The sequence below is a fragment of the Sorex araneus genome, chromosome 3 (assembly GCF_027595985.1).
Source record: "Sorex araneus isolate mSorAra2 chromosome 3, mSorAra2.pri, whole genome shotgun sequence".
In the NCBI taxonomy this organism is placed as follows: Eukaryota; Metazoa; Chordata; class Mammalia; order Eulipotyphla; family Soricidae; genus Sorex; species Sorex araneus.
In genome coordinates, this window is record NC_073304.1 from 60,230,048 (window position 1) to 60,806,763 (window position 576,716).

General features: G+C 37.5%; 3 protein-coding genes, 1 non-coding gene and 1 pseudogene across 7 annotated transcripts in view; 4 read left to right on the top strand and 1 right to left on the bottom strand.

The window, feature by feature from the left end:
* Window positions 1-31,734: 31,734 nt before the first annotated feature.
* On the top strand, window positions 31,735-37,274 carry FOXA1 (forkhead box A1). The gene is made up of 2 exons (XM_004612132.2): window positions 31,735-31,944; window positions 34,467-37,274. The coding sequence occupies exons 1-2, from the start codon at window positions 31,873-31,875 to the stop codon at window positions 35,802-35,804; spliced, it is 1,410 nt and encodes a 469-aa protein (XP_004612189.1). The 5' UTR covers window positions 31,735-31,872; the 3' UTR covers window positions 35,805-37,274.
* A 44,628-nt stretch (window positions 37,275-81,902) lies between these two features.
* MIPOL1 (mirror-image polydactyly 1) lies at window positions 81,903-375,976 on the bottom strand. Of its 4 annotated transcripts, XM_055133475.1 has the most exons (15): window positions 375,777-375,976; window positions 347,241-347,378; window positions 345,528-345,603; window positions 329,036-329,173; window positions 328,362-328,440; window positions 308,786-309,017; window positions 307,262-307,397; window positions 305,847-305,952; window positions 296,051-296,180; window positions 269,222-269,255; window positions 268,791-268,961; window positions 241,131-241,238; window positions 191,447-191,541; window positions 135,338-135,568; window positions 81,903-82,638 (listed from the first exon to the last, which is right to left on the bottom strand). In XM_055133475.1, exons 5-15 carry the CDS (start codon window positions 328,378-328,380, stop codon window positions 82,572-82,574), a joined length of 1,329 nt encoding a protein of 442 aa, XP_054989450.1. In that variant the 5' UTR covers window positions 328,381-328,440; window positions 329,036-329,173; window positions 345,528-345,603; window positions 347,241-347,378; window positions 375,777-375,976; the 3' UTR covers window positions 81,903-82,571. The 4 variants fall into 4 exon arrangements, with proteins under 4 accessions (XP_054989450.1, XP_054989449.1, XP_054989452.1 ...); XM_055133474.1 differs by lacking the exon at window positions 347,241-347,378; XM_055133477.1 differs by lacking the exons at window positions 345,528-345,603; window positions 347,241-347,378.
* A 21,650-nt stretch (window positions 375,977-397,626) lies between these two features.
* Window positions 397,627-576,716, top strand: part of SLC25A21 (solute carrier family 25 member 21) — a 520,315-nt gene continuing 341,225 nt past the window's right edge. The window contains exon 1 of the mRNA XM_055132085.1: window positions 397,627-398,036. Coding sequence (XP_054988060.1) covers window positions 397,967-398,036 — 70 coding nt within the window. The 5' untranslated portion in view covers window positions 397,627-397,966. The remainder of the gene's footprint in view (window positions 398,037-576,716) is intronic.
* LOC129403322 (mortality factor 4-like protein 1) lies at window positions 465,636-466,545 on the top strand (annotated as a pseudogene).
* On the top strand, window positions 503,038-503,144 carry LOC129403816 (U6 spliceosomal RNA). The gene has a single exon (XR_008629477.1). It is a non-coding gene; the product is annotated as a U6 spliceosomal RNA (small nuclear RNA).

Consider the following 576,716-nt stretch of genomic DNA (forward strand, 5'->3'; position numbering starts at 1 on the left):
ATCTAAAATAAGCACTAAACTGTTTTGAATTAGAAAAGATATTTTTAAATGATCTACAAAAACATATTAAAAACAGTTGGAAGTTACCTTACACAAAATAATATTTATATAAAAATAATACATTTAAAATATAATGGCAAAATCTCATTTTTAATATCTTAGAATAAGTATCACTGTATCACTTATAACCATCATCCCGTTGTTCATCAATTTACTCGAGCAGGCACCAGTAACGTCTCCATTCATCCCAGCTCTGAGATTTTTAGCAGCCTCTCCTTACTTGTTTTTCCCAACAATTGGAGGCTCTTTTCAGGGTCAGGGGAATGAGACCTGTTATTTTTACTGCGTTTGGTATATCGAATACACCACAGAGAACTTTTCAGGCTTTCCATGTGGGCAGGATACTCTCGGTAGCTTGCCAGATTCTCCAAGATACAAGATATATATCCATATATATATACATATATATATATATTTCCCTTTATGATGTGATCACAAAATGAGGCCCCCATAATCATGCCACCAGAATCTGCACCAGGGGTACCCTAGAGGGAGGTGGGTGAGAGCCCTCCCCACTCCAAGGAACCCAGCCTCAGCAGCTGATCTCTACCACCCCACAACCGCCATACTCCAGGATGCTTTCCACACACTTGGGCCGAGCCTCACTCATGAGCAAAGTCCCACAGAACCCAGGTAATGTGGAACTTTGTGATCTTGAATAAGTATATAGAAATAAAATCAGCAATAAGTGTCCTGAAACTACATGAATGAGTCTTTTTTTAAATTTACTAAAGACTAAATTTGTCTCAACTGGATAGACTGTTGATATTTCTTAAAGGGAAGACCAATATTTTAATTTACACTAAATGGTCAAAATATTGTTTTAGATGGCTAAAGCAAACATAAAGCAGGTAGGTAGGGCGCTTGTCTTACATGCAGAGAACACTCTTTGTATCTCCTGCATCACATAAGTTTCTCGTGAGTCCCACCAGAATGATTCCTGAGCTCAGAGTCAAAAGTGAGCCCTGAGCACAGAGAGATGTGACCAAAAACAAAACTTTATTGGTTTAAAAGCGTCTCAGTCAGGATCTAAAGCTGCTATGTTTAACTTTGAAAAATAAATCTGAATGCATCTGAAATGAAAATAGAATAGCAAACATTTTGGAAAAGAGAAATAATGTAAAGAAAACAGCCATAGGGTTTTTTGATTTGGATTTGATTTTGGTTTTGGTTGGTGGTTGGTTGGTTTGGGGGCATTACCTGGCAGTACTCAGGACTGATCCCGGACCAGGATCACTCCTGGTGGGGCTTAGAGGCCATAGGGTACTGTGGATTGAACCTGGGTCAGCCATATTCAAGGCAAGTACCCTACACATTGTACTCTCTCTCTAGACCCTGGTTCTCTAAATATATTCATCTTATTCTCTAAAATATCTGCTAGGACCAGGGAAGTAGCTCAAAGGGCTGGAGCTCATGCTTTGCTATAAGATCACAGATTGAGCCCCAGCTTCTCATGGTTCCCCACAAGCACCTCCAGGTGTACCTTCTATCCCCCCCACAAAAAGAATCCTCCAAATGAAGACCCTGCTACATGCCAGAGCTCTCATATAGGAATGAATAGGTTTTATTTACCTAAGTCCAACATTGACTAGATCTGGACAATTCTCTTCTATCAACAAGAATTCATATAGAGTGAAAAATAATAATCTGTTGACTCTTCCAGTATATGAACACCATAAATGATTTCTAAAGTCCTCAAGGAAACTTCCTTATTTTAAAAAAATGCTTTATAATCTTCCTCTTAGCATTTTGGCTGTTACTGTTTGCACAGGTGGTAGTATATTCTTACTAATACCATCCGCATTTCTTCCTACAAAAGATTGAAAATTAGTAACTACCACAAACCAGAGGCACATTAATACGTGATGAGAATATGGCTTGACTCTCCCAACTGCACTTCCTTTTGTTCCTTAGTTCCCATTTTGCAATTGCTTCCCAAATTCTCCCAGGACCTTTCTTTGCTACTGTAGTTTAGCAAGCATTCATTGTTTAATATTTATCAGTAATTTCCCTTGAGATCTTTGTAGAAAAGTTACTTTTTATATGTGAAAGTTAACAAATTGAGCAAATTTAACAGAAACTTCCATTGCATTTTCAGGACAGGCAGCAATCCAGTACTAAATGGGCTAGTTTATCAAAATTTAGTTTCTAGATTCCTACCACCCAATACAGAATATATAAAATAATGATTTTATGGAGAGAGGAGGCGGAGTGATGGTACAGTGCATAGGACAGTTGCCTTGTATGCGACCAACCTGAGTTCAATCACCAGCATCCCAGATAGTCCCCAAGCCTGCCACGAGTGGTCCCTGAGCACAGAGCCACGAGTATCCTCTGAGCAGTTTCAGGTGGGACCCAAAAAACAGAAAACAATTGTAGAGGGAACTTACCAGAAGTTCTCAGGAGAACAAAGAATCCACTCTCAGCTATGCTTAGCCTGGCAGTGTTGGATGACCAGAGTTACACCTGGCATGATGGTGGTGGGGTAGATTACTATGCCAGGGATCAAACTTGACTCCTCATGCATGCAAGGTATTCATTCCAACCCTTTGGACTATCACATGAAAACTAATTTATAAACATTCAATCTCATGGAAAAATTAAATGTCCCAACTTTCTTGACAGCAATTTCCTTTTCAAAAATCTAGCTATGGTTTGGGAATATACAAGGAAAAAAAGTCCTATAGATGTCTAGAAGTAGAAAATATTCTTTACTGAAGGTACCAAGCCCGATACGCAAATAACTTAGACTTTATTTTATAGAGGATGGGGCACACCCTATGGTTTTCACAAGTTCTGCTCTGAGCAGTGACCCCTGTGGTGCTGAGTCGTGGTCCAGCAGCTGCACGAAGGCAAATGCTTTACCCCTTGCACTATCTCTCCAGTCCCTTAACTTATATGTTAAAATGGAATAAAATGGGGTTCAAAGTTTTGTAACCCAAGTAGTACTTTTGCACTCCATTTTGTTACCAATTATTGGAAAGCTTATGCCTTTTTTCCCTCCTCCACTTGTTTCTTTAGTTAGCTTTTGGGCCACATTCTTTACTGCTGCTAACAACTCCAGGCATGATTCTCAGGGGACTATGGGTGCTGGGAATTAAACCCTGGACTCCTAGATGCAAGGGAAGCACCCCAACCTTTCTGGCCATCTCCCCAACCTTCCTTTTTCACATGTTAAATATTGCATGCTGTTAACTTCAAAAGCATTGTAACAGAATTCCATGTCTACATTTCACAGACGCCCCATATACATTCACACTAATAATTTATAAACTCTGGATAAAAGGGTTTTTTTAATTATCTGAGAATTTTTTGCTATTAACATAATTAGGCAGTTTGTAAAGGTGAGTCAAAAGTTAAGTCAAAAGTTAAGTTAACTTGTAGGTAAGTTTAATAATACAGGTTTATTATGGCTTTTGCTTAAATCCCATCACAATGCAGAACAATATACTGCAGATGGCAGAAACTTATAGAAAGTTTTTATCATACTGGGCAGAAAAATCATTACAGAGAAATGAGAGAGAGAAGTCTTAGAGATTGCCAGAGAAGATACTACCCTCCCCCAGTAATTCTGTGTTTAAACTCCACACAAAACAAGACTGAGATTTGAACTGGGCATTTGTGAGACAAACTAAATGCAACACAGTAAAAATTTAAAACACATAACTGAGATTTAACAGAAATTAGTCTCCAACCATGGAGAGTGAGGTAACAGTCACAATAAGTCTAACTTAATAAAATGCCTGCTAAATTTTTAATTAAAAAATCAATATTCCTCAAAGAAGTTTAAAAATACATAATTTACATGAAACAAACATAATATGCAGGGTATAATTTTTAAATACATGGCAGAGAAAAGATGAATGGAAGTGTGAGTTATTCTCCCAGACAAAGATAATTAACAGGTGCCAGGTCAGAGATGACCTGGATTTAGAAACTAGTAAGCAAGGATTTTAAAGCAGAAATATACTTTTTCAATGAAACAAAATTAAATATTCTCAAGGTGAATAAAAATATTGGGGTGGGGTGGGGTTGGTTATGGTGATATGGTTCCTGCATTTTTAGTTGAGTTCAATATTCTATGATAAACTGTGAAATAGTTAAGATGTATACATTGTGACTACTAGAGAAACAATTTCAAGAAATACAAGAGGTATACTTTATGTTTTTTTCTTTCAGAATTTTATTTTATTAAGGCACCATGAATTGCAAAGTTATTCATAGTTAGATTTTTGACATATAATGTTCACCAATCCTGCCACCAGTGTCAATTCCCTCCACCAGTGTTTCCAGGTTCTTTCTCCTACCCTACTCCCACCCCAGCCCTAGCCTGCCATTTTGACAGGCACCTTTTTAAATCTGGTTATTAAAGTTTGAGTCTTGAGATTTTGGTGCTGTTGACTCTGTGGTTTGGATATTTAGCTCTGTCATTTCTTAAAACCACCAATGTATCTGAGTGCCCTTGACCCCTACCCCCATTGCTTCTTATCTATCTTTTCTCCTCTTCCCCTTCCCTCTATTTCTTTCATTCTCCCAAAGATATGTACTTTAAGAGACAATAGAAAATAAATAGAGTACAAAATTACTACTCTTAGAAAATGTTTTAAACTAATAATGCTTAAATCTTACATTTAAACTGAAAATTTAAATAGAAATTAAATTTGCATTTACTTTCCTTTACATTTACAGTTAATTTCCATTTAAAGTTAGACCTAGGAAAGTCTAAGAGCCATAATGATATGACAGCAGTTAAGGCAATTGTCGTGCATGCAATCCACCCAAGTTTGATTCTTGACATCCCATATGATCTTCTGAACCTCAACATTAGTGATGCCTGAGTGCAGTGCCAGAAGTAAACCCTGAGCACTGCTGAGTGTGGCCCAAAATACCAATAGGAAGGGAGGGAGGGAGGGAGGGAGGGAGGGAGGGAGGGAGGGAGGGAGGGAGCAAAGGAGGGAGGGAGGGAAACAGGGAGAGAGGGAGGAAGGAAGAGCAAGCGGGCTAAAATCAATAATCTAAAATCCTACCTTAAAAATATTAGAAAATTCATAAATTATATTGAGGAAAACATAGACAGAACCCCTTATGACAGTGAATCTAGAGACATTTTGAATGATTTAATGCCTCTGGGCAAGAAAATGGAAGCAAAGATAAACAAATAGGACCATGCCATAAAACTTCTGCACAACAAAATAAATGATGACCAGAATAAAAAGATATCCCACAGACTCGGAGAAAATATTTATCCACCACTCATCTGATAAAGGTTAATATCCAAGATATATAAGGCACTTGTAAAACTGACCTAGAGAAAAACCACAGCGTCAGAAAATGGAGAGAGAAGATAAACAGAAACATCCTCAGAGAAGGCATAGGTATGTGAGAAAATGCTCTGTATCACTTATCATCAGAGAAATGTAAATCAAAACAATTGGGAGAAATCACCTCATACCATTGAGACTGGCGCATATCAAAAAGGAAAAAAAAGTGGGAAAAATAGAACTTTCATACACTGCTTCTGTGAATATCAACTGGCTCAACTTTTTTGAAAAACAACATAAACACTTCTAAAAAACTAAGAATTGAGGGACCAGAGTGATAGATAATAGAGTGGTTAGGACACTTCCCTTGAACAGCCAGTCTGGGTTTGATCCCAGCATCCCATAGGGTTCCCTGAGCCTGCCAGGAATGATCCCTGGCCAGGATACAGAGCCAGGAGTAAGAAACTCCATGCACCACGAAGTGTTACCCAAATCCACCCCCGCCAAAAAAAGTAAGAAACTAAGAATTGAGTTTCCATATGACCAAGCCATTCACTTCTTACCATCTTCCCTAAGGGCCCAAAAACTGTACTCAAAAAAAAAGACATTTACATTCCTATGTTCATTGCAGCAGTAGCCAAACTCTGGAAACAACCCATGTCCCAAAATAGATGAATGAATAAAGAAACTATTGTATATACATATATTTGTATACATATACATATGTATAATGGAATACTATAGGAAAAAATGAAGTAATGCAATTTGTTGGAACTGGAAGGTAACATTTAAGTGAAGTCAGCCAGAGAGAAAGGGACAGAATGATCTCTCATAAGTGGGATATAAAGAAGCATAGGAAGAGAATAAAAAACAGTCACAGGGGCTGGAGCAATAGCACAGCGGGTAGGGCATTTGCCTAGCACATGGTCAACCCAGTTTCGATTCCCAGCATCCCATACGGTCCCCTGAGCACCGCCAGAAGTAATTCCTGAGTGCAGAGCCAGGAGTAACCCCTGTGCATCGCCAGGTGTGGCCCAAAAAAGAAAAAAAAGAGCCACAAGAAATAAAATCAAAGAACTGGTATACAGAAATGTGCTTATTATGGCAGGATCATTAGGGATCAATTTAAGAGGGGACCCTGAGAAAATGCTGTAGGGAAACACAGTCTGGTAGGGGAGTGTGGTGTTGGAACACTGTGTGCATGAAATGCTATCATTGATAGTGTTGTAAATCACTGTGACTAAAAATTGTCTAAATGAAGCAAGAAAAGGAGCAAGAGTATACCCAAAGTTAGTAGGAGGATCACTGTATCACTGTCATCCCATTGCTCATTGATTTGCTGGAGCGGGCACCAGTAATGCCTCCATTGCGAGACTTGTTGTTACTGTTTTTGGCATATCGAATACAGCACAAGCAGCTTGCCAGGCTCCACCATGTGGGCGAGATACTCTTGGTAGCTTGCCGGGTTCTCAGAGAGGAACTGAAGAATTGAACCTGGGTTGGATAAGTCACTATTGAAAGAAATAACTGAGGACACAGGAAATTGAAATTTTTGTCAATACTTATGGATTAGAAGAATTAACAGTATCAAAAAGTTGTCAGGACCAAGAGATAGTATAGTGTGTAGTGCACCTGCCTTGCACAAGGCTGACCTGGAATTGATCTTTTGCACCTTGTATGGTCCCCCAGCACTGCCAAAAGTAATCTGAGTGCAGAACCAGGAGTAAATCCTAGTCAGGTGTGCCCAAAAACAAACTAACAAAACTTTTCCTCATACACAAAGTATTATACTGATTCAATTAATTCTCATTTAAAAAGTTTTATGACATTCTTCCATTCTTCAAAAAAATGGAGCAAGCGCTCCTGAAATTCATATGGAACAATAAGCCCCCACAAATAGCTAAAGCAATTCTTGGGGAAAAGAAAATGGGAGGAATCAACCTCCCCAACTTCTAACTCTACTACAAAGCGGTAGTCATTAAAATAGCTTGGTACTGGAACAAAGGCAGAGCGGCAGACCAATGGAACAGGGTTGAATACTCTGACACATCCCCCTAAATATATGACCATCTAATCTTTGATAAGGGAGCAAAAAAGGTGAAGTGGAGCAAGGAAAGCATGTTTAACAAATTGTGCTGGCAAAACTGGACAGCTACATGCAAAAAAATGGGCTTAGACCTCCACCTATCACCATGTGCAAAAGTCAGATCAAAATGGATTAAAGACCTTAACATCAGACCAGAATCCCTAAGGTACATTGAAGACAAGGTCGGCAAAACCCTCCACGACATTGAAGCCAAAGGTATCTTCAAAGCTGACACGCCACTGGCCAAGCAAGTGAAAACAGAGATAAATAAATGGGACTATCTCAAACTAAGAAGCTTCTGCACCTCAAGAGAAACAGTGACCAAAGTACAAAGACAATCTACAGAATGGGAAAAGATATTTACGCAGTACCCATCCGATAAAGGGTTGATAACAAGGATATACAATGCACTAGTTGAACTCCACAAGAAGAAAACTGCTAACCCGATCAAAAAATGGGGTGATGAAATGAACAGAAACTTTCCTAAAGAAGAAATCCGAATGGCTCAGAGGCACATGAGAAAATGTTCCACATCACTAATCATCAGGGAAATGCAGATCAAAACAACCATGAGATATCATCTCACACCACAGAGACTGGCCCACATCCCAAAAAACAAAAGCAACCGGAGTTGGCGTGGATGTGGGGAGAAAGGGACTCTTCTTCACTGCTGGTGGGAATGCCGACTGATTCAGCCCTTTTGGAAAACAATATGGACGATTCTCAAAAAATTAGAAATTGAGCTCCCATTTGACCCAGCAATACCACTCCTGGTAATATATCCCGGAGAGGCAAAGAGGTATAGTAGAGATGACATATGTATTTCTATGTTCATTGCAGCACTGTTTACAATAGTCAGAATCTGGAAAAAAACAGAGTGCCCCAAAACAGATGACTGGTTAAAGAAACTCTGGTACATCTACACAATGGAATACGATGTAGCCCTCAGAAAACATGAAGTCATGAAATTTGCATATAAATGGATCAACATGGAAAGTATCATGTTGAGTGAAATGAGTCAGAAAGAAAGAGACAGACATAGAAAGATTGCACTCATATGTGGAATATAATGTAACTGAGAAGTACAAGTTGGCAATGATGCAACTTCTGGCAGATATCTCTCTGGACTTAGTTACTAAAATACTAAAATACAGAAACCCAAAACTGAGAGGCCGCTAAGTGTGGTCACTCGACCTCATACCTCTTCATCCTCAGCAATGGAAAACAAATTATCTAATGCTTCCTTTTCAGCAGGTCTGACTTTAGGGGAGAGACTCTCCAAACAATAATAGTGAGTTTTGATGAAATATTGAATACAATCAAAGTGAAAGTAAAGTGAAATTTATTAGTTACACAGGCGGGGGGGCTAAGGGTGAGGGGGCTAGGGGCGTGGGGGGTTAGGGGTGTGGGGGTGCGGGGTGGAGCTATACTGGGATTCTTGGTGGTGGAATATGTGCACTGGTGAAGGGATGGGTATTCAAGCATTGTATAACTGAGATTTAAACCTGAAAACTTTGTAACTTTCCACATGGTGACTCAATAAAAAATTAAAATATAAAAAAAAATAAATAAAATAAATAAATAAATAAATTTATGACTTTCTTCAAGAATTTAGGACAAGCTCTACTAAATAGTGATTGTATGAAGTCATAAGATTCTTCAATTAGTCAAAGTAATTCTTCAGAGTAAAAAAGATGAAAGGAATTGTATTTCCTGACTTTTTTAAGTTATATCTCTAAAAACTGTGTGGTACTGGCATAAAAGTTAACTTTTAAGCCAATGGAATAGAATTGAGAACCCAGAGATAATCCCCCAGATGTATGGACATTTAATCTATGACAAAGGAGTAGAGTGAGTGACTTGGAACAAGGAAAGTCTCTTCAACAAGTAGTGCTGAAAAAGGGACAGTGGGCTGGAGAGATAGAACAGTGGGTAGGGCATTTGCCTTGCACGCAGCCAACCTGGGTTTGATTCCCAGCAAACCATATGGTTCCCTGAGCACCGCCAGGAGTAATTCCTGAATGCATGAGCCAGGAGTAACCCCTGTGCATCACCAGGTGTGATCCAAAAAAGCAAAAAAAAAAAAAAAGGGATAGCAATATGCTAAAAATAAATTAATTAATTAAAGGAACTACAATCATATTTTGCATCATACACAAAAGTTAATTCAAAGTGGATTAAAGCTGAAGAGGTTATGGGGTTAAGGTGCTTGCCTTGCATATAGTCAGCCACAGTTCCATCCCCAGCACCACATGTATGGTCCCACAAGCACTAACAGGAGTGACTCCTGAGCACAGAGCTAGGAATATCCCCTGGGAACTTCTAGGTTTATCCCAACCCCTCCCCAAGTGGACAAAAGACTTTGAGATTAGCCCAGAATTTATAAACTATCTAAAAGATAAATATAAGCAAAACTCTCCAGAATATAGACCTCAGAAGTGTGTTCAATAATTTGATTCATTGGTAAAAGAAATAAAAGCAAAATAAATAACAAGAACTATGCACTGTAGCATTGTTGTCCCGTTGTTCATCTATTTGCTTGAGCAGGCACCAGTAACGTCTCCATTGTGAGAATTGTTGTTAACTGTTTTTGGCATATCGAATACAGCATAAGCAGCTTGCCAGGCTCTGCTGTGCGGGTGGAATACTCTCGGTAGCTTGCTGGGCTCTCAGAGAGGGACAGAAGAATCGATTCCAGGTTGCTGCATACTAGGCAAACACCCTACCCGCTGTGCTATCACTCCAGTCCAACCAAAACTATATATTAAAAAAAACGTTTTACATGGCAAAGAAACAAAGGATGAAATTACAAGACACTTTACAGAACAGGTGAAATTATTTTTCACAAATATATCAAATAAAGTACTAATATACAAGATATAAGAATTCACAAAGCCCAACAACAGAAAATTATATTCTTTGTTCATTATTGTTCATTATTCTTTATAAGATTTTAATAGTTTCTTCATTGTCTTTGTAAAGCTTTTATATATATTTTAAATTACTTGCTGATCTGTTATTTCAAATTGCTGAATGGGTTATTAAGAAAAGGATGTTATCCAAAAAAAACAAAAGCAACCGGTATTGGCGCAGATGTGGAGAGAAAGAGACTCTCCTTCACTGCTGGTGGGAATGCTGATTGGTTCAGCCCTTCTGGAAAACAATATGGACAATTCTCAAAAAATAAGAAATTGAGCTCCCATTTGACCCAGCAATACCACTCCTGGGAATATATCCTGGAGAGGCAAAAAGGTATAGTATAAATGACATTTGCATTTGTATGTTCATTGCAGCACTGTTTACAATAGCCAAAATCTGGGAAAAAGTGGAGTGCCCAAAAACGGATGACGGGTTAAAGAAACTTTGGTACATCTATGCAATGGAATACTATGCAGCTGTTAGAAAAAAATGAAGTGATGAAATTTGCATATAAGTGGATCAAGATGGAAAGTATCATGTTGAGTGAAATGGGTCAGAAAGAAAGAGACAGACATAGAAAGATCACACATATATGTGGAATATAAGGTAGCAGAATGGGAGACTAACACCCAACAGTAGTAGAGATAAGAACCAGGAGGTCTGACCCACAGCTTGGAAATTGGCCTCACATGCTGGGGGAAAAGACAACAGAGACAGAGAAGGGAACACCTAGTAGAGAATGTTGGGAGGACACACTCAGGTTGAAAGCTGCATGTTGAAAGTACACTATAGACCAAACATGATGGCCACTCAATATCTCTATTGCAAACTATAACATCCAATAGGAGAGAGAACAAAAGGGAATGCCCTGCCACAGAGGCAGGATTGGGTGGTGGGGGTTGGGGTGGTGGTGGTGGGACGAATACTGGGAACATTGGTGGAGGAGAATGGGCACTGGTGGAGGGATATAAATGAAATGCAAACATGAACGTTCATAAGTTTGTAACTGTACCTCACAGTGATTCACTAATAAAAATTTTTTTAAAAAAGGATGTTAGTTTTAATGAACTGATTCTATCTAAGGTGACATAAAATGCTTCTTCTATGACTGTGAGAAGGTTCAGATCTCAGAAATGAAACTTGTGCAGCTTCTAAATTGCTGGTTATTACTATTCACTGGATATTGATATTAGGCTAGTTTTGTCATTCTTGTTTCTTTAAGAAACTAAAATTTGAGGGCTGGAGTGATAGCACAGCAGGTAAGGTGTTTGCCTTGCACGAGGCCGACCTGGGTTCGAATCCCAGCATCCCATATGGTCCCCTGAGCACCACCAGGGGTGATTCCTGAGTGCATGAGCCAGGAGTGACCCCTGTGCATCGCCGGGTGTGACCCAAAAATTAAAAAAAATTTTAAAAGAAACTAAAAATTTGAGTCTGGAGAGATCATTCAAAGGCTGGAGCACATACCTTGCATATGTTTCAGCTCTGAAACATATGCAAGGTATGTCAGGCTGGTTCTAGCCTAACTCTGCAAGGCGCCCTGGGCACCTGCCCTAGTGGTCCCTGAGCATAGCTGGGCCCAAGCAATTTGACATTGTTGGGCCTAAACATTGCACTGTCAGGTTCACCCCAATAATCATAACAAAAATTGAGGAGACAACATAGACACTGCAACAAAGAGGATATATGAAGGCCAATTTGCATATGAAAAAATGAAAATATTCATCATCATTTGTTATCAAGGAAATGAAAATGTTTTAAGTGAGATTTCACCTCACAGCAGTGGAAATAGCATATATCAAATATAATGAAAACTGTATCAGTATCAGCAGAGAGGTGGTAAAAAGGAACTGTTATCTACTGTTGATAGGAATGCCATCTAGGTCGGCCTCTATGGAAAACAGTTTAGTAACTGCTCAAAAACATAAAAGGAATCTTCCAGAGGAACTGAGTGATTCTATTTCTTAGCATTCAACACAAAAACATTATTTAAAATATATGTGCACAACTATACTTATCATAGCACGAAGTATAATAGTTAATACAATGGGAAAAAGCAAATATCCTACAGCAGAATAATGGATAAAGAAATTGTGATATCTCCCAGCTAAAGCAATCCTTGGGAAAAAGAAGATGGGTGGCATCACCTTCCCCAACTTCAAACTATACTACAAAGCTATATATATAGTATATAACTATATTACAATACTACTAATTAAAACAGCATGGTATTGGGCTAGAAACAGAACTGCAGTCTAACGTAACAGAATTGAATATTCTGTCACAGACTCTCAAATATATGATGACTTAATCTTTGATAAAGAAGCAAGAAATGGGAAGTGAAACAAGGAAAGCCTCTTCAACAGGTGGTGCTGGAAAAATTGGCCAGCTACCTGCAAAAAAAAAAATGAATTCTGACCATTGTCTAACACCAGGCACAAAACTCAGATCAAAGTGAGTTAAAGACCTCAATATCAGACCTGAATCCATAAAGTACATCGAGAAAAATGTAGGCAGAACCCCCCATGACGTTGAAGCTAAAAGCATCTTTAAGGATGAAACACCACTGATAACCCCATAACCATGCCACCAGACTCCGCACCAGGAGTGCCCCAGAGGGGGGCGGGTGAGAGCCCTCTCTGCCCCAAGGGACCCAGCCCTGGCAGCCGACCTCCACTACCCTACTGCCACCCTGCTCCAGGCCACTTTGCATATGTTCGGGCCAAGCCTCACACATGAGCAAAGTCCCACGGAACCTAGGTAATGCAGAACTTTGTGATCTTGGACTCACATGAGCAAAGTCCCACGGAACCTAGGTAATGCAGAACTTTGTGATCTTGGACTCTGGGCACAACAGGACTCTAGAGCAGAGATCCTCTGCCTGCTTCCCCCAATCTCCGGCGACCCAGGGGTCACACCCATAAGCCACCTCCTGCCGGTGCCAGGCAATCTCCTCATCGGCCACCCTCCAGAACTCACGACTGCTTCTCCAGGAAGGGAGCATAAAATGAGGCCCCCATAACCATGCCACCAGACTCCACATCAGGGGTGCCCCAGAGAGGTCGGGTGAGAGCCCTCCCCACCCCAAGGGACCCATCCCCAGCAGCCAACCTCTACTACCCACTGCCGCCATGCTCCAGGCCGCTTTCCATACACTCAAACCAAGCCTCACACATGAGTGAACATATTCCTGGACCGCACGGCCATGCAACACATCATCATAAAGGGAAATATATATATATATATGCATATATATATACATATGCCCTTCTAATAAGGGGTTAATATCCAGGATATACAAGACAGTAGTAGAATTGTAAAAGGAAAAAAACTCCAACCCCATCAAAAAGTGGGGAGAAGAAATGAATGAAAGCTTCCTCAAAAAAGAAATACAAATGGCCAAAAGGCACATAAAAATCTGCTCTACAATGCTAATCATCAGGGATGTGCAAATCAAAACAACAATGAGATATCATCTCTCACCACAGAGACTTGTATACATCAAAAAGAACAACCAGTGCTGGTGCAAATGTGGGGAGAAAGGGACTCTCTTTTATTGTTGGTGGGAATGCCCACTGGTGCAGCCTTTTTAGAAAACAATATGGAAATTCCTTAAAAAACTAGAAATTGAGCTTTCATATGACCCTGCAATGCCACTTCTGGGAATATATCCCGGGGTGAAAAAAAAGCACAGTAGAAATGACATCTGTACCTGTATGTTCACTGTTCACAATAGCCAGAATCTGGAAACCCAAGTGCCCAAGAACAGACAACTGGTTAAAGAAACTTTGCTACATCTATCCAGTGGAATGCTATGTAGCTGTTAGGAAAGATGAAGTCATGAAATTTGCTTGTAAGTGGATGGTCATGAAGAATATCATGCTAAGTGAAATGAGTCAGAAAGAGAGAGAGACAGACATAGAATGACTGCACTCATTTGTGCAATATAAAATAACATAATATGAGACTGAAATCCAAGGACAGTAGACACAAGGGCCAGAAATATTGCTCCATAGTTGGAAGCCTGGCTCATGAGCAGAGGAGGGTGGGGAAGGCAGCTGGAATAGAGAAGGTATCACTAAGTCAATGATGTTTGGGATACTTCCGGATAGGAGATGTGTGCCAGAAGTAGATAAAGGACCAAACATGATAGCCTCTCAGTATCTATATTGCAAACCATAATGCCCCAAAGTAGAGAGTATGGGGGAAATTATCTGCCATAGAAGCGGGGGGGGGGCAGGGATTGGGGGGATACTAGGGACATTGGTGGTGGAAAATGTGCACTGGTAGAGGGCTGGGTGTTTGATCAACATATGACTGAAACTCAAACATGAAAGCTTTGTAACTATCTCATGGTGACTCAATAAAAAAAAAGAAAAGAAATTGTGTTATCTATACACAATGGAATCTACTCAGATATAAAAAGGTAAAGAAATATTGCAGTTCCCTGTCACTTAGTGGAACTGGAGAGCATCATATTAATCAAAATAAGTCTGAGGAAGAGGGCTATGTACTAAATGATCTCACTCATCTGTGGAATACAGAGAGACAGAATAAGGGAGTAGATAATATTGAAAGATAAGAAACTCTATGACATGGATGAAAAAATTAAAATTGCCAAGCACTGGAGTAAGGGAGAAGGAAGAGCCCAACTGGTATTTTATAACCCAGGACTTGGTTGACAGCAGAGGTAGAGAGAGTAGCAGAAAGGGCAGAACAAAAGGGTTCAAAAGGGTTCGTTATTTTGATTGCAGAAATTGTTTCGAACATGTGTATATCTGCCCAAACTCAAAGTCTGCCAGTGTATTACACAAACCATACATTCTATGCAGTTTATTGAACATGAATTCAGTCCGTTTGAGGTTATAAATAGAAGAAAATTACGTTTTAAACATTTATGTATGTTCCCGTGTTAAAAAAAATTTTTTAAAAAAAAAGAACTAATGGGAGGGAAGATGGTACAGGGGTGAAGACGCTTGCATCTCGGAAACTGCCAGTAGTGACACCTAAGTACTGTCAGATATGTATATATATGTCAGATATTTTTTAATAAAAGCAAACAATGAGCTTCTTTCACATTCCCGCAGTGGCAGTCTTCAGTGGCGTCGTTGTTTATCTGTAAACTTTAGCTCCAAATAATCCTCGTATTATGCCTCCTGTGTTCCACTGAGCCCCCCAGTCCAGTGTGTTTTAGGGACCGAACTGCAAATCAGACTCCCGTGCCGAAGATCTTTCTTCCAGCCCACCAACCCACTGACTCCTCCCTCTATCGCCTTCCTTAGCCCCTCTTTGGTCGCGGGACCGCTGGGCGACCCAACCCCCCTACCTTTGCTTTGCACCAGGTCTCGACCCTCCTAAGAGCTCTGTCAGTCACCGCAGCAGCCCGGCGTTACCCTAGCCCCACTCCCGTCTCTAAATCCTGTCCTCGCTCCGCCTCATTTCCGCGGAGATCGGGACAAATTCGGGAGGCGTGACGGATAAGGATAAGGCAGCCTCCCCTCACCACGGCCACCCCAGGCGGTATTCCCGTCTCACCCGGCTCTGAGAACGCGCTGTCACTTTCAGGTAGCTGTGGGGAGGGAGCGGGCACCCGGGATCCAACCGGCCTTTCCCAGGAGAGCTGAGCGGTGGGCTTGGACCGCTCAGACCGAGGAAGGGCGTGCATCGTTGCCCAGCAACAAGCCTCGCGCCCCCCCCCCCCACTGCCCTGGTCAGTTGTCTCCCGCCGGCGGTTCCCAGACTGCCCGCGCTCACGGGGAGCTTTTTTCTTCCTCAGTCATTTGCAAGTCTGGAGTTGTGAGTCCAATGCCAGGCTCAGCACTTCATTCTCCAAGGATAGTCAAAACGCTGAGCCGGACGAGCTTCCTGAACTGGAGAGTCAGCCTGATCCTTTTACCCAGTTTACCCAACTGCATTCTTGGCTTTCTTGGTTCTGTGTTAAAATAAAAAATTCTGCGTCATCAAACTTCTTGAGCCTTTTCTTCCGCCTAGTATGCTTCAAAACAACATGCCAGTTAATGTAAATTTCAAAGGGTGTTTTCTATGCCTTTTGCTTGATAACTTATAAAAAGAAATTTGAAATCAAAGACTTCTGGAAAGGAATAGCCTTAATTTAGTGTAGTCCAGAATTCGACCATATTCAGTTTCTGATGCTCCAGAAAAGAAAAGGTATAAGAAACAATAATTGTCATTTTCTATGAAAGTTGACTACACACACTTTAACAGACCATTTTCACTCCCAATAGAAAAGCATACACATGTGCCACAGGAAACATGTTGACTAAGATTTAGAGCATTTCATAATCACTAATAAATGATAACCAAAATGCTCATCCTATTTTAGCCCTACAATTGATGCACAATCATACACTAATTGTTTGTGTATCAATTAAATGCAATATTATACATGAATAATATAAGTTAACTTCAGCTTTGGAAAACAACATAAATGAATCTCTCACAAAAGCTGAGCTAACAACCAGAAACAAAGAAGTACATACTAAATCATTCTGTTCACATAATGTTTAAAACGCTAGCCCGAAAAAATTCATAGTATTTTTGACATAAGCTCAACTGTGCATTATAAAGAAATGCAAGAAAATGATGATGTAAGCATCAAGACAGCACTCATACTAGGAAGGAGAAAGATAATGGTTAACATGGTGAACAAGAGAAAGAGGATTGCTACAGTGCTAGCAATATTCCATCTTTAATCTTTAAACAACTGCTTAAGTTTCTCTTTTGATAAACTTTTTCTGTATAAAAATACATAATATCTCGCCATTCTATAGGAGTCCTTTTATGATTTGGTTTAAGAGAGTTCCATTGGTTCACCTCTGACCAAGTAAAGGAAAACCAAATGTAACAGAATCTTTGTTCTTCACAGAAAAAATTCCAAAATTCTTCAAAAGGAATTCAAGGTTTATCATAGATAGGGCCTGCCCAATGGTCTAGTTGGAAACCATATAGAGAAGTTATATCTTTACTTTATATTATGTACCCAATCCCAAATGGGAAAAAGATTTGTCAAGAAGCAGGAATAGATAACATCTGCTGTATTGAACCACAGAAGGCAGGAAAAAACTATAAATAAAAATATTGATGATGAGGTCAAAGAGATAGTATAGGGGCTAAGGTATTTATTTCTCTTGAATACAACTGACTCTAGTTCCATCCTTTACATTACAAATATTGCCCTGAGCACCATCAAAAGTGGTCTCTGCAAACCACTGAGCATGCCCCAAGAACCAAAAAGTATATATGAATATTTTTAAAGCTTTGAGGTATTTAAAATAAAGTTATAATACTAATGAAAGGCTGGTGTCAATCTTGAAATAGAGTATTTCAAATGATATAAGTATTAAAAAAAATTCCACAAAAAGAATTAGAGGGTCAAAGAGATAATAGGGCTCTTTCCTTGGTCTAGACCAATTGGGTTCATTCCTAGAACCCAATTCCTGAGCGCCACCAGTAGTGATCTCTGAGCACCACTGGATGTGGCCAAAGAAAACAGAGAAATAGACAGATACACCAAGGTGAATAGCAAGGTAATTAAAAAAAATTAAATGGAGGCATTATGTTAACTGACTTCAAATTATACTACAAAGTGACAATAATTAAAATATATGGTATTGGAGTAAAAGTAGATGTATAGATCAATGAAATAAAATTAACATCCCAGAAATAAACCTACACATAATAATAATTTATGGCAAAGGGTCTGGGAAAATAGACAACTACATGTGAAATAATGAAACTAGATCATGCTTTTATTCCATACACAAAAATTAATTCAAGGGGCCAGAGAGATAATACAGGCGTTACCTCAGTTTGATTCCCAGTACCACATATGGTCATTTGAGCACTTCCTGGAGTAATCCCTGAGAACAGAGCCAGAAGTAACCCCTGAGCACCTCCAGGTATGGCCCCCAAACCAAAAATAAATAAATATATAAATATTAAAAGAAAAATGAAAAAGCAATATTTATGACAGACATCAGGTCAATATTCTAAAGATGAGATATGAACAAGTACACAAAATTTTCTTTTTTTCCTTTTTTTGCTTTTTGGGTCACACCCGGCAATGCATGGGGGTTACTCCAGGCTCTGCACTCATGAATCACTCCTGGCAGTGCTCAGGGGACCATATGGGATGCTGGGAATCAAACCTGTGTAGGCTGTGTGCAAGGCAAATGCCCTACCCGCTATGCTATCGCTCCAGCCCAAAATCTTCAAAAGAAGTATAACCACTAGTTCCCAGAAGAAACATTTATAACCAACAGAAATGTTAAAATGTACAGCTTGATAATGCCTCATAAATGCAAATTAAATTGATGATTTGCCAAACTAACAAATCACAACAAAATAATTACTAGGGACCCAGGGAATTGGCTCAGTGGCAAAAGCACAAGCCTTGCATGCATAAGGCTGAGAGCCCAAATGTGCCCTTCAAGGTTTAGTCAATGATGCTGCCTGATGCCCCTGGGCAATGAGCACCACAACCAAACATGGATGTATAATCCCTGGTCATAACCAACACCACCACCACCACAAGAAAGGAGAGGGAATGAAAGTGGAGAAACACAAATGAAAAAAATTATTTTCTGCTAAAAGTTTATAGTTACTAGACAGGACAGGAAAAGAAGAGGGAAGGAAAGGAAGAGGGAGCCAATGTGAAGGATACTAAAATTAGGTCAGTGAGGTTTATATACATCTAGAGATATGAGGCTGAATTCTGGACATGTTTAGCATTGTAACCTGATGATAGAACCAATGGTATTTCAATGAAAATAATAAAACAATGGCCTGCAATTTTCACTAATCAAATTATAAGGTTTGTCATCCTAGAGACAGCTGAGCACACTCTTTGCATATAGGATCATTAGATTCAATCCTCAGTACCACATAATCCCCTGAGCACTGTGAGGAGCAATCCCCAGCATCACTAAAACCCCAAACTAATAAACAAAAGTCTCACAAATGATAAGGTTAGCAATAAATTATGTGCATAGGAGTGAGACAATAGTATCACTCATATACTTTTGTTGCCATTTTCCTGGAAGTCACATAGTATAATATCTCAAAGGTCTTAAAAACTTGAATGTGTTTTTATTAAAATTACATTGCTATTGTTTTTTCTTAATCATAGGGAACTTCAAGTCTTAGCAATAATGAGAGTGCTCTATTGTTTCAACCATCAGAAGACAGGAATTTTCTTCAATTTACTATTCTCAGGAGGCATCACATTGGCTAATACTGAGCACTCTTTCAGGGGCACTCTTTAGTAAGTTCCCTGATTTGGCATATATTAGTCAAGGTTTCTGTCAGAATACAGAAGTAGGAATAACTGAGTTCTAGAAATAAGACGCATGCCCGTGAACTTTTCCTAGGGTCTATTTAGCTGATGGGTCTATTTCAGTGTCTGGTTAAGTGAATATAATTCACCACTAGCAGAAATCTCAGTCCTTAGTTTTATCACAAAGTTCAGTTCACTGAAGAAAAAGAAACACAACACAAGGAAACAAACAGACTAAACCCTTGATTTATTTCCATATTTGGTTCTATTAACTAGTTTTAAAGTGACACTCAAGGCAAATTAGGAAATTAGAGTGATGACTATAAGTCAAATACATTTGAAATTTCCTTCACCGCTAGATCCAAAGGCAGTCTTGCCTGGAGAAGACAACAAAGAAATCTTGGAGAACTCAGTTTCACTCCAAGATGGTGAACACTGGAGGCTTTTGATGAGTTATGGTCTGAGGGTGATGCTGGGAAGAATTCAGGATATAATATTTCACTTCTATGTGTCTTCAGGCCTTTTTTTATCAGACTAGTCAAACCAGGAAACAGGTTACATATTCAAAGGGACTTGTTAGGGGGTTGGTGAGTGGCCAGTGGAGAGACAACCAGGGAACTATTTTATGGGACCACGGGCAGCATTAATGGGAACTCACTCTCAAGGTCTAGTGCCAGCAAAGAAGGCTTACCACCTTTGAGCTCAAAGGGCAGGGAGGAGAAAGAGGGTTTTAGCAGAGCCTATTGAGAGCCAAAGCCATGGAGGAGTGGCTGCCCAATGAGAGCTATGGACATAGAGCAGCATTAAAGGCCAGCATCACTGTGGCTCGGAGAGAAAGCAGGAGGAACAGGAAGGTCAGTTCCTTCCTACACCATTGGTCTCATTTGGCAAAACCCCTTAGAAGTCCAAAAGAAATGAAAATTGGGTGACAGTGTCCCATATAGATGAGCCCCTCTGTGGGACAAAACAGAGCCAAGGAAAGAGCAAGGGAGAATCACAGGGAACAGTCAGCAAAATTCATACGAGACATTTATCCTATTTTAAACCAGAGAATATACTGTATTAAGACAGCTTCCCCTGCTCTAGGGTTCTTCCCTTCTGGGGGTATCCTGCTAGTTCTACCTTCTTCAAGATGAGCTAATTGACTTTTGTGAGCTTCCCTAATTAGAGTCTTGATGTGACTCTAACATCTGAGTGTATGGTATTCGGGAATGGACTCCAGGGAAGCCAGTCAGCACTCTTCTCCTGAGGTGTCTCAGAAATCTGGCGCCTAACCTGATCTTGGGGTTTTTAAGGTAAGGTAAAAATAGCAAGCACTGAGCAGAAAGAAAACTATGTCTGTAAAACTATCCATTTGCAAAGAAAAGGTAAAAATAACACCAATAAGCCTGGTCCAAAGCAGGTGTACCTGGCTGAGAATTAAGGATTTATTTTTCTTGGAGGTAGTAGCTGGTGTTTAGCATTCCAGTTCCACTTTGCACTTCCAAAGGGCTTTGCTTAGGTGCTCCCCAAGTATGGTAATGCACTACAGATTTTTCTGAGTTTGAGGTCAAAGCCATCCCTTTTATAAAAGTAGGTATTTAAGACTGTTGGATGTGCTTTGTAGCCTAAACATTGAGCTTAGAGAACCAATGCCTGGTTTATGCTTAGAAAAACTAACAGCTCTCCCTAAGTAAGCTGTAAAAACAGAAGCTGCATTTAGCAAAAGCTCACTGCCAGAGACTTCTGTGTACCAGCCCACTGCCCCACAAAAGCACTCCTCCAATACCAACCCCAGGAAAATTAATCAGTTTTGAAGACTGTTCTCTTGTGAAGGAAATGTTTCATTTTATGCACCTGTTTTTGATTACTAGGTGAAGCAAAATTCAAAAATGTATTGGAGTCTACACACATACTCTTCTTAGCCCATCCAAGACCAATGTGAACTGGGTTGGTCCTTGTTCCTATGAGTGTCAGGGAATCATCTCCAGTTCCAGATCTTCCAAGCCTGTTGACAGGAGGTCTTAAGCAACTCGTGAATCTTCCTTTGAGAAGATGGATCCAGGTCTGACAAAACTCTTCTATCATGTGATCTCTGCATATACTACCGTTTATTGTTATTGAATCTTTATTATTAGTAAATCTTATCATTACTAAGATTTATTGCATATATAATTTTTATCTGAAAGACGCCACCAAAGCTTCCTCAATGTTTCACAGATTTTAGGTTTTTAAAATTTTAGAAAATGTTCTAAGTTTCCAAAGAGTCATAAGAGACTTGTTGTTGTTGTTGTTGTTTGGACCACACGTGGTGATGCTCAGGAGTTACTCCTGGCTTTGCACTCAAGAATTGCTCAGGGCATAGTGGCAGTTTGGCGTGGGGGGAGACGGGACTGGGGAGGGTGGGAGAAATGCTGGGTTTACTGGTGGTGGAGAATGGGCACTGGTGAAGGGAAAGGTTCTCGAACTTTGTATGGGGGAAACATGAGCACAAAAATGTATAAATCTGTAACTGTACCCTCACGGTGATTCACTAATTAAAAATTTTTTAAAAATTTTTTAAAAAAGAATTGCTCATGGCAGTGCTCAAAAGACCTTATGGAAATGCCAGAGAACAAACTGGGTTAGACTGCATGTAAGGCAAACACCCCACTTGCTGTACTGTGTACTATCTCTCCAGCCCTAAGTCATAAGTGACTTCTAACTCTGTGCCTGAGAGAGAAGTGGGGAACCAGGTCTAAAGGAGAAAGATGTGTTTGAATGAATCACTGTATCACTGTCATCCCATTGTTTGTCGATTTACTCAAGCGGGCACCAGTAACGTCTCTATTACACTCAGCCCTGAGATTTTAGCAGCCTCTCCTTACTCATCTTTCCCAATGATTAGAGGATCTTTTGGGGTCAGGGGAATGAGATCTATTGTTACTGTTTGAATGAATCAAGAGTCCCAAATTCAGATGCTCAATGAAGAAGGTCTAGATTCCCAGAGGCCCAGGTTGGGCTTTCTTTCCCTCCTGTGTGTCCTCTCCCCTATCCTATAGGATCCTTCCTGGGACTCTAAACCAGAACCATTTGAGACCACCAGACCCAAGGTGAGGGCACACACCCATCCTACATGTCTGCACCTAGTGGAATAACTGGGTGGAAATACATACCCGCCGCCCCTCCCTCCACACATTAGGGGTTTTGTTTGAGGGAGGGACAAAGAGTGAGGATAATTCTCTCTAAGCATGTGACTTCTCCTGAGTCTCTACATCACCTCCTCCTCCAAAGTCCTTACTGTGCTGACCCTGGATGCTTTCAGAAAGGAGGTTCTAGACAGGTATCTATTGGCTGGAGAAAGGGAGGCAGAACTCCCAACTCCCTCTCCTTACTCCCTAGCTCACTCCTCTGTAGAGTGACTATGACACCCTGAAAGACAGCTGACCACATGCATAAAACTTGAAAGTGGGGGGTACCCAGGAGCAGGTCTTTACCATCTGCAACTCTGAATTCTAGTATCCAGTGCTGCCCAGGCTGCAAGATCTCAAAGAATCCTCTTTCTTTTCACATGCATTTAGTGAACTTACTCTGTACTGCTTGTTGTGAGGTGGGTTCTAGTATGTCCACTACACAGTTGAGAAAATGGAGGCTCAGAGAGCTCATGTCTGCACGAGTTCTGGCTGGAGTCCTAAGCCTTTCCACTGTCGTGTTCTTTCACATGCATTCTTAACTGGCCTTGTCTGTGGCATGAACAAACATGCCAGATTGGAGCTTGTCTGATGACAGAGCCTACTTTTCAGAGATCTCTATCCTCAGACACCATCCCTGCCCAGTTGCCCCACTATGGGAGCTTTGTTGTACTTTGACACTGGGGGATGCAGTGGATTTCTTTAGCCCATTTCTTGCTGTCTTTGGAGATGTGGGAAGTGAAAACAGGAAAGGGCTTTTTGCACAGGATTTGGCATGAAACTAGAGTACAAAACCAGATGTTGAGTAAAAGAGAGGGAACTCTTCTACATGATGGTGCCCATTTCCCCAGAATACTGGGTGCTTGTGGAGAGAATGCTACTCTGAGCTGAGCCAGTAGTCCTACACCATAAGAGTTTCCACCCTGGACTCACAGAGTCTGAACAAGTCCCACCCTGTTCTTCTCAGTGGGACTTGTTCAGACTGTGGTCACCCACTCCAGGCTCTGTTCTGACAACTGAGGACTGCCAAGCATTTCGGATTCAAGTGCAGATTCAAGTCCAAGTTCCTCTTTTGAAAAATCAGAGGCCAAGGAAGCGATGTCCATCCTGACTCCTCAGCAGCAGGAACCAAAGCTTGGTTTTTCCTCATCCAGAACCTGCAAAAGCCCTAGCAACTCCTTCAACCTGACTTCTGTGCTTTATCTATTGAAACTGCTTCTCTTGGAGGGAATCTGATGGGAAGGTCATGGGGAAACCAGCAATTCACAATTAAAGGTATTATGGGGCATAGGAGGGGGGGGGCGCGGAGGATTGGAGTAAGGAGATACCACATTGCCGTATTTTTATCCATAACTGCACCATGTAAAGCATGTGAAGAAAACAAACCTACACCAGATCTACTAGAACCCTAAGGCTTTACAGCAGGTTCCAGGACCCTGAGGAATCAGGAGCTGGGAGTCCTGGTGGCCTGTGACATAGAAAGGCAACTCAGGAAGAGAGCAGGTCTGAACAAGGGAGTTGCAGCTATATGCCAGCCACAAACGACCTCCCACTGCAAGGTACAAGTCCGGGACAGGGGTACTATGTGGAAGACCTAGATGCCTCTAGGGTATCATGTTGTCTAGTGAGTTCTACAGCACAGCTCAAAAGAGGAAGGAGTGGTGCTTCTTCTCTGGGACTCACAGGCATCCTTTCATGACAATAAAATCTAAGGGGGAGGAGTTGACTCAGGGGCCCTCAGCAAATAACCTGCAACAAGGCAGGTTCTCAGGCTCTTGGTGGTCCTTTGAGGACACTGGCACATCTCATTGGGAAGGCGCATGGACCATACGCTGAGAACCATACGTTGAGTTCTCAAGACAGGAAGATCATCCTCCATTTTCAGCGAGCTGACCCTGCCCCAAAGAGCCAACAGTCCCGCCCTCCGGAGAACAGTCGCAGGGGCTCCGGCTGCGCAAACCCCAGCCAGCGCCCGGCTTGCAGGCGCCCCCCAGCGCCAGGGCGGGAGCATCACTCGCTGAGCACTGGAATGCCCGGCGCGCCAGCTCGGACTGAGTCCTGCGCCAAGGCATCTCCTTCCCCCTGTGCGGGCTCGGCTTCATTTGTTTGCCAACTTAAACATATTATTTAAACACGGTCGTTTCCTTTGCGGCTCGGCGTGAAATATTTCGCCTGATGCAAAGCTAATGGGGTTCTTTAACTTTTAATCAATAGCTGCTATTGAAAGGCACCATTGCTGCCTTTCATCACCCGGGAGAAAATGTGAATAATTTGCCTTGGGTTACAAATTGACCATCCTAGAAGGGCAAGGTCGGCCGCGGATTCTGCTCAAGATCTGATATGTGGGATAGAGGCATTTCCGATTTGATCATGTTACCCGAGCAGTTTAGAGTAAAATAGAGTATTGGTGCCCACTGAATACACAAGTTCAGGATTCCGTTGCTAAACACTTTTGCACTCATTCGTTTATCTGTCTGTCTACACCTTCATTCCACAAACCCCTTGTTCTTCAATGCATCCAGCTGAGTTGCATCTTGTGGTCCTCTTAGGAGTTGGAAGATATATTTCTAGACCCCAGCATCCTTTCCTTCCCGGTTCTAGCATGTTCCGACTCCAAATTGGAGCAGTTTATTGATTGAGTCAAACAAGCATTTGTCGAAAATCTATTATACTCTCTAGACTGCGTTTTGGCTGTAGGGGCTACATTGATCTGTTCTCTACTCTGAGAGAGTTTCCACGTGGGTAGTGCAGACTGAAAAATGTAAAAGGCACAATAGAATTTGGTTTCTGGGAGAATCCTGGCAGGAATCTAGAGCAAGTTGTACCTACAGAAGGCAGAGTAGTTTGAGGAGGTTTGCAAAGTCTTCAGTAACCCAGGAAGTTACACTGGACTTGTCACCACAGATAAAGTCCATGGCTAGCAGCTAGCTGCCCAGCCTTACTTTGATCCAGGACTGCAAGATTCAGAAAGTGGCCAAAGTTCCTTCAAATTGTACTAGGTGTCCAAATGACAATAATGTATAAAGGGGGCCTCCTCCTAGCATTTCTGTTTAGAAGCTACTTCCCTCCAATGTGAGGGAAGTACTCTTTTTGCTCCGTGGCCCTTAAGAGTAGGAAATCAAATAATCTCAAACAAATGCAGTATTTTTAAAACAATACTTTGATGCTGGGTCTGAACTAGCAGCTGGAAGTTCTGAAAGTAATCATCCAACAGAGTACTCTGATCAAAATTTAATTGTAAATAATGAATGAAACCTCCAGTCTGCAGCATAACTCTAAAAAGAAAAGAGAAATTAGGAAACCAATATAATGAAAAAAGTAGAATGCATTTTTCCCACCATGTGTAGGGTAGAATTTATATGATGGTTACAAAAGCATCTTTAAAATAAAACTATGTAAATTTGAGGATAATCACATTTGAATAACCAAAGTTAAACCACAGTGCAATTGAAGCTATCGTGGGAAAGCATTGTGTATATGTGTGTGTGTGTGTGTGTGTGTGTGTGTTGGGAGTGGGAAGAGAGCACACAATGATTTCAGGGGCAGGAGTAAGATACGATTTGGGGACTGAAAAGCTAACTACTCCTCTACTGCTCAGGAATGATGTAGGTTTAGCCTGGAAGAGATGACATTCATTCAACTTTTGTGAGGGCCTCGGTTTCCCTCACTCTTCTCATTAGCTCCAGTTTCTGCCAGCATGCAGCAACAACAGGAAGGGGCAATCAGGGATCTCAAAGCAGCCTCCCACCCCCCGCCCCCCACACACACACTCAGGGGCACACAGGAGGGCCCCATACACTAGTTCCTTTTTAGTCTCAGACCTGGAATTTGTCCCAGTCCTATGCATTTCCAGGACCTCCTAGGAGTCCAATTCCAGAAGCCAGAGGAACTGGGAGTACCAGAAGAAGAGTTGGCCCTCCAGGGTGCCTGCAGGTGAGGTGAGGAAAGACTTTCTGGGGCCAACTGTGTAGAATGACCAGTCATAATTTGGTGAACATGAATTGCCTGCTAGGAATGCCCAGCAGGTGTCTGTAGGTTTGGGGTGCCCAAGCCTGGGAAGGGACGTCCTGTCCACTAACTAGCCTGAAGCGAGGCCCGATCCCATTTTATGAGACTCCAGGGAACACTAACTCCTTCCCTCCCCGGCTAGCAAAGGCCCAGAAAGGCAAGTCTCCTTTCCCAACCCTTCTCATTTGAATACATGAAAATACGAGTTGATTTTGGCTCGGTGAGCCTCGCTGGCGGCCAGAGGAACAGTTTTGTCGCCCGCGGGCGAGGCCGGGTGGGGAGCAGCTCCGGCTCCGACATCCGGCTGCGAGCGAGCAGGGCCCCGCAGAAAGCCGGCGGCGGCTCTAGCGGCTGAGGCAGGGGCAGCGCCAGGGCCCGGAATAAAGGACTGGGATTAAAACGTTGCAGGTATTCAAATGAGAAAAATTCATGAATAAACGTTCGTGTACTCAAATGAGAAAAATCCTTTTTGGAAAGTAACAGCCCCCGGACGTATGTGTGTTGATGCACGCACAAATACCGGCCTGGGGCGCGGCCGCGAATCTCCGACTCCTCTGCACCAAAGCAAGTGCGGGACCAGGCCCGTGAGGTGGCCCCACGAACCCCTCTCTAGAGCATGCTGGGCGCCTTTGTACTTGGGAACTGATTTCTCAACGAATGATTTATGATAGAAGGAAAGGGTCGGGGAAGCAGGAATAAGGCTAGTAAGAGGGAGAAAAGAGCTGCAACATACAGGAAGGTCTCTTTCTCCGGCATCTGAGGCCACGAGGGTCAGGCCAGCGGTGGGCCCCCAGGGGTCGCCGCAGCTCCAGCGTCTCGCGCGGGACGCTAAAGGCCGCCGCGGGGATTTCCGCTCCAAAGCCCGCACGCACCTCGGCCAGGCACGCACTGGAGCGCACAGCCAGGGTCCCGGACAGTCTTCTGTCCTGAACTGACCCGGCTCCTTCCCGGGTCTCCATCACGCCACGTGAAAAGCCACAGTCCTTAGATTTTGTCGCGTCTGAATCTCCCTCCGCAGATGGGATTGCAGTTTAGCTGGGTGGTGGGTCGGGTGGTGGGTCGGGTGGGGGCCGGCAGAAAGCTGTGCCCTCTCCCCCCTCACAACTGGTATACTGGCCACTGAGACCAGCTGCTGGCTACCGCCTTTGGAGGAGGATGTCATCACCAAAAGAGGGGAAAATAAAGGAAAAGCAAAGAGAGAAGACATCCATGGGGTTGTGCGGGTACCGAAAAGCTACCCAGTACCTAGAGAGGCAGTCAGTCAGCAGAGCTCCTCGCTCTGTCCTCACCCTCCAACCCTTTGCTCTGCAAAGATATGCAAAAAAGAACTGAGAATCAAAGACGAAGATGAAGAGGAGCTGGTGAGTTTGGCCTGCAGACAGCTCACTCCCAGTGCCTACTCAGCAGTAGCCAAGGGCTTAGGAGAAGCTTCTAGGAAGGGTGGAGTGATGTCCCCCTCCTCTGCCACCTGGGGTCCCACGCACCCTACTGACCTGACTACCAGCTCCCCCAGCCCAAGGAACCTGCTCATCCCGCCTCCCACCGGATTCTTGCATATGCATCCCCACGAAGGAGACTGTGAGTTGAGTGCTGGGTGCCCCCAGAGCCACCACATGACTCCCCTTGGGGATTCTCCACCTTCAGTGCAGCTGAGATTCCCTTATGTTGAAAACAGGTCTGGTTCCCCCTGAAAGAGAAGTCCTTTACTATGGGTAAATATGGGGCCTGTTGGGAGAGGAGCTGGAAATGCAGGAGGCAGCAGCCAGGCCTGTCACCTGACCACCCAGCTAGTGGCCAATGACCGGAAAACAGCGCCTTTGTTAGTTTGTTGTTTGTTTTCCAAATCAGAAAACCAGCAGGAGCTTGATGGTTCACTCTTGACACCCTGGGGAAACTAGCCAGCACCTGGGTGACAACCTAGACGGTCTCCTCCTAGCTTTGTCAGGTGGCTGGGAATACCACCACTGAGACAGAGAGGTTGGCCTCCAGCAGTCAACTCCAAGAACCAAATTCTCTGGCTTCAGGAGGTGCTTGGGCTGTGGATCAGCCAGGCTGGGGCTCCCGAGGGGGCCCGCGAATTCAGCATTCCCACCCCACAACAGGAGGCGCTGTGCAGGAGGGACCCGCCTGGGCTGCCCACCTGGGAACTCTCCAGCTGGGCCAAGACTCCAAAGCTGTGAGAGTCCTCTTCTCACCACCGCTATAAACAAAGGACCACTTCCCTCCCACCCACCAAGTAGACTTTTACAAAAAAAAAAAAATTAAGGATGAGGCCTTACTTTAGAAAGAATATTTGCTTTTTTAATTGGCTCCCTTTGATGTGCCAGTCCTCCACACCCCTCCTTAAAACACCGGCTTTTTGTGCACCATAAAAGCTTTTACTAAGTTGTTACTGCCCATAGAAAACACCCAAATCACCGTCAGTGCAAGTCTAGAATCAACTCGGGAAGGAACAAGGAAGCTGATTAGCACTGAAAGTTCCTTACCCTCAACCCCTTTCAGCCAAGCATTTGTGTACTCTGCAAATGGAATTAGGGTCCTGCTGCTGATGGGAACTTTGGAAAAAAGAATTAGGATCTGATTCGATTCATCATCCTGAGAAATATGTGTGGACCCCCCACATTTGCGCTCTCTCTCTCTCTCTCTCTCTCTCTCTCTCTCGCTCTCTCTCTCTCTCTCTCTCTCTCTCTCTCTCTCTCTCTCGCGCACACACACACACACACACACACAGTCATCAATCTGACTTGCAACCACAGGGATGAACTGAAGTTGGGGAGGGCTACTGCCCAGGCAGAGTTCCAGGTGGATTTAATTTCATTCTCACTCCTTCCTTACACAGTGACGTGTCTGACACACACCTTTTTTTCTATGTCGCAAAAATAAGAGAGAATCATAATCCAATGCTTTTTTTTCTTTTTAATTTCCTTAACTGAACATCTTCACCCTCTCTTGCTCTCCTGCTAATTTTAAGTGATTTGTTTGGCTCAAAGATTTAACATGATTCTGTTGCCAGATTTCAAGGAAGAAAGATTGAAAAGAACAAAGCACAGAGGGGAAGGAGGCATGTTTGGAAGACATGTTAAAACACATTTCTTAAAATGAGATTAATAACATTTTAAAAACTTTGCCAAACAAAAATGTGTTTGGACTCTTGGTCATTTAAAAATATATATATTGCTACTTAATACAAACTCATGGTTCTATAGAGAAATCAAGACACAGGGTCATACACAGTCAGGGCAAGAGACAACCCAAGGGTTTGAGCGCATGCTTTACAAGCAGGAGGCTGGGGTTCAAACCCCAACAACACGTGGTCCTCTAGCAGAGAGCTGGGAGTAGCCTCCAAGTCTCTAAGTACCACAGGGTGTGACCCAAAAGCAAAAAGCAAAAAAAAAAAAAAGCAATACATATGATCGCATTCAGAAACTCACCTACATTTAAGAAACACACACCCCAAATGCACACAAACAGGGTCCCACCCTATCACCAACTCAGAGTCTATCTCCCAGTTAGTTGGTCCTTATCCTCAGGACCTGGTGGGCGATCCACTACCTAGGACCTCATAAGTGCCAAGAGACATTGCTTGGGTGATAACTCCCCGCCAATGTCCAGCGGACTGATTAGGAATCAAGGAAGCACCTGGCCCTTCCAGGCTGGAGACAAACGGTTTCCACCGCCCACCCCCGCGGCCCGCAGCCTGGCACCTCTTCCGCGGCGCAGATGCCGGCCCGCGCCCGCGCCCTGGCTCACGCGCGTTTTTTAGGGAGATGTCCCCTCCCCCTGACCTTTCCCTATCAGAAACCAGACGGTCGCCTCCAGCTCAGTCCCCGAGGCTGCGCAAGGGGGGCAGGAGGAGGAGCTGGGCAGGGGAGGACGGCCCGACTCGGGCTGCCTGTCCTATCACACAGACATCTGCTCTCCGTTTCTTCCGCTTTATGATCGCTCCAGATGACAAGAGGAGTGGAGCGGGATTGAGGCCGGGGGGTGAAAAAGTTATGTCATAAAGATATAAAACGGTGCTGTGACTCACCTGCCCTTAGCCGCAGGTACGGGTTTCATGGCAGCGTCTCCACTCGGCTAGCCAGGAGCCCGGATCAGCCTTAACGTCACCAGGCACGGCTGACTCAGACGGCCGAGTTTCTAGTGACCTGGCAAAAAGTGGGGTTCTTTCCTCTTTCCAGCCCGTAGCCCGGAAGGGGGGCGGGGAGTGCGTGTTCTCCCATCTCTCTCGGGGTTGAACTTGGGGTCAGGAATCAAGAGGGTGGGGGCTGGAAGCAGCCCGCTGGGAGCGGGCCGGGCCGCAGCCACGTTCTGTCGAGGGCTATGGTCTCCGTGGGGGAGGACTCTGGGGTCACTCAGTCCGCCCTGCCCCTCCAGCCCCGCTGCAAAGCTAGCGCCCCCAGCCCTTCTCAGCCTGCGCAGATCCCCTCCAAGAACCCTGGCCAGCCAGTCCGGCCCCGCCTATTTTCCTTCTTTCCCTCTTCTAAAGGGGGTTGCACCCAATTCCCCCCCCCGTACCCCCTTTCCCCAGCCTCCCGGCTTAAACCAATTACGCAGCTTGGCAAACAAAGTGAGGGCCGGGGTGGGGGAGGGGTGCGGGGGAGGGGGCGAGCGCAGCGGCGGCGCGGCGGGGCGGGAGGCGCGGCAGCGGCACAGGCGGGCGGCCGCCTCGCAGGTGCACCTCGGGCTTTGTAGGTGCGAGCGTCTTTGTGCCGCGGACAAATGGGGAGAGGACGAGGAGGTGGGCACTCGGGCGACGTAAGATCCACATCAGCTCAACTGCACTCGGCTCGCACAGGCCGCCCGCTCACTTCCCGCGGAGGCGCTCCCGGGCGCCGCGCTCCGCGGCCGCCGCCTGCCCCCGCCCGCCGCGCCGCCGTCGCCGCCGCGCACGCCGCGCCCCGCAGCGCCCGGCTTCCTCCTCGCTCGGGTGGCGTGGAGCCGGCGTGGCGGCTGGGGTGACTGCCGCCGTTCGGTTCCCCGCCCCCCCTCCTTCTCCGCCTCGCGCCGGCCCGCGCCCCAGGTCCCCCACCGCGCGGCCGCCCGTCGCTTCGCCCAGGGCTGAATGGTTGCATCGGGCAGGGTGGCTCCAGGATGTTAGGGACTGTGAAGATGGAAGGGCATGAAAGCAGCGACTGGAACAGCTACTATGCGGACACACAGGAGGTGAGAGGGGTCCGTGCCGGGGACGCCGGGCGAGGCGGGCGGCAGGCAAGAGCGGGTGGCCGGCGGGCCACGGGGAGCGCCTCGGTTGCCACCTCCTCCGCGCACGCCCGGGGGGTTCCAATTCCGCCTCCAAGTCCAACTGGCGGTCCCGCCGCGGAGATGAGGTCCCCGGTGCACCGAGCGGGAGAAGGGTCTTCCCCCCTCCCCCTCTCTCTTTTTATTATTTTTTTTTATTTTTCGGAAACTCGAGACTTTGAAAAGAACCAGCTCCGGGAAGCACTTTCCTCTTCCCCGCCGACAGCCAGAGCCGGGCCCCGGCGGCGCGGCCGGTTGGCGGGCTGGCGCCGGCAAGAGTTGGAAGCAACTGCGCGGAGGCTAGAGCTCGCTCTTGGGACGGCCTCTTCCACCGGTGGTTGAACTCACAGACGCCTTCTGATAAAAGCGCGCAGCCATTAAGTTTCATCGTCTCCATAAAGGAACGATTCCGAAATTTTATTAAACTTCCAAAGCTCTGTTTGCCAAGTGTGCTCATTCCACTCTACAGCCGCTGGGTGGCGCTGGTGGGAGCTGACTTTCCCCGGGCACTCGGGGTAGAGAACCTGTTTCTCTTCATTGTCCCCATGGTGGCACGTTCATTTGGTTTATTTTTACAATGTGCACAAAGGGATTGGGGGAGAACCAGGTACAGTCAGGTCGACCACCTAAAAGTACTTCTCTCGAAACAACTGGCAATGATTCCCCCCCCACACACACATATACCGGGAGTTTACCATTGGATAACTGCCTTGGAAAATCTCAAGGAAAAAGGGGGAAAAATACACCAAAAGTAAAAACTACTTTAAGATACTTTAAGGACAGAAAAATATAGAATCAGGGAATATTTTCATGTTAGTTAACTTATTTGAATATGTTTATATATTCACAAACTTGGCTATTTGCATATCATAACAGTGTGCTTAACCTAAGTCTGTGTTTACCTTTTATATTTTCAAATGAAGTTATACTTGTTAAAGAGATCCTTTTAAAATTAAATTACTAGCGAAGTCATTTTTCTATTACTAGAGTCGGATTCTCAGATTCTCAACCTGTTGTCTGTCTGTCTGTCTGTCTTTCTCTCTCTCTCTCACACACACACACACACACACACACACACAACACAGTGTCTCTCATTCAGAAATGCTGGTGATTGAACCCAGGGCCTGATGTAGGACTCTATATTTTTCAGATATCAAGTGCATTCCCAAATTGTTGTTGATTAGAGTTTTCTTGCACTATTTTAAATGGAGGTTTGATTCAGATGCAGCCATCTGCAGCCATTAGTTAATTAAATCCCTAATGGAAAGAGCTTCCATATAGGTTAACACTAGAAACTGGGAAGTGAAATAACATTCAGAGAAAATAGAATTCTTTGCTTTCAAAATCTAAGTATTTGAAAGTATTCACATACTTATTAATACATTGAAAGGACACAGGTGGCATGACCATGCTTTATACCACTGATTATTGTTTTGACAAATTGTGTCAACTAAATTTCCAAACTTTGAGGGTCAGAAATAATGTAACAAACAGTACTATTCAAAGTTTATGAGTTGCTTAAAGAAGTGCCTGTGGAAGCTGGCTTTAGATGTATGCAGTGCATTCAAGTTTGTATGCACCCCTCTCAGCCCTTTTTGTAGCCCCCCATAGTTTATTATTTTCGCCGTTTTATTATATCATTGCTTCAAGTAGATAAAAACACTTCTAAACGCAACAAACAGCAAAACGTCGCCCTTTGAGAGAAGCTGCTAGGACAGTAATGCCAGTAGTTGGGAAGCAGTCCTGGAGGCACTGTTGATTTGCACTATCAGGGAGTTAGTTTCATTCACAGTCACCAGCACAGGTCCTGAAGCAGCTATGAGCTATGGCGGTGTGTGTGTGTGTGTGTCTGTGTGTGTGTGTGTCTGTGTGTGTGTGGAAAGGAGTGTGTGTATGTGTGTGGGGGGCGGGGATGGGACCAGTGCGGGATGTGCCCCAACCCCTTTCACCCTTATGGTGTACCACCCTTATAGCAGAATGGACCAAGATGAGAAATCGATTCAGATTTTGGCGTTTTCAACATAATTTGCGTAAAGGGCAGCTTTGCCAAAGCCTGTCTGGGTGGAGTCTGGTACCCCACCTGGCGAGGATGGAGGAGGCGGCGGAGAGGGGCCTTAGAATTTGGCTCCTGAGCCAGGCGTGTAAGGCGATTACATATCTTCCTGGGGACATAGTTTCTGCGAGTGTCTGTCTTTCATGCCTGCCGCGCTCGGATTTCCTCCCCGCGGTGCAACACGTCTCTCAGTGCGTTCTGGCGAGGGCGCCTGAGGGTTTGGCCCGGGGTGGGATGGGGTGTGGGGAGGAGGACGGGGCGGGGAGGGGGGGGGGTCCAGGCTTTGCAGAGCTGCTTGTTCTGCCGCCGCCCGGCCCGGGTGGGTCGGCGTCCCGCGCGCCCACCACTAACCCCGCGCCCTCCGGGGCCTCTCTCCCCGCTGTCTCCGCTCCAGGCCTACTCCTCGGTCCCCGTCAGCAACATGAACTCGGGCCTGGGCTCCATGAACTCCATGAACACCTACATGACCATGAACACCATGACCACCAGCGGCAACATGACCCCGGCCTCGTTCAACATGTCTTACGCCAACCCGGGCCTGGGCGCCGGCCTGAGCCCCGGCGCGGTGGCGGGCATGCCGGGCGGCTCGGCGGGCGCCATGAACAGCATGACGGCGGCGGGCGTGACGGCCATGGGGACGACGCTGAGCCCGGGCGGCATGGGCGCCATGGGCGCGCAGCCCGCCGCCTCCATGAACGGCCTGAGCCCGTACGCGGCCGCCATGAACCCGTGCATGAGCCCCATGGCGTACGCGCCGTCCAACCTGGGCCGCAGCCGGGCGGCGGGCGGCGGCGACGCCAAGACTTTCAAGCGCAGCTACCCGCACGCCAAGCCGCCCTACTCGTACATCTCGCTCATCACCATGGCCATCCAGCAGGCGCCCAGCAAGATGCTGACGCTGAGCGAGATCTACCAGTGGATCATGGACCTCTTCCCCTACTACCGGCAGAACCAGCAGCGCTGGCAGAACTCCATCCGCCACTCGCTCTCCTTCAACGACTGCTTCGTCAAGGTGGCGCGCTCCCCGGACAAGCCGGGCAAGGGCTCCTACTGGACGCTGCACCCGGACTCGGGCAACATGTTCGAGAACGGCTGCTACCTGCGTCGCCAGAAGCGCTTCAAGTGCGAGAAGCAGCCGGGGGCCGGGGGAGGGAGCGGGGCCGCGGGCGGCGGCGCCAAGGGTGGCCCCGAGAGCCGCAAGGACCCCTCGAGCGCCAACCCCAGTGCCGACTCGCCCCTGCACCGGAGCGTGCACGGGAAGGCGGGCCAGCTAGAGGGCGCGCCGGCCCCCGGGCCCGCCGCCAGCCCCCAGACTCTGGACCACAGCGGGGCCACGGCGACAGGGGGCGCCTCGGAGTTGAAGACGCCCGCCTCCTCGGCAGCACCCCCGATCAGTTCCGGCCCGGGGGCGCTGGTGTCCGTGCCCCCCTCGCACCCGGCGCACGGCTTGGCGCCCCACGAGTCCCAGCTGCACCTGAAAGGGGATCCCCACTATTCCTTTAACCACCCGTTCTCCATCAACAACCTCATGTCCTCCTCGGAGCAGCAGCACAAGCTGGACTTCAAGGCCTACGAGCAGGCGCTCCAGTACTCGCCCTACGGCGCCGCGTTGCCCGCCAGCCTGCCGCTCGGCAGCGCGTCGGTGGCCACCCGGAGCCCCATCGAGCCCTCAGCCCTGGAGCCGGCCTACTACCAAGGTGTGTATTCCAGACCCGTTCTAAACACTTCATAGCTCCCCGCTGCAGGGGGTGTCGGGCATGGCCGTGGTAGCAGAAGAGAAAAAAAAAAAAATTCAACAAAACCGCACACACCAAGCCAACAAATATTTCAATCCCAATCCCAACTATTTTTATTTCTTTTCCTTTTCTTCCTTTTTCCTGCCTTTTCTTTTGTTTTCATGTTCTTTCTTTTTTTTTTTTTTTTTGGTGCACATCTTTTCCTCCTGTGCAAAGGACTGTTACTTCGTTATTGTATTCAAAATGCCTTGTGTATATTATTACCAAGAAAAACAACCCCCAACCAAAATTGCCCCTGCAAAGTTTAATGATCCACCGTGTATATAAAACCCTACTTCCTTGTCCCTCCCTTTTTCTTCCCTCTTTCCCCTCCAGACACATTATATTCCGAGCAGGGTTTATTTAAAAAAGAAAGGAAGATGGTCAAGCTTGTAAAGTATTTGTCTGTGCTTTTCCCCCTTTTTCTCACCTGATCCCTCACAAGTTTACAGGTCTTGTGTATGGCAATACTCTTAACCTTACTGAATCGAAAGGTGAAGAAACAAGTAGACACGAGGGACTGCTAATAGTATTGAAGGGCAATACTGCTGTTATGCAGCAAACCATAAACAGATTATAGATATAAACATCAGAGCCATTTAATTTTCAGCCTATGTTTCAGATACTTTCATAGAGTGGAGGTCAGACTGATATATATATATATATACATATATATGCATATGTATGTATATACATCATGCCCATCATCTTTATACAGCTGCTCAGATATGTAGGCATCCTTCATGTATGCATAAAAGAGAGGTAATAGGTAAGTAGTAAAAATGCCACATTTCTAAGGTTGCCTGGCCAAGAAGTTACAAAGACACCCCCCTCCTTTGTCTTCTACTCAGTATAGTTCTGGGAAGCAATTCTTCCAGAATCACTCTCTTCATTAACTCTGCGCCTTGGTTTGCAGAGTGCCATGGTCATGTCATTCTAAGGTCACATAACATGTATAAAATTAACTTCTATGTACCTATACCATTTAAAGAATATTTTTTCCAGAAAAAAAGGAATATTACAATGTTAGAGGAAAGGTAAATTGCAGGGAGGTGTATTTGAAATTTTGGACCAAGATTTCAATATCCAATTGATTGTGGCCATTTTAATTATTGCCATCCTGTGCTTGTTTCATTCAGTGTTAAATGCACTTTTCACAGTTAGAAATGGTGTTAGTATAGACAGACAGTTTCATTATTATTCCTCTTTGCTTTCTCAATGTTAATTTATTGCATGGTTTTTTCCTTTACAGCTGAAATTGCTTTAAATGATGGTTAAATTACAAATTAAAATGTTAATTTTATCAATGTGATTGTAATTAAAATATTTTGATTTAAATAACACAATGATAAAAAATTTTAAGCTGTGGAATATGTTCTTGATCACTTGCAGTTAAGGACTTTAAATAAATCAAATGTTAACAAAAATGATTTTGGTATTTTTCTTAATCAAATCTAAAACAAATACTCAGAATATATTTTTGCAATGCCAGCACTGAACTTAAAGGAAGAAAAGAAAAGAACTAAAAAAATTGTTTTTTTTAAATGTGTTTATTACATGAGAATGGGACAAGTAGAAAGTATTTAATGACATTTAATAAAAGTGGTTAATTTTTATATTTATAATGACAAGACAAGATTTTTAAAATTATTTATTCCTTATAATGTTTGCTTTAACTTTTAACATGGGCTTAAGCCTCTGCTATTTCCTTTGAGCCATTCCACAACGAAATCTAATAATAATAATTTAACTGCTCTTTCCCAATATATGGTTTTTGTTTCTCTGACAAGTGTCTGAGTGAGGATCAAATGTCTGATGTGACTGATAAAATTAAGTTGTAGCTACAACAAAGAATCCTGAACTTCTTTTCATTAAAAGAAAACAAAACTTAGACACGGTAGTAGCCTTAGCCGCAGAGAAAGAGAGAGGAGGCTGGTCAATTCACTCCTACAAGAGAAGCTTTCTGCCACCAGCACATTTAATGGTAGCTGTTATTTTGCAATTTTTAAAAGATTTATTTTAAATATTATTTCCTAAAATACCGTTGCGGTGCCATTAAAGCCGATGATTTTGTTTGCCTTCTAAGAAGCTTTTAAAGGCAACTCCACACCCCTACCGTTGCTTGAGATCACAAAATCATTAATCTCCTTTGATAGTAGGCTCACTTTCCAGTCCACCTATTTCTTTGTAAGTCTCCTTGCGATTGACATCAACAATAACAACAGCAGCCCAAGGCGAGGCCGGCCTGCCTGAGCCCTTGTGTATGAACTCCATCCTCGCCAGCGCTTGAACTTGGACAGCTTTAATTCTGATCTCCCCACTCCACACCCCAGACAAGATGGGGGGGGGAGCCCTCTGGGTCCCTTAATTATCGCGTAATTGCCTTCGTAGATGAGGGAAGGGGTGTCTTGTGGCACTTGAGAAAAAAAAAAGAAGAAAGCCACCCCCTCTCCTAAGTCTAAGTAAAGAAAGGAGAGGGAAACGCTGGTCTGAGTCATCTCAAAACCTGAGTGCTCGATCTTAGGACCGAAGGGCGTTAAAAATGCCAGACAGGGAAAGTCTTTCAATCCCGATAGTCGTTCATGTATTTTCTGTAGCTACTGTATGTGTTTCTATAGCGGGCAAGCAAATTTCAGGCAAATTCGAACTCCAAATGATATGTAAAGAGGTGCGACCGGGGGCTCGGAATTTGACCAGGCCCAGGGCATCTAAATCGTTCAACTCTCTGGCGGTCCCCTGGGTGGTAGCCCTGTCCCCGTCTTCAATTATATTAGCAATATCGCTGCCTTGCCTTCCCCCAGGAGTCTGAAGTCGGAGTCGGCCTTCGCTGGCGCACTCTTCTCTCGGAGACTTTTTCCGGGTTTGCGAGGGCCGAGGCTCCGCTGGCAAGGCAGAGGCGGCCTGGTTAACCTGCTGGGAAGATCGCGGAGAGCAGCTGTGCCCCGAGAGGGCGATGAGCGACCCCCCTGAGTCGCCGGCCGCGCGCCCGGCCCGCTCGGGGCAGTGCGGTCCGCGGCCCGCGTGCTGGGACGCGCGCTGGGCGGCCGGGGCAGCCGGTGGCCGCCGAACAGCACCGCGAGCGTCTTGAGGTGACAAGTGCAGTCGGTTCTCCATTGTTGGGGCATTTTCCCCTCCTAACGCATAAATCTTCTGTTGAGCCCGAGCCCTAGAAAGTCAACAAAGAAGGCCGGGCGCTTCGTTACAGCTGTGCGGCCCCCAACGCCCGCGTTGCCGCGGAGGCCCCCGCTGCGTAATCCCTTCCTCGGAAACCCCGACACACAAACGCCGGAACGCCCGGTGCTGGGGCGCCGCGCCGGGGCCAGGAGGAAAACATCTGTGCTTCGCAGGGAGCGCTGGGGCGGTCCTCGAGCGCGCCGCCTTCCCGCGACCCCCACCCCGCCCGCCCCCTCGATGCCGCCCTAGATTCCTCGCTGGCTGGCAAGGGGACGCGGCCAACTCCGCGGCGCTCCGCGGGGCGCGCAACTTCGGGAATCTGCCCCGTTGGGGGGAGGGGGCTTGGGGAAGGGGGGTGGGGGGAGGCTCGGGGAAATCTTCCTGCAGGACCCCAGGGCAGAGCTCCCAAGGCCTGCGGGCCGCCGACTGCAAGCCCATCAAACACTGAGAATACAAGAAAATGTTTGGAGGAAGAGGATAGACAAGGTGGCGAACTCCACACATTTCACATTTCTTGTACCTGGTTCCAGGTCTGAAACTTTAAAAAACAAAAAACAAAACAAAACAAAAAACTTGATGTGTGTGTGTGAGAGAGAGAGAGAGAGATAGAGATGGGGTGGGGTGGGGGTGGGGTGGGGGAAAACAAACGTAGCGAAAGTAACATAACGAAAGCTCACCAGTTCTATTCAGAAGAAACGACAAAACTGCACAATTTAGAAGTGTCCGGAAATAGAAGTCGGCTTGGGAAACAGGGTCTGTTTACCACATGATGGGAGCTTTATGCAGCATTTAATTCCAAGATGAAATTTAATTTCCACGTTCTCTTCATGATGCTCTCAAAACAGAATAAAGTAGTGAGAAAGATTGTGGTAGGAAGGATTAAACAAACAAATCCTATTAAAGTTCTTAACTTCTGTTTTCATTTTCTGAAGGCTATATACCCGACTGATTTCACTTGGAAGTGTATAAAACGTTATTTTTCTCAGGAGTCTAACAAATTCGAATACATCATAAAATAAAGAAATCCTGGGGTAATCAAAAACTAAAACCTGATTGTTATGGCTCTTTAACTGGATTCAGTTCCACAAAAATGCTTATTAATTTTCTTTGCAAAAAACTTATGGGATCAATACAAATTCCTTTCAATGCAGAACAAAGTAGGAGACCTGTAGCCCAAATTAATTAACCTTTCCTCGAGATCAATTGGTTTTCTGTTGATTTAGCAGTAATATTGTAGAACATTTAGCTATAATGTATTTTAATGTGATACCTCAATATGTCAGGGAAAAAATCTCATTGAAGGGATAAAATTGATTAATCATTTAAATACTATTTAATAAATTTGTAAAAAATTACTTTAAAAATAAGAGACAATTTCATCTTTGTACTGCAGTGAATTGTATTTTTTGAATTATGTGGAGTTAAGATAATCCCAATTAAATTAGGATATACAAGGTGATTATTTGTAAACTTCATAGGTTAAATAGGTAATACATTATGCTGAAATTTTGAAATAAGCTTTCCCCAAACTGAAAGAATCATTAGCATCAATAGAAAAGAAACTCATGAAAGTAAGAATATGTCAGAGCAACTTGGAAACTTTTATAATCTTACTATTTAGAAACAGAATACAGTTGGGAAGATACAATGTTTTTTGAAAGTAATCATTCAAATTTTGTTTTCTGCTGATGACCTTATGTGGTGTATACCTAAGTAACATTTTATAACAGATCAATTTAAATGTTCTGATTCTTCCAAATAGAGAAGCTTGAGGCCATGGTGGTTTTGCTGGCGTTTCTCTTTATTGCTGCCATTCTCGCTCGGTCAGTTGAACTTTGGACATTTCAGAGTGCAGCCCTCACTTTTTCCCTCTCTAGCCATCATTCTAGCGATCAATATGAGGCTGGAAAATACCCACGCAGTTCTGTGTTAACCTGTAATGTGATGCATTTCTCTACTTTATTATACACATTTAAAAAATGATCTGACAAAGAGGAAATACTATCTACCTTTCTTTTTCTAACTTCCTGCTGGGACTACAGTGTCAGAGAAAAACTTCATGCCTGTTAGGAGAGATCCCCTCTTTGGTCACAGAAATTGAGGAACTACATCCATGTCACTTCACTATATTCTGGGGTTTTCTATGTTCCTGTTACCTTAGAGTACAAAGGCACAATATTCTCCTCAAAATCTAGGAAGGACTGAACTGGAATAAGTGCTCGAAATCCTTAGAATACCGGTGGCATGCTGGTCAAATCACATGGAGCTCAAGTTCAGAACCCCACCAATGCCCCCGGCCAGCCTGGCAGTTCTAAATGTGAGATTGTCTTGAGCTGACTTTGTACTCCTCAATTCCTTTTCAAAGGACACATCAGGGGCTTTGTTTCTTTAAAAAAAAAAAAAGTCCCGAAACAAATAGTAAAATAACAATCTGGAAATACCCCCTCAAATTATTGCCTAGAAATAGGGAACAATATATTCAACGGAAACCTCCTTCGTTTCATTCTGCGCTCTCCCATGAAATTTTTAGTTACTCCTTTTCCTGTTTAATCATATTTACCCCAGATTAGTTTCTTTCTGTGTGTCACTGTCTGTCTCTTTCTGGCTCTCTGTCTCTCTTTCTGCCTGTCTCTGTCGTTTCTCTGTCTTACTCTCTCTAACAACACACACACACACACACACACACACATCAAATAAGTTGATCTTTTAAAACACTAGCTACTTAATAACACACATTCAAGGGGGTCCGCGGTTATTTTTCCTTCATGTGTTTAATTGGAACTCTGCATTAAGTAAGAGTGAGGAACTTCAGCCTCGTGCTGATTTGTTTTGTGGGACTTAAGCGAAGAGGCTGGTTTTGAAACGTGCCCCCTAGCTCTCTGGGCGCCACCTAGGAGCGTGGACTTCACTCAGGCAACCCAGCCACGAACGCCTAAGTCAACAGCTGCTCAAACTCCTGCCGCTCCCCCCACCCCCAACCCCCCTCTCTCCTAGGTGGAGGCCGATTTCGCGAGCTCAGACTGCAATGATCCGTGCTGCAGCACGGGGCCCCGTCCAGGTTTCTTTGCCTCTCGCTGGAGTCACACTCTGCCTTCTGCCGACACGCGCTTCCTTTGTGTTATGCCTGGCTAATATATTAATGGGGCGGATAACCCCGATCCTTCGAGGAGGGGCGGAGGGGGCTTGGAAACAGGCAAGGGAGTCAAGGAAATCGAGCAGCTCTCTGGCTGACCCTCATGGGCCAGAGAGTTCAGAGGCGGGTGGGGTTGAGTATCGAGGTGGGGAATGTTCAGGTGGACGGCGCTGAAAGCAAACTCAAGTGCCTGCAACAAGTTTTTAGAAGGAGTGAGGTGATGCGCGTGTGCTGTCCTGGATTCAGCAGTGAGGGGCCGGGGGCCGTGGGGGCTGGAGAAAAAGTCGGTTGGCCGATCGGAGGGGAGGTGGGAGTGTGCGTTCTTCCCTCCACCTCCCCCGCCCCAGAGTTGGGCTGCGCTAGGCAGTGTCGTCGGGTCACCGGTGGACTGGCCTCTGCGTGTAGTTGGCCGTCTTCTCCAGCGCGCACTTTGGGGCACCTGCCTGCCATGCTGGGGGCCCAGAGTCACACGTAAAGACTCCAGACTTCTCCTGGCTCTCTGCGTAAACGAGCTCACCTCCCGCCTCGCTGTCCTTCCCGCTCGTCCACTTCGTCATAGACCCATCAGCCACAGATGGGGCTGGAGGCCCCGGCGACCCCCTGGGCACCTTACAGACGAGCGAGGGCCTGGCATCCCGCAACAACCTCGCAAGCCCCTCCTTGTCTTGCGAGCCCCCTCCTTGCCCTGCCTGTGGCCCCACTCGCCAGCCCGTACCGGGGCGCCCCGACATATGCTGCCCGCAGGCCGCGCGACCCGACGTGGCGCTCATTGCCGAGGCGGTTCTCAGCCCATCAAAAGGCCAGGCTTTCTTCAGCCTTATGGGCCGCGAGGTGAACAACAATGCCCGCGCTCCTTCACTTCAAAGCGGCGATCAGGAGAAAGTCTCCCCCAGAGAATTTTTTTTTTTTTTTATTTTCCCCTGCTCAGCCTTTCATTCTTGGAAAAAAAAAAAAAGGCATCAGCAACTCTAGGGCCCGGGCGAGCCTAATGCCCTTTGATGGGGATTGAATTCATTATCTCCAATAACACAATTGTGCTTGGCCAACGAAAAGAGCAAAGCGGGGCTCTCTCCCGCCCAAGGGGCCTGCCGGGCGGGGCGGCGGGCGAGGCGCGCTCCCGGGACGCGCTCAGAGGCGCAGTCTGCACCGACCCGGCCCCGCAGTGGCGCCTCCTGGGCACGGGGACACCGGGTCGCCCCCGGACTGCGGGGTTAGGGGCCGTGAGCAGACTGGCGGCTCTGCAATTTGCTGGATCTAGCGCCTCTCCCTTTGCCACGGTTTCCGAGGGCGGCCCCTCCAGTGGGTGGTTTACTCTCTTCCCCCGCAATCCCCAGTTGCGAATGGAAACTGGAGTCCTAGAAACTCGGACAATAAGGCCACCCAGCACCTCCTGGACGAGGGCGAGGAGCTCTTTACTGTTACTGCCGCGCGTCCCAACCCTGTCGCCCTCGGCGCCCAGCCAGCTTGACTTCAGCCCAGCACCGATAAACGGAGCTGTCGCTCGCCCTGGCACCAGCGCTCCCACGCCCGGGGCTCGGGCTCTTCCCTCTGGCTTTCGCGCCAGCCAGCGACACTGCGCGCGGGACGCCGGGCCCGGGACCCGGCACGCGGCGCCACCTCCTGTGCTCATGGCCCTGCGGACGCTGCCCGACCCGGGACGCCCCCTGCACAAGAGCGTCTCTGCTCAGGTTCCACTGCCGTGCTGGCCCTCGTGGACACGTCCAAACCCCTGCTGTTCTGCTCCCCCAGAGTGTAAGGAAAAGACTGAAAGGTGTATTATCACGTGTCTAGGAGAGAGAGAAGGAGAGCGAGAGAGAGCGTGCGAGCGAGTGAAAGAGAGAGAAACAGAAAGAGAAATAAAATCCACCCCCACCCCCTTCCAAGCAAAATCAGACATTTCTGTTATTTGGTGTCTAAGATGTGAACGTAAATTTAAACCATTTCATTATTTCATTACTGGGCAGCCTTCCCCGCACAATCCTATTACCTCCCCACTCCTTTCCCTCCCCCCCACTCCGTTCCCTCCCCCCAATTCCTGGGGAAAGTATGTATTGTAGCTTTACTTCAGCAGGAGCAGAATAATCAAGCAAATTTAAAGCCAAAGGCTCCCTCCCACTCTCATGCCTCCCCCCTCTTCTCCCGGCAAGAACATTTATAAAATGTTCTCTGGTAGTAACCTTGGATTAGGATTAGTCTTTCAGCACCAATTAGTCATGACTATCCAAGCCTTCAAGGGATCGACTCTTCTTCACCTTTCTCTTCAGAGAATTAGAGTCAGCACAGACATCCAATTGAACATCCTAGTACCAGTGATCTACAGTATAATTAGATATGCGGGTTTAGAGGAGCACCAAGAGCCCTTCCCTTCCACAAGCCTGTCCCCAAAGCATGAAAGAAATAAATCAAGTGATCCGCTGCTTTGGGATAAAATAAGAAAAGCATTACAGCTAGGCATTATTCTTACCAGAGGATATAGGAACTTATTTAATTTCCTTCAGCATTAGAGTAACCTTTATACACTTAGCCCAGTGAACTCTTTATACATTTAGAACACTCCCTTCAACTTTTAGGGCTGGACACTGGGGAAGAAGGAAAGAGTTGGGGGCAGCCCCATTATGATGAAATAAGATTCAAGAGATTCACATTCACCTCTTCCTTCCTTTTCCTTTCTTTTTGCCTTACAGAACAGCATGGGGAATGTAACTTACATGTTTTTAGTTTCATGGAGTCCTCTTCATGGCCTTCATTTACATTACAAAGGATGTCAAAAACATTTCCCTTGCAGATATTCTGAGTCTCTAATAAAAAAAGTCTAAGGATAATTCTATTCTTTAGGTGAGTTATTAAACTTCAAATACTACAAGTTATCAAAGAATGAGTGGCTTTGCTTTTGGGCTCTTACCCCACTTTTTATTAACTTATTAAAAAATAGGTTTCAGTCTTAGTGGCTGGTGTATTTTCGGTGTGATGTTACTTCTGTTACCTTATATAAAATCTCTTTCAACATCAAGTGGAGGCTTAATCTTTGCTTTCATTCATGACTCATTATCCCACACCTGCTGAACTGCTGGCCTCTTTTACCCATTTATTATCACAAATTTTAGAAATACCTGCAAGACAAAGGTAATGATGTCAGTGCTTCAGATTATATAGATTAACAGTTTAAATATGTGTTTAACACACCATATGTATGACCAGAATAAGTTATATACATATTGGCATAGTTACTTGTAAATTAATTTTAATGATTTTTGAGGGCTTCTGAGTAACCATATAGTAAACTTAGTTTAAGAACAATTGTGTGCATTGTAATATACTTAAAACTACCACCACACACACACACACACACAGAGCACTTCAGTTTTGACATATATCTGCTATATACAACTGAAGCTACAGGATAGTCCTGTGGTTTGTCACATAAATAGTTGGTCTAATTCCAGAGCACACATAAAGGATTACATAACTTCAGATGAGCAGGGCACACCATAGTATGGATAAATTACTAAGAGATACCAAAATTTTCATGAATTCATGAAAAATCTGTACACATTGTACTTTAGTTTATGCTCACCTAAGATTGATCCAAATAAAATGTAGCAGATGGGAAAGCACCTTTAACATGAATAACTATTTGGCTTTCTTTTCTAATCTGAGAAAGAAAAAAAATAGAGTTAAACCTCAATAATTTCTTCAAAATAACACCAGCATTCTAAATAGAAGATATGGTCCATTTGTAAGATATCACTCAAATACTATACAGTCTCTTTATCTTTTAAGTCAAACTTATTCAGTCTTTTAATGTAGTGGTAAGTTCTGAAACATAGAACCTAAAAATGAACTAGTGGACTGATACATTTGGAAGAAAATTGTTCCTCATATTAGGGTATTTGTTAGTTTTGCCCCCGAAATTTATATGTATCTTATCAGAAGCAAATATTCCAAGTTTCATATTGTAAAGAGACTGAAGAAGTTCATTACAAAACTTCTAAAGAAAAGTTACACATTATTTTTATTTGTAGTGTGTGTGTGTGTGTGTGTGTGTTTTGGGACACACTGGTGATGCTCAGGGCTTACTCTTAGTTCTGCACTTAGGAATCACTCCTGGCAGTGCTTGGAGGAGACCTATGGGATGCCAGAGATCAAACCCAGGTTGGCAGCAGACCAGGCAAGGGCCCAACCCACTGTGCTATCTCTCTAGCCCTCAGAAAAGTTAAACTTTGAATTCCAGAAATGCAGAAGCTGGAGCTATACAGATGCTTTATTATTTGAAGTTACTCCAACAATTGGACCCAGTTCCCAAGGTCCTGAATAATTCACCCACTTTCAGTGCAGTGACCAATGACGCACTATACTGAAGATTACTCTTCAAGGCTAAACTCATCTTTTAAGTTACAACATCTCTACTGAGTCAGGCAATTCAAAAGGAAGTGGTTATTAGGTCTGACAAATAATTCACTTTGGAAGTGTAGTCATAATAAGAAAGATTGTAAGTAGAAAGAACAAATGAGAAATAAGAAATGATCTCCACTGCATTCCACTCACCTATTTCATCTCACAAAATAGAATAGGTGGAAGGGAAAATTGGAATTGTAATCAAAATGAAAGGTTGTAAGGCCTCTAGTGATTCAAAGAGTTACATTAAGAAGTTGTACAATAATATTAGAGTCTATAGAAATCCATTGAACATAAGATTGCAAAGATAACAGTTTTTTCCCTAGCTGGCTGCTGGGTTCTGAGATGGGCAGATTTTACCTAATTCTTAACTCATATGGTATAAGTAATAGTGTTGTTATTTAAGCCTTTGTATAAATAAAATCCAAATTTTAAAATATTCTTAGAGGTCTTTTTGTGTTCACATTTCCCCCAGGATTTGACTTAAATACATTTTTTAAAGTCTTGTATCTACTTATAATTGTTATTAGATGACAGTTTGTTGAGGCATCCACTATTTTAATAAGCACAAATTAACTTGGAGTGACACATAGTCATTTTATTCTAGCTTCAGCTTCAGCAACAGAAATAGTGGTTGAAGTAGCCTGTGGACAACCTGAAAAAAATGTAGAACATAGTGAATTCCTTCTCAGCTGTACCCAGGGCCCCCAAAATAGTTTTTTTTTGTAGTGAGGGATAATAAACAATATGTTTATTCTATGTTGTGATTAAAAGCACATTTTTAAAAAAGTGTTTTCAAGTTAGGGGATAAACTTTTTAAAAAGAGAAACACAAGATTACCTTGAAATGCAAGGGCTGAAGAAAGAAGAAAAGGAAAAAGCAGAAAAATAAAGTATTGGGTCCTGCACAGATTCACAGACCAGGGGATTGAGGGAGTGAGGGATGGGACAGAGGTAAATTAATGGCTGGAGATCTAGACTGAGAGTGAGGAGGAAGGGCCAGGCCTGAAAAGATTTGGTGTCGTCATAGCAACGGGCTCAGTCCTGCTCCCCCTGAAGCCCATTCAATTCTGAGCTGCCGGAACACGTTTTTAATTAAAGCGTATAAAAGTTGTTTTGTAAGGACTTCTCCTCATCCGATAGATTTCAAAATGGTTAATCAGGCTTCATCTCCTTTTGATGCTCACAAGAGCATGGCTACTGCGTGCATAGAAACTGCTGCCTCTGCTGGCCGGCGCTGACTGAGTTATCTCTCAATCACACCTAATACCAGGAATGAGTAAGGCATCTAGTTATTCAGATACAGATAAGCAGAGAATTCAAGTGGGAGTGGGGAGTCCTATGTCTGTGAGTGGAAACATTAATTTTTTTTTCTCTTTGATACAATGGAATTAGTCCCTCTGGTAGTTATTGTCCCAGTTGATGGTCTATTTAGCCATTGAAAACAGTGAGATTTTCTTTCCTCCACTGGGAGACACAAAGCAAAAAACAAAACAAGTCACACAAAGTATATGTCTCAATATTTAATCTAGCATGGGAATCTGAGAAACAGGCTTGTTTGTATCACTCATATAACAAGACAACAACCTATCTGTTTATTTTTGAACAAATAAAAGGATCTCCTAAATCCTCCATGAATTCATGATACACAGTAACAGTTGTTTTTACTTCTAACAAAATAGATGACAACAGAAAAACAGCAGTTTTGTTCTTTCACTAAACTGCTTTGTAGATAACACCAACCCTCCTCAGGCATTAAAAAAAATCTCCCTTTATCTAAATCTTAGCAGAGTTCTTGTTTGTAACTTCATTCATTTCTAATGAGAGAGAGAGAGTGAGTGAGTGAAAGAGAGAGACAGAGGGAGGGAGGGAGAGAATGGGTTTATTTGGTAGCCACATCTTTATCTACTCTGCATTCCAATCAACATTTGACTTCTGTATCAATACAGAAGTATTAGAAGCTTGTCTGGGAGTTCTGACTATTCTTCAAGATGCTTATGTATACCCAATTTCTTAGTCCCAAAAGACTAAGGACATTGCTAGACTCTTTGTTCCTTCGTTTATTCTGTTCAAATTAAAAGTTGATCTTTGTTTTCTAAGAAAAATTCTCATCTTTTTTCTATAGCTATCTATAAGGCATTACCATGATTAGTTAATACATTTAAATTATAACAACCACATGTCTGCCAGTAGCAAGGAATGACTCTTGAGTAGCCTACTAGTTATGGAAGTAGCCTCCAAACTCCTAAGTAAATTCACAATTACATAGTTAAAGTTTGGAGGTTACTTCCACAATTAGTAGATTAAGCATTTGACCTTTTGTACATAAAGAAATGAAAAGTTCGAGCTATGGGTTATTGATAAGACTTATTTATTAGTTGGAGACATGTGGACAAAAAAAGAGATAAGTCTAGAGCCAGAGAGATAGGTAAGGTGCTTGCCTTGGCACACAGCCAACCTTGGGTTCAATATGAACTACCACATATGCACATATGGTCCTCTGAGCCCTGCCAGTAGTGCTGCTTAAGCACAGAGCCAGGAGGAAGACCAGAGCACCACTGGGTGTGGCCAAATACCAAAAGAGAAAAACATATAAGTCAGTGATAACTGTGACTTTTCAAACCTGAGTGACTAAGCAAATGAGGAAGGGAATATGCTACTCGGGATATTCCAATGACTCCAAGAATTACTCAGAAGTCATACCTTGCCTAATCAATTCTCTCTTAGATTATTTTTTTTAGTGGAGTTCTATTTATGGTAGTCTCCCCCGGCCCCTCTGACAAACATTTAACTCGAGGTTCTTTATTTATTGTTTTTTTGGCTAAGCCCAGTTGTGCTCTGGGCATACTCCTGACTGTGTTTAGAGATCCATCTTTGTGTTACTCAGCGATCTCTATATGTTGCTGGGGACTGAATTGGGGTTGACTCCTGCAAGTAAAGCACTTTAATCTTTGTACTACTTATCCACTGCTATATGTTCTTGATTTTTTCTCCCCAAGATTTCATTTTATGCTATTTGATTTTAAATGTCAGTCTTATTGCTACTATTTTGAAAGACATATGCCACTCTAAGACAGTGAAACTGAGAAGTAACGCTGCATTCTTGCAAATAAATGGTAGGAGGAACTCGTATTGGAGAAAAACTAAAACATACAAGAGACAAAAGTTATTTCTGTACAGCTGAATTTTAGGGCATGTATCTCTGAGATTAACTTATTTATTAATTTAATACATAGTTTAAAGTGTTATGTGTATAGCATTTTAATAATTAAAGAGTAATATTAGTTGATGTAGTTGATGCTTGATCTCTGGGAATGTGTAATTTGATAAAAGAAATAATATTTTTAAAAAAATTAGATGATAATATTAGTTCCTGACAAATAGTAGGTATTTAATAAAAGTTGAATGACTGAACAAAAAGAACAGAGGGACAACCATAAAAAATGAAGAGTTGAAAAGAAAAAGAAAAAGTTATTCATGTATGGGAAGATCAAGAGAGGCTTTTACAAGTAAGAAAACTGAGCAAGATTATAAATGTCAGATAAGATTTAGATATGAGATTGCAGGGAATGGGTAATTCCAGGTGGAGGTAACAGAGCAGGTAATGGAAGTCAGGGTGCACACAGGGCAAGGTGAAGGTTCAATAAAACACGAAAGATAAGGCTACAGGAAGAAGTAAGTTGAGAAATCATATAAAACAAAAGTTTGGTGGGCCTTTAATATTCTAAGAAACTTGGAGGTTATTTAGTAAGTAACATTTAGGAACAGAAAGATAATGTACAGATAACAAACAGGGCATTTGAACCAGTTGAATTAAGCATAAAGAGAAATTGAAAGGAAGATAAAACAAGAGGAAAGAGAACACTTAACCCATCAGGTATACAAGCATACATGACATTTGAAATGATAAAGTTCTAGTGCAGTAAGAAGGAATAGAACAACTGAGGATCAAAGATATTCATACTACAAAGTAGAGCTATATCTCTTCTTCAACTGCCAAAACTATACTGAGCTCAAATGCAATCTATTCACCAACATTAAGCAAAATACAGGTTTTTTTTTACTTTTTGGGTCACACCTGGCAATGCACAGGGGTTACTTCTGGCTCTGCACTCAGGAATTAGTCCTAGCGGTGCTCAGGGGACCATATGGGATGCTGGGAATCGAACCCGGGTTGGCCGCGTGCAAGGCAAATGGCCTACCCGCTGTGCTATCGCTCCAGCTCCGCAAAATACATTTTTTCATTACTGTAATTGCATTTGATTGTTGTATGCAATGCAAGGATTCAAAGATTTTTACCCCACCCCAAAAGATTTCTTACTAAATCTTTTAGAAGCAGCAAGAAATAGAAGGGAATTTCCTGGGGAAAGAAGTCTATATTTACTGTCTCTATGGCCACATTTTTTGGTTCACTTTCTATAAATCACAGCAATCTGGATATATCCACACTAGAGTAGGAAATGCTCTCATTAAAGTTGCTATAGGTTCTTTAATTGCCAATCCAGATGGTGTTTAGCTCAACACCATCTCCTCTGGGAAGCTTTCTGTAATCTCAGAGACAGGGCAAAGATACCTTTCACCTGTTCTGCCAAAGCATCCTGTGCCTCTATAACCTATCAAACTGCATTATAATTATTTACAGCTACGTCATTCTTTCTGGACTGATTTCCATGAGGGCAGAGACTGTCCTATTCAACTCTATAATTTTTTAAGTTTTGGGAAAGACTACTGAGTTGTTATTAGGGAATCTGTGGATCACTTTTCACAACACTTAATCCTTGGCCTAGAGGTGTGCTGGGGCCACCAGGCTTCACGTGGAGCCATCTGTTGAATTTCGGGCCTTGCATGCACTCCAGCCCTTGAGTTACCTTCCTGGTCCCTTATTCAACTATGTATATTGAATACATATACACATTCCCCTGGTATGATGGCATCTAAATTGTAGAGATGCACAAACAATAAAACTCCTTTTACTATTTTTAATCTGCTCATCAAGATAGTTTTACAAAAGTACCAAACAAGGTCAAATATAATTCGAATAGAATCTGACCTAGGACTTCAGATATAATCAGAATTTTCATTTCCCTAGAGAAATCTACTTTCACCTTTTTGTCTTTTGGTTACACCTGGCAACGCACAGGTTCTGCCTCCTGGCTTTGCACTCAGGAATTACTCCTGGCGGTGCTCAGGGGACCATAAGGGATGCTGGGAATCAAACCAGGGTCAGCCACGTGTAAGGCAAACACCCTACCCACTGTGCTATGGCTCCGCCCCCTCACCCTCTTTTGTACTACACATTATTTGTAAATGATTAATACTTTAATGAAGCATATTTTTCTGTGCCACAAAAAATACAAAATGTGGCCCAATGCTCAGGGGTTACTCCTAGTGGTGCACTCAGGGGACCAAATGGGATGCTGGGGATAGACCCCTCATTGGCTGCATGCAAAGCAAGCACCTTACCCACTGTACTATCTCTGTGACCCCAACCATGGATATTTTACAGTTGATTCTCTTCTTCCCTAGCCATATACCTTGCTACAAAAATCTGTAGCTATCATATTGTGACTTCACCAGATAAGGACTATTTTAATTTAGCTAGATAGCTGTGCCTCCTATGCTCAGCATGTTATATAGTTAGGGTTGGATATTCTGATTATTTCTAAATGTTATCTAATATGCCCCCTCGATGGTTCACCACCTCATTGTGGCGGAAGGTGGCAATGGTGCCAACCAGCAAAGAGTGAACCAACAGGTGCTGACCAGAGATGCACACAGGTACAGAGCTGGACTCCTTGCATCAACTGTGTCGATCTGGTCAGTACTTTCTGTATGTGAGCAGCAATCCATGCACAAGTTGTGTGGCAAGTTTGTCAAGCGTGCAGATCGTTACAACATGCCACCCGCAAGAGCCTGGCAAGCTACCCATGGTGTATTCGATATGCCAAAGACAGTAACAAAAATGGGCCTCATTCCCCTGAACTGGAAGAGTCCCCAATACGCCAACATTGAGAAAGATGAGCAAGGATATGCTGCTAAAATGTCAGGGCCGAACTAGGCTGCCAAAACGAAGAAGGACTAAAATAACTCTCTGCACTTTTTTTACAAATTTATTATTTTTTTAATTAATGAATCACCGTAAGGGTACAGTTATAGATTTACATATTTTCATGCTTGTGTTTCAGTCATACAATGCTCGAGTACCCATCCCTCCACCAGTGCCCATTCTTCTCCACCGATGACCCTAGTATCCCTCCCAACTGTCTACACATACACTGGCATTGGAAGCACCCATTGAGGACCTGATGGTGCAAGCGCAGAAGATCAAGTACTACATCATTGGACTGACCAAGACGAGAAGGCATCGATCACATCACGCCATTTTCGACACTAGAGAATTGTTCCTCAGAACATGTGACAGTAGAGGCATCGGTGGTGTCGGTGTCCTCGTCAACACAAACTTGGCATGAACATTGATTCTTTTGAATGCCTAACAACCTGAGTCGGATGCTTACATTTGAATAGATTTGGCTCATTGTTTGCAGTTTCTATCTTCATCATCTATGCACCAACATCCAACTATGATGAAGAAGAAATTGAGTAGTTCTACATGGAGCTGGAGAAGTTCTATAAAGACCACACCTTCTACAAGGTCATTGTCGGTGATTTTATGTCAACATAGGACCAAGAAGGTCACCCAAAGAACTCCACATTGGGACCCATGGCCTAGAATAGAACGAACAGGGTGAGAAACTGTCTGAGTTCATCATGTTGACCAAGATCATCCATGGTAACTCACAGTTGCAGAAGGCCAAATCTAAACATTGGATATGTGGTGGGTAGTTCCACAACGAAATTGACCACATCATATTCAATTGACGGTTTTGCCTGACTGATGTCCCTGTTCTCCCAAATTTCCAAATGGGATCAGACCACCATCTCCTTCGTGAGAAATTCTACTTCATGAAGCGGGGAGAAAGGGCTGCAAAGTTTAAGAAGAGAACTCCCATAATGACCACCAACTGGGAGTGCTTTAGCACTACTGAAGCAATATGGGAAGATGCTATTGTTGACAATATCGATGAAGAATATGATTGGCTGATTCAGCACTTCCATGATTGTGCGAGGAATACAGAGAGAGAGAGCCACAGAAAGTCACCTGTCTTCGGAAACTTTCGAGCTCATTTGCCAACATGGTCTGGTGCGAGCCTTAGGCAATCACAAGCTAACATCTGAGCTCACAAAGCTGTGCAAAGAAACAATAAAGGAAGACCTTAAAGAAAGAAGAGCAAGAGTGTTGGCCGATGCGACAGAACCTGGGAAAAGTATTTGCAATGCCCGCCTGTCCTTCGCCAACTGTAAGACAAGATGACTGCCCTCCGACGTCCTGATGGATCTATCACATCTTCCAGAAGGGCAATGGAAAAGGTTATTCATGATTTCTACTCGGATCTCTTTGATAGCCACATCCACCTGCCCCCATACCAAATTCTGCAGGATGGATATTTATTCCCAGCCTTCTCCCTTCCGAAATCCGACCTGCCATTTCGTCGGTAAAGAAGCATACAGCACCCGGTACAGACAAGGTCAGACCCGAACACCTGAAGAATCTGCTGCCCTGCCAGTACTCGTCAATACACTGGCTCGGCTCTTCACATGCTACCTGTCTGAACGCAAGATTCTTTTCCAATGAACAATCAGCAGGACCATTCTGTTGTACAAGAAGGGAGACATCCATGACATCCAGCAACTATCGCCTAATCTACCTGTTGTCCATCGTCTACAAGGTATTCACTCGAGTCATCCTGAATAGAATTGGCAAAACACTAGACAAAGGAAACCATGCGAGCAAGCTGGGTTCTGAAAAGGATTCAGCGCGACTGACCATATTCATATGGTGACCAAACTCATTGACGTTTCTCGAGAGTTCAAGATGCCACTCTGTCTAACATGCATTGATTTAAAGAAGGCATTTGATTTTGTTGAGACTGAAGTGGTCATCGAAGCCCTAGCCAAACAGGGTGTCCAAACTCAGTACATCAGTATCCTCCGTGAGCTGTATTACAGATTCACCACCAGGATCTCTGGATTCTTGTCCATTCTACAAGTAAGTGATCATCGACATAAAGAGAGGGGTTCAGTTCGGCAGGGCCATACCATTTCACCTAAACTCTCCAGTGCCATCTCAAGAACGTCATGGACGACTGGAATGGGAAAGAATGGGAGTGAAGATAGATGGTCAGCAACTACATCACCTCCGCTTTGCTGATGACATCGTTCTAATAACACCAAACATTAGCCAAGCTGCACAAATGCTGGCCCACTTTGATTGCGAGAGTGGAAAGGTCGGACTGCAGCTGAATCTCACCAAGACAATGTTAATGAGAAACGGACTAGTTCCTAATGTTCCATTTGCTCTCAAAGGGAACGAACATCTCCGAATGCAGTAGTTGTGTGTACCTAGGTTGAGAACTCAACATGACAAATGACCTGGCACTTGAGCTGTGCAGGAGGAAGACTGCGGCGTGGAACGCCTTCATAAGCATCAAAGAAGTTGTTAAGAGGATGAAGAACCTCTGGCTCTGGGCACATCTTTTTGACTCCACCATTCTTCCTGCACTAACATATGCCTCAGAGACCTGGGCCCTACGAAAACAGGATGAGAGCACTATTTGGGTCTCCCAAAGAGAAATTGAAAGAGCTATGCTTGGAGTATCACGTTTCACTCAAGTGAGAGGAATCTGGAGTTCTGATGATCGAGAATCAGGGACGCAATCTTATTTGCCAAGGTGTCCAAAATCAGATGGGGCCAGACACGTAATGCAATTTAGAGATGACAGCTGGACTTGAGCTGTTACTGACTGGATTCTACTGGACATCAAAAGAGCACCTGGCTGCCCAGCTACGAGATGGTCAGACTTCTTCGTCAATATCCTGAATGAACAGTTTGAGGCTCTTTGTGTTCTTGGAGCAAGCAGACGCCATTGGACTACACTAGCACTCGGACAGGGATGAATGGAGATGTTACTGGCATCTGCTTGAGCAAATTGATGAGCAATGGGATGACAAGTGATATAAATGATATCTAATATGATTCTGTCTAATAATACAGCTATGATTAATAAAAATACCATTCACTTTATTATTCTGATTTGCCTCATCCTTACATCTTTGACTTAAATGTATGAAGACTACTTTTTTTTCTTTTTGGGTCAAACTGGGCGATGCACAAGGGTTACTCCTGGCTCTACACTCAGGAATTACCGCTGGCGTTGCTCAGGGGGCCATATGGGATGCTGGGAATCGACCCCTGGTCGGCCGCGTGCAAGGCAAATGCCCTACACCCTGTGCTATTGCTCCAGCCCCAGTATGAAGACTATTATTGTGTACATTTTTATAAGCATACAAACTCTTTCATTCAATTTTGAATGTATTTTGGGATTTACCAACTTCAAGTGACAATTTGAAATCACCTTTGGTTGTTCTCTACCCTTTATTCCTTTTTTTCAGTTTGCCAAACTTTAGCCTTTCATCTATATATAGTTCACAATTTTCATTATTTTCTTAGTATTTAACCTTATGATTTTTCAACCTTATGCTTAAGCATCACTTGTCTTACTATCAAATTCATTCTTTATTTTTGATCATTTTACTCCAGTAAAAGGTAAAGTAAGCCATTTTACTCCAATGGCCTCTTATAGAAGGACTAATATGGACACCTACATGTGTGATGATAGTCATTCAAAACAATTTTTTTTTAAATAAGAGACAACATATAGTGAGATGCAAGGCTATTATCTTTTTCCTTGCCTTTCGGGCCATACTTGGCAAGGCTCAGGGTTTACTCTCAGTGTGCTCAGGCATCACTCCTGGAAAGGCTCAGAGGACCGTATGTGGTTCCAGGAACTATATCCGGATCGGCCACGTGCAAGACAAGTGACTTATCAGCTCTACTATCACGCTGGCTTTCATTATATTGATTCTTATCTTTAAACATCCAACCGTGACTATAACAGGCTGAGCATAGGAGACACAAATATTTAGCTAACTCAAAATAGAACGTATCCACAGAAGTCTTTGTAGTTAATAAAATTAACATTACTAAAATCATCTGGTTCTGGGCTTTTATTTGTTTTTTTTTTATTACTGTTTTGATTTAATTGCTTTTTGTCTGTATCACTGTCATCCTGATGCTCACCAATTTGCTCAAGTGGGCACCAGTAATGTCTCCATTGTGAGACTTGTTACTGTCTTTGGCATATCGAGTATGCCACAGAGTAGCTTACCAGGCTCTGCCATGCGAGTGAGATATTCTTGGTAGCTTGCGGGGCTCTCTGAGAGGGGTGGAGGAATCAAACCCAGCTGGCCACATGCAAGGTGAACACCCTACCGGCTGTTCTATCGCTCCAGCCCAATCAAGTTTTTTTTATATACCTCGACTCAATCTTGGGAGGCCATAAATTCCAAAAAACTTGCCCATTTTTTCTAGATCTCAAACTGAGTGGTACAGACTTCTTTATAGCAATCATCTATAAACTTTTGGTACTATTTGGTACCATGGTACTATTTGTAACTTCTTTTCATTTCTGATCTTACTTGATAGGGGTTTCTTTTGATCTTACAAAGCTTCTCTAAGAGTTTTTCAGTTTGGTTTATCCTATGAAGCACCAGATCTTGGGTTTATTGATTGTTTTGTATTTTATCTTCTACTAGTTTCAGTTCTAACTTTTACTATTTCCTTCTTTTTACCGATAGGCTTTATCTCTTCTTATCCTAGTCTTTTGCTGTGATGTTATATTGTTTTTCTTGTTTTCTGACACAAAAATGCTTTTAAAAAATCTTTTATTGTTATCAAAGCATCATGGTTTACTGTAATGTTAATAAGAATTTCCTTCTTAATACAGCTTCTACTGTGTTCTGTGTTTTAATAGTTCTTTTCTTCATTTTCATCTGTTTGCAGAATTTTTATTTATTCATTTATTCACTTTTAGGTCATACCCGGTGTTACACAGGGGTTACTCCTGGCTCATGCACTCAGGAATTATTTCTGGCGGTGCTCGGGAGCCATATCTGATGCTGGGAATCGAACCCGGGTCAGCCATATACAAGGCAAACGCCCTATCCCCTGTGCTATTGCTCCAGCCTCTGTTCGCAGAATTTTAAAATTTCTTTTATTTTCTCAACGATCCAATATTCTTTTTGGCAGCATATTGTTTAGTATACACGTGTTTGATATTTTTCCAGCTTTCTTTTTAAAAAGGGCTGGAGCAATAGCACAGCAGAGATGGCGTTTGCCTTACACGTGGCCAATCTGGGTTCGATTCCTACGTCCCTCTTGGAGAGCCTGGCAAGCTACCGAGAGTATCTGGCCCACACAGCAGAGACTGACAAGCTAACCTGTGGCGTATTCGATATGCCGAAAATGGTAACAAGTCTCACAATGGAGACGTTATTGGTGCTCACTCGAGCAAATCGATGAACAAAGGGACGACAGTGCTACAGTGCTCTTTTTTAAAAAAATACTTAAATTTTATTTTCATAAGGTTGTTCACGTGAATAGCTATTCGGGTCTCCCAAAGAGGAATCGAAAGAGCTATTCTTGGAATAATCATGTTTCACTCAAGTGAGAAAAGGAATCCGGAGTTCCGACCTCCGTTGACGACTGAGAATCAGGGATGCTGTCTCATTAGCCAAGGCATCGAAAATTAGCCAAGGCATCGAAAATCGGACATGTAATGTGATTTGGTGACTACCACTGGACTAGAGCTGTTACCAAGTGGATTCCACAGGATGTCAAAAGAACGCCTGGCCGCCCACCCACGAGATGGTCAGACTTCTTCGTCAAGACCCTGAACAAATGGTTTGAGGCTCTTCGTGTTCCTGGAGTGAGCAGATGCCATTGGGCTACACTAGCATGAGACAGGGACAAATGGAGACATTTCTGGTGCCTGCTCGAGCAAATCGATGAGCAACAGGATGACAAATGACAATTGACAAGGTTGTTCACACTGATTACACTCAATATTTCAACACCAATCCCACCACCATTACACCTTCCCACCACCATTATTTCGAATTTTCCCACCACCACTCAAGTCTGCCTGCCACAGGCAGATGCTAGATAATTTATTTTCTATTGCTTATTATAAATATAATGAGCTGACACGTAGCCACATGTCATGTGCTCATTCCTGGAATTTTAAAATTGTAAATGACTGGGGTCCAGAGACATCTCCACATAGAGCTAATCTATTCCGAGATTGTGAATCTCTGGATCAAGGCCATTAATGTGCTTAAATAGCAGCTAGAAGCAGTTCATGGTTGTGACAGTCAGGACCTTGAAGAGGTGGGGAGATGGGAAGAATCAGCCTGTCCCCACTGCCATGTGGCCTGGTCTTCAGTCCCTGGTCCAGTATCTGGGTTTTTCTTCTGGAAGTTTGTGGCCACCAGGGGTTCATTTGGAATAGGTGGAGAGAGAACACCTGCTCTGAGGTACCCTGGCAGAATTGGCTCCTACAGCGTCCTGAGAAATCTCCGGTGAGCTGCTGTCTTCCAGGATTCACTGCTGAGTCTCTGGATCAAGGCTGTCAATGCACTTAAAAGCTTCAGCTTTCTTATTGTGGGTGATTTCTAGTTTTATACAATTTGAAAAATACTTGATACGGCTTCATTCATCATTATGTTTCTAACTGAGAATTGTTTTGTTTCCCAATATAGAGTCTTAACGCGTGTTCTCTGTGCACTTGAGAAGAATATGGTTCAGTTTCTGTGGGTGAACAGCCCTGCCAATGTTGATTAAGCTCATCTGATCAATCCTTACTTGGTTTTCTATCTGATTGATGCTGCTTGTGGCTGCTGTTAAGTTTCTGTTGATATCTTTCTTCAGGTTTACTAACAGTTGTATCATATATCTTTTAATGCTTCTTCAGTGCATATGTTAATGAGTGTTAAGTATTTATTGCAGACTGATTCCATAGTCATTGTATAATACATGCCACATGCCCACCCCTACACTTGCCATTTGTTTTAGCTTGGAGTCTATTTAATCTAATGTTAATATGGGTGTCTGAGACATAGACAAATTGCACTCATCTGTGGAATATAAAGCAACAGAATGGGAGACTAACACCCAAGAATAGTAGAAATAAATACCAGGAGATTTGCTCCATGGCTTGGAAGCCAGTCTCACATTCTGGGGGAAAAGGCAGCTCAGATAGAGAAGGGAACACCAATAAAGTGTGGTTGGAGGACCCGCTCGGGATGGGAAAGGCGTGCTGAAAGCAGACTATAGATTGAAAAGATGGTCACCCAATGTCTCCATTGCAAACCACAACACCCAAAAGAAGAGAGAGAACAAAAGGGAATGCCCTGTCACAGAGGTGGGGGCGAGGGGGGATATGGCTTAGGGGGATGGGAGGGATGCTGGGTCATTGGTGGAGAAGGGGCACTGGTGGAGGGATGGGTACTTGAGCATTGTATGACTGAAACACAAGCACGAAAATATGTAAATCTGTAACTGTACCCTCATGGTGATTAACTCATAATAATAAAAAAATGGGTGTCTTTAAAAAAATGCTATCATTTATTTGTATAATTTCCCCCCAATCTTTTACTTTGAACCTGTATTTATCATTGGGAGCTTTAGTGGTATTTTTGAGATGCAGATGATCAAATTTTGTTTTGTGATCTATCATACCCACTTTTATGACCTTTGTTGAGTTTAGGTCTTGAGTATTTAATTGAGATTACTTATATGAAATAATTATTGCTATTATTCTATGTCCATGAAATTTACACCTATGACTCTAGGCTTATAGTTTATTTTAAATGGAAAGTAAGCAAGTCTCAAGATCACCCTAGGAGTCCAAATTATAACTTTTCTTCTATTTTACATTTTATTTTAGGAATCTTACTGCTTCGAGATGTAAAGTTTCTTTTCCTCCAATCAAGTCCCTTTAATATTTCTTGCAGGGTGTTTTAGTGGCAGTGAATTCTTTTAACTGTTGTATTATAGAAAAGCTCTTCAAATCTGAATCATAACTGAGTTGGGCAGAGTACTCTAGGTTGGAAGTCTTTTTTCAGTCAACACTTTGAATGTATCAACTACACCAATCCTTTTTTGACATGCAGAGATTCTGTTGAGAAACCTGATAATATCATGAGGTTTGTGACTCTTTCTGCTTTAACATTCTCTGATTTTTTTTTATCATTTAAATTATAACATGTTTTGGTGTGCATGTATTTGAGTTTTATTTGTTTGTAATTCTTTGAGCTTCCTGGGTCTGGCATTTTCTCTTTTTCTATTTCTGGGAATTTCTAGGCTATGATTTTTAAATCATTTTTTTTCAAAACTCATTTGTCTCAATTGTCTTCTTCTGGAAATCCCTATAATGCAAGTTACAATCCTGTAGATGTTGAACTAGAAATCCCTTACTTTCTTATTTTTTTACTGAGGCTAAAGAGTTAATATAACATATAGGGTGCTTGTCTTGCAAGCAGCTGACCCAGGTTTGATCTCTGGGACTCCACATGTACCCCTGAGCACAGCAAGGAGTAATTCCTGAATGCAGAGCCAGTAGTAAACCTTCAGCATCACTGGATATGGCCCCCAAACCTCGCCCCCTCAATTTGCTTTTCTTTTTGTAATATATATGTATGTATGTGTATATATATATGTATGTATATATATATATGTACTCATTCAATACAGATAGTATATATACACTCATTCGGACCACAACAGAAGTGTAGGAACTAAAAATCTGTAGCTGTTTTGCTGTGAAATTTTTCGTTGCTAAGAAAGATTTTCAATATTCTGAAGATGTAGAAGTGTTAAATACATGTTCATTTAAATCTCCCTTCTCCCCCCCTTTTTTTTTTAAAGAATAAATGGCTTTCTAAGCTTTTATTTAAATCTGGCTCCAGGTTTTTTTCTTTAACACAAAATCAAAGTCAGTATGATAAAATTTTCAGCAAAATTTTCAGGGTTCATTGTATGAGTATGACAACTTTTGAAGAGGTGTGGAAAAAGTACTTCTGCAACATAAAATGATGCTGACCAATGTTACTCAAATAAAAAAAAAGGAAAGGAAAGAAAAAGAATTTGGATAACATTGAATGCTAATTGGCAAATGAAACATTATGTCTGCATTTTAAAAACTGACCACTTAAAATTTGTTTTGAGGAGCTGGGAGATAGTACAGTATGCTTGGCCTGTGCTTGACCCAAGATTCAGGTTCGAATCTTGGTGCCACCCAGTCCCAGAACTGGGTGGAGCCCTGACAGTCCACTTGCACTGTAGGGGGTGACCTAAGTATTCGCAGCACCAGGAGGCCCAAGCAGCATCACAACTTTAAGCCTTAGTACTGAACCATAGGCCTAGCTGGTCATGAATTGCCCTGTTTGAAAAATACTTTCCTTTCCGTTGATAAACAACTGATCTAATTTGGTGGGATAGTGTGGTGAGTTAGCCTTTGCTTTTCAAAAGGAGAGTTTGGCGTTGGAGTAGCTACGTAGTTAGATATATGAAAACCATTACAAAGAGTTTGCAAATAAACTTAAGGAAAAAAGAAATTGAAAACTGGTCTTTCAAACATACCTAATCATCATTCCTAATGCAAATATCTCTTATAATTACTCTTCTAATAAAGTGTAAACTACGTCTACATAACAATGTTAGTAATAGAATCTTAAAGATTCTCAGGAATTAAAATTTTTTTACAATGTACTATTTGTTGAAACAATGTAGTGAACAATTATGTATGCACAAACTCTCACTTAATTTTAGAGATATAGGGAATTAATATAAACCACTCATTCTTAAAAGCAAAGCATAATCTTATCAAATAAAGAGAAGTAACTTATTTATTTGATATACTTCTTTCTCCCTCTCCCCTATTTCATGTACTTCTAAGTTAAGTTTTAAACTTAACTTAGCAAGTTTGGAATGCTAAGAGTTAAAAAACAAGAAGCAACAGTAACCCCATTTAGATAAGGGGATAGAGGGGTGGAGCAAGGAACAATACACTAAAGTGCTTTTCTTTCACAGATCTTGGTTCAAATTAAGGTTAAATTCCAAAGGAGGATGTGTTTCCCCATATGGAGTCTTAGAGGACATGCCTTTGTTTCCAACTTCCCAGAGAAGATATATGTTACCACAAACAAAGCATTTCATAATAAATTTAACTTTTATAGAGTGACTAATGCCCTGTGGAGATAAGGTAGACTCTCAGTCACCTGTATTTAATCCAGGCTAAAGAAATTATGCCAAGGGCACACCAACTAAACTTTATTCCTTTGGAGAGGATGGCATTTACTTGGTAGGAGGCAGAAAGGGTCTTGGTTTTAAAGGTCTCATTGGAATGACTCTCCCTTCCTCACTGTGAACACAGTTTAACATTTATGTACTTTGGAAGGACAAAGAGGTGAGGTAAGCCTGCCAAAACGTGAACCTGTATTTCTGGGAACCTGTTTGTAGGTCAACTGTTACAAATGTAAGAGAAACTGCAAAGGAGCAGTACATACTAAAAATTTGGGAACAGGTCTGTAAGTGACTTTATGGAAGTTTATCATCTGTTTCTTCTTCCAGATCTCAAGTGAGGTGATGTGATGTTTAATTTGATGAAGACTCGCTTTGGTGGGAAGACGGCACAGCACAGAATGAGACAACTATTTTTTTCCCTGCTAATATATTTGTGCAAATTTAACATTTTAGCCTGGGGATAGACCCAGGATCTCACACAGGTGAGGCATGTCCTTTACCACTGAGTCATTTCTCTGGGCTTGTAAGTTGACAGGCAAAAAATGCTATCTAAAATTTTTTACTTGGGATCTTGTTGACAATAATAATTCATTAATATGATCTCTTCCTTGGAAGAAAGACAATTAAGTTATTTATAGAAATGCATTTTTTCCAGTTTTTTTTCCTTTTACAATATTATTCCCTATTACCAGGGGGCCTACATTTTATGTATTTATTCTTACAAGAGGTCTCTGAATTTGTAAGCTAATTCACTCATCAAATATGTACTTCCTATTATCAAGTAAAAATTCTATTCAACTTAAATGAAGAAGTAAAAATTAGTCCTGTGGCAGGGGGAAGGAATTCCCATTTCAGAGAAGGAAACTAAAGTCTATTTGTGTTAATCGTATCACGCATCTTTCTATATAAAATATTTTATTTATTCTTCTGAATTCATTCTTGATATACAACTTAGGAAATAAATTTAAAATTTAAATAGATGGTACTGTCTTCCTCTAGTTACTAAAATTGGAGACACTGATACAGAAAAAACTTAATTTTAAGTTTTTTGAGAAGTTTTGAAACCTCCTTATCAGTGTTCATGTCTCTAATAATAATTCTAGACAAAATTAAGTATATTATCATATACCAGCTATTGATTTATTATTAGTGTTCAATCATTCTTTTATTTTCAATTAAATACCAAAACAAAAAGAACTCCCTCTGTTTTTTTTTTAACCAGTGATATGAGAAGAAAGCTTTTATAACTCTATGTTAACTGAGGTTTCTCTTTCCAGACTATATAATACCAAATTCAAATTTCAGAAATCAATTAACTATTCAGAGAAGAACACCACAAGGGGGCAGGTGAATCCAGGAAGATCCTAGGTGAGAGGGTCTCAGTATTAGTAATCACTGGTTAAAGGAGGGAAAGGAAATTAGAAAATAATTGTAAATATTTCTTAATAAACATAGGCATTATTCCGGATCAGTCAAGTTAAATTTGTGTAGAATATATCCAAAGACATTAATTAAAATACATAAAAAATAAATAAAAGAAACAGAATGTAGTCACACATAGAAAGATCTTAAGGTCAACAGTATGTTTTTATACCAAGAAAATAAAGTGTGTACTTAAAAAATCCAATGTTTATTACAGAGCAATTAGGGTGTACTGCGAGATAAATTATAGCTGATAGGCAAGGAACCAAATAATTAGATTCATACTTTTACTTCAAAGTGAGCTTAATAGGTAATCTATCATAATAGAAGAATAAATTGAATAGCAGAGCTGTAACAGTTTTTCCCAAAAAATTAATTTCAGAATTTTAGGAAAGATGAAGTTGATTAAAAGGCTATTTTTAAAAAGTCTTCTTTGATTTTCCTTAGAAATTAAACATCCTATAAATATGAGGCAAAAATAATATTTAAAATATTTAAAACTTAGTTCCTTTAAAAATACTTAAAATTGAAGTCAGACACCCTCTGTGACAATGCCAATAATCTCTCCAATGGCCAACATAGATGCATAACTTTCAAGCAAAAGAGCCAGGATCAATTCTACTTAGCATAACTGGAAATTATCACTAGCTTTGCTGTTACACTTCATTGTAAAAGTTCGTTTAGTTATTTACTGTAAGCAAATGTTTTTTACTTTTCATATAATAATAAAGTGGAATGCACATGCTATCATATAGTAGAATACAGAATAAAAAACAGAATAAAATGTAAAGTATTAAGTTTTGTTGTAGTGTTTAGTTTCTAATAATGATTAGAATTTTTAAATGAGTTTTAAAATAACTTATTTAAAATAAATTTATTCAGTGTTCTATAATAGTTCTATGTAGTAACAATGTAGAAGCCATTTCTATTACACATCTATTGATGAGGTCATTTCATAATAGACTTTAGGACAAGCTAAGTTTGAGAACTTGCAATGCCAAGTTGAGTAATCGTTCTGCTCTACTAGATATATTTTGGTTTTGTGATGCCACAGGACTTACAAGTAGCTAAACTATCAAACTATTAAGCCTTTTTATAAAGCAAACTCTGAACCTGAAAGAGAATGTCCATTCACAAGTCTCTTTAGGAAAAGCTAATTTCTCAAACTTATTCACCATGTGTATTTAAATATACATGTATGTGTAATATAGAACTATACTCCTAAACCCATACATATAAAACACAATTAGTTGATGTTATTTTATGTTCCTCTTTTACTTCTTTTTACATTTTCATTAATTATTGTTCTTTTTCTCTTTCTTAATCCCCCCAAAAGTTCAGGGTCTTAATTACATTCTTACCTTAAGGACATAGAGGCAGCTTCTGCAGTGGTTGGAATAATAATGCTTTGATTTGTTAAGTGAAGAGTTGGATGGCTTTTAAAAGCTGACCAGTCCAGGGCTATTTGCACATAGTAGACATTCAATAAATATTTGTTGATTTGATTTATTCTAGGGTAAAGAACTGGGTAACAATTCTTTTTTTCTTCAATGATGTCCTATGGTTGAGCCTGTGTACAATGCATTTATGAGTAAATATTAATGGTCATGGTCATTGAATATGTTTTAGAAAGGAAAGAACTCTAGATCTATGATTGTTATGAATAGCAATGATTGGAAGTATGCTTAATAAAATACTCTATGTAGGTATAAAAATAATAAATGATGGACATCATAAAGTAAGGTAGAACTAAGGAGCATTCTGACAATCTGTTTGGAAACAAAGTGGATACTTCATTTTTGAATCAATCATATCTGAAGGCTTACATTTTTGACTCACTTTAAGGTAAAGAACTTGCTCATTTAAAAATATTAGGGCTAGGGGCTGGAGCAATAGCACAGTGGGAAGGGCATTCGCCTTGCACAAGGCTGACACGGGTTCAATTCCCAGCACCCCATATGGTCCCCCAAGTACTTCCAGGAGTAATTCCTGAGTGCAGAGTCAAAAGTAACCCCTGAGCATCGCCAAGTGTGACCCAAAAAGCAATATATATATAATAAAATATAAATATATATATTAGGGCTAATATTTTGACTATAAAACTTGGCAATCATACATAAACCATATATTTTTGAGATAGGTATAAAATGGTAATGAATTAATTTTTCTTTTTGAGGGGTTAGTTTGGGCCAAACCTGGTGTTTGGGGTTTACCCCAAACTTTATCTGGGGTTTACTCTGGACTTTGTGTTAATGGATCGTTAATGGATCACTCTTAGCGGGGTTTGGGTGAGTGTATATGCTGTTGGGGATAAAACTTGGATCAGCCATATGCCAGGCAAGTGAACAATCCATCCAACCCTATAGTTTTCTTGTCACTTGAGTGGCTGAACTACATAAAACGAGAAACTTTCCTAAATTTGAAGTAAACTTCAATTTTCCCCCACCCCCTCTAGTGTTTGGTGGTGCCTGAGTGTTGCTACCAGTGGAGGTCATGGACCATGCAGTGCTCAGGAGACCATTATGATGCTGGGAACTGAAACGGGGTCAGCTACATGCAAGGCCAAGGCCTTAACCCCATATTATCTTTTAAGACCCCTTTTGAAGACTTAAACTCTACTATCATTCAAAAGACATTACTGAGTTACTTCCTTTTCTTACCACCAGCATTAAAAAATTTTTCTGAGATTTTATGTTAAATTTTGGCTCAAGGCAAATTTATAATACAAGGTTTATAAAAAAAAATCTGTCAAAACATTAAGCTTGATGGCACAAATTTTAGCACCTAATCATAATAGAGATGAAAACATGAAGGTACGAATGAGCACAAATTTGTATTTCTAAGTTTGAAAAAGTCTATTATGTCATATTGATATTCTTTTTTAAATTTATCTTATTGAATCACCATGTGGAAAGTTACAAAGTTCTCAGGCTTATGTCTCAGTTATATAATAATCAAACACCCATCCCTTCACCAGTGCCCATATTCCACCACCAAAAACCCCAGTATACCTCCCACCTCCCACCCCCGCCTGCGTAACTGATAAATTTCACTTCATTTTCTCTTTACCTTGATTACATTCCATATTTCAACACAAAACTCACTATTGTTGTTGGAGTTTACCCCCAAAAAAGACAGCCCTACTGCCAAGGAAGCATTTGATAATTAGTTTTCCATTGCTGAGAATGAAGAGATATGAAGTCCCGATATTCCAAGTACATAACTCTATTTTTTTTCTCCTTCCCACATCACCAAGTTCATGCCTGCTTAATAGTCCTCATAATATGGCTGATGCCACACCACCCAACAAGGAAAAAAACCCATATTGTTATTCTTCTGTGCTCATTTTACTCAACTATGAATGTTCTATTAGGTGACAAAGTGTTTTTATTTACTGATTTCAAAAAGCTGGGAGATCTTAGGATTAAAGATATGATTCCAAGTAAGAACTACTTGCTAGGTTAGATTTTCCCAACAAAAGCTTGTAACATAGAAAATTCTTTTACCTATTCAAGAAAAAATGTCAATACAGGTAGTGTCTTAACCTTTTTGTTGTTGTTGTTGTTGTTGTTACTTTAAGAAAAAAAAATGATTCATTTGGCTCTGTCCCAAATATTTGAGCCCAATTCATTAAAATGATTTAAAGTGTTCTTCATTTTGTTTTTGGGCCAAACCCGGCTGTGCTTAGGGATTGATCCTGGCTTTGTGCCCATTCCTGGTGGTGCTCAGGGGACCATCAGGCAACCATATGTGTTGCTGGAAATTAAACCAAGTTGGCCACAGGTAAGGCAAGAACCCTACCTGCTGTACTATCTCTGTGGTCTGGAATTTAAAATTTTCAACATCATAAAAACAATTTTATTATTTTTGCTTTACTGTTCTTTAATAAAGAAGCTATATTAGCAAATTATAATAATCTTGTTACATAAATCACTACAATTGCAATGAAGATAATTAACTGTGTGTGAGGTGCATACTAGAGAATATTTTAGAAAAAGACTATTTTGAAAACATAATTTGATTAGACACAGCCAGGATAGATTTACGAGAAGATCAAATACTGATTTTTAAAAAAGAAACTTAAAGGTTTTCAGTGCATTTGTTATGGTGGTACAAGTGAAATGCAGTGGTTATTCTATGCTTGGATGTTTAGAAAGCTCTGTAATAACTGACTTGTTTTTTAAAGAATGAAGCCTTCTTAAGGTTTCTTTTTTATTTTAACTTTTTGGGTGGACCATGCCCATCAGTGTTCAGGGCTTACTCCTGGCTCTGTGCTCATGAATCACTCCTGGTGGGTTCTGCGGGACCACATGAGGTGTCAAGGATTGAACCCGGGTCAGCCAGATGGAAGGCAAGCACCCTATCCACTGTACTATCTCTCTAGCCTTCTTTTTTAAAAATAATTTTAATTTAAAAAAATTTTTTGAGTCATACCTGGCAATGCATAGGAGTTACTCCTGGCTTTCCAATGAGGAATTACTCCTGGCAGTGCTTGGGGGACCATATGGGAGGCTGGGAATTGAATTCGGGTTCGCTGCATGCAAGGCAAACACCCTACCCACTGTGCTATCGCTCCAGCACCTCCCTAGCCTTCTTGTTTCTTAAGAACAATTTATATGACAGAAGTGAGTGGAAATTGAAATTATAAATATTATTAGTTATGAAATATTAATTTCTGAAGCAGTAGCTTGATGTGCAATATTCAAGTGCAATTAATTTTTGCTTGTAAATATTTAGAATATAGTTTAGCTATTGAATGAATAAACAACCAGTTAAATTCTCTAAAAATATTCAAAGTAGTCAAAATTCAGCAAACTGATTACTTTTAGAAAATGAAGAATTTCTGAACTTGAAATCATCATTTAGGGTAGATAGCAGCAATATTAGAAGGCATCTGACTGCCATATTTGTTTTACATGTGTATATATACTTGCCTTCTACTTTGGTGTTTGAATTCTGACACTCTGGGTTAGAGAGAGCAATCAGTTATTACTGTTGTTTAGTGAATATTTTAATAGCTTTTGGGGGGTAGTCTGTTTTTTTTTTCTTTTAGGGAAGGATTACACACAGCAGTGCTTAGCAGCCATACCTGGCTTTCTAAGATCATGAAACCATTTTTAACTTTATCATAAGAACAAAATCTCAAACTTGGTATTATATCAAATCAAAATTTAACTCTTACATAAGAAACTGACTTTAAGGGGCTGGGGAGATAATATAGCAGGTAAGGTGCTGACCCGGGTTTGATTCCCACCCCAAGTTCTTGAGGAGTGATGTTTGAGTGAAGGATAAAGAGTAAGCCCTAAGCACAGCTGGTGTGGCGGAAAAAACCCAAACTAAAAAGAAAATCTAGTGAAATGGACTTAAAAAGTAAAAAAAAAAACCCTCCCTAAAATTATGTTTAGAAGTTAACATATTTAGATATAAATAATATTCCACCTGGTAATTTGTCAGGTGCAAGATAATTTGTCATAATGGTATATTCTAGTGTTGTGTGTTTTTAGAAAGATAGGTCACACATTGTTTATAAAAAAGTTTGAAAATTCAGGTTTTAATCATTAAACAAGAATCTCTATTCGTCAAGTATTTACCTGTGCAAAGGAATATAAACAAGATTGAATCCATGATCTCCAGAAGCTGCATGAAATGGGATATATTATAGGAATATCCAAACAAGAGGAAACCTAATAAATACCCTCATGGAGATGAAGTCAGGGTTAGCGCGCATATAGAAGAGAGATTACTGTGACTGGGTGGTGGGGTGGGGAATTAGGGAAATGTAGTGGTGGAATATAAGTGTTCTTGAAGGATAAATTGGATTTAAACACATGAAGATGGATTTGACTGAGTAGAGGATTAAAAATGGCAAATGAATTAAACAATGAAAATATAGGGTAGGCATTGAAATGAATAGTGTGTCTGAAGTAAAGAATCAAAATCTATCTTTAGTGTGTGTGCATAGTTTTTTGTTGTAATCTGAATGAAAATTTTATTGTAATGTGAATGAAAATTTTCTTACCATCTATATAAGCAAAATTTTCATTGATTTCTTGCCATCTATTTGAAAGCAAAATAATGCTTCAGAACTTTGATGTATGATTTGGGAAACTGACTCCTTATTAAATCTAATATGGCCCCCAAAATATTCCTAAAATCTAAAGATAAGAACACACATATATCATTCATTGATTCAATAAATGATAGAGTCACTATTTATCTTACTGCAAGTTAAACAATAATAGGTATTACATGTAGTTTTAAATAATGAACCAATTCTCTTAAAAACATTGTTGTAATTCTTACCTATAGAAGCAGAAATAAAATGATTAGTTTTATATGACTGATATTTTAATTACAGGAAACAATTTTTGAAGTTTCTAATTTCCAGTTGACAAACAAGATTATATATCCACATTTCTCTGTCACCTTATAATACGATCACAGTGTAAAAAAAATAAGATGCAAACAGCAAACTTAAATTTGCAAAGTGAGAAGACTATGATGTAAGATAATACCAGAGAATAAATTCAAGTAAAGAATAAGTCTTCAGAGTAACACTGAGGCCTGTCAGTCTGATTATTATGTAAACTACATTATAAACTGTATTTGAATTTTCTCCACTAGATATGCCTTCAGAATTCGTTTATGAGTTTGAGGAGAAATTCTGTCCACTCTTATTTTTTTGGGGGGGTCACACCTGGCGATGCACAGAGGTTACTCCTGGCTCATGCACTCAGGAATTACCCTGGTGGTGCTCAGGGGACCATATGGGATGCTGGGAATCAAACCCAGGTTGGCCGTGTACAAGGCAAATGCCCTACCCACTGTGCTATGGCTCCAGCCCCTTATTTTTTTTGTTTATTTATATATTTTTGGTTTTGAGGCCACTTGCAGCTGTACTCAGGGCTTTTTCCTGGCTCTACACTCCAGGATCACTTCTGATGGACTTGAGGGACCATGTAGGATGCTCGGAATTGAACATGATCAGCTGTGTGCAAGGCAAACACCCTCCCTTACGGCTGTGCTATGGCCCCAGCCCGTGAGTCCCCTCTCTTTTAGTCATGTAGCTTTAGTTTCAAAAAAGTATGCCTAGACAACAAAATAAAGCTTAGAGATTTCGAACAAAAATCTATCTTTAGCAAGTGTATGCATAGTTTTTTGTAGTTATTGCTGCTATTTTTGGGACCACATCTGGCGGTATTCAGAGTTTATGCTGGCTCTGCCCTCAGTGTTCACTCCTGGTGGGGCTAGGAGGACCATATGGGATGCTGAATATTGAACCAGGGTAGGCTTCGTGCAAGGCAAGTGCCCTGCCTGCTGTACTGTTGTCAGGCCCATGTGTACATAATTTATATGTTCTGTCTGGCATTATTAGGAGGATCTCCCTAAGCAACAAAAAGTTGTTGGCATGGGAAGGTTAGATGAGACAAAGTATATCTCCTTCCTGGTACATTTGGCAGCTCTCACCTTTTCAAATATTATGTAATTTTGATTCCTCTACTTTAGGCTAAGTCCCTGAGTTTTAATGTAGGGAGGCATTTTGAAGTCTCTGCTATGGTAGGTATGACTCTGAAATAAAAGTCACTGATTAATTTAATTTTTCTGAGGTGCACCTTAACTTATTATTTAGTTTTACATGCATATTATGAAGACTACTTTGAGGGAACAGGTGAAGTGAATAGGTGAGAGCATTTTCCTTGTTCAAAGGCAAACAAATCATATGTTTTAAGTTGTGAAGCCAGAAATGTTGATTGCTGTTTTCTGTCTTGCCTCACGTGGAGCCTGTGCAGAAAGTTCGTTAGCTAGAGCTTAACAACACAATGGCTAAAGGAATGGAACTAACCACACAAATGTTTAAATTCCACGCCAGATCCCTAGCTACAACAGAGAAGAAAGTTCAAACAACAAAAACAGAGTTGCAAGGTCTGAACTTGTGTGTCACGGATACCTCTTACTCATCACCAGGCAGTTCTTATTCAGGGCAACGGGACCCTCCCAAGCAACACGGTTAATTGAATGGTTCTGAATCTTTTGGCTGCAGATAAACCAGAGTGACACATGGCTCATAAGTCAAACATTTCATTTTAGACAGCTGTTGGTTTTCTTGCCCAGTCTAATTGGGATTATTCAATCATTTTCTTTGAATGAAAACTGTTTGTAGTTACGGTAGAGACAAAGAACTGCAATTATGGATCTTGGAAGGTTAATTCATTATCTACTAAATTGAATCATGTATATAAGTGAGACTGTCCAGAGTATTTTATGAGCAGTATAATTATATATTTGCATATTTATGTATGGCAGTGTGTGTGTAAAAGTGGAATAACATTTTATCCTAAGTATTGTTTTCTGCTTCGATGGAACATGAAACCACATATGTAAGCAACTAAAAATACTGGCTAAAAAATGTCAACTCTCTCTCTCTCTCTCTCTCTCTCTCTCTCTCTCTCTCACACACACACACACACACACACCTAATGGTGATTAAGGGACCAAGTAGTATCAGGGATCAAACCTGGTGCTCAGGCATGCAAAGCATATGCCTCAGTTCTGTAAGCCATCTCCAAAGCCTGCATTAATATGTTGGAAAGTTGGCAAGGAATATGTAGAGGCCAAAACCTGGGTAAAACTGGAAACTTTGAATGATAGGCATGAAAGACCTTGAAAACATTTGCTTGATGATATGGATGAAGCTGAAATTTGGTTTCATTGCCATTTCCTGGAATAATAGAAGGGGCATGAGAAAAAAGTACAGGGCGCATCCAGGAGAGAATTTTTACTCTAGCTCTGAATGAAGATACAAAGGAGAACTTCTCCTCTGACTCCTTCAACCACAATCTATCCCTCCTTTGGATTTTTAACTCATTTAAATTGCCCAATAATATTCAATAAGGATTTTAAACTGCTCTAAGTTTACCCTGTTTGATACCCAACACCACAGAGCACCTTCAGCACTGTCAGATGTAGCTCTGGAGTCCACCAAGCAGTGCCAACTGTGGCCTGGGTACACCCTGCATGGCAGGGTCAGAGCAGCACCATACCTCAGGTCCCTGCATTGAACCACTGGCATAGTTTACTAAGCAGTGCTAGGAGTGGTTCCTGGACCCTCTGAAAACCAGCTGGAAGACTTCCCCTGAAAAGAAATAAGGAAAAAGAAATGTCGTGGCGGAAATAATGGCAAAATATTTGAGATATTAAAATGATCAGAAGAATGAGCAAATTTAAAATGTGTAAGAAAATAGAAAAGGTCTTGAAGATTGAGGTATAAACAAGATATTATCAAAACAACCAAATGGATTTGGGTATGATTAGAATATAACCATCAGAAATTAAAAAAAAAACTATCATTACAAATGCAAACCTCACAAATTTGGATAAGTATTTGTTAAGAAGTCTCAGGGAAGGATTGAAACAGACAAGTAGAGGACAAAGATTCCAGGGCAGAGAACAGAGAGGTTAACTGATGGTCCAGAGTGTCAGATCATCTCCTCCCTTGGAGGTATCTGCTAGTTTTGGGTGAAAGCGAGACCTGGGCTTTTTTTCTTGTGGAAGACAGACAAACCATTCGAGCTTCGGGCAATCTTGCAGCAGTGCAATGACAGAGATTCAAAGGGCTTGAAACACATGCTGGCTTCCTTTTTAAAAAACCTGACATGGGGCTGGAGAGATAGTACAGTGGGTAGGGCGTTTACCCTGTATATGGGTGACTTAAATTCAATCCCTGGCATCCCATATGGTCCCCTGAGCATTGCCAGGATTAATTCCTGAGTTCAGAGCTAGGAATATGTCTTGAGCAAACTGGGTGTGGCCCCCAAACAAAAACAAAATCTTGGCAAATTAAGAGCTGTCCTGAGTGAAAAGTTAAAAGAGCTTGTATGAGGGCCAAGGGACCCTTGAGTTCCAACCTCATGGACTCCCAAGCACTGCTGAGTGCAGTCCAAATGACTCAGTCATAACAGCATCTCTTTGCTGAAATCTTAGGCCTGCACAGCTGAGCAAAGTATAACCAAGAACAGCCTTTAAGTTTTACTTACCACATCTGGAGAGTCCCTTGCCCCCACCTGCCCAAAGCTTTAAGAATATCTAAAAGGGCCTTACTCTAGGTCTCAATCTCACTATTGAGGGTCCTAGGGAGCTATGTGATAGGAGAGGTATATAGAGAAAACTGTGTTTTACTAAATCTGCATCCCAGATTCAATTCAGCACAGTTCTTGATGATTAAGACAATCACCTTACACTCAATCTTCCCAGGAAATGCTAAACCCTCTCTGGAGGAAGACAAAGTCATCTGGAGGTTCAGGGTGTCTTCGATTCATTCAATAACTAGCAGGCATGCTAAGAGAGATGACCACCCATCTAAAGACCACTGAACAAAGAGACAGCACAGAATGATACACTATTCCAATGTCAGAGTCATTAGACATGGTCTTAAAGTAACTATCACTAGTATGTTCAAGAAAATAGAGTCAAAGGCAGACAATGAGTATTTCACTAGCTAATTGAAATTTAGCTAAACAAACCAATAAACAAGCAAGAGGAAATGGTAGAATACAGAAACAGAAATTAAAGAGTGAAAAATAGATTTAATAGCAAAAGTAGAATCAATGAAATGAAAAGTAATTCTGTATCACTGTCATTCTGTTGCTCATTGATTTGCTTGAGCGGGCACCAGTAACATCTCCATTGTGAGACTTGTGACGGTTTTTAGCATATTGAATACGCCATGGGTAGCTTGCCAGGCTCTGCCGTGCGGGTGAGATACTCTCGGTAGCTTGCCAGGCTCTCTGAGAGGGGTGAAGGAATCGAACCCGGGTCGGCATGTGCAATGCAAATGCCCTACCTGCTGTGCTATCATTTCAGCCCGAAAGGTAATTAAAAACATTAAGATCTAACACATAGGAATAAGGTATGAGGAATGCAGAAGAGGATAAAGGAGCTATATAGGAACATAGTGAAAAGATTAACATATAATTAGAGTCTTCGAAGGAGGGGTAATAAGAAAGTTCTCAAAGATTTTTTTCTCAAAGATTTCCTAAAACTGACAGAAGATACCAAGACAAAGTTTCAATAAATTCTATGAACTTGTTATACTACAAAGACCAGAAAAAATCCTAACAAGTAATTAGAGAAAACAGACTTTATTTTCAGAAGAACAGTAAGACAATTTCAGAAGACGACTGATTTCTCATTTGTGAAGAAGGGAGCTAGACACATTATACAAGTTACAGGAAAGTTTTCACGTTTGGCCATGCCTAAGTAATGGATCACATTTACCGAAAACTCTCCTTGCCACACTCCAACATAAATATCCCCACAAACCCCCAAAACAAAACAGTAACAAAAAGTAACAGTGAAAATATATGGGTCAATGGGTTTTTAGACTTTGAACAAGAGGTAATATGGCAGGATTCCTGAGGAAAAGGAAAAGGAATAGGAGAGCCCAGTGGTGGGAGCAAGAACGAAAACAGAGTCTCACATTCTCCCCGAGTTACAGTTACACAGTCACTGAGAATCTGTGGGAGGAACGTTCATTGGTTTGAAGAGTAATGGAAGGAGAGGGCGCTAAAGAACTGTTCTAGTTTTCCTCAGACTTCCTTTGAGTACTATGATGCACATTTCTATGAGCAAAGTACCCAGGCCAGGATAGGAGTCACCAAACAATGACCAAAATATCTAAGTAGAGTTACTTCATACCACACTGGACATCAGGTAGAAGTAGATTTTTCAAATTTATGCAAAAATTAGTGCTGAACTAGAGGCACTAGGGTCTATAAAGGCTTAAAACAGCCTAATAGGAATCAAACTGTATGAAATAATATAACTCTTCCCTCCTACTGTATCACTGTTATCCCGTTGTTCATCGATTTACTCAAGTGGGTACCAGTAATGTCTCTATCACACTCAGCCCTGAGATTTTAGCAGCCTCTCTTTACTTGTCTTTCCCAACGATTTGGAGGCTCATTCAGGGTCAGGGGAATGAGACCTATGGTTACTGTTTTTGGCATATCGAATACGCCATGGGGAGCTTGCCAGGCTCTGTAGTGTGGGCGGGATACTCTTGGTAGTTTCCCGGGCTCTCCGAGAGGTATGCATATATGTTTTACTGTATTTTGGGATATGAATACACGATGGGGAGCTTGCAAGGCTCTCCTGTAAGGGCAATAGACTCTTGATAGCTTCTCAGGTTCTTCAAGAGGGAGAACAAGGCTATTACATGTTGTGCTGCCGCAAAGCTTCCGGGAGCTTGGTCTTATACTCTCTGGATGTTGGTCATTGTTGGGATTACACAGAGCCGGGGGGCAGTTTGTGGGTGTGGCTGCTAAGCTACTGGAAAATGGGGGGTCTGGGTGGAGAAGGCTTAGTCCCAATCCGAGCAAGCTTGGAGATCTCAGCCCCGGGTCGCACGCACGTGAGTTCCTTGCCAGTCCCTTCATGCTTGAGGCTCGTCCAAATGTGTGGAGAGTGGCCTTGAGCATGGCTGTGGCTGGGTTCTGGAGGTCTTCAACTGTCAAGGCTCTGCTTGGGGCAGGGAGGGAAAGGTAACCTGTCCCTTCTGAGGGGCCTAGATGAAGACAGCTAGGCACGGGGGGCAAGAGACTCCGCATTGCTCTCTTCCGGGAGCTTGATCTTATAGTCTCTGGATGTTGGCCGTTGGCGGGATTACATGGCGCGGGGGGCAGTTTGTGGGTGTGGCTGCCAGGCTACTGGAAAATGGGGGATCTGGCTGGAGAAGGCCTAGTCCCAATCCCTCCTACAAAGCACAAAATATTTTAATGAATAATAAAAACTAACCAATAAAATAAAGCGTATCTATGTATTTTATGATTGCATCCATAAAAATTACCAGGTATGCAAAGCAGGAGAATACAATGTATGATAAGAAAAAGAAAACCACTAGAAAAACACACCTGGATATCAGAATAAATAAGAACATCAATGTAATTTTTATACAATAAAATTTATTAAATTTTATTGTAATGCTATTTACAATAATATTAATGATATTTTTAATATTCCAGAGAAAATATAAAGCATGAGAAAACTAAAGATATATATTAAAGCAATGAAAAAGAATCCAACTTCAACCTTAGGAAATGAAAAATATATCTTCAAAGAAAAATGCTCTGGATACGACTATGAATACATTAGATTATGCAAAATAAAAAAATTAGTAAATTTGAAGACAAAATAACAGAAATATCATCCAAAATGAAACAGAGGAAAAATATATTGGAGAAATATGGGCTATGTATGAATGAGCTGTAGGACAATTTCAAGCACATTAATACATATCGAATAGTAGATCTAAAGGGAGATAAACAGAGTTGGGGGGATAAAAAATATTGGGGAGAATGACTGAAATGTAGAAACGTTCAACAGATTTAAAACCAGTTCACAAAGTTCAACAAAACACAAGCACAGACACATGCAGAAATCTAACCCATATTACATCATAATCAACATAGTTAAGACTAACAACAAAGGGAAAATCTTTAAAGCAGTCAGAGGTCATAGAGTATTGAGAACTACAGTGAGAATGACAGCAAGAACAAAGTAAGTCAAAGAGAGCTGAGTAGTGTCTTGAAACATACTTAAAAATAAAAGCAAAAAACTGTTAACCTAAAATTTTCACTGAAGGCAAAATATCTTTCACACCTATAAAAGCTGAATTTATCAATCACAGTCTTGATTACCATAAATCACAAATTAGTTCTTGCAAAAGGAAAATGCTAAACACATGCCAAATATGATGTACTTATGTAATAAATCTCCTTGAAAGTAGTTAACTACTTAAGCAAAAATTCTATAACCATGTATATAAAAGGAACTAAAATGCATGATTTTAACATTACAAAGCTCTTAATAATATTTTTTATCAAGTAATATGAGTTTAGCAATGACCAGTTTTTGAATCTTGGCCCCCAAACAGCTACTCTCACCCTGAACCTGTTTAAGTCATGTATGTTAAGTTTTCAATTCTAAGTTCATTATAGGTACAAAGTTTGTTTGTATTTATATTTTCATGACTAGATAATCAAACACAACAGAAGCAGTGTTTTTAGATTCCAGTACTGGTTACAGCAATATTCTCTTACGCAGATCTTATAGAGTAGAGGAGGTTCGTCGAAGTAGTATATTTGAATCAATCTATTACTTACTTGTAATTATTTCTTGGGTTTGGAATCACAACTGGCTGTGCTTGAGGCTTACTCCCAATAGTACTTGTGGGATCTGGCCATTCCAGGGTCAAACTTAAGTTTTCTGTAGGTAAACCATATTCTCTGGAACTATTAATTAGGTATCCTGCATAAATCTATTATTTTTTAATTAAGATAATTTGATCTTAGGTTCTAAACATATTAATAATAAACACCAGTTTATTATTTAATATTTCATCACTATTTATTTTATATTCACATAGTTTTGAAGGATTGGAGCAATAGCACAGCGGGTAGAGTGTTTGCCTTGCATGCAGCCAACCTGGGTTCGATTCCTCTGTCCTTCTCAGAGAGCCCGGCAAGCTACCGAGAGTATCTCACCCGCATGGCAGAGTCTGGCAAGCTACTCGTGGTATATTCGATATGCTAAAAATAGTAACAACAAGTCTCATCATGGAGACATTACTGGTGCCTGCTCGAGCAAATCAATGAGCAAGGGGATGACAGTGAAACAGTGATACAGTGATAGTTTTGAATATAACAACCCTCTTTTGAAAGACTTACTTGGTTTTTAGATCACATTCAGTGGTGCTCAGGGGACGATGCGGTAGCACAGAATTAATAGGGCCTCTCTAAGGCAAATCTACACTCCAGGTTTTTGATATTTCTGTCCCAAGAACATATAATTATAAATTTAAGATCAGTGTGTAAGAGCTGCATTGGAATGTGTAGGATATGAATTCAGAGATTTTATGTGAATAAAACAGTAAACACATACTTAGGGACTCTTAGGGACTGGAGCAGAATATAGCCAGTAGGGCACATGCCTTGCACATGGTCCACCTGGTTAAATCTGGAATCCCAAAATGATCTCTTGAGCTTCAACAGGAGTGATTCCTGAGCACAGAACCAGGAGTCAGCCTGAGCACCGCCAAAGTATGGCCAAATACCCCCTCCTCCTTTGTCCCCCCCAAGCCACCCAAAAGATAATACATATTTTGGGAAGTAAGTATGTGCTTTAAAATGTACCTATGTTAATACTGAGATAATAAACTGACTGTTTCAAAAATATTCTTATATCCCATAATTCTATATTTAGAAAATAGTAAAATTTAAAATGTATTGATTCTATAAGGAAATATCAATATATACAGTGTTGTGTTTCAATGATTCTCAGAGGTATATATTTAGTGCAGCCCAATTCTATCTAAAAATCCTTCATTAAAAAAAGTCAACTTTTATAAGTCCAATTTAAGGTACATAATATAAAAAGAAAATAAAGCTTTTTCAAAAAATAGTTATTCTAGTAAAAGGATTACAAAAGGTTTGGTAACTTGAGATGCTATTCTGGAACGTATGCCTCTAGTTCAAATGTGCAAGCTCTAACTTAACAAATGTTTAAAATATTTGAGTTTTTAAAACAGTGCCAAAATAAACCACATCTTTTCTAGAGATGACATATTTAGCTAAGCACAAGCAATATAAATCTTTCAACCATTCCATGTATTTGTTTAAAAGCCTCAGAAAACCATGTGCATTTCTAATAAAACATGAACAAAATACTGAAATCACTAGAGCCTAACAGTTGACTTATAAATCAATTTTTTAAAAGGCAAATGTATTTGTCTGTGTAGATATATATTTATATGTATAAATATGTCAATAAAGAGATGAGTTGCAAATAACAGTTATCAACAGCAAATGATGTCATAAAAATTTGAGTATATTATTGTAAGGTTGTTGATAAGAGTAGATTAAAAATACAGGAGAGAAAAGACTGAAAATAATCAAGGGCTGTGCAAATTTGTTTTATGTTTTCTGTCCTTTGAACTATCCAGTTTATAAGGAAAAGTATATTATGTTACTCTAAAACTCAAATTGAGATTACAGCAAACTCTAGGCAACAGCTCTGAGAATTGGAATACTTTTCGAGGTGTATTATTAATGATTACATGTATAAGGAACTGATCTTTACTGAAGAAAGCTATTCAACACAAAAGAAAAAGATTTGAAACATTGTTGGTGGACATACTTTAAGAAATCAATTAGTAATAGCTGATTACATTTAATTCTAATACAAAGCATTTGTAACTTTTTAAGATGTCTCATTTGGAGAGGATGTAATAATTTGGGGAAGATGACCTATACTGAATAATAGATGTTAGGATTGTTATATAAATTTCAATTTGTAATATTAAATTCAATGAAAGTTGTATATATGAATTATAAGCAACGGTTCCTCTAATTTGACATTTTAGGCATGAGATGCTTGGAAATTGCAAATGTTTTTGTGCTATATTTTGTTTTTTATTAGACTTCAAACAAAGTAGCTCAAGAAAGTTTTGTCGGTCCTTTAGAGTAATAGGAACCGTATCTCTCCACTTACCTACATGATTTGAAAAGTGCTGTTCTTTCACATAGGAACCTGTCAACCGCCTTAATTAGACTTCAGAGAGGCTTCCATAAATGATCAAGCTAATTCAGATTTCTATGTTTTCATAGTCACTGGCTTAGGAGATGCTGTGATTCTCCTTTCTCCTGAGAAAATCCAGTTAGTTATTTCTGTAAATTCCCTGTTATTATTATATTTTCTTCTATTACTGATAGTTAAAAAAATATATCATTGTAGCCAGAGATGTAGCTTATTGATACAGTACATGTATGAGGTGGCCTGGATCTGATTTCCAGCATCTTTTCCTCAAGATTTCATAAAAATGATTAAAAGAAGGCAGTAATGAGTATGTTCTAGATTTGAATTCAGTGGGCTGATTACAATTCCTAGTAATTTAATGTATTAAAAAGGCAAAAAATACTTTGTTAAGCATTCTAATTATTCTGTCACCATATGATAAAGCCCTAACATTTTCCCGCAGAATAAATACAAAGAAATTTCTAATGTAGTAAGAAATAATGGCACAACAAATTATTGTATGGTAGTCCTGAAAGTAGGCAATGGCAGGTAATTTAAATATTAAAGATGAACTAAAACAATCATATGGACTTAGAAACTTTCCACTTGTCCACAAAATTTTTATTAACTTAATTGTTCCTTGTCTATTTCACCTTATTCCAGGAACAATAATTTCTACTTGTCTTTCATCTATTCAATCTAAAAAGATAATGATCACTTCTTAGGGCCAAACAGATAAGTCATTAGTTTTACTCATAATTGTATGTACTTGGAAGCACTACTATAACTTTAAAATATAATCTCCTAGAAAAAATGTATGGCAGGTTTGATTTTTATAAGTTCTTATATTTTATTATATATATTATGCACTGGAGTACTTTCTTTCACAACAAAAACTGAAATTTAAACATAGAGAATCGAAATGAATACTTAACATGTTGCATGACTTCTTGTCTTGTAGGATAGACGTAAGTTAATTTTCAAGTCAAAAGTGCCCCAGCCTATTAGACAAATTTGGCAATTTCGACAGCTTAAGTAAGATTTTAGATGCTTATTCAAATCCCAAAATAAAAAATACTGACAATATGAATTTAGGAGTACACATTATCAATATCCTCTTTTTATTAAAAAGGTTGAATTATCTGATTTGTAATAAACAAAAATTATACACTGATTAACATAATTTTAATGAACCAAAATCTTGTTAAAGCAAAATGTGCCTTTAATTATTAGCAGCTATACTTAATATCTGTTAATACTAACAAGGACTATATGTATGCATTGGAGAAAAACTATTATGTCTGATCACTTCTATTAATTAATAGCTGTATTGGAAAAAAAAGTATGTATTTGAAATTTTGACCTAAAACAGTGGATTAAGGTTTAGACAGTATTTACTTTGCTGCATTTTGATTCAGAAAGGGCCATATGTGAGATATGATCTTGAGCAACTTTACGGTCTTGTTGCAATACTCTTTCAGGAAAAAGAGCCATATTAAATACATTGAGATAAAATAGTTACCAAAAAGTTGCAACTTTCTACCTACCCAATTGGTAAGACTGTGGTTAATACATTTGGATAAATAACTCAAGTCAGCAGCAAAGTAGTTAAACATTTGTGATTTGATTTTATCTCAGTTTGGAATGTGGTTGAAGTGTCCCACTTCTAACAACTGTTTGCTAAGTTAAGGCTTTAGTGTTTACACAGTGTTGAATGGAGCAGCCTGGTCACCAGATGTGATCGCTTCCCCAGACTGTCGTTTTTTTTCAGTCAGATCACTGTCCTCACGGTCCCGGTTCCAACCTTCTTCCTCAGGACGTCCACCAGTCTTTCCAGCCTGAGTTGGGGGAAGGGAGGTGAGAGGAAAAAAAAGAATAGCAAAGTGTAAGCACTGTTAGGAATGTCTGGCTGAAAAAGGAGAGTATTTGCCTGTGACCAAGCAGGCAGCCCTGGTTGTCATGTTAAGAAACAAAGCATTACTGAAAGCAACAGACAGTGTTAGAGTGCCAAGTATTTGAGGTTAAAAAGCAGCAACAACACAAACTTTAACCCAGATATTCAGATTATGTCAGCAGTAGGTGATACATGCAATATATAAGATAATTATTTCAATATGTACCTACTTGAATTAAGGTTGTGCATGAATCATTTACTATGCAGTGCCAGGATGGCATATTAAACACAGAGCTGTTGCAACTGCTTTTACCTAAAGGAGTAATACCTAAAGGAGTACATGTCTCAGTGCAGACATATTATCAACTGTATACTTGTTATTCAACTAAAACAGCAACATCCTGGCAAACTGTACAACTTGTAGATTTAATCTCCCCCCTTCCAACTTGCTGCCCCCATCAAGTCAGCTGATTAAAATAAAAATATTAGGTGACAAGGTAGAAAAAGTTATTATCTCAGTGGTGTTAAAATAATTTAAGTATAAAATTATTTGATACTAATAAAAGTAGACTTTCTGTACTACATTTAAAGGTTACTATTTCTAAGTATAAGCAAGTGAGGAATTATATATATATATATTTTTTGTTAAAGCAACATGATTTTAGAAACCCATTTGTCAGTGTTCTTAGACTACTCTCGGAGGAATATCAGAATGACGTTCATCAGTGAGCTTTTGCTTCATCAAAAACGAGGTAATCAGACCACTGATGATTTTTTCCCTTTATTTTACTTAGTGAAAGCATAAAATCTCAACCCAAATTTTTCTTGATGCTATACAGAAAGAAATCTTTCTTATAAGTACACATCATATCCAGCAGTTTTCAAATATACAATCTTCCTTCCTCAAAGTCTGGTGAGCGACAGGGTCTAGTCTGCTCCAGCTTGCCTCATTTATATGGATCCATGCATGAGGGTTCTTCAAAAATAAACACTGCACAGAGCAAGATGCTAAAGGAATACGGGTACTATTAGGGTCATACACACTGGTTTAGATGGAATAATCCGTTGCAATCCTACACTGAAGATTAGCTCTAGTTAATTGGAAGATTTTTGCATACATTAAGAGTTCCATTAACAGAAAACGGGTATATAAAACAAAATAATTCAGTGCTTTCAGAAATGTAATGATGTTCAGCATAAAGAGGCAATCAACTTTTTTAAGCTATAAATTTATTACATATAAATTAAGCAAAAAACAGCTTCATACTGGTGTAGATTCACTAGATAATCAACTGTATTCGGAGATGATTCTGTATTAGTTGGACTTTTCTTAGTGATAAATACTAGTACTGTTTATATATTTTGAATATCATGATTCATAGTATTACATAAATCCTTTAAGCAAAGTTTCACTAACTTCACCAACTTGAAGGAGAGCAAAAAGGTCAGTGTGGTATTCAGTGTGTTGTTAAAATATGAAAATAACTTGGAATCAACTGCTAACAAGTGACTCTCAACTTGTTGAGAGTAGATACCAACCAACAAGAAACTGATGGTATTTTTCTAAATATACTGTAAAAATTAGAAAGTAATACTTTCAAATCAGTTAAATATTTCCCCTTCTCACTAGACACTGCTAATTAAGAACAATTCTCATGATGTTCAAATAAACCTGCCTCTTTAGACTTCTTATCTTTACAAGCTTTGAATCAATGGAGTCCCAAATTACTGTAATGATTTGCGTTTTCCTTCTATTTTTTACCATAGGCTCTTCTTCTTTTTGCTTCATTTTTATACATTAGGGCATTCTCCCACTTAGAACTCATATCTTGCAAAGGTAAGAGGTTAGGAGGAAATACTTAAATACTATGTTTTGCAATGTTTCTTCTATATTTGAACAATTACTAGATTAACGACATTCTCCGTTTATCCAAGTTGAATGATTTATGAAAATTTGATCTCAAAAATGAGAAAAATGTCAATTACTTAATTTTGCAAAAGCTTACTGACTCCTGAAACACAATGAAGAACCTATTTCTTCCTGCAAGGAAGGGTATACACCTGCCAACTGCGGATTCTGCCAACAGGAAGGCAGGCTTGTGTCTGCTGAGCACCTTGCAGGATTTGCCTGGAGGCTATTCTTTACTGTCTAAATCAATAACCTGCCTTAAAACATTATGTAGCTCACTAAAATGGGCTTCAATTGCCTTCCCCACTACTCAACAACAGCTCCCCAAGATTTCATGAAAGAGGGAAAGGGTTAGGGGTGGGATTAGAATTTTACTATTTTAAATAAGAGTAAACTGAGCACAGATAGACTTTTTATACGAAGTTCTGAGGCAAACAGACAAATCTGGATCACATTTTCTTGTTTTTCGTTCAAAGTTACTTCCTCTAGGGTGTGAAGTAACAGAAGGCTACTGATTTCAGATTACTGGTTTATGGATTATATGTTTTAATTATTTCATTAAATTCTTTTCCTTATGTTCTTACTCAACTCGAACTGAGTGTTTGCTAGTGTAGTTCATCTGTGATTTTAGTTACACACTAGAAGAAAGCAAATTGATGACATTGCACATAACTAGGGAATAATAGTTTCAAGCTATTATGTGTTGTGAAATATACCATTATATTTGAAAAATGCCATTATATTTTAGACAGAAATTTTATTTTCAACTGTGTTTCAGCATTCAGAGTATCTACATAACATCTGCGTACTAAAATGGACTATATAGCTTTCCATCAAGTATATGAACCACACTTTCTATTTACCCAGTTTTTACTTTTAATGAATTAATTCTGCTATATGTTTTGAAAGGCGAGTGATAATGAATACTGTGTGCTAGGGATCTGGAGAAAGAATTTATAAACTAATTTCTAACTCTGTGGAGGAGAGATTATTTGTTGACAAAACCAAAGCATTTTGATCATAGTCAAACTGCTAGTGAATCACAGAGCTGGGAGGCAATCCTAGGTTTAATGATCATATTCCTCATAGATCTGATGTGCTACATTGCTTCCAAAAGTATGGCAACTTTTAAGGCTTATCTCTGAATTCTTGTGGAACTGAAATACTCTTATTGATAAGATAATAGTATTTCAAAGTCACAAGAAGGAATTAAAACAGGGAAAAACCTTTATTCTCATCAACTGAATTACACTGAAATAAAAATGTCATTGTAGATTACATTTTTGAAAGCAAGTTTTAGATTTGCTATTTTGAAAGTAGAATTTTTCTTGGCTACACATTTCTTTTTCTCCAGAAAAAGCACTCCAACTATTTAGGCAATGAATAAGTCCAATCAAACATATCTACATTTAAAATATTTTAAAAGGAGAAAATAATAAAAGAAATTCAAAAGCGATAGGTCACAATTATTTCCACAGCAGAGAAGACAAAAAATAGCCTTTAAAATGTTTCACTACTGGTAGAAAGAACTCTATAAGAATCAAACAAAATACCAAAACAAATGACCCCATCAAAAAATGGGGAAATGATGAAAAGAAGACATATGACAGACGAAAAAATGTTTTAGGGAAATGCAAGTCAAAACAATGAGATATCATTTTGTACTAAGAACAAAGCAACCAATATTGGAATGCATATGAGTGAAAAAGAACCCTAATTCATTGCTGGGGCAAGTACAGCCTGGTCCAACATTTTGGGAAACAATATGGACAGAGCTTCAAAAAACTAGAAATTGAGCTTCTATAGAATCCAGCAATTCCAAGGGCCCCAAAACTCTATTCAGAAGAGGTATTTGTGCTTCGATATTCACTGCAGTGGATATAGTGCTATATTTACAGCACTATTACCCCCAATCTGGTAATAATGGAAGTGTCCAACTTCAGACGAATGATTAAAGCGATTTTGATACAAACATGCATGTGCAACAGAATACCACTCAGCTACAAGAAAATATGAAGCCATACAATTTATACCTATGGGACTGGATCCAGAGAGTATCATGCTGAGTGAAGTTAGAACAAGAGGAATAAAATAAAATATGACGTCTCTACTATCTGGGACATAAACAAACATAGTAAAGGAATAACAAATACTCAAAGGTAACAGAGGCTTAGAACAGTTTTTTTTGTAGGAAGCCGACCATGGGGGTGAAGGAGGGTAAGTAGAGGGGTAAGAGGAGAGGGCACTGGGAAACAGTGGAGGGCAGAGGGTGTGGTGCTGGAATGATTTATACAAAAATGCTACCACTAAGAGTATTGTAACCACAATACCAAAATTTTTTAAAAAACATAAAAAAATTTAAATATTGCACAAATGACTATAAAGAGAGTTGGGGACAGAGATGTAACTAGGTCTCATATTTGAGAGAGTAAAACTGGGTAGGTGGGTTAGCATGGGTGGGGTGCAGGGAGGTACAAAAAAACTATCCTCTGGGTACTCTTTCCCTGCTCTCTGGTCTTGCAAGAAAATTATTAGACCAATATATGTCCTTTAAAAGGCACCATTTAGGGGGCTGGAGCGATAGCACAGTGGGTAGGGTGTTTGCCTTGCACGCAGCCGACCCAGGTTCGATTCCCAGCACCCCATATGGTTCCCTGAGCACCGCCAGGAGTAATTCCTGAGTGTAGAGCCAGGAGTAACCCCCGTGCATTGCCAGGTGTGACCCCAAAAAGAAAAAAAAATAAAAATAAAAGGCACCATTTAAATTGTCTAAAGGGCAGTTTTTTTTTTTAGAATGTATTTCCGCCCCACGCCCAACATTAAAGGAAACAAATTATAACAGAAAACTTATGGTAAAGTAAATAATGGTGATTGCAAAAAGAAAGGGACGGAAGCGTTTGCCGTTAGTATTAAAGATATTGTCCTCTGGGCTGGAGAGCTAGTAGAGCAGGCAGGGCACTTGCCATGTGCAAGGCAAGTGCTCTACTCACTGGATCTCTGGTCCCCAGCAACAGAGAAGACTTTATGCAGTTCTTTTTAGTTTACTCTTGTGCCTATTTTTATCTGCCAATATTTTTTATTACTGCGTTTTTCCTTTATACCTTCCCCCACTATATTAAAGAGATCTTATTTGCTCCTTGAATCCACTTTTAACCCCAAATATGGACTCCTGTTCCAAACTTCCAGCTTCAGACTCAAATATCAAACTGCATCCCCAACATCTCTTCTTGCTTAGTCCACAGTATATTATATATACTCAGCCTATATAATAAACCTTATTTTATTCCCTACCTTTCAATGCTCCCTATCTAGATTATGGTTGCCATTCATGACTTCAGAAGAGCTTTAAAAGCTGAAAAAAATCTAGAAGATATGGTGTTCTTTGTTTTATTTTTCTCACTGCAGCTTAAATTTATAAAAATTTTGCCTTTAGGTGCTGGAGCGATAGCACAGCGGGTAGGGCGTTTGCCTTGCACGCGGCCGACCCGGGTTCGAATCCCCGGCATCCCATATGGTCCCCTGAGCACCGCCAGGGGTAATTCCTGAGTGAAGAGCCAGGAGTAACCCCTGTGCATCGCCGGGTGTGACCCAAAAACCAAAAAAAAAAATTTTGCCTTTAACTTGCTAATGTAGATAGCAACAAACAATGAAGGCATTGTTAGCTCTCTAGTAATATCGGAATTATGTTAAGATCTTATAAGTAATATAGAGATGAAATGAAGGCAAATTAGCCTGTAAGTAGAAAGACTCAATAACCTTTCATTAAAATATCTTGGTGAATATAACAATATGAATGTGCTTACAGCTATAAAACTGTACATTAAAAATAGTTAAGAGGAGTATTTTGTTTTAGACTGGTCATACTCAAGAAAAATCCTAGTAAAATTTGAAGGCCAGAACTAGGGATGCAGCAGTGCACATATGAAGAGGGAACAGATTAAGGATAATCTAATACATGGAATCAAAAGAACTTTGTGATTTTTGAGAGTAGGATGGAAACAGGAGCTGTATCCCAATTATTTGGTTTTTGTGAGGAGTTAAGATACTGATATTGAAAGCTAGATAATGGAAGGGAAGAACAATAGGTTTGATTAGGGAGTGTGTGTACATGAAGACAAATTTAGTTTGGCATACAATCAAATACTAGTGGAACACATACATGGGAGTGTTAAGTAGGCATTTGGTTGTAGGTTTGTGTTAAATAGATAACTGATTTCAATTCAACTAGTAATCATAAATCCAGCAATTCCCTTATACCAGGCAATTTTTAGACACTGGTAAGCAGCGAACAGCACATGGTTTCTTGCTTAAGAAAAGTAATAAGGCAGCAAAATTGACCTTTATATGGACTCCTAAAGTAACTTATTGGTAAGTGCTATAATCAATAAAGGATGAACACATTAAATAGAACCTACTTTGGGAATAAAAGGAAAGGAGTCAGCTCAGTCTTCCTGATGATACCTAAGACAAGTACTCAGTGACAAGAAGCAAACAAGTCACTAGAAAAGGAGTGGGATAGAGAGGAAGCTGAATGGGCATCGCAGATAGAGGAAGTAGCAAATGTGAGGACATAGAGGCATAATAATACCATGTGTATTAAACTCTCCCAGGGCCATGTTTTCTTGGAAGGTGAAGAATGGCAGTAAGTGAGGCTGGAGAAGTAAGTTATGACTGAATTTTACTAGTTATACAATTGGTAGTAGACAGATATGTTAGATAAATAAAAAAGGAAAAAAAAGTGGGCACTGAAGAAAGTAGTTCTGATAAATAAATTGGCAAGGAATTTGAGAAAAAAAGAGAAGCAAAAGATGAACCAACAATAGGTGCAGGGGCTGGAGCAATAGCACAGCAGGTAGGGCATTTGCCTTGCACGAGGCCGACCCGGGTTCGATTCCCAGCATCCCATATGGTCCCCTGAGCACCGCCAGGAGTAATTCCTGAGTGCAGAGCCAGGAGTAACCCCTGTGCATTGCTGGGTGTGACCCAAAAAAGAAAAAAAAGAATAGGTGTAGTCGGAGAAAAGAATTTTTAAAAGGGATGATCAGAAGGTCCAAGTTAAGATCAAAGTGAGTAGGGTCCACCTGAAGAGAAAGTACCATTTCTTCCAATGTAGGCTTTTATGCTTGTTTTGGGGCCACACCTGGTGGTGCTCAGGGTAGACTCCTGGAAGTGTGCTCAGGGATCACTCCTGCCAGGCTTGGGCACTGGAGTTTGAATCTGATGAGCCATATGCAAGGAAAGTACCTTTCTGCACTACTTCACCACCCATTTCCAATTTAGGTTTTAATGACAGGTTGAACATACAATGAAGTCTAAAATGGAATATGAAAAAGTGACTCAGTATAGTTTATCTCATAAAAATGAGGCTAGAAAGTAAAGAGAATTACAGTTATATGGAGCGAATTTTTTGGATTGGGGTACCGAGAATCAAACTCAGAGTCTAATACGTATATAGTATGTGCTTTACCATGAAGCTAAATCCTGGGTTTTCTCCTGCTTATCAACGCTATAGTTTGGGGTGGGGGAGTTTACCTTTATTTGGGGAGAGAAAATTATGGAAATAACTGATCTTAAGACATAGGTCCAGAGGGGCTGGAGCGATAGCACAGCGGGTAAGGCGCTTGCCTTGCACGAGGCAGACCAGGGTTCGATTCCCAGCATCCCATATGGTCCCCTGAGCACGGCCATGGGGTAATTCCTGAGTGCAGAGCCAGGAGTGACCCCTAAGCATAGCTGGGTGTGACCCAAAAAGCAAAAGCAAAAAAAAAAAAAAAGACATAGGTCTAAAGTACAGAAAAAGACAAAGGCATGAGGAGAACAAATGTTCTGTGATCAAACCCAGAATCCAGATTAGGTAAAGAAGAAGGCCAGTTCTATGAGGAACGTGAGTTTCGGAGAAAATGTAAGGAAGCAAGGGTGTAGATACATTGATTTCTATGCTGGACGGAAAGAACAGTATAATAAGGCCGTGGTTACTATGAGAGGCAACTTAAATCTTAGGATTTCAGATGTCGCAAAGTCCTGAGTTAAGACAACATTCATGTAGCTGAAGAAGAGAAGAGGTAAAGTTCACTAGTTTTCAGGAAGCAAAAGAATAGTATAGACTGTTGACACAGGTTTCTTAGCATGAATGCAGAAGCTGAGGTAGAGAATACAGTGATCAGGAGCTTTAAACTCACCTTAAAGGGATAGTACTAGTCAGAAGATCATTAGGTAGCAATGTTGAAGAGGGAGAGAGTGATAAAATTGGATGGTACAGAATATTTCTGCTTATTTTGGGGCCACACCAGCTATGCTCAGGGCTTGCTCCTGGCTCTATGCCCAAAGATCACTTTTGGCAGTGCTCAGGGAGCAGACTCTGGTGCTGGTGATTGAACCTGGGTTGATTATGTGCAAGACAAATGCCTTACCCTAATGTGCTTTCTCTCTGTCCCCCAGACAGTATACACTAATAGAGGAAGGGGTTTAACATGGATGTAGATGTGGAGTTGTAGAAAAGTGAAACTAGGATGACTCTCCTCCCTCGCATTGAAGGTATAGGGAAAAGGCGAGTTTCCAATAGGCTGCTAAAGTATCTTTGGTAAATTCAACTTTCAGGTAGATGTGTGCATGTGATATATTTGATGCAGAAGTTAAAGAAAGATGCAAATTAGTAACAATGGAGAGAAGGAAGACTGGCAAGAACTGAGATCAGAGAAGTAAAGAGAAGGAGAGCAAGATGGAAAAGAAAGCACAGAACTGTACGGGAGAGGCTAAAAAGTGAGATGGTATTTACTTTCCCTTGCATATATTATAACCAATTAAATAAAAGTTCTTATTCAGTTTTAGGCACAGTGCGTAACTGAAAGACACAGACTGAGATATACAAAATTGCATCGATGGAGGAGAATGGGCACTGGTGGAGGGATGGGTATTCGAGTACTGTATGACTGTAACACAGGCACAAAACTCTGTAACTGCACCCTCATGGTGACTCATTAATAAAAAAAAATTAAAATCACGAATCATAACATCCCGTTAATCACGGATTTCTCGGGCGGGCTCAGTAACATCTCATTTCGTCCTTTCCCTGAGATCTTAGAAGTCTATCTTGACTCAGCCCTCCTAACGATGTTGCACTGGGGGCTCTTCAAGGTCAGGGGAATGAGATCCAGCTTGTTACTGGATTTTGCATATGAATACACCATGGGAAGCTTGCAAGGCTGTCCCATGTGGGCAGGAAACTCTCAGAAGATTGCCAGTTTCTCCCAGAGGGAGAAGTAGGCTAAAGATATTGCAAAGCGGCCACGTGCTTCTGAGAGCTTGCTTTTAAGCCTCTCTCTGGATGTTGGCCGTTGATGGGATTACACACACCTGAGTTCCTCTGCCGGTACCTTCATGCATGAGGCCTGTCCGAGTTTAAAAAATTTAAAAAAAAATAAACATAAAAAACCAAAATTGCTTATACAATGTCCATATTTTGCATATGTACAAGCATGAGCATATAAATACAAACACATTTTTTTTCTTTTGCTATAGAGATTTTTTTTTGCTTTTTTAAAAAATTTATTCTTTTATTGAATCACCATGTGGAAAGTTACAAAGCTTTCAGGTTTAAGTCTCAGTTATACAATGCTCGAACACCCATCCCTTCACCAGTGCACATATTCCACCACCAAGAATCACAGTATATGTCCCCCCCACCCCCACACCTCCCCAGCCCTCCACCCCACCTGTGTAACTGATACATTTTATTTTACTTTCACTTTACTTTGATTACATTCAATATTTCAACAAAAAACTCACTATTATTGTTTGGAGTTTCTCCCCCCAAAGTCGGACCTGCTGAAAAGGAAGCATTTGATAATTTGTTTTCCATTGACTAACACATTTTTATAAAAGTACATATTAGGTTACTATGGGAGTGTCTTTGAGGAAATGATTGAATTCACAAGAGAAAACAACAAAGGTTGAAGAGACTGAAACTGATTAGTGTTTGTAAGTGAGGTGAAAGCAGAAATAGATTTAAGAGAGGGCGTTAAGAGTCTTGCTGAACAAAGTGGAAAATACAATGATCGTATTAGATCGTAGCTAACATGGGGAATATAATAACAGTCAAAAGCCCATATTATTTGTGAGTTTGGGGGTCACATTCAGTTGCACTCAAGGGCTAGTCCTGGCTCTCCTGGTTCTGTGCTTTTTTTTTTAATGAATCACCGTGAGGTACAGTTACAGATTTATAAACTTTTGTGCTTACTTTTCAGTCATACAATGATCGAGTACCCATCCCTCCACCAGTGCCCATTCACTACCACCAATATTCCCAGTATCTCTCCACCCCTCCCCACGCCCCACCTCTGTGGCAGGGCATTCCCTTTTACTCTCTCTCCTTTTGGGTGTTGTGGTTTGCAACAATAAGGTTAAGTGGCCATTATGTTCGGCCTATAGTCTATTTTCAGCACACATCTCCCATCCCAAGCGGGCCTTCCAACCATCCTTTACTTGGTGGGCCTTTCTCTATTTGTGCTGCCTTTTCCCCCAGCATGTGAAGCCAGCTTCCAAGATGTGGAGCAATCCTCCTGGTCCGTATCTCTACTCTCCTTGGCTGTTAGTCTCCCATTCTGTTACTTTATATTGCAAGATTACAAATGAGTGTAATCTTTCTCTATGTCTGTTCCTCTATTTCCTTCTATGTAAGTCCCTTTCTTTCTGACTCATTTCAGTAAGCATGATATACCACTTCTGGGAATATATTCAGGAGATGCAAAAAAAGTATAGTAGAAATGACATCTGCACTTGTATGTTCATTGCAGCACTTTTTACAATAGGCAGTATCTGAAACAAAACCGAGTGCCTGAGAACAGATAATTGGATAAATATACACAATAGAATACTGTGCAGCTGTTAGAAAAGATGAAGTCATTAAATTTGCATATAAGTGGTTCTGTGCTTTGGAATGACCCCTGGTGGAGCGCAGGGAGTTCAGGAAATTGGAACCCTGGTTGGCAGGGTGTAAGGCCTTACCTACTACACTTTCTCTCTGGCCCTCAAAATCTAATTAACAGGACATCTTTCTCCTTAGATTTTTTCTTTTTTTCTTATTGAATCACCGTGAGATAGTTACAAAGCTTTCATGTTTGAGTTTCAGTCATACAATGATCAAACACACATCCCTCTACCCGTGCACATTTTCCACCACCAATGCCCCCAAGTATCCACCTCCCCTCCTACCCCTCCCCCTGCCTCTATGGCAAAAAATTTCCCTCTTACTCTCTCTCCTTTTGGGCATTATGCCTTGCAATACAGATACTGATAGGTGATCATGTTTGGTCCTTTACCTACTTCCGGCACACATCCCCCATCCTGAGTGATCCCTCCAACCACCATTGACTTAGTGATTACTTCTCTATTCCAGCTGCCTCCCCTCCCCCCAGCCACCTCTCATGGGGCAGGCTTCCAACCATGGAATAGTATTCCTGGCCCTTGTCTCTACTGTCCTTGGGTGTTAATCTCATATTATTTTATATTCCACAAATGAGTGCAGTTACCCTATGTCTGGCCCTCTCTTTCTGACTCATTTCACTTAGCATGATACTCTTTTTTTTTTTTTGGCTTTTTTTTTTTTTTTTGGCTTTTTGGGTCACACCCGGCGATGCACAGAGGTTACTCCTGGTTCTACACTCAGGAATTACTCCTGGCGGTGCTCAGGGGACCATATGGGATGCTGGGATTCGAACCCGGGTCGGCTGTGTGCAAGGCAAACGCCCTACCCGCTGTGCTATCACTCCAGCCCCAGCATGATACTCTTGATGACCATCCACTTATAAGCAAATTTCATGACTTCATCTTTCCTAACAGCTGCATAGTACTCCATTGTGTAGATGTACCAAAGTTTCTCTAACCAGTCATCTGTTCTCAGGCACTCAAGTTGTTACCAGATTCTGGCTATTGTGAACAGTGCTGTAATGAACATACGGGTGCAGATTTCATTTATACTATGCTTCTTTTGCACCCCTGGGATATACTCCCAGAAGTGGTATTACTGGGTCATATGGAAGCTCAATTTTTAGTTTTTTAAGAAATGCCTATATTGTTTTCTAGAAAGGCTGGACCAGTGAGCATTCCCACTTTTTGTATATTTTATTCCTGACACACCCTAACTCATTACCATGTTTTCCAAATGTTAGGAGAGCTGTCATGTCTTCATAGGTGGTTTTTGTTTTTTTTTTTTTTTTGCTTCCCCAGGTAAACACTTTTAGTCTTCACACAGCTTTCAGCTTTCCTCGCCAGGTAAACACTTTCAGCTTTGAGCATTAAACTTAACAGATTCATTACTGGTCTTGCCTTTTATGTGTTCTTCAACATGTCTAGTGTCTTTAAAACTACAGACCCCTGAATAAACAATCCAGTTTGGTCATAACATAAAAAGGCAGGATCAGTTTCTTCTTGATATATAACTCTTACTTCTAGTTTAATGCTGTCATGTTTCAGTATGGGTTTACATTGCGCTCTGGGGAAAATTACCTAATAATATTCTAGCCGGTTTCATCTATACTATACAACCAAGTATCTCCTACTTTGTACACATTCAATTGATATTTCTGTTACTGCTATATAATAAACCACTCCAAACTCAGTGGATTAAAGCATTAGATATTTATCAGGTCAATGTACAATGTTGTAGCAAGGAAGTTCTGCTGGTTTTGATTGGGATCACTTATAAAGATAGACAAGGTTTGGTAGTCAAATGCCTGAATAGTTGGTGCTTTAAGTGGTTCCTCTGTAGGTGATTTCGCATTCTTAAGCAGACCAGATAAGACTTATTTAAATGCTTAATTCACATCAGCAAGAGGCTTAAAAAACTGTGAAACATTTCATTTATTTTATTAGTCAAGGAAGTTAGAGGCTAATGCAGATTAGGGAAGGGGGAAGGGTAAGGAAAGAGATTATCTTATTTTAATTTGGGGGGACTTTGGGGCCACACCCAGCTGGCTCAGGGCTTACTCCTGGCTCTGTACTCAGGTAAAACTCCTGGAAGGCTTAGGGGACCACCTGTGGTTCAGAAGATAAAACCTAGGTCAGTCACATGTAAGGCAAGTGTCCAACCTGCGGTTATATCCACACAGCCCAAGAGATTCTTTTTTAAAGAAGCAGGTGCAATAAAAATCTGTGACCATTTTTAACTACACAAAATTGATCCTATGTGCAATATTTTTAACAAGACAAAATGTTTATTTCCCCAGTAATTAATATCTTCTGACATCCTAAGTCTATCACTACTTGTATTTATAGGAAAAAAGCATTTTTTATGTTATTTTTTTTTACTTATATGATGAAAAGTGCTAAACAGAGAACCAAGGGTCAAGTACTGAGACAAAACACTTGGAGAGAATCCTACACAGTCATAGTACATATTCCTATTAAACTAACTTTGAATTCTATGAATTGTGCAATCATTTCTTGATTGTATTCACTGTCAAGTGACTGCTAAAATCAAGATATATTAAAGATCTTCCTCCTTACCTACCTGCCATAGACGTAGCTATACCTGTAAGGTCTTACATATGGTAACTAGGATCAGCTTGACAGCCAGAGCACACTAAATCTTTCACAGGTAGACCAGAGAGTAATGAGGTGGGCTCAACTAAAGTAAGTGGACTGACTGCAGAATGCTATCCAAAGCTCCATTAACTATTTTAATCAGTGATAAAAGGGCTTAATTTGGGCTTTTGCAGCTATCCAAAAAGGTCTACTATGATGATTGATGATACAGAAACAGACTGTGTAGCACCAGTACTACTTAAAATAACACTGGTAAGCTTACATGGCTATCCTATAAATCACCTGTATCACTTGTCTTCCGGTTTATCTTTGATTTGCTCGAATGGGCACCAGTAGTGTCTCCGTGTCTCCATTTGTCCCTGTCTCATGCTAGTATAGCCCAATGGCATGTGCTTGCTCCAGGAACACGAAGAGCCTCAAACCGTTCATTCAGGGTTTTGATGAAGAAGTCTGACCATCTCATAGGTAGGGGGCCACACGGTCTTTTGATGTCCCGTGGAGTCCAGTCGGTAACAGCTCTAGTCCAGCAGTTGTCTCTAAATCACATTACATGTCTGGCCCATCTGATTTTCTACGCCTTGGCAAATGAGACAGCGTCCCTGATTCTTGATCATCAACGGAGGTCGGAACTCCAGACTCCTTCTCTCACTTGAGTGAAATGAGATACTCCAAGCATAGCTCTTTTGATTCCTCTCTGGGATACCTGAATAGCATTCTTATCCTGTTTTTGTAGGGCCCAGGTCTCTGAGGCATATGTTAGTGCAGGAAGAATGGTGGAGTCGAAAAGATGTGCCCAGAGCCGGAGATTCTTTGTCCTCTTAACCACTTCTTTGATGCTCTAGAAGGCGTTCCACGCTGCTCTCTTCCTCCTGTGCAGTTCTAGCGCCATGTCATTCCTCATGTTGAGTTCTCCACCCAGGTACACACAGTTGCTGCATTCGGAGAAGTTCGTTCCGTTGATAGCAAATGGAATATCAGGGACTGATGTTCGTTTTTCATGAACATTGTCTTGTTGAGATTCAGCTGCAGTCCTACCTTTCCACACTAACAGTCGAAGTCGTCCAGCATTCATCCCCCTTGGCTTATGTTTGGTGTTATGAGAATGTGTCATCAGTGAAGCGGAGGTGGTGTAGCTGCCGACCGTCTATCTTCACTCCCATTCCTTCCCATTCCAGTCATCGCATGATGTTCTTGAGGATGGCACTGAAGAGTTTCGGTGAAACGGTATCACCTTGCTGAACCCCTCTCTTTATGTCGATGATCACTTCCTTGTAGAATGGTGAGATCCTGGTGGTGAATCCGTAATACAGCTCTTGGAGGATCCTGATATATGAGTTTGAACACCCTATTTGCCTAGGGCTTCTATAAATTAGAATTAGCAACTGTCCCCTTATTTGTCTTCATATCAATATTTCTGAAATAATATAGGAATCCAATTTCAAGAGGACCTATTTCTACTTATTTGATGCTCTGTGTTCAGATCCTTTTAGTACCTATGCCTGTCACAAAAAAATTACCTTTACTTCTAACTAAAATGGTGGTAAACTTACAATCTGTGTAGGGAATATGCTTAAGTTTGTTTAAATATTTTTAGTGAAAAACCTAAACCTAAACACGGCAAAGAGTTGCATTCATTTAAAATCATTTATAAATGATTTTCACAGAGATAAACAAATGGGACTACCTTAAATTGAGAAGCTTCTGTACCTCAAAAGATACAGTGACCAGCTGGGAATATATCCCAGAAAAGCCAAAAAGTATAGTCGAAGTGACATATGCACTTATATGTTCACCGCAGCACTGTTTACAATAGCCAGGATCTGGAAAAAACCGGAGTGCCCTAGAACAGATGACTGGTTGAAGAAACTCTGGTACATCTATACAATGGAATACTATGCAGCTGTTAGAAAAAATGAGGTCATGACGTTTGCATATAAGTGGATCAACATGGAAAGTATCATGCTAAGTGAAATGAGTCAGAAAGAGAGAGACAGACATAGAAATATTGCACTCATCTGTGGAATATAGAATAATAGACTATAAGACTAATGCCCAAGAATAGCAGAAATAAGTACCAGGAGGTTGACTCCATGGCTTGGAGGCTGGTCTCTCAATCTGGGTAACTCAGGGAAGGGACCACCAAGTAAAATGTGGTTGGAGGTCATGTGGGGGAAAGGTGATGCGGGCCGAATACAGACTAGAGACTGAACACAATGGCCACTCAACACCTTTATTGCAAACCACAACACCTAATCAGAGAGAGAGAACAAAAGGGAATTCCCTGCCATAGTGGCAGGGTGGGGTGGGGGGAGACGGGACTGGGGAGAAGGGGAGGGATGTTGGGTTTACTGGTGGTGGAGGGTGGAGAATGGGCACTGGTGAAGGGATGGGTTATTGAACTTTGTATGGGGGAAACATGAGCACAAAGATGTATGGATCTGTAACTGTACCCTCACGATGACTCTCTAATTAAAAATAAACTAATAAAAAAAAAAGATACAGTGACCAGAATACAAAGACAAACTACAGAATGGGAAAGGATATTCACCTAATACCCATCTGATAAGGGGTTGATATCAAGGATTTACAAGGCACTGGTTGAACTCCACAAGAAAAAAAATCATCCAACCCCATCAGAAAATGGGGTGATGAAATAACAGAAACTTTCTCAAGGAAGAAATCCAAATGGCTAAAAGACACATGAAAAAATGCTCCTCATCACTAATCATCAGGGAGATGCAGATCAAAACAACAATGAGATACCATCTCACACCACAGATGCTAACCCACATCCAAAAGAACAAAAGCGAATGGTGTTGGAGTGGATGTGGGGAGAAAGGGCCTCTCCTTCACTGCTGGTGGGAATGCTGACTGGTTCAGCCATTTTGGAAAACAGTATGGACACTTCTCAAAAAATTAGAAATTGAGCTCCCATTTGACAGCAATACCACTACTGGGACTATATCCAGGATATGCAAAAAGGTATATAAAAGTGACATCTGCAGCTATATGTTCATTGCAGCACTGTTCACAATAGCCAGAATCTGAAAAAAAACCCGAGTACCCGAGAACAGATGCTCGGTTAAAGAAACTTTAGTACATCTACACAGTGGAGTACTATGCAGCTGTTAGAAAAGATGATGTCATGAAATTTGCATATAGGTGCATCAACATGGAAAGTATCATATTAAGTGAAATGAGTCAAAATAGATGAACAGACATAGAAAGATTACAGTCATTTGTGGAATATAAAGTAACAGAATGGGAGACTAACACCCAAGAATCGTAGAGATAAGTATCGGGACAATTACTCCACAGCTTGGAAGCTGGCCTCACATGCTAGGTGAAGAAGCAGCTCTGATAGAGAAGGGATCACCAAGCAAATGGTGCTAGGTGGGTCCACTAGGGATGGGAGATATGGGCTGAAAATAGACTATAGACTGAACATGATGCCTACTTAATACCTCTGTAGCAAACCACAATACCCAAAAGGAGAGAGAGAGAGCAAAAGGGAATGCCCTGCCAGAGGCGGGGTGGGGTGAAGGGGACAGGGTGGGAGTGGTGGGAAGGATGCTGGGACCATTGGTGGTGGAAAATGGGCACTGGTGGAGGGATGGGTACTTGATCATTGTATGACTGAAACATAAGCATAAAATTTGTAAGTCTGTAACTTTATCTTACAGTAATCATTGCATGTTAGTGAACAAAAAAAAATAAAAAAAATTAAGTCACTGTGAAATACACAATTAAAAAAATAAAAATAAAAATGATTTTCAAGTCAATATTATAACTTACTGTGAAACAAGTTTTTTTTAGATCTCCATTGCTCCAAATAAGAGATGATATTCAGGAAAACAAAACTTTAAGAAATTATTATTTGGTGAGGTTTTTGAGGCATGTCTTATATATACTTGAAATGAAATGGCTCCAGTTACATTAATTTTGTTTATTTTTTAACTATTTTTTTTTCTTTTTGGGACACACCCGACGATGCACAGGGGTTACTCCTGGCTTTGTACTCAGGAACTACCCCGGCAGTGCTCAGGGGACCATGTAAGATGCTGGGAATCAAAGCTGGGTCGGCTGCATTCAAGGCAAATGCCCTACCCTCTGTGATATCACTCCAGCCCCACATTAATTTTGTTTGGACCAGCCAATGAGGCAGAAGTGCAGAAGTGGAATAGTTTGTCTTTATTTCTTAAAGATCCATGCCTAAAATAATAATGTGTTAAAACAGAGTTCAAACAATGAGAGAGAAAGTATGTGTAAGAGAGAGTGTGCAGGAGCATGAGAAAGAGAGATCGAGTGTGGCTAAACCCAAAATCCAAAACCCAAGGCTGAGTAGAAATGAACCCAGTGGAATTTCTCTTACTTCCCATCAAGAACCCAGTCAGTCCCCTTGGGGATGGCAGGACAGGATATAGCTCCAGGCCTAAAGTACCAGCCTTGCAAGCAGGAGGTCATAAGTTTTAACCTTGGGGTTGCTAGCATGTCCCTGGCTAGCAACCATATTATCCTATGCTGCATGATAGGAAGCTTCCAAAATGCTTTTGGAAGCATTTCAGGTATTTGTGTGCAAGTGCTGCAACAAGAGGGTGTAAGTCTGATGATGTGCAAGCACAAGGCCAGGGGTGTGACTCCGGTGAGTACCATAACTGAGTGGGAAAGCATAGCCTCATGTAGACCCTTAGTGAGCATCATACCCAAATGTGGATGTCAGACTCCCTCTTATTACTTTACCAACACACTTAAGAGAAGGGGTAAAAATAACCTAGCTTCCTCAAAATCTCCTCTCTGTGACTCTTAATGTAATTTTTGAAAGTAATAATGCCATATGATTTTATAACACAATAAAGCTTTAACCTTAAACTATGGCTCTCTGATAAAGGAATCCAAGTACCAATTGACAGATACTAACATAGATGTATCTTGGGGGTTACATTATCTCTTAAATGATGTGGCTATCAGCACTGCTTATATTTAACTATCACTGTAGTGAATTAAGTCTTTGGAGAGATCTATATATAAAAAAAAACCAAACCAAAAGTTGGCTGTAGTCAACAATATTCAGTCTTAAGCATCTTTGAATCAGTTGCCAGTTTATTTTTTTTACCATATTTTAATCTAGTATAATTAATCCCTTTACTACAAAATCAACTTGCAGTGTAAGAAGAAAAATCCCGTGTTGCTAGAACAAGCAACACAAAGGAATAATACGGGCACATTAATTTAGTTCCTCAGATAAGTTCTTATATAAACCATAATCAAAACATTCAGAAATAAAACAATAAACCTGAACTTATCTTTGAGGTAATTTAGAACATATAAGTATGTCTATGTATATTCAACTCTGCATACACTATATACTTGACATCCCTAATTCACTGCCTTTTTCAATAAATAAGGGACAAAACAATTATCTATAATCTAAAAATTAACATTTAAAATTTTCTATATAACTTTGACAAATCAGGCTCACCAATTATACTAGTAATATAAATTTATATTACTGATAACAAGCAGTAATAAAAGTTAGATATAAAAAATAAAAGTGTAAAATTTTGTATTTACTTTTGTTTTCACCTCATTTAAAAATCAGAACACGGGAAAAAAATAAGCACTGTATTTCTCTCAATGTAGTAGATATAATATCTAAGATAAATCTGCACGGTGCCCGGTGTGTGGGGGGGCAGTCCCTGGGTGTACTCCCGGAAGAGAGCAAAGCAGAGAATCTCTAGCCTGAGTGCCTGGCTGTCTTCCCAGGGCCCCTCGGAGGGGGTGGCTCCAGCTTCCCTCTCCGCCCCGAGCAGAACTGCCTCAGCTGAAGACCTCTGGAGCCTAGCCACAGCCATGCTCAAGGCCTCTCTCCACACATTCAGATGAGCCTCATGCATGAAGGTACCGGCAGAGGAACCCAGGGCTGAGACCTCCAAGCCTACTCGGACTGGGACTGGGCCTCTTAAGCCCAGATTCCCCATTTTCCAGTAGCTAGGTGGTCACACCCAGGGACTGCCCCTGGCGCCGTGAAATCCCACCAATGGCCAACATCTAGAGATGTAAAACCAACTCCCGGACATCTTATGGCCTACTTCTCCCTCTGGGAGAACCTGGCAAGCTACCGAGGGTTTCCTGCCCACATGGGAGAGCCTCAGAAAGTCCCCATGGTGTATTCATATGCCAAAACCATAAACAATGTTGGGTCTCATTCCCCTGACCCTGAAAGAGCCTTCAATGCAGCATCATTGGGAAGGATGAGTAAAGAGAGGCTTCTAAAATCTCAGGGCTAGGACGAATGGAGACATTACTGAGACCGCTCAAGAAATTTGACGATCAATGGGATGATGATGATGATGAAGATAAAGTTATTTCAAGTTTTGAATTTCAAATCAGTAGCATTATTTACACAGGATTTTAGTAAGACTTTGTTAGTAAATCAGATGTACAGATAGTCTGCTTCATTTTTTTTTGACTTTGAGTGCTTTATAAAATGTCTTTCATTAATGCAATTTCAATTATTTAATAACCATCTACTTTATGCCAAAAACAGTAACAAGTATCACAATGGAGACGTTACTGGTGCCTGCTCGAAGAAATCAATGAACAATGGGACTACAGTGCTACAGTGCTACCTTAAGTTTAAGGCTATTCAAGTATCATAGGAGGCTTAAAATTAAATCATATGAAAATTTCTTTTTTGGGCTGCAGTATAAGTATTAAGAATTAATAGATTAATAGATTTTATTCTTTGTATCTAGCCCGATAATTAAATGGTAGCAAGTCAGTGACTTGGGACACACTAAATCTTTCAAACTACAGGATACTATTCTGTGAATTGCCCCAGAGACTTAATTTCAATATTAAATATGAATTATACCTATGTTTATATTTACAATATTTTTTCATATAATTTTGTCAATAAGCTGAAATTCTCTTTATATCTATAGTATTTGGTTGAAAATAATATAGATCTTTGTATTTTAGAAACTATCCTAAACTTGGCAACATAAATCATAAGTAAGACCACCTTTTACAATGATTATGACTTACCTAGTTGCAAAGGCAGTTGCAAAAGCTAAGGAAAACTGCTGTTTTAATTAACTGGAAGAATAAATCTTGGTGTGAAGAGTAGCAACTTGAACCTGCCTCCTATTTAAACCGAAAAATCCTGAAAATTTGATGTGTACAGTATGACATATGAAAATTATAAATGATTGTAGTTTTTCCTGATATTAGATTTGGGCAATATATAGCACTTACATCTTCTGATAAATTTGTTGACTAATTTAGTAGAAAAACTTTTTTGACTAAACATCTAGATGATATTGAGAAGGGCTGCCACAAATCTTTGCAGACAGTCCAGTCTTCATAATATGCCTTTCCTTATTTTCTTTTGCTTTTTGGGTCACACCCAGCAATGCTTAGAAGTTACTCATGTCTCTGCACTCAGGAATTTCTCTCCCTGGAGGTGCTTGGGGGATCATATGGAATGCTGGGGACTGAACCCAGGTTGACCGCATGCAAGGCAAATGCCCTATCTGCTGTACTATTGTTCTGGCCCCATAATATGTCTTTTCAAGTTAAATAAGTATAATGGACGGCTCAGTAATGTTCATCCACTTGCCTGGTTCAAATATTTCTTCCCAATCTGAATGATAGCACCAGAGGAAATGATCTGTTTGCCCAGTATAGTTGCATAATGCCTTTTGAACAATGACAACTCAAACCACATACTTGACATTTGACCTATTTTTGAGTGGCTTGAAGCACAGTTTTTAATAATATTTATTACTCAGAACAACTTTGGACACTTTGATTTTTATCACTGAAGTCCATAGAATTTAATTATGTGAGAAGTAGGATTACATAACCCAGACTGCTATCATTCCAAATAAATTCTCATGGTTAATTCTACTATTTCAAGAGACGAATCATTACAAGCCCTTCCCTTCTTCTGCTCTTTAGTTGCTAGAAGCCAGGTTTGATGAGTTTTATATCTACTATCAGACAGTACTGTTCTCAAATTCAACTTAATATTTTTTATGACCTTGTACAACAGTGTTACATTAAAACAAAATGAAACTAGTTTTTAGTACTAAACAAAAACCAAAGAGAATCCATTAATAGCCCCAACTGTTTCTACCATTGTATCAGGATTGCTTCTGGCTAGTGACTCTGACTCTAACAACAATTTGTTTCAATTAGTCTAAAATCCATTCTACATCTGTCAGATAGGTGAAATTACAAATTACAGCAGTAGTCTACAGATATCAACAGATATATCCCATGACCTCCAATGCATATCCTAAATAAGCTCTATATTTTTACCATACAGAGATCCATATCTATGATAAAGATTAATTTGCATATTAGACACAAGAAATTAATATCAATACTAATGAAACAGAACAATTATACTACAGTCTATCTCAAAATATCTTCTTTTCTATAATATTTGTGAACTGAGGTTGCTTGAGGGTGACTTGAAATACTTGAAATAGGACATTTGGATAATTACAAGAGAAAGTTATCCATAATATATTCTCCTATCTCTTCCCATGCTCACAGAGTTTGAAAAATTTTCCCACAGTATAGAAAATCATCTGTGGTTGACAGAGAGCATGAGACTATGAGGTACTTGTATCACTTGTCATCCCATTGATCTTCAATTTGCTCGAGCAGGTGCAAGTAATGTCTCCATCTGTCCCTGCCGTGTGCTAGTGTAGCCCAATGGTATCTGCTCACTCCAGGGAAACGAAGAGCCTCAACCTGTTCGTTCAGGGCTTTGACTAAGAAGTTTGACCATCTCATAGGTCTTTTGATATCCTGTGGAATCCAGGCGGTAACAGCTCTAGTTCAGCAGTTGTCTCTAAGTCTCATTACGTGTCCGGCCCATCTGATTTTTGACACCTTGGCAAACAAGACAGCGTCCCTGATTCAGATACACGCTGCTCTCTTCCTCCTGCGCAGTTCTGGTGCCAAGTCCTTCCTCATACTGAGTTCTTGACCCAGACATACATAGCTGCTGCATTTGGATATGTTTGTTCCATTGAGAGCAAATGGAACGTCAGGGACTAGTTCGGTTTTTGGGAACACTGTTTTGGTGAGATCCAGCTGCAGTCCAACCTTTCCATACTCATGGTTGAAGTCTAAATGTTGGACATGGGAGTCTCCCAGAGGACAGTTTCACAATGAAATTGACCACATTATATTCAATCGAAGGTTTTGCCTGAGCGATGTTGCTGTTGTCCCAAAATTCCAAACAGGATCAGAACACTGTGTCCTTCGTGCAAAATTCTACTTCACAGAGCAGGGAGAAAGGACTGCAAAGTTTAAGTTTAGGAGAACTCCCAGAATGACCACCAACTGGGAGCTCTTTAGCACATGGGAAGATGCCGTCGTTGACAACATCAATGAGGAATATGATCGATTGGTTCACCACCTCCATGACTGCGCAAGGAATGCTGAGAGTGGGAAAGCCACGAACAGACGCCTGTTTTTGGAAATTCTCGAGCTCATTTGCCAATGTGGTTTGGCATGAGCCTCAGGCAATCACTAGCTAATGTCTGAGCTCACAAAGCTGTGCAGAGAAGCAATAAAAGAAGACCTCGAAAAGAGAAGAGCAGCAGTGTTGGCTGATGTGGCAGAAACTGGGAAAAGTATTCGCAATGCTCACCTGTCCTTCGCCAACTACAAGACCAAGATGACTGCCCTCAGATGTCTCGATGGATCTATCACATCCTCCAGAAAGGCAATGGAGAAAATTATTCATGACTTCTACTCGGATCTCTTTGATAGTCATGTCCACCTGCCCACATACCAAATTCCGCAGGATGAATATGTCGTTCCCAACATTCTCCCTTCTGAAATCTGACACGCCATTTCGCTGGTAAAGACGCGAACAGCACCTGGTCCGGACAAGGTCACACCTGAACACCTGAAGAATCTGCCGCCAGTACTCATCAATACACTGGCCCGACTCTTCACACACTACCAGTCTGAATGCAAGGTTCCGTCCCAGTGGAAACCAGCAGGACCATCCTGTTGTACAAGAAGGGAGACATCCACGACATCGGCAACTATCGCCCGATCTGCCTGGTGTCCATCGTCTACAAGTTATTCACTCGAGTCATCCTGAATAGGATTGGCAGAACATTAGATGAAGGATAACCATGTGAGCAAGCTGGGTTTCGAAAAGGATTCAGCACGATCGACCATATCCACACAGTGACCAAGTTCATTAAAGTTTCGCGAGAGTTCAAGATGCCGCTCTGTCTAACGTTCATAGAATTAAAGAAGGCTTTCGATTCTGTTGAGACTGAAGCAGTCATCGAAGCCCTAGCCAAACAGTGTGTCCAAACGCAGTACATCAAGATCCTCCGCGAGCTGTATTACGGATTCACCACGAGGATCTCACCATTTTACAAGGAAGTGATCACTGACGTAAAGAGAGGGGTTTGGCAGGGTGATACTATTTCACCAAAATTCTTCAGTGCCACCTTCGAGATTGTCATGCGACAACTTGAATAGGAGTGAAGATAGACGATCAGCAACTACACCATCTCTGCTTCGCTGATGACATCGTTCTAATAACACCAAACACTAACCAAGCAGCACAAAATGAGGTACTTACAGTCAGTATATGTATTATGCAGATACTGACTGTACAAAAATATCACTTTATTTTTCTTTTTTGGGTGAGTGAACCTACTCTCTGCTCTGTACTCTGGGATAGCAAGCGGCAGTGCCGGAGACCTCTGAGGACTACTGAGTGTGTGGCCTTCATGGCTTCAGCAGTGCCACGTCCAATCACCCTCAGGTCTATTAGGAACACCATGGATTTAACTTGCGGTGATCATGCTAAGTGAACAATGTCAGGATGTGAAAGATAACTAGTAGGTGGCTTCATTCATAGATAGTCTATGGAGAGCAAATGCAAACACACTGGCAAGATACATCAAATAGTTTTAGACTCTGAAACATGATGGTTATTAGAGGGCAAGGGACAGTGGGGGGAGGAGGAACAGGCAAAGGGAGCATTTTTTTTTCTTTTTGGGTCACACCCAGAGATGCTCAGGGGTTACTGCTGGCTTTGCACTCAGGAATTACTCCTGGCGGTGCTTGGGGGACCATATGGGATGCTGGGAATCGAACCCGGGTTGGCCGTATGCAAGGCAAACGCCCTACCCGGTGTGCTATCGCTCCGGCCCACAAAGGGAGCATTTTAATAGTATGATGGGTAATGAAGCTTTGGTAATTATGAGCCCATGTTTATAATTGCAGTGATTTATGGAGATAATTTTATGAATAAATTGAGGTAAATAGTTGCATTAATCAATTACAAATTCAAACAATCTTCATGATAGTCAAAGCCCAACTTCTGAAATCTCTGCGTGTGCATGTATGTGTGTGCTAGGGTTGCAAAGGGATATTTCTGAAAGTGACAACATTTACACGAAAAAGAATCAAATCTAGATTTATTTTTATGGAAACATAGTCTCAATAAAGAAACAGGTCTGGGAATATACTTCTGGGAATATATCCCAGAGGAGCAAAAAAGTATAGTCGAAATGACATCTGCACTTATATGTTCATCGCAGCACTGTTTACAATAGCCAGAATCTGGAAAAAAACCCGAGTGCCCTACAACAGATGACTGGTTGAAGAAACTTTGGTACATCTATACAATGGAATACTATGCAGCTGTTAGAAAAAATGAGGTCATGAAGTTTGCATATAAGTGGATGAGCATGGAAGGTATCATGCTAAGTGAAATGAGTCAGAAAGAGAGAGACAGACATAGAAAGATTGCACTCATCTGTGGAATATAGAATAACAGACTAGGAGTCTAACACCCAAGAATAGTAGAAATAAGTACTAGGAGGTTGACTTCATGGCTTGGAGGCTGGTCTCTCATTCTGGGCAACTCAGAGAAGGGAACACCAAATAAAATGTGGTCGGAGGTCATGCGGGGGAGGGGTGACACGTGCTGAATGTAGACTAGAGACTGAACACAATGGCCGCTCAACACCTTTATTGCAAACCACAACACCTAATTAGAGAGAGAGAACGAAAGGGAATACCCTGCCATAGTGGCAGTTTGAGGTGGGGGGAGACGGGACTGGGGAGGGTGGGAGGGACGCTGGGCTTACTGGTGATGGAGAATGGGCACTGGTGAAGGGATGGGTTCTCGAACTTTATATGGGGGAAACATGAGCACAAAAATGTATAAATCTGTAACTGTACCCTCACGGTGATTCACTAATTAAAAAAAAAAAAAGAAACAGGTAACTGTAAGGGCGAGGTATTTAAGAATTGGTCAAATTTTGGGGGCTGGAGTGATAGCACAGCGGGTAGGGCGTTTGCCTTGCACTCGGTCAACCCGGGTTCGATTCCCAGCATCCCATATGGTCCCCTGAGCACTGCCAGGGGAAATTCCTGAGTGCAGAGCCAGGAGTAACACCTCTGCATGGCCGGGTGTGACCCCCCCAAAAAAAAAGCAAAAAAAAAAAAGAATTGGTCAAATTTAATGAGTACTGAAATACTGCATTGTGCAAGAGTTATTTATGAAATTATCAAGATTAGATAGAGGCCAAAGTCATTATATACCAGGTAGTGTGTTTGTTTTGCACGTGGCTGACTCTGAGTTGATTCTGGGCATCCCATATGGTTCCCTGAGCACCGCCAGGAGTAATCCTTAAGTAATGGCAGGTGTGTCCCCAAAACCAAACCAAACCAAAACAAAACAAAAAGAACAAGATGATATATACTGATATATTCACCTTATCCCTTTCTAACATTATTTACTTAACCAATGTAAAGTCTACTGTGTTCAAATTCTTATTTAAATGACAAACATTTTTAATGCATTTTTGTTGTCTATCATAAAACAATACAGAAAATGTAGGTACCCAATATAAAATTCAATTACTAAGATAAAAATTTTATTAACATGTCTCAGTTTCACTCTACACAAGAAATAAGATTCATATCTATCACCTTGCTCAAAGATACCACTAACATGTAGCATTTCAGAATTAGTTAAAATGTATTTCTAGAATATAAACATTTTTATTGTTTTTACTATCCATGCAGTTTATTATTCATATAATTATAAGCAATATTAAAACCAGTTTACACCACACAAGAAATGATGTATTCTATGGAAGTCAAATGTTTTCAGAGTCAATATAATCACAACATACCTTTCTTTAAAATTCATGGGTTTGCTTATAAGTTTGCTTATAACTGCTTCATAGACAGGAGTTTGTACATTACAAAAGGTTTTATTGATTTATTAGTTACAGAATACACTAAGCATAAAAAGCAAACTGGAAAAGCTAGCTCTGGAAATAATATACTATAACAGCAAGTTATAGAATACTTCAGAGTAAAATCAGAGTGTTGGCATGGAAAAGATAAATGGCATAAGCCAGACTAGCAAAGACTAATATTTAGTAAGACTACTAACACAAACAAATCATGTCTTAGAGTGGTGTAACTGTCCCACAATGAGGAAAATATTTAAACAGCATGTTAAATCATAGTCAATTTTTCTGTAATAAACTGTTTTTCTTTGAAAAATATTCTTTTACTTAAAGATAAAGAACTCATTAATATTCATTTAACAAAATATAAAACATACATTTTTTGGTAAAGCAAATGATTTCTTTGGTAGCACTAGAATTAAACTAATAATTTCTTTCAGCAGCATCCTAATTTAACTTAGTAATTGAACTAACAATAAATGTATTTATTGTATTTAGTTAAATAAATACATTTAATATGTATTGAGTGGTGGTTAATAATGAGTATTTAAAATTTTTCTGATTCCTGACATCTACCCCAAGAATACTAAAAAGTTAATTACAAAAGATATTTGTCTTATGCTTACTGCAGAACTACTTAAAATAATCAAGATTTGGAAATTACCCAGGTGTATATCAAGAGATAGACAAAGAAACTATAGTACAAACACACACACACACACACAAACACACACACACAGAGTGGAATACTACTCAGGTATAGCACTCTAGCACTGTTGTAGCACTGTCATCCCCTTGTTCATCTATTTGCTCAAGTGGGCACCAGTAACATCTCCATTTTAAGACTTGTTGTTACTGTTTTTGGCACGTCCAATACACCCCGGGTAGCTTGCCAGGGCCTGCCATATGGGTGGGATACTCTTGGTAGCTTGCCGGGCTCTCTGAGAGGGATGGATGAATCGAACCTGGGTCAGCTTCATGCAAGGCAAACACCCACCCGCTGTGCTATCGCTCCAGTCCACTTGGGTATAAGAAAAGACAAATTTCTTTTTCCTAAGTTTGCTACTTCTCGGAGGGAACTGAAGATATCATGCTGAGTGAAATGTGTCAGACAGAGAAGGACAAATGCCAACTGATCTTACTCATATATGCAGAAGAATATCATCTCACACCACAGAGACTGGCACACATTCAAAAGAACAGAAGCAACCAGTGCTGGCGTGGATGTGGGGAAAAAGGGACGCTCCTTCACTGTTGGTGGGAATGCCGACTGGTCCAACCTTTCTGGAAAACAATATGGACAGTCCTACAAAAACTAGAAACTGAGCTTCCATATGACCTTGCAATACAACTTCTGGGAATATATCCCAAGGATGCAAAAGAGCACAGTAGAAATGACCTGTGCCTATATATTCATTGCACCACTGTTCACAATAGGCAAAATATGGTAACAACCCGAGGGCCCTAAAACAGAGGACTGGTTAAAGAAACTTTGGTACATCTACACAATGGAATATTATGCAGCTGTTAGGAGAGATGAAGTCATGAAATTTGCTTATAAGTGTATAGACATGGAGAGTATCATGCTAAGTGAAATGAGTCAGAAAGAGAGGGACAGACATAGAGGGACTGCACTCATTTGTGGAGTATAAAATAACATCACATGAGGCTGACACCCAAGGACAGTAGATATAAGGGCCAGGGGGATTGCCCTATAGCTAGAAGCCTGCTTCATGAGCAGTGGGGAAAACCAGATGGAATAGAGAAGGGATCACTAAGAAAATGATGGCTGGAGGAACCAGTTGGGATGGGAGATGCATGCCGAAAGTAGATAATGAACCAAACATGATGACCTCTCAGTGTCTGTGTTGCAAGCCATAATGCCCAAAAGTAGAGAGAGAGAGTATGGGGAATATTGTATGCCATAGAGGCAGGGGGAGGGTAGGAAAGGGCATGTATACCCAAGATATTGGTGGTGGGGAATGTGCACTGGTGGAGGGATGGGTGATTGATCATTGTGGGATTTTAACTCAAACATGAAAGCTTGCAACTATCTCACGGTAATTCAATAAAATTAAAAAAAAATAAAAAAATAAGAAATATAGTAAGGGAATAAATAAACATAGCAAGGGAATAAACAATGGTCAATGATTATAGGAAAACTCAAGGACATGTTTTTTTTTCTTACAGTTACAGATTTATACATTTTCGTGCTCATGTTTCCCTCATACAATTTTAGAGAACCCATCCCTTCACCAGTGCCCATTCTCCACCACCAATAAACCCAGCATCCCTCCCACCCCCAACCCCATATCCCCCCCACCCCACCTGCCACTGTGGCAGGATATTCCCTTTTGTTCTCTCTCTCCAATTGGGTGTTGTGGTTTGCAATAGGGGTGTTGAGTGGCCATTGTGTTCAGTCTCTAGTCTACTTTTAGCATGCATCACCGTTCCCCTGCGTGGCCTCAAACTACATTTTACTTGGTGTTCCCTTCTCTATCTGAGTTGCCTTTTCCCTAGAATGTGAGGCCAGCTTCCAAGCTATGGAGTCAACCTCCTGGTACTTATTTCTACTATTCTTGGGTGTTAGTCTCCTACTCTGTTATTTTATATTCCACAGATGAGTGCAATCTTTCTATGTCTGTCTCTCTCTTTCTGACTCATTTCACTTACCATGATACTTTCCATGTTGATCCACTTATATGCAAAGTTCATGACTTCATTTTTTCTAATGGCTGCATAGTATTCCATTGTATAGATGTACCAAAGTTTCTTCAACCAGTCATCTGTTCTAGGGCACTCGGGTTTTTTCCAGATTCTGGCTATTGTAAACAGTGCTGCGATGAACATATAAGTGCAGATGTCATTTCAACTATACTTTTTTGCTCCTCTGGGATATATTCCCAGCAGTGGTATTGCTGGGTCAAATGGGAGCTCAATTTCTAATTTTTTGAGAATTGAAGGACATGTTTTTATTTTAAAATTTATTTTAAAATTTTTATTATTTTGTTTGTCTCTCTTTTTGTTGATTTATTAGTTTGAAATATAGCATAGCTTGACACCTTTATATGTATACAGGATTTAGGTGCACCTTCCACCAAAGTTCAGTACCATTCCATAACTAAAAGTACCTTTCTCCCTATTTTCCCCATGCTCTTCCTTCCAGTTACCACTGTAGTTTTCAAGAGTCAGAGCAAATTTTGTTGTTTCCCATCAGTTCATTTGTTTTAGTAACTTATATTCCACAAATGAAACCATCTGATATCTATTTTTCACTTTCTTACCTATTTCACTTAGTATAATCACCTTGTTACATCTGTTTTATCCTAAGGCAAAGCTTTATCTTTTAATTAATTAATTAATTAATTAATTTGCTTTTTGGGTCACACCCAGCAATGGATAGGGGTCACTCTTGGCTCATGCACTCAGGAATCACCCCTGGTGGTGCTTGGGGGACCATATGGGATGCTGGGATTTGAACCCGGGTCGGCCATGTGCAAGGCAAACGCCCTACCCGCTGTGCTATCACTCCAGCCCAAAACTTTATCTTTTTAGTACATGGTTTATCTCAAAGGCACAATTTTATCTTTCTATTGGCATGTCAGTGTTTCACTGAGTACATAAACCATGCATTCTTCATCTCCAAAAATTATGACAGAACCATCAATATTCTCATTTTGGGTACATCATAACCTATGAATAATTAAATTATAAAATAGAAATGATGCTTTCAAAAATTGTTTTCATAACCGATGAATAATTTTATTTTACTTTTTATTTTACTCTTTTTTTTTTAATTTTAACCTTTTTTAAAATATTTTTTTAAATCACCAAAACAAAGGTTGGTCAAGATATAGAGAAAAATGAACCTTCTTACACTGCTGGCATTGAAAATTGGTGCAGCTTCTTTGGAAAAATGGTGTGGAGAGTCCTTTAAAACAAATGAAGGGGCTGGAGCAATAGCACAGCGGGAAGAGCATTTGCCTTGCACGCTGCTGACACGGGTTTGAATTCCAGTTCGAATATTGTCCCCCGAGCACCACCAGGAGTAATTCCTGAGTGCATGAGCAGGAGTAACCCCTGTGCATCTCCGGGTGTGACCCAAAAACCAAAAACCAAAAAAAAAAAAACCCCAAGCCTCCCCCCAAAAAAACACAAATGGAAATGCCAAATGATGTAGTATTCTTACTCCCAGGCATTCAAAGGCACTGAATCAAAAGTCAAAACATGGAATCAACTTAGATGACCATTACCATATGATTGATGCACCCAAAGTGATAATATTGATGGTTCTGTCACATTTTTGGAGATGAAGAATACAATTATTATGAAATATTTTTGTCTTGTTTTTAATTTTTTTAAATTTATTTTATTTTTTATCGAGTCACTGTGAGATACAGTTACAAAGCTGTTTATGATCGGGTTTCAGTCATACAACATTCCAACATCAATTCCTCCACCAGTGCACATTTCCCACCACCAATGACTACTTTCCCTCCCACCACCACCCAAACCCCAGCCTGCTCTGTGACAAGTACCTCTCTTCTCTCTCTCTCTCCCTCCCTCCCTCCCTCTCTCTCCCTCTCTCTCCCCCCTCTCTCTCTCTTTCTCTCTCTCTCTTTCTCCCTCTCTCTCTCTCTCTCTCTCTCTCTCTCTCTCTCTCTCTCTCTCTCCCCTTCCTTTGGGGCATTATAGTTTACAACACAGACACTAAGGGATTATCATATTTGTTCCTTTACTTCTTCCTATTGTTCTTGGGTATTAGTTTCATATTATGTTTTTACTCCTTCATTGTTGGTGGGGATACCAACTGGTCCAGCCTTTTAGGAGAACAATATGGGCATTCTTTAGAAAGCTAGAAACTGAAATTCCATATGACCCAGCAATGCCACTTCTGGGAATATACTCCAGGATACCAAAACTACAAAGCAGAAATGCCATCTGTACTTCTATGTTTATTGCAGCACTTTTCACAATAGCCAGAATCTGGAAACAACTGAAGTGCTGAAGAACAGATGACTGGTTAAAAAAAAAACTATGACCATGGACACAATGGAATATTATGCAGCTGTTAGAAAAAAAATGAAATCATGAAATTCACTTATAAGTAAATGGACATGGAGAGTCATGCTGAGTGAAATCAGTCAGAGGGAGAGGAATATAGAATTATTGCATTTATTTGTGGGATGTTTAACTTCTTCAGTCTATAAAATGGATGAACTAGAGGACGTGGGCACACAAAATGAGCAGAGCAGAAGGGATCAGTATAGTAGGCTCATGACTCATTCCTTTGGCTGATTTCTCTGAGAGAGAGAAATATAAACTGAGCACAGCAGATCAAAACGCTGTTTTGGAGCATTTTTTTTCTTTCCAAGTTGTAAACTGTTTTATTAAAATCCCCCATAAATCACTGAACATACAGAGCAAGAAGACTGTATATTTGATATTGAAATACACATAATGGTCATAAAATAAATCTTCAAATTCACCTTATGATTTTCTTGAGCAGATCTCTAATCAATAATCTTCTTGTTTTATGTTTTGGGTTTTGAGCCTCACCTGGCAGTAGTTAGAAATCACTGCTGACTTTTTGCTCAGGGATCATCCCTGACAGTACTCAGGGACCACAGCAGTGCAGGGGATCGAAGTGAACAATGTTTGGCCATGTTCAAGGAGTTTTATCCTCTCTCTGTACTATCTTTCTGGCCTAGTGTGTGTATGTGCATGTGTGCAGGTGTGTGTAAGAACACACATGCACTCTGGAAAGGAACGCTGCTGTTCTGCATGCAAGCTTTGCACTTACTACTGAGTTACGTCCCTGGTCCCTTATTTCTTTTTTTTTTTAATTTTTTATTGAGTCACCATGTGGAAAGTTACGAAGTTTTCAGGTTTAAATCTCAGTTATACAATGCTCGAATACCCATCCCTTCACCAGTGCTCATATTCCACCACCAAGAATCCCAGTATAGCTCCACCCCGCCCCCCCCACACACCCCTAACCCCCCACGCCCCTAGCCCCCCCACCCTAAGCCCCTCCCCCCGCCTGTGTAACTAATAAATTTCACTTTACTTTCACTTTGATTGCATACAATATTTCAACAAAACTCACTATTATTGTTTGGAGAGTCTCTCCCCTAAAGTCAGACCTGCTGAAAAGGAAGCATTAGATAATTTGTTTTCCATTGCTGAGGATGAGGAGGTATGAGGTCGAGTGACCACACTTAGCGGCCTCTCAGTTTTGGGTTTCTGTAATTTAGTATTTTAGTAACTAAGTCCAGAGGGATATCTGCCAGAAGTTGCATCGTTACCAACTTGTACTTCTCAGTTACATTATATTCCACATATGAGTGCAATCTTTCTATGTCTGTCTCTTTCTTTCTGACTCATTTCACTCAACATGATACTTTCCATGTTGATCCATTTATATGCAAATTTCATGACTTCATGTTTTCTGACAACTACATAGTATTCCATTGTGTAGATGTACCAGAGTTTCTTTAACCAGTCATCTGTTTTGGGGCACTCTGGTTTTTTCCAGATTCTGGCTATTGTAAACAGTGCTGCAATGAACATAGAAATACATATGCCATCTCTACTATACCGTTTTGCCTCTCCGGGATATATTCCCAGGAGTGGTATTGCTGGGTCAAATGGAAGCTCAATTTCTAATTTTTTGAGAATCGTCCATATTGTTTTCCAAAAGAGCTGAACCAGTCGGCATTCCCACCAGCAGTGAAGAAGAGTCCCTTTCTCCCCGCACCCACGCCAACACCGGTTGCTTTTGTTTTTTGGGATGTGGGCCAGTCTCTGTGGTGTGAGATGATATCTCATGGTTGTTTTGATCTGCATTTCCCTGATGATTAGTGATGTGGAATATTTTCTCATGTGCCTCTGAGCCATTCAGATTTCTTCTTTAGGAAAGCTTCTGTTCATTTCATCACCCTGGTCCCTTATTTCTAAACTACTTAGTTACTTGTTTTTTGAGCCACACCAGTGATGTTTAGGGCTTACTCCTAGCTCTGCATTCACTAATCACTCCCAACAGACTGGGAGGACAAAATGGGTTGCTGGGGATTGAACCAGGCTGGCCATGTGCAAAAACAAGTGTCATACCTGTTGCACTCTCTCTCTGGATCCCAGATTTATTTTTTTATCGTTTTATTTATTATAATAATTATTAGTTAAAGCTTTCATAATTAGAATTTCAGTCATACAATGTTTCAATACCCGTCTCTCCACCAATATACATTTCCAACCACCAATATCCCCCATGTCCCTCTTGTCATACCCCACCCCGTCAAGCCTGCCTCTTTGGCAAGCACTTCTCTTCTTTGTCTCTCCCCAGGATTGATTTAACTGGATTCATTTCAAACTACTCACATTATCTACTTAGAATCTATTAGTTACCAAAGTTAAAAAATAGGACTAATAATTTTAAGTACATTGAAGTAAAGCCAAAATACCCTCAGTGTTCATTACAGAGACATTCCAGCAAATGGAGGCTGAAAAACCTCTATTGTTATGCTTTGAAAGTAAAATAATGGGGACAGACAACGTCAGTGAGCTGGAGCATATGCTTTGTATGTAGGAAGACTGAGGTTAATTCCAATCACCATATGGTGTGTTAAGTACTGCTAGAAGTGATCCCTGAGCACTGAGCTGGGAGTAGCCTTTGAAAAATGCAGAAGATAGTACAAAACCTAACCAAAAAAAAAAAAAACCAGTACAATTCTGAGAATTCCAAATACCACCTTATAACAATGTAACTGTCTTAACGGGTTATTGTAATGTAATATTTTATTAATATTACAGATTGTATTTAAGTAAAATTATTAAAACAATCAATGCAAATTAAGTTCTTTATCTTATACCAGTACAATAAATATGCTTAAAAGTATTCAGGGAATATGTTTTACTACTGAAGGAATTCAAGACTCAAGAAAGGTTGGGAAACATTGCTGTAACATTGCTTAGATTTTTTATCATCTTAAACCCAGAAAAGTTTCAATTACTGATAGAGGAAGTGAGTCACTGCTTTTTCTACTGCCAACTGAAATGCAGCAAGCTAGAATAACTGGTTAGTTTTATTAAGGCATCTTATTAAGATGGCTTATTAAGCTACTCACTGTTGTTTTCCTAGGGCTTTAGGCAGATACTAAACTTTAAAATGTAGGATTCTTTCCTTCCTAACTTTCATAAAAGTCATATATAATTAGCAGTGAATGAAATTTTCTAATGTCAACATTTCAATTTTTGATTAACAGAGAATACAAATCAATCTTATTCAAGTTTAATTCGAAAGACTGGCAACATCCTTTTGGGAGACTAGTAGAGATAACATAGGAATACACCTTCAAATTTCAGACTAAGCCAGGGGCCTAAAAGTAAAAGTAATATTCAAGTTATTAAGCAGTCACTCTCATATTAATTTTCTCCACCTGATTTATCTTTCATACATAAAATCCATGTACAGTCAAACTGCAGTCAACATATGGGGTTAACGTAATCACGGCGCTCCACTGATGACTGACCTACACGGATGAGTGAAAGTAAAACAAAATAACAGCTGACAAAAGAGTTATAGGGAATGATCATGAAATCAAGGAAATTTCTGAATTTCAGAAATTCAGAAATTCTGAATTTCAGAAATTCAGAAATTCTGAATTTCAGAAATTCAGAGAGTGGTAGGTTTTTAGGACAATATATAATTAAAATCTTGATTGAAGGCTAAAGAGAAAGCATAGAGGTAAAGTGCTTATGTCGCAATCCTGTTTGATCCTCAGCATCCTGTATGTATCCTTGAGCATCACCAGGGGAATCCCTGAGCTCAGAGGCTGGAGTGAGTCCTGACCATAGCAGGTGTGACCTCAAACCCAACTAAACAAAAAAGGAAAGAAACAAAACCACTCCCCCCCCCCCGAAATCTTGGGCTGAATTCCACAGGGTGAGAAGAACTAGAGCTGTTCACCTCAATTACATTACAACTACACCTCAATTACACTTCTACCACTTCTGAACATGACACAATATACAGCAGAAATCTTTTTAGGGCATAATTAATAGAAGTTTAGTAATGTTAATTTTTTTTTTTGCTATTTTGGGTCACACCGAGCAATGCACAGGGGTCACTCCTGGCTCATGCACTCAGAAATCACCCCTGGCGGTGCTCAGGGGACCATATGGAATGCTGGGATTTGAACCCGGGTTGGCCTTGTGCAAGGCAAACGCCCTAGCCACTGTGCTATCACTCCAGCCCCAGTAATGTTAAGTTTTGAATGAAGGCAGTATAATTGGTGTGTTCTCTATGCCCTGACTCCCACCCCCAGCAGTATCTTTTCCCTCTGTTCCTGAGTGTTCATGGTGATAAACAGGGTAAGCTGAATGTGGTACTCAATTATTTTATTTATTTAATTTTTGGGTTTGGGGCCATAATTGGATTGGCGTTTGTCAAGAGCAACTACTGGCTTTGTGCTCAGGTGACACTCCTGAGTGCTTGGGGTCCCATTTGCAGTGTGAGGAACTAAACTGGGATTACCTTCATGCAAGGCAATTCACCTTAACCCCTACACTATCTCTCCAGTCCATCAGACACTCAACTGAAGTAAAATATTTAAAGGAGGTATAAAAAAATTCCTCCATAATCAATTGCATTTTAATGCAATATTATAAAAATAAAAAATCATGATAAATAAAACATCAAAATTTAAATAAAGAACTGGTACCTAGTGTGGCACTGATAAAGACTCTTTAAGGCAAAACTTCTTTACATTGTAGTATCTTTAAAAGATAAATCTTGAGAAAAGGTTGAATGGTTTAGCTCTGTTATCATCTACAAAAGCCCAGAATATTTTAGTAAGAGAAATATCTAAAGCAAATTTTAATAATAACCCCCCATTTATGATGTTTGATGCACTAACAACATAAATTCCCCTACCTAAGCCCTCTTTGATTTAACTTCTAAACTCCATAATATACACAAAGCAAGCCTTCTTAAACTAAACTGACTGATTCCAGTGCCAAAGCACTCTCCTTCAACACACTATGACTGGTTGGTGGTCTTTGCTTACATTAATCACATTGGGGTTTATATGATAGTGATCTTATTTTAAAAAATTTAAAATTATTATAATTTAGACTATGTATTTACAATACCGCTGACATTATCTTGGTATGCTTTAGCAGGCGCTAGTAACATCTCCATTTGTCCCTGCCATGTGCTAGTGTAGCCAATGGCATTTGCTTGCTCTAGAAAGACGAAGAGCTTCAAACTGTTCATTCAGGGTCTTGACAAAGACGTCTGAACGTCTCGGAGGTGGGTGGCCAGATGTTCTTTGGACATCTCGTGGAATCCAGTTGGTAACAACTCTAGTCCAGAAGTCATCTCCAAATTGAATTACATGACTGGCCAATCTGATTTTCGACGCCTTGGCTAACGAGACAGCATCCTGATTCTCGATTGTCGATGGAGGTCCGAACTCCAGATTCCTTGTCTCACTTAAGTGAAACGTGATACTCCAAGCATAACTCTTTTGATTCCTCTTTGGGAGACCCGAATATCGTTCTGATCCTGTTTTCGTAGAGCCCAGGTCTCTGTGGCGTTAGTGCAGGAAGAATGGTGGAGCTGAAAAGATGCGCCGGAAGTTCTTCGAACCCTTTTTTAAAATTTTATTGAATCACTGAGATAGTTACAGGTTTTCTCTTAACAACTTCATCAATGCTCTTGAAGGTGTTCCACGATGCTCTCTTCCTCCTGTGCAGCTTATGTGCCAGGTTGTTCGTCATGTTGAGTTCTCGACCTAAGTACACATAACTGCTGCATATGGAGATATCTGTTGTGTTGGGAGCAAATGGAACATCAGGAACTAGTTTGTTTCTCATGAACATTGTTTTTAGGAGATTCAGCTGTAGTCCAACCTTTCCACACTCATGGTTAAACCAGCAAGCATTCCTGCCACTTGGCTTATGTTTGGTGTTATTAGAACAATGTCATCAGTGAAGTGGTGGTGGTATAGTGAAGACTGTCTATCTTCACTCCCATTCCTTCCCATTCTAGTCGTCACATGACGTTCTCAGGTGGCACAGAAGAGTTTTGGTAAAATGGGATCAACCTGCCTAACCTCTCTCCTTATGTCAATGATCACTTCCTTGTAGAATGGTGAGATCCTGGTGGTGAATCCGTAATACAGCTCACTAAGGATCCTGATGTATTAGGTTTGAATGCCCTGGCTAGGGCTTCGATGACCACTTCAGTCTCAATTCTTTAAATCAATGAATGTTAGATAGAGCAGCATCTTGAACTCTCATGAAACCTCTATGAGCTTGGTCACTGTGTGGATATGGTTAATCATGCTGAAGCCTTTTCGGAACCCAGCTTGCTTGCATAGTTGTCCTTCATCTAGTGTTCTGCCAATCCTATTCAGGATGACTCGAGTGAATAACTTGTAGACGATGGACGACAAGGAAGATCGGGTGATAGTTGCCGATGTTGTGGATGTCTCCCTTCTTGTACAACAGGATGGTCCTGCTGGTTTTCCATTGGGACAGAACCTCGCATTCAGACAGGTAGCGTGTGAAGAGCCGAGTCAGTGTATTGACAAGTACTGGCGGCAGATTCTTCAGGTGCTTGGGTCTGACTTTGTCTGGACCGGGTACTGTATGCTTCTTTACCAATGAAATGGCATGTCGGATTTTGAAAGGGAGAACTATGGGAATGACATATTCATCTTGTGGAATTTGCTATGTGGGCAGGTGGACGTGACTATCGAAGAGATCTGAGTAGAAGTCATGAATAATCCTCTCCATTGCCCTTCTGGAAGATGTGATAGATCCATCAGGACATCTTGGGGCAGTCATCTTGGTCTTATAGTTGGCGAAGGACAGGCGGGCACTGCAAATACTTTTCCTGGCTTCTGTCACATCAGCCAACATTGCTGCTCTTTTCTCTTTGAGGTCTTCCTTTATTGCTTCTCTGCACAGCTTTGTGAGCGTGGATGTTAGCTTGTGACTGCCTGAGGCTCGTGCCAAACCACGTTGGCAAATGAGCTAGAGAGTTTCTGAAGACCAGTGTCTTTTTGTGGCTTTCTCTCTCTCAGTGTTCCTAGCACAATTGTGATAGTAGATAAGTGTGGAGAAGGGAGTGGGCCAGCTATTGTAGATAAGTGAGGAGTAGGAAGTGGGCCACCTCCCTACATGCCACCCGTATGGCAGAGGCTGGCAAGCTACCCGCGGTGTATTTGATATACCCCCCCCCAAAAAAAACACCAAAAAAACAAACCTCATGGTAAATCAACAAAAAACAAAACAAAAAACACTCCAACAAACCCCAAACCCAGAAGACTAAGACTAGAACTCCCACAAGACCCAGCAATTCCTGTATTTTTGTCATCTACTCCTGAAATACTGAAACAATAATCAGAGCCACCTAAGTTGATTACTTGGTACAAGGTGTTTTTAATTCTTTCACTCAATCTACATTTAGTAACTTATTCACTGGTACACAGGTTTCTTCTTTTTCACATTCCACGTTTGGTGTTGTACAGATTCTATGATGTAAAAACTAATATTTTATAACACAATACAGCTATTTAATTACATAATACAGCACATATGGCCCCAAATTGGTCAATGGGAAGTATTTCAGGCTAGCTCCTGTCTGCTTTTGACATGACTCAACTCCCAATTTCTCTCTCTCTCTCTCTCTTTCTCTCTCTCTCTCTCTCTCTCTCTCTCTCTCTCTCTCTCTCTCTCTCTCTCTCTCTCTCTCCCTCCTTTCCTTCCCTTTTGTTGTTGCAACTACCAAGATGCATTCTTGGCTATGGTGCTTATTGGGGGGGTGAGGGGGCCACAGTTTTAGCTGTGGTGCTTGCACACCGCAGTCTGCGGTATGCCAGAGTCTACACTTTTATTTTGGTAGCTGGGATCACAAATGACAGTACCATTGGAACAGCCTGCCAGGCAGGCATTTTATTGCTGAGCCACTATTCCAGATCTTCCCAATTAATCACTGAGTACTTTCTTGCTTTCTGGCATAAAAAGATACTCTAAACTAAGTGCATTTACTCTGAATCTAGATCTTGGAGTTCTGTCACTTTTTTTTTTTTTTTTTTTGCTTTTTTGGGTCACACCCAATGATGCACAGGGGTTACTCCTGGCTCATGCACTCATGAATTAACTCCTGGCGGAGCTCAGGGGACCATATGGGATTCTGGGAAACGAAACCGGGTCGGCCGTGTGCAAGGCAAACACCCTAACCGCTGTGCTATCGCTCCAGCCCCCTCTGTCACCTTTTAACAAAAAAATATACACAGAAACCAAAAATCTGATGTTAGGTTTATGTCCACTAATTCTATGATATATTTTCATTAGGTAGAAGAAAAAAATTAAACTATAAATTTAAATTGATAAATGTTTTTCAATTATGATTTTATTTGTTTTGGGATCACACCTGGTGGTACAGAGGTTACCCCTGGCTCTGCACCTCAAGAATTATTCCTTGATGAATGGGATACCAGGGATTGAACCCAGGTTGGCCACTTCCTTAACCACTGTACTATCTTTCTGGCCGTTCATTTAAAATTTAATAGTTTTGCCCCTTAACTATATCTACTTATTGGCTCAATCCAGGATGCATAAAACATCCTCAAAATGTTGATAACTAATAGCACAACTAAGTGTTGTGACTATATTATCTGGTTAAAGTGAGAAAAGTTTAAAGGTGTTTTGCATTCACTTTTGCTCTTAGAATTATTTAAGGAAACATATGATGAGAATAAGATAAAATATACTTGATTTTCCTCTTTAATATTAATGTTGACAACTTGGATATTAGGTACATTTATTTTTATTTACATTCACTTGGAGTTTGCTTTTATTTTTCAAATTTAACTAAATATACATATATAAAAGTAAAAACTTAATGATATGGTTTAATCAGAGAAACTGCATTCTTATTCCTTACTGTATTCTGTTTCACATCAACTTCCAAAGGCAGTATTTTTATTAGCTTCTGATTTATGGTAAGGTAGTATCTTATAAGTATATGTTTTCAGTTAGTAATCTGTTCTGAAAGTCATTCACTATCAATTTACAGACATTATCCTTACTTGCTTTATATAGTTGGAATTATGATACATTCTATGCAGCGAGTTTCTAACTCAGGCTGCTTTTATTTGTTGCTAAAAATAAACTACTGTAACTCTTATGTTGTTTTATATTCAGAGTTACATACTCAGGATAGATTCCTAGACTTTTTTTCCTTATTCAAAGTTAAATGCAGAGGCCAGAGTGATAGCAAAGCGGGTAGGGCACTTGCCTTGCACATGACCTACCTGGGTTTGATCCCTAGCATATCAGATGGTCACCTGAGCCCACTAGGAGTGATTCCTGAGTGCAGAGCCAGGAATAATCTCTGAGAACTGCTGGGTGTGATGCTCCCACCCTCCCAAAAAAGGTTAAACACATATAAAACTTGGCTAGGTATTATCGTATTATTTATATTCATATTGGGGTTCTTAACATTCTCACCAGTGACATAGGAGAATGCATAAGATCGCTTTATTCCAGTTTCCAAGGTAGAGAACAGCAAGATGCCCCCAAACCACAAGTGCAATCCCCAAGGTAGAGCCCAGAGTAGTCTCAAACACAACTGGCACTGCCCTCCACCCCCAAATAAAATTTTGAGTTTTAAAGATGCATATGAACAATTGCTGGAGTGATAGCACAGCGGTAGGGCATTTGTCTTGCACGTGGCCGACCCAGGTTTGGTTCCTTCTCCCCTCTCGGAGAGCCCAGCAAGCTACCCAGAGTATCTCACCCACATGGCAGAGCCTGGCAAGCTACCCATGGTGTGTTCGATATACCAAAATACAGTAACAACAAGTCTCACAATGGAGACGTTACTGGTGCCCGCTCGAGCAAATACATGAGCAACGGGATGACAGTGATACAGTGCTATGAACAATCCATTTTTCTAAAACAACATGGTATTTATTCATTGCAAAATTTCTGAGAGTCTGAGAGTCAGTTTTCCGACTGAACAAACAGGTAATTATATAAAATTTTAAATAAACATTTAAATAAATCTTTTTGTTTGTTTTACTGGGCCAAAACTGGCGATATCCAGGGCTTTCTCTGACTCTGCGCTCAAGGATCAGTCCTGGTGGGCTTGCTGAATGACAGGAATTGAACCTGGGTTGACTGCATGCAAGGCTAATGCCCTACCCACTGTACTATGGCTCCAACCTCTAAATAAGTTTTTTCCTTCTACCCAATCTTATTTTATTAAAGGACCATGAATTACAAAGTTATTCATAGTTGGGTTTTTGACAAATAATATTCTATCACTGATCCTGCCACGAGTGTCCACTTCCCTCCACCAGTAATTTTCCAGAATCCCCCTCCTACCATTTTTAGAGTAACTGGATAAGGAAATACAGTGGCTTAAAGGGGAATGCCAAGAACATCTATGGCCCCAGAGTATTAGAGAGAAGGAAAGAAATAGAGTGAAGGGGAAGGAGAGAAGAGATAGATGAGAAACAAAAGGGACATGAGTTAAGGGGATGTATATTGTATATTGACGGTGTTAAGGACTGACAGAGCTAAATAGCTAACCCTCAAAATAAGCTTTTATATAGTTTTGAAGTAGACAGAGGAGTATATAAGCCCAATCTTTCAGATGAGGAAACTGAGAATAATCACAATTTAATAATACGTACACATTCAAAGAATGACAGAGCATTGTTAGTTTACTCATATTTTTACTAGAAGCTAATCTCTCTTGAATTAACCTCCAGAATTTTGTGTATTAGATTCACTTACTAGATAAAATTATGAGAAATACATTTTAGAAACCTTATTTAGTTTACAAATAACAGAAATTTAAAGTTTTTGCATTATTTAAGTTCACATATTGACATCTGAATAATATAGCTTAATTTAGGGGTTTTAGCCAAGTGTTTGGAAATAAATTTTAAAGTATTAACAAAGTCTAAAAAGTTTATTGTGGAAAAATATATTAAATTTTAATATAAAGTACAAGTCCTATAAGTATAAGTTAAATGAAGAATTACCCTGAGTTTCTTTTAATAAAGAAAAAATTTTATACCCGTAGAAAATTTGCATTTGCAAGGTAGAAAAATGAAATTTCAACACTGTAGCAAAGTTCAAAGGCCTCCTACAGATGTCTTTTTGCAATTTCAGAAATGATAAAAAAATTTCTATTTCAAGTAAAAAATATCATGTGCTCAATTATTAGGTTAATTCACTCGTGAAAATGGTAATATAACTTTTTCCTATCAGGCAAACTTCAAGAAAATATTAGTGAAAACATCAGCAAACATTATAAACTGAGAGTCTTCAAACAGAAGTAACAAAACTAGTGAATCAAAAATATAAACCCTGATACTAGTGTCTTTTCCATAGGAAAACTTTTTCATAAAACACTACATTTAAGTAAAAGATGTCATTTATTTTGGAAGTTGAAAAATAACAAAAGACTTTAGACCCACATATCAAAGGTACTCTTTTTATCCTTTTCTGAGACACTGACCTGTATACTCATTTAAAAATGAACACCACATCTTTATGTTATTAAATCTTTGTTTTGATCTATTAGTATTCACCAAAGTGCCATTTTATAAAACCGCCCACTGAATAGACAAGGCTGGAGGTGACCATCTGCAGCTTTAGAGTCTGAATTGATGAAAAGAGCTTTGTGTTTTCATTGCCAAGTTTGATTCTTCTAGTCATTAGGCATTCCCCTCAGATCGCATCAATGAAGCTGTACTCTCTTACACCCATGTGTTAAATTCTCTTCTCCTCATGGTTTCCTTTGCCGCTCTACTCAAGAATGACTATTGGGTCTTAGCCACATTCTTCTCACAGCTGTGTTAAAAAAGAGCATCAGAAAGTCTTCCTAAAACCCATATGTGTATCTAGTCAGTTCTCTGTCTTAGGGTCACCTCACATTGTGGTGTGATTATAGATTCATTCTTGTTCTTGAACTGTGCTACTCCCTTCATTCTGGGAAAGATTAGGCCCTCCAGCAAGTTGAAGAGAACCTCTTGGAAGAGTAGGTGAAAGCTTAGACTGCAGATTAATTTTAAAAAAGAATATAATTTAAGATATTAAATGCATCTATTTTTAAAACATCATTTTATAGCATGTCAAATAGTAACACAAAGAGATACAACATTATTTTAGGATGCTGTTATAGGGGGAAAGGGAAAGGAAAATGATTATAATGCTCCAGGAATTATTAGCTTGAAAGGAAAAAATGCCAAAACAATTAAAATTAGTAAGTTTAGTGAGTTCAAAAATACTGCTTACTATGCAATTTTCTGAGTATTGTATTTCACTTTTAGACAGCATTTTCACAACTGATGAAGTAAAAGTAGAGGTTAGTGACATTTTAAAATTTATGTTTCGGTTTGGAATTTAAAAATAGGTTTCTTTTGAATTATTCAAGAATATTTCATAGTACAGAGAAGAAATGAGATATATTTCTGCTAACTGTTCAATATATAGTCTTGTCCTAGAATTATATTTTTCTCTTTAAGTGTAAATGATCAAGAATGAGGCTTAGGTATAAACAATGTTTATGATCTTATGAGAGAAGGTTACATTAAAATAAGCAAAAGATTCTCTCATTTTATATTCATGAAGAGTCAAATGCACATATGTGCAAAGTCCTAATCTAGTGAGAGAAAAAATCAAACACAGAATCTTAGCAACCAAGTGATAGTTGCATTCTGCTTGCTCTTGGACTCAATTTAACTTTTGACAATTATATATTAAGAAGAAAAATCTTGCCAAGCAAGGAAGTGTAAATCAGATTTAAGAGGCAAAAATAAGATCCTGGCATAGTAAGAATGTAGTTATATTATATATTAATAGGTAGACACATTATATACAATCTATGTACACAAGAATAGAGAAATTAAAGGAGGAGGCTCTGAATGAGTAATCAAGTATAATGCAGTGAGACAGAAATATTCAAGCAAAAACTTTAAAATTATCATTTAGATAGTAGCTTACTTCCCCCTTTTCTATTATTAAAAGCATTTTAAGTATATTAGTATTTAGTGTTGTTACTTTTTCCTGACAAACTCAAATACTTTTATATATATTTTATTTCTGTAAACTCTAACAATTCTTTTCAGGTAAGATGGATGACTTTTCCTAAGAGCTATATTGTGTTGTCAAGTAAGAAAGTTTTTAGCTATAGCTAAGAAGAGACTATCCAAACAAAATAACTTATTAGATCTTCTAGCAACTCTAAGAGACTTACATATCATATATAACTATGTGAAAATGACACAGATAGATTAGATATAAAATATATAAAATAAATAGATATTTATTAGATATAAAATAAATGTATTATGCTGCCAAGGGGGCAGACTTGGTGGGAGGGAACCTAGGCATGGTGGTGGAAGGAAGGAGACACTGGTGGTGTGATAGTATCAGAACACTTTATGCCTGAAACAACTTTATCATGAACCACTCTGTAAATCACGGTATCTTAATAAAAATAAAATTAGAAAAAATAAAACTAAAAAAGAAAATCACATTAGAATTTTTTGAGGTATAAGAATGGATCCATTGTTTTTTAGATTGTGAGGTTCTAGTTAAAATGGAAATACTCAATGTTAGGCACATCCTATAACTTCCCTGAAAGCACAGGAACTCTACTCATTACTGTAATAGTGGATTAAAGAAGAGCAACACAACTAGCTAAGTGTTGCTGAGCTTCTAAACTGAAACAGAATGCTTTCATATTTCAACATTGTGGTTCTTTATCTCTCATCCCTCTTCATTGTGTTCATCTGAAATATGTCTAGTAGGCAGAGATATACTAGGCCAACCCTAGATGAACTTATGGAAGAATCAGTTCTGGAAAAAAGTTGATCAAATCCAAATACCTATATTGGATTTTTTTCTTTTTTTAATTCCTACATTTATGTTCTTGATGACTCATTCATTAAAATTCAGTATAAAAGGGAACTTATGCAGGACAGTGCATATTCTTTTTTTAAAAAAATTTTTATTAGTGAATCACTGTGAGGTACAGTTACAAACTTATGAACTTTCATGTTTGCATTTCGTTTACATACCTCTACCAGTGCCCATTCTCCCCCACCAATGTTCCCAGTATCCCTCCCACCACCCCCACTCCAACCCCCACCACCCCACCCTGCCTCTGCAGCAGGGCATTCCCTTTTGTTCTCTCTCCTGCTGGATGTTGTAGTTTGCAACAGAGGTATTGAGTGGCCATCATGTTTGGTCTATAGTCTACTTTCGGCACGCAGCTTTCTTAAGTTGCAAAATTCCTTTGTCTTAATTAGCCTGGATCCTTCATTTCTACTTAATATGAGTTTCTTAAATTTGTATTAGGTTCTACTGATAATACTCCTACATTAACCATTCCCCACTAGTCCATTTTCTTAACAAAATGAGATATTTTCTAAGACTCAAGGTGAAAGCTCAAATTCTTTAGTTTTTATAAAGAAGTGAACATAATTAGCATCTACATACATGGTATTCTGTACATGAAGTAGCTTAAATATTTCTTTATACAAAAATGGATTATATACCTAAATTGTTCAAGGCACTGTGTATTGAACTAAATTGTTCAAGGCAATGTGTACAGAGGTACACATTACACATGATCAAATTAAAATTTTAATAAAATAATACTTTTTGAGAGTTTAAGGCTTATATTTCATAAATTAAATATGCATTTAACTTTTAAAATGTTCCTCATTTGTAAATCTGGACTACTAATTCTTAAAGAACAGATTGTGTATTCAAGAATAAAAATTAAGCATGTTGCACTGATTGATTAGAAGTCATCTGTGTTCACTTTCCACACATAAATGATAATAAGGTATATTTAATTAGATCTAGACTTACAAGGTAATTTCCAAAGCTGACTTAAGAGTTCTAGAGTACATAAACTATCACAAATAACTGAACTCTTAAGCTTATCTGCTGAGACAAGTTTTATATTTCACATATCTTTTAAATCCCAAATACAAAGCAGTTGAAGAACAATTTTAAGAAAAGTTTGAAATTATTCATTAATAATACTAATAAATCAAAGTGAACTTTAAACATCAAATATTGATTTATAACTATGAATTTTGAATTTATGAAACTTATTCTTTAATTCAATCAGTAAGTATTTATAAAGTGTACAGACATTATTTAGTTGTGTCTTACTACTTGTAGAATAACCAAAAATTTATGGGAAAAATATCATAAATAAATTTGGCATGCAGCAGACTAACTTTAATGAAAAGACAACACAATTATAAATATTCACTAATTCCTTTTATATTAAACTGCATATTAGTTTTCACAACGATTAAGTCAGAGTCTGGTGCCAATAGCACAACTAGGAAGTTTAGTGCAATCTTTCAATGATGATTGTAGAGTTATTTTACGCCCCCAGTACGAATAACAGGTCTATTATTTATTTTTTAAATCAAGTAACTGTGGTAATGCTCTGTTCCCCTTCTCAGCATCCAGAGTCATCTAACTCTGCTTTATAATTCAACCTGCAAACAGATTAAGCAGCTGAGTTTGTGGAAAGTATGTTTGTTCTACGCTAAGAACCCTTGTGTGACACTATGGAGCCTCCCTTGACACTTGGAAGAGAACTATGGACAGTTTTTACTCATCAGCAGGGAAACCAGACTGAGAATTCACAATTTCTTTGTAACGTCAACTTCTTCATAGAAATCAGTATTTGGCCAAGAGGCAGGAAAGAGTTTTTGTTAGCTTTACATGTTCTGCTCTTTTATTTCCACCAATACCACTCAAAAGACACAGGATGCTCTATATTTTAAAGACAAATGATATGCTGATCTTAGATTATGCAATAAATTAGAACTCACACGTTTTAGGCAACCTTTAAAAGAAAAGTATGAAAAGAAAATTTTATACTTTTTTCTTGAAACAATGTTTAAAAGTTTACAACTTTTTCTTATGTATTTTCTTATATTTGATGAATATGACCTATTCAGCATAGTTACAGTTTATGGAGGAATTTCAACCTATTGCTGCAAATTTGCCCCGTAGTAAAGATGATATGAAACAAAAGATATTATATTATAAAATATTTATATCTGAGAGGTTTTTTTAACTGAATAATCATCATTACAAATACCTTCATTTTAAATATGTAGAGATTAGGTATGCTAAATATATTTAAAGTTTTTTTTTAAAAAACAAGGCTATAAGAAGCATATCTATTGATAAAAAGGCAAGGAATTCAAATAAAGAACTATATAGAATTTTAGAATTTTATAAAAATCTATGGAATTTTAAATCTCTCATGATGATAAATACTTAATGATAGGTAGCTGTCTCTTTTCTAATATAGTCTAAGAAATTATGGCCAGTCTTTAGTAAAATTATTCAGGAAGGGTTTACTTACAAAGCTTCTGTCCTCAAAACCAAGTCTTTAGTTTGTTCAATCTGTTTCTAAAACTAAGTGTATTCACTCTCAAATATATAGCAATATAAAAACTAAATTACATTGTGCTCACTACCCCCAAACATGCACATTTTAAAAGATAAGTTCATACAAAGACTAATGTTTACTTCAAGGGAATAGATTTATACTGATAAAATTTTCAGCTTTATGACACGTGGGGCAAGGAGCAATTTTTGGGCAATGAAGTTGGCATTCATTACATTTTGCTTTGTAAATGACTTCTGCCTATAAATATAGGCTAGCTTATGGATGGCAACTGTGTAAAATTCTTCTTTTCAGAAATATCCTACAAAAAGGATATTTTTGCATAAGATTAAAATTTTATGAACCAATTTTAAGTGAAAGAAAATAACCTATAAATAAAAAAGTCTACAATTCTTGGAGTATATGATGCCTTTCCACTATGGAAGAAGACTCAAGATATTTAAATACTACTAAACTTGACAGGAACTGGAGGTGACAACAAGGGTTAAAAGCTGATTACTGGGAAGAAAGCGCTCCCAAATATGAGTAGCATAATGAGCAGGGAGTACTAATCATAAAAGTCCTTTCCTTTGAAACTGGTAAGCTCTGGGTCTGCTTTGAAATAAAAATGCTTCATCTAGGGGCTAAAGCATATTAGAACACATGTGTAATATATATCTATGACCTGACCCACTTTTACTTTATTATGTTATCCAATCATTAAATGGTTCTACTCCATTTGTTCCTGGGGTATGTTTATATTGCATAGCAGTCATTTGTGGGATTACTTAGAAGATTTAGGGATACAAAGAGGAATAGAACACTGCTAACAACTTGGGAGAGATCAGTGATGGGCAATTTTTCAGGGAACGGATTAGGGAGGAAACACACTGAAAATAATCACAACATCTAGACAATCAAGACTGCTAAGGAAGGAATGGACTAAATACTATTTAAAAAATAAAGGAGAAATAATTTAAGCTTTATTGTAGGGATAAGATTCAGACTGTACTTTAAGGGGAAACCAAAATTCAACCAGGTACTAAAACAGAAGAGTATGTTCTAAGAAGAAATAGCATTCGAAGAGATACTGTGGCAGAAGCTGAGGGAGGATTAGGGCAATGGGAGTCACTGACACATCTCTGGGGTTATGCTAAATTTCTTATGTTTTAACTTGTAAGGAATGAAGGCCTGTGGAATATTTTTGTAAATAATGAATGGTGAAGTAATACAACCAAATTTACACTTTATAAAAGTCAATTGCTGGCAGTGAGGAAGACGTGAGAAAGCGAGAGGCAGGTAAACTAGTTCACTTATTATAATACTAGTACAGATAAGGGATGATGAGAGCCCAGATAAATGCACTTAATACATAGGAAACGGGATGGAGGAAATAGGAGATAAGCAGTACAAAGCCTGGTGGCAAAGTAATTGAGAGAGGTAAGAAAGAGTGAGGGTAAAAGACTATTGAACTTGAACTCTATACAGGAGAATAAAGAGAGTTTTATTTTTAGGGAACTCCTTTTACAATAAAAATAGACAACACAGAAGAGAATAATTTAACTTTCTACAAAAATTAGACAAACCTTTATAGAAAATATGCAACTGAACTAGTCTTGCTATTCTGATAACTATGATTGTATCAATAATTTATAAATTGACCATAATCAGAAGCTGGAACAAAACTGGCACTTTACATGCCCTTTCTTCAGTTTATTACTAATATAAGCCCTGCATGTGATTTTAGTATTACTTACTATTGGCATGTTTAAACTGAGAAACTTCTCTTACTAGATGAGTAAGTAATTTGCTCCAGACTTCAAGGGTAATACGTAAGGAAAATGAATCCAAACATAGGTCTGTCTGAAAGTCAGCTTCTGAACAGAATGAGACACATTTAGTCCCAAAAGGAAGAGTTTCCTTAAGGCTGAGAGAGAGCAGTGTGGATGAGCTGACAGAAGGAGTTTCCTCAATTAAAAAAAAATATATATTAACTTATTTAATTTTTACATTTGAGTTAGGAGTATTATTATTCACATCATATTGTTTATACCTGCACAGCTTTAAAATGAGAAGTCCTAATTCATGCCCTATGCATTATTAATCTAGCGTCTGAGTTTTTAAACCATTATGCTATTAGCTATATTAGAAGCTTCTCAGCTGCCATGCTACTTTTGCTTTATAATCAAAATGTGCTTGAAAATGAGACAATATATTTAATACTTAGGAAATTAGAAGTCATCTTAAAAATTTCAGTGTAAGAGCCAATTATAGTTACAGTGTATGTAGTTATAGTGTATGTAGTAAGAGTTAATGAGAAGTTACTCAAGAAATCTGTTTGTGAAGGGAAAAGGGAGTAAAAGTTGAACTAAAGTGTTTTGACTTTTAACTATAATCTGGAATACTTACATATTTACCAGTGACCTTTAAATTATTTGCCAAAATTTTTACCCACAGATAACATGAAGCAAACTAATAGCATATAATAAAGTCATTTTTTTCTAGTTTCCTAAAAAGTTATCATCTTAAACCTAGTAAAATGATTTGATGTTTTTACCTTCACTGCAATGACTATATGCTGTCCAACTAAGAGTAACTGAAAGAGAAATATGGGGTATTGACTATAAAAAGGAAAACTTGATGATGTTCTGTAGGGGTCTTATTACTGGAAAGCAAAAGAAAAGAATTAACATTAAAGTTGAAGTTTAACATTTAACTCTTGTAAGTGACATAACTGTTACACTGGAACTTAGTTCACAGATTGGTGACATTCCATTTAAAAGTTCTGATCTGTCTATGAGTAAATAAAAAATGAGCAATATTATGAGTTTGTTAAAGGCAAAATGTTTTCAATTAAAAATATTTGAGGGGCCAGAGCGGTAGTATAACAGTTAGGGCATTTGCCTTGCAGGAAGACAACCTGAGTTCAATCCCTGGCACCCCATATGGCCCCCTGAACACCACCGCAAGTAATTCTTGACTGCAGAGCCAGGAGTAATCCCTGAGCATTGCTGGGTGTTACTCCCCCCAAAAAATTGAGATGATGTTACTTTTATATTTTGTGAACAAGGTAATTTCTTTTATAAAATAGAAATGCTAAGTGATAAGGTTAAAATTAAAAAAGATTCACAGTATTTTCAAAAATTTTATAAAGTGTCTTGATCTTTGGAAAACATAGTAAAAGAAGATTTGCTCATGATAGAAATTAAAGACTAATAGGCAAAGAAAATATGGAAATTTGTTTTAATTAATAGACTTTTAGGCAAATTAAACTAAGTCAGATATTGACTGTGAATAGTTACTGATTTGCAACCTATAATGAGATCTATGTATAAATGTTAGTGTTCTTCAACTACTAATACACAACTGATAATATGAGAAAAAAGTCTATCACTGATTATAATACAAATCTTTAACATACAAGAAATATAATGCTTATTATAAATCACAAGACTCAAGATATAATGGTAATAAAGATTAACTTTTATAATTATAAACTGCTTTAAAATGAACTTGGTAATATATATATACCTAATTAACCAACATATAGTTTTAGGGGTATTAGAGGAAATGGCAGAAATAATTTAGTTTTGGATAAGGTGTACTGAGAACTAAGAAAACTTTAACATTGCTTCATACTGTGATACTGATAAAAAATTGTTACAGAAAAAGGAGTATCTTAGGAATTAAAAGCAATAATATATATAAATTACATAATACTACTATTAATAAGGAGGTCATCAGTTAAGTACACATTTTATAATATTAAAGTTATCTTAGAAAACTCTGCTAAAATGTTCAAGTCCCATGAAATCATAAGTGACTCTTTGATAAAAGTAATTTTTTAACACTTTAAGAACTGTTCTAAGACTGACTGATTAGGCAGCTTTACTCAAATTTTAATAAAAATTCAAAGATCATGAAAAATAAACAAACATAATTATGCATTGTCAAAAGCTAGCCTGAAAATAAAAAAAAAACATGTAAAAATCAGTTTCAGTGTGCTGGATTCTAAGTTCTAGAGATCTCAGTATGCAAGATCACAGATGATCTCTACTCAAGTAGTATTATTGAGTAGCTAAATGAGTAGTAAAATCAGAAATTTCATGACTGCATCTTCCCCCTATGAATAATTTTACCTATTTCCTATGAGGTGACCTTAATAGTACGTAATCGTACTTTCTACTTGAACTGAGGGTGATTAATGATTAATTGAAAAAGGTCTGTCCTAAATAATAATCATGATTCACAAGAAAATGGTATTTGACTGCCAAGATGGATATGACAAGCAATCAAAAAAGTTTATTTGGTGCAATCTAATTTTGTTTTAAACTATCAAGGGCATGATAGTATAACATGTTGTAATTTGATCAAATAACATTATTTAATTGTCAAAAATGTTTTCAGTTTTGCGTTGTTCCACAAACGCTGTTCTTTTGAAATAATGCAGGATTGTTTTACTTACTGCTGAACTTTGTCATTGGCTGCTTGCAAGGCCTCTATGGCGCGCTGGAGCTCTGATTCCACGTTTGCTCGATCCGTTAGAGCTTGCTGCAATTGAGTGGCCAGTTCCTCATTTTGTTGCTGAGTGATAGAAACAATGTTCTCTCTATTTTTTAAAGCTTCTTCATAGGTGCTAAGAGTATGGTTAAACTGATCCTTTAGATTTTCTTCTTGTGATAAAGATTTGTGTAAGCTGTGAAAAATGCAAAATTAAACAATATAAGCATACATATATAGACTAAGAGGCTGACAAGGTGTTAAAATGTTCTAATTAGAAGTAGCTATTTTTAAAAATAAATTCAAAAGTACATGGGTAGAAAAAATAAATTTTATATCACAACAATAGGCTTGACAATTACCTGATTCTATAAGCTACCCAGACAAATGATTATCTATGCAACCAAAGCATTCTAAAAGACATTGCAAAGATGTTAATTTAATTATATCAGTGTAAATATTACATTCAATTTTATTTAAAATGAATAATGGAGAACTGAAAAATAAAGTGTCTCTAGGTAAATAAAAGAATATAATAAGCTGTTTGCAAAGAAGTGAGAAGTAAGAGAATGGGTATCAGTTTAGGAGATCCAATATCTATTTGACTGACTACCTAATGAGAATGAATAAAAGGTTCCTACAAATACTGAACAGTTTTATATGCAGTACTTTCTGTGTCAGAGTTGAGATCCAAATGAAGTTAAAATCACCAGTCTGACTGCACAAAAATAATATGTACTCAGATATATTTTCTTTTTGTTAATGAATCTCATGCCAATACATCTACTCATTAAGTCATAGAGAGTAATAGCATATAAATTAAGACTAAATGAATGCAGAAGAAGACGCAGACAAATAGAATCCTAAAATGCTAAAGGTCAAATCTTTGATATATCATTACACCTACCACCTGAGGTTATTTTGAAATGGCACCAACCACCTCATTCAATTAAATAAAGACATTTTGAAAATATAAATATTTAATAAGGGAAATTTAAAATCTACAAAGGAGATGTTCTTTTTTTATTAAATAAAATCATTTCAGTATATGCATACTAAAGAAATGTCGATGGGAAACTTGAAATAAAGCAAACTAAATATATAATACAGATTGATAATGTGAAGAGACAAATATAATTATTTTATTATTACCAGCTTTGGGGCCTCACCTGGTTGTGCTGAGTTTATTCCTGACTCTGTGCTTAGGGATCACTCCTGATGGGCCTCAGGGACCATACAGGGTGCTGAGGATTAAGCCCTAGTCATTTGCATGTAGGGCAAGTGCCCTACCCACTATACTAAGAAAGCAATAATAATTCTTACAGCTGTGAAAAACTAGTCCAGGAATTTTAGCATTGGCTAACACCTAATTTGATACTTAAATAAACTACTCAAAATAATTACAAATTTCTTCTTTTGTTTAAGTAACAAATCATCCTCTCTGGTATGTTCACTTTAGAGGTACCCCCCCCACACACACACATACACACACGCACATAGAGAAGATACTGTAAAAAATGACCAGGTGTGGCCCAAAACACACACACACTTACAAAACACACACACATGTACATACACATACATACACACATACATATCATCAACAAAAGAAAAAATAACAGAATAAATATATAATAGAAGGTTTCTGACAAGATTCAAAACTAATTTATGATTTAATAAGTTGTGAAAAAAAAGGATTACAAACCAGTACACAATGGTGTTATGTATGATGAACCAACAGCTAATATTTTACTCAACATTTTACACCTGATCGCATTTTCACAGCTATCGTGTGTGTGTGTGTGTGTGTGTGTGTGTGTGTGTGTGAGACACCTCTAAAGTGAACATACCAGAGAGGATAAGAGGTTACTTAAAATTTAAAATCTTAAAACAGTAATTATTTGAACCACTATGATTTATACTGCTTTAATATAAACAATAAATTGGAGAATTCATTACCTGGGAGTAAGCCTAATAAGGGTTAGGCTTACTAAAGGTCATAACACAGAAAAATTTAAATTAGCAATTACTATAACAAGTAGAAGATAAATACTTTTATGCTCATGAATTGGAAACATATTATTAAAATGGCCATCTTAACCTAAAGCAATGTATTAATTCAACACAATCTCTATCTAAATACCACTGACATTTCTTTTTCTTTTTTTCCCCTCCTCCCCCTCTATTCCTGTGTGCCACACCCAGCAGTGTTCTGGGATTACTCATGGCTTTGCATGAGGAGATCATTCTTGACAGAGCTTGGAGAACAATATGTGTTACGGGATCAAACCTGGGTAAGCTGAGTGCAGGCACCTTATTTGTTGAACTATCTCTTTGGCTATCAATGGCATTTTCCAAGGAAAAAGGGCAATTCTAAGCTTTGTATGGAATTCAAAAAACCTTGATTAGCCAAAGCAATTCTGAGAAAAAAGACGGAAAATGAAAACACCATGACTCCTGACTTCTAACTGTATTACAGAACAATTAAAGCTGCATGATATTGGAATAGAAACAGCACACAGATCAAGAGAATAGAAGAGGAAGTCTGAAAGTGAATCCACACATAAATGAATGCTTAATTTATAACAAAGGAGCTAAGACTATCAATAGAGAAACTAAAGCCTCTTTAACAGATGGTGCTGGAAAACTGGAGAGTTACAATACTTTTAGAAAATGCAGAGAAGAAGCAAAGGTGATAAAATCAACATCAGTGATATATTTGGAGACTAACACTGTTTCAAGGGAAACTAAATTAGGAATAAACAAATGGAACTTCATCAAATCAAGAAAGTTTTACACAAATAAAAGAAATTATCACAAAATGCAACCTAGTAAAATGAAAAATATATTGGCATATTAAACACCAAAAAAGGTGTTAATCACCAAAATATATGAAGAACCCATAAAATTCAATCACAAAATAAGCAACACAATAAAAAAATGGGCAAAAGTATTGCGTGAGCACTTATTCAAAGCAGATATAAATGGCCCAAAGACACAAGAAGAATGCTTTGACACATTTATTAGGGAAATGCTACAAAATCCAAGAGACATACTCACACACCTGTGAGAATGAACTATATAATAAAGAATATAAATAAGAAGTGAAGTGCTAGCATGGATGAGAAGAAAAAAGGAACTCTGCTATTCTGCTGGTGTGGAGTATGCTGGCGGGAAAAATGGTATGATGTCTGCGGAAAATGGAGTGAAGACTTCTCAGTGGAGGTAAAGGGTGTTGGGGGAAGGTACTCTATGACCTAGCAATGCCATTTCAATGGATGATTTATGCTAAGATATAGCACTGCACTGTAGCACTGTCGTCCCGTTGTTCATTGATTTGCTCGAGCGGGCACCAGTAACGTCTCCATTTTGAGACTTGTTGCTACTGTTTTTGGCATATCGAATACGCCAAGGGTAGCTTGCCAGGCTCTGTGTGCGGACAGAATACTCTCAATACTTGCCGGGCTCTCTGAGAGGGATGGAAGAATCGAACCCGGCTTGGCCGCGTGTAAGGCAAACTCCCTAATGCTGTGCTATTGCTCCAGTCCATCCTGGAGCAATGTGAAAGAGATAATTACACTGCACATTCAAAGTAGCATTCTTACAGTACTAAAACTTGGGATCAATCTAAATGTCCAATTGCTCAATCATGCACTCTATATAAAGCTATTCATTTTAATTATATGTATGTACATATTTGGATTAGCAATTTACAGATGTGGGACTAGAATGGAGACCAATTGTTACTACAAATAATTTTGTCCTTGGAGCTAGAGTGATAGAATAGAGGGCAGGGCATCTGCCTTGCATGTGGCACTCCATATGGTCCCCAATCACTGCCAGGAGTGATTCTTGAGCAGAGAGCCAGAATAACCCCTGAGCATCACTGGGTGTGGCCCCAAAAATTCAGAATTAATTTGGTCCCTCAGAGAATATTATGCAATGTCTGAAGACATTTTTGGTTCTCACGCTGTGGAGGATGGGGAGGATACTAATAAACAGTTGGTGGAACCAAAGACACTGTTAAATATCCTACACTGTAGAAGACAAAGTCCTATAACAAAAAAATCACCCAGTGTAACAGGTCAAAATTACCAAAGATGTCATGCTTAGATATTGAAAATACAGATTAAATTTCAGTCTTGTTCTTCACTGTGTATGGTTTTGGGGAAAATAAGCCTCAGTTCACTCCTCAACTCTAAATCAGTAAGAAAAATATTAGAGAATTCATTTAAAAACCAAATGAAGTCATCTATCTGTGTGAAAACATCTAGCATAATATCTGGCCAAGAACAGGTAGTTAAGCATGGATAGGTTTTAAAAAAAATATTTATTTTAATTTATGTATGGCATTAATGTATTAATGAGAGCCCGGCAAGCTACCGAGAGCATCCCACCCGCACGGAAGAGCCTAGCAAGCTCCCTGTGGCGCATTCGATATGCCAAATACAGTAACAATAACAGTCTCATTCCCCTGACCCTGAAAAGAGCCTTCAATCGTTGGGAAAGATGAGTAAGGAGAGGCTGCTAAAATCTCTGGGCTGGAACGAATGGAGACATTACTGGCACCCACTCGAGTAAATCGATGAACATTGGGATGACAAGTGATGCAGTGATACAGTGAATTAATGTATGGATATTACACAATACTCAGACACTTCAGAAATAGTTTGATGGAAATATTATGCAATACTTAGACCTTTATAAATACTTTGATGAAAACAACTGCCTGTTTCTACAGGTTATTCATCCATCAGCAGAAGTAAGCTTAGTTTCTCTACACTTTATCACTGATAACATATTTAAATCAATCTTAAAAGAAAAAGAAGTGGGCTCGTTTTGTTTTACTGAAATGAAATAGATAAAGGTGCTTCGAATTTCTATGCTATATGTCTTCTCCAACTTAGCTTCTATACTGCTCCCTATACTGAGTCCAGTGGAGACCACGCTAGGGAATGTCCTTCCTGCCACAGTATCACACATTGAGTAGCTGGTCACAGATTTCCTTTCTGAAGTGCCTACTTTTTATTCTAGAAAAGTAAAAATATACTTTTGAAAAGGTCTTGCTTTCCATAGTAGATGATGGCTCATGCTGTTTCCTCCACTTGGAATGTTCTTCTCCTCTCTCTCCAGGCACATTATCATTACACTTCAGGATCTAGAGGATGGCCAAACTTTGTACCCTGACCCAGAAAACTTTTCCTTTTATGTTCTTAGACCCTTTCATATCCATTATATTCATCACTTTCTCTATCCTTAACATATACTTGTTTTATTTTTCCTTGTGCGAAGTGACACAGCTTGAAGAGTGTAAGAAAAACTTGATGTGATCTTGGGTTTGGTGATGGGTTTTTATATATGAAACAAAAATACACACACAAAAAAACACTGAAAAATGGTAAAGGGAATTTCTGGGGTTTCTTCCCTGAAAGTAAAGGCTGCTGTTGGACTCTTGAAAACCATAAATAAAGAGCTGAAGATATATTGTGGTTGTGTGTAATTCTTACTCATCATCCCCCAAGAATCCAGAAGATGGCCATTTGCCATATAAGTATTTGGCAACCATGAAACAACTGCCAAAAGTTCTATGGTGAGCCAGAAGAAACTGTAGTAAGTGTCAGAAAAACCACACCCAGAAAAAGTCTCAAAGTTGAAGCAGCAGCAACAGTAGCTATAATCTTGGCTGTGACTGCCTGTAGTAAGATTGGTCAAGGCTATCTTAAAGTCAAAGGAGGATGCTGTCTTTGCAGGGGTATTGGAGTGAAGGCAATAAAGTGGCAGATATGAAGAAGGTCTCTATAGAGGCCTTCTCAAGGAACAATTGTAACAAGAGAAATGATTATCATCTGAAAGTGCAGAAGGGACACAGAAGTCTAAATCCCATATAAAAACAAACCAATGCTAGAATCAAGAAAGCTGAAAAAATGAAAAATACAGAAAATACAGAAACTCATGAATGAATATTTGAAAACCCAAAACAAGTCTGACAGTGGCCACTGAAATGGGAAATTTACAATAGAAAAGCCTCTGCTCTTAAAACTCATTCATGCACATCTAAATTGGTGAACTTTGTAGGAAATCTAATGCTCATAACTAATCTGCTATGAAAATTATAAAAAGTGTTAAAAATTGTATCTTTCTAAATTAATAATATATATAGTTGGGCTATAGTCCTTATTGTATTCTAAACTTACAATGGAGACATTAACTGTATTACTGATGTCAATACCTTAAGAGCCAAAAGCATTCATGTGTATAATATTCTTTAAATAAAAAAAATGATGACAGGAATTACCAAAAAAAATTATGCACTGCAAGACGTACTATGAAAAGAATAAAAATATGGTACAGATAGGAAGAAAATATTTGTAAAAGTTTGAAAAAATACAAAGAACCCTTAAACCTCAACAATACAAAATTAACCACTCACTTGAAAAATGGACAAAAGATCTGACCTTATTATCTCATCTAACAAGATACAGAGATAGTAAAGAAAAAAATGAAAAGATTCTAAATATCACGTGTTATCAGTTAATTGCAAATTAAAATTATGAGACAAACTCAGGAATGTGGGTTTTGTGACTGAAATCTCCAGGCTCTCACAGAGTCGGGAGTGGGCAACCTCCTCCCATCTCCCTGTTCTTCCGGGAGCCTGGCTGTCATGCCACAAACTGCCTCTGGAGCCATATAAACTCATTAACGACCAGAATTCAGAGACTTACAAATGAATCTCGGAAGAGAGCAACAAGCTGCAGGGATGACTCCTGACCCCAAAGTCACCATCCAGTTAAAATTTAACTCCAGCTCTTTAAAATTTTAGAATTCCTAGAGTGTGCAGTGGCATGACATCTCACACTCTACATCACTGATGTTCCAAGAGAAGCACACCACAGCTGATGGGGTGTAAATTACAAGGAAAATGATCTCATCTAAATTAAAAAAACATCAGCACACAAGGCTCAACCTGTAACAACATGTCAGTAATCTCTTACACAAGGGCTTACTTGCTCCAGGATGAGCAATCGTCACATGCTTTCTTCTAAGGAAACTTTTTCTGGATCATTTTTAGCAGAATATTTATAAAAAGCAATACAAAATATATTATTTAGGACCTGCTTTGGGGGCAGGCCTGGGTATAGTGGGAAAATTTGAAATAATGGTGGTGGGAATGGTGGTGGAATTGGTGGTGGAATATTCAATGTAATAAATTTATTGTGAACAACTCTATAAAAATAAAGTTAAATTAAAAAAATTATAAGACAAAACTGTAATATACATTTTGCATTTTTAAAAACCAATAGAACTACATAATACAAAACTGAACCTTAATATAAACTATGCACTTCAGATAATTTTCGCACCAACAAGGTTTCATTGATTGTAAAAAGCACCTCATATTAATACAAGATGCTAATAACAAAAGGGGAAACTGTGTGTATGTCTGTGAACAGAGGTATATGGGGAGTCTGTATTATGTGTTCAATTTTATAAACTGAACTGTTTTAATGATTAAGGTTGATTAATTAATCACTTTCTTTATATAAATATGGAGAGAATCATGGCTAGTTTTAGATTTAGTAGGAATAAAAAGAAGCACAGACACAAGGAAAAAAGGCAAGCACAGAGAGCAATAGTAAAATGTCGAAATCAGGCTGAACCACACCTCACTAGTTATATCTGTTATAATTTCTACATGATACACTGAAGCACTTTCAGAGGTGAGTGCAATTAGGTAAAGTAAAACCCAACCTATGATCAGGTATCATTGTTATATAGCCCTTAGATAACCTGTGTGTTACTTAACGGTGCAGAAGAAATTCCGTCACAACATTGAAGGTTGGTTTACCTACAGATATAAATTGAGGTCTGGCTAAATACTAAATACCATATTTTGTCATCAGAATTCTACTGAGGGGGTCACATCTAAGAACCAGCAAAGGAAGAGTGCTATTTGTCAAAGGGTAAGTTCTAGATAAGAGTTTTTTTGAGATGCTCAGTACAAACACACTCTAGCTAGTTTGTTTAGCAACTGGTTGATCAATTTTCTCAACCACTAAAATTTATGCTTCATACCATCTACACGAGTAACTGGTAATACAAAGTATGTAAAAACAGCACATGACCAATCACATTCTTTTAAGGGGTAGTTTTCAATCTTAAGATCCTGATTAACTCACTCAGCCAGAGTGAATCAAGCCCTAGTAAAAACGTTTTATTTCACATTTTATATACAGGGATAAGCACTAATGCTGACCTCAAATACTTTTATAAACTAAGTTCACTCATATAAATTTATTTTATAAGATCATTATAGATGCACAGTAAATGAGATATATATGCTGCTGAGTAACTATTCAGTCAACTAAATTGTTAAATATAGGGTTCAACTGGTCCAAGCATTTTGCTTTTCTTGGATTGGATGGCTACACAGAGACACCCCAGGCTCTGCAATCCTTTCTCACACAGAGCACTGTATTCTGAGCACTTTGCTAAGGTACTCAGCTAAGGCACTTTGCTTAAGGAGTCATGCACCTTGCTGTGGTGGCCAGACATCTAGGTCACAATGCATGATGAGGGCTGCACATTACAGCTGTGCTCACACACACACCTGGCCGCACACCAGAGACCATACCAGGTTGCAGCTCCGAGGTCGCAGACATGTGCTGTGCTGGGCACAAACAGCATATGCTGGGGAGCCAACTCACTGCTGCAAGGCAAGTACCTTTTGCCAGTGAATCATCTTTCGGACTCTCAATATCTGTCGTTGAAAAGACCTGCTCTGGCTAGAAGGTATTTTGTGTGACATAATTACTGATAAGTCTTTTTTTTTTTCTTTTTGGGTCACACCCGGCGATGCACAGGGGTTAGTTACTCCTGGCTCATGCACTCAGGAATTACTCCTGGCGGTGCTCAGGGGACTGTATGGGATGCTGGGAATCGAACCCAGGTCGGCCGCCCTACCCGGTGTGCTATTGCTCCAGCCCCCTAATAAGTCTTTAACTGGCAAGACTCACCCTTTCCTTCCTGAGCCTGGATAGCTCTAGAGTTTCAAGAGAATACAAAATAATGCCGAGCCTCAAATTCAGTACTATAGTGAAGCTGTAAAATGTCTTTTAGTTACTTGAGTGAGATATACTAGTTAATATAATTAAAAGAAAAAAGGATTTTGGACACCATGGTTTATGAACTGTTAATAGTAGGGTTTTATATATGAAGTATTCCAGTACCTCACCCTCCACTAGCGTTGCCTTCCCTCTCATTGTCTCAGTTTTCCTCATTCAACTGCCCTTCCCTTGGTAATCTTTCTGTAGCACGGTCATCCCGTTGTTCATCGATTTGCTCGAGCGGGCACCAGTAATGTCTCTATTGTGAGACTTGTTACTGTTTTTGGCATACTGGATATGCCATGGATATCTTGCCAGGCTCTGCCGTGTGGGTGGGATACTCTCAGTTTTGCATGGCTTTCCATGGGGGACGGAGGAATCGAACCTGGGTCGGCCTCTTTCAAGGCAAACGCCCTACCCACTGTGCTATTGCTCCAGTCCTACTGAAGATCAATTCTGAGTCTTTGTTGTCTTTGGGCATTTGTTATTACTCTATTCTCTTTCTTAATATACCGCATAATGAGAGAGATCATTCTATGTCTAGCCCTGTCCTTTTGACTAACTTTGATACTCTCCAGCATGGTACTCTCCAGTTCCATCCACATGGCAGAAATTTTCATTTATTCCCTTGTAGCCAAGTTGTATTCCATTGTTCATACAGGCTACTGATTCCCAGTCTTTTGAGAAGTGTTCATATTGTTTTCCACAAAGGTCGTAGCAGCGGACATTAGTGCTAGCAGTGACTCCACATCCACATTACATCACTCCACATCCACATCAATACCGGTTGTTTTTTGGGTAAAGTATGCCAGTCTCACAGACGTGTGAGGATATCTTACTGATGTTTTTGAATACCCCTGAAGATAAGAGATGTAGAGCATTTCTCTCTGTAACTTAGCCATCTTCATGTTTTATTTGAGCAGGTTCTGTTTATCTCTATGTACAATTTTTTTGATGGGGCAGTTTCTTTTTTTGTAGAGTTCTACTAGTGCTTTACATATCTTGGGTATCAACCTGATTAGATATCAGTATCAATCCAATGAGTGGTGGGCAAATAACCTCTCCAGCCTGTTCAGTGTCCTTTTATCCTGGCTGTCATTTCCTTCATGGTACAGATTCCTCATTTGATATAGTTCCGTTTTTTTAAGTTTTTAAAAAATTTGCTTAGCCAGTGGTCTTGAATTATTGAATTCAAAATTTTGAATCTCTAACTTCAATGTCACAAACTGGCCTACCTATGTTTTCCTCGATCTAATTTATGGATTCAAGCCCGACATCGAGGCCTTTCATTCATTTTGAACTGAATTCCGTGCAGGGTGTTAGGAATCTGAGGGCTTGTTTTTGGTTTTGCTTTTCACATGTGAATGACCATATTCCTAGGCACCAATTATTGAAGATGCTTGTTCTACATCATAGATTTTGCTTTTTTTGAATATTAATTATCAATACATCTTAAAGTCTGTCTCTGGAATCTCAATTCTATTCCACTGGTCTGAGATTCTGTTTTCATTCCAGTACCACACTGTTTGGATTACTACAGCTTTGTAGTGTAGCTTGAAGTTGGGGAGAGAAAAACTTCCCATCTTCTTTGTTTCTAGTATTGGTCTGGCTATTTAGGAAGATTTATTGTTTTATATAAATTTTAAGAGTATTGCTCTATGTCTTAAAAAAAAATCCCATGGGTATTTTATAGGGACTGCACTGAATCTGCATAGTGTTGTGAACAAGACTGACATTTTGAAAATATTAACCTATCCAACTGATGAGCAGAAGTACTGCCATTTCTTTGTGTCCTCTTTTTTCTTTTACTTTTATTAAGTTGTTCACAATAATTTACATTCAGTATTTCAACACCAATCCCACCACCATTAAACCTTTCCTAGTGTGTAGGAAAGCTTGCCCCAAAGGCAAATGCTAAATAATTAATTTTGTATTGCTTGTTATGCATTGATTAAAAATGATCCAAAAAACTTCCTTAATGGAAAATATGTGAAAATTGTTATATCTCACCTTGGAGCCATTAATCCCCTGTATAAGAGATCACTAACATGTTCTTTCAGGTTAAACTTTGTATGCTAATAAATATACGTCATATATTATATATATATATATGTGATAATACACACACACATATAAATATTTTGATCAAGATGAGTTGCCTCCTATATTTATCTTATCAAATGTGGTGTGCTACTCTTGCATATCAGTGGTATAATGCATGCGATGTCTAGGAACTCTAAAATTTTAATTAGGGTTCTAGAGCTGGAATTAAATTTTTAACTGGATGGTGATTTGGGCCTCAGGAGGTATTTCTGGAGCTTATTGATGTCGTCTGAGATTTATTTGTGAGTCTCTAGATCACAACCATTAATGAGCTTATATGGCATCAGAAGCAGTTTGTGGGCATGTTTGCCAGGGACCTGAACAGGCAGATGGGAGAGGGGGAGTCGCCCACTCCCAACTCTGTGAGAGCCTGGAGATTTCAGTCACAAGTCCCGCATACCTGGGTTTTTCAGCAGGTTCATTCTCATGCATGGAAGGTCTCGGGATGAGCCTGTGAAGGTTGGCTGTGAGCATGGTGGTGATTGGGTTCTGGAGATTTGCAGCCGTTGGGGTTCTATTGGGGCAGGTGGAGGGACAAATTTGCCTCACTCCTAGGTAGTCTGGTGAAGTCAGCCTGGTATGGGGTGAGGAGAATTCTCTATCCTCTTATTTCTTTCAGTAGTATTTTATTATTTTCTTTGTATAAATCTTTAACCTTTTGGTTAATCTGATTCCCAGGTATTTGATTTTCTTAGAATAACTGTAAATGGTAGTGATTTTTTAATTTTCTCTCTTTTTTTTGCATTATTTTCCTATAGGAAAGTCATGGATTTTTGTGTGATTTGTAGCCTGCCACTTTACTGTAGAAGTCTATTGCTTCTAAGAACTTCTTTTGTGGAGTCTTTGGGATTTTCTTTTTTTTTTCCTCGTGTTTTGGGTCACACCTGGTGATGCACAGGGGTTACTCCTGGCTCTGCACTCAAATTACTCCCAGCGGTGCTCAGGGAACCATATAGGATGCTGGGAATCGAACCCGGGTCGGCCGAGTGCAAGGCAAATGCCCTCCCTGCTGTGCTGTCAGTCCAGCCCCAATCTTTGGGATTTTCTAAGTATCATACTTTATCTTGTTTTCTATTCAGTTCAAATTATTCAAGTTTTGCCTAAAGGGCTGAGGTTTTCTCAAACATTGTTTATGATCATCTCATTCAGAACAAAACGTCTGTTTTTACTTTTTCAGTTTCCATTCAGGGCTCTGTAATGTGCTATGTCCAAAACTGCTCTACTGATTTTGCTGCTTTATATGACAGATGCAGCTTGATCTTTATGCTCTTTGACTTAAAGTCGATTTTTCCTTACTTTCCACGAAAACATACTTGATTTTTTTGCTTCATCAAAATTATGCCTCAGTACTTTTTGACCTACTTTGGAAGGTTTTTCTTTCTTTTTCTAATACCTTAACTATTGTCTCTTCCCTTCTACTCTCTTGATTTTAATGACATCCATGGCTTCCCTGACTGTCTCTATTAATGACTTTAGCTCACATTTCTGTGTGAGTCTTTATAATCAGCTCTATATAATAACCCACTAAGCATCTCCACTTGACCATCATGCAAATATACACAACTCGTTATGTCTACAGCTGAGTCTATAAGTTACCTATAAATAATGATAAAATCTTGACATTTGCAACATGGATTTTATGTTGAATAAGTCAAAGTGGTAAGTATGACCTAATTTCACTCAGATATGGAATGCAAAGAAACAAAACAAATTTAGATGTAGAAAAAAAGATAGGATGTCACCAGAGGTTACAGGAATTAGGAACTGTGAGTAAAAGCACAAAAAGGATCAACTGCATGGGGATGAATGGAAACGAGACATGTAGAATTTGTCATGATGTAGATTAGATATAAATTTATAATGCTGGAATACAATTATAAACAAAGTTACCTTGATTAAAAAAATGTTAAAAAAGTTGGACTCATAATTTCATTTGATACCCCTCTTCACTTTCTCTTATTCTCCTTTTACTACAGTCATTTTCTATTTGGTTCACAACTTAAAATCTAAGTATGATCTTTCTTCCTTCACACTACTTTCTTTTATTGCTGTTGTAGCAGTGACTTGGTTTTAGTTCATGCACACTCACAACAACACACATATGTTGTGTTCCACACTCTTGCTTTTCTCTGAGATCACACACTGAGTGTGTGCTTAATATAATCCAGACAGCAGAGTCACTGGGACTGTGCTCAATGTATGTCGGTGGCACCAGGGGTTAAACTCAGGGTCTCCTGCTTGTAAGGCAGGCACTTTTCTCTCCAGAGCCATCCTGTGGGCCCCTCGTTCTGCATTTAGGAATTACTTGTAGCAATGCTTGGGGACTTTATAGGATGTTATGGACCAAACCCGGGTTGGCTGTGTGCAAAAAGTGCACCCTATCCACTTGGTATCTTTCATTGTCATAATCCATTCTTTGCTTTAAATTTGATTTACCCTTACCTCTTATCAGCCCCATTAACATTATCTTAAACTACAAAAATTTTCTTAAGTGGATGGTCTTGTTCATTGGCTGGAGGTGAATATTTTAAAGCACAACACTTAAATGTACTACTATCTGGATTCAACTCTTCAACTATTCACTGATTCTTCTAGAATAACGTTTGAATATTTAAATATTATTTACAAAGCTTTGAGTGTCTCTCATTCCATCTCTATTCACTTATCTGCTTACATATTCTAGTCAGGACAATTTATGTCTCCTAGAACACTGACCCTATCTTTTTGCTTTGTTTTTGGATAACAATACGTAGTGCTGGGATCTACCACTGTCAGTGCTTGGGGCATGTAGTGCTGACTGAACTGAGGGCACCAGAATGTAAAGGATGTGTTCCAGTCTATTGAGCATCTCCTCCATCTCACTCTATCCTTTTTCACCTCACTAATTCCTATTTTTCCTCTATATCTCAGTTCAGGTATGGGTTTCTCCAAGAAATAGAACCAACTGTCCAGATTAGGCAATTTTCTCAAGTACTCCAACAGTACTGTGCCCTCCCATATCTGTTGTGAACAGATGCTAAACTATGATTATTGGCAAGGGGTGGGGGACTTTTGCACCACACCCAACCTAGCAGTGATCAGGGCTTACTCCCAGCTCTGTGCTCAGCGCCCACTGCTGATGGTACACGTGATTTATAATACTATAATGATAGTTTACTGTGTACATAATTCCAACACTGCACCTGTCACCAGAGAATCCACCTCCCTCTTTCCCTCACTCAAGGTCCTTCCATTTCAGCTCTCACCTCCACCCTCCTGAACAAAATCTGTTCTGTGAATCAATTCTCCTGCTGTGTTGCCTTTGGTCGTTTGTTGCTGCCTTATTGTGTATCTTTAAGTCCCACATATTAGAGATGATTTTACAGAATTTTTGCCCACCATTTTATATTTGGCGTCTGGAAGAACTGCTTAATAAATATTTATTAATTATCAAGGACTGGAAATTCAACCAGACATCTGGTAGCCTCTCGGAGAACCTGGCAATCTACTGAGAGTTTACTGCCCACACTGGGGAAGAGCCTGGAAAGCTCCCCGTGGCGCATTCATATGCCAAATACAGTAATAATGATGGGTCTCATTCCCCTGACCCTGAAGAACCTCTAATGTGGCACCACTGAGAAGGATGAGTAAAGAGAAGCTGCTAAAATCTCAGGGCTAGGAAGAATGGAGACGTTAATGGGCCCGCTCGAGCAAATCCATGATCAACAGGATGACAGTGATACAGTGATCAAGGACTGGAGCAATAGTACAGCAGGTAGGGTGTTTGCCTTGCATGCGGCTGACCTGGGATCAATTCCTCCATCTCTCTCAGAGAGTCCAGCAAGCTACCGAGAGTATCCCATCTGCAAGGCAGAGCCGGGCAAGCTACCCGTGGCATATTCAATATGCCAAAAACAGTAATAAGTCTCATAATGGAGACATTACTGGTGCTCATTCAAGCAAATCTATGAACAACTGGAAGAAGTGCGACAGTGCTATTATCAAATATTTCTTATTTTGCCGCAACAGTGAGTCATTCTCTACTTCCTCACATCTTGACGGTCTTTCAATTCTGCATAGCAGGTTCACATAAAAAGGAGGAGGGCTATGACATGGTTCCCCTGGGATAACTTCAATGTAACCCATCTATTTTTATTTATTCCTTTATGTTTACATTAAAACATTTAATCAAAAATTTGTGTAATAACCAATAAGTGTTAGTTTGTAAAATCTAAAGCATTTCTTTTAGTGACTTTTTACTTAAAAATACATCTTTTTCATAACTTTATGATTTTAGATATGATAATACAGGTATTATTTATATATACCAGGATGACACTGTGATTTTACAAAAATTACTGATGGTTTTTAAATTCTTTATTGAAAAGGAAATCAAACATCAAAGAGACAGATATCAGGTTAAGGTACTTGCCTTGCACACATCTGACCTGGTTTAATCCCTGGCACTGCATAGATCCCCTAAGCCCTCCCTGGAATGATCTGAGCACACAGCCAAGAGTATGGTCAAAGCAGTCACGTATAACTTAAAAACGAACAAAAAAAGAATATTTTTATTTTGCTATATTTTTTAGTAGTTTCTTTAGCAAGCAAAAGTAAAAGACTTGAATTAAAAAAAGCAACCCAAGCTTCTAGCAGACACATTATCTAACATGTGCTAAGAATTATAAAGATAAAAAGAAGGTATTGTTTCTTTGAGAGCCAAAGTACTCATTCACAGCTTCTTCAAAAGGGCATACTTAGTTTATCAGTGGCCTGATAACACTAAAACATGCTTATATCACATTTATAGGCATTAGAATTCTTTCCAAAAAGTGTAGTTAATAATCAGAATGAATGTCATTTACTTTGCTTTGGTCTCTAGGGAATACTGTTTACTTTGCTTTAAATTTATGTAAGTAATTTTGGTTATATGCCTTTTTTAATTAGCTCGAAGGAAGCAATCACTGGGGAGAAAGCGGAAATCAATTCTGATCCAATATTGATAGCTACTGTGCTGTAAACTGTGTGTCCTTTCTAATTAAATGTAAACATGTTCAGTTCTAAAGTCCAACAGCAATGACAACAGTCACTAAGAAAGATTGCCTAAGTGCTGCTAAACTGATTTGCCTGGTCTTTATTTCTCTTATAGTTGTGCTTGTGCAATCATTTCTAGGGTGAACGCTGGTTGTAACTGACTTTTTGTAGGTCATCTTCAGAGAAAAGATTTGACGAGACTGTAGAGTGCCCTGTAATACCTAAAGTTACTTATTAACTATGTCCTTCTGATAGCTAATCAATGGCGTTGCATAGAGTTAGATTTGTTGCACTAAACTGCCCCCCTGTCCAAAGCCAAGTCTTAGTAAATATTTGATGGCAGTAAAGGTGTTTTGCTAGTTATCAAACTGATATGTTAAAGGACTCTTAAAAGCAACTTTATCTTGCCGTCCCTTCTATAAATAATTTGCTCAACTATATAGTGTACATATGTACAAGCATTTGGGTTTTACTTTATTGTCTTGCCCAGAAAAAATTAAGAGAATTAATAATAAAAATACACAATTTCATCAGTATTATATCAATTCAGCATAAGAGGGGAAAACAAAACACACTCGAACTTCTTTCCTTGGTAAAGTGCCAACTCAAAGACTAAACCCAGCCCAGTTCACTTTACTGCACGCCACTCCAGACTTGTTCAAAACCCGTTGTACAGCTGCTGTCACAAAGAAATATTGTAAAGATTCTGTTGCTATAGAGTTGCCACAAGTTTTATAAAATAAGCAGACATTTGGACTTTTGGTTTTATTCAACACAGTAAAGGCTGGACATTTTTACTTTTTAAGCTAGCTATATAATTTTAGGCCTTGATGTTTTACTTAAACTCTTGGCTAGACAAGAAAAAAAAAGGGACAGCATTAATAAACAGATTTCTTCAGAGTTAAATTAGAATACTTGATAACTGCATAAGTTTTCTAGCAGTAAGATTGATTTATTCAAATTCACACTGATTTTTTGCTTTCAGAACTTAAGGGAAATTGATAAATATTTTTTAATTTGGGCAGGAGAAATACTTTTTATGTATTTCAACTGAAAATATTAACATTAAATTTAATACTAATATTTATTGACTTATAAAGTCTGAATTTTGAGTTTGTAGATATTCACAATTTATTTCCTAAGTGTCAAATAAGAGCTGCTGACTCAAAGCATTGTATTAAATTAATAATGACCTTCAAGATGCATTTTACACTATAAGGGTTAAGAGTGAAAATAAAAAGCATTAGAGTAAAGAAGTTACAGTTTTCAGAATGGAAAAGTATTACGAATGTGCCAGATTTGATGTGGAAGTGCTAGGTTTCACAATATTGGTACAATCTGCTTATTTTACTTCATAGTAATCGTTAAAGGAATGTTTACACATTTTTCCATGTCATGCTGGTGTTTAAAAGAGAAATAACTTTCCACAATGACAATGAAGTGAAAGGTTACTAATGATTCAATTACTGTGAAAGTGAGGTTCTAATTATTTCCTAAAATCCTGAGTTATTTGTACAATTAAAATTTGACTGTTTCTAGATAAAGGACCAAACATGATAATCTCTCAGTATCTGTACTGCTGACCATAATGTCCCAAAGTTGAGAGAGAATAGCACTGCAGCAATGTCATCCCATTGTTCATTGATTTGCTTGAGCGGGCACCAGTAACATCTCCATTGTGAGACTTGCTGTTACTGTTTTCGGCATATCAATTACACCTCGGGTAGCTTGCCAGGCTCTGCCGTGCAGGCGGGATACTCTCAGTAGCTTGCCAGGTCCTCCAAGAGGGACTGAGGAATTGAACCCGGGTCGGTTGTGTGCAAGGCAAATGTCCTACCACTGTGCTATCACTCCAATCCGGGGAGAGAGAGTATGGGGGAAATTTTCTGCCATGGAGGCAGGGGGAGGATTAGAAAGGGGGGATACACTGGGGACACTGATGGCGGAGAATGTGCACTGGTGGAGGGAGGAGTGTTTGATCGTTGTATGATTGAAAAACAAACACCAAAGCTTGTAATTGTATCTCACGGAGATTCAATAATAATAAAAAAATTATTGCTTCTACTGTATTTTTTTAACTTAGGTAATAAGCTTACAACAGCACTCATTTCCATGGTCTTAATGTTGCAACTTCAGTACCAATTGAAGTGCTTAGGGACCCCTACTGCTTCACTTTCCAGCAATACTCTTCTCTTCACTATCACCCCTTTTGCCCTCCTCCCCCACCAAATGACAATCTCAGGTCTCTACCAAACACCTCAGGTTTGTCTTCTGCAATCAAAGGCCTAGGGTTCAAAACTGTCTGGGTCCTCTGTTTACTCTATATACCACCAATATGTGCTATCATCAGATATTTGTCCTTTTTCCCGACCTATTACACTTATGATACTTTCTAGTTCCATCCAAATTACAGTGAAGTGAAACATTTCATTTTTCTTTACAGTTCTGTAATATTCCTTTCTGTACTACAGCTTCTTTATCCACTCTTATCATTGGGTGATGGTTTTGTATTCTTGGGACAGATGCTGAGAATTGGTATTCCTGGGTCTTATAGAAGTTTTGTTTTTTTCCTCCCAAATGGTCCTCAGGATGCTTGGATGTCTCCAGAGTCTTGTTTGTCTCCTAAAAAAACTTCTGTTCTCTTGTTAGCAAGATGATTATGAGCAGTGACCGAGGAGTGAAGAGACCCTGGGTTTGTGCTCACAGGTCACATGCTCTTCCATTTATTACTGAATGACTTTTGGATTCCTCACTTTGGAGACTGTTAACATGGCTTCCTTCACACACCTGATTTGAGGATCAACTCAGATTATGAATACGAAAGAACTTTCTCAGAAGTAAAGCTTTACATAAATATTAGCTAACATCATTGGTACAATTTCTTTGGTGGACTACTGAGACTATTTAGTGTGGTCAGTGAGGAGGAAGATCCACATCAAGGTTGTCAAAGAAAACTGGCTTCAGAAAGAGTCAAACTTGGGGAGCATGTGAAGCCTCCAATTCTGCCTGAGCATGCTGTAGATCAGAGAGCTTGCAGAGTCATAAATGAAAGTCAATAGACAACACAAGGTTCCATGGGAAAGTAGATACTTATACTGAAGATCAATGATGTGACCTACTGGGGAAATGGCTTATTTTTTCTAAGTCATAGCTTATTAGACTAACTGTGTAGATTCTGATAAATGGAGGCTGAAACACTTTTCTTGATTACAAAAGTGTTTGCGACTACCCTTTAAAAAGAACATAATTTTTATTTGGGTGGAGCAGATTTGGGATACACCTGACGATAATCTGGGAACAGTCCCAGCTCTGTGCTTGGAGGTCGCTCCTCACAGTGCTCATGGGACCATCCAGTGTGGGGAATCAAAGTGGCATCAGCTGCGTGGAAGAAAAGCCTCCTTAACCCCATTCCTATCTCTTTGGTCCCCAAGATCTTTATTTAACTTTTAAAATTATTTTAAGGGGAGCCTACTGAGTGATGCTCAGAAGGCCTAGATGTTTAGGGGCCCTTCCCAAGATGAATATGGTCAATTGATTTGCATTTCACTGCAAGGGCCTGTGGATGTGGAGCTGCTTGGGCCCAGCACTGTTAGGGATTATTATGAGTCACTCTGAAGGGTACTCCTCCGGAGGCTCTAGGATGCACCCTGCATGCTTAAAGGACAATGTAGTGTTAGGTTTCAAACCAGGTAAGCTGAAGGCCAGGCATGTACCTCAACTCCTCTCTGAACAATCTTTCTGGCCCTGGATCTTTTTTTTTTAATTTATTTATTTTTAATTAATAAATCACTGTGAGGGTACAGTTACAGATTTATACATTTTTGTGCTCATGTTTCCCTCATACAAAGTTCGAGAACCCATCCCTTCACCAGTGCCCATTCTCCACCACCAGTAAACCCAGCATCCCTCCCACCCTCCCCAATCCCATCTCCCCCCACCCCACCCTGCCACTGTGGCAGGGCATTCCCTTCTGTTCTCTCTCTCTAATTAGGTGTTGTGGTTTGCAATAAAGGTGTTGAATGGCCACTGTGTTCAGTCTCTAGTCTACATTCAGCCCGCATCACCCTTCCCCTGCATGGCCTCCGACCGCATTATACTTGGTGATCCCTTTTCTGAGTTACCCTCTCCCCAGACTGTGATGGCCCTGGGATCTTTAAACTCAAAGAATGAAAATTGAAAAAGAAATGAATCCGGGATTATGGTTTATGACATATTAAATTCTGAATTTCAGAAAAAGGAAAAGAAGGGATAAAATTATTTAACACGGTAATTCACAGCACTGACTAAATAGCCTAGAAATTGTCAATAATTGAAGATAAGGTTCTATCTGGAAAACAAACAACCCAATATTTCTGTTAAATTTTATTCTTACTGTATTACCTTGGTTAATCCTATCCAATTGCTCTATATCTGATTTTAAATCTGTAGATAATAATAAGACCTACTTTTTGGGGGGGTATCACACCTGGCGATGCACAGGGGTTACTCCTTGCTAATACACTCAGGAATTACTCCTGGCAGCGTTCGAGGGACCATATGGGATGCTGGGAATCGAACCCGGGTCAGTGGCGTGCAAGTTAAACGTCCTACCCGCTGTGCTATTGCTCCAGCCCCAAGACCTACTTTTTATTGAGCACTTTGAATCTTTAGGTATTCATTTTAGCACTTAACATATATCTAGTTTGTAAAATAGCCCTTAGCTGTAGTTACTATTTTCACTTAAAATATTTTAAATTATGCTAAAAGCCTAAGATTGCCTGAGCCAGAATTACCACCATATTGTACCTTCTTTCAAAAATTATGTCCTTTTTCATATCACCCTGAACTTTAATGATCAAATTTATTTTAATGTTATATGTTTTATTTACTCCTTATTTTTATACCTAAACTGCTTTGAAAGAATTTAATTTTCATATAATTCTGTTCTTTCTTTTTCTTTTTTCTTTTTTGCTTTTTGGGTCACACCCAGAAATGCTCAGGGGTTACTCCTGGCTCTATACTCTTTTTTTTTCATCCTGTGGGTCTTACCATGTTTTATTGTACTTTAAAAGTAAACACACAAACAAAAACTTGAGTTTCTGGTACAGACTTCACTAAATATTATCTTGGCAAATCTATTTTTTTCCTTGTGTGAAAATTCTGCTGGAGTGTCATGTATGGGAGAATAACGGGAACAATCAACTGGTATGATTCAGTTTAAGTTAAATTTCTCGAGTAGGTTATCTATAAAAGTCAAAATGAGGACTATGTGGGCCCTGCCTGGGGCTCAGTGTTAGGATGCATGCCTCACACAGGCAAGCCTGGGTTCAATCCCCAGCCCTATCCCCAATTCCCCATAGGATAATATCTGATCTTCTCAGGACTCTTTTCAGCCTGAAGTTTTTATAAGACCAATATCCAATATTTGATCAAGTTTAATGAGTACAAGTACACATTCCAAATTCTATTATGTAGAATATCAAAGATTAGCTATGAGATTCTAAGAAAATCACCTTAGCCTTTCCTTGTTTCATTATTCTAGAAACCATTTATACTCATGGTGTTAATTGTCTCATAAGAGTTGGGAAACAAAGAGTGCTTATGACCTTGACAGGGAAGATACAAAGAATATGAACAATTACAAAACATCTAAGAAGGCTTCTGAAATTTCTAAAAAAAAATCATTTTAATGTTCAACACGTGACTTACTAAAACAGATTATCAGACAGGAATTAAACATTTCTTTTTTGTTGTTAGTAATACTGTTCATTTTCCAATCCACTACTGCTGCTAGTATACCCCACTGCTCAGTTTCTGAAAGGCAACTGCACGGAGCACCATTTAACAAAAAATACCAAAGCTTTAAGTAGGAAAGAATGAACATCCTGCTACTTGACATTAATCACATTAACTAAGAGTGCCTAACAGACAGCTATGGCATTATTCCTAACTGGAAGACACTGAAATTAAAGCACAGGGCTTTAAAGTTAATGGGAATTGCACAATTGAAACACAGAATGTCAACTTGATAATATGCCCCTAAGTTATTGTTTATGGACAGTGCCATTCCTCTGCTTAATCAAGAGTTAAACCCTGCAAAGTAATTCCCTATTTTCACAATATTCTTTTTGACAATAAAGATAACAACTATGAGAATAGTTTTTAGCTGGTTAAACCTGATATACTGGTTTTGTTAATAAAAAATTCATGACAATTAATGAAATGGATCTATTAAGACAGTCCCCAAAGTAGTGCAGCTGCCCCACCTACAAATGAACTTCTCATGACCTATATTATTCAGACAGAACTGTAGTGACTTGTTCTAAAAATTGTTACATACAAAAGGTTCAAACAAAATCAAAGCATTACTCAGAAGCTGGCAAGATACTTTCAGTGAAGAGCACTCGATATGGCCATCTTTAATCAAGTTTTTCTTTGCTGTGCATATTTACAAGTACTTCTGAAATTTATGCTTTTTCGGTATATAAAATTTTAATAAATGCAAATATACATTTATTAAAGTCTTTTTGTGATATTAGTAACTAACACTTGGCCAAGTTCCAGATCTTATACTTTGTTATTCCAAGTGCACACTAAAAAGAGAGACTGTTGAGTAGCCATATCTCTCTCTTTTCATCTTGACTCCTTTGTGGTCAAGTGCTCGGCAAAGAGAGTGGACAAAAGAACTTTAAGGTTCATACTGTATATGTTTGGTATACTTGGACAACTACGATTCAGCAGAACATTTTAGAGCTGACACCTTAAAAATAATCCTTTACTTTAACTAAATATTCGTTCGTTGATTGAAAATACACTGACTGCCAACTCTTCTTATCTCTCATAGAAATATATACATGTGTATGTAACTATGAATGTATGAATTGGTAAAAAGAAAAATCTAGTGATTTTTTAGAGTAACAAATAATCTCTGATATACATTACATAAGCACAAATTAAGTATATCTACATATCTCATATAACAATTATTACTTTCAAAAAAATCATTAACTCCATGTCCATATAAACAAAAATTAGAATTTGTTATACAGCAAAGTTCATTGTTCAAGAGCGACAGAGCTTGGGTCTAGAGAGAGTGCAGTAGGCAGGGTACTTGCCTTGCACTCAGAGGAACCTGGTTTGATCCCTGGCATCACATATGACCCCTAAGAGCCCCCAAGGAGTGATCCCTGAGTGCAGAGCCTCGAGAAAACTCTGAACAATGCTGCTGTGCTCCTCAAACAAAAACAAAACGATGAATGAAGAGCTGCACAAAAACATATTCAGGTGAATGTATTAGCCACAACAAAGGTACAGAAAACTTATGATATTCAATCTTTTATAAATCAAAGATGCATAAATGTATTAAATCAATTTTTAATTTAGCAATTAAGTATTTTTAAAAAATCTCAATGTACACAAGCAGAAGAAACGGTCACTTCTAAGACAATCTACCTCAGGAAAATTTCTTAAATTCAGAAGACACTGAAGAAAAAGTATGAGATAAGCAAGACATTTTCTAGGTAAAGGCTAGGAGGAAGAAACACAAACGTGAAGAAGAAAGGCGAGAAGTTGCTTACAGGCATGGACAAATGTAGAGTACAAGAGCTACAGAGTAGTTAGGATTACCTGGGCAATCTCTGTCAAGAAGAATGTCATAGAAAATATCCATCTTATTGATTATATAAATGATGCAGGCTTTAAAAATAAACATTAAAAATTTAAAATAATTTATTTCAAATTAAGAATTATAGTGGGCCTGGGGAGATAGTATAGTGGACAGGCTGTTTGCCGTGCACACTGCTGACCTGGGTTCAATCCCATATGGCCTTGTGAGCCCTGCCAGAAGGAAGTCTGAGTGCAGAGCTAGAAGTAAGCCCTATGCACAAGTATGGTGTGGTTTCAAAACAAAAGTTGTAATGGAAATAAATTAGTGCTGATATTTAAGAAACTATGATCTTCTGACATAGTTTATTTGTACATATGAATCAACTTTACTAAGTTGAAATGAATACAGAATTTCTAGATATGTGGGTAAAGTTTTAAAAATTTAGGTACTGAAAAACATTTCACTGTCACTGTTACTGTCACCCCATTGCTCATCAGTTTGCTCAAGCGGGTACCAGTAATGTCTCCATTTTGAGACTTCTTGTTACTGTTTTTGAATACACCACAGGTAGCTTGCCAGGCTCTGCCAAGAGGGTGGGATACTCTTGGTAGCTTGCCGGGCCTCCAAGAGGGGCAGATGAATTGAACCCAGGTCGCCTGTGTGCAAGGCAAATGCCCTACTGCTGTGTTATAAAACATCATCATCAACATCATCATCCCGTTGATAATGAATTTAATTAATTCATAATTAATTTAATTAATCCCGTTGATTAATCCCATTGATTAATGAATTTCTCGAGCGGTCTCAGTAACGTTTCTGTTCGTCCTAGTCCTGAGATTTTAGAAGCCTCTCTTTACATGTCCTTTCCAATGGTGCCGCATTAGAGGCTCTTTCAGGGTCAGGGGAATGGACCCATCACTGTTACTGGTTTTGGCATATGAATATGCCATGGGGAGTTTTCGAGGCTCTCCCATGTGGGCAGGAAACTCTCGGTAGCTTGCCAGGTTCTCCTAGAGGGAGAATTAGGCTATAAAATGTCAGGAGCTTGGTTTTATAGTCTCTGCATATTGGCCGTTGGTGGGATTACACATTGCCGGGGGCAGTCCCTGGGTGTGACTGCCTAGCTACTGGAAAATGGGGAATCTGGGCAGGAGAGGCCCAGTCCCGATCCTAGCAGGCTTGGAGGTCTCAGTCCTGGGTGCCACACACCTGGGTTCCTCTGCCAATTCATGCCTGAGGCTCGTCTGAACGTGTGGAGAGGGGCCTTGAGCATGGCTGTGGCTAGGCTCTGGAGGTCTTTAGCCTCGGGAACTCTGCTCGAGGTGGGGAGGGAAACTGATGCCCACCTCCTCCGAGGGGCCCCGGGGAAGACAGCCAGGCATGGGGGCAAGAGAATCTCTCAAATAAAATATATGTAATATATATTCAATTACCTTCAAAGTAAAAATATATGTATATTTTTGGGGGTCCAGAGAGATAGTACAATGGGTAGGCTGCTTGCCTTGCATACAGCTGACCTGACCTTGGTTTTATCCCCAGCACCTCATTGGGACTCCACAAGCTCACCAAGATTGATTCTTGAGTGGAAGGCCAGGAGCAACCTGTGAGCATTTCAGGTGTGCCTGGCCCCAGTTTTTGAGGGGGGGGCCAAATCTAGAGGTGCAGGGTTTACTCCTGGCTCTGCACTCAGCCTTCACTTGTGACAGGGCTGGGGAACATATGTAGTGTAGGGGATTGAACCCAGGTCAGGCTTTTGTCTTGCACTCACTTTACCCATTATAGTATCTTTCTGGCTCTATGATTTGATTTTTAAAATTTAGCTTGTGATATAAATTTCTTTTTGGTCTTTCCCCATGATTTTTAAATAAAAACAAAATTCCAAAGAAATAGAGCCAATTCATGCCTGCAGAAATACTTGATTTAACAGTGTAGAGAATATGAATTATATCTCCAAGCCATTTGTTTATTCTTAGATTTGAAAACATATATACCTGTATATCTATCTATCTATCTATACTACAAAATGTATTTAGTGTTTTGCTTTGTTTTTGCTTTTTTGGGTCACATCCGGCGATGCTCCGGGGTTACTCCTGGCTCTCCACTCAGGAATTACTCCTGGCGGTGCTCGGGGGACCATTTGGGATGCTGGGAATCGAACCCAGGTCGGCTGCGTGCAAGGCAAACACCCTACCCGCTGTGCTATCACTCCAGCCCTCTATTTAGTTTTAATAACTGCTATCACCCTGAAATAAAAGCAGTTAGTTTGCTTTTAAAAAGAACTAAATCCATAAAACCATGAAAGGAAAGAAAGTTTTAAATCTGAGGTGGTAAGTTCCCCTAAGGAAACATTTTGGATATATCCTCAAAGACTGAAAGATGATGAGTGTGCCAAAGAAGCTGGTTTGAAGAATCTTGTATGAATTCAGGAAAGAAAGAGAAAGAAATGAAACTTCAAAATATTAATTGCAAGACTATGCAAGTATCACTATACCTTCCTTTATTTGGGCATAGAGAGACTACCCTTGATGATTATCAAAAGAGTCTGTCACTTTTCTCCAAAGAAATTCACTTAAAGGGGCAGGAGAGATTGTTCAGGGGTAAAGTTGCTTGGCTTGTATGCAGTCAAACCTAGTTCAATTTCTGGCACCACATATGGTTCCCTGACACTGCCAGGAGTGATGCCCTAAGCACAGAACCAAAAGTAACCCCAAGAACCACTGGATGTTGTTTAAAACATGAAAAAAAGGAAAAGAAATTCACTGAATTTTTCGGGAAAATACACTGCTTCAAGGAAGTAAGTCTAGATATGCATTCCAATCCATGAATAGGGGATGTGTTTCCATTCCTTGTATCCTCTTATTTCTTTTGGTAGTGATTTATAGTTTTGCTTGTATAAGTCTTTCACCTATTTTGTTAAGGTGATTTCTAGATACTTAATTTAATTAGGCACATTTGTGAATAGCATTTAAAAGAAAAACTTTCTTTTCTATTTCACTATTTGCATATGGAGAAGGCATAGATTTCTGTCTCATTTTGCAGACTGCCTCTTTACTGTACAAGTCTATTTTTTGTTTTTTTTTTTCTTTTTTGGTCACACCCTGAGATGCACAGGGGTCACTCCTGGCTCTGCACTCAGGAATTACTCCTGGCGGTGCTCGGGGGACCATATGGGATGCTGGGGATTGAACCCGGGTCAGCCGCGTGCAAGGAAACGCCCTACCTGCTGTGCTATCAATCCAGTCTCAAGTCTATTTTTTTTTCTAGAGGCTTTATTGGTGGCGTCTTAAGATTTTCTAAGTATAGGATTATATTATCTGAAAACTGAGTATTTGGCTTCTTTTCTGATCTTGATGCCCTTAATATCTCTTTCTTGCCTAATTGTTCTTGCAAGGATTTCATATTATATATTCAATAGTAGTGGTGAGAATGGGCAATTCTGCCTCATGCCTAATCTTAGAGGGAAGGCTTATTGTTTTTCATCACTGAGTATAATGGTTGCTGTGGGCTGTGGTAAATGGTTTTAGCTATGTTGAAGAAGATCTATGAAATTTCATTTTATTGTTTTAATCACGAATGGGTGAATAAAGATAATACCAGAAGATTTCACCAGTGCTAACCAGCTGGATGGCTTTTAAGATAAGGACTTTGGACTTAATATGCTGAAGATGCTTAATAAGTTCAAAGACTGGCACACATCAAAAAGTACAGAACCAACCACTGTTGGCAGGGATATGTAGAAAAAGGAGTCATCATCCACTACTGGTAGGAATGGTGACTTGTTCAGCCTTCTAGGAAAACAAAATGGGTGCTTCTAAAAAAAAACTAGAAAATAAATTTCTATTTAACTCAGCAATGCCACTTCTTGGCATCTATCCCAAGGGTCTAAAAATTCTATTCAGAAAAGACATTTGCTATTCTGTTTTTTGCAGCACTATTCATTTGAAAAAGTACCCAAATGTCCAAGAACTATTGACTGGATACAGAATCTGTGGCACATATACACAATGGCACTCTCTTGGCTTTAGGAAAAGATAAAATCACAGCAGCTATATGGATGGATGAGGAAAATATCATGCTGAATGAAATAAGTCAGGAGAGAAACAGACATAGAATGATCTCTCTCAGACGTGGAATATAAAGAAACATAGTAGGGGAATAACAAATGCCCAAAGGCAACAGAACTGAGAACTGATCTTCAGTGGGAAGCTTATCACAGGGTAGGTGGACACTAGGGCAATGGTCAATCATGGAGGGTTGCAAACACATTGGTGAAGGGTGTGGTGGTGGAATGTTTTATGCATAAAATATCCCCACTAACAGGTTTTACTTGAAATAAAATTTAAGAGAAAAAAGAAAAAGGAACGAAAAATTAAGAACCTGGAATGTGGCTAAAGTGGTTGAGGATATGTCTTGTAATGCAAAGCTCTGGGTTCAATCCATTACCTCATTACCACATTATCCAGCAGTGCTGGATGTTCACTGTTCAAAAAATATCACTGTATAACTGTCATCCCGTTGTTCATCGATTTGCTCAATCGGGCACCAGTTACATCTTCATTCATCCCTGTCGCATGCTCTTGTAGCTCAATGGCACATTGGGGGCTCTCTCAGGGTCAAGGGAATGAGAACCATCATTTGTTACTGTTTTTGGCATATCATGCACGCCACAGATAGCTTGCCAGGCTTTTCCGTGCGGGTGGGAAATTCTTGGGGGCTTGCCCGGCTCCCCGAGAGGGAGATAAATGAAAATAGTTAAAAAAATTATTTTTTTGAATAAAATGATCTAAATTGCCTGACAGTAGGACATTAAAATACTCAAAAATATACTCAGTATTGCTAAACTATACATATAAAATGATCAAAAGGATCAATTTTGTTATATATATTTTACCATAGGTTTTAAAATGAGTCTGTGAACTTTTATGAAACTTGCTATATGGGGGTGTATTCCCTAGAAAACCTCCTGGAAATTTTGCCTCTATATTCAATTTACTTTCATTCTTGGAAATTAAAAAAAAAAAAACCCTATTTAAAAACAACAAGATGTAAACTCCAGTTTATATACACACCAATTTATGTTTCAAATCTACTGGCTAGAAATAAAAAAGTGAGAGAAAGCTGATGAAATTTCTCACATCATATACCAGAAAGTTAAAGAATTAAAAAAATATGAAAAGTAAGAAGGCATAAATTTGAGAGGTACAGCATCTGGCAATTAGGGAACCCGAGAAAGAAATCAGGAAAGAAAAACCAACAGAGGGGTGAAAACTATCAAAATAATCTTAAGTAGCATTTCCCAGAGATAAGAGACAAGAATCTTCAAATTGAAGGCATCTGTAAGTACAGAGCACAATAAATGAAAGAAGATCCACACTCAAACACCTCTTTATGAGATTTTAGAATACTCAGGTGAAAGAAATTTTAATATCTTCCATGGGAAAAAAGTCTACAAAGGAAGAGAAAGAATCATTTTGGAATCAGTTACTGGAAGCAGAAAGAGAAAAGGTAGTATCTTGAATGTTTTGAAGGGATTTGATTTTCAAATTTAACATCGATACTCAGAAAACCTCAAAAACCATCACCCTTGTTTGGAAGTCACCTGCAGGACTAAAGCAGAGAAAGAAGATACAGGGTCCGAGAAACAATCTAGTGGGGCAGTGAAATCCGAGAGAGGCATTGTAGCTTACACAGGAAGTAGCAAGTCCAGCTAACAGCAGGAAGATGGGGGACTGGCTCAGAGGCAACTACATTAAACAGAAAGTGACGATGACAAGATGGAAAAAGCTGAAGCAATAAGGCACAAAATCCAAGAAAAATAAAGAAAATTAGAAATTTCAGACTGGATGAAATAATTATATAAGCAAGCTGTAATTCAAGTAAGAAACTCAAGGTTGGTATGATTTTAAGTACTGGATGGAGTAAAATATATCCTTTTGTCTTGATCCAAAGAACATCCGTCTTTGGCACAAGGGCTGACATTCATTCCAAAGCAAGGAACTGTGTAATTTCTAAACATCACATGAATAACAGAGTAATGTTGTTTTCTATTTTTCAAACAGGTAAAAATTAAAATCGTTACATAAATTTGCATATAAGGAAAGAAAGAATTTTATTACCAAGTGCACTGAAGGACAGGTGAAAAAAAAACACTGAAAATGAAAGTTCTTCAGTCATTCATCTTGTGGAATAGTTTTTAAAGCAAGTAGAATAATAAGGGCTTTTTCCAGATCTACACAGTTGCTATTTCCAAAGTGTTCAAGAACTCCGAATTTTGTGTTTATGTTGATAAAAATAATTAGTTAAAGATATTCTTTATACATGCCTTATTTGAAATATTTTCACAGTTGTCTGTGGATTCCCTCTCCTAAAGATTTCTTCCATTGTTCAAACTGATATCGACATCAGAATGCAGAAACAGGAAAATTTAAAGAAAATGAAATAGAGCTACTGATTCTTAGAAATTATTTTGACATGGCCAAAAACATAAGCAAGCTGTTTGATGACGTAGCTATGTATGGAAAGCAAAAAACAATTTTCAGGTGACAGAATGTTTATCTTGGTTCTGTACCTTTCTTTGTTGGCATAAACAAGATATACCTTAAGGTGGTCTTAGGAAATATCTGTGGAGTTATAGATAATCATTTTGTGGATTCAGGTCTAACATCTCATCTGTTTTGGTTTGTTTTGGGGCCACATCCAGTGATGCTCATGGTTTACTCCTGGCTCTGTGATCAGGGATCACTTCTGGTGGGCTTGGGGAACCATAGGGAGAGGGATCAAACCTGGGTCAGCCACATGCAAGGCAAATGTCCTACCAATTGTAGTATTCCCTCTGGCTCTCAAATTTATTTTGAAATCAAATTTTGTGCATGGTATGAGAAAGTGGTCTAATTTTATTCCTTGTAAGTGGAAAACCACTTTTCTCATTTGCTGAAGAGAATTTCATTTGTCCATTTAATGCTCTCTGATTTCCCTGTTGTAAATCAGTTGTTCATAGATAGGAAGGCTTATTTGTAGGTTCTCAATTCTATCCATTGGTCTGAGTGTCTATTTTTATTCTAGTATTACTTTTTATTATGTCTTAGTAAAACAATTTTGGGGGAAGTGATATTTTCCATATTCTTTTTTCCTCCCAGGATTCATTAGGCTGTTTGGGAGGGAAGCGTTCATGATTCCATACAAATTTAGTAATATATGCTCTGTGTTTCTGCAGAATGCTATTAGAATATTGATAGGCATTGTACTGGAGTCTAAATAATGTGATTTGATAAGAGGAAGAAGAATATGCATGTTTGTATATGTATTCTTCTTTCTCCTCTCAGAATCACATTATTTAAACTCCAGTCCCTAAATATTCAGTCATTTTTCATAGCAGTCTGAAAAATGTATCTCCTTTTTTATGTAATAATAGCTTATTGTACTTAAATAGCATAGCATCATATATTCATTTGGGTATGATTTTTCTTTCTATATAACTATAATTTGAATGTGTCAATTGTATATTTTTCTCTCTTATTCTATTTTCCAAAGGAAACAATAGCCCTCAATATAGAGTAGTTTCTTAATATATCAATTCACAAAGATATGAAAGTGGCCATTCGAGTAACAATTACTTCTTAACACAGAGAATATTATGTTGGTAATTATTACAACATTGATTATCAAAATGACAACAAAGATAAATGACTGTGAATAAAATTACTTTCCTGCACTATATTTACCTTTAAAACTATATTTACCTTTATGACATATGATGTAATACTAGAGCTTAAAGATTCTAAAAAAAAAAATCAGACATAATCTAAATCCAGACGTGGACTGTGGTTGTGAATTGTATGGTTGGGTTGAACACTAAGACTTAAACCCCAAGCAGGTCAGATTTTTTTTTCTGTTTTAATATGTATTTAAATTGCTCTTTTAGTTATATGTTTTGTGTGATAATCATATCAAGTATATCCAAATTAGGAAAATAATCCTGAAGTACCAGTTCTGTCTTAGTATTTCTGAAAAGAAGGACATGGTTGGTGGGTATGGGTGCATAGGTAGGGAGGCATAAGCTGTCTCATAACTAGAGTAAAAGGCCTAGATATCAGATGGGTTAGGTAATACTTATGCTTCTGTTACTGGCCCTCATATGACCTACAGCAAATTAGTTCCTATCTCTCTCAGTTCCCCCATCTGTAAAAAAGTAGGATAATAATTTACAAAGATGCTAATGGAATAAAAGAAGGTAACATGTATGGAATTCCAAGACAAAAACAGAGAAAACTTACTTGAAATACAACTTTAAATGCATATCATTATTTTCTAGGGTAACAAAACACTTGGGGAGAAATGCATGTTTTGAACGTGTATTCTAAAAGAATTTTTTATAGCTAGAAGAAATATCAATAAGTGTCAAACTTAATTCTCAAAACTTTTCTTATTGAGGCTATTTTTGTGTGAAAAAATAACAGAAAATAAACTGTTAGATAGTCCAAATCTAAGTTCAAGTACATAATTTTGACCAGTATTTTTAAAGTACTTTACAAAGGTAAAAATAATTTTTCTAATTCCAGTGAAAACTTTTCTGCAAAGATCTATCAAACAATTCTATACTACAATAAACATTTAATTTTGAGCCATAAATACTAAAAAATATTTCAGAATTTCAAAACAAAACAAGAGAACTGATAAGGCAATACAAACTCAGAAAAGGGATTATAATAACAATGATTTACACTTATGAAATACCTAAAGATGAATCCAGTCACTGTACAAAGCAGTTCACTTATATTATTTCATCTTATTTTTCTATATTATAAGGCAGATACTATTAGAGATATTACCACAATTCCAATTTTGTCAGCAAAGAAATTGAGGCATAAGGAAGTTAATTATGTACCTGTCAAAGGTAACTTCAGGAAGCCACAGTCTAACACCATCTGTTTTACTGTGGTGTTAGATCCAGACAAAAACACTATATGGTACCAAAGAGAGTGAATGCAAAATAAAAATTTCAAAAGAAAAACAAAGATCCTGATTAAGGCGGATATAGAAACAAAGGGCATTTTATATGAATTCAAATTTATGTCTTTGAAATCACCTTTTCTTCATGTTACTATTCATAAACCAAAAGGTGGTTAATAAACATCAAGACAAAATCTAATAATAATATTTGGCTTCACTTTAATTTTAATCAGTACCAACAGAATGAGTAGACATGTGTTTTGTTTTTAAGCCCCGATTCACATACAGCAAAACTAAAAAGTAAAAAACAAATGAAACTAAAAAGAATCAGAATATATGCATAGCTCAATTATGAGCCAACATTGTGCCCAACTTTACAGAACAAAATCTCCATTTTTCATTTAACTGATAATTAAGTGATCAAAACAAATCATTTTTTAATATAATTGATGTTAGAAAAAAATATTGTTTTGAGGCAGTACCCAATGTTGCTCAGGGCTTACTCCTGGCTCTATGCTCAGTGTCACTCCTTGCAGTGGGACCATACTTGGTGCCAGGAATTGAACCTGGATTGGTTCAATCTTATTCATAATCCCCACATTTTAATTTTGAATAGTAAAGAAGAGTCAATAAACTTGACAGGTCAACTAAATTTTCCACAAATTAAGCTAATATTCTTCAGCTCAATAATGTCTGATAAAACAGTTTTCAGATCATTAATACATAAGAAAACTAACCTTTAAAAATTCCGAGGCTTTTTAATTTCCTCTGAGATATTATAATTGAATACTTATTTCTGATCTAATCAAATTTCTTTGCATGAAATATCTAGAAATACAACAGTAGAATATTTGTGGTCTTAAAATAGTAAAATTCTCATAAAATTATAAGTTATAGAAATAGCTGGTGTTTGGAATAGTAAGTATAATACAAAAATATTTAATGAATTAATAAAAGGAAATTCTATACTAAATTATGGGAAAAATCAGCAGTGATGATTTTGCCCTTTGTAAACTTTAACAATGGAAATTTTAATTCTGGAGAACAATTTCACTTTGGAGAACAACAACTTCATGACTCAAAGAGTGAAAATTCTAGCTAACTCATATAATCAAGACTGCAGTATTTACACATTTAAACGCCTAACTGCAAGCAAACATTTATCCTTTTGGGAGTGGTCCAGGTGGAAATGTCCTGTGGCAAAATGACAATATTAAGTCCCGGATATCTTACCGTATTGCCAGTGCCACCTAGTCTTAAAAATATTGCTGGATCATCATCGTCATACTCAGTCAATATTTACTAAGCTCTTTATGACAGCAGTCGCATTAGAAAGTTTATAGAAATCAAGAGTAGCACAAAGGTATCCATTTATTATACCATGCTTTCTATATTAACTTTGTTATTGTTTTTGCAACTAATGAATGTTTCTGAAATAAGACCTTTATTCATTATATATTATTTATATTTGTTGAATATTTTAAAATAGCTTAGATTACAAAGGGTTTAGATGTACTTATAATGTATATATGTTATGAAGAGGAGAAAAGAGAACACATCTGTAATTGAAATACGCTGAATAAATCTAATTTTATTGAGTAAAGTCCTTTAAATATGAATGCATTTTCTCCACCTCATCATTTGTGGCTATAACAAATGCTTACAGAACAGTATTTCTGAACAACTCACTTTTCTTCACAAACTTGTCATGAACCCATGCATTTACTAAGTGGCAGAATATGTGGATTAACATGTATGCCTTTTAAAATCGGTAACATCTTTCTTAATATTTTATTTTATAGGAGCCAGAGAAATAACACAGGAAGTAAGTCACCGCTCTTGCATGTAAGCAGTGACAGCAATCCTGGTTAGAATATCCAGAACCAAAAATGGTCCCCTGGGCACCACAAGGTATAATCCTGTTTAATTTTTTTTTAAAGTGCTTGAATTACTCCAATGTAATGTACTTTAAAATTGTTTTAGAGGTTGTAATTTACAGCTAGCTACCTGATAATGTGGATAAATCTACTTTGGATAGCCATCACATCTTATCTTTCTATAAATTACAAGAGAAAGGGCTTCATTGTCACCTTCATATCACAAAGATACAGGCATTACAGATTTATTTTTCACAGATGCCTATTGTTTCTAGGTATTAAATTTAATACACGTTACTGTAGATAAAAATATTTAAAAATATGTATAACCTCATTGTTACAATGCATCCCATTGCTCATCCATTTGCTTGAGCAGGCACCAGTAATGTCTCCATTGTGAGACTTGTTGTTACTGTTTTTGGTGTATCAAATACACCATGGGTAGCTTGCCAGGCTCTGCCGTACGAGCAGGATATTCTTGGTAGCTTGCCGGGCTCTTCCAGAGGGACGGAGGAATCAAACTCGGGTTGGCTGCATGCAAGGTAAATGCCCTACCCGCTGTGCTACGGCTCCAGACCAAAAGTAATGCATATACATAAAAACTCAGTCTTATAAGGGTATGAAATATAAGATAAATTTTTCTCCTTTTCTATTTTCAGATGACATAATACTGTATTTAGAAAATCCTAAAGGCTTTACAAAAAAAGCTCCTAGAATCAATGAATTTGTATAGCAAAGTGGCAGGCTACAAAATTAATATGAAAAGTCCATGGCTTTCCTATATATATGAATAATGAAGAGAAGAAAGATATTTTAAAAAATTCCATTCACAATTGTGTCTCAGAAAATCAAGTACCTTGAAATCAGTTTAACTAAAGAGATGAAACATCTATACAAAGAAAACTACAAAACACTACTTCAAGAAATGAGAGGACACAAGGAAATGGAAACATACCCCCGCTCATGGATTGGGAGGATGAATATCAATAAAATGGCAATAGTTCCCAAAGCACTGAACAGATTCAAAGCAATCTCTAGAAGGCTATCCATAACATTTTTTCAAGGAAATAGATTAAACATTCCTGAAATTCATCTGAAACAATAAAATTCGCCTAAATAGCTACAGCAATCTTTGGGAAAAAGAAGACGGGAGGCATCACTTCCCTATTACTTCCTGCAATCTCAAACTGTACTTCAAAGCAATAATAAGTGAAACAGCATGGTTTTGAAATAAATAAGATACATAAAACACAAAGTGGGGGAAAAAAAGCCTTTCCTACAAGTGGTGATGAAAAACTGGTCATCTACATGCAAAAAAAAAAAAAAACCAACTCAGGCTTCTTTATATGCCATGCATGAAAGCCAAATCAAAATTAACTAAAGACCATGAATCCATAAGGAGGTATATAGAGAAAATGTATATAGTACTCTCCATGACACTGAAGCTAATGGCATCTTCAAGGTAGAAACACCACTGAACAATTAAGTGGAAGTAAAGATAAACAAATGGGACATAAGATTAAGAAGCTTCTGCACTTCAAGGAAATGATGACCAGGATACAAAGACATACCATGGAATGTAAGAAATTATTTACTCAATAATCATCTGGTAAGGGGTTAATATCAAAAATATATAAAATGCACTCATAGAACTTTACAAGAAAAATAATCCAACCCCATCAAAAAATGGGGACAAGAGACGAACAGAAACTTCCTCATAAAAGAAATACAAATGGTCTTCTTTTCTTTAAGAGGCACATAAAAAATTATCTGCATCACTAATCATCAGGGAGATGCAAATCAAATGACAATGAGATATCATCTCACTCAAAGAGACTGGCACACATCAAAAAGAACAAGAACAACCAGTGCAGGCATAGATGCAGGGACAAAGGGACTCTCATTCACTGCTGGTAGGAATGTTGACTGGTCTATCCTTTCTGGCAAACAACATAGACAATCTTAAAAATATAGAGAAATGATCTTCCATTTGACCCAGCAACTCCACTTCTTGGAATACATTCCCAAGGTCTTAAAACAAAATGGAGAAAAGACATTTGCAACCCCACGTTCCTTGCTGCACTATTCCAAAACAGCCAAAATCTGGAAACAATCCAGTGTCCAAGAATAGTTAACTGAATAAAGAAACCATGCTATATATACACAATGGAATATTACTCAGTATAAGGAAAGATAAAGTCATGAAATCTGCTGCTACATGGAGGGGTCTAGAGAGTATCATCTTGAGTGATTAATCAGAGGGATCACAACACAGAGTGATCTCTCATATGCAGGCTATAAAGAAGCACAATGATGGAATAATGAAGACCCAAAGACAATGGAAACGAAGAACATGAGAACTGGTATTCAGTAGGAAATATGCCACTAGGAGGGGCTAAGGGAATAGGACGGGGGTGGCAATGTCTATGGTGGAGGGAAGGGTCCAACCAGTAGGAGGAGGTGACTAACCAAAAGAAATAATTTTTTTTTCTCACCTTTCATTATCCAAACATATAAGTTCTTACTCAGTCCTACTTCCTAGATGACCTATGGCTAAGATTTTGATGTATCACAATGTGTAATGTTTAAACATACATCTCTCTCTCTGTTGTGTGTATGTGTGTACAGAAAACTTTTACTGACTATTGTAGAAGTGCCAAGCACTAATACTGGTGTAAGATGTCATGGTAAGCAAATAAAATCTGTGTCCTGGTAGAATTTCTATGAGAAAATCCACAAATATTACAGCATCATTAACATATTTCTATTACAAAGGAAAATGGTAGAGATTAATAAAAAGTGTCATACTGATAGTGCAGGCCATTTTAGATGTTATGATCAGGAACACTTAAGCAGAAATTTGAATGAAATGAAGTAGGCTCAGACATTTGTGAGACTAGATCAGGCAGAGAAAAAGAGTCAAGGTCCTGAGCTGGGAGCATTCTAAGGTTGTTTTGAGATAAAAGGGAGTTAGTGTGGCTGACCTGAAGCAAAAGTAGAAACATAATAAGAAATAAGGCAGAAAGATGGCGGGGGCCAAGTAGTTATGTCTTTGCTTAAAACATTATATTTTGTAAGTATGATCATAGAATATACCTTGGGGTAAATAATTTAAAAGTTTTACTGAAGTACATAATATAATATTAATTTTACACATAGGAAGAATGTGAAACCTGGTAAAATAGAGAGAATATGCCCCTCTTGGAGAAAATAGCTTCTACATAGACACAGTCAACTATTGAATTGCACATGTTTTGTGCCGATGTTGTAGCTTTGCTATGGTAACTATTTTATTATTATTTTTTTTGTCGAACACTAATCTACATTTTGTTGCAGAGGTTTTTAAAAAATATATGATTAGTATTAGATCAGTTTACTTTGAAGAATGCAGATTATTATACATTATATTGGTGGGCTTATCTAGCCAGGTGAAAGACTTATGAGAAATTTCCCAAGGAAGAAGGAATTCTGTAATTTGGAATTCACAAGTCTTCTCCGTTTTCTAGTTGACTGGTTTGCATGAGGACTCAGACCCCACAAACATATTAGCTAATTTGCTAAAATAAAGTTCTCTCCATGCTCTTTACTGGTATCTATTGTATTTGGCTCTGTTTCTTTAACATACATCCATGCCCAAACCTAAAGGTATCAAATTGGTAGGACTTCTGGCTTTTGACAACTAGCATTTTGTTCCTGTTTCAGGGCCACACCTGGCAACGCTCAGCAGTTACTCCTGGCTCTGCACTCAGGAATCACTTCTGATGGTGCTCAGGGACCATATGGAGTGCCAGGATTGAACTCGGCCATGTGCAAGGCAAGTGCTCTATCCACTATATTACTCTGGCCACAAATTGAAGCACTGTTGAAGCACTGTTGTCTTGTTGTTCATTGATTTGCTCGAGCGGGCACCAGTAACGTCTCCATTGTGAGACATGTTGTTACTGTTTTGGGCACATTGAATATGTCACAGGTAACTTGTCACGCTCTGCTGTGCGGGCGGGATACTCTCGGTAGCTTGCTGGACTCTGAGAGAGACAGAGGAATCGAACCCCAGTCAAACACCCTATCCGCTGTGCTACTGTTCCAACTAACTTGAAAAAATATATGCATACCTATGTTCATTGCTGCGATAAGGACAATTGCCAGAATATGGAAAAAATTAAATGCTCAATGACAGAAAAATAGATAAAGACATTGAACATACATTCAATGGAATACTACTACTCTAAGATGAAATCTTGTCATTTTCTATGCTGTGGATAGACAAGAAGGATTCTCTACTAAGTTAAATAAGTCAGAGGTAGGAGGACAGATACCATGTTATCTCACTCTTCACTGGTATACAGAACAACAACAAAAAAAAGGGAACAAACAGTATCTAACAAAAACAAATCTTGACCTTGGTTTACAGAACTGAGATTACTAGGCAGTGGCGGCAAGGGTCTAAGTAATGAAAAGACAGACTAGCGATAGTATAAAGTCAGTAGTGGAGGACCTGGGACTTTAATAGTGGTGGTGAGACATAATAGTTTTCTACTTCAAAATTGCAAATATTAATGCTATTGTAACAAAAGTAACAATTCTTTTGATTTCTACATTTTTGTTTGCATTCAAATTCTACTACCAGAGTAATCTCTTAAAAATAAAGAGAGAGTAGACACACACAGAAATCTCGGACCCGAGCAACCTGCGGCAGAGACGGCCCGAAACTTTGCAATAGGCCTTCTCCACTGGGCCGCTCCAGACGGGGTGGGATGGCACCTGCCCTTTAAGAGCTCCAGCGGTCGCCATTTTCTAGAAGCCAGCAAGAAGCACCAGCTCCCACATGGCCACGAATCTCAGACCCGAGCAACTCGAGACAGCAATTTCTTCAGACTACAATTATTAAAATCTTAGAATTCCTAGATTGCATGACTGCTCTCGTGGCCGTGCGACATTATGTTATACCCATAACAAGCAATACAAAACACACTGTCTAGCAATTGTATTTTCTGCAGGTATTAGGGGTGGTAGGACTCGTCTGGCCACAAATTAATATTTTTAAACAATGAGACAAAAGCATCCATAGGAAAGATTCTGTTTTTCCTTATTAACTGTAAGAAATAACCATAAAGAACACAGAATAATGAAAGCTTTCTAGATTTTTTAGGATTCTAAAATTTAAAGAAAAATGAAACTCAAACAAATTTAAAATTTGAATACTAAACTGGCCTGGATAAAAAGAATTTTTTTGGCAGGCAATATCCTTTGTTTATTATATGGAAGTTCCATTTTGACCCACAGTTCCATTTTGACCCACAGTCCTGAAAATGACAACTAAGATACCAGGCTAAGTAAACTTATTAATGTGCTCACACATTTATCATGAGTTCTTATTATGTGCATTGCATAATCACTGAAGAAGAAACTTTTCATTTGAAGAAACTTAAAATCTAGTTTTATATTTGATTATTTATTTATTTGGCGAATATTTACTAATGATCTACTATATATAAAGAACTGAAGCCCCTGTAGAGGAATTAATAAAAATATTCATACAATGATGGATTAAGCATGAGGTATGTATTATTAGTGAGACACTGTGAAAACCTATGGTTGTTAATTTTTAAGTATTATGAGATCATTTCTGTTTAAGAAGATCAGGAAAGGATTAATGGAATAGCTGGTACTTAAATTGTGTTCTGAACTATATGTGAATCTGACTGGGGCAGAGATAAGTACAGCAGAAAGAGCAGATAATGTGAAAAAGAACACAGTGAAGTAGGAATTTGTTGGGTGGTTCCAGGAAATAGCGAATGATTCATTTCAGAAGTATAGATCATAGTGAATTCAGCTAACAAATATTTGTTGAGTGCATAACTATGTGCAAGGCAGTATCCTGGCAGCTGTAACAGAACTACAATTGAAGCTGGTAGGCAAAACTGTTTTTGGAAAAATATTAATCAGGGTGCACCCCCATTCTGGGGTTGGCCACATCTCATCCTGGGATGTGTAATTTCTTTCACTTCATGGGTAACCCGGTTCTCTCCTCTCTGGAGAAGCTTGCCTTCCCTCTTGGTTATGTTACTTTCTTTCTCTCCTTTTCACCTCACAGTACCTAAACAAAACATATTTTACTTAAAAAGAATACTAAAACAGGGGCTGGAGCACAGCGGGTAGGGTGTTTACCTTGCACGCGGCAGACCCAGGTTAGATTCTCAGCATCCCATATGGTCCCCTGAGTACCGCCAGGGACAATTCCTGAGTGCAGAACCAGGTGTAGCCCCTGTGCATCGCCAGATGTGACCCCCCCCCCAAATAAAAGAACACTAAATCAGATCAACGCAGAACTATCAAGGAGGCTCATTTAATTTTTAAGAAATCTGGCATTTACCGTACAGGTAATGTGGTTAAATACCTGCTGACAGCTGAATGAGACTTTGAAAATAACATTTCAGGAATCTTAAGAGGAGTAAAGAGTGGAGACAAGCAAATGAAGTGGCAAGAAAAATATCTGTCCATAAAATTACATTAGCCTAGTGTAATGTGGGAGCTTTGCAAAGTAAGAAGGTGGAAGTAATGGTATTGAAAGAAAACTCTAGCCAAATCTGGTTATTAATTATATTTGTAAAAAAGGAAAAACAGAAGATGACCTATGTAGGAGACAAGTGGAACCCATGGAACTATAAATAATGGTAACCCTGAGTGCTAAGACCAAAGGAAACACTTTATCAAAATAATTAATAAAATAATGCTAATATACCGACATATCTTTTCCAACGGGCTTACGTTCAGTCTTACATTATAATTTACTGGTAGAATAAGACTCAGAAAAAGAGTTAAACTTGATAATGCAAAAAAGTGATGTTTTGTTATTTTATCAAAAGCATGCAAGTTAAAACTACTGTAGCCATTATACTAAATTACTGTTTTTAAAGAAGTGTCCTTATTTTTATAAAAAGGCATAGAAGATACAAAATACTTGATTAGAAGTACTTGACACAGTTAATTCTTATATTTCAATAAAATATTGTCATTTTTAGTTTTAATACTGCAGATATATTTTTCTACACAGTGTTCTATAGTTTAAAAAAAATTCAAGTATATCATCTCATTGATTTTCCTTACAAGCAGGTCATATATCTCTGTTTACAGCTAAAATAACTGACATCCAAAAGTAAGTGACTTACTAAATGTCACATTCTGTAGGTTGGCAAGGAAAGAATCTTTAGCAAATCTATTTCAAATTACTAAACATAAAAACGTAAACTTGATGATTAAACTTAAAAATTATTTTTGTTTTGTATCCCAGAGTTACTAAAATTATGTGACCTGAATAGAAAATGTAAAGCTAATTGTGCTTTATAAAGGCTAATTTATAAAGGCCTTGAAAATAGGCATAACCTAGTAGCAGAACATAATCCTTGAGTCTAAATTTCATTCAACAAAATTTAATCAACCTTATATGAAGAAGGTAACAAATTTCAAAAAAAGTTAAGAGCTAGAAAAGTTTCTATAGTGTCAAAGGTCTGGTGGTTTGTGGTCTAAAGAAATTAGTATGCTGGGAGCTGGAAAAATATTACAGTGGGTAGGGAGGGCACTTCCCCAAGGTTGGATGCGCTGGCATCCCCTATCATCACCTGAGTCTGTCTGGAGTGATCCCTGAGTGCAGAGTCAGTAGCAACCCTGAGCACTGCTGAGTGTGGCCACAAACCCAACAACAACAAATTAGTACTACAGTCTTTGGAAACATGCTACCTTAAAACATATTGAACTCTATTAAATATTTTTGGCACTTATTATAAAAACTGTTTTGGCATATCCAATACGCACGGGTAGCTTGCCAGGCTCTGCCCCGCCCTGCGGGCTTGATACTCTCGGTAGCTTGCCGGGCTCTCCGAGAGGGGCAGAGGAATCGAACTCCGGTCGGCTGTGTGAAAGGTGAACGCCCAACCGCCGTGATATGCCAAAAACAGTAACAATAAGTCTCTCAATGAGAGACGTTCTGGTGTCCGCTCGAACAAATCGATGAGCGACGGGATGACAGTGGTTGATTACAAAAATTGTCATGTTCTGAAAGGTAACTTCCCAGCTGGAATCACATAAAATGTAGTAAAGTTTAAAATACTAAATGCTGTTATTATAAGTATATTAAATCTCAGGATCCACTGGTCCCAAACAACAGGATACAATTCATATCTACACGCTTAAATTTACACTTTCTTTGTGGAAAAGGAACTAGAAAGAAGCACTATAAAATGAGCAAACACTGAGACTCAACATTCTCTTGATTAGAAAAAGTGTTATTATTATGCCTCCTGAACTTAGGAATGCAGCACTACAGGTTTACAACAACAGGAAAAAAAATCATTATTGAACACAACTCTAACCCTTACATGTTTAAATTCCTCTTAATAAAACTGTTTCGGTTTACAGTAATGATGCTCTTATAAATTGAATCAGCGTTCAGCACAGCAATAAGGAGATACAAATTCTTTAATAAAGCACTTCTGTAATAACGGCATTTACTTTCAATCTTTATATTATCCTTTCACATCCCCCCTCTGCTTTATGTGAAAAAAACTGCTGTATAATTATGAGTTTAGTATCCCTGCCCATCCACATTTCTTGACCTTATCCCCAACTCTACCGGAGAAAACTCTAACATTAACGCAAAAATTCCTTTTTCTTTGCATTGAAACTTCTCCAAAACTCAAAGCAAACAAACAGACTAGAGAAACCCAGAAAAGCTTATTTCATATTTCTTATTTGCAAATAAGGATATTGAATTCAAATAACAACAGTAGTGAACAACATAAGTCAGCGAAAGAAAATATTTGGAAAAATTTTAATAATAACGTCATGATTACCAATCAGTAGAATTAAAGGTAAGGCAGAATCAAAGTTTTTACCATATTTTTGTTTGTTAGGTTCTGGGTCATCCACCTGGTGATGCTCAGGAATTATAACTAGCTCTACACTCAGGAATTACTCCTGGTGGTGCTCAGGGGACCACACGGGATGTCAGGATATAACCTGGGTCCCTCAGCCACATGCAATGCAAGCACCATACCCACTGTACTATAGCACCAGCCCCTCATTAGCATCTTTTAACCTGTTCCTATATTATGTTCCTATAATCTGATAGTATATTTATTCCCTACTGCTTTGGCTGCTGAAAAATTGTGGGTCAGACTGGAGGTTTACTCTTTTGTTGGCTCATACATATAAGCTGTATATTGACCTCCTTCTGGCTCTACCTTACTGTCACTTCCTACTGATATATTCATTACTGTTCTACTTTACATAGTCTATTTTTCCTTTATTATTGGTAAAACTTTAACATGATAATATAATGTATATATATTTGCACTGTTTGAATGGGTTATAATAATTCAAATTATAACTTATTTGAATAACTAAAGGTATACATTTTCATAAACTTTGATATATAGAATACAATAATAAACTTATACTGTACATGTATGTATGGGGTATACATATATAAGCATTTATATATTAAATATATAGAATTTTTCTTGGCTTTCTTCACATAAAAATGTAACATTTTCCCTTTACACTGTAACTTGGAAAACTTGAGGAAGAACACCTGCTTCTTAATAACTCAGTGGTGGTCAAGCATAATTTATTCAGATTTATAAAAACATCATTTACTTCATTTACATTTAAATCAAAATGTGAGCTTCCAGAAAATTTAAGCTTTGTTCTTTTGGGTAATGATCTCTTCCCAGAGTTCTAAATCTCAGTCATTTTACCCTTAATTCTATTTTATTTATTATTTATTTGTTGGGTCACACCAAGCTGTGCTCAAAGCTTACTCCTGGCTCTGTGCCCAGTGATCACTTTTGGTGGAGTAACCAAAAGTAATGGAGGATTGCATTTTGGTTGGCTGCATTCAAGTGCCTTACTGAGGCACCATCTCTCCTGCCCCCTTAATTCTAAGTAAGGTTTTATTTCACAGAGTGTTCTTTCTGTAAAAATTATCATAACATAAAACTTACTGTTTTCAAAGTGCATAGTTCATATTCTTCTGGCTAGTCAACTCTCATTTTGTAGATCTGCTGTACATCTTATGGGTTTCCTTTGTATGTAAGTTCTTTTTTAGATGTTGCTACTTTCAATATTCTGTTTCTACCTTTAGATTTTTTCATTGTGAGTATACTAGTAGTTTTTTTTGTTGAGTTTGTTTTTACTGGCACCTTTTGGGTCTCTTAAATCTCACTGTCTGTGACTCTTAACTCTGGGAAGTTCTTAAAATGATTTCTTTAATAAGTGTTTCTGTTTTGTTTATTTTGCTTTTGTGTTGGAGCTATACACAGCTTTCTCAGGGGTTACTCCTGGCTCTGCACTCAGGAATTACTCTTGACAAGAATTAGGGGACCATATGGGATGCCAGGAATTGAATTGGGGTCTGCCGCATGCGAGGCAAGAACCCTACCCACTGTATTGTCATTCCTCATTTGTGTGTGTGTGCACGCGAAGCAAGACACTTTTTATTGAAACTTATTTAAAATAAAAACAAACAAATAAAAAAAGAACAAAAGACTTATTAAGAAAGATGCAGGAGAAAGAATGAGAAAAGTGTGTGTTCCAGAACGAACACAGGCTTCTCTCAGTGGGAATAGGCAAGAAAATAAGCATAGAGACAAACAAATGAGATACCTGCTTAAGGGGAAATATAGTCTTGAAGTGCAGCTGTTTCTCCACATTTGCCATCCATTTCCTCATGACGTCGGTGGTTCCTCTTGAATTCATTCCACAGGTCTCTAGCTTCAATGACTGCTTCAGTCACAACAGAATCAATATACTGTTCTTTTCAGACTATTTTCTATGTTCTGGTCATTCCTAATAATTTCCTCCTCTTCATCTTAGAGCTCCGAAATATTTTGCTCAGCTTCTTTTATTCTTCCGTTCAGAGCTCCTACTGACTTTTTAAAATGTTAACTATCACGTTCTTCATTTCTGTCCTTTCTAACAACAGCTTTTTCCTCTTGACTCTCATACTTGTCCTTTGTTGATTACCTGTGCTATAGTTTCTTTGAACTCATTGCACATCCTCATCACCTGTATCACCTGTATCACTCGTCGTCCCGTTGCTCATAGATTTGCTCGAGTGGGGGCCAGTAATGTCTCCACTCATCCCTGCCGCGTGCTAGTGTAGCCCAATGGCGTCTGCTTGCTCCAGGAACACTAAGAGCGTAAAACCGTTCGTTCAGGGTCTTGACGAAGAAGTCCAACCATCTCGTAGGTGGATGGCTACATGGACTTTTGACATCCTGTGAAATCCAGTAGGTAACAGCTCTAGTCCAGGGGTCATCTCTAAATCTCATTACGTGTCTGGCCCATCTGATTTTAGACGCCTTGACAAACGAAGCAGGGTCCCTGATCCTCTATTGTTGATGGAGATCTGAACTCTGGATTTCTTCTCTCACTTGAGTGAAATGTGATACTCCAAGCACAGCTCTTTCTATTTTTCTTTGGGAGAGCCGAATAGCATTGTCATCCTGTTTTTGTAGGGCCCAGGTCTTTGAGGCATATGTTATGCAGGAAGAATGGTGGAGTCAAAAAGATGTGCCCGGAGCTGGAGGTTCTTCATCCTCTTAACCACTTCTTTGACTTAACCACTCTTGAAGGCGTTCCACTCTGCTCTCTTCATCCTGTGTAGTTCTGGCATCAAGTAATTCGTCATGTTGAGTTCTTGACCCAGGTACACATAACCACTGCACTGGGAGATGTTTGTTCTGTTGAGAGCAAATGAAACGTCAGGAACTAGTCCATCTCTCATGAACATTGTCTTCATGAATCTCATGAAGCTGCAGTCCGACCTTTTCACACTCATAGTCGAAGTCAGCCAGCATTTGTGCTGCTTGGCTAATGTTTGGTGTTCCGAAAATGACGTCATTAGTGAAGCAGAGGTGGTGTAGTTGCTGACCGTCTATCTTCACTCCTATTCCTTCCCATTCCAGTGATTGCAGGACATTCTTGAGGGTGGCACCAAAGAGTTTAGGGGAAATGGTATCACCCTACTAACCCCCTCTCTTTACGTCAATGATCACTTCCTTGTAGAATGGTGAGATCCTGGTGGTGAATCTGTAAAACAGCTCACGGAGGATCCTGATGTACTGAGTTTGAACACCATTTGGCTAGGGCTTCGATGACTGCTTCAGTCACAACAGAATCAAAAGCCTACTTTACATTGATGAACATTAGGAAGAGCAGCATCTGGAACTCTTGTGAAACCTCAATGAGCTTGGTCACCACGTGGATATGGTCAATCATGCTGAATTTATTTTGGAACCTGGCTTGCTAGCATGGTTGATCTTCATCTAGTGTTCTACCAATCCTATTCAGGATGACTGAGTGAACAACTGATAGACAATGAACAATAGACAGATTGGGCAATAGTTGCCGATGTTGTGGATGTTTCCCTTCTTGTACAACAGAACGATCTTACTGGTTTTCCATTGGGATGAAACCGTGCATTCAGACAGGTAGCATGTGAAGAGCCAAGCCAGTGTATTGATGAGTACTGGCAGCAGATTCTTCAGGTTTTCAGGTCTGACCTTGTCTGGACAGGGTGCTGTACACTTCTTTACTGATGAAATGGCATGTTGGGTTTCAGAAGGGAGAATGCTGGGAATGACATCCATCCTGAGGAATTTGGTATGTGGGCATTGGACGTGGCTATCAAAGAGATCCAAGTAGAAGTTGTGAATAATTCTCTCCATTGCCCTTCTGGAAGATGAGATAGATCCATCAGGATGTCGGAGGACAGTCATCTTGGTCTTGTAATTGGTGAAGGACAGGCGGGCATTGTGCATACTTTTCCTGGCTTCTGCCGCATCGGTCAACACTGCTGCTCTTCTCTCTTTGAGGTCTTCCTTTATGATTTCTCTGTACAGCTTTGAGAGCTCGGTCATTACTTGTGACTGCCTGAGGCTCATGCCAAACCACGTTGGCAAATGAGCTCAAGAGTTTCCGAAGACAGGCATCTTTTTGTGGCATTCTTACTCCCAGTATTCCTTACACAATCATGGAGGTGCTAAATCAGTTGAGTCAATGTTGTCAGTGACTGCATCTTCCCCTATTGCTGCAATAGTGTCAAAGAGCTCCCAGTTGGTGTTTGTTCTGGGAGTTCTTTTCTTAAAACTTGCAGCCCTTTCTCCCCCCTGCGTGAAGTAGAATTAGGCATGAAGTAGATGGTGGTCTGATCCTGTTTGGAATTTTGGGACAACAGTGACAGCAGTCAGGCAAAACCATTGATTGAATGTGATGTGGTCAATTTTGTTGTGGAACTGTCCACGGGGAGACTCCCATATCCAATGTTTAGATTTGGCCTTCTGGAACTGCGAGTTACCATGGATGGTCTTGGTCAACATGATGAACTCAGACAATCTCACACCCTGCTCGTTCCATTCTAGGCCATGGGTCCCGATGTGGAATTCTTTGGGTGACCTTCTTGGTCGTATCTTGGCATTAAAATCATCGACAATGACCTTGTAGAAGGTGTGGTCTTCTTTATAGAACTTCTCCAGCTCCATGTAGAACTCAATTTCTTCTTTGTCCTAGTTGGATGTTGGTGCGTAGATGACGAAGATAGAAACTGCCGTCAATGAGCCACATCTATTCAAACATAAGCGGTCAATTTGTATTGTTAGGTATTTGAATGAATCAACGCTCATGTCCAAGTTTGTGTTGACGAGGACACTGACACCACCAACACCTCTACTATCCCATGTTCCGAGGAACAGTTCTTCTCCATTGTCGAAAATGGCTCGATATGATCAATGCCTTATCTTGTCAGCTCAAGGACATTGTACTTGATCTTCTGCACTTGCACCATCAGGTCCTTGATGTGCTTCTGATGCCAGCATACGTGCGTTGAAAGTACAGACAGTCATTTTAGTCCTTCTTCATTTTGGCAGCCTAGTTCGGACCTGAGATTTTATCAGTTTTTCCTTATTCACCCTTCCCAACGCTGCCGTATTTGGGGCTCTTCCAGTTCAGGGGAATGAAGCCCCTTATTGTTACTGTTTTTGGCATATCGGATACACCATGGGTAGCTTGCCAGCGTCTGCCATACCAGCAGGTTACCATCGGTAGCTTTCTGGGCTCTATGAGAGGGACGGGGGCTTTTGGGGCAGCGTCTAATCACCCTTACAAGTGCTCCCAGTCTACCGAATGCAAGGTTTTGGTGAACTGACGTGTTGTAAGGATCTGTACGCTGACAAACACGTACCTGTCTGTGTCTCTGGGCAGCACCTGTTGGTTCACTCTTCATTGATTGGTATCAAGTATCATTAAAGACTGTATTTGAGAACTTACTGGGGTTGTTTATATCTTTGGTGGTATTCTCTTCACTCATTAATCTTGGTGGGTTTCTACATGTTTCCCCATTATTTTTCTAGTGTTCTTGTGTTCAAGGTGAATTTTTCACTTATCCCCCCCACAAAGCCCCCCCCCATGACAGTGTGAGGGATTAGCTGGAATCTGCTCTCTGTCTTCTCTGCCTATACTTAGAGAATGACAGAAAGAATAACTGTGACCAGCATGTAATTTGTTGAGTAGGTCTTGTGTGCACCCTTAATATAATGCAGATTGGGAGTGGAGGCTGCTGGGACCCACCTGGGTGAGTGAGGCTCTTCCTCCTGTGGGAGCTCTGTGAACTGAGCACCTCAACAAGAATACTCTATCCAGCTAGGTTATCACTCAGATTTGAAGAAATGATGCAGAGCTTCATGGTTAAGCAGCAGCTCAGGGAACTCACAGCCTTGAAACCGGTTTTGTGAAAAGGATTAAAAGAGCTCCTTTAAAAGACAAAAAAGTTTGAGATAGTCCCATTTATTTATCTCTGTTTTCACTTGCTTGGCCAGTGGCGTGTCAGCTTTGAAGATACCTTTGGCTTCAATGTCATGGAGGGTTTTGCCGACCTTGTCTTCAATGTACCTTAAGGGATTCTGGTCTGATGTTGAGGTCTTTAATCCATTTTGATCTGACTTTTGTATAGAGTGATAGGTGGAAGTCTAAGCCCATTTTTTTGCATGTAGCTGTCCAGTTTTGCCAGCACAATTTGTTAAACATGCTTTCCTTGCTCCACTTCACCTTTCTTGCCCCCTTATCAAAGATTAGATGGTCATATATTTGGGGGGATGTGTCAGAGTATTCAGACCCTGTTCCATTGGTCTGCCGCTCTGCCTTTGTTTCAGTACCAAGCTGTTTTAATGACTACTGCTTTGTAGTAGAGTTGGAAGTTGGGGAGGTTGATTCCTCCCATTTTCGTTTTCCCAAGAATTGCTTTAGCTATTCGTGGGGGCTTATTGTTCCATATGAATTTCAGGAGCGCTTGCTCCATTTCTTTGAAGAATGACAAGGGTATCCCTATAGGGATCGCATTGAATTTGTACAATGCTTTGGGGAGAATTGCCATTTTGACAATATTAATTCTTCCAATCCATGAGCAGGGGATATTTTTCCATTTCCTCATGTCTTCTTTTATTTCCTAAAGTAGCGTTTTGTAGTTTTCATTATACAAGTCCTTTACCTCCTTAGTTAAGCTGATTCTGAGGTATTTGATTTTTTGAGGCACAATTGTGAATGGGCTAGCTTTTATCATGTCGCTTTCTTCTCTCTCACTATTTGCATATAAGAAATCCATGTACTTTTGGGTATTGATTTTATAGCCTGCAACTTTACTATACGAGTCTATTGTTTCTAGGAGTTTCTTGGTAGAGGTTTTAGGGTTTTCTAAGTATAATATCATATCATCAGCGAATAGTGAGAGCTTGATTTCTTCCTTTCCTACCTGAATGCCCTTAATATATTTTTCTTGCCTAATCGCTATTGCAAGTACTTCCAGTACTATACTGAACAGAAGAGGAGAGAGTGGGCATCCTTGTCTTGTCCCTGTTCTCAGAGGGAAGGGTCTTAGTTTTTCCCCATTGAGGATGATGCTTGCCATTCTGCACCTCAAGAGAAACAGTGACCAAAGTACAAAGACAATCTACAGAATGGGAAAGGATATTTACGCAGTACCCATCCGATAAAGGGTTGATAACAAGGATATACAATGCACTAGTTGAACTCCACAAGAAGAAAACTGCCAACCCGATCAAAAAATGGGGTGATGAAATGAACAGAAACTTTCCTAAAGAAGAAATCTGAATGGCTCAGAGGCACATGAGAAAATGTTCCACATCACTAATCATCAGGGAGATGCAGATCAAAACAACCATGAGATATCATCACACACCAGAGACTGGCCCACATCCCAAAAAAAACCAAAAACAACCGGTGTTGGCGTGGGTGTGGGGAGAAAGGGACTCTTCTTCACTGCTGGTGGGAATGCCCACTGGTTAAGCCCCTTTGGAAAACAACATGGACAATTCTCAAAAAATTAGAAATTGAGCTTCCATTTGACCCAGCAATACCACTCCTGGGAATATATCCCGGAGAGGCAAAAAGGTATAGTAGAGATGGCATCTGTATTTCTATGTTTCATTGCAGCACTGTTTACAATAGCCAGAATCTGGAAAAAACCAGAGTGCCCCAAAACAGATGACTGGTTAAAGAAACTCTGGTACATCTACACAATGGAATACTATTTAGCCGTCAGAAAACATGAAGTCATGAAATTTGCATATAAATGGATCAACATGGAAAGTATCATGTTGAGTGAAATGAGTCAGAAAGAAAGAGACAGACATAGAAAGATTGCACTCATATGTGGAATATAATGTAACTGAGAAGTACAAGTTGGCAATGATGCAACTTCTGGCAGATATCTCTCTGGACTTAGTTACTAAAATACAGAAACCCAAAACCGAGAGGCCGCTAAGTGTGGTCACTTGATCTCATACCTCTTCATTCTCAGCAATGGAAAACAAATTACCTAATGCTTCCTTTTCAGCAGGTCTGACTTTAGGGGAGAGACTCTCCAAACAATAATAGTGAGTTTTGTTGAAATACTGAATGCAATCAAAGTGAAAGTAAAGTGAAATTTAGTAGTTACACAGGCGGGGGGGGCTATGGGTGGGGGGGTTAGGGGCGTGGTGGGGCTAGGCGTGTGGGGGCGCGGGGTGGAGCTATACGAGGATTCTTGGTTGTGGAATATGTGCACTGGTGAGGGGATGGGTGTTTGAGCATTGTATAACTGAGACTTAAACCTGAAAACTTTGTAACTTTCCACATGGTGACTCAATAAAAATATTAAAAAAATAAAAATAAAAAATAAAATAAAATTGGAGCAAAAAATAAAATAAAATAAAATAAAATAAATTAAAACAGCATGGTACTGGAACAAAGGCAGAGCTGGAGACCAATGGAACAGGGTTTAATATAAAAAAAATAAAGAAAAATAAAAGACAGAAAAGGGGCTGGTGCAATAGCACAGTGGGTAGGGTGTTTGCCTTGCATGCAGCTAACCCGGGTTTAATTCCCAGCATCCTATATGGTCCCCAGAGCACTGCCAGGGGTGATTCCTGAGTGCAGAGCCAGAGTGACCCCCGTACATCATCGGGTATGATCCAAAAAGCAAAAAAAAAAAAAAAAAAAAGAAGGAATAACTTCCCATCATGTAGTGGGAGTACTATTGAATATGGTACTCACTAATGTTGTATATGGTTGTCCTCTACTAGATTAAGAAGGGTTAAAAATATGTAAAATTGGGGCTGGAGCGATAGCACAGCGGGTAGAGCGTTTGCCTTGCACGTGGCCGACCTGGGTTCGATTCCCAGCATCCTATATGGTCCCCTGAGCACCGCCCGGGGTAATTCCTGAGTGCAGAGCCAAGAGTGACCCCTGTGTATCGCCAGGTGTGACCCAAAAAGCAAAAAAAAAAAAAAAAAAAAAGTAAAATTAATTATCACAAATTGATTTTTACTAATTCATTTTCTAGTAATACTATTTGTGATTGTTTTAAATTTTTGGACCAAGTAATATGAGATAAAGTTATTAAATGCTTGCCAAGAGGTGGGGAGATAAAATATATAGTTCAGTACTTGGCAATGTCACCTTTGCAAATTCTAGAACTTACTCATTCTAAACAGGAATTCTGTCCCCACTAAACAGTAACTCACTGTTTCTTTCCCTTAGTTTCCTTTTCTACTTCAATAAAGTTTCTGGCAACGTACTTGTTCTGCCCTTTCTCTAGCCCCTACTAATCTCTAGACTATGTTCTGTCTCTATAAATTCTATTATAGGAACTTCATATTGCAAAATCTTTTACATTGTCTTTTCTGGATTATTTTTCACTTAGTACAATGTTTTTAAGTCCATCTATGTTCTAAGATACATTCAGAATTTCATGCATTCTTATCCATTTATCTGATGGACACAGAGTATTTTTATCTTTTGCTTAATGTAGAATTGGAGTGATAGCACAGTGGGTAGGGCATTTGCCTTGCAAGCAGCCGACCTGGGTTCGATTCCTCTGTCCCTCTCGGAGAGCCCAGCAAGCTATGGCAGACGTATTTAATATGCCAAAAATAGTAACAACAAGTCTCAATGGTGCTTGTTCAAGCAAATTGATGAACAAGGGAAGGACAGTGCTACAGACAGTGCTACAGTGCCTAATGTGAACAATTCTGTGATCAACATTATTCTGTGATCAGCATTACTGTAGATTTGAGTGTTTGAGTACTTAATCACAATTATTTGGGGATTCCTATCTTGGTGTGGAACTGCTGGGTTACGTGTGAATTCTGTTTACTTACTATTTTTTAATAGCTCTCCCTGTTCCCTTCCCATTGTTGTTAAGACCACAGGTTGCGCAGTTTGGCTCAAACACTTGGCTGCAGTGCTTGCAGGGGCTCACACACTGAATTGTGGTTCCCATACTAGTGGCTATGGTGCTTTCTGGAGTGACACAATGTTGTTGTGTAGCCTGCACTAATGCTCGTGAGGCATCCTTCTTCAGCTGTGGTGCTGTGAACACTACAATTTCAGTGTTTGCAGGAGTGGGGCTCTTGGTTGCAGAGCTGCTTGCACATCCTTGACCACATGTGACCAAGAATGCTCAAGCTGCTGTGCTGCTGGGGATCGCCGATAGCAGAGCCATGGGAACTGCACACAGGCATGTGGGGTGGTGCTAGGGACTGACTTCCAGCCTCACTGGCTTTAGGCTTTCAAGGCAGGTACTCTGGCCACTGCTCTCCCTGGGCCTTCATGTTTATTTCAAAACGTTTTTGAGATAAATATTTATTTTCACAGCAGACACATCACTCTATTCCCATGGGTGATGCATGAAACTTCTTTATACTTTTTATTTCAACAGAAACACTGATGTCTGTGAAAGCAGCAATCTTTCTCATACTTCCCTTCAGTGAATATCACTCTTTCTTCATGCCTCACAGTATTGTCCTGAGGTTTCTGCCTTCCAGCATACTACAGCATATAGCCAAGATGCGTAGTTGCTAATATCACTGAGGTCTGTTTAATTTCATTGTGTAGTTTTTGCACCATGTTGAAACTGCCTAACAATACACTTCTCAGAATAAGTCCTGAGGTGAAGTGATGATTGACCATATATTATTTTAATGTATCTAGCAAAAGATCATCTTTAGTTAAACATGCAGCATTTATCTATTAAATATCTCTAATATCTATTGCTTTTTTTTTTTTGCTTCTTGGGTCACACCTGGCAATGCACAGTGGTCCTGGCTTTGCACTCAGAAATTACTTCTGGCGATGCTTGGGGGACCATATGGGATGCCAGGGATTGAACCTGGGTTGGCCGCGTGCAAGGCAAATACCCTACCCACTGTACTATTGCTCCAGCCCCTCTATTACTTATTTTTATAATGACACTTATCCAGCAGTTCTCAGGGCTGAATCCTGGCTCTGTGCTCATGGATTATGCATGGTAGTGCTCAGGGGACAATATACAGAGTAAGAATTAAATGAGGTTCAGCCACGTACTGTAAGGCAAGTACCTTCCCCCATGTCTCTCTGGAGCATATATCTTTTGAATGACACAGTTCAATCCATAACAATACTCAACTGCTGTAGGTGTCAATAACTGCTCTTAAGAATAGGTTCTATACATGGAATGGGAAAATATTCCATCTTTATTTTTTACTAATTCATGTGAGCAAATCATTTCTACAGTTATGACACGGCAACAAATCACAATAGTAGCATCAATGGTTCTTGAGAATTTGGACCCATGCTACCTTCATGTCACATTTCAGTGCTTGCAATTATTCATGAAATACCACCTACAGTTATTACTATTTTGAAATGATACCTAGAAATGCCATTTCATATTAGATTTGGTTATTTAATGTATTAGTGATGCAGGTACAGATCAATATAACATGAGCAATACTTTCATAATTTATTTCATTAAAACTTATTTTTGTTTTAAAAACATTTTATGCACTCAACATGATTCTGAGAAAGAAGCCATACTGGAAAAAATTTTAATAATTTTTAAATTTTATTTATTAATTTAATTTATTTAATTTATTTATTAATTCAGCTCCGTTCACTGAATTCTAACATTTCAGATTTGTAATTTTTAATCAAAGGATATACAAGTATTTTACATTAATAAGGGTTGTTTATTTTTTTGAGGGTGAGGGAGCACCTGAGCAGTACTCAGTTGGCCTAAGGGCTAATCTGTGCGAAACTTGGCCAACTGCACCAGACAATTCAATGTTTATGCCCTGCAATGCTTGGGACACCAGGGCTACAACTGGCCTCCTTGAGGACTTCCAAGGCCACATCTGGTGGTGCTTGGGGGGCCATGAGGTGCTGGTGCTCGAGGTACTGTGTACACAACACCTGTGCACGGAACACTGAGCTATTTACCTGGTCTCCCACAAAAGTGGTATTTAGGTCATGACTGACTGTGTTAAATATATAATTTTATCTCTAGATAGCACAAAACTGAAATACGTATCACAAAACAGTTTAAACATTTATGACTGAAGAGGCACTCTGATATTTTCTTTTCTATTTCTTTTCATTATGAATTCCTGTGACCTGCTGAATTAATTTCATGACTACCACTGGATCATAAATTATATTATCAAAAATCTCTTAGTGGCATTTCTTTAGAAATTTCTCATATTATAAAAGGTAAAAGGCTGTAATGACTTTCTTCCTTGTGCTACTCAAAAACACATATAATTATTTTAGAGGGTGCAGTTAGATGGGCAAATAGAGCAAAAGCTAACCTGGATCCATTTATGTGACTGGCAGTGAGTAATGCAAATTTTGTAATTCTGACAGGATTCTTAAGATTTAACAACAATAACAAAAAAGTAAAAAAAAAAAAAAGAAAGAAAAAGAGTAGCCATAGTAGCATAGTGAATGCTTTATGTCTAAATAATTTTAAAATTATACAAATGTTCTATGCACATAATGCTTAACTTCATTGAAGTCTTTTCTCATTTACTTTTTCCTAATATGTATTTCAACAGAGGCTTAAAAAGGAAAGTTACCTGTAATAAACCTGTAGTGTCTGGATTTCTTCTTCCAGCTTTTCGTACTGTTGAACTGCAGTTTCTTTGGCTTGTTGCATAGCTAACAGCTTTGCCTGCAAATAATTAATACATAAAGAATTTAAATATCACTTTGTTATATTACTCTAAAGTACTATGGTATGACTGGGATTCTTAAATTACTAGCAGTTTTAAAATCTAAAAATTATACACCAAATTTTTAATGTACAGCAAAATTAAAATTAATACAATTATACTTACATTTTTGATAGAAATTCTAAAGACACGAACACATTAAGTTTACCTACTTTGCTCAATACTAAACTTCAACCTTAGTCATCTGTATCATCAGATATATGCCCTCTGCAATGTTTAACTTTATACACAGAACTCAGACTGTGGAACATGGTTGAGAGCTGTATCTAGCAGAGATAATCACAATGGATATTTCACATATAAATTTAATGTGGCTACACTGCCCGATACCTTAGATTTTCTTTTAACTTTATTAATAGCAAACCTCAGAAAATTCTAAATATGTTGTCAGGCCATCTCTGATATTTAACATGAAAAAATACAAAAGATTACAACTTGATTCTTAGAGATACGATTTAACCTTTTCAATTCCTTCTCTGCAAGAACAGAAATTTTTCAGGGGAGAGCGACAGCAACTCTGAATGTTAGAGATATTTTATACAGGAGATATTATTGATCATCCTTCTCTATAGTATTCAAGCTTGAAAGTGCCTGCATATTTTCAATTGGTTTAAACTAGTAATTTACAAGGAATTGCTACTTTCAAAGTGTCACGCTTACTGGATTTTAGGAAGGGCTCAAAGAGTTTCCAGTGTAATTTGTAAACTGGCAGGACGACTCAGTCTTTGAGCTGTGAAATCCCAGTCATAGGAAAATTAATGTAATATGTAAGTACACTTTGTATATATATTTTTATTTGCCCATTAATCACAGTAGATGTCTGTCATCAAGTTATTACTTTAATCACATTGTTGTATACTATATGAAATACTGACAAAAATTCCATACCTATTTTTAAGTGAATTTTAGGAAGATCTGGGAATGACAACTATAATTCTAGAATGTAGCATGTTAAAGCAAGGACTCTGGCATCTGACGTTAAAAACAACTTTTTAGAATTTGTTAGCTCTGGTAGAGGAGAATTTCTTAATTTACTCCATAAATTTTTATGCCAAGGTTCAAACTGCTACATGTATTTATAATTCCCTGAAACAAATGAGTGGCTTTTTCTAATATATATTACAAAAATTTTCCTCTGACTGGGATTTTGTAGTTAGTCCTAATACTTTACTGTTAAGCAAGAAAATAATTCCAGTAAAATAATGAGTTCAACAATATTAGTAAGCATTTGTTCCAATTTTCAGGTGCTTCTAAATTTTCTCAATAGTATAGTCTTTGAGGATTATGATTAAATGTTTTGCTATATATTAATATATCAAGCACTTTTTAATGTAAAAGATAATTTTTTTTTAGCTTTTTTTGGTCACACCCAGTGATGCTCAGAGGTCCTGGCTCTGTGCTCAGGAATTACTCCTGGCGGTGCATGGGGGACCACATGGGATGCTGGGGAATTGAACCTGGGTCTGTCACGTGCAAGGCAAATGCCCCACATGCTGTACTATCGCTCTGGCCCCATGAAAAATAATATTTTCTTACAAATTGTACATAATTACAAATAAACTTGTTTTTAATTTCCCTCCCAACTCTCTGTGTATATAAATGCAATAGGTATATGTTTAATGATCTTGTATCCTGTGACATTACTGAAATTATTATTACTAGTCTAAAGACACTCTAGTGGAATCTTTTCATAAATATTATTATGTTATTCACAAGTTGTGATAGTTTTCCTTTCCCATTTGGATTGTTTATTTACACACACACACACACACACACACACACACACACACACACACACACACACACTGTCTCACTGCTCTGGCTAGAACTTTCAAAGTGATGTGCAATAATTAAGTAATAATTAAGATGAACCTCCTTATCTTTTTCCATATCTTAAGAGCAAAGCTTTTAGTTTTCCACTATTGAGTATGTTATTTATGGTTCAGTTACACATAGCCTTTATATGCTAAGGAATGTTTTTTCTATTTCTAAATTTACTGAGTTTAAAAAATCACTAATGGATATTGAATACTGTCAAATGTCTCTTTAGCATCTATTGACATTCCTTTTATTGATAGCACTGTAGCACTATCATCCCGTTGTTAATCGATTTGCTCCAGCGGGCACCAGTAACATCTCCATTGTGAGACTTGTTGATACTGTTTTTGGCATATCGAATATGCCACGGGGAGCTTGCTAGGCTCTGCTGTGTGTGCAGGATACACTCAGTAGCTTGCTGGGCTCTCTGAGAGGGATGGAGGAATCAAACCTGGGTCGGCCGCATGCAAGGCAAACACCTTACTCGCTGTGCTATTGCTCCAGTCCCGGCTGGTTGGTAGTCGGTTTTATTTCTCTTTCGTCCCCAGCACAGTCCAATCTTTTCCCCTATGTCACAGTTGTAGTCATAGTTTTGGTCATAGTCCCAGTCATCATTGTCCCATCATCCTATCTCCTCATAGACCTCAATGTCCTCTACCTTGTTACATTTTCTTTCTTGACTCATCATGGTCTCATAGTCTCTTTTTCCAGGCATTGCCGTCAGTTCGTTCTCCTTCTAGTCCCAAAGTCTCCAAAGTCTCAGTTTTCATCCTCTAGTCTTCAACATCTAGTCCCCTTCTATTGGTACAGTGTAATATATTGATCTGCACATTTAAAAAATGGAACTGCTGTGAATTACAAAGTTACAAGGATATTTATTATTGAGTTTCAAGAATAAAATTATTCCAACACCAATCCCGTCACTAGTGTCCACTACCCTCCCCAGATTGTGCAAATGTTGGGTAATTCTTGCATCCCTGCGATGAATGCCACTTGGGCTGAATGCCTCATTCTCTTAATGTGTTTACAAAGATTGTGTTTAGAATTTTAGCATCTATGTTTGTTAGAGATTATCAGTCTATATGTAACATATATAACATATATAAACAATATATATAAATTTATAAACATTATGTATTAAATACTATACATGTCTAATATATATCTATATATAAAACCTAGAGATCTATATATATCTATATAGAAAACATCATATGCAATGTTTATATATATATATAAATATATATATTTGCAATATATATATATAAAATATATATAAAATATATATATAAAATATATATAAAAGCAAATATATATATTTGCTTTTGCATCACACCCAGCGATGCACAGGGGTTACTCCTGGCTCTGCACTTAGGAATTACTCAAGCAGTGCTGGGAGACCATATGGGATGCTGGGAATCGAAGCCGGGTCAGCTGTGTGCAAAGCAAACGTCCTACCCACTGTGCTATCACTCCAGCCCTGGTATATTGTTCTTTTTTACTGACTTGACAACCAGAGTGTTACTGGCCTCAAAGAAGAATGATCACGCTGGACAAGACCTGAGGGTTAAAAGTAGGTAAGGGATATCCTTGATAACCTTACAGTATCAATACTGCAAACCACAATGCCCAAAAGGGGAGGAGGGGTGAGAGAGAGAGACAGACAGAGAGAGAGAGAGAGAGAGAGAGAGAGAGAGAGAGAGGGGGGGGACGTAGGGACACTGGTGCTGGAAAATGTACACTGATGGAGGGATGGGTGTTGGTACACTGTATAACTGATATCAAATCATGAAAATATTTGTAATGTTCTATCTCACAGTGATTCAATAAAAAAAGTTTTTTTTAAAAAAAGAATGAGTTTGTGAGTGTCCTCCTATCCCACTTCAATTTGGGGGAAGAATTTGAGCAGTTCTCAAGTCACTGGTGAAAATATCTTGTCCTATCTTGAGTTTGCTCTTAAGTAGAATTTTGATTGTTATGTTTTTGTATATGCTATCAACCTGTTCAAGCTACTTATCTCCATTTTGTTTACTCTTGAAAGTTTCACACTGATAAAAATTCACCCACCTGCGGGGCGAGTGTATCAGCAGCCTGATGGTGCCTTCGGGCTTCCTGACACCCAAAAATTACCACTGTGCCTTTCGCCAGACTCCAACAACTTGGGACCAAGTTTACCAAGAAATTAAATGGCCAAAAGTTAGGAGCCATGCCCAAAAACCACCTCTGGCTCAGCTACACAAGCTCAGTTATTGGCCTTATTTCAGAGACCTATAGATATATCTCGAAAGAGATCAAAAGCCACAGTTAATCTCAGACTCGCTCATGGCTAAACAGACTGAGGTAAATCAGAGGGGGACAGGTTGACCTGTACCTGCTCAAGCAGAGACCCCAGCAGCCGCTTGCTTCCAAAATCTAAAATTGCCACCATACCCTTAGCCTTACTCCACTGTCTCAGGACAGACCTCACCAAGATATAATGTGCTGAAAATTTGGGTATGCAGGTTTTGTGACTAAAATCTCCAGATTTTCTCAGAGTTGGGGTGGGCTACCTCCCCCCACTTCCCAATACACATGGAAGCACTGGCAGTCACCCCCACAAACCAACTCCAGCGACACCCTGTAAACTCTATTACTAGCCTTGCTTTAAAGACCTATAAATAAATTTTGAAAGAGATCAGAAGCCAGGGACATAGCAGCGAGTCCTGGAAGACACCCCAGGCCCCATACTGAGCCAATTTAACAGGGGCACCCCAGATGGAGCAGGTGCAGTCTCCCCACCAACTCCAGAGGGAATCCCGGTGACCAAGAGCTTCCACAAGCAAGGGCCAGTTATGCAGGTTCCAGGATTAATTTTCCATGCCACATGGGGACAGAGATGCTGGACTGTCCTTCTCCGGCTCCCTGCCCGCTCATCAGCCTGGCTGTCAAACCCAAATGTGCCTCTGGGTGCCATCTTCATGCACCAACAGCCTGGCTTAGAAACACCCAACTGAATCCCAAAATGGATTAGTGTCCTATGGAAATGTCTCTGGAACCCAACCATCTACAATCTAGGATTCCAGAAGTATGTGGCCACGGCACCCAAGATTTTCAAAATGAGCACTGAACAATAAATGATCTATTCCAGTCTATACTTGTCTTTACACCTGACATGAGATTCTTGCATGCATATTAAAGATGAGTCTGGTTTTATTCCTTAAAAAAGAACAATACGAAAACAAACAAGCCCACCATTATTTTTTTTTTTGGTGGGATTGAGGTGGGTTGAGGCTAAGGGGGCCTCCTAAGTTGTGCAAGGGCCCTGGGTACCTGATAATGATTCTTGGCAGCTCAATGGAGAGGGCATGAGGATGCTGTCCTGCCTCCACTCCCTGGTGCCAGATTTTACCCAGGCTGCTTTGGCACTCTTTTGATCGGTGCATTTGACTATTGACATTTAGGGTGATTTAGGGTGATTTACAGATATAGAGGTTTAGGGGTTTGTTCACTATCTATCTTTTACTTTCTAGTTGTTTAGTTTTTCTATTTTTCCCACTTACTAGTTTTTTTTTCCAATTGGAAGGTTTTTCCTAATGATTCTCAAATTCATCATTTTCTCCAAATGTCTCTGTAGAACAATTTTCTTACATGGTTACTATAAAGGTTACATTAAACTTACTATATATAGTCTTTTTTCCATTATGGTATTGTTATTCCATCATGTAGATTGTTTATTCCTCTTTTTAATCTTTTTGTTGTTGTTTTCTATTAAAACCCTTATTTTTGTTTCTTACTGCACTATTATTTATAATCCAAATCAGGGTTTTGAACTCTGTTTCTTCTTTTTATGTCTGGTGGCAAACCATCCAGCTTTTGTGAGACTGAAAATGTATTTCTCTCTTGTAACTGAATGATGATTTTGCAAGGTAAAACATTCTTGGCTGGCGTTTATTATCTCTTATTAATAAGGATGTATATTTTGCTCTCCAATGTAGTGTGTTGGATTTCCACTGAGAAATCTGACAAAAGTATGACATAGGTGTCTCTGTATGTTTATTTCCTTCTCTTGTATTTTTATTTTTAATCCATTACAAACAATGATGTGTAGCTTAACAATATGTCAATGCATGTCATTTTGGGTTAAGTAATTTGGCTGTTTTTCAGCTTACTAGATATGTATTACTGTTCTTTCCTTAAGCCTGAAAAGTTCTTTGCTCCATTTTTTTTTTAGTAGTCTCCACATTCTTTAATAATCTACAATTCTTTTGGAATTCACATTGCCCTAATATTTACTCCTGCAACGAAGTCTAATATTCCTTATAGATATTCTCATTGTTCCTCAAATCTTGTTCCTCTTCCACAGTGGCTGCTATCACATTATCTTCAATTTCTGATTTTATTTTTTAAATCTCTGTGGCTGTCTACTTGTTAGATCCCATTTGGATGTTGGGATCCATGTTGGTTCCCATTCTATTCACTTTGTTCTTCATATACAGCATCTCTGTTTAGAATATTTATCTTCAATTTCTTTGGTGGAGTCTTTGATTTTTATGTTTTGTTTTGTTTTTTGGTATCTTGGACCTGACTCTCTTGTGTTTGAGATTCTCTAGCTTTAATAGGTTTCATTATGATTGCTCTTCTCAACTGTTTGTTATACTATCCAATACTGTCACTGTTTACCTATTGGAAACTTGTCATTTTCTTTAAGATATTCCAACTGCTTTTTTACATTTTTTTTTAAACAATTGCATCCAGTAGAGCGATAGCACAGTGGGTAGGGTATTTGCCTTGCACACGGCCGACCCGGGTTTGATTCCTCCTGCCCTTTCGGAGAGCCCAGGAAGCTACTGAGAGTATCCCGCCTGCACAGCAGAGCCTGGTAAGCTACCCGTGGCATATTCGATATGCCTGAAAACAGTAACAAGCCTCACAATGGAGACATTACTGATGCCCGCTTGAGCAAATCGATGAACAACAGGATGACAGTGATACAGTGCTACAACTAAATGTTTCTTATTAGCATCTTTTCTTTTCCATCACTGTGGATTTAGTGGATGTGATGAGATTAATTAAAACACTGCAGAGTTCAGTGTTTCTAATGGGGTGAGGATGGAAGAAAACATCCCAGAAGGAGAGATACATATTGGCCTTCAGCTTCCAGAGTCACTCCCATTCCCAATCTGTGTCAAAGGTCTATCTCAGAATTCATCTCAGAGAGAGGCCATATCTCTGAGCTATTCATGCCCTAAAACAATAAAAGGTGAGAACTCATTCAATCTTACAGCTATCAACATAAAGTGTCAAGACTCAGGGTTACTCATCTTCGGTCCCAAAGCTGTTTCTGCCAGCAGTGCAGTCTTTTGTGATAATTTGGAATTTCACTAATGTTTTGGACTATAACTTCCAGTCTCTGTCACCTTCCAATAGAGACAGGTCTGGCAGGAAAGAGGGCACCTGGCAGGTGCTTTAGTGTGGACCCGTCACTGATCAACTGCACTTTATTCAATTCCATGCTCAGAAACCAGCAATCTTGACATGTATGCACTTGTCTCTAAGCAAGTCAGATTTTGAAGTGGTGAGGGTGTGATTTGTAGTTGCTTTCTGCTTGCGTTTCAGGGTAAAACTTTTTGCTTTTATTCCACTCTTTTACAGAATTAGCTACCTTCTTTTGTTGTTTTCATTTTTACTGAGATATAAAATTATATTTCTGTTAGATACACAACATAAAGATTCAGTCTGTGTATGTTGTGAACTGATTACCAACATAAGTTTAGCTTACACCATCTCCTTACAGTTACGTTTTTCCTGTGATGAAAACTTTTAAGGCTTACTCTTTTAGCAACTTTCAAAGATATGACAGACTCTTCTTAAATTTACTCAAAACTATTTTCCTTAAGTGACTGAAAAGAACAAAACTGTTTAATGTTAATTTTATGTTCTCATGTCTCATTATTCTCAAACTACACCTATCTTCAAAAGTGCCATCTAAATAATTTGTGTTGCTACATGACACTATTTCCTTAGAGTTTTATCTAGTAATTTAGAATGCTGGACAAAGGCTACACTATTCACATAACTGAAAATTATTGCTAAAAATTTCATGAAGAAACCACTTTTATCTTACTTCATAATCTTTTGTTTGGTTTGAATGTGTATTTAATACTAATAGGTATGAGGTAAGTTTCCAATTTCACTTTTAAAAATTTCGCTGGTGTCATTAGAATTTCTTTTGATTCCTATTTTTCCATGAATCATCTTTGTTTGACAATAAACAAACAAACAAAAACCCAAACCAAAATAGTATAATGCAGCTATCACGGTTCAATTCAGTGTTTCATAAACTTTCATGTGCCTCATCTCTAATAATTGTCACCAATTATAATTTAACATATAGAGATTCTCATAGTCAGACTTTTAAAAAAGAGATGGTATAGATAAGTGACTACATAATTTATAACTTTGTTTAAAAGCAAAAAATTGAATCACTGTCTTAACAATGTGACATTTTTTTCCATCAGGAAAGAAAAGCCATGACAACTTTCACCAAACCCATGTCTTTGGAAAACTATGTTTTAGGAAATGATTTATTTCCTGTGATAAAAGCATTCTAGTTTTAAGATTATAAATGAACAGTAAAATTACAATCCATGTTTGAATACACTAATCTGGGCTACCAGTTTAGTAAATAATGCTGAAGTCAGCCTCTTCCTTCAACTTTCAACAGACCATTATACCCCATCAGGATGACTCCAGAGGCAGTACAGTTGATTCTACTCCCTCGTTTTCTCTATTCCCTCCATTTATTTTCAAGACTCTTCGTCTTTTAATTTTAATGCATGACATTACTTACTTTTAAAGGCATGTGCAATTTAATATATTTGCCCTGAACCTTTTTTCAACCCATTTATTTGGACCATGAAGCTTTATTTTTTCCCCTTTGAATAAAGCCTATCTCAGAAGATACTACCTTGATCTTACTTCGGGTGCTACTTAGATCTAGTTAGAGGTCTCTCTAGTAATTCTTGTATATACCTATGAAAGCCTTTTACGTTGATATTTCTAAAACCTGATCATCCTACTGGCTTCACTAATGATCTAGTCAACATTTAATGATATTTGCCTCTTTTAACATCTAGATAGAGGTTAATCATGCAGTGTTTGTAGTCTTTAGAGATTACCTATTAAATTATTGAGTTCATGTCTACTACACTACTTGCTTGTGAGGCTATTTCCTCAGGAAAAAAATTATATAGAGAAAACACTTAAATTATTAGCTAGATGTGAGTGTCCTGTGTCTCCCCTTCCCCCCCACCAAAAAAAAAAGAGGCTTTTTTCCCCTTTCTCATGGCATGATGCATTCCTTTCACTAAGCTTGCTTTCTCTGGTACTACCTAAGAACATGAGCACACAGAGAAAATTAAATTCTTATTTAAACTCAAGAAGCAAACATTTCCCAAAATGACAATATTCCCCCTCCTTTACACTTTAGTCGTAAACATTTCTCTACATGCCAGTGCCCTTCTATTTAGGTAGATTTTTAGTCAGCAGTATTTTGTTTATTTGTTCAGGATCGTGTATGTTTTTTCACAACATCTATAATACACTTCATCACTTGAACACCTGCTGAACTAAACTTGTCTTGCCAGCAAAAAAATTTTGAAATTATGCAATCTGCAATTCAGTCCACAGCAAGCATTTGGGTAGAATTTCTTCTATACCTTTCAACAGACCTAATAACAATCAAAGAACTGCCTGTATGGAAATATTGCCAAATGAAAAGTTAGTGAAGCAAGTTTAATCAGGTGAACCTGAGTAATATTTTAGCTACACACTTTTCAGATAGTCATATTAAATAAGTATCAATATCACTGTCTATAAAATTAATCTTAACAATAATATAAATTTTTTAAAAAATGTATTAAAAGTAAAATCATTATGATTATGTGATATATAATAGAAAACTTGTATTTTATTTATCACTTATATAGATAAGAGATTACGGAAAATGAAAACTCAGTGACAATTATTTAAATACATTCTTAAATTAAAGGAAAACAATTTCATAAATTCCATGTTATATAAAAATTTTAAAATAATATGCAAGCAGGTTTTTAAAAATCCAAACATTAATGTTTATTATAGCAAACTTGTAATAATACAAATCTATATATAAAACATTCTTTTAAATTTTTTAATGGATTTAATGTTGGTTTAAAAGAAAATATAAATTTTAGGGGTGTAGTTTCCCACCTGTTCAAACAAAACTTTATAAAGAAGGGTCTTTTAAAAAGAAATCTTTACTAAAATAATTTATGATTAAATAAAAATATTGAGATGATTCAAATAGAAAAAATGCAAGTCTCATTTCTGAAGCAGTTTACTATTTCATAAGATTGATCCAGTAAATTTCATACTTATTACAAAATTAGCCAAAAAATTAAAAAGTATCTGAGTGAAGGCAATTTAAAAAAGAGGAGGATACATTTTATTTTCTTTATCTTTTTTCAGAATGCATTTTAAAGAACATGCCAAGTACAGTTCATAATTGGAAGACTTCCTTAAATACTTTAAGTTGACATATAAGCTTTTTAAAAGCAACCAGTTTTAAAGATTTGTCAGTTTAGATTTCAACCAAAAGTAATATTGCTAAGCCTGATTTCACTTGTGTTAATATATATATATATATACAGAAAAATTTAAAATCTTTTATATTAATGTGTAAATTATTTGGGAGTTGTTCTAAGCACATAAAAATCATAAGAAAAGAGAATTCTGTTTCCTTTTGGATGCTACAGACAAGAGCAACACAGCCTAGGGCACACTGCTGAGGATTTTAACTGTTGTATGGAACTCCTCAAAATGCTTTTGATCCATTTTATCTTGCAAGTTAGCAAAGAAATGTTGCAATAAGAAACACCAACAAAGATCTGAAAAAGTTAAGCTCTGGATTACCATATTGTGTTCTCCTGCCATTCAATGCTTCATACAAAGGCAGTGGTGTTCAAAGTAAAGGGGAAAAAAAAGTGGAGGGAGAGAAAAGAGAAACTGGTCTCAGAAAGCGCAAAGCACAAAGTAAATAATATTCTTCTACATCCCCTCTTTTTCACAGATTGGATGTTAAAAGAGTTGCAGCAATTAGGCTTTTGTTAATTACCAGCTGTTGAAACAGATGTGTTGACTATCCTTATTAGTCAACAGCTGGGTGAGAAGAACAATTGATGCTCTCTAAAACCAACAGCCAGCTGCTCTGTAGTAATTATCTCCAATTAATAATACAGGTGATAAAGGCAAAAAGCTCCTATCCCTCTGTTTCAATAACTTAGGTAGTTTCAATAACTATGACTTTATCATTCGATAGTAATTGAGAAAACATTTATTACTAGGAAGGTTGTATATCAGAGTTGCATTAACTCTATGGTAGTTTCCATTATGCAATATCAGAAGGGGAATCAGACAAGTGCTAAAAGTAGAAGCAGACATTCTGCAGGCTTTTATTTATCATATTTCAAATGTCACTGCCAACTTACTTCTCTAGTACTAACAATAATACCCAAGCACTTAAGTTCTTTGAAAAAGAGAAGCATAACTAAAATCTGCTCTTTTTGATTTCCAGGTGTTTCTGCTGCTCATGTTTTATATTCAGTTCACTGAAGCAATATATTTCCTCTTGCTATGCCTAAATATCAGTGTCCTGTTCCCTAGCTTATATTTCCTAGGTGGCTGGTGGAAGCAATTTTACCAAACGGAAAAAAAATTCACTTCATGGCAGTACACATTATTTCATGTATACAAAGAGATCAGCAAAACAAACAAGCAATCACAAGTAATCAGGAAAACAAAAAAAATAAGATCTTTTACTTCATAGGCAATGTCTTATGATACATAATATTCAAGTTTCCATTAATGTTAAAAATCAAAAACTGCATGTTTAAAAATTACTCATACTATTTTCTATTGTTAATGTACACATTAAAATTTCACTTAAAAGACATTAAAACAAAGACTTAAACAAGCCATGCATCTATCTCTATCCTACAAAAGAGGTGTCTACAAGAATTTACAACCATATCTATTCACTAATTAGAGAACACTTAAAGACACTGCCTTTCTCAAAACAAGGATTAGAGCTGGATGAATACACCCCTTTCACAAATCTTCCTCATGTCTCTGTTGGGTCATCATAAGCAGCTTGTTCTTCCAGCACTAAATAGAAAAGCCTCCTGATTATCAGTTCTGAATGCCTCAGTTAGACATCAGGACAATTAATAGGGACAAAACTTTAAATAAAATGTAAATAAATCAGATCATCTAAAGAGTTTGTAATTAAAAAAAAGAGTCTTATGGACTCTTATGACATGGAAACTGTTAACTAGAAGACTCTTACTATATTCTATGTAATTAAGACTTTAAATACAAATTTTAGCATTTATATAACTATAAAGAACTGGGCAGTATCCCCTTTACTCCTCCAGAAAGAAAATCTAATTCTTGTTAAGCATTTCCAGTGAACTTTTAAAATAAGAACATTTAATTTATTGTTTTTGAAAGTTAATTTGTGAGGGAGACCAGGTATTGGTGCCATGCCTGGCAGTGCTTGTAAATTATTCCTGCCTCTGTTCTCAGGAGTGACCCCCAGAGGTGCTTGGAACTATATGTGTTGTTGGGGATTCAATCCCGAGTAGGCACATAAAAGGCAAACAGTTTAACCACTGTACCATCTCTCTAGCCCTTCAAAAAGTAAATTTTTATAAATACAAATCATATTATAATAATCACTTTAGATTAATTGATCGTGCATATCCCTATTTTCTTTATTTTTTTTTTTTTTGCGTCACACCCGGCAATGCACAGAGGTCACTCCTGGCTCTGCACTCAGGAATTACCCCTGGCTGTGCTCAGGGGACCATATGGGATGCTGGGAATCAAACCTGGGTCAGCCGAGTGCAAGGCAAATGCCCTACCCGCTGTGCTATCACTCCAGCCCCGTATCCCTATGTAGGAAAACCTATTAATTACAGTAGCCCTAGTGTAATTCTCCTAACTCTACTGTATCTCATACTTAAGAAACTAACTCCAGTTTTTAATTATTTCCTAATTGATATATTGTAACTAAATGAAAAAACTTAAAAGCAAAACCAAGATTAAATTTAAAAATGTATCCTCTATCCTTACTCATTAATTATACAATTTCTTTGAAAGTTTGAAAGTGTGATTCATGCTGTATTTTTGTTTATTCTTACTGTAAACAACTACTGAGAATCCTTTCTCAACAACCATCAAAATTAAAATACCATCTCATTCATATAAATATAAAAACAAATGTAAATTTATATACAACTTTTAAATCTATATACAAGTTTTAAGATAGACCTGTTTCACTGATTATTAATAAATGTCCTTCCCTCTTGAGATGTTTCACTTACTTTTGTCTATAATACTTCTTCAAGAAGGTATTTCCTAGATGGGTAGATACTTTCTAAAACATATTTTTTTAAAAAACATTTTTTATTTAAGCAAAAAAGCTTTACCTTCTTGTACAAATGGCATTTGGAATAGAGTATCCTTAAAAAGTAAAAGTTTCACTTTTCTTCATCTATTTCTTTGAATATTGTTTCTCATATATATTCCTTTATTAGTAGTATTATTACATTTTTAATTAAGTTTTTTCCATTCATTTATTTATATTTTTTGTTTAGTATTCCTTCCTGTTTTTTTCTAGATCATTAGTGAGATTTTGACCCATTCTCCTTTAATCAAATTACTTATTTTGTACATTACTTGTATATATATTTTCTATATTACATACATATTAATATGGGTCTATTTTGATCACTGAAAAATATAACACCTTGTAAGAAGCTCTACTTCAATAAAATTATTTTTCTTCTTTCAATAAAGAAAGCTTCAATTTGAGTTAACTGTTAGGTAGAATTTCTTTCTTCATGGATCAATCAAGTTACCTCAATTACACACAGACTTTTAGGACTATTTATACAGGCTAATGGAGGTTCCCTTAGCCATTTTAAAAACCAGAATGTTGGTTGAGATATAGTATATTGGGTTATTGTGCTCCCCTTGCATGTGTCCAACCTGTACTGATTCCCCAGCACCCCATTTGATCTTCTGAGCCCTATCAAGAGTGATCCCTGAGCTCAGACAGAGGAGCAAGCCCTGAGTGTGGTCCAAAAATAAAGAAGTGTGGTCCAAAAATAAAGAAGAATAGAATACTGGTACTAAAAAATAAGCAAGAATTAAAAATTGTTTCTGCATGACACAGATTGGAAAATTTCTCTTTAGGCACAATCCTTAATTAGAAAGGGTCAGTGTCTTTCAAAGATTAGGATCTACTGGATTCAAGTAGTCATGGCAGAAACAGCCTTTATCACATGACTTAGGTTCCTACTACTCAAGCTTTTCAAAGCTGTATTTATTTTCCTTTCATACAGGAAATAATGTTCTTTAAGAATAACAGTATTTGCTGCATAGGGAGTTAGGACTGGTCTTGGAATGTGTTCACAGGAATCTGCCCTATTTTTTTTTTCCTTTTGGGTCATAGCTTGTGATGCACAGGGGTTACTCTTGGCTCATGCACTCAGGAATTAGTCCTGGCAGTGCTCAGGGAACCAAATGGGATGCTGGGAATCGAATTGGAGTCAGCTGAGTGCAAGGCAAACGTCCTACCTGCTGTGCTATTGCTCCAGCCCCAGAAATCTGCCCTATTTTTATCAATAAACTCAGTTCCCATATTTTCCACTACTGGTCATACACAAAAATAATGAATTTCATTCATACATAACTTAATAGCTTTGAAAACTATCTCTTTTATTTTTCTACTACTAAATCCTAATGAATTTAATTAAAATGCTTGAGAATAATTTCCTTTATTTCTGGTATGATCAAATAATATATTTACCACTTCTCCAAAAGAAAAAAAAAACAGTTGCAGTTTGCTTAATTCTTACTTTGCTAGTATAGTACTACTTCATTTTCAAGAGTCCACTTTACTTGACAACAGAGTTGTCCATAGTACACCATTTTGGGAAACTCCTCCAGAATTGTGAAATTTCTAATACTGGAAATGGGAGTGCTTTGGAAGGTCAAATTCATATGGTGCTCTATAATTCTATATGGCAGTCCAAAAATACTAAAAATACTATGAAAATGTTTTCTATGGGTTCATTCAGATATGAAAATGAGTGTAACTACACACTAATGTCAATATGGTCCAAAGAACATCCAAAATGAAAGGACACATATGTGAACTGGAAATGCAAATAACTAAAACAAAGCATACTATAAAATACTGAGAGAAGATTCTGAAACTTGGCATGTTGGAAAAGTTGATGTGAAAGCACACACTAAATCTCACAACTGTGGAAAGAGATAGGCAAGTATTTCTAACCCAAAGCATTTTTTCCTCCAAAAATTATAAAAATAATAGTGGCTGCTCAAATAGTCTGGGTATAATAACTATATGGACCAAACACTACTACCTCATTTTCATAGCTGGTTCTAGGTAGCTAAGGTATATATCTTTGCTCCAGGAATGCAACTAAAATACCACAGATAAATACCCAAAGGAAATTTTCATAAAGAGATATGCTAGTTCCTTACAGTATAGAACTAGTTCTGTCAGCACATGATGACAAACATGCTTTCTATAGAGTATCAAGTGATAACCAACTACAGCAACAAACATAGTTACCTTACAAACTAAGTTAATTTATTTGAAAAAGTGGGGATTTAATTTATCTTAACTTCTTTTTTTTTGCTTTTTGCTTTTTCAGTCACACCTGGCAATACACAGGGGTTACTCCTGGCTTTGCACTCAGGAATTACTCTTGGCGGTGCTCAGGGGACCATATGGGATGCTGGGAATCGAACCTGGGTCGGCCTCTTGCAAGGCAAATGCCCTAACCACTGTGCTATTGCTCCAGCCCCAATTTAACTTCTTAAGGTAAGTTGAGAGCTTTAATTTAAAAAAGCATAACAGAAATAGATTGCATATATCTTATAGAAGTATAAATGAAGTATTTCTTACTTGCCTAGGTACTGGACTAACAACGGAAATGTAAATTTTGTCAGTTTTCACTAAGTCTATAAACTTTTTAACAGATAAAATAAAAATAATAAAGAAAATACAAACGATCTTACCAGTTAAAAGTCATGCACACATTGTACACAATCCTCCCAGAGGGTGTGATTTGCTTAACTGTCACACTGAGGCTTTCATAATGAAAGTGCTTGTTCAGTTTTCAGTTTCTCTGAACATGTGAAGTATTTTAATGAGATTTTTTACATTATAGAAATGGGAGGTTAATAGCGTCCTTCAGACATCTACCTAAGATGGCTATCACTGCTGCTGGTCATAGAAAAGATATTAAAAGTTTTGCCTGCTATAAAATCGTATTTTCAAAGTCCAAGACAAAAGAAATGTCCTTTAATTTGGAAATACACTGAAGATAATGCATTTATGTGCTTAACCCTATCAAAAAAAAGGATAAGCTGAACAGACATTTCTTGTTGATCAAACAGACGGACAACAGGAACATAGAAAGTGTCCACTATCACTGATTATCAGGGAAGTGCAATTCAAAATAACAAGGAGATATCACTTCATACCATGAGAATGGCCTATATCAAAAGGTGTGGAAGCAACATTGCAAGAAGGGACCTAGTCAAAAGGAACCATATTTCCTGTTGGTTGAAAAAACTGTCTGGTTCAACTTCAATAAAAACTATTACTAACACAAATCCCAACACAATACAAAGTATAAGAACTGATAAAAAATCTTAAACACATCTATTTATCTTCTCTATTTTTAGCACCCTAATTTAAGTCATTATGTCTTATCAACAGTAGTTTCTCCTTATGATTCTTCCTGATTCTGCTCTCCCTCGAAGCCTTAAATTCTATTCAACGCAGTAAGCAAAGTCTTGATGTTTCTAATTTTCTAAAACACCATCGATTTACACTTAATGTCAAGTTCAAAATCTTCATTATTGCATATGATACTCTAAGAAATAATACTGACTAGCTTACCTCCCCATACTCCAACCATTATTTTATAGTGGTAAATAATACTAACATACTCCTAATTTTTAAGTGTACATTATTCAGTGGGTATTAATAAATTCATGATGTGCACCTCCCACCTTTATAAATATGATCTTTGTCTCGGAAGATAGAACTTTATGTAAATTAAATAATAACTCTCTACTCTCCCTGTTCCTAGCATCCACTCTTCTACTTTGTCTTCATGATTTTTATTATTTAAAAAATTTCAATTAAGTACAATCATTCAGGAACTATCACTTTCTTTTATTGGTGACTGGTTTATTTCACTTAGTATAATGTTCTGAAGGTTCATTCATGTTATATTATATGTCAGAATTTCCCTTTTTAGGGCTGAATAATAACTATACAATAGATGGTAATACTATTTTAATTTTTTAAATTATAATTTTATCTTAATTTCTATAATTTTCTTATTTGAAATACTTTTTCTAAAAATACTATAGACATATATTCTATTCTTTCACCACTGTTCCAAGATCCCTTCTTCCTCCTTGACTTTGTCACCATAGTTTGTTTCCACTGGGAACCGTCTTATTCCTCGCTTTCTTTCTTTCTATTCCATGAGTGCGTTAATTTGGTGATGCCTTTCTACTCCTGATTCATTTGCACACCGATGTTTATCCCATTGCTCATAATAGCCAAGGTCTGGGAACAATCCAAGTTCCCAATAACAAATGGGTGGCTAATGAGGCTGTGGCCTATATACACTATGGAATATTTTCTGCTATGAGAGAGAGAAAAAAAAAACCATGAGGTTCACTGCAATCTAGATGGAGTTGGAAGGGTGCCACACTATTTTTAATTTTTTTTTTGAGGAATGCTGTATTATATTCCACAGTAATTACTCCATTTTACATTTTAACCTATGGTGCACAAGTATTCCAATTTATTCGCATTGTCATTTGTGCTATCTTTCGAAAATATGTCATTCTAAAGGATATGAAGTCGTGTATCATTATAGTTTTGACTTATATTTTGGTAATGATTTTTGATGTAGAACATCTTTCCATGTTTCCATTGGTTATTTGTATATATATGTGCTCTGGAGAAATGTTTATCCAAGTTGTACCCATTTTTGAATTGGGTCATTTGGATTCTTGTGTTCAATTTTAAGAGTTCTCTAAGTCATATAATCTCTTACAAATACATGACTTACAAACCTTTTCTTCCATTTTGTAGGCTATCTTACTCTGTTAGTATTATTTTAGTATTACTTTATTTATTTTTGATTTTTTTATTTTTTTGCTTTTCGGGTCACACCTGACAATGCACAGGGGTTACTCCTGGCTCTGCACTGAGGAACCACCTCTGGCAGTGCTCAGGGGACCATATGGGATGCTGGGAATCGAACCCGGGTCGGCCGCGTGCAAGGCAAACGCCCTACCCGCTGTGCTATTGCTCCAGCCCCCAATTTTTTTTTTTAGTATTATTTTAGATGTCAGTATTATTTTAGATGTCACGAAGGTCAATTTATATGTTTTTTGGTTTGAGTGTCAGTGCTTTTTAGTGTAACTAAAGAAATGTTTGTCAAATTCAAGGTAGTAAAATGTTCATTCTCTTTTCTGCCAGTATTTTTTAGTTTTAGCTGTTATACTTAAGTTACATATGAACTAAATATTGCTAACATATTCAATATCCATTCTAATAGATTTTATTTATTTATTTATTTATTTATCTATTGCTCTTTGGGTCACAACTGGTGGTGCACAGGGGTTACTCCTGGCTCATGCACTCAGGAATTATTCCTGGCGGTGCTTGGGGGACCATATGGGATGCTGGGAATTGAACCCAGGTTAGCCAAGTGCAAGACAAATGCCCTACCCACTATGGTATAGCTCCAGCCCCCTAACAGATTTTATTTTATCAATTACTACAAAGGTGTTAAGATATATTTTATGATTCTAACTTTATTTGTATTTTTTATATATTTTTGCTCTATATTTTCTGAAATTACTACTGATCACATACAAATTTAGCATTATCATCTTAATACTTATAATTAATTCTTAATTCTTATCATAATCTTAATACTTAATTCTTATCATAATTAGCAGCCCTTTATTTTTAATGTTTTTTGTCTTCCAATTTACTTGTTATACCTCAACTTTGTTAAAAAATTTGTTCCCTATCATTGACTTTCAAATTGTCATTGTAATTTAAGTTCTTGTAAAAGAAACACAGCCAATTCTCTTAGTTTTTAATTGAGAGCATTTAATACTGTTGATTATACAACTACTTTTATCTTTATAATTATGTTTCCTAATTTAATCCTTCTTTTTTTGCATCACACCTGGCTCTGTCCTAGGGTTACTCCTGGCTCTGCACTCAGGAATTATCCCTGGTGGTGCTCAGGGGACCATATGGGATGCTGGGAATCAAACCCGGGTCGGTCGCATGCAAGGCAAACGCCCTACCCACTGTGCTATTGCTCCAGCCCCTCCTAATTTATTCTTACATGAAGTTACATGGACTTACTTGTATCATCGCCTTCTTAATTCTCAGAACATTTTTAACCTATTACCCACTGCCAGTTTTTAGGCTTATTTTATATATATATATGGGCTTTTTGGGTCACACCCAGCGATGCTCAGGGGTTACTCCTGGCTCATGCACTCAATAATTACTCCTGGTGGTGCTCAGGGGACATATGGGATGCTGGAAATTGAACCCGGGTGGGCCCCATGCAAGGCAAATGCCCTACCCGCTGTGCTACTGCTCCAGCCCCATTTGCCTTAATTTTTATTTGTACATATATTTCATTTACTTTTTGACTTGCAAAGAAGATAGTGTTTATTAATATCATTTTAACAGATTTAATTTATAGTTGAATAAAATAAAATCCATGATTTATAAATATTCTAGTCAAAATGTTATATTTAGGTTGGTGTATATTTTAATTTTAGGTTCCATGATTTACAATACTATTAATGATATGGCTATTAATGATATTAATGATACACAAAATTCCAACATCATAGTGTCCACCAGAGTGTATCCCCACTCAACACATCCTCTCCTTTGCTCTAGTGACCCATCATGGTGAGATCATTTCTGTAGACCAGTTCTCAGGTTCTGTTACTATCATACCGCTCACATCATACTCAATGGTGAAAAAGTGAAAGCCTTTCCTTTAAAATCAGCACAAAATAAGGTTATCTACTCTCACCATTATTGTTCATAGTCCTTGTTAATTCATAGTCTTGGTTAATCTTCTTTTAACTATTTATGGGGTTGGTCGGTGTTCTGATCAGGGATTAATATTTGGTTAGTAAGTCTTTCTGGGTTCTGATATGTTTAATAGACTTATTTTACCATGTACATGTTTTCCTAGAGGATGAGTTCTGGGGCTATTGGTGTTATGTTAGTTCTCTGTTGATACTTAGAATGTGAGTTATTATTATTATTTTTTATACAGTCTAGTCTTGGTGGGGTTAAAGAGTTAGTTTCACCACAACTGATATTCATTGGTTATGTCCAATGTTGGGGATCAAACCTGAGTCTGAAGTATGCAAAACCACATATGCCTAATCTTTAACTTTTCTGCTTTTATGTAGCAGGTTGTTCTATTTGGAGGCCTACATCTGGTTGTATTGTCTTAGTGCTAAGTGTAGTTAAGGATAACTCCTTGCAGCATTTTGTGCTTACTTGTTGCTGTGGAAGGCAAGAATTTATTTTATTGTTCTAGTGGACTGGATAGATAGCACAACAGGTAGTGCGTTTGCCTTGCACAGCTGACCCCGGTTCAATTCCTCTATCCCTCACAGAGAGCCCGGCAAGCTACCAAGAGTATCCCACCCGCACAGCAGAGCCTGGCAAGCTACCCATGGCATATTTGGTATGCCAAAAACAGTAACAACAAGTCTCACAATGGAGACGTTACTGGTGCCTGCTCGAGCAAATCAATGAACAATGGGACAACAGAGTGACAGTGCTAATCTCTGTCCTTCAAGGGCTGAATGGTTGGGCACATGCCTCACATATGGGAAGAGAGTGGGCACCATGCCACAATTAATCAGTAATAACAGCAACAATAACAAGAGTCACTACCAAAATTAATATACACTAGTAGTGTACCCTTTTTCACTTCTTTTGCAATGAAGTATAGTCAATCAAGGGTTCTGCACATGTTCTGTATTGCTGAGCTATAATTAGGTTTTATTCACTATCCGGCAGTAGTGTAAAGAATTGGAACACCATGTTTCACAAGCAATCCCAGGCTGCATCTGCAGCACTTCCAGGAAGATCCCCATCACTAAGTGTAGAAGGTCAGACATTCAGGTTCTTGCCTTCAGGTGGCTGGAGTGATAGTACACGGGGTGGAGCACTTGCACACAGCCAACCTGGGTTTGATCCCGGGCACCTCATATGTAGATTCACTGAGAACTACCTAGAGTAATTCTTTTTTTTTTCTCCCTATAAATTCTTAAATTTTATTTCACATCTACAACAATTGAAATAGAACAATTGAATTTTCTTCTTTTTTTTTAATTAGTGAATTACCATGAGTTACAGTTACAAACTTATGAGCTTTCATGATTGCATTTTGTTTACATCCCTCCATCAGTGCCCCGTCCCCTACCAAGAGTAATTCTTGAATGAGAGTCAGGTGTAACCCTTGAATGGAGAGCTGGGTGTGGTCTCAAAGTACAAAAGCATTACATTAGAAATATTTGCAGGGAAAGTTCATCACAAAATGGGATGAATGGGGGAGTTTTAGCCCCCCGTCAAGTAGCTAAGTTCTTTATAGCTAAAATGCAATTTGTGTGTGTGTGTAAATTTATAAGGAAAGATATAGTATGAGAGTGATAGAACTTTAGAAAATTGAGTGTGTGATGATAGAAAGGGGTGACAGTCGAATAAACATAAGAATCAGCAAACTAACAGCTTTTAAGGCAGAAGACAACATAGGATTGTCCTGTGATGGGTATCTAAAGGCAAAAAGGACAAATAAAAGGAGGAAAATTTTGCCTGACACCAGAGATGGACAGAGTGGTCAGACTCAGGGAGAGAAAGCACTGAGGATGAGTTCTGGGTTTGCGCCAAGACTCAAAGAGAAAACGGAAAATGATTCAGATCCTTGGGTAATTTTAGTTTCAGAGATTGAGTTTGAGTTCTTTGGAGGACACTTAGCTAATAGACATTTTAGTTACACATACAGGCCTGGAACTGAGAAGATGGAAATACACATTCTATTTTGAATCATTACTGCCAATATCTTTTACCCAATGTAAGTGGAGGGGTTGTAAGAAATCCTGTAAGTGATTACAAGTTTTTCTTAGGAAATGAGAGGCACTTAAAAACACACACACACACACAAAAGCATTCTTATTCTCAAGCAGTGAAAATTGAAAGGAAGGGGTAGGAGAGCAAATGGCCAAAATATGTGTAAGACTATTGGTGCCGGAGCAATAGTATAGCTGGTATAGGGCGTTCCTTGCACGTGGCCAACCTGGGTTCGATCCCAGGCATCCCATATGGTCCCCCAAGCACTGTCAGGGAGTTCCTGGCATGCAGGGTCAGGAGTGTGACCTCCTCTCCGCCCCTCCCCCCAAAAAAGAGTATAAGACTATTGTGAAACAAAAGAAAGGCATGCAGCCGATGGAGTTCAATGCATTCCATATGGTCCTGCAGTCAATATTGGCCCACCAGAAGTGACCCCCGAGTGCAGTTAAAATTAACTCCTGAGCACCACCGGGTGTGGCTCATAAACCAAGAAAACAAAAGCAGAAAATATCTAGGGACTTGGATTAGAGTCACAGGACAGCAGGTAGGGTGTTTCTCTGCTTCTCTTGCATGCATCGATTTGGGTTTGAACTTCAGCATTCAATATGGTCTCCCAAACTCTAGGAGTGATCCCTGAGTACAGAGCCAGGAATAAGCCCTGTGAACAGCAGGGTGTGGCCCTACTCTAATCAAACTGATGTAAGTGGGCCCCATGGGTGGCTTATGTGGAGGAGAAAGACGGTCACTTTCTCTCAATCTGCCTCTGCCACCTGGGACCCAGGGTTACTGGGTTCTTGTCTCGCCTCACAGAAAAGAATTTCAGGAGTAGATGAGCAATGAAGTGAAATAGATTTTATCTAGAGGTTATAAAGGTGAGGAGGAAGAGAAAGTGGGAGTGGAGAGTAACGTGCTCAAGAGAGAACTTGAGCTTCTCCAAGGGCAGAGAGAGCCCTTACATCCCAGCATTAGACATAGAAGAATGAAAGCACACATCTCAAGAGGGGTGATTTGGGCAACACATGTATGTGGGTGACACAAGTGCTCGGACACCACATGTGCTTGGGCACCACATGTGCTCGGTCACCTGGGCACAAGCAGCACAAATGCATGCCTTTCCTTTGTTCAAAGTGGCTTTCTAGGATTTTTGGAGCCTGCCCCTACGTGTGGACTGGAGCAATAGCACAGTGGGTAGGTAGGGCAGGTAGGGCGTTTGCCTTGCACGTGGCCGACCCGGGTTTGATTCCTCCACCCCTCTTGGAGAGCCCAGCAACTACCAAGAGTATTCCATCTGCACAGCAGAGCCTGGCAAACTACCCGTGGCGTATTTGATATGCCAAAAACAGTAACAACAAGTCTCACAATGGAGACGCTCGAGCAAATCAATGAACAACGGGACGACAGTGCTACAGTGCAGTGCTAAAGTCTTTGTTATAGCAATTAGGCAAGAGGAAGATATGAAGGATATCCAGACTGGAAAAGAAATCAAAATACCAGTATTGCTAGATGGCATGATACAAAGAAAACCACAAGAACTCTACCAAAAAAAAAAAAGAAAGAAAAAAAACACCCTAAATAAACAAAAACACTCCTAGAGAAAAAAAAATAAGTTGTACAGTACTGAGATAGGCTACAAAAATCAGCACAGAGAAATCCATAACATCCTACATGCAAATAATGAAACAGAAGGCAGAGGAAAGTAGTAGTTTTAAAAAATCCTATTCACAATTGCACCTCAAAAAAAATTCAAATGCTGGGCTGGAGACAAATACAGGGGTTAAGGAACTTGTTTTGTACAGGTCAACTCTGCTTTGCTCACCATGACCTCATATGATCCCCTTTGCAACATCAGGAGTGATACCTAAGGACAGAGTCAGGCGTAAGCCTTGAAAACCACTGATCTGGGATCAAAGATGTCTCTGCTGAAGTTAAAATGGAGTGAACTACCAATTCACATAAGACTATCATGCCGAAGGAACGTAGAACACAAAAGAGTATGTGATTATATTTAAATGATAGTCTAGCAAGGCAAATGAATCCATAGTCACAGAAAAACTAGATTGGGGTTATCTGGGGCCATGAGTGATAAGATTAGAAAGTAGGACAAATAAAGTCACTGAAATGCTCTGTATCTTCATTACAGCAGACACATATAAAAATGCACTGAGTTGTATATCTATGATTGATGCAATTCACTGTATACAAGTTATACCTCAAATAAGCTGAAACAAAAGCAAACAAATGAACAAAAGGGAATATCTGTAAGTTGACTCTAAGACTGTCTTTCAATTACGTGAATAGGTTTTATATCTGTATAAGCAATTTTGGTTCTGGTTTCCTAACGCTTGAAATAAGCAATCCCTATCTAACATTATTATATTAGGTTTACAAAATGTACTACTGCAAGCAAATATAGGAATACATTTTTTTAAAAGACTGTCATTAGTATTTGAAACTGAAAGGATATAGCGATTAATGACAGCTTCTTTTTAAACAAAGATGTTTCTTCAACAATGCTGTCATCTTTTAAATTCTTAGGACACTTCACTAAAAACCAAGATGCAATACTGCTTTAGTGACTACACCTAATGGTTTTCCTGGTCATTGATTTAATATTTTTTATTGTTGTTCATACTTACTTCTAGTTGGACAAAATATATCATCTCCAAGCAAAATGACCAGAGAAGGCCCATAGATATAATACAGCATTAGAGTGTTTGCCTTGCTTGTAATTAACCTGGGTTTCATCCCTGGAAGACTGGTAGTTCCTCAAGCTGCCACAAGTGATCTCTAAGCACAAAGTCAGGAGTAAGTCCTGAACACAGCTGAGTGTAGCCCAAACTGTTCACTCCTCCTCCCCCTGCCAAATTATAATATATTTGCGTAGCTACAAGTCACAATTCTGGTTTTCTCTTCAATTATCATTTTTTTTTAATATATATTAAGTAACATGGTTACAACAAAGTGTTGATGGTGTGTACAAAGTTACGTACCCCACTACTGAAGTGCCCCACGTTTCTCCACTCTTTATTCCTCCCACCCTCCCCCATGGTCCCCATTGCTACCATACATCTTATTTAAGTCTTAAAGTGTCTTTTGGCTCTTAAGGTTTATCCACTACCTCTAAAATTACATGGGGAATTTTATTTTTTTTCTTTATTTTTTTTTCTTTTTGGGTCACACCCAGTGATGCTCAGGGATTACTCCTGGCTTTGCACTCAGGAATTACTCCTGGCGGTGCTTGGGGGACCATATGGGATGCCGGGGATCGAACCCGGGTCGGCCGCATGCAAGGCGAACGCCCTACCCGCTGTGCTATCACTCCGGCCCCTACATGGGAAATTTTAAAGAAGAAATTTATAGCATGTTTATTTTATACAAATATATTCAAGAAATAAGATCCCACTATACCAGATTCAGAAACCTGCATATAAGTATAAAGAATTATGGCATTATAAGTAGAGAATCTAAAAGTGTGCTTGAAACGAAACACATTTTATTTTTGCTAAGGAACTAAAAATTCAATATTAAGACACACACAAAATGACTGAGGGGACTGGGAGGATAGTATAGGGGTTAGGGAACTACCTTGCATCTGCCCATCCTGCCTGGTTCAATTCAAAGCACCCCAAGGACTCCAGAGTACCAGTACCCTAGCATTGAACCACTGGCTTAGTTAGCCAAATGCAGTCAGGAGTGGTCCCCTGGCCCCTGAGAACTACTGAAGAAATTCCTCTATCCAGAAAAAAAGTGACTGCACGAATTATGCTGAAACTCTGGTCACAGGCCTATATTACTATCTGATGGGAACTGCCACAGGACAAATCTGACACACCTAGTGGAAATACTATATCATGTTTCATGATTTAACTTAAGCAATTTTAGTTTCTGGAAACAAATGTACTAATAACACTAAGACAATCTTTTCTCCCTCTTACTTCCTCGTATGTAATACAGAAAAGAGCAAAACAGAAGACTTTAAAATATTCTTTTACTGAGTAGTCCCAACTGATCAAGACATTTCTTCAGACCCATGATAAACTACAAATAACGTATCATAGTTATAAATTCCTGTTAATATTTTGGTGTCATATAGTGCATGTCACAATGTAATTTTACTGCTTTCTTTACATTTTAAATGCTTTTAAATTGTATTGTTCTCAATGCCTTAATGTCTCAAAAACCTAATTACCATAGTTCCCTTTAGCTTTCATTACCTTCCAAGTATTATTATATTATTCTCTAATTCCTTCAGAGTAATGTTTACAGCTGAGCATTATTATCCACCTAGATCAGAGATTCCCAAATTGTTCTTTCTTAGAAAAGAAGAATCATTCAACAAGCCCTAGAAATCTACCTTCTTTAAGTGAACAAATGCAAATTGACCCCTAATTGCACCCAGGACTCCTACCAGCCCCCTTGGACTTTCTAGTACCTTCTTGGGAGTATTACTCACTCTGGGAAGCAGGAAGCATTGACGTGGATGGATGACTATATACTAAAACAATTCTGTTTTTGAAGTAGAATGTACTTTACTTTTTTGTACTTTAATGAAATAATGCTAATTGAATTTATTTAAAATAATATAATAGATGCACTGTCATTTGTTCCTTCTAGAAAAATGACACAATTATAATCTGCAAAATTGAAATCTATTAAGGTGCTAGATTAAGAATCAGATGTCTGTGTAATTATCATTGTATATCAAGTATACTATTACTTTATATTTGAAGGTAGCAAAATCAGTAATGATTTTATGACATTAAATACTTATTATAACTATTTATATTTGGTGAACACTTAATAACACACTAAATATCCAAACACTAAAGAAGTAATGATGTAGCTCAATGAGTAAATTACATTTGTGAGTTCATAAAAATATTTTAAAAATATTTATATATAAAAATATGAAATAAAAATTGGGAAATTCCTTGAGTATAATAAACTATCAAATAACATGCTATCTCCATAAAGGTTATTTATCTGACCTTTCATTTTCACAAACTTAAATTATGAGTGAAAACACTTTTTTTTGTATAATAAATTTTCACTAGTTTTTTCTAGCTTGTGATCAAAACAGAAGACATATCTAATATGGAAACATCTATTTTAATTAATAAACAATACATTATCCTATGCACACATGTAAGTAAATGTTGAGGTAACATGTATAAAATAAGAGAAGTAAATGCTTGCAAGAGAAAACTGAAGTATTAAGCTTAGTTCTTTTTTTTTGTACTATTAAATAACCCAGTCGTCATGGAAGGCCCACACTATTCTTAGGCCACTTTCAGGCAAATTCCGAAAAGCTGGAAAGTAAACACAGGTGTTTTAAAACTAGAGCTGCCGTCACGGACAACCACAAACACCCTTAACTCTGGTGTGGCAACGCCCCTTTCCCGCCCTCTGTCTCTTAAAGCACTGCTGGAAAAGAAAATGTCAAATGCTTCCCCTTTCAACACCTTAAAATAAGTAAGAGCTTAAAGTATTGTTTCACAAATCTCTAGCAAATAGATAATTTTTTTCATTGCGTTTAATGTAGCCAATTAAATATTAATTGCGTAAAACAAAAAAAAGTGGAATTTCTTAAAGGATTACCATTACTCCTAATCTTATACCTCCTCATCCACCCTGTTTTATATAAAAATTATTTTCATAAATATATTTTTGTAGTTTATGCTGTCATATAAATTTTACAGAATAAATCTTATTTATTCCTATAAAGTTTAATACACAAATCTGAAATAAAAAAGGTTCACTGTTTTCCTTTTAAAATAGTAACACAAGTACCTTTGGTTATCAAGCAAAGATTTAGGTTTAGAGAAATTTGAAGCTTGAAAGCGTGTGATTCTCTTTTAGAAAACTGTATTCTAATAGATCCCTAAATAGAAGTAGAAAGTATCACTTATAGAGAAAAATAAAAAAACCTAAGCTGCTTGTGTTTATACATGGGAACTATTTCTACTACTGAAATATCAATTCCTATCAGTTAGAAAATAGTTACTCCTAATCACGGATGGCATTAATAATTGATGATCTACTGAACTTAGCTAATGAACATAAGAACCAAAGTGAATGAGCATATTAGTAACATTTCACCACAAATATGAAGAAATCGGTACTATTAAAGAGGAGAGAGGAGATAGGAAGAGGGAGAAGGGAGAGAGCAAGAAAGGGGTATGTATTTTTAGATTTTCTTCTAATTTCAAAATTCCAAATTAATTCCTTTGTCCCTTGCATATACTAAATGCTTTGTTAAATCACACGTGTGTACTCAATTATTCTTAACAAAACACCAGTAGTTTCTCATCAAGTTTTTATAGAACTATCTCCTTCAAAGTTATAAGCAAAAATTACTCAACAGGATAAAAATTAAGATGAGTAATAATGTGACATCAGTGTATATACATTTTTCCTAAAAATTTGCTCAGATATTTTAAAATTTGTATTACAATTATTCCAAAATGTAAAGAAATTATCTGAGCTGCATGATATTTGGCTAATGAGAGTCAATCAACTGTGAACAATACAAAAGCAAATAAACTTTACCATCTTGTTCAGATCCAACCAATCATTGCTTGATCTCACATGTGAAGGACACTATATACCATTAGAGACAAAATAATAATGTAGAATTGTGACATAAACCAACAAAGTAAAGAAATTTAGAATTAACTTTGACAGATCTTAACTGAGTCCACCGCATTTGGGTATTACAACACATGCATGATACCTACAGGCACAAAGGAGCAAGGAAAGGGCAGTGTGTCAGCCTTAGAAGTTCATTTCCTTGCTTTTGTTGGTTTATATTACCTTCTAATATTACGTAAACAATTCGTTTCTAGGCAATTTATTTTTTCTCTGTCATGATGAGCAGAGTTCATTTGGACGCTAAATATCTTTCAGCATATAAAAATCCAGTTTAACGGCAACAACAACAAAAGATTGTAAAGGAATTCCATTTAAAAATCAAATTTACAGAAAAGCAAGGCATACAACATTTCCCCAGTTGGAAAGAAGATGATTACTTTTATATTAAAAACTCTTAAAAGGTGAATATAAGAAAACAATTTATTAGAAAGAAACGGTTTACATTGTAGAATACTTGGGGCTTAGTGTAGTTAGTTTATTTCTTGATTTTTCTAAGGGAGATTACCAGGAAACTTAAGGATCTTGATAAAAATGAACATAAGTGACTAACACAACTTAGATTTCAGAAACTATTCCAAAATGATGAAGTTTCGAAGTCACAATTCAAGATATAAAATATTACAAATACCTTATTATTATTTTTATAGCTTAATTTTATTATCCTCTTTTTTCTAGTCAAAAGGAGTAACCTGGTGTTGAAAATGAACACTTAATGTAATACAATTCAATAAAAAGTGAACTTTTAGAAAGATGTTTATATATCTTAAGAGTAAAATGCAGAAAAAGTGACTTGAATTAAAATAGCAAGTATGTGAGGAAGATTAACCAGTCATAACTTACTAATATTACTAGACACAGGAAACTAGGTTGCACTGGAAATGCTTTCATGGAATACATAAAACTAAAGTATTATTTTTGTAAAGCTATTAAGCAGAAATATAATACATATGTCATTCAGATATAATTGGTTATGCCAAAATTCAAAGTCAACATTTTCTAAAGTTACAAGTTATCCAAAAACTCTCAAAGCTGCTACTCATAAGAAAATATTCATATATTTTCAAAATTGAGTAAAACATTATAATTTATATTAAATATAAATATTTTCAAAATGTTGATGTGCTTTTTGGATTGAATTTAAAATATTAAGCAATAAATAATAGGATCTTTAAAAATGTGTCTAAGAGTCACTATGCAAGAGTGATTTTTCAAGATGCCTTTTTTTGTTTCAGTTAAAATTAAAATCCATGCTGTCTAATCCTTGGAGTCAACTTGTAATTAAGGGGATTTGATGAGAGACCAGGCACTGAATTAATGATAAAATTTAATATCTGTTTTAATGCATCAACATAACAGAAAAACTAACCAACACTGAACAACACAATAAAGTCAAAACAGAGGGCATCCTACAGATATACCAATTTGATTTTTTGGGTATAAAAGTGTATATACTGAAGTTCAATTTCTGTAGATGCGGTAGTAAAAACTATCATAAAGATGCCTTTAAAAACCTCCTAGAATATAGATGTGCTTGGTACAGAACACTAAGTGTAGTTGCTTTCACTAATAATTTTATGTAATATCTTTCAACATGTCTCAAATCAGAAATGCTTTTTTAAATTATCTTAGTACGTTCTATGTATCTGACAATCAAAAGTTTGATTTGCTTAGATAAAACTTCTAGTTTAGAAGATGTTTTTGAGAACCTATCAGATATTTTTTAGTATTTTAAATAACCATCTTAATTTCACACTACACTTTGCACAGTGTTATTAATTGTACACAACTGAATTTTTTAATATGTCAACTATTCCACATCACTGTAAAGCATACTCTCAATTACTGGAAACACTAAAAGTCACAGGAAAATAACTTGATTGGAATTCTCCATGTAGTCTCATCTAATTTTGCCTCTAAAATACCAAGAATTTAAAAAGACATAAAATTAGTAAATGGCATTAAAATACTGGCATTGGCTGAAATAGTGGAATCAAGCAGAAAATTAGGTAGAACTAAATTTTAAAAGCACAATTGGTAGAAGACAAATAGATGGTCCTAACAGAAGGGCATGGCCTTATCCTTATTGCACTTCCTAAACCTAAGTATGTCTTCCTTTGAGTTCTCAAATTCAGAGTAAGATATTCCTATACTGTATGTTTTAGAGCAGTCACAGATATATTAGCTTGGAATTACTCTTTTTGATAATTTCAACACATGTCTCAGTTCAGATCCATTAATCTATATTCATTACCTATGCTCATTAGCAATCAACCAGCTCTTTATTGCTTTTAAAGTCATACACAAGATTGTTTCCAAGAATGCTGATCAAGGCTAGCTGGTCTATATCTTCTTGGTTTCGTATTAATGAAAATCAACAGATAAAGGTTTTGGTTTTTTTAAAGACAACAGAAAAAGGCAAATGGAAGTGAGAACAGAGGGAAAGGGAAAATCTAGAACTGGAGGTTTGATATAGGCAGAGGTGGAAAAGACTTGGGAGGCACTGAGAATATCTGGCATATTCCATGTCGTCACAGCAGTGCTCATTCTGTTATTAAAGCAGTATGTCTTATCATCCAATACCCTCTCCAGACTGGAGGATAAATTTATGTGATCAAACTAAAGATAAATAGTTTCTAGGATAAAAGTAGGTAAAAGTAGATAAGTAGGGCATTTCAGTCAAAAGAAATACTAGGTCCAAGAACAAAGTAATACAAAGAAAAGGGTTCTGGGGTTCTATTTACTTTGATTTTTGGGTCACACCTGGCAATGCACAGGGGTTACTCCTGGCTCTGCACTCAGGAATTACTCATGGCGGTGCTCAGGGGACCATTTGGGATACTGGGAATTGAACTAGGGTCAGCAGTGTGCAAGGCAAATGCCCTACCCGCTATTGCTCCAGCCCCAAAACATTTTTAATTTTGGAGAAAAACTTCCAGCAGTGTTCCAGCCTGGTACTACCTGGGCACAAGCCAAGGGTCTTCCAGGTGCTCTACCATCTGAGATACAACCCAAGTTCTATCTCAGGCAGGTCACATGGAGATGAAATCTGCCTGGTATGCCAGAAATTCTGCCTCCTGAATTTTCAGTTTCCTACTGAAACTTTGTTTTTGTTCAAGTAGTCATCTGATTTGTGGTTGGCATATTACAAACTGCATGAGACAGCAGGAACGCACAACCTAAGTATGCTTATCAATTAACAGTTCTTCACTGTATCACTGTCATCCTGTTGATCATCGATTTACTGGAGTGGGCCCAGTAATGTTTCCGTTCATTCTAGCCCTGAGATTTTAGCAGTCTCTCTTTACTCGTCCTTCCAAATGGTGCCACATTAGAGGCTCTTCAGGGTCAGGGGAGTGAGACCCATAATTGTTACTGTATTTGGCATATAATAGAGGCATATATACGTATTAGAACCATTAAGAAATGCTTGAAATAATAAATCTAAGTCTGATATAAAATATCATAATTGAGATAGTTTCATCTTCCACACAACTCTATAGAGTAATACTGAATAAAACTCAAAATCTAAATATTAGTAAATAATAAGAATAATACAGTGCTCACCAGTATCACAAGTGTGGTTTGTCATTGACAATCTCCACAGACAATTACAATAATATTTTAGTATTCCTTCCATCTAAAAGGCTCTAAGTTCATAGCTATTTTATTCAAACTCATCAGTTTCTACTGGTTCTGATGGGCTTGAGTTATAAAAAAATCTATGTGCTTACAGATTTTGATGATCTGCTTATAACTGATGTGAAAATCCACAAAGTCACTCTTCAGTATGATTTTCTTTTCAGAGCACTTACAATAGATTCTATCTGAGCAATTTTTTGTGTGTGTTATGCAAAGACTGTAAACTCGGTTTGCCAAAGTCTTGCTTCTTGTAAATAAAAATACATTCTTCAATTAAAAAAATTACCGTAAGGAAAAACAAAACCCGACACTGGAACAGAATACTGGTAAGTACCTGTGAAGATTCTCTCTCCACTTCCCTTAATTCAGAATTTTGTCTCTAATGACTTTTCCAACTTGCTCTTTCATAACTTCAGATTCCACAGGACTGGTAACATCTACCAAGTCCTGCCTCTAAGTCTACTTAAGGATTTTCGTTACAGGTATTCAAAGAAAGCTGACCGATCTGTTGCCATTCATGTTACCAATTCCCTACTATATATTTTTTTAATCTATCCATGTTTCTGACTTAAGACCATAGTAGCTAGATACGTACATCATGCATATATACATCACTAGCCAACACTGCGGTAGAAAGTCACAATACGATTTTTTAAATACAATTGAGAAATGTTTGCTACACTATCCATTCTTTGAAGTAAATCTTCCTCAGTATTAGAGTCACATTCACAACTCTAGGCCTTGCACTCTTTTTAAAATTTCTTTTTTTATTCAATCACCATGGGCTACAGTTACAAAACTTTCATGTTGAGTTTCAGAAATACAACTGATCGAACAGAACACCCATGCCTCCACTAATGTACATTTTCCACCACCGATGCCCCCAATATCCCTCCCCCACTCCATCCCACCCTTCCCCTTCCCTCTCTGGCAGACAATTTCCCTCTTTCTCTCTCTACTTGTGGGTATTATGGTTTGCAATACAGATAATGAGAGGCCATCATGTTTGGTCCTTTATTCACTTTCAGCACACATCTCCATCCCGAGATCCCTCCAATCATCATTGACTTAGTGATCCCTTCTATATCCCAGCTGCCTTCTCCTCCAGCTCATAAGGCAGGCTTCCATCTGTGGAACAATCACCTAAGAATAGTAGAGACGAGGGCACTTTTACTTAAGCATATTCTCCAAAAAGATCTAGCTTCAACCATTTTTAAAGTTGCCATTTCTTTCAAAACTTACTAAAGTAATGGATATTACCTAACCACCAAATAGAAACAGCAATGACAAAGCTTCCTGTTAAATTAAATGGGTACTTATGATTTTGCTTAACTTTTTATAACATTTTGACACTGGAGTTTTCACAGGACTGTATCATATTCTAACTTAAGACAACACTATCTCTTGGATTCTCATCTTGCTGACTAAAATTTCCCATTTTTAAAGAAGTCCAAGAACTTAAACTTTCATTATTTGTATTACAAACCATAAGGTCCAAAAGGAAAAAGAAAGAAGGAGGGGGGAGAGAGGGGGAGAAATGCCTACTTATAGGAGCAGGGGTGGGATGGGGGGCTGGGGGGCTGGGGAGAAACGGGGAATGTTAGTGGTAGGAAAAGTTCACTAGTGAAGAGATGGGTGTTGGAACTTTATATGACTGAAATTCAATCAGGAATAACTTTGAAAAAAAAAGTCCCTGAACCACTTATTTTTATATACAAGTAGTGAAATATTATGATTAACTATGTTACAGTTCCTTCCATTCTTTTAAATGTACTCTGAGTATTTCCATACAGTTCAGTAATTAACTACAACCTATATACAATATGCTATCATAATCTTCCTTCTTGAATGAGTTTCCTGTAACAATACTTTGTATTGTATGATGATATATGCAATGAGAGAAATGCATAGAAAAGACTATTTATAAAGGTTATGCTTATGACATTATGAAACAAGAAGCAAAATGTTCTAAAACAGTGTGAGAAAATGAAATGTCATGTATAAGCAGAGCCAACAAACAGAAGCTGCAGATCTATAGAGTTGCAGAAAGATCTTAATGACAGTTTTATAATTTATAACACATTTGTTTAACATATCTTCAAACCAAACCACATCCAAGTATCAAAGAAGGTTATTTCTTAGAGAAGAATGAGGGTGACAGAAATCAGGTGAAGAAGACATTTCTCCAAAGAAGACATACAGATAGCCCTCAGACACATAGAACAGTTCTGAACATCACTTATTTAGAAAATACAAATAAAAACCACTTGAGATGGCAGCTCACAGTGGTGAGAATGACATTATCAAGAAAGGTCAAAAACCACCAGTGTCATCCTTTGACAGATTTGATTACTGTGCTTTCTTTGTGGTGTAATTTAAAGTCAGGAAATGCAATACCTCTCAACTTTCTTCTAAGACTTGCTTTAGCTATTCAGAGTGTTTTATGATTCCACACAAATTTTAGTGATATTTGTTATATATATATATATATATATATCTTGAAGAACATCACTGTTCTTCAACAGTGGGGACTACAGTAAAATTGCATAATGCTTTGGGTCACTGTCACTGTCATCCCACTGCTCATCAATTTGCTCAAGCGGGCACCAGTAACGTCTCCATTGTGAGACTTGTTGTTACTGTTTTTGACATATCAAATACGCCACGGGTAGCTTGCCAGGCTCTGTCGTGTGGATGGGATACTCTCTGTAGCTTGCTGGGCTCTCTAAGAGGAACGGAGGACTCCAACCCTGGTCGCCACATGCAAGGCAAACACCCTACCCACTGTGCTTTTGACAATGTTAATTCTTACAGTACATGGTAATGTAGTACTTTCTCATGGCCATATATTCTCCTCTTCTTATTTAAAGGTGACTTAGTTTTTTATGTTCAAGTTTTTTGCAAACCTTTTTAAACCAATTCTTAGATGCCTGCTGTTCTGAGACATTATTTTTTTTTTTTAAAAAAAAAACCTCTTTTAGTTCAACATTTGTACATAGAAATTTAACACATTTCTGTGTATAGATTTTGTATCCAGCTACTAAGATTATTACTTCAAAGAATTTTATGGTGGAGTCTTTAGGATCTCCTCTATGTGTCACATCATCTTCACACAATGGAATCAAATAGTGATATTTTAACATTCTTTTTATCCCAAGTTGGCTACCTCTGATTTCTTTTTCTTTTCTGACTATGGGGCTAAGGACTTCCAAAACTATGTTAAATCATAGTAAAGAAAGTAGACATGACATTGTGATTTGATCTCAGTGGGAAGACTTTCAGGTTTTTTGCCACTGAGTACATCAGCTGTGGGGTTTTTGTATCTGGCCACTACTATGATAAGTACATTCCTTCCATATTTACTTTGTTGAGGATTTTTAATCATGAACAGATGTTGAAACTTGCCAAAAGTTCTCTCTGCATAGCAATAGTGGTATTAGATTTTTTTATATCTTTATTGATATGGAGCATTACATCGATTGATTTGCATATACTGAACCATCCTTACATCCCTAAACTGAATCCCAGTTTCTCATGCTTTGTATTTTGATATATTGTTGGATTCAGCTTACTACAATTTTGTTAGAATCTTTGCACTGATGTTTATCAGATATCAATCTATGATTTTCTTATATTCTTCTAGTAACATCTGCTTGCTTCTAGAATTAGAGTAATGTTAGCTTCACAATCTTGTTAAGAAGGATTTCTCTGGCCAGAGCAATAGCACAATGCATAGAGCCACTTGCCTTGCTCACAGCCAATCCAGGTTTGATCCCCAGCACCCCATATGGGCCCCAAGCCAGCAGGAGTGATAGTTAATGATAGTTGAGCACAGAGCCAGTACTAAGCCCTGAATACCTCCAGATGTAGCCCTGAGAGAGAGAGAGAGAGAGAGAGAGAGAGAGAAAGAGAGAGAGAGAGAGAGAGAGAGAGAGAGAGAGAGAGAGAGAGAGATGTCTGTTTCACTATTTGGAAGAGCTTCAGGAGTACAAGTAATAGTTTCCTTAGAAGGTTTGGTAAAACTCACTGGCAAACAAGTCTGTACCTGGGGTACCTGGGATTCTGCTTTGGAGGACACTTTTAATTACCGTTTCAATTTCTCACTTATAACTAACAGTCCAGCTTATCTACTTCCTCCTGATTCAGACATGAGAGGGTATATAATTCTAAATATTTATTCTTTTCTTCTCCTTTTCCAGGTTAATGACATAAAGCTATTCATAGTAATCTCTTATGATCTTTGTGTTCCTGAGCAATCTGTTGTAATTTTCCCCTTTCAAAAAATTGAGATATAATTCTAGAAACAGCAACAGTAAAGCAAAAAATTAAGACTAGGAGCAGATCTTTCAAACAAAATCTGTAGGTAAGAAGGGAATGGTATGATGTTGCCAACACAATGAAAAAAGTCAGCATCAAACAAGAATATTTTACCTAGCTAGGTAATCATTCAAATTTGAAGGACTGACACACAGCATCACTGACAACAGTTTTAAAAGTTCACTGGTTCTAAACTAATGCTGTAGGACGCACTAGATAGTCTCATATAAAAGGCAAACAGGAGGTCAAAGAAAAAAGACCACACAAATAGCGAGGCTCATTATAAAAACATAGCAGTAAATTCCTTTATTTCAATGATTTTGCTTAGTGCCAATGGCTGAAACTGACAATATAAAAGCACAGAGTGGCTGGATGGAGCAGAAAATTGAACTTATCCCTCTGTTCTCTATAAGCGAACACTTGAACTGCTATGCAAAAAAAAAAAAAAAGAAAAGAAAAAGAGAGGAAACATGAAATTTAGCAAAAAGGAGATACAACATAAGAAAAACTATAATATTCTACAGAACAATCAGTTAGAGTGCTCCAAAGAAAGAAAAACAAAGTCCATAAATCAAAAGAAGGGAACAATATCTGTAGGGGCCTCAGACAGATGAACTGTATTAACTAATAAGAGGGTGTCTAGTAGAGAACACATAGATACTCTGACATATAGTACACAAATTAAAGTCAATACAAAATATTGAGAAAGAAAAAAATAAATGCAGCTTTTCAATTATTATAAAGGGTCTAAGATTTTTTCCTGTGCTATTTGCAAGCTAACAAATTACCCCTCCACTTTTATGGATACTGGCAGATAACACAGCAATCTGGGTCACAGAGAGCTTTATTTACTCAAGACAGCACAAACATCAGAAGCATCGTGTCTGCATTGGTTACCTTTGCCCCCAGCTTTCATGGGGGCAATGCAGAGGGAGCCAGGTGGCAACCACAGTGGGCTCACAAGCTAACTTAAGAATTCCAAGTTAAGGGAAGCCAAATCTTTTCTAATATGCTGCAAGCAAATGTGAATGACCTCTGTTCCAGAGGGAGACATTGCTTTTATTATACAGTAAACAAATCTGTCTTTTCCTTTAGAGAGAGACACACTACGATCTATCCTTCAAGGGAATTCACTAAACAAATATCCCTTGAGTTCAGAACAAAGGATGTTATGCCTCTGCTCACAAGATATTTAGAAATAAAAAAAACCACACAGAGTAACTGCCACCCAACTGGGAGAATTTGTGGTACAACAATCAACCGCTTCTTAAAACAATTTTTAAAAAGTCTAAGTACACATGTCATTTCAGTGTGTGCTATTCTCTCACATTTTATTCTAATTTTAAATTTAAATGTTTATTGTGCAATAAACATGGGTGCAGAGGGTGCTTCTGCACTTTTTGGGTCCCCAGGGTATATTCCCAGAATTGGTATTGCTGGGGTGTACGGAAGTTTGATTTCTAGATTGTTGAGGAATGGCCATATTGTTTTCCAAAAAAGCTGGACCAGTTGGCATTCCCACCAACAATGAAGGAGAGTACCTCTCTCTGCATCCACGCCAGCACTGGTTACTCCTGTTCTTTTTTGGTGTTTGCCAGTCTCTGTGGTGTGAGTTGATATCTCATTGTTTTGATCTGCATGTCCCTGATAATCAGTGATGTTGAGCATTTTTTCATGTGTCTTTTGGACATTCGCATTTTTTGAGGAGTTTCTGTTCATTTCTTTGCCCAATTTTATGACGGAGTTGGATTTTTTTAATTGTAAAATTCTACCAGTGCCTTATGTATCTTGGATAATAACTTGTTATCAGATGGCTATTGTGTAAATAATTTTTCTCATTCCATGAGCTGTCTTTATCTTTGTATTGTTACCATTTCTTTTGAGGTCAGAATCTTCTTAGTTTATTTATTTATTTATTTTGCTTTTTTGGGTCACACCCAGCGATGCACAGGGGTTACTCCTGGCTCTACACTCAGGAATTACTCCTGGCAGTGCTCAGGGTACCATATGGGATGCTGGGATTCGAACCCGGGTCGGCCACGTGCAAGGCAAATGCCCTACCCGCTGTGCTATCGCTCCAGCCCCAGAATCTTTGTAGTTTAATGTAGTCCCATTTGTATTTACAATAGACAGAATCTGGAAACAACCTGAGTGCCTGAGAGCAGATGACTGGATAAAGTAACTGTGGTATATCTATACAACGGAATACTACAAAGCCACTAGTAAAAGTGAAATCATGAAATTCGCAAATAAATGGATCAACATGGAGAATATCATGCTGTGTGAAATGAATCAAAGAGAGAGAGGGACAGACACAGAATGAAGGTACTCATTTGTGGCATATATACATACATATATAAATAACATAGTAAGAAGCTAATACCCAAGGACAGTACAAAAAAGGACCAGGAGAACTGTCCCAAGGTTGGGAGCATGCCATAAGTAGTGGTGTGAGGAGGGCAGCTAGGATAGAGAAGGGACCACTATGACAAAAACAGTTGGAAATGATCACTCTAGACAAGAACTGAGTGCTGAAAGTAGGTAAAGGAATAAACATGATAAACTTCCAGAACCTGTATTGCAAACTATAATGTCCAAAAGGAAAGAGGGAAAGAGAGCAACTAGAGAGAGAAAGAAGAAAAGTGCCTGCCAGAGAGGCAGGCTGGGGGGGTAGGGGACAGGAGGGAAACGGGACAGTGGTGGTGAGAAATGTACACTGGTGAAGGGATGGGTGATGGAACACTGTATGACAGAAACCCAGTCATGAACAACTTTGTAACTGTATCTCATGGTGATTCAACTAAAAATAAACTGGAAAAAAATCATAAAAGCAAAAAAAGTTAAATGTTTATATATTAAAGGGAACATGATATAAATTAATTTTGAAGCCTCCCAAGTTGTGGTCTGGAGGCCAGAGCAATCAGACTGCTCCTTCTGATTCTCAGTCAACAGGGCTGCTGATTCAATGCAAGTGCATGAAGACACGGTGGTATTCAGACTCTATAGTGCCTGGGATTGATTACCCAGGGCACCCCAGTGATGGTCACTTTGTCCCCAAGGCTGCAATCACTGATATTTTCAAACTGTGTGGTGCCTAAGTTTGAACCAGTGTCACCTGCATGCAAGATATGTGCCTTAATCCTTGTGCTATCGTATTCTTGTCCCCAAAATATAATTCACATTAAGATATTTGAAAAATATAATAGCTATGAAATTTTAATAAATTAGACACAGATATAATATAAAAAAGCTAAAACCCTCATATTTATAGAGAAAAATCAGTAATAAAAAAACAAGACAATAAAATAGTATAAACTTTCCATTTAGAAATATAGTGTAGATTTAGAAATAAACCGCTAAAGGAGCCGTCAGTAATTTCTTCTGTGGAACAGAAATCAATTAAACAGAAGGAAGAAAGTTACTATTTTTTTTTATCTCCACCTTTTGTGAAACCTTGAAATTAGGTTTTTAAAACTATATACTTAAAAATAAAAATCAAATAAAAAATTTTATAAATATGGTGAAATAATTACAGAATTTTTTCACAGTAGAGTTCATTAAAATGCAAACCCACAAACAACTTAAATATTCAACATTATAGGAAGCGTTAAGAAAATTATGGAAACTCATACATTGCAAAGTGTACTAGAAAATGAATGCATATGAAGTGTTAAGGAGGGAAAGGGTTAACTCTATTGCATGTATGTCATCAATTTATGAAAATATTTATTTGATGGTGATTATGTATATTTTTAGGAGACACAGGGCTGGTTTTCATCTGGCATATATAGGTGCATTATATAAATTATTAACAGCTGGCATCTGCTGATTGGTCACTACTGCCAAATATTTTCAATATCATCTGTAAATATAAAAATATACAAGGTAAACAAAAAAATCTCTAAGCTCATGGATTATTCACTCCTACGAAGAAAAACAAATACAAAGGTAATTAGTAAGTTAAATATATGCTCTTAAATGGTGATAAGCACTTCAGACAAAAAGAAGGGAAGGGGATAGAGAATATGTTTGTAAGAATAAGGAATGTGACTTCGAACACATTGATTAGGGCCTTCCCTTTCTCATGGAGAAAGTAGAAGTACTAAACCTGTAGTCAAGAAAGTGGACCTTATGAATATTTTGAACATTTGGAGGAAGAGCTGTTCTTTGAAAACTGGAACAGAATAGTAAAAGGTGTGTGAGATAAGTATGGATAGTGTATTTAAAGAACAGCAAGAGAAGTGGGACTAATGTGAAAAGAGATGCCATATTACTCTCTGGTACCATCCCAGTTCCAGCTAACTGCAAATTATATATATATATATTTATAATATATGTATATATGTGTATAAGCACACAAATACACACACACATACCAGAATTTAAAAAATCCATTCACTTGTCATTAGACATTTAGGTTGCTTTAACATCCTTGCTTGTTGTATTTAGTGTTGCAATAAACACAGGTAGACATTATCTTTTTGAGTTAATAGTTTTATGTTCTATGATAAATGTTAAGAAGTGAAATCACTGGATCATATGGAATCTTTATTTTTCCTCTTGAGCATCTCCTTGCTGCTTGCCAGAGGCTAAACCAGACAACATCCCACCAACAGTGAATGAAGGTTCTTCACCACTCCCCAACACAAGGTTGTTTCTAGTCTTTCTGACATATACTATTTTCACTGTATAAGACATTTCATTTTCATCTGAACTGCCATGATAATACATGATGATAAACATTTTTTTCATATACTTCCTGAATGTATGTATGTATGTATGTATGTCTTCTCAACCCCATTTTTGTATAATATTATTGTTTTTTTTAGTTTTCTGAGTTTTTTATATATCTTATAAACTAATATAGCTGTTTACCTGAATATCTAGTGTGCAGATATTTTCTCCTACTTTTTCATTTTACTTTATCCTAAGTAGTTTCATTTTACTTTATCCTAAGTTTCTTTTGCCATGCAAAAACCTTCTAGTTTGATGTGACTTAATTTTAATATGTTATTTTAAGCAATTATAAATTTACAAATATTTAAAAACCACAGATATACCACACACCTTCCATTTGATTTCCCTAATGATAACTATTTTGTATAATTCCCAGTAAATTGCTAAATTAGAAAACCAACAATAGGGACAAAACCAATGCATTAATTCAGACTTCATTAACCTTACATGCACTCTGTGTGTGTATGTGTGTGTGTGTATGCAATAATACCACACGTAGATTGATATATTACCATAATTAAGATACAGAACAGTTCTGGAAAAAGGTTTAAAGAAAAAGTAGGAACTACCAATAACATATTAGAAATAACTAAGATATACTTACATGTAAGCTTGAAATTAACTTTTTGTTCCATAGTTCTAAGTGTGTGTGAGTCTGAATTCCATTTATCTCATCAATATATAGCAGATAAGGAAAACCATGAAATAATATAATTCACAAAAATCATAATTACTCATTGAGGTGATATTACACCCCCTTACTTCAAAGATACAAAATAAATTCACAAAGATAATGTATTTTGTTGCTACCAGAGCAAAGATATAAAAGCAAGTACCTGAAAAACACATTATAAACTATTACCATGCCATATGAAAGAATTTGGTCTAACCAGTTTTTAAACAGATTCATCTATAATGAAAATGTTTGGGGATTACTCAAAAATTAAGTATAGAACCTTCATATTCTTTATTTACTTATATATGGAGAATGCTCCATATTCTTGAGCAATTCTATTTCTGAACATCTACCAAGTTCACTTAAACATTAATTCATAAGGAGACATATATACCTATGTTCACTGCAATGGTATTCCACTGATCTGAGAATTTGTCTCTAATGGAGAGCCAAATAGTTTTGATTACTATGGTCTTGAAATGTATTTAAATTAAGAAATATAATGTCTTCTGTTTTCTCAGAATGGCTTTGTCTATTCCAGGAGTTTTATGGCTCCATAAAAGTGTTTAATGTGGGTCCAGAGTGATAGTACAGCAGGAAGAATATTTGCCTATAGTAGGTAGGGGCTTATAGCAGATTCAGACAAGTCTCACGCATGAAGGAACCGGCAGAGGAACCCAGGTGTGTGGGACCCAGGGCCGGGATCTCCAAGGCTGCTCAGATTGGGATTGGGCCTCTTCCAACCACATTCCCCTTTTTCCAGTAGCTAGGCAGTCACACCACAAACTGCCCTTGGCACCGTGAAATCCCATCAATGGCCAACATCCAGAATATAAAATCAAACTCCCGGAAGAGAGCGACACAGAGTCTCTTGCCCCCATGCCTGGCTGTTTTCACTGGGGTCCCTCACAGGGGGCGGGCTGAGTTTCCCTCCCCTTCCCAAGCAGAGCCCTGGCAGTTGAAGACCTCCAGAACCCAGCCACAGCCATGCTCAAGGCCACTCTTCACATGTTCAGATGAGCCTCATGCACGAAAGAAATGGCAGATGAACCCAGGTGTGCAAGATCCAGGGCTGAGATCTCCAAGGCTGCTCGGGTTAGGACTGGGCATCTTTCACTCAGATTCCCCATTTTCCAGTAGCTAGGCAGCCACACCCAGAAACTGCCCCGAATGCCCTGTAATCCCATCAATGGCCAACATCCAGAGACTATAAAACCAAGCTTCCAGAAGTGCATGGCTGTGATGTGGCCACCCAACATCTAATAGCCTACTTCTCCCTATTGGAGAACCTGGCAAGCTACCGAGAGTTTACTGCCCACACGGGGAAGAGCCTGGTAAGCTCCCCAGGGCGTATTCGTATGTCAAATACAGTAACAATGATGGGTCTCATTTCCCTGATCCTGAAGAGCCTCTAATGCAGCACCATTGGGAAGGATGAGTAAAGAGAGACTTCTAAAATCTCAGGGCTAGGATGAATGAAGACGTTACTGGGCCTGCTCGAGCAAATTGATGATCAACGGGATGACAGAGATATAGTGATACAGGTAGGGATCCGATCCCCAGCACCATACATGGCCTCCCAAGCACCCTGATGACTGATCTCTGAGTAGAGAGCTCTGATCTCTGATCAGGCATAAATACTGAGCACAGCTGGGTGTGGCCCCAAAATAAAAACTCAACTTTTTTTTTTTTCAATGTCCTTGAAAATTCTCATGATAATTCTAATGGGGATTGCACTGCCCCTGTAGAGTGCGTTAGGTGAGATGGTCATATCAGTTCTAATCCAGGAATAAGGAATACATTTCCATTTCTTTGTATCTTCTTTTATTTCCTTTAGAAGTGATTTAGCAAATCATGAACAGGATTTTAGAAATTTCTTTGTATCCTTCCAAATGATCCAACGATTCCAATTTTTGGCATCTACACCATCTACACAAGAACACTGTTGAAGCACTGTCAAAGCACTGTTGTCCTATTGTTCATTGATTTGCTTGAGCAGGCACCAGTAACATCTCCATTATGAGTCTTGTTGTTACTGTAGTTGGAATATCGAATTTGCCACGGGTAGCTTGCCAGGCTCTGCCTTGCAGGCAGGATACTCTCGGTAGCTTGCCGGGATCTCCGAGTGGGACGGAGGAATCGAACCTGGGTCATCAGCGTGCAAGACAAATGCCCTAAAGTAAAGTAAAGAGAGACTTCTAAAATCTCAGGGCTAGGATGAATGCTATCGCTCCAGCCCCGGCAGTCGAAAACCTCCAGAACTGTGAGGCCGCATTTGCCTCACACCACTAATATTCCAAGAATAGCGTACCACATTTGATGGGGGTTAAAGTAAAAGGCACCAATCTTAGAGAGGAAGTATATTTTTACAAATACACACACACACAAACAATACAAAATAAATTATTTTGGGTCTGCTTTGGGGCAGGGGTTGGGGTTCAGGAAGGAAACTCCTGAAATACGGTGGTGGGAAGGTATGATGATGGTGGGATTGGTGTTCGAATATTGAATGTAATCAAATATTGTGAACTACTTTATGAAAATTTAAAAAATAAAAAAAGAAATTAGATCAAGTTCTATGAAGTACAGTTATTACAGCTTATTTACACAATAAATAAAAGAGTCTCTTGCCCGCACGCCTGGCTGTCTTCCCCGGGGCCCCTCGAAGGGGATGGTCTCCAGCTTCCCTCCCCACCCCAAGCAAAGCTCCCAGCGGCCGAAGACCACAGGAACCTAGCTACAGCCATGCTCGAAGCCCCTCTCCACACATTCAGACAGGTCTCATGCATGAAGGTACTGGCAGAGGAACCCAGGTGTGTGTGGGAACCCAGGTCCCATCAACGGCCAACATCCAGAGTGAGACTTAACAGCAAGCTCTCAGAAGCACAAAGCAAAGTGGCCTCACAATATCTTGTAGCCTACTTATCCCCCTGGGAGAAACTGGCAAGCTTCTGAGAGTTTCCTGCCTACATGGGGCAGCCTTGCAAGCTTCCCATGGTTGTATTCATATGCAAAATCCAGTAACAAGCTGGATCTCATTCCCCTGACCCTGAAAGAGCCCCCAGTGAGACATCATTGGGAGAGCCTAGTTGAGATAGACTTCTAAGATCTCAGGGAAAGGACGAAATGAGAGGTTACTGAGCCCGCCCAAGAAATCAATGATTAATGGGATTTCGTGATCGTGATTTACACAATCTCTTTAAGTTTTTTTTTTTTAAATTAAGGCACCATTATATACAATGCTATTTCTAATTATTTATTTAGTCTCTTAAAGGGCTGGAGCGATAGCACAGCGGCTAAGGTGTTTGCCTTTCACCTGGCCAATTCCTCTGCCCCTCTCGGACAGCCCGGCAAGCTATCGTGAGTATCCCGCCTGCATGGCAGAGCCTGGCAAGCTACTCGTGTAGTATTCTATATGCCAAAAACAGTAACAGCAAGTCTCACAATGGAGACATTACTGGTGCCCGCTAGAGCAAATGAACGAGCAACGGGATGACAGTGATACAGTGATAGTCTCTTAAAATGATTTATCCTATAGTGATGCCTTAATAGTAAAGGACAATGAACATAAACAAATTTCTGAAGTCAACAGTGAAGAGCTATTACTGATATTGCACTAGGCAGAAAATTTTAATAGAAATTAGATACTCTAGGGAGTGTGAGTTGAGCAGTGATTTGTGGAGACAACACTGGCAGAATAATAGCACATCGTCTATGACTTGAACTTACCAGAAAATAAATATGTTGCCTTCCACTCAGATTTAAATTATATTTTGGTTTAAAACACTTAACTTTGCAAGGAGTTCATCAAAGTATAAAATTCTCCAAGGAAATAAACTACACAATAAACAATCAACCCCCTAAGCTTGAGAAATTTTTTGGTTTAGAGGAGTGGTCAAATAATATTAGTGAATGAATTTTTGAAAAAAAAAATCACAATTTCTAGTAAACACCAGAGGAAATTAATGACATATCTAGAAACTATAATGGGAAATGGCTGAATGATGATCAACACTAGAAAGAAATGTTCCCAAAATAAACACAAAAGAAAATTAAAAGTAGTGCAGGGCTAGGAAAGTAACTCAAGTACTAAAGCACGTGTTGTGCAAGCACTCAGCCCCAGATTCAACTGCCAGTACTGCAAGCCAAGTCTCACTTTCAAGGACTACTGGCTTTGATCCCCAGCACCACAGAAGTTCCCCAATGCAGGTCAGGAGTGATCCCTGAGTGCAGAGCCAGGAGATAGCCCTGAGTTCACTGGGGTGTGGCTTAGTCTCAGAGTGGGTCACTTGTTAAGAGGCTCAATAATGCTTTTTTCTTGGTATTTTCTTTATAGATATATGAGGAATAAGAGAATTCCAGGAAGCAAGTCAAAAATCTAAGGTAATCAGAAAGGAAGTGCCTGCTTACTATGTCTTTTTGTTGTAATTAGGCTTGGTTTTGGGGCAATACTCAGTGATGCTTCGAATTTCTTGCAGCCATGCTCAGGGGATGATGTGGTACTGGACCAAACCTGGCCTCCAACACCCAAAGCATAAACTTAGCACATCGATCCATCTCTCTAATATGTACACATCTGATGTCAAGAAAATAAAAACTTTCCAGACATATTTTCATTCCTTTCTCACCAATGATATAGAATCTGATTATGTTTCAGTTGCAAAAGTAAAAGCTGAGAAGATATTTACCATTTCCAGATTCTATAGTAAAAGTAAAGAAAGTGTATGTTTGGCAATAAATGTTAAGTTATATAATCAATAATATTTGACTTGGCTCCCGACCTTTACTTAGGGAAGTGTAGGGAGACAAATTGGGGATTTGGTTTTTAATTTTCTGAAGTAAAGGAAAACTTAAGATACTCAAGTTGGGAGCCAGAGAGATAATACAGGAATTAAGGCTCTTGTCTTGTATGAGGCTGACCCTGATTCAACTCCTAGCACCACACATGGTCCTATGAGCACTGGCAGGAATGATCCCTAAAGCACAGGTCCAGGAGTAAGCCCTTAGCACTGCCTTGATATGGCTGTAAAGCCTGGTGAGAATCTTAGAAACAATTCAGAACAAATCAAATGTACAAAAAATGTCCAAATTTTCATCATAAATCATGATTTCTCATTAAAATGTGATATAAAAATGACTTAAAAACTTTTCTAAAGCCACTGTCACATAAAACACATTATTTTGGCTTTTGGTACATTCCAGGTGGTGCTTGGGGATCAAACTAGGATTGCTTACAAAGACATGCACATATTTTCAAAGAGCAAAAATAAACACAAAGACCTTTAAAAGACTTAACTGGCGAGAGTTAGGAAAAAATCTAACTACCCCAAAAAATTTAACTTGGCTTAGTTCATATTTGAAGTTAAGAACAATTAGAAGACAAGAGAAAAAATATGAGGCTTCTGTAGATAATTGGAAAATATTTTAACAGTATACTTTTCAGAATTTAAAAATGTAGCTTTGGAGGGTTAAAGAGATAGTATAATGGGCTAGGCACTTGTCTTGTACCAATACTGGCTTGATCCCTTGCACACAGATATAGTCTCCCAAACACTGGCTACAGTGACCCCTAAGAACACAGCCAGAAGTGAGTCCTGATAATAGCTAGGTATAGCCCCAAAACTCAAAGACAAAAAAATGTAACTTTGTTGGTGTGTAATTAAATCTTGTAAGTGTGAATTCACTTCTCTCCACAAATAACAGTTGCTTTTAATTCAATTTGACATAAGAACATAACCAAAAATGTCAGACTAAAGTCTATGCAATTAGATAATCAGCAAACTGAAAATTTTAAGTTTGGTTTTAAGTAGAAATAACCACATCACAGAGCCAATGAAATAGCACTGTGATCTCTTTGCAAGTATACCTTAAAAATGTGCTGCATTTAACTGCATTTGTAAAATATAAATGACTTGGGATAACAAAGCAAGTTTTAGCAACATATAAATCTTTTCCACTTATCACTCTAATTTATATTCCTATTTAAGGGAAAAGAAGAGAAAGTGTCTTAAAGAAGTTATTGTAGTCTACCGCTGAGAATTTAAAAACGAAGCTGAACTTATAGAAAAATCTGCTTTCAATGAAACCTCATCTTTTATGGGTAAATATAAAATATATTCAACACAAAATTGTCACTGATTTCCTCAGTTTGAGTAGATGACCTTGAAATATTAAGTTATACAACTAACCAGAAGGAAAAATAAAAAGAATTTAAAGGACTGGAAAGATTGTGCAAGGGTAAGGCACTGGCCTTGCACACAGACAACCAAGATTAAATCCCTAGCACCACATATGGTCCCCCGAGCACTGCCAAGACTACTCCCTAAGAACCACGAGTTGTAGCCCAAACCCTCACTCCCACTAAAAATAGGAATTTGAGAAAAGAGAGTATAATAATCTCCCTGGGATAGCACTTCTTGTTTCTCTGCACAAAAATGATCATGATAACTCTTTTCTGCTTCTTACAGATAGGTTTCTGTTTTTATTTTTAACTTCCAAGAGAGACTCTAAGCACCTTGAGGGCAGGGACTACTGCATGTCATGCATCTGGGTGACCAAAAAGGAGAACAATAAGTCCTAAGTATCATTGCACAAAAAAAACATAATTAAAATAGAAATTAAAGACCTCTTGATGACTCTTGCCCAGCAAATCATTAAGAAAAAAACCTTGTCATAAAATATCTTTGTTTCGGGGGCCGGAGTGATAGCACAGCGGGTAGGGCGTTTGCCTTGCACGCGGCCGACCCGGGTTCGATCCCCGGTATCCCTTATGGTCCCCCAAGCACCGCCAGGAGTAATTCCTGAGTGCAAAGCCAGGAGTAACCCCTGAGCATCGCTGGGTGTGACCCGAAAAGCAAAAAAAAAAAAAAAAAAAATCTTTGTTTAAAAATCTAGGAGGATGCATCTAGTTTATGTTTCTTTTTGGTATTAATCAACATTCTAAGTACTCTTTCAATTAACAAACATACACTCTTCAAGGCCTGCCAGTATGGGTTGCTAACATTTCAAATCTTTAAAAAAAAATTAGTCTAATAAATATTGATGCAGGAAAATTAATTCATGGCTTAATTTTTCCTTTTAAGCATGGACACCTTTTAACCATGCTTAATTTTTATTAACCAAAAAATAAACTGACATACTACAAAATCAGAAACTGAATGAACACGTACCAAAAGTTATTAATACGCTACCACTCAAAACTCTAAAAATGTGTTGTTTTCATGTACACATACATGAAATAATATAATGCCATAACAGAAGGGTGCTGTATCTGTGTTTAAAGAAGGGGTTGTTGGCAAACACCACAGCTCACTTCTGCTGAAATGTACACAACTGATATATGCAGCACAGAAAGCTGGCACCAAGGGCTTACAACCTTAATTTGCCTGCAAGAAGGAACGGAGATTTACCTTCAGAGCACGTTCTTGATTGTTTTCAGCAGTCAGATGTCTCATGTTGTTTGCTGAAGTCTGGTTCTGCTCTTTCAGATGATGAAGCTCCTGCTCTAGCCGTTTGCACTGCCACAGGGGAAGAATCCCATTAAGTAAAGGAGTTATAGCATTTTTTTTCACTAAGGTACATGAATTAATGTAAACAATTATATTCTCTAAAAGACAAGATATCTTTTGCAATATGAACAGTGAGTAATGCTGATTATGAATATAGTAATATTTTGATACATTCTGGCAATTCAGTTGCAAGTTTCATTTGCAAATTTCAATTTATCTTTTAGTAATCTACATATTGCCATATAAATTAGAAAATTAATTTTTATAAAATAAATACGAAACAAAACTTAAAATTATTTTTTCTAATAACCAAATGGTCTTTATATCCTTTGGCTGAAGAAAGGCATGCTTTAAAAACCTCAATGAGTTCTAAATAAATACAATGATATATTGTTATGAATTTGTTAAAGTTGAAATTATAAAATAATTATGATATTCATATTCTTATAAATATCAAAATAAACAACTTTAAAAAGAAAAACTAAGAGTAACAGTGCTAAAAACAGCCAATAATTAGAATAAACAATTATATTTTATTTTGATCAAACCTTTTTGTAAAACATGCAAAAAGATATTTTGATCTAGAATATACGTAAAAAGAAAAATACAAGCAAAAGCATGGATGAGTTAATGGAAACACATATGCTTAAAATAATTAAAATATACCAATTTAATATAATACCTTAAAATAAATTTATCAAACACTTTACACAATAATCATAATGAATGTAAATGGATATGCTGCAAATCATGGCTATATGAAGGCACCTGGGGCTCAGGGTAAAAGGAATAAAGTAGTAAATTCTACTTTCAAATGAAACAAAAAAATCACTTCTTGATTCATCTGTTTTAAAACTGGCATTCTTAAGTGACAAAAACTTGGTAAATATGTTAAGACTTAGTTCTGTTTAAATATGCATGTGAATAGACGTCATATGAATTAAAGTTACCATTACGATATAAACAAGATGCAGCCAGCTAGAGGGCTGCAGAAATTAAAGCTATCATTACTATGATATAACAAAGACGCAGTTAGAGGATTGCAGAGATAGTCCAGGGATTAATACGCTTGCCTTGCATGTGAAGATCCCAGATCAATCCCCTATACTGTGTATGGTCCCCCAATATTGCCAGGAGTGACCCCTGAGCACACATAAGCACTGCTGGAAGTAGCTTAGAAAAAGTGATTCAGTTATAATCCAAATTGCACTTATTCTTCTAAAAGGTAATTACCAACCCTCAGTAATTTTGTGTATTTTAAAACTTTTATTTTTTTTGTGGTGCAGGAACCAAACTTGAGTACATGTATAGCATGTACTTTACCACTCAGAAATATCCCTGCACCATGCAAAGTCTTTTAAAAGAAAGAGACTTAAAGATGACCAGATTTCCTGTACTGACATAAATTACACATTAATAATTAGAGTGTGAATATAAATTACTTGCCTCAGGCAACGAAAAAACCAAATGTATTTATAGTTAAATATAACCAGAAAATAAAAATAAAATTAATTTAGCAAGTAAAGTTGTGTTAAAAGTTCTTATGAGACAGCACTGGCTCATATAGAGGCAAGTCACTTCAACTTATGCCATGTACCAATCACATTTTTACATAATATTCTCTATTAGAATTATTGATATTGTCAATTAAGTTAATGAAAAATTATTAAATAAGTTTGAATACGTTTAAAATGTCACTGTCACTGTCATCCCCTTACTCACTGATTTTGCTCGAGCAGGCACCAGTAACGTTTCCATTGTGAGACTTGTTTTTACTGTTATTGGCATACTGAATCGCCACGGGTAGCTTGCCGGCTCTGCTGCACGGGTGGGATACTCTTGGTAGCTTGCCGGGCTCTCCGAGAGAGGGGCAGAGGAATCGAACCCGGGTCAGCCATGTCCAAGGCAAATGCCCTACCTGCTGTGCTATCGCTCCAGCCCAAGTTTAAAATGTAATAACAAAATATGATTCATGAAAATACAAAAGTTGGGGTGGATAATTTTGGCACTAGAGATAAAAGAATATTCATGGAGCATAAGATACTTGCAAAGGCTAATTTGAAGTATTCCTTTTAATAAGCACAGGAGATAAAGAATGACACAAGATTGGGGGTGTTTGTATATACATGAGAAAGCATGGACAATAGTTATCTGATTACCTGTTACTTGTGCTACCATACAAATTACAATTCATTAAAGCGTAGAAATTCTTTCTTTTATAGATGAGGCATAAGAAAGCATCACTAACTTTTATTCAAGATATATATGACAGTATATTTTCATTTCTACATGGAGCTTGTTTAATTCAGAAATAAAATTGTGAGAAGCAACATTAACTGAGCTAAATAAAAAAGGTTCTTGTCAAATGCATGATAGGTGTTTATAGTTAATCTTGCTTAATATTCTTTGTATTTATTCAATCCTTGTTATGTAAGCACAATGAATTGCTTCAATAACAAATACAAATTATTCTTTGTATATATTCAATATATTACTTCTTCATTGATTAGTATATTCTTTTACACCTGACTGTATAAGAGCTTTCGTTGTGTTCAAACTATACTATAGTTGCGGGAAATCAACAGTAGCAGAAAATAAGAAGTGAACAACTTTATTTTCTTCTCTGCCCAGATTTCCCATTTCCCAATAGCCAGGCGGTCACACCCAGTGACTGCCCCCGGTGCTGTGTAATCCTATAAACGGCCAGCATCCAGAGACTTAAAAGCAAACTCCCAGAAGCTCGAGGCCGCTTTGAAGCCCTGCAATATTTTATAGCCTACTTCTCCCTCTGGGAGAACCTGGCAAACTACTGGGAGTTTCCTGCCCACATGGGAGAGCCTCGCAAGGTCCCCATGGTGTATTAATATGCCAAAACCAGTAACAAGCTGGGTCTCATTCCCCTGAACCTGAATGAGCCTCCAGTACAAGCCTCCAGTATGGCATTGTTGGAAGGATGAGCAGAGAGAGGCTTCTAAAATCTCAGGACTTGGACGATGGAGACGTTACTGAGACCGCCCGAGAAATTCGACAATCAACAGGATGATGATGATGATGATAATGATGATTTTTTTACACTTGACTGTATAAGAGCTTTCATTGTGTTCAAACTATACCATAGTTGCGGGAACTCAATAGTAGCATAAAATAAGAAGTGAACAACTTTTGTTAAAAGTTTTGTTTTCAAATTTTGTTAAAACTCAATTAATTGCAAAGCTTCGTGTTCGGTGGGAACAAACAGAATGAGAAAACAGTCAACTGAATGAGATAATCTGCCTGTGCACCAAACACCTTAAAATATCTAGGACATACAGAGAACTCATGAAGCTTAACAAAAAAAAAAAAAACCCATCAAATAAATGACCTGAGATTTAAAGAGATTTTCTCCAAAGAGGAATGCAAATGGATGATACATGTATGTAAGCAGGCTCATGACCAGTTATCATCACAGAAGGGCAAATTAAAACCACAGTGAAAAAACGAACTCAATTTTTGGCTGTGATAACAGCAAGTGTTGGAGAGGCTTGACAAAAAAGGAACCTACAAATACTATTGTTCAGAAACTTGTGCAATTATTTTGGAAAATACAATGAAGCTTTCCTAAGAAGCAAAAGAAAGAACCACATTATCCAGCAATTTCATTTTTTCTACCTAAAAGAAACACAAACATAACCACTAAAAGTTTAATTCCACCCCAATGTCTAGTGCAACATTATTTACAATAGCTAGTATATGGAAGTAGCAAAAGCTAGTATATATGAAAGTAATGAAAACTATCAATAGATGAGTGGATTAAGAAATATGGCAGCTTTATACATAGAATACTATTCAGATTATTTCCATCAGAAACCAAATGGAGAAAAAGCTCAAGAAAATTATTTGAGGTTAAATATAAGTGAGAATTAAAAAGCACTGGATGATTCATTAACATATAACTGAGGGCATGTAAATAGCCATATATATGTATATACATATATATATATAAACTGTGTTATTGATGAAAAGATAAATATAAAACAAACCAGTGGATAATGATTATAGTACTAAAGTTATCCGGAAAGGAGATAAAAGGCAGAGGGGAGGGAAAGAAAAATTGAATGATATTAAATCTAGCTTCCCTTTCAAATGGCAGTAAGTTTTAAAACAATCACTTCCAGGAAGTTACCAGTGTGTTTAATTTTATTTTCTGCCTTTTCTAAATGTGTTGTACAAACACGATGAATTGCTTCAATAACAAAATGTACAATATAATGATGACTCTGATGAGCCAAATGGTTCATCACATACTGATTATAGAAATTTCCATATATGTACGCATATATAAAAAACAGCTCTGTATTTGGTTTGCAAATATTTCACTTTAGGTTGCTAGTAACACTAAGTGAGACTGATTTCTATATTCTCTTTCTTGAGTTATCTTTCCAGTATTTTCTTAATGAATGTTGGTTTTCTTAATTGAATTTTGAATTGAATTGATTTTTTTAATTTTTAATAGAAGGTTGAATTTCATAAGTCTTTTTTAGAATTTTAATCTTATAAAATATTTATGTAAATGTATTCTTAAAAGATATGGTAGAAGTCACATAAAAGTATCTTTGCTTTTTTTATGTATTCGAGATTCTATCATTAGAGGTAGCACTGCAGCACTGTCATAGCATTGCCGTCTATTGTTCATCGATTTCTGAACCGGCACCAGTAACATCTCCATTGTGAGACTTGTTTTTACTGTTTCTCCCATATTGCCATGGGGGGCTTGCCAGGTTCTGCCCTGTGGGCAGGATACCCTCAGTAACCTGCCAGGCTCTCTGAGAGGGATGGAAGAATTGAACCTGGGTCGGCTGCATGCAAGGCAAACACCCTACCTGCTGTGCTATCAAGCTTTAAAAACTCCTTTTAGGATCACTAAGTCAATGATGGTTGGAGGAATTGTTCAGGATGGGAGATGTGTGCTGAAAGCAGATAAAGGACCAAACATGATAGCCTCTCAGTATCTGTATTGCAAACCATAACGCCTCAAAGTAGAGAGAATATGAGGGAAATTGTCTGCCTTAAAGGCAGGAGGAGGATTGGGATGGGGAAAGGGGGACACTGGGGACATTGGTGGTAGAAAATGTACACTGGTGGAAGGATGGGTAATTGATCACTATATGACTGAAACTCAAACATGAAAGCTTTGTAAATGTATCTCACAGTGATTCAATTAAAAAATTTTTTTAACTACTTTCAGTGGGACATTATTCTTGAAAATTTGATTACTTTATTCTGACACTTTTTTGGATATAACACTATAACATAGATATTACTTCATTGGTCTGGCATCTATTTCTGTATTATGAAGCCTTAATTAGTCTAACAGCCAATTATTTGTAAATTAATCTCTTTTTTCTCAATGGTTTCTTTAATAACTTTTGTATTCCACTCTGAAGTCTCAATTCTACAAAGTGTCAAAGGGCAGATTTATTTTAATCTACTTGGTACTCTTCACTTTCAAATCTGAAAAATTTAGTTATCTCCTGCAATGTAACCTAGCTCCCATTTTGGAAAAAAAAAAACAAACTGAAAGTTGTATGATAGCTCACCTTTTCCACATCTGAATTTGCCATGTTTTAAAGATTCAAGTGTTTGAATTCTGCATATTCTTATTTTTTTATTAAATCACTGTTAGTTACAAACTTTCATGTTTGAGTTTCAATCTTACAATGATTAAACACCCATCCCTCCACCAGTGCACATTCTTTACCACCTCTGTCCCCAGTATACGCCACCCCCCAACTTCCAAACCTGTCTCTATGGGAGACAATTTTCCCCATACTCTCTCTCTACTTTGGGGCATCATAGTTTGCAATACACATACTGAGAGCTTATATTTGGTCCTTTTTCTACTTTCAGCACACATCTCCCATCCCAAATGATTCCTCCAACCATCATTGTCTTAGTGATCCCTTCTCTATTCCAGCTGTCTTCTCCCTCAGCTCGAGGAAGGCTTCCAGCTACGGGGCAATACTCCTGGCCCTTGTGTCTACTTACTGCCCTTGGGTGTTAGTTTCATGTTATTTTATATTCCACAAATAAACTGCATATTATTAAAAGTGAAGAAAGACTACTGATTCTCCCATGAGGTCTACTATTTTTCTGTTTGCCTTGTAACTTCAATAAGTGTTGTTTTCACTTCTAGATTACTTATTAGATTCTTCTACAATGATGGACATGGTTTCCAGTTTTGTCTAATTACTTCCCTTTGTAACACATTGTATACTTTTAACCTTTAAAAATTTTATTTCATATATTTCCAAATTATCTCAAATTATTAGTTATGCAACTCTTTACATTATCTTCGATGCTAGACATATGGAGTACAGAAAAATAAGAGTCTCTTTTAGTAGAAATCTTGTGTTAAATAGGTCGTTGAAAAATTGTCAGAATAGTTTTAAATTTGCTTCTGCTAGAGGACAAAGATTTTATATCTGTAAGACAGGTTTTTATGTCATCTAAAATTGTGGATTCTCACTATGGTGATTATGTAATTATGGAGAACTGAAATATCTTTAATATCTCAAAGTAATTTTTACCCTTTTCACAACTATAGCCAGTGGCAATCTTTCTTATCACTTTCCTGAGTTAGAGAGCTGCTCACCTAATTTTATCTACCTGCTTTTAGTATGCACTAAAGAGGTAATCTTTCATTCTCTTTTCTGTGGCCCTTCACTTGGTTGCCATAGTGAGTGGTCCTATTTATCAACTGTCCTTACTAAAGACAATGCAAGCTTGTAGCCCTTGAGATTTATGTTTTATTTTATATCCTTAATTAGTATATTTAGAATATACTAATTGGATATACTAACTGGAGCGACAGCACAGTGGGTAGGGTGTTTGCCTTGCACGCGGCTGATCGGAGTTGGATTCTTCCATCCCTCTCAGAGAGCCCGGCAAGCTACCGAGAGTATCCCATCCACAGAGCAGAGCCTGGCAAGTTATTCTGTGGCACTGTAGCACTGTCATCCTGTTGTTCATAGATTTGCTCGAGTGGGCATCAGTAACGTCTCCATTGTGATACTTGTTACTGTTTTTGGCATATCGAATACGCCACGGGTATTTTGCCAGGCTCTGCCCTGTGGGCTGGATACTCTCGGTAGCTTGCAAGCCTCTCCGAGAGGGACGGAGGAATTGAACCCGGATTGGCTGCATGCGAGGCAAAGGCCCTACCCTCTGTGCTATCGCTCCAGTTCACACTCCCCCGCCCCTGCCCCACATATTCAATATACCAAAAACAGTAACAAGTCTCACAATGGAGATGTTACTGGTGCCTGCTCGAGCAAATTGATGAACAATGGGATGACAGTGCTACAATTACTATATTTGAAAATCTTTAGGCTTCTTCTTAAATTTAATTCGGAGGGGGGGAATGGGAAGCTGTTTTGGCCACATCCAGCTGGCCTCAGGATCTCTCTATCAGGGGACTATATGTGGTGATGAGGACTGAACCCAGATTGACTACACATGAGGGAAGTGCCTTTACCCACTGTTCTATCTCTGCAGCACCTTTCTGTATCATTTTGTATTCTCATAGTTCAATGATGACAGTGGGTAAGTCACTTACTGTGTTGCTGCCAATGTCTCTAACCAAGTGTATTAGTACTTTCTTTAAGAACGCTTATACCCCTTCATTTGATGCATATATGTTAAGCGTTAAGTCATCTTGATCCCTTAATCAGTGTAACACCCACCTTATCTATTATTACCTTCTTGAGTTTGTACTCATTTTGAGGTCTATCACTACTATTTTTAGGCTGCTCTTTGCCTGTAAGATTGGTTCCCAGTCTTCGAGCCTGAGTTTATTACAAAATTTAAGAGTGTCTCTTGTGAGCAGCAGGGTGGATTATGTTTCTGATCCATCGCACTACTCTGTGCCTTTCGACTAGTTTAGTCCACTAAACTAAACTAAAGAGAAATTATTTACACAAAGAAATTTGTTTCCATTTTCTATGAGAACTTAACTCCACAACTTGTCTTCTCTCCTTGGCTTTCTTTCATCCTTTATTTAGTGACCAGCTTTCATTTTTCTCTTAAGTATTTTCTACTTTGGGGTTATCATGTGGTTTACATCTAAAGTTCTCAGTTTATTTCAGGATAGACAAAGGAGAGGTTAAGGCACTTGCCTTCCCATGTGATTAGACCTATTTTGATCCCCTGCATCATATAAGGTCCACAGAGCACTGCCAGGTGTCATCTCTAAGTACAGACCCATAAGTATGCCCCAAGCAATCTCACCCCCTATCCCCATCCCAGTGCGCCCCCCCCAAACACAAAGAATGCGCAAATCTTTGGCTATTACTTCATTAGCAATCCTTCCCTTGTTTCTCTTCTTCTGAAGCCCTTAGGATGAGAATGTTACTTTTAATGATGTCCACAAATCTTGTGTTTTCTTTTTCTTTCTTTTTTTTTTTTTTTTTTTGCTTTTTGGGTCACACCTGGCGATGCACAGGGGTTACTTCTGGCTCTGCACTCAGGAATTACTCCTCGCGGTGGCTCAGGGGACCATATGGGATGCTGGGAATCGAACCTGGGTCGGCTGCATGCAAGGCAAACACCCTACCCGCTGTGCTATTGCTCCAGCCCCAAAAATCTTGTGTTTTCTTCAGCTTCTAGATTTCTTTATCTTTTCTCATCTTTTCTGATTATATCTACCTTGTCATTTAATATTACAATAATTTTTACTTATTCCATTCTGCTGTTGGGTCCCCACTGCTGTGTTTTTCACTTCAGCTACTAAACTCTTGAAACTATTCACTTCTGTTCAGACCTTTCCATATTTTCATTTATACTGTCTCTGAGTGGACTGGAACGATAGCACAGTGGGTAGGGCATTTGCCTTGCATGCAGCTGACCTGGGTTCGATTCCTTCATCCCTCTTGGAGAACGTGGCAAGCTACCGAAAGTATCCCGTCCACACAGCAGAGCTACTGGTGGCGTATTTGATGTGCCAAAAACAGTAACAAGTCTCACACTGGAGACGTTACTGGTGCCCCCTTGAGCAAATCGATGAATAACGGGACGACAGTGCTACAGTGCCACTATCTCTGATCATAATCTGTTTGATGGGTTTTTACTGAACACTGTGAGAATTGTTGCCAAAAAATCTTCCTTAGGGACTTTAAGAAGTCCTGGCATATTCAGGGGGCTGGAGTGTTAATATAGTAGGTATAACATTTGCCTTGGACAAGACCTACCCCTTTGATCTCCAGCATCTCATTTACTCCCCGAGTCCCACCAGTAGTGGACCCTAGTGGAGAGCCAGGAGCACTGATGGGTGTGGCTAAAACACCCCAAATAATAGTGATAAGATCCAACTATATGCTATTTATAAGACTCACTTTAGATACAAAGACATGCAGAGTTAATGTGGTTAAGTGTGATCCCCAAAATTTTGTGACTCCAAATAAGATGTTTTGAGAAGATTCACATAAATTACTGTGTATTGATATAATTGTTCTATTTTGCTATTTGCTATTGTTCACTCTCTTACTGTGCCTAATTTATAACTTTACTGTGATAAAGTTATAAAGAAAAAGAAAACTGTATATGGTATTTACTACTACCTGAGGTTTTAATATTGGTGAGTATGTGGAGGAACTGGAAACTTTGTGCTCTTTCGCTGGCAGTGTAAAAGAGCACAGCCACCACGAGTAACAGGGCATTTCCTCAGATTTTTAAACAGAAGGCTAGAGAGATAAACAGCAGGCCGAGTACCTGCTCTGCTTGGAAGAAGCCGTAATTCAGTCTCCAGCACAGCACAGTTCCCTAGCACCACGCGGAATGACCTTTGTGCAAAGAGCCAGGAGTAGCCCCTGAGCATAGCCAGGTGTGGACCTCCCTCCTAAAAAATTTTTTTTAATGAAATTATCATGTGACCCAATAATTCCACAAGCCCTTACAAACACAAGAGAAAACAGAAAGCAGGGTCTCAAGATATATTTGTGAACCGATTTGGTATGTGAATAATATTTTCATTACATACCATATATTACATATACAGTAGATGACAGTTGTAATGAATAATATTTTCATTACATACTGTATATTACATATACAGTAGATGACAGTTGCCATCTACTCCTTAAATTTTGGTCAGTCTTCACCCTTCCATAATGTGATGAAAATAAGCTATAATTCAAAGAAATATTCCACGACTCTGAACTCATCCATTTGACTTTCAAGACTTTTTTCTTTATATCTGGTTTTCATTAGTTTAATTAAAATAGGTGGGATTTTATTTGTAGATGTTAGTTTTGGTATATTTTTTAGCTTCTTGACCTATATTCTTGTTTTCAGTAAGATTTTTTTTGAATTTTCAGGCATACTTCCTAGGGGATTCTATCTGCATAAAATGTTAGATATGCAATTATGTTAATATATGCAAATATACACCTTGAGATATTGTCACATTTCTATTGAGTTGTCTTCAAATTCACTAACATTTTTTGGTCCATACTCCGAACTGTTTTTTTTTAAGTTTGTTCATTTATTTTTTACTTCATTTGCAACATTTTTCTTTTACAATTATTCTAGAGCCCTTTCTGCTTGCTTACTCATTAGAATCATCTTTTTTAAAAAAATTTTTAAAATTTTATTGAATCACCGTGAGATAGTTACAAGCTTTCATGTTTGGGTTACATCTCACAATGATCAAACAACCATCCCTCCACCAGTGCACATTCCCCACCACCAATATCCCCAGTATACCCCTTTTCTCACCCTCCCCCTGCCTCCATGGCAGACAATATTCCCCATATTCTCTCTCTACTTTTGGGCATTATGGCTTGCAACACAGACACCGAGAGATCATCATGTTTGATCTGTTATCTACTTTCAGCATGCATCTTCCATCTCAACTGCTTCCTCCAGCCATCATTTTCTTAGTGATCCCTTCTCTATTCCATCTGCCTTTTCCCCTCCACTCATGAAGCAGGCTTCCAGCTATGGGGCAATCCCTCTGGCCCTTGTATCTACTGTCCTTGGGTGTCAACCTCATGTGATATTATTTTATACTCCACAAATGAGTGCAGTCCCTCTATGTCTGTCCCTCTCTTTCTGACTCATTTCACTTAGCATGATACTCTCCATGTCTATACATTTATAAGCAAATTTCATGACTTCATCTCTCCTAACAGCTGCATAGTATTCCATTGTGTAGATGTACCAAAGTTTCTTTAATCAGTAATTTATTTTAGGGCACTTGGATTGTTTCCATATTTTGGCTATTATGAACAGTGCTGCAATGAATATATAGGTACAGATATCATTTCTACTGTGCTTTTTGCATCCTCGGGATATATTCCCAGAAGTGGTAGTGCAGGGTCATATAGAAGCTCAATTTCTAGTTTTTGAAGGACAGTCTATATTGTTTTCCAGAAAGGCTGGACCAGTCGGCAATCCCACCAACAGTGAAGGAGCATCCCTTTTTCTCCACATCCACACCAGCACTGGTTGCTTTTGTTCTTTTGAATGTGTGCCAGTCTCTGTGGTGTGAGATGATATCTCATTGTTGCTTTGATTCGCATCTCCCTGATGACTAGTGATGTGGAGCGTTTTTTCATGTGCCTTTTGGCCATTTGTTATTTTTTTTTTTTTGCTTTTTGGGTCACACCCGGCAATGCACAGGGGTTACTCCTGGCTCTGCACTCAGGAATTACCCCTGGCGGTGCTCGGGGGACCATATGGGATGCTGAGGATCGAACCCGGGTTGGCCGCATGCAAGGCAAATGCCTTCCCCGCTATGCTATCGCTCCAGCCCTGTTATTCTTTTTTGAAGAAACTTCTGTTCATTTCTTCTACCCACTTTTTGATGGGGTTGGAGGTTTTTTTCTTATACAATTCTACTAAAGTCTTGTATATCCTGGATATTAATCCCTTATCAGATGGGTATTGTATAAATATTCTTTCCCATTCTGTGGGCTCTTTCTGTATTTTGGTCACTGTTTCTTTTGAAGTGCAGAAGCTTCCTAGTTTGATGTAGTCCCATTTGTTTATGTTTGCTTCCACTTGCATGGTCAGTGCTGTTTCATCCCTAAAGATGCTTTTAGCTTCAATGTCATGGAGAGTTCTGCCTACATTTTCTTCTATGAACCTTATAGATTCATGTCTGATATTGAGGTCTTTAACCCACTTTGATCTGACTTTTGTGCCTGGCCTTAGACAGAGGTCAGAGTTCACTTTTTTGCAGGTAGCTATGCAGTTTTCCAAGCACCACTTGTTGAAGAGGCTTTCCTTGTTCCACTTCACATTCTTGCTCCTTTGTCAAAGATTAAGTGGCCATATATGTGGGGGTCTGTGACAGGATATTCAACTCTTTTCCATTGGTTTGCAGGTCTGTTTTTATCCCAATACCATGCTGTTTTAATATTACTGCTTTGTAGTTGAGTTTGAAGTTGGGGAAGGTGACGCCACCCATCTTCATTTTTCCAAGGATTGCTTTAGCTATTTGTGGGGGTTTACTGTTCCATATGAATTTCAGGAGTGTTTTGTCTATTTCTTTAAAAAATGTCATGGGTATCATTAGGATCATCTTTTTCTTCAAGTCTTTAAACAAACAGAATAGATACTTTAATTTTCCAACATGTTAGGTCTGTCAAGATTTTTGACAGAAAATACTGTGTGTGTTTTTTTTGCTGAATTTCCTCTGAATTGATTAAATTCTGACATGCTTCTAGTAATTTTTACTATATGCTAGACCCTATTCATTGAAAAGCATGTCAATTATATTGTCTTTCCTTAAAGAATATGGATTTTAGACTTTTTCTCCAGAAGAGCCAAATTGTGCTAGATTCCTATGTAACTATCTGTGTTAATTAACTATTTTTTTGAGTGGTTAGATGTATTCCATTTTCTAACGTAGTCCTAGGATCTGGCCCTTAATCTAGAGCTAATATTGCGCTCACAAGACACATGTTGCCATTAAAATATAACTGTATGTTAGTTAAAGTCAAGTGCAGATCCAAGTGAAATTACTCTTTTATATTAGTCACACTCAGAGATACCAAATTGAGCAATGCAGAAAAACAACTCTAGGCATCAATCAGGGTGAATTATCAAGCTAACCTCTGTGGGTCACTGTACTTTAAGCATTCTTTCCAATTTTGTAAAATTGTGTGCGATGGGGCAGTGTAGGGGGGCAAGAAGAAGGGGGAAGCAAGACTCAATAACTACTTTGTTGTGACAACAATTCTCTACTGATTTTTTCAAGAAAACAAAACCAAAATTTCTCTTAAGAAAGTTTTGCTAGTCAAAGCTTGGTAGAACGGAGCAGGATAGGTATGGGGCTAGCACCTAGCTCTCTGTCAAACAGCACCCTACAATGTGGGCCTAGAGGGGCAAGGCTGATGCAGTGTCTTTATTTCCAAAATTGCAAGATGTGCTGGGAAGAAATTATTTAAATAATAAAGATTTCCTTTTCTTGTCTATTATTTCATCATAAATATTTATATCCACTGATGAGGTACAGAAGGAATATTTTTGTGATAATGTCAAGTCACATAAATCTGCCTTTATCATATGTTGCTTAAGTGAAAACTTAGATATAAATGTAATTATTATTCTGATTTTAAAAGTTCCATTAGCATAAAAACTAATGAGCATGTTTTCGTATGCTCTGAACTGACAACAATATAGTTAAAATAATATCCCTTTAAATTTCCTAAAGTGCAGTAGGAAAGACACTTGACTTGCACACAGGGCTGACCAGAGTTTGAACCCCGGCATTGCATATGGTCCTCCAAGCATAGCCAAGAGCAACCCCTGAGCATTTATCAGGAGTAAACCCTAAGCACTGGACCCCAAGTTAAAAAAAATATTTCAACAAATAAACTTCCTATAATTTCCAATGTTTTCCTGCTGTTTGAAAGGTTTTTGACTTCCTAGAATAAATCTTAAAGGAAATCTCATTGTGTATACAAATTCCTAAAAACGTTGTTATTGTTTTTGAGTCACACTCAGAGATAATCAGGGCTTACCCCTGGATCTGTGCCTGTGTGTGGAAGAATCAAACTTGGTGGGGCCCATGGGACCATATGGGGCACCAGGGACTGACACTGAGTTGGCTTCGTGCAATGCAAGCACCCCCAATCCATTGGATTATCTCTCTGGCCCCACTTAAACTTTCTTAATAATGATTTTTTTTCTTCCAGGTTGTCATATACACAGGTAACTAATTAGTATGTTAAAGGTAAATTAATTGTGGACTTATTTACTTGATTATTATTTATTAAGTAGTAATTATGAACTTACCAAATATGTTTACTCAGTCTAACAAAGTGGGGAGTTATGAAATCACCCTTTGTGTGTTTTAATTAGAACATATTGAGAAATTATTTCTAACATTCAGTTGGTAATAAGAAAATAAAAGATTAATTAATCAATTAAAAAATTCATCGCAGATGTCTTCCCTACTTTAGCTTTTCAAGTACAACTAAGACCTGAACACAGAAGCCAGGCCAAACCCACCCTTTTCTAATCCATCCTTCCCTTGCACCCTAGTTTTCAGGCCTTCTTTGCTCTGTGTGTACTATAGCATCATGCACTGGATGGGTGGTGGGAAGTGGGAGGGGGATGTAAAAGAAGCTAAAGGGTAGGATAATAAATCAGAACAAGCTCCCTATAAATAGGTCACCAGAAATAAAAATGAATCAACAATAAAAGCCATACAGTTTGCTGATTTCAGCAGTATCTGTTTTTCTGGGAATAATCCACATGTTCAGAGCTTCTTGGGATCTAAATCTGCTGGGAAAACCTCTGCTGTAATATAAAAAATATTAAGATATTTTCAAGGCTACTGTATCTTGCATCTAATGTATGAACTGCCAGTTATATTAACAATGATTAACCACATAGGTTCATAATTGTATGGAATAAAGTTAAAATCCAAAATATGTTTGTATCAAGTTTAGGATACTTGCTGGTAGTTTCCAAATGTTTTGGGTAGTTACCCCAAATATTAACTAGATTTGAGATTACAATTCTAGTAATTTAATTAAAAGTTGTAATTTATTAACAGCACTTCCTCTTCAATTTCAGTAATAAAAATTCTAGAGCTGTTCTCTATTTTTGTTTTGATATAAATTATATCAGAACAGTATTGCATTTCTAGGTTTAATATGCAGAAAGTAATTAAATTTTATATTTTACAACAGAAATAATTAGAATAAAGATAATTAGAAAACTATCACATAAAAGAGGTCTGATCTTGTTTATTCATTTTCTATAATCTCTTCAGCACTACAAAAGACATTTTTTCACTTGGATGATGACTTCACTTTTCTGGTTAATGCCACAACTAGGATGTGGTATTTTGATCCTTTCGGAACAGTTATAACCTTGTACTGCTGAACCCTGTAGTTAGCTAATGGTCAGGAAAACAAAATTCAGTAAATAATACCATTGTAATGAGTTGGTTCTTAAGTAAACTTCAATGGATTTTCTCAAAATCCATAAACAAACAACAGTATAACCTAAATGTTAAGTTGGCAGTTATTGCACAAAAGGACAGAGATGCTTGTTATGCTATTGTAAGACACAAAGCAGAGTTCAAAAAAATGGCATTAGTAGTCACTGGATAAGAGCCATAGTTTAATAGTTTATTAAACTCCTTTTCAGTTTTTATATTCACGGAATCACAGATGCCTCCTCTTGGTTTGCAAACTCTGTTTGCTATAAGTGTTGGAATCTCAATAGAACTGACAATTACTTAAATGTTTCTTCTTAATTTCCTTGTATAGTAGTCACTCAGACAAAATTAAATCCTAACAGGAGCCACAATAACTTGTAATGTCATCAAAAAATTTAAAATGGCATGAATAAACAAAATATCAACAAGTTTAATATTGAACAAGTCACTTGCTTTGGGAATGAAACACTAATCTTGAATATATAAATATGATAAACAGTATTCTCTAGAGGAGTATTGAATACCTGGAAACTGCTTCACTGACTGCATTGTAAACTTAATGAAGTTATCAGGACATTTACAAATTTTGAATTAAGTCAATCATGTATACTTTTTTTAAAAAAGTAAACATATTCTTGAAATAATTTTACTGATATATTGATGCAAGGCCAGAAAAATCACTCAAAACCCTAACAGTGATAATTTAGAGAAATCCTAGTAGAAAACAATTCACTCCCTGGAGCTGAAGAGATAGTACAGCAGGCAGAGAGCACCTGCTTGGCACGTGGCTGACTCAGGTGCTGTCCCTGGCACCCCATATGGTCTCCCTCAAGGCTGCCAAGAGTGATCTCTAAGCAAAGAGTCAGGAGTAAGTCCTGAGCACTGACAGGTATGGCCCAAACAACAACAACAACAACAACAACAAACTAGTTCAAGGGCTGAGAATGAGGTTTAAGTGGCAAAGCACATGCCTTGCATGTACAAAGTCCTGGGTTTGATCTCTGGCACTGAAAACCCCCCGAGTAATAGCAGGGGGAGTCCTGATAGTACTAGTATTGTCTGGGAGAGTGCATGGGTCCCAGAAAACTGTCCGGTACAGCCCCCTAAAAATTCATCAAGTCCCACATGTCAACTAAAACTTTCTCTGGCTTCTTTCTCTTACCTGTTTTTGTATTCCTGTAACTTGAAATCCCTTAAAAGTACTGTCCCATTACCAAAATACCAAAAAGTCTTAGATTTAATCTCTTTATCTCACCAGTTCAATAAAAACCATCACATTTCCATCTGCTTCTCTCTCTTTGCCTTCTCTTGGAGAGTGGCCCTTCTTTCACACACTGTTACCACAGAGACAGAAAAAAAAGACTTTCATTTTCAAGTTCCCAAAAGTCACTTCGAGTCCACTAATCCTTCATCAAATAATCCTTTCTCCTGTGAAGTTTCTGTTACCCACTTAGAGTGTGTGATCCAGGGACTAGTACTGATTCGTGAATGATGAGTCCTAGAGCTAGTATTAACATTCAGAAAAAGCCAACTTTTACAGTAATTTCAGCAGCTACTACAATTTTATGGCCGCTGAACACAGTAACAACAATAAAATTTTATATATAAATACCATTTTATTTCACCTTTTAATAATTCACTATGGTATGTTACTAAAAACAATGTTCTAAAATACACTAGAAAAATATTTTTTGAAAAAAAAATACCTTTAACCACAGATTGTGCAAGAAGTGATGTGAATAACTTGTTTCCCATTTGTGCCACAGTGATCTGACATCTTAAGTGACTTTTCCATATTTTTAAAGAAAATTACCTGTCAATGTTCTGATAAAAGTGAAAGCCATCCATACAAATTCTAAACTGACAATTTCACAATTGTAATATTAAGCAATCTTCCAATAGTAATAAACAGTGTCTTGTTTTGAGTTTTCTTAAATTTCTGCCTCTGAAATTACTCTTTGACTACAAGCTTTTATTCTATATTCCTACTACAACTGCTTTTTACTATTTTAACTGGAATAAACAGTTGTTTTAGATAAGGATTTGGTTTCTCTGCCATGCTTATTATGTAAAACCAACCATCCATCAATTTGTAGGATGCATTAGACTTCACTGAAGCTTCTCTTTTTCCCCCATCAACCTGATGCAGTCAGCTTGATGGCAGAATGGTGGAGTCAATTTTTAAATATATGATTGTAGTGGCACTTCCTCCCAAGGCTAGGGAAAGGTTCTCTGTAACAATTATGTGCTTGGGGGTGGGAAGGAAACTGGGTACACTGATGGAGGAAAGGGGACACTGGAGGTGGGAGTGGTGCTGGAACACTGTATACCTGAAACAACCGCATTATGAAAAACTTTGTAAATCACAGTGTTTTAATAGAACTAAAAAAACAACAAAAAAAGCATGTTTTACATAAGAGTCCAATATATAATGCTTTTTCATCAATTTATTCACCAGGATCAAGAAACAGAAATGGGAGTACCATCACTCATTATTCCCTTAGGAATCCACTCATAAATATTTTGCTTCCCCTCTCTGCAAACCAAGGGACTGGTAACTATAGACACACTAATTGCACACATCAGCCACTAAACACATGACAAAAATTCTATCAAATTGGAAGTTGGTTGCTTAGTTCTTCCTCATACCTGTAAATCAGTATGTTAGAAATAAGGTCACTGTAGTAGTACAGTTAGGTATTACCAATGAAAACCTGAGATACTACTATACAATAGGAGTGAAAAACGTTTTGAAAATATATTAGCTCATTTAGGTCATATTATATCCATCCAAATTATATCCATCTTATATACCATATTCATCCATAAGGGTGAAATAAATGAGAATGGAAATCAATAATAGAAGATGTTTATTAGAGAGGGGGAGGAGAGAGAGCGAGAGAGAAAAGACAATGACATTAAAGTAAATGTGAGAATAGAAGAAAAGAAAATGATGAAGATGGTGCAGAAGGCTTCCCTTTGAGCTTCTAGGTTAAAAAATCCAACGAACCACACATGACCAAAAGATCCCACGAGCAGCCCTTACAGAAGTATATGACAAGAACAACAACGACAAAAAAGTCTGAGTTAGATTTTGTGTGGTTTCCAAAACAGTGAGTACCTCAACTATCCCAGGGTGGAAAGACTGGATAGAGCATGTCAGGGAGATACAGTGAACTATTATTTCACTCAGAGTCTATAAATCTCCACTAGCAGAAAGCATGAGTGGAGGCTGGGCTGGGACCAGAAGGAACCCAGGCCAGCAACTCCATTAGGGTGCACAACTGACACCCAAGAGGGGAGCTGACCCACGAGCACTCCAAAATGAGGTAGCAGGCAAAAGATCAGGTGAAAAAGAAAGACCATATTCACCTCCAAAGCACAACAGAGGGCAGGTATTTACCATCCCAGGGCCAGGATGAGGCACTGGGAACTGTGAAAGAAGGGAGTCATTACTGATTTGTACTGCAACTTTCAGCAGTGACTAGATGCAACATAAAGCAGCACAGGTTCTGGGTGGAATTGGTGAAGGCAAACCACCTTCAATTGCTACCTAAGCCTGCACAAAACCAAATTTTCAACCTTAACCCTTAATGTGCATTAGACATAATGAAATAATGGAAAAGCCACCAAAAGTAATGGGTGAAGAAGATTGTCCAGAAGGGTGTTCGTGAACCCAGCAGTTCAAAGCCTCTTAGATAATGATTTCAAAGTAACCATGGCAAGGCTGTTTAATAAAAAGAAGCAAGAGACACAACAGTATGCCTTCTTTCTCTCTGCAATCAGAAATCACTGAAGAGTCTGGTCACTAGTGAACTGTAACAATTCACTGGAAGATCTCAGCAACAGAATGACAGAAGTTGAAGAATGCATCAGTATGCTCGACAATAAGAAGCAGAAAGTCATCAGTAGAAAACAAAGAGGGGGGATGGAGCAATAGCACAGTGGGTAGGGCATTTGCCTTGCATGCGGCCAACCTGAGTTCGATTCCCAGCATCCCATATGGTCCACCGAGCACCGCCAGGGGTAATTCCTGAGTGCAGAGCCAGGAGTAACCCCTGTGCATCGCTGAATGTGACCCAAAAAGCCAAAAAAAAAAAAAAAAAAAAGAAAACAAAGAGGAAATGGGTGAAAAGAACTGAATAATGTCAGAAAATTATGTGATAAGTTTAGAAAAACAACATTCAAATTACATGCAAACCTGAGGAAAAGATAGATTTTAGAAAAAAATATTGGTCAAAGAAATTATAGCTGAAAACTATCCCAAACTGAGGATTGATCCAAGACGCTCAAAACAAATCCAAATAGAAGAAACCCAAGACTTTGGCATTAAAAAATGTTGTAAGTAAAATGGCAAAAGTCTAAGTCTCAAGAGCAAGATAAAAAAAATTCAATTTAAGGAATCCTATATAAGATTCACAACAGGGCTATCAAATGAACAGTGTATATAGCAAACAAGTTGGATGAGATAAACATACTGACAAGAATACTACCCAGCTAGGTTGTCACTCAAATTTGAAGCAAAGCTTTATATGTGAGCAATTGCTAAAGAAGTTAAAGGCCATTAAATCAGGTTTTAAGAAGCACTAAATGATCTTCTTTGAAAAAGACAGAGTTTACTTTCTCTCTACAAAATGAATGAATGGGAATGAATGCCTTTATCTCAGTAATCTTACTTAACATTAATGGGCTGAATTCTCCCCTGGAAGGGCAGGGAGTGAGAGCCAGTAAGAGGTTAGGGCACACCTCTGTGCTTGATGCAGGTTTGATCCCCAGCACCACTCGACATCTGAGACTCACTGAAGTACAGTCTTGGAGGCCCCCAGCACTACTGGGGTGGCCAGGTGAGCAGCTACACAAGATCCTTGAATTAAATCACTGGCCAAATTTGTCAAAAAATTGCTAGGTGAGGGCTGGAGCGATAGTACCCAGGTAGGGCATTTGCCTTGCACTCGGCCAACCCGGGTTCGATTCCCAGCATCCCATATGGTCCCCTGAGCACCGCCAGGGGTAATTCCTGAGTGCAGAGCCAGGAATAACCCCTGTGCATCGCTGGGTGTGACCCAAAAATCAAAAAAAAAAAATTGCTAGGTGAGGTCTTCAAGTACTATATGGGAGACAATTTTTTTTTTTCTTTTAAAGCCACAGAGCAGTTGGATGGATCAGAAAATGGAATTCAATCTTCTGTTCCTCAGAGGAAAAAACCTAAAAAAGCCATGTTATATTAACAAAGGTTCTAAGTAAAAGACTAGAAAACAGAAGAAACATATGGTAAAAAAGAATGGAAGAGATGGCAATCGTACGTTTTGTACATTTTGCTTCCACTGTATGAGGTTCTAAAATAAGGTAAATAAATCTGGTTAAAAAACATTTTTTAAAAAAACTGAACCACAGTGAGATACACTTACAAAGTTATTCATGATTGGGTGTCAGCTATATAATATTCTGACACCTGCTCCCTTCATCAGTGTACATTTCCCATTACGTGGTAAAAATTTCTGAAAATCGTTTGGGTGATGCTGTGATTAGTTCTGGTAAGAAATTCTAAGACATAAAGGAACTTTATAGAGTGCAAAAGATGTTCTGTATCTTGATTTGTATGTTGCTAATTTAAGAGATACAGATTAATGAAACCTTTTAATTAAGATGTGCACTTCACTGAAGTCATGCCTCCATTACATTAAAAAAATTTTAACTGACTTAAGAGATGTGATGTACAACACTGTTAACAGTTTCCTATAACTTCTAATACTATACTCATCATCAGTGTACCACCTCCTCTCCCAAGTACCCCAATTCCCTTCCCATTTAACAGCCCCACCCCTCCCCAAACTCAGTTATGTGGCTCAGTTCTCTTGTTGTGTTGCCTTTGGCCTTTTGTGGCCACCTTGTTGTGTATCCCACATAAGAGCGAGCTTTCAGTATCGATTCCTTTTCTTCTGACCAACTTCAGCATCCGTCCTCTAGTTCCATTCATGTTGTAGCAAACTGCTTGGTTTTGTTCTTAGAGCTGCACAGTATTCCACTGTGTGTGTCTGTGTACATATATATATACATATATATACACACACACACATCACAACTTCATCCATAGTTGAGCATTTGAATTGTTTCTATATTTTAGCTATTGTATTGTGATGAGTACAAATGTACAAACATCATTCCAAATTAATGTTCTTGTATTCTGGCAGATACATGCCTAGAAGTGATACTGCCAGGTCATATGGAATTTTATTTCTACAGAGATATCTCCAGTACTGCTTTCCATAGAGGCTGAACCAGATGATATTTTCACCAACAGTGGATGAGGGTTCCTTCATCACCATCAGTTGGCCAACACTGGCTGATTCCAGACTTTTTGATGTTTGCCATTCTCACTCGTGTGAAATGGTAAGTCAACGTTTTCATTTGCATTTCCCAATCATGAGCGATAATGAACAATTTTTCTAGGCCTACTGGCCATCCTTATAGCCTCAGGAAAATGTCTATTCATTTTGTAGTCCCATTCATCATTTCCTTGACCCAATCACAATTAGGTCACCGGATTTTTTTTTTTTTATTGCTGATTTCTGTCAATGCTTTTTAGATTTTAGATATCAGCCCTTAAAATGATATGCTCTATTTTCCCTTATCCATTAGGGTACTTATATATTATAGGTCGAGTTTCTTTGATGCAGTACCATTTTTATTTTTGTTGTATTTGTCTCTGTGATCATTCTGATGGAGATACACCCTTTGTGGTCAATTTCCCTGTGAGTTCAGCCAATGTTTTCTTCAATGTATTTTAAGGATACTGGTTTAGTCTTAAGATTGTTAATCCACTTGGAGTTTACTTGTATGAATGACAAACAGTATAATATTTTAAATATAAGCAAAACTTTCATTATTTTAGATTCAACTTGCTGTTTCTATTCCACAATTATTTTTCTTAGACAGCTCTGTCACTGTCACTGTCACTCCGTTGTTCATCAATTTGCTTGAGCGGGCAACAGTAATGTTTCCATTGTGAGCCTTGTTATTACTGTTTTTAGCATATCAAATATGCCACGTGGAGCTTGCCAGGCTCTGCTGTGCAGGCAGCATACTCTCAGTAGCTTGTGGGCTCTCCGAGAGGGACGAAAGAATCAAACCCGGGTCAGCCACATTGCAAGGCAAATGCCCTACCTGCTGTGCTCTCACTCTAATCCTGCTAGATATAGTAATTCTATTTAAATCTAGAAAAAGTGAGCATTGCTTTGTGGACTGGAGAAAGGAGTCTGAATCTAGACTTAAAATTTAAATAAAATTCAGATTAGACAAGAGAAATCCTAACATTCACAAAGATTAATTTGGCATGTTATACAAATAGGAGGAAATCAGTGAAAAAGCAAAAAATGAAAGGGAAAAAAAACCCAGTTGCTAATCTTAGCTCATGTCTCAATTATAATAGGTTAACAATTATTTCCTCAGCTTTCTATTTAGACTACTCAATCAACTATATAAAGTGCTGACAAATCCTCAAGAATAATATTTCATGTGTTAACAATAAAGAACATTTAATTAATCCATAGTTGCTAAAGGATAATACCTAACTTTCTTAGTATTTTATTCACTTAAATTCCCTTCAGATGAAATCTTAAGTAAAAATTTGAGGCCAGCAATATGGCTTAAGTGATAGAGCATAAGTCTGCATGGATCTTTAACACTGCACCATTGGGCCAGCCCAGAATCACTGAGCTCTGAGCTCCTCATATCACCAAGTGGCATTAGCACTGCTTTGGAGGCCCAAAAACCAAAATAAAAACACTAGAAACGGATAAGTGTGCAAAAAATAAAGCTACAAAAATGTTTACACATTCGAAACACAGAATACATGTGAATACCTTACTAAAATGGCAGATAACTTCAACAAGTCTTTAATATATTCACACAATAACATTAAAATATTTGAAAAAATAAGTGAAAAACCTAATTATGAAATCTCACATATTATGTAATATGCATTTTATAAAAACAAAAACTATTTCTGGCCTGTGAGTTTACGAGCAATTTTTCCATTCTCTTTCATAGCTGCACTTTCCAAGTTATACTTTCAAAAAGTTGCAAAATTTTATAATAAGAAAAAAGTTATTAGAATAGATCAAATAACAATATGTTATGTCAAGATGGACTAAAAAAAACATGCATAGGCAAATAATCATATGACAGCCAGGAAAGCAAATTAACAAACTGACAGGGGAAAAAATTAATAAAATTTTATAGTCACAATAAAGAATGTTAAATATGTTTCCTGCTTTTCCTGAAAAACCAAACTAAGTGTATGATTCATTTTCAAGTACGAGAAGTTTTGTCAAACTTCTAATAATAACTTAAACAAATCTAATAATTTAACAAATCATGATGCTGCATCTATTATGTGCTCAATACTATATGATTTATACAGATTTGAAATAAAGGTAACACTAACAAAAGAAACTAGATTATTTGGTTTTCTCTGCTAACGTGGAAGGTTAACTTTTTTCATGTTTTTACTGATGAGCACAGGCTCCTACCGCTACCAATACTTGGTCAAATGGACTAACACCAAGGACTGTTTGCCCAGCAGCGCTGGAGCCACGAGGGCCAATCAAGAAGTGCTAAGGGGCTACCAGGTCTACACATGGTGCTCAGGGAACCATGTGGTACTGAAAATTGAACATGGCGCCCAACATTTATAAGGCATGTGTGCTAGCACCCTGAGCTATCTCCTGAACCAGCCAGAAAAATAGTAAGAATTCATAACCAACACAAGGAACATTTAAAGCTGGACCGCTGGATATTGAAATATTTTAATATTCACTACTTAGTTCCCCTTCCGAATACATTCATAAGAAAATTGAAACAATATCTGAAACACACTGATACCAAAGACTGTGATGTCTTCAAAAGGTTTATCTTATGTCCCATTTGAATAAAAATCACTTTAGCACCCCATGACAAACAACTCTTCCTTAAGCACAGGACCAGGCGTAAGTCCTGAGCACTGTCAGGTATGGCTGCCCAAACCAAAAAGAAGTCAAATAAAAGAAAGTGACTTCACTATTAATTGCAATTACTAATTACTCACCATTACTTTTCTTCTTAGCATGTCTCTATCAAAAACACTTTGTTCATTTGTTTTTTCATCATTTGTACTTCCCAGATTTCCATGCAAAAATTCAAGTTCCATAAAACAAAAATAAGAACTTACATTTGGGATTATAGTGGAGTACCCAACATTAAGAAATAAAAACCATGTAGGAATTTAAGAAATCATGGATGAATAGATAATATTTTACTAGCTTTAGTTCAGTGTATTTTAAAATGGGTCTGTAGTAGTAAAGCTCAGCAACTCATTAATTCAAAAACAACATGTACTAGTAGCTACACTGTATTTCTCTTTCATTTTTTGAACTGGATTGTTTTGTTTCTATAAAGGGAAAAAATGGAATCATGTGATTTTTTTATTAAAAAGAGAAAAACCATGCTACTCTATGTTCTACAAATATCTATATATTATATTTACATATTATAATATATAACATATATTTTATATATATATAGTCAGGTAATTTTTTTGTATCCCATTTGTGGAAAGAGACATAAAGAGACATACTCAGGGTGCTAATGGGAGAATATCACACAGATTTAATATCACTTTCTTCTCCAAAAGCTGAAAGTTCAAGACAGCTAGGTCTGGAATGAAAACTCTTCAAAATAAAGCATCTTCTCAAAATTTCACAACAGTCACACTGCACAATCATCAAATTCACTTTTTGGAGAAGTTCACTTAAAAATTTTTCAGGTGGAAGGGAGATACATTATCTTGAATGGCAGGCATAAAGAACAGTTCCTATCTTCATGCTAGTTTCAAAGACAGGATCTTACGGTAGAAGACCTTGGGGAATACTGAAATTTTGATTTGAGTCACCAAAATACAGAGTGACATTTGTGGAATATAAAATATCATAATATGAGACTAACACCCAAGAACAGTAGAGACAGGACCAGGAAGACTGCTCCACAGTTGGAAGCTTGCCTTATGAGCTGGGGGAGAAGGCAGCTGGGATAGAGAAGGGATCACTAAATCAATGATGGTTGGAGGGATCGCTCAGGATGGGGGATGTGTGCGGAAAGTAGATAAAGGATGATGGCCTCTCATTATCTGTACTGCGAACCATAATGCTCAAAATTAGAGAGAGAGTAAGAGGCAAATTGTCTTCCATACATGCAGGGGAAGGGGTGAGATGGGGAGGGGGTAGGGATACTGGGCACATTGGTGTTGGAAAATGTACACTTGTTGAGGGATAGGTGTTCAATCACTGTATGACTGAAACTCAAACATGAAAGTTTTGTAAGTGTACCTCATGGTGAATCAACTGAAAAAAAAAGTACAGAGAGAGTAAGTGTTGGTTTTCTTATGGTTTAAGAAAACCAACACTTAAAAATAATTCCACCCTACCTCCAGGGTAAATAGTAATGCATTTTAGATAGTGAAAGAAATGAATGATTAGGAAACAGAAGAGATTTATAAAGTTGGTGAGAAAAAGAAAATTGGTTAAATAACCAACCGTTAGCAACCAAGAAAAGAAGTAAACCAGTGTAGATACAGACTGATCCGTAGAGAATTATGCAGTGAAAAAAAACAATAAAGTAGAAAAGGCTGAAAACATGGTTACAAGTATAGCTAGCTAAGTGGATGAAATAATGGAGAAAATCAATTGGGTTTATTGGTTAGGAAGGAGAGGTTGCATTTCAGATGAAGAAAAAAGTTTATAAATAGAAGAGATAAGACAGTTCTTTAGAGGAGAGACTAAATAAACTAATAAAAGAGAGACTTAAGGAACAACAAAGGTCTTTAAGAAGACAGTGATCATGACTTTAAGGTAAACCTGAGAAATTCGTGAGTTTCTCTGCTTTATAAATATGAGAAGATTTCAGGTAAGGCAGAATGTTAATTTATAAAAGTTCACGTTGTGACCAATAAGTACAACAAAGAAAGTGAGGTCCAAGAGAACTGAGATTATATTATACATAAATAGGTGATAATAATGAGAAAAAGGAATGAAATTTAAGTTGGATAAAGAGAGAAGTACAGGTTTGAAGAAAAAGAACAGTGGTGGTATGATCTACAGAATTAAGTGGCAACGGAGTTAAAATCTGTAGAAGTCAGAATTCTAAAGTATCTGAGTTAGAAAGTGAGGAGACATAAGAAGTACCTGGCGTAATATTAGAGGTCAATTACATTATTTTGAGTCTCAAATAGGTTATACAGAGGAGAGACTAATAAGGAGCACATGCATGTTCTTCATCCTGAATGGAAGAACAATATGGTGCATGGATTTAGGAGGAGAGATTCAAGAAGGTGAGAAGTAGGTTACTGAAAGAATCATCAACAGAAACATTTAAATCGCCAAGAATTATGACAAACGTGTATGCACACAAAGACAGTGAAACAGATCTTAAAATCTCTAGGAAATGGGAGAAGATTCAAAGGAGTGTGAACATGATCACAAAAGTACAGTGTAGTGTGTAGTATGGTCTAAGGCACGAGCTTATAAATGAAGGTGTTTAAAGAAGAAAATTGAATAAAGTTCTAAAACCACTAATGAGGAATAAGCCTCGAAGTCCATCAGTGTAACTGCTATCAAAGGGACTGAGTAAAAGTCAAAGTAGTAAAATGGTTTCATATCAGGAAGGTATAAGCAAGATACAGAAAATAATATACAAATAATTTGGCTCATTTATCTGTGTTTACTAAAAAGCACTGTATTATACACTGGGAATAAAACAGTATAAAACTGTATTATGCACTGGGAATAAAGACATAATTTAAGACCTCACAAAACTGGGACTCAAGAAGTCTCATATAAAAGTAATTACTCTGAAGAACAAAACTAAAATTTTATGACATGTTAACAGTTTTATTAAGAAATAAAGAACCATGTACTTGAAAGATAGTGTACAAAGTATGTAATTATTTTAACAGACCTAGTAAGAACGGCCTTAATTATATGCTAAAACACTCACTGGAAGTAAGCATATGTGAAGAAAGTCATTTTGGGGTGTATGGGGTAATATAAAGGGGGGAGGGATAGTAAGAATATGCTTTCACTGATATATGCAGTTACCTGACACAAAGCAGCATCCCGTTCTTCTATCACAGCATTCATTTCTTCTGCAGTTATTCTCTTTTTACATTCCTTGGTCTTGTAGATTCTATCCACAATTATAGCTCCATTCTTCTGAATAGCTATCCCTGTGTCTGCATTGTTTATTCTGTTCAGTAATTCCTGTAATGTCTACCAACACCATTATATGTTAGTCAGACATGAAGTTTTAATATATTTTATTTAATATAGGGTTTTAATTAATAGGCACATGTGAATTGTAAATTGACTGAGTGAAGTTATTGAATTTTCATATTGCAGCAAAGATGTACATTATTAGTGTGTCAATTCTTCTTTTTTCCCACATCTTAGTTCTTGAAACCCACTCAATTGAACTTAAGCCTCTAAGATATAAGACTGACATCAAGAAATCTCCTCAGAGAATGGCTTACCATGTCATTTTCTTCAGGGTTAATATTTTCTAGCCTAGAAAAAAGGGACACAGAAAGCCTGATCAGTAGCATTTCCTTAGTGCAGCAAAATGAGTTCGCTTTTTAAATCTTTAGAACCTCAAGTAATTTCATTCGACTAGTCTTTAGAGTCAACCATGACACTGAACATATTAAAGTGCCACCTGCTCGACTCCATCTTTCAATAATGCTCCATATCTTCTGCACTGACTTCAGACTGTTAAGTTATTAATGTTTACTGCTATATATGACTACAAGGATCAATTGTTCATATGTGCTTAGATGAAGAAAGTTCCCTAGTGATAGAAGTACTCATTCTTATCATTATATTTATTCCTAGACTTTCAATTCTTATCAGAAACTGTATTTCCTCTCTTTTTTGGACATCATCACAAATAAAACAAGACAGTTTTTTTTTTATTGCAAAGTTTAGCTATGTTCCCTCAAAAGCAATGACAAATAATTACCACTAAATTTGACCTGAAAAATCTCCTGCTGCTATTTTTTTGATAACACAAATATACTACACATAAAGACTGACCAAAATTGGATCTTTTGAGATAGAAATGCTTTCTCTCTTTTCATAACTCAAAGAGAATTATTTAATTTAAAAACAAAGTGAACTGATTCACCTATAAAACAGATTCTAAAAGACATAGCTTTTATGAAAATGCTTATAGATGTTGATCAGTTAAGGAAAAACAATAAAAGCAAAAAAGAAGTTCTAAATAAGACTTTAGGAAGATGTCTAAATTCAATCATTAAATTGCATAAATTTAATGAAAATCTGAGTATTAATGAAATGTAAATTTCAAAAATGATCCCAATTATTTAAAAATATATTTGAATGTTTAGATATTCAAGCTGCAATTTTCTCATTTGGATCTTACCACTTCTGCGCTATTAATTAACCACACAAAAAGGGGGGGAAATAATAAAGGGAAGTTTTGCTTTACAATTGTTCCAAACTCCGTAGTTCATAAAATTGTTACACTTAGTGAGAGAAAGCATTTGATTTTGCATGCATTTTGGCCACAACCAGTGCTTTTTGGGGGTTACTCCAGGCTCTGTGCTCAGGGGTCATTCCTGGTTGCTAGTGGGGGTTCACATGTGGTATTGAAGATCATCAAATCAGGATCAGCACACATTCAGAAAACATCTTAACTATTTCTATCCACTATCTTCCTGGGCCAAGAAAGTATTATTTAAAAACATTGCATTCATTTCCACTTTTTATATTTTGGGATCACACCAGCAGCACTAAGGAGCTACTTTCAGTTAAGAACTCAGACATTACTCCCCTCGGTGCTTGGGAGACTAAACAGTGCTAGGCACAGAAATCAAGCCACAAGCATGCAAAGTATATTTTCAGCCTACTGAACTATCTCTCTGGCCAGATAGTGCATTTTATAAAAACTGTATGTGCATATTAAAAAAATACTTCTATTTAAAAAATTTTTTGAAAGGCATAGTAATTTTGAATTATAATTGAAATCTCCCAACGTCTAACATGTATTTGGATCAATATTTCAATAAAGAAAAATACTCTTATCTATTTCTACTGAAAACATTAATAGTTTTCAAAAAATTTGTTCTGTAAGATCTGTGAATTTCTGATTTTATTCAATTAAAAAATGAGAAAGAAAAATAAGTAAATTTCTCATACTTTTTAATGATAAAAGGATTCAATATGCCAAAAACAGTAACAAGTTTCACGATGGAGATGTTACTGGTGCCCGCTCGAGCAACTCAATGAGCAATGAGATGACAGTGACAGAAAATGTAACTATAGTTATTGTCCAAGAATAATTTTATGGAAGTCATTTGGTGACACAGCATTCCCTTATTCATGATGTTTTTGCATAAAGTCATATTTTACATGTTTATGGGAAAATAAAATTCAATTTAAATTTAATAAGCTCCATGATTCATTTGTTAAATTGATAAATGTGAAAACAGATTATAATCAAACATTTATACATTTAAAAACTTAGTTTCCAAACTTAGAAAATTCCCTTTATTATTTCAAAGATTACATAAAGTCAGAAATAAAAAAAATTATTTTTTATAAAATGTTGACATAGTCAACAAATTTGAATATTCTAAATAATTAACACTGTAAAAAGTGTACAAACTAATATTCTAAACTGTCAGCTTCACATGTGAAAAAATATCTGTTTAAGGAAATACACCTAAATATAACAAGTAACCATATTATAAAATTAACATGTTTCAACAGGAATTGGCTAAGAATACTGTATTTAAAATTATTTCAAATTCTCTAAAACCATTATAATTTTTTTTCATCATTATGTGTGTGCTTTTGTTTGGGGGACACACCTGCAGAATGCAGGGCTTATTCCTTCCTGGCTATGCACACAGTGATCACTCCTGGCAGACTCCAGGACCATATGGTATGCCGGGGATTGAACCTGGATTGGCCGTGTGCCAGGCAAGTGCCCTACCTGCTCCGGCCCTTAAATTATGTTTTCTTATTAAAAGTTATTCTACATCTTTGGCACAGAAAGTTAATATTACAGCAGTAAATAATTTAAATGACTGTCCTTAAAAGTACACACACATACACACATATATGCACATACATGTGCTTACACATATTTGTATGTTTTGTTATTTCTTATTCTGTTGGTGAGTAAATCTGAATTGCTTTCGATCAAGCTAGGTCAACTTCTAGGCATTTGGATCTTGATTTTTCTTCACAATCTTTTATAAATGGCATAGAAAGTAATAAGTGATATAGCATGGTAGTAAATATCACTAAGAGAAAAACTGAATATAAGTAAATAATGATTCATCTAAGATTTGAAAACATAGATGGAAACAAGTAACCTTCAATACAAATATAAAACAAAATAGAAAAATTCAGTGCTTGTATTTCTCTACTTTGTTTCTCTTAAAATATCTGAGGGAGGAACTGGAGCTGTAGTACAATAAGTAGGATGCATGCCTTGCACTCAATCAACCTGGGTTTGATCACCAGCACCCCATATATCTATCTTCCAAGACTTCCAGGAGTGATTCCTGAGTATAGAGCCAGAAGAAAACCTTGAGCATTTCCAGATGTGGCCCTCAAACCTAAAAACTAAATAATTAAAAATTAAAACTCTGAAGGAGCACTGGTAACAGATATGAGGGATCAACTACATCACAAACAAACTTCAACTATACAGTATTTTTTTTTCTTCATAGGGTTAGAAAATACTATGAATGGCTTTGTCATTTGTTCTCAACACAGGTACTAAACATTGCCTTGAAGTGTAAAAGATCAAAAAGACAATGTATAAATAAAAAAGTGTGTGTATGCTCCAATAAATCTTTATTTATAAAAGCAAGTATTACTTTCCTGATCCCTGATACAGAGAATTGAAAAAATGAAACCAGAGTGTGGCTGACTTGGGTTCAACTCCTCCACCCCTCTCGGAGAGCCCGGCAAGCTACCTAGAGTATCCTACACGCACGGCAGAGCCTGGCAAGCTACTTGTGGCATATTCAATATGCCAAAAACAGTAACAACAAGTAACAACAATGGAGACGTTACTGGTGCCCACTCCAGCAAAATAAATGAGCAACGAGAAGACAGTGACATGACAGATAATTTATCTTTTAGTTTAATATATTTGATATACATTTTCCTAACACTTAATATCTACGTAAGAATTACTAATAAAAATGATTTTCAGATATTTAATTCTGTCTTTCAGTTAATATCACATAATGGAAACAAAAATTAAGAAAAACACCCTACATGTAGAAAAAAGAAAATACGAAACAGCTACACAAACATTCCTTTTCATACACAAAATGACTCTTTAGGTCTACGGTTTCTAGCAGCATTTACAACATATAAAGCAACACTGGTTTGATAAAGATGAAGTAATAACTTGTTTTATATAAAGTATTATTAAAAATCTGTAGATAATAACAAAGTTTACAATTACGTAAAATATTTTCAACTCTGTGCTTACAACCTTCTAACCGAAGAGTCATGATAATTAGCAGATTTTGTTGAAATAAATGTCCATAGGCTCAAGTTTCGATTGATTTCCTATATCATGAAAATTCTGACTGACAGTTTTGCACTTTGAAGACCCAAGCATGAAACATCACTTTTCTTAATTTATCCCTAATCAGTCAATACCACCTCTTTGCTTTTGAACCTATGGTGTTCAATAGAAAAAAGCTAAACTTTGACCTCCAATGATGAGGAGAATCAGTAATCATCTAATCAGAGTATTTAGGGTTGTTTTTACTCTTTAATTTCTGCATGATGATATTTAATATATATACTTTTAAATGTACCTTATTTTAAAAAATTGGAAAAATAGCATCTTAAAAGTTGAACTATAGATAAGCCAACATGTCTACGTAATTCATTTATAACTGAGGACTTGTTGCTGTTTTCCTAAAGTCACACATTTTTTTTTTATAAAGGTGAAAAACCGGGAACCCAGGGAAATGTGTCAAAGGTCCCTGGGTTTGATTCCTGGCACCATATGCTCCTCCAACACGTGGAACAATACTCAAGTACAGTGTCTGGAGTAGTGTCCCACTCCCCAGCAACACAAGGTATGGCTCGAAATCAAACAAAAAAGATTGAAAAAAATGAAGCAGAAGACTGGCAGAATATTAACACAAGAGAGATATAACAGAAAGATGCAAAGCAGATGAGAAGTGGCAAAAATAAGAGAACAAAGAATACAGAAGGAATTGCAGGAGTAAGAATTAGGCAACTAAAATAATTCCATTTTGGATAAGATATATTTGAATTGCCTATGTTAATCTGGGATACGTAAGACCTACAATGTGCAATTTATAGACTTTGATTCTAAAAGGTACATAGAAATAAAAATACTCTGGAATAGTCAAAACAATCCTGCAACTGGAAAAACAGAGAGGAAACTAACATAACAGAATTTTTTGATTTACTTGAAAAAGTCAGGTTTAGGCAAAGGTCTATGTAGATATGTAGGTCAGTGAACATAACAGCAAATCCAAAAATTAATCTAAACAATGATACTAAAACATTTTTGTTGGATAGAGGTGGAAAAGAAACCTAATGAGGAAATAACATTTAATAATTATAAATGTCCATCTACAAAGAGAAACAAATAAAACAAAACCCCAATCAAACAAAAAAACTATACATGTACATCTTAGACAAAAATTAACTCAAAATGACTATGAGGTGTGAAAGAAATTTATCTTTCAGTAAAAATGAAAATCCTATGTAAATTTCTATATAGTTTTAGAATCAATACAGAAATTACAATCTATAAAGAAGAAAAATTTAGTAAACTGAACCTAACCAAACTTTAAGATGTACTCAACTAAAAATACCTGGAAGTCACATACACAATAAGTTATAATAAATTATTTATATGCAGTATACATAAATCTAGAATAAAAAACAACCCAAATTTGAAAAACTGGTCAAATGCATGAAGATTCTTTGTTAGAGATAATATTATTATAGACAGCAAATATGCACATACATATAATACAACACTAGAAATAATGTTGTTCACCAGTAAATGACTAACATCTAAAACAAGGAACAAAACGAGTCAACTGCAAATCTTGAGGAGGATGGAAAGCAATAGCAATACTTGAGTCACTTCTGGGATGTTAAGCAGTTCAACCACTTTAGAAGAGTCTGACAATTTTCTTCAAAGTTAACATATGTAGTAATCATGTTATTAAGTTTACCAACTGATTTGAAAACATGTCACACGTTTGTTAAACATGTCACAAAAACTGTATGCAAATAAGTATAGCAGCTTTATTAAAAATCATCAACTTTTTTTTAGAGGAATCACCGAAGATTCGGAGAATTCTAGGATAAAATGCAGATAATAATAAAATTTAAAAATACCCAATCACAAAAGAAATATTTAACATTATGGTACTTGAGGAAGCAGGAGGAAGAGAGTTCATCTAAAAGAGTCAATCTAAAAAATAAATGTTATAAATATAAAGGACAGGAATGGTCATTTTTTTGTTTGTTTTATTTTTTTTCTTTTTTTTTAAATTTTTTATTAGTGAATCACTGTGAGGTACAGTTACAAGCTTAAGAACTTTCATGGTTGCATTTCAGTCATACAGTGATCTTTAACCAACCCTCCACCAGTGCCCATTATCCTCCACCAATGTTCCCAGTATCCCTCCCACCAGCCCCACCGGATCCTCCACCATCCCACCCTGCCCCTGTGGCAACGCATTCCTTTTTGTTCTCTCTCCTTTTAGGTGTTGTAGCTTGCAATAGAGCTATTGATTGGCCATCATGTTCAGTCTCTAGTCTACTTTCAGCATGTATCTCTCTTCTTGCGCGGGATCCCCAACCACATTTTACTTGGTGTCCCTTTCTCTATCCAGGCTGCCTTAGGAATGATCGTTTTTTAATGGTCATAAGAGATCTATTTATCATGAAGAACTTAAACTCCTAAATATCTATGCACCTAATGAAGGGCCATCAAAATATCTGAAACACTGCTAATGAAGCTATTAAATAGATTTAATAGCAATAAAATAGTGGCTGGAGATTTAAACATTTCTCTATCTCCACTTGATAGATCAATGAGGCAAATCTCAACTAGAAAACACTAGTCTCTAAAAACGAATTGGTAGCAGACATCTATAGGATACTTTATTGCAAAGAGTTGAGTACACATTCTTCTCGCAAAACATGAGATATTATCCAAGACTGACCACATCCTGGGCCACAAGACACATCTCTGTAAAATCAATATGACAGAAAAATGTATCTATACTTACTCTCAGGTCCCAATTTCATGAAAATGAAAATTTATTACAAACAGAAATGAGGTAAATAAAATTACTTGGAAATCAAACTACTACTGAACAGCCAGCGGGTCAAGAGGAAATTAAGAAAAAACGTAAAGATTCCTGGAAACATATGGGAAGGATGAAACAACCTACCAGAACATATGGGATACAGCAAAACAATGTTAAGAGGGAAGTTCAAAGTGATGCAAATATTCATTAGGAAACAATAAAAGACCCAAATAAATAATCTAACAGCACAATTTAAGGTGCTAGAAAAAGAACAACAAATGAGGCCCAAATCAAGCAAAAGGAAGAAAATAATAAAACTTAGAGCAAAAAAGTAAATGAAATGAAAACTTAAACACATGCACACACACATACACACACAGATAAACACACACAATTCAAAAGATCAATGAAATTAAAAGCTGGTCCTTTAAAAGAACATACAAAATTGATAAACTATAAGCTAGACTCACAAATAAAAAGAGAAGATCCTAATAAACTTAATCAGAAAGAAAAGAGAATATATCAACAGATACAACAGAAATTCAAAGGGTCATCAGGGACTTAGATGTAAATCTTTACGTCATTAAACTGGAGAAACAAAAAAAAAATTGCATTTTTGGACTGTGATCTTCCAAAGCTAAAGATAATCTAAAATTGAACCAATAGAAATCTAAGCAACCTGACAAAGCAATACTATCCAAAAAATAGAAATGATAATTAAAAGTTTCCCCCAAAATACAAGCTCAGGTTCAAGTGGGTTTAATAGCAAGGTCTTCAAGCCTTTAATAAAAGACCTACTCACAATCCTTTTCAGGTTATTCCAGAAAATTCAAGAAACAGAAACTCTCCCTGTTTATATTAGGCAAACACTCCCCATATCAAAAGGAGACAGAAACACCACCAAAAAGGAAATCTAATATCCCTGATTGATATGGACATAAAGGCCCTGAACAAAATATTAGCAAATCAAATCCAACAGTACATGAAGGGGCTAGACCGATAGTACAGCAAGTAGGGCAATTGCCTTGCACATGGCCAACCTGGGTTCAATCCCTTGTACCCTGTAGTCCCCAAAGCCCTGCCAGGAGTGATACCTGAGCACAGACCCAGGAGTAAGCTTTGCGAACCACACTGTGTGGCCCAAAAACAACTCCACCTCCAAAAAAGCTCATATAGTATGACTAAAGGGATTTTGCCTAGGGATACAAGGATGGTTTACAAGCCAATCAATAAAATATACCACATATACACAAGAAAAAATAAAATCTAAAGATCTAACACCCATTCATAATAAAAAAACAAAAACTCTACTCAATTAAATAGAGGTAAAAAGAAATTTCCTCGGCCAAAAAAAAAAATACCTCAAGAGTCATGTAAGTTCACTCATTGACCATGATCCAGAGACTCATAAATGTATCTTGAAAAATCTCAACAAGTTGCAGAGATTGTTCTGGACCCCATACAAGGCTGACTCATCCTGGAGGGAAATGAGTGAAGCCAGCATCCGCCCTTACTGAGACCTGGTAGAGGAAACACCTCCACACTCCACAACTGCCATCATGCTCCAGGCTAGACTCCACTGGTCTGGACAAGCCTCATCCAGAAATTAACCTGTTGAAAAATTCAGGTATGCTGGTTTTGTGATTGAAATCTCTAGTCTTTCACAGAGTCAGGGATGGATTACCTCCCTCCACAACTCGCTCCATCTCCCATCTCCAGAAATCCTGGCAGTTACACACAGGCCCTAGACACACCACCCAGTTAAAAATTAAACTCCAGCTGTATCACCCCATTAAAAACTTTGAGCAGAAGCACCACTCATGGACCGATGAGAGTGCTGCATCCGGAATCATCTGTCTCTTAAACAACACCAAGGAAGACAAGAGAGACAAAACTTCCCACACAGCAGAGCTCGTGTCCAAAGGTGCTGACTCAACACAAGAAACAAAAGACTTTGGAAGCATTATTTAGTACCTTCAAAGAGCTACAAGAAGAATCGGGAATATTCAACCCTTACCACTCAGAAGTCTTGCAAATAAAGAACTCAATCAATGCCCTGAATAGCAGAATGGATGTTGTTGAAGTGAGAATGAACAATCTAGAAGATCAAATTGAAGATGGATCCAGAAATTCCATGGATCCAATACAAATGGCCAAGTACATCATCAACAAAGAAAGGCTTAGAGATATCAAGGACACATCCAGGAGTGCCAATATCCATTTGATTGGAATTCCTGAAACTTATAATAAAGAAAATGGAGCAGAGGATATAATCAAGGAAATAATCAAAGAAAACCTCCCAGAACTCAAAAGAGATTCCAGTCTTGAGATTGTCAGTGCCTACCGTGTCCCCAATATGTTTGATGAAAATAGACTCATTCCTAGACACATAACAGTGAAGGTTTGGAATTCTCATGACAAGGAGAAAATCTACGGCTTTCCAGAGAAAGAGAAGAGATAACTTACAGAGGAACGAGAATCCAGCTGACAGCTGACTTATCAATGGGCACTCTGGATGTCAAAAGCAAATGGGCCAATATCTTATGAGTTCTACAGGAAGAAGGCTCTAAGCCTAGAATCCTCTACCCCATCAAACTGGCATTTAATTTTGAAGGCAAAATGAAGATCTTTTTTGTTATTGAAGAATTCAAAGACTTTATTTTTTGCATACCCTCTTTAAAAGAATTACTGGAGAATATAGCTTGGCAATCAAGAACGACTCTAAACACTTAAATTTCTGTTTCTCTTACACGCCCAAATAAAACAAGGGAAACTAGAAAACAAAATGCTATACCTCTCCAGCGTGATGGACAATTTAAAAGTATGCTTAAGGACGGGGAAAGGGTCATATATTAAGCAGATGTTGGTCAAGTTAAAGGGTATGTTAAAAAATTGGTGGTAACCACGTAGCTTGTGTAGAAATAAGTTTTCTAAATCACTGTGGGATCTGTTCAAGTAATCATATACTAGAAAATGTGTGTTTGTTTGTGTGTGTGTATGTGCACATGCATGAGGGGCGGGGGGAGAAATCAATGAGGAAATGCTTGAGATAAAACGAGATAAATGGGGGAGAAGGCAAAAGTTGAACTCTTAACAAAATGTTGATCATTTGTTATATGAATCTTGAACTTTTATTAAATCCTCTGAATTGCTTATTTATTATTTATTTATTATTAAAAAATAAATAAAAACTTTGGACTTCCTGGAGCAACATTTCAAACTCTACAATACTGATAAACCGAAAGTAGCACACCAGATTAGATGGGATGTAATGTAGAAGGCATCCATTCTCAATTAACAAAATATCAACAAAGAAGGCTTAACCTATAACAATATTTTAAGCAATCTCTTACACAGCACTTAATGGCTCCATGGTGAGATACAGTTTTCTAAGGAAACATTTTTTTTTTGTTTCCTAACTTTCTTCCAAGAAAACATTTTTGATCATTCTTTTAGCAAATTATAACAAGAAGTATAAAATAAATTACTGAGGGCCTGCTATGGGGGCAGGTTTATGGGGTGGTTGGGAAAATTGGTGATAATGGTGGTAGGAAGATGCAATGGTGGAGGGACTGGTGCTGGCAGATTGAATGTCTGTAACATATCATTGTGAACATTGTAAACCACAGTGTTTATAGAAAGTGTAAGGGGAAAATAATATTTAAAAAAGAAAAGAAATATCCTCAATATAGTTAAAGCTGTCTACCATAACTTGACAGCTAACATAATACTTAGTGAAAAACTGAAGACTTCTCCCTAAGTTCAGGCACAAGACATAATTGCCCACTTCCACTACTATTATCCAACACAGTACTGGAAATTCTGGCTATAGTAATTAGGCAAGAAAGAGATATAAAGGACATCCAGCTTATAAAAGAAAATGACAAATTGTCACTACTTTCACAAAGCATGACACTAAGAGAACCTTAAAGATTTTACAGAAAACTCCTAGAAACAACAAACCTATGAAATAACATGGCAGACTACAAAATCAATACACAGAAATCCATGGCATTCCATATGCAAGAAATAAAATGGAAGAGAATTTAAAAATATCTTTTTAAAAATTACACCTTTAAAAAATCAATTACCAGAGTGAACAGTACAATGAGTAGGGTGTCTGCTTTGAACACAGCTAAACCAAGTTTGATCTCCAGCACAGCATATGGTCCCCAGTACACCAGGAGTGATCCTGAGCACAGAGCCAGGTGTAACCGCTGAGCACCAAGTGTGACCCCCACCCCACCATACACTCACAAAAACCAAGTGTGAACACTCTGGTGCTGGAACACTGTATGAATCAATAATCCTATCATTAACAGTGATATAAATCATGCTGTCTTTAGTAAATAAACTTAATTTAAAAAATCTTATGTAAATGCTTATATCAGCTTTATTCAAAATGGCCAGAATTTAACAAAAATCACCAAGGATGAAGAGAATTCTACAAAAAGAATGAAGATAATGAAAAAAGTACCTAGAAATATAGAGAGCATATTATTATTTGAGGAGATAGAGGGAAAGAGACGCAGACTAAGCAATTTGACAACTAACAATAAGATTAAAAGAACTCCCTGGTACCCTATATGTTCTACTAAGCACCAGGAGTGATCTCTGAGTCGAGAGCTAGGAGTATACCCTAAGCATGACCCTGTGTGCCTCCCAACCCCCCCAAAAAAGACTAAAAGACTTAAAAATAAACTGAATTCTGGTACGTAAAGTTGTTTCTATTATGATTTTCATTTCTGCATTCTGCAGAAGAATACATAATTTAAGAGTCTCTTGTGTTGGAGAGGATGGAGAGGGAGGGGGAGGAGTCAGGTTTCTAACTGCTAGAAAGGAAGTAACACAGAACAAGGGGGAAACTCATAATAACTTAGATGGTAATGGATTAAATCAGAGACACCAATATAAATTCCAGTTTATATTAATGAAGATATTTATATAAATAATGAAAAGTTTGTAAATATATATAAATAATGAGTATACTACAGCATTTCCTAGTTTTTTCTTCTGGGTAGGCCATTATGTAGTCATACTAAGCAACAATGAACAAACTAGCATCCAGATCTCGGTTTCTAGTACTATTTTCCAATAAAATGAGCTAACGCTTCTTTGAAGGATGGCTGATTCTAGGGATGGCAAAGGGAAGAAAGTGTTGAAAACCAAATGGATGGGCACTGATCACAGGGATACTGGAACAAGCAACCTGAAAGAGCTGCCAGTGGCCAAAAACTTAACTTTCCAAGCACAAAATAAATAATGTAGTATCAGATTGTAGCCAAAAGGATTAAGTGACTATCAGTGAGTCTTTATTCATGTAAACAGTCAAATAATGAAGAAGAGACAAATGTTCTGCACTAGTACTTTAGTTTCTGCAGACTTTCCCCTCCTTTAGGAGCAGAGCTCAATGAACCTTTCTTCCCATATCCTATCCTTGAATACAGGGTATATTTTGTAATTTCCTTTAAAAATTTTAATTTTAAAAATTTAAAAGCAAAATATAGAAACAATATAATAAATAATTTTAGAGTGAAAGAATATGACAAGATTACCTTGGCTAGGAGACCAATATTTAACAATTACTCATAGTAAGTCATGCTGAGATTAAGTTTGAAATAATGTGATAAAAACAGCATCTCACTCATAGTTTTTGTTTAATAAAAAAAAAAAACACCTCAGTCTGAGAAAAATTTTTTAAAAACCTGAATTGAAAAACATTTATAAAACTCCTGAATAGTGTCAAAGCTCTGGGAAGTTTGAGTAATTTTATAAAGTACTTTCCTTGAACAAGACCTGTGAGCTTGGAACACAAAAATGAACTTAAGAGAAAATTTAGTGAAACCTGAATAAAGTATGGAGTTTACAGAACAACAGTTAGGTAACAGTGTTACTTTCTCCCCTGTGACATATGTCCACTGGTAATTTAAGCCATTAACAATAAGGGAAGTTAGGTATAAGAACTACATATACCATGTTTTAACTGTTCTAAATGTCTTAGACTTTTTTTTAAAAAAAGTTTGAAATAAAGGGAGTTTGAGTAAAGACAACAGAAAAAAAAATCAAGTAATAATTTATCCCATCAAATAACCAAAAAAGATAAAAATTATAATAAAGGGGCCAGAAATATATTTCAGGGGTTAAGGCCTCTTGAGTGCTACTGGGGAGCCCCTTTCCCAAATTACAATTAAAGAAAGGACAAGATACCAGTTTCTCAAGGAAAACTTTTGCTTTCACACAACAAAATACAAAATGCAAAAGGACAGTGAGCTCAACAAATTCTGAGACACTTTCACTAATTTTTGAGCTTGGAAATATTCTAAGAAGTCAATTAGTTGAGTAAATAGCCCTGAGAAAAGTAAACCCTTCCTCAGCATAAGTTTGAATTTCTGAAAATTCTTTCCAAAAGAGGCAAGAGTCTTTGGGTCTGGTCTTTTTCTGTTACATGAAATGAACAAATAAAAGCCCCAAAGTATTACTTTTTGGAATCATGATATATACAAAACCAGAGAATGTGAAACCTTGGTATAAGACAACAAACACAATATTGTAAACAGAGAACAAATCTCAAAAAAAGGAGACACAAAGCCTCAGAGTCTTTCCAATCTATATTTACTCCAACCATAATCACTCCACCCAACCCATACCGTAGGGATATATAAAAAGGTATAAAAAGTAATACCTAGTTAAGAAACTATAGGTCAGAGGACAAGGCAAACTGACTTAAAGTATTATAATTTTTTATCAAGGAAATCAGAATAAAGCACACAATTTAAGTAAAAGCAAGATGATGAAAAATGAAATGTCAACAATAAGCAAAAAACACCATAAACACATGATAAAACATCATAAAATTAAATGAAGATTATAAAATCGAAGATTATAAAACATAAAATAAGATTACGAAATGTAACTAAAGCCTAAAGAGAGAAGAAATAGTGTATTAGTGGCATATTAGAAGAATATAAGGATATTAATTCTTGAAAACAAATTTCAAAAAGAAGATGTCTGAACAAGAAGAAATGAAAAGGGAAAATAAAAACTTAAGGAAACATATTAAGAATCACAAACAAAAACAACAATGATATAGAAAGAACAGGGAACTGTGACAAACAGAAAGGAAAGGCTTGAGATTTTCACAGTGGAAACAGAAAAAAGTAACTGCTCACATATATAATTGGACACTGAAAGAAAAAACCAGAAAAAGCAAAAGTTGACAAAACTAACATTTTTCTGAAATTAAGGAAAACTCAAAATCTTAAAAAGCCACTGTGTCTAACAGATCTAACAGAATGAAAGGCATAAATATGACACTTTTGTATCCAAATGCTTTAACAATGTTAGTAGAAAATAATCAACACTAACATCCTCATTTACCTCTATTTAAATAATAAAAACAGAATGCTGCAAGTATCCAGCAGAAAACAAAATTCCACTATAAGTGGGGTGGGGGTGAAATCTCATCGCCTCAGACTTCCTAGTCAAACTCAATGTCAAAAGATGAGAGTAACGTTTTTATAATATTTAGAATGAAAACTCGACCCAATAATTTATTCATAACCAATTTCAATATAAGGACAACACATAGCCAGTCTGATCATGTTCAATGAGAAAATAAAGTATTTATGAGACCTTCCTCAAAAAAGTATTTAAAAATGAAATTCAGCTACCTAGACTTCCCATAATAAAGCATTCAAGAATAAAGTGCCACATATGACAAAGTACCATAATTATTATTAAATATTTAAAAATATTAAATTTAAATATTAACTAATATTAAACAGGTGCATTTGACTACAGAAAACAGTAAAATTTATAAAAACATTAAAAAGTACTATTCATAAAGAAAAAGATTGAAACTTCTTATTTTATACCTAAGAGTCAAATGATATTAATTGAAACAGAACATAAAATTACAAATGGTCAATGATGTAACTCAAGTACTAGGATAAATGCCTTGTGAAAATGAGGCTCTTATACAAGTAGATACTAAGCCTGGCTCTAATGACATTAAAATGTTGTGATGGCAACACCAAATGTTTTTCAGTCTCTTTTGTTAAACTAAAAACTATCTTGAAAGTTTTAGTATATCTTATTAAAAGAAAATATGCGGAGCTTAGGAGACAGCTGAGGGGGATGGAGCATATGTTTTGCATGTAGGAGCATGGCTAGCATGTCTCTTGGCAGGAGGAATACATGTCAGGAGGGACCCCCTACTAGAAAGAGACCCCCCCAAGCACTGTCATTTGTGCTCTTCTCCACCGTAAAAGGGGAAGTAGTTATCGAGGTCACAAGTAAGATTGAATTTGTGGGGCCGGAGCGATAGCACAGCGGGTAGGGCGTTTGCCTTGCACGCGGCTGACCCGGGTTCGATCCCCGGCATCCCATATGGTCCCCCAAGCACTGCCAGGGGTAATTCCTGAGTGCAAAGCCAGGAGTAACCCCTGAGCATTGCTGGGTGTGACCCAAAAAGCAAAAAAAAAAAAAAAAAAAAAGATTGAATTTGTGCCAGATACCCCAAAAATCTCACCAATCAAAAGCAAAATAGAATCTACGTGGAAACCCACAGAGAAATGGTAATATTCAACAACCAGTTTTTGGATCTGAAAGTAGGAACAGAGGATCATAAAGGAAAGCAGTCTGAGGAAGCAGCAGAGCGGAAGCAGAAGCACAAGCAGAATAATGTCTGAGAAAAAGAAATGAGATGGAAAAATCTATGTCCATTCTTTTTTTTTTTTTCTGCTTTTTATGTCACACCCATCAACGCTCAGGGGTTACTCCTCGCTTTGCACTCAGGAATTACCCCTGGCAGTTTTTGGGGGACCATATGGGATGCCGGGGATTGAATCCGGGTCGGCCGTGTACAAGGCAAACGCCCTACCCTCGGTGCTATTGCTCCGGCCCCTATGTCCATTCTTTACCCTTACAAAACTTATTCGGCAACATGACCTAAACCAGATAAGGTGTCCAGGAGCAGCAGCTAAAACAGATGTCTATCTGTAGACCCAGCAAGGAAGCACCCAAGGACCTTTCAAGCCTAGAAGAAAAAGAGGCAAGGAGCCAAGCAAAATTAAAAGCCATGTCCCTTCTGTTGAGTGCAAGCATTAGCCCAGAGTCAGAAACAAGATTTTCCACAATACTAAGGAAAATTAGTTCTATTGTGTACTTCTGACCAAACTGTGGATTTTACAACACAGCCAAAGAGGGGTGCCAGCAACAAAGGCAGCAGAGCTGCACCGCCAATTCCCAACAGCAGTAGGAAACAGACTCGGCATCTCGGGGTCTGTATGAAACTGGTGAATGAGAACCCTAGTTTGCGACTGAGGTTACCAAACACAATGAAAGAGCCAAGGAATCTGTCTACATCAACAGATGAAGACAAAAAGCCCAGTAATTACACTCTCCGGCATCTCACTGAAGAGCACAAAACAGTTCTCTGACAAGATATAAACACACCTATGTTCACTGTGGTACCTTTGCAATGGACAAGATCTAGAAACAATCCAAAGGACCAAAAAATGATGAGTGGATAAAGAAACCATACATATACACAACTAAGTACTACTCAACTATGCACTGTAGCACTGTCCTCCCATTGTTCATCGATTTCCTCGAGCGGGCACCAGTAACATCTCTATTGTGAGACTTGTTACTGTTTTTGGCATACCGAATATGCCATGGGTAGCTTGCCAGGCTCTGCTGTGAAGGTGCTATCACTCCAGTCCCTACTTAACTATGCATCACTGTCACTGTCATCCTGTTCCTCATCAATTTGCTCAAGCGGGCACCAGTAACGTCTCTATTCTGTGACTTGTTACTGTTTTGGCATATCGAATACGCCACGGGTAGCTTGCCAGGCTCTGCCTTACGGGTGAGATACTCTTGGCAGCTTGCCGGCTCTCCGAGAGGGATAGAGGAATTGAACCCGGGTCGGCTGCATGCAAGGCAAATGCCCTACCCACTGTGCTATCACTCTGGACAGCCTACTCAAGTATAAGAAAAAGAAAGTAAAATCCCGCAATTCTTTTGGAGTTGGAGGAAACTGGAGGATATCATTCTAAGAGAAGCAGGGAGAGGACAAACAGCAGCTGATCTTACTCATATGCTGAGTATGAAAAACAATGTAAGGGAATAGGAAAATGCCCAGTGCGAAAAAAAACCCTAAGAAGTTGCCTGAAGAACTAGGTCGGTTAGGCAGGATTAACAGGTAGAGAAGAAGGGAGAGTGCTTAGGACTACTGGCATGGTGCAGTAACTGCATGCCTAAAATATCACCATTACTATTTTTTTTTTTATTGAATCACCATGTGGAAAGTTACATAGTTCTCAGGGTTATGTCAGTTATACAATACTCAAACAACCTTCCCTTCACTAGTGCCCATATTCCATCACCAACCACCCCAGTATACCTCCCACCTCCCGCCCCTTCCCATCCCCCCATCCCACCCCTTGTAAGTGATAAGTTTCATTTTGTTTACTCTTTATCTTGATTACATTCCATGTTTCAACTCATAACTCATTATTGTTGCTGGAGTTCCCCCCACCAAAAAAAAAAAAAATAAGGCAGTCCTACTGCCAAGGAAGCATTTGATAGTTTTCCATTGCTGAGAATGTAGAGATATTAAGTCCCGCTGTTTGTTACATAACTTTTCTTCATTTTTTTCCCCCTCCTTCCCGCGCCACCAAGTTCATGCCTGCTTAGTAATCTTCATAGTATGATTGACGCCACACTGCCTGACAAAGGGAGAAAAAACCTAGAAAGATGGTTATTTCCCGTCATCAGCCGGCGTGGAGCTATAGCTTAGTTGATAGTCTAGCAGCATGTCTGCAAGCAGTTTCTGGAACCAATAGTAGTGCGCTGGTATCGGCCCCGGCTCCACCAGCGTCCCGCTGTTCCATGTACATAATTCCTTTTTTTTTCCTTCTATCCTGTTCCCATGCCACCAGGTTTCTGTCTGCTTAATGGACATCTTAATATGGCTAACGCCACGCCACATTTCTTCCCAAGAAAGAAATATTTCTTCCCCTCAGCCAGCATGGGTTTATAGCTTAGTTCAGTCTAGAGAGATGGCTACCACTATGATTGCCTTCAATATTTCAACAAAAGACTTACTATTCTTGTTAGGATTATCCCCCCAAAGTCCAACCCGTTACAAAGGAACCATTTCATATTGCTGATGATTAGATGACATTAGGCTGCTGCCACGGCCGCGCGGTTTTGGGTTTCTGTATAAAGTCCAAGGAAAATTCTGCCAGAAATTCTAGCACTACAATCTTTTACCCTTTTATGGTGCTCATTAGATGGGAAAACCTAAAGAAATACCGGGCCCCCGCTGTGGAAGCCTGGTGGAAACGCTCAGTTCACATTCTGGAAGTATTTCAGTGGGCTGCTGGTGTCCAAAGTAGCTCTTTTGGGCTCCTCGGTCATGCTGGAGCGGCTGCAGCGGCGAGTGGGGAGCACATGTGGCTCCACTGTCCTTAAGTGTCAGCGGTGGGCAGAGACCGGTACTTTCCCGCCCCGAGATCTCCTGCAAGCCGCACCACGCATTTGGGTCCATGTCTCCATTTTGTATCACCATTACTATTGAAAAAATTTTTACCTCAAATCTTTTAAAAATCTAAGAAAAAGAAAAATATGCACAATGTTAAAAATGTTTTGAAGTCTGGGGGTTGTCTTACAGTGGGTAAGACACTGGCTGGCACACAACTGACTCAGGTTCGATCCCTGGCATCCTGTACAGCCTCCTGAGCTCTACCAAAGTGATCCATGAACACAGAGCCAGGAACAAGTCCTGAGCACCACTGCATGTTGAGCAATTTATTTGGCCCAAGAGTCTGTTCTGTTAACCACTACCACTTTAATACCTCTCAAGTCAAACAGTACATAGGAAATGTTGGGGTCTCAGTAGCTGGCCTGAGACTTTGACTAAATCCCCTGCCCCTGAAAGAAAGCGCCGGCCCTGTTCACAGGGACCCAGGAGCTTGCTTCAGCACTCCACACAGGTAGGCACTCTGGTTGAGGATGAGGGATGTAATAGTTTCCATCTGCCTGAGCTAGGACACCTGGCCCTGAGAGCGGGAGATGTAAATCATTAACATCTGTATTGAGCTTAACAAGGTAAAAGTGATACATGTGGATTACCCCTAAAATGTATGTATAAAAACCCCCACGTGAGAGCTAATAAACAGGTTGCTGATTGGCCACCAGCTTTCCCCTCTCTGCGTGGTTCTTTCTCAGTGGCAGTGGGAGTCCGCAGGTGCATGGAGGGCCAGGGCAGAGGTTTCTCCCCTTCCCACTCCCTCTCTTATAGGGAGTAAGCCCAGCAACCAGGGAGATTGTACTCCAGTGTGCCGTGGTCGAATGGCCAGGACCCCGACATCTGGTGCCCGAACAGGAACAGCGTGGACGTGGACAGCACGGACATTGCTGGAGCGAGGTATGACCCCCTGATCACCCCGAATCCATGCAGTACAACAGGCGACAGCATCGAAGATACCCAGCTGGTATTTCAGGTAGAAGAATGAACGGGTGCTCAAGCTCTGTGCCCTGATAGTAAGGTAGACTATCAGAAAAGTCCTCCTTGAGACAGGACTGTTTCGGTCAGTTCCCACTTTTGTTTTCAATTCTCCCCCCGCCTATGGGGTACCTAGCATCTATCCTTATTTTTTGGCGTCTTGCCTCATTCTTGCTGGGTGTTTTTTTGACCTCTGTGTTCTTTCTTCTGTCTTGGTGGTCTTTTTTTTTAAAAATATCTAATTCTAACCACACACCACCAGAAGTGCTATGAGAAAGTAGCACAGCATGTAGATCCATTTCTTTCTTTTTTTTTTTTTTGGTTTTTTCACTTTTTTGCTTTTTGGGTCACACCAGGTGATGCACAACAGTGACTCCTGGCTCTGCACCCAGGAACCACCCCTGGCAGTGCTCAGGGGACCATATGGGATGCTGAGAATCGAACCCAGGTCGGTCACATGCAAGGCAAATGCCCTACCCGCTGTGCTATCACTCCAGCCCTGTCTCGGTGGTCTTTTTAGCAGAACCATCATCTATCCTGACCTTCTTAACCCCATTAAATATCATGGGCAATTCCACTCAGAAGGTGCACCACCCAGGTCTGAAAGCTTTACGTTATCTGCTAAAAAGCTGGGGACTAGAATTTTCTGAGGGTAGGGCATTTGAGATTTGGAGCGCTATCCTTGACTCCTTGGGTTACTACTGAGGACCTCTTCTCTTGGGACACCTGCGATCAGGTAGTAAAGCTTGTTGTAGAACGGGCCGAAAAGATAGGTAAGGGGCCACTGCCTGGTTTGTATGAGGCAGGGGCAGCCTTAAAGGCATGCTTCCAGGAGGAGAGAGTGTCTCCCCTGGTACTAGGCAGGCAGCCATTTCAGGGTCGCCTTTTATCAATCGGGGTATAGAGGATGGAATAGCGGAGATTTTTAGGGGAAGACAGACCTGAATCCTCTCGCCCCACTGCCCCTCCAGAAGAAGAATCTGCTCCCTTTTATAACCTGGGACTGGAGAAGGATTACCGGAGGCCCTTTTGGGCCTTTTTGATTAATTTCAATCCAGGGGTGGGCTCAACCTGCAGTTTAGTAGCCTTGGAACCTGGGGACTTGAAAGAGTTAAAAAAGGCAGTGGCTGAGAATGGGCCCAACTCCCCATGGGCTGATAGCATCCTCCAGGGGCTAGCCCATCAGCCCTGCATCACTGCAGAATGGAGAGCCCTTTGTCAAGCAGTGCTCCCCAGCTTTATAAGATGGGGCACTTTTTCTTTTTTAATTTTATTGAATCACCGTGAGATAGTTACAAGCTTTCATGTTTGGGTTACAATCTCACAATGATCAAACACCCATCCTCTACCAGTGCACATTCCCCACCACCAATATCCCCTGTATACTTTCCCACCCTCCCCCTGCCTCCATGGCAGACAATATTGCCCATACTGTCTACATTTGGGCATTATTGCTTGCAACACAGACACTGAGAGGTCATCATGTTTGGTCCATTATCTACTTTCAGCATGCATCTCCCGTCCCGACTGATTCCTCCAGCCATCATTCTTAGTGATCCCTTCTCGATTCCATCTGCCTTTCCCCCTCCGCTCATAAACCAACCCTCCTGGCCCTTGTATCTACTGATGGGGCACTTTAAGGAAGAATGCCACATGTTTGTGGACCATAATGCTGCTGTCCAATCCCCCATCCCCATAACATACGAACAGCTGTCAGGGACAGCAGATCAGTGGAGCATAGGTCTCCAGCAGGCTACCATCCCAAACCCTTAGGAGATCAGGTTCGTGCCCTAGAGTTATCAGCCTGGCGATGGCTTGAGAAAGGTCCCACTAAGGCCCCCACCCAGGTGGAATGCGACAAAAGATAGGGGATGACCTCTCAACCTTTGACAGGGTCCAAAAGAGCATCAAGCACAAGTTTCCCCCAGGGCAGCTGAGAGATCAGTTTATTAAACTGTTCGTATGGGATGGCATGACTACGGAGCATAGGACCGCTTGTGTGGGCATGAAAAATGGCTCCATAGATAACTGGATATGAGCTACCCAAGATTTAGGGACCCCTACGCAGCAGACCCAGGTGCTAGTTGCAGCCTTACAGAATCAGAATGAGGGCCTTGCAGAAACTCTGGCAGGCGCACTGCAAGCTCAAATGGAGTCTGTGACAGGCACTTTCCCAAGCCTCTGTGTCACTAGTACCTACTCATAGATCCCTCCAACTGTGGGGTAATGGAGAGTGTTATGTCTGGGGGGGTAAAAGGGCACTTCCGCAGGGAGTGCCCCAATAGAAAATCTTGACAGTACCCAGGGATGTGATTACGCCCTTGAGGAGGACATCCCTTCTGTTCAATTTCTAGATGGCAGTCCCCTTTTGGACTATAACACTTTTTGTGGTCACCATGAATGCCACCGGACACCAGTCGTACAACCTCACCTGGGAACTCAGCTGACTGGGGAGAAACAGGTTGGTGGTCCCAAACACAGAACAACATCGGGTGGGACCTGGTTCCTGATGATCAAATTTGATCATGTCACTTAACAGAGTATGAGAGGGATATGTCATTATGGATGTCAAGGTCCAGGGCGTAAAGTGGGGACCCAAAGGCATTATATTTATGTGTGCCCAGGAATAAGAAACTATGAGAAATGCGGTAGTGTATTAGGCTACTTTTGTATGGGTTAGCTAAACTCAAGAAAGAATGGTCATTTTACTATTGCTGCATGTAACACTTGGGCCATGTATCATAAACTGCCTTGCTCAGATTTGGGGCCATGGTGATGCTCAGCCATACAGTAGATAAATTTGCAGACCCTCGACCAGGAGATGCACCCTGGGTGCGTGTGGCCATGGAAGGGGTGCGAGAAACTGTAACATAGCCGCCATGTGGGAGAGACATTGGGTTTGAGAGCCAGAGATGGGTAAAACCTCAGAGGAGGCAACCTAGGAAAGGCCCAACTCCTGAGACCCCAGCGTGAGGCTGCCGGGTGGCCCCTGGCAGCTGGTTCTTACATAAAACAAAATGGGGGAGATGTTGGGGTCTCAGTAGTTGGCCTGAGACATTGCCTAAATACCCTGCCCCAGAAAGAAAGAGCCGGCCCTGTTTATAGGGGCCCAGGGACTTGCTTCAGCACTACACACATGTAGGCACTCTGGTTGAGGATGAGGGATATAATAGTTTCCATCTGCCTGAGCTAATACACCTTGCCCTGAGAGGTGTAAATGGGAGATGTGAATCATTCCAGAGACTATAAAACCAAGCTCCCGGAAGCTCTCCACATCTTATAGCCTAGTTCTCCCTCTGAGAACCTGGCAAGCTACAGAGAGAGGTTCCTGTCCACATAGGAGCCCGGCAGGCTCCCTGTGGCATATTCATATGCTAAAACCAGTAACAATGCTGGGTCTCATTCCCGTGACCCTGAAAGAGCCTCCAATGCAGCACTGTTGAGAAGGACGAGTAAAGAGAGGCTGCTAAAATCTCAGCTAGGACGAATGGAGATGTTACTGAGACCGCTCGAGAAAATCGACAATCAACAGGATGATGATGATGATTGAACATAACAAGATAAATGTGATACATATGGATAGCCCCTAAAATGTGTGTATAAGAATCCCTGTGTGAGTTAACAAATGGATTGTTGACTGCCCACTAGCTTTCCCCCCTCCGCGTGGTGCAGAGGCTTCTCCCCGTCCCACTCCCTCTCCTATAGGGAGTAAGTCCGGCAACCGGGGGATCATACTCCTAGTGTGCTAGGGTTGACTGGCCAAGACTCCAACAGAGAATAACTTGATTTTATCACTGGTATCACTGTCACCCCATTGTTCGTCGATTTACTCGGGTGGGCACCCTAACGTCTCTATTAAACTCAGCCCTGAGATTTTAGAAGCCTCTCCTTACTCGTCTTTTCCAATGATTGGAGGCTCTTTCAGGGTGAGGGGAATGAGACCTATTGTTACTGTTTTTGACATATCGAAGATGCCACAAGTAGCCTGCCAGGCTCTGCCATGCGGGAGGTATACTCTCAGTAGCTTCCTGGGCTCTCTGAGAGGTACGAATATATCTTTTTATTGTATTTAAGATATGAATACGCCATAGGGAGCTTGCAAGGCTCTCCCATGTGGGCAATAGACTCTTGGTAGCTTGTCAGGTTCTCCAAGAGAGAACAAGGCTATCAGATGTCTTCTGGGAGCTTGGACTCATAAGTCTCTGGATATTGGCCATTGGTGGGATTACACGGCGCCAGGGGCAATTTGTGGGTATGGCTACCAAGCTACTGGAAAATAGGGGGGTCTGGGTGGAGAAGGTCCAGTCCCAATCCGAGCAGGCTTAGAGATCTCAGCCCCGGGTCCCGCACACCTGGGTTCCTCTGCTGGCTTGATTTTAATAAAATTTATTGTATGTATGGAGTCAATCACTAACAGTCCATTTTTTTAGTTTATAGTATATAAGTACATAAGCAAAACACATTATATTTCTCTACCGATAGTTATTGACAGTAGTCAGTGTAAATTTTATTTTACTTTGTTATTTCTAATTTTTAAAATTTTAATACTTTATTTTATGAATTATCAATTTCCCCTAAATATGAAGCTATAAATCTAAACAAAACAAAATCATTACCTAACCACAACTGAACACTGACTTGTGAATTAGTGGCTTTTGTCTTATCAATGAAACATGTTTTAATTTGTACTTTACTGTAATACCCCAGAGCATACAGTAATTCAAGAAAGAGCAGACATATGATAAGTATGCTTATATTAATCATCATAAAATATTATACCACAAACACCAATGAACACATTTCTTAATGCCTAAGGACCAGTAATTCCCAAAACTGGTTCTACTGACCAGTGTGGACGGTTTGAGGGGGCTGGAACAATCCAGAGGCAGTATTAGCCTGGGTATAAACAAGGACTACTTTACATTTGTTGACTTAAAGAAGGTAGATTTTCAGTGGTGGTATTGAGTAATTTCTGAAAAGGGGATGGTAGACCAAATCTGGGAACGTCTGTTCCAGGGCCTTTTATATATCTTGGTCTTTAGTTTCACGTAAGCGATTTACTTATATAAGCATCCTCTACATCACCTGGGAGCTTGTTAGAAAGGCAAGACAGGCGGGAGAGACCGTACAGATGTTAACAAGCTTGCCCTACATATAGTCATCCTGGTTTTGATTCCTAGAACCACATACTTTCCAGAGCACTGCTGGGAGTAATGTCTGAGCATAGAGTCAATAGGAGCCATGAGCACCACCAAGTGAAGCCCAAAGTACAACCCTCTCCCCCAAAACACAAACAAAAGACCAAAGGCAGAATACTATCAGGCACCACTTCAGACCTCCAAACCAGAATCAGCACTTTATTCTTGTTTTATTCTTTAATTTTGGGGCCACATTCAGTAGTCCTCAGGGCTCACTCCTAGCAGTACTCAGGGGACCAAATGTGTGAGGCAGCTGAACCTGGATCAGCCACAAGCAAGTACCCTACTCTATATTCTCTCTCCAGTCGTCAGAATCAGCAATTTACCCAAGATTCTGGGGTTAAAATGCTTAAAGTGCCCGTTAAAATATTTATTTTTTAAGAAAAGAAAGAGAGAGAGAGTATAGGCAGTAAGATTCCAGCCTTGCTTCAGCAAACCTTGAGCATAATCCAAGAGCACTGAGTCAAGAGTAAGCAGAGAGCACAGTCTGATGTGTCCCAAGTAACAAAACTAAAAAACAGGGCTGGAGAGATAGCACAGCGGGTAGGGCATTTGCCTTGCACGCGGCCGACCCGGGTTCAAATCCCAGCATCCCATATGGTCCCTTGAGCGCCGCCAGGGGTAATTCCTGAGTGCAGAGCCAGGAGTAACCCCTGTGCATCGCCAGGGTGACCCAAAAAGCAAAAAAAAAAAAAAAGTACCTATTCCTAGACCACTTATTCTTTATCTATAGTCACCTGGACGGCTTATTAAAACTATAGTCTCTTATGCTACACTCTTGTTCATGTGTCATTAAAGATTAAGAGCCACAACTAAAACAAGTAAAAAACAAATGAACATTTACACAGAACAGTAAAAGAAATAAGACAGCTAAAATAGGTCAAGAAAGTAATAATAAAGAACCAAAGGAAATAAAAGAGATCACAAAGGAAGGTAGCTTAAGGATAGCAACAAAAAATTATAAAGAGATAAAGAAAAGTACATGTAGTACTCAAGCAAATTAAAGCAAAGATAAACAAATGGAACTATATTAAATTAAGAAGCTTCTACACATCAAAGGAAATGATGACAGAATGCAAAGCCACCTTACAGAATTATTTCCCCACTGCTCATTTGATAAAGTGCTAATATCCAAGATATCTAAAAAGCACGGCAGAATTTTACAAGAAGAAAATCACCCAACCCCATCAAGAAATGTGGAAAGAAGATGAACATACACTTCCTCACAGAAGACATACAAATCATCAAAACTACATCAACAAATCATACGAAAAACTACTCTGTATGGAAAGGCAAATCAAAACTACAATGAAGTATCACCTCACACCAGACTGTCATACTTCAAAAAAAACCCCAAACAAACAGACAACCAGTGCTGGTATGGAAAGTGATCCTCATTCATAGTTGCTATAAATGTGGACTGATTCTACTCCCCGGAATATACCCCAAGATCCAGAAACACAATACGGAAAAGACTTCTGAACTATTTTATTGCAGCGATATCTGCAATAGCAAAAATCTGTAAACAATCCAGGACATATTGACAGATGACTGGATAAAGAAACTATGGTACACAAATACAATGGGATACTATTCGGACATATAAGATGAAGCCATGAAATTTGCTGCTATATCAATAGATATGGAGTATATCATGGTGAGTGAAGTTAGAGAAAGAGAGACACAGAATCTCTCTCATATGTGGGCTATAAACATAGTAAGGGAATAACAAATGGTGCTTGCTCTGGCAGCACATATACTACAATTGGGAATAACAAATGTCCAAAGGCAACAAAAACAAAACACATGAGAATTGGTCTTCAGCATGAAGCTTGCCACAGGAGTTGAGGAAGTGGGGAGAGGGAGAGATGGGTGAGGAAAGGGAAAATTACAATGGTGGAGAGAAAAGTGCCTGCCATAGAGTAGGCTAGGGGGAAGGAGGGAAAACTGGAGATTCTGGTGAAATGAACTGTTATTGGAACACTGTACACCTGAAAATCATAAATAAATTTGTGATTCAAAAAAAGATTTTTTTTTAAAAAACTACATGTGCTAGGAGTGTTTTGCTCTTTTGAAGGGTTCTGTCATTCCTGCTATACATGCTACAAGCATGCAAAAAATATTAGAGAAAAACCCTGGGATACAGAATGTAGTAGAGTATATATAAAAGAACTGTTGAAATTATGTACACAGAAAACCATTATCAGCACTATAAGCCACGGAACCCCAATAAATGTTTAAAAAATAAAAATGCCCTTAATGTCATAATTTTAAACGTGTACATACGCTTTTAGAGACATTTCCATGTGTTTGGCTCGTGCAATTGCTTCATCTCGCTCCTCATTAGCTAACTGTAGTCGTGAGAGAATAGCTTCATCACGCTCTCTCTGAGCAAAATAGACTTCTTCAACCAGAGCTACCAAAATATACAATCCATAATTAATCAGTGGAAATAAAAGAAATACACTTTCAGTAAAATAATTTTAATAAACTGAATTAGTACTTAGTAGAGAAAGCATTTTTACAAGTTAATGCTAAATGGATACCATTTAACACTGATTAAAAAATACAAAAATTAAATGGTCAGAAAAATAATACTGTGAGCTTATGAAATTAAAAAAAACCCTCTTACAGGCACTAAAGATATATGTATATATTTCTACAATCATCGAAAATAAATTTGACAGTGCTTCTTTCCTTGGAAGATGTATCTACAGCCTAATAAATTGCTTTAATTTTGGTTATTTATATTCCACCTCAAATTTTATCTATCTTATTAAAAAGCAGGATTTCTTCTGTTTTAATAGCTGAGTAGTAAGTACTCCATCGATGGTATATGACACAACTTTTTTACCCAGTCATCTACCGATAAACATTTAAATTGTAGTCATGCCTTACCTATTGTGAATCATGCTACTATGAACATAAATGTGTGTGTATCTTTTCAAATTAGTGTTTCCATGTCTTTGAATAAACACCTATAAATGGTATTGCTAGACTGTTTATCATGATCAAAGAATGCTAAGTATGATCTTAGCATTCTTAGCATAATGATAATGGTGGAGGCATCCTGACACTATGATGGTGGGCGTGGAGTAGCAGCACTACAAGTATAAAATAATTTTGGAACTACTGACAAAAAAAACAAAACAATAAAATATTGTCATCTGAAATTATATAAACAGATCACAAGAACATTAATCTCATCGAATAACTCATGGAGAAAGATAAAATAACTCATATGGACAAAGATGACTACAGTATGATCCTACTGATACAAAAATTAGAGAAGATATCAAAATCATCAAATTCAAAAACACAGAACAGACTGGTGACTGTCAGAGACAGAGGTTGGAACTGGGCAAAATGAGTTGAAGGAGTTAGAGATACATATGTTCAACTGTGAAATAAATAAGTCTTGGGGCATAATACTACATGTTAACTGTAGTAAACAATACTAAACTACAGAGTTAAAGTGGTTAAGAGAATAAACCCTGAATCTGTCACGTAATGAAAAATACTGTACTATGTGGGCAATGTTAACTAAACTTATTGCAGTGATCATTTCACAATGAGTACAAATGCCTAGATTTTAAGTTGGATAATTGAAAATAATATAATAGTATACATCAATTTATCAAAATTTTAAAATGTTAAGTTATAAAGTACTAATTATTAAAGTTAAATGCCAATTAGTCTATCACTTATGTAAGATCTTTATAAAGTGACAATGCAAGCTGTGTTCCATTTTATATACAACACAGAAACAGTTAAAGCCAACAATATAAAGTGATTTTAATAATAAATCTAGTTATCTCTATGTTTAAAAGTAAATACTATACACTGAAGGCTTCTTTGGTCCCATGTGATCAAGAGAAAATATTTTTCTTCTCTACTACTGTATCAACTCTGAGGATGTAAATTATGTGAGAGTTGAAAGGAGATTGGCTTCTGAGTATTCTGTTTAAATTTTAAATACTATAAAATGCATAAACATAAAATCTGATTATTATAGATTTAAAAAGGAAGTTCCCAAAACTTAAAGTGTTACTAGATGATCATTTTAACACCTAGTATGTTATATATGAAATTAGTTGATTATGAAAAAACCAATTCTTTTCAGAATTTGGCACTTCTAAAGAATCAATATGCAACTCTCTAACATTTTAGTAAAGAAAACTTAATTGTAAACACTAAGCTTTTGCAAGGTAGATGACTATTACAAAGTTCACTAGAAAATCAATATAGCATTTTAGTTGGAATTTGCTCATTAAACACCCACAGCTCTAATGCAAATTATGATGGAATGAATAAAGCAAATACGCATGCTTCTTTCTTTTTATTAAATGTAAAATCTACTGTTAATTGCATCTCGTATGTCATACAAACTTTTCTCCTTAACTATTAAATAGAAGCTTTAACAAAAGTCATTAGAGATTCTCTTTCTTTGACTTGAATAAATTTCAATATTTGTTCAGTAAAGGTTCACAGCAGTTAAATTACATTAACAAATATTATTAGCTACTATGTAAGCCAACCAAGTAAAATACTTATATTGTAGGTAAAACAAATCATTGGGTGTTTACAATAATATTTGGATATCTCCATTTTTAAACATGGTTATCAAATATCCTATAATTCTTACACAAATGAGAAAGATTCAGAAAGGATCATCCCCATAACCACCCTGCCCACCATACCAAACACTTAAATTTGTTTAGTAAGCTAATTGTTTTCTAATATGGACAAGAGTAAATATGAAGAAGCTGAACCATAGTAAGTATGAGTTTACTAAGTCAAAGCCGAGTACATATTTTCTTAGTCTAACCCAAGTCTATTGACAAAACATATTCTACAGTTCTCAAACTACTTTAAAAATACAGTAGAAGTGAGACAGAATATTGGAAAACATTCTAGTTTAAACAATGAATAATGATTCTCTAAATAACATAATTTGGAGGACAGATATTTCCATGAGAAGAAAACCATTTGAACACATCCTCACGGGAGATGTATAAATAGAAAAGGCTGAATTGGAGAGAAGAAATTATTAAGATTTAAATTTAAAACCTACAAAATATCATTGATCATATCTTAAGTCCCCAAGTTCTAAACAACAAATAGATAATAGTTTTATGAAAGTCAAATCTTTATAATATATGAAAGAATTTCAGATGAGTATACATTATATTGCTTTATATATTAGCTAGGTTCCTTATAGATGAATTTTATGAACCTAACCTAAACATATTCAAGAATAATGTTTATGCTTTTATTTTCTAAAATATATAATTTCTCTTTTTGCAGAAATTCATTACTAGAATTCTCAAAATAGATGCCAAATGTCTCACACATATGGGAAACTAATCAATCTATATGAAGTAGCCTGACACTTCTATTTTTGACATTTTATTGCGGGATTCAACTTATTACTTCAGAACTTCTTTTACTAACTGGACTATTATATTTTTCGAATGCTTGATTTTAATCTTATGCATTGTATATATAATTGTTTTTGTAATTACCTTGCAGATTAAAAGCCCATGCATGTGAAGACAAAATATTTTATATATTGACTTTCTTTTCATAATTAAAATGAAGAGAATATGTTCCTATATTCTTCTTAGTATTCAAAAATATAAAATAGGAAATATAAAATTTAGAAATGCCATATAATTAATATAACCCTATTACAACATTTGACATTACAAATTAACTTTATAAACAACACTGTTGTGAACATCTTTGTAAATGAATACTTTTGAATATACATACTAAATATGTAGAAAATTCCTAGAAGTATGAGAAAAGTCACATTTTTAACCTCTTCATATCTACTTTAACACCTTATAAAGCTGGTAAAAAATTGTATTTTCAACAGTATAAAAATTATTAGGTACTAAATTAAAAAGAAAAAAAGCAAAACAAAAAATTTGTTTTGTAAAACTTGCAAATTATTGATTGAATTATTCAATTATGTTCATTTCAATCATATACATAAAATTTCAATTAAATGTATACAAAATATGTATTACAAAAACTGCTTAAGAGCATTTTAAGTAGATGCCACATTTATATCAAAATATTTCATATACCTACGATAAGTGATCAGAGATATTTTATTTATTTATTTATTTATTTTGCTTTTTTTGGTCACACCCAGTGATGCTCAGGGGTTACTGCTGGCTCTGCACTCAGGAACTACTCCTGGCAGTGCTCAGGGGACCATATAGGATGCCAGGGATCGAACCCAGGTCGACTGTGTGCAAGGCAAATGCCCTCCCCACTGTACTTTTGCTCCAGCCCAATTAGAGATATTTTTAATGTGAAAGAGGTAATTGATACCTAAGCTATTAAAATCAGTATCAATTATTTTATGTGCTTATGAAATACAATTTAAGTTGCACTTAGCTTATTTTCTGCACAACATAAATGTTTCATAAATACCAACACAAAAATTTTATTAAATATAATAACTTATCTAAACTTTCAATTATTTCCTCTTTATTTTTTTTAGTTTACATTTCTTTTTATTTATTTTTTTAAATTTATTTATTTTTAATTAGTGATTCACCGTAAGGGTACAGTTACAGATTTATACATTTTTGTGCTCATGTTTCCTTCATACAAAGTTCAAGAACCCATCCCTTCACCAGTGCCCATTCTCCACCACCAGTAAACCCAGCATCCCTCCCACCTCCCCAGTCCCATCTCCCCCCACCCCACCCTGCCACTGTGGCAGGGTATTCCCTTTTGTTCTCTCTCTCTAATTAGGTGTTGTAGTTTGTAATAAAGGTGTTGAGTGGCCATCCTGTTCAGTCTCTAGTCTACTTTCAGCATGCATCACCCTTCCCCCGCATGTCCTCTGACCACATTTTACTTAATGTTTTACATTTTACATAAATGTTTCATAAATACCAACACAAAATTCTATTAAACATAATAATAACTTATCTAAACTTTCACAATTATTTCCTCTTTAGAAGTAACTTTTAGAAAGATTTTTAAACAAAAACTTTTAAACATACATACAATAATTTTGAATGTCATTCTCTTAAATGTTTTGCTGTTCTATGAGTTAGTGTTAATTAAATAATATGCTCTTAAATGCCTGATATCAAGCTAAATTCCACAGCAAATCTTATTTACTCAAATAATTTGAATAGTTGATTTACTGTCATGCATATTGGCTTCTGCTTATTCAATTTTTTCTAGGAAATCATGAGTAATCTATAGACACAGGTTAAAAAATTGGTCATACTCTATGTTCAAACATAATTTTAATGTCAGTCAGTGTAATTAATCCTGATTCAAATGCATAGGATGCTCTAGCCAAAAGTGATAATATAAATACACATTCTTCCTATCAAGTATTTGTATTTTCTGCATTCACTAGATGTTCCTTTTAGCTATAATATGAAGTGATGGACCATTTTCTTAAAATATTTTTACTCTAAACTTATACTGATATAGACACATAGATGAACAGACCTACAGAAACATAAGACTCATAATTTAATACTGAAAGAATTAAGACATGTAAGTTTCAAAGATTCTCAAATTTTGTTATTGTCCATGATATGCATAGATAAACGTGATTATAAAGTACATTATTCCTTAAAAGTAAATATTGTTATTTTTTTATTTATTTGACATATAAAACTCAGTCACTCTTGTTTTTATTAGATGATCAGCATCACTTGAGACATGACATATAGTAACAATAACAAGTTTGCGAGAAAAGAATGAAAAATTTGTCTTTACACAGTAATTTTTATTTTGTATGTTAATAGATCAGGTTGCCTATACTTTTGATATAATAGTAGATTACATATCTAAATTTTTAGCATTTACATGTTAACCTGAATAGAATAGTAAGTTTCAGAAATGTTTTGATGGTTATGTAGTAACAATTAAACTCCTCTCCTCTAAAAAACTGAATGAATGTTCTCTATAATAGGAAGAGCTTAATAATATTTTACTTTTTCAAAGCAAAATATAAGATTTTTGGGGGTGCAAGGAAAATTATCAATGTTTAAAGAGAAAAAGCAGATTAAAAGCTTGCAGAATCAGCGCAGTAAATTAAGCAAAGTATGTAACTACAAAATCATATGTGAAACGCAACTAAGATAGATTGATTGATATAGATAGATTTATAAACATAGGATTTAGGAACTAAGGTGTTATTTTGGCTAAAACCCAATATTGTCCTTATTTCAGTTTAATTGGAAGAGGATCTCAGATTCATCTTCTCCATGAGATATCAGGAACCTGGATTTCTCTTTGTACCAAAGGTTAATAAGAAATGTGTCTGCAAAAGTCAAACAGCATTAAATACCAAAAACTGATTATTATTCTACAGGAGTTGTTCTGTCATTCATAATCTCTCCATGCTCCAACCTTCCACAGCTAATCTTTAATGGATGACATGCAAGAAAGAAAAATAACATATAAAGCAGACTCTAAAGTGAGCATATAAAGATAAGAAAAATAATGCTTTTAAAGAAATAGAAATGTTATAAATATCAAAAAATAATAAAGGCAATTTTAATAAATACAACAAAATGCAAGTAAATTTTAACGCAGACAATGGTCACTGAGACACACTAGGAAAACGAAAGGTTTAAATGTATAGTTTTAAAACTTAATAACCACATTACTGACCTAAGATTAAATAAATGTATATAGATTTTTTAACATTATCTCTCATTGCCATGATCAATTTAAGTTAATTATGCAATATTTGTAGATTAATTTTTAGATCAGAAAAGATTTTTATTAAGGACAAAGAATCATGTATTTGTTGTTTTTCATATGTGAAGGTCATATATGCCAACAATTTTAACAGTATGATATTCACATGCATAAGTTTAAATAGTAAAATTTTCTAAACATGTTCTGTGAAATAGAATTTTTCCCACTATTAACACAGAGGGAACCAGCTGTTCATTTCAACCTTTTTTAAGTAAATAAGATCAACTTAATATACATTTTCCTTTACTTTCATTTTTGTAGAGATAAAAAATAATTTTCATATTTTCAAACTTTTTCATAAGGTTAATTCTGAAAATCAAGGAAAATTAAAGAATAAGGCAAAATTCAATAAAAAATTAAAATATTATTAATGAAATACATACTATTCTTTGTTTAAAAGCACTATCATTATCTATGAAATAGTGTTTCACAGATAAATGTACATAATATACTTATAAAAGTATATGATCTAATAGGGGATTTTCTTGATCCCCTATTAGATTAAGAAATCATGAAAAAACAAGATGAAAAAAAAGGCAGCGTCTTATAGCAGTAATTACCATCTACTGAGTGCCTTCAAAGGGCTAAGCATTTCATAAACATCATCTCACTTAAACACCATAGCAACTTCTACAGCAGGTTTTAAGGAAAGCGTCATGAAGTTGTCACTTATACAACGGTATGAGGTAAAAAGATTAGAACAAAGGTCTGAGCCTGAAGTCTGATCATTTAACCACTTACTTCAGTGGGGCAGAATGCTGACCAGAATAGATTACTGGCAAAAAAAAAATTTTAAAGGCTTGAAATCCCGAATCTGTCTTATTCAGTGCCTAGAAATAGTCCTACAATAAAAATCTGATTCATTTTCAAAGGATTTGCCACAGTTCCTTAAAAGTACCTAATAAAAGTTATCAGTGGTGAGTATGATGAAGATGTTTTGGAGGAAAAGTTCAAAAGACCAACCATTTGAGTATCACAGTAAAGCATGTAACAATTTCTGAGATCACATTAAAATAATAGTATTTACATCAGATAAAAAAAAATCAAGGGAAGCAAAGAAAATGGGCCTGAAAGGAATGACTGTAAGGTTTATCATAGGCATATGAATTAAAACTCAGGTCCTTTAGAACCCATCTCCTCTATTTCAAACTCAGGCTAAATTTAGTATAATGTATTACATATACTAAAAATACACTACATCAACAGTAATTTTTCTCATCACCCAATCCCTAGTTTCCAGTTTCTTTTTTCACGAACCTCCTAATTTCCCTTATAAGAGATTAAGTATAACTAAAAATTAAGCAAAACAGGGGCCCAAGAGATAGATCATACATAAAGCTGGAGTAATGTTCTGTATGCATGAAGCCTGGGACCAATCCCGGTACAACAAGGTTCCCAGGGAACTAACTGTCAGAAGTGGCCTGCAAGCATCACATTGGTATGGCCCAAGACCAAACAAACTAAAGTTAGAACACAAACTTTTCATATCTTCTTTGTTTGTTAGTTTTGGGACCTAAACCCAAATAAATAGATTTCTTAAGCAATTCATTTAAAAAACTTTTAGTGTCATAATAATGATTGTTATATGTAAAATATCTTAACACTTTGAAAAATAGAACTAAAATATAAAAAAGTAAAGATATAATTTGAATATTTTCAATTTTTAAAAACTTTAAACGTTTTTAGAATTAAAAAACTTTAACTTTTGGAAATAGGTAGACATATTTTAAGCTAAATTGCTTTTTTTCAGGAAACAATAAAGTACTGTTATTTTCATAAATTTAGAAGACTATAAAATATACTGAATCTCTCAAATAATAACACACCAAAATAATATTTTGTCATGGTGAGACATATTTAACAAAAATAAAAATTTCTATCTCATATATATATGTTTCATACTGTTTAGTCAAATGAACCCTCAAATACATACAAATAAATATTTGAAATAATGATTTTATATAAAACTTTTAATAGTAAATTTTATTGCTTAATGTATCATACCCTCCAAGATAGTGTGGATTATGCAAAAATATCAATTCATAATTTTCCAATTATAATGGCCAAAGTTCTACAAAATTACATTTTCTTCTAAATTAGAAATCTAAATTACTTTTAAAATAGATTATGACATTTAAAACAAATGTACTCTTATAACTTCATTTTAGCATTTAGAATATATGATTATCAAAAGTTAAGAAAGTTACAAATTTTTCTAAAGTTACATTTAAAATGTTCACTTTTGACTTAATTTAAATTTTTTCAAAATACATTACTGAACTGAAAAAGAGAAAAAAAATCAGGATAGTTAAAAATTGGACTCATTTGGCATTTAGTCTGAGAATATACTTATGGTTATTTTAGTTGTATTTTCATAGTGATGTCTAGTTCTACTTTGTACATATAAACTAATCATGTGTGAGCTAAAATACCAGAATTTTCACATATATGTAACCAGGTTAAATGACTTATAAAGTATGATTGTAATTTCCATTGAAATTATAGTATTTCATAAAATCTTGCAATAGATATGAAAGTGTTAAAATAAGTGGTCACTAAAATGTCTTTAATTTTTATTTTAATGACTGCACACAATTTATCTTAATAGAGTAAACCAATGTGAAAGAGACAGTCACAGAGGCATCATATATATTTGGAGTTCACGGACGACTGGGAATATACTGAAATATCTGTACCATACATGTTTTAAAAAAATTTCTCTTTGCACAGACCTATGAGTAAGAGTAAACTCCAAAGTATATTTACAATAGTCATTTATAATCTTAAACTTTGGCAACCTTTCACTTTAATTTCCTCAGATAGTAATATATTTATCTCCATCATCATTCACATCATCAAATAAAACTTTGTTAGCTGCACAAAACAGATATTTGAATCAAATGTAGGTTTCCACTGGCAATGAATATATGACTATCTTCATACAAAGGAGAAGTATTTCCTCTCAAACGAACTAAAACAATAAGTGGTATTTGAACTGCTGGTTGAAAGGTAGAGGCACTGGTAATCATTATTTCCCCTTGTTTGTTCAGGCCCTTCCAACAAAACAAACAACCTTTTTGTGATTGGATTGACATGGTGTTAACAATGCATTTAATGCCCAAATCAGTATGAATACAGGTAAAGCTCTCACTAATACCAGTACCAGGATGTTAAAGCCACCTATTTTCTAAGCAGCCCAAAAAAAAAAAAAAAGGAGATTTCCCTCCTTTGGCAAATAAGCTAGTATGCTAGTATTCACCAAGTCACATCATAAAATAATTCTTGTCTATGAGTCCTAATGTTGTATGCTAATTCTCATCTACTGTACCTGCTGTTTTTTCAGCAATTTGAGCTTCTGTCGCTTTCTCCTGGAGTTCCAGCTTAAGTTTTAATAATCTTTTTTCCTTATCTTCGTTAGTGAGTTTTTCTTGAAGCTATAACACATTGATAAAACACAGACTGAAGAATTTCTGGCACAAACAGAATTTATTCAAATGCAAGTTTATCAAGCCCTTATGCAATATTACATCAAACTGCCAAAATATATCTTTGGTGATAGTGGAGGGGATTAGAATCAAGATTTTAAGATATTTTATAAAGTAACAATTACCTGAAATATCACAGAAATTATAAAAGCATTTAATATATATTATGAATATATATAAAATTATATAGCAATATGTTGGTCTGATAAAATTAGAGAACAACATTTCATTTAAAAAAATCTGTAAAGCTATTTAATCCATTCTTTTGTCTTAAGGAGGACTTGGAAGGAACCATTCCAATAAAATAAAAGACAGTTATGGATTCTCTTAGTCTAATACTTTGAAACAAAATTAATTAAGATAATAATCTTAATACCTGATATAAATCTCCCCTTGAATGCTATCACATCCTATTCCATTTAAATTGGCACTGCCACCTGATTCATAATTGGCATGTAATAAATAACAAATGAAAGTACAAAAAATATCTCATACTCTCATACAAAATCCTTGCAAATGTTTTATTTTTAATTTTACCCTCAGCTTTTGTCATTTTTTTATTCTTTTCCATCAGACATTATTAACACTTCTAACATGATGCTTCAGTTGATTAGGTTAAACAACTGGAACACTAAAATTAGAAACATTAGAAAAGTATTTAGAAGTTAAAAAAAAAACATGGAAAATGAACATTATTTAATGATCAAAGGAATGTTGCCAGTCATAAAAAATAAAATACAACAAATTCTATCAGAAAAAATGCAGCAATTAAGTTTTAACGCAATTAAAACTTGAATAAAAAATACCTTTAAGGTACATATCCAAGGTACTGAAGATTTATTAAGGAAGTGATACTGTAATCCAGGAAGGAAGAAACCTTAAAAAAGGTTTTTCAATGCCAATTTTTCCATTCAATTTTATCTTGATGGCATGGTATGATAGCAACATAAAGCTATGGTTAAAGAATTAAAGTAGGGACTGAAGAGATAGTACAGCTGGTAAGGTGCTTGCCTTGCATGTGGCTGACCTGAGTTCAGTCTCCTATTCCTGACACCCCAAACGGTCGATAGAGCCCGCCAGGAGTGATCCCTATGATCACAGCCAGGAGTAAGTTCTAAGCACAGGTGGGTGTGGGCCAAAAACAAAACACAAAAAAATTTAAGTATGTAATAGAACTGAATTACAAAGTGTGAAGAAACAAACTTAAAGGTCAACATTTAAAGCACATCTTGCAAATACCAGACTTTCTATATGGTACCTTTTTGTTGCTTGCTCTGAGAATGTCCAATTCTTTCATAAGAAATGTTACTGTTTCCTCTGTATTTAAGTCTGAAGTAACTTGAGAAGGAATCATACATTCATAATGCACATCATTATTTCTATTTCCCATTATGCTGTAAAAAAGAAAATGATTAAGCATATACATACCCAATTCTATACAGATCTATAACATTTACACTTCAAATGAGGAAGGGAGACAAATTTAACTGTCATAATGTGAACATTATTTTAAAATTATTCATTATAATACTAAGTATGAAAAGCAAGCATCAAGTTCATAGAGGTGCTAATGTATCAACTGAGAGAGGTAACTATGAAAAGCACTTAGCAACTCCAGGGCAAATCTGTTCTGTAACACTCAAGGTACAAAGGTTTTGTTTTCTTTTTCATATTTGTATGATACTTGAGTAAAGAATAAAATTATTGTAAGCACTATAAAGGAATGAAAAGAAAAAGAGTCAGTCCAGTCTCCACTATTTATTTTTCCTGTCTGTCATTATCCCCAGTACTATTTCAGTCTGCACTGTAGCAAGAACATAACTGATTTCTCAGAGGAAGGTCTATATTAATACATCAACTTCATTAAACAGTAATGTTCATTAATGACAATTAATTTTAAATAACTAGAAATAGATATTCTTATACAAAACTGATCAAACAGTATTCTAGGTGATTTTGTTTGGGGCTAAAAATATGAGTGAACTCTTAAATACATAGCAAAATTTCCTGTTACAAGACCAATTATCAAGATACCAAAATCCCATAGGTATCAACCACAGGCATAAAAGTCAAATACTTCATGTGAAAGGTAGGTAAGGTGTATTGGGGAATGACTGCATAATGTGTAATATTAAGGAAGGCAAATGGGAGAGCCTTTCAAAAAACAATCAAAACTGTTTAAATGAAAAGCAATGCTAACCAAAGCCAAAGTATATCTATGGGTTTATTTTGTGTTGGTGCTGCCAGTTCAGGACTCTGATAAAAAATATATTGTTTATATCAACTGTCAGATCCATTAATAAATGGTCTCAGAAAAGACTACTCAGAAATGAATAAAATCTCATGGCCTTCATTAAAATTTACCTTGTGAATTTTACTTAGTTATACAGACATATTATATCAATGTGAGAGAAATTATAGGAAACAAGGGCCGAAGCGATAATACAGCACGTAGAGCTTTTGCCTTGAACATGGCTGACCCGGGTTCGATCCACTGCACCTCATGTAGTCCCCAGAGCACCACCAGGAATGATTTCTGAGTACAAATCCAGGAGTAACTCCTGAGCATCACCAGGTGTGGCCCCCATACAAATCAAAAACAAAAACAAAGGAGAGAAATAATAGGAAACGGTAGATCCCCAAAATTGTAGTAAAGTAATAAAAGATCAAATTTAGCCAACGTCATAAAGGGAGTGTGTGTAAGTACAAAAGGAGAAAGGAAGAGAGTAAGGAAGACTTCTTCCAAATCTTACTTTTTAAGTCTAGAGTTACTAGTACTCACTTAGAATTCTCAGCAGCGTGATAATCTGTCTCATCACCTGGATATGGACAGATGACCTGAAAATTTCTTAAACTTTGTTCTGGCAGCTCTGCTTCCTCATATTTGGCTTCATTAACTAATTCAGTGAAATTCTGATGTGTGCTTCCCATAGAATTCATAGTTGGTTGTTCACCTGGTTTTGTACTTTTATCTTCTTCTGTTATGCGTTGTTCAAGATAACCATGGGCTACATCTGTGTTTAAAACAAAACACAAAACATGCAAAACCTAGTAACATATTGAATCAGTTATTATTTTTGTGGCAATATGCACTCTCATACCTTTGAACATGGATTTATCAGAATTACCTCTTATATTAAATAAACACAGACAGCAATTTTGCAATTAATATTTCCATTTCTACGCTTATTTAAGACAGTAGTTTCCAAAGTTAGCTGTACTTTAATTTCTAAACATCCTAAAATCCAGACTGCACCACATGGTAACAAAATTAAAAGTCTCTGGGAGTGATCAGATGGCTCCAACATACAATCCAGGCTAGGACTTACAGATTTAGAGATGTCACTTTCTACATGACATTCTTACATTTTGAAAAAAAAAAAAGGATGCAAGAAGCTAACTGATCATAGTGAAATGATAGTGAACTCCAGTGTCAGACTGCCTGGGTTTGAATTTCAGTTCTACCAAGTCCATAATTTTGGGTAAAGTTTTTAAATCGCCCCGTACCTCAACTTCTTGTTTGTAAAATCAGAGTATAACATACTTCTTTAACTGAGAAGTGCAAATTTAAAAAAAGGAATTCAGAGCATTTTGGCTGAGTTTCTAGCACTTAAAATATTAGTTATCTTTTATAATTTATACCATTTGATATGAAAATGAATACAAGGAGAATTTTTAACTTATGGTTTATCATCAGAGATTATATATTAGAACATCTGTTCTGTAATGCCTGGCAATCTCATAAAAGTGAGAAAGATATTGCACCCTGGTGGTTTCCCAATCTCCCTGAACATATAGGCAGGAGTAAGCACTGAATACCACCAGGTGTGACGCCCTTCATATACAAAGAAGCAGATGTCTTAGATGTCTTCTCCAATCTGTCGAATTTAAATGCCTCTTGAGGAAGATTGCACTTTTAGAATAAAAATAAACAGGGAAAATAAAATAAGCTCCCTGACAAAGCATTTCTTCTTTGAGGGAAGAGCACATACCTGCTCTGTGCTCAGGACACTTTGCAGTCCCACAAATTAAACTACAGTCAGCCACATGCCTTACTTCTATGAGCCCAAAGTATTCATTCCTAATAATTTACAAATTATTTCTTGAGGATATGGTGAGCCTTACTTCTAGCCCAAAGTATTAATTCCTAATAATTTACAAATTTATTTCTTGAGGATGTGGTGCTGCCAGCAGATCAAACTGTATCCACACAGTGAGTGCATCAGCCTTTCAGGCTGATGCTTTCAGGCCTCCAGATACCCCAAAATTGCAACTCTGGTTGGAACCAATAACTCAGGACCAAGTTTCCTAAGAAATTAAAAGGCCAAATTTAGGCATGTTAGAGCAACATCCAAAACCACCTTCCACTCAGTTAACAAGCTCATTTATTTGTCATGCTTCAGAGACTCATAATAAATCTCAAGGGAGTTCAACTCTCAGCATTCCATTCCATATGGTCCCCCAAGTACCACCAGGAATAATTCCTGAGTACAGAGACAGGAATAACCCCCTAAGCATTGAGAGATATGATCCTCCACCCCCTCCAAAAAAAAAAAGAAAAGGAAGGAAGGAAGAGATTTTGAGAGAGATCAAAAGCTGCAGTTAAATCTCAGACCTGTGCATGGCTGAAGAAAAAGGAGTAAATCAAAGGGGGGTTGGTTATCCTGGTGCCCACCCAAGCAGAGCCTCTGGCAGCCACTTTCTCCCGCAATCCAAAATCGGCTGGACTCCATGGTCTCAGGACAGACCTCCCACCAAGATATTAACCTGTTGAAAATTTGGGTATTCGGGTTTTGTTAGTGAAATCTCTAGGCTTTCTTGGGGTCAGGATGGGCTACCTTCTCCCATCTCCCTGTACTTCTGGAAGCCTTGGCAGTTACAAATGCATCCCAAAGCTGTCACCCAGTTGCAAAGCTACTCTAGCCTTATTGTCCTGAACAGAATACTAAACGCCCTGAACAAACATGATGAACTCTTTGTACCTGCACTGCAAACCATAATGCACAAAAGGAAAATGAGAGAAAGATGAAAAGTGCCTACCAAGCAGATAGACTGGGGATGGGGAGTGGGATGTCGGGGGATGGTGGGAAAAGAACAGGGGACATTGATGGTGGGAAATATATAATGGTGAAGGGATGGGTGTTGGATCATTGTATAACTGATACCCAATCATGAACAGCTTTGTAATGGTCTATCTCATGGATATTCAATTAAAATAATTAAAGAATAAAAAATATGTGGAGTTCATGCCTTCTTCAGTCAGCTTAATCAGTGGCTAAATAAATAGCAGTACTCCTACATTAAATTTTTAAAAAGAAATTATTTGCTTCAAAATAAGCAAAACTTCTTTAAATTATATTATTCGGGACCAAAGTCAGATTGCAAACCATTTATTTTTGGCAAATTATTTCATGTTGAAGGAAGAAACCAGGTCATCTCCTATTTCAAGATTATCTATGAAATCTCACTATCATATTGTTTTTATTTAAGCTTTAACTACTCTATCTGAAATTACTCAGTGTTTCTTGACATTCAGAAACTTGGTTTGTTTTAGATTTTTGTTATGATACTTTTCTAAAATAGGCTAGGATTAGTAAAATGGAACCACCAATATATGAATGAAAGAATTTTATAAAGACAATATAAGTTTTTTCTTTATTTCTAATTGCTCTATATAAATGGTCAGATACCAAATTATTTAAATATTCATTAGACACTGGAACCTGGCTTGCAAATTAGATTACTGATACTTTTCTAAGAATTCAATTTTATCTTAGTAGAATCCTTCTGTCTTTTTTTCTTTTTAAACCAGTAATTTTAAAAGATTGCGCTTAAATTTTGGGTGCTTCAATACTCATATTCTGTCAAACTGTGTTATTCTCTACCAGAATTCTGTCATCTATATAGAAATATTAACTCTACCCAAATGAGTGATTTTGCAATGAAAAGCTACAATGTGACATCTCCTCTAATAAGTACTGGGAAAACAAAAATGAGTAAGGATCTTCTTAAGAACCCTTTAGTATATACTGATATAACTGAATACAATATAATACTATATTCTAGAAGTATACTAGGGCTACAGAGATCATATACAAATAAGCTAAATATACTGATACTCAACTGGCAAACTCTGGGAAAATTTCATAAAGGTATTTTGTTCTACATAAAAAGAACAAATAGGAGTATTCAAAGTAACAAACTATTCAAGAGATTGAGTTGGGTACAGAAAAAGTTGACTGACTGTAAGAATAAAAATGTAAAAGCAGAACAGACATGAGAGGAGAATTACTTGAACAACACAAAAACATTTCTTGCATTGAAATAAGACGTTATATTGAGGAAATAAAAATTCCTAACATGATGTGTATCATTTGTAAATAGAATGATGGAACAAACAGACTGGTGATGAAGGATCAGAAAAAAATCAAGAAAACAAGAGTACTCAAATTGTCACCCTTAAAGACACTGAAGTTATTGGGGAGTGAGGGAGCATGGAAAGGCAAAATGAAAGGAGGAATGAGAACTAAATGTGAAGACTTTGATGACTGCATAAATATGCTGGAAAAAAATCAGTGACAGATGAGAAAGCTGAGAAGACTGAATGGAAGAGAATGAAAGATGAGAAGACTGAATGGAAGATAAGTGATTCCTTTTGACCATTTAAAATTTTGAAAAAGGGGCCAGATCAACAGCAGAGTGGGTTAGGCACCTGCTTTAAATTTGACCAATCAGGGTTCAATCTCCAGCACCTCATATATATCCCCAAGACTACCAAGGTAATCTCTGAGTACAGAGCCAGGAGTAAGCCCTGAGCACAACTGGGTATGACACAAAAACAAATAAAAAAATGAATGAAACAATACTGAACTCCAGTTTTTGTTACAAAACAGTGCAAAGAATTCTTTATACTCTTTATAGATTTCCAAATGTTCACATTTTACATTTATTTTCCTTAACTTAAAAATGGCTTTAGGGGCTGGAGTGATAGCACAGCGGGTAGGGCGTTTGCCTTGCACGCGGCTGACCCATGTTCAATTCCCAGCATCCCATATGGCCTCTTGAGCACCGCCAGGAGTGATTCCTGAGTGCAGAGCCAGGAGTAATCCCTGTGCATCGCCGGGTGTGACCAGAAACAAAAACGAAAACAAAACAAAAAATGGCTTTATTGAGAAGAAACTGACATACAATTGCACACATATAAAGTATACAAATTAAATAACTACACATCATTATGACTAAGATATCAAGTATATGTGTAAGCCATAAAAGTCTTGTTTTATTCCTTTTTAATGTTTCCCACTAGTTTTCATTGTCTTCTCCCATCTTGAGAAAACTACTGAGTTCTTTTGTCATTATCCTGCCTTTTCGAGAATTTAATATAAATGAAATTAAGTTGTCCCTTTCTTCTGATTTCCATTTAGCATGTTTATTTTGAAATCCATGTGTTATTATATATACCAACAGGTCATTTCCTCTAAATGCACACTAGTAAACCATTAAGTATATGCCAACTGGTAAAGTTTTAAATATCTTTTTGTTTGGTCTCCTTTGGCTGGGACCCTTTGGGCCTCTTGATTCTGGATGCACATACTCAACTCTGGGACCTCCTCGGCTATGATTTTTTTTCTTTTTTTGACTAATGTTTCTTCGCTGCTTTCCTGTTCTTCAGGGATTCCAGTGATTCTTATGTTGCTCCTCTTGATCTCATTCTATAGTTTTCTCTGTTCATTTATTGTGAGACTTATGTCATCTTCTGTTATTCTTCTAGAACATTCCTGCACCAATTTTATCCTCAGTTGCTCTCACTTTGCTGCCAAAAAACCTTACACTATTTTTTTTAACTTTGCCTTTCTTAATTTTGCCTACATTAAATTAAGTAGTTTTGGTAACTATAAATATAGCTGCTGTGAACAACTATGCACTAATCTTTGGATGCAAGTACGCTGCACTCTAGGATAAATGCCTGGAAATAAAATGGCAGGTGAATATATTCTTACCCTTTAACAGCACAGGATTGAAATGCTATGGCCCATTTACATGAAGCAAATGTCACCAACCTGAGAAATCAGGTGGTGGGGTTGGGTAAATTAGCCCAAACAAACACCTTGCAGATAAGATACCTAAAGTTTTTGGAGACTCTAAAGTTACACACACAATTTTGAATGTACAGAGTTGTGCCCTTCATCCCAAGTTGTTTACGGATTAGTTATACTGAACTTATCAAAATCCTGTTGAATATTTTCTAATGTTTCTGTAGCATTTTACAGTACTTTCAGCAGTGCATGAGAACGCCAGATTGTTGCACTTCCTTGTCGAGAGCTGATATGAGCAATCTTTTAAACCAGCTTTTATTGGTTCTAGTTGTAAATCATTCTGGTTTTAATTTGCACTTTCCTAATATCTAATGATCTGTATATTTTTTCCATGGACTTAGTTCCCATTAAGGTGCCTTCATTGATAAAGTATCCATTCACATATTTTGCCTATCATTTTCTTGGGCAGTTTGTTTTTCTCATTATTGAATTTTGGAAGACCTTTATATGTGCTAAATACAATTATTTGATAGAAGTGTGATTTGCAAATTAGTACTATCACTATGTAGCTTGTCTTTTCATTCTCTAAAATCTCTTTAGAAAAGCAGCTTTTTACTTGATAGAAACAAATTACACAGTTTAGCAGAAAGATCTTTAGAAAGGGTACTGGGATGAATATGCTAAAAGCTTTTAGTTGAGCAGTTTATACTGCCCTACTACTTAAAAGAAAACTTCATAGAAAATAAAAACATATAATTCAATAAATCCAACCTAAAAGGAGTTTATGGGTCTATGTTGCACACTATTCAATTAGATAGCTGTTAAAACCTAAGCATGTTGGATTCAAATTCAAATCTCTAAGTAGATGAAAGATTAAAATTAAAACTATTCTATTGAGTCCCCACTCATAAACTTTCAAATGGAAACACTAACTTTTTTAGTAATTTGCTTCCCTATTTAACCAGTCACTGCTGTTTCATCATTATAGCAATAATAATACTGCATAAGGGCTGGAGCAATAGCACAGCGGGTAGGGCGTTTGCCTTGCACACAGTCGACCCGGGTTCGATTCCCAGCATCCCATATGGTGTAACCCCTGAGCATTGCCAGGTATGACCCAAAAAGAAAAAAAAAATAATACTGTATAAGTTTTTTTCTCCATATAGACTAAAATATTATCAATCTTCTTATAATTCATAAACTATTAAGTCTAATTTGTGGTTAAACAACAGGAAATGTTTAATTCTTGCTCTCCCGCAGACATACTGTATTATTTGTTTTTTGTTTTGTTTTGTTTTTTTGGTTTTTGCTTCCTGGATCCCACCCGACAATGCTCAGGAGTCATTTCTGGCTCTACACTCAGGAATTACTCCTTGCAGTGCTCGAGGGACCATATGGGATGCTGGGAATCAAACCCAGGTCGGCTTCGTTCAAGGCAAACGCCCTACCCACTGTGTTATCGCTCTAGTCCCCATACTGTATTATTTGGATATAAGCATTTGGCCACTTACAATCAAATATATTTTCCATTTTTTACCATTAAAATATAATGTTAGCAATGCCGTGCAAATATCCTGCACCATTTGAAAATGATGAACTGGGAGAATATTACTGTGTCCTTCAAATTCTATCACTACTGTATTACCTGAGCAACATGGATGGATTTATTGAATACTTTTTAGAAGCTTAATACATATGCCTAGGTACACTACATTATATGCTTTGAAGGCATGAGATCTCTCTAGTAATTGGGAGGGGGGCAAGGATGTTGGGTCACACCTGTGTTTAGGGCTAAATTCTGGCTCTGTGCTCAGAGATCACTTCTGGTGCAGCTTGGGGAACCATATGGGGTGCCAAGGGATCTAACCTAGGTCACCGCATGAAAGGCAAGCAGCGCCTTAACCACTATGCTATCTCTCTAAGCCTAAATCTAGTATATTTAGTGTTGTTTCTTAGATGATTTTCATGCTCTTCTCTTCTGAAGGTCATCAGCAATGCCAACCATCTCAACATTAGCAGTGCAATTTGATTCTCAATTACTTGGGCTGAAAAATGAACAGTATTACATATCTTTGCCTATCTTAGAAAATAAACTTTGGGGATTTTTAATTTTGTGTTTCAGTTCTCCAAATAATTAAACATTAGTCAATATATAGTATACTTAGTTAAATTGACGCCACCCAAGAAATCAGGTCACACGGCCAAAAATAACTTATTTCACAACTATCACACAGAGGCAAGAAAGAAGGTGGTTAGAATCAAATAGGGATTCTTAGAGGCTGGGAAATTCTGTTCTGGCTGGCTTTGTAAATAGTTTGTGACAACTGGTATCTGTGTAAACGGATTTGATGGTCCCCTGGGGGGTCAATACTGTTTACAGAGCTGTTTCTTCAGAGTGGTTGAGTTAGAAATGTCTCTAGGGATCCTGTGGAGTTACTCAGAATAGCAACATCCTAGCTACCTGAGAGCAGAGGTTAAAAAATAAAAAAGATAAGGGAACAGGCAAACTATATAGGCAAGTACATTCAAATAAATGGATTGCTTACTCCATAAAATATAAGTACTATAGCACTTACAGGATTTTATATCCAAAATTAATCATGAAGGAGGCAACTTGTTACTATGTGTCCAAAACTCGTTAACACGATTTGTATTCACATCTTTTAATTTTTTTTAATTGGGGAGGGAAGGTACATCACCTAATAAGTACATCACCTAATTCTATTAATACATAAAAGCATAATAATAGCTTGTTTATTCCTTTTTGGCAATGTCATTGCATTACATAAGAAAAAAATTAAGTGTATTTTGATTTTTATTTTCTTTTTGATTTTTATTAAATAGCCATGATTTACAAATTTACTGATAGTTCCATTTTAGTCATACAATAATTCAACACCAATTCCTCCACAAGTGTCAATTTTCCTCCACCAGTATTCACAGATTCCCTCCTCATTCAATCCCATTACACTCCGCCTGTCAACTTGACAGACACATTACAAAGTTTCAGTGGTTGCTGCTTAGATCTCATAAGAAAAAATAGTGATACAGGATACACTATTAAATAAGGGAATAACTGATAGAAATTCTGTAGTAGTCCTATATTAAAAAAAATAGTCTTTTTCAATGATTAAAATTATTCTCAATGTTCAATGATTAAGAATGTTCCTCAGGTTCCTTAATAAGCATTACTGTCACCATAATCAGAATACTAAAAAATCAAAATTGTGCCAGTAGCTCCTAATAATTTCTATCAATTGCTTAAGTAGAATGTAATTATTTTTTTGTGTATAATGCTACTACTAATGCCCTTTAACAAATATTTTCCACTATTATATGCTTTGTTGTGGCAAGGGTTAGCTTTTCTTGCTCACAGACCTAGAAAATATGTGCTTTTCCCAAAAAATCCTAATAGCAAAGACATAAAAAAAAATTTCTCCCATATCATTGTAGTTCTATCTAATCCGTTGTAGAAGAGAAAGTTTTACATCATCCAAAAAAAAAAAATTAGTGAAATTATGTCTTCCAAACAGGAAAACTTGCATGGATGCTGATCAACAACCAACAGGGTTTGAATAATGTCTCCAACATAACAAATGACCAAAACTTTTAACTCCCATCAATAAAAAAACACATAATACTGGTACCACCTCAAAAGATGTTATGAGGATTAAATTATTTATATTATATGATGTCTTATGGTGTCAGCAAAGAAGAACAAAGTCAACAAATGTTAGCTAGTAACTATGAAGAGCTGCCTTGATTAAAGCAAATTATTCATTAAATATAGTAAGAAATTGTTATAAAATGCATAATAAAATAAAATTATATATTTCATATAAAGGTAAAATTTATTAGAAAAATATAAGACAGAAATTGAAAATAAAAGCTACCTTACTGAAGGCGAAATATCAATTACACTAAAGGAAAATATCTGTCATGATTAAAACTACCACTTAATATATAATGTTTTATAAAAATTGCACAAATATATAAAACTAATGAATTATAGAGGTAATGGGGGACTTCAAAATGTAGAATCCTGGCATTAGGGAAAGATTCTGAAAGAAAATTCAATGATACGGAAAACAGTTAATAGTACTTTTTGTAATTTTAATACCAAGGCAGGAAAATAATAAACTTAAACATCATGTTTTTGTAGTATAATTTATGTACTCATTATATTGGTAAACAGTATTATATGCAACCAGGACTGACAAGCAGGCCAATGATATTTATCCTTAGAGAATCTAATTGAGTTATGGGAAATGGAAAACTTTTAGGTTCTTAGCTTAAAATATGCAATATTTTTAGCTATATACCACATACTATATCTTAAGAGCCATCTCTCTTTTTTTTTTGGTTAAACAGTTTTAAGAAAGGTTGGGGAAACTTATACCTTTCAGTTTCATTAGTCTAGATACCCAATGCCAACATTTCAAGTGCTCAAAGGCACAGGTAGCTAGAGGCTACCAAGTTGGAAACCACAGACAGAATTGTATTGGATATATCAGGGCAAGTAAAACACTTGGTGGGAAGGCGGGGCATAATTATAGTTAAGTAAGGAGCACTTTATAACGGCTTCTAAAGTTAGAAAGTAATGCTTGAAATTGTCAGTATCACATAATTTTTTCACCTGGACATAAGAGTAGGCACTTGAAATAAACTATATGCTTTAAATTTCTAGACATAGTTTCATATCTAATGTCAAAAAGAAGCAGCATATCTAAATATGTTGAAAAGTTAGTAGCACAGTTATTTCATCTTTGATTAAAACAACTTAACAAATGACAATCAACACAATTTTTCAAATCATTAACTGGTTTGTTTCAAATCACAAAACTTACTATGATCCGGTTGTTTCATTATTTTTTTAAAGCCATCTGAAATGATGAAACCATATTATTTTTAAAGAACTTTTTGTTTCATCTGGTATGATCAACCAGTCACAAATATATCAATATCCATTTTAGTGGATAAAAGGTCAAATTTCTATGTAAGTAGGAAGTTCTATCATGTTTCAACTTCAAAACCGTAATATGTCACCATGTGAATACCTAAAGCTACGACTACCTAATTAACTTATGTACATATCCCGTAAGGTCTTGTAGAACTAATACCACTCAATTTAAACCATTACAAATACTATTTAATTTTTTTATTTTTTTTGCATTTTGGGTCACACCCGGCAATGCACAGGGGTCACTCCTGGCTCATGCACTTAGGAATTACTCCTGGCAGTACTCGGGGGACCATATGGGATACTGGGAATCGAACCCGGGTCAGCCGCGTGCAAGGCAAACGCCCTACCCGCTGTGCTATTGCTCCAGCCCCACAAATACTATTTAGACTGAAATTATTATGAAAACTATCCTAAAACTTAACCAAGTTACCAATATACTGTAATCTTTATTCTTTTTTTTCCAGTGTTACAAACTATCTAACTACACTTATTTCTCCTTTTCAGATTTTTCTCATTTTATCTTGTTTCAAAATAGAATTTATATTAACTAATTAAAAATTTGAACTAAGTCTTAAATTTCTAGAACAAAAAAATAATGTTCTGTAACAGCATGTAAAATAGTCTTCATGATTAACATTATTTGCTTATTAAGTATGGACACACACCAATTTTCCATGCACTCAACAACTGCAGAAATTACTTATGGAAGGCAACTTTTGCAGGACAAAGTACAAAGAGTAAAAAACTGATTTTCAGATATGTGCCTTTCATTTTATTCAAGGATATTTAGATTTAGAAAACATAACAGAAGAATCAGCAGTCAGATACTAAGTGGAAATCACTGAAAACACAATGTTAGTTCTAATGGATGGATGATTGTGTTTGGTCTTTTGAAACTTTGAAGTATAGGTAAGTCTTGATCACACAAATTAATAAATCCTAAAGCTGGAGTTAACAATAACCATTACACCCAAATTCTGCAGCTTAGCCCAGCCAATTTTTCAAAAGGTCAGGTTGTGAACTGGAGAAGATCAGGGAGGTCCACCGCATAGCTTTGTTGCCAGGCATCTCTCGTCTGGATTGTTGCAGGCATTTATTAGTATTCGTCAGCAGACTCAACAGAGCAAACAAGAAATTCAAGCACGAATAATAAAATGAAATGCTGCTATATAACCCTTTGTCATTCAGCAAATATGGGACTTTTTAGCTACATTGTTCCTAAACCTGGGTTACTACTTTAATTTTTCTCCACAGTGCTGACTGAATGAGTATGCATGTGTGTTAAATGCAGAGCTCCCCTAACAACTGCAGGACTGCCATTTAATCTGTTGGTAGATGGACCATTTCCTGTGGGAACCCTAGCTATGATTTCCAGATCCACCAAATAAATCTCAGATTAAGATTCCAAATGAAACCTGCCTTTGGCAGATAAAAAATGTCAAGATGGATATAAACAGTAAAATTATAAATTATCTAGGTGTTGCATGACAAACCAATGTTCATTTTTTTTGTTGACACGTGCCCAGATATCAAAAACTATATGAGACATTCATCAAATGTCACACTTTCATAATATTGGAGCCATCATTAAAACTGTTTGACTAAGGACCTCAAAGTGTTTAAGCAGTAGCTCAAAAGTATATTTGTGCAAAGTAGAAGAATAAATTTACATATCAGCAGCAGCTCATAAGGGATGGGTAAATATTCTGTTTATCTCTCATTGTAATTCAGGTTACTTTAAATACGAGGTTTTAGAAAATCATTATGCTCTATATGGCATCATTACATAACTTCTTATGCAAATGACGTGTTTTATTCAAAATCACCATTTGTTTCTCTCGGTGGGGAGAGAAACAAAGCCTAAAAGGAAAAAGGTAGAGACTCATTTTATTAATCAACTGTGATTATTATGTGCCTTGTTAGTTACACTACAGTGTCATTAGCTTCTTGTAGAGTTAGCATTTTTAAGGATGAAAGAAAAAAAAAGGTTCACTACATACAATGATAAAAGCCCGAGAAAGTAAATCTGTTTGTTTTTAATGTTTTCATTTCAAACTATTTGGGGGAGGGGCAAAGATTTTTTTTTTAAAGGAAAAGGTAATAAAGGACCAATATAGAACATCTTAAGAGAACAAATGGCCTATTAAAAATGCAGAGGAAGTCTCTGATGCTAGTCTCTACTGCATTCTCAGGGGATCAAGGACTGCTTTTTTAATGAAAATTTTTTGTTTTGTCTATGCTCTTCTTACCTGGACTAATGCAGACTAGTCCTGGGTCTTAAACTGTATACTCGCTGATTATAAAAGATAGGCAATGAAGTTTTCCGAAAGAAACAGCTAATATAAAATTGTATTTTTCACTTTAAATACTTGAAAGCTTTTGCATAAAAAGGTTTTGGTGACTCCAAATTTTACAATAGTTTATTACTAAAAATTTAAAATCTAGTTTACCTAAAGCATATTTTTTTCCAACTGCAAATTCTTTATACCTCCTCTAATCTGTTGATAAGATATTCAATACCCTATACTCCATATCCCAATATTAGAGCTAATGCACAAGGCTGCATCCTTAAGGACTTCTTATTTGTTCTGTCTTTCCTGTCATATTTTCTCAAATACATTTTGCTGGTTCAAGGAAACTAATGCTAAATAAACCTTATATATCATATCCAATTAAGTATCAATATTAATGAAGGAAATAAATCTTCTGTCCAATTCTGATTACATATATGTACTGAAATGGCTCAAATTGACAAACATTATTATATTTTGGAGTACATCAAATTATTTTAGGTATAGCCAGTGAAACTATTAAAAAGCAAAATAAACTTTTTAATAAAAAATACTTAGCAAAACACTCTAAAAAGCATCTACACAAGTATAATGTGATCATATAAACTAGTCATTTTAACCTTCACTCACATGAGCAACGAGATTTTAAAATGATTAAATTTTTAAGAAGTCAAAAATAGAATTTTCTAAAATAATCACTTTTCATTCAAAATCTCATCAAAGTTTTCTATTTAGCAAAGAAATGTTAATATTACGGAAAGCTAAATATTTGAACAGTTTCAATTCAAGCAATTAGACTATAAAAGGGGTTGCATAACATTTGAAAATGTTGTGGTCCTGATTTGTTCTATTTTTTTTCTGTATTAATCTAAAAAATGTTGTATAAAAACACATTAAAAAACAAATACACATATCTAAAGACTCTCTTGGAGAAAAACTATCTGAAGTTTCTTCTGCAAAGACTAATGTTCTATCTAAGCTGCTTTGAATAAAAAGTTATACACATTAAAAGATGGAAGTACTGGCGATCCCCTAAATTATTTCACTTTAACAACTAGATTTCTCTTTAACCAAAAGTGGTACCTAATATAGTAGATGCAGTCCTACTCTACAAAGAGTAAACTGGAAAAAAAAAGTTTGAAAGGGTCTTATATTTAATCTATTCATCAATGTATGTCGACTCAGATATTCCAAAGCAACAAAATGTCACTGCACACTCAAGACTTTCTAGCAATCATACCAAAGTCACCATGGAACAACAATAGTTAATGGACTAAGCATGATTAACCAAAATTCTAATTTCTAGATATTAGAAAATTTAATTTCTAGAAAGTTAAAAATTCAGGTAATACAAAGATTTGGGTTGTAAAAGTGTTCCAGGAGGTGTTCTGGCATGAAAGAGCCATAGCCAGAAATGAAGAAGCAATTTGGTTGAAATGATGGAGAATACAATGCAAAGTAAAAACTTGAAACTTTAATTTCAAAATAAAATATTCATATTTCCTGACCCAAAATAACTGTGAGACTACACAGCAGAAGAAGAGATAAACTTTCATCAGTCAAATATTCACAAGTTATACAATGGGGGGCCACACCAATAACATAGAAATGGAGAAATAGAAGGTCCCTACTTACTATAAAGGAAAGTTACTACTTTTCACTTATTTTTTCATTGCTGTATTTATTACATATTATCATTTTTATAGCGTCCCACATAAACAGTATAGCATGAAATGATTAGACATTATAAATGCTACAAAAATGTTTCCTCACAAATGTTCCCTTATTAAGAATTTATCGGTAGATTCAGCAATTATACTGAATGTACAAGTATAGTTATAGTGGAGTATGATATAATGAGGTGGGGAGGAGGAGGGATCAATAAAGGGAATTTTTAACTTTCCACTCAATTTTGATGTGAACTGTTATCTACAATAAGTCCAGTAAATAACTGCAGTTCAAAGATGTACTCTGAAACACATTATCTTACAATTTTATACCAATTAAAAATTAATGCCAAATAAAATAGTTTGCAGCAAAAATTTACAAATATGAATTCTCCTATATTAATATGAATATCTCCTATATCGAAACAGTTGCTAATGAACTTTATAATGGTTAAAAAACTAAATTGCTCTCGGAAAAGTCTATTTTTCTACTGGCACTAAGTAACAAATTCATTTGTAACAAGCTTAAAAAAGGAACACCTAAAATCCCATTTTAATAAACATTTAAAATATGGGATTTTTTAAATATAAAAACAGTATAACCACAATCATTGAGAGTAGTCATGTATTTATTCTAGAAATGAATCAATCCTTATTGGCCATCTGCCAATAATCCTAAAACTATTTCCTTAAATATCCTACATGGTTATATGCAAAAAGCTATATGCAATCTATTAAGTTAGGAACTATGGAGATAAGCAACATTAATCTGACCTCAGACAAATTCTTCTTTAATTGTTCTGTGGCATATGGAAATTATTTGAAAGTGCATTCTAAAATATACACTTTCCCAAAGTGTAAATTTATTTGCCGTACATTACACTAAAGATAACGGTGATGATTTTTATTGCAACTGAGTTTTCAGTAGAGAAGTTTTATTCTAAGTAAACAGAATTGATTTTAGTCTAGGAAAAACACTAAATATAAGCTATAATACTTCGAAAAAGCTGTTTCTGTTTAAAATACTGCTCTTTATTGGTATTTAATACTTTTGAAACTTTCTAATACATCTACCTTCCATAGTTAGATGAAATAATAATAATAACAATCACATTTATTTAAGCCCTTTAAAAATGTCGAAAAGCTTTTTAAAAATATCTACTAAAACTGTTGCCAACATCGTTTAGTAAGAATAATTGTAATGGTATGTGGACTACATATCAAATAAATTTCCTGTTTCAGGTTTTATAGTAGATTATTTTTAATACTCAGTCCCTAATTTTCACAATAATGCTAAAGAAATTATCAACCTATTACATACTAAAGAAGTGTTTAAAAAAATACGACATGAAATCAAAATCAAGGTGTCCCGAACTCTAAATCTGTGTTCTTTCTTTCTATGATAATATCTTATTGTAATTACAAAATGCATTGGTTCTCTAGTACAATTTACTTTCAGCTTTAAAATAAAATCAAGTAGAATTAATTATTTTAGGGAAAGCATACCTTTACTTGCTGAAATTCCAATTATTATAGTTCAAGTCATATAACTTCACTCACAAAACATAACACCTAGATATAATATCCAGAACTTCAAGGACTGTTTAAATACCTAGTAATTTTTTCCCCAGATACCACAAAAATGGAGGTCCATTTTATACAACTTACCATTTACTTCTTCTCTGCTACAAAACAAAATAGTTTATGAAAATAAAAGACTTCTACAATCAACTTCACTCATAATGATCAACCATGCATGTTTTATAGTGTTGCAATGATGCGTATTCTAATCAAAATATTTACAAATCATGGAATATTTATAGATATAATTTGTTACACAACCACAGATAAAAGGTAAAAAGAGTACAAACTGTGAAGAAAAAAAAAAACCAATAATAAAAGGGTTTGATGTTGGCACATGAGTTCCCAATCCAAACAAAAATAAGCAGTGTTCTGATTTTAATACGAAACTAATGAACCATGTTCCAGTTACCTTTTACTCGGTTTTACTTCATCTGTGTAGAAAACCATAAGAAGCATGACTACAAAAGGTAATAGCTACTTCAATTCTAAAATTAAGAGATGATTACTGTTTACTCGATTTAGCAAGGCAAAATTATTGAGATATTTGGCTTACTACAATAAAATACATCACGTAAGGACTCGATTAAAATAAGCAATTCTAGAAGTATTTTTTCACCTCAGGTTTCAAATGAGTATAATGATTTGGTAACATTTCTATTCTTAAGCTTAAGAGAAAGTAGTTTAAAATCATGAGATATACATATATATGAATTAAAATAATATACAGATTAAAAAGAAATACTTGGTACAAAATACCTATTTATTCACTGAGAATATGATTTTCTAAATAATAAACCCAAAAATATTAAGAAACTTCTAAAATTGAAAGGTTCTGTTCAAAGTTTTGTCCAATCTAGGTGATTCTTTTTACCTTACCTTCAAGAAATATTTAAAATATAATAATTTGGAACATGTTATAACCTTTTTTTAACCTTTCTTAGGGAACACTGACCCCTAAAGGTTCTAAATTTAAATAGGTATCGTAATATTATAAACTTTACTGCACATCCAGGCTTTACTTATCTACATAATTATAGGTATCTGTACCATGGTGAGTATGTTTTTTCATAAATAACATGTAAACTATCTCAATGAACTGTTACACACTATAAAACAAGTTATGTTTCTGCTAATATAATTAAAAATGGAAAATTAATAAATATCCAGGAACTTATATTATGACAAATAACTACTCAGAAATTTCTGACCTTTTAAAATTCTTATATATGTATAGATTGACAAGCAAATGCCCAAAAAGGGCTAAGGAGTGACAACTTTTTCAGTGGGTTGATTACATTAAGTCTGATAATTTTTTTTAAAGAACTCCAGAAAAATTACCAAGTCTTCACCTAAAAACAAAACTTGAGATCACAGAAAGCTGTGATAAATGCTCCCATGATAACACAAGTTTATTCACTCAATTTTTTTTCCATCAGCTTAAAAATTTCACTTCTTCAGGGTTGCTTTTTAACTGCTTAAAGAAATTATAGAAGTCTTTATTCATCTTACCTATCAACAAAGAAAAATGTACATCACAGTCCTCATTAAAGCCTATCTCAATCAAAACTGTAGTCAGACTATTTCATCAATGTCTCTACAAAAAAGGTAGGAAGGAAATAGCCACTTCCATAAAATGAAATTTCTAAGATAATAACAAAGCATATCTGTCATTTAAAATAATCTGATTTTCTTAAAAAATTAAGATATTAATTATGACAATGATCTATAAACATTAAGATATTAATTATGACAATGATCTATAAACATTAGAGTAAAATGGAATACTGGAGTAATTTCTACTTTATGATAAAGTCAACAAGTGTTATCAAGAAGATGACCATGAGATTTTACTGTTTAGACATAACCATTATCAAGAAACAGAAGATACTACATTTACCCGTTTAACTTTATATTTTAATGTTTCATTAAAAGGAACTTACATGAAGGAGTCTTATTCCCATTTTGGATGTCAAAATAAAATGCCTATAAAAACGCAAATATTTCTGTTTCTGGTATATACAGTGAGGTCTATGACTTCTGCAAACTATTTAAGCATCTGATGTCTTCAATTCTGAAATCCTCTCCATAAGATTTCTAGAGCTTCCACTGCTACCTTGCTTAACCTTTCCTGGTTATTCTACATTCAAGAGATGTATTTCCTCTGTAGTCTCCAGCTCATACATACATTGAAAACAATTCCTCAGGCTCTTAAAGATCCTTTTGTCTTTAACTTGAATTATGACTTACACAGCAATCAGACTCTTAAGTATAAAAAATGAGCAATGCAGACATCTGTTTAATCCTCTTTCCTTATTTGCACATAAGTAAAACTGCTTTATGCTCTTCAAAGTTTGCTTATTTGTAAAAATGAACAAAATTAGCTATGACACTAGTTCTCAATTTCACACCAAAACAGCCTTATCACAAACTTGAATTAATATGGATTAAAGTTGTCATAGAAGTCACTCCACTATTAACTTTGCATTAAAAACCTTGTAACTATTTTATGTAAAAGTTTTTTAGTTATCTGGATTCTAACCTCAGAATAAGAAATCGCATGTCAAATAAAAAGAGAAAGATTGCTAATAGTAAGGTAGTAGTAAAAGGAAAATGTCTAACTCAAAAATCAAAATCAAACACACAAATTAGGGGAAAAGTATATTCAGAAAGCATAGCATCCTTTTAAACTTCAAAAGAAAGTACAGTTGCTAACTTTAGTACAGTGATGACAACCCTCAGAAGTGGCCTTCAATCACCTGAAAAAGGTAACCATGGGGGTGATACATGGTGAAAGGGAGGGCTGTTTCGGGTGGGGGAATTAAAAAGAGAGAGATGCATGCACTGTTAATTTAAAGGAAATGATGTTACACAATACTTTATTCAGAATAAATTAGTTCCTAAGGATTCTAGATTTTCAGTATTTTACTGAAAGAGGTCTCAATTAAAAAAAAAAAACCTTAACATTTGTTTAAATCTCTTTATGGATCTTGCTTTATAAAATGCGAGAGAGGAGAGGAGGAAGAGAGAAGAGAGAGTGAAGTAGAGAAATAAGAGAGGGAAAGGAGAAAAGAGGAGAATATAAAAGAGAGTGGAGAGAAGTGAGAGGAGAGAGAGGGGAGAGAGGTAAAGAGAGGGGAGGAGCGGAGGAAAGGAGAGATGGACATGCTCTACCTACAGAGATAGTCAAGGACGAATGTGCTCCACCTACCTACCTGCCTACCTAATCATCAGAGTCTCTCTCAGTCTTTCAGACTGTGCGTGACACCCCCCACCCCAAGCTCTCTCTCTCTGCCCCTACCTCCCCCATTCTTAGTGTCTTGGTGTCCTTCTCTATATCCATGAACATATCTGCATTATCTCTGTTGCCCAAAGTTTCTCTGACTCTTCTAATCCATCATTTGTGACTCTTTCTTGTTCTAGACACTGTTTTTATCTTGCTGAGTTTTGAAGGGTCCATCACTCTCTCTGTAACCATTTGTCTGTCTTTTCTCTCCATGTGTTTATATCACTTTTGATAATTTTTATTGAGTATACTATTCTGGGGGTATCTGTGTGTAAGTCTGGGCTATCTCTGAGTATCTTGTATGTGTCTTTTTCTCTGAGAATGTGTGTGTGTGTGTGTGTGTGTATTACATTGTACTTCTTTAAAATGTGGGTCTCTGTATGTGCACAAAAAAAAAAGAGTGGGAGTAAAGTGACACAAAAAACATGTGCCCTGGTCTGCCTTAAATACATTGGTTTGTACAAACACACTTCATTCAGTGGCTTGATCTAGCATAATACCTGGGGTTGGTATTAATACCTAAAAAGTCCTTACCTTTTGACCAGTCTTCCATTTGTACTTCTGCTCTTGTTTGCTCTGGCAATGTCTCTTGCTCTTGCTCCAAGATTTGAAGCTAAATTAAAGCCAACTCTAGATAAATAAACTTAAAACAATATATCAGGACACACACACCAAAACCTTACTTGAACACAGAATTTATAGGGTAAACTTTATTTTTTTAAAGATTAACAATAGGACAATTAACAGTATGTTTTAACAATGAAATTAGTCTTTTTTCTTCATGAAAAGATTCTTTGTTTCAAATATACTTAAGTAAATACAGTACAGGCTAAGCTTCTAGACATTCTTAATTTTTTGATTAGAAAAACTACGATTTTATTTAACTTAAGTCTTCCCAAACTATAACAATTTAAGAAAAATCAAAAATTTACTGATATAACTTTAGACAAAGATTTATAAATCTGACACTACTATACTTTAATAAAATATTTTATACATGGGTAATTTAAGAATACTGATCCATTTTTACAAAAACAAAGACTATCATTAACTTGGGAATTGCCGGTATTTCTTTTTTTATATTTGTTTTCATTATAAATATGATTAAGCTGTGGCTGTGAAAGGGGTTTTTTTTTGGTGGTTTTTTTTTTTGGTTTTTATTATTTTTTGGGGGGGGTGACTTTTAAGGAGAATAAAATTAGATTTACCTTGCAGCTAGGGCTCCACTTCCTTTAAAAAGTCCTCAAATAAAGCTGTAGTAAGCTTCTCCTTTTCCAATTTTCTCTAAATATGTTGATCTGGAGTTGGCAATCTTTTTCTAAGTTCCTCATTTACTTTTGGATTAGCTGAAAATATAGGAAGTTATTAATATCAAAGAAATATGTTCCAGTCAATGAAGCCATTTCCCTACATATTGCCCAAAAAGGTTAATAATAATTGCAGTCTTTTAATAAGAGATTCATATAGCAAGACATGTAGAAAATACAGTCTTTAATAACCTCTGGAGTATTTTAAAACATGTCTTACAGGCCTTAATGTGCTTAGTAATATACTATTTAAAACCATAATTTTATCCCTCTGCAATATACAGTCACTTTTCCTCATCATTTACCCAGCTAATGAATGCCAGCAATTAGTAAAATGTAATCCCATTGCACAATCATTTTAATGCTTTTAGCACTCAGAAAAGTAAACACCAAATTAATACTGCTCAAGCCATATCAGATCCTAGTTGGAAGCAAGCAATTATAGTTCAGCTCCTCAGGTGTAATTAAATGATTGGAATGATTTAGTTCCATAAATGCAAGTTAATTCATAAGCAAGCAACAAATATACTGGGAGTAATTACAAGAAACATTGACAGTCTAAGCAGGGCTAATTCTTTTATGAGCCTGACATAGTAAAATGCTGCCCTCTCCTGGACATATAAGTGAATATCTCAGAACTGAAAACAAAATACCCTTGATCTCTGTCCAAAAAAACCAAACTTCTAAAAGCCACAAGAAAAAATAAAAGTGACCACCTTGTTAGACTGCTAAATTAAAAGTTAAACATACAGATTAATCTTCCATATTTTGTACACATTTCTGTATTTAATACTTCTCCTGGTGAAGCTCCACATATAAGTCCAGGAACATACCAGGTAATTCTTACATTTCCCAACATGTTTTTGTTTCTTTGAAAGGAAGATCTCTCGGAGCAGTGCTGGAGGATCTGTGGTACTGATGATTAAATCTAGGGCTCTTGCACAAAAACATATGTACACCAGCCCTTTAAAATAAAATCTTCCTGGTCCAATTCTTGTATTTCTAACAAAATCAAATTATGCATATACAGTACTGACAGGCTGCAAAGAAACTTTTTTCGTTGGGATTATGAGGCCAATACCCATATTCTTTTATTGGTAAACTTTAACTGGACTGTTTTACATAATAATTACTTATAACTACTAAAATTTGTAAATCTGATTCAGTATTACTGTGACTATTCACAATGGTTTAAAATTAATGTTTTCAACAAAACATTTGATTTAATAATCAAACACAATACTGTCATAAGCAGTCTTAAAAACTAAAAACATAAAACACTGAGTACACCAAAAAAAAAAGAAAAAGAAAAAGAGAAAGAAAAAAGAAAAAAAGCCAACCATTTTAGGTATCAATTAAGACAATCTCAACTTTTCTTAGGTTTAAATTAAAACTTTACATGTATACTATTTAGACGGTTCTAACTAAACATTGCATATTAAACTTTCAGAAGCTTAATTATCATACATTCAAATTAGACTATAATCAATAAGTTCATGTTAAAACACATATATTTCTAGCACCATACCAAGTAGAACGAACCCTCTGACTTCCTGAAAAACTGAATACATTCTCAAATAATACCAACAGCATGCATGGATTTCAATTCTCCAATAAATATAAATAATACTGCAGACCATAATGTGTTTTTATTTTTTCTTTTGTTTTGGTACTATTGTTGGTCCCCTAATGTTTACTTAAGAGTTAAATACTATGATAATTTATCTGGACAACTGGTGTTGTCCTGGGCTTACTCCTGGCTCTGCACTCAGGAATCACTCTTGGCAGTGCTCAGAGGACCATGTGAGATGCCAAAAACTGAATGGAGGTTGGCCACATGAAAGGAAAATGCCCTGCCTGCTGTACTATCACTCCAGTTTCTAGATCATAATGTTTAGTATTACCAGTACTTGGAGGGAAGGAGAGAGGGTAAGTGCCTTTCTAATATGTTTTCAAATACATTTAAAAAACTATATTCTACATCATAGAATATAATCACATGTATACAAGTAAACAATGTATATAAACAACAAAGCTGTGTAAACAATAAAAAGAAATCAAAATAACTAAGCTTAAAATGTACAGCACACATCCTCTGCCCTTATTATAACAGTGTGATTTTTCAATTCATATCTTGTACACTGTAAGTTAATTGCTTTTGGAAAGTACTTATTATTCATGTAAAAATTAATGTGCCAATGTGTTTAAATCCTCTTAAATGACCATTCATGCATCTTCTTTAAGTACCAACGAAATCTGTCAAAAGACATCAATGCAAATGGTCTTAAAGAAAGTTCTAATAGAGAATTTTTTTCTACTAACATAAGATTTTCATATTCACTAACTTTACTTAAATTCCATTAATTTTTTAAGCTACTTTTAATAAATTCACCAAGTAAAATTTTTAGGCCCCATAGTCTGTCATTTGTGTTCCAGCTGACATTATGAATATTAATAACAGTGTTATCCTGATTAAATAGGCTTCATATGAAATCCCTGTGAATCCTATAGCTCAGACATCTCATTTTTCCAACTCTTTATGAATTTGGATTCAGACATTAAACTGGAAAAATCTTAAAAAACAGATTTAATGGCACATTTGCATATCGTTAAGAAAAAATTAGATGTTCTAATGATTCAGATAATTATAACATATTGTTACTGAAATAGATTTCTATAACATGCATCATATTTTATACTTCTAGTTCACACAAAGGATTAAGAGCTAATAAAATATGAATTCCTTTCCTTACATTCACCATAAAGATTTGACATCAAGAACTTATTTTTGTCAAAAAAATCATATTAAAGTGGGATGATTTGGTAGTAGGCATCAAATAAGTTAAGGCTTATTTTAAAAATTAATTTGCTATGTCAAAGACAAAATATTTATCATAAGTAATATATGTATATATATGAACCAAGAAGCAACATAAAATAGATTTCTAATTAAATTTTGCTTCATTTCACTGAAAAAATTCAAGTTTAAAAATAAGTTCTTTAATGCAGACAGAAAATATCATATTAGCATCTATTCAATCAAAATCTTTTCCATCACAAATTCTAATCTCATTTCCTCCAAGTAATTTTAATTATCAAATGAAGCATATTACTATGTTGAATGAAAAATTATTTTATTAAATCACATACCTCCTTCTCCCTTTAAATACATGACAATCTAAAAATATCTACTAAGATATTCTACATTCATCCCTATAAAAAAATTGTAGACTGAAAAATTTAAACAAACATCGTTTTGCTCTCAATCGCAACTTGACTCTCCTTGTTTACTCAGCAGTTAAACACTGAAACAAATTTTTTTCTCTGACCAGTCTAAAATTTCTAGTCTGCCTAAAAGTTACCAGTAATTCTAACAATTATTCTTTAAAATTAGCCAAGATCTTTGAGACAGATTTCATTCCCCAATGCAGTTAACACCAGGATTTTGAACATTTAAAACAAGAGATGCCACTCTCCCTACCTTCCTCCGTTCTCCCACAAAAGCCATATCATGACAGAGTTTTTCTGGCTAACTGGTGAACAGTACTTTTCTGCCCCATAATGCCACCTTAATTTAATCACAAATTTGTGTAAACCCAAAATTTAATTAGGAGTAATTTAGAATGCTACTTCATATCTCACTTTAAGTCCATAAAATATTAATTCTACACTCCCTCGATTGAGAAGTATTGCTGATCTGTATTGAAAGTGTTTAAATTTCTTCGAGCCAATTATTTTACCATGTAACCCAACATATACAATGTAAGTGTTCTATAGCTGGATTTTCATTAAGTCTCTCAAACACTGAGTCCCTGGCACATTCTCTTGCCCAAAAGAAATTCTTTCACTTACTGTGCTTCACATTACAGCCTACTTGAGCACCAGAAAATTCAAGCTCCTTAGAACCCGGGAAAGCTAAGAGAGGCTTAGGAGAAAAGTACAAGATAAACAAGGTCCCATACTACAGTTATCAAATTTTAAAACACATATTCTATTTGGACCCTCAGTTCTACTACCAACACAGTATTTAGAAAAAAAAAAGTGTAAGTCATATCTTATCTTTGTATACAAAGAAGCAATATTTATTTGTAAGAACAAGTAATTCTAGTCATAATGGATTTCTTCCTTTCCCTGAACTTATGAACTCTTTAAATTTCCAAATCACTCTTCATCACTAGATATCATTCAAAACTCATGTCCTCAAAAGTTTTTAAGGGCTACCCTACTTAAAGCAAAAGCTCTCATTGGGCTATGTACCCATGCTACTGCCTTCACAAAATAATATTTGATTTATTTAACTGGTTTTGTTCATTCTTTTTTAGGAGACTTGGGGGACACACCTGGTGGTGCTCATGGGACCAAACTATGCCAAAGACTAAGCCTGGGCCCGCTGCATTGAATTCTCTCTCTAGTACCTTATTTAAACGTTTTAAATATATCTCAGTCAATCATGTATATATGTGTGTAATGAAGACAGGCCTTTCTTTTTCTCCACCTGTATCCTTAAAACAGTGACGGGCATACAGTAGTGTATTTTCATGGACATGAATGGTGGATGAAATATTTAGCAGGAAAATAGATGTACCACAATGTTTATCAATAAAAAGGTCAAATAAACTGTGATATAAACATACAGAAAAATATAAACTTTGAACCACAAAGAGAAAAATATAATATAAACTATATGTGGAAGATTCAGTCAACAAATACCTAAGTACCTACTAGGTGTCACACACTGCTCTAGGAGTAAAAATAATTAATAAGAAATTTCATACCCAAAAATACCATTAGAGAAAATATAAAAGTGTAGAATGAGATTAAAACATAAGAAAAAGTTAAATATACCTGCAATAATCTTTAAAATGTATAATTATGTTTATTTTCCTTTAAGAAAAAATTACCCATGGCTATCTGAAAAGAAGGCCCAAGATTTGAAGTAGGGAGGGTAAGGATAAAGAAAATGTTTATGCTTCACCTTATATCTATCTGCATGTCTTTTTTACTTGCTAGCAATTTAACTGTATTTATTAGTAGTCTGGGAATTTAACAAAAATCTCTAAAGAATGCCACATTACATCTGATATATTCAAAATGAATAGAAAGAAAGTAATACCACTATTGCCTAGTTGATCTTTATACTTATATTTTGTTAGGGTTGTTTGATTGTTTACTTAGTTTAAGTAGAGTTAAAAGTTCAAGTTAAACTAAGATATGTCCAGAATTTTTTGACTGGAAAATATAAAATGAGAGTATTTTCTAAGAATTAAGTACATATTTCTTAGAATAATTGCACTTCTTTGCTTATTTAGCACTATTTACAATAGTTTTAGCAACTAGGATTCTAAAATTTGGAACATTTAAAATAAAAATAAGTTGTTCTATATTACAGTCACCATTTTGTGACACATAATTCTGTTATATGCCTTAGTAATCAAGAAAGCTGTATTAAAAAATTACTTCCCATCACTAAGATTCATAAAAGGGCATCAAATTATGATAAAATAAAATTTGGTATTTTAAACTTATGGTTTTCATGCTTTCAAAACCTCCAGGACTAAACGGTAAGCTACTTGGAGCACTGCAAAAGTTTTCAGGACTAGTTAAAAAGGAACTGTAGAATATGGGTATGGCATTGCATAGCTCACTGATGAAAGTTTTTCAAAAGCAAAATTTAACAACTACTATTTTGAGAGGGCTAAGCAGATACAGGATTTTCTAAAACAGCCTAAAACACTCCGCCCCAGGTCAAACTAAATGAAATCTCTTAATCAAGCAGAGAACAAAATATAAAAACAAAATCAGCTTATGGAATAGTTTCTCTACGGAACAAACAGCTTGTTTTCATAAGACTCATATGGATGCCAAGTTCTGATGCAATGACAAAACTCTTTCACACAAAGACTTCACATTTATGCACCATGTGAACTTCTTGGCAACTCAAAGGTAAAGTATTAGAGCAAGTTAAATTGATCTAATTACAACTGGCATGAATAGCCAATTGCAATAAAATAAAAGCTACTTAAAATGTAAAAGAGTAAAAATAATTACATATGGTCTTAATCCATCATGCAACATAACGCTAATAGCTTTTCAAAAAAAAATCTATTTAATGATGTGCTAAAGTTCATTTAGGGTAAGTACCAATAAAATCATTAACAAATAACAGCATATGTGAGAATATACAGTAATAAGTTACTTTTTGCATCCTGAATATAACAGGAAATCATACATTATATAATTAATACAATGTTTATCTATATAATTTTCTAAGATTACATTATATGATATCCAGTGTAAAATCACATGTAAATTCTATTTTACTTAAATGGGAATGTCAAGAGACAAAATCTAGGGTGTAAAATACAATTACTAGAAATAAAATCTTTCAAGAGTAAGATAAATATTAGGTTTCTGATTCTAATTTTTTGTTCAACATTAAGAAAGGTCAGTCTTATTAATCTGAGCAATTACAAAAGTTCATAAAATTTTGAGTCACTTTTAATAACTGTCTTCATTAATGAATAGTAACAAGAATATGGTACTAAAGTAGATATCCATTGGCTGTTGTAGAATAAGATTAGAGTACATAAAGAAAAAACATAAAAAGCCAAACTACAGATATTTTCTTCAATAAAATTTTAACAGTATTTCAATACTCTTCTTGCATTTAAAAATTATTATCTAATTTAAACTGCAAATATATCTGAATGTTAGATGATCCCTTCTTTTACTATATACTATAGAGGTCTTAGGACATAAGATGTATATTTTAACTAAAAATGCTTCAGAAATACATTTTATCAAAACCCCCAAATGGCAGTAAATGAATTAAAAATATTTACAAACTAGTAATTAATCAGCAAACTCTTCAGCATGATAAGTTAAGCAGTGTATGATAATTTCTAAGTATTTCTCAAATATACAAATGGTATATATTAACAATTTTCATTTAAAATAGAAATATTACTTGTTTTCAAGAAAATTTCCTCTCTAGGATTGCTTGCTTACAAATTTAATCATGATTCCTGTGAAACTATATAAAATTTGGCATTCTACACTAATTATATAAGAAAACCTTTTTCTAGATGGCAAATAGAGTGAAGAGAAAACAAAATTATCTTATGTCATAAACAGTAAAACTATTACAAAGCAGCAAACAATATAAGGATTTTTCTAATAGATACTATCATGGGCTGTGCAGACAGAATATGGGGATTTAGGTAAAACTAGATACTAACATTAACCATAAAAGATAAATGATGAAGCTGCATAATACATATACTGGGGTTCATTAATATTTTCTCTACTACTGTATTTCCCTATTTTCCTTAAATATATTGTAAAAAATAACAGCATTTTTCTAGAAGTCATCAATCTTTCACATTACCAGCAATGAACTAGTAATAATCATATATTATATAGTACATAACATACATATGAACATAACATATCATACAGTGTATTATCATGACCTCAAAATCCCATCTCATGCCTGGTAAAGACACACACAATATATCATGCAACAATAATGTACATCTTCACAAATATATACACATATTGTGCATCATTCACAAACATACACATATAGGCCTCACACAGATGCTGTACTGCATGCCACTCAAAAGCCATAAATTTCACCTAAGCATTCCCTTCAAATATATCGGCTGAAGGACCTTTATTTATTGATATGCTTTAGAATTAGGGTAGGAGTGACAGTACAGCACCTAGGACATTTGCCTGCACGTGGCCGATCCAGGTTCAATCTCAGGCAACCCATATGGTTCCCAGAGTACTGACAGGAGTAATTCCTGAGTACAGAGCCAGAAGTAAATTCCCCAGATGTGATCCAAAAAAAAAAAAAAGAAAAGCTTTAGAATTCTTTTTTTTACGCTTAGATCTAACCACTTTCTAAAAGTAATGCCGTCTGATATCAGTGACTTTGTGCTTATGAGTAACAGGGTAGGTATACTCTGTTATTTTCACTCTTGGTTAGTACACATTTTCTATCCAAACTCCTCACATGCCATCTGTTGTGCTTTTAAGCAACAGCCTGGTTACCTCTCTATGACCACAGACTTGCAGTAAGTAACTTATGATTATCATTTATTATTTTAGAAGACAATTATTCCACTGCTGGAATGTTTCCCATCTGTAAAAAAATCAATGTCCTTGTATAAAAATGATACTTTTTAAATTAATTAAAGATAGTGACTTACAGAGGAGTATAAGCAGAAATAGTGCCAATGATTACACCATCATGTCTCAAAAGTTTTAGATCTTTTACCATTTAAGATATTCCAACCCAACTGAAATAATTAAACATTTGCTAGAACAGCTCCTCATATACAGCACGAAGTTTTAAAACACTGACAGAAACATCTTCAATATTTTTAAAACACAGAGAAGCTTCAGAGGAAAAAAAAGAAATAGTCACAGTTCAAAATCAATCCAAAACAGACAATGTGTAGATAAGCAATCCGTGGCAGTGCTAAAACCGAACAGCTTTAAGATTAAGAGTTTAAGCAAACTTTCTCCTTTCATAAATAGAAATCAGATAATCTAGAATCACCCATACATTATCTTAGATATAGGGCGCCCACTAAATTAGGTGGAACAGAGATCAAAACCAAAAGCCTTTGCCATAGTGGGTTAAGGCATCCAAATCTGTATTTCAATCAACCAGCATAAAGCTCGTTAGCAACCCAAGACCACAGAATCCATTCAAAATAGGGAAGGGAAATAGAGTGCAGGTCATGAACTCAATTCCTTTTTTCAGATAATTTCTTTTGAAAATAAGCTCAGGAACTGGGAAGGTGGCCCTAAGGGCAGGTACATAGTTTTGGCATGCCCAGGTCTCTGGCTCCGATCCCCAGCACAGTATGGCCTCCTGAAAACTGCCTGGATGCCCACCCCATCAACCACTGGGGAGGCCGGCAGGGGGAGAGGTGGGGTGGGGTGAATGAGTGAAGAATGTAATGACAACAACAACAAAAAGCACAAAAGCTCATAGACATAAAAAGTGGGAAAATTTTGACAAAAGGGAAAAAAGCACGGAAAAGGGCAGTAAGGATTTTTATTTGAACTAGAGAAAATAAAAGAATTTAAAATGAATTTTCAAAATAGGTAAAAAAATTTAATTCCCAGGGGCCGTGAAGATAACAGAGCAGGTAGGGTGCTTGCCTTGCGCATGCTAATCTGGGTTTGATCCTGGCACCCCAAATGGTCCCCAAAGGCCCCATCAGAAGTGATCCTCTTGTGTTGGTGGTAAAGTGGTGAGTGTAGCTGCCTTCCAGAAGTGATCCTCAAGCACAGAACCAGCAATAAAATTTGAGCACAGCCAGGTGCGACCCTAAAATTTCAATTTCCAAAATTTGTTTGATTAAGCAATTTAATACACTAAATGAAGTGAAGAAAACTCCAAGAATGATTCATTAAAAAAAGAAGAGTATGAATTTTATCAAGTATTCTTATTTGGAATTGGATATATGATATACAGAAAACTAGGCAAAAATAAATAAGATTTATTTATCTTTAGCAATAAGTTATGCAGCATTCAGTACATACTACATGTATCAGTGGTGACTAGCACCAATATGACCATAACAACCTATTAAACTGTCCATTTTTCTTGAAACAATAGAATTATATTGGACAGAAGATAATAAAAAATGAATATAACGGTGGGAAAGGTATCAAAGAGAGCTCCACCCTTGAAGTAGTTACTTGATGGGTCTCCCCCTACTCACTCTCCCCCTCTATTAGGAAGGGTTGAGCTGCTGCTAAAATGTATTCTTCCCAGTCCCTTTGTGCCTTCTTATAGTCTGAATGTAAAATGAAGTTCAATCAAGTGAATGTCCTCCAACAAGCTATGAAAGAAGAAAGTAAAGTGGCAGTCATTGTCTGCTTTCAGCATTTGAGGTTCGACAGAAGGAAACTGTAGTGTTCAGACTCCAAAGTCTGATGTCTATTATGAGATTCCTAGATGTGACAACCACTTAGGAGTCATCATCGACAGTAACAATAATAGCAGTTTTCTACAGTTTGATTATAATGACATCAGAGGCACTAAACATAGCTCGGGAACTCTATTCTAGCACTTAGAATAATTTTTGTATGCTTAATCCCCATGTTACTTTCTGTTAGAATTGCCTAGGATTTTCTTTTCTGTTCCATAGGTGACATATTTGTATCTTCCAAATCTTTGATAGCAGGGAGTCAAAAAATTACAATAAAACTGAGTGGGGGGAGGATATCAGGAATCAGCAATACATATATACATATGTGTGTATATTATGTATATATATATGCATATAGATAAAAAAAGATGGGTGGAAACACACACATATGGGTGGAGAGCACACCCAGAAATGCTCAAGACTTAGTCTTAATTCTGCAGTCAAGGAGTGAAGGGCTAAGGGGACCACATGGGGTGCCAAGGATGGCCAGGTGCAATGCAAATGCCCTACCCACTGTACTCTGGCCCAAGAAACAAATATATTTTCAAAGAACTGGACAGAGAATTTCCTCCCAGATATCTGGCTCTTTAGGAAAAAATGCAAATAAAATATTCTGGAGATAGATAATGGCAGTGGCTGCACATCACCACAAACAAACTTAAAGGCAATGATTTATACTCTTAAAATAATTCAGTTGGTAAATTATGTTATAAAAACATTGAAGACATTAAAAAATGAGTTTTTTTTCCATATCACTATATAACAAGCATTATAAACCAAACTTCACTGTGAAAAAAATATAGAAGCTTAATAAAAAAAAACACACACACTTCAGATAGCAATCATGATTCTCGCCACTACTGCTTTCTATTTAGGTGCTATGATAAAAATACATGTATCATGTAATGAACTCAACCTGTGTAGTTTCACATTGTATACTTTCACATATATATATATATACTACAATATTGCTCATAATTTATAGTTGAAAGTTGAAAGTGGCAGTAATACTAATATTTTCACCACCAAACTTAGGATTGAACTAAAATAATTTTCATTTTAAAATTAACTTTGATGCACTTTTTTCCTTTATGGCGTTTTGTTTGGGGCCACACCAGGCAGAGCTCAGTCCCTGCTCTTGGCTCTTGGCTCAGGGATCACCCTGGCAGAGCTCAGAAGACCATTCAGGGTGTCAGGCAAGTGCCTTACCTGCTGTGCTCTCTCTCCATTGGGCCCCATGATGCACAAGTTTTAAATGCATTCATTTTAAGTGTACACTTGAAATTTAATTATCTGCACCATAAAGGGAGGGTGGGGAAGTAAGGGGAAGATACTTTTCTCCACTCTGACTCAGCAACAGAAATTTTCCACTCCTAGTCCTTCACTTACTCCCTAATCCTAGCACTGCCCTCCTTCCCAGCACCCCTAACCACCATGTCATAGTAAATGATTAAAAATTAGTATTAATTTAATTCTGACTTATGCATTAATATGCACTGACACTTCGCCAATCAGTACTCTTCAACTCAGTTGAGCCCCTCACAATATTCTTCTGCATTTGATTTACTATTTACCATGAAGATTGCAGGAGTCATTCATGTTCTTATGAAAAACTTGAGTCATTTTCTTTCTATTGTTCAGTATATTATATAGTATTACATGACACAACGGACTTTGCTTATTCATTCAACTGTTACCATTAGTAGGTGAGGTCACTTGGGTTGTTTGCCATTATAAATAAAACAGCAATAAACGTACTGATAAAAATGCACCAAGTCTTTTTGCTTATGTTTTCAATTTTCTCGGACAAATATTATTGCCTCATATTAACTTTATATAAGATTGCCAAATAATTTTGTAAAGTGTGCCATTTTTCACATTTACCTGTCATCGAGAGCTTTAGGTTACATTCTCCATAACCCATATACACACATTTTATTATTTGTTATGACTAATATGTTACAACCTGGAATAGACAAAATATTCAGCCTTCTCAGGCATGTTTGTATACTTTGCGGGGAAAGAGGGCGGAGAGAGAATTTGTGCCACACTTGGCCATTCTTCATGGGTTATTTTTGGCTCTCTGTTCAGAAGTGATCCCTTGATGGTACTTTAGGGAGCTCATGTGGTGCCAGAGACTCAAATTATGGTTGGCTACATCCAAAGCAAGTCCTTACCTCCTGAACTTTCTCTCTGGCCTCCTTAGCAGGTTTTGGAAATAATCACTGTCACTGTCATCGATTTGTCTAAGAGGGCACTAGTAACGTCTCTCATTGTGAGACTTATTGTTACTGTTTTTGGCATATCCAATACACCACGGGTAGCTTGCCAGGCTCTGCCCTGCGGGCGCGATACTCTCACTAGCTTGCAGGGCTCTCCAAGAGGGGTGGAGGAATAGAACACGGGTTGGCCACGTGAAAGGCGAACCCTCTATCACTGTGCTATCGATCCAATATTTTGATGGTATACATATATACTGGGAATTGAGTGCCCCAAAAATCACTGTCACCATACATAATTAGAATTAATTTTTTTCTTGTGATAAGAACTTCTAAGACATACTCTCTCTAAATCTTTTCTTTACTGAACTAATGTGTAATATATACTGGAAATTGATTGATTATATGTGCAGATCTAATTTGGAGGTATTACTGTGTTCCATGTCTATCCTTTCACTAACACCAAATGTCTTCATTACGTAAGTTTTTGCAGACATATTGAAATTAGGTTGTATGAGTCCTACAATTTGGTCCTTCATAAATTTTACTTGACATTGACCAAAACAACCCCATATGAGTATCACATGGGTCTGTAAATGTCCTTTTAAAATCACTCTGGAATTCTAGTGAAAACAGATCAATTAAAATCTTAACCATTCAGTACATAAATATAGTACATCTGTTTACAATTTTCTTCAAGACATTCATATTCTATTATATATAATGAGATATATCTTCTATGAGGTTCTTCTCTCAGCAATGTTTTAGAGTTTTCGATGGAAAAGTCTTGTGTATATTTTAAAGGTTACCTCCAAGATTTAATGGTTTGATGCTATTGTGAATGCAATTTTTATTTTATTTTTCCAATATTCTTTGTGATGTAGAGAAATACAATTGGTTTTTGTACACAGACCTTGACTCTTAAAACCTCACTAAATTAAATTTTAAGTTCTGCTCATTTTATTATAAAAATTTTCAAAAAGGATTTTCTACAGATAAAATAGTTGTTTGCTAATAAAAACATTTTTATTTCTTCATTCCCAGATCCTATGCCTTTATTCCTATAAAGTTAAGTAATTAAGACTGTGATATTGCTACAAGGATAAAGAAATAGATTCGAAATAAAAATTCCAGAAAAAAGTCAACAATCATCCCTCCCATCCCCACACACACCCATAATTTATGGCAAATGCTCAACTGCATTGAGGTAAGCTAGTCTTTCCAATAAATAATATTGGGAAAATATGACACTCATATTAAAAAGATTATGCCCATTTCTACATTATACCATAGTGAGAAATTAGAGCTAAACCAATATTCTAAATCTAAAAGCAAAACGAAATCAAGCAAAAAACAAGAAAAACTTCTAAATTATTTTTGATGGGCAAAGATTTCTCAAGAAGGATACAAAAAACATTGTGAAAATGATAGTATGAGAATGAAAAGACAAACAATTGATTACAAATATTTACAACACAGTTAACTGATTAAGGATTAATCTACAGAAAACATTTTTAGAGTGCTGACAAATCTATATAATAAGGACAATAATTTTTTGAAAAAGTGGGTAGATACAAACATCAAAGACAAAAGAAGCGGAAAGGGAAAGAAAATGAAGAAAAAGGTTGGTTCTTAGGGATGAGGCTCTGTAGTAGAGCACTTGCTTATAAAGAAGGTTGGATTTCTAGTAACACAGACACAGGTGCACATACACTTACGCGTACACAGAGCTTTCATGTCATTAGCATTTTTGTAAATGTTTATTTTTTATAAAGTCACTAATAAGCATGGACAAGTCCCCAGAAATCTAGATCTCAAATAAATATAAAAGCCATAACAAGATGTCAAACAATCCACACTCACATTATCAATACTGCTATAACTAAAAGAACTCAAGACAAATTGGCAGAAAAGATGCAAAACAACAGAAACTCCTGCATTCTTTCTCCATCATGTATATAAAATCTGGATAAGAAAATGCTAGCAGAATTCAAGGTCTTACCCAATAAGTGAAACAGGGGAACAATGGACTCCAGAAACATAAGGACAGCCTTAATCTTTTTTTTATAGTTTATTTTTTTAATTAATTTATTTTTTAATTAGTGAATCACCATGAGGGTACAGTTACAGATTTATACATTTTTGCGCTCCTGTTTCCCTCATCCCTTCACCAGTTCCCATTCTCCACCACCAATAAACCCAGCATCCCTCCCACCCCCCAGTCCTATCTCCCCCCAGCCCACCCTACCTCTGTGGCAGGGTATTCCCTTTTGTTCTCTCTCTCTAATTGGGTATTGTGGTTTGCAGTAAAGGTGTTGAGTGGCCACTGTGTTCAGTCTCTAGTGTACATTCAGCACGCAAAAATGTATAAACCCTTCCCCCACGTGGCCTCCAACCACATTTTACTTGATGTTCCCTTCTCTATCTGAGCTGCCCGCTCCCCAGAATGTGAAGCCAACTTCCAGGCCATGGAGTCAACCTCCTGGTACTTATTTCTACTATTCTTGGGTGTTAGTCTCCTACTCTTCTATTCTATATTCCACAGATGAGTGCAATTTTTCTATGTCTGTCTCTCTCTTTCTGACTCATTTCACTTAGCATGATACTTTCCATGTTGATGCACTTATATGCAAAGGTCATGACTTCATTTTTTTCTAACAGCTGCATAGTATTTCATTGTATAGATGTAACAAAGTTTCTTTAACCAGTCATCTGTTCTAGGGCACTTGGGTTTTTTCCAGATTCTGGCTATTGTAAACAATGTTGCGATGAACATAAGTACAGATATCATTTCGACTATACATTTTTGCTTCTCCAGGATATATTCCCAGCAGTGGTATTGCTGGGTCAAATGGGAGCTCAATTTCTAATTTTTTGAGAAGCGTCCATATTGTTTTCCAAAAGGGCTGAACCAGTCGGCATTCCCACCAGCAGTGTAGAAGGGTTCCTTTCTCCCCACATCCTCTCCAACAGCAGTTGCTTTTGTTCTTTTGGATGTGTGCCAGTCTCTGTGGTGTGAGGTGGTATCTCATGGTTGTTTTGATCTGCATTTCCCTGAAGATTAGTGATGTAGAGCACTTTTTCATGTGCCTTTTGGCCATTCGTATCTCTTCCTTGGGAAAGTTTCTGTTCATTTCTTCGCCCCATTTTCTGATGGGGTTGGATGTTTTCTTCTTGTAGAGTTCAACCAGTGCCTTATATGCCCTTGATATCAGCCACTTATCTGATGGGTATTGGGTGAATATCCTTTCCCAATCTGTAGATTGTCTTTATATTCTGGTCACTGTATCTTTTGCAGTGCAGAAGCTTTTTAGTTTAATGTAGTCCCATTTGTTTATCTCTGTTTCCACTTGGTTGGCCAGTTGCATGTCATCTCTGAAGATTCCTTTATCTTCAATATCATGGAGAGTTTTGCTGACCTTGTTCTCAATGTACCTTATGGTTTGTGGTCTGATGTTGAGGTCTTTAATCCATTTTGATCTGACTTTTGTGCATGGTGTCAGGTCGAGGTCTAAGCCCATTCTTTTGCATGTGGTGAACAGCCTTAGTCTTTAAAAAATAATTTAGTAGTCCTTAGGATCTCTCATTATAAAGTATGACAATCTTAATTTTGACAAAGCCATCTTTGTCAAAATTCTTATCTTCCACCTAAGAATGCTACTTAAGTCGATTTAAAATGTCAGGAGCAAGAAATATGAATTTAAATAGAGTCCTAAGCCAAAGATATCAAAAAATGATTGTTGTCTCCAAGGCAGTTCCTCTAGGTCTTAGCCTCAGGACACTATTCTTAAGCAGAAATTAATTATATAAGTTCCAGTCATAATCAGCAGCGACACTGTCATAATCAGGAAGAGGTCACTAAAGAGTGATAAACTAATACAGATATTCAATAAAGCGTTGTTTAAGGCATACAGTTAACATTACTGTGGATTGGTAGATGCACCTATTTTCAGCAATCATCATCATAATATGAAGGTAAAAAATGCACATAACATGTTAGATGCTGTCAATGAATCAAATAAGAAGGGTAATCATAAGAAGGAGAGCTGATTGATAAGACAACATCATGTTCCCAGAAGTTAATTCAGAAAGCATTACTGTAATCGCATGTTGAGTTATGGTTTTTGAACACACCAACAGAAAACCCTCTCAAGACCTCCCAGTGTGTACAGCTGTACCACATGAGCCCTATCATTCTCAGCAAAAAGCGTACCATACCTGAAATGGAGTCACCAGCAAAAGGTATGCGTGTCTCTTACTAACTCCAAAGCAGATGGTGCCATATTTTTTTAACCTGAAATTGGTAGATAAAAGTCAATTTATAAATTAGCTATAATAAGAAATTAATAATCATCAGAACAACATACTGTACTAAAAATTGTGAGAATGTGATCACACTCTCTTACACGTATCTTATCTGAATCTCACTCTCACTCTTGTATCTAGTATATTCAAACTGTGACTTCCTACAGGAAACAGAAACCAAGGACAGAATCCTCCATGGGACAAGAAAGATTACTGTATTTATATCACAAAACAAAATGTAACAAAGAATCTCTTTTTTGTTGTCAGTTATCCCTTTATATTTGCCAGCTTATCACTGCCTACTGAAGAGTGTGGTATCTGAGAGTATCAGCAACCTACAGCTTTCGGACAATAAAGCCATGTTAAAGTTGGTAAAGGTAAATCTGTATAGTAGGTCTGTGAGAGTAAGAGCTTCTGGGTCATTCTAATACAATCTGGCAAAAGCCCTGCATGATCAGGCAATTTTTTAAAAATAATAGCCTATAAACACCCTGTGATAATTAAAGTGCTGGGGTAGAAAGAGGCTGGAATGTTGAGGCAAAGGTCTCTGTTAAATCTCTACAACTCGCTCATCAAGTTTGTGAAATGAAGGAGCACTGGGTCAGAGAAGCAATCCAAGACAGAACAAATGACGATATATTTGTCTACCACTAGATAAACTGTATAAAAAGTCAATAGGGGAATGCCAGCAAAATGGCAGTCTAGAAAGATCCACACTCTTATAACCCTGGAGAAACACCAAAATAAATACGCAGGAACTGTCTGAACCAATGTTGTTGGAGCTCTGAAAACAGTGAAAAGTGAACTACAACTGAGCCAACAACCAATCAAGAAACCATCATCTTCAAAATGGAAGGACTGTTTTGTAGCATTTTCACTACTTCGTTCTCATATCAGGTCTTCAACAGTCCTCCTGGTGTGATGACATGGCTTGTTCTTGAAATTGGGTTCTACTTTCCTCCTCCTGCCAGAGGAAACAAAGGCCTAATATGCAAATTCTGATTCATAGCCACTAGAACCAGCCTGGGGAAGACTCAAAGTACTGGTACAAAGCACTTTGGAACAAAGAGCAGGCAGTGTTTATAAAACTGTGAGACAACAAACCCACAGAAACCTGGACCTCTGAAAAAAGTGCCACCGATTACCCCAGGCCTGGAAGGAGCTGTGGAAATAAAGCTATGGAAGTATATGGGAGGGCATGTAGAAAGCTACTTGCATACTCAGAAAAGAATGAAGAAGACCTTAGGGCATATAGTCTGACAAACAAAGTTAGTAAGCCTGAGGAGTGAGTGAGTGCTTAAGCTTCAGGGTGAAATGCAAAACTGGAAAGACATCCAGCATTCAAGGAAAACTGTACAAACTTTAGCTTAAAAAGAAACAGATCACAAACAATAAGGAACAGTCTGCATAAATAACCTGGAAAAGTCTCAAAGCAGAGTATATCAGCTTCAACCGTGAAAACAAACAAACCAAATAGACAAAAGACTGGAATACATATTTCTTCAAAGAATACGGCAAACAAACACATGGGAGTATGTACAACATCCCTATCCACCAAAGATAGCCAAATCAAAAACCATTTCTACCCAATAAGACAATTACCAAAATATGTAAAATATCAAGTACCTGCTAGGAACTAGAACCATGCACACTGGTGGTAGAAATACAAAATGATGCAGCTGCTGTAGAAAACACTTTGGCAGTTCCTCAAAAAGTTGAAGTTCAATTACCTAAGAGTCGAAAATTTCAATGGTAGGTTTATAGCTGAAAGAATGAAAAGCAGGTACTCAGTGACTTAGTACTCAGTACTCAATGAAAGTTCACAGCAGCATGAATCAAAATAGAGAAAATAGAAAAATAACTCATGTCTAATAAAGAATGAAAAATTAAAATAAAGAGTTTGCGTAGAGATTTACATTGGACATTTTATAGATTTACATAAACGACTATTATCTAATCTTAACTAGGAAATTCTGGAGCTAAGGACAAAATGGAAAGGGCTGGAGTATATGACTTGTATGCGCAATACTCCAAGTTCAATCCCTAGCACCATATGCTCCCTCCATGCAAAAAAAAAAAAAAAGGAAAGGAAATGCTGATACCTGCTACAACATGAAAAAAACTTCAAACCCATAGTGCTAAGTAAAAATATACCAGAGAGCAAGAACAAATATTGTCTAAATGCAAATTCACAGACACAGAACAGGAGTTAACAGAGGAAGTGGAGAGTTTTTATTCATGGCTAGAGTTTTAAATGGAATTAGGCAAAATTTTATATGGAATTAGGCAACTGTAACATTAAAACATACACAAAGTCAGTATTAATGGCTTAAAGGCCACTTCATGACTACTGCTCTAAATTGTATGTCATAGTATCTCCAAGAAACAAAAACCAACGTTCTATGGACATTTTAAATATTCAAAGAGAAAAACAACTGTTGACTACTGCCTAAAACTGCTGACTATAGCCTGAATAATTAATTACATAGTCTTTCAAGGAAGTTCATTATGATCTCACTAGCTTCAATGGTTTAATCTACACTGCTAGAACGAAAAGTATCTTGTACAAATCAATGCAGAAGACTAGAGAGAAAGTAGCAGGTAGGGTGCCTGCCTTGCATGTGCTCAACCCAGGTTCCACTTCCAGTGCCACATATAGTCAGTCCCCTATGCCCGCCAGGAGTAAACCCTGAGCTCAGGTCCAGGAGAAAGCCCTGACTGAGTATTGCTGGGTATGGCTCAAAAAACACAAAACAAAACAAAACAGAAAACAGAAATTGATGCAGAAAGCTGAGCAGCAATCTGAAAATATTATGGAGACACTAAAACATTTAAAAAAAAAAAAGCTGGGGAAATTCCGTCTTAAGAATTCATAAAGTGGAGGCAGAAAGAGGGTACAGGGGTAAAGGTGCATTCATAGCATGTAATTAAAGCAGATTCTATCTCTGCTAGTTCACATAGTCCTCCTAGCATTACCAGGGGAAACCCTGGAAGTTCCAAAGTATCAATAAGGTAGCTGAGGTAATCCTAACATTCCTAGGCCCAAGTAGCACCACATCCTCGGTCCTTGAGCCCTAGAACTGAACCGTCAGGCTTCATGACACCAGAAGCCTTCAAACTACAGGAAGCCTCTTTTTTTAAAAAATTTTTTAAAATTTATTTATTTTTTCCCACAGGAAGCCTCTTGAACATTACTTTGAAGACACCCAAAACCCCCCATCCCCCCCACACACAAAAAAAAAGCAAGTAGGCCATATAGCTAAAGCTATACTTGTACTAAAGGAACCTACAAATGAGTAATGACTAGAATTCATACCCGCTTTATTTGTAGATTTACTTGTATGAAAAAAAAAAGCAACTGCCAAGAATTCAACTGAAGATTTAGAACAGAATATAACCTATCAATTTGGGCTACCTGGATATGTTCCTTTTGTTATCTATGTATAAAAATAAACAAAGAAATAAATTATTCTATTCATAGCACATTCCTTATCATCCACAAAGCACTACCCTCACCAAAAATTGGAATGGTCAATTAGAGCATTTGTTATTTAAAATCTTGGAAGATCAGAGCACCGTGCAAACCAGCTTGGTGTTCTAAAATTAAACAGCAGGGGTAAGAGTGAGAACTCACTCAGGTTTCTTACATCTACAGTTTGCATTAAGGGAAAGGAAAAGATACAATTCATAATTTATACATATGTATATATATATTGTGTATACATATATATATATGTCACCTCACAAAATTTTCTTTCTGCCAGATCTATTGGCCATAACCAGGATAACAGTGCCAGCAGAAAGGATATTGCTGTATGAGACACATCATCTGAAAAACTCAACTTGACTAAACATGTATATTCCCTACGGTACCTTTGGAGAGGCTCAAGCCTTTACCCTACATAGTTAAATTTGATTAACTCAAAGTGCTATTGCATGTTGGGATCCTGCTGGTACTGTCCCTGAACTGTCTGGCCAGTGCCACCTTGCTGAGCAATCCTCCAGGGATTCTCCTCGAGGCGACAGGGCTTCAGAGACACCTCTCCAGAGATGGGGGAGGACAGCACCAAAAGGGGCGCAGTTGCCCCATAATTTGTAGTCTCTGTAGTTCAGTTAATAGAATTTGCCGAAACATTTGTCTCTCCATAGTTACCAGCAGCTCAGGCTTAACTTTGGGTCACTTTCTCCCTGCAATTAACTGAATTGCCTATTACCAGTGCAACTATTGATACCACCCACTACAGTGCTCTTGAGGCACTCCCAATTTCCTGATGCTTATGTTTAACTTCTCCTTTGTGCCTTACTTTCCCCTGTCTGTTAATTGTTTATTGAATTGTTTTCCATTCTATCCCTGTCCTCCCCACCCTGCACGTATCACAGTTTCTCTTTTCCTACATTAGCACTGTTTGATTTCAAGTCATCACGGGGCATCTGCATGTGGACCCGGTTCTTCTGTCCATCAGCTGAGGGAATGACTTTCAGTTCCAAATGCACCAGGGGACGTGGTCACTACAGGAAGGTGACAGTTACATATCAAGCAAAAGACATCCCTATATGTCTTTTTAATTATTATTATTTAATTGGGAGGTGTGTAGATTTGGTCATACCCAGCTGTGCTCAGGTCTTACTTGTGGCTCTGTGATAAGGGAGTACTCCTGGTAGGGCTTGCGGGGACCACATGCGACACTGGCCCAGCTGCATGCTGAGGCATTAGTCTTACCCACTCCACTATCTCTCTGGGCCAGCCCTGTAATTTTTTTAACTGAAAAATTATACATTTTCCAGGGAAGAAATGCCAATGTTGCTGTAATTATTTGCCTTTTGAAGAGGCAGAGTGGCCAAATCAGAGCATTCCACTAGGAGAGAGAAAATACAGGTCAAAATAAATAGGTGGAAAGAGAAAGAAATGGTGGGAAATGGTGAAGGCCCAGGGAAATAGGCTACAAGAAAAGAAACCACTTTTCTGAGAACTTCTCTGAGCAAATAAGAAATAAGAGATAAATAAGAAACTGAAGCTGAGAGAAAGCAATTTATCTATTAATAAAAATGAAACTAACCATAACTCATTATGACAACTACCTGAAGACATTTGGAGAAAAATATATGATAAAAAAAAGTTTCCTCAGTGACTCACATATAGGCAAATGAGGAACTTGTTCTGAGTTGCATTTTTGTTGGCTATGCTTTTCTGTATTTGTAACACTTTACACAGATTGCACCTTTGAACCAGATGGGATGGACTATTAAGAGGCAGCACTGGACTATATTTCTCTCAGTCACGGTCACTCCTGTGGGAGAAAGTTACTATACTACGAGGAAAACTACTGCCATAGCTTTACCTATTTTGTAAAGCATGTTGCTTTTTCCCCCTTTGGTTGTGGAGGGCATGAACTCAAAATGGATTATTATCACGGTTAACATTCATGGAATTCAAGTGGCTTCTATAAGTGGATATGATATACTATGAAAGCTACATATTACTCATAGGTTCACCCCTGGAACACAGAATAGCCTTGTGGTTTATACAGACTAATTTTTATTTGAAAGTGAAAGACACTTGATTTGCAAATAAAATCATTGACTCCTTGGTCACAAAATAATTTGAATGTATACATTATATTTAAATCAGAGTTAAGCCACAAATTTATGGTGACTAAGTCAACACTAGCCCCAACAATAAAGGAGACACTAAGAACCTTAGGGATATAGGGATGGACAGTACAGCACGTAGGACGCTTGCCTTGCACATGGCTGTCCAGAATCCCATATGGTCCCCAGAGCACCTCCAGGAGTAATTCCTGATTACAGAGCCAGGAGTAGGCTCTGAGCATTGCTTGGTATGCCCCTCCCCCCCAAGAAAAACAAATAAAAAAAAGCCCACAAAAAACAAAAACAAAATTACTGAGCTTAACTCAAGTGCTGGTGTAATCGGCACTTCATCATGTTACCCCAAATATGCACTAGGGGGTGCTAACTTTCAGAAGCTGGTAAAGACAGGAAAGATAAGGCTACACACTAGTCAACTGAAAGTCTCATTAAGTTAATAAAACAGTGCTCCTTGTACACCTTTACAAAACTGTTCACAATATTCAACCTAAATATATAAAATTATATTAGTCAACCCTAAATCAATAAAACTATGGAAACTAAACTCAATTTATAAGATAACTAAGGCTGAAAAATAAAAAGTTCTATCTTATGTAAAAAGTTAATGGGGGGGGGGTCAGAGAAACAGACAGGGTACAGCAAGTAGGGCACTTGCCTTGCCCAAGGCCAGCCCAGGTTTGATCTCCACACTGCATATAGTCTCCTGAGCACTACTGGGAGTGTTTGAACACCAACAGCTATGCCCCCCAAAATAAAAATAAAATAGAATTAAAGTTAGTTAGTAGTTAGTTACTAGTTATTAGTTATTAATTGTTAGATATTAATCATTAGTTTATTATTGGAACTTTGAGTTAGTTCCAATAATATGACAAACCATATTATCTAGACTAACCACAAAAACAACAAAATATTGCACCAAGGGCTGGAATGGACAGTACAAAGGGCAGGGCGCTAGCCTTACACCTGGTTAGTCAGGGTTCTTTCCACAGCATCCCACATGGTCCCCAGCACACTGCCAGGAATAATTCTTGAGTGCAGAGTCAGGAGCAAGCCCTGAGCATCACCAAGTACAATCCAAAAATAAACAAAGAAAATATTGGACAAAATATAACTAAACAGAATCTATAGGTCCACTGAATATTGCCTCTTTGTCCCAGGTCAAAGATTCTGCTTCATAGCACCATTTTTTCCCCACACGAAGCTTTCCACCTCTCCACTCCTTCCTCTGAGCACTGAGTACTGGCAGCGTCTTCAGAGGAGCCTGCCAACTGAACACTGCTTCTTTATTAAAAAAACAAAAACCTTTGCAGGGTTGGCAGAATACTCAGAGGATCCAGAGCACATGCTCTGTAAGCACAGTTCCAGGACACTCTGAGACTCCAGCACTGCAAGGCCCCAAGCACCACCAAATGAAACCCACAAAATAAAAACAAAAACAAAAACCCTTTATATTCGGGGAAAAAAAGTAATCTGATAACATGTATTTTAAACAACTGATAAGAAAAATACTTTAAGAACTGTGAAACATTAAAAATCGGTCCCGTGAATTTGGGAACTCCGAAGGGGTGGTGGGGAGTTGACAATGGAGGTAGGATTGAGGCTAAAACATTTTATGTATAAAACTCAACTATGAACAACTTTGTAAATCAAAATTCTTTAATTATATATTTTTTAATCCAAGAATCTTGCTAGTCAGACTTATTTTGGCCATTTATGCTGATTATCTTTGCCTTTCCAACAACACAAAACCTCTCAGTAGAAAAGAACACAACTTTATTGAAAAACAAAATGAAAACTTCTATGTACTACTCTAAACCTATATAATAATGACTTTAATACTATTGTAAACTATGATACCTCGATTAAATATTAAAAAGCTTCAAACCTAAATAGCCAGAGATATTATGATAACCATGATTGGAAAATTCAAAATTATAGAGTACCTATTATTCTATTCAAAGAGAATGAAGGCAAGAAAGGAAGTCAGAACTCAGGGACAGAGTATGAGTAAAGCAATCTATGATTGGCCACTAGACTAAAAACTGCTATAATACATTAGAGATAACAAGATGCCAGTTAGCTTAGATTTCCTCAAGTCAGTCTTTACTGGTAATTTGAAAATACTTCTTCATAATCTACTGCACACACACACACACACACACACACACACACACGGTTGTGTTCAGTTAAAATTTATAAAATAACTCAAGGTATTTCTCTGATAAATATTACTGTCTACTTCTGAAATGCCCAAGTATGCTTTCCAACAAACTGTTGGTACAGAAAATATACATACAGAGGGAAAAAGAGTCAGATAGACAGAATTGAAAATGTCTTTCAAAGTCCTTGTCAAATATTTTACAACTCGGGAGAAATTACCTTTAGTAGTTTTAGGGTTTAAAATCAGTTTTTCCCTAACCCTCCTAAATAAATGTTCAACTAATAGTAATAGTTTGAATGGGGCAGTCACTTGCCTCTATGGAGTTCTATCTACTCACAAATACCTATATGAGATCTTGCCATAATGCATGTTAATTATTCACTTATCTAGCCTTCCCAATCTGCTTGAAGGAGGTTTTATTTTTTACTGCTGTGCCTGACACAGAACTGCATAGTGAATTTTGATAATTTCATTTTATAGATAAGGCCCTTAAAAAAGTTAACTGAACAGATTATAATCTTACAACTAATAATTAGCAAAACCATTCAATGTATTCTTATAAATACTTATAGTTCTAGGTTCCACATTATAAGATTCAAACCTAGAACTTCTGACTCCTAGTATAGTCTCTTAAAAAAAATAAAGAAAAAATTGTATTTCTGCTTTTGGGCTACACCCAGCCAGCTCTGCTCAGGGCTTGCTCCTATCACTGCTCAGGGGATACAGTGCAGGGGATTGAACCTGGGTAAACCAGATGCAAGGCAAGTGTTTTACCCATTGTACTGTCTGTCCAGCCCAATGACTTCTATCTTTTGTCATCAATTAATTGTTTTCATGGGATTTTTCTGGGGATGGAGAAAATCCTTCTTAGTGAGGAACTTACTACTGAACCAAAACTGCAAGTATCATATCTGGAGGAAGACAACCTAGTTAAACATAAAATAAAAACAACTATACAATATGCAATAATAGTAATTACAAGTCAAAATCAAGACAAATGCTACAAAATTTGCTAAGCTGTATTCTTAGAAGTCTTTGACAAATTATTAAAGTTTGATTTTCATCTACTTAAATATCCTTTGTGCCTTATACTTTTTATTAAATGTATTCTAAATAGTTGTTAAAAGAAGCAAATGAAACTACAGTGAGAGAATAATGCTAAGTAAGGAATAAATATCTTACTAAGAACTTAAGTAAATTTGTTACCTGTCATTCAAAATATTTGACATTTTCACCTAACAGTTTCTGGAGTGAAACACTTGGACATTTTCAATCATGCTTAAATAAAAATCCCTTTTGTACAAAACTTAAGAGAATTCGCAAAGAATTTTCTGTTAAAATAAGCACAGGATACTCTTTTTTGAGTTTTTTTTCTTTTTTGGCTTTTTGGGTCACCCTCGGTGATGCACAGAGGTCACTCCTGGCTCTGCACTCAGGAATTACCCCTGGCAGTGCTCCGGTGACCATATGGGATGCTGGGAATCAAACCTGGGTCAACTGAGTGCAAAGCAAACACCCTACCCACTGTGCTATCGCTCCAGCCCCTTCTTTTTTTTTCTTTTTTTTTTTTTTTTGGTTTTTGGGTCACACCCGGTGATGCACAGGGGTTACTCCTGACTCATGCACTCAGGAATTACTCCTGGTGGTGCTCAGGGGACCATATGGGATCCTGGGAATCGAACCCGAGTCGGCTGCGTGCAAGGCAAATGCCCTACCCGCTATGCTATTGCTCCAGCCCCTCCAGCCCCTTCTTTGAGCTTTTTAACTTACACCTCATTTATTAATAATTTTCTCATCAATGGACCCCTTATTTAATTTGATTTGGGGGGGGCTGGTGGTGCTCAGGCTCTGTGCTCCTAAGTGGGCTTGAGGGGGTGGGTCAGTGATACTGGAGGTGTAATCCTGGTCAGTACATTCTGTTCACCTTTCAATGAATATTTCTGTCCCAATTACCTCCCAACCCAATTCTTTTTTTAATGAGTGTTGCAAAATAACCATCTTAGTTTTCATATTTACATTGAATTTAAATGATGAAGTGATTATTATTTATACAACTAGCATGATCAGGTTTGGGATCATATACAAGTGACTTAAAAAGCATATAAATAAACTGAGCTAGCAGGAATAGAAGTATCTACAAGGAATCGGTCCTGGGCATTAAGCATAACATAAACATCAAGTTGCAAATTTATTCAAAGGGGGAAGGGTAGAAAATAATAGGGTATAAAACATTTTTAAAATAATTTCAACTATTATACTGAATTCTTATAAATATTTTGACAATTTAGAATAACTGAGGAATTTTAAAGGTAGATCAACACTCTATAAAAAATAAACTGTTTACAACAGTCTCTACAGATGAATAATAATATCAATATGCAAGAATATGAAATTATATACTCCTACAGTAATGTAACAAGTAATCATTTCACTGTATATGGGTTGCTTAAATTTAATCTTAGTATTGTCAAATACATGCCCTTAGCTGAGCAAAAATTTGGTACTGAGCGCCATCTAGTGACTAAATAAATCTCTCCCTATGCTTCTGTAGGGTTTTTGGCCAATTTCACAGAAAATCTAATAAAATTGACTGTAAAAATGCCAGTTTTTTATTCATAACATGCAATTACCACATCTTCTTCTAATTAGTATTTTAAAAAATACTTGTTTCATCTGCGCTCTTTTTGAAAACTCAATATTTTGCTGATGTCTAACAAATCTTTCCATAAAAACAGAACAGTGGAGTGGGAGGGAGAGGGGGCAGGGTGTTGCTGACTGTTAGTACAGTGGGTAGGGCTCTTGCCTTGCATACTGCCAATCCAGGTTAGATCCTCAGCACCTCAAATGATCCTCCCTCGAGCCCTAACAGGTGTGATCTCTGAATACAGAGCCAGGAGTAATCTGAGCACCACTGGATGGAAAAGAAGGAAGGGAGGGAGGAAAGGAGGGAGGTAGGAAGGAAGGAAGGAAGGAAGGAAGGAAGGAAGGAAGGAAGGAAGGAAGGAAGGAAGGAAGGAAGGAAGGAAGGAAGGAAGGAAGGAAGGAAGGAAGGAAGGAAGGAAGGAAGGAAGGAAGGAAGGAAGGAAAGGTGGCAGTTAATTTTGCAAAGAAAAATAAACAGTATCCAGACACTGTTCTTTTAAAATTTCTTTGGGGGAGGGGGCAAACCCAGCAGTGCTCAGGCATCATTTCTGGTAAGACTCGGGGGAACCATATGGGGTGCTAGGAACTGAACCCTCATCTGCTGAATGCAAGGCAAACACCCTACTATTGATGTGATCCCACAGCCACTGTTCTTTTAAAGAAAAGACTAAACACAAAATATGAAAACAAAATACCCTGCAAGCAAATACCAAACAAGACTACAAAGCTCCTACAGTCATAACAATAGAACTCTTGAACATATACTACAACATAAACTACCTCAATTAAAAATGATAATAATAAAACAACTGAATAGCAAACATTAAGGTATGAAAAAGTACAAACAGGGTTCTAAATATTTTTCAGACATCTTTCCAAGAGCAGCATAAAATATTTTTATTTGATAAAAATCTTTTTTTTTTGAAGTAAATAGATTTTATTCAGAGGTTTCTGAGGGAGGGAGGAAGGGATAAGTGGGAGAGAGAACAGTAAGAATAGCGCGCTCAAGAAAGAACTCGGGCTTCTCCAAGGGTGGAGGAAGCTCTACACACATCCTAGCACTGGATACGAAAGCATGAAAGAACACATCTCAAGGGGGGAGATGCGGGCGACACATGTGCTCGGGCACCACATGTGCTCGGCCACGTGGGCACAAGCAGCACATGGGCTCAGGCAGCATATGCGCCTGATAAAAATCTTAATGTGATAGGAAACACTATTAAAACCTGTCCTTTAGCAACCATTTATCAATTATGATTAAATGCATATTCTTAAGACAATGTAAAAACATTTTATTCATTGATGTAACTAAACATCAAACTCATTTATTTTTAATTAGTTATGATACAAAATATATAAATTTAACTTAATAGAAGTCTAATAAAATCAACTTACAGGCCAGAATAAGTGTATAATCAGTACTACCGTTAGTAGATGCTTCTTCTAAGCACTTTTACACCTTTTCAAATACTCAGTATAGAATTTAAGTGTGTTTCTCTTTACTATGTTGATTTTCTTAAAATTAATGTTAGTCGACTACTCTGTCATGATAATTCATATGATTCATAGGACTATTAATCATATGAATTAACCTTTTAATGGAGTAGAAGGACTGAAATCTCACAAATTTGTTTCTCAAAGTGTTAATTAAGGACAGCACCTAGCAGAATGAATGTTTACGGTTTTTATCACTTTTACCTAGGTACCATAATTTATAATATTATAAACAGTTTCATGCATACATAATTCCAATATCACACCTAACACAAAAGTTTCCACTTCTCTCCACCAAAGTTTCCTCTGATGACCCCCCCAACCCCCGCCTCCTCCACCCAGGCCTCTCCACCCCAAAAGCAGCTCAGTTCTATAGACAAACTCTATTTCTGATGATCTGGGCTATTTGTTTTTTCCTTTTTCCATTACTATATTTCTTTATCGCCCACATTTAAAGCATATTTTTTTTTTACTGTGAAAGTGGTAACAACAACATTTATTTTTTTTTAATTTATTTATTTTTAATTAGAGAATCACCGTGAGGGTACAGTTACAGATTTATACACTTTTGTGCTTATACTTCCCTCATACAAAGTTTGGAACCCATCCCTTCACCAGTGCCCATTCTCCACCACCCGTAAACCCAGTGTCCCTCCCACCCTCCCCAATCCCATCTCCCCCCCACCCCACCCTGCCACTGTGGCAGGGCATTCCCTTCTGTTTTCTCTCTCTAATTAGCTGTTGTGGTTTGCAATAAAGGTGTTGAGTGGCCGCTGTGCTCAGTCTCTAGCCCTCATTCAGCCCGCAACTCCCTTCCCCCAGATGGCCTTCGACTACAATGTAGTTGGTGATCGCTTCTCTGAGTTGACCTTTCCCCAGAACGTGAGGCCAGCCTCAAAGCCATGGAGTCAACCTCCTGGTACTTATTTCTACAGTTCTTGGGTGTTAGTCTCCCACTCTGTTATTCTATATACCATAGATGAGTGCAATCTTTCTATGTCTGTCTCTCTCTTTCTGACTCATTTCACTCAGCATGAAACTTTTCATGCCCATCCACTTGACTACAAAATTCTTGACCTCCTTTTTTCTAACAGCTGCATAGTATTCCATTGTATAGATGTACCAAAGTTTCCTCAACCAGTCATCCGTTCTGGGGCATTCGGGTTTTTTCCAGATTCTGGCTATTGTAAACAGTGCTGCGATGAACATACATGTGCAGATGTTGTTTCGATTGTACTTTTTTGCCTCTCTGGGATATATTCCCAGCAGTGGTATTGCTGGGTCAAATGGGAATTCAATATCTAATTTTTTGAGAGTCGTCCAAATTGTTTTCCAGAAGGGCTGAACCAGTCGGCATTCCCACCAGCAGTGAAGAAGGGTCCCTTTCTCCCCACATCCTCTCCAACAGCGGTTGCTTTTGTTCTTTTGGATGTGTGCTAGTCTCTGTGGTGTGAGGTGGTATCTCAAAGTTGGTAACAACAACATTTAGATGAACTAAGTTAAACTCCTAAAATTCCACAAAATTGTAAATCAGTAAGTTGGTAAAATTCGTTTTCAAAAACTTTTTTAAAGATAGATACAAGTTAATGAGGCTGGAATGATCGCAGAGCGGGTAGGGCGTTTTCCTTGCACGTGGCCGACCTGGGTTCAATTCCCAGCATCCCATATGGCCTGCTGAGCACCGCCAGGGGTAATTCCTGAGTGCAGAGCCAGGAGTGACCCCTGTACATCACTGGGTGTGACCCAAAAAGAAAAAAAAATACATACATACAAGTTAAAATATAAGAGTATGAATAATTGTCTGCTGACATTTTTAATTTAGATGAAAATAAATTATTAAAAACAATATAGTAAATTAGAAAAGAATTTTTAAAAATCAAAGGAAAATATGAATAGGGCTATAAAAGTATAAAAGTTATGTTTTATTATAGGGGGAAGGGGGAAAGTACATTTTATCTTAAAAAGGTAATATTAGTTTTGAGTTAGAAAATATAAATAATGTTTAAGAATCTGCACTAATATGAAAAAATTTCCACAAATGAAAAACTACAAGCTGAATAGACTTAAAACACTCAAACTGAACATCATTATTCAAAGGATATAAAAGCCTGAGCAATAGCACGAGGGACGGGCATTGGCCTTGCACACCAGCACCATACTGGATGCCAAATCCAATCCCCAACATCCAATATGGTTTTTGAGCACTGCCAGTAGTAACTCCTTAGTGCAGTGCGAGGAGTAATTCCTGAGCACCTCCAGGTGTGCGCCACTCAATCCCCCACCAAAAAAAGAAAAAATATATAAAAACCCTTAGCAAACTAGGATTAAATAGAGCTTTCTTAATCTAGGAGAGCTTAACCCTAAATACCACAAGTAACTGCCATACTTAATGGGTGTAGTGTTGAACAGTTTGCCTTGGCTTTTAAAGGTTTTTTTAATGATTCTTGCAAAACCGGTTTTAAGGCTATGAACTGTCTATGCTATTTCTTGTCCATGAGGCTTTGCATCATTCCTTAAAATCTAAACAATAATCTAACATATAGAGTATTCTTGTTGAGGCATTCATTTCATTAAATTTTTATATAACCCATCATTCTCTTCTGGCCTGTACCGTCTCATTGGACAGAACTGCTGTAAATCTTATGAGTGTTCTTTTGTAAGTTCCTGCTTTGATTTTGACATTTTGATTACAATATGGCTTGGAGTTTTTCTATCTGGGCCAATTTTCAAAGGGACCCTTCAGATCTCTTTAATCTGGGTGCATGCACGCTTCAACTCCGGAAAAGTCTCATCTATGATTTCTTTGACTAGTGGTTCTTTGTGGTTGAATAAGTCTATGTATTCTTCAGGAATTCTGATGACTCTTCTATTCCTTCTGAACTGATTCCATAGTTCTCTGGCATACTCTTTTCAGACCTTTCTTCCATCTTCTCTTCCTTTCTAGAAGTTTCCTGCATCTCATTTTGGAGCTGTTTTTTCCCTAACTGTTGATACTCTGTTACTGACACCTTCTATTGAAGTTCTTCTATGTCACCTGAAAAGAGTGGTATTTCACCACTTTGCAGTTCTGTCACATCTGCATGAAGTTTACTCATTTTCTTCTCACACTCTCCTATGCTTTACTACCTATACCATCATTTCTTTGAGCCTCGTTAAACGTTCTCATCATGATGTCTTTCAAATCATCTGAGAGGTGGCAGAGCTCACTGGTACTGTAGAGCCCTACATGCTATTATTTTCACTCACTGAACTTTGCTTCTGGGGGGCTTTTTTATTTCGTGTGCTCTGCTCTGAGGTGAATCTTTGTAGTCTGCCCTGAGGGAGTTCTCTGAAGATCAGGCTGAGTGTTGTATTTCTCCTTCCCTACTGGTCTTCATCCAGGACAGAAGGAAAACGTGTGAGCAGTATGAGGTGCAATGAGTAGAGCTGTTGCAGTCATTACTGTCTTTCTTTCCTTAACCCTCTTCCCCCACTGCTTGGCAATCTAAGTTTTGAAATCAAAGGCTAAGGGTTTGAATACTGCATTTTGTGTGCTTGTATGTGTGTTTAACTTCTTTATACATTGATCTGTTGTTGGACCTATGAAGTTCCATGGTCTTTGTTATTGTACTTAGTACTGCAATGAACATAGGTGTGCATGTATCTTTCAAATTAGTGACCTTGTATTTTTGGGACAGATGCCAAGAAGTAGAGTTGCTAGATTATATGGAAGTTATACTCAAGTTTTTTGAGAAGTCTCCATACTGTTTCCATTTGAACCAAACAATAGTCCCACAACGAAAGAGGCTCTTTTTTCACCATATTCCTGCTAATACGGGTTGATTCCAGTCATTTTTAACACATGCCCTTCTCACTGGGGTGAGATGACTCAGGGTTGTTTTTATTTGCATTTCTCTGATAATAGCGATCAACACCTTTTCATATACATACTGGCTATCTGTATGTCTTCCTTAAGTCTTCTGTATGTCTAGGCAGAAGAAACAGTACAGCAAGGAAGGCACTTGCCTCAAATATGTGGCCAAAACATAACTATTTTATCTCCTCTATCCATTTTTTTAAATAGATTTCTTTGTTGAGCTATATAAGTACTTTATATATCTTAGATATTATCACCTTATCTGATAAGTAGTGTGAAAATACTTTCTCCCATTCAGCAGGGTCACTTTATTTTTATCTTTATATTCCACATATGAGTGCAATCTTTCTATGTCTGTCTCTTTCTTTCTGACTCATTTCACTCAACATGATACTTTCCATGTTGATCCATTTATATGCAAATTTCATGACTTCATGTTTTCTGACAGCTACATAGTATTCCATTGTGTAGATGTACCAGAGTTTCTTTAACCAGTCATCTGTTTTGGGGCACTCTGGTTTTTTCCAGATTCTGGCTATTGTAAACGGTGCTGCAATGAACATAAAAATACATATGCCATCTCTACTATACCTTTTTGCCTCTCCGGGATATATTCCCAGGAGTGGTATTGCTGGGTCAAATGGAAGCTCAATTTCTAATTCTTTGAGAATCGTCCATATTGTTTTCCAAAAGGGCTGAACCAGTCGGCATTCCCACCAGCAGTGAAGAAGAGTCCCTTTCTCCCCACATCCATGCCAACACCGGTTGCTTTTGTTTTTTGGGATGTGGGCTCCTGGCAATATATTTTACTCTAAAGCTATAGTAATCAAAACACTGTGGTACAGCAGCTAGTGATTACCACCCTATGTGTTCTTCCTCCAAAAATTTTATTTTAAAAAGTATGGTATAAGATCTCTTTCGATTGTTTTAGAGAGATAGTTCAACTGATGGAGAGAACTTGGGTGAAGAGCAAACACTGGTCATAATGCCAAAATATTTAAGAAATTAAAAAACCTTTATGATTTTTATTTACCTCTCCCATGTTGCTTTAGGGCAATTCTTCTCTGCCCTTGTAATACAGAAATCAGCAGCACTAATACAAGATGTTAAGTGTTATGGAGTACATCAAGGCAGGGCAAATTCCCTAATGGGTAATGAAAAGAAAGATCTGTCTTTGTCTATCTAGACTACTACAATAATAATACCATAGATAGATTGACAAAGCAAGAGAATTTTGTCAGTTCTAATAGCTGGAAAATCAAAATCACAGGGTGCAAACACAGTGGCGTTCAAATGAGAGCACTCTTTTGGGTGACAGATTATAGGCTCCTCATTGTATCTGAATATAGTAAAGAGCTGAGAGGAGAAGCAAACCTTCTGAGGACTCATGAAGACATTTAAAAGTGTTCATAAAGTCTGACCTAACTACCTCAACAAATCCTGCCTCTAGTGCCATTGTATTTGGGGCAGAGTTTCGACATATCAATGTGGGAGGGATAGAAATATTAATTTGAATGCAAAATTTATCATTTAGTTTTCTACCATTTCTCTATCCAAACTCTAGATGCTTCCATAATAACTATAGCAATTTCTAATCCCTGAAAGAAAACTGGTTTTTGTCTCCTACAATTTGGAACATGTGACTGAGTTGCTCAAGGCAGTATGGGGAGAAACGATACATACCAGTTTCAGAGTCACCCACAAAAGCATGCTATAAGAGAAGTCAGGGCAATAGAACAGCAGGTAGGGTACTTTCCTTGCACAGGGCAGACCCAGGTTCAATATTTGAAACCCCATATGGTCTCCCAAGCCCACCAGGAGTGATCCCTGAGCACAGGGCTAGGTAAAAGCTGATTACCACCCTATGTGCCCTCCCTCCAAAAAAAATTTCTTTTAAAAAGTATGGTATAAAATCCAAGTCTCCTTGAGAAAGAGAGATAGTTCAACAGATAGGGCACCTGCACCACACATGGCTGGCTGACCCAAGTTTGATACCGGGCATCCCACAAGGTCTCCCAAAAACTACCAGAAGTGATTCCTGAGTACAGAATCAAGAGTAACTCATAAGCATTGCTTGTGTACCCCTAAAACTAAAAACAAAAACAAGTACAATCCTAGCCCACTTTTCCCCTCTAGCATCAACCTTGAAAACATGAGATACATAAGATAATTGTATCACAAGGAAAGGTATCCCTAATCACTAAGTCAAACTCTTCCTGGGAGAGAAATAAACCAGAGTTGTAGTAAGTCAAAATTTGGGAAATTTCCTTTTAAAAAGAAAAAATTTCTTTTTATATAAAGACCCAAGTTTGATCCCAGGCATCCCATATGGGCCCCCAAGAACTACTCAGGACTGATTCCTGAGTATAGAATCAGGAGTAACTCATAAGCATTGCTGGTCTGCCCCTAAAACTAAAAACAAAAAAAAAGTCAAAATATTGGGATTAAAAAAACAGTCAAATTCGGGAAATCTCTTTTTAAAAAGAAATAAATTCTTTAAAAAAAATTTTTTAAGAAATTTAAGAAATATCTTAAAAATTTCTTTTTAAGATATTTCTCTGGACTTAGTTACTAAAATACTAAAATACAGAAATCCAAAACCGTTCGGCTGCTAGTGCGGCCACTTGACCTCATATCTCTTCATTCTCAGCAATGGAAAACAAATTATCAAATGCTTCCTTTTCAGCAGGTCAACTTTAGGGGGGAGAAACTCCAAATCAATAATAGTGAGTTTTTTGTTGAAATATTGAATGTAATCAAAGTAAAGTGAAAGTAAAGTGAAATTTACCAGTTACACATACGGGGTGGGGGGCTAAGGAGGTGGGGGGGAGGGATACTGTGATTCTTGGTGGTGGAATATGTGCACTGGTGAAGGGATGGGTGTTCGAGCATTGTATAACTGAGACTTAAGCCTGAAAGCTTTGTAACTTTCCACATGGTGATTCAATAAAAGAATAAATTAATTAAAAATAAAAATAAATAAATAAAAATAAATAAATTGATCCCAAAGGCAAGACAAAACAAGTAATTTTTAATACAATTTTGATGAAGAAAAAAAAATTTCTTTTTGGGACTGAAGTGATAGCACAGAGAGTAGGGCATTTGCCTTGCATGCGGCTGACCCAGGTTCAATTCCCAGCATCCCATGTGGTTCCCTGAGCACCACCAGGAGTAATTCCTGAGTGCAAAGCCAGGAATAACCCCTGTGCATTGCCAGGTGTGACCCAAAAAGAACAAAAAATTATAAAAAATTTTTAGATTATATGCATATGGTTGTGAGTATATGCAAAATACCACCTCAAGATTAAAATGCAAATAGAAATTGCAGTTCAAATTCTATCCAAGAAGTAAACATAAATCCAGTTTTTGAGTTAAGTGAACTATATTCTTATCTTAACCTTTTGTCTCACTTGATTAGACATTATTTCCTAAAATTAAAATTCTATTTTAAAGAAAAAAAAAATGGGGTTCAAAGGAGGGTAAGGTGCTTGCTCTACAGGCCCCTGACTCGAGTTCAATCCCTGGCTCTGCATAAGGTCTCCTGAGCCAGCCTGGAGTGACCCTTAAATACAGTCAAGAGTAAGACTTGGGGGCTGGAGCGACAGCACAGCGGGTAGGACATTTGCCTTGCACACGGCCGACCCAGGTTCAATTCCCGGCATCCCATATGGTCCCTGAACACCACCAGTGGTAATTCCTGAGTGCAGAGCCAGGAGTGACCCCTGTGCATCACCAGGTGTGACCCAAAAAGAAAAAAAAAAGAGTAAGATTTAACTACTGGTGAGTATGGCCCCAAAACCTGAAACACTAAAATAAAATAAACAAAATGCATGAGTTTTAGAAAAAAACCTCTCCAACCTCAGAGAATTACCTGAGTTTGAATATTCACGTGGAAGATATAGATTAGCTTGTTTCACAAGCAACTGACTCAGGTAAAAAACATGCAAACTTATTTATGTATGTATTATATGACATGGAAGGCTTCACAAGGAAATGCAGGCCCAAAGGAACAGTTGGGCTGGAATATTTTTATACTAGAAGTGAAGAAGAGTGACAAGTCTGAAAACCACAACCAGGAAAAGAGGTATGAGTGTAGAGTAAGCAACTAGGGGAAATTTAGAAGACCTGTTTGTTCTAATTCTTTTAGAAATCCCTTTTTATTCCTCTAAAAAATGGTCCTTCCTCCAAGTATGAACAGAATACACACACATGAGGTCTTATGATCTGTTTGAGGGTTGAAGCGGGACACCAGAGAATCCTTCCCAAACTGTTTCCAAATTCCTTCAGCTTTAAAATATTCCAGTTTCAAACAAATTATCTAATGCTTCCTTTTCAGCAGGTCTGACCTTAGGGGAGAGACTCTCCAAACAATAATAGTGAGTTTTGTTGAAATATTGTATGCAATCAAAGTGAAAGTAAAGTGAAATTTATTAGTTACACAGGCGGGGGGTGGGGGGGTTTAGGGTGGGGGGGGCTAAGGGCGTGGTGGGGTTAGGGGTGTGAGGGGGCGGGGTGGAGCTATACTGGGATTCTTGGTGGTGGAATATGAGCACTGGTGAAGGGATGGGTATTCGAGCATTGTATAACTGAGATTTAAACCTGAAAACTTTGTAACTTTCCACATGGTGACTCAATAAAAAATTTTTAAAAAATAAATAAATAAAATTAAAAAAATAAAATAAAATAAAATATTCCAGTTTCTCAAAGTTCCATAGCCTAAAGGAGTAATTCATCAACACAAAACCAAAATATCTTACAAATCATCCTTTCCTTGATGTGTACATTGTTTAGAACGCAGCAGAAAACAGTCAAGTACTAATCAAAAAGAAAGCAGGAGTAGTGTTATTAATGCCAAAGTAAAAGAACAATTACCAAAATTAAAGATTAATCTTTATCCAAGATTAAAGGGGTTTAATTCTTGATGAAGACATAAACAAACCTAAGTATGTTAGCATTTAACATACTGTCAAAATCCTTAAGTCCATGAGGCAAATAAAAAGTGACAGAAAAATCATCAGGTGATTCCAACTGCCATTGGAACATTCAACACACCGCTCTCCCCAGTCAGTAGTAAGTATTCTGAAAATCCTCAAAGGTATAGAAAAACAGCTATCACTAACCAAAGTAACCTAACTGACCTGCACTGTAGCACTGTAGCACTGTGTTGTCCAGTTGTTCATCAAATTGCTCAAGTGGGCACCAGTAATGTCACCATTGTGAGGCTTGTTGTTACTGTTTTTGGCATATCAAATATGCCACGGGTAGCTTGCCAGGCTCTGCCGTGTGGGCAGGATACTCTTGATAGCTTGCCGGGCTCTCCGAGAGGGACTGAGGAACCGAATCCGGGTCAGCCGCATGCAAGGCAAACATGCTATTGCTCCATTCCCAACCTAACTGACCACTGTAGAAAACTGTAGAAAAATTCACTAAGTTGAACAAGAAATAAATAACAGATATTTTGAAAATCTCATAAACACCTCTAAGTCACCCATGGTTTAAAAAAGAGTACGGAAAAATCCTAAAATATTTTTTAATTATATAAAAATGAAAAAAGAAAGTACAGGAGTTAAGGTAGCTTGCCTTTTACATGACTGATCCCAGTTCAATCCCCTATACCACGTATGGTCCCCCAAGCCATGCCAGGAGTGAGAGATCCCTGAGCTCAGAGGTAGGAGTAAGCCCTGAGTACATTAAGATATGGCCCAAACAACCCCCCTCCCCCAAACAGAAAACAACTCTATGGACACTTTAATCACAAGAAGGCTGACCAAAGTGAGGGAAAAAAATTAGAAAGAGATTACAGACTGTGCATGTAACACACACACACACACACACAACCACTCAACATTCTAAAAATATGAAATATTGCTTATCTATTTCAAAGACTACATAATTCAAAACAATGTACTGAAAGTTATTTAAGCTTTTCTCTAGCCACTAAAATTATAATATATAGTTTTTACCTTTATGCATATAAAATTTAACAATAATGTTTTAAAGTTAAATAATCTACATAAAGAATTTACATGTCATTTATGTATTTTTTTAAAATGTTTCACTGAAAGTTTTACCAGAAACTGTTCCACAGTAGTAAAATCCCAATATAATGATATGAGGATAGAAAGTTGAAACAGTTCCACAGAAAAGTTAAAACTTAGAGTTCAAATAGAATGATCCACTTCCTTGTCTAGCAGTTTCCAAAGTTTATAAATCAAAAAATATTAAGGACAATTCTCAAAATGATAATATACTAATGAAACCAAACCAACAAAGAACTGCAGATAAACAAGAGTAGACTACCAGCCTATAGATATCTCAATTATCAAACATTATAAAAACTAAACTTAAAACTTTCAATACATACAAATCAGAGCTTCTCCACCCAACTACCAAAATCACTTCTACTGCAGATCTGCCTCACTGTACACCACTTTTATGAAACCTAAAACCAAAGCAACCTTCAAAGTAATCATCTCTTTTTAATAAAAAAATAGGTGTGACACATGGCGGTTCTAGAAGGGAGAGGGGGCAGTTACTCAGGAGATAGCTAGGTAATGCCAAGCACACGATGCTTAGGGGCCATCACAATAATACCCTGGGGAGTTCAGTGGTTCCTGGGCTTAACTCAAGGACTGGCACATGCTTGACCTATAGATAAAGGCCTATTCTCTACCATTTGAGTGCTCTCCCTTGACCTAGTAAGTGTCTCTTTATGTTGTTAATTTGGAGAAAAAGAAATACCTCTAAATTAAGGCATAATGAAAAACAAACATAGAATTTATGGAGTGATCCCTGAGTACAGACCTGGGATTAAGCCCTAAATACCACTGGAAATGACCTCAAAACAAAAACAAAAAAAGTATAACTATATGGTAATGTTACCTTTCAAGAAGTAAAAAATATATTCTCAAATATTTAATACAAAAAAATCATTCAAGGTATACTCACAAAAACTTAAGGAGAATACTGAAATATTTTTTTCATTAAAAAGTTTGGGGACCGGGGCTGGAGCAATAGCACAGCGGGTAGGGTGTTTGCCTTGCACGCGGCCAAGCCGGGTTCTAATCCCAGCATCCCATATGGTCCCCTGAGCACCACCAGAAGTAATTCCTGAGTGAAGAGCCAGGAATAACCTCTGTGCACTGCCAGGTGCGACCCAAAAACCAAAAAAAAAAAAAAAAAAGTTTGGGGACCAAGAGATACATAGCGGGTTGGGCATTTATTTGCCTTGCATGCAGCCAACCTAGGTTTGATGCCGAACATCCCATACGGTCCCCCTAGACCTCCAAGAGAGATCCCTGAGTGCAGAGCCAGAAGCAAGCTTTGAATATCCCTGGGTGTGGCCCCAAATCAAATCAAAGTTTTATGGAACTTGGGGCTAAAAGATGTCACAGTGTGTGAGTGCGAATGTGTGGGGGGGAGGGGGAATTGTGACTGCCTTGCAAGTGGCCAACCTGGGTTCAATGCCTAGTACCTCAGATGGTCTCCCAAACCCACAAGGAGTGATCCCTGAGCACAGGGTCAAAAGGAAGCCCTAGGAACCACCAGACTAAAAAACTAAATGAGAGCTAACTGAATGGGAAAATATTCTCATTGAACAGATTACATAAAGGATTGATATCCAGGACCTATAAAGTATGCAAAAATATTTAAAAAAACCTAAAAGCCCCATCAAAAAATGAGGAAAGGAAATGGCCCCCAAATTTTAAAAAAAACCAAAAAGTTTTATAAAATTGCTAAGAGCAGTTTATTAGTTATCTACTGCTGCATAAAAAATTGCCACAAAGCAAAGTGCCAGTACCATTCCTGGTGCTGCCCACATATGCTTCTTGCAGACCCAGTGGTTCTGTTGTTTGGGACACTTAACATTGCAACAAAGTGTGTGATCTCTGGTGAACTATAGCTAGATGTATGAGCAACACAACTAAAATGTACAGCCTTCAAAAAGCATTGCATTTTTTCATATGTCTGTTGGCCATCTGTTGGTCTTCCTCCGAGAAATGTCTGTTCATTTCCTTTCCTCATTTTTTGATGGGGCTTTTAGGTTTTTTTAAATATTTTTGCATACTTTATAGGTCCTGGATATCAATCCTTTATGTAATCTGTTCAATGAGAATATTTTCCCATTCAGTTAGCTCTCATTTAGTTTTTTAGTCTCATCTCATTTTTCTTTGGCTATACAGAAACTTTAAAGTTTGATGTAGTCTCATTTGTTTAGTTTTGAATTCTGTAGCCTTTGCCAATGGCTCTGTGTCTTTAAAGATTCCTTTGAGGTCTAGGTCTTGAAACATTCTATCTATGTTCACTTCAATATACTTTATATATTAAGATCTGGTCTCAAAGTTTATTATACACTTTAAGTTAACTTGTGTGTTAAGTGTGAGATATGAATTAAGCTTAAATTTCTTGCATATGTTTATCCAATTCTCCCAATAAAATTTGTGCATGCATTGCAGCTAAGTGTGTGACCCCTCGCAAGCATGTGAGAACCACAACTTTAAAAAATGTGTGTAGTCGAGTGAATTCCATATCCAAATGTATAAACACTGCCGTTAAGTGTGATTATGACACCCCTGTCATCACAGCAACATCAGCAAAAATGGGAAAGGAAGGATAATTCTTAAAAAGATTTTTTCAAAGAAATAGGAAATACCACAAGTATATTCCATCATGCAATTCACTGCATTAAGGATGGAACTGGAAGATATCATGTCAAATGAAGTAACTCAGAAGAAGTAGGATAAATAGATAGTGATATCACTTATGTGTGGTATTCAGAGTAATTGGTTTAGGAAAGGTGATGAGTTAAATTGGGGATGCCTAGATCACCCTTGATCCCAAAGTATAGGGAGAAGGAAAGAGCTAGTAGAGGTGGTGGGGACAGGACTAGAGACAGATGAGAAATAACAGGCACAAGGATCAAGGTGTATCTGTGGTGTTAAGGAATGTTAGCACTAGATATCCTAACCACAGAGTCAATAACACTGAAATCATGAGACCCAAATTTTAAAATTCGATATGGCTGACTGAGGAGAAGAAGGTAGAATAGGGAACTTGGGAACACTGGTGGAGGGAAGCTGACACTGGTGGCGGGATTGGTGCTGGAACATGGTATGTCTAAAACCCAACTATGTGTACTTTTGTAAATAATAGTGCTTTAATAAATTACAATTTGGAAAAAAAATTGCCACAAAGCCCAGCAGTTAAAAATAACACACAATGAGGGGCTGGAGAGAGTATAGTCGTGGAAGGACTTGCCTTACATGCTGTCAACCTTGGTTCAATGCTCTGCACCTATATGGTCCTCTGAATCCCACCAGGAGTGAATGTTGTGCCAGAGTAAGCCCTGAGCACTGCTGGATAGAGCCTCAAAACAAAACTTAAAATAACAGGCATTGATAGCTCATCATAATTGGCTCATAATTGGAATGCTTAGCTCCATCACTGGTTCAAAGTCTCTCACAAGGTTATGAAGGCATAAGTCAGGACTAGCGCCTTCTCATGGTTCAACTAGGAAAAGATCTCTACCCAGCCTCATTCAGCACTGGTTGAAAACCCAACAGGTCACAGGATTAAGAATCTCAGTTCTCCTCTATTGGCTACTGGACAAAGGTCCCCCAGTTTATAGACAGGTAGTTAACCCTTTCAAAAGCTAGTTTCATCAAAATGAGCAAGAAAGAGAGTGCCAGGGCAAAAGTCAATCACACAGAAGCACATGAAAAGGCATTAGATTTTCTTATCAGGGAATGCAAATCAAAATTAAAATGAGATTTACTAGCTTATGGAAACAGTAATTATCAAAGACAAGAAACACGACTATGAGACTACGCAGAGCAAAGGGATGCCTGTACAATGCTGGTGGAGATGAAAATTGGTGCAATTACTATCAAAAATAGTTTGCCATTTCCTAAAAAAATGTAATAGAAATACTATATGATCCAGCTATCCCACTTTTGGGTGCTTATCCAAAAGATGTAAAAAACACAAATTAATTCAAAGAGAAACACGCACCCCTATATTCACTGCAGCATTATTCAAAATAGCCAGAAGATGTAAACAAACTGAAACTACAATGACACATGAAATGGTAACAAAGGTGTGGTTGAATGGAAGTGGCGAGAATCATGCAGAGTGAAGACAGCCAGGAGAGGGACAGGTACAAAATGATCTCTTGCAGATGAGAGATATAAAGAAGCAGAGTAAAGGACTGAAAAAGTCTAGAGAACTAAGTTTACCAAGGGTGGCGGAGGAGAGTAGGTGATAGGATAGTAGTAAAGGGAAGTAGACACTCTGGTGGTGGGTATGGAACATTGTGTGTATGAAACTGTCACTAACAATACAGTAAGTTATGGGCTGGAGCAATAGAATAGCCAGTAGTATAGCAGGTAGCCCAACCTGGTTCAGTCCCTGGCACCACATATGTTCCCCCAAACCTGCCATGATTTTTTGATCCCTGATCACAGAACCAGGAGTAAGCCTTGAGCATCATAAGGTATGGCCCCCAGAACAATTTAACAAACAAAACAAACCCCCCATGCAACTATGTCCTACAGATACACAATACTCTTCAGTTCTAGAAAAAGAAGAAATCCTACCATATGCATTTCTATAATGTGTTCTATTGTGTGTGTGTGTGTGTGTCTAAGTGTGTGTGTGCACGCACATGTGGGAGAGAGAGGAAGAAAAAGAAAGAGAGTGCAAGAGAGAGTATAGCTTGGGTGAACCGGAGGGTATTCTGCTAAATGAAATAAGTTAGAGAATGATTGTTTCACCTACATATGACAAAAACAAAAGAAACAAAATAAAGCTTGTAAGCAATAACAAAAAAATTAGTCCTATACTAAGTTCCTCCGAACACGGGAGTTTCTTTTCCTTTCTCTTCTACTTTCTAATAACCTTTTTACTTTCTAACTCTGAAAACACAACCCCACAGACTCTTCTGTTTTATGAATGAAACAGTGGTTTCCTGAGGAAGGAGTAGGGTAGATGAGTCAGATAAAAAAAAAAAAGGATCAATTAAATGGTGATGGACAGAAGCTAAGCTTTGGTATTGAAGGAGATGAGCATGATATAGTATATTAAGATGTTGATACGTAAGTCTGTACACCGAAAACACCATAATGTTACATCGACTATGAGAAAACTCTTCAAAAAGAAAAAAAGAAGAGGAAGTCATAGTCTTTTATAACCTAACCACAGAAATGACATCCTTCCACATCAGTGTACTCTATTAGAGGCAGCCAAAAAAGAAAAGGATTATGCAAGAGTTATGACAGGGTTATCTTGGAAGACAATTTCAAAGGTAGCATAAATTGCAAAAGTAGCATAATGGAAAAAATAACAAATAAAAAACAACTGGACTCTAGCAACAGACTAATACTCTCAAAGCTTTAGTGAGAAGGAAGGAAGGAAGGAAGGAAGGAAGGAAGGAAGGAAGGAAGGAAGGAAGGAAGGAAGGAAGGGAGGGAGGGAGGGAGGGAGGGAGGGAGGGAGGGAGGGAGGGAGGGAGGGAGGAAAGGAGGGAGGGGCTGGAGTAATAGCACAGTGGGTAGGGCGTTTGCCTTGCACGCAGCCGACCCAGGTTCAATTCCCAGCATCCCATATGGTCTCCTGAGCACCGCCAGGGGTAATTCCTGAGTGCAGAGCCAGGAGTAACCCCTGTGCGTTGCTGGGTGTGATGAAGAAAGAAAGAGAGAAAGAGTGAAAGAGAGGAAGGAAGGAAGGAAGGAAGGAAGGAAGGAAGGAAGGAAGGAAGGAAGGAAGGAAGGAAGGAAGGAAGGAAGGAAGGAAGGAAGGAGGGAGGAAGGGAGGGACGGAAGGAAGGGAAGGGGAAGAGGAAAGGAAGGAAAAGGAAGGAAGGAAGGAAGGAAGGAAGGAAGGAAGGAAGGAAGGAAGGAAGGAAGGAAGGAAGGAAGGAAGGAAAGAAGGAAGGAAAGAAGGAAGGAAAAAGGAAAGGAAAGAACCTGAGAGTTCAGCCTAAATCAGCATTTGTCATGCCAGGATTATATGGCCCTGTGGGCCTATACAATATTCCAAGGTGGGGGAGGAGGGGAACCAGTAAAAACACAGTAAATGGGAGGACACTAGGGTAGAATAGGGGATTAATAAACTAGGTGGGAGGGGGAGGTGGTGCAGAGGGCAGGGGTACTGGGCACAGTCCTCTGGGCCACTGTTGGAAAAAGACTGAGAAATACAGGTAGAATAAGATAAGCCCTTGGCTCATCTGTGCTTCTATGACTTTTGGAAAAGATTACCAAAGATAGAGATGCCTGGTCAAAATGTATCACTTTACAAAAGACAGCCAAGTTCCAGGAAAGGTTAACAGAAACAGGTGGTGATGGGGAAGGAAAGATAAGTTGCCTTGCATGTGGCTGACCCAGGTTCCATCTCTGGCACCACATAAAGCACCACTCATATAATAAATACTTTGAGGCTGCTCCACCCCCCCAGCCTCCCCCCAACTCCTCCCACCCCCCCCAGCAACCTCCCCAAAGCAGAAGTGATCCCTGAGTGCAGAGACTGAAGAAAGCTCTAAGTACAGTATAGTGTGGCCCAAAAACAAACAAAAAATAAAACCAAAAAAAGGTTGTTAGCCACACTTCCTTTGCCGTTATGTCTCATGCTCTTGCACTAAAGTACTTTGCTTTTACTTATCCTATATTTTGATAGTAGGTGTATAGTGAACAGAAATGTATACATATACCCAACAAATACTTGAAAAAACTCTTCATAGAACCCCTACTGGTTAAAAACCCAAAACTGTGGAAAACAGTATGAGAACTACCTTTTGCTATGAAACTTGCATGAATCTTACAAATAGCAACATTGAGCAAAAATAAGATACAAATACATATCATTCCATTTATATAAAGTTAAAAAGAAAACTCATCAACACTGGAAATTGAGATAATGGCTATCTTTAGAAAATAGTCACAACCCTGCAGAGCTTTTTGGGCAAGTAATAAAGTTACTTAAGGTAAATACAAAATTACTTGGTTATGTGGGCTTTGTGACAATTCAGTGGGTTGTGCACTTTTTTTTTTTTTACCTGGCATTACTGGGAACCAAGCAGGACTAATACATGCAAGGCATGATAATTACCACTAACTCTGGTTAGTGAAGGTGGTACACTGGATTGGTGCATTTTTATGAATGTCTATTTGTACTTTAAAGACACTACTGGGCTGCAAAGATAGTACAATAGGTCGGGTGCTCCCCTTACAACAGCACACCCAGGTTCCATTTGTGGCACTACATACAGTCTCCTGAATAACACCAGGAGTGATCCCAGAGCACAAAGCCAGGAGTTAAGGCCTGAGCACCATCGGGTGTGGCCTAAAAACCAAACATATAAATGGTCTATGAAGTTCATGCCTTTGTAAATTGTGTACATCAACCCTTGACTTTCTGGTTTTCCATCACTGTCTTTTAGCAATAAACTGTCAGTTTCTTCTAACTTATAAAAAGGAAAATCAGCTCTTGAAATTTTCATTTTCTTGGTATAATATTACATGGGCTACCTAAATAATTACGATACCACCATCTTTTTAGGTTAGTTCTACAGTTGCTCCCAAGAAAAACACTTGAAATGCTGGTGACCCCGTCTGTTAGCCATATAGAGAAAAAACAAAAGCTCCTTTAAAGGAAGTTTTGTCTGACCATTTGTTTTGCCAGACCTTTGTCTTATATCAATGTGGTTTAAGGGAACTTCTCAAAAGGCCGGTTCTTGAGGAAAGCTGTTTGTGCCATCCTAGTAGGAACAGAACGCGGACTGTGTTGGGTATATCCAGTTCTTTTCATCCGCTATCAGTGTTAAGTACTTAAGCACAAACCCTGCTGGCTTGACCTCAACTCCCACTTACAATCTGGATCCACAAAAACGCTCACCCCACCCCCGCCCCAATTCCAACAGTATCAATCTACAAAACTTCTCAAGCAGCCTAAAGAAGCACCACCACGCTCTGGGCGGAAATTTACAAGAGAACGACCTATAAAAGGACCCCACGCTTCCAAGGGCACAAAGTCTGTAGATACTTTGTAGATACTTTGAGCCAGGACCTGAACCCTCAAAACTCACCGCTTCTTAGGGATTAAAATAAAAGAAAAAGAAAAAAAAGACTAAAACCTACACTCGAATAAACACGAAGCTGCGGAGCTGCTTCCTGGGAAACTGGGGAGATGCCAAACTCCTGCTCAGACACAGGGTCGGAGGACCCCACGACGCTGACCTTCGAGTGGATCCCATCACCGCCCGGCCGCACCGTGCTGAGCGCGGCGGGGTGCACACTCCGCGCGGCCCCTCGCACTTCTCCAAGGACGCAGCAGCCGGAAATGCCAAGGCTGGTGTGAGCCCACCCCTAACGCTCCCCGGCGGCCCCCGCCTCCCAGCCTCCGGGTTTACCTGACTCGCGCCCGGCACCGCCCCGGGAGTCTCCCAGCTCACTAGCCCCGAGTTTCTCGGGCTCGCAGCGAAGCCACGACGCCAGCCAATCGCCTCTCGCTGGAACCTCCCGGGATGCACCCTGAGCCCCGGAGGAGCGCGCTCCCGCAAACGGCGGGGCGGGGCGCGACGGCGGAGGGAACCTGCCGCACGCGGCGCGCGGGCCCACGGGGGAAAGGCAGGCGGGGCACGGGCGGGCGGCGCGCACCGGGCATGCGCGTGCCGCGCGGTGGGCGCGCGGGGCGGGGCTTTGGGTCCCGGGCGCGCGCGCGCGCGCCGCGGCTCTAGCAGCCGTCGGAGGAGGTAACGGGTCGGGTCGAGGCTGACGCGTCTCAGGGCTCCAGGCTGGCGCTAGCGCTAAGCGTTGTGGAGAAGCACCAAAGGACGCGTTCCGCAAAAGCCAATACCGTGTTCCCACAAACCGCGGCTGCTTCGAGGAGGCTAGACGCGCGGTTGAAAACGCACCTTGGGGCGTCGACTTTTTAGCTTTGCTCCTTCTGGCTTTTGTTTGTGTTCTTTGCACGTGGGCACCAGGTAGAGGCGAGGGTGTGTTTTGGCAGGGGTGGTCGATTGAGAAAAATCAAAGGCCGGCTCCAGTTTGGGCAGAAAAAAAAAAAAAGCCGCATCCCGTTTGGACGGAGGAATGTTTCAGATCAAAATCTGGGGGTGGCAACCTTTCTGACATAAGAAAGCTGGGTGCTTATCTGTTTGTGCATTCTGATAGGGGCAGGTGCTGGACCTTTCAGAATTAAACAAACCAACCCCAGATTCTTGGATGTTGCATTGCTCTGTTAAAATGAGAAAGGACAGCTGTCATTAGCTGGAAGTAATTAAAAGGTGGTTTCCTGTTCCCCCAATTAGCGTTACTTTTATAAAAATGTCACGTAAAGGCTTTCAGACTTAGCTTTCTTTTTATTCACTTATTCAATTGAACGCGTACTGCGTGCCAGGTTCTCCCATGGGTCCTGGATAATAGCCAGTATAAATGATTTTTACACAGTCCCAGGGAAATTATCAATGGGTTAAAGTTGAGTTACCAAAGTTGGTTGTTAAAGTTCACCAAAGTGGGATGGAAGTGCAATGGTGCGATCCCCAGTACTACTAGCACCTCTGGTTGTGTTCTCAGCCCCCGAAGTTCATTAAAGGAATTTACACTTAAGTAAGGGGGAAAGAGAAAGAGGGATAAAGAAAAAGGAAGTGTAGAGGCAAGCTAGACCGAAATAAATCCAAGCCAAAACTCTTGACTATAATTCTGCTCGAATGCGTTGTCCTCTACAGAATTTTATTACAGATTGAAGTTTGGAATGCATTTTTTATTTTCACTTCAGTCATGGTCTGATTCCAGTATTAATGGATACAAAGTAAAATTACAAGAGATGAAACATCCTGAAGAAATGATGAGCATTTTTTCTGAAAATACATTTGTTTACTGAAAAATGAATGAAGGGCTGCAGAAAAGGAAAATGAACCTCTCATTACATGGGGCCAACATATGCAAGAGGTGTATAATCTCAAACCTACAAATACCAAATTCCTACAATGTTCCGGGTATTCAGATAAATGATGAAATAAAGTCCTAAATAAAACATCTTCAAATTATCCACACAAGTAGCCAAAAATGCCAAGACTATTAATCAAGTTCATCAGAGATACAGAAACAAGAATATTGGATGGATATGAGAGACATAAGAGATTATGTCTATAACAAGAGTTATGAGATATCTATGTCTATAATATAAGAGTTATACGAGATATCTCATCTTAATTTGCAGTTACTTAATGGCATACATACATTTACTATCTGTATATTATATTTAATGACATACATGCCATTTGCCATATATATTAATAAACTCAAGTCATTAGCAGACCATGCATTCATGGACTCTTTGCCAATTAATACCATAATCCAAGCTACAAAACAAAAGTTTTTTATTTAAAAGGATTCTCTTTCATTCTTTTGCAACTTAGTTGTTTTGGGTTATCTTTTACAGATGTTTATGTATCAAGAAACTTTGGAAGTTAGATCATGTCTTCCCTGGTTTTGAGTCCAAATATGTTTATAACCAATATAATTAAGACGATGTCTTCCTATGGTGCAATGGTTACATGATTTGCTAATACTCCCCTATCTGTGTAGATGTTTAAGGTTGAAATTTCTTATTTCCCATTTAAACACATGGTGTACAAGCATCTATTTGGTTCTGTATTTACATTGCCTCTGTGAAACTTGGGGGGTGGGAGAGTGGAAACAGTGAAAACATAAAGCACATGATACCTGCTATGCAATTAGTCCTAAGGCTCCTCATTTCTGGCCCAGAACAAACCATAACAAACTAATTTGTTAGCTTACAGGTAGGATAAAGCATTAGATCCTTCACATTTCTTGACATCAAAATGTTGTGTTGGTCATTCAAAGGCAGTAAACTTCAACTATTCGAATGAGGAAGGCCAGTAATATAAGGGACTGAAGTAACAGGCATCAAAGCGTGCTTTTTTAAAAGAATGGGATCAGAATGTAGCATATACTCTTGTCAATTATAATGCTGTATATCTATTTACGGTTAAGCAAACTTAGAAACTAATACTTCTATAATAAAACAGAATTTTTAATTATAAAAAGGATTAAAAAGGAAGCAGAAATAGTTTTGAAGTGGTAACGTGGAAAGACACCAATCCTAATTTCAAATGGCAAGTAATCAAATGAGAGGCAAAGCCTTTACTTAAGAATGTTGTAAGGAGAGGGCTGGAGTAATAGCACAGCAGGTAGAGTGTTTGCCTTGCATGCAGCCGACCTGGGTTCGATTCCCAGCATCCCATATGGTCCCCCTGAGCACTGCCAGGAGTGAGTCCTGAGTATAGAGCCAGGAGTGGCAGGAGTGAGTCCTGAGTGCAGAGCCAAGAGTGACCCAAAAAGAAAAAAAAAAATAAGATGTTGTAAGGAGGGGTCAGAGAGATAGTGCAACAGACAGGGCACGTACTTTGCTCACAGGCTGACCTGGGTTCTGTTCCTGGAACTCAATATGGTCCCCAGAACCCTACCAGGAGTAAGCCCTGAGCACCACCAGGTGTACCCAAAAACAAAAACCAAAAAAAAAGTGTGGTAGGGAAATGTGTTTTTGAGAGAGAGAAGTCACAATTAGGGGGTAAAGATGCGAAGTCACTGAGAGTTGAGAAGGATCGAGGTTTTTGTTTTGTGGCTCAAGGTAAACCATAAGAGGTGTTGGGGATTGAACCCAGGTCAGCCGCATACAAGGCAAGCCTTTTACCTTCTGTACTATCATTCTGGTGCAGGTAGCATGTTTAATAAAAATGCACAATGATCAGATTAGGGCTAGCAAGAATGTTTAAGAGCAGGAGAGGTCATAACTTTGGGGGAGATTAGAAGTTGCATATATTAGGATAAAAATGTAGAATTTTAGGGACTGGAGCAATAGCACATCGGGTAGGGCATTTGCCTTGCACGTGGCCGACCCAGGTTTGATTTCCCATATGGTCCCCTAAGCACTTCCAGGGGTAATTCCTGAGTGCAGAGCCAGGAGTGGCCCCTGTCTGTCGCCGGGTGTGACCCAAAAAGCAAAAAAAAAAAAAAAAGTAGAGTTTTAATGATAATTGAAGGTAAAGAAGGAGTTTTAGAGAACCTTAAGTAAGAGAGATTCTCATACAGAGTTCAATTAAAGTATAAGTATGTAAAAGATAAATACAGCAATTAAAGTGAATGGACAAGAGGCTGTCTATAGATGCGTGACAGAAGAAAGCAGACTAGAATGACACGGTATTTAAGGTCAGGTAGAGAAGGATGGACATTTGAAAGAGAATGATGGACAATCAGGTCAAAGAAGGAAAAACAGATGAGCTATGGACCTTAAAGAAAGAGTAGTTAACTTTAGCATGCTGATAATTAGTCAAGCAAGGTAATATCATAAATATCTGTAGATAGAAAATAATGACCTAGCCGTCACACCCATGCGTCTGGAGCCATATAATTTCATTAACAGCCATGACCAAGAGACTCACAAATAAATCTCAGAAGAGAGCAACAAGCTGCAGAGATGCCTCCAGACCCCAAAGTCACCATCCAATTAAAAATTTAACTCCAGATGTGTCACCCTATTTAAAATTTTAGAATTCCTTGGGCACACAGTCACAAATACAGCCACATGACATTTTATACTCTACACCCTGATGTACCAAGAGTAACACACCACATTTGATGGGATGTAAATAGAAGACAACCGATCTCAATAAAAAAATATAATAGTACACAAGACTCAACCTATAACAACATGTTAGTAATCTCTTATACAAAGGCTTGATAGCTCCTGGATGAGATACAACAATCATGCACTTTCTCTTAAGGAAACATTCTTGGATCATTTTTTAGCATATTTTTCATACTAAGCAATACAAAGTAAATTATTTCAGACCTACCTTTTTTCATAACAATCAATACAAAATAAATTATTTCAGACCTGCTTTGGGGGCAAGCTTGGGTGGTGGGAAAATTCAAAATAATTGTGATGGAAAGCTGCAATTGTGATGGGATTGCTGTTGAAATATTGAATGTAATAGATTACTGTGAACTTTATAAAAAAATAAAATTTTAAAAAGACAGCAACAACAAAATAAAGACATTTTTAAATTTAAAAAAAAGATAAAGAATGAAGGTTTGGTGTGTCTGAACAAAAAGGATAAAGGTTAATAATGGCAAAATCAGAACTGTAATCTAAATGGATTGTATTTCTATTTTCCACTGTATTATACTAATTTTTATATTTTAAATCCATATTTGATATTAATTGGTATATTAGGTGGAGCCAAAATATCGGCAAACCTAAAATAGAATAATTGAAATTTCCCAGTCTGATCAGCAAAAAAAAGGATAATGGGGGCTGGAGTGATACCACAGTGGGTAGGGCATTTGCCTTGCATGCAGCCAACCCAGGTTCGATTCCCAGCATCCCATATGGTCCCCTAAGCATGAGCCAGAAGTGACCTCTGCGCTTTGCTGGGTATGACCCAAAAAGAAAAACAAAAGACCTTACTTCAGTGAGATTACTCCTGTGAAGAACCCTATTTTCAGAGAAGAAATCTTGAAGAGAGTCAATGTACTCAAAGCAACCATGGAACAGACATCCAATAAATTAAGGGAGGAGATGAATGATGCTTTGGAACGGTCAACCAAGAAAATGCAAGAAGAAATGAGATCAGAAATTTCAAAGCTACAAATAGATGTCACAAAGCTACGAACAGAAGTCACACAAATGTAGGAGTCGGTAGATGAATTAAAAATCTTAGTAGGTGCCCTCAACAGTAGAATGACTACAGCCGAAGACAGAATCAGTGAGCTTGAAGATGAGCTGCAGAAAGCTTACAGACAACAACAAATTATGGCAAAAGACCTCAAAATGGCTATAGAGCAAATCAGAGTCCTGGGGAATGACTTCAAGAGGAACAACATAAGAATCACTGGAGTACCAGAAGCACAGGGAAGTAATTACAATGAAAAAAACACAGTGAAAGACATCATTGCCAAGAAATTCCCAGAGCTGGAGAAGGCAGGCATCCAGATCCAAAGAGTCCAAAGAGTACCAGCAAAAAGAGACCCAAATAAAAATACTCCAAGGCATATCATAGTCAGAATGATGGATGCAGTGGATAGAGACACAATTCTGCAAGCAGCAAGGTCAAAGAAGGAAATCACATACAAAGGAGCACCCCTCAGATTTACAGCAGACCTATCAGAGGAAACCCTTTGAGCCCGAAGACAATGGTGGGACATAGTGAAAAAACTCAATGAAATGAATGCCTCACCAAGAATACTTCATCTGGCTAAACTCTCACTCAAACTCGAAGGAACCTTACACTATTTCTCGGATAAACAGCAGCTCAGGAACTTCATAGACTCAAAACCAAACTTAAAAGAAGGACTAAAGGGGCTATTGTAAGTCAAGGAAGAACCCCATAAGAACAATAAACCCCACAGAAAGATGACACAAAACCCCATGACAATAATCTCTCTCAATGTCAATGGCCTAAATGCACCAATTAAGAGTCATAGAGTGGCAAAATGGATTTGGAAACTAAACCCGACGTTCTGCTGCCTGCAAGAAACACACCTGAACAGTCAGAGCAAACACAGACTTAAAGTCAAAGGGTGGAAAACAATCCTGCAAGCAAACAACTCCCTCAAAAAAGCTGGAGTGGCCATACTAGTATCCGACAACATAGATTTCAGGTTGAAAAAGATTAGGAGGGACAACGAAGGTCACTTCCTATTTTTCAAGGGATATGTGCAACAGGAAGAAATCACACTCTTAAATGTATATGCACCTAATGAGAGACCGGCTAAATACTTAAAACAACTCCTAACAGACTTTAAGGAGGACATCACTAACAGCACTATAGTAGCCGGAGACTTCAACACTGCCCTTTCACCTCTGGATAGATTGACAAGAACAAAACTCAGCAAGGAAACACGGACTCTGAAGGAAGAAATAGAAGAGAGAGACCTAATAGACCTATACAGGGCTTTACACCCCAAAAAGAAAGAATACACATTCTTTTCCAGTGCACATGGAACATTCTCCAAAATAGACCACAAAACAAACCTCAATAAAATCAGAAAAATAGAAATTGTATCAACTATCTTCTCAGACCACGATGCACTGAAGATAGAAGCTAATCACACACAGATGCAAAGAATAAAAACAAACACCTGGAAACTAAACAGCTCAATGTTGAACAATAAGTGGGTCAGGAAGGAAATCAAGGAAGAAATCAAGAGATACCTCGAAACAAATAAGAATGAAGACACAAGCTACCAAAACCTATGGGACGCAGCTAAAGCTGTGATAAGGGGAAAATTTATAGCTCTGCTAGCATTCCTTAGGAAGGAAGAAAGGGCCTACATAGATAGCTTGACTTCACAGCTCAAGGCCTTAGAAAAAGACCAGAAAAAGGAACCCAAAACAGACCGAAGGAAAGAAATAATACAAATTAAAGCAGAAATTAATGACATGGAAACCCAGAAAACAATCCGAACGGTCAATGAAACCAAGAGCTGGTTCTTTGAGAAAATAAACAAGATTGAAAAACCACTAGCAAGACTCACAAAAAAAGAGAGAGAGAGAACCCTAATAAACCGAATCAGGAATGAAAAGGGGGACATCAGAACAGAAACCAACGAAATTCAAATGATCCTCAGAGACTACTTAGAAAGCCTGTATGCCATGAAACAAGAGAACCTAAAAGAAATGGATGAATTCCTTGATTCCAACAATTTCCCAAGACTGAACCAAGAAGACTTGGAATACCTGAATAGACCCATTAGTATTAAGGAAATTTAAACTGTAATCAAAAATCTCCCCAAAAACAAAAGCCTAGGTTCAGATGGATTCAATGGCGAATTCTTCCAAACACTTAAAGAAGACCTGTTGCCAGTTCTCCTCAAGCTTTTCCAGGAAATTGAGAAAACAGGAACTCTCCCAAACAGTTTCTATGAAGCACACATCTCCCTACTACCAAAAGCAAAGAAAGACACCACTAAGAAAGAAAATTATAGACCAATATCCCTGATGAACACCGTTGTGAAGATCCTCAACAAAATATTAGCAAATAGGATCCAACAACTCATCAAAAAGATCATACATCACGACCAAGTGGGATTCATCCCTGGGATGCAAGGATGGTTTAACATTCGGAAATCAATCAACATAATCCATCATATCAACAAAAGTAAAAATAAAAACCATGGGGCTGGAGAGATAGCACAGCGGGTAGGGCATTTGCCTTGCACGCGGCCGACCCGGGTTCAAATCCCAGCATCCCATATGGTCCCCTGAGCACGGCCAGGGGTAATTCCTGAGTGCAGAACCAGGAGTAACCCCTGTGCATCGCCAGGTGTGACCCAAAAAGAAAAAAAAAAAAATAATAAAAACCATATGATCATAGCAATAGATACAGAGAAAGCATTTGACAAGATCCAACATCTGTTCATGATGAAAACTCTCACCAAAATGGGTTTTGGAGGAACTTTCCTCAAGATAGTCGAAGCCATCTACCACAAGCCTACGGCAAACTTTATCCTTGGTCGGGAAAAACTAAGGGCCTTTCCTCTAAGATCAGGAAAAAGAAAAGGATGCCACTCTCACCACTCCTCTTCAATATAGTACTGGAAGTACTTTAAATAGCTGTTAGACAAGAAAAAGAGATCAAGGGCATCCAGATAGGAAAGGAAGAAATCAAACTCTCACTATTCGCAGACGATATGATACTATATCTAGAGAAGCCTAAAGCCTCTAATAAGAAACTGTTAGAAACAATAGACTTGTACGGTAAAGTTTCAGGCTACAAAATCAATACCCAAAAATCCATGGCCTTCCTATATACAAACAATGAGGCAGAGGAAAGGGACATGAAAAAAGCAATCTCATTCACAATCATGCCCCAGAAAATCAAATACCTTGGAATCAGCTTAACCAAGGAAGTAAAAGACCTCTACAAAGAAAACTATAAAACGCTACTTCATGAAATAAAAGAGGACATGAGGAAATGGAAACATATCCCCTGCTCATGGATAGGGAGAATCAATATTGCCAAATTGCAATACTCCCCAACACATTATGCAGATTCAACACAATCCCTATAAGGATACCCATGACATTCTTCAAAGAAACGGATCAAGCAATCCTAAAATTCATATGGCACAACAAACGCCCACAGATAGCTAAAACAATTCTTGGGGAAAAGACGATGGGAGTCATCACCCTCCCCCACCTCAAACTTTACTACAAAGCGGTAACAATTAAAACAGCATGGTACCGGAACAAAGGCAGACCCTAAGACCAATGGAACAAGGTGGAATATCCCTACATACAACCCCAAATGTATGATCATCTAATCTTTGATAAGGGAGCAAGAGATGTGAAGTGGAGCAAGGAAAGCCTCTTTAACAAATGGTGCTGGCACAACTTGACAACCACATGCAAAAGAATGGGCTTAGACCTGGACCTGACACCATACACAAAAGTCAGATCAAAATGGATTAGAAACCTCAACATCAGACTACAAACCATAAGGTACATTGAAGTCAAGGTTGGCAAAACCCTCCACGATATTGAAGATAAAGTTACCTTCAAAGATGAAATGCTGGGACTGGAGGAATAGCACAGCGGGTAGGGCGTTTGCCTTGCACGCGGCCGACCCGGGTTCCGTTCCCAGCATCCCATATGGTCCCCTGAGCACCACCAGGAGTAATTCCTGAGTGCATGAGCCAGGAGTAACCCCTGTGCATTGCCGAGTGTGACTCAAAAAGCAAAAAAAAAAAAAAAAAGATGAAATGCAACTGGCCAACCAAGTGGAAACGGAGATAAACAAATGGGATTACATTAAACTAAAAAGCTTCTGCACCACAAAAGATACAGTGACCAGAATACAAAGACAGTCTACAGAATAGGAAAGGATATTTATCCAATACCCATCAGATAAGGGGTTGATATCAAGGGTATATAAAGCACTGGTTGAACTCTACAAGAAGAAAACATCCAATCCTAGCAGAAAATGGGGCGAAGAAATGAACAGAAACTTTCCCAAGGAAGAGATTCGAATGGCCAAAAGGCAGATGAAAAAGTGCTCTACATCACCAATCATCAGGGAGATGCAGATCAAAACAACCATGAGATACCACCTCACACCACAGAGACTGGCACACATCCAAAAGAACAACAGCAACCACTGTTGGAGAAGATGTGGGGAGAAAGGGACCCTACTACACTGCTGGTGAGAATGCCAACTGGTTCAGCCTCTTGGAAAACAATATGGACGCTTCTCAAAAAATTAGAAATTGAGCTCCCATTTGACCCAGCAATAGCACTGCTGGGAATATATCCCGGGGAAGCAAAAAAAGTATAGTCAAAATGACATCTGCACTTATATGTTCATCACAGCACTATTTACAATAGCCACTAGAAAAATCCCTAGTGCCCTAGAACAGACGACTGGTTGAAGAAACTTTGGTACATCTATACAATGGAATACTATGCAGCTGTTAGAAAAAATGAGGTCATGAACTTTGCATATAAGTGGATCAGCATGGAAAGTATCATGCTAAGTGAAATGAATCAGAAAGAGAGAGACAGACATAGAAAGATTGCACTCATCTGTGGAATATTGAATAACAGAGTAGGAGACTAACACCCAAGAATAGTAGAAACAAGTACCAGGAGGTTGACTCCATGGCTTGGAAGTTGGCCTCACATTCTGGGGATCGGGCAGCTCAGATAGAGAAGGGAACACCAAGTAAAATGTGGTTGGAGACCACTCGGGGGAAGGGTGATGCGTGCTGAATGTAGACTAAAGACTGAATACAATGGCCACTCAACACCTTTACTGCAAACCACAACAGCTAATTAGAGAGAACAAAAGGGAATACCCTGCCACAGTGGCAGGGTGGGGTGGGGGGAGATGGGATTGGAGGGGTGGGAGGGATGCTGGGTTTATTGGTGATGGAGAATGGGCACTGGTGAAGGGATGGTTTCTCGAACTTTGTATGAGGGAAACATGAGCACGAAAATATATAAATCTGTAACTGTACCCTCACGGTGACTCACTAATTAAAAAATAAATTAAAAAAAATGATCCTTTGTGAGCTGTATTACGGATTCACCACCAGGATCTCACCATTCTACAAGGAAGAGATCATTGACGTAAAGAGATGGGTTCGGCAGGGTGATATCATTTCACCAGAACTCTTCAGTGCCACCCTGGAGAACATCATGTGATGACTGGACTTGGAAGGAATGGGAGTAAAGATAGACAGTCGGCAACTACACCACCTCCACTTCGCTGATGACATCGTTCTAATGTTCATTAGAACATTAGTCAAGTGGCACAATTGCTGACCGACTTCGACCGCTTGTGTGGAAAGGTCAGAATGCAGCTGAATCTCAGCAAAACAATGTTCATGAAAAACAAACTAGTCCCTGATGTTCCATTTTCTCTCAATGGAATGAACATCTCTGAATGCAGTAGCTATGTGTACCTGGGTTGAGAACTCAACATGAGGGACGACTTGGCGCCAGAACTGCGCAGGAGGAAGAGAGCAGTGTGGAACACCTTTAAGAGTGTAGAAGAAGTGGTTAAGAGGACAAAGAACCTCCGAATATGGGCACATGTTTTTGACTTCACCATTCTCCCTGCACTAACATATGCCTCAAAGACCTGGGCCCTATAAAAACAGCATGAGAACACTATTCAGGTATCCCAAAGAGGAATTGAAAGAACTAAGCTTGGAGTATCACGTTTCACTCAAGTGAGAGAAGGAATCCAGAGTTCCACCCTCTGTCGACGGTCAAGAATCAGGAACTCTGCCTCGTTTGCCAAGGCATCGAGAAACAGATGGGCCAGACATGTAATGTGATTCAGAGAAGACCACTGGACTAGAGCTGCTACCGATTGGATTCCATGGGACGTCAAAAGACCACGTGGCCGCCCACCAATGAGATGGTCAGACTTCTTCATTAAAACACTGAATGAACAGTTTGAGGCTCTTCCTGTTCCTGGAGTGAGCAGATATCATTGGGCTACACTAGCAAGCAACAGGGATGAATGGAGACGTTACTGGTGCCCGCTCAAGAAAATTGGAGATCAATGGGATGACAAGTGACAAGTGACAAAACATTTGATTATATTAAGACAAAATTGGAGAGATAAAAATAGTAAACAAAAATGAAAGTGGGATCATTACTATCTATCTTGGAGGAATAGAAAGATTTGAATATTATGAACCAAAAATGTCATAATTTAATAGGTAAACTTAGAAATATAAACATTATCAAAACTGATACTGGAAGAAATTAAAAAGCTTTAATATGCCTATAGTGAGATTGAATCAGTAATTTAAAACATTCTAATAAAAACATCCCAAAATAGGTGATTTCAGTGAATTCCACCAAACATTACAAGAATAACACCAGTTCTACTCAATTACTTTTAAAGCAAAAGAGGAAGAATTCATTCCTAATACATTCTTAGAGACTAGCAGTTGTCTGATACTCAAACCACATCTATCAAAATAAAAAAAAATGCCATCCGGGAAGGATTATAAACTATGTATAAATAAGACGTTTCTTAGAAATGGAAGGATGACTCAATATGAGAACCAATTCATATAATATACCATACAAATAAAGAAAAAAGACATAATTATCTCAGTAGGTGTTAGAAAATGTGTGCATGTAGAGGTTGGGGCTATTCCTCGATCTTGCTCAGAAGCGATCCTTGGCAGTGGTCAATGCTGGGATTTGAACCAGAGTCATGGCAACCAAGCCACATGCAAGGTAAGTGACTTACTTCCTAAATTATCTATCCATTCTCTTTTTATAGTGAAACATTTAGCAAAATATAAACAGGGATGGCAAGAACTTCCTTCTTAACATGACAAAGGACATTTATAAAAAGTAAACAGGTAACATCACATTCATTCATAAGCTGAAAGATTTTCCCCAAGGGTTGGGACCAAGACAAGAATGCCTGCTTTTTATTATTCAGTGTTGTTATTCAAAATTTTCGTGGAAGTCCTAGAGCACAGTTAGATCTAGCCCCAGTCACTTAGCACAGCTCTGTGTGGCCCACGCCTTCCTTTGAAAGAACAGTGAACATAAATAGGCATCTTTCCAAAGAGTATTTACAGATGTCCACAAACATATGAAAAGATGTCCCAAGTTCATTGGTTTTTGGGGAAATGCAAATCAAAATCATAATGTTATACAACTCCATAGGAGGGACATCATTGCACAAACAAGGATGTATGCAGTTTTATGAATAATAGAAAATGAGATTTGGGAGGAATGTGGAAGAGTAGGAAAGCTCCACATTATTATAGAAATATAAACTACTGTGGAAAGCAGTTGCTAGTTCCCAAAATTAAAGGCAGATTACCTAGAAATTCCACTCCTATTTACATACCCAAGAGAAATGAAAATATATGTCTACATCAAAATCTGCTGACAAATGCTTATAGCAACCTTATTCATGATAGTTTGTAAGTGGAAGTAGCACAAATGTACATCAATAGATTAATATATGGGTAATCAAATAGTAGAAAGTACAATGGAATATTATTAGACAAAAAAGAATAAATTAGTGAGACAGAAATAAAGGTTATACATTGTAAAAAATTTTGTATGAAATAAAGGCAAATTCATAGAGAAAAAGTATATGAGTGATTAAAGGTTGAGTATTCCTCTGAGGATGACTCTGATTCATTCACTAAGTTCCTACTATGTAATCCATTCACTGAACCAATATTTAGTGCCTACTATCACAATGGAGACGTTACTGGTACCTGCTCGAACAAATCTATGAACAACGGGATGATAGTTCTACAGTGCTACTATCTGCAAGATGTTTTTTTCCACTTTTGTATGGATTTTACATTAGAAGAATGGCAAAGACTATGAATATGTAAATAAATATAGACTATGCTTAGGTGATGAAAATTGTAATATAGAAAAACTAATCTGGGACAGAGATTGGTATGGGGGTTAAAGTGCTTGCTTGGCATGCAGCCAATAGGAATTGATTTCCGTTACCCCATAATGGTTTTCTGGCCTGGTCAGGAGTAATCCCTTAGCACAAAATCTGGAGTAAATTCTGAGCACACCTGGTTGTGCCTATGACACCCGGACTTTCCCCCAAAAAAGACATCAAATAAATAAATAAAAATCAGGTTGGAGTGAAACAGCTAAGAGTAAGTACAACTTTATGAAGGTAAAAAGTTTGCCTCTTCAGGTAGTTTTTGTAGAGATGTCTGATTGAAGTGAAAATTCAAGTCATGGGGCTGTCTCGGAAAGAATAGAGAAAAGCAAGTGCAAAGATAGGAGCGTGTTTGGGAGTGTTCAAGGTCCTCAGGTGTGATAAAGACAGGGTGGAAGAGAAGAGTTGGAAAATGTGTCGTAGAGATAACCAGAAGCTGAAATATGCAGGACTTTGGTGGCTGTGGCTAGAATTTTGAATTCCATTCTGAGTGACAGGTGCCAAAAATGTCTTAGAATATAACCTAAAATTTTCTTTAAGTTGATCACTGTGGAAATATTAGCCGTTGTATTTAATTCCTGCCCACACGGCAGAGCCTGAAAAGTTCACTGTATCACTGTCACTGTCATCCCGTTGCTCATCGATTTCCTAGAGTGGGCACCAGTAATGTCTCCATTTTCAGACTTGTTATTACTGTTTTTGGCATATTGAATACCCCAGGAGTAGCTTGCCGGGCTCTCTGAGAGGGGCGGGGGAATCGAACCCGGGTTAGCCGCATGCAACGCAAATGCCCTATTGCTGTGCTATCCGTGGCATATTTGATATGCCAAAACCAATAGCAACAAGTCTCACAATTGAGACATTGCATATGCTAAATAGCATTGCACAGAACAGAGTTACCTTGCCCCAAATTTCAAAAATAGCTCAGTTGTTGGGAACCCTGACTTAACAAGAAGAAAGTGGAAACCTTTTACACCAGGGGTAAGGAATGTCTGCCATGTAAAATTATGTGGTCTACTTCTGGTATGTGGCATGGCGAGACATATCTGTTTCTCGCTGATAGCCTCTGGCCTTTCCACTAATGTAGTATGGCTCTTGACTGCAATTATAAACATCCAAATGGCCCTTGTCAGAAAAAAAGTGTTCTTGTCCCTGTTTAACACAGACACAATTTATAGTATTGAAGATAGCATTTATTTTCGAGCTTCATGGACTGGATCGATATCACAGTGGATAGGGCATTTGCCTTGCACACGGCCAACCTGGGTTCGATTCCTCCGTCCTTCTCGGAGAGCCCTGCAAGCTACCAAGAGTATCTTGCCCTCATGGGCAGAGCCTGCAAGCTACCCATGGCATATTTGATATGCCAAAAACAGTAACAACAAGTCTCACAATGGAGATGTTACTGGTGCCGGCTTGAGCAAAATCAATGAACAACGGGATGACAATGCTACAGTGCTACAGTAATATTAAGCTTCTGGTACAGATTATCATAAAAACTCAAGTTTAAAGTTAAAAATTAAAAATAGCATAGCCAATGATTTAGAAAGAGATCCCCTAAGTTACTCATACTTTCAAATAATACCTCTGTCATATATTAAGTGCTACTTCAGGCAAGTTATTTAACTTTTGTGTCAGAATTTCTTCATTTCATTCAAGATGAAAATATTGTTTTTGTCACAGTGATATTGTGAATGAGAGAATTGGTTGAAAACACTTGAGTGCTTGTTATAACATGTACGTTTTAGTGGAAGTTGTAATTGTAATTTATTCGATAGGTTGAACATGACTGGATTTGTAGGTTACTCTTCACTCTACCAGAACTCCCTGACACCCCCGCCATTATTTTTTTTTCATATTTGTTGCAAACGAACACAGTAGATACCCATATATCCACCTCAAATTTTAAAAATTGGGTGAAGGGTATTAAATCTTATAAAAATTGGGTATGAGGGGCTGGGGCAATAGCACAGGGGGTAGGGTGTTTGCCTTGTACGTGGCCAACCTGGGTTCAATTCCCAGCATCCCATATGGTCCCCTGAGCACTGCCAGGAGTAATTCCTGAGTGCAAAGCCAGGAGTAAACCCTGTACATCACCGGGTGTGACCCAAAAAGAAAAAAAAAGAGAAAAAAATGGGTATGAAATCTAAGTGAAGGTCTGCAAAGGAAGGAAAGTGCATGAATTTCTACATGTCTAATACTTTAGGACCTTTTTAACTTTTTAGTTTTGCAGTTATGTCCCAAATAATTGAACTCTGTTCTATTAATGACTCAGAGTTATTACAATAATAACACAATAAAATCATTTTTAAAATATTTTTTTGCATAATTTCTTTTCTCACACTATCTAGTAGAGTTCCTTGGGATTTATAAATGGTATTTGATGATGGGCTGATCTAAAGTATGAGAACCTATGTCTTTTTTTTAAATTTAATCAAATGGCAGAGCCTGGCAAGCTAACCGGTGTATTCGGTATCCAAAAATAGTAACAAATCTCACAATGGAGTCGTTACTAGTGCCCACTCGAGCAAATTGATGAACAACAGGAAGACAGTGCACGGAGAGATAGTTACAAAGCTGATCATGATCTGGGTTTCAGACATATAATGTTTCAACACTCATCTCTCCACCAGTATACATAGTGTACATTTTCTACCACCAATGTCCCCAGAATCATCCCTCCCACAACCCCCAAGTCCTAGCCTGCCTTTCTCTCTCTCCTCTCTCTCTCTCTCTCTCTCTCTCTCTCTCTCTCTCATTGTTGTTTGCAATACTGTTACTGAGAGGCCATCATGTTCAGTCTTTACCCACTTTCAGCACACAACTCCCATCTGTCTTAATAATTTGGTATTAGATCTGTCTTTGTATTTCTAAGTTATAAGTCATTGAGAGCTTAAAGCAGTGGCACCTAGTTCTAACCTCTTGCCCAATTTCCTAGTTGAGCTCCATGTATTCCAAATTTTACATATATGTTTCTGTACATACAAAAACTATTTTTTTACTCAAGGACAAGAATCTCAATGGCTATATGTCTTTCAGTAGTTATTAATTTTAAATGTGTTTTTAGAGGGTTAGAAAGATGTGGGTACAGTGCTAGCCTTAAACAAACCCATCTTCTAGCACATTCAGCAATGATCCTTGAATACTGCCATGTGTCCACCCTCCCCTCTAAAAATTCACGTTTAATAATATTACAATGAGTACTCTAGGATTATATTGAATATTGATTAAACCCTTATGAAGATAAAGTTTATCTTCAAGAAATACAAATTATTTCAAATTTAAGCAAATATTGTTATTTTACAATATAACTCTACATTTCCAAGATTTTTCCCAAACTCTGGCAGACACTACTAATTTCCCAATATTTCCCTTTCATAATGTAATTTTAATTTAGTTTTATTTTGTTTTGTTTTGCTGAATATATATTGTAACCCAGAAAAATTACCTTCTTCAACCTTCATTTATTCTTACTTTTCTCTTTTTGCTTGTTAAGCTCTTACTTGTCACTTACAGTTGGGTTTTACATGAAGGAAAAAAATAATTTTTATATTTTTAAGGTAACTGTTGAACAATATTTGACCTAGTAGCTATGAAATTTTATTTCAAAATGACAATGTAAAATAGTCATATTTTAGTTTCTGACATTTCAGTCATTTTCATACTGATAAATAAGTCAGTAAGTAATTGAAAAACGAAGCCCAACTACATAGACAATGGTTTAAAACTATAAGTGTAATGCATTAGCAATTTGATTGTATTATCAGGATATTATAGTGTCTGATAAAGTATTAATGAAAAAGAAAAAAGGTGGTGAATTGGGTCTAAGGTGTCTGAAATTATAGGTCACATAAATTTTACCTTTTTTTCAAGTATCAAATCTTCCTGTAAATATTGGAAGAGGCAAACATGGGTTCAGAGAAAAGATCTGTTCCTTGATTTGATTAGGGCTAGTATAGTGGGAACTTGTTGAAACAGACTCACTAGTGACTCCCGAACTTCACATTGTTCTTAAACACAGACCCTATCTCCTCACCTATTCTAGAGGTGTAAAACTAACAGAATGTTTGGATGGATGTCTGGGAGAGGCTTTTCACTGTATCCATAGGTCCTAGAGAGAACACAAAATTGCTGCTGCCTCCTTAGGATTAACTATTCAAAGAGTAAGGTACTCTTGGATGTAGGATAATATTGATTTTTCCTTTCTGCCTTGCCACAGGGAGCTTAGGTTTATTGGGTTACTCCATCACAGTGCTCCCATTCCTCTGAGTTTACTTGTAACTTGTTTCTTTGTGCTCTGCTTCCCCAACCGGTAAATCATCTAAACAGATTCGGTTAACTTGTAAGTATTGCTTTTCTCTTCTCCTTAAGTCCTTACCATAGTTAATTCAGAGCAATGTTTTTTGTATACATATATGAAGACAGTTAATGCTATGCTTTTGTAACTTGGGAGCAAATTGACTCCAAATAATATTCACTCTGGGGCATCTGTTCTCTCAACTGAAGCCTCAGTTGCCCTTACTTTCTAGAACCCCAAAAGCAGGGTCCTGATGAGGGACTGGTTGAACTTGGGCAAGCTGTGAGCTACCCTGGTATTGAAATGGGCCAGGCCAAAGTGCCATAACACTTAACTATAAGTTAAAAGCATGGGCATGGACAAATTCTGTCATGATCCAAAAAGTAACAACTGGATTAGGACCCTGCTAGGGTTTGAAAGAATTAATCTGGCCTGAGCACTGTAGTCTGAGATCTATAGTGAGATGTCCCCTGGAGAGCCACCCTACGAGCTTAATGTATCTCTTACTGTGTCCATACAAAATACCTAATATTAAGAAGTAGAATTAAGATGTTAATTGAGTTATTGGACTAAGGAGAGGAGAAACACCCCTAAGTGGTATTTTGCCCTTGAGCCTGGTAGGTGATCAGGAAGGGCTTTTGATATGTCCATTGTGCTACCAGATGGATGGGGGTGTGGTGTCTACCGCCAATGCAGAGAGTGGGTGAGAGACTAGAGAGAGACCAGGGGCAATAAGAGGGAGCATGGAGAGACTAGCAAGGGGGACAGAGGGAGAAGAATGTAGGTGAAGAATGCAGGAGCAGGCTCATGGAGAGACAAGAGATATGGCTGTGAGAGGAAGCGCGGGGAGTTGAATGGAAGAGACAGGAGGAGACGGGAATGAGGGGCAGTGTGAGATCAGAATGGGAGCTTAGTGAGGTGGAACAGGCGTGTGGGGAGACCATTCTCGGCATACCATAAATGGCAACTGATCACCAACCAGCCTGGCCCTCGTTTCCTTCTTCGTCCGCCCATGGCATTGGCGGTCCAGAGTGGGGAAGTGGCCCGAGACCAGTGCAGGCAGGTGGAGAGAGAGAGTCAGTAGGGTTTCCTAGCCACCCCGGAGATTACACACTTGGATATAATGGGTGAGATTAAAAGTCTGTGTCTATGGCTGGAGAGATAGCAAAGGGGTTAAAGTGCTTGCCTTTCATTAGGCAGATCCCCATTTGATCCTGGGTGCTATATTTCGTTCCTATAGCGTGACTAGAAGTAATTCCTGAGCACAGAGCAAGGAGTAAACCATGAGCACGGCAAGGTGCGGCCTAAAACCAACCAACCAAACAAACAAAAGGCTGTAATTTAAATCTTTATTTGGAAAATAATTAAATAACAAGAAATCTTTTCCTGAAATGATTATTCTATTTTCTAAGATAATCTAGGGGAGGCAAAAATTAATTTCACTGCAAGATTGTTTTATCTTCTTCATTAGATAATATATAGGAATTTTAAATATTACTTTGTCAGTCCCGGTAAAATCACTTACATTTATTAAGCCCTTGAATGTGGAATTTGGTTCAGTTTATGCTTTGTGGTTTAATAGTGGCAATTAATTTTTAACCTAAAAATATCTCTAAATAATTAACTTTGGAGAATAAACTATATTAGGTTCTCATGCGGCAGAATGTAGGGTTAGTTTTATTTATTTTATCTTCCATTCCCTTTGTTGTTATGATAACTGCAGTTTCTAGATGATGCTTGCTTGTAGAGCTGGCACGCAGCTGTAGTACTTGCTGGGGGAGGGCATGCACTTTAGTTATTCTTCAGGTATGGTACATACACACACACACACATACACACACATCTTGATTGTGGTGTATAGGAGATCTTTTCCCTAACAAAATCCAGCACCAACCCCACAATCAGGATTGTCCCTTGGGCAAAACAGTTTAGGTTTTAGAATACAAATAGTAAACATGTACCTGGGAAAGAAAAGAAAAAATTATATGGCAAGCAAAAATGTGCCCAGGAAAGGATCTTCTAAAACAATTTAGGGTCTTAAAGATATAGTGTGCAACATAGGCAAAAATAGAATAGGAAACTAACGACTTTATACTTCAAGGGTGCCTGCAGATTGGCTCTGTGAAATATACCAGTCTCCGGTCTACATGTACCCATTGAATTTTGATGTGCTTACTGTTCATAATGTCTGTCAATGTAAACAATAACTTACGTGTTGGGAACCAGAGTGAGAGAGTGATATTGTATGAATAAATGGTCAGCAAGTACACTTGGACAGTTCATATGTATTTGTGACTCCTGATGTGTCTCTGACTCCTTCTCTGTAACCATCTCTGCTCGATGGAGATTAAAGGCGCCAATCTTATTGACTGGCTTTAGGACAGTGGTACTTGACTGAGACAGGTAGGGTTGATACTTCCTTTGGTTCTTGTGGTCTCTGGGGTCTCAGATAATAGAGCAGGGACTGAACTCAGGGCATACTGATTGCACTTCGTATCAAAGTGAGCAACTTCACAGGTCAGATGGTGTTTTGCAACTGAGACCAACTCAGTTTCTGTATGCATTATTGAAGTCTATAGCTCCATTGTATTAGAAGAAGGAATCCTAGAATTAAATTCTAGCTATGCTGTAACTTTTAGTGTGATCTCAGGAGACTTAGTTTTCTTAGTGGAAAATAAATGTTTCTAGGAGTTTTGGAATCTGATTCTAGTGCTCAATATTATTTCCCTATTTGTTAATACATATTCTATATTGCATCAAGACCTCATGTTTAATTAATGTAAAACACTGTTTAAAAGTTATTAATCTAGTTATTAAACATTTCTGCCTGTTATCTCCGGGTAAATATTTTCAAGCTTAGTCCTATTCAAGGATTGGAGTGACAGCACAGCCGGTAGGGTGTTTGCCTTGCATACGGCCGACCCAGGTTTGATTCCTCTGTCCCTCTCGGAGAGCTGAGCAAGCTACCAGTGGCGTATTTGATATGCCAAAAACAGTAACAAGTCTCACAGTGGAGACATTACTGGTGCCTGCTCGAGCAAATCAATGAACAACCCGATGACAGTGCTACAGTCCTATTCATAAATTCATTTTACGTGCCCAGTCATGTAAGCTCCTCTAACTTCTTATGCTAATTTTTCCATATATTGTTATTACCAACTTAATAGCTCAGTTTAAAAAATTAAAACAAAATACGAAGCCAGTCATTGTATTTTTATCTAATGCCTGGCAAGCTACCTGTGGCATATTTGATATGCCAAAAACAGTAACAAGAAGTCTCAAAATGGTGACATTACTGGTGCCCGCTTGAGCAAATCAATGAGCAAAATATTTATCAGAAATATTTATCTGTGACCATATTTTATTATTAATCCAACTAATTTTGCCTTCAAATTTTTAATGGTTCATACTAAATATTTATTTGCTATGAAATACTATGTTTAATATGACAATAGAGGTTCCAAAGTCTTATAATAAAGTTTTGAATGACAATGTCTTGTACCGCTCCAACCTAACATTTAGAACTTGTCGCTTAAAGTAGTTTTAAGTGTTTTTGTCTTGCCGGAGTGTGTTTGGGTGTGTGTGTGTGTGTCATTTACTCTGAATAATAAAATGATTTATAGGGAGAATACGCTGGTAGCTTCTTGATTATTGAGGTCAGTAGTGCCTTACAGACTTAAAAGCCAGAAAGAGAAATGCATTGCCTTTCTGCAGACTCATGGTTATGCAGAAGCTCCCGAGTCCCAAGTTCAAACTCTTGAGAATCACTGACCCAGATAACTTGTAGTAAAATCTCTCAGCTTTCAGTAAATAAAAAATCTCAAATAAAAATCTCGGGTGAGGGAATGAGATCGATCGGCTTCCCTGTAAGAGCCCTTGTCCACCGTTACTCGCTGTGACTCGGCTGCCACGGCTGCCGGCCAGGCGATGTCCAGGCCTCTTTTTTTCCTTGACTTGTGGCTTGGGGTGTTGGTTTGAGAGAAATGCCCTGTGCCCCCGCCGCGGCGCGGGGGACAAGGGTCGTCGCGCTCCGGGCCGGGCCACACTGACTCCAGCGCGTTATCGGGAGCAGCGAGCGGCGCCCTGCCGCGCGCGGGAGGCGGCCGATAGGGCGGGCAGGAGTGGGGGCACAATCTAGGCGCCCACACCCGGCGGGCTGCGCGCCTCGGGGTCGCCCGGGCGCCAAGTGGGGCAGAGAGCGCGCCACGAGCCGTTGCAGACGAGGCCCCCCGGGGAGTTGCAGGCCCCAGCCGGACGCCAGTCACGGGGTTGCTGCCGGCAGGGAGCCGACGCCCGCGTGTGCACGAGCTCCGGGACGATGTCCGCCAGAGCCCACGGCGGCTTCGCGAGCGAGGCGGCCCGGCAGGTCCTGGCCGGCGGCTCCGCGGGTAAGGCCGCCCCGCCCCGTCTCTCCCCCTCGCGTCTCCGGAAAACGTCGCGCCCACAGGCTGCCCCTCGCGGCACAGGGTGTCGGTGGCTCTCTCGAACCCCGTGCCGTGCGCCCGCGGGAGAGCCTGGAGGTGTCCCGAGCGGGCCGCCGGCCGCCGCGGGTGCCCCCTGGTAAAGGAGTCGGGGCGCCCGCGCCCGCCGCCCGCGGGTTCCAGGGCTTCTGGGTTCCCAGGCCCTTTCGCCCAGGCGGCGGCGGCTGGCCCGCAGCTGGGACAAGGCCTCTCCGCCGGCCCGTCCCCTCGGACGCAGTCCGGGTTCCTTGGGTGGAATTCTGCTAGTGACTGTAGACTTTCCCCAACTTGGATCTTACACCAGAGTGGGGACCCCAGGACTCTGACTGGTCTTAATTACTACTGGGGTTGGGGGCATGTGTGTGTGGGGGGGAGTGGGGGTGGGGGGTGGTTATTCGCTTTAAACAGGCATGTTAAAATCAAAGGCCTGTGTGAACTCTTATAAACACCTTTGATATTGGTTCCACATTCATTTACAGAAAGTTTTATTGTGTGTGTGTGGGGAAATTTACAAAATAATTTATAATGATCGTATAAGTACTATGTGTAGCTAGAGAAAGTCACTGAACCTATGAGACTATATGCTTGGTATTGTGGAATTATTGATAATTGATCACAGTAACATAGTTTTATCATAGTGAAGAAGAATCATGTTTTCTTCAACTTTTTCATAAAACTTTTCCTAGAACCTCATTTAAAAAATATAGATTGAATCACTTTGAGATACACAGTTACAAAGTTATTCATGATTGGATTTCAGTCATACACGGTTCCAATACCCCGCCCTTCAGCAGGGAACTTTTCCTACCACCAAGGTCCCCAGTTTTCCTCCTGTCACCCCCAACTTCAAACTTCAAGGCTGTCAAGCCTGCCTCTATGGCTGGTACTTTTGTTACTTATCTCTCTCTCTCTCTCTCTCTCTCTCTCTCTCTCTCTCTCTCTCTCTCTCTCTCTCTCCCTCCTGGGCATTATGAAAACCTCATATCTGACTTTGATACTTGCAAGCTAGTCATGTTACATGTATTAGGTCTTGGGGCAAAAAGAAATCAAGATAAAAGAACGGCCATATTTTAATAAATACAAAAAATGCACATGAGTCTCTAGTAATGAAATTCTGCTTGCCGAAACTATCATCAAATCAATATTTCTGTGTATTATGTTTCAATGATAAAATTGAAAAATACATTTTGACTTTCTTGAGGGAAGAATGCTATTGGATAGCTTATTGGAGAAATACCAGGGAATCTAACGGATTGCATTTGAGGACTGGAGTTGAACTGAAATACTGAAGGCACCTCAGGGAGTGAACTCTTGCCCTCTCTTCTTCTCTTTATCAAACGGTTAAATAATTTCCAAGAATCTCAGGTTCTGACTAACAGAAGGGTCACAAATATTACTGTTTCAACTGCTAAGTGCAGTTGAAACATAGATTTACCTGATTATGGAAAAACACTTTTAAATAGACTCAGAAATTTTTATAAATTTTGTAACAGAAAAGTAACTTAAAATTTTTAAAGTTTTATAACTTATAAAAGTTTTGAAACTGCAACTTTATAAATTTATGCTCACATCTGCAGTGATAGCCTGAGTGAGAGTGAGGTGGAAGGCCTGCGTATCTGAACCGAGGGGAATGCGTGAGAAATGGCCTTCTGGCAGTCTTCCACAAGATAACGGGAAGAAGTAACTGTCTCTCAGCCGCTTGGCCCAGCTGCTTATCTTGCTGAGGCTGGGAGAAATCACCAGGTTTGCTACCTTGACTTGCATGTGTGACCTTTGTGAGATGGGTGATGGTGTCAGTGTGCCATGCTGTAGAGTTATTTTCTGCTTTTTTTTTCGGTGCTCATGACTTTTTTTCCCCTTTTTCACAGTTGACATTTGTTTTCTCTTTTCAGTACACTAGGCAGAATATGGTTTCCAATGAGTTTATAAACTCATAATTTCTGCTTTGTACAGCAAACAAGAGGCTGACTTGCCTCCCTGCTTCCCCCCTTGCTACACTGTAGCATAAATTCTGAGGTAAAGTATAAAAATAACCTAATATTGCTCAGGGGTCTACTTATATAGCTAGACCTCATGTGATAGGTGGAGTGAGATGTGGAAGGAAGCTCAGGGGAGATTGTTTCTCAATGAAGCTGGAAGTATCATGAGATGGTTAATAGGTATCTGCTATACCTGATATAGTCCTTTCTTAGAGGATCATTTGCGGTATTTGCATTTAAAGGGCCAAATAGCTTAATGTATTTACAGGTATTTGGATAATAAACTGACCTTAAGTTTGCAGTTAATATATTACATTGGGATTATGTTATATTACTCATTATGTAGCACTGTCTTCCCGTTGTTCATCTATTTGCTTCAGTGGGCACCAGTTAACGTCTCCATTGTGAGACTTGTTGTTACTGTTTTTGGCGTATTGAATACGCCATAGGTAGCTTGCCAGGCTCTGCTGTGTGGGCAGGATACTCTTGGTAGCTTGCCAAGCTCTCCAAGAGAGACAGAGGAATTGAACCCAGGTTGGCCGCATGCAAGGCAAACGCCCTACCTGCTGTGCTATTGCTTCAGCCCATCCCCACATACACTAAAATTCTGAAACACAATTACTGAGATTAGACCACACTCTTCCTATGCATAATTATTTTAAAATGCTTACAATAAGTATTATTGTAAGTGATATTATAATATTGTAAAAATTACTCATTATAGTATAATATAAAATATTATAATACATTAAATTTAATATAATTATATTATAATGAAGGAATATTGTTATAAAGGCAACTTGTCTTATATAGTGAAGGCTGTGTGTAAGACAGTCTATGTTTACTAGACTGTCACCAAGCAGGCTTTAAGAAATAGTTTGACTAGAGTGAGAGTGTTAGATGTAATGAGCTTCAGGAAGATCAGCAAGGCCCAATATTGTAGAGGGAGAAAGCCACCAGATTAGACCCCTGGTGTTCAGAGTAGCATGTGGAATCTCATTAAAAATGTAAGCGCTTAGATCTCACTTAAAATATTTAAATTTATTCAAAAATATTTAAATCTGCATTTTGGGAAGATCCCTAAGTCACTAATTGGTATTTCAAAGCTTCAGAAGCACTTCAATAGAAGATCTTTGAGCAAAAAGGTTCTGTAGAGCAGGAACTATATATATATATATATATATATATATACATGCATATGTATATATATCATACACACAGATATATAGCATATATACAGATATACAGAATATGCATATATGTATATATATTCTCAAATTAGCATACAGAACTTCTTCTTCTTCTACTACTACTACTTCTTCTTCTCTCTCTCTGTCTCTCTCTGTCTCTCTCTGTCTCTGTCTCTGTCTCTGTCTCTCTCTCTCTTTCTCTTTGTTCTTTGGTTTTGGTGTATATGCTCCAAAGCTTGCTCAGAGCGTACTGCTGTCTCTGTGCTCAGGGATAATTCCTGGTGGTATTCAGGGGAACCATGTGGGGTAGTGGGGATCACCCTGGCTACTATATTATTCGACCCTCAGACTTATTTTTCAATCCTCACCTACACATTCCATTTGGTTTCTGATAAATAGGTCTGCTTACTATTCTGGAATGTGGTCTGAACTTTTCAATGTTTGTTCCCACTGCTTGGAAAGTCTGTCTTATTTTGCTAGTTATGAGAGCCCTGTATTTTCCAAGGCCCCGCTTGAAAGCCATGTTTTGATCAATGTTTTGTAAATCCCATTTAACTTTAACATTTGCTGTAACATGTGAATAGGGAAAAAAAATTAAATGACCAGCATTTATTGAGTAAATTCTAAATGCCAGATGCAATTTTTAGCTTTACATATATCTATATATTTAAGCCTCAGTGCGTGTCCTAGCACAGAACTGTATCCATTCGGGAGATAAGGGAAACTGTTTTCTTTTCTCAAAGACACCAGTTGGATAGACAGCATATCTCATCAAGAGTGCTAACGGTATACTGTCAAATTTTTTAGGGATCCCAAGGCCTCCGGGCCTCCGTATTTGTCATGTCCCGTGTTAGACACACAGTTCCTACTATTTTCCCTAGTGACCATTGGGCTCTTGCATGTGCTTCTGAAGCTCATGGGGTGCTTCTGATTTCCAGAGTAATACAGGAGGATTTTAGGCCTTCCTGGAGGAATATTCTTCCCAAATATTCATAGAACGTTTACATCCAACTTTAGAATGTCTTGGGTTTCCTCTTCCATCTCAGAGATGTCCCTGTTCTGGCCAGGACCTGTCAGACTTCTACCAAGGTGAGGAAAATGCCCAGGGCCTGTCCACATTGATTTCACTTCTGTGTTGCCATCTCAAGATTTCCTTTCCTTGTGCCTCCCAGAAGTCTCTCTTGTATTTCTTAGTCTGTAAGTCCGACTTGCAGTGCTTCCTGGAACATTTCCCCTCCATGAAGCTGTTCCAAGACACCGAGCTGGCAGAACACTGCTTTATTCCCCAAATGTCCCAGCTGCTAATTATTCCTCTCCAGCCCTCCCCTTGTCCTCTGATTCTAACAAACTTCACCACATCTTCTTCAGTCACTGGTTTTACTTTGTGCCTGTCCTTGGAGAGGTTGTAATTAAATTGTTTAGTTAAAGTATTTTGGAAAAGTTTTTCCCCCAGTGTTTCAGTAGACACAGTTCAAGGACTTTGTGCCATTGATCCCATTAATTTCCTTCAAAGGATGGAAGGAGAAAGTGACATGAAAGACTGGGAGAAGGTGGGGAGGAGAAACTGATTTCATGGGTAGGCTTCTGGGACATGAACTATTGGGACACTATGTAAAATATTACATGACTATGATGGTTGAGAGTCTAAGACCTTCAACATATAACAATAATGGATAGTTTAAGATCTTATTTCTTTTATCACTGATGGTGGTTGGGCCACACCCGTAGTACTCAGGGCTTGCTCCTGACAGTGCTTAGGGAACTGTATGTGCTGCGAAGGATCAATCTGTAGCGGGCTGCATTCAAAGCTAGTACCTAAACTCCTGTACTCCTTCTCTGGCTCCTCAATTTTATTTTGTAAATTTCTGATCTCAAATAGTTATCTCTATTTTCACAAGATTTCTACTTCTTATCCTAACCCGTAATAGTTAAAAATACTGTCAAAAGAAATGCCGTAATAGGCAGTATGTATACTAGTTGTCATCTGGATTTTAATTTGGACTAGGTAATAAAAGGGCTAGTGCACCAGGGGGTAATCAAGGTTAAATTTTGATCAACGAAAATTCTAGCTCAGAGTGGGTGCAAAGGGGACACACATGTGATTTGGATAAATGGCACCTTTGGAAATTCAGGATTTGGCAAATGGCAATTGTTTGATAATAAATAGCAGGTTATAGTCAAACAGGTGAGCCTTTATGAGACATCAAAGGGAGACTGGAACCCATTATCTGGGTAATTAGGGAGGAAAAAAAAATCTCCCTATTTCAGACACATAGGAGGAAGCAACTCTATTATAGCTCAAATAAATTATAAAATACTTTAAGGAATGTGTTTTAATGAAAATGTAGTCCTTTCTTAAAAGAAAACCTCATTCTCAAAAGTATGAAAATAAGAACATACTAAGATGAATTGCATGACCACGTTTCAAGGATTTAAAAGTGCAAGTATACTATGTGGATACATGAGTCAATTGATGTGAGAAGACAAACAACTCTTGCCCAACATCATTTTAGGTACACATTGTTAAATCAGGCCTTGTTCACATCTCTTCCTTGCTCTGCCCCCAATCTTAACTATAACATCTCAGCACATTGGTAGTTTAATCGTAAATCAGTAAGTAATCATAAATATTTGTTAAGTGAGTAAATATGAGAGGCCCAAACCACATTATATTAGTCTTAGGGTCCTACTCTTCATGAAAGGAGAAAAGGAGAAAAGAATTCAGAGATTATTGTCATTAGACAGGTAATACTTAAAACAATATTTTCTCTCAACAGTACTGTCTTTCATTGCAATAATTTAACAAATGAAGTGAAAAAAGTTACCTTCAGGTACAAAATCTCTGCCACCTTCTGAGTAATCTTTTGTCTCAGGGTCCAAAACCTTCTGTGTCAGTAATTTTAAAACTTACGCATCACATTTTGTTCCAGTAGACAAGTTGTTTTCAGACATCTTGAGGATTTAAATTTAAGTAGGTAGCATCTAGAAATGGCACTAGATGAAATCAGGTTAAGAGAAAATTTTTTTACAAATATCCTAGATTTTAACAGAATCTCAAATTTCATTTGCTTTTAAATGATTATATTCGTGTCAGATATTTTTGTGTTTTGATATAATTATGATAAGATGCCTGTAAGTGTTCTATTAGATTTTTGATTGTTATCTACAAAGTTTGTGTTAGTTTGCAAGGTCTGCCTGTCTGAACAATGTAGAATAAACTAGCTTGTTTAAATCAGTGGAATTGTTTCTCTTACAGTTCTGGAGGCAGAAAATTTGAAAGCAAGGTAGAATGACTCCTTATGAGGATATTAAGGAAGAAACTGTTCCTTGCTTCTTGTCTGTCTTCTGTAAGTTGTCAGCAATCTAAATGTTCTTTCACCTTAATTCTGTGACATTCTTTCTCCATATCTCTCTCTATGTCCAATTTTCCTATTTTTTAAGAACACCACTCGGTGAATTAGAACCTACTACAATCCAGTGTCATCACTAGATTGTATTTGCAGAGACCCATTTCCATTCTCATTCTCAAGTTAGGACTTAAACATACCATTGATGGGGGGGGGGGCACTATTCAGTTAATCACAGGCATTTGATTACATTTCATTCCTCTGTGGTGTGTTTGCCCATTTAAGCCCCTCAATTTAAAACTATATGTGTTTCTCTTCCTTACGTTGTCAACCTTCATGAAAAGTATGCCATGGAATTTTCAGCTTACTTTAATATTATGGCATGTCTGTTTTCACCTTTTTTGTTGAAACCACTAATTACTGGTTTTCATTTCAATTTTACCTATAGTTGTGTAATTTCACATCTGTGACCAGTTTTTCTCTTTAAAGTTGTCTCTGAAAGAGAAAAAAAGTTCCTGCTATAGAGGCAAATTCTGTGTGTGTGTGTGTGTGTGTGTGTGTGTGTGTGTGTGTGTGTGTGTTTGGTGGGTGGGGTGGTGGGGAGGGAAAGATGGTGCATGGATGGAAAATGGGGACATTGCATTGGTGGTGGGAAATGTATCCTGGTGAAGGAAAGTTGTTGGATGTTGGAGCACTGTATGGCTGAAACACAATCACGAACAACTTTGTAACTGTGTATCTCACAGTAATTCAATAAATAAAAAAATTAGTCTTTGATTTTCAGCCCTTTGAAAAAAAAACTTATGTTTTTCTTTACTCTCTTCAGAATGTTTGCTGCTCCCCCTTCTTGCCTTTTCTCCAGCATGCGTATTCAGTAGATTTGTAAGTTCTCTGTTCTGCTCTTGATGCATTCTCTCCCTGAACAGGCCCATCTGTTCTCTGATTTCAGCAGGAGCTTTCACAAGTGTCTCACAGAGCTCTAAGGTCTCTTTGCCCCAGACTTGGATTTATAACACACTAGAAATATCGTGGTTCAAGAGCCATGTGGACGCTGATGGTTATGAAAAGTGTTCTAGAAGTAATTCTGAAGTTGTAATTAGAACTTTAAGCACCATTTTCCCTTTGGTGTATAGTTGTACTGAACCATATCCCTATTCCTCTTTTTCATAAATCTTTCTGTTATCATGTTGCAAATGACCTTCTCTGGGTGTTGGTTTAAGTTGGGTGGATCCTACAAATTATCTAGTTAATAATTATAAGATAAGGAACTGGTGAGATAGTACAGGGGTTAAGGCACTTGCCTTGCACTTGGGTAGATCCCCAGCACCAAGTATGGGCCATCAAGCACTTCCCAATGTAATTAATGAACACAGACCATAAAGTAAGTCCTGAGCACAGACAGTTGTGGTTAAAGAAAATAATAAAACAATCCTCCTCCTCCTTCTTCTTCTCCTCCTTCTCCTCCTCCTCCTCTCCTTCCTTTCTTTCTTTCTTTCTTTCTTTCTTTCTTTCTTTCTTTCTTTCTTTCTTTCTTTCTTTCTTTCTTTCTTTCTTTCTTTCTTTCTTTCTTTCTTTCTTTCTTCTCTCTCTCTCTCTCTTTCTTTCTTTCTTTCTTTCTCTCTCTCTCTCTCTCCCTCCCTCCCTCCCTCCCTCCCTCCCTCCCTCCCTCCCTCCCTCCCTTCCTTCCTTCCTTCCTTCCTTCCTTCCTTCCTTCCTTCCTTCCTTCCTTCCTTCCTTCCTTCCTTCCTTCCTTCCTTCCTTCCTTCCTTCCTTCTTTCTTTATTTCTGTCACATCTAATAATGCTCAGAGATAACTGATAACTCCTGACTCTGTATTCAGGATTACTCCTGGTGGTGCTCCGGAGACCACCACTATGAGATGCCAGGGATGGAACCTGGATCAACCTTGTGTACGGGAAGTGTCCTCCCTGCTGTACACTGCTCCGGCCTGGCCTTGGGCAACTCCAGTTCTGACTGGAAGAGCTTGTCTGTGGAATGGAGGAAAATTAAGTTGAATCAAATAGGTTTGCTTTGAGCATCCCCTCTCCCTTTTAAGAAATCAACATGAGATACACAGTTACAAAATTGTTCATGACTGGGTTTCAGTCATGCAACGTTCCAACACCCATCCCTTCACCACTTTGCATTTCTCACCCTTTGTGTTTGAGGTTGATAGCTTTTTAGGTTAGACAGTGGGTGAACTGGTTGGCTATACGAACTGGAATAAACTATTAGAACTATTATAAGGAAAGATAAAGTCTTTTGGAGAGAGAATAATGAAATACATTTTCAAAACAATAAAATAAAATAGTTACAAGGGAGAAAGAGAGAAAGAGAAAGAAAGGAAGAGAAAGAGAGGGGTTGCATTTAAAAATATGGTGAGGGTAGGGGAAGGGATAAAAGGAAGAACAAAAGAAGAAGTGATGTTAATGTGTTAATAAGTTTTGATTTTTTAAAAGTTGCCAATATGTGCATTATTATTTAGTGTACCAAAATAAGGGTACAATTTTGGGAAATGTTGGTTTTTATTTTTGTTGCTATGGATGTTACAATCTTGGAGAATGATTGTAGAATAATATTAAAATACTGGAGTGAATTATATGATTTTCTTCATGAGTTGGAGAATGAGCATAACTATTTTGCTGAGTCTTTCTTTGGCAGGCAGTTCATTTGGTTGACCACTATATCACAATGATCAGTTGCCTTGAATGACCTAATTTTGTACTTATGAAATTGTGACGACCTATAGATGGTGCTGTTTTCCTATAATTTTGGTGATTTCCTTTTTTTGGAAAAAATTTCTGCCCTTATATGTAGAACGTGATTCATTTCTAATTAGGTCCCATTGTAAAGTATTTGCTATACTATTTAGTTTATTGGGAGTGTATTATCTTTTATTTTAATATATATCTCTAAATCAAACAAAAATGGAGAAGCTGACAATACATGTTATATTAATTGTGGGAATTGGTGATTACTTTGTGAAAATGAATTTCTTAGGTGACATAATTTCCTTTCTCTAAATTTATGTGGTGAGAGTGTGTTATACTAATATTAAATTATAAACTACTGAGAATAGCACCTATATTGCCAAGTGCATAATTGTTTTTATCTCAGATAGCGTTCATAATGCCTTTCTTAATTTTAATAAAATTATTTTAACATATCATCAGTGTAGGATATTTAGGAGTCTTACATTTTTCTTAAATATAAGTTTCAGGGAGGTAGGAAATATATATATTGTATGGTAGTGAGAAATTTCTTCTTGATACTGTAAATGAATTTTTTACCACAAGATGGCAGTATAACCTTCTCATGCTTCAAAACCAATTTTTAAATGACTAAATAAAACAAAATATTCATTTTTCTCTTAATAAGAAATGTATAAAGCCATGGTATTTTAGAAAAATTATAAGGAGGATAAAAATGAAAATACTTAATGAAATCATCATCATCATCATCCTATTGATCATCAATTTTCTCGAGCGGTCTCAGTAATGTCTCCGTTTGTCCCATATATCCCTGAGATTTTAGAAGCCTCTCTTTACTCGTCCTTCCCAATGATGCCACATTGGAGGCTCTTTCAGGGTTAGGGGAATGAGACCCGTCATTGTAACTGGTTTTGGCATATGAATACGCCACAGGGAGCTTGCCAGGCTCTCCCATACTGGCAGGAAACTCTCGGTAGCTTGCCAGGTTCTCTGAGAGGGAGAACTAGGCTATAAGATGTCAGCCCTGGGTCCCGCACACCTGGGTTCCTCTGCCGGTTCCTTCATGCTTGAGGCTCGTTTCGAAAGTGTGGAGAGGGGCATGGCTGTGGTTGGGCTCCAGAGGTCCTTGGCTGCTGGGGCTCTGCTTGGGGCAGGGAGAGAAACTCAACCCAGCCCCTCCGAGGGGCCCCAGTGAAGACAGTCAGGTACAGGGGCAAGAGACTCTGCGTGGCTCTCTTCCAGGAGCTTGGTTTTATAGTCGCTGGTGTGACCGCCTAGCTACTGGAAAATGGGGGATCTGGGCAGAAGAGGCCAAGTCCCGATCGGGACTTAATGAAATAAGTATCTTATTTTGGTACAAAATAATGAAATAAAAATACACAAATGAGTTTTGCTTTGGGTAGAACAATTTAGAACACACTTATATTCTTTAAAGTTGAATGTAAGAATGTCATGGTATAAAAATTACAGGGAATATCAGCAGTCTTTTTTGTGGAGTAATATAATTATGTACACAGGACTAAGGATAAAGAAAGAATGACACTTCTGATTTCTTCATGAGGATAATTGGTCTATCACTGTATCACTGTCACTGTCATCCCGCTGCTCATCGATTTGCTCGAGCGGGCTTGTGAAACTTGCTATTACTGTTTTGGGCGTATCAAATACGCCATGGGTAGCTTGTCAGGCTCTGCTGTGTGGGAGGGATACTCTCGGCAGCTTGCCAGGCTTTCCGAGAGGGACCTCCAGCATGCATATATTGGAGATTAGAAAATCAACAGAGAAGTAGAGACAGAAAGAACAGTAGAAAATTAGAGATAATGGCACATAATTAAAAAAAATCTGTGTGACAAGGACTGGAATAATAGTGTAGGGGTTATGGCCTTGCCTTAAATGCAGCTGACTCAGTTTGATCCCTGGCACCATATATAGGCCTTGACCACCACCAGCAGTGACCATTGACTGCAGAGCCAGGATTAAGTTACGAAAGCAGCCAGATCTGTTCCACAAACAAATAAACAAAGATTAAATTCCCCCAAATTGGTGTGATATGGCCGTGGATGTGACTCAGTAGGAGGGGGGATGCCTTGTATGTGGATAAAAAATATATTTTCATCAATTCAAGAGTTGGTATTTAAATAATCATTATGGGGGCTGGAGCGATAGCACAGCGGGTAGGGCGTTTGCCTTGCTTGCACGCGGCCAACCCGGGTTCGAATCCCAGCATCCCATATGGTCCCCTGAACACCATCAGGGGTGATTCCTGAGTGCATGAGCCAGGAGTGACCCCTGTGCATCGCCAGGTGTGACCCAAAAAGCAAAAAAAAAAATCATTATGTATTATGTTTTTCTTAAGTTTCCACTGATATGCTTACACAAGCATATTTCATTCTACACTTATACTTTCCAAAATTGCTTTATGTGTTATGTGTGTGTGTGTGTGTGTTTGTGTGTGTGTGTGTGGTGTTTAATGGAAACAATAGCTCTGGAACTATTTCTGTTTTTATTTTTTGTTTTTAGGGTTTGCCAAAATTGAACCTCATTGGGTAACAATGAGGTCTTATTTAATTTATATCTTCAGACCTAGTACAATGCTTTAACTATATTAACTACTCAAATATATTTTATTCAAATAGCTTGTATCATAGTGCTTACCATTCAGGTGACACCTATTTTGCTTATGTATCACAACCTCACCAGGCATATGTGGAAAGATGCAAATAAAATGTCTTCACGTATAGAGGGAAAATCCTTTCAATTCTTTCACAGCATCTTAATTTGCCAAAGAGAAGAAATGTTCCTTATTGTGAGTTAGTTAAAACTGTTGTTTATTTGTTTTACTTCAGGCATATATAAATTAAAATGGTCCAGTGATAAGCCATGTGATTTGTTTTCTGTAATGGAATATTTGACATATCATGGGTATAAGACTCACAGTTGCTGCATATGTGCAACCATACATAGAAATATTTATGTTGAAAACTTAAAAAGGAAGTCTATTACTCTCCATTGATTTGAATGTGTAGCAAATAGAAACTAAAATAAGACTCCTGGTTATCTTGAAAATAAAAAACGTTTTCCCAATAAGGATTTGGGCAGATGGCTCAATAGCCTGGAATGTGTGCCTTGTATGTTGGAGTCCCAGGTTCAGTTTTTAGAACCAGACACTTTTGAATGTGATTACCCTCGCCAAGCACAGGAGGTTGTGCCGCTTCCAATGAACAAATAAGAAACACAATGCATGAGAAAAAGCATAGTTTCACATGTAGGTTTTTGTTCCATTTTTAGATTGTTTGAAATCAAAGTGCATTTCCTTCAAGAAAAAGATTATGTAATTCATGGGCAAGTCACAAGAAAGTGTTTTCTTTTCTAACCAGTAATAAATGTGAAATGCCACTTATAGAAGTTTTAAGTGTGGGGGCATTTGCAACTCTTCAATCCAAATTACAGTGCCCTTCAACTTTTCCTGAATGTAAAATCCTTTTGTGCATGGGTGGGAAATGAGATTCAGACTCTTATATGAGAAGGTAGATGGGTGTTTTTTTCTTAGCACTGAGATATTAATGAATGTGCCAGCATCTAGAGCAAAGCAGTGCTACTGGAGCCAGCAGGACATCTGAATTTATATCTCACATTTATAGTGAATCTTATGACATTTTAAACTGTTTAAAATTGGAGTATCATGATTCACAATCACTGTCACTGTCACTATCATCCCGTTGCTCATCGATTTGCTGGCACCAGTAACGTCTCCATTGTGAGACTTGTCGTTACTGTTTTTGGCATATCAAATACACCATGGGTAGCTTGCAGGCTCTGCCATGGGGGCGAGATACTCTAGGTAGCTTGCTGGGCTCTCGAGAGGAGCAGGGGAATCTCAAACCTGGGTTGGTCTCATGCAAGGCAAATGCCCTACCTGTTGTGCTATCGCTCCAGCCCGTTTCACAATCATATTAATATTTGTTTTCAACATACAATGTTACTGCACTACACTGATCACCACAGTGCCAGTATCCCTTCACCCAATAGGATTCTTATGTTCTTGTCCTCTCCATACCACCAATACCAACCCATGTCACCTCTGTGGCAAATGCAGTCTGTAGGAAGAATGTTGGTGTTAGTTTTCATTGGCCATTGTCTACTGTTTTTGTTTTGTTTCTTTATACCCCACAAATGAATGAGACTATCCAGTTTGTATTTTTGTTCTTCTTCCTACTCACTTTGCATAGTAGAATATTTTTATGTTCCACCAAATTATAGTGAAAAGCACAATTTTATCTTTTATTTTAGCTTAGTAATATTTTATTGAATATATATGCCACAATTTCTTTATTTACTTCCCTGTCTTTGAGCATTTGGTTATTTCCGTATCTTGTCTATTGTATATTATGTGCAGTGAACATTGGTGTGGATATATCTTTTTGACTTAGTTATTTTGTGTTCTTGAGATAGATGCCAATGAATAGAAATTACTACTTGTGGCATTATATGATTGATATATTGTCAGTTTTTGAAAAGTCTCCATACTGTTTTTTTGTATGTGGGAGAACAGTGAATGAGGGTTACTTTTTCACCATATCCCAGCCAGCATTGGTTATTTCTTGTATTTTTGATGTAGATCATACACCCTGGTATGAGGTGAGACATTGTCATTTTGATAAACATTTATTTCCCTGATATCAATGATGATGACGACCCTTTCATAACTATTGTCATATATTTTCTTTGTAAAATTATCTATTTATCTCTTCTAATTTTCTGTCTTCTCATTTTTTGATGAGATTGTTTACTTTTTTGTTGTTGAGTTTTGTGAGTACTTTATATATCTTGGATATTAGCTCTTTGTCATATGAATTGTGAATATTCTCTTCCATCATGTATTTACTCTTTTGACATCTCTCTCAGCTAGAACTAGACATAAACTCATTGCCTCTGTCCTTGCAATCATATGTGCTCAAGGTATAAACATCGTGGAAGAGCTATATTTTTATGTCTATTAAGTGGGATTTTAATATATGGAATTTAAAAAAACAGACAAATATTACAAATTCTACATCTTTTGAGAAACTCTGGTTCAAAGAAGTAATGAAAAATGGGCTGTGGAGATTCTCACTCCAGTGGCTCCCGGTGTGTATTAGTGCAGAGAATAAATGGGCAAGTAGATGGTTGACGGAAAGATGAGTAGATGGTGAACAGATAGCAGAGGAGGTCCAAATGGGAAGTGTGAATTAAATAATTAACAAATGGGCCATCTAGATAGGATAGAATGGGGCTGTACTGCTCATTAGTTTAAATAGGTTGTTAGTAAGCAAATTAGATTAGATTAGCAAATGTCTACATTTAAATTATTTATGCAGCTTATATGAATATTATAAACAAATCTTGCATTTAAATACAAACTGAGAAAAGCCACAGTTTAATATAAATTTAACTAATGGTAAATTTATTAAAACTACTTTAGAAAATGTCTATCCTAAAAGAAGACATTTTAAAAAAATTGGCTTATCTTTAACATTGACATGTTTATTTAAATGTAAGAATGTATTCTATTCATAGTTAAATGATGTTGATATAGACATAACATGTTCTTATGTCTATCACCAGATGCTAAGCTCCCTAAGGGGAATAATCTTGGTCTGTTTGGTACACTGCACTGTCTTTAGTGTCTAAACCAGAAGCTGGCACAGAGTAGAGACTTGAACATTGGCCAAATAAACAGATCACAGAATGAATGAATTGATATCCTTATTTTGGGGGATTTCAATTTTGACTGCTAATTAAAATTTTTTAAAACCTCTCATCAAGATGCTAGAGAACATATTTACTTCCTAAATTATCTAAAGGAGTCCCTCCTGACCTAAGTATATCATCAGTAGTAAGGAGAATCTTTGCTGTTTACTTCACCTGACACAAAATACAGACATTAACCCAGAAGCCACTCATAGTCTAAAAATCATTTCCTCCCTTCCTATTCCTCTCCCCCCTCCTCCACACTTCCTTCTCCTCCTTCCTTCCTGTCTCCCTCCATCCCTCCTTTTTTTAGTTTTCCTCCACTTTTCTTCTTTCAGACTTTGATCACTATGTACAATTTCATTGAGACAAGAATCATGATACTTCTAAGCATATATCTAAGTTAAAAGCTTCCAAAGATACTGATGAATTGTGTTGAGTACTTTTGCAAAAATCATGGCTGGGTCAGGAGACAGCGGGGCTGTGCATGGGAAGCAGTCAAGCTTCAGCTGCTGGCCCCAAGGGTCTCCAGAGCAAGATGGGGGCTCATCTCCACTGTGGAGCACTCTAGGCACCAGAGCCAGGGTATCAGGGTTCCCCTTGGCACAGTGGCAAGAGTGGGACACTGGCAAGAGTGCCAGCACCTTGTAGGAACAATGTCCATGGCTAAGGCCCAGACCCATTCCAGTTGGACCCAGACCTACTCTTGGGTCACACCTATTCTGGCTTCATTCCGGCCCGTAGTTGGCTCAGGGTGGCTCTCTCTGTTTGGATCCACTTTCTATCCCTGCCATTCTTGACTCTGGATGCATCTATCTCCAGTACAGTGCCTCCCAAAGAGACTGGGCAGAGCTTCTCGCCTCAGCTTCAAACCCTAGTGGACCTGGTTGTTTCTGTCTCTGGCCCAGAAGGTGAGAATAATTGCATTACTCTATTTTTATCCCCACAAAGAAAAGGAGCTCTCAGGGGTACTATTTTTCCTGCATTAATGGATTCCAAGATTGTTGCTCAGTCTTTGATGCATGATATAGGTATCCTTAGACTCTGCAAGTCCAATCCATCCTTTGATTTTAATATTTGTCTATCTGGGTCTAAATGGTGCAGTGGTATAGACTTGTGTCTTCCTTATACCAGGCCTCTCACAAATGCTCAGAGGTAGTATAGACATTCTTATTGTTGAGATACCCACTGTTTGCACGTAGGCTCAAAGGCCTCCGTATTGAATTTTTTTTCTCATTTGCCCTTTGTACTTGTCCCCCACACCTTCCTGGTAACTGAATCACTCCCACATGTGTTGTACATATGAAGAAAAATATGGAGCCATGTGACATTAGAGTTCATCCGTGAGGTCATACCAATACCATCTTGAACTTTTCTCTTCTAATCTATTAAGTTTCACTGTTTCTATTGTGGTGTCCCAAAGAGATATTGAGCTCATATGTTTTGAGGTATATGTTTGTGTGTCTCTGTATATGTATGTAAGCATATACATATACATTGTATACATAATATATAACATGTCACATAATTACATGGTATATTGTGATATATTGCATGCTTTATACACATATAATGTGTATTTTTAAAATTACATATCAGCCCCATAATAATTACATGGATGGTAAACTTTTAAGTACACTGTGGAAGCTAACAATGAAATAGGTACAACGGAGATCAACAAAGAAGAAAATAGGCTCTGAAATAAAGAAGTTTTCATGTTGGTTTTTTTTGTTTGTTGAGCTACACCTGGTGATGACTTAATCATGGCTCGGCACCCAGGTATCTCTATGGTGATACTTGGAGAACCATATAGTGCTGGGGATCGAATCCAAGTCAGCCACATGCAAGACAAGTGCCTAACCTGCTGTACTATCTCTGTGACCCCTAGAAGTATTCATGTTTTAATAGCGAATTTAATTGCACGAAAAAGCACAGTATAAGGAAATGACATCTTTATGGGGGTTCTGATATTTTACTGGTAATAGTAGAGATTGATTCTGATATTCACTGTATGTGTTTCTTTGGGCAGGCAGTTTAATTTTTCTGTGCTTCATCCTTATAAAAAGGCTACATTGCGACTTACTTCATAAGTTTGTTGATAGGATGTTACTCATGTTAGATGGTTTATAATTGTGTCTGGAACCATAGCAAATATATTGTTAGTATTTGTAGAGAAGGGAAACAAACATTTAGACAATTCCACATTTATAAACATTTCATAAAGTGTGACACATTAAATGAATATATGCTAACTGTAATTCTATTCTTAAATTTATAGTCTTAATTATATTTTTATGTTTACCTGCTAGAAATTACCTTTAGGGGGTAAACATAAAACTTCTACTTTATTTTTACTGAACTTTTTGATTTGGGGTGATAGAGTTTTGTTTAATTGTCATATTTGGATATCATTAAATGCTATCTTATATTTCACCAGATGAAGCACCTTTTTAAACACTTTTCTTATTTCTAAAATAAATGATTTCTGGAACGTTCCAAAATGGATTTTCATAATGGAATTAAAGAAGTTATTTTTAATTTATATGCAGTGGCAGTGGCCACATTATCAAATAACTTTCTCTAAAACCAACTTTTAAAAAATAGCATTTATGGAACCAGAGAGGTAACTCAATGGACTGGAGTGCATGCATTGCATGTAGGAAGCCCTCATTCAAGACCAGGTACCAAATAGTCCCTCAAGCATGACCAAGAGTGATTTCCTGAGTACTGCACAAAATGACCCCAATTCCAGAAAAAATAAGGCTTTCAGGGTTCAGAGGAATAGTTCAAAGGTATGAGGCTGTGGAGCACAGATTTTGCACATTTGAGACAGAATTTGATTCCCTGTCCTTTCACTTGCACTGCTTGAATGTTACCTGTTGGCTCTTTAGCACTATTAGGTGATTTTAGCAACCTCAGTGTTATCCAAAAACCCAAGCATCCCTGGACCTCCAGCTGAGCAATGACCTGTCAGATCTCTGTTAGGCAGCTGAGTATTACCAGGAATGGTTCCTGCTTCCCCACCACTGGCGAGGCTTCTGCAAATGGCATCTATATTTTTATAGATACTCTGATATGTTAATCATTTATAGTAATTTTGAGAATGTCAAAATTGCATAGTATTATTTGGAGGAAAAATTATCAAGCATTATTAATTAAGTCAAGTATGAAAGAATGAAAGGCATTTGTGTTATTATTCCCATATTCTGTCTTTATGATAAAGAGATCACCTGGTTTACTAATAAACTGTTACTGTCATCCCGTTGCTCATCGATTTGTTCGAGCGGGCACCAGTAACGTCTCTCATTGAGAGACTTATTGTTACTGTTTTTGGTATATCCAATATACACACGGGTAGCTTGCCAGGCTCTGCCGCCCGGGCTCGATATTCTCGGTAGCTTGCCAGGCTCTCCGAGAGTTGCGGAGAAATTGAACATGGGTGGGCCATGTGAAAGGCGAACGCCCAACCGCTGTACTATTGCTCCAGCCCAGGTTTACTAATATAGATTTATACATTAGCTAGGATGTGTCTGGTTCTTTTCTCAGAATTTGAATGTTTCCAATATTGTCGATTCACTTTCTTTCCTTTTCTCATTAATTTCTACATTTCCCCTCTCTTCCCTACTCTTCCCTAATTCTCTTGAAAATAATTTTCTTTTTTTTTTTAACTTGTTAAACACATTTATTGATTTCTTGACAGTAACCAAACACAGTGAGTGACCATTAGAAACAAGAAAAGAAAGGCATTCGTTTGTACTTTGTGAGATCCAGCTGCAGCTGGAGAGAAAAGACACCCCTTTTTCCAGGAACCGACAAGGCAAAATGCATTCCTTCAAGGGAGCATCACAGGGGTGGGGGCTGGATGGCAGTTTTTATTTTTTTTTTTATTTTTTTTTATTTTATTTTATTTATTTATTTTTTAATTTTATTGAATCACCATGTGGAGGGTTACATAGTTCTCAGGATTATGTCGGTTATACAGTTCTCAAACACCCTTCACTTCACCAGTGCCCATCTTCCATCACCAACCCCCCCAGTATACCTGCCGCCCCCTCCTACCTCCCCAGTCCCAACCCTTGCACATGATATGTTTCACTTCGTTTACGCCTTATTTCGATTACATTCCATGTTTCAACACACAACTCACTACCGTTGTTGGGGTTTCCCCCAAAAAAGAAAAGCAGTCCTATTGCCAAGGAGGCATTTGATAGTTCTCCATTGCTAAGAATATAGAGATATTAAGTCCCGCTGTTTGTTACATAGTTTTTCTTTTTCCCCCTTGCCCCGCGCCACCGAGTTCACGCCTGTTTTAGTAATCTCCACGCTGCCTGACAAGGGAAAAAAAAACCGAAAAGGATGGTTATTTCCCGTCATCAGCAGGCGTGGGGCTCTGGCTTAGTTGATAGACTTGTAGAGTATCTGCAAGCAGTCTCTGGAACCGAAGGTCTTGCGCTGGTATCGGCTCCGGCTCGAGATTCCACCAGCGTCCCGCTGTTCCTTGTACATAATTTTCCCCCTTATATCCCATTCCCACGCCACCAGGTCTGTTTGCTTAATGGACATCACACTGTAGTTGATGACACACCGCGTTTCTTCCCGAGAAAGAAGAAAATTTCTTCTCAGCCGGCGTGGGGATATAGCTTAGTTCAGTCTAGTGAGATGGCTACCACTTTGATTGCCTTCAATATTTCAGCAACAGACTTACTATTCTTGTTAGGATCTCCCACAAAAGTCCGACCCATTAAAAAGGGACATATTACATATTGCTGATGCTAAGATGACATTGGGTCGCGCGCGGTTTTGGGTTTCTGTATAAAGTCCAGGGAAAGTACAACCAGAAATAACATCACTACAAACTTTTACCCTTTTATGGTGCTCATAAGATGGAGAAACCTAGAGAGAGGCTCGGCGTCTCCGTTTTGCGCTCAGGAAAACTTTTTTTGCTTTTTTGGGTCACACCCGGCAATGCACAGGGGCTACTCCTGGTTCTACAATCAGGAATCACCCCTGGCGGTGCTCAGGGGACCATATGGGATGCTGGGATTCGAACCCGGGTCGGCCGCGTGCAAGGTAAATGCCCTACCTGCTGTGCTATCGCTCCAGCCCCCTTGAAAAGAATTTTCAATGCTTCCTCTTAGGACTTGTCTCATGCAGGCTCCCGGCAATGTGCCCCCATTTTGTTGTGAATCTCCTCATTAACTGCCTAATGCATTGAAAAAACCCTCTTATTTTGTTTCAGGAAAAGTTTACTTTAGAAACTGAATTTAATACTTGTACTTTATTCCATGGGATAGATTACAAAGAGTGCGTTTATCCCAGACAAAGTTATAGTAGGCTATTTAAGAAAGAGATTTTCAACCTTTTGTAAAATCTGTGTGCTATATTGCTCCAAATTTTGGGGAAAACTTACTAGGTATCTATTGTGGAACTCTGATCCACACTGCTAGTGGTTTTGGAATTACCAAACACCTTGTCTTCATTTTGCCCTTGCTTCTCACAACATATAAATAAATACACACATCAAAATATTGTCTAGCTGTGTTTTAACCAGCTGTCATATTACATGATAACATTATTACGTTACTGTGTATACAATTTGCTTTTTAAAAATATTTTTCAAATTATATCTCCTTGATGTCTATATATCCATTCAGAAAATATTAAACTGGTACATGCCAGGCCCTGTGATAGCAGGTCATATGGCTGATCTGATTTTTACCATGAGGAACATGTTGTGTAGAGCCTGTTTGTTGAAAAACTGGGGCTTAGTTCATTAGGCTTTGCTGAAAGTTATACTTTGCTTTCTTCCATAGGTTGGTTAAAAGATCTCTAGTAAAATGCTGCCAGAATTTGTCTGCACCCCCCTTTATTTTTGTCTCAACTTTTTAAAATTGAAAAAGGAATTTGAGTGTGTAAAACTTTCCATTATAAGGCCACCTGTATACTTAAAGCAGTCAAACTGTTTTTTCAGCTGCCTGCAGTTCTGTTTCTCAACCAACACTGACAGATAAAGATGACTTTCCCCTGAGAAGGATCGCTTTGTTTGTGGTTATTCTGTCACTTCCAGGAGGGACAGCTCCTCTAATCCAAAGGGAATGCTGAGATGCAGTTTACAGACGGGATGATATGCTGACTAGCAACTGAGAAATAATAGTCAAATAATGATTTCATTGTTCCTTCCTGTGTCTATGACAACGGAAACCTCTGCAGCTAGTCCAGAACATTGCCTGGGAGTGTTCTTTGCCTCAGATACTACTATTTTGATGAAGTTTACAATTTATGCTAGAGATAAGACTAAGGATAAAAAAATGGATATTTCTAATATCTTGCTAGTAGCGTTTTTATATGTGTGAACATTATTCTTCTGTCACTTCTATTTACTAGCTGAGTTGCCCCTTTAAAAAAATTTAGTTAATGGTATAGTTTCTGCTTCAATGTTAGTCAGGACAGAAGAGTTCCCAGTCTGGAGTTGGATAGACTAAACATGGTGGGTCTTGGGCAAGCTTCTGAAAATTTATAATAGTCTTATCTTTATTCATAAAATAGGAAACATAATGAGATATTTACCCAAACACTTGCTGTAAGTTAAATGAGATAATGCACATAAAGTTTTGGGCTCACTGCTTGACTCACACATCCATTAACTTGGTAGTTTGTTACTGTTGGCAGTTAATTGTGATGCCAGTGCATCAACTAAATCAGCTATATAAGGCTGGGACCCAATATTTTGAAATTTGTTTCGGTTAATTCCAACATGCAGTCAAGTTTTAGCAATACTGTCTCTGAAGGGGTCATATTAAAATAATCATGTGAAAATGAGGGATGAATATGAAAAACTTGCTAAATGGCTATTTTGAGAAATTAAAATCAGTATGTTCTAGAAAAAAAGTAATAAATACATACAGCCTTGAGTAGTTCGCTGCTGATATTTTGAATAACTGCATTGGGAAAAGTCAAATTAAGTTGATTTTTCAAGGGGGCAGTTACTTATCAATGGCACAGTAGAGTGAGTATGTTAAGAGCAGGAAATTACGAAAATATATGGTAAGTCAAAGTGTGAATATGAGAAATTTACACAAATGGAAATAATACTAAAGCAAAATTATTTTATATTTTAGTGGCATTAGAAAATTGAGTTAATTGACAGAGATAATTATAAAATTTAGTATGTGCTATTTTAGCATGAAATCAATGTAAATCCAAACATTTTCCACAGTCAAAGCTGTATTTGTTTAAGTTTTGGAGTAAACCACTGGTAATAAAATATAAATGCCTTTATGTTGCTTTGCTGAGTCAGCACCTTTATCCATCTATGATAGAAATAAACCTTTTGGAAGTTTACATCCAGGATCAATTTTTCTACAAGAAAAAATTGAGCTACTTGCTGGTAACACATGAGATATTAATTATTAAGTTTCTCAGATCTTACAAAGTTGAAAAGAAATGCTACTACAAGACTAAAATTTTCCAAAGAGATTTCTTGACGCCCCCCTCCCCCTAAATTCTTTTACTGTTTTCAAATAAGTATTTCTCTAAATTCAATATCACCTTCTTTGGAAAGCAAGTTATTTCATTTTAAGCCTTTTCAGAGAAATGTTATTAAACTATTTTATCTCACATGCAGTATTTGTTTCTCTGTGCATAGTTTTAGCCTACCTGTATTGTTGCTATTCATCACACCACTTACACTTGTTCCAGATATTTTATTTTATCGGTTCTGATTCAGTACTCACAATATCTCAGTGGGGACGTAGGTTAAGAATGAGCTCATTTAATAGATGGAAAATTAAGGTGTTTCATTAGAACCAGGGAAAAATTTCTTATTTTTCAGTCAGACATCCTTTTCATTAACTCATTATATATTTCCCAGGTGTTGTTAAGCTGAAATATGTCTGATGTAGTTCCAGGCAGCAGGCATCTAAATGAAAGGATACAGTTCTTGCCTTTAAGGAGTTCCATGCATAGTGCCATGAACGCATTTTGAAGTTTTTAGCCTGTGTCTTTCAAGGCAGAATACAAGACAAGAAATTGCTGTAACCCACACGATTAACTTTTCTGACTCATAGCCCAAGCAGAAGAAATGAATTGACGTAATTCAGAGATCCATAAATACTACCTTTTACACTTGTCTTAAGTGGCTTCCTACAATATACATGACCAGCCTGGCTTTGAATGTCTCTTGCAGCTGGATTTTCTAGCAATCTCTAGATTTTCCACTATAGCGTTAGGGAATGTTACAGCATTTTTCTAAGACTGTATTATTTAATATTACCATAGTTTTATTTTCTCCACTTTTTTTTATGTGCTAGTGTTCATTTTCATCTTAGCAGGTACAATTTTGCAGATTAAGCATTTTGGTTAATTTTTAATGTGAACTCACCTCAAGTATTTAGCTGGTTTGTGAAGTACTATTGATGCTGAATGAAAATATGTGTACTTACCAGACAAATTTAATTTTGTAGTAAGGTGTAGAATGTAAGTTTAACTGAACTCTTTCAACTATATCCACATTTTTCTTCCTGTGAAATCTTGGAGTGAAATTATTGCCTTAGCTGTATTTTTTGATTAGTCATATTTTTTATTTTATAGCATTAAATAGAAGTTAATTATATAGCTAGAACTATTTTAGTTCTTGCTGTGTATTCATAGTGGTTGCTCAAGAAGTAAAGTTTAGAAAGAATATTAATAGTTTTTTAGTTGCTGAGTGAGAACATCTTATGCTTTATTTTTTCATAAATATTTTGAAATTAAAGTGCATAGAAGAGAAAAGGAAGTGGGGTATAATATTGAAAGTTAAAATGTATTGTTAAGTGGCAAATAAATGAAATATAACTCTACTCTTGTATGCAACTATTTTAACTTAATGTCAATAAAGTTTAAATTAGTTCAGACTTTTCTTATTAGAATAAATGTTTCCTTTTAAAATGCATGATAATCATAATCAAGACAAAATTTGTCCTGTTATTTATTTTCAAAATGATTGTACATGTTTAGCAGACTTTTGATTTAAATCCCTAGTGATATATTGGAGACAGATGTTTAGATGACCTCATGTTTAAAGTAATGTTATATTTGGACACAAGATTAAATTTTCCTTAAAATCTTTCCTTATAAGTTAAACTATGTGGTAGTATACAAAAACTAATCAATGATTTGTAGTGGATTAATGCAATTCCAATATCTAAAATAAAATTTTTTATCTTTTATTGAATTCCACCCAGTACAAAAGAGTTGATTATGAAACAGCTGTTTACAAATGAAAATATTGTTTTTGGCTGGCTGGCTAAATGAGAAACAGATTTGAAAAGTTCCATGAATTTGAATGCAAATTTACCATATCATTTATACTGAACCAAAGAACGTTGGTAAAGATTATAATGTATTTCACCAAAAAATTTAGTTGAAGACTATTTTTCAGGAGGACATAATAGACATATAAGATATTCTTATTTTGTCAAAAACTAACTTTTCATCTGAAAATAAATATAATTGAAATGTGTAGGTATATATTTAGACAGCTCTTAAGCAGCTCTCAAAAATATTTTACTTTCAATGAATAGAAATTAGCAGATGATGCCATTATAAATACACACAAAAATTAGGTAAGAGAAATTTTCCAGCAATAATAAATTAATACAAATAACAAATGTGTCTTAAGCAGTGCTATAGTGCCTAAAATATTGCCTGATATTTAGGTTTTAAGTATTGTTTCTTAGGCAGTGCTATAGGTATTAACATTTAATCATTTTCTTAAGCAGTTAGAATCTCATATTGAAAATAAAATTCCTATAAAATTATAATTAAAATGTGGTCTATAATGAGAATTTTCACATTTTCACTCAAAATTTAAAGTTGTTAGAAAATTTTGAAATGTGTTTATGTAAATTTAAATAAATTTTGAATACTTTATTTTATTAATGTTGAATATGACTTTCTAGAATACCAAAGTTCAACTTATTTGAGACAGTCTTAAATTAAAACTTCTCAGATAAATATTGTTTTCTTACTTTTTCTTTATCTTTTCTTTCTTTCTTTTTTTCTTTTTGGGTCACACCTGGCGATGCTCAGGGGTTACTCCTGGCTCTGCACTCAGGAATTACTCCTGGCGGGGCTCAGGGGACCATGTGGGATGCTGGGATTCGAACCCTGGTTGGCTGCATGCAAGGCAAATGCCCTACCCACTGTGCTATCACTCCAGCACCACTTTTTCTTTATCTTTTAATTGCATTTCTTCTTGTCTCAATTTTTGGAACGTGAGATCATCTTTCTGTAGTAGTAGCTTAAAAAAAATCCCCCAGACTTGTGCCAGCTAGATAGTACAGCAGGTAAAGTGTTTGCCTTGCATGAGACTGACCCACGCTCAATCCCTGGCATCCTATACAGTTCTCTGAGTTCCACCAGGAATGATCCCTGAATTTAGAGGCAGAAGTAAGCCCTAAGACCAGCTGCTGAGTAAGCACAAAGAAGAACAATTGCCCAGGCAATAAATGCCTATTGGAACATGGGGTAGTACGTCTAATTTTGTGACATGGTGACAGAGTGATTATTTACTCCCTAAGTTGTTAATGAATGGTACAGAAAGAAACAAGTGGACTGTGAGCAAAATATCTAGGGAAACAAGTTTTAGAACAAAAAAGACCCAAAGGATCTAGGTCAGGCACAAAACCACAATTTTATTGCTATTGATGAACGTTATCCTTAATGAATGATCCCTTTTTAGTATACTTGAGTTACTTCATCCCTTTTAGCATACTTGAGTTACTTTATACTTGTTCTGCGAGTGTTAGTAGGTCATGAATGCCTCTAAAACTAAATCGCTGATAGACTTTCTAAAGAGAAGTAGACTACATATGTAAAGGTTGATGTTTTATCACTCCTTAATGATGTACATTTCATTTTTAAGGATAGTAGTGATGACTGGCCTTTCCTTGATGTGTATTTACTAAAGAATAAAATATGAAGGGGCCACATGCAGCTCTCTCTCTGCCGCTTGTGTTTGGCAGTCTCACACCACTTCCCCCACCCCAGGGAGGTCGATGGTGATGGGCAGGAGAAGGAAGGAACAAGGGCCAGACTGGTTGGAATCAGTTGCAGTTTATTCCATTCCCATCTCCATTCTCCTCTGATTCTCCCTCTGCTTCTTCCTCCCCCATGCTACTTCATTCTTCGTCTCTATCCCACTTCATTCTCCTTCTGCCTCTCTCATTCTCCTTCTCCTCCTGGCTCTAGATTCCCCAATCCCCTCTTACAGTGTAGTTTAATCCCAAAGCATGAGGGGTTGGGGTAATAATTACACATAGGTGTGGTCATACAATCAACAGAGCTAAAGTCTTTCCCTCAGGGGATGCTTCTTCTAGGACAGATACTCACACTGCAGGATGACCCACCCAAGAGCGGAATTCCATGGGTGTGTTTCTACTCTCTGTGTCCAACAAACATATAAACATTCATAATATTAATCATTTTGTATGGACACAGTAGGAGATACATTAAGCTTATAGAATTGCTCTCCTGGGGTCATCTCGATCTCAGACTACAGTGCTCAAGTCAGATTAGTCTTTCTTATCCCTAGCAGGGTCCTAATCTTGTTACTATTGGATTATGACAGTATTTGTCCATTTCCATGCTCCCAACTTATAGTTGAGTATTGTGGCGCTTTGACCTGGCCCATTTCAATGCCAGGGTAGCTCACAGCTTGCCCAAGGTCCATTCAGTCCCTCGTCAGGACCCTGCTTTTGGGGTGCTAGGAACTAAAGGCAATTGAGGCTTAAGTCAAGAAAGCAGATGTCTGGGAAGGAATATTATTCAGAGTCTTAACTCCCAAGTTATAAAAGCTTAATATTAACTGTCTTCCTGTGTCTATACAAAAAGGACCTTGCTTTAAAGTAAACTATTAAAAAAACATAAGGAGAGGAGGAAGGCACTATTTCACTCATATATATATATATAGAATTATAGATTTCTGAGGAATCTGACCTTGCAAGTTAACATAGTCTGATTAGAGAAAAAGGTGATCTATTGGTTGGGAAGAGAGCATAGAGAGGAGTTTATGAGACAAATATAGTGGAATGGAAGTGCCTTAGGAGTATTGTGATAAACCTGAGCTCTCTGTGGCAAGGGAAACAGGACAAACCAATGTTAGGCCTAAAATATTTAGTGCTATATTCCAATACCTAGACAAGGAAAAGTGGATAATACTTTAAGATGTATAAGGCATAGTATAATATAACTTTCACTACCTCATCTGATTATTTTTGGGTTTTTTTCATGACCTGACTTTGTGGTGATATTTATAAATCTGGCAACGGGCCCAATTTGAGAATCATTTGAGAGCCACTAAAAGAGGTTTTTAAATTTTTATGTTTTAAGCCACTATTTTCACAAACAACATAAGCAATGAGAAAGTCTTTAAAAATATGCTGGTCTCTGCTTCTAAAGAAAGCATTAAAATCAAGATTTTTTAATGTATGCAAAATTAAATTTTGCAAAAATATATGGATGATACAATTGAATAGATAATAATGCTTTCAGACTCTTTTTTTCTGTTGGTTTTTGGACCACACACTGCTGTGCTCAGGGCTTATTCCTGGCTGTGTGCTCAGGAATTACTCCTGGAGGTGCTCAGGGAACCACATGCAATAACAAACTAGGTTGAATGAATGCAGGACAAGCACCTTACTTGCTATGCTAGCTTTCTTTCCCTTAAGTCTGTTTGTGTAGCTGCTGTAGTGGCCCAGGTATTCACACATGTTTACTTGTGGTATTCACACATTCGGTCGTGATACTCATCAACAATGAATTCATCCAGTTGTGGTGCACACTACAGAGTATAGAAGTGGTGGTGGAATCATCATGATCTTTAGTCATTCTGGTTGTAGTGAACTTTGGCAGTAGTCCTTGCACGTCTTTATTTACAATGTTTACCAGGGCCACACCCTGATGTAGGTAGATGTAGGTAGTTGCTGTGACTTACATCTGGCTGCTTCGTGACTAGGAATTGTAGTATTGGAGTTCATAGACAAGAGAGCTCACCACCACAAAAAACAGTTTCAATGATTCTGTTGGCAAGGTGGATGCTTTTTAATAATTATTTAAAAATATTCAGCAATTTGTTCATAATTATTAAAAATATTCAGCAATTTGTTCATCCATTTACCTCTTGATAGATATCATCTTATTTCATTTTCTTAACATTACTTTTTAAAATTAGTTTTTCCTTTACCATTTTTATCAAGGTACCAGGATTTACAATACTATTAATTATACTTTATATGCATGAATCATTCCAACACCACACACATCAACAGAGCACCCCATTTCCTCCTTTAGTGGCCCAAGGGCCCATCTCAGCCTTACCCTCTCCCATATAAATTCAGTTCTATGGACAAAATACCCAGTTTTGATGACTCTAGCCGTTTGTTGTTCCCTTACCATGTTTCTTTATGTATCACATGAGAGAGAGATTTCTTTTTTTACTTTTTGGGTCACACCCAGGGATGCTCACGGGTTACTCCTGGTTTTGCACTCAGGAATTACTCCTGGCAGTGCTTGGGGGACCATATGGGATGCCAGGGATCTAACTCGGGTCGGCTGCGTGCAAGGCAAACTCCCTACCCACTGTGCTATTACTCTGGCCCTGAGAGATATATTTTAAAAAATGTGTTGTGGAGGTGATGGCATCTACTTACATCAAGATGAATAAAGCCCAACTTCTGAAATTCCACAAAGTTGTAGATCAATTGTAAAGTGATAAAATTTTACCAAAAATTTCCAAAATTTTTATCTTTTTCTGTTCATATGTATGTAAATTGAAAAAAATGGTATGAATAAATGAATAATTATATGTTAGAATAGCACAGCGGGTTGGGCGTTTGCCTTGCACGTGGCCAACCCACGTTCGATTCCTCCATCCCTCTTGGAGATCCCAACAAGCTGCTAAGAGTATGCCGCCCGCACTGCAGAGCCTGGCAAACTACCTGTGGCATATTCGATATGCCAAAAACAGTAACTACAATTCTCACAATGGAGACTTTACTGGTGCCCGCTTAAGCAAATTGATGAGCAACGGTATGACAGTGACAGTGACAGTAGTAAACTTAAAATTAATATGAAATAGATAAATCCCACAAATATAAAATTTAGTAATATTGATGTGCAGAGAATTAAGAGAATTTTAAGAAAAAATATAAATAGGTCTGTAAAAATTAAAGCATTTTATCTTAAAACAGGAATATTGGCTTTATGTTAGAAAATATAGATAACTTTAAACATCTGCTTTAATAAGTAATGACATGTAATAAATGTAATAAAAACTCATATAGATTAAAATATTACCTGACTAGACATAGCACACTTAATAAAAATGAAACTTTAATTTATTATTGGAAAAGTATAAAATCCCTTAGCAAGCTAGAACTGAATTTAACACACAGAAACCATAATGGCCATGATTGAAAGTCATACGCAGTGGCAAAGTACTAATGATTTTGTCTTATGTTTTAAAGAAGCTCCTTGAATGCATCTTGCAAAACTGGTTTTAAGGCTATTAATTCCCTAAGCTGCTGCCTGCTCATGAATCTCAGTATGGTTCCTTCAAATGTGAGTGATAGAGTATTTGATAGTGAGATGTTCATGTCATTGAACATTGCTTTTCCTTTTTTTTTTTTTGGCCCTATTTCTCTTCAGGATTGTAGAGTTCATTTGATACTTCTATTGTAAATGTTATGGGCTTGATTTTGTATGTAAGTTCCTTTTTTGATCTTGCTGGGTTTTTTGATCACATTTTTAAACAATTTTAGTACTATTTATTTTAGATATTTATAGTGTCAAAAGATGCTAACACTTTTTCTTCAAGTTTTTAAAAAAAATTTTATTAGTGAATCACTGGGATGTACAGTTACAAACTTATGAACTTTTGTGTTTGCATTTACTCATACAGTGATCATTTACCCATCCCTCCACTAGTGCCCATTCACCTCCACCAATGATCCCAGTATCCCTCTCACCACTCTCACCCCATTCCTCATCACCCCACCAGCCTCTGCAGCAGGGCATTCCCTTTTGTTCTCGATCTTTTTGGGTGTTGTAGTTTGCAATAGAGGTATTGAGTGGCCTTCATGTTTGGTCTATAGTCTACTTTCAGCTCATAACTTTCAACCCAAATGGGTCCTCCCAACATCCTCTATTTGGTGTTACATTCTCTATCTGAGCTGCCTTTTCCCCCAGCATGTGATTTTGCTGTTTTAATAGTCTGCCTCTGTCTTTTCGATGGGAGGCATCACCCTCCCCAACCTCAAAGTTTACTACAAAGCGGTAACAATTAAAACAGCATGGTACTGGAACAAAGGCAGACCCGCAGACCAATGGAACAAAGTGGAATATCCCTACACACAACCCCAAATGTATGATCATCTAATCTTTGATAAGGGAGCAAGAGATGTGAAGTGGAGCAACGAAAGCCTCTTTAACAAATGGTGCTGGCACAACTTGACAACCACATGCAAAAGAATGGGCTTAGACCTCGACCTGACACCATGCACAAAAGTCAGATCAAAATGGATTAAAGACCTCAACATCAGACCACAAACCATAAGGTACATTGAAGACAAGGTCGGCAAAACCCTCCACGATATTGAAGATAAAGGTATCTTCAAAGATGACACAGAACTAAGCAATCTAGTAGAAACAGAGATCAACAAATGGGAATACATTAAACTAAAAAGCTTCTGCACCGCAAAAGATACAGTGACCAAAATACAAAGACAATCTACAGAATGGGAAAGGATATTTACACAATACCCATCAGATAAGGGGTTTATATCAATGGTATATAAAGCACTGGTTGAACTCTACAAGAAGAAAACATCCAACCCCATCAGAAAATGGGGCGAAGAAATGAACAGAAACTTTCCCAAGGAAGAGATACGAATGGCCAAAAGGCACATGAAAAAGTGCTCCACATCACTAATCATCAGAGAGATGCAGATCAAAACAACCATGAGATACCACCTCACATCACAGAGACTGGCACACATCCAAAAGAACAAAAGCAACCACTGTTGGAGAGGATGTGAGGAGAAAGGGACCCTTCTACACTGCTGGTGGGAATGCCAGCTAGTTCAGCCCTTTTGGAAAACAATATGGACGATTCTCAAAAAACTAGAGGTTGAGCTTCTATTTGATCCAGCAATACCACTGCTGGGAATATATCCCAGAGAAGCAAAAAAGTATAGTCGAAATGACATCTGCATTTATATGTTCATCGCAGCACTGTTTACAATAGCCAGAATTTGGAAAAAACCTGAGTGCCCTAGAACAGATGACTGGCTGAAGAAACCTTGGTACATCTACACAATGGAATACTACGCAGCTGTTAGAAAAAATGAGGTCATGAAGTTTGCATATAAGTGGATCAGCATGGAAAGTATGCTAAGTGAAATGAGTCAGAAAGAGAGAGACAGACATAGAAAGATTGAGCTCATCTGTGGAATATAGAATAATAGAATAGGAGTCTAACACCCAAAAATGGTAGAAATAAGTACTAGGAGTCTGTCTCCATGGCTTGGACGCTGGTCTCTCATTCTGGGTAACTCAGAGAAGGGAACACCAAGTAAAATGTGGTCGGAGGTCATGCAGGGGAAGGGTGACTCGTGCTGAATGTAGATTAGAGACTGAACACAATGGCCACTCAACACCTTTATTGCAAACCACAACACCTAATCAGAGAAAGAGAACAAAAGGGAATACCCTGCCATAGTGGCAGTGTGGGGTGGGGGGAGATGGGACTGGGGAGGGTGGGAGGGATGCTGGGTTTACTGGTGGTGGAGAATGGGCACTGGTGAAGGGATGGCTTCTTGAACTTTGTATGGGGGAAACATGAGCACAAAAATGTATAAATCTGTAACTGTATCCCCACGGTGATTCACTAATAAAAAATTTAAAAAAATAGTCTGCCTCTGTCTTTTGACATTCTGATTATAATGTACCTTTGCGTTTTTTTCTATTAGGTTGATTTTCACTGGGACCCATTAGGCTTCTTGGTTCTTGGTCTCTGCACGCCTCAACTCCGGAAAACTCTGTTTTGTGATTTCCTCAACTAGTTGTTTTTCATTGAATTTGCCTTCCTGTTCTTCAGGGACTTGATTTTTATATTATTTCTCTAGGTATTATCCTATAGTTTTCCGATGCTCTGCTCATTTACTTTAAAAGTTTTTTCTATCTTCTTTTGTTTTCTAGAGATTTAATGATTTTCATCACAGAATTCCTTAAATTTTTACTCAGTCAGTGCTATTTTGTTGCTTAGACCTTCTAATTTAGTATAATTTACCCTATTCTTCACTTCTGTCACTTATGACTATGGTTTTCTCATTTCTGCCCTCATAGTCTTTTTTTAGTATTTAGATTGGTTTCTATGCATACCCATCTTTTATTTATTTATTTATTTTTCAGAATCTCTTGCTATGTATGTGCCACAGTTTTTTTGATCTCATTAAGCATCATGAATATATCATTAAAGCCATTAGATCTGATTGGTACTAATAAAACCTTTTGTGTTATTATTTTTATTAATTATTCTTGGTGAGCTCTCATGTGTCTTTTTGATTGTGTTTGCTGTATTTCTGTTGTATATATGGAAAGAGCTTGAAGTGTCTTTTTAGATTACCAAAGGTCAATTTCTAAGTGTGTTATAATATAATTTTGTTATATGCTAGTATTAGTCAAACCCTTTGCTTAGATCAGAGGTTCCCAAATTTGTTAGACTTACCACCCCTTTTTCTGAAAAAAATTACGCAGAACCACCTCCCCCAAATCTAACTTTTTAAAAAGTGAGCAAACAGAAAGTGTCCCCTATTCTACCCCCAAATCTACTTGTTTCCCTAGCATCCCAATTCTTCCAGTGACCTCTGGGGGCAGTATTGCCCTTTTAGGGAAACACTGGCTTAGCTATACAAAGGATTTGTATAGATATACTAAGAAATTATGAGTTATATTATATACATCACTGTCATTCTATTGCTCATTGATTTGCTAGAGCGGGCACCAGTAACGTCTCCATTGTGAGATTTGTTGTTACTGTTTTTGGCATATCAAATACGCCATGTATAGCTTGCCAGGCTTTGTTGTGCGGGTGAGATACTCTTGGTAGTTTGCCAGGCTCTCCAAGAGGGAAGGAGGAATTGCTATCCCTGGAGCAATAGCATAGCGAGTAGGTTGCTTGCCTTGCACGCGGCAGACCTGGGTTCAATTCCCAGAATCCCATATGATCCCCTGAGCACTGTCAGGAGTAATTCCTGAGTGCAAAGCCAGGAGTAACCCCTGTGCATCTCCAGGTGTGACCCAAAAAGCAAAAATAAAAGCAAAAAAATATACATGGGTTTGAATTTTTTAGTCAATAGTTATAAGGCTATTCCATGAAAGTTTGTTAGTTATCAACCTATTTGTAGTGATTCTTAGATTGTGTATGTGTTTTTCAGGGTGGAGTGTACATATAAGGATTACCTGAGTGGATTAAAGCAAAACACATCCTTCTCTGGAATACTGAAATAGTGTTCCCATTCACATGCCACAGCCTGGTTAAGACTTATCAAGAATCACAGAAGAGGACTGTATTTAAAATCCTGAAGAATATTAGGGTTAATAAGTAGGAGGAGAAGGAAGAAAAGGCAGAGAGGGAAGCAGCACAAACAGCATTGAAGGAGTCTGAAAAATGAATCACCAAAGAGGTGGAAAGAAGGGCTAGAAGAGAAAAATGCTGAAGGCTGAAGAGCATTCCAAAGAAATAAGTCATATCAGATGCTCTAGTACGTCCAAAAAAGTGCCTGAAAAAATATTTCTTTTACTTTTTACCCCATATGTTGCTTTCATCAGCAAGTTACATTTTCTTTTTTCTTGAGTATCCGTTAGATAGACCATTACAAAGCTGTTCAATATTAGGTTTCAATCATACAGTGATCCATCACCCATCCCTCCACCAGTGTACATTTCTCACCACCAATGTCCCCCCTTTTCCTCTCATTATCCTCCAACACCCACCTTCTACCCCAGCCTGTCTGTGTGGCAGGCACTTTTCTTCTCTCTCTGTCTCTACTTTCCCTTTTGTGCATTATAATCTGCAATACAGGTGCTAAGAGGTCATCATGTTTGTTCAGGGCATTCAGTATTTTTATCAGGACAGTAAGGCTGGAGTAGCTCTTTAACTGGGTGACAGCTTTGCCGAGGCTTCCAAAAGTACATGGAGATGGGGGAGGGGGAGGTAGGTTATCCCAACCCAGAAAAGGCCTGGAGATTTCAGTCACAAAACCCACACATCCAGATTTTCAAATTACATCTTGATGAGGTCTATCATGAGATGGTGGAGTCCTGCTGCGGGGTATGGTGGCGATTTTGGGTTGTGGACGCAAGCGGCTACTGGGGGCTCTGTTTGGGCAGACACCAGGTTAACTCTACCACCCCCTCTGAGTTACCCCAGTCTGTTCAGTCTTATGTGGGTCCAAGATTAAGTGAGGGTTTTGATCTCTTTCGAGATTTATTTATGGGTCTCTGAAGCAAGGCTGATAAATGAGCTTGTATGGTTGAGCCAAGAGGTGGTTTGTGGGCGTGGCTCCCACATACCTAACTTTTGGCCGTTTAATTTCTCGGGAACCTTGGACCCAAGTTGTTTGGGTCTGGCAACAGGCATAGAGGTAATTTTGGGATATCAGGATGCTTGAAACACCATTAGGCTGCTGATGCCCTCACATGCGGGCACAGAGGCTACACTTTCTTGACCTGGTATTTCCATTTGTACCTCCCACCTGTGCTGTCCTCTCCACATTTACCTTTGATACAGTGGTTAAGACAAAGGAATTGCCATGCTTTAATTCTAAATTATTTAATTATTAACAAGTGACCTTGTCAGGTTTTACTTCACTGTGGCTCAGTTTCTTGCATTTGAGGATTTATCTTTGCAATAAAATATCAGTCTAAGAATCAACATAAATAGTGATTCTCATCCTTGGCTGCACATTAGTCTCGTCTGGAGGATTAAAAAAATAATTCTATGACCTGGTCATGCCCCAGACTAATTAAAACAAAATCTTTGGAGGTGGAACTCAAGGATCAGTGCCTTTTAAATCTCCCTGAGGGATCCTACTGAACAGCCAAGGTTAAGATTATTACTCTAAACCAGCTGCTTATTTTTGAATATCCTCTTTGATCTAAGTAATCTTACCAGTCCTCTCCTTAATACTTGCAGTATTGGTGTGAATTGTGTTATTTTACATTTGCTGATATCTTGTTTATGACAAAAAGCACAGTCATTCTTATTTTACTGTGGTCAGAATACTTCTGCTCTTTCCTTAGCTAAGGCAGACAGTGCTCTTCATCTCTGAGGTCCTCTGCATATGTCTGCTGGCTGACAACTGCTTGGTTAGTATCAGTCAAATATAAAACATCTTGTTGACTATGCCACAATGAGCTTGGACAAATGCCATACCAAAATGTTCACAAAGGGACCTCATAAGATGAAATGTCACCACAACAACATGTGTCTGACTCAATGACATGCCCTAGTATTACATTAAACAAATTCCTTTTTGTTGCTTCTTTCATAAAAACCCACAAAGATGCTGAGGTTAGTCTGTATGACTCTCTGTTGAGAAATGGAATGTTTAACTTCTTATGTTAAAAAGAATTAAATGTAACATACATAGATAGAGACTCACAAATTAAAATATCAAACCGCACATATTAGTATATTAACATATAACCAACCAGTACCTCTTTCAAGAATAGAATATGACCAGCAGTCCAGAAGTGGCCCCCCCACCCGTCCTTCCAATTATCTCCTCCTTCCTCTTGCACTGGTAGGGCATTTAACTTTGTCTTTTTCTTTTTAGTGTCCAGATCCCCGCAAAATCCATTTTCAGTGAGGTGTATTTTGCCTGCCCATTAGGAGAACCCTTTTACAATCTGGCCAAAGCCAGCCACTCCTCCATGGTTATTTTCTCCATCTGTTTAGAATTCACATCCACATTGTATTGTTGCCTCATCTAATCAAGCAAGGGAATGTCTCAAGAGTACGTGCTCCATAAACTACTTAATTTTCTAAACTACTCACTGCCAGGGGCTTAATGAGAAACCACCAAATCGTCTTTGGCTACAAGTCTCTTTCAGGCTGATATTTCTCAAAAGAGCCATACTGTGCTCAGGATCTGCAGTGAATTTTAAAAAATCACTTCCTTTAAGGTTTGTTTGAGTCAGATTTCCTATCACATAGAGTCACAGTAATGCTTTTTATTACTTTTCTCTAGATATATGCTTTAAGCATCACAACATGTTGCATATGCTTGTTATAAGTCAAAGAGCTGAAAATAATCAGGGGGTAAGACCTAGTTTGCATGTGAATAATGCAGAGCAAACATGTCTTGCTGCTATCTCAACGATCTGTGTCATGGTTTCTCTCTCCACTTACACCAGCCATTGCCTTTCTTTTAGTAGAGCAATCTGTTATACATACATCAAGGCTGCTAATAATGGAATTCAGTTTTTGTTGTTTTTCTTTGCCATTCTTATTAGGATAGTGTGGATATTGAATTTTTATTTTTTAATAGCCTTTCAAGAGTTTTTGATAATGCCGTAGACATTAGTTCTAAGAAAAAGGTATTTCTAGTTCTCAAATGTATTAATTTGACTTTAATTCAGAAATAGTATATTTATGAGATCTTTGAAACTATACGAAGAATAGGGAAGACTCTAAACCTAAGGAGTATGGTACTGGATAGATTATTGCCTTCTTAGATGAGCAGTTTTGAGCTCTTTTATTTAACATATATTTCCTACATTGTTTTTTATCTTAATGAGAGAATGTGGAAACTTAATGAGAGAATGTGAAACATTGTTTGAATGAGGGAATTCAAACTTTTCTCTATCCAAGACTAGTCCTTCTACTATCTTTATGGCTTATTATTGTTTGGTGAAAGTATATTATTTCTGCTGGCACAAAAAGAGCTTTCTAATAACTTAGGAACAGTCTTGAAAGGAACAGTGGTAAATCTGGGTCACTGCTAAAGAGGAGTACCATACTTTCTATTTTTTCACCCCAGCTGTGTTCTAATCTACATTAATGACACTGCATAAGGCAGCTTCTGCCAACAGAAATGCTAGGACAATAGCATCTTTGAACTATATACTAACCTGCCACCAAGCATAAGAAGTGCCAGTTACTGGTTTTATTTTTCCCCCCCCACAGGTTTTTTTTCCTAATTTTTCCCCCCTAGGTTATTAAGCTAAGAAAGGGATAATGATGCGACTGTGGAATGTAACTGTCAGTTAATGATTTTCTGAGACCTGTTGGAGGGGCAAAGTGGGAATTTCTTTAAATTAGGAGCAGCGATTATAATGGTCCTGTCTTGTTTTCCATCTTCTTTCTAACAGCACTTTCTAGTACATAGAAATCTGCACAGATAGAAATATTCTGCATTTCTACTGTTGAATAGTGTAGTCACTACTAGACACATATGACTTTTTCAAACTTGGAATGTGTCCAGTGAGAGAGGATATACATTTTTAAGTTCTATTCAATTATAATTACGTTTAGTAACCACATATGACTGGTCACTACTATATTAGACAGCAGAATTTATATTATACATTTGTATAAACCATGAAAAATATTTTAAAATATAAAATAATGAACAATATTTACTTGTATATTTGTTTTGAAGTAGAAAGATTGTTTTATATTAAAATATTAAAATTTGGGACTGGAAAGATAGTACACAACCTAGGATGCTTGCCTTGTACACAGTCAGCCTGGGTTCAATCTCTGGAACCCCATTAAGAGCTCCCCAAGCCATCAGGATCTAGTCTTGAGCAAAGATCCAGGAATTAGCTGTGATTAGCACATCTGGGTGTGACCAAAAAACATAATCCCCAAATACCTCATCAAAACAACGAATCTAATTCATGTGACCATTTATTTTATTTCATTGTTTTTTTGTTTTCATCAAGTCTAAAAGTTAGTTTTTATTTGGTTTGGGGGCCAAATGTTTTGGCTTTTAGGGCTATTTCTGGTGGTGGGGGACTTTGTGGTGCTGGGGATCAAACAAAGGATTACAGAAAGCAAAGCATATGCTTCAGTTCTTTGACCTGTCTCCGAAGCTCATTTTTCTGGCCAAGTTATTTGTTTTGTTAATATTCCATATATGAGTGTTACTATCTGGCAATTTTCCTTCCTTTCATCCTTCATTTTTTTTTTTTTTTTTTGCTTTTCGGGTCACACCCTGCAATGCTCAGGGGTTACTCCTGGCTCTGCACTCAGGAATCACTCCTAGTGGTGCTCAGGGGACCATATGGGATGCTGGGAATCAAACCTGGGTCTGCCCGAGTGCAAGGCAAACGCCCTACCCGCTGTGCTATCGCTCCAGCCCCACATCCTTCATTTTTCACTTGGTGTAGTCACTTTAAGATTCATTAATTTTTGTTCCAAATTACATAATTTGATTTTTTTTCTTAATGGCAGACTGTATGGTCCATTGAGTATATATCACAGCTTCTCTGTCTAGTCATCTATTGGACATTTAGGTTGATTTCATGTTTTAGTTGTTGTGAACACAGAAGTGCCAATATCTGTTGAAATCAGAATTTTCATACGAGGGCATTTCTTAAAGATAAATGCATATTGATTGACCTGGGAGTTAAGGAGGTGAAGAATGGGTAATTTTGCTTTTACAGAAATGGCTATAGTTAGTTCTCAACTGACAAGAAATCTAGCTTCCCACTCTTTATTTTTTATTTTATTTTTTATTTTTTTTGTCACATAAATTTTTATTTTTTTAAAAATTTTTTATTGAGTCACCAGGTGGAAAGTTACAAAGTTTTAAGATTTAAATCTCAGTTATACAATGCTCGAATACCCATCCCTTCACCAGTGCACATATTCCACCACCAAGAATCCCAGTATAGCTCCACCCCGCACCTACACACCCCTAATCCCCCCACGCCCCTAGCCCCCCCACCCTTAGCCCCCCCCCCGCCTGTGTAACTAATAAATTTCACTTTACTTTCACTTTGATTGCATACAATATTTCAACGAAACTCACTATTATTGTTTGGAGAGTCTCTAGCTTCCCACTCTTTAAATATATTTATTTATTTTGGTTCTGGGGCCATCCCAGTTATGCTAGGGCTTTCTCTTGGCTCTGTGCCCAGGGTTTTCTCTTGGCATGCTCAGGGATTGAGTGTTGTGCCAGGAATTGAATTGGATCAGCCATATGCAAGGCAAGTGCTTCAACCTCTGTACTATCTCTCTGGCTCCCAACTACTTAAATATAGACTATAGTATAAATTTTCTGTTGTTAAGTTTGCTTGTTGAATTCATAAGTCCTTATTTTAGGATCGTATTTTCACTGCTTTTCTGGCCAGTAGCAAAAATCATTTGGTTTCCCCTAGTGCTTATATTTTTAATAGCCTTTTCTTTCGACAATTTGATATTGTATTTACCAAGTGTCAGTCTACTTTATCTCTGCCAAAATAATCCCACTACCATTCAAAACTGCAATGAGAAATCATGTTGATTTTAGCCGCTTCTGGCTGCTTGATCAAAATTTCATTTTTGAGGTTTCCATATGTCAGTATGCATAATTTGAGACAAGACAAACAGTAGTCAGCTAGAAAACTCTTCTTACTGGTCTTCAAACTTGATTTTTTTAAATCAGGATTTTATTAATTTATATAAGTTGAAGGAGAACAATTTGTGACCCATTTTGACTCTATGCCAATGATAATTGTCACCCCATCTTTTAAGATTTCTCCATTGAGTTGGGTGAAAAACGTGGCAAAAATGTGACAGAAGTTTAAGTCAAGGATCCTGCTACAGCAAGGTAAAAAGAGAGTATACTGGAAATGTTCTTCCGTGTTATTGTCATTTTGTTTCAAATAAGATCAGTTCCATGGTCTCCTTTCCAAATGTCTCAAACTCATCCCTACAGCAAAAATATATTTTATTAGCTTCCAAATTGTGGGTACCTATAGAGGTATTATCTATAGAGGCAGTTTATGAGTAGAAATCTGTAATTAAAATAAATTTAATTAAAGAATCATTATTCACAAAATTGTTGATAGTTGTATCTTAAGTATACAGTATTTCAACACCAGTCCTACAACCAGTGTAAATTTTCCTCGACCACTCATTTCCAGGCTCCCTTTGGTCTCTCTGACACCTCCGTCCCACCTGCCATCCTGACAGGCATATTTCAAAGTTTGGTGGCTGTAATTTTCATCCATATTTTCAGCGTTGTTGAATCTGTGCTTTGGATATATAGCTATAAAATGTGTGTTTTTAAAATGAGACATTTATAGATACAAGTTCTGTTTCCCCCACACTTAACTATAGGACCTTAAATAAATTACTAAATCTTTTGAACTTCAGTTTCATCTTTTGTAAAATTAGGATGAAAAAATTGCCCAGTTTTCAGAGCTAATATGATCACTTTGTGCATGGGAGTTATAATAATGGTAGTAGTAGGAGTAGCTGTTTTTCTTGTTAATTTAGAGCTGTATTATTGTAACAATTTTTTTTTACCTTTGTTACTCTCCTGCTTTACTGTAGTAAAAGCTAGTGTTAGACTAGGAGATGGGCAAGCCGCATCCTTTTAATATAGTATTATAGAAATAGTTATTTCAGCATTTTCCAATGACTCCGGTGATTTTGTTTCAAATAAGATCAGTTCCATCGTCTTCTTTCCAAATATCTCAAACTCATGCGTGCAGCATACATATATTTTATTAACTTCCAGAACAAATGTCTGGGAACTCTCTATGTTTTAACTATTGGTTTTCTAGAATTTTATTTAAGAAAAACTAAACTGTCCTTATAAGCTTGTTGAGGGCAGGGAGAAGAGTAACTCAGTCTGCATGTCCCTCTGTTTCCTATAACTAGCAGTCACTTTGCAAATGCTTGCTAAATTGGACCAAATTGACATGTTCATGTAAACATTTTGCTGTAATTGAGTGTGGAAATCAATGTGATGACAAATAATTCCATATTTTTATGGTTCATTGCATGTGCTGTAAATTTTGCCAAAAACATCAAGTTATGCACATGTTCAATCTTCCTTGCTACAAACTATTTTCAATATTTCAATAACTTTTAATGTGAAATGCTTAGTTGCACTGGTAATCTGGCATCACAAACAGAAAATGAAGGATAAGTGCTATATATCTGGAACTGAATAAATTTCACAAATGAATTTCTTCTCGTAATTTAGGTATTAATTGAGAAGGGCTTTGATATAGGTCAAATTCCATTTCAGTGCCTCTGGTAAAGAATCGATATGTCAAGTTTTTTTTTTTTTTTGAGGGGGTGTTGGGCTATCCCTGGTTGTATTTAGGGCCTATTCCTGGCTTTGTGCTTAGGGATCACTCCAGGATGGGTTTGGAGAGTCATATGTGATAGTACAGGCTGAAACAAGGTCAGCCGTGTGCAAGGCAGGCACCTTAACCTCTGTGCTATTTCTCCAGTTCTGTTGGTTTAGTTTAACCTAAGTTGTGTGTAGAATAAAAAGATGTTTGATGGAAGACTTTGGGTCTTTTACCTTCTACATTATCTATATTTAAAAATTTAACTTCTATTGTTATTGTCACTGTCATCCCATTGCTCATTGGTTTGCTCGAGTGGGCACCAGTAACATCCCCATTGTGAGACTTGTTACTGTTTTTGGCAAGGCAAACGCCCTACTTGCTGTGCTCCAGCCCAACTTTTATTAAAAATTAAAATATTAGATTAAAATATTATACCACTCAGTAGGGTTAAAAAATAGTTCCTAAGTTGTATAAGCAATGGATGGCTAATATTTAGACATGTTTAGTTTCTTTGCACACTCATTCAATATGATATCTTGCCACAATGTCTGGACAGCATTGAAAGTAACTGAGAGGCTAGAGAGACACATTGCATGCAGCTCACACTGGTTCAATCTTCAGCACCACATATGATCCCCTGAGCACAGAGCCAGAAATAATCCCTAAGCACAGCCAGGTGTGCCTCCACCTCCAACCTTCCACTCCTCCTCTCTCCCCCAAAAAAGTAGCTGAAAAATATTCATGTCACTAAGCTAGACCAAATGACTTTAGTGACTCTGTAGTCTTGAAATCTTTTTAAACAGAAAGGAAAGCAGACTGAAGCAGGAATTAAGGCACATGTCTTGCCTGTGGTGACCCTATTTAATCCCCAAAACCACATGGTGCCCCTAGTAAAACTCAGCATAGCCAAGCGCCATAGAGTGTGGCCCTTAAGATCCTGAGCATGCTAGGGTGTCTAAGAATTGCTTGGTAGGCACCGCCATCCAAAAATAATGTACCAGAAAGAGAAAGATTTTAAAACACTAGAATCTCTTTTGAAGACTCACTGTTCTTAATCCATTCCCACTCAAATGAATAGTAGCACTGTAGCACTGTCATCTCGTTGTTCATCGATTTGCTCGAGCGGGCACCAGTAATGTCTCCATTGTGAGACTTGTTACTGTTTTTAGTATATAGAATATGCTACGGCTAGCTTGCCAGGCTCTGCTGTGCAGGTGGGATACCCTTGGTAACTTGTCCCTCTCTCCAAGAGGGACAAGGAATTGAACCTGGGTCGGCCGTGTGCAAGGCAAACGCCCTACCCTCTGTGCTTTCGCTCCAACCCAAATGAATAGTAGCAATCATTACTTAAAAGTGAAGTAATGAAAACATGATCATTGCAATAGGTTAAACTAGTAATGCTCTTTCAATAATTTTTATGAGATATGTTTAAGAATAAAGAGGGTGGTTAAATTTTTGGCCCAATACAAGTAGTCTTGAGTTTTGAAAAGTTTGAAAGTCAGTTTAAAACACCTTTGGTTGCACACAAATAAGACATTCAAGTTGTTTAATTAACCTTAAAAGGTCTTAATGTCAGTGCTTTTTAAAAGATTTTGTTTCAGTCACTGTGATTTACAGTACTATTAATAATAGGGTTTTATGCATACAGTGCTTCAGCCCCTTAACACCTATGAGAATGTCAGCTTCCCACCACCATTATCTGAGGGACTTCTCCTCCACTGCCCCGTCCATTCACCATGATAAACTCAGTTCTGTATACCAATTCTCAGGTCTTGGTTGCCTTTAGCATTTGTTATTTACTTACTATGCTCACATGAGTGAGATCATTCTGAATCTGTCCCTCTCCTGTCTGATTTCGCTCTGCAAGATACTCTCCAGGTCCATTTATATAGTGGCAAGGTGCATCAAGTTGTATGATTTTGCTTTTCTAATGCCAATTTAGTATTTGTGTAAATATATCGTAGATGTTCAGTAGCATAATTGCTGAATCATATGGAAGCCCAAATCTTAGTCTTAATGAAGAGAGTCCATATTGTTTTCAAAAAAGCTTTAACTAGTTTACATATCTGCCAACAGTGCATGAGGGTTCATTTTCCCCCACATCCTTGGATACACTAATGGTTTTTGTTCTTTTTTTGTGTGAGGTAATACCTCATTGTTTTGAATTTGCATTTGCCTAGTGTTAAGCAGAGCATTTTTTCATATATTTATTAACCACCTCTATGTCCTTATTTTAATTTAGGAACCGTGGTTTACAGTATTGTTAATGGTAGGATTTCTTGCATAAAACATTCCAGCATTATACTCTCCACCAGAGAATTCACTTCCCTCAACTATTGTCCCAGTGATCTGACTCCACCCTATTCCAGCCCCCATCTTCCCCTCCTGTGGTAAGCTTCCTGCTGAAGATCAGTTCTCAGTTTCTGTTCCCTTTTGCACTATGTTTTATTATATCTCACACAACAAAGAGATGATTCTTTGTCTCTCCTGACTAATTTCACTCAACTTGATACTTTCCAGACCCATCTACTCTATGTACTTTTGTTTTGTTTTTGTTGATGGTACATGTTTTGAGGACACACTGACTGTTCTCAGAGTTTACTCCTGGCTCTGTGCTCTGGTATCACTGTTGACTGTGCTCAGGGAACCATATGGGATGCCAGGTATTGAACTTGGCTGGGTGTATGCAAGACAAGCATTCTATCTGGTTTACTATCTCTCTGGTCCCCTCTATATGTCCCCTCTCCCCCGTTTTTGATGATTTTTTTAAAAAAAATTCTTGTTAATATTGGAAGTACTTTATGTTAATTGGTATTATTCCTTTGTAATAAGAGTGGTGTGCAACTATTCCCTCCAAGTCTGTGGGGAGATTTTATTCTGGTCATCATTTCTTTTGTAGTGCAAAAGCTCCTTAATTCAATGTAGCCCCATTTGTTTATTCCTTCTTCTTGCTTGATCAGTGGCATTGAATCATTAAATATGTCTTTAGATTCAATGCCATGAAGAATTATACTTATATCTTTCTCATATAATTTATGCATTCAGTTGTGGTATTGAGTTTTTCATCCATAATCAGATGACCTTTATGTATAACGTGAGAAAGGGGCTTGAGTTAATATTTTAACATGCGATGGACCAGTTTTTGCAGCACCATTTGCTGGGAAGGTTTTTTGTACTCCACTTTATACTCTTAGCTCCCTTATTGAAGATTAGACTAAAGTTTCATTTCCAATCATGTTGATTCAATTGTATGTGTTGGTGGAAGCTGGATTGTTAAGGAGGATCAGTGAGAGCAGGGTTATTTTATCCTGTGCCCTCTACTTTTGCAGGGGCAGGGCAGTGCTCAAGGTTTATTTCTGGTCAGGGATCACTCCTGGCGGTGTTTAGGGGATCATATGGGGTCTAGGGGATCAGACCATGTGATAACCATGTGCAAGGCAATCACCCTACCTGCTGTACCATCTTTCCAGCCACTTGAATAACTTTTATATACAATTTCTTCCTACTAGAAAAGATAAAATTTCTCTTTTTTGAGGGTTTATTCTTATTCTTATTCTTTTTTATCCTTTAAATGTTATTTTAATGTAGAAGGCCTAAGAAAAATCTAGCCTTTCTTCCCATGTGATTTTCTTTTATTTTATTTTTTTATTGAATCACCATGTGAAAAGTCACAAAGCTTTCAGGCTTAAGTCTCAGTTACATAATGATTGAACACTCATCCCTTCACCAATGCACATATTCCGCCACCAAGAACCACAATAAACCTCCCTCCCACCCCCCCAGTCCCCCAGCCCCCCCACCCCGCCTGTGTAGCTGATAAATTTCACTTTACTAGAGAAGATTTCTTTTAAGCCTGATCCATTTCACAGCTTTCTTTAATTTTTTTCTTGAAGATTTCAATGTAGAAGATACAAAGATATTGTCATATTATTATACTTTTGTGGTTTTATCTTATTTTCTATATCTGAAGTCTAGACACAGTGTCTTACCACCCATGCTAGAGTACTTTGTACTTCATGATTACTTGATAAAAGTGAGAGAATTATCTTTCCCTTTGGTCAATGACCCTTCTTGACTCTGATCCCCACCTTCTAGGATGTGCTATTTCTTGTGCATCAGTGAGGGCAGCTGAACTGTTCTGTGAATGAGAAGCCCATCCAAATGTAATATAATGGTTATTTTCCTTTTCCCTTCTAGGCGTTCTCATAGATCTCAATATACCAGAGGAAGAGAAAGTGTTTGGTCACCAGAGTGAGAGTGTGTTTAAAGAAAACAGAGCATTCCAGTTTTCTTTTTTTTTTTTTTTTTTTTTATTATTATTTTTTTTATTTTTATTTTTTTATTTTTTTATAGTTTATTTTTAATTAGTGAGTCAACGTGAGGGTACAGTTACAGATTTATACATTTTTGTGCTCATGTTTCTCCCTTACAAAGTTTGATAACCCATCCCTTCACCAGTGCCCATTCTCCACCACCAGTAAACCCAACATCCCACCCCCCCTTCCCAGTCCCGTCTCCCCCCGCCCCACACTGCCACTATGGCAGGGTATTCCCTTTTGTTCTCTCTCTCTGATTAGGTGTTGTGGTTTGCAATAAAGGTGTTGAGTGGCCATTGCGTTCAGTCTCTAGTCTATATTTGGCCCGCATCATCTTTCCCCCACATGACCAACAACCACATTTTACTTGCTGTTCCCTTCTCTGAGTTGCCCAGGATGAGAGAACAGCCTCCAAGCCATGGTGACAACCTCCTGGTACTTATTTCTACTATTCTTGGGTGTTCGTCTTATAGTCTATTATTCTATATTCCACAGATGAGTGCAATCTTTCTATGTCTGTCTCTCTCTTTCTGACTCATTTCACTTAGCATGATACTTTCCATGTAGATCCACTTATATGCAAACGTCATGACCTCATTTTTTCTAACAGCTGCATAGTATTCCATTGTATATATGTACCAGAGTTTCTTCAACCAGTCATCTGTTCTAGGGCACTCGGGTTTTTTCCAGATTCTGCCTATTGTAAACAGTGCTGCAGTGAACATATAAGTGCATATGTCACTTCGACTATACTTTTTGGCTTTTCTGGGATATATTCCCAGCAGTGGTATTGCTGGGTCAAATGGGAGCTCAACCTCAAGTTTTTTGAGAATTGTCCATACTGTTTTCCAAAAGGGCTGAACTAGCCGGCATTCCCACCAGCAGTGTAGAAGGGTCCCTTTCTCCCCACATCCTCTCCAACAGCGGTTGCTTTTGTTCTTTTGGATGTGTGCTAGCCTCTGTGGTGTGAGGTGGTATCTCAAAGTTGTTTTGATCTGCATCTCTCTGATGATTAGTGATGTAGAGCACTTTTTCATGTGTCTTTTGGCCATTCGTATCTCTTCCTTGGTAAAGTTTCTGTTCATTTCTTCGCCCCATTTTTTGATGGGGTTGGATGTTTTCTTCTTGTAGAGTTCAACCAGTGCTTTATATACCCTTGATATCAACCCCTTATCTGATGTGTATTGTGTAAATATCCTTTCCCATTCTGTAGATAGTCTTTGTATTCTGGTCGCTGTTTCTTTTGCTGTGCAGAAGCTTTTTAGTTTAATGTAGTCCCATTTGTTGATACTAGATTGCTTAGTTCCGTGTCATCTTTGAAGATACCTTTATCTTCAATATCCTGGAGGGTTTTGCCTACCTTGTCTTCAATGTACCTTATGGTTTGTGGTCTGATGTTGAGGTCTTTAATCCATTTTGATCTGACTTTTGTGCATGGTGACAGATCGAGTTCTAAGCCCATTTTTTTGCATGTGGTTGTCCAGTTGTGCCAGCACCATTTGTTAAAGAGACTTTCCTTGCTCCACTTCACATCTCTTGCACCTTTATCAAAGATTAGATGATCATACCTTTGAGGTTGTGTGTGGGGATATTCCACCCTGTTCCATTGGTCTGCAGTTCTGCTTTTGTTCCAGTACCATGCTGTTTTAATTGTTACCGCTTTGTAGTAGAGTTTAAGGTTGGGAAGGGTGATGCCTCCCATCATCTTTTTCCCAAGAATTGTTTTAGCTATCCGTGGGCGTTTATTGTTCCATATAAATTTCAGGATTGCTTGCTCCGCTTCTTTGAAGAATGCCATGGGTATCCCCATAGGGATCCCAGTTTTCTGATTATCTCAAGAGGACTCTGGTTATAAATTCCTTTTTTTTTCTTTTTGGATCCTTTTTGGATCTTAGAAATGGCTGCCGAAAAATTGTATATGAATTTATTCAGTTTGGGAAGCAGAGATTGAAAATTGGCATTTGATCTTTTGGAAACTGCTCAAGAAGTTAGAAACAAATGAAAGTTATTTGGCTTATGTATTTTAATTTCTCTACTGTTAATATTGTGTGACTATCCTACCTCATAGGTTTTGTCTCTTTAAGCCTATAAATACAATGCTTAAATAATTCCTCCAATTTCCCTATTCAACTTCTTACTTTCATCCACTAGTTTTGGGAGTATATGGGGTAGATTTATAATTATTATGTATGGGACAAGAGATATCAAAGGCATTGACCAGGAACTTACTGTAGTCCTACTTGATAATAATATCCAGTATTAAAAATAAAGTTTCCTCATGTTTTCATAATCATTGGCAGTTCAAGTTATTTTTTTCTATGCTAATATCAAAGTTTGGTAAAAAAACAAAGGAATTTTTCTGTGTCTGAAAGCATATTTGTACTCTTGTGGAATTGCTAAAAGTATCTGGTGTAGAAAGCTCATGATTTTAAATAGCTAAGGTATAAGAATGATTGGGTTGGAGTGATAGCACAGCAGGTAGGACATTTGCCTTGCACGCAGCTGACCTGTGTTCAATTCCTCCGCCCCTCTCGGAGATCACAGCAAGCTACCGAGAGTAGTACGACAGAGACTGGTCAGCTCCCCATGGCATATTTGATATGCCAAGAACAGTAACAACAAGCCTTCCACTGGAGACGTTCCTGGTGCCCGCTTGAGCAAATCGATGAGCAATGGAATAGTCTGTGATAAATTATGTAGTTGATAATACATTACAAATTTACCGGTCAGTGAGCCACTTACATTTTAGTATAGTTCAAATAATTAAGTTTAAAAAATAGTCTTATTATTAGCTTTTAGGTGTCAATTGCTAGGAGTGAATTGAGAGCCCTAAAATAAGGATCAACGATTTGTTCTGCCTATATTTAAAATCAAATTTATTGAATAGTTGAGTAGTTGTTTCAAGTCTCAAATAATTTCAAAATTATTTAGAAAAATAAATTAGACCACTATTAATAATAGGATGACATAGCTAGTTATAGATTTCTTCTTTGGGAGATGAAAAAAATCCACACAAAATAATTCATTATATTGTTATTAAACTATTTATTAATTTGATAAATTTGATAAAGCATAAAGCATGCATACCATCTTTTGGCAAACATAATGTGTCTGATGAACTGTATGTGTCCAATAACTATTTCTTTTTGTTTTGCTATCCTGTAATTTTATCTTAAGATTGCTCATTGTATTACATCTTTTAAGAAGGAGATGGCAGTATTGAGCCTTGGCTCTCATTTGACACCATTCAAAGGAGCTTAAATTTCTTCATAAATAAGTATCACTTGAGCTAAGTTTAATTTCATCACTTGGGATTTTACTTACTACCCTACCCCCTTGTAATCTCATATGGAGAATGAAAGAGTATTTGAATATTTATTTGATCTATCATACAAAGATACTATTAAATTACTTGTTCTTATTTCTGCACATCTAAAAATACCAATATGCACATGGGACATGTGGAAAGAACCTTCTTCTAAAATAATGAGGTTCAGCTCTAAAATGTGAAAGTATGTTTACGATGTGCCTATTTTTCAAAGACTTTGACAGGAAGAATTAACTTTACGTTTCCAGAACACACAGCACTTTACCAAGTCACATCTTATGGTAAATAAATGTTCCCTAGGAATAAATTTTTTACCACTCATTATTTTTCTTAAGTGATACACTAGTGCTAAGAGCATGAGTTTTTCCATGACTGGTTCCTGAAAAAAAGTTTAGATGGTGAAGAGGAATTATTTACTTAGTCTCCATTCACAACCACTGTTTGGCCTGCATTCCAAGTTTCAAAAGGATGATTCATGTACCTTTTAGATTGACAATGAAAAATAAGATGAATAACTTCACTTTGTCAATATCAAAAGCAATTTAACAGTGCATTTAAAAAATAGGTAGAAACTATGAGAAAGATAGAATGCTACTATGTAAAGTTATAGTAAGTTGTTTGTAAAAGTATAAGCCAAGATTAGCTAACTAAGCTGCTTTGTCAAAGGATCTGAAATGGCAGTTGGAATGGCATTCATTACTCCAGGTATGTTTTGAAAAGCTGTCCTGTCATGCTTAAAATATGGAAAGGCAATATTTTTAACACATCAGATTATGTGGTTTTCTTTGAAATCTGGGCTATCAAATCACAAGTGAAAAGAGATGTAATTGTTTAGTTTGATTATCATTGATGGTGGGATTTTCTTTTGCACCTTAATTTTATGTATTTGAAATTGCTGTTAAAATGTTATGTGACAAATAATTTATGGATTTAACTAAACCAGCAGGTATATTTGGTTTCCATTATAAATGAAGGACTCAACAACAAGATCTTCAATTCATATTGTTCTGATGAATTTAATGACATTACCTTTTTTTCTAAACCAAAATGAAATTTCTTCACAGCTGGATTCTTTCACTGTAGGTTTTAATCGCAAACTTTGAAAATGAGAACATACCTATTACTTTTTATTAAAAGGATGTGTTCTGGTTGGTTTGGAAAGGTCTTTTAGTAGGGGCTTCCACTAACATGCTTAGGGACTTAAAATGTAATTCTTATGCTAGAGAACTTAACATAACATAACTTCATTGCCTTTAGTAGCAACGAGTCTTGTGTTATAAGATGCATCTTGTGGGCAAACGTTTAGTCATTGTAAGGTAGTTATTTTTACTGTCAAAACCCAAATAAGAGAGGAATAATTAAAGCTTAGCTACCCTGGGTAACCCATTGGCCTGTCAATTCAGTATCAAACTCATCTTTGAAAGTGCCATATAAATGAAAATTATATGTTGTACATTATGATTCTTGAAACAGTGTTTTTTTTTTTTTTTTTAAATACCTTAGAATTTTATTTTATTTTATTTATTTATTTTTGCTTTTTGGGTCACACCTGGCGATGCACAGGGGTTACTCCTGGCTCTGCACTCAGGAATTACCCCTGGCAGTGCTCAAGGGACCATATGGGATGCTGGGATTTGAACCCGGGTCGGCCGCGTGCAAGGCAAACGCCCTACCCGCTGTGCTATCTCTCCAGCCCCGAAACAGTGTTTTAAATAAAGCAGGTGCTTACTTAATGTTCACTGGCTAACTTGTTTCATGACTATCCTTTACCAACATGTTTGGGTTTTGTTTTTCTTCTCAAAGTTATTCCCTTAATAAAATTCTTTAAAATGTTCTTTAATTTTGGTGATGGTGATGGGGGCTTTTGGGCTATGACTAGCGATACTCAGGACTTACTCCTGATGTCAGGAGACCATATGCAATATCAATGATAGTACCCAGATTGACTGCTTGCAAGGCAAGCATCCTATCTATTATACTATTTCTGCAAACTCTTTAAATGGCCTTTTAAACTTTGTTTTGGTTTTTGGGCCACCTTGAGTGATGCTTGGGCTTACTCATGGTTCTGCATTCAGGGGTCACTCTTGGTGGGGCTTAGTGGACCACATGTGATACTGGGGATTGAACCCTGCATGATAAGGCAAGAACCCTACCTACTATACTATCACTTTAATCTAAAAATGTTCTTATCCTTTGTGTTTGATCCTTTGTAGGACTATTTTCCTGGTCAGGTTCTATTTTACATACATGTGCATAATATGAACCTTTAAAAAATGTCCTTTGTTACATATGCTTTTATATTTTTATTATTAGTGTACCTTTCAAGCAATAATGATAGACTTTTTAAGGATAATATTAATTATAGTATCTGAGGCATACATGGGTTTTAATTCAATTAAAATGCACTTGGAAGTACTCAGTATGAAATCTTATACTGGTGTAAACTGAAGCAATTCATTAGTCTGATGTTTCAGTCATGCTTTAGTTGTCTTGCCAATGCTTTTACCTTCTGAATATATTTTAGACTGAAAGCTATTATCAAGAGAATCTCTTTAACTCTTCTCAGCAATCTGAATAGGCATGATATCAAAGTCAAATATACTATCCTAACCATTGATGGAGTCCTAGGAGGAACATTGACTTATTTTTCTCTATCATATTTAGTGTTACATAAGAGGGAAAGCAAACAACTGAAAATCTGAAGAAAAATGGAATGTCAGGACATACAAAGCGTGTTTTTCTTTTTTGCTATCACCATGTTCAGCTTATTTTTCTCTATCACATTTAATGCCTAATTAGATACATTAATGGAATATATAAATAATTAAAAGTAACTTTCAAATATCTTAGTGGTAAGTATATAAACAAGTGAATTGTTAGTGTTTCTAAATAAGGCAAACAAACCCTGAGAAAAGCCTTTGAGTTCTTTGCAGTTATGCGATTTAATGAGATTTAAAAACTAGTAAGTTTTCTCCTTTTTTCACCTTGTCTTCCATGCCAGGGTGGGCCTTATATACATTTGGTGGTGTGTGATCTCTATGGAGAAAAGCAATTTTCCTCTTGATGTTTATTCACTTAAATGCTCTTAAGACTCTTCTACAAACTAGTGGTGTAGAGGAGGAGAAATAAAAGGGCCGTGTCCTGTTTTCATTACTCTGTAGCATCAATTCTTGGCAAAATTTCATAGGACCTTGGCAGTACCGCCCTCATGGACCTGCACTTCATTATGGTCTGTAAAAAGCCTCCTCTCTTAGCCAGGCTTGTCAAGAGAGAGCCCAAGGGAGAAGACGCCAGCAAGTCTAGGAAATGGTCACTTGGTCTTAAAGAAATGCTCCCTGACCACTCAGTATTAGCTAAAGAATTAATGATATGATTGATGATATCTGGACATCCCAGAATTTGAACTGTGTGGATGTTATTCTGGATGAAAATATTATTTTTATCTCATTGGCAACAAAATATTTGTTATCTGCGGCTAAAGGGCTCATTTGTATCTACATATACATCCCCCAAAGTTTATATTTCACATACTCTTTTTTCATAATATCAAAGAAACTTGATTTGACTACAAAGCAGAAAGCATTAAGATTCATCTTTTCTGAAAACAAACCTTAACTGCCCCTCACCAATAAAATGGCATTCTCTTGTTAAATTATCTCTCACCTTCTCTCACCTACTTCCTTCCATATGGTGTTAATTTGAATGTGAAATATTAATAATGTGAAACTAAACACTTTACTTACTCTTAAAAGTAGCATTTTATTAGAACAATCTCAGAAAGCCGTTAAAGAAAATGATTTAAGTATTGCACAGCAACAAATAATAATGTCTAGTAAAATTAATTTTTTTGCTTTAAAAGTTTCTAATATACTCAGTCTATTTAGAAAACAAATGCATTTAATTGTTTCCATCTCTTAAATATGTCTAGTGAGTTCAGTTTTTAGTTGCTGTATAAATAAATTGGTCCTCATTGCATTGCGTTCTTTCAAACATTGTTTCAAATTAGAGCTTAATGTGGTTTGAACATTTTGCCAGAATAGTCATCCTACTTTTGTCTGAGGGTGGTTGATTACATCTATCTTTTCCAACTTACAAATGCCAATATATTTAGAAGAATGCAAACCCAGCCCTGAGACCATTTGTCATCACACATTGATTGTAGTTCTATATTTTATTATGCTACATAGGGGAAAAGCAAACAACTGAAGACTGAAGAAAAATGGAATGTCAGGACAGACTAAGCTTGTTTTTTTTTCTGCTATCACCATGTTCAGCCTATTTTTCTCTATCATATTTAATGCTTAATTAGATACATTAATGAAATATATAAATACTTAAAAAATAACTTTCAAATATCTTAGTGGCAAGTATATAAACAAATATGAATTATACTGAATGTAGCAGAGAAGGTGCAGTATTCAGAATTATGTTTTGTTAAGTATATATGACACTCTCAAATAATTAGAGAAAAATTTTGGAGGAAAAAAGACATTCTCAATAATAGAATAAAATATAATTGATTTATGCCTTTATCTACATGGTGTGCTATGGGTGTATTTGCCCAGTTTGTATCCACTCCATTCTATTTTACTGTCATGAGGAATGGAATTAAAGAAATAACAGACTAAAAATATTTAACGTTTTCTACCACAAATTTATCCCTCTGGGAAAAAAATGTTAAGTTGGAGATGTTTATGTGATAGGAAAAGGTATATTTTTTAATTCCATGTAGCAGAAAATGAGCAGACAGCCATCGCTGGTGTGTGGCTATGTTGACTGATTTCAGCCTCTTGCTGAAATTTCTTTTGGCCTGTTGAAATCTAATCTACCTGAAATGTCCATGAAACCCTCAGGATTGCTTTGTCAAGCTTTCTTAGTGTGGCTTGACACTTTTATTTTTTCATTTTTTAAATTTTTTTTAATTTTTAAAAAAATTTTTATTGAGTCACCATGTGGAAAGTTACAAAGTTTTCAGGTTTAAATCTCAGTTATACAATGCTCGAATACCCATCCCTTCAACAGTGCACATATTCCACCACCAAGAATCCCAGTATAGCTCCACCCCGCACCCCCACACCCCTAACCCCCCCACGCCCCTAGCCCCCCCACCCTTAGTCCCCCTGCCTGTGTAACTAATAAATTTCACTTTACTTTCACTTTGATTGCATACAATATTTCAACAAAACTCACTATTATTGTTTGGAGAGTCTCTCCCCTAAAGTCAGACCTGCTGAAAAGGAAGCATTAAATAATTTGTTTTCCATTGCTGAGGATGAAGAGGTATGAGGTCGAGTGACCACACTTAGCGGCCTCTCAGTTTTGGGTTTCTGTATTTTAGTATTTTAGTAACTAAGTCCAGAGAGATATCTGCCAGAAGTTGCATCATTGCCAACTTGTACTTCTCAGTTACATTATATTCCACATATGAGTGCAATCTTTCTATGTCTGTCTCTTTCTTTCTGACTCATTTCACTCAACATGATACTTTCCATGTTGATCCATTTATATGCAAATTTCATGACTTCATGTTTTCTGACGGCTACATAGTATTCCATTGTGTAGATATACCAGAGTTTCTTTAACCAGTCATCTGTTTTGGGGCACTCTGTTTTTTTCCAGATTCTGGCTATTGTAAACAGTGCTGCAATGAACATAGAAATACATATGCCATCTCTACTATACTGTTTTGCCTCTCCGGGATATATTCCCAGGAGTGGTCTTTTAAGAACTGAGTTAGTGTTCAGACTCCCTGGTGATCTTTGCCCTCATAACTTCGAGGTAAAGACTTTATTGGATGTTGTCTGTTTCTACTTTTTAATTAATAAGTATATTGAGTTTTTGATAATTATAATATCATCTAAACTGGTTTAGCAAAGAGATCCTAAAATATAGTCACCCAAGGAAATATAGAAGATTTTGTTCTACAAGGTGAAGTAATATAGGCTACATCTATATTTCTGTCGTTTCCCTAGAATATAATCCTGCTCTGCATAGCAAAAGTTGGATCATGCCACGGAGTCTTTATTCTAGCCTAAATTGGTGGGGAGTGTTTATAACAGGGGAGGGGACACTTAATATACTTCCTGAAATTGCTTACATCACTATTTTCACCTACTATTAGCTATAATTTAATCATATGGCTACACCTGGCTGTTAAAGTATTCTGGGAACTGTAGTAGGCTATAGGTAATTAGGTATCCAACTAAAAGTAAGTAGTACAGTAGGGTGTTCTATTATTAAAAGGAAGGATAAAGTGAACAAATATTTAAGGGCAATTAGTGGTCTTTGACAAAGAACTCTAACTCAGATTTCTGATTTTCTCATTTTTTCTCTCGTTTTTCTTCCTTCATCTTCATTTAACCTCTTTTTTTTGCTTACTGTTTTCTCTTCCTTATGTTATTCTATAGTATTAGTAGTGTTAGTGTTCATCCTAAATATATAATGTTCACCAATAACCCATACCCTACAATGGAGCCTAAAGTATTTTAGGGGCCCTGTCAACTATAGGTTAACTTTTCCCATGAAATCTATTGCCCTTATTACCTTTAACCCATTCTGGAGCAGGTTTGGGATGGAGGAAAGAAGAGAAAGGAGAAGGAAACAAAAATTAAAGAAAATGAGAATATATGTTTTATGAAGACAGAATTTCCCCCCCCCAAAAAAAAGTCTATCCTTAACATACCCAAGGCATTATTGGTATTCAAATTATCATTCATCTTTAAGTGAATGACTGCATTCATTTTTCACATTTTTTGGCCTCATTTATTATAAACTTTCATCTCCTCCAACAATCACTGTCACTGTCATCCTGTTGCTCATCGATTTGTTCGAGCGGGCACCAGTAACATCTCTCATTATGAAACTTATTGTTGCTGCTTTTGGCATACCCAATACACCACAGGTAGCTTGCCAAGCTCTGCTGTGTGGGCGAGATACTCTTCGTAGCTTGCCAGCCTCTCCGAGAGGGGTGGAGGAATCAAACATGGGTCGGCTGCGTGAAGGGCGAATGCCCTACCACTGTGCTGTCGCTCCAGCCACTCCTCCAACAATGTTAGTTTTTAATTAGAGAAATATTCTTTTCATGCAAAATAGCAGCCTATCTGATCACTTGGCTTGGTTTTGTGTCATGATAATGGATTTAATTATTATGTATAAGAGAAAGTATATAGAAAACAATATTTTTTCTCCTGTGAGGGAAGTGAATTGTTATAGAGTAGAACTATGGCACTCACTAAAATAAAATAATTATTTAAAATTATTCTATTTGACAGCACTAACTTTTCAAACCAGAGGTGAGTGATGGCAAGAGAAAAAGGGTTTGTGTTTTTGTGAAAGATGGATTCTACATCATTCCTATGAGCTTGGGATGTACTCCGGGGGAGGAGCTAGGAGGCACAAAGCCCAGTAGTTTGAATTGATTTTCATGAAGAGATTGCCATCAATTTCTTACTTCTATTCCTTTAAGCTCCTTCCCAGAGCTCTAGGGCTCACTATCAGTATTTAGAAACTAAAATCTGTTTTTTCCCCCTGCCCCGTTACCCAAAGGAACCAGGGAAGGAAGAAACCTCGGGGATTGTGAAACTTACTAGTTTGTAGTTTGATTGGGGAGAAGAGACAGGTAGGTGACTAGTGAAACTCATGTTGAACTTATCAGTAAATTTTGTTGAAAATTAAAAAAAATGGTGGGAGGTTCTTATTCTAACAAAAGTTAAAAAACTTACTATTGAACTGAATTTATTTTACAGATGGAAGTTCCAAGAAGTAGGAGAGAATTGTTATTTAGGTAATTTTCAAAAACAAAGTCAGGTCCAGAATTTATGTATTCTTTCTTCTGAGCTGATATCTTCTTAGTGCTATACATTTATTGGCTCCAAAGTATCCTTATATAAGTGTTTGTCATTGTTTTATTTATGGTTTCTTAATCAAGTTATATGGTATGTTTTGGCTCAAACAGGGTTTTTTATACTCCATTGTGAAGTTGTCTGGAAGTGAAATATTTTTGGTATCATGGATTTAGCAGACCATGATTGACATGGCAGAATCCTTAAGGTAACTGAAAGACAGTGCTGACAACACAATGGAGAGATTGGATTTTAGAGGGAAAAAAAGGGTTAAGAAGAACCCCATCACCCCTCTCTTGTGCTCTTGTGCTTTTCAGCCCAAGCAGGTGCCTTTTTCTTCCTTTTTGGGTCACACCTGGTGATGCTTTCGGGTTACTCCTGGCTCTGCACTCAGGAATTACCCCTGGCGGTGCGCAGGGGACCATATGGATGCTGGGAATTGAACCCGGGTCAGCCGCGTGCAAGGCAAACGTCCTACCCGCTGTGCTATTGCTCCAACCCAGGTGCTACTCTTTTGTACCGTTTTTGCTTGATTTTGTTTTCTTGGACATACTGGTGATGCTCAGGGAATGCTCCTGGAGGGACTCAAGGAATCATATGGGGTGCTGGACATCAAAACTGGGTCAGCCATGTGGAAGGCAATGGTCTTACCTATGTATCTTTGTTGTATCTTTGTATCCCTTGCTTGTGTCTTTGTTGTAACATTTCTGTATATGCTTTGGTTTTTGTCAAAGAAATAAGACTCTCTTGTCGTTATGAGAGCCTATACACATTGTATTTAAAGTAGATGTGCTGAATCTTCTAGAATTCACTGAAACTCACCTTTTTTTCTGTATGCCTATGAGGAATTTTGAGACATGTGAAAGTTGCCTTTTTCCTGCTATTTAGTATCTTATTTTGCATTTAATAATGAAACAGCTCCTCTAGAGACTAGTTTTCTGGCTAACTAATGCCTTTACAAACCAATATAATTTCTTAACATAAAACGTAAGTAATAGAAGTTCAGAGGAAATGAGCTCTTAGATTCCCTAGAGCATGGCTATAAAGTCTGAAGTTGTGTTCACAAACTATTGTTTTACAGCAATTACACAATTTTTTTTAACAAGTAAAAAATGTTTTTCATGAAAAGCACAGGTCAACCTAAAGTCAGAAAATATATTTCTTAGAATAAGAAAATTATTATAAGAATAATATTATAAAGTTTGTCCAAAATATTTTAATAATACTTTAATTGTTGTCTTTAATTATATTCAATTAATCAGTGCTTTGATTTTGGACTATGTTAATTTTTGCATCTTTTGAGAAATATGACTGACAAAAATTATTTATCAAACTGCTTTCTAAATTTCCTTAAAGATTCAAGTTATCTACTAAAAAAGGATTAGCGAACAGCATGACAAATTTTAGTATAAAAATGTAGTAATGAACCTAAATTTAAGCATCTACCATTATTTCCCATTCTGAAAGATGCCTCAAGAACTATGATAAAGCCCTGCAATATAAAAACCAAGTGATGTATTTACTCTTGGGCAGTTAATTAGAAGTAAAAATAAGGCTAGCAGGCTAGCACATGGATCGTCTTGCTGCATGAAGTTATTTGCTTTCTCCAGGACCAACAAATAAATATGAAATAATTTCTTCAGAAGGCCAAGATGACATGTATATATTTTAGCTCAATCTTTGGTACTGAAAACCATGTATATATTCTAATGACTAATGGGTCAAATTTCATTGAAGCAAAAAGTTTTACAAATGCCACAAACCTGATACCTTAAGTTATATTCCAAGAGGAATTCTCTTCCTCTCTCGCACTTCTTACCTTTCCCTCCTTTCTTCTTACCCTTTTCGCCCATGTCTCATACCCTCTTGCTCCATTCTTTTGTCACTTCTTTTCCTTCCATGGACCCCTTGTTTTTAGACTTGATCAGATACCTTATGTTTAGTGATGTTGTTAAGTGGTATTTTCCTTAAAGAAGACATCATTGATACCATGGTAATTTATCTCATTCTGAAACTCTTACTAAGATTTCACCCATTTACATATTATATTTGTGTCATCACTGTATCACTGTGGCATTATATAAAAAATTTTATGGGGTTCAAAAGATTGAAATTTATTTAATTATAGGTGAAAACTGTGACCTAAACTCTTATTTTTTAAAGTGGGACAGAACATAAGGAGAAAAATACTCAAACAAATATACTTAAAGTCTTCCATTTTATTCCAACAGACATGAATACACTTAGTAAGCTATCAGAGAAGGGTAAACAAAGTGATAGATTGATGTGAAATAGCCATATGCCAGAAATTGGAATGTGGGGGATGAATGTTTGAAAAACAGGGAACAAAAGTTGAAAACCAACTAGGGATAAAACAATGAAAAAAATATGGGTGTGGTCTTGAAATTATATGTGTGAGAAAGAATCATTAACAGTGTTATAAAATATTGAATCTCAATAAAATTCAAAATATATACCTTTATTCTTTTATTTTTTATGTGTTTAGGTATTGGGCCACATTTGACAGTGTTCAGGGATTATTCCTGGCTCTGCACTCAGGAATCACTCCAGGCAGTGCTCAGGAAACCATATGGAATGCTGGGGATAAAGCCTGAGTCAGCTGTGTGAAAGTCAAGTGCCTTACGCATTGTACTATCTCTCCAGCCCCCATACTTTGGTCTTTTAAAATATCTTTCCTTTTCATGTTGTGTGTGTGTGTATGTGTGTGTTTAACTTTATGGTTCAAAAAGGTAGAACATGAAGAGTGAATATACACACACATATCCCACTATCTCATGCTAGAAATTACACTTTGTAATTCCCGATATGATATTTTTCTTACTTTCACCTGTCCCTAAACATACAGCCTTAACCTGTGAAAGAACTCACATCTTGTAATTCCCAGTGTCTCACAGGTTTTCTTGATTTTCAATCTGTTGCTATGCAAGGTCTCAAAGGCCTCAATACCTGTTTTCCTCTGTAAATGATTCAAAACTTTCTTTCTGATGAACTGTTTAGCAGAACTAGCCTTTTAAACTTTATTTAAATAATAAATGCATATTATTTTTTATTCTACTCATTTTTCTTGCTCATGGAGTCAACCATAAAGTGGACGTTATATAATGAATGTAGCAAAACTTTCTTTTCAAGTTTCTTGACCTAGTTTCTGGTTCGGTAATAATAGTTAAGAATGATTCAATGATTTGTTTGTGCTCCATTCTGATACCAAGGTTTTTATCTCAAGTGTTTAATTTGTAAAAACGAAAAGCCTTTATATATTCACAGACAACCGGTTCCTTAGCAAACATGAAGCACCTACCTTCATGTGCTGCACAGGATTGGGAGTTAACTGTAAAAGAAGTTTCCTATTCAGTTATGGGACATTTGTACCATTTTAACAAACCTTACATTTTCTCTCTTTTGCTTCATGCCTCTGCAATGTTATTTACTTATTTTTTTGGGGGGAGGGGCACACTCAGACATACTTAGGGCTTACTCCTTGTTCTGCTTTCAGGGATAACTCCTGACAAAGCTTGGGGGACCATATGTGGTACTGGGGATCACACCAGAGTCAGTTGTGTACAATACTAGCACCCTACACACAGTGATGTCATTCCAGGCTAGCAATGTTATTTTTAGAGGCATAAAAATATTATAATTGACATTCCTATTGTATAGGCTAGAATATTATACATAACAATATTAATTAAGAGCCTTACCCATGATAATAGAATAGGAACTTTCTGAGGGGTGAATTATGAAATATATTGCCTATTATTGAAGACTCCTGAGAATGTCAGGAGATATTATTAATAATTACCCTAGGGCAAGAGGCATAGATAAGACTTTCTAGGGAACTAGGCTTGGAAATTCCAGTTATTAGTTGTGAATAACTGAAGACTCAAGTACCTGAATCTTTCTTTTTGGCTTCATGTTCTTTCTCATTAAGTGAGAATATAATGGCACTGTCTGTATCACTGTCATCCCATTGTTCATCAATTTGCTCGAGCAGGCACCAGTAGTTTCTCCATTGTGAGCCTTCTTGTTATTGTTTTTGACATATTGAATATGACACGGATAGCTTGCCAGACTCTGCCGTGCAGGTGGGATACTCTTGGCAGCTTGCTGGGCTCTCTGAGAGGGACGGAGGAATCAAACCTGGGTTGGCTGCGTTGCAAGGCAAATGCCCTATAGTATACCGCTATACTATCACTCCAGCCCAAGAAAACATAGTATTGATTTCATAATCATAATGATGTGTATGAATTGGATGAGTGAAATACTTGGAATATTTATTGTACATAGTAGACACTTTAAGATTGGTAAGATAAATAAAACATGACTCTTGACCCACATAATTACTTGGTTTTATTTTTTATTTTTATTATTTATTTATTTAATAATGTAGTAGTACTGCTGTTTGTTCAGCCATTGATTAAGCTGATTGAATTGGGCATGAATGCCACATTACTTTTTTAAAAAATTTTATTGTATCACCATGAGATAGAGTTACAAGTTTTGATATTTGAGATTCAGCCATATAATAATGAAACACCCATCCCTTCATCAGTGCACATTTTCCACCACTAATGTCCCCAAATTCCCACCCCCCCACACAAACACATCCCAGTCCTCACCCTGTCTCTGTGGCAGACATTTTTCCCAATACTCTTTTTTTAAAAAAAAAATTATTGGATCACTGTGAGAGAGTTACAAGCTTTCATGTTTGACATAATGATCAAACACCCATCCCTACATCAGTGCACATTCCCCACCACCAATATCCCCAATATACCCCCCCTTTCCCACCCTCCCCCTGCCACCATGGCAGACAATATTCCCCATACTCTCTCTCTACTTTTGGGCTTTATGGCTAGCAACAAAGACACTGAGAGGCCATCATGTTTGGTCCATTATCTACTTTCAGTACACATCTCCCATCCTGACTGATTTCTCCAGCCATCATCATTAGTGATCCCTTTTCTATTCCATCTGGCTTCTCCCCTCCGCTCATTAAGCAGGCTGCCAGCTATGGGGCAATCCTCCTGGTCCTTGTATCTACTGTGCTTGGGTGTCAGCCTCATGTTATGTTATTCTATACTCTACAAGTGAGTGCAGTCCTTCTATGTTTGTTCCTCTCTTTCTGACTCATTTCAATTAGCATGATACTCTCCATGTCTATCCACTTATAAACAAATTTCATGACTTCATCTTTCTTAACTTGAAAGGGGGTGAGAAAGTTCACACAAAGCATAATGCCCAAAATGAGAGAAAGAGTACTGGGGAACCTGGATGCTCATCCCATCTTTGTATGACGCTAGTCCATTTTGGGATCCAATTGGGAATCTCTGGGCCAGGGATATTGGTGTGCTAAGATGGCACCTGTAGGCAAATTGTGGGCTTGACAACCCCTCAAGCTGGGTGGGTGGGGACCCGGGAAGAGACAGCCCAGGTCTTCTGCCACCAATGCAGCTTGGAAATTTAGTCCTGGAACCCATATACTGGGGGAGCATTGCTTGTGGAAGCTGTTGGTCACCAGGATTCCATCTGGAGTAGGCGGAGAGACTACACCTGCTCCATCTGGGATGCCCCAGTGAAATTGGCTCGGTATGGGGCTGGGAGAGATCTCTGGTGCTGTGATGTCTTCTGGGACTTGCTGTTGTGTCTCTGGGTCAGGGATGTTCATATGCTAAGATGGTGCCTGGAGGCAAATAGTCCTGGAACCTGCATATCTGGGCCTTGCTTATGGAAGCTCTTGGTCACCAGAATTCCATCTGGAGTAGGCGAGGAGACTATACCTGCTCTACCTGGGGTAGCCCGGTGAAATTGGCTTGGTATGGGATCCAGAGAGATCTCCGGTGCTGTAATGTCTGCTGGGACTTGCTGCTGTGTCTCTGGGCCAGGGTTGTTGGTGCGCTAAGATGGTGCCCGAAGGTAAATTTTGGGCATGACCATCAGTCTGCTGGGTGGGTGGCACCCAGGGAGGGACAGACCAGGTCCTCTGCCTGGAGATTTAGTCTTGAAACCCACATATGGTGGGGGGTAAGGGGGCTTGTTTGTGGAAGCTCTTGGTTACCGGGATTCTGCCTGGACACTGGCTCGGTACGAGGCCTGGAGAAATCTCCAGCACTGTGGTGTCTTCCGGGACTTGCTGCTGTGTCTCTGGGTCAGGGCTATTGGCGTGCTAAGATCCACATTACAAAAATTTCAGCAGATTATATCTTGATGAGGACCACCCTGAGACTGGAGTCAGGCTGGGCGTATGGAGATTTTGGACTGTGGACGCAAGTGGCTGCTGGGGCTCTGCTTGGGCAGGCACAGGCCAAGCCACCCCCTCCAATTTGCCCCAGTCTGTTTAGCCATGCACAGGTCCAAGTTTAACTTGATCTCTTTCAAGATTTATTTAAGGGTCTCTGAAGTAAGGACACTAGTAAAGCTTACAGGGTGGTACTTGAGTTGGTTTGTGGGGGTGACTGCCAGTGCTTCCATGTGTACTGGGAAGTGGGGAAGGTAGCCCATCCCAACTCTGAGAAAGCCTGGAGATTTTAGTCACAAAACCTGCATACCAGAATTTTCAGCAGATTATATCTTGGCCAGGTCCCTCCTGGGACGGTGGAGTCAGGCTGGGGTTATGGCGGCCATTTTGGATTGTGGAAGCAAGTGGCTGCAGGGACTCTGCTTGGGTGAGACACCAGGCCAACTCACCCCCCCCCTCTGATTTACCCTCGTCTGTTCAGTCATGCACAGGTCTGAGCTGATCTGTGGCTTTTGATCTTGTTTGAGATATATCTATGGGTCTCTGAAATAGGGCTAATAAATGAGCTTATACAGCTGAGCCGGAGGTGATTTGTGGGCATGGCTCCCACATACCTAGCTTTTGGCCATTTAATTTCTTGGTAAGCTTGATCCCAAGTTGTTGGGGTCTGGCCAAAGACACAGCAGTAGTTTTGGGGTATCAGGAAGCCTGAAGGCACCATCAGGATGCTGATGAACTTGCCCTGCAGGTACAGGTTAACCTGTTGGAGGCACTATACCCCCGAATTACTTGTTTTTAAAAGAAAAAGAAGCTATTTACTTAAAGCCATTCACCAGAGAAATAGTACTTCAGGTATTTACTTTGCACACAACTGACCTGCTTTTGATCCCTGACACCCCATATGGTCCCCTGAGCCCCATTAGGAGTGATCCCTGACTACAGAACCTGGAGTGTGCCCTGTCACTGCTGAGTGTAGCCTCCAAAGCAGGAAAAAAAAACAAACATTTATTTTAAACTGGAGAGTTTTCCTAGAAAACTGAGCTTACCTGTGGGGAATGGGTGGGGAGGGTCCCTAGGACAATGGTGAAGGGAAGGGGGCACTCCAGTGGGTGTGGTCTTGGAGTGATTTATGCATGAAACTATTATTAACAGTAGTGTAAATTATAGTCCCTCAGTTAAAATGAGTGGGGGTAGGTAGATTTCTAAATAAGATCTAGAAAAAAAGCATTCTTTTATATCAGCGCAAATTTCTGAATTAGTTTCTTAGAATATTTTCTAATTTTTGGCTTTAAATATCTGTGTCTGAAATTATTATCTGTGCTAATGATGCTTAGTGACATAATACAATTATTATTTTAGTGTGCAAATATTAACATTACATGGTAAGACAGCATTTAAAAATTTTTATTGAATCACCATGAGATACAGTTACAAGCTTTCATGTTTGAGTTACAATTATACAATGATCAAATATCCATCCCTCCACCAGTACACATTCCCCATCACCAATCTTCCCAGTATTTCCCCTTTCCCATCCTCCCCCTGCCTTCATGGCAGACAATTTACCCCATACTCTCTCTCCTTTTGGGCATTATGGTTTGCAATACAGATAGTGAGAGGTTATCATGTTTGGTCCTTTATCTTAGAGTTAAAAATAAATTGAAAAGCACACTTGAATTTGGAAATACAGAGAAAGGCTTTTCTCTTCACTTTACATTGTGGTGATTTAATTTTGAGGGCAAAGGACCCACATCTTCAGCCCTATTAGGACATCTTAGATTTTTTTTAATCTTTTGTATTCAAGATCAAATACTTTGTTCCCTCTTAACTCTTTTCATTCTATGTTTACGGTAAGGCTGTGACTGAAATGAAATTATCACTGATTTGATACCCAGAACAAGAAGTTCATTATCTTGTATATTTGGTAGTGAGTGATTTCTAATCTCCTTTCTATGTTTTACAGTTTGATTTTACTTTCCATTATCACTATCGCTATCATCCCATTGATCTTTGATTTGCTCAAGCAGGCCAAGTAACATCTCTATTTGTCCTAGCTGTAAGATTTTAGCAGCCTTTCTTTACTTGTCCTTCCCAACAGTGCCGCATTAGAGGCTCTTTCAGGGTCAGGAGAATGAGAGCCATTATTGTTACTGTATTTGGCATATAAATACACCATGGGGAGCTTTCCAGGCTCTCCTGTGCATGCAGGAAGCTCTCGGTAGCTTGCCAGGTTCTCCGAGAGGGAGAACTAGGCTATCAGATTGGTTTATAGTGTCTGGGTGTTGGCCATTCATGGGATTACACGCAGGGAGGATCGGCAAGTCGGGGGTGCAGGGGTGGCAGTTTGTGGATGTGACTGCCTAGCTACTGGAAAATAGGGAATCTGGGAGGAAGAGGCCCAGTCCCGATCTGAGCAAGCTTGGAGATCTCAGGCCTGAGTCCCACACACCTGGGTTCCTCTGCTGGCTCCTTCATGCATGAGGCTCGTCCAAGCATGAAGAGAGTGGCCTTGAGCATGGCTGTGGCTGGGTTCTGGAGGTCTTTGGCTGCAGGGGCTCTGCTCAGGGAGGGGAGGGTAACTCAACCCATCCCCACCGAGGGGCCCAGATGAAGATAGCCAGGCGCGGGGGCAAGAGACTCTGTCTACTTTCTATTATTTGGCTAAAATGATGGCATCCAGTTCTTAATATTTTATTTTATTTTATTTTATCCTCTTTTTATTTATTACTATCTTCTGTTTTTGCTTTTGTTTAGAGGCCGTACCTGGCAGTGCTGGAGGCTACTCCTGGCTGGGAATTTGGCTGGGGGCTGGGAAGGTCACTCCTGCTGGTGTCCCAGGGCATATACTCTGCCAAGGATCCTGCATGCAAAGCATACACTCCAGCCCTCTAAGAGATTTCCCTAGACACACACACACATACATGTGTGTGTGTGTCTAAAAGACATGTGTATATATATGTTTTACATATATATACATTATACATATATATGTCTTAAACTACCATTATTCTCAGTATTTCTCAACCTTTTCAGGAATAGCAGTGACACAATAAGGTAAGGTAAGAGCAGGAAATCCTAAGAAACTAGGCAAAGTTCCAAGAGAGAGAATCATGTGTATTACATTTAAAAATAATTTAAAAAAATTTTAAGTTCTAACACCTATGACTCATACATATAATAAGTGATATTGTTTTCTAGTCACATTACTTTAACATTTTGAAATTGTTTTTACATATAATATGCATAACATTATCTTATTCAATGTATTATCTTTTTGAAGCAGATATTCTCATCATTTTGAAGATGAGGAAGCTAGAATGCAAGAATTTACATAAGAAATTTAATAGTAAAGTTTAGAACTATAAGTTATAGAGAAAATAAAATCAGCCATAGCTCATTTCATTACTCAGATATAACTATTGTTAACATTTTAGTTTATTTATTTTATTACTTTTTCTATATGTATATTTTATGAGCATATTTAAATATATGCCATATTTTGGTATGATATTTTGCTTTATAAATTTATCATTGTAATATCACTTAAAATCTTTTTTATTTTCTATTTTGTTTTTGGGTCACACCTGACAATGCTCAAGGTTTACTTCTTGTCCAGCTCTTAGAAATTACTCCTGGCAGTGCTTGGGGGATGGACTATATGTATGCTGGGGATCAAGTTTGGGTCAGCCACGTGCAAAGCAGTACCTTACCCACTGTACTATCTCTCTGGCCTCCAAATCTTTACAAGCCATCATTTAAAATCCACTGCACAACTATAAAATTTATTAGATAATTTTTAAATTAATGAATATGGACCTTTTTTTTACATTTTTAACAAAACAGAATTATAATGAATGTTTCTTTCTTTCTTTTTTCTTTTTTGCTTTTTGGGTCACACCTGGTAATGCACAGGGTTTACTCCTGGCTCATGCACTCAGGAATTACTCCTGGCATTGCTTGGGGGACCATGTGGGATGCTGGGAATCAGACCTGGGTTGGCCTCGCGCAAGGCAAATGCTCTACCCGCTGTGCTATCGCTCCAGCTCCAATGATGAATGTTTCTTGATGTGAATATTTTTCAATTGTCAAGTGACTGCATTTTATTTTATTTTATTTTGTGTCAGGCGCTTTTCTTCTCTCTCTCCATTTGGGCATTGTGGTTTGCAATATTGATACTACAAGTCTAAAGCGATTGCATTTTAATGGGTATCTGGGGGTATAAAAACATAAAGATCACCCATAGGCATCTTGTGTAATAAATGGTTTCCATTTGTAGAATTGGCCAAGACTTGGGTATATTTCACAAGCCATCAAAAAGGAACAGTCTAATCTACAGAGGAACTTAGTGTTTTCACTTTAGCTTTATCCATTTTGTGATTACAAAGAAAGTGTCAGAAAAGCAAATCCAAGGGACTGATGGCTCTGTGTGTGGTAGAGAGTAGTCAGTGATGTCAGGTGGTGGGAGGAGAAGGCAGTGAATTACTTATTAATGGAACCCAAGCAGGACCTGAAGTCTTAATTCAGGGTGGGTGAGTGAGTGCTGTTTTCATGGGCCTCTTTATGAAGTGTGTAAAGGTTGCCATAAAGGAAAAATAAGTGAAATATTTTATACAGTGGTTAGAATAAAAACTGGGATGAATGGTTACAGAAAGCAGAAGGCTTCAAATATGTGGACTCTAACCTGCAAAACAGTAAGAACCTCAAAAATCTAATTAGAAAGCAAAAAGGGGGGGAAGAAAGGAAAACCCAAAGTTCCTGGGAATATAGGCGGTCAGAGTACCAGTACCTCAGTCTCCTCAGAAGAAAAGAGCTGAGTAGAAGTGAGCCCATAGTTGAAAATGAGACTTTCATGAATGAAGGTGAAAGTTGAAGTAACAATTACCAAGCAACTAAAACCATGGCTGGTTGATGACTGGATTTTAATTACTAGATAGAATAAGCTCTTCTATCTCCCTGCCTAAAAGAATGTAAATTCCATTCTAAAGAATTATGCAAATTATAAGAAATCTTGCAGCAACACAGGTAATATGCTATCAGTGAAATTGTGGCAGGGATAGAAATACTTCAGTGTAATGTTGGGTACTTAACTTCTGTATAAATTTGAGAGACTGCAATATGGTGAAATCCTAGCAGGCCACCCCGATGTCCCTCTATCCCAGTGTATGGTGCATCACACCTGCTACGAGTGTAAGAATTGGTGCTGTGTTTGTTTGGACATCTCCAAATTTGAAGAGCCTACTTTATTACTGAATTACTCTCATGATTTTCTGAAGCACTTGGTGAAAAATTCTGCAGCTCTGTTTAGTACCAGCAATTATGAAGTAGCACCTCCTGAGTGCCACCAGAAAGCAATGGCACTTATGCTTTGGGGTATCTCTCTAACACACTTCTGTTCTTAGTCCTCTTGTACATTTGATGTACTTTGAAAACATTATTAGTGTATAACAAAGTTGATGTTTGTTTCCGGTTTGAGTTTAAAATAAAAATTAAAGGGGTTACATTTCCATTCTCTCTCTAGTTAATTCTCTCTCTCTCTTAACTTCAAAGTTTTTACCAGTGTATTCAATGATGGATGATGGAGATAGGTACCATAATATTTTATTACCTTCTTGACAAAACTGTTTGTGAATACTGATGTTCCTATTCCTTTGGCACTATGAATTTTGACATTATGTGTTAATGCTCTATGACAAGTACTCTGATTGATAGCCAAAGATTTGATGCAGTGTTTATACCCAAACACACGCACCTATTTGTGCCATCCCCCCATTTTTTGCTTTTTGGGTCACACCCAGTGATGCTCAGGGGTTACTCTTGGCTCTGCAGTCAGGAATTACTCCTGGTGGTGCTCAGAGAACCATATGGGGTGCTGGGAATTGAACCCGGGTCAACCATATGCAAGGTAAATGCCCTACCCTCTGTGCTATCGCTCCAGCCCTTGTGCCCTTTTTAAATGGTGCTTAAACAGCCCACCCTTTGCAGGTCATCCATAGTGTTCCTTTGGCATCTTACTTTTGTTCACATTGTAGGACGGTGGCTTTTTTCCTCGAGATTGTGTCAATGCATGCTTGCCATAATAAAAACAATGCCTTATGTGGCTGCATTGTTCTGCAAAAGTCAATCTTTTACGAATTGTTTTTCAGATCTTCAATAAATTGTTTCTTTGTTTCAAAATAAGCAAACATAGAAGAAATAATAAAGGGAAAAAAGTGAAAATGTAGTATTTGCATAGTAGGTTTTTGGCCACCCCTGACAGTGATCAGGGCCTTCTCCTTTTTTCTTTACTTAGGGATCACTCCACGAAGTTCTTAGGGGACCATATGTGGTGCCAAGGATGGAACTGGGGTTGGCAGCATATAAGTCAAGTTGTTGCTAAGCACAACACAATCTCTCTGGCCCAGTGAATATTTTAGAGGTGGAGAATATGAGGAATATCTGTGTTGATTAGGATCACAGAAATGGGACAGTTTCTGGTTAATGTGTTTTGTAAACATTTCTCACTCCTCTTTTCGAATATTTTTGGGGAGAGGCATACCTGACAGTGCTCAGGATCACTCCTGGCAGGCTTGGGGGATCATCTAGGGTGCTGGAGATAGAATCCAACCTGTTGTGTGCAAGACAAACGCTCTACCCACTATACTATCTCTCCAGTCCAGGTATTAAAATTTAAAAGTAGGATCGAATGAATGATGAAAAGCCTAACACAAAATGTATGTTTCTAAAATAATCATAATTTTAACTTAATTTCTTAAGTTTGTCATGACTGATACTTGGCAACTAACTTGGCTAATGGTATTAGAGTAATGAATGGGCTGAGTGATATAATGATAAGAAAAGCTGCTATAGGCGAATAAAGAAAGATCAGAAGCAAGATAATTCAAGAAGTGGTCTATATAACTGAACTTACTATGGCAATGTGATGGGGTGTGTGTGTGAGATGAGGGATATTGAGATTGGGGTAGTAATTGTTCCTGAGACAATGGTGGAGTTAAACTCATAGTTTCAGAGGGAAAGGGACATGAAAAAATATATTACATTTTCCACAATTGTATTACAAAGTGGTATTCAAAGAAGAATGCATAATACAGCAGAGTTGAGAGAACATTTGATCTGAGATGGATAAAGACTGATAAAGTTAGGGATAAGAGAACATATTGCCAATGTCTCTAGCTATGGAAGTTGAAGAACCACATTGTTTCTTGGTTTCTAATTTGATTTCAAAAGAGAACATTGCTGTATCAAGGGTTAATCATACCTATTTCCTTAGTGTGATTTTAGGAAAATTATTCACTATCTCGGATCATGGGGTTATAAGTCTAGAAAAGTAGGGAAAAATTAAGCTGATCTCAATGTGATGGCTAAAGAAAATTATAATGTAAATTATTTGTTTTGTAGAAGTTATGTGTACTATAGAGCCTGCCATTGCCATTGCCCAGAAAATAGTAATTTTTAATATCCTTATAACTCAACTGAAAAAATAGTGAAAAAAACATGTTAGAGCAGAGGGGGATAATTCTGGCAAATTCTGTAGAGTAAGTGAGAAATAATAAGGATAAAGAGCTAGCCTGGAGTTTAGACTTCATTTTTTGACTGCTAAGCTCAGATTCCTAGTCTTTAAAAGACTCAAGAGGATTCTTGGAACAACTAATGACTGTTACAACTGAATATTTTGAGGTATTAAGTGTAAATTACTCAGAAGCATATGGATCAAATTCCATTTAAGCACATGCATGAGTTTAAACATTACAGAGAAAGACACATGAGACAGACCGTACTGGATTAGGAAATCTCTGTTGTTTACTGTAGCAAAGTCTTAGGTACACTCACAAGGAAAAGTGGAGCCATGCTCCCAGGAGAAGGGGCAGCAGGTACAACCTCAGCCCCAATGTGGCGAAGTCCAAATGATAACAAATGAAAGGTTTAAAAAGAATTCTTAATTCTATTAGAAGATTAGGTAAATATTGCATAATAGTCATCAGTTGAGAAAACAGCAAGTCATCTTTAAAAAAAGTGAAGGAAGAAATTCAGAACAACTCTTTTAATGGAGTCTGGAAAGGCAGACTGTTCTTCAGCAAAAATAAACTTGAATAGGAATCATGGGTGTATTTTCAAGTTCTTGTATAGCTTGAAGCTGAGATAAGTGAAATAACCAGCCTAATATTATTTTCTAGGAAGTTCTTGACAGAGCAGAGACTAGAACCTACATCATCTACAGACTCCTCCACTCAGGGCCACACCCAGCATAAATGTAGATTCTGATGGAATTTTTGTCAAGGGCTCTGACATCTAAGACCACTCACCACTCATTTTGTATGCTGCATGCTGGAGCCTCAGGTATGATTCTCAGCACTGAATGGTGGCCTGAGCTTTACCCTGATTGACCCAGGAGCACTATCAGATGTCACGGAGAGAGAGAGAGAGAGAGAGAGAGAGAGAGAGAGAGAGAGAGAGAGAGAGAGAAAGAGAGAGAGAGAGGAATACTACGCATCTGTTAAAAAGATAAAGTCATGAAATTTGCATATAAGTGGATCAACATGGAAAGGATCATGGTACGTGAAATGAGTCAGAAAGAGAGGGATAGATATAGAAAGATTGTACTCATTTTTGAATATACAGTAACAGAATAGGAGACTGACACCCAAGAATAGTAGAGACAAGGACCAGGAGGTTTGCCCCATAGCTTGGAAGCCCATCTCACATGCTGGGGAAAAATACAGCTCAGATAGAGAAGGGAACCCCAAGTAAAGTGTGTTTGGAGGGCCCGCTTGGGTTGGGAGATGCGTGCTGAATATAGACTGTAGATTGAACAGAATGGCCACTCAATGCCTCTATTGCAAACCACAACACCCAAAAGGAGAGAGAGAACAAATGTAAGGAGAAAGAGAACAAACGTGAATGCCCTGCCATAGAGGCGGGGTGGGGTAGTGGTGGTGAGAGGGATGCTGGGACCATTGGTGGTGGAAAATGGGCACTGGTGGAGGGATGGGTACTAGATAATTTTGTTCCCATTTACTTTATAATTTTTTTCTCTTTGGTGTCTACTTATCCATGCATGCATCCACCCCATACTTTGACAACTGCTTTTGCATAAACAAATTTGGAGTAAATTATAAACAATGTGGATGGCTGTAACATTGCCATAGACTGTGAAGATTATGAACACAAATTTATTTCTCTCAACTCTGGAAGCTGGGGTGTTGGAGATCATGGAAATATTTTCTCTCTGTGTGTTCTTTCATGGAAGAACGAGGGACAGAATCCTCTCTGTCTCTTTATAAATGGTGGGCTGAAGAGATAGCACAGCAGGCAAGGCACTTATTCTGCTTATCGGGATTTGATCCCAGGCATCCCATATAGTGCCTTGAGCACTACCAAGAGTGATTCCTGAATGCAGAGCTAAGGTAACCCCTGAGAACTGATGGGTGTGGCCCCCAAACCAAAGAAGCAATAATATAAGGGTAGCACAGTTGTCCTGTTGTTCATTGATTTGCTTGAGCAGGCACCAGTAATGTCTCCATTGTGAGACTCGTTACTCTCTTTTTTGGCATATCAAATATGCCATGGGGTGCTTGCCAGGCTCTGTCATGTGGGCGGGATGCTCTCGGTAGCTTGCTGGGCTCATCTGAGGGTATTCATTCTATTCATGAAAGTTCAATCCTCATGACCTACTCCCAACGGCTCCATCTCCTAAACATCACAATAGATCTTAGAATTTAGCATAGAAATATTGTGAGGGTGTAATTTATGGGTGTAGCACCCCCATAAATTTTAGTGTGCATTTATGAAGAATAAGGAAACTCTGAAGCACAAAATTGCCTAAAATTAATAATATTGAAAAGAATATGAGAGTACATATATCTCTTTAAGATATTGACTTCATTTTTTTTGAAACATATCCAGAAGTCAAATTTATGGGCCATATGATAGTTCTGTGTTAATTTTGTGTGCATGAATAAGCACATTATTTTCCATATTAGATACAGCAATGATGTACAAGGGCTCAAATTACTCCCTAACTTTGGCAGCATCCATTATAATTCTTTTAATAGTATCAATTCTGACAGGTCTGAGATGATATCTTAATTGTAGTCTTCATGTGCATTTCTCTGATGAGTGATGTTTATCTTTCTGTATACCTTTATAGCATTTCTAAGAAATGTTTGTTCAGGTCATTCGCACATTTAAATTATTTTTCTTTAAGTAGTATATACTTTGGATATTAAGTCTTTATAAGATGATTTATAATATTCCATTCCACAGGTTGTTTCTTCATTGTCTCCTTCACTATACATAACAATAGAGAAAACAAGGAGTTTTAATTTACTTCATGCTCACGGTTTATTTTTGCTTTTGTTGATTGTATTTTGGGGTCCATATAAAAATAATTTCCCAAATTATTAATTGCTTGGGTTGGAGTGATAGCACAATGGATAGGATGTTTGCTTTGTATATGGCCAACCCAGGTTGATTCTTCCTCCCTCTCAGAGAACCTGGCAAGCTACTGAGACTATCTTGCCCACACAGCAGATCCTGGAAAGCTACCTGTGGCGTATTCGATATGCCCAAAACAGTAACAACAAGTCTCACAGTGGAGACATTAGTGTGCCCGCTTGAGCAAATGGATGAGCAATGGGATGACAGTGCTACAGTGGCAGTGATTAATTGCTCAAGAAGCTTTTTCTGCAATTTCATCTGTTAGTTTTGCAAATTCAGCTCCTGTTTGTCTTTAATCCATTTTGGTATGAGATAATTATCCAATTTCATTCTTCTGTCTTAGATATACAGTTTCCTCATCACTTTTATTTAAGAGACTGTTTTTTCCTCTTTATGGGTTTCTTAACATCTTTGTCAAAGATCAGATGACTTTAACGTGTAGATAAATTTCTAAGTTCCCTATTCTGCATCATTTGTGCATGTCTGCTTTCATACCAGAATTATACTGTTTTGATTACTGTAGTTTTATAGTATATTTTGAAATCATGCTGTATTATGCCTCCAGCATTTTTCTTGTTCAGAATTATTTTGGCTATTTAGGATATTTCTTGTGATTACAACTTTTAGAATTTTTTTAGTTCTTTAATAAAATCTGTTGAAATTTTGATAGGGGTTACTTTCAATCTAGAGATTGCTCTGGGTAGTGTGGACTTTCAGTGAATGATTCTTCACTGAAGTCCATTTTGAAAAGACATCCTCATAATCTAAATTCTACACTTGGCCACATTACTATGATGCGAATCTGCCACCTGGAGCTTAATGACATTTTAATAGGAAGCTGATGAAACAGTATTATCATGTATGAATAAACTGAAAATGACAAATTTAGATGGATTATTTTATCCTATTTAGTATGAAAAATAGGATAAAGGAAATTCCTAAAATTGATATACTGTCATCAAAGTATTTTAAAACATATAATAAACTAAGAGAAAAATGTGTTCATAGTAGATGATCTTAGATATGTTTAAAATGGTTAGCTAGATAGCCTGGTCTCTGAAAGTTATTATTAATGTTTTTTGGTGTACGGTGTTGGGTTGAATTCTACCACCTGGGGAGGAAAATAATGTAGATTAAATGGTTTGTTTGCTGAAGAAACCATTAATTTTTCTCATTTATCCCTTATCCCTTCAACTCCTCTTCCATTTCCCCCAGCCCCCCTCTCACTTCCATCCATCCTCCAAAAGGAGGTGTGGATATTTTGACAAGGAAGCTTATTTTCACCTAATGAATTTTTTTCATGATAGGCTAATTGCCAAAGAAGTGGGCAACCTGTGGGAGTAATTAGCCACTTGCTAATTAGTCAATTGTAGTTGCAATTAATTTTACTCAGTTTTGCATCCACAAATAACGGTGGCTGTTAAAACCACTGGTTGAGAAAGAAAATGCTAAAAATAAAATTTTATATCTTGGCATATTGTTTTACATTTATGAATGAAGCTTGGGTAACAGTTCGGTCTGTCAATTTTTTTCTAAATACAGAAAAACTGGAGTTAGGGTTATTACCCTAACCTGAGGGATGAACAGGAGACAAGATCATGATATTTTTGTAATTCTGCTTTCTCTTTAATCTAAATAACTTAACTTTAATCTAAAATAACTTAAAAATGATTCTGAGTTTTAGTATTCTGTAGTACAGATGTGTATACTTTAGCATGAATAACTTTGTATTTAAAGTCATTGTTACTAGGACTTTGTTTTTTTTTGGGTTGAGCAACAATATGATAAATAACAGTCTTGGTTAACTACTCCATAGTTAAAATATCATTTATGATAGTAGCCTTAGAAGATACTTTTATTTAATCGATTAAATATATTTATCAATGGCTTCTGTTATCACATATGACCCTAGAAAGACAGTATATAAATTGTTTAGTGATTTACTCAGAGATAGAGCATTTGCTTTGCACGTTGAGGCTCTGGGTTCAATACCTGGCAATGGAAATTAAAAAAAGAGTTTGTAAAAAGATGAGCAAAAGGTCACTGTCACTGTCACTGTCATCCCGTTGCTCATCGATTTGTTTGAGCGGGCACCAGTAACGTCTCTTATTGAGAGACTTATTGTTACTGTTTTTGGCATATCCAATACACACGGGTAGCTTGCCAAGCTCTGCCGTGGAGCAAAAGGTAATTCAAGTAATTAATATGTGGTATGTATTTGTGTTTTTATATGGATGTGTATGAAGCAATCTACACATTACCTGTCAGTATATCAGAATTTGGGGGATTGAAAAAAGTCTTGCACCCAGATTGTATTCAACAACGAAGAACTTTCATTTGTTAAATTGAAAAAAAATTTAAAACAGGGCAAGATAAATGTGAGAATATTTCTAGCAATTCAGCACTCTCTCCAAAATTAGTTTCTTTTTTTTTTTTTTTTTGACTTTTTGGGTCATACCTGGCGATGCACAGGGATTACTCCTGGCTCATGCACTCAGGAATTAACTCCTGGCAGTGCTCAGGGGACCACATGGGATGCTGGGAATCGAACCTGGGTAGGTCACATGCAAGGCAAATGCCCTACCCTCTGTGCTATCTCTCCTGCCCTAGTTTTTTAACAGTTGTTTTTTTCCCCTGAGCTTTCTGTAGAGCCTGCTTCATCCTGAGGCTGGGTTCTTTCATGACTCTCTCCAGAATGAGCCATTTTTTCACAAAATTGCTCAGCAAATTATCTCTTGTATGTCTCTAGCTCAACTTGAGTTATGTGCTCATCTATCAAGGAATCACTGTGTCCAGGTATATATTAATTGGCTTAAAGCCAATAGTCCAGTTCTAGAGATTAATCCTACTTAAACACCATGGTAGGAAATCTGACACCTACTTCAATGGGTGAGAGAGGGAGATAGAAGCTAGCAAAAACCATCTACAACATCAAAGAAAAATTTAAATAAAGTATAAATAATAGGGGGCTGGAATGATAGCACAGCGGGTAGGACGTTTGCCTTGCACACGGCCGACCCGGGTTCAAATCCCAGCATCCCATATGGTCCCCTGAGCACCTCCAGGGTTGATTCCTGAGTGCATGAGCCAGGAGTGACCCCTGTGCATTGCTGGGTGTGACCCAAAAAGCAAAAAAAAAGTATAAATAATAAAGTAGAGACTGTGTATAAAGTAGACTGGGTAATGCTGCAGTAGTAATTATTGCTGCAATAATAATAGGTGACATCAATGTTCATGTTCCTTGGATGTTAAAGAGCAGGATCATATTTGAATTATTCTATAGTACAGCATGTTATTAGGGATCATCTGTTTTGTAACTTAGTATGTGAAGTCATTGCTTAATTTCTAAATTATGGCTCTTGCTTTCCTGAAAGAAAGAACTAGGGGACCTTCAGTAGAAACTCTGAGAGAAGAAAATAGATATGAATGTACATGCAGTAAATTTTCATTATTTGCAGTACTCATACTGTTTTTACAGAAAAAAAATGTGGAATGGTGAAAAAATGGAATCATCTGAAGTGTATATTCCCAGTTAAGGTTGAACCAGATGGTGTTCTGGCTTCCTGTTGCAGTTCTCCTACCATAAAGAGTGTCCCTTGCAATAATCTATTTAAGCCTTGCTTTTCATGTTTTGCTCCTTTTTTGTTGGTTATTTTACTGTTTAAAATGGATCCCAAGTATAGTGCTGAGATGCTGTCTAGTGTTTCTACATGGGAGGAGGCTGTGATTTGCCTGATGGGAAAATACATGTGTTAGATAAGCTATAATACTATGAGTTATAGTGCTGTTCGTTGTAAGCACAATGCTAATAAATCAACAATATATATTAAATAAGATGTTTTAAACAGAAACACACATAAAATGAGGTTATGTATTGATTGGTTGATGAAAAGGTTGTGACCAGAGGCTCAGAGGAACTTAACCCTGTATTTCCCCTAGGAGCAGTAGGTTCAGTATTTGCTAGTGCTTGTGGTGACTTTATAGAACATAACTGCAGCAGATAATGAGAAATGATGGCATATATGTGACCACATTTGAATGAATGAAGAAAATACCTTCATGGTTCAATATCCAGGCAAGGATTTAACGACAAGTTTCTGGTATATAAAGAGGCAAACTTTTTGTCTTTCTTTCTTCTGTTAGGGAGAAGGACAGAGTTCTGAGGGTCTAAATAGTCTGCCTGAAAGCAACGTTTCTCTCTGTCTGGAGCCTTCCAACATCACTCTGTCTAACCTCTCTAAAGTGATATGCATGACTTTCAGGTTTCAACAGAATATTGAGAGCTAAAGAGGATTAGTCTTCTAACATGGAATAAAAAATAATGTGATGAAATCCAAAGTCCTGTCACAGACCACACTTGTTATCTTCCTCTTCCAACCAAACAGCCCCAAATTTGAGACGCAACAGGAAATCAATAGTTGAGACCCACTAACTAACTCATGATGGATAGTGTGAGGAGGTGTCTTCTGCATCTAGGACTCCACTTGCATCATTCCATTTGACTTTTATTTTGCTCAAGCTTGGGGCTGTGTTGCCAGCAGCAAGTATGCTGACTGAAAACTGTCACAACAGCCATCATTACAATCCGGGAGTTGAGTTTGACTGGAACATATGTCTTCAATTTTAATAGCTCAGCTTCCCAGATGCCCTAAAGGAGAATATTGCCTGAGAAGGAGCTTTTCATGTAAGAATAATTTGTGTTAAGTAGCTCAGTGATCTGTTTGTTAGGTTAGAGCTGACAGTTTGTTTATATTTCTAAAGGGGTATGATGAATGGGGGAGAAGTTGATGCTAATTAGCCTAAATTGTTCCTAAGAATGTAGGGGGCTTTGCCAGCTTCATTGTTTCTGTTTCTTTGCACATTTTAAATAATTGAATGGAGCTCAGACCATTCATCATAATTTCAGGCAAGATGGAAATAAATGAATTTAGCACGGGTCCACATGTGTGATGGAAGATGTCACTTTAAAGGGCAATTAGATAAGACATCAACTTGGGGCTAATGCAGCCTCTTATAATCCATTTGCATCAAAATATCAAACCAAATGCTTTCATTTACTTCATTAATTATCTCTGTCATCAAGGGGAACATAACCCTTCATTTTGAAAACCCACCTATCTTCATCAAAGAAATAATGTCATGGTATAAAATTTAGGTGCTTAGATTCTAACAGAAGGTTTGTGCTCATACCTTCTAAGGAAATTCACTCCCTTCACTCTGGCCCCAGCCCCTCTGTCATCAAATTCGACTACAAAATCAAAGGATTAGCTGAGTATCTGACCTAGGTAGATAATTATATCATGTATTATATTATTACTGGGAATAATAACAATAAAAGCAACAGAGAAATATTTTTGAAAGTTTGGAATCATATAATGGTGTTAATTCCACATTAAGAGCTAATATACAAGTGGAGCATATTTTAGGTATTTCTTAAGAGTTCTCATATATTTATTTCTTCTATATGCTGTGTTACCTAGTGCTGTGATGCTAAGCTTATGATACAACTTCCTTTCTGAATAGATCCAGAATTTCCTCTAGGTAATAAGGTTAACATGAATGGATTATTTTATGAGTGCAGAAAAATATGTATGTTTTGTTAACACATATTTTGAGAGTAAAATAAGAAAAACGAAACTAAATTTAGAAAGTCTATGATTTTTTTCAACCTTTTAATCCTCATTGGAGGCCATTCTTTTTTAATTTATGCACATAAAATACCACAGGAAGAGATGGTATAAATTTGTGGACTGTGGAGAATGAGTGAACATTTTTGAATCAGGATCTTTAAAAGGGGTGAAATTTGAGTATGATTAAGTTAGGAAAAAGCCTCGCTTACGGCGGAAGTCGGAGACTCTGTATACATTATGGGCATGTCATGGCTTTTAAAAAGTTATGTTAGACTTCTATACAAATTGTGAAGGAATTTGTATAACCCCAAACAAAATTCTGTGTGGTTCTGAACTTTTCCAAAGTTGAAAAAAAGAGAGAAATAATGCTGGTTAGTATTCCGATCAGGAGCAAGCCGTATTGTCGGGTGGGCTGGCTGCTTGCTGCCTGGGTGTTTTCTTGGTCACTAGTTTTCTTGGGAGGAAATGATTCTATGGCGTATGCTAGCCACGTTTGTTCATATATGCCCTATAATTGACATTTATTAAGGAAACCTTCAGTTTGATGGATGACTGTCAGGGACCAGCCTGCTGGCTTTGAAGAGAGCTAACTCTGCTCGAGTTTTGTTACATTAACTCATTAGAACTCTGCACTGCTTCAACCCGCTCTTTGTTTACTTTCTTATAATTAAGATTTTTGAACAATTGATTTCAGAGACTTGGCAGGGGCCCATTCCTAGCTTGGAGACTTTGCTTGACAGAAAAGTATTCAGCAGAGCAAATTCAAAATAAGAACCTGTGAGTATTAAAGCTAAGGTTTTTATACTCTTTTTAGTTAGCTGCCCAATTATTTACTTTTAAACATTAAGTAATTCTTTAATTTTCTTTATTATTAGCTGCCTGATTTCTCAACTTTTAAAAATTGTAACTAATCCACATGGTGATTCAATAAAAAAAAGTGTAACTAAGACAAGTTTTAGAAATGTTTTAGAAACTGGGTATTTAAAATTAGATCTCGTATGTATCATGATATTTTAGCAATAGTGTATGCAAATATTTAAAATAATTAGGAATATAAATCTATTTAAGTTAAAAGATATATTATAAAGAAAAATAAATTACATGCTTCCATTTAAATATTTGATTGTGAGTAATAAATAAAGCTCAATTGTGATTTCAGTTTTCAAATAGGAAAGTCCTCAAAACTGTGTTGACACATTAAAGTTAACATGGACATTATAGTTTCTCTTTAAGACCCCAAGTAAAGTACAAGTGAAAATGCAGAAAATGAGCATTACTCCCAAGATGAATTGGGGAAGAGAACCATGTCTCCTATTTGGCATGATTTACCTCTTACCCACTCCTGGAAAGACAGAAAATGGTGATATAGTTGAGGTACGTGTTTCTTGAAATATTTTTAGTTGATACCTATAAAAACTAAATGCTCAAGGAGAATGGATATGCTTTTACTAAAAGAAAACATTGAGAGTGTTTGCACTAAGATTACAGACTCACTCATGGTTGCCCCTTTCCTAACTTGTTGTAACTAGTTAATGAGTAGATTATTTGAGAGCTATTTATCAAACATAGTAGTTTGTTGAGTAGATGCACTCATTACGTTGTTTCTATATATAGATGAGAGAGGAATGAATAACGAAAGGAAACAAAACATCATAAATTTATCTATCTAATACTGTGCTGTTTTATAATTTACAGTCAGTGTTCTAAGGAATGTGTTCTTCAGGTGATTTTATGGCAAAAGTTAAGGTAGAATGAGCATCAAGTCTCTTGTCTAGGTTGCACAAAGACAAATGGAAATCAAATTCAGTTGGTTTTGGGTCATAGATAATTCAGTTTCCTATTCACTAAAAAGAACTTAAGTTAGCATAATACTATTTAGACTTCTTTGCCAATAAAGACAACTATTTAAGTTTAGTGATGAAGTTGGCTTCATTTGTATTTCATTCAGATGATGAAAAATACAACTAACTCGCTCCTTACTCACTCTATGATGCTCAGTTAATGCATTCACAGTTATTAATAGATTCAAAATATGAATTCACAGGTCAAAACTTCTTTTATTGTGGAGGAAACTGGGAGACATCAAATGGACTACAATGAAGAAATATGTGACTAAGAAAAACATCTAGTCTAAACTTAGCAGGAGAGCCATGTATTCTTTTCCAAACTTGACTGCAATGGTACAAGAAAATAATCCTGATCTTTTAGGATTCTGTATAAACTGTCATTTGAGATTGTCAGTATTTCAGCTTTACAAACATGATTATATATGGAAAGCCATATATAAAGTTAGAATAAAATCTTCCTATTAATCTTAGAGTTGAATGTGTGAAAGTATATCTTTTTGACTTTTTATTGATAAATCAACCAAGACTTTAAATTTTAAAAGATTTATTTCATTTGTTTTGTGAGGGGTTGAGCCACACTCAGCAGTGCTTGGGGATTACTCCTGGCTTTATGTTTGGGGGCTGCTCCCAGAGGTGCTTTGGGGGGATCATATAGTATGGAGTTGTCTGTGTGTAAAGCAAGCATCTTAACCGCATAACTACCTTTCCAACCTCAACTTTAAGTGTCCTTTTCCTTTCAATTCCCCAAAGTGGTTAGTACTTATTGATAGTAACCTGTGTACCAAGAACTATCTCAAGGACTCCTCAAAGTTAACATACTTGATCACTATGCTTCTTGAGGTGTGTACAATTATTATCTTCACTATATCAATGATAATGCTGGTATGCAGAGGATAAGTAAGTTGACCAAAATCATCCAACTAGGAAATGGAAGACAGGGATTTAAATAGTTATTCTGACTGTAGATCAAAGACTGAACTCGTTTGCAGTACAGCCTTTGGTTTAGTTACATAGTTAAAGTTCTATAAACACACATGTAAGTCCATTGAATTTACTCTTCAAAATACTTTGTGGAATGACCGAAATATTTTCTTATGTTTATGTATCTTCTATAGAATGGATATGAATATATTAATAGTAATATTTCTTATATTAACTTTTAAATAAACCCCATTACATGAGAAACAATATGGATATAGGCTAACTTTGTAGTTCAGTTTTACAATGTGTGGTTGCCACAGTTTGGGAGGAACTAGATTTGACCTGTAGCTAACCCAAACTGTTATATTGGAACATGTGTTCTACTTAGTTTTAGAAATACAACTATTACTTCAAGAGAGAAAGATAAGAAAAATCAACTAAAAAAATTGAATAGGCTTCAGAATAGTTTCTAGAAAAATTTGTCAAGTTTTCAAAAATAAGTGTTTTGAAATCGGTTTAACAGTGTCCAGCAATATTTATGTTTAATAATGGAGGCTGGTTTTTATCACCCAGCTGGGCTAATGAATTCTTGGATTATCTAAGATGACTAACTTAACAAAATTATGTTTTTTAACTGTGATAGGGAGGCATTGTGAAATGGAGTGAATTATTGGTAATTAATCTTATTGAAAATAATTAAAAGTTTAAAAATAACTTATGTAATTAAAAACTTTAAAAACTCCTATCAAAAGGATTTTGCTAATCCGGAAATCTCTGAAGTATCAAGCAGAAAGTTACATTCGTACAGGAAATACTCTGATGAGAATAAGCAATATTTTCATCTCAATATAAAATAGAAATTGAACACAAAGTTAAAACTGCTGTTCATCTTTTATGTGAAGAAATTCAAGTAGAAAATAGGAATTTTAGTGTTTCACTAAAGTTATTTATTATGCACTGAGTACACAAGTGTAAGCAAAACAGATAAACTTTTAATGAAGTAATATGCTACTGAAGAACAAAATGCCAAATAAATAATACAGTAACAGGTCATTGTAAGCATAATTAGTAAAGTAAAGGTAAGTAGGTAAAAAGTGGGACATGGAGGAGTGGTTATAGCAGGCTCCTCTGAGATGGTGGGACTCAGATTTATTTTTTTTGACCAAAAGTCCATATAAGAATGAGCAATAACATGAAAAAATTCTCTTCAACACTAATAATCAGGGAGATGCAGATCAAAACAACAATGAGATATCATCTCACACCACTGAGACTGGCCCACATCCAAAAGAACAAAAGCAACTGGTGTTGGCGTGGATGTGGGGAGAAAGGGACTCTCCTTCACTGCTGGTGGGAATGCTGACTGGTTCAGACCTTTTGGAAAACAGTATGGGAAATTCTAAAAAATTAGAAATTGAGCTCCCATTTGACCCAGCATCTGGAATTATATCCCACAGAGACAAAAAAGTATAGTAGAAATGACATCTGCACTTTTATGTTCACTGCTGCACTGTTTACAATAGCCAAAATCTGCAAAAAACCTGAGTGCTGGGGAACAGATGACTGGTTAAAGAAACTTTGGCACATCTACACAATAGAATACTATGCAGCTGTTAGAAAAGATGAAGTCATGAAAGTTGCATATAAGTGGATCAACATGGAAAGTATCATGTTAAGTGAAATGAGTAAGAAAGAGAGGGATAGACATTGAAATATTGCACTCATTTTGGAATGTAAAGTAACAGAATAGGAGACTAACACTCAAGAATAGTAGAGATAAGGACCAGGAGATTTGCCTCATGGCTTGGAAGCCGATCTCACATGCTGAGGGTAAAGACAGCTCAGATAGAGAAGGGACCACCAACTAAAGGGTGTTTGGAGGACCTACTTGGGTTGGGAGATGCGTGCCAAATGTAGACTATAGACCAAACACAATGGCCACTCAATGCCTCTATTGCAAACCACAACACCCAAAAGGAGAGAGAGCGATAAAAAGGGAATTTCCTGCCACAGAGGTGCGGTGGGGTGCAGGGGGATAAGGTGGGGGTGATGAGAGGGATACTGGGATCATTGATAGTGGAGAATGGGCACTGGTGGAGGGATGGGTTCTCGATCATTGTATGACTGAAATGCAAACATGAAAGTTTGTAAGTATGTAACTGTACCTCATGGTGATTCACTATTAAAAAAATAAAAATTAAAAAATTAAAAAAAGAATGAGCAGTAATATCATTTCTGTATTTGACACCTAAAATTAAAAAAATAAATCCTTCCTTTTTTGATAAAATTTCTTTTAGTAGCAATAATCATAAATGACGAGAATGGCTAGAAAAAAGACAGAATAAAAAGTTTTTTAACTTTATATATTATCATGTCAAGAACAAAATAAACCTGAAAATGATGTATCCATTATATAAAAAGAGAGAAACAATTTAATTACAGCTTTGTACTTTGTGACAAGAAGTAAAAACAGACCTTTAATGTTCTGTGAAAACACAAGTAACTTACAACTGAATGGTATTATTCAATTATTTTTGATACACAGAGTTGTGCAACAATCATCATGATCATATTTCTTAATGTTTCCATCACTCCTCAGGAGAAACATTATACATACTATTTATCAATGATTTGTTCTTTTCCTCATACCCTAACACTTCCAACTCTAGCTCTGATTAAAGGGTATGGTGCAATTTTATTTTGGTGTACATAGAATACAGACTAAAAGAGTAATTGATGATGGCTAAGACAATCTTAAATGCCAATATCAATAATCTGACCTAATTCCACTGATAATACATGAGTTTGGGATTCTGAGTAGTGTGTATAGTGTAATGCTTGAAAATGTTGTTTATTGAGATTTTAGCATGATGATCAAGTGGAGGGTTGGCAAAGCCCTGACTGGACCTCACTTCCCTGAAATTATGATTCAGTATTTCTCATTTTTAGGTGTTTGTTTTATACTGATACTTCACGGAGAACCAGACTGAGTAACACTTGTTTAGACTTTGAAGAAAAGGCTCTAGGCTCAGGAGGCTGGAGTACTACTACAGAGTTTAATATTGCATGCCTTGCATGGAGTGGTTCCCAGGTTCACTGAGTACCACCTGGGAGACCCCCTTTTCCTCAAAAGTTTTTAGAGTGGGACAGACTTGCTTTTAATTTATGTTTCCTTAGTTAGTAACTGAGCAAATTAAACATTCCTTTCTCAGTTCGTTTTCTTCATCTAGTAAAATACTAACAGTAGAATTCTAAGTGCTGTGAAGAATAGATTGGAAAACCCAATGACATTGTTTTGGCCTTAGTGTGTAGGTAATACACGCTAATTCTTAGGTAGTAAGAATTTTGTTGTATAATACTCATTGCATAAAACTATGAGCATATTTCATATCTATATTGTTAAATATGAAAGTTCATAGCTAACCGCATTGCCTAAAGAGTGCATCAGTACTTGGCACATAGCAGGCTCCTATTATTTGTTGCCTGAATAAACAAATTTGTAAATTCACTTAATTTTCAATGTCAACTGAGAAATTCACTTTTATTCTATTATCTCTTAAAATTTTTTTTCACAGTGTATCTTATGCTATTATCCAGAGAAGGATAAAATACTATTGCTCAGCTGTGAATAGTCTAATATGTTAACCATTTAAGTTATATTTAAATTGGACTTTGATGAAACAATGACATGAATTTCCTAGTGTTTGGTTATATGATGAAACTTAGAACTAAATATTATCTTTCAATACAGGTAGAATAATATACTTGAAAATTAGCTTTATTTAGGTTACTCTATTGAATTATAACTGCTACAAAATGTTTCTTAGTCATCACTGTGGAAGTTATACTAAAAATACTTAATTTCTATAAAAAAATAGTGGAACATACTACTGCAAAAAGAAGTATAGAGGTTGGGACCTACTAATATAACATTGTAATGGTTTCTATTTTGCCTAGTCAGTATATGATTTACCCATGGTAAAGCAGATGTTTAGGGTGGATGTGGAAATGAAGAAGGAATGGAACTGTTTTCGAATGTCTCATATGAGATTCTAAACTACTAACAGGGCTACATTTATCCTTTGAGATCATATTTTTTTAAAAAAATTTCTGAGTACTGATGCTTTAAGGAGACAAAGGGAGAAATAGTTGCAATCAATTTTTAGTTTTTACCATCCATACCTGACTGTTCTTGGGGGCTTCTCCTAGTTCAGTGATTAGGGGACATTGCATCGCCAGTAATTCAACCCAAGTCTAGGCAAAGCCCATGCTCCAACACTTTGAGCCATTTCCCCTCTCCAGTGCCATTTTTTTTTGCTTTTTGGGTCACACCCAGAGATGCTCAGGGGTTACTCCTGGCTTTGTACTCAGGAATTACTCCTGGCAGTGCTTGGGGGACCATATGGGATGCCGGGGATCAAACCCGGGTCGGCCACGTGCAAGGCAACGCCCTACCCGCTGTGCTATAGTTCCGGCCTTTCCAGTGCCCATTTTTTAAAAAACCTCAAATATACCAGATACAGACAGAGAGAAGTATAGTGGGTGGGGTTTTTGCCTTCCATGAAGCTGACCTGGGTCAATCCCTGGAACTCCTTATAGTCCCCTGAGCCCCACCAGGTGTAAGCCCTTAGTACCATAAGGTGTGGCCCCAAATACAGATTCAATAAAGAAACTTCATATATCTCTATAAAGTATATTTTCTTCCTCAGTATAACCTTTAGAATCACTTTATGATTTTCCCAGAGTTTTGCAGAGTTGCTGAATTTGTTTCCTTTAAAAAATTTAATGGCTACTATGTAGAATATAGAAAGGATTTTTACAACCCAAGGATAAAAATTCAGATTGTCCAGTTTAAAGATGGGCAAAAGTGGAAGAGTGATAGTTTAGTGGGTAGACACTTGCCTTGCATGCTATTGACCCAGGTTTAATCCCCAGCACCCCATGTGTGCCCCCAAGTGGAGCCCTACCAGGAGTAATCCCCCCGTACAGAAAGAGGAGCAATCACTGGGAATTTCTTGGTGTGGCCAAACCAAAAAGCCAAAAGATGGACAAAGAAATTGAATAGACTAAACCACTGAATTATACAGTTTAAATTATGAATTTCTTATAATCTTATATGTGAATTATATCCCCAAAACTATTTGTATAAATTTTATTTTACTTTGTTGTTATTGTTTTGGCATTCACAACACCTAGCAGTTTTAGGGATTATTCCTGACTTTGTGCTCAGGAATCACTCTTGGCAATACTTTAAGGACCATATGCAGTGCTAAGAATTGGACCAGAGTTGACTATGTGTAAGGCAAGTATCTCAATTTTTGTACTATTGCTCCAGCCCCCAGAACCTTATATTTTTTTCAAAGGAAAAATAGGCATTGAAAAGATTTTAGTGAATTGAATATATTATTCTTGCTGGATTTTTGTTATTTGATTCAACTTTTATGTAATTAATTTCATAACTTTATCTTTCATGTAGCATTTTTGCAGTGCTGAAATTTGAAGCATCAGTAGTTAAAAGGACAGAGTTAAAGAACAATGAAAATGTAATTCTTCATTGTGATTGTGTTTTAGTATCCCAAGAAGTAACAAACCACGAAATTATTAAGTCAGCAATGAATTTTGGTTTGCTCATAAAGCCCTATAGTAGTAGGACTTAAGCATGAATATGACAATGGAATTTTTGTTTGGTGTAACACTCTTGGGAGGCAGATACTTTATTAATGATCATTTTCTGATGGTCATCAGAGGGGAGTAGAACATCATAAGTGAGCTGAGTGCAGGTTATATGGTGAGACCATAGATGGTAGCATGTCTTATGATACATTGTTCACACAATAAAGTCATTTTTCATGATATACACTTATCCTGTCAGCTCTATCTCAAAATATCTCAAGATATCTCAAATAATTGATACTCTGACATGTTACATCTAACTGCTGATATCAAGCATTAGATAACTTAAAATGGTCATTTTTTTGCACTTTTGACTTGGAAGCAATTATCATGTTTGCATTAACATTGATTTTTTTTGTCATATCAAATAAAATTAAGAAGGATTTACAAAAGAACTTTACTGAAAACGTAATCAGTACCTAAGTGTGTCATTGGTAGTAACTATCTTTGGAATTGGATTCAAAGGTAAAATTCTTCTCCAGTTTAATAATATTTTGTATAACTTCCTAAGTTTCTCCAAATCACATGACATTATTGAGGTGAATAGATAATAGTTGGAAAATAAACACTTACGTCCTTAATTTATTCCACACATGACTTTTATTTAAATTTTCTGAAAACTTAAAATTTAAAAAAATTTTAGGAACTATGATTTACAATACTATTGGTGCTAAGGTTTCATGCATATAACTTTCCAACACCACACTCTGCATCAGAGTATCTCAGCCCCCTTTTACCCAGCAATTCTCAAGTTCTGTAGCTTTTAGCCACTTGTTATTCCCTTAGAATTATTTTTTATATCCTGCATATGACAGGGATAATTCTGTATCTTTCCCTCTCCTTCTTACTAACTTCATTCTGCATGATACTTTCCAGATTCACCCACATAGCAGGAGACTGCACAATTTTTTTTTCTCATAGCCAAGTAGTATTCCATTGTGTGTATATGCCATAGTTTTTTTTATCCACTCATCTATTCTCATTTTTATATTAGCCAAAAGCAAGTACATTTTTGGACTATATCAAGCTTAGCTGACAATGTTACTCATCAACTAGGAATAATTTAGAGCAATGGATACCTATACATTCTGAGATGTATCTTTTTATTTATTTAGAATAATAACATTTTATTTTTAAAATCTAAATTTTTGTTTGTTTTGGTGCAAAACCCAGTATTGCTCAAGGGACTATGTGAGGAGGGGATTAAATGTGCCAGGAATTGAATCCTGGGCTTTTTCATTTAGTGTATGTGGTCCAGTCCACCAAGATTTTTTCCTGGGCCCTAACATGGAATAACAAAGAATTTTCTAAATAAAACAATTGATATACTTTAAAAAGTTCAGTATCAAATAGTGAAGAATATATAATATGTAATCAAAATTCTCTTATCATCTTGTTCTGTTCCTGGAGTTGTCTTCATTAGTGGGCATCATAAATCTTAATTTCTTTTTTTAAAATTTAATTTAATTATTATTATTTTTATTGAATCACCATGTGGAAAGTTACAAAGCTTTCAGGCTTTAGTCTCAGTTACATAATGCTCGAACACCCATCTCTTCACCAGTGCACATATTCCACCACCAAGAACCACAGTAAACCTCCCCCTTACTCCCCCCGCCCCCCTATCCCCCCACCTCGCCTGTGTAGCTGATAAATTTCACTTTACTTTCTCTTTACTTTGATTACATTCAAAGAAAAAACTCACTATTTTTGTTTGGAGTTTCCCCCTCAAAGTCGGACCTGCTGGAAAGGAAGCATTTGATAATTTGTTTTCCATTGCTGAGAATGAAGAGATATGAGGTTGTGTGGCCACAATAGCGGCCACGAGGTTCTGGCATAAATCTTAATTTCTAAGTTGGCTCACTTAGACCATTTTCATTGGTAAAGGAAGGAAATAAACACATTCAGTTGTTCAATGAGTGCTTACTAAATATCTACCAAGTACCAGGTGATGAGTAATTTGATTTCTATCACTGCATATGTTCCCCTGAGAATCATTAGGAGTGAACCTAAATGTTAAACCAGGACTAATGACAAAGCATTCCTGATATTGCTCAACCCCCTTTGTCTTAAAAAAAAAGTATGGTATCTGCCTTCATAGAGTTTATAGATAAGGAAATGCTTAAACAATTTCAACAGTATGTGGTACACTAGAAATTACATTAATTTATAAGTATAACAAGGATATTGACCTAATTTAGGGTAAACCCTGTCCTCTATGATGTGGTTCAGTAACAGAATAATCTGCCTTCCAGTCATGAGCCCATGAGTTTGATACTGAACACCAGTCCATGTGTTGAATGTCATCCCAGTGGCTCAACTCTTTAAGAGCCAGTAGCATAGAAAACTGTGTGTGTGTGTGTGTTTAACACATCGTAATAAAAAGGTGTATGACTGAGTCATAGTACAGTGGTTAGAGCATTTACCTTGTATGTGGCTGACCCATGTTAGATCTCCAGCATCCCTTATGGTCCCTCAAGCACTTTCAGGAGTAATTCATAAGTGCAGAGCTAAGAGTAGCTCCTGAGCTTCACTGTGTGTTGACCCAAAAGCCAAAAGAAAAAGTGTCTGGAAAAGGTCTGAAGTGATAGGACAGCAAGGTGCTTGCCTTGCATGTGGCTGACCCAGGTTTGATCCCTGGCACTCAATATAGTCTCCTTATCTCCACCAGGAGTGATCCCTGTGTACAGAACCAAGAATAAGCCCTGAGCACGACTAGGCATAGTCCTAAAACCCAAACCAAAAACAAACCAAAAAGAGTGTATGGGGACACTACAGCTAAAGTGTGCAAGCTATAGTCATTGCAGTAATGACAATGAAAGGAAAGGAAAATAAAAATAATAAAGGTATAAATAATAAATAATAAATAAAGGAGAAAAGAAGTATATTTCTAAGAGAGGAACATTTGGATAGGGATAGAGAAACATAATAGCATGTTGCTGATAATGAAATTATAGGCATGTTCTATTGGGTGAAAGATAGTATGTAAATGGAAGGAGAAATGAAAACCCAGCAGTGAAGTAGACTTAGTACTAAGTTTTTTTTTGAACATAAAGTGTCTTAAGTTAGGGTGTTTAGGCCTAATTATAGGATGATGATAAATTTTAAGTAATTATGAGAAGAAATTTTGATTTTTTTGTAAATATTTTTTATTAAAGTTATACTACTTTATAATGTTATGTAGGTCATGGTATTAGCAGGTTACATTCTGTATATCTCTCCAAAATTTGATCAATTATTTTTCCTATAGAAATTTAAATTGCTATTTTATTTATTTAAATATTAATTAATTAATTTTTTAATTTGGGGGCCACACCAATCAGTTTTCTGGAACTTCTTCTAGCTGGGGTATCACTCCTGGCAGTACTTGGGGAACCACGTGGTGTCTGGGATCAACCCTGGGGCTCCTGGAGCTCTCTCCTAGATTCCCTGTTACCTGTTTTTAAAGTATCTCTTCCGTACTAATAGTGAGTAATTTTTATGACTTTGTTTTTGACACATCTGTAATTCAGTAGAATGAAATAAATAAAACAAAATTCTAAATTTCTATGACTTTTCACAGATTTATATGTCAACATCTGTATAAACTATGTTATGCTATCACCAAAACTCATTTTCATTTATTGTTATGAAATTGACATCTTTAACCAAATTTCTCCACCCCTCTTCTTTCCCTTTCAGTAACCAGTGTTTCATTCTTATAATCAAGAATTTTTATTTCTTTTGTTTGTTCTTTTTTATTTTTATTATCACAAATGAGTGAAATCATTTATGTTTCTCCAATTAATGTATTTTCCTCAGTATAATGCCCTTTTGTTATTTCAATGAAGTTGTAAATTACAAAATTTACCTTTTATAAAAATAGGTGAGTAGTATTTTATTGTGTGCATATACCACATCTCTTTACCTATCTATCTTTGAATAGGCACTTCAGCTATTTCTAAATCTTGGTTATTGTGAATAATGCTGCTATCAATGTGATAGTACAGGGTATACATGTATCTCTTTGAAATAGTATTTCTTTTTTAAAAATATTGAATCACTGTGAGATACATAGTTACAAAGTTGTTCACGATCCAGTCTCAGTCATACAATCTTCCAACCCTTCTCCCTCCACCAGTGCACATTTCCCACCATCAATGTCTTCGTTTCCCTCACACCCACCTCCTCCTGCCCCACCCCCACAGCCTGCCTCTATGGCAGATACTTTTCTTTTTCTTCTTCTTTCTCTTTCTCTCTCTCGCCACACTCGCTCTCATTTTTCTTTTAGGAACTGTGGTTTGCAATACTGTAACTGAAGGGATGTCATGCATGTTACTTTACCACCTGTCAGCACTCAGTTTGTGTCCCGAATGATCATCCCCAAATATTATTGTCATAGTGTCCCTCTGTGTCCTAACTGCCTTCCTCCTGTTCTTATAATTTTTTAAGAAAATATCCAGTAGTGGTACATATGGTGCACATGGAATTTCCATTCTTAATTGTTTGGGGGAATCTCCATACTAATTTCTATGATGAATACTTCAGTTTTCCCACAAATAGTATACTAGATTTCTTCTTTTCGCTGTCTCTGATGACCCTTGTTTCACATCCAGATTTATGTTTTATGAGGGTCTCTCCCAGAATTATGCTGAGAACTGTGTTAAGGAAAGATTTCTTGGATAGAAGAAAGGTTAGTGGAAAGATTAGGATGTTGTTTCAGCAAGATTTGTCTAAGATAGGGTGCATTAGGTTGACAGTGAAAATGGAGATAAATGGAAGTTAGGGTGATATTAACGTTGCTGATTAATAGGGTTACCATATGAGATAGAGAAGACAAGGATCTTTGAATTAATGATGGACTGCATGGATAGACAGCAGAGACAAAGAACATAGGGGGGAAAGTTGTATAAGGAGAGAGATAAGGGAGAAGGGCATGAGTTCACTTCTGAACAGGAGGTATTGGAGAGCCTCTTAGACATCATGTGTCCTTTGTTTACTAGCAGTACAATACGTGGATACAAAGAGAACAGATCTGAACTATTAAAATATAAGCGTGAGGGGTCAGGGAGTAAACTAGGTTGGTAGCATGCTTTTCCTGCACACATCTGATGATCCCTGGCCCCATAGATTTCCCTGAACCCTGCCAGGAGTGATCCCAGAGTACAGAGCCAGGAGCAAGTCCTGAGAACTTCCGAGAGTAGACCCAAAACATAAATAAGTAAATAAATAAATAAATAGGGTGATTAGTACATGGAGGCTAACCAAAACTTTGCTAGTCTTTTATGTTACCTAAAAAGATAAACAGTGAGGAAAATTGGGTCTATGACTAAGCCCTCAGAGGTTCACTGGCATTTAAAGAATATATTTAAGTTGATGATTTAAAGGTAATGAAAAATGGAAACATCTTAAAAATATATTTTGAGGCGTATTTGTGCCACATGTGGTGGTACTCAGGGGCTATTCTTGGCTCTGTGCTCAGGAGTGACCCCGGGAAGTGCTCAAGGGACTATATGTAGTGATGAGAATTCAAACTGGGGTCAGTGCTATGCAAGGCAAGCATCTTAACTCTTGATTGTTTCTCTGTCTCGTAAAATAATTTTAGGGGAAAAAGGAAGACTTGTGAGTCTGAGAGTTTCCTTTCCATTTTAGAACTGATATAACATTTACTTCCGTCTCAAATGAAGTCATACAAATTCCATTTACGAGTCTTTTCTGTTGTGGTTAAATTGATTCTTGAACACAAAACATTTTAAAACATACAATGAGAAAATGGAGAATAAAGGAAAACCAAAGCATCAAATTATCCATGGCTGAAACTTTTTGAATTTAGCACAAAATCAAAGCAACCATAAATGGAGTTGTTGCCAACATTCAGTGATGGCCAAAGAAGAACCTTTTTTCCTTTCTCTCTTTATGCCACTGACTCTAATGTCTTTCCATTTTTTAAAAATCCTTTAGAGATACGGATCTTTGTATTCGCTCTCCCATCTTGATTTCACAGGTGTGTGGCAGAAACCAAGAATAATGGCTCCCAATTTGTTCTTTTTTCACTATTTGTAAAGGACCTTTGTCTAAATGGCAAAGCCACTCTTCTTTTTTATGTGGACAAATCCATGTCCACAAAACCTTGATTTTTGGTGCGATTGCTGGGGAACTCTTCCTCCTGCTTAAACCCGTGGTAGACTATTCCTTATCCTGACATATCATCCAACTTTGTTTCTGTTTTTCCCTCTGGGGAAGATAATGTGGTTTACATTCTTTTAGAAGTCTTGGACACCAAGAATGTTGAGGTTAGCCCAGCCGGGGAAGTGAAGGAAAGAATGTCAGCTAACCCAGTGGTGAAACCTCAGGAGTGTGCTCTCTAAAGGCCATTTCTCCCTGTTTTTCCTTTTTTTCCTTTTGTATATTAACCACAAATAACCCACAGCCTTTAAACCAGCTTCAGAAGAAGCCACTAACAAATGTTTAAAGTGTCTCAATAAGGTTTCCAAGAAAGTTCTGAATAAAATTGTCCTTGATGGAGAATGACCAATACGATAACCAATATATTGTCTTTCTGTCTTTAACCACTTCCTCCTGTTGATGAACAATTTACCAAAATATCAAATTTTAAGAAATCAGGAAAAGTAACAGAATGAATGGTTGTATTTCTCCAAATTCTGTCAATGGAATGAATAAATGTTTGTACTGGAGAAGGTCAAGAAATGAGAGATATACATGTCTTTTAGAAATTGGTGTTTTATGGGCAACTTAAATTGGTTATACAGAAATATCTTTTTATAAAAGTTAGAAAATAAGTCTAAAGTGTCTTTGGCCTTATATTCTTTGGATTTTAGGTGTAGATAAGCAAAAGAAAAAGGGGTTGACCACTATTGAGGATGTTATTCTTAGCAGATCTTAGTAGCTTTCTTGGGATCGAAACATAGAAATTTATTGAATATTATATTGTTAGTATTTTAACTTGGAGTTTTAAAAAATACTCATATGTACATACATATATAAAATAATTTTCCTTTAGGAAATATATTTAATAGTATTCAGCAAAGATTGTGATGACATATAAATAGTTGGTGTTGTATGCTATGAGAAAGAATGATACCCAGTTTTGAATATTTTTATAGAGGGTCTGCTCCTTATATATATCTCAGTTTCCTTTTCCTGTGTCACATGTTATAAAATTCCTTTGTAATACATGCCATAGAGATTTTTGTTTTCCTAGATTGTTCTTACCAGTATAAAACTCAGTGTGAAGATAGTCAAGCAAAGGAATAGACAAAAGGAAAGCAAGTAATTCATTTGAAATCCAGAGACCTTTACACTGTTAAAAAGTAAGTAAAAGCAGATGTGGTAAAGTTTAGAAAATCAAGACATTATTTTCCTGTTTCCATTGAATTTTTTCTAAACACATTATAAATAAGCTTTGAAGTAATACAAAGTTCTCTGTTTGTTTTGCTGATAGCATCTTCTGTAAAAAACTTTATCAATGCTTGTTTAAGTTATAGACTAAATGATATCTCAGTATGGTGAAAGAACTGACTGTATCTACTGGCAAATACAATGCTACAATGCTAAAATTACTTACAATGTCTGAGTCATTTAGTTATCTATTTGATTAGATCTTTGGGGTTTAATGTTAAACAGCTCAAATATTTTATGCTCTGAGAACACAAGCATAGAACCCCAATATTTCATTATTCACACATGTTACATTTAATCATATATTTTATGCATTATTTTACTCTGTAAGAAATAATTGTTTAAAATTAATCTTTGGAGTTATTCTGAAAAGGATGGCTTTGATATCTGAAATTTTGAGGCCATCTATCCTTCACTCCTTCCTCCAGTTCTCTAGCCTAGACTCATTAAAGTTTTAAAAGTCTGCCATTGTTGTTTCTAAATATGAGGGTTGTTTCAAAATGAAATGCTTATGAAACTTAATTTATATGTGAGAGCCCAGGGGGATGTCTCACTGCCAGAGAAGGTGTTTGCTAGCTCAAAGTGAAGTGTAAACCCTGTCCCAAGACAGGTACCCATCCCCATTGGTTCCCACTGGCCATCATTATTTGGTGTCATTGAATGTCTTCCAGCTGTTTGCGATTGTCCCCACTCAGCACTGCAGCTTTGCTGAGGACATTTTTAAAAGTCTAAGCCAATTTTTAAAATGACTGACTGCTAAAATGTGAAATGAGGGAAGTCAGCTTGTAACAATGACATAAACCACCTTCTGTCTGTTATTGTATCCACTCAACTGGATAACATATGATTCAGTAATCAAATTACCACCTTATATATTTTAAATATGCATGTTTATTTGACCACCAGGTGGACATGGGAAAACAAAGGTAATCTAGGCTGTCTTCATGTTGTTTCATTTCAATGTATTTTTCTTCATGTTTAAGTAAAATGCTTTCAGAACTTTGAAAATAAGCCAGGCCCCCTAGTTCTCTTCCCCATCACTTGATATATTCATAGTTTGTGTGTGTCAGTTGTTTCTTAATCACTGAATGGAATTTTCTACTGTTAATACTGTACAAATACTATGTGGTCTTTTTAAATTATTTAAATTAAAAAACAATTGCAGGTATTACTAAAAAACTTAAAGAATGAGATAAAATTTAAGTGGGGTAAATTGTAGTCTGTTTTATTGTTGTTCATTATTTACTGTATCATTGTATCACTGTATCACTGTCACTGTTATCCCATTGCTCATTGATTTGCTCAAGCGGGCACCAGTAACGTCTCTATTGTGAGACTTGTTACTGTTTTTGGCATATTGAATATGCCACGTGTAGCTTGCCAGGCTCTGCCGTGTGGGCGAGATACTCTCGGTAGCTTGCCAGGCTCTCTGGAGGGGCAGAAGAATCGAACCCGGGTCAGCCGCATGCATGACAAATGCCCTACCCGCTGTGCTATATTTTGGAGGCCTATTTTGGGACTACACTCAGTGGTGCTCAGGTTTTACTCCTGCCTCTCTACTTAGGGACCACTCCTGGCCATAGTGTGTGTGAGTGTGTGTGTGTGTTTGTGTGCGTGTGCGTGTGCGCACACGTGCACACTCACGCACTTGTGCATGTGTATGTATTTCTTCACTAGGGTGTCTTTTGTGTTGTCATATTTTCTTTCACTGTACAAAAACTAATAATGATGTACCTTTTTTTTTACCAATAGAATCTATTCATTGAAAAACCTGAGAGTAATCGCATGGGAATTTCTGCCTGTGTTTTTCATACTTACATATTTTGTGGGGGGTGGAAGAGGAATTTGCTTACCTGGTAATGCTCAGTGGTCTTTCCTGGCTCTGTGCTCAGGAATCACTCCTGGAAGTTTTTTTGAGAAACATATGGGATCTCAGGGATCGAACCTGGTTGGCCATGTTCAAGGCAAGTGTGTTAAGCTTTGTACTATCTCTCCAAACCCTCCTTACTGTATTTTATAGATTCAATCTGTTATCAAGATCTTTAATCAATTTTTACTTTATTGTAGACTATCTCCCAGTCTCTGCTTATCTTCAAAAGACATTACCAGACAAATTTGAAGATAGATGAACATTATCAATGGGGAGATAAGAAGTTGGGGTCTTTATTTTGCTTTTTTTGGGGGGTCACGCCCGGTGATGCACAGGGGTTACTCCTGGCTCATGCACACAGGAATTACTCTTGGTGGTGCTCAGGGGACCATATGGGATGCTGAGTGCGAGGCAAATGCCCTATCCGCCGTGCTACCGTTCCAGCCCGGAGATGGGTTCTGAAGAGAATCAAGTAATTACATTTTGGGACCATTTTCTAGAACTTTCTAAGGATTTCTTAAAAGCTCAAATGCACAAGATTGTTTTCTTTTAGAAAAAAGACAGGAGATAACTTAGGCACTATAGAGATGTTTCAAATGTAGAAGACTAGAAAAATTACTGTTTTTTTAATTAAATTATTAAGAAATGGTCATCCAGAGATCAATGGGAACCCCTGATGCTCACATAAGACAGGTCAGTACTTTATCTTGAATTAATGCCAGAGTGCACAGTACCCGAGCATTTAATCTGAACTTCAAAAGAACTGATTGGCTTTAGGAATGATTCCAGGAGAGAGCTGATATAGCAAGGATAGACTGAGATGAATGAATCTGTGAATCAAATTAAAATAGGATGCCTGTGCAGGACTAGTTATCACATAGATATGATTATTCTTTTTGCTATTTGTCAGTATTTAATATGATAAATCTGATGGTGAATGTTGTCAACATATGCATATGTGATTTAAAATAAATGCTTTGTAAGTTGCAATTCTAAAGCTTGCTAGAAACTTTCCTCTTTTTTTAAAAATAATTTTATTGGATCACTGTGAGTTACAAGCTTTCATGTTTGGGTTACAATCTCACAATGATCAAACACCCATCCCTCCACCAGTGCACATTCCCCACCACCAATATTCCCGGTATAGCCCCCTTTCCCACCCTCCCCCTGCCTCCATAGCAGACAGTATTCCCATACTCTGTCTCTATTTTGGGGCATTATGGCTTGCAACACAGACACTGAGAGGTCATCGTGTTTGGTCCATTATCTACTTGTTGTTTTTCTAAGGGAGCATGTTTATTGTCCTGATACAGACTTATTACAAAGTAGTCTAATGACAATTTTAGATTCTCTTTCTCCATTAGATACATCTGGTAAGAAAAGGTTAGTGTTACCCCCATAGGATACTATCTTAATTTTTGAGTCTCTGGCTTTGCAGGTTTTTATGATAAGAGTGCCTTGTGTCTTACCTCTTTAGTGTCTGAACATAGAACATGGTATTTTCTGCTGTTTATTCCAGTTGTGAAATGCCAGAAACAGTGATTTTTCCAGGAAGTGTTTTGATGACTCTTTCTTTTTGGTTTTTGTCCACCAGAAGCCTTACTTAACTCAAATAAAACTCTGCTCCTTCCATTCTTACTGAGTGTGGGAGGACTCCTGACAGTGATGTAATTTCCCAAAATTCACTAATTTGAATCTGTGTCCAGTGCCACCTGACAGTGTGTGGGAATAATATTCTGGATGCCTGGATAAAGCGTGCTCTCAAAATTTAGATTGTTCTGAAAAAAGAGTGAGCACGAAATGCTGTATTTCTCAGATCTCCAGATATATGTCCTTCTATATTTTATATATCTAAATATCCTGTTATGCTTTACATCTTTAAAATCAGGTGTAACCATATTTTACAGTTATCATGGTCTTATGAATAAGTAGCATTTTGGGGGTTAGTGATACCAAAAAAGAATGGCATATAGTTGATGAATGGTACCTTAGAGTGCAAAAAAAAAAAATCTGAATCAGGGCCGGATAGATAGTACAATGGTTAAAGAGCTTGCCCTGCATGCTTCAATTAGGGTTCTATACCCAACAATCTACATGGTCCCCTGAGCCTACCTGGAGTTATCCGTGAGTGGAAACCCAAGAGAGCCTGGAACTGTACCAGTTGTACCACCATGTCCCCACAAAACAAAACAGAAAAAACAAAAATGAAATAACCAAATCTTGAAAGGACTTTGTGAATATAATTTGGGCAAATCTCTATTTTGAGTGAACAGAATATACTTCAGGAACTTGAATATATAACCAAGAAGGCTGTAACTGGCTAGCCAGTCATAATTTTATAATAATTATAAGAATTACCCAAAACATTACATTCTGAAACTTTATGAAGTTGCATTCTGGATCAGTGTTGTTCCATTTACATGGCCTATAGTGGGTGAAGGGATTTGAAAATATTAATCTGCATGTTAACCAAGCATTTGTATTCTTTCCTATGAAGTAATTCAAAGGGACTTGTTTATATGGAGTTTACAGTTAACAAAGGATGGTAGGAATTGTAACCGGTAATGGTTTATTTAGCATTTCTGTATCTTAAAAATAGTATCTGATGGACACAAGTTGTCTGGTAATAACACTAGTGTATTGTATTCTGTAGGATTAATTTAGGATTTTTTTCATTTTTATTAATGCCATGTAAAATACCACATATTTGCTTTTCTTCTGTATTTGCCAAGAACCCTTCTGAATTAGCTTTCCAGGGATTTATCCCTTTGAAGAACTATTGGATGTTTTATAAATGGTAATCACAGTGGAATGTACATTAATATGAGCACAAATGAACAAATATCCCAGTTTGATTTTGTATGCTTACCGTACTTTAGCTTGTCTTGAAAAATTATTTGAAAATTCTTCATTCAAAGGAACCCAATGTTTTGAATATTTTATGAAAACACCTTACCCTGTAAAAACCAATATAACAGCTATCTATTGAGGAAGGCAACCCAGGTTTAAGGGAGGTGAATCTGACAAGGACAGCTTGCTTCTCACCTCTACACCCTCTCTTCACTGACAAGCACCATTTCATCCAAAGCCTCTCTTGATTCTAGTATATGTGGTGATTCCACAAGTATCTTAATCATTTCCAGGCCTGCCTATAAATTGTTTGAGAATAAACAATCTCTCTTTGTACCTCGTTATGCACTGCACCAAGAACATGGTGTGCATTTCTGGTCAACAGCCCTCAATTGAGGACAAAATTAAAGCGAGAGGATTCAGAGAAAGTTAACTAAGGTTGGGTAAAAGAATTGGCATCCACATTAGGTTATAAGCTGAAATTAGTGAATCCATTCATTAAACTATTTCTTTTTCTGAGTGTAGCATAAAAAAGCAGAGGAGTATATTTATGAAAGAAGAAGACTGAAAGGGAAGATAGGATTAAAATCTTTGAAATTATAAAAACTATGCTTTCTTAGTTTTGAATCCTGTACACAAGAACTCAGGGCACTCACAGAAGTTTAAAAAAGGTCTACACTAAGTAGAAACTTGTGGAATGCATTATTCCAGGATGTGGTGTAGATTAAAAATATAAATAGATTTATTAAAAGTTTAGATAAGCTCATGAATAACAGATTGGAGAAACAATGACACTTGGGATATGTTCCGAATGTCCACCCGAAGGAGACCAGACATGTTCTTCCACCATATGGGCCTTGGTGTGCCTGTCAATGAAGGACTATCATGGTGAATGAACCATGGGCAGGTAAGATGATTGCCAAATTATAGGGAGAAACTGGATGCAGTGAATTATCCAGGATCCAAAGACATAAATAACTGCCTGTGAATTCAGAACTTGGGTGCCTGAAAACCTCTGTAAATGTACCCAGTTACACTGGGAGCATTTGATCTTTTTTTCCAGAGGAGCAAACAATAACCTGCATGTTGGCTATAGGTAGAATTACCCTTCTCTTTCGAAGACTGCCATATTGCTTATCTCAAGCCTTTTCTATGTAGAGAATTAAGATTTTGTTGCAATTAATGAATAATAAATGATACTCATTTATTATATGTTATATGGATGTGTTAAAGTGAACAAAAAGGTGTTTTTTTTTAAAGTTGTTTGTTTTTAAGCTATAGCCTTTTAAACGGTCTGGAAAAGGGACCTCTTTTCTTTCACTTTAAATCAAAGCTGGAAATGTGGTAGAAATATTTTTGTTGTGATTTTTTTTAACAAATAAATTTTATTGGCATTCTTTGTTGTCTCTCCCAGTATGAATTAGTTCCTTGCATGTTTTGCTTCTGTTTTCAATGAAGAAGTCAAAGTCTGAGACTAATTTAAATTAAAGCCGCCTGCAATTCTTTTAGGATGCATGTGGTACTGTTCTCACCTTCTATCTTCACTGATAACAGTGTATTTTTTTTTCTTTCATTGATTTGCTGGCATGTTTTAAAAGCACATTCCCACATGTGTTCATAAGAACATATTTGTATCTGCACGAAGGATAGAGGCATAAAAATTTTTAGGGCATAATCTATTATTGCCTCAAATACTCTGTCATGAATCATAGCCAAGATATGCTTTTTTAATTTTTTTTGATGTGGTGGCTAATGCATATGGGTGATTCTTAAAGCCATGTCCCTGAATCAAAAAAGCATTAACTAATATTTATATATTTAAATATCATAGACAATGATAAAATCTATATTATTTAAAAAGACTTGAATTGCCTTTTTAAATTTCTAATATTTTGGAAGTTTCAAGAATTGTAAGATTGTACTTACAGATTTTTTTGCTATATTATTTCTTTATAGTCTTCTTATATCTTTTATATGGAGTATCCATGCAGGTTGTTAATAAGAAGTGGATGCCTATACAATACTCTCTTTAACTCAGAAGCACCTTTTTTGGCTGAATGGGCAAATATATTAACTGACAATTAGCATCTGGAAGTATTTTTCCCTAGGAAAGTGATGAAAATGGTTTTAAATCAATTTATACAATTGAATCATATATAAAAGTTGATAATAAATTATTCATTATAGCTCTGTGATACTTATAAAATATATAAATATTAAAGTACACCTAAAATGTAACTAAAATTAAGAAAGGAACGTTTATATAACCTTTTGTAAAATTTTTGTTTAATGAAAATCTGCAAGCAGAAAAAACATACCTTAATTTTTAATAGTGCTTTTAGCTCTTAAAAAAATACTTTATAGAACACTGTTTTATTTGACCCAGAATAGAGCTCTTATTTAATGTTCCTACTTTCTAGATGAAGAAACTGGTTTCAGGACAAGCACATAACAAAAAATCCTCCATTGCCGTTCTTTCCTTTGAGCTACTCTCCTCTATTTCCTTTATCACACTTCTTCCAGAATGGTGAATGGCCCTTCTCCTGACAAACTTCCTCTGAAGTCTCCCTATTGTGTGTTCACATCCACAAGGTGGAGATTTATTAGCCCTTCATCTCTTGTCCCTGTGTTCAGGGATTGAAAACTTTATCTGTAAGTTACCATATAGCAAATGTTTCATGCTATACATTTCTTTAATAGCAACACAACTATTGCTTTAGCATAAAAGCAGTCAGAAACAATCTATGAACAAACAAGAATGACTGTTCCAATAAGATGTTGCAAAAATACCAGTTAATCCACATTTTCATGTGGGTAGTTTATTAACCCCTGGTTTTAGAAAACAATTCTATAGAACAATGTTTCCCAAAGTGTGTGATACTGTTCCTTCCTGGGAGCCCTGGAATGATCCCAGAGGGCAACAGTAACCTCGAGTACAACTGGGAACCACTTTGCTTAAGAAGGTAGATTTCCCATGGGGGCTAAGAGGAGTGATGAAAGAATTTTTTTTTGTTTTTTGAAAAAGGGATGGTAGACCAAATAAAATTGGGAATCTTTGCTATAGACATAGGACAGAAACATCAAATTTTATTTACATTTTTAATTTAAAATATTTTAAAGTTTAATTTAATTTTTTGGTTGGTGTTCAGGACTTACTCCTGGTTCTGTGCTCAGGGACCACTCCTGGCCACCTTGGGGGACCATATTGGGTGCCAGGGATCAAATCCAGGTTGGTTTGTGCAAGGCAAATGCTCTAGCTGCTGTACTATCTCTTTGTCCCCTACATTCATTTTATTTTCAATCCCATACTTTTGAATTTTACTAAATATATTTTTTTTGCTTTTTGGGTCACACCCAGTGATGCTCAGGGGTCACTCCTGGATCTGTACTCAGGAATTACCCCTGGCCATGCTCAGGGGACCATATGGGATGCTGGGATTCGAACCTGGGTCAGCCGTGTGCAAGGCAAACGCCCTACCCGCTGTGCTATCACTCCAGCCCCTTACTAAATATTTTTAATGTATAAAATTTAATTGTAAAATTTTGGATGTGTTTAGTGTATATATATGTATATATGTATATATATATGCTTATATATATATATATTCCCTAACCTACACTCAAACTGCTGGAAATTCTTCTGAACTCATTGGACTATTTTCTGCTTTATGATTTTGTTCGTACTCTTCTCTCATGTCTTTAGTACTCTTTTAAAAATATTTCTTTTTAGTTTGGACACCATAATTTACAAAGTTCTTTACAGTAGAGTGTAGGTATACAATGTTCCCACCTCCACTTCTGCCACTCTGTGACCTTGTTCCTTCCACAGTTCCCACTCACCGGAATCACTGGCAGATACATTATTTAATTTAGTTATTGTAGTTTGGATCCCATAATTTCAGTAGTGTTAAATATTGTGATTTAGATATATACAAACACCTTGCCTCTGCACCACAGACAAGCCCAACAGCCCTGTCCCTTGCCCTGTGTCCTTCCTGACATTCTATTATTTTCCTCTTCCAGTTCTATCCTTCATTGGCATTGTTATTTCTGTAGAGTAAAAGTATAAAAAACCAATTACTTATATAAACTAATAAAAAGATGAAAATAGCAGGCAAAACTGTACTTAGATCAGCTAACATTTAAGCAAAAAAAAGAAATAAGAGATAGAGATGGTCATTATGTCCTGGTAAGGTATTAACATATCATTGACATATTAAATAACCCTGACTCTTCTCAACATATATGTTTCAAATGAGGGGACGACAAAGTTTATGACAATATTTCTCACAGACCCATAAAGCACATTCATGGAAATTCAGTAGTAGAGGAGATTTCAGCACCCCACTCTTTTGACTTGCTATTCCATACTTCGTCTTAGTCCTTCCATCTGAGATCACTTATTCACTTTCCTTGAAGAATATCCTTTTGAAATCCTTTAAGTTGGGGCCAGCTAGACAAAAAATTAACAAACAGAACACCATTTTATTAGTCTAAAAACGTTTTTATTACAGATAATAAACAGGCTTTTTTGGGGGGTGTACTAAGTTGGTGGTTTTCTTGTAGCACACTTAAGTTATGACTATTGACTTTTTGACTTTCCTTATTACTTTATGTCTGTTATAAATTTCTGCCCCTTTAAAAGTAATATGCCCTTTGTTTAGTGAAGAAGGGTAGCTTTCACTTTATCTCTGGTATTTCAGGATAGTCTCTTTTGTTATGTGGTGTTATATATGATGTATCTTCATTTTATTTGCCCACTCAAAATTAATTTTAATTCTTAAATCATGATTGCTATCTTCATGTTTCTATTTATTCCACTATATTGCAGTCTAAATAGTTGTCTCTTTACTAGTCTGCAAAGTATTTTCTTATCTTCACCTAAATTTGTGTTGAATTTGTTCATTTATGTTCTTTTAAAATTTTAAGTAAATCGTTTGATATACAAAATTACTTCACCACACCAAAATCAAGTGTCTAACAATTCTTCCTGTTTTTTATAATCTCAACTTTTCTCCTCCCCTAGCCCAAATTTTGGTAACTGGTCTGTATTCTACTGTGAAGAGTTTGTCATTGATCATTATTGTCTGTGTTCTTATCTTGACTCTATATTCCACAAATGAGTGAGAACACCCAGTATTTATCCTTCCCCTTTTAAATTATTTTGCATAATACATTACCCTTGAATTCCATCTATATTGCAATGGAATGAATAATTTCATGTATTCTTATAGTAGTATAGTATTTCTTTAAAAAGTAAGTTATTAAGTGCTAACTTCAGCAGCACATATACTAAAATTGGAACAATACAGAGAAAATTAGCACAGCCCCTGCACAAGGATGACACGCAAATTCATGAAGTGTTCCATATTTTTGTATATTATTTTGTGGAACCTGGCCGTAATAAAGACATATTCTAGATATTTGACTATATGCCTTAATGTCCATCCTTAACATGACAGGACTGGTTATAAAAGAACAGGAGTCTTGGGGGTCATTAGACAATCCATTCAATTTTTTATTGTACGATCAGAGATAAACAATTTGAGTTTCTGTGTCAATATTTGAAAATAAAGATAATAATGAATGCCTTTAAAAAAGTAAGTTATTAAGAGGATGGAGAACCTCCTGCTCCGGGTACATCTTTTTGACTCCACCGTTCTTCTTGCACTAACATATGCCTCAGACACCTGAGTCCTACAAAAACAGGACGAGAACACTGTTCATGTATCCCAAAGAGGAATTGAAAGAGCTATGCTTGGAATATCGCATTTCACTCAAGTGAGAGAAGGAACCCGGAGTTCTGACCTCTGTCGATGATCAAAAATCAGGGATGCTGTCTCATTTGCCAAGGCGTCGAAAATCAGATGGGCCAGACATGTAATGCGATTTAGAGACAACTGCTGGACTAGAGCTGTTACCGACTGGATTCCATGGGATGTCAAAAGACCATGTGGCTGCCAACCTACGAGATGGTCAGACTTCTTTGTCAAAACCCTGAATGAACGATTTGAGACTCTTTCTGTTCCTGGAGCGAGCAGATTCCATTGTGCTACACTAGCATGCGACAGGGACAAGTGGAGATGTTCCTGGCACCAGCTGAGCAAATCGAAGATCAACAGGATGACAAATGACAAGTGACAAATACAGTATTTTATTGCGTAAACATACTACAGCTTTTTTTGAGAATGTTTTGGGCAATACCTGCCTTTGCTAAGGCTGCACTCTTGATCCTGTGCTCAGGAATCATTCTTGGCTTAGGGAACCATATGAGATGCAAGAGATTGAACCCATGTTGACCATATATAAGGCAAGCTCCCTGCTGGCTATACTACTTCTCTGCCTCATATACTACAACTTCTTTAACCATCCATCTGTATTTGGAAACTCAGCTTGTTTCCACATCCTGACTACTTTAATAACCTCTGTAATGAACATGGTATGCGTATATATCCTTTTGAATTAGTGATTTTGTGTTTGTGTGGGAGGTAAATGCCAAGTAGTGGAATTGCTAAGCTGTATGGAAGTTTTATTCTTAGTTTTTAAAAGAAATCTGCATACTGCTTTTTACAGAGGTTGAACCAGACAACATTCTCCTTTAATTTAATTTATATTTTTTACACTTTGGGATGTATTTTTAAATTTAAAGAACTGTGATTTATAAAGTTATTGATAGTTGTTTTAGGCATATAATATTTCAAACCAGTCCCACCTTCAGTGTCAACTTACTCTCCACCAGTGTTCTCATATTCCCTCTTCGCTCCCAACCCCTACCCCATTCCTCACCTATCAACTTGTCAGGCACATTACAGAGTTCCAGTGGTTGCAGCTTAGATCTAATGTTTTCAGTGTTATCACCTCCTCCTTCTCCTCCTTCTACTCCTCCTCCTCCTTCTTTCTCCTTCTCCTCTTTCTCTCCTCCTCCTCTTTTTTCTTTTTTCTTCCTCTTCCTCCTCCTCTTCCTCTCCTCCTCTCCATCCTCTTCTCTTCCCAACCTCTCCTTCTCATCTCCCCCTTGATTTTTTTGTTCTCTTTCCTTCTCTCTAAACACAGGGATCAAGAGTGTTTTAGGTATCCCTCCCTTTCTGCAGTGTATTTCCTCATCCAGCATTCTATATACCACAGATAAATGAGATCATCCTGTGTTTGTCTTCTTTCTTCTGGCTTACTTCACCCAACATATTTTCCAGTTCCAATCAGGTTGCAGCAAATTGCATGAGTTCATCATTCCTTGCAGCTGCATTGTATTTCATTGTGTATAATACCACATCTTTGTGATTACACAATTGCATTTAAGAATTCACACATAAATTATGAAAATTAAAACAGTACAAAGAACAACTGTAAACTATTTCTCTATATGTTTATTATTAGTATTTTACTCCATTTAATATTTGTGTGATATCTATAATTTTATATATAATATATAACCATATTTATCATTATGTTATCAACTTCAATAAGTTTAGATATAGTAAGTTTCAGTTTAACATTCAATTCTTCCATCCCTCTTGGAGAGCCCGGCAAACTACCAAGTATCCTGCCCACACAGCAGAGCCTGGCAAGCTACCCTCGGAGTATTCGATATGCCAAAAACAGTAACAAGTCTCACAATGGAGATGTTACTGGTGCCTGCTCGAGCAAATTGATGAACAATGGGACGATAGTGCTACAGTGCTACAATTTAACAATTAAAAAGTATTGGTAATTCTTTAATCCAATTTTAGAAAATAATAACCTTCATATCATTACTTTTCCTCAACAGTGTACAATCTAGAGGTGGATATTACATTTCTCATTTCTCTGAAGCATATTTTAATCTGAACTTAGTATACTCAGTCTTTTTTTTTTTTTGCTCTTGTGACATATTTTGGAACACTCTAACCACACGTAAATACCTGTATAAACAGACCATTCTTAACTCAGAGGTAGTCTGATGGTCCTGCTTAATTAGCTTCAGGTTCTGTATTCATGTTATTCTTGGTAATTTATTACACTTGTGGTATTGTGTTTTTCATAGCCTGTTATATCTACAAGTGCTATTAATTTTGATCAATCAACCAATTTGTCCAATTTCTGTAGTACTATAATTCTCCTCTCTTTTTAAAATTAGTCATATGTAGGTTAACACTTTCAGCACATATGACACATATGACAATTATGCTTCTGGTCAGAGGAAAATGGGTAAAGTTCTATTGATATAAAGTTTTGTTTATATAAGATGAATGTTTTATGGAACTACTGTATAACATTGATTTAATAAGTAATCATATACATTTAAGAATATTAAGAAGTTGACTGACTGTTCTTATAATTATTTAAATATAAGAACTGTGTCAGATGATTATAAAATCAAGTGAATAAAAATGTGCATACAAAAAATAACAAAAACAATTACCCCCTCAATTCTGTTATTTCAAAAAATACTTTCCTAGATTAATATTTACTGATAATTCTTACCTGACATAGTTTTTACTATAGTTGTTGCAAAAATTATTTTTAATATGTTTTTCAATTCTAAAAGGTTTATTTCATTTCAAATTTCCTAAGGTACATTTTTGCATCTTTCTTTTCCTTTCAATATTTTTGGCTAGGTTGTTTGGGGACCACATTTGTCACTGCTCAGGGGCCACAACTGGTGGTGCTTACAGGACCACATGATGCTGGGGCCTGAACTCAGACCCTTACATGCGAAATATGCACTGTAGCCCATTTAGCTATTGTCCTTGATATCCCTGTTATTTTTTCTCACTTTTAATATGCCATTTAATATGTAAGAACAGGTATTTTATTTTATGACATGTTCAGTGAAATAATATATGGAGGCAACTTTAAATATCTATATGTACATATATATGTAAATTTGGGGACTGGAGAGATAATAAAGAGGTTAACATGCTTTCCTTACTTGTGACTGGCCCTGTTTTATCCCTCATATTACATGTGGTGTCCCAAGCATCACCACGGTAGCATCACCAAGGTAATCTTAAGCACAGAGGCAGAAATAAGCCCTAAGCACAACTGCAGGTGGCCAAATCCCACATCTCCAAAACCCCAATATACATACACACACATGTATATATATATACATGTGTGTGTGTTTACTTACCCAAGATTATTTCTTATGGTTCCAACTTTTCAAAGATTTTCCATTTATTTGAACACAGTTTTCCTTGGTTTGTGGGTTTGGGGAAGGGGTAGGTAGAGCAAGTTAGGACTAGTTCATCCTTATGAGTTTGACTTAATATTGGAATCTCCATATTTGTCTCCTCATCTTGCATAACCCAAGTTTTATTTCATTCCCCCTCATTCTGAGTGGTCTGTGAATTTAAAAAAAATTCCAGGAGCAAAAATAACCCCAAACTTAACTGACCTCTCTCAGTTCTTACTTGCTTAGAGTTTAGCCTGAATATCTTACAGTTTTTTTAAATCTTTAAGAAAATGTCTTTAAATCTTATCCATTGTTGTTGTTTTCAGTGAGGAGACTGGTTTTAATTACCTAGGGTGCCATTTTCCCCATGCTATGATCTCTATACCTATCTCAACTGCCTCTTTGGCCTCTCAAGTAGCTCCATAGCTCAAATCTTAGTTCATGTGCCAACTCCTTCAAAAAGACTTCCTTTAAGAAATGTTTTTTGCTGGTCCAATACTGTTACTTGAGTTTGCCCAGTATAACTGTTTATTATATGGTTAGTTTTTGCTTCTCTGTTCATCTCTGGAATCATTTCTTCCAAGAACACTGTAAATTCTTCAAGAGAAGATACCGTATTTCATTTTTGTTTTCCCAGGGGTAGATATTACGACTGGCATATAATAGACCTTTAGTGGATTAAGTTTGTCTAATGAGTGAATAAATGCAGATTCAACTTACTAATAATGAGAAACAGTATGTATTTTTCTTTGTGTTCTCTGTATTTACTGCAATATCTTTCTCTGTGGTATCTGTGGTATCTGATATGATGGCATCTGCCCTTGATGAGATAATCGGAATTACCCATGCAATATATTGACCACAGGAACACAGCATTTCTAAACATAAAATGGGTTGTTGACTATCTTGGTCACTGTCACTATCACTGTCACCGTCATCCCTTTGCTCATCAATTTGCTTGAGTGGGCACCAGTAACGTCTCCATTATGAGACTTGTTACTGTTTTTGGCATATCGAATATGCCACGGGTAGATTGCCAGGCTCTGCCTTGTAGGCAAGATACTCGTGGTAGCTTGCTGGGCTCTCCGAGAGAGGCAGAGAAATCAAACCCGGGTTGGCCGCGTGCAAGGCAAACATTCTACTCGCTGTGCTATCGCAATAGAATTTCTGTGAATTCTAAAGGGATACATTTTGTCTAGCCAAAAGAGCAACAAATTTAAAATGTTTGGGAATTTATGACTCATCATTGTTCAGAGATCCAGACTAGGAAGAAAAAAATGAGTAGGGTGAGCAGAACCAGTTTCACAATTAGAAAAGTAGGTTGGGTAGCAGAGAAAACTGATGGTAATTGCTACTGGAAACTTTTCTTTCATAATATTTCCTCCAACTTGTGTTTTTGCTATAATATTTTTCCATTTTATTATACCTTTCTCTGTGTCTACTTAGGGTGTAGTACCCAACTAATATTTTAGATATGTTAACAACCCTCCCTATTATTCCAACATATTGATCAAACTCTTATACCTGAATCCCAAGCATTTGGCATTTAACTCAATTTTAGTATACTTTTTATTTCCCATTCTCACGCTTCTTTCCAAATTTTGACTGTTGGGTTCCTTGAAAGTCTTCAAGATTTGTTTATAAATAAACTTGTTCATAAGTAACTCTGGTGGACCACTGATCTAGTTGTACTAAAGGTAATACACCCAAGAGTTATTTGTCAAATCTGTTGAGTATATAGAGAGAGCATCCATACACCTCTAAAATCATTCTGTACCTGATGTGATAAGATCTCAGAATATTCTTAAACTTGCATTAAATAGAAAGACCCTTTTGTTTTGTACAATCTTTGATTCACTGTCTGAGAGAATATCGTGTGGTTTTTTGAGCTCCAGGCATTTAGATATTTAAGACTGAACAGCAAACCAGAAACTACAATCTAAGCAAGATGACTGTGTTTTAAGACTTTTTCTCTGGACTCTTCTGTGAGAGCATAGGCAGAGCATCATTTACCCTATAATAGGTAATATGTACCATGGGGATATGGTATTGTTTTCCTTTCCTGACTTCCAGTGCCTATAGAATTTGGTTTAAATCAACACATTGGTGAAAGTTATACCAATTGGATTTGTTTAATCCATATGTAGTTAAAATTAAAGAACCAGCAAAACAAAGTATTTTATTACTTCTGTTCTGTTTATAGGTTCTTTACAGTGTTTTATTTAGACTGTCACAGCTACTCTGTACATAGCAAAGCCTATCAGTGGATCATTGTGCATGGGACTTTGTGTGTGGGGGAAATGCTATTCAGACCATTTTCCCATGGATAGCTCTGCCAGTCCTTGCAGTGCCCTGGTGCTTTAAGTCTACTTTTGGAGGTGGCCTCCCCTTAGGCGGTCATTCTGAAGAGCCTTTCAAGAACCTGAAATGTTGCCATTGGAGCGTTTCCCAGAAGGAAATTGAACCACAATTTTTTGAAGTGCAGGGAACTCTCTACCAGGAGTATGTCATGTGTCTAGACATATTCTGATGTGTTTTTCATTACAATAATGCAATAACATGGGCTGCACCAAATGAAAGGGTAAATTCATTAACATTTCTTGTTCCTTTCTTTCACTACACTCAGTGAAAAGGACACTAAGCACCATGAACTACCTATATGTTGCATCTGCCTTTGTTTCCTTTCCCTTTTTATATGTTCGTTTTTTAATTTTCCAATTTTTTCTTCTTTTTCTCTAAGATAAAAATGGAAGAGTTGTGAATTCTATCCCATTTCTCAGTTGATTAGAAATGGTAAAAATCTTTCTGAGTTGACTAATAGATGAGAAATTGCAAATAAAGCAGCAGTTGCATGAAGGAGAGAATGAAATTTAAATAAGGAAACTGGGACCTCTGCTGCCATGAAGAAAATAAATGAGACAATGTTGAATCATTATAAGAAGACTGGGTGGTCTACAAGAAAAAGGACATATTGTGCAAACTGACACTTGAAGTATCAGACTGAATGTTGTCGTTTGGGAATAGGGCGGTTTACTGGTGTCATAGTAAAATGTGTTTTATTTGTGGATCACTTAAGTAGCCTTAGCAGACAGGGGTGGGGGTGACTGAATTATGGGAGATTTTTACTTCCTTGTCTCTGAGTGTATTCCTATTGAGAATGGACTGTTTAGGTTCCCTTACCATAAGAATCTCTCTAGAATCCCAGCTGGACTGCCCTAGTTTCAGTACTGATAAAAATGTACTTGCAAGAAGACTTTCTCTTCTGAGCACCTGAATTCACTTTCTTATGCAGATTGTGCTTGCAAGGATGATCTCTTCCCCACTGCCAGCATTACTTTTCTGGGGGCAGTAATGGCTGTTACTCTGTGCGGCTTGGATTTCTCGTACCATTGGACTTCCTGGCTTCTGTATTGTCTGCTACTTTCACCTCCTTTGCCTCTCATCACCTGGGCTAACTTAATAAATTCTACTCTCTGTACTTTTATGTCTTGCCCAAAGTAACTGTCTTTTCCTGTGTCGTTTCCTGTTTTCTAAATGTTGTGGAATTTGAACTCTCTATTCCAGGGTTCCAAGATGGTCGATCATAGGCCAAATCTGAACTGCAGCTGCATTTTTTTTCACCATGTCTAAAATTTATTCACATTGTTTTATCCTTAAAAAAAAAATCGAACTGCTGAATTTTAACAGTGGACATCTTCATATTAAAATATGAATTTGTGACATCCCATGAAAAATAATAGGTTTGGAAACCAGAGCCTGAAATTATGTATAATTGTTTTTCCTTTTCCAGTTTCATTCCTTAGTTCTTTACAGTCCTCACCATGCCCTGCTTTTCACAAAGTTCTGTTATTATTTTAATATAGTAGAATTAAGAGAGTAATGAATTTTATTTTATTTTATTTATTTTTTTGCTTTTGGGGTCACACCTGGCAATGCACAGGGGTTACTCCTGGCTCTGCACTCAGGAATCACTCCTGGCGGTACTCAGGGAACCATATAGGATGCTGGGAATCGAACCCGGGTTGGCCACGTGCAAGGCAAACACCCTACCCGCTGTGCTATTGCTCCAGCTCCGAGAGTAATGAAATTTTTAAAAATTTCAGTCTTTTGTTTTTCCTAGCAAGTCACCCCTGAAAAAAAAAGCCTTTAAAAATAATTTGTATTGAGATACAGGCATTTAAAATACTGTGAATTATACTTTTCATGCCTACATTATTCTAACACCACATCCATCACCAAAGTGCCTGCTCAAGGCCTCTCCCACATAAACTCAGTTCTACAGACAATTATCCAGTTTTGATGACTTTAGACTTTTGTTATGACTAAATTCTTCTAGAATTTATCAACTTTTCCTATTTTTCTCTGTATCCTATATATGAAAAAGATCTTTTGTTTTATAATTTATTGTAGAAGTGGTAACATCTACACATACATAGACAAGTAAAGCTAAACTCCAGAAATTTAAAAAAACTAAATCAATAAGTTGATAAATTTTTTCAAAAACTGTATTTTTTCTCTTTATACAGGTGTAAATTAAAATTAATAGTAGGAATATACGCTAATACATTTTGAATGTACAGTTTGTTAAGAGTGAGAAGAATTAAGTAATTTTCAGAGAAAATCCGAATAGTCCTATAAAAACATAAAAGTGATTTTTTTCTATAAAGCAAATACAGACTTTATGTTAGAAAATATTACATTATTTCTGGGTCAAGTTATATGAAATAAATTTGATATATGTCTGCCATGGTGGGGAGAAGCTCCCTTTTTGATAGGGAAGATATGATGATTACTAAAATAAGATTCAAACACAAAATAAAATGCAATATATTTTAGATACTGAAGTTGAAATTTTAGTTATGCAAATGAGAATAGGAAGTATGCTATATTAAATGATTTTACATTCTTTATATGGTTTAAAATAATATATTGATCATCACATCAGGACATCACTGTCATCCCGTTGCTCATAGATTTGTTCGAGCGGGCACCAGTAACGTTTCTTGTTGAGAGATTTATTGTTAGTGTTTTTGGCTTATCCAATACGCATGGGTAGCTTGCCAGGCTCTGCTGTGTGGGCTTGATACTCTCGGTAGCTTGCCTGCCGGGCGGAGGAATCGAACACGGGTCGGCTGCATGAAAGGTGAACGCCCAACCGCTGTGCTATTGCTCCAGCCCCAATATATTGATCAATCACTGCAAATTTACTCTTGTTAATTTATTTTCTGATGATTCCATTTGTCATTTCTTTAAGTTTTGCTCGAGTAAATAATATGAAATAAAGTTGTTATATGCCTGCCATGGGGGCAGGCTGAGAGGTGGCAAGGACCCTTGGGACACAGGTGGAGGACAGGGAACTTTGGTGTTGGGATTGGTGTTGAAACATATGCCTGAAACAACTTCATTATGAAAAACTTTGCAAATCATGGTATTTTATTAAAATATAATAATAAAATAAAATGGGAATTCCATGAAATAAAAGTTATTGCTTATAAAAACTTCAAAGAAAGAAAATCTCAACATATCTGCACTAATAAGTAAAAGGTTGAAAGAAAAATCTTATAGTTGCAAAAGTATCACTTCAATAGATTATAGATGCTCAGTATAAATGAAAGATTAGAGCATGTTCAGTATCAGTAAAAATTAATTCATTATTGAAAAGTATAAAACCCTTGCCAATCAAGAAATAAACACACAATTTTTTGTTTTTATTTTGGATCCACACCTGGAAGTGCTCAATGGTTACTCCTCTTGTGCTCCAGGGGACCTTATGGGATGCCAGAGATCAAACGCAGTTTGAATGCATGCAAAGCAAGCACCTTATCTGCAGTATATCTTTACAGTCTCTAAACAGACCTGTCTTAATATGTTAGAAGGTAACTATAAGCATCATGAGTAAAATCCATACTCAACGGCAAAGTGCTGAAGTGTTTTTGTCTTTTAAAAAAGTTCTTTTAACGCTTACAAATGATTTCAAGGCTATAAATTCCCAAAGTTGTTGTCTGTCCATGAAGTTTTGTATTATTCCTTCAAATCTAAATAATATAAGAACCAATATAAGATGTATTGTAGCCCCTGAAGAACATGAAGGCATGTTTGGTGAAGAGTCATAGTTAAAGAAATCATAGGTAAGAATTTCCTGGAATTGAAGAAGTATAGGCACTGAAATCCAAAAATCCAAAGAGACTCAAAAGCTCCCAAAGAAAATAGATCTAAATAGAAAGACTCTAAAACACATTATAATCAGAAATGACAAAAGCCAAAGACAGAGGCAGAATATTGAGAGCAGGGGGATCAACAAAAAAACTCATAAGCTTCTAACAAGCTATTCTTAATGTTGTTATCTGCCTGATCCCTTAAAAGCACTTGAATTTGTGGCTACTGCTTTGACTTTCTTGGTGTAGTGCTGGCCAGGTATTAATTCCAGGTGTGGATCCAGGACAATTTCTTGGGGGTCCTATAGTTTTTATTACACTCACATCATCAGTGCCTTTACTTCTTCATAGATTAGTTAATGGTCAGTCTGGGAATGACTGTGCTGGACGATGGCATATCAGCTGTCAGATTATATTGACATAGAACCATGTTTATGCTTGTTAACTTTAAGAAGTATTTTCCTATAGAAGATACTTCTAGCTGTTCCTTTTTTGGCAGCTAGCTTTGTTTTCTCCTAAAATAGTACAAAATATGTTCCTAATATTTGTTTGCTTCTTTGTTCAGTTAACCTGTCCTAAATTAAATTATAGCTATTTTAAAAATGCAAATTCTATTCAGATCATCTGGAGACAGCCTAGAAAAACATATACTTTTTCAAGAGGAATGAAAGGATAGTTTGAGTTTATCATAGTAACATATTAAAAAGTGATATTACATAATAATTAACTACTATGTACTAGTAATTGTGGACTTGGAAGCCAAATTCTTTTAGTTTGTATTGCTTTATCTCTATCTGAGTGTAATTATTGACAAATTACAAAACTATGTGACTTAATTTCTCAATGTAATATGTAGAAGATAATATATATTCTTCATAAAACTGGTATAAGAGCTACAAGTTGTGCTGTACAGTTAAAACAATATTGAGCAGTCAGTAAAGTTGATAGTCATAAAGAGTTCACTATTAATCCTCAATAAATGTTGTCTATTATTTAATGTCTCCCATATGGTGGGCTATTATATTAGATAAGAGATAAATAAGACATAATTATTACTTAACCATAATTAATACTTATGATTAAGTAAGAATATATATATTAAATAATATTAGCTATAATAATATTAGGATATATATGAGACAATATTAGAGTATATATGTATATAAATATATATGAAACAGTATAACAGTATGACTGTAGCCATATATGTGCTCAAGTTAGAATGGTGGTGATAGTTCAAGACATTTCTTTCTGAAGAGATCATGGAAGATGTTCTGGAGATGTATAACCTTTTTTCAGGGAAAAATAATAAAAGAATTTGAGGAAGTGAGAAGGATCATCACTAATTTGGATACTATTCATGCTTATCTAATCTAAGGCATATGATTAAGCAAGGTCACTACAGAGGATGCCAACAATAAGTACCACTTGGTATATTTCTCTAAGGAGAAAAGGAAAAGTTACCCAGACCAATTATCAGTCTCAGCAAAACTTGGCCACACAAACATGTTTTGGCCAAGTTTTGCCACACAAACATCATACTCAAAAAATCTTACTATGACTTTCATATCCTTGAGCGGGCACCAGTAACGTCTCCATTGTGAGACTTGTTATTGTTTTTGGCATATCGAATATGCCACAGGTAGCTTGCCAGGCTCTGCTGTGCAGGCATAATACTATTGGTAGCTTGCCGGGCTCTCTGAGAGGGGCAAAGGACTCGAACACGGGTCAGCTACATGAAAGGCGAACACCCTACCACTCTGCTATCGCTCCAGCCCAGTGATAAATAACCTTATAAATTTATAATCACTTAGGCTTGGATCCAAAAGGTATACTGAGATAGTTGTGTTGTTTTTATATAATTTCATAAAGTAATATAAGACAAATATTGCCAGAGAATATCTGCTTTAACAACTGTAAACACTGTATTTTGTGTGAGTTCACAAACAAGTGAGCAGTGGTGGTGGCATGGTCTTTCTTGCCACATGCTTTTGGTGGTCATGAGCTGCTTCCCCACCCAGGCCTCACACTGCTGCCAACAGATGCATGAAGGAGGGAACAGGGCCTTGAGGCTGGTTGGTGATCAGTTGCCGTTTATTCCATTCTCCCCACACGCCTGTTCCAGTCTCACTAAGCTGCCCATTCCAGTCTCACACTGCCCCTCATTCCCATCTCCTCCTGTCCCCCATGCTAGTCTTGCAGCCATTGTCTAGCCCTGATCTTCCAGCATTGGGGGTAGCAACTGCACATATGTAAGGTAGCACAGTCAACATCTGAAAGCCATCCCTTCTGAGGGAAGCTCTCCTAAGATAAGACAAAAATCACCTGCAGCTAGGAGATCTGCTCAAGGTCGAAAATTCATGTAGGGGTGTATCTCCTTTCCTTAGTCCAACAACCATTTAAACATTCATTTTAATTCTACTTCTTAATAATATTAGTCATTTTGTATGGACACAGTAAGAAATACATTAGGCTTGTAAGGTGTCTCTCCTGGGGACATTTTGCTATAGATCCCAGACTATGGTGCTCAGGCCAGATTAGTCTTTTCTAGGGTCTTAATCCAGTGGTTACTCTTTGGATCATGACAGAATTTGTCCATGACCGTGCTCTTATAGTTAAGTAGTGTGGCGCTTCACCTGGCCTGTTTCGATGCCAGGGTAGCTCACAGCTTGCCCTAGGTCCATCCAGTTCCTTATTAGGACCCTGCTTTTGGGGTGCTAGGAACTAAGGGCAACTGAGGCTTAAATAAGGAAACAGATGCCCACGAGTGAATATTATCCAGAGTCAATTAACTCCCAAGTTACAAAAGCATAGCATTAACTGTCTTCTTGTGTCTATACAAAAAGGACATTACTCTGAAGTAAACTATGCAAAGAACATAAAGGAAGGAGAAAAGCAGTATTTCACTTACAAATACAAAATCCAGAGATTTCTGAGGAATTTGACTTCACAAGTCACAGATACTACTTAGGGGAAATGAGTAATTAAAGGGTAGAGAAAGCAGAGCACAGAGAAGTTAAAAATGAATACTGAGGAAATGAGAGTACTTTCAGGAGCATTGTGAATATGTAACCCAATAAACCTGCGGCCAGGGAGAAATGACAAACAAATGTTATCCTATATACTGGATGGTCAAATGAGCTTTATTAATGACAATTTAAAGTCTACCAAGAGAATAAAAATTATCCTCCTGGTAGAGATAATGTTAAGGACTTTGTTTACTAGAATTTTCTTTATTAAAACTTTGATACTTAATAAACCTTGCAGAATTTATTTCAAAAGATATGATTTAATCGTATTAATGTATTAGTCAATTGTGGATAACAATTTTCCATTGATATGCCCCATTAATTTTAAAAGATTTTAAGTAACATTTTGAAAATTTTATATGAATAGACTATATTTCTACTGTGATTCAAGTCTGGGAAAGTTCTGGCTATAGGATCTCACAAACACATTCCAAATTCAAGATTGCGTGGATATGATCATTGTCATGTGGGCAGAAAGCTGTGCATATGCCAAACATAAAAATTCAAAACATTCCATGCACTGTGAGATTTGGGCTGAAGGTTCATGTGTACAATCTGTGTGGGTATCTGGGTTCTGAATGCTAATTTGTTAATATGTTAGTGTTCTGGGTTTTAATATACATATGCTTTTAGAATGAAAAATTCACTGTGTAAAATATCTACTGACAAGACTAAGGTAAAAAAATCTAAGACTAAAATATTTTACTAAGCAAAATTTTCCTCATATGGAAACAAATTTATGTAGCAAAATTAAAAGTGACAATACAATTCATAGGTAGATAGAAAAAAGGAGAAAGAGACTGGGATTGCTTCTAAGTGTATATAAATATTTACTAGACTCAATTAATAATGTAAGCAGTATAAAAATAAAACCTTTTAAAAAAGTATAGTTACATTTTATATTGTTACTGAATATTGATTTAATTGACAGAATTTTATCAGGTATTCAGATCTATCTTTCTGATTCTGATATAAATAAGAAACTTAGAAGTTAGGGGAAAAATCTAGGAAAATTATATAGTTCACTATGAAAATCTTCTATCCCTAAAAATTTGTTCATTTTTGACAGCTGAATTTGCTAAAAATTTTATCAACTTAGATTTAATCATAAAATGATTTACCAGAAAAAAAAACAGAATATAGAATAAACACAAGAAAACTCAGGACCCACTTGGCATGCTGCTTAGATTCTAAGTCTCATTGCTTTATATATTAATCAAAACAAAATTGTTTCCAAAGAGCAAGTTGGAGTAAGGAATTTCAAGTTTGCAAAAACTGAAAATAGCTAGGGTGCACTGTATCACTGTATTACTGTCATTTCGTTGTTCATTGATTTATCGAGCGGGCACCAGTAACGTCTCTATTCCTCCCAGCCCTGAGATTTTAGCAGCCTCTCCTTATTCATCATACCCAGCAATTGGAGGCTTTTTCAGGGTCAGGGGAATGAGACCTATCATTACTGTTTTTGGCATATTGAATACACCATGAGTAGCTTGCCAGGCTCTGCCCATACAGGCAGGATACTCTCAGTAGCTTGCCGGGCTCTCCAAGAGGTATATGTATATATAATATATATAGTACTGTCTATGATTTGTTAGCTAGGGTGCATTTTATTAAAAGGAAATTACTAAAAGCCATGTACATATATTTGAAAGCTCTTATCCAAAAAGAAGAAAATGGTTCTGCCTTGCTTTAGATATGGTGAAGATCTAAAAGAGAATTGATATGAAATACCAAATAAAACAAAGACAATCTTTGAAACCTAACTAAATGATCTTCGGATTTTCTTGTGATGTAGTTGAAAAAAAATCAAACCCAATTCTTAGTGTGTGGAAATTTATTTAAATGCCTTCAGGGAGGATAATGAAAGACTTTGAAGAGATTCTAGTCTTTATGAACCCATGGTTGATATTGTGTCTGGATAAAGAGTTGTGGAAATTTGTATGGAAAAAAGAAACGATGGTTTGGAAAGGTGTAATGTTTATGGGTGTATACTTGCTCCTTGTATGAAAAAAAAATCGCTTTTCAGTGTTGATGGGCTGGAGAGTTCAGGTCTGTGTCAGTGCACAGAATGTAAGGAAGAAAACAGTAGCAGGTCCCTTGTGTATGCACCTAGTAGGAATTGGTGTGAGTCGCATTTCATAGACTTGAATAGTATATAAGTTATAGTATTGAGGATCATTTAGTGAACATACAAATATTGTATTTAGTAGAATTTATACTTGTGAAGTCTCATAATGTCTTCATATAAACCACTATATAATCATTAAAGACCAGAGTAAGGACTGGGGTATAATTCAAGGGTGTGACATGTGCATTGCATATGTTGCATGTATGAGGTCCTAAATTCAATATATAGCACTACTTCTTGCTCTCTGACTCCACCAGATGTGGCCCGAGTGGCCCCCTAGCATGCCAGAGTAGCTTTGGTAATTGCCATCACTGCCAGACCTGAGCACCAAAATCACTAGGTCTGGATATGAGGGCCAAGTGTCTCTAGCAGCACTCCTCCAAACCCTGATTACAGATTGGAAAGCCCTACCCAACTCTCCCAACACTCCCCCTCCCCCCGCCTCTCACCCCTGCTCCACAATAACCAGTAAGAGAAATAACAGAGAAATTTTTGTCTCTGGCGTATAACTCTGGCTAATTGTTTACATGTTTGATGTCTTAGATGGGGCAGTTAAAAGTCTAAGTCAGTCTGCATATAAGTGGATCAACATGGAAAGTATCATGTTAAGTGAAATGAGTCAGAAAGAGAGGGACAGACATAGAAAAATTGCACTCATTTGTGGAATATGAAGTAACAGAATGGGAGACTAACACCCAAGGATAGTAGAGATAAGTACCAGGAGGTTTGCTACATGGTTTGGAAGGTGGCTTCACGTGCTGCAGGAAAAGATAGCTCAGATAGAGAAGGGACCACCAAGTAAAGGGTGTTTAGAGGGCCCACTTGGGATGGGAGATGAGTGCCAAAAGTAGACTATAGACCGAACATGATGGCTATTCAATACTTGCATTGCTGACCACAACACCCTAAAGGAGAGAGAGAGTAAAAGGGAATTTGCCTGCCAGAGAGGTTGAGGGGAGGAGGGTGGGGGGGAATGTTGGAATGGGAGGGATACTGAGAACATTGATCATGGAGAATGGGCACTGGTGAAGGGATGGGCACTCGATCCATTGTATGACTGAAACGTGAGCACGAAAAATTGTAAGTCTGTAACTGTACCCCATGGTGATTAATTAAAAAAAATGTTTAGGTCTGTCACCAAGTGAGTCTATCTTTTGCTTCTCTTATTGGAGAGGTTAAAGAGCTGTTAAATTTTCACGTATGGTAGGTCAGCTCTCCCAGAATGTTTCTGAGTCAGGTGTCAACTGTAAGGCCTCTAAGATGTGATGCCATTTCTGCTATGTTTCTTGGTTAAAGAAAGTCTACTAAAGCCAGCCCAGATTCAAGGGCAAGTAAATAGGATGCCACATTTCTTGTGGGAGGGATAATGAAGAATTTGTGGTGACCTGGAGTGCTTTCAGGCTTCTCTGTCACTGAGTGTTTGCATTCCTACCAAGTGCAAATGTACCCATTTCATTCCCACTTCTGCCAAATTCTCATCTTTAGGGATTTTCATTTTAAAAAAATCGGTGATGGTCAGGACTTTCTCCTGGCTCTGCATTCAGGAATCATGGCTGGAGGTGCTTGGGGTATCATATGGAATACCAGAGTTCTAATCTAGGTTGGTCACATGGCCGTACCTGTTATACTATTTCTGCACCCCCTTCAGGAATTTTCTTAAGACTAACATGCATTTTATGTTGTTGACTGAATGTTCGTGCCCCCTCCAAATTATTAAAATATGTTGAAATATGGGTTCTTGGAGATGAGGGGAATTAGATGATAAGAATGGATTGTCTTGTATGGGATTACATTTTAGAAAAAAAGGACATGAGAGCTTGCATCTCTGCATTCCGTCATGTACTGACAGAGTCAGAAGATGGCTATGTGCCAATAAGGAAGGGTCCCTCACCAGAAGTGACTCCACCAGCACTTCAATCCTAGACTTCCTGCCTCCATCACTATGAAAAATAATCCGTTGTTGTAATTATGCTGCTCAGTCTGTGGTACATTGTTATAGCATTTAAAACTGACTAAATCATCATCTAAAAATGAAGTTCCTTGGAAATGACTTCTCAAACGTGGCATTTTCTGGTACAGTTTTGACCTAAAAATCTGAATTAGAAAATTTCTTCTGCTCACCTCCACTACCATACACCTAAAATATTGTGGATGATAAAATGTACCAAAAATATGCATTTCCCTTTATAATTAGATAAAACTAAAGCTTGTGAAGTTGTGAAAGTCTACAGCTAATAATGAATTCTAGCTGGGAAGATGTCAAGTTCTTGATTAGTGCTTAGCATTTATGCATGGAAAGATTCTATGTGTCCTTGACATTGACTTCTGGCTTTTGTTTTTACACATAAGTTGCTCTTCTCTTTCTTTCCCATGTTTTCAGAAGGAATAACCTTTCCAGTTATATTTCTTCCAGTAGTTTCTACATAAAATCTCTCTTTCCTTTTTTTTTGTGTATGTCTTGCAAGGCATTTGAACTAATAATATTTCTTCTGAAAATGTGTGAACTTGTATCAAATTTGATTAGATAAGAACATGGCACGATTTTATTTTAAGAATTTGTCCTAATACCAAACACTTATATCACTGTATCACTGTATCACTGTTATCCCGTTGCTCATCGATTTGCTTGAGCAGGCACCAGTAACATCTCCATTTGTCCCTGTCGCGTTCAGGGTCAGGGGAATGAGGCCCATTATGTTACTGTTTTTGGCATATCAAATATGCCATGGGTAGCTTGCTAGGCTCTGATGTGCAAGATTCTGTATGGTTCTCTTCCAGGAACTTTGTTTTACAGTCTCTGGATCTTGGACGTTGATGAGATTATATGCCCCTGGCAGTTTGTGGGTGTGACTGCCAAGCTACTGGAAAACTGGAGATCTGTGTGGAGGAGGTCAGTCCTGATCCAAAAAGGCTTGGAGATCTCAGCTACAGGTCCTGCATACCTGGATTGCTCTGCTGGTTCATTCATGCGTGAGGCTCATCCGAACGTGTGGAGAGTGGCCTTGAGCATGGCTGTGACTGAGTTCTGGACGTTTTCGGCTGCCAGGGCTTTGCTTGGAGCAGGGAGGGAAACTCAACCAAACCCCTTTGAGGGGGCCCTGGTGAAGACAGCCTGGCATGGGGGCAGGAGATTCTGCAAACACTTATATATGATATATAAACTATGGTTTATATATGGTATACACATATGGTATACAAACTATATGATATATAAACAAATGTATCACTGTCACTGTATCACTGTCATCCCGTTGTTCATTAATTTACTCCAGTGGATGCCAGTAATGTCTCCATTAGTCCCAGCCCTGAGATTTTATCAGCCTTTCCTTACTCATTTTTTCCAACAATTGGAGGCTCTTTTCAGGGTCAGGGGAATGAGACCTGTTATTGTTACTATTTGGCATATCGAATACACCATGGGGAGCTTGACAGACTCTTCTTTGCTGGCAGCATACTCTCGTTAGCTTGCCGGGCACATATATATGCCCCTTTATGATGATGTGTCGCAAGGTCGCTTTGCTTTATGTTCACTCATGTGTGAGGCTTGGCCTGAGCATATGCTATATAAACAACAAAGCAAGGAAATATTATTCACACTTGTACTTTAACTACAAAACTAAAATTACTGAAACAGTAATTACAAAACAGTAATTACAAAAACAGTAACTACAAAACTAAAATTACTGATTGGAAGAGACAGACTAGAAGTGACTCAAGGATAGTGCAGTGAGTTGTGTGGGGGGAATCCTGTGGCACTATGGTACTGGTGAGGCACAGTAACTGTGTATATCAAGAGCATAAAAATTTTGTGCTGTTGAAATCACATTACCATAACTACAAAAAGTTACATTAAAAAAGAAAAGCTTTTACTCAACCTTTAGCTGAATATTAGATGAAATAGAAAAATGACTTCAAAATTCTTAGAAGCCTATTATTTACTTAAAAGGTCAATGAAATATACTCACGATTCTTGCAGCTCTAATTGTCTGGCAGAGAGGGTTTGAGAAGTGTTTCTGTGTGACTCTTAAATACTCTACTTGGCACACTTAATTGTTTTGAACGACTCATCAAAGAGTTTTGGAGCCATGTTTGCCTTCTACTCTGAGCTCTACTTGTAACCCTATAAATGTCTTTGATCTTTGCCTTCCCCCTATATATTGAGATAATCCTGTAATTTTTCTCCTGTTCCTTTTTTTGGGGGGTGGGGAGCGGAGGAAGGTAACACTCAGCAATGCTCAGGGTTATGCTGGAAGTGCTTGGGGAACCATATGTGATTCTCAGTTGTCTGCAAAGAAAGCACCTTATCCATGTACTATCAGGCCTCTATTCTTCACTTGTTGGAGTAGCATTTCACATTGATAGGATAGCATATGTTGAGCCATCTTTGCATCTTTGGAATAAATCAGACTTAGTAATTGTCTCTTATCCTTAAAAATGTAGTGTTGTAATTATTTTGCTATTATTTAATTAAGAATATTTGCATCTATACTCATTGTGGGGGATAGTTAACTATAATTTTCTCTCTCATAGTATACTTTTCTGACTTTGATATCAAGGTCAAGCTTGCCTCATAAGCTGAGTTCAGATACTCCCATATCTTTAATTTTTTAATAGAGTTTTAGAAGTGGTTTTAATTTTTTTGGTGTTATTTTGTTTGTTTTTTAATGTTTGCCTGTCTTCACATATGAAGCCAACTTTTTCTGAACTTTTCTTTGTTGGGAGGCTTTTTGACTGTTAACTCCATTTCTTTAGTAATGGTGTCTGTTCAGATTTTCTATTTCTTTATAACTCAGCCATGGAAGAGTGTATGCTTCTAGAAATTTGTTCATTTCTTCTAGGCTATCCAGTGTGTTGGCATATAATCAGTCATTTTTATGATCCTAGTGTTGCTGGTTATCACCTGTAATACATTTGCCTTTGTCTGATTTTATTTAGTGGATCATATTTCTCTTTGTTAACAAATATTAAAACTTTGTCAATATTTTATTTTGCAGATTTTCTAAGCTAAGTTGGGAGGAGGAGAGTCCTAAGCAGCACACAGAGATTCTTGGGTGATACTTGGACTATAGGGCAGGCAGTTCAATACTAGAGTCAAAGAATATGGAGCTTCTTGGCGCAAGAACCCTCCTGATTTTGCAAAGGGGCTTCTAGAACTGCAAGCAGTAGATCTGGGGTGGTGGTAGTGGGACTGTATGGTACTAGGCTTCAAACCTGGACCCTGGTGCATACACAGCATGTACTTCTCATGACTGAGTTATCTTCTCTACCCCATATAGCTAAAGATTTCAGATTTTCCTGTTATATTTTCCCTTTTTGAACTTCTATTTATTGATTTCTACTCTGATTTTCTATAATTCTTTCCTTCTAACTTTAGAATTAATTTTTCTGTTTGGGGGTGTGTAGGATAACAGTTTGTCCTTTCAGCCTTGCCACAGAGAACTTAGTTTTATCAGGTTACACCCATCACAGTGCTCCCAGGTCACTCCCATTCCTTTGTTTATCTGTAAACTCTTCTCTCTGCTCTCCTCCCCAGTTTGTTAATCACCTTTTTCCCTAATCAGATTCTGTTAGCTTGTAAGATCAGATCCTTCTAAGGACACTGAACTTGTAAGTTATGTCTTTTGCATAGTTTACCTTAAAGCAATGTCCTTTTTGTATGGTCACAGTTAATGTGTTAATATTATGCTATTATATGTTAATATATAAGACAGTTAATATTAGGCTTTTGTAACTTAATTTACTCTGAATAATATTCACTCCTGTACATCTGCTTTCTCTACTCAGTTTCCCTTGGTTCCTAGCACCCCAAAAGCAGGGTCCTGATGAGGGACTGAGTGGACCCAGGGCAAGCTGTGAGCTACCCTGGCATTGAAATGGGCCAGGCCAAGCTCTATAATACTTAACTGTAAGTTAAGAGCACATTCATGGACAAACTGTGTCATGACCCAAAAGAGGTAGCTGGATAAGGACCCTGCTGAGATTAGGAAGACTAACCTGGCCTGAGGACTGTGGTCTGGAATATATAGTGAATGTCCTCAGGAAGAACCAAACTTTAGGCTTGATATATCTCTCACTATGATCATAAAGAATGACATTGCTAGAAATATTAGAAGTAAATTTACTATAACTATTTAACTGGATTACTAGCTGAGGAAAAAAGAAAGTGACACACCCTAGATGGAATCCCGCCCTTGAGCGGATCTTCCTAGTAATCTGGAATAATCTCCTTTAGATGAGATTTTTGTTTTTGAGTTAATCTCCTGGAGGAGTGGCCTTACCTCTCTTTGTTTATTTGTTAATGTACAACCCCACCACCTTTGTATCACCACCCTATGTGATTGCTATATAAACTAAGACTGTAAAATCGGAAGGGGAATCTGAATCCAGTCAGGGGAAACAGAGAAAGAGAGTCAGGAAGTCGTTGGAGCCAGAAGGGGAATGGACAGTGAGAAGCAGAAGAGGATCCAGGAGAGTGAGAATCCAGAGAATCAAGAGTGAAAAGCAAGAGGGGATCCAAGAGAGCAGGAATCCAGAGAATCAAGAGTGAAAAGCAAAAGGGGATCCAAGAGAGCAAGAATCCAGAGAATCAAGAGTGAGAAGCAGAGGGGGATCCAGAGAGAAAGAGTCAGAGGAGATCCAGAGAGTGAGAAGCAGAGGAGAATCAGAGTTAGAAGGAGAGATAGTTATGGAGACGGTTTTGGAGACAGCAGAAGGAGAGAGAGAGGGGATGGATACAGTGGGAAGCAAGAATTGCGCAGTTAGACAGAGACACCCACAGAGAGAAAGTTGGAGAGAGCTGGGAGAGATGAGAGATTGAATAAATGGCAGCTAATTAGCAATCAGCTTGTTTCTTGTTCTTTCTTTGTCCATCCAAGACAACAGCCATCCTGGGTAGAGAAGTGGCTCGAGAGCACCATACGCGGGCAGCGCACGTGTGAGTGAGCCACCCAGAGAGTGCACAAACATCCTTTCATGTGTAATCCCCACCTGTGTGGAGATTTTCTCAGCCTCATGCTGCCTGGACTGGTCCGGTCATGGCCCATTGTCAACAGCCACCCCAGTCTGGTGAATACATAGTCCAAACGGACCAGTGAATTTACACAGGGGTGTTTCTTGGAAGTAGTGCTCCTAAGTAGTGCTCAGGGGGCCCCAGGAACACTCCCAGCAACGTTTGACCAATTGGGCTGAAGTTTTGTTGCAAGAGCCCAAGAAGGCAATGCTTCTCAGCCCCTGTGGTGCTGGTATACCAAGGTCACCTGCATGGTTTACAGGGAACTCCAGGTCTATTCTTGGCAATGCTCAGTGGTCTTCTGGTGCCAGGGACTGAGCCAGGATTGGGGCATGCAATGCAATTGCCCTAAACCTTGTACTGTCCCATGACCCTTCTTCTATTTTTTAAGGGTTTTTGGATGGAACGCTCTGTAGATGTCTGGTAAGTCCATCTAAGTATAAGTGTAAGTCTAAATTTCCTTAACTCTGTGAGTTGGTGTCTGTGTATTAAATCAAACAGCCATCCCTTCTAGTGTTGAAAAAAATGACCTTATAAAGAATATTGCTTTATGATTCAGCGTTGCCCTATGTTTTCATTATCTCTAAATTTCTCTTTGATTGTCCAATTTTCCTACTTTGTTCTTAGTGGTTCCTAGTACTTGAGGGTGTGCCAAGATCTGTCAGTATGCCAAAGAGAAAGACATCAGTCAACATTTAATGGAGGATCTTTGGAAACCAGCAGCAGTTTTAAAAGTATGCAGGCATACCTCTTTCTGGGAAACACTGGGAAATAGTGGTATCTGGATACGCTATTCAGACCTCTGGGTAGGAAGTTGTGCAGGAACTGTTTAATCCAAGTTCTGTATAACACTGAAACATAAAGCCCCTATGATCACCAGAGCCAGGTAATAAAGATGTGTGTTCCCTGGGTAGCAGCCTGTACAAGAAAAAAACCTATACAAATGTATGTGTGAGCTCCTTGCAGGAGACAGTTGTGATTTGAAGTGGGCTATGGAGGAAGATTGCCAAAATTGTTGTCTCTGTTCTTCTCTGAGCCCAGGGAAAGATTGAAGTTGGCCTGGATATGCATAAGAAGCCTGAAACTCAGATGCAGTATTTTACAATTTGCAGATAGATTTTTTTCTTTGTTTAGAGGCCACACCTGGAGATACTCAGGGCTTATTACAGGCTCTGTTCTCAGGAATCTCTCTAGTGGGGCTTGAGAGGTTATGTAGGTATGCCAGGATTGTGCCAGGATTGTGCCTGGATCAGCCGCATGCATGGCAACTGCCCCATTTGATGTATTATCTCTCCAGCCCGCAGATAGACTTCTGTCAGGGACAGTAAATGAACATAAGGGGGCCATATCTAGCTGCTGCTTCTGCTTGGAGCCCTGGGAGGGCAGCCACCCGATGTCTTCTGGAACCCCTTAAGAAAATGAATTTTGTTTGGTTCTTTTTCCTTTTATTTTTCTGTAGCTACAGTCTTGTGGGTTTCATGATTCATGTCCGATTGACTGCTTTGGAGAAGGATTCCTCAATTGGAGGTCTTAGAAGTTGGAGCATTTGGTATTGGGTCAAAATTGTCTACGTTCAGGAAGAATCTGAGAGGTTGATTTTACCTGCAGATTGTGCATTGCTGTGCTCAGCCTGGGATTTATGGTGAAAGTGTTTCACAGTCTTATATGCCCTTTTCAATGTTTATTTTTTGCATTCTCACTTTCCCATTGTGTAGGAGTTGTTTAGCTAGGTTTTGCATTTCTTTCATAGAAAGTTGTTCTGGCTGTGGACTTCATCAGAAGTCTTCTATTGCAGCATCTTAGATGGGAACTCCCAGGGGTCTTTACTAAACATGTGTTTATGAATTAGTTTTCTTATTGGTGTTAGACACACAATGGAGACATTACTAGTGCTCGCTCAAGCAAATTGATGAACAACAGGATGACAGTGACAGTGACAGGTATTAGAAATTTAAATAACAATTTGTCTCTGGTAAATACTTAATTTACAATAGTATCAGGACCAAGAAAAAAACTCAAAGGACTGGAGCATGTGCCTTGCATGTATAAGACCCCGAGTTGGATTCCTAACACTACAGTCCCCTGAACATTACTGGGTGTGGCAATCTGGAGCAGTACTATATTACCATATCACATATTGTTGAAAGTAGTCCCTGGACCTTGAATACAATTGTAGAGCCCCTAATGAAGAAAATAACACTGCAGCACTGTCATTCCTTTGTTCATCGATTTGCTTGAGCGGGCACCAGAAGCATCTCCATTGTGAGACTTGTTGTTACTGTTTTTGGCATATCGAATACGCCACGGGTAGCTTGCCAGGCTTTGCCATGTGGTTGAGATACTCTCAGTAGCTTGCCGGGCTCTCTGAGAGGGACAGAGGAATCGAACCCGGGTCGGCCTCATGCAAGGAAAACACCCTACCCTCTGTGCTATTGCTCCAGTCCAACGAAGAAAATAAAATAATACTGAAACAAGAGTGAAAGAAATAAAATATTTTTGTTTTGATTTTGGGCCACACCTGGCAATGCTCATGGGTTACTCCTTGCTCTGCACTCAGTGATCACTCCTGGTTGGCTCAAGATGCCAAGGACTGAACCCAAGTCAGCTGCATGGAATGTGAGCTCGCTACCTACTATACTATTGCTTCATCCCTGAAATAATTTTTTTTAATAGTTCCCTTGTTTAAGGGGAAACTCTACATTAGCTCCAAAACTTGTACCATAATCTTATGGCTTTCTGAATAGTTAATGCCAGTGGCTACAGGTGGGTTAATCTTAGAATCTAGTTTTAAAAAGCTCTTCACACCTCTTCACATACACATTGACTTGATACTTTGTCCTATTTTGAAACACTGGTCTGAAGTTCATGAAACCAGTTAGTTCTTTAGTAATTTGGGAGTTCATCTCTGTTACAAGTCATATGTTCAAAACTTGCAGTCCTGCATCATATTAATTTAGCTCTTCCTTTTAATGTTTAAATAGAGCTATCACTAATCAGCAAATTTTTTTTATTATGTTCAGAGAAATATACAAGGCATGTAGCTTTCCTTTTTGAGTGTAGGTACAATTTTGTTTAAATGATCATAATGATAGTGATCACCTAAGAGTGAATCCTGAAGCAAATCTCCCTTTCATGTTGATTGCTTAGGGTATGCTGGGTACCCCTCAGATCCACTCTTCAGGCTCTTTTATCCAGCTCTCAACCTGGGGGATTGGTTTCCTCTATGTACAGAGGACTCCTTTTACCTCTGCCTTCCAGTTGATTTTAGTCAATCGAAGGTCTTAGGGGGAGATTACAGGCATCTACACCTCCTTCCCTGCCTGGTCATAGTGTTTGACTGTGTCTCTTCCACAAAACTGCAGCTCTTATCAGGCAACCCTCTCCATCAGGCTACTATCTTGGGGTGCTGTCTCCCTGCCCTGAGCTTTAGATTCAAGAGTGGGAACTGCTTTGTTTATCTTAGGGTGTCTATCACTGATTTCCCAATATACAGTTCATGTGTTTTTAGTATTTCCTTTATTAAACTCCTTACAAATCATCCAATTTTGTTGTGCCTTCTGTTTCTGAGCTATCCTGACAGAATCATAGGAAAAGGAGAGTTAACTTATTATTATTATTTTTTGCTTTTTAGGTCACACCCAGCGATGCACAGGGGTTACTTCTGGCTCTGCACTCAGGAATTACCCCTGGCAGTGCTCAGGGGACCATATGGGATGCTGGGAATCGAACCTGGATCAGCCACGTGCAAGGCAAACGCCCTACCCACTGTGCTATCGCTCCAGCCCCGAGTTAACTTATTTTTAAATGAAAAAGACTTTTGTAAATGTTGCACCATTTCAGTATTTTCTCATAGATAGGAAATGAGTTCTTCTTCTCCATACATTGAACTCAATACCTTTAGCAATAGTTTTTTGGTTTTTTGTATTTTTTTCATTTTGTAGATCCTGGAACCAGTTGCGCTACTTCAAACCCCATGTATCACAATATTTTTTTTTTGCTTCTAGATTTACTAACAAAATTAATTTATTAAAATTAATTTCCCCAGTGTTTTGTCGTATAACTACTGAACAACTAGACATTTATGTATAATTCAGGACTGGAGCACTAGCACAGAGGGTAGAGCATTTGCCTTCATGTGGCCAACCTGGGTTCAATTTCTTCATTCCTCTTGGAGAGCCCAGAAAGCTACTGAGAGTATCCCACCCGCACGGCAGTGCCTGGCAACCTACCCATGGTGTATTCAATATGCCAAACAGTAACAAGTCTCACAATGAAGACATTACTGGTGCCCACTTGAGCAAATTGATGAACAATGGGACGACATTGCTACAGTGACAGCTCATTTTATATATATGCATAAATATACACATATATGTATAGTGCAACAGTACCTCTTGGGTGTTTCTCGATCTATCATGGTACTCAATCTCTTTTGTTCATGATTTTTTTTTGCATGACTTTATTTATTTTGTATTGAAATTTTGGAATTTCAAGGACATTTGGTGGTTATGCTAGTAGTTCTAACTCTGTTTGCTTTATAACCTTTGTGGAGGTTGAATGTAACTAAAAATTCACCTTAATCTTACCACAAAAGTTTATGATTGACAGGTTTTGGGTGGGTGGGAAGAAAAGTAATTCAGCTAAATTCAAGGTTTCACTTGAAATCAGGTATGTGCAAATTTGAAGGCTCACCAAATATCCCGTTCCTTAACTCCTTTGAGAAATTTGAGGCAGATATATTCATCCTTGTTTTACAGATAGAAAAATCCAAACTCAGAGTTGAAATAAGTGCTTCCTCAATGATACAGAGTGAAGTTTTATTTTATGCTTTTCTGTAGAGATTGTAATTCGGCTCCCCTTAGCTGACAGCTGAGATGTCCTGTGTAGTTAGCCAGTAACATCTCTATGATTATAGTCAAGTGTAAAAAACTAAGGCTCGCCAACGGGCGTGCACTCGCGTGCTCTCCCAGCGGCTCTGTCTCACTGCCCAAATTCGGTGCTCTGGAACCGTTGTGTATGGGCTGGATCGGGATGGCCGGTGGTCAAGGACAGGCGAAGGAAGAACGAGGACCAAGCTGGTTGCTGATTAGTTACCGTTTATTCAATCTTCCATCTTTCTCATCTCTCGCACTCCCAGCTCCGTCCTCTCTCTGGACCTGCTCCAGCCTCTCTGGCTTCTCTAGTCTCTCCTCCTACTTGTCTCTCCCACCTTGCCCTCTAGGCTACACCCAGCCAGGTAGCAAAATCAACATAAGAAAGCCCTTCCTGAGGGCAGGGCATTCCAAAGCCCTTCCTCACTCTTAAGGTTTTTTTCCTTTCCTTAGTTGAAACACTTATTAACATCTTAATACTAGTTATTTTTGTATGGACATAGCAAGAGATACATTGAGGCTTGCAAGGCAGCTCTCCTGGCAACGTCTTGCCAGACTCAACTACAGCACTCAGGCCAGATTAATCACTCCTAACCCTAGCAGGGTCCAAATCTAGTTATCACTGTTTGGATCATGGCAACATTTGTCCATGATCAAGCTCTTAAATTATAGTTAAGGATCAGGCACTCTGGCCAGGCCCATCTCGATGCCAGGGTAGCACACAACTCACTGCTTGCCCTGGGTCCGTCTCGTGCCTTGGAGGGACCCTGCTTTTGGGGGTGCTAGGAAGTAAGGGCAACTGAGGCTTAGGTTGAGAGAACAGATGCCCAGGAGGAAAATATCATGTAGAGTCAAATGACTCTCAGGTTACAAAAGCATAGCATTTGCTAAGTCTTCCTGTGTCCATACAAAAAGGACATTGCTCTGAATAAACTATGCAAAGGACTCAAGGAGAAGAGAAAACCAATATCTACAAGTCAGCAGAACACTAAGAAAGAAGCTACAAATAAACACAGAGGAATGGGAGCACTGTAACAGGAGTAACCCGATAAACCTAAACTACCTGAGGCTATGTAATCCTACAGTCAAGCTTTCTATTTTTTGAACCAGTTGAATAACAAATCTCATTAGATGGTTCCACCTTCTTATTTGAGTGCTGATATAGACATTTTGCTGAAAAATGTCGGAATTTTGTGCTACCTTTTCTCCTCCCTTGATCTTGTAGTGTGATAGTTAATTGAAATACATGATCCTGTATAGGATGACAATAGTTTCCTACCTATATGTTTTTAGAAAGTAGTGGTTTCTAGATGAAAAATGACAAGGCTGTCTGCAGAAATGTGTATTTGTATGGTTTACCTTCATATCACAAAATCTAAATGTGTTACTGTTTTCATAGGTTCTCAGGAGAGAACATTTTCCCCAAAGATTTTTCTTGGCTTCCTTTTAGAAACTATGTTGATGGAGTAATGGATGTAGTTTAGATATACAAACATTGTCAACAATGGAACAAACTTGTGAGTGGCTTGGAAAGAAATTAAATTTTAAAATAAATTTTGGAGCCACACTTGGGGTGATGTTCAAGATTTACCCCAGGCCCTGTGATCAGGGATCACTCCTGGTAGTGCTCAGGGGTGCTAGGGATTGCACCTGGATCAGTTGTGTGCATGGCAAATGCCTTACCTACTGTACTATTTCTCTGGGCTCATGAAAAGTAGCTTTAAAGTGAATTATTTTCCTATAAAATGTAAATCATCATTATTCTTGGGGTAAAGAATCCACTGTGGTAGGTTGCACATTTATTTTAAAATGAACTTTCACCTAAGAATGGTAAAATGAGGAAATAGCTATATGTACAATAATGTTCTACTAAGCTTTTATATTTCTATATAACTATAAATTCTACATAACTATATGGTTATCCTTTTATGTGTATATCTATATATGCACTGTGTGTAACTAATAATATCTATGCATGGATATATATCTATATCTGTAGCTATATATCTATATAGGAATGGTATGAAATTTAGCACCAAAAGTTCTGGGATATTAATATATCTTTATTGCTTTCATGATAAATCTGATAAAGATCACTTGAAGCCTAGCAAGAAATGTGTGATACATTGAAAACCACAACTGCTTCACTTAAAACTCAAGAAAAATTGTACTTTCTATTACCACATGTGGAAATTCATAAAAAAAAATTATGTTTTCCAAAAGCAAAGCAAGAAAAAAAGCACAAGATTGCATTTTAGTTTTTAATCAATGTGAACTTCTCTACTGCCCCATTTCAAAACTCTGCTGGGACTGATTTAATAGTTCTTGTTATGTTACATATTTTCTGTTTCTGGAATGATCGTACCATTTGATAAATAATTACTCAGCATTCATTCATTTATTTTTGCATTACCATCTGGATTTGGTGAGACCCAGAGCCTCTTTGCTTTTGCCTCTTAGCAAAGTTCCATCAATGGACCATGTTCTGCTCTTTGCTACATTGCCACTTTAGGTCATGTTTTTCTTATTGCTCCCATACTTTTGACTTTGTTCTGGTTTCACAGCAGTTGATCAATATCTGCTTTCCTTGTGTTACTGCACAAAATATACACTTCAAAACAGGCTTCAGTGGCCTGGGCAGAGTGTCTTATTTATAATCTTCCAAGAATCTGATTTTGACACCCAGACTTTGTTCCTTCTAATTTGCAATGTGTTTGCTCTCCTTAAGCTCATATGAACTGATTTCTCTATAGCTTTTTGGATTAATTCACCCCCAATAGTCTGGGTTTCCTTAGCCTCAGTACCTTTACAAATTCTTTGACTAATTGTGACTTCTAAGAGTTACTGAAGTTTTGGAAGGAAGTCTTTAGTTATTTCATTGTTCCTGTACAAGAGATTTCTCTGTGATTAGTGAAACTCAGTAGTTGCTTAGAGGCTTTTGAACTATAATGTCTTAAAACAAACTGAACAAGGCCTAAAGTTCTGGATACCATTGTCCTGTTTGACTTCTATTGAAGACAGACCTAGAGACTCTTTGGGGACTAGGAACAAGGGGTGTTTCATGGGCCAGAAATAGTTCAACATTTACAGCTGTGTTCAGCAACTCACTATACTTTCAATTATTTTCCTGTTTCTTCTGGGACTTAAGAATCCCCTGTGCTGTACAGTCTGATGATAGAACTTCTAATTAGTGGGGAGGAAAAAAGAAAGTAAAAACAGAGCACAATCATGAATGTATACAGACTTTAAGTAGGCAATCTAATTTCTGCTTTGTGGAAACTTGATCACAGAAGGCTCTATGACAAGCTTCACTTTACAAAGTATTATCTTGTTGGCATATTGGTATTAATTGCAACATGTCTCTAGGAGAAACTTCACGTCTGTTACTTTTACTACTTGTAATGAGTAATATTTAAGAAATTTTGAGATATATTCTAAATATATGCATATTGAAAATAGTTCATTCTAGTAGAAATACCATTCTGATGTTAGTTAATTCTCCCTCCCTCTCTCTCTCTCTCTCTCTCTCTCTCTCTCTCTCTCTCTCTCAACTACCATCAAAGCAATAACATCTTTTATTAGGTAGATAAAAATGTGAGGCAAAATATTTCAGAATTCATGACTGTGTATGAGCAAACCTAGTTAATTGATTAAATGGGGACTTAAGTATTCATGAATGCTCTAGCCTTCCACTCATAACTCTAGATCTTGGAAAACTTGATAGCTTCTATGGAGTGATCCTGTAGTATAATGAATAGCAAGGACTTCTACTTATTAACTGTATGGCTTTTGAAAAATTACTCGACTTTATAATTTTGCTGCCTCACCTAACAGTTGAGGATTAGAAAGTAATATCTAATCTATAAGGCTATTGTGAGGACTAAGCAAGTTAATTTATATAAAGTACTTTGAACACGTCCTGGCATAGATTAATCTCTCCTTAGGTAATAACTGTTGTTTTTTTAATTGATATCAAAACAGCAGCAGCAACAAAAATCAATAGTAATAATATATCAACATAACCATTTTTTTTACATTTTCAAGTATTTGGAAACAACATATTTCTTTCATTATCCCATTATCCCCATAATATCTCATAAGATTCTGAATGGAGAAATACTTTCACTGATACTCTATCAGTGGTGAAATTAGAGTGGTGAAATTGTGACTCCTCAAAAATCTTGGAGTGAATCAGCCAAAGAATCAGGTAGAGAACCCAGGTTCCCTCAGTTTTGGTCAGGTACTGGACCATGATCAGGATGGACAATGGTTTTGTTGTTCAGAGCTTGACCTTCTAGGTCCAAATGGAGTCTCCAGCACAAACAAACAGGACTTCTTGTTTTTGTTTCTCTGGGTAGAAACTGCTTAAGACTTTGGGGAATTAAACTTATTACTTTAAATCTCTGAATGTCTTGGGCTTTCTTCAACTTGAGTTCCTGTTATTATTTTTGTGGCTGTTGATGAAACCCACTTTTTTCGCATTCCAATTTTGAATTATGACTGAAATATTTTCTAGTAATTTGCTTTTTGATTCAATTGTAATACACTCTCTAAGTCCCTTCATTTATAAGAGAAAACAATCAAAATAATTAAAGAAATATAGAATTTATTAGTCCAGTGACAGCAATACCAGAGAGAGCTGCTTTGTAATTCTACTAAAAATTGACCATATTAGACTATACTTTTTGAATTCTCTAGAAGTTTGAGCTTAGAAATTTGATTGAATATATTTGTCTCATCTTCACTAGATAACTGCATGTACTAAATTTTTCCAAATTTTAGAATCATGTAACTTTATATTTTAAAGGAATCTTTGGGGACTCCACAGGCAAGGAGTTTTAAAGCTTTACTACTTGGAATTCTTGGCACTTCTTAGAAGGAGTGTTCTATGGGGTAAATGGAGTAGGGACAAGAGTATCTCCCTTTTCTGTGTATCTGCCTTTTTTATATTTCCCAAACAGAAAAATATCTCATGTTTTATTTATTGGTCACTCCATAATATTTTTCTGAAAGAAAATTGATTTTCAGCTGGAATAATAGTTTGGGAACATAGATTTAGGCCAATTTTCTCATTTTTGCCTGAAGGAAGCAAAAGGCAAGTAAATACCTTAATCTTCAGGTTTAGGAATTTTGCCATAAATTTAAAAACAAAACTAAAGAAGCTGGAGATTGTTCTTTAATTGAAGTCAAGACAGGATTAGGAGAACATTCTTAATGATTTGGTTTTGAAACTTGCTTTCCCTTTCTTTAGAGGAGACCTGAATTCTTTTTTTTTTTTTTTATTAGTGAATCACCGTGAGGTACAGTTGCATCCTTACAAATTTTCGTCTTTGCATTTCAGTCATATAATGATCGAGTACCCATCCCTCCATCGGTTCCCATTCTCTACGACCAATGATCCCAGGAGCCCTCCCACCACCCCATCCCATCCCCTCAACCCCACCCTGACTCTGTGGCAGGGCATTCCCTTTTGTTCTCTCTCTCCTTTTGTGTGTTGTGGTTTGCTATAGAAGTATTGAGTGGCCATCATGTTTAGTCTATATTCTATTTTCGGCTCCTATCTCCCAGCCTGAACGAGTCCTCCCGACTCCCTTTACTCGGTGTTCCCTCTCTATCTGAGCTGACTTTTCCCCCAGTATGTGAGGCCAGCTTCCAAGACGTGGCGCAAGCCTCCTGGACCTTATCTCTACCATTTTTGGGTGTTAGTCTTCTATTCTGTTAATTTATATTCCACATATGAATGCAATCTTTCTATGAGACCTGAATTCTTGATAGGTTTCTAGTATTTCCTGACTATACCATACCTTAAGAAAATCCAATACTGTAAATACAAAGTTCAGTCGCTAAGCAAAGTCAGTGTTCCAATAGATGATGAGACAAAACTTATAATATAGTCAAAATTGATATTTCTAAAATATGTCAACGTATATATTTTTTCAGATCATTGTTTTCATTGAGGACTGGAGCCATAGCACAGCAGGCAGGGCATTTTCCTTGCACGCAGCCAACCAGGGTTTGATTCCCCTGTCCCTTTCGGAGAGCCCAGCAAGCTACCAAGAGAATCCCGCCTGCCTGGCAGAGCCTGGCAAGCTACCCATGGCATATTTGATATGACAAAAACAGTAACAACAAGTCTCACAATGGAGACATTACTGGTGCCCACTTGAGCAAATCGATAAACAATGGGACAACAGTGCTACTGTGCTTCTTTAAATGCTGATTACTTTTTCTTTGGTCCTGGGAGATATAATGGAAAGCAATGCTTTATATTTCACAGTCCTAGCCCTCAAGAGGCTTGAAAACCAGAAGAGTAAAGATATCTGTGAACAAGCAATTACAATCAAGGGTAAAAAGAACTCCCGTCTGAATAAGTTCTTATTCAGCCTGCAGGAACCTTCAAAACACACAGGAAGGGCACCATCTTTGATAGGTAGGGGACAGAGACTAGTTAGTGAGCCTTCCAGGAAAGGTAATGTTCCCCATGGCATGCAGGAGACAGTTGCAAAGAGTTTAAGAGGGCCATACACTCAAATAGAACAAATTCATGTGGATGTGAGGAAACAGAGACACAAGTTCTATAAGGCTGGAACTCAGACTGGATGTGGGGAAGGGTGGAAAGAAATATATTAGTTTGAAGGATCCTTATAGCCATGCCAAGGAGGTAGGCTTTCTGCCGAGAATTTAAACAGGATTAAGTGACCTAGATTTCTGTTCTTAAAGATCTCTGAGTTAGGGATATAGCTCAAGTAGCAGAGCACAACCTAGGTGTATGAGGCCATTTTGACCCCCTGCACTCTGTGGACCCTTCAGGCCTTGGGATGCATCTGGCAAACTCCAACTTCACAGGACCTGAGAAATACCAGCACAATCAGTTCCCCGTTTTACACACACACACACACACACACACACACACACACACACACACACACACACACACACACACACAGGTCATTGTGATATGGGGAATGAATTAGAGAAAGACATAACCTCAACATTTTGCTGTACATTTGTGTTGCATTTGTACAGGGAAGATGAAGTCAAGCTGAATTAAAGGTGAGCTACAGGAGAAAAGAGAAATTATTGGAGTAATATTAAGAAGGTGGAAATGATAGGATTTTAGCTGCATCTGTTATTAAAGAGCTTAGGGGTCACCAAATAGGCTCTATTTTATGTTCTTTCCCCTCTTCCCTTTATGGTTATTACTGCAGCTGTGTCAGAGATTACATACTTTGTTGCATTCAGCCTGGCTGGAGGGGAATCACACCTGGGGATGTGGATTGGTGCCAGGGATCCAACCCTAAGCTTTGAGCTTGTGGCTCTAGCACAGAGCTACATCCCTGAACCCTCCTAATTCATCTTCTTTAGAAATATTTTTCTCTCTGTTTTTCTTGAATGAGATTATATCTAAATAATACTTTTGTAAAGAGTTGGGAATTATGTCTAAACTTCACACTCATGATTTTATTTTATTTATTTATTTTTTGGTTTGAGGCCATACCAAGCAATAATCAGAGATTACTCTGGCTCTGCTCTCAGAATAGGGGGCCTCTATGGGGTACCTGGGATTGAACCTGAGTGGACTGCAGTCAAGGCAACTGCCCTACCTGCTGTACTATCACTACAAATCCCAAATTACATTAGTATTTGGGATAGGGCAGGGCAGGGCAGGTGAGGTGCTGAGGATCAAATTTGGGACCTACACATGCCAGGCATCACTCCAGCCCTTTGAGCTACTGCCCTGGCCCACAATAATCTGATTCTTTATTTTTTAAGACGAAATCTCAGAGACAAAAAAGGGTAGTTTTATAAATTCCTTTGAAAATTGGCCAACATCTTTTGGAAATGGTAAAATTAAGTTTGTTTTTATTTCATTTGTAAGGTTCTCTGCCTAAAAGAAATTGGAGGGTATTTTGGAAACAATAGTTTGATGATATCAAGAATAAGAAATTTTCTCCCACAACATAACTTAATGCTTTTGCTGTTCTTGGAAATCAGAATAGACAGTTTGCTATGCCCTGAACTCAGCATCCAGCTAGCCATGTGGCAGAAGCAAAGGATTTCACATTCTGCACTCTATTTGCTAGCCAGCTTTCAAAACATATCAACAAACTGAGAGTATCAAATTCACGTGTCTGTTTTCCTATGGCAAGAAAAGGTTACCCCTTAATGTATTATGGGGGAGAGATCATGTCGGAAAAAGTTGGACGGAAACACTTTCTTTAGCAGAAATTGCTTAAGTCACAGCTTCTCCACTTGATGTGGTGAGAAAAATGAGAATTGATTCACTGAAGTTTTCCTGACCTCCTTATACTCGTTTACCTCAAGTTAATCTAATTTAAAGATGGAATAATATTTACAGTCTTTAGACTTAATTTGGATTAAGAAAGCTATCCAAGTTTTGGTGGGAATGCTGTGAGAGAATAGGGAATCTTAATCATTTAGCAAAAATGCATTCGACTTGTCTGCTAAGTTCTGCATGTGTGAAAAAAAAGTGGCAAACTTGAAGTCCAGTATGCCGCCTGAATTTTTATTTAGCTATATATTTAAGCTTATTGTTAGATTTGACAGCCATAAATTCTGTTAAAGTAACATTATTAGATTCTAAACTAAGGTTTCTTTGGTATTTATATATATTAATATAAAAATTCTATGTATGCAATAGTTGTTCTCATTCAACAGAAAGAGTATTGTCTGTGTGCTATTGTAGCTCATGCACCAGCACTCACAATTAAATTATTTTAGCATTTTAATACGCCACATAGATTGATTTTGCAGACATATAATTGTGGATCCAAATTGATCATATTTCCAGTTTGTGAATATGCAAGTAATGATACTCTAACTTTGAATCTCAGCACTAATTTACTATAAAGATTAAGGGACTCAATACAATAAACTATTGTAATCATGTTACCTAAAATAAAATAGAATTAATTATTAAAAAGAAAAGTATAAGGGAATTTATAATGAATTATGGAACAAAAATAGATAGGATATTTTCCCAAATAAGAATAATGTTTTCAAGAGCTGTCTTCTTAGGCCTTTTCTTTTGCTTTTATCGAATTCTTCCTTTAAGCCTATATATAGGAGTAAAAGCTTATCTCCATCTCCAGAGCGCTGCAGTTTTCTAAATTTACATTTATATCCATTTCCTTTTTGGATTTCTTCCTTTGACAGTCTCACACAACCTCAAACTCAAACTATTAGAATGAATTTATCATCTCACCCATTTTACTTTTCCTCCTTAATCCACTGACTATTTACATAGTTGCACGAGCCTTCAATATGGAGTCTAGTTCAGTCTTTCACATAAATGTAATCAGTGAGTACATATAATCCTCTCTCTTTTGTGATCACTTTCTTCTCTGTTTCCCCCAGTCTTTTTGTTCATCATCTAAGCCTAAGCCTTGCCCCTTCCCTCTGGGAAGGAACAGCCTGTTAATTGGTCTTCCTATAATCTGGTGTTGTCTTAGTCCAATTCATACATCACAGTATAAAAGTAAATTTAATTATGCTACTCAATTGCTATCTAAAGGCTTTTAATAAATCTCAAAATGTGTGTTTTGTGCTTAGCATAAGAGCCTTCTCACTAGGTTCATCTGTCTCCTATCATGCCAGGCTTATTGAACTATTTATAACTTTTTGTCTGTACCTTGTAATAAGTTTCTGCATTTCCATCAAAACTTAACTGAAGTACTATATCCTCCAAGAGGCTTTGCTGTACCCCAACCCCAGTGATAAAGTTTACATAGTTTTTGCTGTGCTTCCAAAAGTTCTGCTATTATATCTTCCTTTTACTGTAGATCAAACTTTACTGTAATTCTCATGTTACTTATCTGTATCTCTATTAACTCATTGTGGGTTGATGCCCAATGTTTAGTCACTTTATGTTTCAGTAGCCAATAAAGTACATAGAGGAATCTCAGTAGATACCTGTTAATCATCTATATATACATATTTATTTATATTATAGAAGACTCCTCAGCAATAAAAGGAAGCATACCAATGATACATATAAGAACATAGATAAATTTTCAAGTCACTATGCTGAGCAAGAGAATTGAGGCCAAAAAAAAAAAAGAAAGAAAACACAAATGTTTATGTGGTTGCTCTTACATAAAATTCTAGAAAATACAGATTAATATTTAGTTCCAGAATACATATTAGTTATTGTTTGGGGAGCAGACTATAGGTAGAGAAAGATAATAAAGTAAGGGTGAGGACACTTTTGGGGTGATTTTTTCATTAATACCCTGAATTGTGGTAATGGATTCATGTATATATGCAATGAATTATATTAAAAATTTACACCTTGTATATTTTAACTCATGAATTGTTTTGCATGCCAATTATACCTCCTTAAAAATAATATCAATAAGACAGAAATAACTGCATTAATAAATACCTTTAAATTCAAGGGCTTAATATATATTAAATATATATGTATAGGTATAATCCTAAGAGCAGGATTATATCTGCTAATAACTTTGGCATGTTGATGCCAGTTACCAGTCCCCACCAATGCCACCACCAGGAAGGAAACCTGATGTTTACTTGGCAACTATTCTGTTTCTAAGTCAGTGTCAGATTCAGTTGTTTGAGATATTGGAGCATGGGATTATAGATTATATTATAGAAGAAGAAAAATGAGGGCTGGGGAGAAGCAAATGAGGACTTTGTCCATGTAGTGGTTTAAGGAATGAGAGAGATGTATGAATGGTAGATGCAGAGGCCCCAGGCCAGGATAAGGAACACAGACCCTGACATTTATGAATCTTGGGATAAAGGATTCTTTATATTAATGTTAGTGGGAAGAAAGATGCATCACTAAAGAAAGGTTTCCTGAACAACTAAAACTAGTTCACACAGGTATAAAAACCTACTCCCACAGGGTCTGTAAAAACAATGAAATACAAAATGGTATTAGAGGAAGAGATCTATTCTTCCACACTTACCACATTCTTATCACTAGCTGAGTAGTTTCTAAATTCCTGTCTAAGGAGACAGTTTTATTCCATAATAAGAAAGGTGAAAACATAGAGTGAATATATTTGTGATAATTAATTTTAAGTAAATTCACATTCTGAAGTTTTCAACTGGAGAAGTCTGAAATTAGGGAGGCACAGGATACCTGAATTTGGGAAAGCAAGAGTGCTTTCAGGAATGTGGAAGGGAGTGTCAGGAGGGCCAAGTGGTCTAAAGAACCAGACCCACAAATACTGAAGGGAAGGCTTGAAGTACATTTTGTCATTTTAAAAATAATTTTCTAGTTTTATTCTTATTCATTATTGTATATACAAATAGAAGAAGAGTATATCCTGTAAACTCAAAAATTCTGAGTCCAGTGGATGTGGTCAATAATGTCCCAGGTGTCAATAGAAGATAGTAAGTAGTCATTTAAGATGTGCTTTTTTCTCCCAGAAGAAAGGACAAGACAGTTGGGAAAAAATTATATTCTCCCATTTAGTCAAATAACCATATGTCTTGGTTTTCTTCTATATGATATAGTGAGCACTGAATTGAGAACTCTAGAAACATAAAAAAGAAAAAGAATTTTCTTATAAGATCATTCCATACCCTCAAGGAACTATAAGTTTAAGGAAGGTCAAGAAGATATCTGCAAATGAAATAAGAAAAGAACAGAAGCAAAGGAATTATATGAAAATATAAACATCTGCAGAAAATAGAAACATCTTCCTATGTGAGTTTTTCCTGTCAATGTGCAAACAGGATTGAAGTGATTCAGTTGAGCAGAGCCATATGGGGTTAGTTTGGGGGAATATTCCTGGCAGTGTTTTAAACAGGAGGGACAGATTTGACATAAATGATCTGTGAAGACTTCTGGGCTATGAAGAGGTAAAAGTAAGAAACTATGAATTTGTCTTGAAGTGAAAAATAGAATGAGAATGAGATTCAGCTCAATTGTAAGCTAGAAAAGTGTCAAAAAGAGTGTGTCAGAATGTATGTAAAATGTAACGGGAGAAGTTTCTAAACTGCAAATGGGGTTTGATAGAAAATATTGATAAAGTAACAAAAGAAAAATATGGCTGTGCATAGTATTAAAAGGGGAAAAGTAAAGAAGATGAACTCTGGTCTTAGTTGATAAAATTGTCAAGTAATGACTTCTTCCTTATGGAAACAATGCTAGAAATGTTAGACTTTCCTTGTGTCAAGGATTTGGGTAAACCTTTGAATCAAGTTAGTTGCTTTTTTAAAAATCCTGATCATTAGTAGCAAAAGCAAGATCATGGGAATGGTTTCAGGGAACTCAGTACTGGATATGAAAAGATCTGAAAAATTAGCCTGTTACAATGCATGAATAATCAGAAATTAGAAATCCTGCCAAAGAAGGGGCCTAGGAAGGGAACATATGACAGGCTAAAAAGAAAAAACGACTTATCTCCAGTGAAATCTATGAAAATTTTCAAGTAATTTTGTATCACAAAGAACTTGGAAGATGTTCTCAGAGCTTTCCCCTCAGTTCCATCCACCCCACCCCCACCCCCTATACAGACCTCCTTGCCCTCATCTCTGCTTTGAGTTTGTCTTTGGCCTCCAACCTGTCATGATGCATGTACCAGGGCACATTGTAAAATAATTTGTATGTTCATTTATGGAGAGAGAAAACATTTCCTAAATCTTCTTTCCAGGCCACCTGTGAACCAGTGACAGGCTAGCTAAGTAAACAGGAAGACCGGTCCCCTCTGCTCCAGAAATCCACACTCACATAAGACCTCTTTTCAGAGTAGGTGGGTTAATCTGAGCTGAACATCTGCTTTTCTCAGCCTTCCCCCTGCTCTGAAACACCACATTTTCAACTTTCTTCATGTCAAAGAATGGAAGCTGATTTGTGGGAATTGAGCTTCAAATTTTTGGAAAGGGGGAGAGCAGGTAGAAAGAGAAACCAACCAGACCATTGGCTGCAGAAAAATATATTATTAAAAGAATTTTATTTTGTATTTAAAAAAATAATATGCACTGGTGGAGGGATGGGCATTCAATATTGTCTGACTGGAACTCAATCATGAAAGCTTTGAAATTGTATCAATAAAAAAATAAAAATAAAAAATCAAAAATCTTGTATTTTTTAGTAATTTGGGGGAGGGTAATTTTTTAAAAGACTTCCACAAAACCAGTATATTTTGAAGCTGTTTGAAGTAAGCAGGAAGGAAGGTAAAAATTCACATATCGTTGTCATTGCCTGGGGAAAGTCAGCTTAACCTTTGGATTTCACTCCATCTCCCTGATTTGTAGTTACTTTTTGATTATAGCATAGCCTTGGCAGAAGAATCTAACTTGCTCAAAGTGTTCAAAAAAAAAATCTCTGGCATTTCCTGTTGGTTAGAAGCTGTTTGGCTTTCTCCATTACTATGTAGTGTTATCATTGGCCAAACACCTTTGCCGGGTAGAAAAATACTAGTGCAAATTTTACTGGCAAAGTGGGAGTAAAAGCCATAAAAATTCTCAATTTCCCTTTAAAAAACTTGACTCCTTTGTCCAAAAGAAATGAATACAGAAGGACAAGAGATTTTTAAACTTCCCGTACATCTGGGTACAGCAGTGTATTTTGACTCCAAGCACAATAAAACAACCTTACTTGCTGGTGGTATATGACATAATGACCCAAATATGTTTTTAAAAAATCATTTATTGCTGTACATAAACAGCAAAGTTAGCACAAGGGATGATAAAATAACACGGGTAATTCTTCCTTTAGCTGGGAACCATTGGCGGCCCATTAGGATTCCAGATGTAGCCGTGTGTGCTGTTCCATTTGTTTTCCAATGTCTAGTGCTTATGCCCTTGGTACCTTGCCGGTGCTTGTCAGGCATGTTGGATTTTCAGCTTGAGGTCTTCCTTGGAGAAACACACTGATCTGGCCCTGGGCTATAAAGCACACTATTGTCTTGGGCCCAGTTTGTTGAGAATATAAGACCCAGGGCAGCCTCCCACCAAAGGTCAAATACCAGCTTGACCGAAGTTCCTCAAGTCAACACTAGACCTCCCTAGACAAGAGACACTTCAACTCTTCCTGAAGAAAAAGTATTTTTATATTTTATCACGCTGTAAGATAAGATTGTACAAATAAACTGAAATGCATTTTGATAAATTATTTATTATAGTTACTCTCATGGAGAAAGACTCACTGGGCCAGAAACTTTTGATAAAAGACAAAAATGTCCAAAATGTTACATTTTGGAAATGAAAAAAAAATCATTCTCCCCAAATCAAGAGACAATGTCATAAGCAGTAGTGGAGGGCATGATTGTAAAACTGCACAGATAGAATCAATGTTCTTTAGTCAGAGAAAGAAGGCAGCTAAAAATAGAACCATAGCTAATTTAGCCAGCTCTCTGACTGCCAAAAATGCATGTCTGAAATCAGGTGGGTGTTTCTTTATGAGTCACTTAGCCAAATGTAAAATTTATAGCCTCGTCTTATACTGACTCTAGCAAAGACTCAGAGCATCAGTTTATTACAAGACTACTATTAAGGATGCTTAAAATTCCCCAGCTTTACACCCCTCACCCCAGGGGTCTAGCCATTGCTAGTTGTGTTTGGGCCTGGCCCAAATGCTCCTATTAGACAGGGATTTAAGCCTTTAACAATACTGTTAGGCTCTTTCTGTAGAGTCGAATGCTCTTCCTCCTGGGGCTCTCCACTCACCCCTCCTGTGTCCAGCAGCAGCAACTTCCCTTTGTTTCATACTACTTTTCACCTGTGCCCTGGCTTAGCCAATGGAGGGAACTAATACTTAAAGAAAACAAAATAAACTGCAGATGGTTGAGTGTATTCTGGGATGAATAAATTATGGCTGCCGAGGGGAAAAGTGAGTCGGTGGATGCACACGGCTGTATTTGTCGCTGACATACAGGATGCTCAGCACGCTGACCTCAACATGTACCAGGCTCACCACCATTAATCACTCCACACAATCTAAGCCAGAAATTTAATGAGCCCCAGGGATTGGGAGTGGGAGTGGAACTAAGAAAGTGAACTAAAGGAATAAAATATAATAGTGGTTCTAGATGAGATGGCAGTAGCTTCTGGATGTCCAGGAAACTCAGTGATTCTGGGTGGACTTCATTCCCTATGGAATAAGAAGGAATGTGGTCATCTGAGGAACTCTTGTGCCTGCAATAAGCTCCCTCTCAAATATAAAAATCTCTATTTCTCCATAATGTCACAGTCGTTGCCAGGAAGCATTAAAGAGTTGTTAAATGGAACACAGTGCTTTCTGAATTTGAATGGGTTTTCACATTCATCATCAGTATAAATCTTGCAACATTTGTAACATGATTTCTTTGACAAATCTGGGATTTAAATGCATTTTCTTAGTAATCAGAAAATATAAAATAAAAATCTCTAGCAGAGTTTTTTTTTTAATCAGAAAAATGTGGAGAACTTCAAATCTTCATCCATCTATGGTACTTTCTCAGTCAAGCTACATCTTTCACAGCTAATTCCTAGACTATGGGAATAAAAACATATTTGTTCATCAATATTCTCTGAATATTTTATCAAGAAAGAGAGAAGTGGGACTGGAATGATAGTGACAGCAGGTGGGGGTGCTGGTCTTTCACGTGGCCCAACAGGGTTTGGTCCCTGGCATTCCATATAGTCCCCAGAGCTCACCAGGAGTGATCCCTGAGTACAAACCATGTGTGGCCTCCAGAAAACAAACAAATGAATAAAATTTAAAAAGAAGCAGAGAATAAATTTAGTTTCCTGGAGCCACCGAGTGCTTTATATTAAATGTATCCAGTTTCTTGTAATCCAAGCAATGGTGGTGAAAGTTGAGTTGGGAAGCGCCACCAGTGGATAGGTTTTGTTTTCAGTGTATTACAAAGTGAGCAATACCACCTCCTGGAGGATGCTGCAGTGAAGGGGCGTGGGGTAGTAGACTTGGATACCGTTTTGTTCACTTAAAGAAGGTAGATTCCTAGGGAGGTGCTGAATACATTTTTTTCCCCTAAAATGGAGATAGTTGGACATACATTTTGATAATCTCTACCTAGTTATTTCATATCTCTTCTTTTTTTTTTCTTTTTGGGTCACACCCAGTGATGCTCAGGAGTTACTCTTGGCTTTGCACTCAGGAATTACTCCTGGTGGTACCTGGGGGACCATATGGGGTGCCAGGGATTGAACCCGGGTTGGCCGTGTGCAAGGCAAAGGCCCTACCCACTGTGTTATGGCTCAGATCCCAACATTTCTTCTTTTTGTTTGTTGCTTAGTTATGTTTTTCTTAGAAAACTTCTTGTTTTCGTTTATTCAGAAAATATCATATTAAGATAATGTTGAGATGAAAGTAACCCAGTGTCTTTCAATGGATGAGTGAAAAAGAATGTAGCATTATATAGTATATATATATGTGTGTGTGTATATACACAGATACATATATATGTATGTATATATGCTTTGAAATACTATTCACCCTTAGAAGGGGAGGAAATTCTGACTCATGCTACAACATGTATGAACCTTAAAGACATTATGCTAAGTGAAATAAGGCAGTTACAAAAAGGGCATTCTTTTTATATGATTCAATTCTATGAAGCATCTAAAGCAGATAAATCCATAGGAACAGAAAACAGAATGATGGCTTCCAGAGCCTGAAAGAAGGTGTGGGATTTTATAGAATGAAAAATTTGGACATTTTCTTTGTTTAACAATGTGAATATACTTAAAAGTACTGAACTGATCATTTAGGAATGGTTAAAATGGGAAATTTCATGCAATATTTGCTTTTTGATTTTTTTCACTACACGTACAAAAAATACAAAAATATTGGCTCCCATCATCTTACACATTAACTGACCAGAACAATTCACTGATGTACATTGGGATTGATAACTAATTTAAGTTCTCCCAAAGGTACTGCATGGACTGAGTTATAAACATTTATTATAAAAACTTTGAAACATCCACTGAATAATATAGCATGATAAACTATATTCACCACCAGTTATATTTTTAGCTGTTATCATTTGAATGATAAGTATACTTGATAAAGTTACTGATCTTGTTTCATATCACTGTCACTGTCATCTCATTGCTCATCAGTTTGCTCTAGTGGGCACAAGTAACATCTCCGTTGTGAGACTTGTTACTGTTTTTGGCATATCAAATATGCCACAGGGAGCTTGCCAGGCTCTGCTGTGCGGGTGAGCTACTCTTGGTAGCTTGCCAGGCTCTCCGAGAGGGGCGGAGGAATAGAACCCAGGTTGGCCATATGCAAAGCAAATGCCCTACCCACTATGCTATTGCCCCAGCCCAATGTTTCATATAATCCATTTTTTTTCTGGTATATTTTAAAAACAATGAGAGAAATGGTTTTTCATTATACTTTTTACTATAGGCTTAGCTCTGTTTTAGAGATTTTGGAGGCATTGCTTAGAGACTTTAAGTATAAAAGTAATTGTGATTTAGGCATTTTTGTATGTGTGCCTTGATATCTTCAAATATAAAATTTAGATAGCTATATAGAAAAGACTATAATGAAGTTCTATGACAAAAGAATAGAAATATTGCTGGAAAAGATATAATCCTATTATTGAATTTGTTATCACTTAGGAAGTGTTGAAACATAGAAGAAAAAATGTTTAAGGGCCAGAGTGAAAATACGATGGGTCTAACTCTTGCCTTGCACATAGCAGACCCAGATTCGATGCCCAACACTCATATAGTTCCCGAACCTACCAGGAGTGATCCTTGAGCACAGAACAAGGCATAATCCCTGTTGGGGACCATGTGGTTGGTCCCCAAAGCAAAATAAATAAATGAATAAATAAATAAATGTTTGATTTTAGGAACAATGAATTTCTTAAAAGAGAACATCTTTATCTCTTCTAGATAAAGTTGGTGGTAAGACCTCTTTGTATGCAACATTTGACAAAGACTCCTAGCTCACCGTTGACCCCAGGAATTAGGCAGAAGGACAGTAAAGGGAAGAAATCTAGGGGGGAAGAAGATAGACAGAATGAAACAGGAAGCAAGAGTCAAGGGGATCCAAGTATATCAGTGACGTAAAGTGGCATTACTAAATATTCAGATCACAGAATCAACAACACCTAAAACAGAAGATCCAAACTTCAACAACCAAACTTAAAAATGTGCTTCTCAGGGCTGGAACGATAGTACAGTAGGGCGTTTGCCTTGCTCTCGGCCAACCTGGTTCCATTCCCAGCATCCCGTATGGTCCTCCCGAGCACCTGCAGGGGTAATTCCTATGCATTACTGGGAGTGACCCAAAAAGAAAAAAAAAAAGTGCCTGTCATGGAGGCAGGCTGTGGTGCAGGGTGGGGAGTTGGGGACTGAACCTGGGAACCCTGGTGGAGGGAAGAATACACTGGTGATGGAATTGGTGCTGAAACATTGTGTGTCTATAACTCAACTGTGAGTAAGTTTGTAAATCATGGCACTTTGATAAAATGCAAAAAACAAAGTACCTTCTCACTAGTTAAGAAAGAAAAATAAATAAATAAAAATGTTTTTTACCACTGTATAAAGACAAAAATTATTAATCCAGCCTCATCTACTCACCAGCTGCCTCATCCTCCCACCAGCGGTGTGATTTTTGTTGAATCCCTTCATATTTTAGAAATTTTATATACTTAGAGACTTTATATTCTCATACAGAGAATAGTGACTTGGGAAAGAATAGTTAGTAAGTTTTTCTGGGGGGAGGTCCCATATTTCTCTATCAGTTCTTTATTATAGTTTAGGTAACATGATTATAATAATTTAAAGTTTATGATACCGATGTACAAAGTTAGTGCACCATAGTAAGTGCCCATGACCCACCACAGTTGTCCCTAGATTCTAGTCTGATCTTTATTCCCTACCTCTTATCTCACTGTTTGTTAGTTTTGTTACCCAGTGACTGAGGTTAGGACCGGAGAGACAATACACCAGATAAGTACTTGCTTTGCATATAGCTGACATGGGTGTGGTCCCCCATACCTCACTAGGAGTAATCCTTGATTATAGAACTAAGAGTAAGCCCTGAGCACTGCTGGGTATGACCCAAAATCTGGTGATACTAGGGAAAAGAAAGCATAACTATAAGGGATAAAGTTATTTTGATTGAAGAATATCATGTTTTGAGGTTAGAAGTAAATATTTTATCCTAAAATAGTTCACTATAGTAAATTTATAACTGAATTTGCTCTAGTAAATCCCCTAGCTTTAAATATACTTATAAAGTATCATAGATTATGAAGCTGAAGACATTTCTCAGATCCCAGGCATCACTACATGAAGTAGTTCTGATTAGTGTGGCAGTTTCTAAAAAGCTTTTTTTAAATTCTTCTGCCAAAGATTTATATAAGTTTATGTAATAAACAACATTTTATAGTCTAAACCCATTTTGTATTCTAAATGTTTAGAACATAAACTAAAAAATGCCTAATGAATAATTTAAGGGATTATTTGACTGATTTAACCAAGGACTTTTTTTGCTTAGTTTTTTGTTTTTGTTTTGGGGCCACATCGAGAGCTTAACTTCTGGCTCTGTGCTAGCGGGTGGGCTCAGGGAACCATATGGGAGGCCTGGGATTGAACTCGGGTAGGATACTCTAAGGAAAGCCCCCTATCCATTGCACTATCACTTTGGCAGGAACAGTGACTTTTTTTTTCAAAACCCTTTTTTAATTGGATCATTGTGAGATACACAGTCGCAAAGCTGTTCAGAATTGTGTTTCAGTCATAGAATGTTCCAACAGCAATCCCTCCACCTGTGCACAATTTCCCACCACCAATGTCCTTAGGTTCCCTCCTGCCCACACCCCCTATGACAGGGACTTTTCTTCTCTTTCTCCCTCCCCCCTTTTTTTGCATTATTGATCGCAATAATACAGGAACTGAGTGGTTGTCTTGTTTGTTTCTTTACCTACTTTCAGCACTCAGTTCTTGACCAGAGTGATCATTTCCAGCTATCATTGTCATAGTGGTCCCTTCTCTATCCCTACTGCCTTCTCTGCACAGCACTTGAGGCAAGCTTCCAACTGTGGACCAACCCATCTGGCCTTTGTACCAAAGACTTTTTTAAGAGAAAAATTTTCTGGGCCAGGGATGTGACTTAAAGTGATAGAGCACATGATTAATTGTGATATATTTTTAACCTTCTTTAAGGTAGTAGAAGACAGCCATGTGCACCATTAGTAAATGTCATATTCAATGCTACTATAATGGGAAATTTCTCCTATCCTTTAAAGGAACATTTTTTTAAAATTTTTTTATTGAGTCACCATGTGGAAAGTTACAAAGTTTTCAGGTTTAAGTCTCAGTTATACAATGCTTGAACACCCATCCCTTCACCAGTGCACATATTCCACCACCAAGAATCACAGTATAGCTCCACCCCGCCCCCCCACATCCCTAGCCCCCCCACCTGTGTAACTGATAAATTTTACTTTACTTTCACTTTACTTTGATTACATTCAATATTTCAACAAAACTCACTATTATTGTTTGGAGTTTCTCCCCCCTAAAGTCAGACCTGCTGAAAAGGAAGCATTTGATACTTTGTTTTCCATTGCTGAGAATGAAGAGATATGAGGTCGAGTGACTGCACTAGCGACCTCACGGTTTTGGGTTTCTGTATTTTAGTATTTTAGTAACTAAGTCCAGAGAAATATCTGCCAGAAATTGCATCACTTCAAACTTGTACTTCTCAGTTATATTATATTCCACATATGAGTGCAATCTTTCTATGTCTGTCTCTTTCTTTCTGACTCATTTCACTCACCATGATACTTTCCATGTTGATCCATTTATATGCAAATTTCATGACTTCATATTTTCTGACAGCTACATAGTATTAAAGGAACATTTTTAAGGCTTCTTGCAAAACTAGTTTTAAGGCTATGAATTCCCTGAGTTGCTGCCTAACTATGAATTCTGTATAGTTTCTTCAAATATGAATGATAATCTAGCTGTATAGTTTCCCTGGTGGTATGCTTAGTTTGTTGAGCTTTTGTTTTGTTTTTTGTTTGGGTGCCACACCTGGCGGTGCTCAGGATTTACTACTGATTCTGCACTCAGGGATCACTCCTGGTGGTGCTTGGGGGGACCATATGGGATTCTAGGGATTGATCCCAGGTTAGCTATGTGCAAGGCCCTACCCACTATTGCTGTACTATTGCTCTGGTCCCCAATTTGTTGAAGTTTTGTTCTTTTCCTAATATCTGGCTTGTAGAGTCTTATTTGGTAGATCTGCTGTGTCACTGTATAACTGTCATCCCGTTGCTCATTAATTTGCTCAAGCAGGCACCAGTAACATCTCCATTGTGAGACTTGTTACTGTTTTTGGCATATCGAATATGCCTCTGGGAGCTTGCCAGGCTCTGCTGCGCGGGCGAGATACTCTCGGTAGCTTGCCGGGCTCTCCAAGAGAGGCAGAGGAACACCTTCTTAATGATGATTTATTTAATTCTTGTTTCTTCACATTTGCTTGCTATTATTCTTTAGGGATTCCAATGATTATTGTATTGTTCTTCTTGAACAAATTGCATAGTTCTCCAGTATGCTGTCATTTCTTTTTAGACTATTTTCCACTTTTGCCTATTTCCTAGCAGTTTTCTCCTTCTCATATTGGAGCTCCTCAATGTTTTAATTAATCATCATAAATGGAATTTTATTGATTTATTCCGTTATAATTCTATTTCCCATTCTTTTAAGCTTTTTGGACCAAATAATATGAAACAAAATTTGATTTGTTATATGCATGCCAAGTTAGACATAAACAAAGCAGAAGCATCATTTATGACAGGGAAGATATAATGATTACTGTAGTAAGGCTCAAGTACAAAATAAAATTCAGTGTAATATGTTTTAGATGCCAGAGTTGAAAACTTAGTTCTGTATATGAGAATAGAAAATATAGTATATTTTATTAAATTATTTGCATTTTCTTATTTACATAGGCTAAAATCATAAAGCAATTAATTATGACAAATTGACGTTTGTTGACTTATCTGCTGATAATTCCATTTGACATTTCTTTAAGTTTGTTGGAGGAAGCAACATAAAATAAATATTTTATATGTCTGTCAAGGGGGCAGGCTGGGGGATGGCAGGGCCCTGGGGATACTTGCGCTGGGATTGCTGTTGAAGCATTGTGTGCCTGAATCAATTCTCTTATGCATAACTTTGTAAATTATGGTGTTTTAATTAAAAATATATATAAAGAAACTCTTCCTAAACAGTATTGTAAACCATGGAGCCTAAAATAAAATTAATTATTTTTAGATGTGGTAGAGCACATACCTTGCATATGGATGTTTATAGATTCAATTCTTGGCAACCACATGCCCTTCAACAAACTCCCAAGGGAGTGTCCCTGCCCCCCACCCCTAGTATCACTGTAACAACTAATAGAAACTAACAAACAAGCAAACAAAAATGAACTAGATAAAATAAGTGTAAGAAAGTGCTTGACGTGTGGGTCATTAACTGTATGATTGCATATTGCCTCTATCTGCTCTTTTGTTTGTTTTGGGGTCAGATTCTGACCCAAGCTCTGCTTCTCCCTTTCTTAAAAAAAGAATATATATATATGTATATATACACATATATGTTTGTATGTATATTCATGTATATATGTGTGTGTGTATATATATGTATATAATGACTTCCCCTCACACACAGACACACACACAGACACACACACACACACACACACACACACACACACACACCAGTGTTCCCACCCTGAGGTGTTCAGGGCTTATTCCTGGCTCTGGGTTCATATTTCATTCCTAGTGTACTTGGGGGACCATTTAGGGTGTAGGGGATCAAATACTCATTGGCCATGTGAAAGGCAATCACGCTAATCATTGTACTCTCTCCCTCTCTGGCCTCTGATTTAACTTGTGTCTCTGTCAAGTGTCATGGTATTCTTTGATAAGCATCTGGAGAAAGGCCTGCTTATTTGGAAAAATTTAGGTTGTTGGTAAGAGACTCTGTGTTGGAGTCCAGAGAAAATGTGAAGGAGGGTTGGAGGGTCTTAAAGAATTCCAGTCTTTGAAAAATTCATTTCTTGTGAACACAAGAAATGGGAAACTAGGCGATATAAAAGTACCATTTGTGATGGATTATACCTCCTAAAACAGAGCTCCTTGGTTGAATGAGTTATTATTTAGAGCAAAGTTGGATTAGATTACTAATCTCAGGCTTGAGAGATAGTACGACAAGTAAGTCATTTGCCTTGCACCCAACTGAATCAGGTTCAATCCCAAGTACCACGTATGATCCTCTGAACACTGCTTGGAGTGATCCCTGAACACAGAATAAGAAGTAATCTCTGAGCACAGATCTGTGGCCCCAAATCAATAAATAAATGAATTAAAAATGCCAATATCTATAGTACCTACATGGATGGTTAACTCTGTTTAGTATAGGCCATTTGGTGCCAAATTTAAACACTGAGTTTTGGTGACCATTAATGAGTATGGAAGGTTTCAGACCTTGATCTATATTCAACTTGAGCAATTCATAGCTTCCTGTTGTCATAGAACACTTATCATTAGATATGCACTAAAGATCTGAGGCCCTTCATCTCATCACACAGGTTGCTATGGGTGTCCATCTTCTCCCTTTCATATATATCACTGTATTACTCTATCATTGTCATCCCCTTGCTCATCAATTTGCTTGAGCGGGCACCAGTAATGTCTCCATTGTGAGACTTGTAACTGTTTTGGCATATCGAATATTTCATGAGTAGCTTGCCAGACTCTGCCATGCGGGCAAGATACTCTCGGTAGCTTGCCGGGCTCTCTGAGAGGGGCAGAGGAATTGATCCCAGGTCGGCCATGTGCAAGGAAACCTCCAACCCGCTGTGCTACCACTCCAGTCCCTTCAAATATATATATATTTATATTTATATTTATATTTATATATATTTATATATATACTGACCCCTCCACACCAGTGGGTATATACTGACCCCTCCACACCAGTGCTTCCATATTTCCACCCCACTCCACCCATCCCCGCCCTATCACCCACCTATCACGAAGGGGTGTGTGTGTGTGTGTGTGTGTGTGTATACATATATACGTCGGGAGTCAGAAACTATCTTTTAAGTGTGCACATTGATAAATTTCAACGTAATTAGATATGTTATCTCTGAGTTATCAGTATATTATCTTAGATTACATTGGATCCATGGATTCCAGTCAAGAAGAGGAAAGGAAAAGCAGCATCATAGGAGATTAATTCTTAAAAACATAGGGATAAAAAATAAAGCAGGATAATATTTTTTTATTGTAAATTCAGAAGCTTTTTTCCAAAAATAAAACTCACAAAGATGTAGTAATTAGGGGCTGGAGCGATAGAACAGAGGGTAGGGCATTTGTCTTGCACACAGCTGACTCGGGTTCTAATCCCAGCATCCCATATGGTCCCCTGAGCACTGCCAGGAGTAATTCCTGAGTGCAAAGCCAGGAGCAACCCCTGTGCATTGCCGGGTGTGACCCAAAAGGAAAAAAAATGTGGTAATTAAAGAATTATTCATGGTGTGATATCCTAGGTGGAGTCATATCAGGAATAGCAGAGCTAGCAAAAGCTTGACAACTCAAAGGAAATATTGGGGTGATTTTCAAGGAGTAAGATTCTCCTTTAAGCATAGAGACTCTTTGATAAAAGCACCCTTCTGACACTACTTCGGAATCTACAGAGAAAGAAAAGCATTTGACCTTGTCCTTTGAATCATGAACTAAAAGATGCCCTATATTCTTAATAGGTTTCAGTTAATGATAATTTTTAATTCATTAAAACATATACAATGGTACCTTTTTTGGTTTGATTTTTGAAAAGAAAATACTAACAACATGAGATGATGAAATCATTGCTACTACCCTCTTAGGTTGTATAAAACTAAGACTGTGACAGGTTTCTTGTGCTTTATCATTTTTCATATTTAATAAAATTAAATAATTTTATTTAATTAAATAATTGTGATTTACAAAGTTATTGATAGTTAAGTTTTAGGCATACTGTATTTCAACATCAATTCTACAACCAAGCACAACTTTGTCCACCAGTGTTCCCATATCCCATCCTACCCCTATCCCCCCACCCCATCCCCTGCCTGATAACTTGATAGGCACATTTCAAAGTTCCAGTGGTTGCAGCTTAGATCTTGTATTTTCAGTGTTGTTGAGTCTGTGTTTTGAATATATGGTTCTACCACTCACCCTTATCACCAGTATAACTGAAGCCCTGATGTCTGTTCACCTATTATTTCATTTGGTCTTCTTCCTCTCCTTGATCTCCTTCTGTGTCCTTTTCCTCTCTAAACACTTATCAAAAATTAACTGTCCATATTTATGTTGTTTTGTCATTGGGTATTTAGTTCTGAAACATTAGAGTTATGTTTATTCCAGTACCATGCAGCTTTGATCACTGTAGCTTTATAGTACAATTCCAAATTAGGTAATAAAATAAGTCTTTTTATTTTTCAGTATGGCTTTGACTATTTGTGGACTTTTCTGATTCCATACAAATTTTACTATTGAATTTTTTAGATCATGGAAGAATGGCATCTGGTTTAGAGGGGGATTGCATTGAATCTATGTAATAGCTAAGGTAAAACAGTCATTTTAATATGCGCTATTGTTTTGAAGATCTCGGTAGAATTTACATGAATGGTCTGAAATGGAAAAATTAACCCTTCCTTTTAAATACTTTTTCTTGCCTAGTTTCTCCCTAATCCTTAGGTAAATTATACACTGTTGATTTAGTTCCACAACAGTTTCTGAATGTAAGGAACATTAACCCCAAAGAAAGATCATAATGTAGAAACATTTGAAAAAATAACATTATCTATGCTGTTTTTGTTACTCTGATGTTCTAGAAATCACCAATTGTCAAAGAACTTGCAAGAAATTTTATTTGAATTGAGGAAAGTGACTATTCTAATGGAAAGGTTAAATATTTCTTGGATCTGGCAGCAATAATTATAAGAACATTTGAGACTTTTCCCTAGATTTCATATCACCTAAATAAAGATGTTCAAATATTAATTTACCAATGTAATTTTTTAATCTCTCTTCTTCCTCTGGAAATTTCTTCCTCAAACATATTTCTTTGCTGTTATTATTTATTAAAATTATTATTATTATAAACAACTTTGCTATGCTAAAGTTGAATTAGAAAAATAAGAAGGATTGACTTAAAAATAGGCTTGTTTGGAAGTTCATGAAGCAGCTATTTATTGGTTACTCATCCTAGGAAAATCTCTGTAAAAGTGATATTTATAGTTATTGAGAGATGGAATATATCACTAGTAAGACTTGATAAATAATATTTTAAAGTTAAAATATTTCTTAGTAGAGATAGAAAGGTTATTACCATAATGTAATTATGCATTGTGTAATTACGTCTTGGGAGATTTAATCAATTGGTATTTGAAAAGGTTTATAGGTAAAGTTTTTAGAAGATTACGTTTCTGGAATTTTTTATACAGTGGAATTTCTGATGCTACAGTAAATTAAAAAGTTGGATGATTTTCATGTGATATCCTATTTCACTAATACAGAACAACCTTGAACCACACTAGAGCAATAATTACTTAACCTAAATCAGAGACCAAGCCAGGCCAAACAGCTGTTTTCATTTTGTTAGGAGATCCATTTGATTTACTCTTTTAGTCAGCTTTCATTACTGTAGAAGACAAAACTTCACTTGAGTTTTTAACCCTGAATTCTCTGCCTTGTTTGCTGCCTGCTATAAAATTGCATGGTTGAGCTGCCACAGCCGCTGAACACGCTCCGGAGCTACTGTAGTATTGTGGGAGGCGCCACTTCAATTCGGGGTGGTGGTGGGGGAAGGAGCTTCACTAAAGAAGATAAAATCTAGATCCTTCTCACTACCCTTTAAAAAATAAATCAAACCATCACTGGTCATCACTGTTCTGATGTCAGGAATAGCCTTTCGGAGTGAATGCCTGATCGGGGTTTCTAAATAACAGAGAAAGTCACCTAATAGTCGACATCATCTGTGTTGTGTTGTAGCTAAACCATCTTGAAAATTAGGGAAAGTACTCAAGAGGCTCTGAGATGGGAAATTTTAAGTCACAAAACAGTGGTAGAAGTATTAGTTCTAGAATTTTTCAAAATGAGAATATGCTGGTTTTTTGTTTTGTTTTGTTTTTTTATCTTATGGCTTTTGTAATTCTAGAAATGTTCTGTTCCTGTTTCTCCAAAGTAAAATAGGGTGAGACCATACTGGCACCTTGTGACTTTGATGGAAAGGAAACTTAACCTAGGTCTTTTATTTGTCTGTTTGGTTGGGGGCCACAATTGGTAGTGCTCAGGGCTTACTTCTGGCTCTGTGCTCAGAGGTTACTTTTGTTGCTCTTGGCAGTCCTCCTGGGACTGTATATGGCACTAAGATTGAACTGAGGTCTGGCCACATGCAAGGAAAGTGATTTAACCCTTGTATTATCTTTATGTGCCTTTCTTTCTTCTTTCTTTCTTTCTTTCTTTCTTTCTTTCTTTCTTTCTTTCTTTCTTTCTTTCTTTCTTTCTTTCTTTCTTTCTTTCTTTCTTTCTTTCTTTCTCTCTCTTTCTTTCTTTCTCTCTTTCTTTCTCTCTTTCTCTCTTTCTCTCTTTCTCTCTTTCTTTCTTTCTTTCTTTCTTTCTTTCTTTCTTTCTTTCTTTCTTTCTTTCTTTCTTTCTTTCTTTCTTTCTTTCTTTCTTTCTTTCTTTCTCTTTCTTTCTTTCTTTCTTTCTTTCTCTCTCTTTCTCTCTTTTTCTTTCTCTCTTTATCTCTCTTTTTCTCTCTCTTTCTTTCTATCTTTCTCTCTTTCTCTTTCTTTCTCTTTCTCTCTTTCCTTCTCTTTCTTTCTTTCTTTCTTTCTTTCTTTCTTTCTTTCTTTCTTTCTTTCTTTCTTTCTTTCTTTCTTTCTTTCTTTCTTTCTTCTTTCCTTCTTTCTTTCTTTCTCTTTCCTTCTTTCTTTCCTTCTCTTTCTTTCTTTCTTACTTTCTTTCTTTCTTCCTTCCTTCCTTTCTTTCTTTCTTTCTTTCTTTCTTTCTTTCTTTCTTTCTTTCTTTCTTTCTTTCTTTCTTTCTTTCTTTCTTTCTTTCTTTCTTTCTTCCTTTCTTCCTTTCTGGTTAGATTATTTGTTAAGATTGCTATTACTTGGATAAAGAGTACTTAAAATTGCTGGGGCTGATTAAATCTATTTTTTTCCTTGAAAAAATGGAACATGGATTGACATAAATAAAATTAGCCACAATAGCTATTAGATGGTTATGATGAACTTTTTAATAATTTCTACCATACCATAGAACTGTATTTTAAACTGTATCTCTTATCTCTTTCAGAAATTAATGGGATTTGCTCTCTGTCTGTCACTGGCTCTCTCTCTTTCTCTCTTGCTCACTCTCTCTCTCTCCCTCTCCCTTCTCTCTAGCTTTTGTTTTTTGGGTCACACCCAACAGTGCTCAGGGTTTACTTCTAGATCTGCACTCATTTATCATCACTTCTGGCAGTGCCTGTGGGGACCAAACGTGCTGCCAAGGATCCAACCCAAGTGGGCTGTCTGCAAGGCAAGTTCCCTGCCCATGGTCCTAACTCTTGGCCCTTTGGACTTCTCTTTTAAAGCAGGTTTCATGTACATTTTTCAAGCATTTTTTTTTAAAAACATCACATTATGTGATGGTATATCTATTTATGCCTTCAGTAAAGGGGCACTATTTTGTTGAATGTAGGGAACAATGATGATACCTCTATTTTTTTCTAGACAACTCATAAGAGTTATTGTTGGGAAAGAGTCTTATTAAAAAGAATTAAAAACCAATGGTATATAGAAAAACAAAGATTATTTCCTATGGTGCAGCTGAATCTTTACAAGGAGTTATGGATTGTACTTTGGATGTTAGCAATGTTCAAAGAAGGGAAGGTAACTAAAGATTGCTTCTTTGTATAGGAAGTCTAATCTTTAGGAAGATCACTGGGATCCTCTGGGTGCTTTGGTTTCTAGTGGATTATGTTTGGCTAAATGCCTTGTACTTCTGTTTAAGAGCCAATTATTGCATGCCTAATCAAGAACATCTTCTCTCTGATGCAGACTCTGGTATTTATCTCCTAATTTTATCTATATTGGCTTGAATTTATGTACTAGTCTCTTTATCTCACTTCTTATTAATCCCCTTTTTTATCTTAATACGGTTTGTTTTAGTATGTCTGAGCAAGAGTTGCTAAAATTTCATATGCAACAAACAAATCAATAAAGTCTAGGACTATAAATCTATCTGAAGTACACCCTTTTCACAGTCAATTTAAATAAAATAAGATTGGCAGTTGTTAACAGATTTGTCCTACAAGTGAGGAGGAAGCTAGATGAGAAAAGAACTTTTTAATCTGAAGGTTATCAACTATATATAGTTTTTTTTGGCACTGCTGAGTAGTATATGTATTTGTTAAGCTCTTTTGAAATGAATAAAAATTGCTTTAAAATTGGTGTTGAAACAAATAATTCTGCCCTGCACATGGCTGTATCTGAATAGAAATTAAATTGTCTTTAGAGCAATTGCACTAAATATCAACAGTGCTTTCAGGACACACATGATGACAACATTAGGCCTTTACTTCCGTCATCTCTGTTAATATACACATGCCCAAATAATGACGACTTCATACTGTATAGCTCTTTATATGTCTTAACTATCATTGTCTATGCTATCTCTCTAGTTCCAATATTCAGGTTCTTTCTATGTTTCTAGACTGTCTAAAATAAGTTTTTCTGAATTTAGCAAGCTTCATTAATTTTTTGTTTACTACTAATTTAAAAATTTGGCACAATAGTAAGGAGTCACTCCTGATATTGCTGGGGGCAGGGTGTAATATATAGCATTGGGGATCAAACATGGGTCCATTCAGTTCTCATCTTATTTTTCATGTAGAAGATTACACAGACTTCATGTGAAGTAATGATATATTACAGTTAAATTCATTGTACAACCTGCTACATTTAGCACATTGTATAAAAATTCTCATGACTCATTATTTTTAATGGGGTGTGGACTTTCAAAGTGGGTTCAGTTCATCATGGGTTTCATCTACAATACCCTCAATTGGTCCTGTTTGGAACCAGTGGTACTTCTTTGAGACAGTTGACAGGGATTAGAATGTGATTTTTGTCCCTAGTGTAGAGGCGTAGGGAATGTTCAGCCAAACAAATGACTCAATTATAACACAACACACAGGAAGATTGTAACTGCCCTGCAAAGTTCAGAATTCCACTTGCAAAAGGAAGTATTAAAGTGATGAATTAGTTCAGTTATACAGAGTCTCGCTTACGGACTTTGCCAAAATTAGCATAGATTTTTTTTTTGTGGATAATTCATTTCATTGCTTTACTCATTTTGTGTAGGCCTAATCTTGTGTAGTAATTAATATGGCCTAAACTGCAAAGTTATCAGTCCATTTCAGTAAATAAATTAATGGGATATCTAGTCTATGTTAATGTCTACACTGTGGTTTGAAATACAAAGGTGAATGGGATGTGTTTCCTGTCTCTCAGAAGCTTGCAGTTTCTGTGGGTTGGGAGAAGGCACACACAACACCACCACTGTGATACTGTGTGGATGTTTTAGTGATGGGGGCTGGAGGCAGGAGAATGGGGGAGCCAGTACTCTGTGAAAGCACACATAGAATTGTTAATCAGAAGTCAAGGAAGTATTGTTTAAAATAGGTGTAAGCAGAAGTAAAGAGTATTTACTGGAAGGGTGTTCTGGAGTTCCACATTAATTGTTTACATTTGAGGTTAATCGTGCCAAATAAGTAGAGAATTAAAGCTGTTTTAGAGAAAGGCAAAGATAGTTAAGTTATTCAGTGACTCAACAAATAGAGAAAAGTGAATCCATTGGTTTTAAATTCTTTGCTATTGCTAAGGTAAGTTAGAGCTCTTTCTTACAGGGGAAGTAACTGTGAACTCTTGACCAAAGGTGCAGAGAAATTGGATCTTTTTAAACACTGTTTTTTTAAAGGTCCCTCTTGAACTTTAGAGATGGAGCACCAATTTAAAACAAACACAAAATTCTTAAAGCAGCATATGGGTGCCCAATTGTGCCCTAAGGCTTTTTCTTCCATTTAAAAGTTCAGCCTGAAGTTTCCTGGCAGCACAGAGAAGTCCCTACATAATAGTCCATGTTAAAGGAATGGTTGACTTTCAGAAAACTCTTGGAATAAAGATTGACAGTGAGATTCCTTTTAGAAAACCAACTGCAGCAAACATGGTTATAGAATGTCATTTAGGTTTTCACCAAAAGAAAGTTGTCCTCGAGGTGTGTTCAACATGTTGGTAATCACAGTAATCAGAGGCAATGCTTGAGAATTGGAGCATTGGCCTACAGAAGGGATCCTGGAGAAAGCAATGTGCCCTGCAGGAAATTACCTCAAATTGACAAGGGTTGTAATCAAATTGTATCAAGGGTTCCATTAGGTTACTTTCAAAAAGCCTCTTCCAGTTTAATAATTATACACTACTATTTTTGTACTAAGAGGGAATGTTGACTAACAAAAGCATTTGCTTAGAGTAATTTGTCTAGAGGTAATTTGTCCAATCCATTCATTTCTTTATGGATGACCATATTATTTTCAGAATACTTGGGCAGAGTCAAATGCTGTTTCCTAAGACCACAGAACTATGTAAATGAAATTATCCCAGACTCTAGACCTTATTAATTTCATTATTGTTTAAGCAGCATTAATTGTAAGTGTGTGAGGAGCCAGAAGATCTGAAGAAAATTTAAAGCAGGGAAGTTGAGACAGAATGGAATGCTAGTGACCTAGGGTTGAGTTAATGAGTCTTAATACCATGATGGTATGAAAAAAAAAAGTCAATAATAAGTACAAAAGGGAGAATGTGTAAGAAGATGAAGCAATAATTAAACAAGTGGAATAAGTTATAGGTAGAGTTAAAGTGCTGGTCACAGAGATTGCCTGATGAAAAAGTTAAAATGTGAAAATGATTTGAAGAGAAAACAAAAGAGGATTTGGACCAATTGGGAGCATCATTACTGAGAGATTATGTGTGTGTGTTTGTGTGTGTGTGTGTGTGTGTGTGTGAGAGAGAGAGAGAGAGAGAGAGAGAGAGAGAGAGAGACAAAAGAGGAGAGGCAGATAGGCAGAGACAGATAGAGACAGAGAGAGACCAAGAAATAGAGAATGGAAAGACAGAGTGGTGGGGCAAAGATCAAGAGACAGATGGAGACAAAGAAATCTTTCTTATATATTGATGATAACAATGAAAGCATCTTATGTTAAACTCAAGTGACTGTGTCTTTTATGGAATTGATCCTGAGATACAATTTGATGTCTCAAACTACCTCTGTCTCTATTCTTCTTACTATTGTCCAATTTCAATAAACACATAATTACTGGGTTCAACTTAAATAAATGTTACTTATCAATAAGGAATGTTTAAAATCACATTATGCTCCATTTTAAATAATTACATATTTCAAGTCTGTATCAGTGTTGATATGATATAATATAATACATGGAAATATTTTTTACCAGATGTTTGTATATAAGTTGTTAGGTTTCACATTACAGTTTTCATTTTTATTTTTAAATGAGGCATAATTTACATAAAGATAATGACAACCTCTCCAATCCTACTACCAAATTATTTTCAGAAATATTTTTATTTTTTGAATAATAAAGGCATATAAAGCTATTTAAGGAAGCAAATTTCCAATAGTTCTGAGATTTCTTTTACCTCCTTCCCATCTTGTCATATAGCTTCCTTTTTCTTTTCAAGATGCTTTATTCCATTTAGAAATTTTATCTCCAAGGAGTTATTAGTTCAGCTTACTTTATACTTCTGATATACTTTGTTTAGACTTGATAGAAACCTTTGGAAATGTCTTCTGGGGAGACAATCTCCTCTGGATACACATTTCCAATTCCTGCTATTTCTGAACCTCTGCTGTTTTGTATCAAGGTATAATATTATTGGAGAAAATTCACAAAAATACAAGTTGTGTTATAAATTCTTTTCCTAAACAAATTCTGGTACCAAATTCTCCTTCCACCCCCCCTACTTCCCTCCCTACCAATTTGCAAGTTGTCCCAATCTAACTCAAGCACGGATTTAAAATCTGTTAGAGAGCTCAGCCTGTTGATTTACGGAGCTGAAGCCTGCACAGAGGAATCATCTGTAATGGGATTCTTTGCTCCCTGGAGAGACATTACATAGCAGAGCTGTAAATTACTGCAGAAATAGAGGAGGGAGAGGCGGGGGAGGATACACAGTAAAAGTAGAATATATTGATCTGAACAGTTATCTTTTAACTTTCTGTCATCACAGAATTAAGTAATTGTGTAAAAGAGAAGTAGAGTGCATATTTAACAATTGCATGTACTTTGTTTGCTTTTGGTACTATTTGTTTTGTAGAAGATATATGGATTTATTTGGTTTACCGGTGTCTCAGCAAATTCTTTTATACCTCATGGGGACTTTTTAAAATTTACTTCTGTGACTATATATTTGAATCTGATTTGCAGCCAAGAGTCATCACAATCAGCTCCTTGCTCTCTGCATTATCCCTGAATCAAACTGCAGTACTGGCTTGATCAGGATAATGTACAAGGTGTAGTCATATAAAGTTCTAAGTGAAAATGTTCTAAATGCATTGCCAGTGCAATGAAACTAGCCAACAGAGAAATAGATGACCTCAGGAAATGTCTGGCTTAACAAATGTATATCTTTAAGTTGGAAATCTAATTATTTGCCTTAGATTTGCACTGCTGGGAACCTAATGCAAGACCATGTTAAATAAACTTATTATTTCCGTTTTTCATTTAACCTGTGGGTTGTAGTATGACCAATCTGTTTTATATCCTCAATCAACAGATGATTGTATTTGGTAATAATTTATCAAGAATAAAAATCTGTTTTTGAAACTAATCACCTCATGTTAGGTCTGCCCTTTTTCAAAAACCACCATCTGATATTCATTTTGTCTGCAAGACAAACATACTGATGAAAATGCATATACCACAGGATACAGCTAGTGGAATGAAGCATTTCCACTCTTTGTATATATTTAGAACATTTTCTGTTTTCCCAACAGATGGACCAAATTTTAGTATTAGAGAAAAAAAATCAATTTTACATAGTACAAACAAATTGAACAAGTACATTGTGTATTTCTAATTACTTTGTAACAGAATGTCCAGTGGAATTTGGGGTCAACTCAGGTCATATCTAAATTCTGTGATTGGAGGGAAAAGATTTTTTTCATATTTATGGATTTTTTTCCAGATTATTTGATGAATCTCAAAATCAAAAAGGCTGAATTTTATGTATTTTTAATTCAGTCACTTTTGTTTATATACAAATTACCTTAAAATGTTTTTCTATGCATTAAGTAATCTTACTAAGTTTATCAAAATAATGCATTTATCATAATCTTCAAAAATATTTTTCTGTATTATTTAAGGTTAATAACTTTGTTCCTGTTTTTCAAAATTAACTGCCCTTTATATTACAATGTCTTAGCACAGACTCCTTTGTAAAATTAACTGATATTCCCCAAATGACAGTACTTTTCAAAGAATTAATTTTGGGGAGCAAGTATCACTGTATCACTGTCATCCTGTTGTTCATCGATTTCCTCAAGCAGGCACCAGTAACGTCTTCATTTGTCCCTCTCTCGTGCTAGTGTAGCCTGATGGTGTCTGGTTGCTCCAGGAACATGAAGAGCACGTTGTTGTTACTGTTTTTGGCATATCAAATACGTCACGGCTAACTTGCCAGGCTCTGGGGGACAAGTACATGATGAAATTCATAGAGCCACATGCCTAGCATTTGCAAGGTCTTGAGTTGTACCCCTGTTACTGCATGTCACCCCCAACCCCACTCTGGCTACAACTACCATGTTGTTGCCCTGTAAAATAGATAAACACCTCTAGGAGCTGTCCTTATAAAAGACAATAAAGTTATAATTTAAAATTATATTTGAAACTCTGCTGAATTTTTACTTGTCTTTATCATCATCATCATCAACATCATCCCGTTGATCTTTGAATTTCTCGAGCGGTCTTAGTAACATCTCCATTCGTCCAAGCCCTGAGATTTTAGAAGCCTCTTTCTACTCGTCCTTTCAACGATGCCATGCTGGAGGCTCTTTCAGTACCTTGTCTTCTTATTTTATATTAAATTATAATTAGAAACTCACTTTATCTCCTCTTTTAGTTTTTTTTTTGCTTTTTGGGTCACACCCAGCGATGCTCAGGGGTTACTCCTGGCTTTGCACTCAGGAATTACTCCTGGCGGTGCTTGGGGGACCATATGGGATGCCGGGGATTGAACCTGGGTCGGCCGCATGCAAGGCAAACGCCCTACCCGCTGTGCTATCGCTCCAGCCCTCCTGTTTTAGTTTTATATGTTTATTTCATTACTGAGAGATAGAAGTTGAAATTTTGTTTTATTTGAAGATAATCTGTAGTTTTTCCTCTTTTGACCCTACCTCAATCATAAACCTCATATTTCATTCTCCTTTCTTGATACTCTCAGTGGCTCTGGTTTTTATTGGACAAGAAAAGTCTTAGCCCTCACCATATGACCACACCTTTTCAGCCTCAGTGTACCAGTCCAGCTTCAGTAGCCCCTTCCTTACTTCCTCCTTTGGTCCCAAATATCTCTCAGTCTTTTTGAATTTGACAACTTCATGTTTTTGTCCAGTTTCACTAATTGTCCGCATGATATTGAATAGGCTTCCTTAGTTGCTCTCCTAAAATAACCCTACAATTTCAGGATTTAGTGTTAAGAGTTTATAACATTCTCTGAGTTATTTCTGACCCTGTGACCATGAGTTTTAACTCCCACTATAGGTTCACATCTACAATGGCTGTGTTGCATTAAGTTCTCAGAGATGACCAGTAGACAAGCAAATTTAACTTGTGTCAAGTGTTATATCAGGAAGTGAATAATGGTGCAATGGGAAATAAAGATGGGAGTAGGTTACTCACTGGTCAAGGAAGACTTTATTGGAAATCTGTGTTTTAACTTGAGACCAAAATGAAGAAAAGTGGTTTACGTAAAGAGTCACATAGTTCATGTAAAGAGTAAGACTTCAAGATGAATAAGTGATTGAAAAACTGAAAGCAGCCCCTCAGCTTAAGTATAAAGCAGACAAAGGCCTAAGACAAGATTGGAGAGCTAGATTGGGGGTCAAATTAGATGAAAGTTTTTATGCATAGAAGTGTAGTGAATATACTACCTCTGTGTGTGTTGCATGGAGTTTGGAGGTAAGCAAGATCTCAGGGAAAACAGGAAGATTATTGCAGGACTTTGAGTAAGAGAACATTTAAACAGTTGCTCCTGGAATACACACACTGCTGCCTTTAGTTACAAATGGTCACATTTCTTAAACAGTTTGTTTGAAACCTAAGGGAGCAAGTATTACACATTTTCATTGCTGTTTCATTAATACTGCCATTGGCTAGAGAAGTAGTCCGTGTTGAGATAATGCAGGTGGAATAAATCAAGCATAGAATAGGTTTTTCTCCTTAGTGCAGTGTGAAGCCAGGGAATGTTTTCAGGTTTCAACAGGGTGTGAAAATTGGATTAGAATATTGCAATAGTAGAAGACAAAAATTTTATTTGGGGGCTATTTTAATTATCAGGTAAACTGTGAAAGACACTTAGACAAAGATAATGGTAAAAAAGATAGTGAGTGGACAGATTTGAAATGTATAAAAGATTGGATTGGAATTAGGCAATATAAATGACAATTCATCTCGTATCTTCAGTGAGCAAGTGAATTGACAGAAGTTTAATTTAGAAAGAGGGACATTGTTTAGGGGGAAATCTGAGACAACTATGCCTAAATGGAGAGAGAGGTCTGCACAAAAAAGGGATCCATGTGTGTGTGTGTGTGTGTCTCTCTCTATGTATATGTATATATATATGTATATACACACATATATATACATATATATATAAATATTTAGTATGTTACAAAGAATAAGAACAACTAGTGCTGGTGCTGATATGAGGACAAAGGGACTTTCATTCACTGCTGGTGGGAATGTGTACTGGTCCAGCCTTTTGTGAAAACAATTATTGACATTTCCCCAAAATTTGAAATTGAGTTTTCACATATCCCAGCAATACCACTCCTGAGAATATAACTTAGGGGCCCAAGACTCACTGCAAAAAAGGCATCTGTACTCCTATGTTTATTGCAACACTATTCACAATAGCCAGAATCTGGAAACAATACAAATGTCCAAGAATAGACGAGTGGATTAAAAAACTATGGTACCTCAATATGGTGGAATACTCTGCAGCCATTAGGAAGAATGAAGTACTGAAATTTGCTTATCTATAGATGGACATGGAGAATACCATGGTGAGTGAAATGAGCCAGAGAGAGTGCGAAAGACATAGAATGATTGCACTCATTTGTGGGATATATATATGTATATGTATACACATATACATATATATGTATATATATACACACATTTATGTATATATATGTGTGTATATATATACATATATATATATAATACCCAAAGACAGTAACAATTAGGGCCATTAGAACTTGCCATGGTAGGAAGCTTGCCACAGGAGAGGATTGGGGATGGGGAGTGCAGTTAGTACAGAGAAGGAGGCACTATTACAGTGATAGTTGTAAATGATCACTCTGGACAAGAACTCAGTGATGAATGTATATAAAGTGATATGCATGATATCCTTTCAATAAAAGTACTAAAGTGCCTAAAAGGAAAAAGAGAGAGAATAAGAGTGTCTGTCATAAAGGCCAGCTAAGGAGGGGGTGGTAGGAGGGAAACTGGAGACATTGGTGGCAGGAAATGTACACTGGTGTTGGAGCATTGTATGACTGAAGCCCAATCATGAACAATTTTGTATCACTGCATCACTGTCATCACTGTATCACTGTCATCCCGTTGCTCATTGATTTGCTCCAGCGGGCACCAGTAACGTCTTCATTGTGAGACTTGTTACTGTTGTTGGCATATCGAATATGCCATGGGGAACTTGCCATGCTCTGCCGTGTGGGCAAAATACTCTTAGTAGCTTGTTGGGCTCTATGAGAGGAGTTGAACCCAGGTCTGCCGCGTGCAAAGCAGATGCCCTACCCACTGTGCTATCGTTCCAGCCCTGTACATTATTCTCAATAAATGTAGGCATGTACTTTTATGTTAAAGAAGGATACTACATTACTTTGCTGATGTTCATTTATATTAAATGAACATTTAATTAATTGGGCAGAGAGTCTCTTGCCCTCGAGCCTGCCTGTCTTCTCCGGGAGCCCTCTGAGAGGGTGGGCTTCAGTTTCCCTCCCCACCCCAAACAGAGCTGCCGTGGCTGAAGACCTCTGGAGCCTAGCCACAGCCATGTCAAGGACCCTCTCCTCACCCATGAAGGAACCAGCAAAGGAACCCAGGTGTGTGGGACCCGGGACTGAGACATCCAAGCCTGCTCTGATCGGGACTTGGCCTCTTCTGCCCAGATTCCCTATTTTCCAGTAGCTAGGCGGTCCATCCAGGGACTGCCCCTGGCGCCGTGTAATCCCACCAATAGTCAACATCCAGAGACTATAAAACAAAGCTCCCGGAAGCTTTGTGACATCTTACATCTTGTAGCCTAGTTCTTCCTCTGGGAGAACCTGGCAAGCTACCGAGAGTTTCCTGCCCACATGGGAGAGCCTCGCAAACTCTCCATGGTGTATTTATGTGCCCAAACCAGTAACAATGATGGGTCCCATTCCCCTGACCCTGAAAAAGCCTCCAAAGCGGCACCATTGGAAAGGACTAGTGAAGAGAGGCTGCTAAAATCTCAGGGCTAGAACGAATAGAGACGTTACTGAGACTGCTCGAGAAATTTGACGATCAGCGGGATGATGATGATGAGCATTTAACTAAATTTTTTTTTTATTTTTGGGTCACACCCAGCGATGCTCAGGGGCCACTCCTGGCTCTGCACTCAGGAATCACTCCTGGCGGTGCTTGGGGGACCATATGGGATGCCGGGGATCGAACCCAGGTCGGCCGAGTGCAAGGCAAACGCCTTACCCGCTGTGCTATCACTCCGGCCCCAACATTTAACTAAATTTTATTAATTCATGGGAGAACCAAGGAGAGAGCTCAAAGAGCTAGAATCGATGCCTTGCATGTGTGACGCTCTGAGTAGATCTTTGGGACACCCTGGCCCCTGACCACCAGCAGGTCTATGTATCCCTAGAAATCCCCAGGATTTCTGAGCCCAACAGCACCACACTAGTGCAGAGCCTATTAGCATGGCTGAATGTTGCGAGTAGTTGCCAAGCACCACTGCAAGAGCCCTCATCCAAAGTCATGAGAATTCTTCCATATCTATACTACAAATTTATGACATCATTTTTAAAGCTATATGACAGTATAGGCATACAATGATTTAATCAATGATTTCCATGTGGTATTATGTGTGTACATGTATAATGCAAGGCAGCTTTATAAGTGTCACTGTAGGAGAGGTTTCAAAAAGTGTAATGTTGCATCAAGTGGTATATACATTTCAACTTTAGATAAACAGCCAACCCAGAAAGGAATTGCACCATGAGCCATATATATGAATGTCAATTTCTGTAACATTAGACCTAGCAATTTATTTTATATTTCTCCATCTTAAAGGAAAAAATTGTGAAATTTTGCTTTACCTGATTCATGGTATTGGACAACTTTCCATGTTTATCAGACATTCTAATTATTTGTGTGACAATAAAATATACAATAATTCTATAAATGGAAAAGCAATATGTAATTCAGATATTTTAGAGAAATAAACTGATAATTGAATAGGCCTGGACATATCTCAGTTAGCTGGAGTGAATGCTTTGTGTGCCAGAGACCCTGCTTTGACCCCCAGCATCATGTAGAACTTCAATACTGAGCTAGAAGGGGCCCCTGAGCATTGTTTAATGTGACCCAAAGATGCAAAACTACCAGAAAGGAAAAAGAAAATGAGAAAAATATTTTTAAGAAGAGAAAAAAGAAGAGAGCAATAGAAAAAAAGAAAGATGTGCAAATCAACAACTCCTTGTTTAATTGGATGTAATTACTATTTGCTTATTTTGAGAACTTGGAGAGCAGTTGGTGGAAGGAAAGTGATATTTTATGAAGCTCACCAGTTTTGCTTTTGTATGTACAAACTGAGCATTAGCATCATGTTAGAGGTATTTTTGGAAGTCATCATAGCAATCATTTTTTAATCTATATTTTATTACATACACGATAAGGGACTTTTGAAAATAACTGTGCAAATGTTGAAGACACTTCAATAGTTAAAATAGAGAAAGTTAGAAAAGATCTCATGATGAAGTCTGTTCCCCTTGGAACAGCCCCATGTAGTTCCTATACCATGCAGGCTATGACAATAATCATAGCAAACCCTATAAGAGGTTACCTACGACATGTACATCCTGTTCTATTAATAAAGGAAATGTCAACTAGGACACCGGGGATTAGACACAACTAATTTTCTCAAATGCCATTGAGTTGATCTCTATCTAAAGCCAACACAGACATTCTAATAGTTAAAATGAGCTCTTTGCCTCTCAGATTTCAGTGGGATAAAACCTGGTGTTCAATTTCACACCCGCAGATCTGCAGCTCTGCATGGTAAGGATTCTTTAAAAATCATCTTTGTTGAAACTATAATTTTCAAATACTATACCAATTATTAGGGTTCTTAGAGTACAGCTATTTTTTTAAATTAAAAAGCAGCTGAACCTTTGTTTAACTAGTCTCTAAGCTTCACATTCCAAAACTATCCCCCAAGAAGTTTAATGCTATGCTCGCAGAATTCCAAGTTCATGGTGGTTGGACCAAGTTGGCCTCTCCCCAAAAAACACTGGCCTTCTTTGGAGATGCTTTATGATAAAATCAATTTTGTCATTCCAACAGTGGGAGTGACAAGTTAAACAAGAGTTAAACAAAGCCTAGCACTGTGAATTCTTTGTAGTGACCCTTCTGATTTCTAGAGCAGTTTTATGCTGAATGCCCTATGTAGTTGATCTATTATGAAAATTGAGTTGTATAAGACAAATAACTCATTAAGATTGGGACATTTGACCACCACACACATGCAGACAAATTACAAAGAAAAAATATGTATGTTAACAAGCAGAATCATTAAGTAAGGGTCAGAATTTGACTAAGATTTATCAAAACTGCTGAAGATATTAAACTTTTGTGGGTGCCTTGAAACTGAGGTTAACTTTTTTTTGTGATAATTGAGAGTTATTTACTACTTTCTGCCTGTGCAATTTAGACTATTTGTGGGTATGTAATTACTCAGATGTATAATTTAGCTTGTAATTTCCTAATCATCTCATTTTAAGGGTGGTAGAGGCAGAAGTTGCAGTGTTAAATTTTTCTTATAATAGTTTAATTACAAGTATAGTGAAATATGTGAATTACATGTTTAAATGTACAGATTTCCTATGTCAAGACAATACAGACTCATTTTCTTCTCTTTTCTAGACCTTTCTGAATTAAACAATTGTATAAAACTAATTTAATATTTGTATCCTTAAGTATCCCTTATTTCCAGAGAAAAGCATTAAGACTGTTATACAAAGAATTGAATATTTTAGCTCTGGGTAGATTATGTATGAGAGCACTAAAAATGAGAGAGAAGTTGGATAGTAGCCTAGAAGGAGAAGGAAATGACGAACATAAAGGGTAGACAATGTTTGCCATGCAGTGTTCATGCCTTTATCTGGATCCTGGATTCCTCCTACATGTTTTACCTTTATGCCTATCCTCCATAAAGTATTACTTTCCTAACTGATTGTCTTCCAATTGAATTATATTTCATTATTTACATAAAAGATGTTCTATTAGATGCAGTAAGATCTATTTTATACCCAATAATATTAAAATATTCTGTTACAATCTTTCATCTCAACTATAAAATAATTGGGACAGAAATAATGTGGCACTGGCTTACCAAGTGGACTGGATAGTTGTGGTGAATCTTCATAAGATACGGTTTTAAAATCAGAAGTAAAGGAGGTGGCTTTATACAGATGTGGTTCCATTTGCTGCAGGAAGCTACAGTGTGACATTCACTTTTGCAGTGACTGGAACTCTTCTCTCTGTCTCCTTTGTAAGATTCTATAAGGAAAAAGCAATGTAAGACTATCTATTGAAATTGCATGTTTTTTTTACAGAAATCTGGAGAAAGTTAATTGAAGCAAATGTCTAGAATTATGATCAGAAATTCAGCAAAATAAGTTATTGTGTAGAAACGAATACATACACTAATGTTTGAACAAGGAGTCTGATAAAATGGTTAGTCTTTTGCAATAGTCAGCTTTAGCTAATCTGAAAATCTGCATAACTCTTCTATCACGGTGGTGAGTGTGAAATGATGTTGGGAATTTCAGTAGCAACCATACAGACAAATTCTTTAAAATAACCAGAAACAAGTGCCAAAATTTTGAGGTTGTAGAAATTTTAAATGAAATTTTCTATATTTTTCAATGCCTCTATAAAGCTTTGTTGACATGATGAATATATACATGAAAAACATTGTTAATAATATCTTCTCTTGAAGTGTGCTTGTAAAAGATAAGTGAACAATCTTTTCTTCTTATCAAAAGTAGATTTGGGGGTAAATTATGTCAAGTGGACTCTAAGTTCTGACTTTCTAATGTTTAAATATGTCCCAGGCCATCAAAGGAATTTTTTTGCCACAAGTTTTGCATGCATTATTTCTAGAGTACTGCTTGTATCTGGCAAAGCACATATATTGGCAATGCTTAGAAAAACAGTATGTCATCTCATCCAAGTTTCTTTACAGTGGATAATTCATACTGTCAATTTGGCAACTATCTCATTATTTTTTTAATACTTTTTTTCTCTCTTTATTATTTTACTTTGTAATCTCTAAATCACTCTCTGGTGTCTTCACATGAGGGAGTGATAAAATGATATGGAATGTGTTGCTACCATAGACAAAAATGTTTAAAAATTGATTAGTTCCAGAAATATGACATTTCTTTGTTTTAGGAAATTGAAGGTCTCCATCTGGGTAGAGTGAGGAGTAACCTTAGAAAGTATTATGAGAAGAAATTGTAAATTAATAAAGTACTTAAGAGTTGCTTGACTGTATGATATAATATTTACTACATTTCCATAATTATAAATATCAATCACTTACTTTACTTAAAATTTCATAATTCTTATTTTGAAAATGGGAAACTACCCATGAAATATACATATGAAATAATTCAGGATAATATATGTATAGAATAAATAGGTTGATACAGATTTCACAAACGTTAAAATATGCAGAAAATATGAATCAAAGAAATGATAGTCTGTGGGGCTGGAGTGATAGCACAGCGGGTAGGGCGTTTGCCTTGCACGCGGCCAACCAGGGTTCAAATCCCAGCATTCCATATGGAATCCTGAGCACCGCCAGGGGTGATTCCTGAGTGCATGAGCCAGGAGTGACCCCTGTGCATTTCTGGGTGTGACCCAAAAAGCAAAAAAAAAAAAAAGAAAAAAAAGAAAAGAAAAGAAGAAATGATAGTCTGAGATTCTGAAGTGGTATTTTAAGTAATTAACTGTTGATAAACTTGGGATATATGGAATTTTACAGCCATTTTTTTTTTGCTTTTTGGGTCACACCCAACGATGCTCAGGGGTCACTCCTGGCTCTGCACTCAGGAATTACCCCTGGCCGTGCTCAGGGGACCATATGGGATGCTGGGAATTGAAACCGGGTCGGCCGCGTGCAAGGCAAACGCCCTACCGGCTGTGCTATCATTCCAGCCCCTACAGCCATCTTTTTTGTCTATCCTTTATAGCAAGAGCTGAATGAATGTGCTAGAGATTATATTCTTTTTTTTTCCAAAGCAAATTTATCATGGGAGGCTGCATTATGAGCCCATTTTATTTTATTTTATTTTTTAAAAATTTTTATTAGTGAATAACGGTGAGGTACAGTTACAGACTTACAAACTTTTGTGTTTGCATTTCAGTCATGCAATGGTTGAGTACCCATCTCCCCACCAATGGGAGGGATGCTGGGACCATTGGTGGAGATTGTATTCTTAATCAGTCCTGATTTAGCACAGTTTTGGTAAATCTTTTCACAGGGACCTTATTTGAGCAAATTGTTTAATAGTATGTAAATATATATATAATTTTTTAATATTTAAGTATTATTCAAAGTAAAAAGGTAATGTATTTTTTAAAATTAAAGACTATTGAGATAGTTGGTAGGTTAAGTTAAGAATACAGTAAAGAGGGGGCAGAGTGATAGTACAGCCTGTAGGGTGCTTGCATTGTGAGTGGTCAACCTGGGGTCACTCCTATATGGCAGTACTCCCATATGGCCCCTGAGTACTGCCAGGAGGAATTCTTGAGTGCAGAGCCAAGAGTTATCCTTGAGCACCTCTGGGTGTAGCCCAAAGCCCAAAAAATTATAGTACAGAAGACATCGAGCTTTAATTTTAAGGAATAAAATGGAAAAGCAAACATTCCAGCAATGTAGTGATTGCTCTGTACCTTTTCCACATTTATGTGCAGGGTAGATACTTTATTTTATGCTATAGTTCTTTTTATTTTGTGTGTAATGCACTTTAATTCTACATCCACTGATTTTGTGTGTATAACTTTGAAAATCTTTAAGTCACGTGTGTATATGTATATATATGTTTTTCATGAAAGTTATATACTATATTGCTTCATAAGGGAATGTAAATTGCAAACTTTACATAAAACAAATCTAATCCATAAGTACAGCATTTAAAAGCTAAAATGTATGATAACTAAATGAACTCAATTTGTAACAGATGCAGTATTATGTTACTCAGTTTATAACAACCTTTAAGAAAACTTTTGTTTATCATTACACTATCCAATTATGACTATTTAATAAAGCACAATGAATGAATACTGACACAGTTCTTAGTGGATAAATAAAGAAATGCAAAACAAGATACCATGTTGGCTACAAATTGCAACTAAGAACCCCCCACCCAAAAGAGGTTATTTTTAAAAAACTTCCTGTGCTTCCTGTGGAAGTCAGTTGAAATGAAATTGAACCTTAAGCCTTCTTCTGCGGTCTTCAGAAATCTCTCTCTCTCTCTTTTTCGGTCATAGTGTGTATACTCTTTTTTTTTTTTGGTCATAGTGTGTGTATATATGCAGGTCATGCAGATGTATTAAGAACAGCTACTTAGATAGCATAATTTGGAAGGTAATGTACTGGAGAGCAGAATCCCTAGGGGGACATGGTAACCCTAGTTGGTGCTTGTCACAGGGAACTCTGATTCTCACTGAATAGCTAAGACTCCAAAGAAGATCTGAATAGATAGTTATGGATTGTCATTATTTCCTTAGCCTTGCCCATGTTCCAATTTCTCCTTCCAGTATGACTGGCAAAACTAGCTGTTACAAAGTTTGAAGTAAGCAGGAGTGATATACAGTGGGTAATGCATTTGCCTTGCATGCAGCCAACTTGGGTTCGATCCCCAGATTCACATATGGTCGCCCAGCACCACCAGGAGTAATTCTTGAGTGCAGAACTGGGAATAACCCCTGAGCATCGCTGGTCTGACCCAAAAATTAGAAAAAAAAATTTGGAAGCATTAATTGTGAAAGGGTTATGAGTTTAGGCCTTGAACTCAGCAAACATGGTTTGAATTCTAGCTCTGTCCCACACCAGTTTCTCTATGGTAGGTGCCACTTACTAATGAGCTATTTACATACCAGCTCTAAAGAGTGAGAGTGAGGATGGGACCTCCCAGGGCCTCTGCAGCTGGTCTCTCTTCTTGAGGCGGCCTCAGTAAGCTTATGTATGGCTGCTCTTGCCAGAGGCAGGAGGGTCAGAGATTGGCTGCAACAATTCTAGATTTTGTTTTACTCAGACGGGTTTACTGATCATTAGCTAACACTTGGTGGCACAGAAAATCTTCCACCCATCCATCTTCCTGCCTAGTGGGTTTTTTCAGTTACCCCATGAGTTATACATCTCACTAATTTCACACGTAGTCATGGCCCAGGTGTCCTCAAATGCAACTAATTAGACGAAATGCATGTCAACCCTGCAGCCATTTTTATTTCTGAGACAGGTTTCAGGTTAGTAGATAAAACATTCTTGACATCTTTAATACCTTTTATAAGGTCTTTTATAAATAATAGTTGTCAGTTAGTAGGGTTTTTTTTTCCCCTTCAAGCATCGGTGACATTTCAAAATGGAATTCAGTATGTGGCTGCAGGTTGTTTTTGGAAAATAAAGGCAAGCTATTTACTTGCATTACCATCAAATGCCTCTTTCAGTATTTTGCCACTTAAAAATGTTGTCTTAATTCCCTTTGGAACATATGGCACCAATGAGCTAATTATAGTCAAAGAAAACATTTGATTCTAAGAGTGCTTTGCAGCAAAATTCACGACTAACATGTCCACAGAAAGAAAGATTATTAAGGCTTCAATTTGATGGTGTCTCGGTGTGCTTGGCCTTGGTGGGAATGATACATAAAGCAAAGGAGCCTGACTACTGGGAGAGTGAAGAGGACTGTAACATTGGGGGGGGGGATTTTATT

Excerpts from the sequence above, each read along its gene's own strand:
- MIPOL1 (XM_055133477.1), bottom strand. Across the intron at positions 191,542-241,130 it reads ATCAAGAACGTGCTCTGAAG|GCAAAGCTGTTAGCTATGCA; the intron begins GTAAATCTCCGT and ends AATTATTTGCAG. Across the intron at positions 82,639-135,337 it reads GCCAATGACAAAGTTCAGCA|GCTGGAAAGACTGGTGGACG; the intron begins GTAAGTAAAACA and ends CCCCCAACTCAG.
- FOXA1 (XM_004612132.2), top strand. The coding sequence starts at position 31,873 with ATGTTAGGGACTGTGAAGATGGAAGGGCATGAAAGCAGCGACTGGAAC. Across the intron at positions 31,945-34,466 it reads ACTATGCGGACACACAGGAG|GCCTACTCCTCGGTCCCCGT; the intron begins GTGAGAGGGGTC and ends TCTCCGCTCCAG.